Genomic DNA, 449,202 nt, shown 5'->3' with positions numbered 1-449,202 from the left:
CGACCAGGGGTTAACCTCCAAAATTTACGAACAGCTCACACAACTCAATATTGAAAAAACAAACAACCCAATTAAAAAAATGGACAGAAGACCTAAATACACATCTCTCCAAAGAAGATACACAGGTGGCCAACAGGCACATGAAAAGATGCTCAACATCACTAATTATTAGAGAAATGCAAATCAAAACTACAATGAGGTGTCACCTCACACGGTCAGAACGGCCATCATTAAAAAGTCTACAAATAACGAATGCTGGAGGGGGTATGGAGAAAAGGGGACCCTCTAGCACTGTTGGTGGGAATGTAAATTGTGCAGCCACTATGGAGAACAGTACGGAGGTTCCTTAAAAAACTAAAAGTAGAGCTACCATATGATCCAGCAATCCCATCCCTGAGTATACAACTGGAAGAGACAAAAACTCTAATTTGAAAAGATACACACACCCCCAGTGTTCATAGCAGCACTATTTACAATAGCCAATACATGGAAACAACCCAAGTGCCCATCAACAGATGACCGGCTTAAGAAGATGTGGTATGTGTGTGTGTGTGTGTGTGTGTGTGTGTGTATATATACATACATACATACACACACACACACACACACACAATGGAATACTACTCATAAAAAAGAATGAAATATTTTCATTTGCAGCAACATGGATGGACCTAGAGAATATTATACTTAGTGAAGTCAGAGAAAGACAAAAGCTATTTGATATCACTTACATATGGAATCTAAAAAATAATACAAATGAATCTATATACAAAACAGAAACTGACTCACAGACGTAGAAAACAAACTTACGATTACCCAAGGTGGGGGGAGGGATAAATTAGGATTATGAGAATAACAAACTACTATACATAAAATCAATAAGCAACAGGGATTTACTGTATAGCACAGGGAACTCTATTTAATATCTTGTAATAACCTATAATTGAAAATAATCTGAAAAAAATATACTTAACTGAATCACTTTGCTATAAACCTGAAACTAACACAATATTATAAATCAACTATACTTCAGTTGAAAACAGATCTCTGGACATGTAAACCAACAGTAAAATAGGCAATTAACACAAACAATATGACGTTTAATGCTTCCTATAGGTCTCAAAGCCAAAAGGGCCCAGAATTTAGCTGGGTCTGCTTTAGACAGTCAGGTCCATTTCCTTCCAGGTTCGTCACACACCGTTCTGTCTGCCCTGTTGTACTTATGTAGGCATCACAAGCAGTATTTGCTACAGCAGGCTAAGGGCAAATCAAACGCTATCCCATCATCCGTGACTGCTTTAGCGAAAGCATTTAGATTAGTCTGTTGGTTCTTCAGAACACATGTGGCATCATTTATGACTTTCGGGAAGGCTAGAGAAAAGTCTGAACCACTTTTTTCTAGTTGTTTTATTCCCTTGTGGGAATTGTATTCTGTGGAGTATGCAGGAAAAGGGAATCAATTAGCCCTTCTGGAAGTTTTTAAAAAATGACTTGTATAAATTTTGTTTTAGAAGCTTCCAGATATTCTTTTTAGGACATATTATTGACTGGAGGGGTGGTTGTTTTAAGGGTCTGGATACCTCTAACAATTACTCAGAATACACAGGATAAGTTAGAACATCCACGTGAGACATGACATCCCAGCAGAGCCTGGATTATATTGGGAGTATAAACAGCATTTATTATAATAGGAGTGAGTCCATTGGACTTGCGTGTTTTTAGATTTACGGTTTTCAGGCTTCACTGATACCAATATGGTATTTCAAATTGATCTTTTGCTTAGTGCCTCTGAGATTTTTCACCCAGCAATCTGATCTGGAACTCGTAGACTAAACAGTTATTGGCACTCACACAGGGTGAGAAGAATTCCAGCACGGAAAATCCTTGTAATATAGGAGGCTGAGTACTGTCTTTCCTGAAAGACTGTTGCATTTTTTCTGGAACACAGTTAAGCTACTAGGGATCAGTTTGATCCTTTTAAACTATTTGTTCCCAGAAAACTGCACACTCTTTAAAGGAATTAAACAACATCTTGGACCCAAAGACATAAAAGTTACAGTGTCAGGCATCCAGCTAAAAATCAATAGGCATGACTAAAAAAGGAAGGGAATTCGGAAATGTGCTACAACATGGATGAACCTTGAAAACATGATGCCCCATGAAATAAGCCAGTCACAAAAGGACAAGGCCTGGGCTTCCCTGGTGGCGCAGTGGTTAAGAATCCACCTGCCAATGCAGGGGACATGGGTTTGAGCCCCGCTCCGGGAAGATCCCACATGCCGCGGAGCAACTAAGCCAGTGAGTCACAACTACTGAGCCTGCGCTCTAGAGCCCGGGAACCACAACTACTGAGCCCACGTGCTGCAACTGCTGGGCCCGCGCGCCTAGAGCCCGTGCTCCACAACAAGAGAAGCCACCGCAATGAGAAGTCCGCGCACCACAACAAAGAGTAGCCCCTGGTAAATAAATAAATAAAATTTAAAAATAAAAAATTGTCCCTTGTTTCTCTGAACTTTTTTTTTTATAATTTCATTTATTTATTTTTGGCTGCATCGGGTCTTCATTGCCGTGCGCAGGCTTTCTCTAGCTGTGGCGAGCAGGGGCTACTCTTTGTTGCGGAGCACGGGCTTCTCAACGTGGTGGCTTCTCTTGTTGCGGAGCATGGGCTCTAGGCGCGCGGGCCCAGCAGTTGTAGCCCATAGGCTCTAGAGCGCAGGCTCAGTAGTTGTGGCACATGGGCTTAGTTGCTCCGCAGCATGTGGGAATCTTCCCGGACCAGGGCTCGAACCCGTGTCCCCTGCATTAGCAGGCGGACTCTTAACCACTGTGCCACCAGGGAAGTCCCAAGGGACAATTTTTAAAAGGATCCTCATGCTGTCACACTCCCACACTTCCATAGTCAGCAGGGGAGGTAAATTTGAGAGCAAGGTTTGGCTCTCCCGGTGGAGATTTGCACCAGGCCTTAGCGAGGCAAGTGAATTCGCTATACTGCTCACCCCTGTTGCCCATCCCTAACTCTGCAATATTTATTTATTTATTCATTCATGCATGCATGCATGTGTACATACATGCATGCTGGGTCTTAGTTGTGGCACGCGGGATTGAGTTCCCCAACAAGGGATCGAACCTGGGCCCCCTGCATTGGGAGCACAGAGTCTTAACCACTGGACCACCAGGGAAGTCCCTCTGCAACTTTTCTGACTTGATTCTGTCGTCTGCAAACTTTTTCTTTGCTGCAGTGGACCTGTGTTTTTCTTTTTTCTTTTTTTCCTGTCCCTCTGAGTCCAAATTTTCATTTGCTTTTACCTGTGAAGGAGTCCCGTGTTTATAGCAAAACACTGGACTCAAGAGTTTTTCAGGACTCCTACTATTTTGTCTCACCTTTTACAACAAATCTTAGGGAAATCTGTCCTGCCGGAGGGATCTAAAATTATTCAAGTGTAGATTATTTGCTGGCAGCCTCAGAAGCTAAAGAGTAATGAAAATACTTTGGTTTGCTACATTCCCTCCCCCGGCAGAGAGAGAAGGATTCTCAGACTGAGATCAAATACTCAGGGCAGTCACCGTGGAAGGCCACAGAGGGTTAGCATCTAGGAGTTGGCCAACTTTGCAGATGAAATGACCTATGACAGAAAACGCAACTTAGATAATTTGGGGACTAGTAGGACATTTTCCATGGTGGATTCCAGCTTTTACAAGAATAGGTGAAAAGCTCGGATGGAGCACCTGACCGATAACAGTCTAGACCCTCTGATTCCATTCCTAGAATCTGAAGAAGCTTCTGAACGACTGAGGGTGGCTGGAGTCTCTCGCCAGCTGTGAGTGTTCCCAATTTTGAAAAAATACTCTGCGTGATCTGCCATGAAGACGAACGCAGCACTCTAGCAGAATTTGACTCCGAAATCGGCATCAGACTCCAGGCCCTCAGCCTGCTTCCCGGTGCTTCTGGGTTTATCCTCAGAGCTGTGGTGGCAGGAGACACATGGGTTGAAAGGGCTCAAGCCCTCTTTGGGTCGTTGGACTTGTCTGCATGTCCCACGTGCACCGACAGCCCTCTTTCAAGTGCATGACACCCAGCACTGCAGGCGTGCCATCCACTAGCTGTGGACGAGTATCGTTATCCAGCCCCGATGCTCTCTAACCAGACCCTGGTCAGCAGCCCGGCAGGCAACACAGCGGCAACCGAGGAAGACGATAGGCCTCGTCTGACTCACCTGACGATGCTGTTCCAAGTTCACACTTGATCACGTCCCCAGCTGGGTCAGGTGTCGGGGTGAAAATGGCTGAGTTAAGAATTCTGTGAGGTGGTGGGTGGCCAGGAACTCTCAGAAGCTTATGTTTTGCCTGGAATTAAATCAGCAGAAGCCGAGTTAACTATTAGCAGTCACTGGGGCCACCATTCTCAATTCAAGACTTAAAGCAGGGGGGCTTCCCTGGTGGCACAGTGGGTAAGACTCTGTGCTCCCAATGCAGGGGACCCGGGTTCGATCCCTGGTCAGGGAACTAGATCCCACCTGCATGCCGCAACTAAGAGTTCTCATGCCACAACTAAGGAGCCCTGGAGCCACAACTAAGGAGGCCACGTGCTGCAACTAAGGAGCAGGCAAGCCACAACTAAGGAGCCAGCCTGCTGCAACTAAGACCCGGTGCAACCAAATAAATAAATAAATAATAAAGATAAATATTAAAAAAAAGACTTAAAGCAAATCTACGGACAGTAAATATCTGTAAACATCTGTTTAGGGCCTGTTTTGCAACAGGGAAAATTTGGGAAAACAGGGCATTCTCGACCGTGGTGGAAACTAAAATATCTCACAGGAAACTAAGCACTGAGTTGTTTGGGGCTTCACAGCTCATGTATCAGCAGGTGTGGCAGCATCCACGTGAGGCTGACGACGGTTTCTAGGGGAAGCTGTTCTGCTGATGCAGTTGCAGAAGCCCCTGCTGAATCGTGGACATTCCCCCTTGTAATTCAAGAGGTAACTGCTGTTCGTTTTCAAAAATACGCTTCACGAAGGGGAATGGACGAATGCGTTGAGAAAGGGGCCAAAATAAAAGTGACCAAACTCTGGTTATCAGCCAACAAAACAACTGCTGTGCCACACCTCCCATCTGCCTGGTGAGATGTGTCATAACACAGTCACGTGAGTCCATCGTCCGAGAGGGACTTGACAGTCCCCACGCTCTTACCAAACAGATGACAGTGTCCGCCACGTACCAGAGACGTGCTGCTTGTCAGGCTGCTACCGGGAAAGCACAGGACGTTTCCTGGACCGGCTTCGTCAGGCAGTGGATTCCGCAGAGTCAAGGCCTGTGGAAGGTGAGAGGTTTCATCGCGCGGTTTGCAGGAGGTCCAGCTGGCTTGATGTCCGCCGTTGCTCATGAATCATGCTGCATACGCCCTGTCCCCTTGGCCCTCCAAGGTGGAGCAGATGAGCCCAACTCTGGAAGCTTCGTCCTGCCATCTCCCGGGTGGGACCGGCCTGGAGCGTCCTTCCCAGCAGCACCACTGCCCCCTCTGAACGTACAAACTGGAGTTTGGCGGGCCTGTGACCTTGGATCTGAGACCATATCCCGTGGGCACAGGACGCTTGTGCCGGCTCCTCTCATAACCAGGTCCAATGCCAAAAAGGGCTGCTCTCCCTGAAAACCCTGAGACCTCAGGTCGCAGGACCTGGAGGGACCGTCCAGAGGAAGTTTCACATGCACTCGGGCGCTGTCACCCCTGGGAGGGACCCTTTCACGTGCCCTGACCTGGCTCCCCACAGGAGAGAAAAACCCAGCTGGATCCGTGCTTCCGAGGCGAAGGAGGTTCCCACAAGGACTGGACTCAAGTTTCCTCCAACGACTGACATTGTTCTGAACTCAACAGAGAAGAGCTTTTCCAGGGGACTTCTCACTGCAGGGAGCCCCACCGTCCTGTTCACAGCAGTGCTGCCTCAGCTGCTCCAAGACTCTCAATTCACTGGCCACAAACGTGTTGTCACACTGCCGTTTCTCTCGGTCCCAGTGATGGTCTCCTCAGTTTTCCCAAATAGACATGGTCTGGGCGCAGAAGTCCAACAATCCAATTATCCACAAAGCTGGAGGACATCGAGGTAGGGCTAGGAAGCTTGCAGTGGAGGTGAGGTTGGGCTCAACCCCAAACACAGCAAGGAAAAGTGGGAGCAGGGTGGAGGCGGTCAGTGGACAGAAAATGATTAAGAGGAAACACCAGGGAACAGGGGGGATCCTGGCTGAACCAAGCTCACTGGGTTCTTGCTGAAGGTTGGCCGGGGTGATGGGACATCGCCTGGGGGGTGGGGGGAGGAACATCCCCCCAGACATCCGGGGTGATCAGATACCAACAGAGGGGCTAAACTGACTTATGCTAAAACTGGACAACGCAGAGAGGAACACGGAAGCCGAAAAGTCGGGGCCTGGCTGAGAAGAGTTCAGAAGATGCTGGCTGTGGTCAAGGAGAGGATCCTTGTCAACACTCAAACCCCAAATGTGATGCCCAATGTCTGAGGCTAAGAGCCTTTATAAGTGGAATCGTGTCCCCCCTGGGCCTGCCCTCTATGGAATCTGTTTATTAAGGGGTCTGTTTGGGGCCGATCCTTGGAGGAATAGGACAGGCAAGTTCTAGCTGATGCTTTTTGTTCTTTTTTTTTTTTGGCCACATGCTGACCAGGGATTGAACCTGCACCCTCGGCAGTGAGAGCACCAGGTCCTAACCACTGGACCGCCAGGGAATTCCCTAGTTGATGCTTTTTCTGTGTTTTTTTTTGCAGTACGCGGGCCTCTCACTGCTGTGGCCTCTCCCGTTGCGGAGCACAGGCTCCGGACACGCAGGCTCAGTGGCCATGGCTCATGGGCCCAGCTGCTCCGCGCCACGTGGGATCTTCCCAGACCGGGGCACGAACCCGTGTCCCCTGCATCGGCAGGCGGACTCCCAACCACTGCGCCACCAGGGAAACCCTCACAAGGTGCTTTGATACTAGATAACAGCCATGGGTGCCTTTGCGTTTGGGGTCTGGGAAATATTATGTAGGATGGTAGAACAATTACTGAAGGGCCTAAGTTATCACGTGTGAGGCTACTCGTGTGAGTGGAGGGAACTCAGGACCGATGCGTTGGGTCTTACAAGAAAAACTCTTAGAACATTTGATTATTGGGCCCTGGAGATACTCTATCCGTTGGGCTAAGACGGGGTGAGTCTTTCTGGGCAACAAAATGATACTCCAATAGTTCACCATGTGAAAGTGCAAGCGACAAAGTGAACACAGTTTGTAAAATTAATGTGTGGCAGAAGGGGAATTTTTGCACGTTGCTTGTCAGTGGGGTTTGGGACACACTGCCCCAAAATCTGATCCCTTGGCATGCTAATTTTTTTTTTTTTTTTGGCTGTGCTGTGTGGCTTATGGGAACTTAGTTCCCCAGCCGAGGATCGAACCTGCTCCCCCTGCAGTGGCAGCTCGGAGTCCTAACCACTGGACCACCAGGGAAGTCCCTGAATATTTTAAGCTGAAGGAATTTGAGACATGGGAGGTTCAGGAAGAACTTTCTGACCTTCCCCTGAAACCAGTCATAAAACTGTCATGTGAGAGGTGACCCCCTCCCATACCCGGAGGAAAGAAGCATCTCTATCTCCAAGGATGGAGGGAAGAGGGGAGAAAACTGCATGGACAGGCCTTGCCAAGTTTCCCCGTTCACTCCACGTAGCTCATACCCTTCCTGTTCTAGAACATTTCCCCACGACTTCCCACTTGTTATCAAGCCCAGCATGAAAACGCGCAGGTGAGACCACCTCTTCAGGCCTTCATTTCCTTACCAAAGCTCCCATGTCACAGACAACTTACATTAAATAAATCTGTGTGCTTTTCTCTTGTTAATCTGGCTTTTGTTACATGGGCCCCAGCTGAGAATTTAGAAGAGCACGTTAAAAAACAAAATTCAGCTGAGTAAATTTCAAAGATCTTATTGGCTCTGTTCAGTGATTCATGGATCGGACAGCATCCCATCTAGCACACAGAGAGGAGCTCCGAGGAACTGGACAAAGCCAAAGACTTTTACAGGCAGAAGGAGCGGGAACACGAAGTTATACTCGGCCAAAAAAGTGGGTTGATTACTGCAAGGTCACTTCCCTTTAGGGGATGCAGGGGTCCACCCGGCAGGTGACCTCACTGGTGCTGACCAGGGGATCCTGATTCCCTGGTTTAAGATCCTGTTTCTGGGAGAGGCTGAAACTGTAATTAAGTGAAGTTTGGTGACGTGGAGCTCAGCGTCAGTGACTCCATTTTGGGGACCGCTGTCTTTGACATTGGTATGCATTTAAAGATTTCTCCCCACATCACGACTGTACTGAATTTTCTAATTCATCCCATCGTATTCTGATAATTCTTTACTATAGAATCACTGAATATTTCAATGGCTGCAAAATACTAAGAGAAAGGTAGAAACAGCAATGGAGATCATTAGAAATTGTAGTGTTACTGTTACCGACCCAGGTCCTTGGACTCTTTTTAATCAGTAGGTTAATTTTTTAAAGTCCTACTAAGTGTCCCAAGGCTGGAGTCTCAGGCAACGTGGACTGTGTTTGTATTTCAAGGCTTAAGTGCTTGACCTGTGCCCGGCAGAGATTCGCAGAAGCGGCTGCACAGACAAAACCACATAAAACATAGAGCCTTTAAAACTCACTTTAAAGTTCAGCATGTACCAACGACAGAAACTTAAAAGACTCAGACAAGAAACAAAGAAATGGTGTCACCACGAGGTGGCCTCCTGCCAGCTGGAGTTGGGAACAGAGAACAGAAAAGTACTGGGGGGAGGGGGGAGCTGTGGAAAAGGTGACCTAACAGGAAGTCTCCAAGATGAAACGGACGGGAGTGTAGGTATGAGGACCAAGGGAGAGGGAAAGAGAGGAGGGACAGAAAACGCTGAAAAAGAGAAAGAGAGACAGACAGAGGTTGCCTTTTCAACCCGCCCCTGCGGGTGTCTATTCAGGCACCAGTCAACCTGCACCCAGAAACCACCAAGCACCCTGTCCACGGCCCCCTGGGGTGCCCCAGCCCCGAAACCAGCCAGTTGTACATCTCCCACCTGTGTGTCACCCGTCAAGGTGACTGCTGCCAGCCAGAGGGAGCAGGTCTCACAGCTGAGAGGAGGGATGCTGGAGCTGCCCAGCATCCACTCCCTCGGAAGGAGAGGACAGAAGTAGGAGACGGCAGAGAGAAGTAGAGAGCTCAGGAGAGGGAAAGGACCAAGGGGAGGGGGAAGCGATGCCTGAGTGAGGGCGCCGAGACCCTCGGGGTGACAACGGCAGACTTACCAGACGCGGAGAAGCTGAAGAGGTCTAGGCCGCTGCATCGCCCGCAGGGAAGCTGCGTTTGGTGGTCCCGGAGGGGCCTAATCCTCTCCTGGGGGTGCTGTAAAAGGCCCCAAGGACTTCCCGCCAGAGTCATCACAAAGTGTAATACTGACCCGGGTCCTTGGACTCTTTAATCAGTAGAAACTGATAAGCGGCCAGACGGGGAACTCAGACAAGGCTTTACCGGGTCTTGTGCTGCAGCAGGAGGCACCGAGAACAAGTAACAGGTGCTGCTCCCTAGGTGGGCGGGCGGGTCCCTTAAATGGGGTGGGGGCGGGGGCGGGCTGGTGGGAGGGGCTGAGAGGCGGCTCAGGTGGTCTGCCCACCCCCTCGCTGGTGCCGTGCGCAGGGGGCAGGCGCAGTTCCCTGCTTTTGCTCCCGGCGCCTCAGCCCTGGCAGTCGGTTTGTGGCCTTTTTGTATCTTATTGCTCAGAATTGCCCCCAGCTGAGCATGCACACGGTTATTTTTAGTCAGGCGTAGATCCTCTGTATCTGCTGCTCGAGGAGCCGTTATCCAGGTGCAAGCTCTCCAGTAGAGTCCCAGGTCTCAGCCTATCACACTACTATAAAACAGCAACGAGGGCTTCCCTGGTGGCGCAGTGGTCAGGAATCAACCTGCCAATGCAGGAGACACGGGTTCAAGTCCTGGTCCAGGAAGACCCCACATGCTGCGGAGCAACTAAGCCCGTGCGTCACAACTACTGAGCCTGCACTCTAGAGCCCGCGAGCCACAACTACTGAGCCTGCACTCTAGAGCCCGCGAGCCACAACTACTGAGCCTGCACTCTAGAGCCCGTGAGCCACAACTACTGAAGCCCGTGCGCCTAGAGCCCGTGCTCCACAAGAGAAGCCACCACAATGAGAAGCCCGTGCACCGCAAGGAAGAGTAGCCGCTGCTCGATGCAACTAGAGAAAGCCTGCATGCAGCAACGAAGACCCAACACAGCCCAAAACAAACAAACAAATAAACAAGTAAATAAATAAATTTATAAAATAAAATAGCAACAAAAGGGAAAATTGTGAGGGTAAATAAAAATAAGATTGAATTTTCCCTTGTTATTAAAAGGAAAGAGGTCTTTTCTCCCCCCTCCTTTTTCTTAGGACTTTTCCTAGAGAAAACTATTTGTAAATTCTCCCTCTGTCAGGGGCTGTTGTAACAAAATCCACAGATGGGGCAGCTTGTAAACAACAACATTTATTTCTCATGGTTCAAGAGGTTGGACGTCCAAGATTATGGGGCCAGCAGATGCGCTGTAGTGGCTGGTGAGGGCCCACTTTCTGGTGCATAGCCGGCTGGGTCCTCACATGTGGAAGAGGGTAGTGGGCTCTGCGGGGGTCTCTAATCTCTAACAAGGGCACTAATCCCATACACAAGGGCTGCACCCTCAAGACCTAATTACCTCCCAAAGGTCCCACCCCCTAGTCCCATCACATTGGGCACTAGGATTTCGACATATGAACTGGGGCATGGGGTGCAGGGGGAAGGGGGCAGGGGTGATACGCTTCAGCCCACGGCGGGGCTAAGGATGCAGCTTCCCGTGCATCGTGTCACTGCCATTTTCAGTGTCACGGAGGCCTCAGAAGTAGGAACCGCAGGCTAAGTCACCAGATCTCTAACCCGGACCTTGGAGTTGGTGACCTTCGCCAGAGAGGAGAGCCACCAGCCGGGCTGCAAGGCCTCGGCACAGTCACCTGGGCTCTTGTGAACTACAGAACCAGTGTTGGAAGCATCAGGTTTGGGACCCAGAGGCCTGTTCTCGGGATCTGGGAGGCTGTGGGGTGAAGGCTCACCTGAGCAAGGAATTTGGCATCAGAGACCGTATGTTCGAGTCCTGGCTCACCCCTGACTAGTTTTTTCCAACAGAGACACATCATTTCTCTGAGCTTCTGTTAAAAACAGATACTCGATGTACTGCACGGGGTGGTTTCCAGGCTTTAGGGAGATGCTGTTTGGGAAGATGCTTTGAGAGCTATAAGGCACAAGACAAGTACTACTTAGTATGACTCATCTGGCCTCTGCGGCGCACTCGCCCGCCGGGCCAGTCTCCCCTTCTGTCCAAAGAGCGGGGGAAGCAGCGCACTGCGGTCCCTTCCAGTGCTGGCAGTGGGGCGGGGTGCGGGCTCTAGCTAGACAGCACCCTCCCTCCTTGACTCCGCTGAGCCTCCGCCACATTCCTGAGCCTGCCAGCCCCAAAGTCTGGGAGCTTCTATAGCTCATGTGTCTGCCAGATGGCAAGGGAACAACGCAGAGAGATGCTTCCAGAAAACTTTTCTTGACAAACGCACAAAGTCTGGGCCCTGTCCCCACCTCTAGCCCCAACCCCAGAAGTTCAACAGTCGCCCTCAGTCCTCCGTCTCTGCCCCACCCGTCCCCAGCCTGGCTCCGGGGTTTCTCTGCATCGTTATTTTGTCCCCAGCTTGCGGGCTGCAGCCTCTACTGTTGACCCGTGTGTCCCAGACCACGTCCTTCTGCCTCTGTCTCCCAACACTGCTTCCCAGAGCTGGACCTGGAGGGGAGCGTCTCGATTTCAGCACAACTGACCCTGCGGGGGACACCACCTGGGGGATCAGGAGTTCGAGGCTCCCCTTCTGCCATCGGCCAGCTGGGGAACATCAGCTGAGACTTCCCCTCCCTGGGTTTGCATCTGTAACGCTGAGACGGCGACCTGGGGTGCTTGCCCGCTGCTAGCCCGTGGGAGTGATCCGGGCTCCTCCTGCTTTCAGCTCCCCAGCCACTCCCCATCAACCTCCACCCTCTCCTTCTGCTGGGACAGATGCCAGGTGGCAACCTCTCACAGCGTCAGCTGAGGCAGGAGAGACCAGGGGAGCAGGACCCCAACTCCTAGTGGACAAGCCTGAGCAGATGGCCATGCCCTCAGCCTCTGGCCTGAGCCCTCCTGCCCTCGGATCCCACATCTCTGGAATTTCGGTCTCTCCTCCCATCCACAGGCCCCCATCATGGAGCACCTTGGCTCCCCGCCCCTGTCCCCAAAGCCCCACGTAGGCTGATTCAGGAGATGTTTCAATAATTTACTGGGAAGCTGACACTCAAGCACACACATTTTATTTTGCGTATGACGCGCCCATTAATCCTTTGCAGTTGAATAGCCTAGAAGCCCTCCTTGTGGGGCTTTGCTGTCCTCCTGGGGGCTGCATCCAGGTCTCCTGCTAACATGGACGGAGGTGTCTCCCCTAGGCTGAGGGGGGCGGGCATGTTCCATGGATGTGTCCCCCCAGGACTTTCATAGAATCTGCTATGAGGGCTGTCGATGGAGCTCAGAATGCAACTACAGGTGTTTTCTTTGGCTTTTGACCCGTTGCTGGGATGGCATTCCACAAAGAACATGGGCACTGACCAGGCTGGACAAAGGGCACGACCACGAGGGACACGTAAGGGAACCCCATTCCCGGTGCACATGTGGGCTCCCCGGGGCTGCGGGAGAAGGGGGTGGCCCCCGTCCTGCTGGGGTAGCTTTGGAAAGAGTCTCCACTCAGGGGGGCAGGCCACCGTGCACCACCCGGACTCTTTGGCTTTGCCCGGGGGCCCCTCCTGCTCCTTCCCCAGCCTCTTATCAGGGCTCCCAATCTTGAACACCTAGGTCACCCATCCTGGGGCTGCTCCCGCCTCTGAAGGGGAGACTTCCAGAATGGCGCCCGCTTAGCCCCCCTACCATCTCGGGAAATAAGCGAGGGCGGGGAGGGTGGGCCACGATCTTGGCGGGAGACCCTGGGGTCCAGTCTATCTGGGAAGAGAGACAGGTTAGCAGTCGTCTGCAATGGAAACAGCCCCAGACTCTGTCCAGGCTCACACTCTGCCGCCGGCCCTGAGGTCTCCTCGATTCTCGGTCACCAGTCACCACCCAGATGGGGCGTTCAACCAGGGTGGTGTGGCACACAGGGGCCCTTGGAACAGCGGCCCCCATCCCTCCCCTCCCCCCGGCAGCTCTCCTTCCCTGGAGCATCTGGCGGGCGGTCACTCCTCCTGCAGCAGGGGCGCCCGGTCCCCCTCCTGCACTCTCTCGTCCTCCTCCCTCTCCATGCAGCCCACCGTGGCCGCCAACCCGGCACCCACGCCTCCCCCGACCACGGCTGCCCCCGTGGCCCCCACTGCAGCTCCCGCGGCCACCATCCCAGCTTCTGCGGCCAGCGCCGCGGCGGCCATGCCGGCACCCACCACGCCCCCCGCCAGGCCCATGAGCCCCGCGCCCACGGCGCCGCCCACAGCGGCCAGGTGGCCGCAGAAACGCACGGTGTAGGAGTCCATGAAGGCCTTGGCCTCGGCCTGCAGCTCGGCCTCCAGGGCCTCTAAGGTCTGCTCCCTCCCCGTGCATAGCAAGGCCGCCCCGTGCCGAGCCAGGAGCGCGTCCTTCTGGGTCGACAGGAGGTTCCGCATGGTGTCTGGCAGCACCCGGAGCGCAGAGAATATGCGCTTGGTGGCCACGTCCTGTGATGGACGAGAAAGAAGGGGCCCTGACCTGGAGCCCCGGTGCCTCCCAGCGGACGCCGGCCCCCCCGCCCAAAGACTGGTCCCTCTCCCGCAGGACGCCTGGCCTCCCGGGGCCCGAGGCTCACCTGCTGCCGCAAGTACTCCTCAAACTCCTTCTTGGCAGCCTCCACCGTCCGAAGGTCGTGCAGCTGGGCAGCCATCTGTCCACGGCAAAACCCGGCTGCCTCCCTCCTTTCCCCCGCTGGGCGCTGCCGGGCCCCCCGCTCCATCTCGGGGAGCCCGGCTCGCCTCCCACCCGCGTCCTCCCTGTAGCCCCATACCTCATCCGGAGAGGCGCACCCAGGCCCCGTCCTGCCCATCCAGCCCGAGAGGTTCTGCGGAGACAGCGTCGGGGGGTCAGGGGGGGCGGGGGCCAGCGGGTCTCCTGGGGCTCTGGGGAGCTTTCACACCTTGATTTCCTGAGCCAGCTGCTGCCCCGTGAGCAGGCGTCTGTCCCCCCGGGCCGCGGGGCGCCCCTCGCTCCAGTAGCCCTGGCAGCGGCTCTTGGCATGCAGGGGGGCCGCGCTCAGCACATCGGCCACGTAGGCGCGGAGGTGGCCAGCATCATCATCTGTGTCTGAGGAAGAGAGTCCTCATGCAGAGGTGCCTGGTAAGCAGGACCGGCTTCAGGAAGAGAAAGGGGTGTCGGGAGAGGAGGAGGAGGAGGAGGGGAAGGAGGAGGGGGAGGAGAGGAATAGGGGGAGGAGGAAGGGGAGGGGGAGGGGGAGGGGGAGGAGAGGAATAGGGGGAGGAGGAGGGGAGGGGAGGGGGAGGGGAGGAGGAGGGGGAGGAGGGGAGGAGGAGAGGAGGAGGGGAGGGGGAGGAGAAGGAGGGCAGGCCGGGGAGGCTTTGCTCCTGGGACACTCACCTCCCGGGCTTCCGTGGCCTTTGCTCGCCCACCGCCTCCTGGGAGCCGGCAGGAGGCAGCAGCGGGCTCGCCTTCCTTGAAGCAGCCCCTGAACCTTGGGGTATTTGCCGGATGACTTCTAGAGAGGAGTGGGGATGCGCTCTGAGCGCGCTCCCCGGCTAACTGACCTTCTGCCCCGTCTACACCTCCGCCCCATCCCCTCCCTCACCTTGATGATGTCGCCTACATGCCCCTGCCCCGCCTTGCTGGGGTGGGATGAGTCACGAACTAAGAGGTCCAGGTGCTGGAAGAGAAGGGGTGCTGATAGCAGCAGCCGGGGTGTCGGAGTCTGGGGTGACAAGTCCAGAAACGGGTATCTCACCTGGATTGGCACCATCCCATAATGCCTGCCCATCACCTCGGCCACGTGGACAAACATCTGGGGATGGGGCACAGGGGTCATGGCTGGGCCACTCCAAGGGCTGTGCCTCCCCTCCCCCTGGGCCACTGGAGGACATCCTCCCGGCTCCTGGCCCCAGGACCCTCCTACCTCTCCCCAACCAGGCACCTCCTGGTTTACCCTCTGCCCCCAACCCCGCAATCCTGCTCCAGGTCACAAAATCCTGGGCCAGAGCTGAAAGGCACCCCTGGCCTCACGGGCAGGGCAGGGACAGGGTTCAGCCCCAAGAGCAGCTGTGTCCTCACCTCCAGATACTCCAGGTCTGTATCCTTCAGCTCCTGGAAGGCCGTGAGGATCTGGAACCAAGGAGAACAAGGTGGAAGGGGGTCTGTGAAGGCAAAGAGACACTGGGAAGACCCCGGTGAGGCAGGACCCCCAGGCAGACCGTGGGGCTCAGGAGGTGCGAGGGACCAGCCCCGGGGACCCCCGCAGCCTGCAGGGCAGGGCTGGCCCGGCCCGAGGGGTGGAGGGCAGGCAGGGGGACGGTCCACAGACCTTCAGCTGCCCCAGGGGCCTCCGACCCGCCTTTAGGACCTTCACACTGACTCGAGGCGCCCCCTCGCAGGGGCGCCCCAAGAACCTGCGGGGATCCCAGACACAGGGGCCTCCGGGGTAAAGGTCCCGGTCCCCGGGGCTTGGAGGGCCAGACCCGGCTGGGATGGCCCTAGTGTGGGTGGCGAGAGCGGAGCAGGGCAGGCAGAGGGGCTGGGGGGCCTCACCTGGTAGGAGCTCAGCATGGAGGTGAGGGCGCAGAGCCGGGTCCTCGTTTCCCTGCTCAGTTCAGGGCTCATGGCGTCCCCCGTGTCCACCAGGAACACGGCCACCTGTGTGGAGGCAGGGGTGCACACTGAGGGGTCAGCCTGCCGCGCCCCCCAGGTGCCTCTGCCCGCCCCATCTTCTCGTCCCAGCCCCCAGAGATTTCCTGCCCGATTCCCCTCTCCATGAGCCGGTCTGGACTCCTCTGCCCCTCCCCGCTCACCTTCCTCCCCTCCTTCCCCAGCAGGAAGGGATGACTCCACATCCAGAGGCCCCTGGTGAGGCTGTTGGCTCCCCACCGGAAGCCCTGCCCAGAGCACCCTTCCCTCGGCCAGCCGCCCTCGCCGGGCTCCTGTGGGGCAGAGAAGCAGAGCATCCGTTGGCCCATCTGGCCCCCCAAGCCAGGCTGGGTCCCTGCCCCTGCCCCCAGCCCCCGGCCCAGCCCCGCCCTCACCAGGCCGGGCAGGCCCTGAAGCAGGTGGTTTAGGAGGAAGGTCTTCCCTGAGTGCCGCTCTCCCAGGACGGCAAGGAGGCAGACGGGGGTGTCCCTGGCCAGCGGGTGCTTCAGGCAGCGGTTGACGGCCCCCATCCTCAGGATGAGGCCACCGGAGGCGTTGACACGCACCAGCAGCAGCGGCTGGGCCCTCACCGCGCAGGTCTCCTGGGCCCGGAGACAGGGCTCCCTGAGCTCCCAGGCTGGGGAGCGTCCCCCCGAACTCCACCTCCCTCCGTGACATCCCAGTGTGAGGTCAAAGCCCCCGGCCGGGAGGAGGCCTGCGCACCTGCAGCGCGGTGGGCAGCGGCCTCCGTGGCAGGAGCCTCATCCTCTCCCCCAGGCCCCGGAGGCCCTTCTGCTTGCAGGTCTTGCGGCACTCGGGGCAGCAGGGCGGCCCGCAGCCGGGGACACGGTGGGTGCTGAAGCACCGCGGGCAGAAGTCGTGGCCACAGTCCAGAGAGATGGGCTCGCGCGGCCTCTCCAGGCAGATGGAGCAGGCGGGCGGCTCCCGGGGCGCCACAGGTCGGGACCCCAGCCCCAGGTCCAACTTGGGGAATGGTGCGTGGGACCTGGGGGTGGTGTGCAGGGCGCGGGGACCCCAGGGCAGCAGTCAGAGGGAGCCTGAGATGGGGAAGCCTGGAGGGAGCCGTCTTGGGCAAGTTCCCGCCCAGGTCTGCCCCATTTCTAACGGTCCAGGAGGGAAGGATGGGGTGAAGAGACAAGATGGTGCACCCTGCCCGGAGCCTGGCACAGACGCCCATGGAAATCCTCCCCCATGGCCTCCTGCTGCGAGGGGAGGGGGGGGGGTCCCTCCAGGGGTCAATGACCTCTACATACCCCAAGAGGATCCTTTCTACTACCTCCCTCGGGCAGCGGGGACCATAAGGAGAGGCCTCCCGGGGGGCAGCAGGCGGCTCTTGGAAGATTCCAGCTCTGAGCTGGCATCTGCCTCGCTGCAGCACCCACCTGGTTTTCCCATCCCTCCCTCCACAGCCTGGCGGACCCAGCCTCGTGCTCGCTCCCCTGGGACAGGCATCCAGGCCCCAGTCCTGCCGCCAGGCCCTGCCACTTACCAACTGTTGCTGCTGTTGCCCATGAAGCTCTGTTTTCTCTCCTTGGAGAGAAAATTGGGGAGAAAAACAATCCCAAAAATGTTATTTAGAAGGGAATCCAGACTTCTATCTTCATCCTGGATTCCAGGTGCCCCCATCCTCCCTCTGCAGACCCAGTCCCCACCCCCAGGTCTCAGGACCAAAGACTCGCCTGTTTGCCAAGCCGGTGACAAAAGGAAATGACTGACAAGGCAGACCTCGGCATGGGAGGCTGGCGTGGGGAGAGGGTCCAGGAGAGGGTCCGGGAGAGGGTCCGGGAGCAGGCAGGACACCCAGGAGACCTTTGGCGGCGCTGAGGCTGGCTTCCCTCCCGGAAGGGCTGGCGGAGCTGTGGCCAGTGGAGGCTGGGGGGGTCTCCCCAGAGGACACAAGTCGGCAGGGCTGGAAAATGGATGTGACAGTCGGGAAAGAGGAGGCTGCCTCTGGACTCACCCCAGGGGGAGGAGACAGGACTGCAGGAACCAGGGCTCCGGAGGGAGGGACAGAGCCGGGCCCAGAATCCCTGGCAGAGGCTGGGATGCAGGCAAGCCGGGGTGGTGAGTCGCCATGGAGACGGGAGGGAAAGATAAGGACAGGGAGGGGGAGGGTGGATGGAGAGGAAGCCATATGGGTGCGCGGTAGACACGGGACTAGGCTGGCACTGCCCCTGCTGGCCCAGCGGGGTTCTTCCGGGGCCACCGGGCAGGGGGTGTAGAAGGCAGAGCTGGGGGAACGGGGAGAAAGCATGACCTATGCTGACCTAGAGCCACGATGGCCTCCTTCCTCCCATGGATGGTCTCTGTACTGGGCGCCTGCCAGGTGCGGGGCCCGTGATGCCACCCCACGGCCTGTGCGTGATGCCACCCCGCTGCCTGCGCGCCCCTCCCTCCAGGCTGTCCCAGCTGCGGCTCTCCTCAGCGCCCTGGGCTGTTCTGACGTCGGCTGCGTGTCCCCTGGTGTCTTCCGCCTCCAGTGACTTTCACCCTCATTCAAGCTTGTGACAGTTACCCCTGGCCCTTCTAACTGCCTCTCCCCTGGGCTCCTCCCATCCACCCCCCAGTTCGCAGCCAGCCCAGAGCCCTGAGCACAGCCGACCCCTCGCTGCGCAAACACCTGCCACGGCTCCCTAGTCCCATCGGATCGAAAGCCGAAGTTCCTGGTCTGCCTGAGCCTTCCTCGGCAGCCCTCCCTCCCCCGCCTCCACACCTTTGCCCAGTGTTCCCTGTGCCTGCGGTGGGGCCCCCATCCCTCCTGAGACCCTCGCAGGCCCAGCTCAGGGGCCGCCCCTCCCGCCTGGACGTGATCTTGCCCTCAGGTGGCCTGTGGCTTGTGGACCTGACCCGTGATGGGCTCTGGAGCCGGGCTGATCCGGCTCAACTCCCAGCTGACCCCTGCGAGCCGGGCCCCAGGTGCTGCCTTTCACTTCTCTGAGCTCTGGGGTGTCACGATTACATACGGAAAGCCACTTGCCCGGGGCTAAGAGTTATTCTTAAACCAGGATGCAGGGGGGTGGGATGGGACTCCTACCCTGCAGGCGGTCAGGTGAGACCACCGTCAGCAGGCAGGGATGCCCCTGCAGCCCGGGCTGGGTCTTGCTTCCGGGGACGGAGGGCCTCTTAATCAAAGCAGAGACTCGAGCCCTCAAGGGGTTGAGAGCAAAGCCTCACTGGGCGGGGGCGGGGGGCGGGGTTCAGGGCCGTGTCCACTGCTCTCCTTCGAGGCCAAGTAGGTTTTCTCGGTCACGCGGCCTCACATCCCTGGCAGACAGATGCGGGGAGAGAGCCTGGGCGCCTGACTCACGTGCACTCCAACCCCTGCCCTGTCCCAGCATGAGACCCGGGAAGGGACTGACCTCTGGGAGCCTCCGTTTTCTCATCGCCAGGCAGAGATGTGGTAAAGCAGACGGGCACCCAGCCTTCCCCCAGCAACACTCCCTGGGCACCCGGGCTTCAGGGCACGTGTCCCACTGTGGGACAGGCCCCTGGTGGCCTGGCTCCAGCCCCTGACCTCCTGACCTCTGTTCCAGCTTCTGGGCTGGGAGGAGGGGGCTGGGGTGGGGCCAAAAATCCAGTCTCCAGACGGGGACCCTGTTTGGGGTGACTCTGGTTCCCCGGATGCAGGCAGGAGCTGCTTCACCAACCCCGGTGCACACGCACGCACACATATACGTGCACGCACACACACATGTGCACACACACACACATGTGCCCTTCACATCAATTCACACACACGCACACGGTCGGCACACTCCTCCTCACCCGCACTGTGCACACGTGCCTTCACTGCCCTCCCTCGCCTGTGGACCCCAAACAATCATGCACACACGTGAACACGCCACACTTAGACTCACAACTGCACACGAACCTCCGCACACACGCATATGCTCACTCATGAATGCTCACGCAAACACATTCACGTGTGCACCAAGGCCTTCACGCCCGTGCACACTTACACTCGAGCTCACAGTCCCACAGGGACACACACACGCTCGTACCCACAGGCACACGAGCTCACCCTCAACCTCACAACCTATGAGGAGGTACTGTTTCACTCTCATTTCACAGATGACAAAACTGAGGCCAGAGAGGTTAAGTCTCTCTCCAAGGTCACACAGCTGTGAGTGACGGTGCTGGAATCCCGACCCAGGCCGTCAGTCAGCCCACCTAGCCACCCAGCCACCCCTGTATCCGTCCATCTTCTCATCCATCAGCCTCCAGCGTGTCTGCCCATCCAGTCATCCGTCCTTACACTTCTCCGTCCAGAGGACAGGTATTTACTGAGCACATCACACCCGGCAGGACGCAGGCCCTGAGTACAGGCTGGTGGACACTTGGGGTGCCTCCAGTCGAGCAGGGGAGGAATAAGGGTCCCTAGACGAGTCCTGAGGGACACGCTCTCTGCCGAGGGCTGTGGGGAGAAGCGGCTGTGAGCACGGAGCGAAGGCAGGGCACTGGGGTCTGGACACGTGGGGAGGTCGGGCCTGAAGGATGAACAGCAGTGGCAGGCAAAGGTGCGGCGGGTGGGAGGGCAACGGCACGGAGACGGAGACGGAGAGGGGAAGGAGGGGAGGCTTGGGGGCGGGGCACGCGGGCCCCGCCCTGTGGAGCCACAGGCCTCTGGGTGCTGTCAGGTGTGCTGAGCCCCGGACTTGGCTGCCTTCACGCCCAGGACTCTCCGCCCCTGCCCTCACCCAGGCCTCACCCAGGCGCGTCCGTGCCAGGCCGCCTCGTGTGAGCACCGGAGACCCGGTCGGGCCACTGTCGGGGGAGGAGGACAGGGTCCTGGAGCCGTGGGATGACAGAGCTGGAGGGAGGTGCCCTGTTCGGCTGCCACCTTCTAGCTTCGAATAAAGACCAAGGTGAAGCCAAGCATGGTGTGGAATTCCTGCTTTTGTGGAGAGAAAACAAGGTTTCTACTTCCTGGATGGTCCCTCCCAGGGCCACCAGTCCCCTCCCATCAAGGTGGCCCCCGCCCTGCCCTGAGACAGCCTCTGGTATTGAAAGGCCCCCTCCACGCCCCCCCACCATCACCGCTGGCCATCGTTACACGTGGTGTGTAGTTTCCACCTCTGTGTTCGGAGCTGGTGGGGGGCAGTCAGCAGAGGGGCGCCCAGGCCAGCCCTGAACCCTATGCTGGGCAGGACACAGTCCAGGCGCTGGCGAGGCCAGGCCCACTGTGGCTGCCCAGGACCCTGACCCTGACCCTGGCTCCGCTCCCTCTCCTGCCAGCTGCCAGGGACTTCCCATCGCAGCAGGAAAGTCCCGAGTCCCTAGCCTCCCGTTCGGAGCCCCCCGCACCAGCTCATCCCCGGCTTCCTGAAATAATTTTCAGGATAGAACCACCATCGGACACCTGCTTAGCAATTTAGGGTCACGATGTCTTGCCAAGAGCTGCGTTCACTGATTCCCACAGCACAGAGACAGCCCGGCGTCTCGAGCTGGGAAACAGGCTTGGGCGCGGGGCGACCGTCCAACTGGGTGAGGCCCCAAGTCTGGGCTTCACTCAGACTTGGGGCCGCTGAGGCTCAGTCTTGCAGGATGGGTGGGAGTTAACCCCCCTTCGTGAAAGGTGCTGGGTGAGGATGGGTGTTCCAGGCATGGGGAGCAGCCTGTGCAGAGGCCAGGCTGGGGTCAGTGCTGGGGAGTAGGGCAGGGTCCGGGGACCGAGGTGGCGGTCCGCAGAGCACAGACATCGGAGGGACATGGGGCAGATTTCAGACTTTCCTCGCATGACAATGGGACCCGTAAACGATTCTAAGCAGGAGGTGTGTTCTGGAACCATCGCTTTGCCCACACAGACACACTGCAGGAGACCTGGCTGCTCTGGGTGGCATCTAACTGGGCCTGAAACCCATCCCCGAGGGACAGCCGTCCAGAGCATCGCTAAGTTTCGCTGTAACAGACAGCAGTCAGAGTCACACAGAAGCTTCCACGGCCTGGGGCGGCCCAGTGACATGTGCTGAATGTCAGGAAAGGAGTAGAGAAGCCACAGTTCCAACACGGGGGACAGGAAGGTGGGCTGCAGGGGCAGCACACACAAGACGGGGGCACTCATTGATGTGGTGACAGCAAGCGACAGCAGTGAAGCTGGAAGCCCCCCCAGCGCCTTTCTGAGGTTCGCACCAGTGGGTGGGCGGTCCTTGGCGGCTGGCGGCCAACCAGCCCTCACACACCATCTCCCCCCAAACCCGAGCCCAGACCTGGCTCGCGGCCCCTCCCCCTGTGCCACCCCATTCAGACTCCCAGCCGCCCACCAGGTCTGGAACATCCAGGCAGTGGGCCAGGACGCTGAGGGACAAGGCCGCCTGGGCCCTGAGGAGCAGACTCCCCAGCAGACTCCGCCCAGCTGGACCCAGGCCCCCAGACCCCTCCAAGGTGAGAGGCAGCGCCTTGCAGCTGGACAGCCAGCCAGACTGAACGGGGCTGGGGGCCCCTGCGGTCCAGGCCTCTATATCCAGACCTCTACTGGCCAGGTGGCCTAGACGAAGGCCACCCCCCAGATGGGCCGGACCAGCTGGAGGGCCCTGGACAGCACCCAGGCCTTGGCTCAAACACCAACCCTGCCCAGCTCACCGGGCCCGGTCACTCCCCTCACTCAAGCTCAGTGTCCCAGCAGTAAAACTAAAGATAATCACTGCCGTGCGGGGTTATTGCGGAGAGCCCGGCATGCAGCTGCTGCTTAATACACGTCAGCTGCTGATGAGCCGTGGCGGCGAGCCTGGGCTCACCTCACTGTGCCCGCGTCTCCCCAGGCGCCTGCCCCCTGCCTGGGCTCTCAGGCCTCCCTCCTGGGGCCTGTGAAATTCCTACAGAGGCAGAACCTTCCGGGGTACTTAGGTCATGAGGACGAGGCCCCACAGATAAAGTCCTGTTTCAGCAGTTTACTGCTGCTAAGAATGGTCGCACATATTCACTGGGCTCCTAAAATACGCTGAGTCCTTTAAACAACAGGCTCTCCAGTTCTCCCCGATTTCCTCTAAAGGTGGAGACGTTGCTCCACTTTACAGATGAGGAAACTGAGGCTACCCAGGTGCTCATAGCCACGCCCGCCTTCCGCTGGCCTCCCTCCCTGACTCTTTCTCTCTCACACACACAACGTTCCCCCTTCCTCTCTCAACCCCTCCCTGGGCAGAAGCTGCAGCCAGGAGCTCAGCTAGCCACCACGTAGCCTGTCTGCTGACAAAAGGAGTGTGGAGTGAGATTAGGTTAACAGGAAATGACCAGCTGACCCTGAGGTCAGGAAGGAGGGTGTCCAAAGGCTGGAGTTTGCTTCTGCTTTCCGACACTGAGTCTGGCAGCAGAAAGAGCAGGAGTCCCCACCCAGATCGGAGCAGCCGGTCCAGACTGCTCGGTCCCAGTGGCCCTCCTGCTGCCAGAGGCGCGGAGGTGGGCAGCTGAGAGGCCTGAGCAGGCTTGGGAGCTGCCCACGGGGCTCGGGCCAGCCCTGCCCATCCACAGTGGCCACCAGGGACAGACCAGGGCCTGAGAGCCTCAGCCACCCCTCCCTCCGCCACCTCTCACACACCTACCCTCCACCCCCAGCCAGGCCGGTTTTGGGGTTTTTTTAATCTATCTATCTATTTATTTATTTTTGGCTGCGTTGGGTCTTCGTTGCTGCACGTGGGCTTTAGCTGGGGGGAACATAAAACGGTGTAGCCACTCTGAAGAACACTCCGGCAGAGTGGTCAGAACCACCTTACGACCCAGCCATTGCACTCCTGGGCCTTTTCCCCAGAGAAATGCTCCCACAGAATGTTCACACAAAAACGTGTACGTGAATGTTTACAACAGCTTTATAAACAAAGCTTATGGCAAAACACTGGAAACCACCCAGCTATCCTTCAACAGGTAAATGATTAAACAAAGCAGCAGGTCCAAATGGAGAGCACAGCTCGGCAATAAAGGGGAAGGAACTAGTGACACACACAGTGACCTGGACGCATCTCCAGAGAATTATGTTGGATGAAAAAAGCCAAGCCCGACAGGTTAGATGTTGTATGATTCCATTCATATGACACTCTTGAAGTGACAAATTACAGAAATGGAGACCAACTGGTGGTTGCTGGGAGGGCTAAGGAGCGGGTCGGGGTGCAGGGAAGTGAGTGTGCGCATCATGGGGCCGCAGGACGGACCCTGCTGTCCTGGAAACGTCCTGCATCTGACTGAATCCATGTCGTTATCCGGGTTGTGATACTGAAGGACAGTTTTACAAGATGTTCCCATTGGAGGAAACTGGGTACAAGATACCTGGGCTCTCTCTGTATCAGTTTGTACAACTGTGTGCAAATCTACCATTATCTCAGGATTAAAAGTCTAAGTTAAAAACAAAAGTAAATAACAATCTAAAGGAAGGGTGTCCCTTCCTGCTTAAAATTGGACACCGCCTTTCTGTGGCCGGTAGGGTAGTCTAATGCTCCCTCCCCACGTGGCCTGCTCACCACCTCGAGTCCCCCCCCCACAGCCCTCCCCTCCTCCAGCCCCTCGCTCACTCCTCCCAAGCTCAGAGCCACCTTGCCCGAATCTCAACCACCGCGAGCGGCCCAGAGAGGCCCCTCAGCTGACCACGCTCCCTCCGCCGTCCAGCCACTCCTTCTCATCCTCAGGACTCTGCTGAGACTCCCGGCCCCCTGCGTGGCCCTCCCGGGGCAGCGGTCCCCTTGCTTGCCCAGCACACAGCCCCTCAGGGGCCACACGCTGGGCCTGCACGGAAGGCTGCCGCTGCATGTGTTGGTGGGACCCCAGGACGATCCCGCGAAAGAGCCCCTGTCTGCTGAGGTGCCCTGACTCAGTGCGGTCAACAAGCCCAGAGGGCCACCAGCCCAGCCCCCGGGCAGAAGCACAAAGCTAGGGGGAGTGGGGCTTTGTCCATGAGCGTCCACAATGAGCCAGGCTGGAAATGACGCAAATGCCCACCACGGGACAGTGGTAAGCAAAGGCGGGGGGGTGGGGGGAGGCCTGCATGCAGTGAGGCCCCAGGGAGCATAGCTCAGAAGTGAGGGTCCCCATGGTCTCCAAGGAGCACATGGAGCTTCACCTCTGCGGTCACATCCACTGACTCTGACCAAGTGAGAAAGGAAAACTGACATCCAAAAATGTGTATCTGGGGGCTTTCCTGGTGGCGCAGTGCTTGGGAGTCCGCCTGCCGATGCAGGGGACGCGGGTTCGTGCCCCGGTCCAGGAGGGTCCCGCGTGCCGTGGAGCGGCTGGGCCCGTGGGCCATGGCCGCTGGGCCTGTGCGTCTGGAGCCTGTGCTCCGCGGCGGGGAGGCCACGGCAGTGAGAGGCCCGTGTACCGCAAAAAAAAAAAAAAGTGTGTTTGGGACTTCCCTGGTGGCGTAGTGGTTAAGACTCCGCACTCCCAACACAAGGGGCCCGGGTTCAATCCCTCGTCCGAGAACTAGATCCCACACGCATGCCACAACTAAGGAGCCCGCCTGCCGCAACTAAGATTCGACACAACCAAATAAATAAAATAAATAAATAAAATAAAATGGTATCCCTACTACAAGACAAAAATTTTTAAAAAAACACAAAAACGTGTATTCATCAATTCGCTTAAAATAACAATAATAAATCATCATGTGCTTACATAAATAACATATTTCCATAAAAATAACCATATTTCCCGACACAGAAAAACAGTGAGAAGGACGGTGCCAGCTCGCCTGACCGTGAGTCTCTGTGCCCTGGCTGCATGGGAGCAGCCGGGTTCTCGCGTCTTGTTCTTCGTTCAGTCTCGAGAAGCCTCATGTCGCAGGCTCTGCAAACTCTACCCCACTCCCCGGAAAACCAGGGCAGAGAGTGCAGACAACACACTAGCATTTTTACTGCAAAACTCCTTCCGATCTCTCAGACACCCTGAAGGGGCCTGGGAGACCCTCAGGGACCCCAGATGACACTCTTGAGAACCACGACATAGAACTAGAAAACAACAACATGCTATTGTGTTGAGCAAAAAACCAGACGCCCGAAGAATATGTGCTGAATGATGCCATTCATAGGAGGTTTGGGAACAAGCAAAACCACTGCAAGATGAGAGCAGTCAGAAGAGTGTCTCCCTCGGGCTGGGGAGGGGGACGCACACACGGGACCTTCTGGGGGCTGGAAACCTTCTGCCTCCCGACCTAGGGGCGGTGACACAGCAGTTCACCCAGGTAAGGCTTGGTGGAGCTGCACCCCTGCCCACGTGGTCACTAACCTCAATGAAAAGGAAAACTGTGACAGCAGGCTGATACACCTTGGACTCGGCTTCAGCTTCGTCAGAAATGCCAGGACGTGCCCACCCTTCAGTTTGTAAGGATTAGAGGCCATGCGGGGGTCCCAGCCCCCAAGGGCATGCCCGCTCCCCATTAGAGCCAAGATCACCCTGGTGCAGCCAGGGCAGACCTGGGAGGTCACGGGACACCCACTGGCAAGGCCACCGCTGGACCAGGGAGACCGGGGGCCCTTCCCCACCCCTCCTGGCCCCGCTCTGCTGGGTGCTGGGCAGGGCACCTGCCCTGCGCTCTCACCGGGTCTGCATCAGGCAGGGGCATGACAACCAGCTGGGGATTTTCTTACCCCAGTGAGTCTGTCTCTTGACTCAAGACCAGCTCTCTTTGTAGGAAAAGAGAAGAATGGGCTCTTATTTCTGCCTCAGGCAAGAAGCAGACTTGGTGTAACCACAGAAAGACAATTAGGAACTGGGCCTTGGAATTCTCCACGGCCCTCCCTTCCCAATGTTTACTATTACACAAGCCAAAGTCTGTCCTGCATCAACACTCCTCTGACCCTCTCCTGCGTCCCCACTTGTCCTCTCTGCCCGGCCAGCCAGCTGGCGCCCGTCCCTCAAATGCAGCTGCACACTCCCACCCCAGGGCCTTTGCACGTGCTGCCTCTTTAACTCAGACTGCTCTTCACTCGAATATCCTCACAGTTCCCTCCCTCTGCCCCCCGCCCCCACCCCGCGGGTCTTCATTCCAGGGGTCGGCGCTCCAGTTGGCCCCTCTCCCCAGCATCTGTCAGTGAGTCTCTATCAGGGCCCACCCATCTCGTGTCTATAGACAGCCTTGGGGGCAGAGGTGAAGACTCCCGTCTGAGCCCACATGGTTCCCAAAGCCTGAAATGTTTCGTGTCTGGTCGTTTACAGCACAAAGCTGCTGACCCAGCCTTAGTTCCTCCTGGCCTCTCACTGAGCCTTCCCGGTCCCAACTTCCCTAACTTCAATCACCTTCAATCACCAGCTCAAGTGTGTCTTGTTTTCCCTCATTACGTTCGTCCCCACCCAGCAGGCTGCCAGCCAACCCCTGCGTCCTGCTTGTCATCTTGTGCGTCCCCTCCCCGACGTGGGCAGGTGGTCCACCGGGTCTACTCCTGCGTGCATCCCGGTCACCCCGGGGCAGAAGCGCGCCAGGCCCTGGAGACGGATGCTGAGAGTGCGGGTGTCCATTTCCCTCCCCCTAAACTTCCCACATCGTGAGCGCCGGGAAGGGGCACACTGTTCCACGTGGTGACTGGCGTGGAGCAGGCGCCCCATAAACACTGAGGGATGCAGGGGTGCACATGCGTGAGGACGTGCGTGTGCGTGTGTGTGTGTCTGTGCTTGGTCAGAACCGACAGTGGTGACGAGGACCCTTGCTAGACAGAATTCTGTGCCCGTCGGTCCTTCCCATCGGGAGGAATGACACATGGGACGAGAGTCCGGGATTCCAACCCCACGCTCCTCCACTCTGTGGTTTTTACTAAATCATCTCCAGGAAGGAGTGTGAAGTGCAGGGTGCTTCCAGAAAGCAACACTACCCTTGTTCCAGCCTGCCGGCCTCCCCGTGCTGTGTGCAGACCCCCTGCACCTGCCCTGCCTCTCCCCTCGCCATCGCCCCCCAGCGGCACCCTCTCCGGGGTGCTGGGCCCCAGAACCCAGGCTTCTTCTCTCCAGCGGGGGCCGGCGCCTGGGCAGACAGCTGCTCCCGCCCCAGCAACGGCACCTCAAGGTGGGGGCGGGGGACGAATCAGTGGAGCGTGGAGGAACTCTAGGGCAGGAAAACTATTCTAGACGATGCTTCGATGGTGGATACGTGTCATTATACGTTCATCTAAGCCCACAGAGTGTACAGCACCAGGAGTGAACCCTCACGTCAACTATGGACTCTGGGTGAGGATGACGAGGCGTGGGTGCAGGTCCCGTCTGGTGGGATCGTTGCTGGGGGGCCGTGTGCGCGTCGGGGCGGGGGGTCCACGGGAAACCCCTGTGCCTTCCTCTTGGTTTTGCTGTGACCCTAAAAGTACTCTAAAAAACAAAGTCTGGTATTTTTAAAGGAGCAACTGTTGAACTGTGTGGTTACAGCGCATGGACTTTACGACCTGTAAGTTATACTCCTGCAACCGAGCAGCAAGGACCCTACGGGGCCTTCCCAGGAAAGGCCGTCCGAGACCATGACCTCTGCCTGCCTCTTGTTGGCAGAAAAACTTCAGCCTCCTGGGCTTTCCCTGAATTCCAAAGAATAAATTTAATCAGAGAAATGAGAAAATGCAGAAACAAAGGAAAAAAGTCAAGTAAGACGAAATAATAATAGTTTAGCCATAAAACAAGTCAAGGACCTTTAGTTCCTCCTCAAGGGCTGTAGATAACATCCTGAGCCGTATCCTTGAGCTGTTTTGCAGATACTGAAACCCCCCCACCAGGTGGAAGAAGTTAACTGCATGCTGACCACCAGCACGTAGACCCCAGACAGGTTGGAACCAGAAGGTTGACTGAGATTCCGGAAACATCACCCTTTTATCTCACCACCAACCAATCAGAATAATGTCCAAGAGCTGGTCACACACCCCTCGACCCCCTCCTTCACTCTGTCTTTATAACCCCCCCCGAAAGCCCTGAGGGAGTTCGGGTTCTCCTTGTGGCCCTGAAGTTAACGCTGCACTTTCCTTCACCGCAACCTGGTGTCAGCAGGTCGGCTTTAACACTCGTGGGCGAGCACACCTGAGTTTGGTTCAGTACCACCCCCATAAATCATTTTTAGAATTAAAAACGGAGATGGAAAATGCCAGAGAAAAGATAAGAACAAGTAAGGATCCATTCGGGAGGCCCGGTATCAACTAATAAAGTAATTGGGAAGAGAACAGAGAAAACGGAGGGGAAGGAAACAGGAATGAAAAGGTGACAGAGAAAAACTTACCCAGGAGGAGGACGCAAGCCTCCCCGTGTGGAAGGGCCACCAAGTGGCCACACGGCGAAACAGGAGGAGCCACCGGACCCCTCTGACACCAGGGTGGACGCTGCTGCTCTCCAAAAAGGGCCTTCAAGCATCCTTTTACCCCGAAGATGTGCACCCATTCATTGATTACATTAAAACCAGATCCCCAAACCTCCATCTGTGTTTCCTTCCCAGCACACAGCATCCACACAATTCACACATCGAAATGAAGCCACGCTCCTAAGTTACATGAGCCCCAGACACCCCAACCCCAAAGGCCTCCGGGTCCACCTCGAAGGTCTGAGCCCAGCACCAATCCACCCCCCCCCGTCCCCCATGCGTCTTCTCTCGGCCACATTCTGAGCTCCGCCACTGAACTTGCCCCAAACCAGAACAAGGTGGGGGAGGGATGACACCAAATCCCTCCTAATTTCCTCCCTTTCAAGAAGGAAAACACGGGAGGGAAGGAGCCCACACCCCGGACGGCCCCCATCAGTCGGGCCCCATGCTGGTGACACCTCTCCCGCGTGGCCCCCTCCCCGCCCCCCTGCCCACCACACACCTGTCATCACGGCACCTTCTCAAGTTCTCCCCTCTGGCTCCAGGACGGCTGAGGTTGTGTGTCTGTTCACCGCTGCCTGCGGTTATGGGCTGGCCTGTGTCCCCCGAAAGCCACCTGCTGAAGCCGACCCCAGGGCAGGCCTGACGCAGTCTGACTTCACACCCCAAGGGACACCACACCCTCGTCCTGCGGTAAACCACCAGGGCCCTGCCCCTTCCCGCGGCCTCTGGGGAGGGGCCCGGGCCGGCAGCTCAGCCAGACCCCTCCTTCCTTCCGACAGGCAGCCCAGTCTCCCTCGGAGCTGCTCATTCCGCCTGGGTTGGAGGACGTACCCTCTGCTGCAGGAGACGTGGGGGTCTCGTCCTTAGCTGTGGTCTGAGACACTCCACAGGCTGCTGGGCTTTCAGGACAAAACCAAAGACCTTTGTCAATCAGAGTCCTGGCTGGAAACTAAGGCAGACTCAGCTGTTTTATAGAGCATTCCATGAAGGGATGGTCACCTGGATGTGGGCCTTAAGGAAACCAGCATGGGGGGCGTCAAGGCACCCGGGGCCCTCCTGGGCTGCAGGGATAAGGGGAGGAGATGGGTTGTCAGGGCCAGTGAAGGGGTTATGGGGGGAGCCGTCCCTGGGGGTGCGGAGGGAGCACAGCCATGAGCAGACTGCGGTCCTGGGCGGGACAGGGCCTGGGGGGAACACCCGAACCTCTCTCCCCACTTGTCCTGCCAGTGCCTCCCACTGGCCGAATCCTGCTGGAAGCTGGGGCCACAGGAACAGTGATGCCCTGGGGACAGAGCAGGACAGAGAAAGGTGGAGTGGAGAGGCGAACGCCAAGGAGGTGGGCAAGAGACCCATGCAAGGCCCATGGGATGGGAGCCCTCACCTCCTTGAACCAGCTCTGCAGCAGACAGGCCTGCCCAGCGGGCAGCAGCGTCCTGACAGACCGTCCCCTCCATGCCCACCACTCTGCAGCCTCGGAGCCCCTCACTGCCACCCACCCCCACTCAGGCAGCCACCTGCCCTGACAACGCCGGTCAGAGAAGCCCCTCACCTACCGCAGGGGCGTCTTCCTCAGACCCCTAACAATGGGCAGAGCGAACCAGGCGCCAGGAGGGCCGAGACCCAAGCTCAGGGCTTGCGGCCCAAGCGGAGCCAACGTGACTCAGCACCTCGCCTGCAAGGTCACCACCGCCAACCAGCCTGGGACCCGGGACCAGACTCCTCCAGGTGACCAGCACCCCAAGAACGGAATGCCCCTGCCCCTGCTCGAGTTAGCCCCTCCCTAAGTGGAGCCCAGGGCCGTGCATTACGTTAGCTAAACCAACCAACTGCACCCTCATTCCAGGCAGGGGGACCCCCAGACACGGGAAGAAATTTCCATGCTGGGCAGCCAATAAACGTGCCCACTGATACGGGTCCCTTTCAGTGCGTCCAAGGGTTTCCCTCAGACACTGTCTTCAGAGGGAGGACTGACTCACGGTACCTGTGGCCAAATTTCTTTCCCTGAAGAGTTAAACCAAGCCTCAACCACACCCAGCAAGCACAGTGCCTGCTTTGCACACCCACATATATTAAGTTTTTAAGAAAAAACTAATAGGCAAACTATGGCTGATACGACATCATTGCTTAGTTCTTTCTCTTGCCTTTTTTGTTTTTGGTTTGTGTTCTTTTGGTTTTGGCGGGGGAGGGGTTCCTATGTTTATTAGTTGTACTCAGCAGAAGTCTTTGATACTTGACTTAGGACATGTTTTATTATTTGTTTTGATGACTGATTTTTCATTATTTTCCTTTCTGTAGCCTGTGCTAAAATTAGCTGGCATTTGCTGAAAAGAGAGATGTTTTGGAATTAGATTCAGCTGTGTGTAACAGGAAACAACCAAAGAGGCTTAAACTAGATAGAAGTTTCTTTCTCTGCCATGTAAAAGAGGGCTGGAGAAGGGCAGTCCAGAGCTGGCTTTGGACCTGCTCCACGATCCCCCCTGATCACCTCCCACCACCCCCTGAAGGGGCCTCCTCCTCACTGTCCAAGGTGGCAGCCAGAGCGCCAGCCATCATGCCCAGGAACAGGACAGAGGACCGGAAGAAGAGGGAATAGCTGCTGCCTTTGCACCACATCTGTTTGCATTTTCTTGGCCAAAATTCAGACATGTGGCTTCACCAAGGGAAGCTGGACAATCAGGCCAGCTAAGAATCAGGACCTCACTACTCAGGACTAAGGGAAGAATGGCTATCGAGAGGAAGGCTACCATCTCCTCCACAGACAAGGATAAAAATCACATTTAAGGCAATCCGTTCACGGAAGAACAACTACTACATTTATGATGACGACAGCACATATTTACTGAATAGTTAGCAATTGTGGGCCCTGTGCTAGGCGCCTCATATCTGTTACCCAATCCTCACACAGGCCTCTGAAGGACAGACCATGACCACACTTGCTCTACAGACGAGCAGACCGAGGCACAGAGAGGCTAGGTGACTTGTCCAAGGTCACCCAGCTAACAGGTGGCACAACGTGGATCTGAATGCAGGCAGCTGGCTCCAGGTCCCCCAGGACAACTCTCACCAGCACTTACAGAACCGGGGCCAGCTGGGTGCACCCAAGGGGCCACAGACTCAGGAGTGAGGAGGGGGCCCGGGGCCAGAGCTGCTCTCTTACTCTGAGCCTCTGCACATCTCACCCACTCTACAAATGCTCGTCCCCGACACGCGTGACGTGTGCAATGAACTGCCTGGTGCCTGTGTTTGTGGCTCCGTGGGCAGCCAGTACACGGCAGGTGCTCCGAGGACACCTGACCTGAGTGGACGCAGGCTCCACGCGGGGTCGAGACGCAGCCCCTGCCCTCCAGCGCTCAAGGCCAAGTAAGGAGATGGGCGGCCGCGGGGAAACAGAGCCGGCTCAGGCGGGGCCTCCATGCGACAAGCCTGGTGAGGCCGAGCTGTACTTTGTGAGTCACAAGCGGTCAGGTTGTAAGGCCCTCGAGGCAGGCCTCAGCCACACTTCGCATTCCTCTCAAATCCAAGGTGAGAAGTGTAGGCTCAGCCCTGAGGCCACAGGGAGGCTCGAAGCAGGGGGTGGCAGGGCGGCCCCCAGGGGAGACCATCCTGGCAGCCTGTGCCGAGGACTCTGCCGGACTCTGCCGGACTGGGGCAGGGAAAGGGTGGCTGGAGGCTGAGGGGCCCGGACAGGAGGAGGCGGCCTTTCAGGGCTGAGGAAACTGGCGGAGAGGGGCCGAGGGGAGTCTGAGGTGGGACGGGAGCCGAGTGAAGGCATTTGGAAGAAGGGGCTGCGGCTAGGGGAAGAAAAGCACAGGAGGCCTCTGGGGGAGGGGGAAGGAGGGGGCCTGAGGGGTGCTGGAAGGGGCTGGAAGGGGCCCCGGCTCAAGCTGGCCGAGAGCACTTGGATGCCTACAGGCTGTGCTCACGGCTCAGCAATGTCCCGGGCCTGCCAGGATACGCCTGGCTGCTGCCCCTGCCCCCCAGCCCCAGCCCCCGGTCCCACATCAGGAGCTCTGGAGCTGCCCCCCACCCCACCTTCCGCTCCCCAGAACCCAGACATACCCCCCCAACCTCAGCCTTTCCCCAGCGACGACGGCTAATGAAACCCAGGCCAGGGAAGGAGAGGGAGAAAACAAACAGACGTGGGCAGGGGGGCCGTCAGGAGGCGGGGCAGGGGCTGGGGGTGCCAGTCGGGGGGAGTCCGGGCCGGTCTGAGCCCTGGGGCGTGGACTTCCGCCCACTTTGCCCCGCAGGGCTAATGAGGCCCAGGTGGTCCCTTGGCTGGGGCCCACTTCCCGGCGCCACTGACAGTGTAAGTGGATGCCGGTTCCGTGCCGGGGGAGGGGGAGAGGGGGCTCTGCAGCCACAGGGGCGGGGCTGGAGCGGCTGGCCGGGGGCCCAGCACATAACTCTGGGCCGGCTCAGTCTGGGGCGCAGTCTGGGGCAGCAGACACCCAGCCGCTTGGAGCCCAGCTGGCAGCATGAAGGTACCGGGCTGGGGCGGGGGCCTCAGGGCCACAGGGGACTGAACCCACCCTGCAGAGAGGACCCTTGCCAGGCAGGGGGCTGTGAAGGGACGGGGCTCAGTCCAGGGGAGGTGTGGAGGCAGAAGCGCAGACCAGGGGCTCCTGGCAGGGCTGGTTCGTCTGAGGGGCAAATGCAGAGGGGGCGGGGGCTCTGGGGCTGGGCGGGTGACCCTGTTCTCCTGTCGTCAGGCCCTTCTGGCTCTGCCGCTGCTGCTGCTTCTCTGCACTGGCCCCTGCGTCCCCCAACTCTTGGGGATCCGGGGAGATGGTAAGCTGCCACACTCGCACAGCCCACAGGCTGGGCGAGGGGGCTGTCCTGAGCATCGCAGCTGGGAGTCGGGCCCCAGGGCTGAGCCTGTAAGAGGGAGCAAGTGGGCCAGACAGTACGCGCCCCCAGCTCGGGGAGGGAGGTGAAGGGGGGGCCGGGGGGGCGGAGGTGGCTGGTGTGCCTCAGGCCCCTTCTCCTCACCCCGCCCCCAGCTCTGGAGAGGTCATGCCTACAGCAGCCCCTGGACTGCGATGACATCTACGCCCAGGGCTACCAGGCGGACGGCGTGTACCTCATCTACCCCTCGGGCCCCAGCGTGCCTGTGCCCGTCTTCTGTGACATGACCACCGAGGGTGGAAAGTGGACGGTGAGTGGAGGGGGTGGGCACGGAGGCCAAGCCGCACGGCTGTGAGCCTGCGACTTCGTCTCTAAAGCAGGGACGATACAGCACAGTTTGTGCGCCTCTGCCACCACAGACTCCTAGATGCTTAAGGTAGGTTAGTGCCTGTAATCCTCACAATAATCCCGGGAGCAAGGTTACAAATGAGGAACCAAAACCCAGAGAGGTGCAGTAACTTGCCCAAGGGCACACAGCCGGCGCCGGACTCAACCCCAGGCGCCTCAATTCTAGAACGCCCCCTTCACCGCTTCCTGCTCTCGGCAGCCGCTCCCCGAGGGGCCTGGTGCCGGCACGCGCCTCACCTCGGCCCCCAGCGTGGTCCTCGCCCGGGTGAGGCCCCAGCCCCCCGGCCCCTCGAGCGTCCAGGCCCATCCTCTCTGCTCCAGGTTTTCCAGAAGAGATTCAACGGCTCAGTGAGCTTCTTCCGGGGCTGGAACGACTACAAGCTGGGCTTTGGCCGCGCCGATGGGGAGTACTGGCTGGGTAAGGCGGGGCCCGGCAGGCTGGGGGCCCCCAGAGCCAGGTCCCCGCTGACCGGCACGCCCCCCGCCCCCTCCCAGGGCTGCAGAACCTGCACCTCCTGACACTGAAGCAGAAGTATGAGCTGCGGGTGGACCTGGAGGACTTCGAGAACAACACGGCCTTCGCCAAGTACGGCGAATTCTCCATCTCGCCCAACGCAGTCAGCGCCGAGGAGGACGGCTACAGCCTCCACGTGGCGGGCTTCGAGGACGGCGGGGCAGGTACCCACTCTCGCCAGCCGCGGAGGGGCTGGGGGGAGGCCGGGCTGCCCCGCGCCCAGGCGGCCCCGCGGGCTGCGGACGCACAGCTACCCAGCGTCTGGCTCGGGAGAGGCCCCGTCCCCAGGCTGCCCCTCCCCTCCGCCAGGCGACTCCCTGTCCTACCACAGCGGCCAGAAGTTCTCCACCTTCGACCGGGACCAGGACCTCTTCGTGCAGAACTGCGCGGCCCTCTCGTCGGGCGCCTTCTGGTTCCGCAGCTGCCACTTCGCCAACCTCAACGGGTTCTACCTCGGCGGCTCCCACCTCTCCTACGCCAACGGCATCAACTGGGCCCAGTGGAAGGGCTTCTACTACTCCCTCAAGCGCACCGAGATGAAGATCCGCCGGGCCTGAGGCGCCGGCCCCGCCTCGCGGCCCCGCCCCCCGCCCTGCCGCCCCGCCCCAGCCCCGCCCCGCTGCCCTCAGCGCCCGCGTCTCCCGGGGGCCCTGTGGCTCCAGCCCAACCGCTCCCCTCACACCCACGACGCCCAGCTCTCGCCCGGGCCTCCGCTCCCCTCCACCCGGCTACACGTCGGCGGCCTCCCAGACCTCCGGAAGGCACCGCCACCCGGCCTGGACTCGGACACCGTCCGGAAGGCTGCGGGCCGGTGTCCCACCTTAGCCGGCGTCCCGACTGCGGCCTCCACCAGGGCCCCGCGCCGGGAGACCGGAGGCGCAGTCCGACCCACTCCCGGCACACGCCAGGCCACCTGCGTGTGGCCGCCACCCGCCACGCCCTAGCAGTCCCGCCAGCCAGCAGAGAACCTCCCATCCTTCACCTCCCTCCCAGCGGCGAGCACCACGGGCCCCCAGCCCCGTCTCACTCTCACGCTCAGCTTCCCCCGCCTGCCCGTCCCAGGCACCCAAAGCTCGACACCCAAACCGTATCTCACCCCAGCTACCGCAAGCCACACTAGAACAGCCACAGCCAAGGTAGGCACAGATTGTGAGGTCCCCCCACGCGCCCCGGGGGGGAGTCTGACCATGCGAGGTGGCAGAGGGCAACCTCTGTGGGGCTGGGAGCAAGTGGGGAGTGGAGGTCTTAATAAACCTCAGGACCTGAATGAACTGGCCTTGGCTGTTGTGCACGCAGATGCGTTTGCTTGGCCCCCAAGCTCTGGTTCCCCCACTGACGGCACCCTGCCCTTAACTCCAGAAACACGCCCTGGAGACAGGCACTAAAGGGAACCTTATATTTCACAGGCTTCGTTTTGATGGCAAAAAAAATTGTGTAATAATAATAATGTAGTAATAATAAAAAAAATACAATACTGAAAAGTATCGCTCGGGGGGGTAGGGGTTGCCCCTCCTGCCGTGGCTCGTGCTGGCTCAGGTGGCCGCTTAAGGCCGCAGGGTGGGTCTGAGATGAACCTGCAGAATAATCCGAGCTGAGCTTCCCCTGTCAGGCCCGGGGCTCCAGCCCTCGGGAACGGTCCTGCGGATCTTGGAGCTGGGTCTGCCCCTGGCAGCAAGGCACAGACTGCGGGCCTCAGGGCTCCTGGAGGTCAGGCAGGTCAGCCAGCAGCATGGGGGAGTCCATCTGGATCTCACGCTGCAGGGACTCGATGTCAGCAGGGTTTATGCCGTGGCCCTCGAGCCAGTCGGCGAGCAGGGAGGCTGAGAGCGAGGCTGAGTCGGCCTGGCTGAGGGCGGCAAGGGGGAGAGTGGGGTGAGGGGCTCCTCCTGTGCTGGGAGCCCCTAGCCATAGCCCATTCTGGAGTCCCGGCCCAGCTCTTACCCGTCCTGTGGCCCGTCAGCCACGCCCATGTCGAAAGACTGGTTTAGGAATTCCTCCAGGTCAAAGCCAACGCCATAGCCCGCTCCACTGCCCTTTGGGGTGCCGGAGAACACGGGGGGCAAGGGGTCCTCCACCTGCAGGGGATGATGGCAGCTTACAACGCGGGAACCACCCAGCGCCAACTGAGGTCTGCAGGGCGCCCCACCCTGACACTGCCCTCAAGTGGGCCTGGACACCTGTGGTGACAGCCCCAGCCTCAACAAACACTGAGTGCGGGCTGGGGTCTCCAACGACCGGCTCATCAGCGCTACGCTCCTTCTGCGAGCGAGCAGGCAGGCTAGGAGAGCTCGAGCCCGGTCTGCCGCTCCGCTCCACGGGACCAGGACACACAACAGCCTCTCCTGCACCCAGCGACCTCCCAAGCCCACCTCCCCTGGATTCAGATCCAGGCATCCCCACGGCCAGGCCTCTCCCCTCACCTGCGACTTGGACAGCTGCTGGGTCACCAGGGTGACGTCGGGTGATTCGGAGGTGGAGGGCTGAGGGGCCCCCCCGGGGTCTGGAGGGGGTGGGCCAGAGGGGAAGTAAGGCAGAACGCTCTGGGCGCTGGCGCCAGGCAGCCCAGGGGGGGCCCCCAGCGGCCGGGGGGCCAGGAGGCCGGAGGAGGCGGTGGTTTGGGGTGGAGCGGCCGCAGGCCCAGCGGGCGGGCAGGCAGGCTGTGGCGGGGGGGCCGCAGGCGGGCTGCGGGGCCGGGCGGGGGGCGGCGTGGGAGCGGGGGCCGGGGGCCGGGCCATGCGAGTCCAGCGCTCCAGCAGGCTGCGGTCGTTGTCGCTGAGCACCAGGCCGGCCAGGGGGTCGGCGGAGGGGCCCCCGGAGGCCCCAGCGCCCCGCTCCTTGCGCTCCCGCTCCTGCCGCCGCTTCTCCCGCTCCTTGGCCCGCTCCTGCCGTCGCCGCCGCTTCTCCTCCCGCTCCCGCTGGCGCTCCTGGGCTGTCACCGGCTTCCGAGGCTCGGGAGCTTCCAGGGGGGCGCTGGGGCCATCTGCGGAGAAGACGGGAGGGTGACGATAAGAGCCTGTCCAGGCCTGGGACCCCTCTGCCTCTCGCTCCCCAGCCAGCCGCGGCCTCTGCCAGGCACCTCGGAGCCGGCTCCGCAAGGACTTGAGCAGGGCGGCCTTGAGGGCAGCCTTGGTGTTGTCTGAGATGGCTCCCTCCCTCTTTGGAGGGGCTGGTTCACTGGCCGGCGGCGGCGGCTGCAGGGTCAGATCGATGGTGTCGGGCGCAGGGCCAGGGCATGGCAGTGGGGCCGGCGGAGGGGACTCCATGGCACAGTCCCCACTGGGAGCCCAGGGACTGGGCATCTCAACATCGGGGCAGCCGGGCTCACTGGCCACAGGCTGTAGGGAAGGCTGGAAGCGGATCTGCTGGCGGATGCCCTCGCGCCGTGCGTGGAAGTCTTCGATCTCGGCCACGATAGCCTCCTTAATGCGTTCCCGTGTGAGGGCTTCGCGGTCAAAGGCAAAGTCAAAGGGCGGGGCGCAGTCAGGCTCGTCATCGGGGTCGTGGTACTTGGCCAGGAAGGGGTGGCGAAGGGCGGCAGCTGCTGAGATGCGGGCACTGGGCTCAAAACGCAGCATGCGCCCCAGCAGGGAGAGGGCCTGGCGGTCGGCACCCGGGTACACCGTCTCCCAGGGCACAGGCTGGCGTGGCGGCAGGCTCTGGATGTAGGCCCGCACCCTCTCAGCCCCAACGGCCTGAATCACGGCCGGCGACGGGGTACCCAGCACCATCATGATCAGCTGCAGCTGGTGCACATAGTTTTTGCCTGGGAAGAGCTGGCGGCGGGCCAGCATCTCCCCAAAGATGCAGCCCACGGACCACAGGTCGATAGCCTGCGTGTACTCGTGCAGCGAGAGCATGAGTTCGGGGGCACGGTACCAGCGCGTGGCCACATACTCAGTCATGAAGTACTGGTGCTCGGCGGGCGAGGTGCACAAGCCTCGGGCCATGCCAAAGTCCCCGATCTTGAGCTCGCAGTTCTCGTTCACCAGCAGGTTGGAGGGCTTGAGGTCGCGATGGATGACCTGAGCCGAGTGCATGTACTTGAGGCCCCGCAGCAGCTGGTACAGGAAGTAGCGCACATGCTCCAGCGTCAATGGCTGCGAGGAGTGGATGATCTGGTGCAGGTCACTCTCCATCAGGTCCAGAACCACATAGCTGAGGGGCAGGGGAGACAGGCAGGGGCTGTCTTGCCCACCCTCCAGCCCCAGCCTCACCACGCCCTCCCGCTCCAGACAGCTCATGGCCTTACTCTCAGACTCTGCAGGGGCCACCCACTGGGTATGAAAATTCTAGATTCTCTACAACTCTTCCATTAACTTAAGTGAAGTGAAATTGCTTTTCTCTCCAGATCTAGTTTCACCATCAGAGTAAAGGTCGGGTTGGACTAAACCAGGCTGGCCAACATGTTTTGTTCGGGAGCCCTCTCCATTGTTTGGTAGTGGCTGCTTGAAAGACTACGATGAAAACTGTAAAGTCGTCTCCATTTTCTGTAGGACAGTGTTCTGTGATTGACTAGTGATGTCTGCTACGGGAATAAAAAGGTACAGATATAGAATGAACGTCCTACGTTTGCCAAGCTACATACTGAGGTCCTATAAAACTGTTACTTCTGCATTCTTCTTGAGGAATCACATGTATCCCTGGCAAAGCCCTAAGGGAGCACTGATCCTAGAATCGCAGGAATTTTCCCAGCCTGCCCTACATTAGGTTCAGCTACCCTTCTAGAACTTCAGCAATATGGCCCCAGCGTTCAGAAAAGGTCCCTGCTCGGTCTCCCTCTTCCATCCCCGCTCCTTACACAGATTTGAACTCGCCATAGGGCACAGTGGGCCTCAGGATGTCCTTGATGGCAATGATGTTGTCGTGCTTGAAGTGTTTGAGGATCTTCAGCTCCCTGAGGGTCCGCTTGGCATTGGTCACCACGTCAAAAGCGTTAGGGATCTTCTTAATGGCCACCTGCTGACCTGGGGAACAGGGGAAAAGCAGATGCCACAAGGTACCCTGGTTAGCTGCAGAGTAGCACAAGGCCCCTTTCAATACCTCCCTTTGCGGACGCAAGTGACAACAGCTACCACTTACAGGGTACCTACTTTGTGCCAGGCTCTGTGCTAAGCATAGTACATACGTTATCAGATTTTCCCTTCACCTCCTTCCTGAGGCGGGTACTCATAGCTGAAAGTTAGAGATATGGAGACCTGGGCTCAGTAGCTTGCTGGGCATTGCACAGCTAGTTAGTGGTAGACTCTAGACTCTCACACCTGTGCTCACTCTACCTCCCTACACTCTGCATCTCAGACCTCATCCATCCCACCACCAACCCCGAGCGCCAGTCTCTGGCTCCAGAACACACTCTGGAGAACCTCCATTCGGGTCTAACGCCGACTGTCACCTAAGGAGGAAGTAGGCTGATGCGCTGGCAAAGCCACCAGAGTTTCAGAGACCCGAGCCCAATACAGAGGCCGGCCCCCAGAGGCACCCAACCCATGCTTGCTGACTTGACCCAGAATTCACATCCCAGCGTCCCCTATGGCTGCTTGGGACGGGGCGGGTCTCAGCCCCCGGGAACCGGTTTCCACACGTGCGAGCAAGGCCGGGCGGGTCGCTCACCGGTGAGGCGGCGGCGCGCGGAGGACACCACCCCATAGGCCCCGTTGCCGATGGTCTCGATGATCTCGTACTCGTCCCCCACGTCGAAGGTCACGTCGAAGGAGCGCGCCTTCAGCAGGGCCAGGTTCTTGGCCGCCACGGAGGCGGCGGAGCCGGTGGGTTCCGCCTTCCCCGGCCCGGGGGGCTCTCCGGAGCCATCCTCGCCGTCGTCCTCCTTCAGGGGCTCAGCCATGGCGTCTGCGTGGGGACGCGGGCGAGCAGGGGCCCGGCCCCGGACTCAGGGGGCCCCCCGGAGCCTCCAGGCCCGCAGGCCGAGCGGCGCACGCACCCCGTGTCCCGCACCCGCGGGAGCCCAGAGCTCAGGCCCGCGCGGGACGCGGGGTCGGCGGTGGGGGAGGCGCAGCGAGGCGCGGTCCAGGAAGAAAGCGAGGGGCGGGGCGCCCGCTCTCCTCGGTCAGCACTCGGCGGATGGCGCTTCACCCCGATGCCGCCCAGGCCCTCGGAGGTCCCGGCTCCCCGGCTCCCCGGCGTCGCCGGCTTTCAGTCCCCGGGTCGGGGTGATGGGTGGGACCCGAAGACCCACTCGCTCACTGGGTCGGGCCGCCGCCACCACCACCACCACCTCAGCAGCGCGCGGTCTCCCGTCCCGCCCCCCAAGACCGCGCCTCCGCAGGCTCTGGCCAATCCGTGGACGGTCTCCGCGGAGGTGCCCACCCCTTCCACTTGCTGCGTCCAATCAGCCCCCACCGGCCAAGGAAGCCGCGCCTCCACCCGCGCCCGCGCCGCTGTCCAGTCCCCCGGCGGGAGCCGCCCAACCCGCGCTCGGCTTTCGCAGCGGCTCTGCGGCCTGGTGCCCTCCTCGGACGCATGCGCGCTGGCAGCCCCGGGCGCCGCGAGACTGGAAAGCACCGCCCCCGCGTGCGCGGGCACGCGCATCCACTCCGATCCGCCAGGTGTCCTCTGGTCAGTTGCTGCTGGTCCTGGGAGCTTGGAGGGTTGAGGTGACTAGATGTTACCTTGGCGGCCGCATCACTCAGTCCCCCTTCTTCAGCCCCCTCTTCCTTTATCAATCCCTATCGCCCCGGGGATTGCGCCCCCCATTTTCCCGATGGGCCCCGGGAGCCCGGCGCTGGGAAAGCGTCGTCCCAGGTAGAAGGTGATCCGTCACACCCAACCACGGAGATCCCGGTCCTCCGGGTTATAGAGCGTCGGCCCGAAGCCTCCACTGACTTCCGGTGGCTGGTCCTCTCCTCTCAGCTTCCGGCGGCGCCGGGCCTCGGCTCGCGGTTTCCCGGTCTCGGGCGTGACGCCTCCGTGGGGCGGCTCCGTCTAGCGACTCCCGCGCCTTGCCTGCGGGGCAGCGGGCGGGGTCGCGGGGTCAACTACGCCCGCTCGCTGGAGGCCGCGTGTCCACCAGTGTCTCGGGAGGAAGCGTCCGGGCTCGGGAGCCCAGGAGTTAGGCCTGAGCGCCTCGGCGAGGGTCCATCCCTTCCGCCCCAACTGGTGGCTGAAGAGTAGATCCAGACCAGAAAGGAATTTTGTTTACATTCCCCACTGTTGTGGTTGTTTTATTTTTTACTAAAACATACATAAAGTTCCACATAAGTGTATCAATCAGTTTTCACAAACCTAACACCTCAGCGTATAGAATTCAAATGGAGAAAACCAAAAATACAGCACGTTGCCAGCCCTTCAGAAGCCCCTTCTCTTTTCTTGTGGTGACAGTTTCTTTCTGTTAACTCTTCCATACTTTGTGGGGGGTTTTGCACTGAAATTTAAGAGGTTCACTAGGACCCATACATTAGGATGGAAAAGTAGAGACTGCGTTCTTAAAAACACGACATAAGGAAACACGTCTAGAAGTATAAGGTCAGCCCCAGAACAAATAGATACCTCGTATTTCGACATGGAAAAATCAAATGGGCCTCCTGAGTTAGCTGAACTATACATTTGTTTCTGATTTTCCTGACAGCACAGCAAAAAGCCAAATTCTCTCTTACGTGATTAGCCTTGAACATTAATAAACCACATTCATGGGAAGTGGACCTTTTCTGCCCTGATTTCTGAAAATATTTCCGTGATGGCCTTTCCTTAGGTGACAGTAGACAGCCTTCCCTAACTCTGAAATATGTGCGGGATAAGTTCTGCGGTGCCCGTCAGTGAAAAGAGAGGGCGTAAAGCAGCAGGGCCCATAAACGCGTCTTCTCAGGGAACCTGGTGGCCAGCTCTGTGATGGTCCCGTCTGCTGTGGGAATAAAGCATAAAGTAGCAGAAGAGACCCATAAATTGCGAATCCTTTAAATACTTCTCTATAAATATTCCAGCTAGGATCGGTATACAAGTTACAGACATTTCAACTTCCTTGGCAAAAACTCCCTGATTCTCATTGACTTTTGAGATTGATACACAATGAGCTGCTTTACTCCTGCCCCTACCAGGCCCTGACTCCGTCCTGGAATAGTCATCAATTATCTAACATTCTCAGCCTTGCCTTAAGACCTTCCTGCATTTGACACAACTGACTACTTCAAGAAAAAGTTGTTTCATATGGCTCAAAACTCAAATCTTAATTAAAAAGTTCAAGTGAAAAATCTTGGTCTCACGCCAGGTGGCCGATTTTATAGTTTTCTACTGGAGGTAAGAAGAAACAATATAAATTCAACACAAGCAAATACTAATACACACTCTTACCCACCTCCCCTTTACTCTACAAAAAGGTAACAAATTCTTTACAATTTTCCTGCAGATCATGCAGTATCAAAAACCAGACGGATCTCCCATTCTTTTTTTGTTATAACAGCGTTTTTGAGATATAATTTACATACCATAAAACATTTACAGTGTACAATTCAGTACATGAATTTAGTTCGTTCACAGAGTTGTGCAACCATCACCACTGCCTAACTTTGGAACATTTTCATCACCCCAAAAAGTAAGCCATTAGTCACTCCTCATTTCCCCTCACCAGCCCCTGGCAACCACTAATCTGTATGGAGTTGCCTATTGTGGACGTTTCAGATCAATGGAATTATACACCGTGTGAACTTTTGTGCCTGACTTCCTTCACTCAGCATAATGTTTTCCAGGTTCATCCTTGTGGCATGTGTCAGAACTTCATTCTTTCTTAAGGCTGAATATATTACACTGTATAGATAGACCACATTTTGTTTATCCCATCATCAGTTGATGGACATTTGGGTTGTTTCTAGTTGCGGAGCACAGGCTCCGGACGCGCAGGCTCAGCGGCCATGGCTCACAGGCCCAGCCGCTCCGTGGCATGTGGGATCTTCCCGGACCAGGGCACGAACCCGCGTCCCCTGCATCGGCAGGCGGACTCTCAACCACTGCGCCACCAGGGAAGCCCAACTTTTAAAAATTTTTTGAGGAGCTGCCAGACTGTTTACTTCAGTGGCCGCACCACTTTACAATCTCACCAGTATATCTGAGGGTTCCAATTTCTCCACATCCTCACCAACACTTGTTATTTTCCTTTTTTTTTCTGTTTTAAATTGTAGTCATCCTGGTGGGTGTGAAGTGGTCTGTCATTGTGGCTTTGATCTGCATTACTCTCATGACTAATGATGTTGAGCATCTTTTCATGTGCTTATCGACCATGTTTCTTCTTTGGGGAAATGTCTGTTCAGTGTCTGTTCAGTTCCTTTTCTGTTTTGAATTGTGTGATTTGCCTTTTTATTGTTGAGTTGCAGAGTTCTTTATATAGTCTGGATATAAGTTCCTTATTAGACGTATGATTTACATATTTATTCCCATTCTGTGGGTTGTCTTATCAGTTTCTTGGTGGTATCATTTGAAACACAAAAGTTTTTAATTGCAATTAACTCTGATTTATCTATTTTGCCTTTTGTCACTTGTGCTTTTGATGTCATGCCTAAGAAACCATCTCATTCTTTTTTATTTTTGAAGTTTTTTATTTTTACTTATTTATTTTTTTGGTGGTCACATCGTGCAGCTTGCGGTATCTTAGTTCTTGGACCCCGGACCAAACCCGGGCCCTCAGCAGTGAAAGCGCGGAGACCTAACCACTGGACCGCTAGGAAATTCCCATCTCATTCTTTTTTACAGCTGCATAGTACCACTTTTCAGATATAATCTATTTACCCAAGACCCTATATAGGTGGACACTTTTTGCTATTGCAAACGATGTAGTGCTAAAGTATCTTGAACACATCGTTTCGTGCGCTGTGAGTCTAAGCCACCCAGAAGCGGGCGTGTGCCAAGTTGAAGAGCGCTGCACTCGTGACTTTAACGGTGTCAAATCCCTGTCCTTACAGATTATATCACTTTAGGCTCCCACCAGCAGTGTGAGAGGAGGAGTCACACGGTGCTTTTTAAAAGCTTGGAGTTGTTTGCCTTTGTTGACAATGGGAGACGTCCCCTAAAAATCCCGGTTTCTGGTTTCTTTTGGAAAGCTGGAAGATCTGTCAGCGTCAAAGCTGCATTTCCACAAAGCGTTAGTGGACTGTAACAGAGCGGTAGCCTCGCCATTGAAATGGGGGCTCTCCTGCTCACTGGTCCCCACCACTCCCTGACTGCGTCCCCAGCACAGGCCGCCTGTCACATGCCATTCATCACATGCTTGTACCAGCGTAGAAACACCTTAGTAAAAGCAGGGAAATGAAAGAGGCCCAGGGGACATGTCTCCAAAAGAAGGGGGAGGGGGAGGGCAGGGGGAGGGCAGGGGAGGGCAGGGGGAGGAGGGGGAGGGGAGGGCAGGGCAGGGGGAGGAGGGGGAGAAGCAGCAACTAAGCTGTGGGAATGAAGAGGGTCTCCTGACACAGACCACTGCTCAGCCCTCCTGGCCGTGCCTCCTGCCTGGCCACATGCACGTCCAAGTTCACGATTTAGGCCACTGGGAGCCTCCGAAGAGGTTTGAGTAGAACGCCCTTCAGAATTGCCTTCCTGAGAAATATTTCTGACAAATGGTGTGGAAGGCATGCTTGAGAAAAGGCTGGAGAAAAGGAGATTATTATGCCGTCCAGGTGACAGCCCTGACGGGGCTCTGGACCAAGCAGTGGCAGTGGATCCCTGAAGACGGATGTGGAGGGAGGTGAGAGCAGGAAGCGTGGGTTGTGTCAGAGCTTCTGTGGAGACAATGGGGGTGTCACCAAGATCCGGACACCTGAGCTGCGTGGTGGATGCGGGTGAGGCCGTTCAGCTACATCCAAGCACCTGGTGAGCCCCGTCTCTGATCCCAGCCCCGGAGGCCCTCCTGGGCTGCAGAGCCTTAACCCTCGTCATGTTGGGGGTATCGGGGAGCCCCGGATGGCAGACTCCTTCCAACAACCTCCAGGGACCCCCCTTTGTCGATAGTCTCAGCAAAGGTTCGGGGTGGCCTCTCATTGGACAGGCTAGTGGGGGGCGTGGGAGGAAGCATGCTGATTGGCCAGACCTGAGTCACCTGTCCACCTCTGGAAGGGCGAGCGGCCGAGAGCCATTTTCCCAAAGGAAACCTGGGCTTTAAGGAAGGACGGACGGAATGAGATGTGCCCCACACATCTGCACCCCTCTGCCGCCAGAGGAAGTGCAGGGGAAGTCTGAGGAGCAGAGAGCAGGGTCTCTGTCCGGGAAGCTGCTATTCCGACATGACTGCCTCCCCTCCAACCCCAAAGGCCCTTAGTTTCCGGAAGACACACTTTGGGATCAGGAACAGCTGAGTTTGAATCCTGCTCTGCCACGTCGCAGCCAGGGCATTCTTTACTGTGTATTTCTGTGTCATAACCAGGGACACGTGGTCCCCGCCCCTCTCTCACCAGGGAGACCAACCCTCGGCCGGCAGTGTCTGCCCCTGTGGCCGGCGCTGAGGAGGGGATGCTCAGGCCCCGGGGGTGAGGGGAGGACGCCTGCTCAGGCGAGGAAGTCACAGAGGGACATCCAGGTCGGGACCAGCCAGGTGAAAGGACCCGGAGGAGGGGGAGGGGAGGGTTAAGCAGAGGAAGCAGCAGGTGCAAAGGGCAGGTGTGAGTGAGCTCGGCGCACGTCTAGGGACACAGAGACCCGCGTGGAGGTGGCAGGGGGAGGGACACACAGAGACGGGCTGGAGAGGTGGGCAGACGACCACCGTGCAGGACCCCCAGGGCCCTGACCTCAGTGTCCCTGTCTGCAAAGTGGGGATGTTCAGACCTCTCTGGTTGGGCTGTTTTCTGGGTTTGAGAAATGACAGCCCAGCCAGGAGAGTCCCAGGCATGGGCCTGGCCCTCTGGAGGTGCTGGACCAGCCGTGGTCACTCAGGCGGACACCCCCAGGCCCAGGGGCATTCGAGCCGTGTCTTGGGTGTGTAAACAGTTCTACCCTCACCCTCTTCCAGAGGGAGTCACTGGCCCTGTTAACAGCTGAGAAATGGGTTCAGCAGGGGAGGGGGTGAGTGACCTAGGGCCACGTGCAGGGTGGGGGTGTGCAGGGAGGGGACCGCCTCCACCCCCGGGGTTCCCGGTACCCAGCTGCACTCTCCCCGCGCAGACACGCCTCTGTGGCTAAGGCCGCCAGCCTTGAGTCACCCAGTGAGTGGCTGGGGCCCCCGGGGGGAAGCCCGCGAAGCTCACACCCCGTCTGCAGAGGCCAAGGCAGCGGCACCAGGACCCACTGGTCAGCCTGCGGCCCCTCCCCCCTTCTCCTTCCCCACTTTCCTTAGCTGGCCCTCCTGCCCCTGCTCCTAGCAGAGAGGGTGGCCTGCGGGCCCTTTGGACAGAACGCACTCCCTGAGAAGGGGGCCAGCTTAATGGATGAACCTGCAAAGGTCGCTGCCTGCTCTCAGTGGGGCCCTCAGCACCAGTGGGACAGGGTGGTGAGGGGAGTCTGGGGGACAGAACTCCTTCCGTGAGCCTGCAGGACCCACCACAGAGGTAATGACTGAGTTAAGAGCCCCTCGGCCGGTGACTTCAGAAAGCCTCAGTCTCCCCTTCTGCGTAGTGAGGGTCGTGATTAAAAGAACATGAAGAGTTGGTCTAAACTACAGCTGCTTCCCGGCCTGCTGTTAACCACGTAAACGGCAGAGGCTGGGGGCAGGCAGGACTCTGGGCAGGCTGGAGGGAGGGCCCCCAGTCGGGGGACAGGGCAAGCCAGGGCAGCTGGTTCTCCCAGCCTTCAATCTGAGACGATCAGGCTGCAAATAAAAGGAAACCACCAACCATGGCCTAAACACATGAAGATTTGTTTTTCTTTCATCACAAGAAACCCAAAGGACTTTGTTGACCTCAGTTTAGCGGCTCAGGAACGCTTGTCAGGGACTGAGGCTCCACCCTGATGATTGGCTGTCATCCTCGTGACATTTTGCCTCTTAGCTCATGGCTGCAAAATGGCTGCTGCACTCCAGCCATCACATTCATGCTCCAGGCAGGATAAAGGATGAAGGGAGAAGGACATGGCACTACCTCTGTCCCCTGTCATCACAAGAGCAAACACCTTCCTGGTAGCCCTCAGCAGATGTGCACTTACATCTCCTTAGACAGAGCTGCGTCACATGGCCAGCCCTACCTGCAAGGGAGGCCCAGAAATCAAGTGCTTAGATAGGCACCTTGCTGCCCCCCAAATCAGGATTGGTTAGAAGTGGAGAACAGATATTGAGTAGGTAGCTCACAGGTGGAAGGGGCAAAGCCACATCTACTCATCAAGAGGGCAGGTGGGAGGTGCCCTAGTGCCCAAGACCAAGACAAGACTCTTCTCAGAGACACTGGAGGCTGGGGGGCTGGATTCCCTCACTCAGGGTCCATGGCCTCCCAGTACAGACCACCCTCATCTCTCCCGGCCCTGGGGGCTCCACGTTCCTTCCCAAAGGTGGCGGGTGCCAAGGCCCCCCCTTGGCCCAGAGCCCATATCGCAGGTGATGAGCAGTGCGGCAGGGGTGGGTGTGAGGCAGGTGCTGGGCGGCAGCTTCAGCTGCCCCTGCCATCTCCTCCAGTGCTGCTGAGCCCTCCGGGCCGCACCATCACACTGTGACACACACACGCTGGCACAGTCACAGCAGTGCTCACGTGTACACGCGGTCCACTTAGGTTGCCGGATCACAGACACGCTCATGCCCACCCAGGACGCACAGAATACGGGGCATCACTGTGCACACACATTCACACGCAGGGACGCACACGCAACAGCGTTCACGTACACACAGATTTGCACACGCGGGCACACAGGGACACACACAGATACACGAACTACTGGGACGTACGCTCCCTCCGGGCGCAGCCAGGCCAGCTCCGTCCCCACAGGTTGTAGGGGAAAGAGGAGGGGACGTTTCTGCCTGAACGTGCCTGCCCCTTGGGAGAGCTGAGCCTCGGGGGCTGCCATGAGGGGAACCAGGACGGGCAGGGAGGGGGCTGCTGCGGGGACCTGCCCACGGGATGCGGAGCCGGGCAGCGGTCGGTGCCGCGGCTCAGTCCCCCGAGGCGGGGGATACTCCCCAAGGCCAGCCTGTGGGTGCGTGGAAGGGACAGCAGGAGGCCTGCGTGGGTGGGCTGACCTCAGGGTCCGGTGGCTCTGCCTTGGGCCGCTCATGGCTTCTCCGCACCCTCTCCTCAGCCCTGCTTCCACCACCATCACACCCAGGCCGACCAGGACCCTGGGGGCGGGTCCACGCTCTGTCCCAGCACCTGTGGCTGCGCCGTCAGGGTGCCGTCCTTGTGGTCCCGAGGGCCCAGTGGCTGGGCAAACGATGGACGACCTTGCCCCTCCCCGAGCATTCCCGAGGCCTGCGCTGGGCCTGCCTGGGTGTGAGGGTGGAGCCAGGTCTGTTCTCTGTCCTCCGTGAGCAGGGATGACTGTCACCAGGACGCCACCCTCACCGCTCACGCCTCTCCTGGCCCCTCCTCCTGGTGGCTTGGCCCGGGGCCCTCTCCTCAACCAGAACTCCTCCCCAAGCTCTGCACCGACCACTGTCAACCCTGCTCCAGCCTGGCCCGCCCTCCCTCCCTCCCCTGAGCGCCTATCCAACACCTGGTGCTCCCCAAACGTCTCCAGGGGACGCCCCACAAGCCCCCAGGACCTGTGACCACTACCACGCTCACCAACGCCCCACCCAGGCCCCTCATCTCACCCTCACGCTGATTGACCACTTGCACAGCAGCCCCGAGTCCAAAACCTCAGTCACTCACCCCACCTCACTGAGCACCTACTCTGTGCCAGACAGTATCCTGGGTGCTGGGGAGTTGGCAGTGAACACGACAGGTGCTAATCTCCCCACCTGAGGAACGTGGATTTGGGCTGGGAGAGAGCAGCAAAGCCACTCAATTACACAGCATCTCAGGTGGCAGCCCCAGGCGTGGACTCGAGAAGCGCTGATGGTGGGAGGAGGTGGTGATTTTACATGGATGGTCAGGGAAGGCCAGTGGAGATGGTGACATCGGAGCAAGGACTTGAAGGGAGAGAGGGAACGAGCCCTGTGGCGATCGGGCAGCGGGAACAGCATTCTGGGCAGAAGCAACAGCAAGTGCAAAGGCCCTGAGGCAAGGTGTGCCTGGCCTGTTTGAGAATCAGCGAGGAAGCTGCAGCTGGAGCAGCCTGAGTAGGGGCGACAGGGTAGGAGAAGCACCGTTTTCACTGCTAACTGCCTGGTCCCAGCCGCCATCGTTTCTCGCCGGGACCCTTGCTGTCATCTCCGAGTCACCGTCCTCTTGGTCTCCTCTCGCTCCTGTAACCAATTCCCTGCACAGCGGCCAGAGTGATCTTTTGAAAAACACAGATAGGTTGTGTCCCACCGTCCCCATCTCGTGGGATAAGGCCCTGCTCACGGAGAGTGGGGGGCAGATGGAGGAGGTGGCCGACTCGAAGGGGCCAGCTGCCCTGAGGCCGAGTGCAGGGCGTGGCGGCAGCCCCAGCTGCCTGGTTCCTATGAGGTCATCCCCTGCATTCATCTGCCTGATTTCCTCTCTCAGATCTGCTGGAAAAGCCCCGCGGAAACAGCTGGCAGGTGTGTGCAGGCCCAGGGACGGCTGGGGTGTGGGCTGGTGGGGAGGGAGTGGTCAGGATCACCGCAGTAGGAAGGAATGGCCCCCGGCGAACCTCTCAGAAGCAGCTGTGGCCCTCCACCTCCTCTGGCCTGGCACCTATGGGTGGGCTGCAGATGAAACACAGGATGCCCAGCTGTGCTTGAATTTCAGATACACAACGAACGGGTCTTTAGTTGTGGATGTCCAGTATTTTCACTTGCTAAATCTGGCAGCACCGGCCTCCCAGCTTCCCTGGTCCCCAGCCTCAGCCCCACGTGGTGGCCAGAGAGTCCAGTTAAAACCCCAGTCGCTTCACATCCCCCCTCGCCTCGAAACCCTCCAGGACTCTAAGGCCCTGAGTGATCCAGGCCCGGGGCACTCTCAACCCATCTCCTACCCCAGCACTGTGCTGGGAAAGTGCTCTCTGAAAAAAAAAAAGTCAATAAAATGTAAAGCACTGAAAGCCCTAATTTTAGCATTTGCCAATTTCTGTGGCTGATTTCAAGCCCCCAGCACGTCGCTGGGGGCAGAGTTGCCCAGGTGTCTCTGGTGTGTCGGCACGAGGCCGTGCAAGCAGGCGCCAGTCCGCCTCTCTGTTCCTCAAGCACGTTCTGCCCAGGGCCTGTGCACGTACTGTGCTCTCACTGTGCTGTGGAGATGCCCGCCCCACATCCGTGCAGGCTTCTTCCGGGACTTTGCTCAGAGATGCTTCCTTGTGCATCTACCACCTACCGTAACCCTCCCCCATCACTCTCCAGCCCTTTTCTCTGCTTTATTTTTTTCTTCATAGCACTTACCACTGTCCCAAATTATCACAAACACGCTTCCTTGTGTCCCCACCAGAAAGTCAAGTGCATTAGGGCAAAGAGCTGTGCCTGTCTTGTCTTCCACTTTACTCCAAGCACCTAGCCCAGGGCCTGGTACACAGTACGTGCTCAATAAATACCTGCTGAGCGAGCGGTAACTCTTGGCTCAGCGAGCTTGGTTCCCATGACCTTGGTGCTCATTCTGATGCTTGGTTGGAGCAATTCAATCCACCCCCAGCGTCCCATCAGAGGTGTTCCTTCTTTCTGCCCCGACCCCCTCCTGGCCACGCCCCCCCCACAGGAGCCGGCTGGACGCAGACAGATCCCAGCCCAGGTCCACTCCCGCTCTTGAGCCTCCCTCAGGCTCGGTGAGGCTCTCTCCATCTCTGAGCCTCGTGGTTTTGTCCCCCGTGAGGGAGCATTTAACTTCCACCTCCTGAACTACTGTGGGGACCATAGTGGCTGAATGGATGGGAAAGCACTTTGCAACCTACAGCCCCTAAAATTCAGGAACCCCCATCCACCCCACTATTTCTCAGCGTGGAAGAAATTTTGTAGTTATTAGAAACATCCCAGAACTATCACAAGTCCTTACAATCAGCTACACATGATACAAAAGCATAACTCACTCAGCAACAGCATTTAAAAAAATCACCCATTTTCATCAAGTAGAAAACTGAGGAAGTGACCTTAACAATGCCATCTCCACTTCTCGACCGCCACGTGGAGACACTTACGTGGCTCTGTCTCACCTGGGACGCTTTTTTAAAAAATCATCCTCCCGTGGTCCCTTTCTCACCCTTGGGGACTTCGATCCATTTAAAAATGATGTCATTCTAAATGCTCCTCGCTCTCAGCTGTTACTCTTCCTAGGGAGCTTCTTTTACCATCCCCCGGACCCCCTTCTCCCTTCCCTCAACCACCTGTCTCTCTCCTGGGCACCTGGGAAGGAGTGATGTCCCAGAGGAAAGAACCATCTGTCCAGGACCACAGAGAGTGGCCGGCACATGCCGCCCTGTCCCTCGAGCCTGTCGGGCCACGCCTCTGCCCCCACGAGACCCAAAGATGAGGGATCAGATACCAAGGCCACAAGCGGGCTTTCTTTGCCCTACATGACGTCATCTAAAAATTCACCCAACATGACAAAATTAGGAGATCTCGAGAAAACAGAGATTTCCCAGCTGTGGACGCCAACGCCTACAACAAGCGCTGGGACCTGCTGGTGGGTGTGGCTTCTGGCCCACCAGCAGGCATCCGTGAGCAGGGCTGGGCATCTGATCAGATCAGTGGAGGCCTGTGCCATGTGAGTTGTTCAGTATTGTGAACGCCACCTCACCCTCACCGACTGCCTGGGACTAAGTGTGCCTCATTATCCCCTGGATTATTCCCATGCCTGAACTCTTTCGGCACAGGAGGAAAACAAAAGCTAGATGTGGAGATGCGCCTGTGGAGATCAACAGAAGCCGGCACGGTTCTTCGTGGGAGTGAAGAACGGGCAGCTCAACGCCTATTCTAACTGCGTCTCCCCTTCCTACCTTACCCGAGCTCAAGTTCCCAGACTCCCTTGCGGCTAGAAGAGGCCCTGAGACCCAGTTCTCGCTACTGGGTTGTGTGGGAGGTCCCGTCCCACGCCAGGTCTTGCTGGGGATGCACGGCTTCTCCCCCTGCTCCACTTAGAACATAGCCCTGTACCTGAATCAGCGGTCTTGTTGTGAGGACAAAATCCACATGCTAAGCAGGTGGGGCGGGAAGATGGGGAGAACCCGGGTCCCTGGTGGTGTGGCCAAGCTAGCGTCAGTTCCGGGCTGTCTTGATGTTTGAGACAAACGAGCCTTATGTATTTGAGCCCTAATTGGCTTTTCCGTCACACACAGCCTGTCATGCCACGTGCCCAACATGTAAACTCCTGGCAAGCTTCACTTATCCGCCTGGCTTTGGCTGACATTGAGTTTATATCCAATGGATTGAAAATGAACGGTTTTTGTTTGTTTGTTTGTTTGTTTTTGGGTTTTTTTTTTGCCGTATGTGGGCCTCTCACTGTTGTGGCCTCTCCCGTTGCGGAGCACAGGCTCTGGACGCACAGGCTCAGCGGTCATGGCTCACGGGGCCAGGTGCTCCGCGGCATGTGGGATCTTCCCGGACCGGGGCACGAACCCGCGTCCCCTGCATCGGCAGGCGGACTCTCAACCACTGCGCCACCAGGGAAGCCCTGAAAATGAACGGTTTTGAAAGACCTACAGTACTTTCCAGAATTTGGCCAACGATTCAACTTGCCTGTCTCCAAGCAAGCTGGACTCCAACTGCATTACTGCCTTCGCCGTGGAGACCATTGCTCCCATTTGCTGAGCCCTGTGAGGTCGAGGTCTTATGATCCCCAGTTTCCTGTAAGCTGAGACGCAGAGAAGTTGAGCCATCAGCCCAAGGTCACACAGCTAGCGAGGGGCAGAGCTTAGATTGGAACCCAGCTCCCCCTGCTGGTTAAACCTTGGAAAAAGCTGCCCCTGGCACTTCTGCCTTGAACTTCAGGGTAAAGGGAGCAAGCCCGCTCCTGGGGCTGATTTGGAGACGTCAGGGATTCCCCCAGTCCTTCAAGTGACTCAGTGGGAAAAGGACAGTCCAGGCCATGCCCTCATCTTCCTAGTGAGACACTGGGGACCGGAGAGAGGCAATGACCTGCCCGGGACCACACTGCAAGTTGGGGACAGGCTGGAGACAGAGGCACCCTGCTTGGGCAGCTGCCCCGACCCAGACTGGGTGATTCTGTTGTGCTGCTAGAAGCTGGGGTCCCCTCCTGCCCGACTCTAGAGCCTCAGCCCTGGCCCACAAGGTCCCAGCGCCAGCACCCCCCAAAGTCCTCTGCTCACTTGTTCACTCACTCACACAGTCATTCGACAAGTGCTTACTGAATGGGAGCTCGGGGAGTTTGAGTGTGGTCCAGGAGACCCGGTCAGGCCACAGCCCCCCCATGGTGGAGAACACCCCTGCCCAACGAGGGCTTGTCTGGAGGACAGGATGGTCATCTGGAGCTCTAAGTTCAACAGGAAGGTCAGGCGGAAAGGGTGGAAGGAACAGCACGTGCAAAGACGCCGTGATACACTGAATTATGCCCTTAAAAGGGGTTGGTTTGAAGTTCTGTGAATTCTACCTCAATACAAAGGAGGCACTTGTAACTTCAAAGAAGTTGGGGACTTGCCTTGTGGCGCAGTGGTTAAGAATCTGCCTGCTAATGCAGGGCACACGTGTTCGAGCCCTGGTCTGGGAAGATCCCACATGCCGCGGAGCAACTAAGCCCGTGCGCCACAACTACTGAGCCCATGTGCCGCAACTACTGAAGCCTATGCGCCTAGAGCCCATGCTCCGCAACAAGAGAAGCCACCGCAATGGGAAGCCCGTGCACCGCAACCAAGAGTAGCCCCCGTTTGCTGCAACTAGAGAAAGCCCGCGCACAGCAACGCAGACCCAACACAGCCCAAAATAAATAAATTTATAGAAAAAGAAATAAAGAAAGAAGGTGGTGTATGTGTGCGGGCATCCAGTACCGCAAGGCTGAGGGGTGGGGGATGCAGGCAGCGGCGGGGGGGCCAGAGGTACCCGACAGGCCACAGAGCACCTGGACTTTGTCCCCGGTGACATTCAGCTGTGGGCCTGGCCTGTGCCCCCTTCTGCACCGAGCTCCACTGAGAGCTGTGAGGTGGGTTGGGAAGGAAGACCTAAGACGTATGTGAGAGGAAGGGACCCCGGTTAGATCGCACAGCCCTGCCGCTACTCCCCGCGGCCCTGGGAAGCCCGGCCTCCCGCCTGCAGGACAAGCAGCACTGCTGTCGCAGGGTTGCTATGACGTGGGTGCCGCAGAGCTCCCTGGGGTGTGCGGTGGCGGAGGGGAGGATGACCGTGGGTGCTGGCGGCGCCGCTGGCCTCTGCTTCTCACCTGAGATGGGGGGCAGGGCGGAGCTAGGGGATCCCCCGCGCCGCAGGGGCGCCACTTCCTCTTGCCCAGGCCAGCTCCCCTTTGCCCCAACCTGGGCCTCAGGGCGGTGGTGGGGAGGGGCTGCTGCAGAGGTTAAATGTCCTGGGCTGACAGGGAGCTGCGGGCAGGGGGGACACCCACCCCTCGAGGGCCGGGAGTCCAGGCTCTCCTAAGACTGGCAGTCCAGACTTGGGTTCAAGTAGCGGGCAGCTGTGCAGGGCAGAGATGGTGGCAGGTGGCAGGGGGCCTGCGTGAGGGTGGAACCAAGCTAACGGCAGCGTGCTAGGAGTCCAGCTGCCTTAGTCAGTAGCCAGCCAACCCTGTCTCAAGAGAAATGCAAACAGAGCTGGGCACACACCTATAATGAGTGTCTGGGCAGGAAAAGGGAGGAAACCTCCCCCGGGGCAGATTGGGATCAAGGGATCGAGGGATGGGGAGAGGAGATCACGATCAGTGGGGGACAGAGAGCAGACGTCAGCACTCTGGGACCAGAGCTCGGCTGTGACGCCTCATTCCCCAGGGTGCAGGGCCCAGGCCGGCAAACGCCCACCACAGGGAGGGCCCAGCCACGCGGCCTTGGCAGGCCGGCATCTCTCTGGACAGTTGGTACCTCTGCGAGGGGGCCCTCATCTCCCAAGAGTGGGTACTCACAGGTGCCAACTGCTTTGGCAGGTGGGTGCAGCGGCCAGGAAGGGTGATGGAGAGGGGCCCCAGGAGGGGGCGCCCAACCTCTTCACCCCCCGCTTTCCACAGCTGCCCCAGTCCCACTTCAGCGTGACCCTGGGCCCACACTGACTGGCGCTGGACGCTTGTGAGAGCAAGTCCAGCGTGGAGGAGCTGCTCCTGTCCCCAGGAGGGCCTGGGGGCCTGGTCCTGGCCCGGCTGGCAAGGCCACCACCTCTCAGCAGTGCTGTTCAGCCTGTCCCTCTGGCTACCCACCTGGTCCTGGCGTTTTTTCCAGGGGCAGCCCTGTTGGGCGCAGGGGTTTGATCCTGTCTTCGCTAAGGACGGGAGCGGACGCCTGAGATAGCTGAGGGTGGGCCGGGCAGACAGCTGGGATGGAGCTGGGGCCCTGCACAGCCGGAAATGCCCAGAGTCCCTGAGCCCCGAGCACAGCCCAGCTCTGGCCTGCTGCTGGCTGGCACATGGACACGGGCCTCGGGGCAGAAGGTGGCACTGGCACCTGCTACTCCCGGGTCAGCTTCCAGACCCACCCAGCCTGGAAGGCAGCCCTGGGCCCTCTCCCCACCCCCTCCCTTGGGCCGCAATGTGTCCCCAGTTTCACTGGGTGTGGCCCTGGGGAGACTGTGAGAGTCCAACGGATGACACGACGGAGCTGCGCTGAGGGACTTGGGGGTCCACTAAGAGAGGACGGGGAGAACTGGATGCCCAGGAGGGCAGGAAGTTTTGCGGCTGGACTGGTGCCAACCTGCTGAGGGTCCCCTCCCGCCCCACCTCGCAGACCTCTATATCCCGCCCCCAGAGCTGTGCAGCATCGCGCTGAGGCTGCCGCACACCAGCACCAGCCGAGACGCCTCCCGCCTCCAGGCTGACTGTCCTGACCCGAAGGCCAGCCTGCCCAAGGGCGCCCAGTGAGCCAGATCCCACGCCAGCCCACCCCACCTGGCGGTGCGGGTTCCAGCCTGGCCCTGCACAGGCCCCACCCGTCCCCACGGTCCCTCCTAAGGCCACTAGGCCTGGTCACCTCTCACACTCCCGGGGGGCCACTGATCCGCACCCTGATGGCCATCCCAGAGACCCCGCCCCCTGGGGAGACTCCCCCTTTAGGTTCTGTGCGGACGTGGGGCAGCCTTGGACATGGCCAGGTCTGCGGTTACAGGGAGCCCTGGTTATTTGATAATAGCAAGCGTTTTGTTGAAAACTGTCCTTTGTGTAATACTGAACCACAAGGAGGAAAGAGCTGGGCGAGAGTGGTAGCATCTGTGAAGACGCATTGTACCTGGGAGGGTGTGAGGGGTGGGGGACGGGATACGGCCAAGGCCTGGGGGAGGCCAACTCCCACCTGAGCCCCCGGCCCACCCACCCGGCCTCAGCCTCTCTTGTCAGAGGTGTGAACACTGGCTGCCCAAGCCCCCTCCCCTGTCAAGTATCTTTGCTCACCTGAGGCGGGTGGGGGGACGGTCGGTGGGCCCGGGCTGGCTGTGACTCCTCTTTCCCTCTCCCGCACAGATGTCTCGTGGGACCCCCCTGGTCTGCTCCCAAGCTGGCAGCTGGTTGCTGCAGGGTGTGATGACCCGGGGGCCCTGCTGGGTGCGCAGCCTCCTTGAAGTCTTCACACCTGTCCACCCCTTCATTTTCTGGATCCGGGGTAAGGTCTCCAACGCTACCTTTGACACCCCAGCCAAGAGGCACCCTTGGCGCTGGGCCAGGACCAGGCAATGAAGCAGTGAGGGTCGCGAGCCCGCGGAGTCCTGGGTTTGAATCCCGGCTCAGCTCCTTACCAGCTGCTGTGACTGTGTCCCAGTCATCTCGCCTCTGAATCTGCTTCCTCTTTTGTGCAACAGAGACTTACTCAATTATTCATCCACTCCACAGGCTGCCACCAGTGCTCACTTGTGCCAGGCAACCGGGACACGGGGTGGGCGCGGCCCCTGTCCTCACGGCGTCTGTGGGTCGGGAGCGACGAGCATTGGCCGGAGCTGTGACAGCAATAAATGTGCAAATGCGAACCGTGCTCAGAGCTACGAGCAGGCGGACGACCCGCTCCGGCGGCCAGGCAGTGACGTCCCGAGGCCAGTGTCCTGGCGGGGCCGCGCTCGGGCTCGCCCCTCAGCGACTGCGGGTGCTCGGGCGGCCGGGGGCGGCCCCTCCGCAGCCTGTTTCCCGCCCCACGCGGAGGAGCGCCGGCGCGTGTTTAAGGATGCTCCAGGTCCCTCCCAGGTTTGTCTAATAAACTTTTGGGAGGCGAGGGTCTCAGAAGGCCCGAGGGAGCATCCGTTGACCCCACGCAGGCAGCTGCTGGTCCCACGCGGACTCTCGGAACCGGGGCCGGACCCCGACTGTCGGGGGCCTCGCTCTTGAGCCCCACGCGCGGTGGTCGTCGCCTCCGGCTCAAGACCTCCCACGGGCCTGGTGGGGCCGGGTCTGAGTGGACACACACTTCCCGTGGGGTAACCTGAACCAGGGATGTGCTGGGTCCCGCACCAACAGACACAATACAGCCGCGGATTTCGCGCCGACGGTCCCCGCGAAGCCCCGCCTCCCGCCGCGCCGCCGCACGCATGCGCTCGCTTTTCCGAAGATCCCGCTTCCCAGAAACTTGTCCCGCGCGCCACGCCGTCCGTCTCCAGGGCAACCCGGCTCCTCCTAGCAACCGCGCAGCCCTGCTATGGCGGCCGCGGGTCCCAGCGTCTTCCTGCTCATGGTCAACGGGCAGGTGGAGAGCGCCCAGGTGAGCGGCCGTGGACCACGCGGGGCCGCACGCGTCCCCCCAGGGCCGAGCCTCGCCGGAGGGAGCCAGCTTGTGAGAGGCTTGGTGCGAGGTCGCGCGAACCCTCCGCCCCATGTGCGGTGTGGAAACAGGCCTGGGGGGTTGAGCGAGGCCGAGGCCACAGTCGGCCGAGCCCGCGTGGAGTCACGGGCAGGGGCCTCCACCCCACGCAACCCGCGCGGGTCCGTGCGCAGCGAGGCCCCGCGCCCTCGACTCTCAGGCCCTCGGAAGCGGGTTGGAAGGGAGGTGATCTGCTTGATCTGATGCAGCGATGGTGGCGGCTGCCCCGGTCGGGGGGGGGGGGCGGGGGCGGTGTCTGTTGGACGGAAGGGGACGCTACCCTCCAGTCCCCAGCACGTCCTACGAACCGTTTGTTATTTCTGTGTATAAGACATAGTATATGCCAGCCTCCATGCCCAGCCCCGCTCAGTCAATCCTCACAACCACCTGTGAAGTAGGTATGACTGGCACCCTCATTTTACAGATGGGAAAACTTGCCCAAAAGCAGTGGCGGAACTGGCATTTGAAACCTGGTCTGATGTCAGAGCTTTGCTGGACTTGCTCTTCCAGGCTGTTTTAAAAATATTATGAGTATATTGTGAGGACTAACTGAGATGGTTTAGGTAAAGCTCTGCTGGGGCCTCTTAGTGGGCATCTCCCGCCTTCCTGTTTCATCAGGGACGCTGCCCCAGTCTCCCACTCTGTCCACCTCCCCCTTGACCCAGTGCCCAAGACCCGCTTCCCCTCTTCTGCTCTGTCCCATCAGGGGCCTCAGCTGGGCTGGGTCACATGTGTCTGTGCTCTCAGCAGCCCCCTCAGCCCCACTTTTCCTCCCCCTCTGCTCGGGGCCCCTCCTCTAGCAGGCCAAGCATATGTTGCTCTGTGTGTCCTAACAGCACCCTGCCTTCTCAGACCTTTCACTTCAGCACCATTTCCTTAGAGCTGCTCCTGTGCCTGCCCCTGTGCCAGGTGCTGGGGACACAGAAAGCTCGCACACCTGTCCCTTGTTCACAGTCTAATGGGGTTGAGAGAAATAAACAGTCAGTGCTGTGATGGAGGGAAGCACCAGGGGCTGCGGGAGCTAGGAAGTGGCCCCCCAGACGGCCCGGAAGTGAGGGCAGGCTCCCTGAAGGATCAGTTTTGAAGGGTGAGCAGGAAAACTCCAGGTGAAGGAATGGGAAGGGTATGTCATACAGAAGGCAGAGCCTGAGCAAAGGCCCAGGGGCAGTAGCGGCCCCAGACCCTCCGCTGAACGCCACGTCCACACCCCCTGCTGTCTCTTGGCCCTCGCCCCCCCTCACCAGGTGCCTCACGTTCGGAGTTACTGGTGGCCGCACCTGCCTGGCCAGCAGTCGGTCTCAGCGTGAGTCCCTGTGAGCAGAAGCCGTGTATGCTTATCTCCACAGTTTCCTGAGTATGACGATCTCTACTGCAAGTACTGTTTCGTGTATGGCCAGGACTGGGCCCCCACGGCGGTAAGCTGGGCCCTTTGGCCTCCCAGACTCACGGCCTTCGTGACTGGGGGGGGTCTCTGAAGGCTCCATCACACCCGTTACCCTCCCAGTTCAGAACCAGTTGAGAGGTGGACGCTGAGTTCAGGGGGGACCCGCATGCGAGTCTGCTCCTGGTGAAGCCGGGGCAGAGAACGCAGCGCCGCGGTGCTCCCTGACCCACCCCCGAGGCCGTGCTCGCTCGCGCGCCCTGTCCTGGGAGCTGGCGCGTGGCAGCAAGTAGGGATGTTTGGGCGGCGCGGGTGGGCAGGTCCTTTCACTGCACTGCCGGTCTCCTCAGCCTGTGGGGAGACTCTGGAACCCTCCTTCCAAGAGTCCCCAAGGAATGGTCTGTCTCCACCAGGAGAGGGACGATGGTGCCTCTTCAGCCCGCACCACGTTACTGCCTGCGCGGCACTGGGGCGACCCTCACAGCCACTCGGAGCCCGGTCCCTCCCCTGTGCAGCTGAGACCATAGCGCTTGTCCTCCAGGCGCCCGCTAGGCGACAGGTGCCGAGGCTCTTGGTGATGGGGACGCAGTGGTGAACAGAGCCAGGGAAGCCCCGGTCTTGCTGGGTGCACGTCTTGAGGGGGAGACAGACACGGGGCAGTAAACACTCCAGGCTGTTGGCTGGTGACACGCTGGGGGAAAGCAGAGGCAAGAAAGGGAGGGATGAGAGGCCAGAAAAGGCCTCATGGAGACGGCAGCCGAGCACAGAGCTGAAGGAGGCGAGGGGACAAGCCGCGTGGAAGGCTGTGGAAAGAACTAGGCAGGCAGAAGGTGCGGAGTGTGCAAAGGCCCTGAGGCGGGGGTGTGCCTGGCATGTTTGACCCGGGAGGTGGGGGGCCAGTGAAATGGAGACAGAGAAGGGACCACATCACAGCCAGCCGAGCCACTGGTGACTTGACAGAAACACTTTGGTAGAGTGGGGGCCAGAGGTCAGATTGGGGTGGGTTCAGGGATGCAAAGTGAGAAGGAATTGGAGCTGGTGAGTGTCGACATGTCTTTTAAGAAGCTTGGCTGGGAACAAAGGGGTGGGGGGGCGTAGGGCCAAGGGACGTTGCTTTGTAACCAAGAAAGTGACACGCACACACGTGCCGATGGTGACAGGGGAGAGGGCGACACCGTCCCCTCAGTGAGGCTGAGGCACACCGGGCACCGGGGGAGGGCTGGGGCCTCGAGGTTCCAGGCCCTCATGGATGAAAACCCTCAAAGACCTGGGAGCCCCTCCATTACGTCTCAGGTCCCTTCGTTTGGCAGAAGGTGGTGAAGGAAACAGCTCTCCCAGCTGCTGCCCAGGGAAGGGAGGGGTGTGGAACTGGGACATTGGCCGTCACTGTCGTCCTCGCAGGGGCTGGAGGAGGGCATCTCACAGATCACATCCAAGAGCCAGGATGTGCGGCGCGCGCTGGTGTGGAACTTCCCCATCGACGTCACCTTTAAGAGCACCAACCCCTACGGCTGTGAGTCCACAGGCCTCGTCCTGCCCCCGTGTCCACACATGGACCTTCCCTGCCCATCCCCTGGGCCCTCGACCAGCCTTGTCACGTGCTCTCAGCCACCTGGCAGTTTCCCCCTCCTCCCCGCCCCCTTCCTGCTCATCTGTGTGCACTTGACCTTCCTGAGGTTCTGACAGAGCCGGTGAGGCCCGGCCTGAAGCCTTGGGTGGCGCTTGCCTGCAAAGGGCAGAGCCTGGCTCAGCAGTCTGGCCAGGAGGCCTGCCCTGACAGCTCTCCCCTGTCCGTCACAGCTGTGCTTCTACCAGACCCGAGCGCCCTGCTCCTCCTCCAAGTCCCTGCCCTTCTCTCTGCCCGGGGGCCCTGGCCCTCATCCTACCTCTGACCTTCCCAAAGCCCTCCTCACCTGCAGTGTTTGCAGTGTTTGCTTTCTACCTTACCTGGCAGTTACCAGTCACTCTCCCTTAATAAGCGCCAACTGTGTGCAAAGCCTGGGCTTCGCTCCACAGGGGCTGTGAATACTCTCCCTATGTGGGCTTGGCCAGGCTTTGTAACCGTATCTGGTAGGTAGATTCTTCTCCACGTCTAGGAAACTGAGACTCAAAAAGTGACATCATTTGCCTTCAGCTTTACCTTGAGTAGCTGAGCATGGATTTGATTTCAGGTCCATCCGATTTCACGGTCCAGGCCTTATGCTGCGTGTGGCGGGGGCTCAGGCTTACCGGGCACGGAGGGTCTGGAGCAGAGGCTGCCTGGCTGTCCTCCTGGGCGGGGACTGCCATCCTGTTGTCATCATCCATGAGAAACTTCCACAGGCTTCCTGGAACAGGGCACTAGGTAAAGGACCAATCTCCTCCTGCTGACGACGGCTAGGAAAGGTGAATAAAATATTAAAAAGCAAAACCAGAAAACAAACTACTTGAAGGCATCAGACAGGTAGCAAAGTCCTGGCGCTTTAGGAGCCCAAGACCCAGGAAAAAAGCAGAGCTCCAGAGACGCCCCCAGCCGCAGCTCCCCTGGGAGTATTTGCTGATGCCAGCAGAGGTGATCGAGATGCTGATTCCAGCAGAGGTGATCGAGATGCTGACCGAGACTTTTGTCGGCCGCTCTGGGCTGGGGACCCAGGAGCCAGGAAGATCCTGCCACCTCAGAGCTCTGAGAGAACAGCCCGCCCTGGCCTGCGGCCCGGCTGCCCTCATCCCCGCCCTGGACATGGTGCCAAACATCCACAGACTGCACCTCACAGGACCCCAGAAGGGTGATCTGTCGTGAGCAAGGAGGGCTTAATCCAGAAATAAGAAGTTCGTGCAACATCTAAAGTCAACCGGTGAGACTCACTATGTTAAAAAGAAAGTCACCGTCACCCCCAGCGATGGAGAAGATGTGATAAAATTCAACGCATCCATGACAGACCTGTAGCCAGCCAGGAGTAGAGGGAAGCTTCCTTAATCTGATAAAGGCTATCCACAAAACTCAGAGCAGACGTCACTTATCTTAGTGAGATGTTGAAAGATCTCTCTGTCAGATCAGGATGCTTGTCATGACCACCAACGTTGTACAATTCAAAGGTATAAGAATTAGAATCATGTGTCACCTGTCATTATTCACAGGTGACATGATTATGTAGCATTTCCAAAATAACCTACAGTAAATTATTAATAAGGGGGCATGACTACCAAATATAAGATCAGTATACAAAAATCAGTTGCAGGCTTCCCTGGTGGCGCAGTGGTTAAGAATCCGCCTGCCAACGCGGGGGACACAGGTTCAATCCCCGGTCTGAGAAGATCCCACATGCCGCGAAGCAGCTAAGCCCATGCACCACTACTACTGAGCGTGCGCTCTAGAGCCAGCGAGCCACAACGACTGAGCCCATGTGCTGCAACTACTGAAGCCTGCACGCCTAGAGCCTGTGCTCCGCAACAAGAGAAGCCCGCATGCAACAACGAAGACCCAACGCAGCCAAAAATAAATAAGTAAATAAATTTATTTAAAAAATCAGTTGCTGGGCTCCCCTGGTGGCGCAGTGGTTGAGAATCTGCCTGCCAATGCAGGGGACATGGGTTTGAGCCCTGGTCTGGGAAGATCCCACATGCCGCGGAGCAACTGGGCCCGTGAGCCACAATTACTGAGCCTGTGCGTCTGGAGCCTGTGCTCCACAGAGAACAAAAGAGGCAGCGATAGTGAGAGGCCCGCGCATGTGATGAAGAGTGGCCCCCGCTTGCCACAACTAGAGAAAGCCCTCGCACAGAAACGAAGACCCAACACAGCCATAAAAAAAAAAAAAAAAAAATCAGTTGCTTTCTGTATTAAAATAGAATGTGTTTTCTATTCTGTATAAAAAGTAGAAATTGATATTTTAAAAATAAATTCTTTCCAGTAATATCAAACATAACCTGTTCTACCAGCTATCAAGCTGTGATTCTAAAGCACAATCACGAGAGTAGTTTTGGCACCAGGACAGACAGATCTGTAGGGAGCCCAGGGCAGAACTGAACATGTGCAGCTGATTCATGACAAAGGGGCAGAGCAGGAGGGGAAGGGGTTCTTGAGAAGTGGTCCTGGGGCAGCTGGATACAAGCAGGAAGAAAAGTGCAGCCTGATCCCTGCTTTGTATCAGGCACAGAAAGTCCATCCCAGATGGATACACGCACGGAAACGTGAAGAGCACGATGATACGGCTTAAGGAGGATTCCACGCAGGCGGGAACCGTGGCACCAGAATGAGGACTCCTCACAGGAGCAGATCTGCGGGTTCCACTGTTAAATTTAGGGCTTCTAGTGACCCAAAGACATCATTACGGGTGAAAAGAGACCATCCGGTTGTAAACTGGGCAAGAGGCTCGAGCAAGGCACCGCCCAAAAGGACGTCCGAGTGACCAAGAAACAGGACGAGGTCTCAACTTCATTTTAGGAAGAACAGTTACAATTAGGAAAATGCAAATTAAAGCCAAAGTGAGCGGCCATGATTCAGGACCAGAACAGCCCAGTTAGGAAGCGTGAGGACGCCAAGCTCTGGTGCGGTGCCCCCAGGGAAGCAGCTCGAGTGAATGCACGGCCTGGGCAGACACGGGTGCGCGTGTGACGAGAGGTCGCGCTGTCCCAAGAAGGAGACACAGCCGGGCGTCCATGGCCGCCAGACAGGACCGAGTTCTCCTGCCCTGGAGACGTGACTCGGTTTGCATGCGTCTCATAAACACCGAATCCAAGAAGCTGGATGCGGGAATCTACGTACCATACGATTCCACTCATACAAAGTTCACAACCTGGGCAGAACCAAAGGACCACGTGTGGGATGCATTCTTTGGCGGTGAAACCTTACGGAAGAGGAGTGATGACCTTTGAGGCGGTGACGGGGAGGGAACAGACGTCCCCCAGCACCGGGGAGCACTTCCTCTGCGTCAGGCCCGAGCCCGGGCGTCTGGAGGACGAGGAAACAGGCTGTCCGGTGGCCGCGGGTCCAAGCTGGGCAGGCCGGCCAGCTCTGGGCCTCCCCGCCTCCCGAGGATGTACCCCAATGGAGCTGCCAACAGGGAGCAGTGGGAACTGGCAGTGCTTGAGAGGAAGGGGGTGCGGGGCCTCCCTGAGCCACACGCAGACACCCCCGGGTCCCTGTGCACTCCCTGGGCCTGTCCAGTGGCAGGACCGGGGCAGCACGGGGCCCAGCCAGCAGGCTCTGCTCTCCCACCTCCCTGCAGGCCCACACCTGGGGGCTCCCGGGCCCGCCGCCCTGCTCTCCACCCTGCACCTCCCCTGGGCTTGCCCGCAGGCTGACCCCTGCCTTGTCGTTCGCAAGGGCCGCAGATCGTGCTTAGCGTGTATGGGCCGGACATGTTCGGGAACGACGTGGTCCGAGGCTACGGTGCGGTGCACGTGCCCTTCTCACCCGGACGGTAGGTCCTCCTTCCGACCTGGTCCCTCGCCGGGCCACGCGAGGCTCACCCCGGGGCATGCTTCACCTTGAGGCGGGGAGTGCGAGGGTCCCTGGCGTGGGGGCGTGGCCCACACCTGGGAGGGGGTGTCCTGGGGCATCGAGAGGGGCGGGCCCAGCCAGAGTTCCAGGGCAGCTGGGGTCGGAGTTCAGACACTCATTCCCTCGCTGCTGGCCTGAGGACACACGTGTCAGACACGTGTGACCACGGACCTGCCCTCGCAGGCCCCCCCGAGTAGTGGGCACAGATGGAGAGACACAGCTCTCTCTTGTCAAGCATGGTGACAGGGTACAGGCACCGTGTTCCAGGCGCGGGGTGGGTGGCCAGGGTCAGCCGACCCTAAGGGGTGAGGACTCCATCAGAGCAGGTGGAGGGAGGAGGCCCAGCAGGCGAACCTGAGGGGTGTTGAGATGGGAAGTGCAGGGTGCGAGGGGAAGGGGGACGGGGGATGGGTGACCACAGCCGGGTGCGGCCCAGGGGACTGTCAGGGGCTTCCTGGAGGATGGCAGCGCGCTGGGATATTTGGAGAAGGACAAGGGCCCTGTGAGGGGCACAGTTGAGCCAGGGTTGGTTTGTAGCCCTCAGCATCCTCTCGACCCTTCAAAAGAAACAAGGCTCTCAGAGGACGCAGCCCTGGGGCGGGGCTCCGGCTCCGACTTGGCCACCCCTCGCTGGAGGCTCAGAAGGCTCCGCCACCTTTCCGTGGCTCAGCACAGCTGTCTGTGAAAACGTTTGTTTCAGGCACAAAAGGACCATCCCCATGTTTGTCCCAGAATCTGTGTCTAAACTGCAGAAGTTTACCAGGTGAGTCTCCTGCACACCCATCCCCCCAGCCACTCCTGGCCTCAGCGGTCGGGTGGAGGGCTGTCACATCCCCCGCTGCCATGTCGTGCTGGATGGCTTCACACAAGGGCCCTCTGCCAGGAGGTGACAGCTGAGCAGGGACTAGAGCAGAGGGCGGGGCCGGCGGGGCTCGGGGCGCAGGGAGCAGCTCGGTCTCGAGGAGGTAGTGACCTTGGTGGGGCAGCCAGTGGGGCCTGCACACGGGCCTGCAGGGAGACCAAGCCCGAGGCGTCTGGCCCCTTCCCTCATCCGAGTAGGAGCTGGAGGGCTGGCTGGGCCTGGCTGACCGACTCGGGTTGGGTCAGCTCAGCTCCCCGGTGGTGGGCCAGGCCCAGGGGAACGTGTAGCACCGCCTGGGCCCCCTGGCCGGCACCCTGCTCGGGGGAGGATGCTTCCTGGGCTCTGAGGCGCCTGCTGCCCTTGGGAGCCCTCCAGAAGCCACCGTGATGGGAAGGGCCAGCGTCGGCTGGAGGTGACAGCACCACCCCGGTGTCCACACTGCTCCACGCCCCACAGCTCCGAGGGAGGGCTGCGGGCCCCCGTGTGAGGCCTCCCTGGGGAGGGGGGGGTCCTTGCTGGGAAAGCCCTCACTGCCGGCCAGGCGGCAGCAGGGGGTCGTCTCCCGCCCTTCGGAGGGGCTCTTGCCTGGGCTGGGCCGTGTGTGCTTGGGTTACGGAAATGGGGGAAGGCAGCTGGATGGACAGTCGTCCCAGATGAGGGGTCCGTGTTCCAGCAGCCCCTTCTCTCATCCCTTCTGCCGGGCCTCCGCCTCCGGCGTCCTTCCTCGGCCTGCTGGCTGCCTGCTTCCCTGCGGCCACTTCCTGTAGCCGCCGCAGCCAGTTACCACGGACTTGGTGGCTTAAAACCACAGAAATTAACTTTCTCACAGTGGGACCTAGTCTCTTTGGGGCCATCACGCAGATCCTCCAATCTGCTCTTCACACGGCAGAAAGGGTTCCCTGAGACACCGCTGCACGAGCTACTCAGGCACATCTCCGCCTCAAGGCGCCCGCAGGGCCCCTGCAGCAGCGTCCAGGCTGGCGGGGCCCTTGGGGGCTGCTTCCCCGGGCTGGTCCTCAGCGCAGCCTGGGGGCAGGTGCCGCGTAGCCCTGCTCCTCCGATGGGGAAACCGAGGTGCAGGGAGGGGGCGAGGCTCCCCTCCATGACCCCCTGTGCCCCCCCTGCCCCCTGCCTGCTCCCCTCCCGCCCCCTGCCCTCCCCACTCCCCTGTGCCCCCTCCCGCCCCCTCCCTGCCCCCCCCCCCCGCCCCGAGCCCCTCACTGGCTCACTGCGTGTCCGCGGCCTGCTCTGAGGTGCGGAGAACCTTCTGCCTGGGTGGGAGGCTCAGATGTCAAGAGGTTAATGCTTTACGGCTGGAGCCCCATGGGGTAGGGGACCATTATCACGTCCCCATTAAGGTGAGAAGACCGGTGCTCAGAAATGGAAGTGACATCCTGGGTCCTGCTCTGTTCAGAGGACAGTGGAGAGCCCAGATCTGGCTCCTCTGCCCACGCCAGGGCTGGTTGTTGGGCTCTGGGTTGGGGCCCTCCTTCCCCAGGAGGATGGGGAATCACACTGTCCCAGGGCCCCGCCTTCCCCACCTCGGCTGCTGTCACCTTTCTGGGATTTCTGTCTGGGTTCAGGCTGTCTCCTATCTTCCCAGCTGGTTCATGGGACGGCGGCCCGAGTACACAGACCCCAAGGTGGTGGCTCAAGGGGAAGGCCGGGAAGGTAAAACTTGACCCCCCCATCCCCCGGGCAGGTGGGACCAGGTGGGCCCCCCGCAGTCAGATGGCTGGATGCCAGGGACCCGCCAGCACACAGATGCGGGGGCAGAGCCCAGCCCGGAGGGGTTGCCACGTCCGTCCGTCCCCCGTCCCCACCGCAGCCCCTTCTCCCGGTGAGGGGCGTGGGCCCAGCTAACGCTGCCCTTCTGTCCTCAGTGACCCGCGTCCGCTCCCAGGGCTTCGTCACTCTCCTCTTCAACGTGGTGACCAAGGACATGAGGAAGCTGGGCTATGACACCGGGCCTCCGGACACACAGGGGGTCTCAGGGCCCAGCACACCCCAGGGCCTCTCCCGGTGAAGGCATCGGCCCCCTGGGACGGCCCAGCGACCCACCTGCCTGACGTGCGTCGGGGGTGGCCGGTGTTTGTGTAATAAAGTGTTACCTTTTCACAGAGCCCAGGCTGGGGCAGCTCCTCTCCCCGCAGCAACTGCCCTGCGAGCAGGGCCCCGGGGCTGGCGCGGGCCTTGGGGGGCACAGCCCGGGGTGGAAGCTGCGCCAGGACGAAGCCAGCAGCCGAGCCTGGGCTCAGCCTGATCCCGGGCCCACGGCTGGGCGGCCCCCACACTTCGACACGCTCGTCCCTAAAACCAGCGTGTTGTCCACCAGACAGGCGAGCCGGGCAGCACCTCCCTTGGATGGAGAGGCCCGTGGCAGCCCAGAGGACGGGCTGCAAGCTTCCCCAAGGTGGGCAGCGCCACGGCGGGGGAGCCCCGCCTGCCCTCGGCCCCCCCCGGGCCACCTGACCCCCCACGGGCCGCTTCCGGGGAGCCCTCTGGCCAGAACACCGGGCTTGCTCAGGGTTCTCCCCTCAGCAGGATTTGAGGGGAGCCCCGCAGCCTGAAGAGCCCACCTTAGCCACCACCCACTGCCCGGCTGTCACGGGGACCTGCCTTTGTCCCAGTTCCCCCATAAACTCAGGGCGCCCAGCTCACTGCGCGCTCTGGAACCGTCCGCCAATCCCCAGCATCCTGACCCTCTTTACGTGGAACCTTCCCTCCCCGCTCTGGCCCCGCTGCTCCGCAGAAGCATCTCCTGCGTCCCCGTCCCAGCTCCCTCGACGCCCCAGCCGTCAGACCACACCACGTCCACCACAGACTCCACCACCTGTCTGCTCGTCCAGTGGCCCCGGCACGTCACCAACCACACGGACACCCCTTCCCGAGACGTGGCCTCTTCCTCAGCCCCGTCCCTCTCCCTTGTAATGATCTTGGCCTGTGCCCCCGGCAGCCCCCAGCCCCCTCCTTCCCCTACGCTCAGGCTCACACAGGCACCGAGACCGGGTCGGTGGCCTTGTGAACCGCAGGCCAAGCTGGACTCCAGGCAGGAACCAGCTCCCAAGCGCGCCTCTCCCGATGCCTCCAGATTGATAAGGGTGGGGGCGGGGGAAGGACACAGCCAGAAACCGCGTGGTGATACAAATGATAAATTATATTTATACAGTAAATAAGTATCAACAGTCAACACAAGTTCCAAACCGGCCACCCGCCCCTGGGACTGAGAAAACGGCTGGGCAACACCCCTACCACGGTGCCCGGCAGGAGGGAGCTTGATGGCATGTGTCCCACACGCGTGGCAGCACCAGTGGCTTCATGATCAGTGCAACGGGCAACACGGACGAGGCGCCTGGGGGTGGGCCTGAGCCGGGAGCTGGGCGGGAGTCTGCCTGGGCCTGGGTGGGCCACTGGCTGTGACATCGGGGCCTTAAAGTCCCATCGGGAAGGGCCCCTCACTCTCACGAGGAATCATGACCCCAGTAGTGTGGTCCTGTGCCCCGTGAGGGGGTCGGCCCCTACCTCCCGGGGGAGCACCTTGCCCCGAGCCCCGCCCTGCCCCACCCTCCCCCAGGCTGCTGGGAGAGGCCGGAAGGGCCTTCGTGGATGACTCTGGAGCCCATGGTCCAGCCCCAGGTCTCGGGCTGGGCAGGAGCTCTGGGCCGGGGGTAGCCCCAGGGAGGAGCACAGGTGAGCTCTTCTACATGGCAACAGGAGTGGCCTGAGCAGGCAGTTCTGAGTCAGCCTCCCGTGCCCAGCGCCAAGGGTCAGAGCTCCTGGAACCAGAGAGGGGGGAGGGGCCCCATCCCCCCAGGAGAGAGACCCTCAGCTGTCAGCTGCCCTTGGTGCTAGAGGTGAGACGTCTGCCACGTAGAGTGAGACTGAGGTGCCCGCCAGGCCGGCTGACCAAACAGACAGGACTCGGGGGGAAATGGCCCTGCTCTGGGGAGAAGCAAGTCTCTTCTGGTCTTTCATTTGTGACTTACCTAATACTTTTTTATAGTGGTGGGCGGGGTGAGGAAAGCAGGGGAGAGGGAGGTAAGATTAGTGCACGTTCGCTAAAAATCTCTTCTGGGTGAGAATGATTTTTTTTCCTCTGCCAAGTAAGAGATGATTACTTCTACGTTGCAACGGGTGTCTGGAGGGCGGGTGCGTAGGTCGGGGCCAGCCCTGGGCCCTCCCCCTGTCAGCCTGGGCTGCCCCCGACATGCCGCCCCCGCCGCTGTCCCCACCTCTACCCTGAGTGTGGAGTAAGACAGAGGGGGTCACAGACACAGGGCTCCAGAAGCCTCTCCTTCCCACGTTCCCACTGTAAACGAAGTCTTGTTAACTGCATGCCTTCAGTCACAGAAAGGAGTTAGCTGATAAAACCTGGTGAGTCACATTCATGTGTTAGATTTTTTCTGTCTTTAACTTTCTTCACGTTGCTTCATCAGTAAGAAAAATAGCCTCTCTCTTAGGATCTAGCCAAAAAGGCTGAAAGTCAACGGTTTGGTAATCCACCAGGAAAAGGAGTTAAAGGGAAAGGCAACTGGAGGCTACGATTTTGTTACTGTTGTAGTTTTCTTTTCCTTTTAAATAAACATCTTTTATGCATAATCAAATTCCCATATGTTTTCCTATAAAGAATTTGCTTTAGTTTTTCCATAAGGCATTTTTTGTCTCTTCCTATTTAAACTTTCTTACAGAGTTAAAACCATAAATAAGAGGAGTTACACCACTAACGTGACGCGGCCAATATCTTAACCCAGCCAGACCTGGCAAATTCTATCAAAACTAGACAGTTAAATAAGAACGACGTTATAAAAATATTAGCCAAAAAGACTATTCGATAATTCTGCAAACAAATATGAAACTGTACTAAACAAAATCTGTGCAAACGTGTACAAGCATGGAGCACGTGGCAGGGTTACGCTCAGGTTAGTTTAAAGCTTGCTCTAGTGGGTTTAAGTCAAGAGTTGTTCCACGGTGGCGCCATTTACTTTGAACTCACACACGAGTCAAAGAAAAGTAAAATACGCACAACCGCGTCCCCCAAAGGTCAGTGTCTGAGGGAGCCCGCACTCCACCCCGTCCACGCCCGGGGGGGGCGCCAGGGCTGAGGGTGGGGGCCGGGTCCTGGGCAGGGGGGCTCCCAGAAGCCCGGGGCTGAGGCTGGGCCAGCACCGAGCACTGCCGCCTCCTCACCCAAGGCCCCCGAGGGCTGGCGGATCTCCACGGGGGCCGGGCCTGCGGCCAGGCTGGGTCAGGGGTCCTCCCGCCCGACACAGGCTCGGGGACCCACGTGCCGCGTGATGACGCCTCAATAAGCCCGCCACCTCTCGACCCTCAGGCTGAGGGCCAGGGCCGCAAAGACACCCTCTGCACACCCACCCCACTCTCAGACCCCATTCCACAGGCGAGAGCCCCTGCCTGGCGTCCTCGGCACGGATGCTCTGCGGCGGGTCCCGGGGGGGGACACTAGAGGAGGAACGGGTTGGTTGTGCCGGTGGCCTGAGCTGCTGACGGGGGGACGCCCAGGCTGCCCACCATGTTCACCGCAGCGGGGCCCAGCGGTGGCAGGGAGGAGCCGCCAGCCCCCAGGGCTGGGTGGGAGGCTGCGGACGTCACGGAGGCCACAGCCACGGGCTCCACAGCCGGGCCGGGCCCGAAGGACGTGCTGCTCCCCAGCACCGGGCTCCCCCGCAGCTGGTTCAGCGTCAGCGGCTGCGGCTGGTTCACCTGGAAGGGGTTGACCGGGGCTGAGGCCGCGGCGGCACCTGGAGAGAGAGCGGGCAGGGCGGCCACGGTCAGAGCTGCAGCGTGCCCGGGCCTGGACGACCCCGGCACAGCGGCCACCGGGGCAGCCCGCCCGCCCCTCTGGGCCTGGTGTTGGGACTGGGAGACTCAGGCCGTGAGGAGCCCAGAGAGGGGTCAGGCTCGCGGGGCCCAGCTCCTCCTCCGGGCTGGCACCCCGGGCGCCCTCCCTCGTTCTCTCAGCCAGCCAGCCAGCCAGCCTAGCTCTGCGACCAGAGGGAGAGGGGAGAGGAGAGAGGTGCGGGGAGAGAGGGGAGCCACGGGGGAGGCGGGAAGCGCAGGGCGGCCTGCACCTGGGGACCCTGGCATAATAAAAGCTCTGAGAAGTCCTGCAGTCTAGAAGCAGATGCAGCTCCGTCCTGCCCAGTGTTTCCCGAATTCCTCTCATACCAGAAACCCTTCCCCGCATTCAGCAGAAACATCTACTGATACCCTGGCCAAAAACCACGGGCGCTGCTGGCACTGAGTCTCCAACTCGGCCCAGCCCCTGCTCACAAAGGCTGCCAGGAAGGCAACCCCAGGTCACCAGAGGAGATGCCGCCTGCTCTTCACGAGGGCACCCCAACGCTCTTGCATCAGTCGCTCCTCGGAGCCCTGGGAAGAGGGCTGTGCAGATCAGATCACCCGGGCTAGAGATGAGCAGACTAGACTACAGAGTAGGACCAGAAAGGGGCAGAGCCAGGAGGATGGCCCTGGAGGGCCAGGGGGCTGCCAGAGCCTCCTGCATCTTGGCTGTAGCTCCAGGCCGTGACCGGCCCCCCACAGCCTGGCAGTGGAGCTCCTGCAGGGGCCCTCGGGGCAGACCCCTGGCTGTCGGCCAGCTCTGCCCTGGAGCCACCCCCGCTGGTGGCAACCACGTTCCCTACCCACCTCAGGAGCGCACGGCCGGGCAGGACCCAGGCATCACACACACACCGCTTCTGCCAGAGGGTCCCCGACCTCAGCCTGCCAAGTCCTCAGGTCTGAGGACAAACACCTTGAAGGTGACCTGTTCCTGCCCTTGGGGAGCCCAAGGCCTTTCTGGGAAAACTCTGGGGAAGGGCGGGAGCTTCCTCAAGGAAGAGGGTTGCCCGGACTGAGAAGCGAAGGGGGGATCCGAATCCCCAGCCCCGGAGAAGAGGAGGGAGATGTCCCGGCAGAGGGAACAGGACGTGTAGCAGGGGGCAGAGAGCAGCCCACGCAGCTGAGGGGCTGAGCGCACAGGGGGCTGGCGTGGGCGGGAGGCAGAGAGCGGCCCACGCAGCTGAGGGGCTGAGCAGACAGGGGCCTGGCGTGGGCGGGGGGCAGAGAGCGGTCCACGCAGCTGAGGGGCTGAGCAGACGGGGGCCTGGCGTGGGCGGGGGCACGGGACACGGAGGCCCTGGCCACTCACTCGAGGGCTGGGGCTTGTCCTGCAGCCCACGTGGAGCTCCTGAGGGTGGAGAGCCCACCGGCAGGGAGGACGGGCTTGGGGGCAAGGGTGAGTTCCAGCCCCAGATAAGGCAGAATCCAGCAGCAGGGGCGAAGTGAGGGCTCTTGGGGTCCCTGGAGCATGGCCCAGCAGAGAGCCCAATTACCCTTAACCCGAAAACGGGGCTGCTGGGCAGCAAACCCAGGCTCCTCCCCTCAGCCCCAGCACTATGCACCCCCAGCTGACCTAAAACTGGCGCTCGCTAAAGGGTCTCCCTGGCTGGGGCACCAAGTCAGGGGCAGCTTCTGCTCAGCCGTCTCAACTGAGGACAGAGAGGCGCGAGGGCTGGTCCAGGACGCCCGGCGCTACGCTACTGCTCAGCCGGGGCCAGCACACCCCTGAGCCTGGTCCCCGCCTGTGGTCCCCGAGGGAAGAGTCCCCCGCAGAGGTGGAGGGGAGGTCAGCGCCCACAGGCCTGCCCCAGAGCCGCTCCCAGGAAGGGCAGACAGCCAGAGGAAGGCCGGGAAGCAAGCATACCTGGGGCCAGGAAGGGGTTGAGGGACTGCGCCGGCGGGGCTGGCCTGGCCACCAGCGAGTCCAGGTTCACCAAGGCTGCGTTGGGGCCCAGGAAGGACTCGGGGGTTTTCCGGGTGCCGCTGGGCTTGCTTGAGGCCACGGTCGCGGGCTGGGACTCAAAGGGGTCGGGGCTGGTAGTTCCACTGTTCTGGGCCGGCGGAGACGCCGCCTTGGCTGCAAGACAAGGACACACACGGGCTGGTGAGCCTGGAGGGCTCATCCAACCCCGAAGCGTCCACAGCAAACCCCGATGTCCCCGGACGCCGACTCGCTGGGGATGCGTGCGGCCGCCTAAGGAATGGGGCGTTCGCTGCAGTGCTATTTCCAACAGCCCCAACCTGGAGCCACGGTCAGCCACAGGGCAGGGCAAGTACAACCAGACCTGAGTCCAGGGACGGAAGGCGCGATGAGGAAGGAGCAGGGACAGAACAGTGCAGCACAATCTCCATAAATATTAAGATGGCATTTTGGGTTGGTGGCCACACATGAGTAGTTCACATTTTTTTAAATGTTTTCATTTTCTAAATTTTCTACAGTGAACATGAATTGCTTGACAGTAAGAAGAAAGCAAATGACTTTTAAAAATTCAGCCAACAGAGGGTGTGCTGAGGCAGGCCGGCAGGAACGTGGCTGCTCTGCTAGGCTGCTCTGCTCTGTGAGATGGTGATGGGGACACGGGTCCCGAAGGACCATTGATTCTGCACTCAGCAGCCCCACGTCCAGGAACCCAGACTCAGGAGATAATGCAAAGTGTGAGCAGGAGGTTAAGCACAGAGATGTTCACTACAGCATTATTTACTTTAGCACAACTTGAAATCAACTTAAAATGCCCTCCCCAAAATTAACGATTAAATATTGGGTTGGCCAAAAAGTTCGGGTTTTTCCGTAGTATCTTACGGAACCCAGTAACTTGTCGCTGAGCCCTACGAAGAGATACTACAAAGCTCTTTCTAGAGAATTCGTAATGTTGAAAGAAAACGTTCTCAATCCGCTTTTCCATAAAAGTGGTGGGAAAAAAAAAAAAGTGGTGGGGGCAGCATTCGACTCCCTCCATCCGTAAGAGCTCAGAAAAAGTGCTGGGAGGGAGCACAGTGGCCACGTGTAGATGGAAGAATTACACGTGATTTTCATTGTCTTCCATAAATTTTCCCACACTTTCTACAATGGGAACACCTCCAGAATTGGGGTAAATACTTCACAGGCCCAGGGAAGGGTGCTTAGGCTTCTCCCTGAGGGGTGGGGAGCGAGCAAGGACAGTTAGGTTGTACTTTGGCCTGTGGAAGAGACACACGGAATCTTGTTGCTTTTTTAATGCGGCAAAAGAAACCCGGGGAAGCAGCAGCTCTAAGTTGCTTCTGAGCCCCTGGAGCTGAGAGGGCCCGGGGGCGGGGGGGGGGGGGGGGGGGGGGCGGTGCGGTGAGGGGTGCCAGGCTGCTCCTACCTTAGGCCAGCCCAGCCCTGCCTGCTGGGGGAGGCAGGGGAGGGGCAGTGGGAAACGGGAAGCGGGGAAGCCAGGAGAGGAGAGAGAAAGGAGAAAAGTTGCTCGGTGCAGCTGGGAGGGGTGGCCCTGAGGAAGGCAGGCGCCACCTGGCTCTGTCCCCAGCCCCACAGGGCTGTGTGAAGAGGGCATCCAGCCCCCTCCCTCTGCCCCTCGGGACCCAGTCTCTCTCCCCGCTCCGACCCTGACCCCTCCCAGCCCAGGGGCGCTCGGGGAGGAGCAGGGTCTTCTGCAGAGCGCGCATGTGCATGCATGCGTGCGTGCACGTGTGTGCGTCACAGATGCCTGCCCACACAGAGAGCCGGGTGGTCTGGAAAAGGGGGCGCCTTTGGGGAGCTGGGAAGAGGAAGGCTGGTGGAGACGGCAGGGCTGCGCTGGGCCAGCCGGGGAGCCAGGGCAGTGGGCTTCCGCCAGCGGCCACAGGGCCCAGGGCGCGAGGCCGAGGAACAGAGGTGGCTGGAGGAGAGGAGAGGGTGACAGAAAGCTCAAGGGCATTCCTGCCGCCGCTGCCCCATGAATGTGAATCCCTGAGTCAGATCCCCGGCTCCCAGGTCAGACACGTGCACACGCGTGGAGTCGCCAGGTTCCTGACTGTGATGCCTGCAGCAACGGGGCTGGTCAGGGGCACAGGACGGCACAGAAACCACCACCACCACCGCCGTTACGTACCTGCTTTTTTTGAAGTTCGGAGGTTGTCAAATTCAGAAAAGTCATCTTTAATTGTACCATTCAAATTACTGAAGAGATCAAAAGCCCCTGGGGAGAGAGCGGCAGTGGCTGTGCGGTGTCTCCACTTCTCTGCCATGTGCTTCCCCATCGTGGGGGACCAGAGGTAGGCTGGCGTCTGTAGCCCTCACGGGGGAGAACCCGGAGAGTCGGGGGGCAGCGGGGGTGTGGGGTCCCTGGGTGGGCAAGGTGGGCACCGGGAGGGGCCTCCCCACGCAGAGCAGGGCTCTTGGCTGCCCCCGCCCCACCTCCCCCTCCCCAAACTGAAGCCGAGGGGCCAGGGGGCGGGGGGCTCACCAGAGGGGGACGCGGGCTTGGCGGCTGACGCTGCAGCCCAGGGGTCAGCGGCTTTCCCGGCACTGGGGGCTGGCTGCTGCGGGGCGGCCCAGGGGTCGGAGCCCTTGGGGACGGAGCGTGCGCCGGCTCCGGTGGGCACCCCCCATGGGTCGACGGAGGTGGCTGGCTTGGCACCTGTGGGAAGGCGGGGTTGGTTCAGAGATGCTCCCAGAAAGGGCTGGGCAGCCGGGGTGAGAGGGAGAGGACCTGGGGCCACAGGAGCACCCTGGGGGGAGCGCCCGGGGAAGGGAGCACGGAGCCCCCGCGGCCTCCGCCACAGCAGAGCTTGCCCGGCAGCGTCCTCCCTGCCTGCACGCAGCAGACACACGGTGCGGCACGGAGAGGCATCAAACAAACAGCTGTGCGCTAACACATCCACTCCCTGAAGGATGGGACAGACTCCAACGCCCGGGCCTGTGCAGGGTGGGGAGTGGGTCGTGCATGCACGCGTGCATCCGTCCACCTGCACAGAGCACCCACGCACCTGCTCTCCCCGCGGAGCATCTCAGACGACCACTGCGTGGCCCCCGCGCCCCGCCCCAGTCGTCCACACCTCCCTCCACGAGCTCCGGTTTCGCCACGGAGGGGACCGAGGGGGCGAGCGGTGCCGGGCCCCTGAGCCGTGTGCTACCAGACACACCGTCGGGGTGCTCTCGGGGGCGGCTGTGTTCACGCAGAGGTTTATCCGGGAGACTGAGCTGCGTTGGTGTGCAGCTGAGACGTGTTGTTTACTGCTGTCTAATACTTCATCCTGTGACAGAAGGCATGGCTGGTGTAGCTGTCGCTGTGCTGCACACGCGGCCCTTCACCACAGACACGGGCATCAGCTCGCTCCTTCCCAGGCCCCTCACGCCTCCTCTCCCACCAGGGGCCTGGTCCCGTCTCTACCCGCCTCCCTTGGGTTTTTTGTTTTCATTGATTTGACGGGTTCCTTCCACGTCTGGGTGCTGATTCTCTTCCTTGAGTTCCAAACACCTTCTCCTAACTTGTGGCCTTTCCCTTCACTCTCCTCATGGAATCTTTTGATGAACAGAGAAGTTCTCACTTGGATGGAGTAGAACGCAGCAGGATTTTCCTCTAATTTGTGCTTTTCGGGACACGCAGGAACTCCACCTCCACACGCCCTCGCACATGGACTGGATCATACTTTTTACTTTATCCTTTATTTCCATGAGGGATTTATACAACTTTAGAGACTGGCATATTTTTAAAACTTCATTTTCTAGTTACTTATTACTATGCAGAGAAACAATTTAATTCGTATACTAATTTTTGTATTCAGCAATCTTGCTAAACTCTTAATTCTAATCATTGAAATACATCCTATTCTTCTTTTCTTCTTTAAATCTTTATTGGATGTTAAAGCAGCAATGCATAATTGCTTTACGTTGTTGTGTTAGTTGCGTTCTATTTATTCTTTCAGTAATTCTAATAACTCTTAATTCCAATCACCTCGTTTGCAGAAACTCTTTGGGAGTCTATGTACACGGTCACATCCCTTGAAAGCGATGATAGCTTAGTTCTTCCAAGTCCCTCAGTTTCCCGCCTCGCTTTGTTGGCCAGGACCACCCGCCCCAACGCAGAGCAGGGGAACGGACTGTGTCCACGTTTTGCTCTTAAACGTATACCGTTAAACGGCACCATTCACCATAATAGGCGTTTTTCCTTTCAGAAGCTCTTTATCAGGTTACGGAAGTTCCCCCTTATTCCAAGTTTGCTAAGACTTCTGCGATAAAGAGCTGGTGAATTTTGTCAGCCTGTTTCTGCCTCTAATAGGATGATCACGTGATTTTTCTCTTTGGGCCTGTTCATATGGTACATTAATACATTTCCTAGTGATTTGCTCCTTGCAAACAGTGTTCTTCACGATGTACTGTATCACTTTTATATTCTTCTCGTTCCGGTTTTACAGTTGCTTCTTTGCTTAGGGTTTTTGCACCTGTATTCCTAAGTGGGCCTGGCCTGACCCGTTTGCTCTCACACTGTGCATCTTCTGTCTGGTTTTGGTGTTAAGGTTATGCTAGCCCATAAAATGAGTAGGAATACTCGGTCTTCCCAGCCCCTGAAGGAGTTGGTATCAAGTGGAGTTGTTTCTTTCTTGTTTTTAATATTTATTTATTTTGGCTGCGCCGGGTCTTAGTTACGGCACGTGGGATCTTCGTTGCGGCACGCCGGATCTTTTAGTTGCGGCACGAGGGATCTAGCTCCCTGACCAGGGATCAAAGCCGGGCCCCCTGCATTGGAGTCTTAACCGCTTGGACCACCTGGGAAGTCCCTGGAGTTGTTTCCTGAATGGCTTGAGAACTTCCAGCAAAGCCCTCTGGGTGATTTAGGGAACGAGAGGGAGGTGAGTGACTTACTCGGTTCCTTTAACGATTATAGGACTTTCCCTATTTACAGGTGTCCTACTGTTCTTCCACCAGCTTTGCCAAGTCTTCTTTTTTAATTTACCCATTTTATCTAAGTCCTCAGGTCTGTCAGCACAGAGCTGATCAAACACCTCTTACTCTGTGTGGAGTCTCGGCAGGACCTGCACCTACACTGTTTGGCCTTTTCCTCTTTACTTTTCAGAACTACTCTTGCCAGAGATTTCTCTATTTTATTACTCTTTCCAATGACCAGCTTCTGGCTTTCTGGATATTATTCTGTCTGTGTTCTAATTTGTTAGCTTCTGTTCTCCTCACTGTTTCGTTCCTTCCACTTGACTTGGGCGTGACACCATCCAAGCCTCAACACCTCATCGATCTTGTGCCTTTCTTCGGGACTAATGCAAACACTAAAAGCTCTAAATTTCCTCTTACTATCACTTCCATTGTCCTATGTATTCTGATATGAAAATATTTACGTTATTATTTGGTTCTAAATATTTCTGCCGCTATAATTTCTCATTTGACTCGAGAATGTAGAAGTGCTTTTAAAATGTCAGGCGTATGGAGTCTCCTACTTGTCTTTTTGCTACCGACTTTACACTTGAGTGCGCTGTGGTCAGCAGGTGCGTTCTATGTGATCCACTTTTCTGACGTGGCAGAGGCTTTTTGCCTAGCACGCAGCTGATGCTTTGCATCTCGCGTGTGACTGGAAAGAATGCATGCTCTCCAGTTCTGAGACGACACCGTCACAGGCTTATGAATCACGCTGCTCCGACTTCCTCATATTCTTATTTAAACATCTTCTCCTGCTTAGTTCTGTATTCCTGATAGTCTCCATTCCTTCCCGAGATCTGAGCTTCCGTCTGGTTGTCTTCCATGTCAGCTGGAACAACTCCCCTTGGCAGTTTTTGTGGGGCTGGAAATGGTACCCTTCCACCCTCATTCCTGAAGGATACCTTTACCGGACGCAGGATTCTGGTGGGTGAGGTTTTCGGTGGTTTCTCTATGTCACCGTTGCTCTCAGGAGAAGGATGTTCTCCCGGTGGGCCCTGAGGACATTCTCATCACTGCTGGGACTCGGCCACCCGCCTGACTGCCGTTCTTCTCTGCTCCCGGGGGGTCATCTCTGATGTCCTCTCCCTTTGCTGTCCTCCAGTCTCCTGACTGCACGTCTGGGTGTGGGTTTCTCTGACTACCCTGTGTAGGGCTCACTAGGCTCCCCAGCTCTGAGAGGAAGCCCCTCGCCACAATTCTTGAAAGCCCTCCGTCGCTATCTTTTCAAACATTACTTTCCTGGAGCTCCAAAAAGCCACGTCCCCATTCTGCCTGCACGCGCCCCCAACTCCTCCGGAGCACTCTCCAGAAAGCTCCGTGGCTACTCGTTTACCAGGAGTCTCCCTGGACAGTGAGCTCCTGGGGGCACCAGGCGGGGTGAAAAGACCGGGCACTGCTCCCTGACGCCCGTGGACTCAGCGCCCGGGGCCCGTCCCCAGGCAGGGCATTGCACGGGGCCCGGCCGTGAAAGGGGCTCCTTGGCTTTGAAGAAGACGCACCGCCGCCGGCCGGCCTCCCCCAGGCTTGCCACGGCGACCAGGACGGACGAGCCAGGGCAGCCTCACGCCTGTCACCCACTGGCGGCCGGCCAGCTCTGGTGTGGACTTGGGGCTTCTCCAGCCGCTGCCCCCAAGCCCACAACCCTCCTGAGGTTTCCAGAAGCTCCTCCGACCTTTCACTCCCGTCCGCCCAGTGTCTCACGCAGAACCTCCCCTGGGATGGACCCCACTCTCCCGGGCCCACTTCGGCCAGCGGGATACCTGGTCCCAGCTGGAGTCACACAGCCGGGGTGCGCCCTCGCTCTGCCCCCAACACAGCACCTCGGGGGCCTTGGTTTCCTGTCTCAACTGGAGGAAGCTGCCAGGGTGGAAACTGCGTCAGGGAGGGAGCTGGACTGCAGGTTAGAAGAGCTGGGACGTGTCTTCAGAGCTGCCGAGACGCAACGGAGAGGACGCAGGACGGGGAGGTCGCAGAGGATCCGGACCTGGTGCCAGGCTGCTTCTGGCTCCCGTGGGGCCTCGACCTCTGCCGCTCAGCAGCACCCGCGAGAACCGCGGGCTCACAGTTCACATCCCAGCGCGTCTGTGCCCAAGGACCCGGACTGGGAGCCCTGCACTCCTCCCCTGAGCCTGACCGCTGGGCAGACGCGCCCCCATCGGGAGATGACCCCTGGTCACCTTCCAGCACCCACCTCCTCTTTTCTGGAGGGATCCCCTGATCTTCCTCGGGAGAACTGTCCCCTCACCACTCCCTAGTCCCGGTCTGAGCGGGCGGACCCTGCGCTGCAACAGGGGAGGGTCTTCACCAGCCCACCCCCAGTCCCAGCTCCCCACTCCTGCACCCCAGAGAGGTCCATGAGGTCCAGGGAGATCCTCTCCATCCCCGGGCTGTGAGCACCCAGAGCCGTCACCCAGGCCTTGAGCTTCTGAGGCCAAAGGGAGAGGGGAGGGGCCCAGTGGGTGGGGGCAGAGCAGGGGGCCTGGGTCTTGGTGACACCGGCTCAGCCACTGGGTCGAGCTGGCCTGAGGGCAGAGCTACCCATCCCCACTGGGTACAACATGGCGTCCTGCCCATCAGACGGCCTCCCCGGCCCGCTTGGGGGCACGGTCCCCACCCTGCAGCCCCCTCACGGGCACCTGCTCACGGGGGCCGAGCTCACGCCGCTCTCCCGGGCCTCAGAGAGGACCTGACACACCAAGGTGCTGGCAACTGGTGGGGCCTGAGGGACCCACAGAGTCTCAGGGCTCCACCATGGGCACCGTCGACGCTGGAGAGCACTTCTGGAAGGTTCCGGGTAAATGTCTGACTCAGGTGTAGACACACAGCTAGAGCTGCCCCGACTCTGCACAGCCCACGCAGAGAGTCCACAAACGCCTCTGATTCAGAGGGATTCACTCACCACGCAGCTCAGGGGGCACCAGGCCAGCGGTTCTCAGCTGTGGCCCTTGGGAATCCCCTGGGGGTGTGAGTAGAATACTGACCCACACACACACAGATGCCAAGGAGGGCCTGGGCATGTGCATTTTTAGAGGCTCCCCGAGCAGCTAGGATGGGCAGCTGGTGCGGGAGAACCACCCAGCTCCTGGGCCGCTCGGATTGCAGGCTGGACGGACAGACGGACGTCTGGTGGGGCCGGACCCTGCCATAGACAGGCGGCCCTCAGCACCACCTCGCTCCTCTGAGCATCGTTTGGCCCTCACGGCCCAGGCCCAGGCCCTGCCCTGCAAGAGGAACACGGCCCCGGCGACTGTACCTAGCACGCGGGTCACGGGCAGCTGGCGACCATGGGGAAGGAGGGGTCCTGAGGACAGGGTGACCCTGTCTCCCCGAGCAGGACACCCAAGCCATGTTTTCAAGCACAGCCAGGTGCCCACTAGCCAAACAGCAGGGCACAGCATCACGTGAGGAGCCGGCATGTAAGGGGGGCCAGGCTGCCCTGCCAGGCAGAGGCCGTCTTGGAACTCCTTGGCCTCCCACCGCCCCGGGCCTCGGGCACTGCCCTCTTGACCGCACGTGGGACACGATGGACCCCGCTGTGCTCCGCCCACCACAGCCCCGGCAGGGCCACACACCCGACAAATGGGCGCTTGTTGAGTGACTGAGAGGAGGGGAGGCTAGGACCGAGGGCCCATTCACAGGGAGCGTGCCCGGCTCCCCCTGAGCCCCTGTCCCACGACGAGCCTCATGGGACAGGGAAGCAGTCACATGGCGGGTCATGGAGTGAGCGGGGGCGGGGGCTGAGCCGGCCAAGGCTGTCGGAATCACAGGCCTGAGCCCTGCTGTCCCAGGCGGCTGCTTTGTGTCTGCCAGGTGCAGGAAGTGCCCTGCTGACCTGGCAGGCGCCGCTCTCCCTCCTCCCGGCCCCCAGCATTTCCTCCCGGGGCCCCTTGGCACAAGCTGGTAAAGGCAGGGCTCGCTACCGAGGGCGGCTTTCACAACAGCGCTTCTTTCATCCAGAGGGCGCATCCCACAGTGCTGGGGAAGAGACTCTGATCTTTCTAGCTGTTTCGGGGTGGTGGGGTGTTCCCCAAACACACACTGGCAGATTCTACCACAGACTAAGCAGTAAGCCCGACACTGTGTCTCGCTCCAGAGCGGCGTCTCAGAAGAAGGAAGCAAGTTCACGGTCACCACGGTCCAGTGAGCTTGGGAGCGGGGCTGAGGCCGCGTCCTGCAGCGCTGCTGAGGGCAGAGCGCTAGCACTGCCCATGGGAGCCGACGTTTAGAGCTTCGACTGATGCCTGGAAAGGCTCCCTGTGTACGGAAGAAAATGTCTACACGTACCCACGATGTGACCCCAACCACGTGAAAACACACAGGCCCAGGGGACGCAGGAAGCAGGCAAGCTAACATCTTAACACCGGTTCTCGCTCCCTGTTGCAGTCTGAGGGGACCTTTCCCGGACATGAGCAACCACAGAAGGCCTTAGCGGCAGTCCAGGATGGCGTGATGACTCCAGGACTGGGGGCCATGAGCACTGAGCCTGCCCCTCGCTTGCTGTGTGACCTCAGAGGAATGAACAGCCTCTCTGGGCTTTGATGCTCTGTTTTCCCCAAGTCACTGGTAAAAATGCCAAGTGCATCAGAACCGAGGAGACGGCCCTGGGTTGGGCAAGTAGCAAAAGACGGCAAAGTGGCAGTCCATGAACCAACCACACATGGCCACTGCAGGTGCATTTTGATTAGCTCCAACCATGTTCTTAATTTTTAAAATTCATTGTCAACATTTAAAAATTTGATTTCACAATCTCGGGTTTCAACCTTCTCTTACTGCTCAATGGTTATACAAAATGTGGTATGTCTATAAAATGGAATATTATTCAGCCATTAAAAAGGAATGAAGGAGGGATGTGTGCTATCATGTGGGCGAACTCTGAAAACATGCTAATTGGGAGTCACAAGGGCCATGTGTTGTGTGATCCCATGACAGACGAAACACCTGGACAGGCAACTCCAGAGACAGGAAGCAGACTGGTGGTGCGGGAGGGGCAACAGGGAGTGACTGCCTAATGGGAAGGGGTTTCCTTCTGGGGCAATGGAAAATCCTGGGATCAGTACTGATAACCGCACGCTATCATGAAGGGCTAGGAACCACTGAACTGTCTACTTGAAAATGGGTAAGATGGTGAATTTTATGTTGTGTAAGTTTTATCTTGATTAAAAAAAATTTAGAAGAGCAGAACCACGTGGGCAGGATTCCCATGTGATGTTCAGCTGCCTCTGGGCACCAGCTGCCTCTCCCCGGCTGCTGGCTTCCGCTGCCTGCAGGTGTGAGAACCCCAACCACTGGAGGTGGTCCTGCCCCACCCGCAGGAGACCCCCCCAGCTCCCCACGAGGGTCAGGTGCCTGGTCAGTCAGGACACCCAGCTCTAGAGCCCAGCCCTGTCCACCAGCCAATGGGAGGGCTGGGCAAACTAGCTGGTTGAAAAAATATGTATTCCCTCTCTCCTGACCAGGTGATACTTACCCCCTGGTAAATAAGTCAAACAGTTAAACAAAAAAAAAGGTAGAGAGGGAAAAGTCTGTCTCTCTCCCACCACTGCGACCCCCAAACCCCTCCCAAAAGCAGCCGCTGACTGGACTCAGCGCTCCTCAAGCCCGCTGGCTTCACCAGCTCCTGGAGGGACCACGCTCTCTCCCCGGCACTGAGGAGACCCCCTGTCTGCTTACTGACCCCATACGACTTTGAAAGGGATTGAGAGTCTCTCCTGAAGAACTCCCCACCCGTAACTTGTCACAAGAACTGTTTGCAGATTTAAAGAAAAGTCCGAGCCGCTGCCTGGAAGGGCCCGTGTCCCCATAGGCAGAGCCGAGGGGCGTTTCCAGCAGACCTGCCTCGTGTGGCCACGCGTGCTCCCAGAGGGGTGCGGGGGGCACAGCACACAAGCGGGGCTGCTGTGGCCTCCGGTGAGCGACAGTTCTAGGGCACTGGCCCCAAGGCACAGAGGGCTCCCACCAAAGCGGCTGTGGGGCTCTGCCCAGCCCTGAGGCCAACAGCATCCCCCAAGGACAAGGGCAGGGACGCCCGCCTGGCCCTCCCCTTCCCCACCCCCACCCCTACCCCTGCCGCCCATTTCACACCAGCAGGGCCCGAGCCCTGGGCCCTCTACAGCACCGCACGGCCTCACACCTGTAATAAGCCGAGCCTTCTGCGGGAACACCCACGCCTCCTCGGGGCCCGGCCACGCCTGCTCCTCCCTGAAGACTCCTCCAAGACGCACGCCTCACGCCCGCCGGACTGCTGCCCCAGGATGGACGCAAAGACGGCCCCCGGTGCCCTGCCCACATAGCACTGCTACTAGGCTGGCGGCCTGACTCACCCACACCTGCCAGGGCCTGGAGGGCAGGGCCATTACCTGCTCCTGTCTGGGTCCCCGCACGGCAGGACAGAGCCTGGTATTCGGTGCACTTTGGCAAACTTCCAGGGGACCGAGCCGGATACAAAAGATGGTTCTGGTTTGGGGAAACAGAGGCCCCAAGAGACACGAGCAAACTGGCGCAAAATATACATTCGAGGTTGCAAGACAGGAAGCCCACGGATCAGCCATGGGCAGCAGGGTTGATGGAGCACCCGGGGGGCCTCCCAGAGCAGCAGGCTGGGTGGGAAACCAGCCCAAAGCCTGGAGGCCAAGCCCCGTGCCCAGCGATCCGGAAGCCCACGTGCCCAAGATCTCGGCCCCAATTAAACAGAGGGCGCCACACTCCTGTCCGAACCTCCTATCACAAGTTCACCTTACGTTTGGCATTAAGCAGAACTTTAAAGTATCCATTTAGCCTCGTAAACTGATTTGCTGTTGCTTAAATGACAGGTAAGAAGAATTACAGTAAACGTGTCCCCTTTTCATTAGCGATCACTTGAGCACGCCGTAATTTCTGGCTAATTACAGCACGATGATTTAGACATTGCACGCTGTGTATTACGGTTTCTTAACCTGGGGTGCAATTCTGAGGCTGAGAGAGTTGACGCATGTCCGGGAGGAGGGACAAGCCCTCTCCGGGGCGTGAGGGCAGCGGAGAAGAAATCTCCCAAAGCAGAAAACCACTCACAACAGGACGAAGCAGAGCCCTGACCGCAGTCCCCGGGGGGCGCCCCGGGTCCCGCGGAGGCCTGGACACCCACCCCCACCACCCAGACCCACTCAGACCGCTGCCAGGCGAGAGGGGGCTGCGCGCCCTGCGGCCACTCCCCCGTCCAGCAGGCGGGCAGGGGAGGCGTACGAGGGAGGTCTTTACCGAATGACGGCCAGGGGTCCGAAGTGCTGCCGGGGGCTGCCGGAGCACCCCAGGGGTTGGTGTGGCTGGCTGAAGCGGAAGGGCCCCAGGGCTCCGCCTTCGGGGCAGCAGGGCCCGCGCCGGGCAGAGCGTCCAGCAGGTCCAACAGCGTGGTCTGCTGCGGGTGGGAGCCATGCTGTTGAGACGAGGACCGAAGAAAGAGGACAGTTTACCCTGCTGCCCTTGCGGCCAACGTCCGCCTGTGCCCCTCCCAGTGCAGAGGCCTTCTGGAGGGCCCAGAGGACCCGGGACTGCGCCGCCCCCCATCACCGCTTCTCAGTAAGGACCAGGCTCCACCCACACCGGCTATTTGCTGTGTGCCAAGCGCCCGCCGTCTGTCGACAGGTCCTTGGGGCTTCCCAGGAGAACAGGGGTTTTGCCTCCCTCCGAGACACGGCCCCCTGACCCGCCCGGCCCCCCAGCTGCCAGCGTCATCCAGGGCTCTCTCCCGGGGGCCGCCACACCCTCCTGCTCCCACAGCCAGCCTGGCTGCCCTCAGGGACCCCGCAGCACTGGAACAGGGAGGCCACTGGAGCCCTGGCCCTGCGGGAGGGTCTGTCTCCCGACAGGATGACGAGGTTGTCAGGGGCAGAGCCACGTCCAGTTCACCTTTAGGTCCCAGGTAGGAAGCCCGGCATAGAGTAAGGAGGACGCCGGCTTACCCTGGGCCAGGAAACTGTCCCAAAGCACTTGCCGCTTAGCGGCTTGTGGAGCAGCGGCTGGCGCTGCGCGGGGTGGGGGTCGGGGGGACGGAACTGAGGTGGGGTCAGGGGAGGGCCCAGCCCCTCGGGCGGATGTGTGTGTCACCCGCCCTCTCCTCACTGCCGCTGGCTGTGACGGCCGCTGGGGGTCGGGCCCAGGAGGGTCTCACACACTGACCTGCCCCCCACGCCCAGCCCGTGAAGCACTCACCTCTTTCTTTTTTGGAAATTTAACTGTGTCTCTGCGGCTTTCTTCCAAGGCCATCTGCAACCTGAGGTCATCTCCCCGCCTGAGGCGCTCTTCCTGTAGAGGACAATGGACCCTGAAGCTGGTGCTCCCGGCAACAACATCCCCAGGAGCCAGGCCCTCCTGGCCAGAGCCGGAAACCAAAGCCGTATCGCACGTCACTTCAAAGGAGGGTCTGGGGACGACGTGGACATGAGCCTCTCCCACCCCAAGGTGTGCCCGGTTGGGGGGGGGGGTGCCCACCCAGATGGGGGAAGGGAAATACTTGGAAAATACTTTTTCTCAAAATGAAAATGACTTCAAAATTCTTTCTAACTGTAGAAGCAATATGTCTCCTTATAAAACACAAACAACCCAGAAAGGAATTAGAAAGAAGACAGAAATCACAGGTCATTCCACCCTGCCCCCACTGTGTGTGCTTCCAGAAAATGAGTGTGTGTTTATATTTTATGATTTCTAACAGAAATGATTCGTTATATTTAATTTATATTTATTCAAGGCACAGTCAGCATATATAAAAAGACTGGGCCGACCTAGCTTTTTTATACAATACAATGATTAAATATAAGTAAACACACTCACTGCGTCTTCACCATAAGACAGGAGCAAGGAACTACAACGGGCTGGCCCGTCCGTCTGCCCCATTTTCCCCATGAGAGTTCTGCACCTCCCGTCGACGGCAGGCCGCACGTCCTGAGTGGACAGAGGGGCCCTGCCGGGAGCTGGTCGCTACATGGACCTCTGGGATATTCCAGTCACCGCGGGACCCACACCTGCCTCTTCCATCCGACCCCCCGCTGTCTCTCAACAGCACTGCCAGGCGAGAGGGGCCGCAGGCCTCGCTGCACTCCTTTGCCTTTTTTAACCAAAGGGCAGCAAGTCCAGCCTGAAAGCGGCAGCCAAGGGCCGACCCCTTTGAAGGCTGCTCCTTTCCCTTATTCTCCATCTTTTTTGTAAAAACCTGTTTTTTTTTTAAATTTATTATTTATTTATTCATTCATTCATTTATTTGGCCGCTCCGTGCAGCATGCATGTGGGATCTACTTCCCTGACCAGGGATCAAACCCGGGCCCCCTGCACTGGGAGCACGGAGTCCTAACCACTGGACCATCAGGGAAGACCCTCTCCTTCTCCATCTTAATGTAACGTGTGCTTATAAAAGAAAAACTGCACACATGCCCACGTCTGAATGTCAGACTCTCATCTCCTGGGCATTTCCTCCCAGCCTCTGTCTCATCCTTTTCTGGGTCCAGATGCTCTCGACCCACCTTGCAGATTGTGGTCCGCACTCGGCGATGAGGGCTGTGGACACTTGGCTTGGAGCCCAGCCAAGCGCGCGGGAGCGCTTCCAGGAAGCACCTCTGACCGATGCGTCCCCAGGACCAACTAGCGAGAGCCCCTCGTCCGTGTGAGTGCGCCCGGGCCCCGCCCCACAGGGGCGCGCATCCCTGCTGGCACCCACCTGCTCGGCCACCTCTCTGCTCATGGCCAGCGCCAGCTGCAGCTGCAGCTCCTCTTCCCCGCTCGTTTGCGGCCGCGCCTGCTCCAGCTCTGAGGACACCCGTGGGGAGGTGGCTGCGGGGGAGGCAAAGTCAGCGTGAAGGACCAGCGCTCCCTGGCCTGCCGCCCGCTCCCATCTCACACCCACAGGGCCACCCTGGCTGGGAGACGGGGCTCTGCGAATATGCTGTGCGCACAGCCAAGGAACGTCACAACTACGCCAGCCACGCAGTGCTCGCCAGGACAAACGCCCTGGGCGGCCAGTTCAGGCCTCTCAGGAGTCAGAGCCTATCTCCACTGCACGGCTTCAAGGAGAGGGGCTGAGTTTTTACAACGTCGAGAGCACAGTTCTGGAAAAGCTGGGTCAAAGATCATTCAAAGAAGGACATGGCCTCTGTGGACTCGCTCCTCTCAAGAACCCCCCTCGCATGTGTAAGAATGTCACCGTATCTCCCGGTCCTAAGGACATGGAAAATGAAGACCAAACATTTCTGCAGTAACCCTGAAAATTTTTGTTTTTTAAGTAAAACTGCATGTTGACTTGAAAAAAAAAAAACATACGCAGCCATTGTTTGCTTAAGTACTTAATCTAGCTTAAACATCTGAAGCAGCACCCGCCTTGATGAAGCAGTTCTGATGAAGGGATGAGATGTGAATTCCCAGCTGGTTCCCAAAGAAAGGGGTCTTCGCACAACCCCACTGTGGCCAGGCTGGGCCCCACATGTGGAGAACGCTGGGCTTACGCACCATCACGCTTCCTGCGCCAGGGAGCCTGGGCGCCCGCAGAAACCAGACATGAAGCTTCGGGAGCAGCAGCCCAAGAGTGCGCCACCCCTGCCCGCCGCCCCCCAGGACAGGAAATCTCAGCGCGAGCCCTGCCACCCGGAGAGCTGTGGAGCCACCGCCTCGGGTGCCCCTGCCCTGTCCTCCCTCTGGTCCTCCGGGGCCGGCCTCCCGCCAGGGCTGGGTCAGCACTCCCTCTCTCCCAGCACCCCTATTCTGCAGTTTGGTGGGTCATGTCAGAAGGTGCTCCTAGGGAAGGGCCCAGGCTCGTCTTCCCACCATCACGTCCATCCGCAAAGTCTGACAAAGCAGCTGGCAAACGCCCACTGCGTGGATAAATGGGCAGATGGAGGGACGGGCAGATGGAGGATCCCACCGCATGGCCGAGGGGCAGTTGTTGAAGACGCTCTGGCTGTATATTCGTCTGCCGCCCTCTTCCATTACATCCCTTCCAGCAGACCCAGCCCCCAGCACTCACGCAAAGGCTACCTCTGCCCGAATCTCCAACCTACGCTTGCCCCTTAGGATCTGCCTCTTTGGGAGAGAGTGAACGGTGGGGAATGATGCCTGAGACTGAGGTTTCTAGACGGCTGGGCTCTGGCTACAGTGAGCAAAACGGGAGAAGAGGCGAGATGCAGTTAGGGTCCTGGAAAAACCCACAGGAGAACAGGCGAGGCTGCAGGGGCAGTGCAGGGCGGGGGCTGTAATCGGCACCACTCTGTCCTACAATTTAGGAAAGACACGTACAACACACGGCAGCGAGATTTCATCTGGGACAATCACATGGCCTGAAGCACAGTGTGTCCACTGTGATTTACTGTCAACCAAGAGAAACATTAAAAAAAAAGCCAGCAACCAATTGCCTCATGTCTACTCTAAGCTAGTGAGCAGGTCAAACAGCAAAATGCTGCAGTTATCCAAAAAACACCAACATATTTTTCTAAATAAAATCAAGTCAAATCCCAGCCTAGTGCGTCGCCCCAATTAGATTTTCCAAAGCATTTCTTAAGAAATAAAGCTAGATGGTAACAGAATGTCCTCAAATCTACCTTAATAATTTTATTTCTTAACAATATACCAAAACAAAAGCACATTTTTGGTTGGTTTGTTTCCAAACTTCACCTCTGCCCGTCACAGGCGGCAGCTCTGGCTTCCTCGTGCTCTAGAAGCAACATCACCACCCAGACTGGTGGGAACAAAGGAAGCTGGCCAGTCGTGGGGGACAGTGTGGGGGGACTCCTGTGGCGCACGTGGCTCTCCCGTCCAGGTCACAGCCACTCGGCCGCCCGTTCCCAGCCTCCTTCCTGGTAAGAGTCTCTGAGGCTGCTTCCCAAAAGCCTCAGCTTACAGCAAGCACGGCGCATCCGACGCCCTTCATTTACTCCCAGATGGAAACCAGGAGTGAAGACAGGAGAAGACCTCAGACCCCATTCCACACCCCGAAAAGCCCCCTGAACAGAGAGCCCCGTCTTGGCGGGGAAAGCCGAAACTGGCCTAACGGTGGGACCCGGATGAATGGGCCGGGCTCTGCGCAGGGCCTGCCAGAGACGTGAGGCCCCCCTGTCCCCCGAGCCTCTCGGCACAGCTGCGAGGCCAGCCCAGCTTCAAATGCAAACGTGCACGTCTGCACCCCACACAGCTGACGCTGCTGGAATAACGTGTGGCCGGCACACTCGGAAATAGCTCACCACATCAGTATGGAAATTAGACAAAGGGTATTCCCCTAAACGCTGTGGTTTTCATAAGAGGAGGCACGGCTCTCAGTCACGCAGTTGGAAGAATTCACAGCCACCAGCCCACAGCGTCAGCTGAGCTGCACACGGCGGTCTCAGCTGCGAGGGAGGCATCCGGCGGAGACGTTCCTGCCTTAGTGACAGCATCTCGTCTCCACAAAGGGCCTCTTGTGCCCGAGGACAGGACAGTGGACACAGAGGTGGTGGTGAGAGGGGCCTGAATGGGCCCTTCTGACCCCCGGAACCTGGCCCTCGCCCCACTCTGACGATCTGAGTTGTGTGACGAGGGTCCACAACTCATGGGGACAGTGGAAGAAGCAGGGGTTCAAGGGGCTGGCCGCTCTCGGGTCTCAGGCTGCTTTCTGACCCAGCACCCTCTCGAGGGAAGACCGGCACCATGCGCACAAGCAAATCACTCCACGAGCAAGCGTGTCACCACCCTTCTCCTGCAGCTGAGACGGGCCCGTGGGGAGAAGCACGAAGCCTTCACCTGCTCAGTGGGCCCCCCGTTCACCCTGTCCAGTCTGCTACCCTGGCTGAGAAAGCTCGGCAGGGGAGGTTGAACAGGGAGCCTACACAAGCCCAACAGCTCCCGCAAAATACAGGCTAAGACGAGAACCAGAAACACCGCTGGCGTCTCCTGCAGGGCCTCCCGACCTCACCTCGCTCGCCTGCTCCAGGGACCGGCCGACCCACACGGGTCCCCAAACGCGCCCCTAAAACAAAGGCACTTCAGATGGGCAAGGTCGGGGAATTTCAAAAGAAGAAAGCAAAGCAGACAAGGTAATAGAAAAACAGGAAATTGCTGCTTCTCGCTGGCTACGTTTTGCAGTGTTCCTAGAAAGCACGTAAGCGGTGTCTGCAGTCACGGACGCCGAGTGCAGGGCACAGACTCTGCAGACCCAGCTGGCCCAGAGGCGGCTCTGCACGGGGACTTCTCGTAAAGCCCTAGCACGCAGGCTGTCGCCGGGGTACACGAGGCACGTCTGACAACCTAGCAAGAACGCAAGGTCGCCAGGCAGCGGGGCTCCAAGAAGACCCCATCTGGATCCAAGCACTGCCACCACCCTAACAACCCCGTGCCCGACAGCTGACGGGGATGCTGGGGCTCCCGTCCCGTCCCCACCCTATAGCAGCAGGGGGACCGCACACGAATGGCCACCTCTCTGGGCTTCTGCTTCCACGTCTATGAAGTGTGGGGGAGGGAGGGAGGGTCAGGAGGACCCAAGACACAGCAGCCCCCCAACCTGGGGGCCAGGCCTTGCCCAGGTCACTGCTCTCCACTCTGTCCACAGCCACCAGACGGCCCCCTCCATCTTGCACGGCAGAAACCAGGGACTGGTACGCGCTCTGGCCCCGGACCTCCATGGGCAGAGGACCGTGGCTCTGGCGGCCGGGGCCTCCACCCTCCTCTTTCTGCCGGTCTCTGAAGGAGGGGCTGGGGAGCCGGCACTGAGCCCAGGGGCAGCTTCTGCCCCCCAGTGACTAGCTCCCCGGTCCAGCTAGGTTCCTTCCTTGTTACTGAACTGCAGCGAAGTGCTTACTGGGTCTTCCTCAATGTGGCGACAACCTCCTGTGTTCCACCAGCCGTTTCCCGAGTCACCGATGACCCTCGGCCACCAAGGACACTCCCACACAGAGTGGAGGCTTTTGAGCCCGTTCCCCAGGGAGACGCTCCAGGGCCCTCCCTCTCCCAGCTCACAGGCAGAAGAGGAAAGACTGCTTTTAGTCAAGCGAGGCAAATTAGGAGAAAATAAGCTCAAATCACCCCAGGTTAACATTGAAAAAGAAAAAAACCATAAATACATTGTGGAAAAGCCAAAGAGCTGCAAGATGTGAAGCGCCTGAAGGACCACCACAGCCGGGTGACCTTCAGGACGAGGGGGGGACGTGAGACTTCATAGCGGAGGGGGGACGTGGCCAAGCCCTGCCCGTCGCCCACCACCTGACGGCCCTGGCAACCCCCCCCCAACTGGATTTCAATGCAGACTCCACATCTGATTCCAGTTCACAGAAGAACAGGGCGAGGACTGAGGCAGCAGGTGGACAAATCCAGACCTCGGGCCACTCTGCAAGATGGCCGGCCCTGCGTCTCAGCACATCAGCGTCGTGAGCACAGTACGACTGCAGGGGCAGGACCTCCGAGCGACCGTGCTGCTGGTGGTCTCGGTGTCGACAGTGGGCAGACAGGCACGCGGGCGGGGGTGAGACGGTCCTGACGGCTGCTGTGTACTCTGCCAGGTAGGATGACAGGCAGCCTGTCCTCACCGCCACGTTGATGGGGGAGGGGAGATGCCAGAGCCTGTTTTAAAGACTTCAGCATAAAAGGAAGCGAGGGCCACCCCTCTTTTCCTGCCCCCACTCCTCTCCCCAGAGGAAACAGCTGTTGACATTTTCTTGCGATTCCACCCAGAAAACACAAACACGTGCTCTTCCCTGGCACTCACCCACGGGCGTCTACTCACTGCCGTGCATGGGCCCCACCCAGGGCGCTGTTTCGGCCCCGGGAGAGGGGGCGTCTGCGAGCATGGGCCCAGACCCAGGCCCTGCAGCTGCTCAATCCTCCACACCGCGGCTTCCTCACCCGCAGGACGGAAACAGAGTCCCCACCGCCTCGGGCTGTCCTGAGGATCAGACCAGCTCCTGTGGGAGTGCCTGGCACGCGACAGGTGTACCACACCTGGCGCCTCGCTGGACCCTCAGTCCGGGCGGGGTCCTGCCGCCAACCCCGAAGGCCAGGGCTGAGGCCCGGAAGTGAGGTGGCTCGCCAAGGCGCCCCAGCCACGAGGGTCGAGGCTGATCTGAGGCCTTGCTCTGCATCATCGCTCGCTCCCACAGAGGAGGGAACCGGGGCCCAGAGACGTCACAGCGCCACTCACAGCAGGAGGGGAACTCAGAGCCAGCCTCAGAGCCCTGAGGTGCTCTGTGCGCTCAGTCCTTGACACTCGCACACGCCACACCTGGCGCGTCTCCAGGCCTGAGGCCAGTCCCTGCTCTCCTGGAGCTTGTGTCCCAGTGAGGGGGGACAAGACACACACACACAGAGGGGAGGTGGGTCAGGGTGAGGAGAGCCTGTCCTGTGCTCAGGTCTGACAGAGACACTGCAGAGGGGCCTGGGCGGCAGCAAGGACACCAAGCAGAGAGCGGGTGGGGGCTTCGCCTGGGTGCAGGGGGAGGGGCTGGCATGGGCAGAGCTCCCAGAGGGCCATGACGGAAGGGCCCTGGTGGCGCCGGGGGCTCTCGGAGGGCCTTCAGGAGGGTGCAAGCCGAGCAGCGACGCCACCTGGCCGGTCCAGGGAGGATGGTGGGAGCTTGGGCCAGGGTGGCGGCTGTGAAGGAGGTGAGACGCGTTGGTTTCTGGATGGCTTTCACTGAGATTCTGTTACACCTGGCAACGTTCCTGGACCATCCGGCCCGAGGTCACGAGAGAACATCTGGGGCCCGGCCTGGCCTGGATGGTGCCGACCCCCGGCAGCCCAAACTCACCCTCCCACCGCAAGTGGCCTGTGCTGCCGCCCAAGCGGAGACTCAGCCCACAGAGAGCCTCCCCCTGACCGGGGGCTGGGGCACAGCTGAGCCCCAAGGCTGTGAAGTCCTGACCCCTGGGTTCGGAATGAGCTTATTTGGAAACAGAGCTGCTGCAGATTCATTTGTTAACGGTTAAGCTGAGGTCACACTGGAGCCGGTGGGCCCCGACATCCAACATGACACGTGTCCTTACAAGCAGAGAAGAGACGCAGGGGTGGACACAAGGGGAGGGCAGCAGCGTAGGCCACGGGACACCAAGGACGGCCACCACCAGCAGAAGCAGGGAAGCCGCAGGCAGGACGCTCCCCTGCGGGTTTCAGAGGATACAGCCCTGCGGACACCCTGATTTGGGGCTTCCGACCCACCTCTGGCGCTGAAGCCCCGGTGGGCGGCTCCTCTCCCAGCGTCGTCTCAGGCCCCGCCTCCCCGCACACAGGCCTCCACTCCCCAGGGCGGCTCACCAGCCCCTCCCCCGCACCTGGCACCTGCTCCGCCAGCCACAGAGGGCCCTAGAGTCCTCCAGTTCCTTCCTGCTTTCAGACCACACTCCCACTCCCGCCCCCCCCGCCCCTCCCTCAGGGAGGAAAGAGAGCCTGGGTCTCCCCGCTCGCCCTCCCCAGCAGGACGCTCTGTGGGCAGGGGTTCCTCTTGGACACCTAGAGCAGGGCAGGTGCTCTGCGGCCCGCAGAATGGGGACCTAGGCCTTCTACACCCCAGACCCGCCTGTGGCCAGGAACCTCCCCACCCTGGCTTGTTCCAGGCACAGAGCAGGAGCTCAGGCCCCTGTGTGTTCATTTTCTAGTTTAGTTTCCAGCGAGCACAAAGCTGTGACTCCCAAGGGCACAGCTCACACACGCGTCACCACCACCCTGAGACACGGGTGCTGCCACCGCAGCCCACGGACGCGGAAGCCAAAGCCCAGGGAGGAAGGAGCCAGCGCGGGAGACAGACAGTGGGGACGGGTGGGGCGGGCGCAGCAGAGACAAAAGGCTGCCCTGTCATCTGCTGGCAGGACTTAAGGCCCATCCTCTGCCTGAGAGAAAAGAGGGAGTCTGTGCTGCTCTCTCTGGGCTGCGGTGAGACCCTCCCCATTACGAGATCACCAGCTGGCGAGGTGGGGAAGGGAGGGCTTGTCCAAGACAGGAAGGGGTTGTTTCTCCTCACTCGTTTCCCGGGGGTCCCCATGGTTCCTGGTGCTCTGTCTACACCCATGGGAAAGTCGACCTTCACGGGGAGCATTGGGGCGAGGGTCGCACCCACAACTCCCCAGGCAGGAGCTCGGGAGGGAGGAGAGGGCTTGGAACACCGCAACTTCAACAAAGACGTAATTTCTCTCCTTCTTAATTCAATCATAAACTTAGGTTAAATGCCTACATCAGTTTCTTAGGGTAATACTTACAGACAGGAAACTCACTTTTTTTTTTTTTTTTTTTTGCGGTACGCAGGCCTCTCACTGCTGTGGCCTCTCCCGTTGCGGAGCACAGGCTCCGGACGCGCAGGCTCAGTGGCCATGGCTCACGGGCCCAGCCGCTCCACAGCATGTGGGATCTTCCCAGACCGGGGCACGAACCCGTGTCCCCTGCATCGGTAGGCGGACTCTTAACCACTGTGCCACCAGGGAAGCCTGGAAACTCACTTTTAAAATGAGTGTTTTACTCTTGCACTGCTGGTGGGAATGTAAATTGATACAGCCACTATGGAGAACAGTATGGAGGTTCCTTAAAAAACTACAAATAGAACTACCATACGACCCAGCAATCCTACTACTGGGCATATACCCTGAGAAAACCATAATTCAAAAATAGTCATGTACCAAAACGTTCATTGCAGCTCTGTTTACAACAGCCCGGAGATGGAAACAACCTAAGTGTCCATCATTGGATGAATGGATAAAGAAGATGTGGCACACATATACAATGGAATATTATTCAGCCATAAAAAGAAACGAAATTGGGCTATTTGTAATGAGGTGGATAGACCTAGAGTCTGTCATACAGAGTGAAGTAAGTCAGAAAGAGAAAGACAAATACCGTACGCTAACACATTTATATGGAATTTAAGAAAAAAAAAATGTCATGAAGAACCTAGGGGCAAGATGGGAATAAAGACACAGACCTACTAGAGAATGGACTTGAGGATATGGGGAGGGGGAAGGGTAAGCTGTGACAAAGTGAGAGAGTGGCATGGACATATATACACTACCAAACGTAAAATAGATAGCTAGTGGGAAGCAGCCGCATAGCACAGGGAGATCAGCTCGGTGCTTTGTGACCACCTAGGGGGGTTTTGTGACCACCTAGAGGGGTGGGATAGGGAGGGTGGGAGGGAGGGAGATGCAAGAGATATGGGAACATGTGTATATGTATAACTGATTCACTTTGTTATAAAGCAGAAACTAACACACCACTGTAAAGCAATTATACTCCAATAAAGATGTAAAATAAAAATAAGATAAAATGAGTGTTTTGATGGAAATTTCCATCTATTAAACTAGAAATGATCTTTCAAAAAATTTCAGTACCCATTTTGGGCTCAGGGGCTATCAACTGAGCACAGTCGGCCCCCCGGCTGGCAGCACTGCACCTGGGCCTGGTCCGTTGGGGAAACATTTGCCAATTTCAAGAGACAGAATGACGTTCATACATTTTCCCCACTACTTTCACTTCTGGGAATTCTACATTGAAGACAATGAAGAATCTCAGAAAAGCAGGCTTTCTGCCCAAAGACGCTGACCACGTGGCTATTTACACTGTGAGAACCTGGAAACAGCTGTGACTGGGGTGGGAATGGTGAGCGACCCCTGTGAGGGGCAGCTCCCTCAGGCACGGCAGTGTGTGCAGCGCCCACATTAGCACAGGGGACACCCAGGAACCCAGACAGCACTGCCCCGTCCCCACCGTATGGACGTCTAACCTATCCAAACTTTAACCTATGAAGCCAAGTGTAGCTGTGTAGCAACACGGGAAATGCACGCAGGAAGTGAGGTGAAAAAAATCAGTGACTGTAGTATTTGTCCTGGGAATCTGGTGGTAAGGAGTCAGCTAAGGGGTGACCTCTGGGCCACTGCACCCCGTCCCACTGCACGCAGGGTTGAACAGCCTCGGACCTGCCTGCCCGGCCCCCTCGGAGCACTACACGTGTCGCACCACGAAGGTGTCCGCCTCTCCCGAACTGGAAGCCCACGGAGCGCGAGGCCTCAGCTGCCGACCGTGAGTCCTCACTGCCCAGCGCCGGCCCCGGCACCCTTGGGCTTATGAAGTGAGCGAACGAATGCACTCACCTTCTGAGAAATGTGCTTTGAAAAGGTCACGTGGTTATGAACAACACAGGTGTAATACTTTTTTACTGTCTGCACGGCATGAAACATGAGATTCCTTCTGCTCTCGTGGAACACACTTCACACCTGTGATCCGGATCTGTCCATACAGCCGCTTCCGGGGATGCGGGTCTGATCTGGCCTTCGCTTCCTCTTCAGAGTAAGAACCCACTGGCTTTGCTCACAGACAGATGGCCGTGACAAAGCCGAACCACCACCCATTCCCACAGGCCAGGCAGCTGGGGGGTGACGACAGCATGATACAGAAAGCAGGGACGCAGAGCTGCATCTACAACACATCTGCAATCCTAGAAAAGAAAACGCTTAGAAAAAATGTCCAGAAGGACATACACCCACATGGGAACAACAGCTGCCTGTGTGACAAGATTACGGAGTGTGTCCGTCTTCTTTTTGCATTTTCTACACCATCGGGAATGGACAGGCATTATCTTTATCATGAAAGATCTAGCAGAGTTCTTATTTGCCGCCCAAGCCGCGCTTACCAGTTAGACCTGGAGAGGCGGGCCACGGGGGCACTGGCCCGATGGGCTGGTCACCACACCGCCAGCTGCACCATGCTCCCCACCAGCAGGCCGCGGGAGGAGGCTCATCCCGCTGCAACACCCATTTTGAGCTGCTGAAAGTCGGTGAGTCGCCTGCTGACCGTGACTCTCTGAAACAGCGTGGCCGCCGGTGGTCAGCGGAAGTGACGGGAGGAAGGGCCCGCACTGACCAGGCCCGGAGCCTCCTGGGAGCTTCAGCGCCATGCTGCCCGCGCCCGCCCGAGGCTCCGACCTGTCAGATGTGTGCCGGGGCTCTGGGACACCTCGGGAGATTTAAAAGCTCCCCTCCCGGGCAGTCAGCTGGAGCCAGTGGCTTAGGGAACAGAGAAAGGGCAGTTGGCAAAATCGGGAACCGCATTTTATCACCAAACAAAATCTAACAGCTAGGAATCACACTGTTCTAAACTCAAAGTCTCAAGATACGGTACAACATTTCCACATTTCTGGAAAAGCCCACAAAGTGTGTTTGCAAAAGGCTAACAGAGGCAGACACCAATGGAGATGAGCACGTCACATCAAAACACCACCAAGAAAAAGAGAATTCAGGTCGATTTAGCATTCGTTCGTTCACTGCTTACAGAGCACCTCGTGGGTCAGGCACTCAGCCCTGAGCACAGGCTCCTGCTCTGTCAGTGCGAGGAGACAAAAATAAAAGAGAAACATACTCTGAAGACAAACACAGAATACGCGATATACAGAGATTATCCATAAATTATGGGATCTACTTTCCAACACAAAGAAAAATTAACCTTAGACCTTCCCTCTTATTTTTATTTATACTATAATTTTAAATGCCCCCTTCCTTCAAGCTGGGCATTGCAATCTGGCCACCACGCAGCCATGAATCAGACATGGCCCTGCTGTGTAACTCTTACTGAGCCTGACTCAAGCCCCGCTTTGCTTTTTTCACATCCACTACTGACAGTCTATGAAACGACACTTTGTGTACCTACACTTTTACGAAGGATGCTTTAAAGACAAAGGGACAGGTGTAGCTATTGCAGCCACACCTTCCATCTTCCCTGGCACACGGCAACATCAACAGCCTAACTGACAACCGACCCCCATCAGCAGCTCTGACAGCTGTTTCAACCTCACCCTCTGACAATCACAGGGCCCCGTGGGGTAACCAGCATTACACGAGGTGGACCACACAACCGTAAAATTGCCAGGGCTCTGGGTTCAGATGCTACGACTGAGTGGATCTGGGGGGGCGAGTCCATCTCAGTGTCCTTGCCAATGACCCCCGCCCCGCCGCTTCCTACAGGAAGTGAACGGGGACTGTCAGCCTCCGGCTGTTGCAGGCACTGCAGCCCCGAGCAGCCCAGACATGCGGAGGCCTCTCCACGGCACATTCAGACCCTGCTGGGGGCCCAAGCCCAAGAGGCAAGAACGAACACCTTTGACATCTGCCGCCTGGACAGACGTGTCACTACAACTGCCACCTCCGAGGGTCTGCTGGCGCTACCAAGCAGCCCACTCTTGATTCGATTTCCCACCTGAAGACGTGACAGCCAGCGCCGGCCTCTGCCGGACACACGCTGCCACCGAAGATCCGGGCTCCCGCGACGTGCAGAACACACCGGCTCCGGCGAGACGGGCTCCCGAGTGAGTCCCATCTCCCGCCAAATTCCTCGCCCAACCCCTTTGGGAGCAATCAGCCGACATGGGGCCCAAAGCCGGGTGGAAGGCCCCGGAGGTCTGGGCACACTCCCCGCCAGCTGGCTGGCCCTGCCTTCCCGATACCGGGGACCACTGGCTGGCAGCCACCACCTCTCAGCCCTGGGCGCACCCACCCCGTTCCTTTAAAGTGTGCCCGGGCATCCTCAGCCCCATCAGGTCCAGCCCTGTCCTCTCCCACCTGGGGAAAGGCAGGGGTCTCCCACCAGCCTCCCTGGGCCCACCTGGCCCCCCACACAGCCAGAGGGTCCTCGTGAACCTTCTCACCCTTCAGCAGGGTCCAATCCCTCCTCGGTTCCAAACCCTCCCCTGCTCCCAGCTAACTGAGTAAAAGGCAAAGGGCTTTCGATGACCCAGAGGCCCTCCACCCATCTACCAACGTGTGGCCGCTCCCCGTCCCTCAGGCCCAGCCTTGCCACTGCTCCAGCCCTCCGCCCTCCACCTGCCTAGGATGCCCTTCCAGACCTTGCACAGCCCAGCCCTCCTCCAGTCCAGGCTTGTTCTGGGCCTTCCCAGCACTCGGACCACCCTCCCCACTCCTCACACGCTGGGCTGTGCTGGGTTTGGGGTTTCCAGAGCATTCATGTGCAGCGTGCAGTACAGCGCTGACCACTCACCGTCTCTCTCCCCGTTAGTGGGAAGGGGGCACACGACAGAGGCACACGGTGGGAGCTCAAAACGCCCTTTGCTGAGGGAATGAGGGACTGTGGGTGCCCCAAGGCCGGCAGCAGCATGGTTAAGCCGGCAGGGGGAGCTGTCTGGGCGTCCAGGGCTCTGGGCTGGACCCTACAGGGACCCCTGGGACGGAAGGGCGCTCTCCGCGAGCCGGGATCAGGGCATCGTTTCTAAGAGGTGGGTGGGTAAGCAAGAGGAGGCTAAGAGCAAGGAAAGCAATCTGAAAGCGGGCACTGAACTGCAGCCATGCGCTGCAGGGGAAGGAAAGAACTCTACAGCTGTGTGTGGGAGACCCGGAGAGGATCCGACGGGCACAGCTCAGGACAGGAAGCCCTCCTCAAACACGATCACGGTGGGTAGAACAGCAGCTGAGGCCAGGAGTCGGCACCACGACCAGCAGGCCTCCCCTGTGGGGCCTGGGGTCCGACCTGGGCCCCTCACGAAAGTCTGCCCTGAATCACAGCCCGCATTTCACGAGACCAGTTTCTGACAGCCAGGTCAGTGGGACTCTCCGTGCTGGATTCCAAGCCAGTGTGTTCAAAGCAGAGCCTCCGTGTGCCCACGTCAAGCCCCCACCTTATGCGTGGCACTCAGGTGAGGGCTCAGCAAGGAGTCACGGGACAGCCCCCGGCAGCCCCGCAACGGGGAGGGTGTGAGATACGTAGAGGAAAGCACTCAAAAGGGTGACACCACGTAGCACGCGTTTGCCTAAAACTCATTCAGGGTTTGAGAAACTGCCTAAAAACAAAGTCGCTCACCCATTTTACCCTTAATTTCTCAAGAGCTGAAGGAAAAGAGAACTCCGTGTGGGCTGCGGGCCGAGCAACTTGCCGATGTGCGTGTGCGCGGGTGCCGAGTGGGGGGACCCACGGGCCCAGGCGCGGGGCGGCCCGGGCCTGGGCTTCACGTGCAAGCGTCCCAGGAGAGCTGGGGGCTAGGGGGACACAAACAGACCCCCCCCCAGTTACTCAACGGGTAGGCCCCGGGGGCACTGGGAACCTGCAGGCGCATCAGCGAGCCTTCCGGGGAGCCTTTGAAACACGCCTGCCCATCTCCCAACAGTGCAAAGCCGGTTCTCCCTGCGGAGTCCAGTCCAGGCCATGAGGGGAGCACAGGCGCGAAGGAAACATCCCAGAGCTCAACAAGGCGATCACACGGGCAACTGGGGGCAGGGGTGGGGGGCGATGTGTGTGAGGCACGATGAGCGGAAACCGTTTCCAGGTCGTTGGGAAGCGGCACAGAAGCGCCTCGCTGGCGCCCCTTCCGGTAAGAGCAGAAGAGAATGGAAGACTTTCTTCTCTGAGGCGGGGCCCCTGGGGACTGAAGGCAGATCAGACCGAGAGCATTTCCTTGTGGGCAACGCTGAGAACTGTTTTCAGTTTAACCTGCACCAGCTGTAGACTGTCCGGGATACACCATTAATCAATCCAAAGAGAAGCCTCATTTTCGTTACCCATTGAGTTAGGGACCTTCAAACACCATGACCTAGAATCGCAGCAGAGCGAACTCTGTTCCCCACGGTCACGGGGATCTCAGGAAGGACGGCAGTTCGCCGAGAAGCAAAAACCATCCCATTTTGTCCTCCACCCGGCACGTGTCCCTGCACTGCAGAGATGGCTCCCGGCCACCGGCGCTGAGGCCCAGGAGTGCCTAGCGGGGCGAGGCTGGAACCACGCACTGCGGCCAGGCGGCCCGGTCTTTCCCACGCCCGGGTCTGCGGCCAGCATGACCCCCTCCAATTCCTCAGGGAGCGGGACGCAGGGAGAGCCCAGCGGTCCCCAGGCCTTAGGTGAACAGCACCCCCCACCCCAAGGCCCTGAGCGCACACAGCCGCAAGCCAGGCCACGGGCCCAAGTGAGGCAGGGCTGGGCCAGGACTCCAGTGAAGCAGGAGGGCAGCCCCGGGACGGCGGGCAGGGCAGGAAGGGCGGGCGCTGGCTCAGTAGCAGCGGCTCCTTGCTCTGACCCTGCGGGGCCTCTGTGCGGTGCTGGGGACACAGCAAGGCCTCCAGTGCTGTGGGTCACAGACACACACACACACACAGTGACAGGCCGTCAGAGGGACAGGCAGCAGCAGAGGCCGGGCCCAGCGAATGGACCCGGAACATGCAGCTCGAGCTCAGGGTCTCAGGGGATGAGCCAGGACCACAGCAGCGCCGGGATGGGCCGGGGAGGCCAAGGCCGGTAGGACCGGACCCGAGGCCCCACCCACTCCTCCCTGCCCCGGAACACCCTCGGACTGATGGACGGGCCGCCGCCTCACCTAGACGACAATGACCGCAAAAGGCAGGCCAGAGGAGCAGCCCCCAGCGCCCATACAGCCCAAACGCGGCCACTTCCCCAAGAGGAGGCCTGGGGCCCGGGACCCAGCCCACCTGCAGGGGCCTTTCTCGGGTGGAGAGGGGCTCCCTGAGGGGAACACACAACTTCGCTTCTTAAGGGCAATCTTCCTTTTATGGTGCAACCTAGTGCAAGGGCAGCCCCTAGAGCCCCTGGGGTGCAGGTTCCATTTCTTTCAAGGGGTTTCACGAAGGTCACAGACTTTGCCTAAGCAGAGCCGTTCAAACTAAGTGGGAAAACGACAGGAACCAGAAGTGGGGCAAGAAACGCTGACCTCTCTGAGCTTGACAATCACTGAAGATTCTTAGAGGCAGGGAGTCTGACCTTACTATGCAAATCTCCTATTTGACACTTCTCAGGACGCTACTGAAACCTGCTGAACTAAGCAAGGTCCACAGCGGTTTGTCAAACTGCAAACAACTGCCTTAAAAAAAAAAGTTTTACGCTGACAGTGTTACTTATTCCAAAAACAAAGGGTGTGGTGACCTGCACTTTTGTTTTCACAGCAGGAAGAGACAGTTTCTGCATCCCCCAGCCCGCAGGCCGCCCGGACCCCCGCCTCGCCACCACACTGCGAAAGCAGAGAGGCACCATTCCAGGGACACGTCGGCGAATGACAAGGATGCCAACGTGGCTCCCGGACCAGCTTCCGTCAGGCCCTGAACCCCACTTCTATTTTTTGAGGTCTCCTCCAAACGCTGGGCAAAGACCCAGAGTCATCGACGTGCAAAGCGAGAAAACAGAGCAGCCCCTACCAGCACGGACCCAGCCGTGCGACCGAACGACTCTCGATCACAGGCAGGGAAGGCCTCGCCCACGCTGGCTACTGCAGAGGCTTCTGCCCTCTCCCTCTACAAGTGAGGCAGACACACGCCACCTCACCCCAAGATGCTCAAGCAGAACAGACACTGAGCCAGTCGGGAGCCCCACAGCCCAGTCATTAGGAAGACACTGAACATGAGGTTAAAGCAAGCAGGTGATCCAGGACAGCCAACCCCCGTTGCTAGGCAGCAGGAGCAGGCCAGGCCCTTCGCTGCAGAACTGCCCCAGGAGGAAGCAGGCGACTCGGCCTCCACGCCCGCCTCCCGCCCACCACCCCGGGCCAGCCCTGCCCAGGCAAACAGAGTCAGAGCTCAGAGCAGCAGAGGCTCTCAGGACCCCCGAGCCAGAGCGGCCCGGGGCCCAAAGCGCCTCTGGGACCGCAACTCCAGGCGGACTGAGGGCGCTGCCGTCGGCTGCCAGCAGCGAGAACGGAGGGGCCGCGAGCTCTGGCTCCGCCCCGGTGCCCAGCTCTCGGCCACTACTCACAGCCGTGGTAGGAGGCCGGCGACCCCCCGGCCTTGCCGTACTCCTGCTCCGAGTAGCTGGTGGACAGGTTGGGCTGGCTGGAGCCCCGGCCGAAGGTGAGCTGGTTGCTGCCCATGCCGGTGGCCACCTGGGCCATGCGTTCCTTGGTCTTGAGCGCCTGGGCCCGCTCGGCCTTCAGCCGCTCCTCGTCCTTCAGCAGGGCCACCAGCTGCTTGGCCTTCTCGCGCACGTTGACGCCCTGGTCCTTGCCGTCGCGGTCGACGTACTGGAAGTCCTTCAGGGTCTGGATGGCGAAGATGTTCTCACGGCACTGCTGGGCCACGCGCTCCGAGCCCGTCTTGATGAGGTAGTCGAGCAGCGTCAGCGCCTTGTACACGTGCCGCCAGTTCTTGCCGTGGTCGTTGAGCCGCTTCCACACCATGCTCATGATCTCCGAGAAGGCCACCACGTTGTAGGTCAGGTCCGCGATCTCCGTCATCAGGGAGCTGGACGGGCCCCACGGGTCGTTGGAGGTGGCTTCCCGGACTTTTATTTCGGCTTCCGAGTAATTGTTCACGATGTTTTTCATCTGCCGTCTGATAGACGAAGTCGTCATCTTTACTTTCTCTGTGACAAATGTAAAGCCCTTCAAAGAGAGAAGCTTCCCTGTCCCAGGCAGGTTCGCACCCCGTGAAGGTTCAGTCTCCGTAATGGGTCTGGAGCAGGGTCCCTGATGGTCATTTCCTCTGTTGGAGCCTCAGGTCCGAGAAGCTGGAAGCCATGACCTAGAGAAAGAAGACAAACGTTACTGTGCACGAGCCCCCCACCCCCGGGACGGCAAGCATTTTGCAAACAGCAGGCACTGGTCAGCCAGGGCGGTGCGTGGACGTCCTCCAGCCCCCAAGGACAAAAGAGATGCCATCTTCCCTTCAAAACTAAGATGAGATCGATATTACAAGTTAAAAATGAATAAAGTTTGGGACCTCCCTGGTGGCACAGTGGTTAAGAACCCGCCTGCCAATGCAGGGGACATGGGTTCGAGCCCTGGTCCGGGAAGATCCACATGCTGTGCAGCAACTGAGCCCGTGCACCACAACCACTGAGCCTGCGCTCTAGAGCCCGCGAGCCACAACTACTGAGCCTTTGTGCCACAACTACTGAAGCCCGCGCGCCTCAATGAAGAGTAGCCCCTGCTCGCCGCAACTAGAGAAAGCCCACATGCAACGAAGACCCAACACAGCAAAAATAAATAAATTTAAAAAATGGTTAACTTTAAAAAAAAAAAAAGGAATAAAGTTTAAACTCAAGTTTAAGCCTCTGGAAGGAAAGCAGTAACACCGTAACTACTGTTCTATTTTCAAAACACTTCCACTGGATCGGCTCTGCTGCGATTGTGTTTTTCTTATAAATTTATTTATTGATTTGATTTATTTTTGGCTGCGTTGGGTATTCGTTGCCGCGTGCGGGCTTTCTCTAGTTGTGGAGAGGGTGGGCTACTCTTCGTTGCAGTGCGTGGGCTTCTCATTGCGGTGGCTTCTCAGGAAAGTCCCCGATTGTATTTTGATTGTATTTTTCTTCCACCGCCAGGCAAAAGCCAGCTAGAACAATCTAATGCCTGTCTACACTGGCTTGGGCACCACGCTTCTAACTGCGGGGGATTCTCCGTGACCACTTCTTCTGACTTCTTATAAAGGCTCCCAACTCCCCTTCTAGGGCAGGGCTCGGGCCCTCCACCGGGCTTTCAAAAGCCTCGGGCATCTGGCCCGAGCTGTGCAGTACAACCTTACAAATAATCTGGTTCTACCCCAATTTCCTCACTTCACAGAGGAGAAAACTGACGGCTACACATTCACAGGACACCCAGCCCTTTGCCACAAACACACCTCTCCAGGGAAGAAACATCTGCGGAGCTGGAGTGAGGGCCACACCTCTGGCCACGGGCTCTGGTCCAGAGTGTGGGGATCCCAGCTGGCTTGGTTGCCAGTGAGCGCCCAGCACTGTGCCTGACGTGGGTAATAAACACTGCTGATAGATTTGTGAAACAGATTAGAAACAGTCTCCCTTCCCTCAGGAAGGCACAGTCTGGCAGGGGACAGAGGTGAGCACAAGGCATCTGAGGACGCAAATCCAGAACAGCTCAGCCGGCTGCTGGGGGCCGCAAAGGCGGGCACGGAGAGCACTTTCTGCACAAGTGACCTGCAGGGAGGTCTTCAAAGGGGGAGACTTCTGGGAGGCAGCAGGGGAGTGACTGCTGGGTGATTCCTCTCCTCCAGAAGGAGGAGCCAGGCCCAGAGCCCACAGGGGCCGCCAAGGACAGAGCAGTGCAGCCGGGCGGGGACAAAGCCAGCAGCTGCCCCACACTCCACCCCACCCCAGCCGCCTCTGGGCCTCTGGCCTGGGAAGGAGGCGGGTGGCCTCGGGCCCGGCTCTCCACAAAAAGCCTTCCAGGTAAGGATCGTTCCAGCCCTGGTGCAGACGGGGAGCCTGGGCCCCCAGGGAGGATCCGATGCTTCGCCGCGACCCCTATGCTGGGCTGCTCCTGCCAGAGGGACGACGGACGGCCCCCACCGGCCCCATCCACAGCCTCAGAAGTGAGGGAACAGAAGTGTCGGGAGGGGAAGCTGCGGGAAATGCCCAGTCCGCACAGGGAGCCAGCCGACAGGGGGAGCACAGAAGCCCACCCTAGTGACAGTCGCACATGTGTCCCTCAGCAGGCCAGGAAGTCTGCTTCCTTCTGAAGCCACAGAGCGTACGGGCTTCCGCGTGGGTGGGCACAGCCTGCCCCCTCACTGACCAACCGGCTCTCACAAGCCCTCTACCGTGTGTCCCAGGACCAGGGCCAGGCGCTCTGATGGGGACCTGCGTGCGTGATGTGACCAGGCTGACCGTCCACGCCGGCGAGAAGACGGGCCTCCAAGGGGAAGGGCTCTGACGTCCCAGAGCAAACGCTTGCCAACGTCACACCAGTCACCCGAAGTCCCCAGGGCCCGGGCCCACCTGGCACTTTATCTATCACCCACGGGGGGCTCGGCAGGCACGAGCGCCCTGCTCCTCGGAGAAGCAGGTGGGCTGGAGAGACCCCGGCCACCTTCCTCCAGGTCAGGAGGCACTCCGAGGAGGCACGAGAGCAACGGTCCTGGTAAACAGGCCTCAAATGGTTAAAGATGTAATGAAAAGAAACCACGTCCTGGGGGAGAGATACTGTGTCAGGCTCTGCTGCCCATCCTCTAGTCTGGTGCCCTCCCAGGGTAGGCTGCGAGGCCCAGCCAGGGCACCCCCTGAGCCTCCCAGGCCCTTGGTGGCAGAGAAAAGGCAGCCGTTCCCACGAGCGAGGGCTGGGTGCCTCTGCCCTCCCGGACCCAGGCTGGGAAAGGAACCCGGACAGCTGAGAAAGAGGGGCTACGGCCCAGCTTGCAAGGACACCTGTTAGCAGTCTCTCTGAAATACTTCGGCTTTGAGAGGGGAAAAGCTAATGAAATACTTGTTACAGTCAGAGAAAGCATAGGAATGTACTGTGAACAGCTGCGTGCTGTTTTCCTAAAGCTACAGAAAGGGCGAGATGGGGGTAAGCAATTCCTGAAGGGGAAGGGGCCCCAAAGGCGCCTCCGAGGAACCATCCTCAGGGCCCACCTGCTCCGCGCCTGCCTCACCTGAGACTGCAGGTGAGTCTCTGACGCTGTGAGGGGCCTCCTGGGCCCTCAACGGAGGATGCGGGCACTGTGGGTCCATCCCACTCGCCCCGCAGACCTCAGACCTCGTTTTCCCATTTTGAAACCTCCCCCCTCCACCCCAGGATTGCCTGTAAACGCCCAGACATCTTCCTGCCAGCAGACACCCGCCGGGGCTGCCCTTAAAGCCCCGACACTCCCCAAGTGCACACCCAGCCCTGAGCTCTGTTCTCTTCTCGCTCTTTTCTGAACAGCTTGCAGGCCCCACTCTCCAAACCTTCCTCCTCAATTTGCCTTCCGCTCCCAGCTTGCTGAGCCTGCAGAGCAGCAAGCAGGAGCCAAGGATGGAGCTGGACAGGACAGGACACTGCCTGAACCTGCGGGCCCACCTGGGCCCGAAGCCCCGTACCCTGCACTTCACAGCTGCAGGAGTCCTCGCGGCCACGTGTAACCAGCAGCCTGTGCGCTCCGTCCTGGGCAACAGCCAAAGAGCACACTCGGAGCCTCCAGGACAGGTGCGGGGACTCCAACCAGGCCCCCAGGCACGGCTGACCCACAGCCCAGGCCGACCGAGGAGCTGCATCCCTTAGTCCTCGACACGCAGGCACCCCAGCCGAACTCTGGGATCATCACTCTTTTCCGAAAGCAGCTTATAATGGTGACCGTAAAGTAACCACTGGATCACATTTGCCGAGGACAGGCTAGGGCAGAAAAATTCTGGCATATCTGAAAACACGACCAGAATTCGACTGACAGTGGAGACTAGAAATAGACTGAATAAAACAGCAAATAGAACAAAACTAAAAAAAACAAACAAAAAATTCCGAGGCTAGAGTGATGCCCCTGGAGGCAGGAAGAATTCCACAAAAACATGCTCCGAGGGCCTGCAGAGCTGGGTGGGGAAATTCCTTCCAAATCTGGAGTCCCGGACCAACCGTGGGAGGGAGAAGCTCTCCGTGGTCCCGCAGCCCAGGTGGGTCCCTGCTCAAAGCCCACGTGTGCCTCGGCTATCGTGCTTCTGTGATGGGGCGTGGCTGGCCAGGCACGGAGAAGATGCAGTCGGTCGGGGTTTCCACCAACCCCCACGGAGACTTCGGGGGCTTTTCAGGGATCAGGGATCATTATCAGGGACCAGGACCAGCTATGAGGGAAAGGCAGCAAACGCCTCTCGCCTCCCCAAACCTAACAGTCACAGGCCAGGCCAGTCACGAGCAGTAGATCCCGCTGAATGAATGTACCCCAGACGGCAGCTCGCACCATCTGCATCTGGCAGCCTCCTGCGACTTCCTCAAGGCAGGTGACAGCCTTCACACCCACGGGGCTGGGGTGGGGGGAGCAGAGGGCCAGCCAGAAAAGGAAACGTCGCTGGGTAGAGAAATCAAATTTTATATCTCTATCCCAAAAGCGGGCTTAAAGAAAACTTTGCATTCATGTACTGAAAGAATTGCAAAAACGAACATGACACTTAACTTCCAGATGATAAAGCAGGTAGTGAAACCGCCCACACAGGAAGAGCCCCGGGGTGCCAGTGAACTGGCTGTAGTGGGGCCTGATGGCCCTGCCCCCATGCTGGATGACCCCTGCCCCCTCTAACTACCCCCCTAAAGAGCCCCTGGGGCTTCTCCCAAGACACGACAGTCGCGGAACAAGCAGAGGAAAATTCAATGTCAGACATCCTCCTGTGGACTTCACCTGTTCTCGATTTTTCTAAAAGTAGAAATCAGTACTGAAAACACACATGAGGAATTTCGTTTTTCTTTATCAACGTGGCCAATCATTCAGTCTCTGGGAAGAGCAGCCCTGGGCGCAGATTACACAGGTGTTGAAACGTGGTCATTTTAAAGGATGATGTGAAGCAAGGACCGGGGTTGGGAGACATGGTTCTGGCCGTCCGACAACGCAGTCACTTAGAAATGGGGATGTGACAAGCTGCACCGCCCTCACAGGGTCGAGGATCAAACACCCTGACGGCTGGACCACGTGGATGCACAAACGTGCCACAGAGGACAGAGTCCCACCTCTGCCACTCCTCAGAGTAGCTTTGCAAATGACCAACCACAGACAACATTCTTAAAAACTCCGGCCAGCGTGTCTCCTTCCTGACTGTCCTCTGTGGCTTGTCCGTGAGACCTGCTGATAGCAGTAAGTCTTCAGGAAATGCCAAAATCGGGCACCGTGCCCCCCAGTTCGAAGATCTCAGCCCATCTGACTACAAAGGAAAATATGTTGTGTTCTGCTTTTGCCCTCTTGACCTCACCTGTGTGTGCCCCACGGAGATCACTGCTTTCAGTGACGGCCAGAGGAACTTGAGAAACTCAACTGCCAAGTGATTGGTGCTTCTGTGGATTCTCACTTCTGTCACCTGGCATGGATCATCACACCCAAGAAACAAGGAGGACTGGGACCCATGAACATTCCCTTGGTGTCAGACCCCAAGCGCACCACTGCTCAGGACCATGGGGTCTTAAAGGCCGATGGAGGCATCTCATTCAGGGGCCTTTTTATTATTGATGATAAAGGTATCCTTCGGCAGATCACCATAAATGACCTTCCTGTTGGCCGTTCTGTGGAGGAGACACTGAGACTAGTTCAGGCCTTCCAGTTTACTGACAAACATGGGGAAGTGTGCCCAGCTGGCTGGAAGCCTGGCAGCGATACCATCGAGCCTGATGTCCCGAAGAGCAAAGAATATTTCTCTAAGCAGAAGTGAGCGCTGGGCCATTTTAGGGCCAGGCTGCAGTAGGTGGCCATGAGAACAAAACCTCTTTTGTACTACTGTCATGCTTAAAACACAAGACCTTCCACTCAGCCCTGATGTGGTGTGGGACAGGACAGGCCTTTCCGGCAGGGGTTAGGGAGGCCAGCCTTTCTTCCTCTGGAGGGAATGGCCCGAGCAGTATTATGGGGCAGGCAAACTGATGTGTATAGTAGTAGGGTATCACTTTTGGTCTTTTGTAGTTTTATTAAACTTGAGCTGAGGAGAAAAAAAAAAAAAAAATCCAGCCAGAAAGCGAACAGCGTGGAGCGGTAGAGCACACAGAACCAGGAGCCGGGAAAGCGGGGATCAGGCCAGGCCCAGCCTCCCGCCCCTAAAGTGACGGGGCAGACCAGACCAGCCGAGCTGCCCAACCCTCCCGTCCCCAGGCCCTCTTTCTGACAAGTGGCTCAATTCCCTGCCATCTCCGTGGTGTCACGCGCGGCCCCTGCCCCAGGTCAGCCACAGAGAGGCTAGAGTTCCGGCAAGAAGCCTAGCGGTGCATGTTTCTTTGGCCTGTGCAGCTTCCTGCGGACCGTGGAGTATGAAGGGCAGCCCTCACAACACAGCCCCCCTCCAAGGAAGGCAGCTTGCACACGTGTGACCCCCGGGCCAGAGTCTCCATTCTAACATGCTGTGACTCTGCTACCAGAAATACCCACTAATGGTAGGTGGCAATGCCACCCAGAGACTGGGGGGGGGCAACCGACGGCTTCAGACCCACCCCACGGGGCAGGCCCAGTGATGGATTACAGTCCGATCAGTAGAATCTTCCAGCTTGAGCCATTTGGGAAAAAAGAAGAGCTACATGGGAAAATTTAGAATTCCCATGATTTCATGCTTAATTTAGACCTGGCCGGTCTCTGTGGTGGCGCTAAGTGCTGGGCTGTCGCCATGTCCTGAGGAGCCCGCGGGAGAGCGGAAGCCAAAGGGGGGGCTGTGGACCCCGCAGCCAGAATCCTGGTTTCAGGCTCAGCAGCGACCTGACAGTGTTCTCAAAAGGAGCTCAAGATGCTCGCCCAGAGGAAGCCCGTGCGGGTAAGGAACAGGTGCCTGCACGCTGTGTAAGTGCAAACCAAGGCCGTGAGAAGAAGGGGCAGTTGCTCACCTCGGCCCTTAAACCAGCAGGGCCGGGAGGTCACGTCCGACTCTCCCCACGTGGCCGTGCAGGAACGGGGCTCCCACGGCTTCGGGGAGTGACGGCTGATGTCCACGGGTCCTCACAGGCCCAGCCCAGGCCGTGCGGGGGGTGAACCAGAGCCCCAGAGACCAGAAGACGGGCGCACTGGGAAGGTGAGCTCTTCACGTGCCACCCACGTGCTGCGCCCTCTCCCCCGTCATGTCGCTGGTCGCTGGAACGACCTGCCTCCACCTGCCGCCTCCCGGCACTGCCGCTACACCGGCTCTTTCTTGTCAGCTTAGACCTCGCCTCCTCGGGACCACGCGTCACTCTCTCAAGTCACCACCTTCCATGTGTGGCGGAGCCCCCCTCTCTGTTGGACAGCTTCCTGCTTATGCCCCGTTTATCTGCTCCCCCCGCAAGCGCCGGGCCCTGCCCCTCTTCACCGCTGTGTCCTTGGCGCCGAGGACGGAGCCCGACCCCGGGAGCGCTCTGACGTGCGCTGAGTGAATGAACACAGAGGGAAAGAAAGGAAAACAGCACCCCCGCCCCCCCTACGCAGACACCGGGGTTCAGTCTCCCACTCAGTCTCCCTCGGGATCTCTGTCACTTGGGGCAGAACAGCTGCTCTGCTCACCAAACACGCAAAACCAAACTACGTGGTTAAAAGTTCACGACGCCAGACCCGAGGACAGGGACAGACAAGTGTGCAGCGAGCACACCCCGAGGGGATGGAGGCCCCGAAGCCCCGCCAGCCTGGGCTCAGGAGCAGCAGCCTGGGCAGCGTGCGAGGCGAGGACGGACGTCTCCTGTCTGGCCACAGGGACCTACAGCCTGCCTTTTCAGCGGTGACCGGAAGCCAGGGGACGCAGTGAGGACGGCCGCTACTCAGCGCTGCGTGACAGGGGTCCAGACACCTGCTTGCTCCCGGCTGTGCCAAGCTGAGTGTGTCTCTGAGGGTGCTTCTCAGCAGCCCCCCGAGGACAGCCAGGAGACAGCGTCCACGGCGGGGGAACAAGCCTACAGAAGCAACAAGGGCCCAGGGAGAACGCGCTGGGCAGGAGGTGCCTGACCACACGCACAACCTTTAAACACGGGCACCGGCTCCAGCTCCTCTCCTGTGTGGCTGGCATTTCCAAGCAAGGTCTCAGATGTGCTAACTCTCTGATACTAGCAGTCATCGTAAGAGAACAGGCTTAGAATAGAAACCGAAAATAGAAGAGGCTCTCTAAACAGAAACTGGAGAATCCTGACTGAGCCCTGGCTGTATGCCAGGCGTACCTACTCCCTGAACCTTGTAAGAATTCTACAGGGAGTAATTATTCTTCTTACCCTCATTTCATGGGTGAGGAAGTGGAGGCACAGAGAGGTTAAGTAACTGGCCTAAGCTACAGGCCAGCAACTGGTAGGTAGGACCAGGATCTGATCCCAGACCTCTGGCTTCTGGTCCCACCCTCTTAATCTCTATTCTTATTCTGTTTAGCTTCAGACAAATCCAATGCTCAAAGTCATGAGAACAATGAATTTTTACTCACTGAATCCAGAGGTCTAGAAGGGCCCCTCCTGTCTAGGTGCTGAAAAGGCCAAAAGATGGCAGAGAAGCAACTGTTTTCCTACCCCCTGTTCAGCTGGCCACAGGACATCCTGTCCAGCTCACCAAACGAAGAGGGCAGGAGCAAAGATGCTGGAACTGGAAGGGGCCCAGCCCCCGCCTGCGTGCGGACGCTAGTTCTGAGCGGTGTGGTGCTGTCCTGGGATCGGACCCTGGTGTTCCCAGCTCCTTCCAGTGCAGCCTACAAAGAAGGGGGCCTTTAACGCTCTCCAAGAAAGCTTCACCCTGGGACATGTCAGGTCCCACAGACGGCAACACGACAAAATCCGGCAGGGTAGGAGCCTCAGGTACCAGAGACTCCAAAACGATTTAAAAATTAGCCCTTCTGGAGGACTTCCCTGGTGGCACAGTGGTTAGGAATCCACCTGCCAATGCAGGAGTCATGGGTTCGAGTCCTAGTGTGGGAAGATCCCACATGCCGCGGAGCAGCTAAGCCCATGCGCCACAACTACTGAGCCTGCGTGCCACAACTACTGAAGCCCGTGTGCCACAACTACTGAAGCCCGTGTGCCACAACTACTGAAGCCCACACGCCTAGAGCCTGTGCTCTGCAATGAGAAGCCTGCACACCTCAACAAAGAGTAGCCCCCGCTCAATGCAACTAGAGAAACCCCACGCGCAGCAACGAAGACCCAACACAGCCAAAAATAAATAAATTTATTAAAAAAAAATTAGCCCTTCAGAACTCACACCCTTAAGAAATGGTACCTCTTTGGCTACAACCGTGTCTTCTGCTAAATCAGCCACACGGGCTGTAACAACCCGAGAACGCGGATTATTCCTTTAAAACAGCCGCCATTTGAACCACCACCAGGAAAAACCGGGTCTCGGTGATGAAAGGTAAGCTTCCTCTTTTGGTTCAGAATAAAAGTGCAACTTCCCTCCTTCCCCTCTGCTGGAGACCTGCCCAGGGTGTTACTCTGCAACACTCACCGGGCTCTCAAATGTCACGGTCGGCCCAGAAAAGGCGCACCCGCCCGAAGCTCTTCCTGCCGCTCCTCTGTCCTCTTAAGTGTTTGTGACATGCTGTTGGGCATATACAAAAGCAGAAGCACCAACCACATGTGGGGCCCAGACGAGGCACTCCTGTCACCCAGGCCCCTTCCCGCTCCCCCACCCCAGCAAACAGCTCGGGTTCTGAGTTCCTCCGTCCCTTGCTTTTAAAAAAGAAAATGATCTTACCACACATGTACCACTGCCACAACCTGCTCCGGCGTCGACACTACGTGTCTGAGACTCGTCCACACGTGTGGCTGCGGGTCTGGGGCGGCTCATCCGCGTCCCTGCTGTATGGTAGCTGCCTGTGCTCACGTGTAACAGTCTCCCCACTCACGCTCCTGTCCGTGGACACCTAGACCGAGCTCACCTTTTCGCCATCGTGAACAGTGCTGGTGTGCGCATGTGTCCCCTGGGACTCGTGCACCCAGTGTTCTAGACCACGTTCCTGGGATCAGAACTACTCCACAGGGTGTACGAGTGTCCTCTGAACTGTGTTTTGAAAATGCTTTTGCTCTTGTAACATCATTTCATCATCACAGCACAAAGAGAGATGAACAGTTTAGCTGATACTAGATTCAACAAGCACTTTTCACACACTCGGTGCTTAAAGAATGGTGCTCACAGGGAAACACACACACGACACGGCTCCTCGTCTGGGTTGGGACACCCACGCAACCAAGGCAGAGGCGCGGGAGGATGGGGGGACCGCAGGGCACGAGGGAGGCGGTGATGAGGCGTGGGGACGTCTGCGGGCCTCGCTCGGCGCGCTAAGGGATCCGGACCTGCCGACCTCGGTCACTCACCTTCCAGATTTCTGCCAAACCCTCCAAGTAACAGTAATAATGGTTAACACTCACAGGGCATCTCCAGTGTGCCAGGTGCTTGCTTAGGAATTCTCTCCAAGCTGCACCATTGTTTGCTTAATAGTTTTCTTCAAATCAATTTCCTTTTTTTTGGTCATGCCTTACAGCTTGTGGGATCTTAGCTCCCGGACCAGGGATCGAACCCAGGCCCTCGGCAGTGAAAGTGCTGGGTCCTAACCACTGGACTGCCAGGGAAGTCCCTAAATCAATTTACTTTTAAACTCAAATACCTGCATTAAGTAATAACGTACATGAAATCAGGTATCACTGTTACGGCATTTGGGGGAGGGGTTGTTTTTCTACTGTTTTGTTTTTATATTTCTATTTGTTTTTATAGATATAAAATTCACCATTTTAAAGTGTACAATTCACACTCAATTTAGCACCCTCACAGTGTTGGATAACCGCGGCCGTGGTGGGCGTTCTCATCCCTCCAAGGAGACCCTGCATGTCGGCAGTCACCACCCACTCCTCCTTCCACCCAGCCCCCGGCAGGCGACCAGCAGCCTGCTTTCTGTCTCTGTGGACTCACCTATTCTGGACACTTCACATACATGAAATCACACAGTATGTGGCCCTTTCACTTAGCGTATATATATATATATGTATTTTTTTTTTTCCCCGATATGCGGGCCTCTCACTGTTGTGGCCTCTCCCGTTGCGGAGCACAGGCTCCGGACGCGCAGGCTCAGCGGCCATGGCTCACGGGCCCAGCCGCTCCGCAGCATGTGGGATCTTCCCGGACCGGGGCATGAGCCCGTGTGCCCTGCATCGGCAGGCGGACTCCCAACCACTGCGCCACCAGGGAAGCCCCGTCACTTCGCATATTTTCAAGGTTCATTTACACTGCACTATCCATCAGTACTTCATCCTTTTTTATGGAAGAGTAATTTTCCATCGTATGGATAGACCACATTTTATTTACCCACTTGTCAGCTGGAGGACACCTGGGTTGTTTCCATTTCTTGGCCGTTATGCATAACGCTGCTGTGAACTTTGCGTACAAGTTTTTGTGTGGACGCGTGTGTTCAGTTCTCCCGGGCAGATACCAAGGAGCAGGGCTGCTGGGTCACGTGGTAGCTCTCTGTTTAACTTTCTGAGGAACCGCCAAAGGCACCATGGCATTTTATAGATTAAAAAACTATTAAGATGAGTAATGTTCAACTGCTACCACTTAAAATTATTTTAAGATACACTGCTGCAGTCAAAGCTACTGGAGTGGGTTTGCGTGTCCGGGGGCAGAGAGGTGGCGCCGCGGAGGCGGGGCTTCTGCAGTACTGATGGAGCCGCAGCAGGCGGTCGGCGGGGCGGGGGCAGCAGCACAGGACGCCCACAGCAGAGGCCGGCGGGAACGGCAGGGACACAGAGGCACCTTTAACAGGATGTCAAGGTGCAGAGGGTGAGCCGGTTTCAGGAGAAGGTAAGAGGCAGAGCAAGCAGTTTCATTTCAGAGGAACGTAGCTGGAGGTGCTGGCAGGACAGGCACGGAGGATGGAGACGGCCAAGGAGCAGCTAGTGCTGAGGGCTGGGCGGGGCGCTGAAGGAGCCCAGGAGAGCAGGGATGAGGGCGCAAGTCAGAGGAGGTGAGTGGCCATCAGTGAAGTCCAAGAAGGGCCAGGAGCGGGGCAGAGACACAGGAGAACCATCCAGTGCAGGGGAGGCGAGAGCTGAGGGTCTCAGGGAGCGGTGCTAACTGACAGGGACGCAGGGAGTCCAGAGGATGTGGCAAGAAGCCAGCCTCAGGCTGGGAGAGCTGCACGCGTCCTAGTTACGCCGACCAACAGCTCAGACACCCTTGTGTGGGAGCGCACGGCCCGCCCAGGCCTGCTGCGTGGAGGCCCAGGCCCCCGTGGCAGGACACTGAGCCCGGCACCACCACCTCCCCTTCCCTGAGCGCCCCCCGCCCGCGTGCGGCCGGCTTCCGGCCCTCCCCCGCCTCTCCCTCCTTCCTCCCCCAGACCTCTGGACTGCGGGCTCTCGGGGGACAGAGGCCCCGACTGTCTGCACACTTGGCTGCCTCACAGGGCCTGGCGCGGAGCCGGGCACACATCTGCTGCGGGAAGGAACGACTCGACCCCACCTGCTCACACGCCGCCCCCGATCTCGGCAGCTCTCCCCACCCTCACCTGATGCCCAAGTCCAGGACCCACAGACGTCTTGCGGAGCAGGACACATGTCCTACGATACTGCTGCGGTTTAAAAACAACAGCTGGTCGGAGCGGAAAGATGGGTGGCCCCAGCGTCACGGGTGGTCACCTCCTCCGGGAAGCGCAGTGGAGGCCTTCGAGGCCCCACAGATGACGACCTGAAAAAGCTGCGTGGACAGAGGTGGAACCCTCCGCCCCTCCTACGGGTCTGCAGCGCGCCCCTGCCGGACCCTCCTTGGCCCCGCGGTCCCCCGTCACACCCACCAGGAGAGGCCAAGGTCAGGCAAGGCGGCACCGAGTCCGTTTCACACTAAGTGAACAAGCAGAAACAAACCGCGGTTTCCATACCGTATGATTTTTTCAAATTCTTAAAAGATGAGAAGTACACTGCTAAATGTCAAAACACAAAAGCCAAAAAGAAACTAAAGTTATTATTTTCCTTTCGGTTTTATCTCCATTAGCCAAATGCTTTTGGTTCAAACAATGTTTACATTGCCTTTGTGCTACTTTGTTTAGAAAAATAATAATAAAGGAGTGCGCTTCCAGCACTGACGACGGCGCATACGCAGGTCTGTCCAGAAAACACTGCATTTTAGGGGAGAGCTGTCTACTTGCCCCAGAATACTCACTGGCCACCAGCCTCCTCCTCCCTCAGTCAGCCTGGGGTCACTAGGGGGAGGACAGGGCGGTCCTTCGGCACATCCGTGCTTCCCAGCGAGGATGGACCAAGACCCGGGGAGGCCGGGCCCATGCACTCAGTGACCACAGGCTCCACTGCTGCTGGCCAAACTCACCAAGGTGACAGCTGCCTTTCCTAACAGCCCACTGTGTGCCACATCCCGCAAAGGAGGCATTTTACAGGCGAGAAGAGAGGGTGGGTGAGCTCTGCGCTGCCCCTGCTGAGCCCCAGCGCCTGTCGGGAAAGCGCAGGGAGCCCGGTCCTCAGCCCGGGAGCCTAACGTTCCTTCCATGAGGCTGCCCTTGTCCTCTCCAAGACCACCACACACTTCTAAGCTGCTCCTTGCAAGACTCAAGGTCTCTCCACCAACCAGCTTTCAAGGAGGACCCATCAGTGGCAGGTAACTTTCACCCTGGAGCTCCACCTTGCTAGTGACCCCTCCAGACAGGATCCTTCCCCTGGGCCCCCGGATGCCCGCTCCGCCTCTCTGCAGTCATTAGTTCTGTGCACCAAACATTTCTAGTCCACGGCTTCCAGGGCCTGGGACAGAACTGCATTCCCCACCCCCCTTCTGGGTCAGCCACGGCCCTGGCCAGTAAAATGTGGCAGAAGTGACGTGTCGCTTTGTGTCCAGCACTTTAGAGGCCAGTGTGCAGTTCTCCACGTTCCTTCCCCAGTGTGGGGGTGGTGCAGGCCTGTGTCTCTACCCAAGAGAAAGGACACGGTGCCCACGGAGCTCACAGCAGCATCGCTCGTAACAGCCAGAAAGTGGAAAAAGCTTCCCTTCAACAGATGAATGGGTAACTAGAATAATAAAACGTGGTATATCCATACAGCAGAACAGCATTCAGCCTGAACACGTAAGGAGGTGCAGGCACCTGCTTCCACACAGTGAACTGTGAAAACACGCCGAGGGAAGCACACACACAAGGCCACACACTGCTCCATTTCTACGAGTCGTCCAGAACAGGCAAGTCCAGAGACAGAAAGCAGACCGACAGCGGCCAGAGGCTGGGGGACGAGGGGGAAGGGGGTGACTGCTTAACGGGTACAGGGTTTCTTTCAGGGGTGATGAAATATTCTAAAGTAAGATTACACGGATGGCTGCACAACGCTAAATACACTAAAAGCTTTTGCACTATATATTTCAAATGAGTGAACCTTATTGTGTGGTACTAAATCACCTATCCATAAGGCTGTGAATAACAACCAAAAAAAAAAACAATGGCCTTCCATCAGCCTGCTCCACGAATGATGACAGTGACCACACACCCTGGACACGCAGCCTCTGCACAGATGCAAACACATCCACACCACTGTATGCTCATGCTGAAAACCTGTCTGTGGCCAATTAACTTAAAGTCCTGGAAGGAAGCCAAGGTCACGGTTCTGTCCCCATAGGACCAGACTCCATCCCAAAGCCACAGTCTGAATCTTTAAGAGGAGATGGGGGGAGGGGTACTTAAAAGAATCTGGCTAGATTAGAATAATTCCTAGCCTGAAAAAATATTTACATGGACTTCCCTGGTGGTCCAGTGGTAAAGAACCCGCGCGCCACAACTACAGAGCCCACGTGCCCTGGAGCCTGTGTGCCACAACCAGAGAAGAGAAAAACCTGCACGCCACAGCTAGAGAGACGCCCAAGTGCCCCAACAAAGAGGCCGCGCGCCGCAATGAAAGACCCTGCATGCCGCAACTAAGACCCAACGCAGCCAAAAATAAATAATAAAATTAAAAAAAATATTTACAGCTCATTACACAACGAACCAACCTTCCAAAAATATAAAGAACTCACAGAAATTGAGAAGTAAGCAACCAATAACTCAAGAGAAAAATGGGACAAGAACTGTCCACAAAAAAATGTAAGTGGTCCCTAAGCATATGAAATGATCAGCTCACGTTTCAGAAAAATGCAAATTAAAGCTACCTCGAGGGCTTCCCTGGCGGCGCAGTGGTTAAGAATCCACCTGCCAATGCAGGGGACACAGGTTCGAGCCCTGGTCCGGGAAGATCCCACATGCTGCAGAGCAACTAAGCTCATGTCCTACAACTACTAAGCCTGTGCTCTAGAGCCCGCAAGCCACAACTACTGAGTCCACAGGCCACAACTACTGAAACCGGAGTGCCTAGAGCCTGTGCTCTGCAACAAGAGAAACCACCGCAATGAGAAGCCCACGCACCACAACGAAGAGTAGCCCCCGCTCACCGCAACTAGAGAAAGCCTGCGCACAGCAACAAAGACCCAATGCAGCCAAAAATAAATACATCAAAATAAATAAATCAAAGAAAAGAAAAGAAAAGTACATTGAGATACTCTTTACATCCGTCAGGTTGGCAAAAATCCAAATGTTTGACTCTACCTTCTGCTGCTGAGGCCGAGGGGGAAACGGGCCGGTGGGAGGGCAGGGTGTGATAACCCCTGTGGACGGCTTTGGCAAAATCTATCAAAATGACAACTGTGTATTACCCTTGGACCCAGCACTGTCCCTGGGGAATGCTACCTGCAGATCCACCTGCTTACGTGGGGAAGGACACGTAGGTAAGATCGATCCTCTCAGGAATGTTATGTAACAGCACGTGAGGAACAGCTGGAAGCTGCCGTACAGGGGATGGGATTTAAAACAGTACAGGAGGGCTTCCCTGGTGGCGCAGTGGTTGAGAGTCCGCCTGCCGATGCAGGGGACACGGGTTCGTGCCCCGGTCCGGGAAGATCCCACATGCCGCGGAGCGGCTGGGCCCGTGAGCCATGGCCGCTGAGCCTGCGCGTCCGGAGCCTGTGCTCCGCAACGGGAGAGGCCACAGCAGTGAGAGGCCCACGTAACGCAAAAAAAAACCCAAAAAAACAGTACAGGAGGAGAGCATCACAGCACTACGCTCACAGAGAGGACATGGCTCTCCAAGAAGCGACACGGAAAGTCTCTAGGCTACGCTGCAAGCAAAAAAGCAAGGGGTAGAATGTGTACAGGGTGCTATCTTTGATTTAACACAAAGGGAGAAATAAGAATATAAATTTGCTTTTGCTTTATTTGCATAAAGAACACTGGAAGGCTATTCAGATACTAAAAGGGGTTGCTATTAGGGAGAAGGGGGTGGGGCGGGGGAGGTCAGAGGTAAAGGGTAGGATTGCTCAGAATGTACTTTAACACCTTCTCAGTTCAGAACTATGTGGATGTATCGCCTATTCAAAAGCTCATATATTTAAGAAAAATAAGCCCCATCCTCATTTGGCCAACAGGTCCCTTGGCCAGTGCTGGGACAGCACCAGCGCAGGCATCCGCCAGGGCTGCATCCTCCCCCGTGAGCTGTCAGCGCTCCACCGCCGGCCGGGGCAGCTGGAGGCCGCACGGGCTCGCGTCTCCCCCTTCGCACCCTCAGCATCCACAAGCCCACCTGACCCGCTCCCCCCGCCCCGTCTGGCTGGTTGGAGTGGCCCTTCTCCCCACCCTCCCCAGCGTGGCCCAGTCTGGCCTCACCCACCACCAGGTGCGGCACCTGTGTCCTCCGCGCCGCCAGATGCAGCCCCTGGCTGCAGAGTGCCCGCGTGGACACAGGTGGATGGCGCCCCGGGCAGGAGCCTCCGGGCCAGGCAGGGGCGGCGTGCGGGCGGAGCCCGCTCCCAGCAGGACAGCTGTGACCACAGCCCGCAAGCACAGAGAGGGGCACTCAGGGTCGGCCCTGGAGGCCAGCGACAGAACTGCACCCTCCCATGGGGCCCTCCCTCGGCCTCGGTGAAACTGAGAGAGACACAGAGCTGCGGGGAGAAGGAGGGCCCTCAGAGGATGACAGCACTGGTCTGGGAACTTCCCTCTGAAGCGACCTGATGCTCAGAAGACGCCAGATCAAGGGGTGCCGTGCTCCTTCCACATCACCTCCGGCGAGGAGAGACACCTCAGGGTGCCCAACGCCAGATTACATTCTATGAGCCTCGCGGGGCAGTTTCTTCTTTTAAATCTCATTTCTGAGAGCTTGATTCAGAAGCAGTGTGCTAAAGAAGTGGGGTTTTTTTAAAAGAAGACAGTATTTGCTTCCCTCTTCCTAGTTTGAAACCAATTTTCTTTTTCTTCCCTTGCAGAGGCCTTTAAATTTCTACTGCAAGGATTTCTTCACCATCCACCGGCTGGCAGAGCAACGCAGCACTCAAATCGACGCACACCTCCCTGTGACAAGCGCACCAGGCCTCCCCCCGCCCGGCGCTGCGCTGGGCCTCACGCGGCAGGCCCGCCGCCCTCCCGGGACGGGCGGCCTCGGGGGCAGGCTGACATCTCCTTCCTGTGGTGACTCTGTGACCAGCCAGGCGGGCAGGGAAGCGGGGACCTCTCCCCAGCGCGGCAGAGCTGCTCACAGGGCCTCTGGCTGGGCCCCAGCTGCGTCCATGCCAAGGGCCCCAGAGGGGGCTCACTCAGCACTGACTTGTCCTGGGTCACCCTGAAGTGACCCGTGGACACACAGCCTGGGCTGGAGCAGGGGGAGCCCATGAGCCTCGGGCAAACACATTCCTGAGGAACTGGCCTGTTTTCTCCCCTGGAGACTCCCCAGAGGAGATGCACGAGCAGGTTCATTCAGAAACACCAGAACCACGGCGGCCCGGAAGTTGCTCTCAAAGACACAGCACCCTGGCACTCCGGGCCTGGGAGGCCCTGGAGGTCACACAGTCTCACTCCCTGGTCTACATCATAAAGGGGAACCTGGGCCCAGAGAGCAGCAGGTGACTGCCCAGGGGGCCGCCGGCCTACACGCCCCATCCCTCCCTCCCTCCCCCCCCCATCAGGGTGCCCTCTTCCCCCCAACGTCCGACTGCTGAATAAGCCCCTCGTTCCCCACAGCCTCTCCTCCCGCCCTCCAGACCCCACCACCCACAGCAAGGGAGGAGGGGACAAACCACAGGGGGCAGCTGGCCTCTTCCCAGCATGGCCATTCGAGGGTAAGCTCTGTGCCACCCCGTGACAGTCACACAGGCCACAGAGACCCCTGGGCACTAAACAAACAGCGACTCAGAGAAAATAAACCAAAATATTAATAGCGATCACAGTGACAAGGCTAGTTCTAGTTTGGTCCTTCCTACTCATACGAACTTTCCAAATTTTCTTCCATGACCATTAAAACAGGCGTCCTAAACATTCCCCCTGAGACTTGGTACAGAAGAGACACCCCACTTGGAAATCCTATATTGTACCATCTATTTCGGTAGAGCTCACTTTAGTCTTTGGAAACTACTGATAATCAGATGGTAAAGAGGAAAAAAAGTTACCAAGATTTTTGTTCAAAGTTAAAAGAACTAAATGAAAAACACCTGGGATTTTTTTGGAGGGGGGGAAGAAATAATAAAAGGTTTGGTTTGGTTTGTTTAAAGAAACATTTGTTTCTCTTCCTTCAAATGTTAAAACCTACTAACATCTTGCAGTTAGGTTAGATAGTGATTTCTTGTACTACTTACTTTATTCTTTTCTTCTGCCAATAAAGTATATTTTTTAAATCAAGAACGAATGTATTTTCTTTCATAATTTCTTGTTTCTCTTTAAAGCAGGAACAGTGCCCCTCTAACGCACAGATGGGATCAGATTAGTTGCGAAGACCATGTTCTAAATGCTCTCCTTATACACCGGGTCTTTTCTAGAACTACATTCTATAGCAAATGGTATTAAGCATGACTGGGTCCCATGCACGGGCTTGTGTCCTGAATGGCCCGTAGACGTTGTCACAAAGCCGTGCTCCCACCAGGCAGGTCCAAGGCCCTCAAAGCAAGATCTCCAGTCGCTCATCCCCAGCCTGTCCAGGAGTTGAGGCTTCTGCAGCGCTGGCCAAGGAGAGCTTCCCCCTGGTTCCACGGGCAAGAGAACGACATAATCCACTTGACTCGGCTTCTCTGAGCTCAGACCACCACCTCCGGGTCGGCTCTCCTCCCCGACTCCATCCTTTTTGTCTATTTATCCTGCCTTGTTGCTAAAAAGATGTGAAACGGACAACAGCGGTGGCCCCCAAGCCCAGCCACATGCTTGAATCTCTGGGGAGCTTTGGAAACACACTTATGCTCAGGCCCCATCCAGCACAGTTAAAACAGAAGGCGGTGCGGATCCAGCATTTGAGAATTACTGGCTGAGAGAAAGCCAGGGAACATAGTGAAAGTGAGTAAATGAAGAAACCCAGGCAATAGGGAAATAGAAAGGGAGGAAAAGAAAGCTGGGCCGGAAGGCAAGGTCAGAACCCAAAGTGCAGAGACCACACCAGAGCTGGGACAGATGACTGGCTCTGCACTGAGTTTCCTGGTGGACAGAGCAAAAGTGATTCACACTGCCCACAAGACAGAAAGAAACAGATTCACAGGAGAAGCTTCTCCTTGTCCTGGGACCTGAGATGAACACCTCCCTCACGTCCTCCAAAAGCAGACACACAGCATGAAGGAGATGAAGGCGTGCTCCCAACACCAGGACTGGAACCACCTATGAAGCGGCCAAGGGTCCCTCTGCCCCCAACACAGCAGCCCTTGACCCACACTCAGCAGCTGGGCTGCCCACTGACTGCTCGCCGGAAATAACCTCCTACCAGGAATCAGCGCCCACATATACACCATGCTACCGAATCACTGCATTGTGCAGCCGACCGCCAGGTACGTAACCAGCCATCCTGAGCTCAGCACGTGGTCACGAAGACGCAAGGGCACCGACTCTGACCATCTCACTGAGGAACATGAGGAAAGGTGCCGACCCCCGTGCCAGTGGCTCTCGTGAGAACACCCAGTCTGTCCCCGTCACTCGGGGGCAAGTCCCACGCCTGCCCAGCACTCCCCTCACCGCCGTGCTCAGAGAGGCCACCATCCACCCCCAGACCCGCGGCTGTGGCCACTCAGGTCGGGAGGGGCAGGACCTGTCCTCGGACGGCAGCCTTCTGAGCGGGCCTCGAGGCCACCGGAAGCAGAAGACGGCCACGTGGGCCTGGGCGCCCCGAGCACGACGCTGTGTGCGGTGCGCTTCCCCGATCCGTGTGTCACGCTCAGCAGTGAGCTCCTTTAAACGTGTGTGTTAAAATCAATGGAGTCAAGAGTAAGTCACCCTCCTGCCCACTCATAGATGCCATTTTCTTTTTGATCCACACACCACATCACCACATTTCAAATTAAGTACTGACAAGCTAACTATTCACAACTGCCAAAGGTGGAAACAAACCAAGTGTCCATCGACAGATGAACAGATAAACAAATCGTGGTCTATCCACACGATGGAATATCATCCAGCCATAAAAAGGCAGGAAGCGGGCTTCCCTGGTGGCGCAGTGGTTGAGAGTCCGCCTGCCAATGCAGGGGACGTGGGTTCATGCCCTGGTCCGGGAAGATCCCACATGCCGCGGAGCGACTGGGCCCGTGAGCCATGGCCGCTAAGCCTGCGCGTCCGGAGCCTGTGCTCCACAACAGGAGAGGCCACAACAGTGAGAGGCCCGCGTACCGCAAAAAAAAAAAAAAAAAAGGCATGAAGCCACTGACACTTGACCACAGGGGTGACCCTGGAAGACACGATGCTGAGTGAAAAGAAGCCAGACGCAGAGGGCCACATGCTGCGTGGTTCCAAATATGTGAACTGTCCAGCACAGGCAAGTCCACGGGTGCCGGGTCGGGGAGGGGAGGGAGAGGGAATGACTGCTGATGGGCACAGGTTTCCTTGGGGTGACGGAAAACTCAGGAACTAGATGGTGGTGATGACTGCACAACACGGGGAATGTGCTTAATGCCACTGAGTTTTTACACTTTAAAATGGTTACCATAGTAAATTTTATGTTATATGTATTTTACAAAAAAAAAACTAAAAGAGCAAAATTCTCATTGTTTTGCCTTAATAGAAGTGCTAATAAAATTCAACCCACATCGGGCTTCCCTGGTGGCGCAGTGGTTGAGAATCTGCCTGCTAATGCAGAGGACACGGGTTTGAGCCCTGGTCTGGGAGGATCCCACATGCCGCGGAGCAACTGGGCCCGTAAGCCACAACTACTGAGCCTGCGCGTCTGAAGCCTGTGCTCCGCAACAAGGGAGGCCGCGATAGTGAGAGGCCCGCGCACAGCGATGAAGAGTGGCCCCCGCTCGACACAACTAGAGAAAGCCCTCGCACAGAAACCAAGACCCAACACAGCAAAAATAAATTAATTAATTAATAAACTCCTACCCCCAACATCTAAACAAAAGGAAAAGGGAAACCTCAAAAAAAAAAAAAATTCAACCCACATCCAGATTTTGTATAAATATGATCGTTACTCTACAACCGAAAAAAACAGCTTCAAACTCACAGGGTATGAACATCAGACTTAGGACTGCTGGTGGTCAGTCCTCACATAAAAACAAGTTTCCAAAGAGTCCACATCTGTGAGCAATACACATTGAGGCACTTATCAATGAAGTCAAGTCTGGGATTTGCTTTGAAATAATCTGGGGGCGGCGGAGAGGGGGAAGAGCCTACTTACAACCGTCAAAGCTGAGTGATGGGGGTTCACTGAACTATTCTATTTTTGTAAGTTGGAAATCCTCCATAACAGTAAGTCTTGCTTTGTTTTCAAGCAAATTTCCAAAGATCTCTGACCTGCTGGATCATTTTCTGTGCAGACAAAAGAACTAGATGCCCCTAAGCTGTCAAACCCCAGAGGCTCAACCCGGCACCCTCCACCTGGGCCCCACAGCACGGGGTCACCTGGGGGCAGCCCTGGCCACAAGAGGCCACACAAAGGGCTCCCCGAAAACAACCAGAGCCCCAGGTCAGACCACCGGGCAGCAGCACACAGAGGCGTCCGTTCTGGTCCTTCACACTGCCACCCAACATGCCATCTGGGCCCCGAAATGCCTGCCCCAATTCAGCTGTCAGCTGGGGTCCAGGCAACGCTTGCAAACACGGGGAGCTTCCACTGAAATGCCTTTGCCAGAGCCCCAGCACCTCGCAGCACTGCGGACGGAGCTCGCCTCCAGGCCAGGGCCCGAGTAGCAGGATGCTGCCAGACCTCCCTCCCGAGACGCAGGAGGAGGTCGATACTTGTCTCTCTTTCTCCCTCTTCTAGAACTAGGTCTGCAGGGAGGCAAGGCAGGTATCTCCCTCCACCTCATCCCGCATCATATTCCCAGTGTCTAGGAAAGCACGTGGCACATGGCAGATGTTCAACTAAATGCTGCTGTGTCGTCCTGACTCGATGGATACGGCTCTGAAGGTGCACTGGAAAGACCTGCTTTTCACAAATGCCGATGCAAGAGATAGGATGGAAGGCACCAGGATGTACCAGCGTTGGGCGCCAGAAAAGCAGGGGACAGGAGACGAGGAGTTATGGTACAAACAATACCACCTAAAATAGCACCAGAGATGCTCTGGAATGTAGAGCCTGGGGGTGGGGGGGGGGGTGGAGAGGACGGAAGGGGGTGTGCCGGGCAGAGGAGGGTGCGGGACAGGGTATGGAGGTGGGGGAGGGGAGTCTCGCAGGGACAAGGAAGAGGACACGGCAGAGGGAGGTAGGAAGCTCCACCACCCTGAGCACGGGCCTGCCATGACGGGACTGTGTGTGAGGCCTTGGGTCCCCAGAGCAGGGCCCAGGCAATGAAGGGAGACGAGTGGGCACGACGGGAGGGGTGGGGGCTGCAAAGAGCTGGCGCTCGCAACCCCATCCAGAGATGGCGCCGACCCTGGCACTGACCCAGTGTTGCCAGGCAACAGTGCAGGCCCTCGGCTGCCAAGTGTTCTGATTTGTCAGTGAAGCCGCAAGTCTGGACTGCTATGTAAGATCTCCTGATTTTCACGTTAGCATCGGGGTAGACAGAATAATGGCCTCCCAAGATGCCCAATCTTGATCCCAGTTACATGGCAAACAGGAGTTACAGGAGCAGATGCGATTAAGGTTTCTAATCAGCTGACCTTAAAACAGGGGGAGGATCCTGGATGATTCAGGGGCACAGTGTAACCACAAGGGACCTTAGTACAAGTGGGAGGCAGAAGAGCCCGTGTCAGAGGGACGTGGTGCGAGAGGGACAGGACTGGCTGCCGCTGGCTTTGCAGAGAGAAGGGACCACGAGGCACAGACGGCCTCGGGAGCTGGAAAAGGCGGGGGAACAGGGCTCCCCTAGAGCCTCCAAAAGCAGCTAGCCCTGCCTACACCGTGACTTTAGCTCCCTAAGAGCCGTGTGGACTTCTGACGCATACAACCGTGTTGCCTTAAGCCACTGCGTGTGTGGTAGTTTGTTACAGCAGCCATAGGAAACCAATACAGCAACCACGTTAATTTTTAGCAAGAGGCACAGTACGACCCAGACGGAAAGCATCGGTGGGCTGCATGGAGCCCAGGGCACACGGGGAGGGCTGAGGGCCGGGCTGTCCCTGGGAACCCAGCACCAAGCCTGACACACAGCAGCCTCTCACGTGCACCCCAAGGTACGGCCGGGGTCCCTCACCTTGACAATCTGGTCACAAAGGTGTCCAGGGGTTTCTGGAAAACAGAGCTGCTTGGCTGTCAGGAGGCCTTTGCCCAGGGGACCTGCTCACCACGCGTGAGGGCGCTGCCTCGGCCGTCCCCCCGCCCCCCGCCCTGGGACCTGAGGAACCAGCCTCCAGTACAGGTGGGGTGGCTGAGAACCCTCTCCAACCCCACCTGCTGCGGCAAAAGAAAGGAGTGTGGACGTTTCGGGTACCCGGCCAGTGCCGGCACCACAGCAATGACATCACCTTCGCTTGTCTCAAACCACAGAGGACCTCCTCTCATAGGAGCCTTTTCAGCTCCCCAGGCGCGGACAGAGCAGGGCTGCTCTGAGCACCCACGGCCCGGCCGCTCACTGCCAAGACTGTGTGAGAAGCACGGCGGGCTCCCAGCCCACTCCCACTGCCGGGGGCCCCCTGTCCCCCAGAACGCCCGCTCTTCTTTCAGGACTCTACTTATGTACCATTTCCTCTCTGACACCCAGGTGCATTCTCAGTGTCTGCACCACTTTCTAAGCGTCTCTCTCGGGGCTGACACTACTTGTCCCAAGTCAGGAGCCACTCTCTGCGGACCATCAGCTACGTGAAGGCAGGAACTTACTTTGTTTTTAATTGAAGTATAGTTGATTTACAATATCATGTTAGTTTCAGGTGGACAGCACAGTGATTCAGTTGTGTGTGTGTGTGTGTGTGTGTGTGTGTACTTTTTCAGATTATTTTCCCTTATAGGTTATTACAATATATTGAGTATAGTTCCCTGTGCTACAGAGTAGGTCCTTGTTGGTTATTTATTTTATATATAGTTGTGTGTATATGTTAATCCCAAACTCCTAATTTATCCCTCCCAGGTACTTACATCTTGTATGTATTCCCAACGTATAGTGCATAACATACATGTGTTCAATAAACATTGAATAAAGACTGAATGAACTGGACTGTAAACTAATCTTTTCTGGAAATACCATAAATGATGATATTGTGGTATGTGTTAAATACACCAGGTGAAACCTCACTTCTGATCTTTAATCAATAAAGTGAATCTACCTGAATTAGGAGCCTTAAATTACAACTATCTTTACTGTAGTTACTTTAAAGAAATGTAGTCTTACATTTTACAAGTAGTGTCTGTTGCAGTCATTACAATTAGGGGTGCAGGAAGGAACCTGGCCCCCCGGCTGGACGGGCAGCTAAGGACCGGTGGCGCCTGCTCCACAGACGTGGCTAAGAGCCAGGCTCAAGGAGGCCACCAGACTGGTGGGCCACCGTCTCTTCTGCCCTCACCTTGCTGGCACTCTGCTAACCCAGCCCCGCCTTCCCAAGGTGGCTCAAAGGCAAACCTGGTCATCCTGCCCCTCCTCCTCTGGCACATTCCACCTAACCTGCCCCCTGCCCTCCCCTGCCCTCCGCGGCAGCGCAACAGTAGCTCAGGGCCCCAGCACCCCACACACACCTCACGACTGCAAAGGCCTCCTGCTCTCTCTGGCTCCTGCCTCCTCCCACCTCCTAATCCCTGACACTCCCAGAAGCTCCCTGAGCACACAGTTCAGCCTCTCAGCCCACACAAAGCATCTGAATCAGCTGAAGCACTTCTAACAAACCACTGGCTCCCACTCCGCGGTCTGGGGTGGGGCCGCAACACAGGCATTCTGAAAAAGCTTTCCAGGCCATGCAACCTGCAGGTGCGGCCAAGGATACGAACCGCAGGCTTCCGAGGCGTCGCAGCCACCTTCCCGGCCGGCAGGAAGGCCCCGGCCTTCCCCCACTCGCTCTGACACACACCCTGGGGCTGGCTCCGGGGCTGGGGCCCATGCAGCCCCAGGAAGCCAGCCTGGCCAGGCCCTCACCCACGGGAGCTATGCCACGCGGCAGGCCCCGCCAGAGGCCCCCTCGCTCGGGTCCCTACTGCCGCACCCCCCAGTCCCAAGGCCGTGGCCTCATCACAGCCAGTGGCCGCCTGGCCACCTCGGTGCTCGCTGCTCTCAGGAGGCATCGGCCCAGCAGAGCTGCTTCCGGAGCCTGCGCCGCCCCCCCCCCCCGCCCCCCCGAGGCACCCACCCACGCCCACGTCCTCTGCCGCCTTCTCCCGGACGCAGCTCCCTGTCCTGCCAGGTCCAGCTTCAATCCTACCTTCTCCCTGACTCTTCCAGACTTTTCTCCATTCCTGACTTCCTGACCAAGAATCAAAATCACAACTCAACAAACCACCAGCTTCTGTGTCACTGACGTTAACTGTCTTCTCAGTTAGACCGAGCTCCTGCTGGCGAGAGCCATGGCGCCTCTCGGACACCCAGCACTCTGACCCTAGAGACTACGTGCCACATAACCCCAAGGCTGACGCTGACCTCAAATGTCAGCCCTACTGTCAAGGAACTGCCCTTGATTTGATGCTCATACTTCTACATCAACCAACTGCCTCTCATAAAGTGGCCCAAAAATTATTTCTCTGACCATCCATTTCCCAAATTTTTGGATCCAAAGTACACTCGTTATACCCCATGACAGCTCTGGGTATCAAACGGGCACTCAGGGCTTCCCAGGTGGTGCAGTGGTTGAGAGTCTGCCTGCCAATGCAGGGGACACGGGTCCGTGCCCTTGTCCGGGAGGATCCCGCGTGCCGCGGAGCGGCTGGGCCCATGAGCCATGGCCTCTGAGCCTGCGCGTCCGGAGCCTGTGCTCCGCAACGGGAGAGGCCACAATAGTGAGAGGCCCGCGTACCGCAAAAAAAAAAAAAAAAAAAAAACGGGTACTCAGGGAGGACGTACTTTCAAATAAAAATGTGACTTCTCAGCCCGTCAGTATTCCTTTATTGCCATGACTTTGGGGGAGGGGGACACAGAGAAGCGGACAGACTCTGGATAGCAACTTTTCAGTCTCATGATTTAGTCACCTCAGAGTCTTAAAGAGGTTACAGAACAACAAATTCGAGTCCAAACCTCCCGGGCCTCCCAAGAGGGCAGGGCACGTACTGACACATAGCTGTCTATCACCCCTTGCTTGGGAGCTGCAGGCAATCTTCAAACCTTGGGAAAGTGAGCACAGCCCAGCCTCCTCACCCTTGGTACGACCAGAAAAATGACCCATTTGCTAGAAGTCACGCATGAACTGCCTGCTGAGGAAGGAGATGCTCCACGTTTTTACTTACACGTGACGTTTTAAAACTACCGAGTTCTTCAGCATGAATCTGATCACATATTACCAGACCATTCTTTAGTCCTAAATTCCCACGTGTCATGTTTACAGAACAAATGTGCAGAGCTTCACGATTACAGAGCAAAAAGAAAGAGCCCCTTCTCTCAAAGAGCAATTTGGGCAATGATTTTAACACAGCTTTGCAAACACAGAAACCCTTACCAGCCACAAAGACTTCCTCCCGCAAGCCCAGCTGGGGCTCCCCCAGGGCCGTGCTCTACACACCCAGGCAGCTTCGGGTCTTAGAACTGACTTCTGCGGCCCTGGGCAGGGAGGGGAGGTGTTGCCATAGAAACAGCTTCCTGCGCTCCAAACTCAGGCAGGCATGGGACTGAATTCAGGTCCTGCCGGGCACTGGGTGGGTGCATGTGAACAAGTCCGACCCCTCCGAGCCCCAGCGCTGCTCTCCTGCGAAATGCCTGCGGGTTTGCCATGAGCGCACAGTGAGGTAGTGGGAGCACCTAACGCGGCTGCGGGCCGAGGCCATGGAGACAGTGTGGTTTTCAATCTGACGCTGGCGGCAGCAAATACCAGCTGGGGCGCTGACTGGCTGTGTGGCCTGCGGCAGGCTGCTGAACCTCTCTGAGACTTAGTTTTTGCACAGGCAAAAAGAGCAGTGGTGACAGGTCTTGGAGGATCACAATGAAAATTAACTACTGGGCATAAAAGGAGTCACACAGGGCCTGGCACAAAGGAGACATTCAAAGACCATCAGGGCTCACACACACCCACGTGTTTGGTTTTGATGGACAAGCTGATAATTACCTACTGGAGGAAAATAATTTTTTTTCCAAACTCTAAACACCAAAGAATATGAAATCACTCGGAATTGTTGGAGGGAGGAGTGACTTCCATTAACACCAGTGGCCGCCCCAGTGGCCCCGTGGGGGTCTGCTCCGTGACCAATGCCACACCCCCTGCCCTTTCCCAGCTGCATTTCTAAAGGGCCTTGACAGTGAACATCTCGCTTGATGTGTGGGAATGAAGAACCAGCTTCTCAAACAGGATCCTGGATTTACTGCCTCTTTGAAGGGCACTGACATCTTACGTTCCCTTCATGAAGGAAAACATCCCAACTAACCCACAGGGTCACGACGCCTGTGACCACAGCCCAATTACAATCACGTAAGAACAAGTGAAAACATCGCTTTGAGAAAACCAAATTCCCTTCGCAAGGGTCATGCCATCATCTGAGCGATATACAGTAGCACCTGAGGGGCGGAACAAGTGAAAACATCGTTTTGAGAAACCAAATTCCCTTCGCAAGGGTCATGCCATCATCTGAGCGATACACAGAAGCACCTGGGGGGCAGAACAAGTGAAAACATCGCTTTGAGAAACCAAATTCCCTTCGCAAGGGTCATGCCGTCAGCTGAGCGACATACAGAAGCACCTGGGGGGCAGAAGGGAGCCGCTGTTCGTGAGCCTCCGGCACAGCTGGCCCTCACAGGCTCCCCACACGCCTTTTCACTCTGTCCTCTGGGCCACGGTTCCCAAATCTGGCCCCAGAACCAGCAGCATCAGTAACACCCAGTAACTGGCTGAAGATGCCCATTTTCAGGCCTCACTCCAGACCCACTGAATCAGAAACTCTGGGGGAGGGGCCAGCGCTCTGAGCAATGCCGATGTGCACCAGCGTCTGACAAAGACCACTAGTCTATCTGCAAAGTGGTTATTATTGGCCCTCTTTAGAAGCAAGGAAACCAAAGCTCAGTGATTAAAGTGCCCGAAGCCATCCAGCCAGGAGGCCAATTTGTGCCCACATCTGATTCCAAAGCTACTTGTCACACGGCCTTAGTAGCCAAACTATCTGTACCATTTGGTGTCCTCAGCTACAGAGCCACCGAGATGTGATGATGACACTTCCTTAAGAGGGAGGGTGGGAGTGAGAGGCGGGACGAAGCCTGCGCTCAGAAGTGATGAATTATAGATGCTTTTAAACCCACATCATGCATCAGCCCTGGATGGTCAGCCGCCCTGCAGGGCGAGCCTGCTTCTCCCTGCTCCGCTTGTTAGCTGGGTGCCATGAAGAGGACACAGGGGTCCCTCCACTGACCTCTGTGCCCCAATTTCTACCACTGCTTTGACCAGAAAGAGTAAGAAGCTACCCTCCCTGTCTCTAGAGGGCTGGCGCATTCGGCCCAGACCAGGACTAACAGGAAGGCACAAAGCGGCCCCAGCACCTGGGTGGGCCGGGGCTGAGTCACCAGAAGGAATCCGGCGCATGCAGGGGGTATTATAACAGTGCCACAGATCTGCTTCAAAGGCGCCAGGCCAATTTTTAAAACCAAACCCTAAATTTCGCCTCGATCAAGCGGTCCACGAAACTCTTGATATTCGAACCTCAACACCTTCACAGATCCTAAAGTTAGGAAAAAGACAGACATCTCCTCGTTCACAACTCCCAACCTTCTAAATAAACTTGATGACTTTCAGATCACAAGCTTATCCTTCAGCTTAAGTGAGTACTCATCATCACTGCTTTCTGCAGTGGCTGGTGGAGTAGCAGGGACCCAGGTTTGGTAATCACACAGGCCTGAGTTTGACTCCTGGCTGGGTCAGTTCCTCAAAGGTTACCGAACCTCTCTGGGCCTCAGTTTTTCCATTCATGGATGGGTGACAATCCCTGTGTTACACATGGATGTAAAGACAAAATGAAATTATGTTCAACAGCAGCAACAAAGTCTGCTCAAACAGCCTTGTATTTTAAGACATCAAAAACCTGGAAGATAGGTGTGGCCAAACAGCCCGTGGACAGATGCTACTCAACACACCCTCTCCGCTTCACAGACACTTACTTCACTGTGTTTGTTTTTCTAAGTTTCTATTTTTAGACACCTTGAACAAGCTAACTAAGACCAAAGAAAATTCCGTTGACAAACTTATCAGAAAGCTTGTCAATTTTCAAAAACTCAACAGATGGGGATAAATGGTCATTTCACAATGCATCTGACAAAAGAAAACCTGCTCTCTCCCACCTCAGCAATCTTAATCAGGTCACCCCACAGTACTCCGTCCTCCTCCAACTCACAGCTGGGCTTAGAGTGCGTCTCTTCACCCCAGTACTCAGTTTCTCCGATGAGGTAACAGGTATCATAATATTTGGGGATCCAACAGCCAATAGGTGAATCCCAGCCCCATCACCTACTGGCTGTGTGACCTTGAGCACAGGACTGATGCTCCTGGGCCTCAGTTTCCTCACCTGTAGAAAGGAGATAATACCCACGTGACTGACATAGGACTGCTGGGCCACCAGCAGCAGTTTTTGCAAGAGCAAGACAGAACAATGGAGCCTACAGCAGGGATGGGTAAGTGTGTTCCCTGCCCGTCCCCAGGACTCCTTGCACACCTCACATCTTCAGCAAGTACCTGCCACACACCAGAGACTGAGCTGGTGCTGGGGAAGCAAAGGCAGGGTGATCACCGGCCTCAAAGACGTCACAGTGTCACAAGAGCCCCAGATACACAGACAGCGTGCTAAGTGCTCCAAAAGAATGCCTGGGGTGGTGAGGCTCAGGGAGCAGAGCTGGAGGGGCCCAGACGCTGGGGTAGCTGGCTGGCGAAGGCTGGACAGAAGATCTGTTTAAACGGAATGCTTGAGTGGAAAGCCCAGCAGACAAATGGGGGAGTAGGACTAGATAATTCCTCATATCCTCCCAGACTTTACTCCCCCAAATCCAAGCCCTTTGATTTCTCCAAGGCTCAGGGTCAACAGGTCCTCATGCCATAAAATGCCAACAACCACATTCATCCACACCCCACCAATCCAACAGGAAGATTCTGGGGAACAGTGAGAACAGCTCTCAGAAAGCTTTGAAAACTTTAACACGCTCCACAAGAGTATGACAATGGGGGCTTCCCTGGTGGCGCAGTGGTTAAGAATCCGCCTGCCAATGCAGGGGACACGGGTTTGAGCCCTGGTCCGGGAAGATCCCACATGCCACGGAGCGGCTAAGCCCGTGTGCCACAACTACTGAGCCTGCGCTCTAGGGCTCACGAGCCACAACTACCGAAGCCCGTGCACCTAGAGCCCGTGCTCTGCAACAAGAGAAGCCACCGCCATGAGAAGCCCGCGCGCCACAACGAAGAGTAGCCCCCGCTCGCCGCAACTACAGAAAGCCCGTGCGCAGCAATGAACACCCAATGCAGCCAAAAATAAATTAATTAATTTTTAAAAAAAACCTCAAGAAGCAAATAAGCTTTAAAAATATAAAATAAAAATACAGATATTGGGCTTCCCTGGTGGCGCAGTGGTTGAGAGTCCGCCTGCCGATGCAGGGGACACGGGTTCGTGCCCCGGTCCGGGAAGATCCCACAGCCAGCGGAGTGGCTAGGCCTGTGAGCCATGGCCGCTGAGCCTGCGCATCCGTCCGGAGCCTGTGCTCTGTAGCGGGAGAGGCCACAACAGTGAGAGGCCCGCGTACCACAAAATAAATAAATAAATAAAAATACAGATATTAAAAAATATATACAGATAAATATGAGAAGATCTTGGCAACTTCTCTGACACAATCACCTGTCCCAAAGATAACTGCTGGAACAAGTACCATTCAGAAACCTGCAGGCCCTTTGGATGTTCATTTAAATACAGATGAAAACTTAATTATCAGTGCAAATTCAATCACTGCTGTGAGGGACTGGGTATATGATTGGTCAGCACCTACCATCCATATCTAGAGCTACAAGAGACACAAGTTTTCTGCCAAATCTTCATTATCCTACATAACTGGGGGAGCGCATGGACAGTTAAAAACTAAAATTCACCTTTTCAATCATTTTAACCTCCTGTTCCAATCCCTTCTTTCACAGGGCATTTCCTGAGGTGGAAAGGAAGAACTCACACTTCTCATCTTTTCCTGTCCATTTTCTTACGTGAACGTTGAAAAGTGGAAGGGGATAACCCTCAACATCTCTCTAAAAAAAATTCTGAAACATCCTGGAGAGTGCCCTGGAACCCAAGCATCGAGTTCTGGCACTGACACTGTACTGCTGCATGACCTTGGGCCAATCTCTCTGGGCCTCAGTTTCCCCCATCTGAACCCTCACGATGGTTAAGCCCCATCCTCCTTGCAGCACAGACTCAGATGCGTCCGCAGGGCAGCAAAACAGTGAAGGGCCCCAGACGGAGCCCCTGGGCGGAGGAATGGGTTTCCACAGGCCCCTACCGGGGTTTCTGGGGGAGCAAGTTGCACCCACCCCCGCCAAGCCACCGGACCAACTCCGATCGCAAACAAAAACCTGTTGGCACGGACTCCTCTAGGAAGGGCCGGCCTCTCCCAAGGCGCTGGGCTGCTGGGGAGCCGCCCCACGGGGAGAGAGAGGAAGGGTCTCCTGGAAGACGCGGCCCCGCGTACCCAGTCACCCACCCGACCAGGCCGGCAGAATCGCCGGGCGGGGTCTCTGCCATCCCACGCGGAACAAAAGGCAGCTGGAGCCTGGCTCTGCCGCCCCCGATCCCGCTGGGCTGTGGGGCGGGGGCGGGGAGGGAGAACCAGGTCCCTGGGGAAGGGAGGGGACCCGCGGCAGCCCAGAGAGGGACGGCCGGCATCCTGGACGGGGGATCCCTCCCCCGACTCCCGGAGGGAAGGGCCGCCTGGCCCGGGGAGGGGAGCAAAGTGCCCCGGGGAGGAGGCGCGGGGTTGTTCTAGGCTTAAAGGTAAACGGTGAGGCCTGGAGGGGCTCCCGGATCTCGGGTGGGAGGAGGGGGAGCCCCAGGCTCCGAGGATACGAAAGGAAAAGCTCCCCGAGGGGAAATGGGGGGGTCTCTGCAGCGGAACGAGGGACCCAGATGGGGAGGGGGCCGTTCTCCACCTCGTGGGGCGGGTAAGAAGGGGTCCCGCCTGAGGTGGAGACCCGGCTGGGACTGCGGGGGTGCATGCTCTGGCGGACGGCTGGGGGGGCAGCGCTCTGGGGGCGTCCGCCCGTGAAGGGGCAGGGTCCGCGACCTGGGCCCGCTCCGGCCCCCGAGCCCCGTGGCCCCAGCTCACCTGCGCTCCTCCGGGCCGACCCGGATGCGCGGCTGCGGCCGCCAGTAGCGTTGGGGAGGCGGGAGCGAGGGGAGCCACCGGAGACGCCGGCGCTTCCAGCTCCGTTTGACACCCACACACCAGCCAACATGGCGGCCGGGAGGGGGCGCGCCGACTGCGTGCGCGCGCCCGCCGGCCCCGCCCCTCCGCCAGTCCAGGCCCCGCCCCGTGTCCCCGAGGCCCCGCCCCTCCGTCCAGCCCAGGCCACGCAAGGCCCCGCCAGGTGCCCTCTGGCCCCGCCCCGCGCCTGCTGGCATCCCACCCCGGCCCAGCCAGCCCAGACCCCTCGTTCCCCGACCCCAGGGCCTCCACCCGGATACCCACGACCCCACGCAGACTACCCAGCCCTCCCACCGCGCCCCACAGCCTACGCCCCAATACTCTACAAATAACCCCCAAACCCCACACACGCGTCCCAACGACCCCAAACCACCACACAAACCCTGGCAAATTCATACCTGAACCCTCGCACACGGCAAACTTCACTCAGACCCCACAAATCTCCCCATGCCTCAGGCACATCTCACAGCTCCACACACCCTCTCCACCCCCCACACACGCACAGAGCCCCCAGCCTGAGCTAAAACACGCTTCCCCTTGCAGTGTGCACTTGTAAACATCACCAGGTCCAGGAGGTGGAGCTGGACGAGCGGGGGCTGCCGGGGCGCTGGGTGCTGGGATAAGTGTGTTCCCTTTGTGAAAATTCACTGATGTACACTTTAAATGTGTCACTTTAACGTACGTGTTCTACTTCAATAAAACACACTCAAAAATTATTCTGAGGATGGTGCACAGGCTTTGCTAGACTGCTAAAGGGGTTGTGGCACTAAAAAGGTGGGGCTCTAGGGTCACCATCCTCCCGTGAGGGGCTTATAGACCCCCTGATTCAGGCTCACCCCTTCACAGGGCCTTGGGCTCTCACACAGGATCCACCTGTTCCCTTTGGTTCAACCAGTGCCCACAAGACACCTCCTGTGTCCCGAGCACCATGCTGGAGGAGGGGCAGACGCTGGAGAGGTGCCCAGGACCTCACAGCTGCCCAACCTGCTCCAGTCAGGGTGGGGTCAGCAGAGACCCCCTCACAGCAGGGTCTGGGGACAGATCAGGGCTTGCTAGGTTGGTAGACAGCACCATCCCTGTGGCCTGTGTTCCAAGGAGGGCCTGTTTCAGGGAGGCTGTTTCCAGAAGTCCCGCTCTGCCCTCACTTACAAAGACACCTAAGGCAAGTCACTGCACTTCTCTAAGCCTCGTGTTCCTGCTTCCTGTGAGGGAGCCAGATGCAGGAAGGCATCCTCTGTTCTCCAAGCTGGGATCTCGACTTCCCTTCTCTGGCAACAAGTAACAGGGAGAGAAGATGGGGGGAAGGAGAGAGGAAAGGGGAGGGGAGAGGGGAGATCGAGAGAGAGACACTAACACATGTGCAAACCCATGGCCATTATTCCTTTGAAAAGTCCAACGCTGGTAGTTCTAAAGGCTAGAATCCCCTTCCTGCAGTCTGCTGCCCCATCCCAATGCTCGGTGCTCCTTCTCCACCAGGACAGTGAATTAAGCCCTACGTGCCTGCCTTGAGGCAGGAACCTGAGCTCCCCATTTTGAACTTGGTCCACCCCCATCCCGGAGAAGCCCCTCTACCAGTCCAACCCTCCTTGTGAGCCCCAGCTCTCTGCTAGACCTTCCTGGGTCTGCAGGAGAGAACTTTCCCTGAAATCACGGCCCCTGCCCTCAAAGAGTTTGCAGCTCCAGATGAACTTATGCCAACATGTAGTGGGTGCCTGGTGCAGGCCTGAGTGCTTTCCATAGACTGTGCAAACCAGCGCTGCCGCTAGAACTTCCTGGGATGATGGAAGTGTTGTCCAGCTGCGCCATCCACGTGTAAGCACTTGAAACGTGGCCAGTGCACCCGAGGAGCTGCTTTTTTAAGATCTTATTTAACTTTAATTGATGAATTTGAATAGCCACAGGTGGCTAGATGCTGCCACATGGAACAGCCCTGGCCCCAAACCTCACCACAACCCAAGATGAGTCTTCTTACTGTTCGCATTTTACAGGAGGAAACTGAGGTTTGGAGAGATGCTGGGCTGGGTCACCCAGGCAGAGCCCAATCCCTTCCCCACCCAGCTTGCAAGTCTGCGTAAGATGCGGGTTTAGGAACGAGAGAACTGGATACAGATAAAGAGATGATGAGCCAACCACAGCCCAGGAAGTGAGTTGGAGAGCAATTCAGGGTATCGAGCCAGGCTGGGGAGTAGGGGAGGGCCTCCTGAGGCCGGAAGACCATCTCAGGCGTGCAAGGTCAGAGGGGACATTCCTGCATTCCTCAAAGACATTTCTCCTTCCTGCACCCCCTTTGAAGCCTATCGCCCTCTTGCACTTCCCTCACCCTCTTGCACTTCCCTCTCTCGATTCATCCCCCCATGAGGAGCCATTGAGGCCAGCAGCGCTATTCCCATTTTACAGATGAGGAAACAGAGGCAGGACACAGCAGTGCTGGGATTCAAACCCAGGTTCTGCCGAATCCACAGCATGTAAGTTGTCTTGCAGAGGAGGATGCAGGATAAGCCATATGCTTTGTCCAAGGCCAAAGCTGTCCCAGGGCACAGGCTGGAGCAGGCACGTTCATCTGCCCTTCCTAGGGTTTGGAGATTGGTTTCAGATGCCTGATGAGGCACGGTGATGGGGGCTGGTCAGGGTGGTGTGTTTCAGAAGCGGAAAGACATGGCTGTGCAGAAGGGGATGTCTCTGGGGTTGGGGAAGGAGGGCTTCAAGGGGGAGGCACTATGGGCAGAGAGAGATGGCATGCTGTGAAGACAGCATGCACCTTCTCCTAGTGAAGATGCAGCGGGTCTCAGGGATCTTCCACCAAGGTTTGAACTCTAGATTCAAAACCACTTGTCCAGCAGGAAGAGCCTATGCTGGGAGCCCCACAACAGCTAACTTCCTGTCCACCAGTTCGTTGCCTGACCTTGGCCTGTCACTCCCCCCAGTCCTCAGGTTCCCCATCTGTGAAGAGTAATAATCCCTCCCACCTTGAGGGATTGCATTAAAGTTCATAATGAAAAAGCAGAGTAGGAAATGCTTTGGAAGCTGTAGATGGGTGTTAGCAGTGGTTCTTATTAAGATACAGAGATAAAGCTATCCTGGTCCCTCCAGGCGCTGGAAGTCTAAAAGAGCAGAGGAGTCATGAACACAAACTGAAACTAAAACGCTGAAGTCACATAGGAAATCATAAGAGAAAGGGCTGTGAGAGCTGAAAAGGAAACTTCCTTCTCTCTTGCAGAGAAGGAGCGATCAAGGCCGACTTCCTGAAGTAGAGGTACTGGAGCTAGGAAATAGCAATAATGATAATACCACCAAAGCAGCAAGCACTGTGCAAACGCTCTGCATGGATTATTTCATTTCCTGTTCGTAACAACCCTGAGTTTTAGACCATCGTTATCCCTAATTTACAGTTGAGGCTCAGAGCCACTCAGCGATTTGCCCATAATCACACAGCTAAAAAGTGGCAATGCTAGAAAAGTCAGGCCTGATTCGAAAGCCAAACGAGAGGAATTTGAGCAGACTGAAGGGAGAGATCCCCTCTCCCCTCCAGCTCCAGGTACATTATCAAGGCCAAGCCAATCAGTGCATCTCTCCTGGTCATAGTGATTGATTCAGCAATGGGCATATGACTTAAGATGGGCCAGTGAGACTCAAGCCCTGGACTTCCACAGAAACCATTGAAGAAGAGGAGGTTGTTCTCCCGCCCCATCGCCCCCATCCCCGTCAGGCAGCTTCGCACTGGGAGAGCCAGGCTGAGAATGAAGCCAACACAGAGGGATGAGGGAGGAGAGAAAAGAGAGATTTCTCCTGACATTGTTTGAACACCTGGAACCAGCCATGCCTGAAGTTTTAACCCTGGACTTTTTAGCACATAAGCCAATACATCAGTTACGACTATTTCAAAAGAAAACCCAGCTCAAACTGGCTTAAATGATAATCGGTTTTAATTGGCTCATTTAACTAAACTCTCCAGAGCTAGAGCTTCAGGTGATCAAGGTTCTGGCTCCATTTCTTTGACATATACCCCCCAAGCATGTCAGGATTTTCCTGGGCTGGTGTCTTGATTGGCTCTAAATTGGCTGTAGCAGACCCATGCCTCACACCTGTAGCCAGGATAAGACTGTCTCTCTCTGCAAACCAGGAAACTAATACCTGAGCCTTGCTCTGATTGGAAGAACTTGGATCACGGGCCCATCCCTGAGCCAACTGTGGGGAGTTCGATGAGGAATCAGGGTGATTGGCTTAGGCCCACCAGGGCTCCCCCCTGGAGTTGGGGGGACAGTTATGGGAGGGGAACACACACTGGGGAGGTGGACAGCACGACCACCACTCAGCTGAATTCTCTTTTCGCCCTCAGCCAGTTGACTTGGTACCCAGATTCCTGACAATAACAGTCATCAACCCCATTTCCAAAGAGTTTTCATTTAATTTTTTGACAGCTCCAGGCTTTTTTTTTTTTTTGGCTATGCCACACGTGGCATGTGGGATCTTAGTTCCCCGACCAGGAATCGAACCTGCGCCCCCTGCATTGGAAGCGCGGAGTTTTAACCACTGGACCACCAGGGAAGTCCCTCCAGGCTTTTATATTTGCAGTATTTACTGATAATTCTGTTGAGATTTGCATAACACCTTTCTTCCAAACCTCTCATCATGCCTCAAAAACAAGTTTCTATGAACTGCCTCAGATTTCCTCCCAAGGGCATGAAGTGTAACAATAAAACACAGCATCAGCTTAATATATAGTTTTCAACCTATGACCCAACATTTGTAGTTTTTATTGGCCATTACTTTTCAGGCTTTTTCCCCTATAGTGATGAACACTGCAAACAAGATAGGGTTTTTTTTTTTTGCCACGCCCCACAGTATGTGGGATCCTAGCTCCCCAACCAGGGATCAAAACTGCACCCCCTGCATTGGAAGCACAGAGTCTTAACCACTGGACGGCCAGGGAAGTCCAAGACAGGCCATTTTTTTTTGGGGGGGGGCGCGTGCTGCGTTGGGTCTTAGTTGCTGCGCGTGGGCTTTCTCTAGTTGCGGTGAGCAGAGGCTACTCTTGGTTGCGGTGCACAGGTTTCTCATTGCGGTGGCTTCTCTTGTTGCAGAGCACGGGGTCTAGGTGCGCGGGCTTCAGCAGTTGTGGCACGCAGGCTCTAGAGAACACAGTAGTTCAGTAGTTGTGGCGCACAGTAGTTGTGGCTCAGTAGTTGTGGCGCACAGTAGTTGTGGCTCAGTAGTTGTGGCACACAGGCTTAGCTGTTCCGCGGCATGTGGGATCTTCCCGGACCGGGGCTCAAACCCGTGTCCCCTGCATCGGCAGGCGGGTTCTTAACCACTGTGCCACCAGGGAAGTCCCAACAGACCATTTTAAATTGTTTTCTTGAATCTACACGGACTGAAACATCTTACATGCATTATTTCAGTAAACAGTCACCACTGCCCTGTGAGATAGGTAGGCACTCTTGTTCTCACCATTTTACAGAAGAGCACAGTGAGGCACAGAGAGGGGAATAATAACTGCTGGCCCAGCTGAGGAGCGGCAGGGCTGAGATGTCACCCAAGTCCAAGGGAGTCAAGGACTCGCATCTCCTACAAAGCACCCCTTACTTGGAAATGTGCCTGATATCTTTCTGCTAGAGACTGGCTGAGTGCCCTGAAAAGGCCATAGCTCTTCTCTGGCCTCAGAAAGGTGCTGTTTTTCCTTCCTCAGAAAATTTCCGGATGAGTTGGATGCCCTCCACCTTCATAAAGCTTTCAACTTGGATCAAGAGTTGAAACATAATCACCCAAAGCTATAACTCAGAGACATCTGCCCAGCCAGCAGCATTTGAGCTGGGACTTTAAGGGTGGCTAATTACTGGTTATGAGGAGAGCAAGGAGAGCAACCCTGGGAAGGGCAAGGCTGAGCAAAGGACCAAGCGGCAGGAATCATGGACCAGTGGTGCGATTTAGCTGGACCGCAGGATGCACAGAAGAAAGCAGCAGGGGGTGAGTCAGGAGAGAATGGCTGGAAGGAGCCTGGTCTCGTGTATTTCTGCTAACTCTGCAGCTGCTGAGAGCAGCCTTCTCCATTAGCAGTCAGGGGCAGGCGTATCCCTGGCTGGCCAATGAGAATTCGCATCTCCATGGCCATAGTCATTGGTTCAGGGCTGGGCATGTGACCCAAGCCCAGCCAATAAGAGCCATCCCCAGGATTTTAGCTAAAACCATCAGAAAAGCGGCCCTCTCTGCTTCTGAGATTGTGGGCACCAGGAACCATAGAAGCTGGAGCTGCAAGGAGCCCTCTCTGTCACCTCACAGACACAATTCTTAATTGTTCAGACCAGTTCGGACCAGCCCAGAAAAAAGAGCTGTTGAGTCAGGCTGGCGTCATCCTAGCTTTCTTAAAGGACATCTCCACTGTTGCCTCAAGCAAAGTTTTCTTTTGACAGAAACCTCAAAGTCTTTCATTCCTTTTTCTTCTTTCACCTATTCTCACCCTCTCTTCCTTCTCTCCTTCCTTCCTTCCTTTCTCTTTCTTTTCACATCTCTTTTTCTCTTTGTTCCTCTCTCTTTCTTCATTATTATTATTTTTATTTAATAAACATCTTTTAAAATAATCCTTAAAAAAATGCATGCACACATTCTACAAATACCCGGCCAGTACTTTTCAAAACTGCCACTGTGTGAAACACAAGAAAGACTAAGAAGACAGACTTGAGGAGACTAAGAACACAGGACAACTCAATGCAACGTGGTGCCCAGTCATACCTGCTTCACGGTCCTGAGATGATGGAGGAAGCATTCAGTCCAGGGCCACATGCAGAGTGGGTCCGCATCCGCTCAGGACTCAGCATTGCTGGAAGAATGCCAAGGGGCTGGCCTTGGCTCAGGAAGGGGCCCTGGGCCAGGGCTGATGGAGTGGCATGTCCGGACCTACCAGTCTGTCCAGAGACCTGGGAACACGGCTCACCTCTGCTCATTCATGCAACCGTCCTTTTCTGAGCTCCTCCTAGTGAAGCTGGGGCTGGGGCTGAAGCAGGCTTGTGCCAGGGCTGCCAGGCTGTGGAGAGGCTGACACAGACACAGCAGTTAAAAGGCCAGGACAGAGGGGTCCCAAAAAAGAGGGCAGGAGGCCAGTGACTCCAAAGGGTGAGACAATGCAAATATAGGGGCCACTTGGACCAGAAAAAGGCAAAAAAAAAAAAAAATTCTCCCACTCCTTTTCTTCCTTCTGCTTCTTTCTCTTCCTTATTTTCTTCCTCCCCTCCTTTCCTCCCTCCCTCCCTTCTTTCCTTCCTTCCACTTTTTTCTTTAATTTCTTATAAGAAAAAAAAAAAGGTGGGTACATAAAGCAACTTTGTTATCAATTTTTGCAAATGTGCCTAAGAGGTACTGAACGGAAAGATGAGAAAATTGCATCTTCGTTCTCCTCATCTGAGCGCCGGTTGTGAGCCGCCCACACACCCAGACAAGGGCGGGAGGGACAAGTGGCCAGCTGGGACCTGCCAACCAGCCTGGGCCCTCCCAGGCCTCTCCCCATCGCTGGTCTCTCTGCTTCCCTGTGCTCTGCACTGGGTGGACGAGGATACTGAGCTCCAGGGGACGGGAGGGGCTGCCCTCTCCAGGCTCCTCGGTGGGCACGGCTCCCCCGATCCTGCACTGCAGCCCCACCCATCACCCGGGGTTCCCCAGATGGCCTGCATTTGCTGGCCTCTGAGCATCCGTGTGTGCTGTTCCCTCTGCCTGGAGCCCCCTCTCCACCTTTTGGGATCCTTCTAGAAGTCAGCCTGGCTGAGTGCCCATAGGCTTTTAGGATCCAGTGGTCACCCTGCCCTGGGAGCCTTCCTGGATGCCACAGGCATCCTGGCACCTGCCTCCTGGACGGTGACAGTGTAGGTTCTGCACCCTGTGGTCCAGCAGCTTCTTGGAGAGGGGGAGCTGGGACTGGCCTTTCTTACCTGTGTCTCCTCCCCCTGCACAGTTCTGGCATAATTATGCTCAGACGGAGCATAATGTCCGAGTATGTTTGTTGAGAGTAAACGATGGAAGACAGGCCGTCCCTGGGGGAAGGCACTCCGCAAGCCCAGGGGTATCCGACTGTGGTCAGGGGGTGGGGGGCACTTGTAGCCGCACCCGGCACCCCACACAAAGAGCAGTTTTGGGAGCCAGAGTCCAGCCGCCGCTCTGTGCCCCAGACCACGGCAGCACACAGGGACCCTCAGAGCCTCAGCTTCCTCAGCGCAATTCGGGGGCGGGGCTGCCGTGCCTTGCTGGCAGGGCTGCTGGGGAGACCGAATAGCGTCACCCCTCCCAGGCCCTCCAAGGACTTTGCAGCACACTTAGAATCAAATCCACAGCCCCGCCCCACCGCGGCTAGAAGGCCTTGCCCACCCTGCCCCCGCCCCACTCTCCCCTCACTGTTCACTGTTCGCTTTGCCAGGAATGCCCTTCCCCACACGCCCGGACGCCCCGCGCTCCATCCCCTCAGTCCGTCTCCCCAGCGGGCTTCCCCGACCGCTAAAATGGGGCCCCCTCCTCACCTCCAACCCCGAAGCCCGCTTACCCTACACGCCTGCCCACGTTCTTGCAGACTTGAGTCACAGCCTGCCCTGTCCACGGGGGGACTCCAGGGCTGTCTGAGCCAGCCTGGCCTGGGTTCCAGTCCCGACACCACCGCTCACCAGCTGGGAGACTCTGGGCGACCTCCAAGCCCACCCTGCGAGTCTCCCATCTGTGAAGTGAGGTGTGAAGCACTGTCTGGCAGGGCGACTGCAAGGATGGAGCAGGTCTGGGAGGCCACCTTCTCTGGGCAGAATCACTGCACACAGTAGGTGTGACACCCACATGGACACCACCACGGCAGGCCCCTCTCCTAAGCACTTCCCTGTTAGCTCCTTTAACCTTCACACCGATCCAATTGGAAGTCACCCTCATGATCACATTTCACCAATGAGGAAACTGAGGCACAGGAAGGCAAAGTGACACAGCTAAGACGCGGCAGCCTGGGGCTTGGAACCCAGAGTCTGTGTCCTTACCCACTCCCTCCACAAATGGGGGCTGTAAATAGCACTTAGAGCCTGTCCTGTGTGCGTGGGAACTGTGCTCACGTTCAATCACGTTTGAAGACTCACTGACCAAACGTCTGCATTTGGCGCCCCAGAAGCCCAGCTAGAACAAGGATTCAAATGGAAGCTGTTCGTTTGCATGTGACCCCAGGAATCACCTTCAGGGGCATGGGGAAATGAGACAGGGAAAGGGAGGAGCCCACAGCTGTGGGTGCCTGACACAGCCCTTTGCTGTGTGGTCCTGGACCAGCCACCATCCCTCTCTGAACCCAAGTTTCCTCTTCTATAAAGGAGGCCGTAGCCACCCAGGAGATAGAGTGGGAGGTCTCCCGGGACTGAGAGGGGTCCCGGCTCGGCTCCCAGCCCCAGTCCGAGCTCCAGGAAACAGAGGGTGCCCCAGCGAGGGCTGTGTGTGGGCGCAGAAACCACAGGAGGGCAGGCACAGCGCCCAGGCTGTTACCACAGGGGCTGCAGAGAAACCACATCACAGCCACCACAGCCTCCACCATCCCACGGCGACTTCCGCTGCTGCCTCTCTCAGGGAGCGTCTCCTCCCAGCAGTTAGCTGTCCCCTCCATCAGCACCTGCCCCAGGTGGCCCGGCAGCCTTACCAAGGGAGGCTGGCCGCTGTTCCGGAGGCTGTGCAGCTGCAGGCCCGCTTTAAAAAGTTACGGACACTCCTGCGGTTGAGCTCACGTCCCTGCGTTCCAGCACTTGTGACCTCGGGCCAGTCAATTCCCTGCCCTGATCCTCAGCGGCCTCCTGACCTAGTCCACTGTCCGGCAGCTGAGCCTCCTGCATCCTCTTGACTTTCAGCCTTTGCACTTGTTGTTTCCTCGTCAGTCGTGCAATGTCCTTGAGGGGCGGGGGGGGGGGGTAAGCCCCCACTGGCCACCCTCCTCAGACTAGCTCGGCGCCTTTCGCCTCCCCTCACCTACCCTCCCTCAGTAGCTGTGAGCCCAGGTTGTGAGGTAGTGCTTACCCCTTCGCAGCCTCTGACTCCCCCACTGCAAAGCCCATGAGAGCACAAACTTATCTTGCCTCCTGCCAGACCTCAGGGCCTAGCACAGGGACTGGCATACAGCAAGTGCTCAATAAATGCTCATCAAATAAATGAATTACTGTCTGAAACACCTGTCCTTGGTCAATGGCTTGGTCTCCCAGGACCAGACTTAAATGTCACCTTCTCCAGGCAGCCTTCCCTGATTGCTTCCGTGATTCCTTTTCTAGGTTTTCAGAATCCCCCCGAAATTTTTTCCAAATCACAGTTGCCTAGCCTGTCAGGCGTTGCCACCCAGTTACCGGGACCCCAGCCTGCCCCCCATCCCCCCTTCTCCAAGCGACGAAGAGAGAGCTGGAGGGGGAGGAGGGAGGAGGCGCAGACTGTGTAGGAGCTGGCGCGGGTGACCAGGCACTGCCCAGAGTGGAGAAGTGAGCAAGGCCCGCGGCTGGAAGGAGGTGGGGGAGGGGCGGGGAGGTCGGTGGTGGCGTCAGCCTCGCGGAGGGCGTTGGGGGTGTGTGTGTGTGTGCTGGTATTTCCTGAGGCTGCCCGGAAATGCCTGGGGCCGACCTGGGGCCCCAAGAGGGGGGTGGCCGGGGAGGTCCACACCCTTCCTCCACGCCAGCCAGGCTTAGGTCACTGCGAGCCTTCCAAGCAGCCGCAGACATGTTGCGGGCGTGTTGTTCGGTGCCCGTCACAGACAAGAGGAAACTGAAGCCCAGAGGCCCAGGCTGCGCCCTCCAGGCACCGCCCCCCCCCCGCCCCCGCCCCCGCCCCGCGCCCCGTCAGGGCTGCGTCAGCCCCAGCCCCTTCATCCCCCCAGCGGGGAGGGACCAGACACGGAGGTGGAAGGGTTCGTGGTTGCGTGGCTGAGCCCTGGCCTGCTGGCCCAGCAGAGGCCAGCTCCTCGCGCTGGTACATCTCCGCCCCCACCGGGACCGCAGAATGGCACGCTCCCGGCGCGCCCCATTTCACACGGAGACTGAGGCCCCAAGAGGGGCAGGTGGAGGAGTCAGAGTCCATCCTGGGCCGGACAGCTTCTACCTGAGTTCAAATCCTGTTTCATCTCCTGTAGCCGTACGGCTGGACAAGCTGCTTTGCTTCTCTGAGCCGCTGTTCCTTCCCCTATGGTGGAGATATAGCCGGGCCTGGCTCCGAGGACTGCAGTGAGAAATACGTTGATCTGTGTAAATCGCTGTGCAGGGCACATAGTGTGTTCTCAGTAAATGCCAGTTATTACCACAGAAACATGATCAGGCCTCCCCCACCTCCAAACAAAAAGCCCCTCCCCTTGACCTTTACCCTCCACAGACTCCTGCCTAGCCTCTCCTTCTCCCATGTCTTCTGAGTTCTATCAAATACACATCTTCTATAAAGTTAAGCGTGTGTTTGACTACAAAAAATAGAAAACACATCAGAGTGGCTCAGACAAATAGGAGTGCATTTTCCCCATCCCAATGAGCTTGGAGATCAGCTATGGCTGGCACTGCTTTACCAGGCCAGTGATGTCAGGGTTCATAACTCTGCAATTTCTTGGCTTTTCCCTCTTGTTTGCAACACGGCTGCTAGTGCACCTGGTGTTGCATCTGCATTCACATTTAAGACAGGAAGGAAGAGGAATGGTTAAGTTTAGGGTGAACTGAAAGCATTTGTCCCTTTTATCATGAAGAGAAATAATTTTCCAGAACCTACCCCTACCCCCCCCACCCCACCGACTCCTTAGATCTAATCAGCCAGAACTGTGTCACATGACCACTCCTAACTGCAAGGGAGACTGGGAAGGTGAGTCATTTCTCCTCTCCAGTCTCTTAAGTGGAAGGCAGCAGGGGAGGGGGTGTTGGGGATGGCAGATAGGTCAGTCAGCTGATGTGGCTGCCACACTTTCCCTCCATCTCCCCCTAGCTCGGCCACTCCCTAGGCCGTGCTCTCCTAGTCGCCCTGACCGTCTTCCTCATCCAGTGGCCACCCCATTTCCATTTCTCTTTGGAAACTGGAAGCTCTGACAACTCTGGGTCTGCCTGCACTTCTGCAGGGCAGCAATCTGCTGATGTTGAGCAGGGCTGCCCCTTTAGGTAGGATACGACTGTTCACCTCAGTCTCCACCACTCCCTAATGTCTCACATGTATTCATATTTCTTGTCTAGCTCTTGTTGGTGTTGGAATTTGCACCCCTGAATTAATGTATTCATTATCCCCTCCCTGACCTTATTTCAGGGAAATAACACACAAAAACATCCTTTTAGATATTTCGTAGGTGTGCAGCAAGAAGTTTCCTTTCCACCACAGACCCCAGGCACCCAGTTCCTCTGCTTAGGGATAAATAATCAATACCTTGTTTAAAACTTTAGAGATATTTTATACACATACAGGCAAATCTACCTGTATTTCCCATCCCCCAACCCCTTTTTCACTCAAATGTGAGCATATACTCCACATTGTTCTGTGCTTGGTTTCCCCCCAATTTACAATATCTAACAATATCACTTACAGATCACTTCCTGGGACTTCCCTGGTGGTCCAGTGGTTAAGACCCTGTGCTTCCACTGCAGGGGGCACAGGTTTGATCCCTGGTCGGGGAACTAAGATCCTACATGCCAAGCATCAGGGCCAAAAAAAAAAAAAAAAAAAGAGAGAGAGATCACTTCCTATCTACACACAGCCACCCTCTTCATTCCTTTTTCTGGCTGCAGAGCAAGTGCCTCTGTTTCTTCCTTCATAGAGGGGGTCTGATAAATAATACCAAACCCAGAGGACCAGTGGGAGAATTCAGAAACATTGGTTTATGATGTCTCTGCGTCTGGGAGACCAGGTTTATTGCACACCCTGCTGAATGTGAGGCGAGAGTTTCCAGAACCAGGAGAGTCAGGGGCACCCAACGGGAGCCCATGGAAGACCAGCAGTCAGGTGCTTTATGTGTACTGTTTTATCTAATCCTCACAGCAATCTTCTAAAGGAGGTGCTATGATCATCTCCATTCTATAGAAGGGGAAACTGAGGCACAGAGCAGCTAGGTGACTTGCCTGGAATCACACAGCAGAGAGTGGTACAGTTAGGATTTTAACCCACAGCTGCCCTTCCAGTGCCAGCACCCAGGCAGCTGGGCACCATCCCCTGACCCAGGGCTGACCGCCCACATCCAGATGAGCAGTGCCCAGGCTGAAGAGGGCCCTCCAGGTCACTCTGCCTGGGGGGAGACATCTGGGGCCACATTTGTCTCTGTGCTCAGAGCAGGCGAGGTTCAGGGTCTCTTTATCCGTGGTATGGGGCTGGGTCACTCAAGTGACCTTAGGAACCCAGAGGCTCTGGAGCCAGACTGCTCCATCCCAGCTGCGTGGCTTTGGACAAGTCACTTCCCTCTCAGAGTCTCAGTTTTTTCATCTGTAGAAGGGGACCAAAAATTGCTCTTCAGTCATGGCATTGTTGGGGGATAACTTATCTAATAAATATATTCATCACTTAGGAAAGTTCCTGGAATATAGAAACATCAAAAAAAAAAGCTTATTATTATTATTATCATTGACAACACTGTCCCTGGAAGCTCTTGCAGCAGAAAGTGGGAGGGTCACCCAAGGAGCCAATCCTTCCTGCTGGCCTTGGACCCAGGACCTGGAAGGGGCTTCAGGCCACCCCCCGACACCCCGTTCTAAGGGGATCAGACTCAGGCCTGGGGAGAGGCAGCCTCGGTGAGGCAGGCCCGGTACCGGTACCGGTACTGTAGGCGCCCCCCTGCCGGGCCCCCTGCCACCCCTCCCCCATCTCTCCAGGCTCTCAGGATGAGGTCACCTCAGCTTCTCCCCCAGTGACCACAGACCTTCCAGCCGTGCAGGCAGCCCCTTGACCTCTGACCTGCACGGACTCCAGGCTCTGGCCTCAGGCTGTGACTGAGCAACGGTTCTGCCCTCATCACCCCTCCATGCGGAGCAGGGGAGAGGGCGCTGTGTAGGCCCTGCGGACGCTCCCTGGCAGGAGGTGGACCCCATTGTCCAGACCTTCCCCGGGAGGGGGAGCTGGGGCCTGGGGGGTGCCAGCAGGGGGACGCCCCCGTGGGAGCACCCATGTCCCCATGTCCACGAGCACCGGAAAGGCTAAGCGCTGCGCCTACCCCCGTGCCTCCACCCCTTGGGGCCTGAGCACGCATCAGCTCCGGGGGCCACTCCTGCCGTCCGCCCAGATCGCCACGCTCCGCCATTTGCGCGCTTCCCCAGTCTGGGGGGGCCTCCCGGGCCTTCCCGCCCCTCCACCGGCTCCACCGGCACCCCCGGCCCTGCTCCAGCCCGCCACCCACTCATTTTGCAGGACAGTTAAAAAGTCACCTCCTGGGAAGCCTGCCCTCACCTGCTTCCCTCCTCAGGCTGGTAAAGGTCTTCCTGTTCCGGGAAGCCCGCTCCGGCCGGATCTCCCCGCCCCCCCCCGGTGCGGATGCTCGGGCCCTCTCCCGCGGGGTCAGCCCTCCAGCTCCGGGCGCCCTCTGGCGGCGACTCTCAGATCGCAGTGCCCTCCGCCCGCCGGGGACGCAGCCTCGGCACCTTGGGGTGCCGGTGCTGAGCTGGGCCCTGGGATTCGGCAGATCCGAGGATGCGCAAAGTCACCGCCTCAGGACGCAGGCAGGGCCTAACGACAGTCAAGCCGCATAGGGTGCGCTATAAAGAAAGGAGGGGGACAGAGCGTGGCCGAGGAGGTGCTTCGGGTGGGGCATGCCGGGGGCGGCCTCAGAGGGAGGGGAGGACAGTGGTGTCCCCGCCTCGGGCTGTCGTGGACGGCAGTCTGTAGCACACGCGTCCCTCACTGCCTGCAGTTCTCCGGGCTCCTCGGCTGGTTCCTCCTCCCCTTGCTGGTCTGTTCATGTCGGGGCGCCCCTGGCGCACCCTGGGCCTTTTCTCTGTCTACCCTAACTCCCCGGGGTGACCTCAGTCCAGAGTCTCTAAGCACCAGCTATGCCCTGACATTTCCTAAAATATCATCCTCGGACCTGGCCTCTACCCTGGACTCCAGGCTCATGCATCCAACACCCCCGCATCTGGAAACAAGCTCCCCGTCTTTCCACCCACCAGCTGCTCCATCTCTAAGACCTCTGTCCTGCCCATCGCTCAGGGCAAGAACTCTCTCTCTCTCATTCCCTGCGTTGGGTCCACCAGCGAATCCCATTGGCTACCAGCAGAGGGTACCTGGAACCTGACCCTGGCCCCCTCCCCGCCCCCAATGCCGGTCACCTGGACTATGCAGTGCCCTCCTCACCTGCCTCCTGTCCTCCACCTGTGTCCCCAGTCTGATCCTCACCCCTAAGTCGGACCTCATCCCTCCGCCTCTCAGGACCCTGTCTGGGCTCCCAGCTCGCTTGGAGTCTTACTGTGGTCTGTGAACCACCCTCAGAGCAGGGCCAGGTTTTGTGGGGCCTGAAACTTCTGTAATATAGGAGGCCTTCTCTATGAAAAATAATACAACCTTACAAATACAAAACGAGGGAACCTGGGAGGAAGGGGGAGTCAGAGTGGCAGAGAGTGGTCTTAACCAGTTGTGATGAAGATAGCTTGCTTGTCTGGTACAGGCTCTTCGGAAAGCAGAATCTGCATTGTGAGCACTGAGGAGGGTGGTCACCCCGGGGACATGCTGGCAGAAGCAGGAGGCGGGCAGGGAGCTGGGCCTCTGGACACTCCTCGAGCCCCTCGTTTCTGACGTGGGCCCTTTCCCGTAAGCATATGCTACTTCCGTAGAAACGTTTCCTAAGAGGATAAAATGAATTAAATACAGGAAATTCATGAAATATTATCAAAGGAAACATATTACATCTCCAACCTGGGTTTCTTGCAAAATGTTTAAATTGCCTTTTTTAATGGAGCTCCTGGAAAGGCACTTGCACGTTTTACAAAAGCTGTGACTGCGTGAGCTCATTGCAAGGTCCCTGCCAGGGCCTTGGACACCTGGGCAGCTGAGGGACTGCAGGTTAAACCTTGTCAGCTTCTCGGTGAATGTGCTCCCATCCCCCTGCCTGTCGTTGCCTCCTGGCTTCATCCCCCACCCCTCACCCAGCAGCCTCCTCGCTGCTCCTCAAACCCCCGGCACACTCCCACCGCAGGGCCTTTGCACCTGCTCTTCCCTTTGCCCGGAATGCTCCTCCCCCAGGTCTTCCTGTGGCTCCCTCACCTCATACTGTTTGTGAGAAACAGTATCCAGCAGTATTTCATAACTGTCTTGGTTTTATCGTAGTTTCCTTGTTATTATGTGTAAAGCAACACTAATTTTCCACTTAAGAGTATCGATGTGCAAGTTCCCCCTTTCAATACATTTACTGACATTTTAAAAGACGTCTTCAAAAAAAAAGTCATCTGTTCGTGGAACCGTTTTCAGTTTTATTAAGTAGTATTAATTCAGGGAGGTGGGGTGCAAGTCCGAGAGTTGCGCGAACGACTTGAGGGAAAGGCCGCCGGCCCTGGCCTGGCCCCGCCCCGGTGGCTCGGCCCCCGTGGGACCCCAGACCCCGCCTCACTTCTCAGACAGGAAGGCGGCCTGCAGTTCCGAGAGACGCCGCGGGAGGGCAGACGCGGCCGCCGACCGAGGGATGCGGGCAGAGAAGCTGCGGCGCCCGGAGACCGTGGTTCGATCCCCGGATCCTCCGCTACCCAGGCTGCTCTTTAATCCCTCCCCCGGTAAAACGGGTTCCTGTAAAGGTTAAATACCGTGACTATAACATATAGTTTCTGAACCCGTTTTCCCCCCAACTTCATCTCAGATCGGAACTGCGGACCTCCCGCAAGAGCTGGGGGAGGCCATTTAATGAGCTGGAATAATTTAAGGAATTTTTATTTAGCTGGTGTGTGTTACGGAGAGCGTGGGAGCAGAGAAACGACGTGATTAAACAATGCAGAAAAAAGAAAAGAGAGAAAGAAAAAGAAAAAAAGAAGAAACTGCACTTAAAGAAAGCTACCTGTAATCCTATTTCTCATCAATAAGCATAAGGGTATTGGTATAAAGTTTTGTGGTCTTTTAAATTTTTTAAACTGCAAACACACATATACAAATATAAATATATGAATATTTGCCCACAGACTCAGGGGTGCAAGAAATGTCACGTTAGTTCATTAAAATTTTTTCTTTACTTTAACTAATGACTTGTTTTTATAAAAGTAATACACCCTCAACAGAAAGAAATCCAAGCAATTTAGAAAGTACAAAGAAAATAAGCAGTAGGAAATCATCACAAGTGGGACTGTATATTTCATGAGTATGTTATAGAACTCTCCCTACCCAGCTTCACTCACTTCTACAGGATGAACGAATAGATGGACAGATGTGACTATTAAGACTGGGGTGGTCGTGATCCATGTTTTTTTTTTTGGGGGGGGGGCGCACCACCGTATGTGGAAGTTCCCCCACCGGGGATCCAGCCCGTGCCCCAGGCAGTGGAAGCGCACAGTCGTAACCACTGGACCGCCAGGGACGTCCTGTGTGTGTAGTTGTAAATTAATTGATAGATTGGGGGTGGCGGTTTTAGGTTTATAGAAAAATTTAACAGAAAGTACAGGAATTCTCATATATCCCCTCACACTCCCCTCCCCCATTTTCCTATTAAAATTTTGCATTATAGCGTGGTGCATCTGTTGCAATTGATGAGCCGATATTGATATGTAATTATTAAATAAAGTTCATAGTTTACATTAGGGTTCACTTTTTGTGTTGTACTTTCTGTGGATTTTGACAAATGTCTAATGACATGTATTCACCATTATAATACCATGTGGATTAGCTTCACTGCCCCCAAAACCCCTGTGTTCCATGTATTCATCCCTCCCTCCCTTGAACCCGTCAACAACTGGCCTTTTTCTGATACCTTTTCTGTAATGTCATATAATTGGAACCATACAATCATTTAGATTTTCTCCTATGATATCAGCCTATGCTGCTCTTAAAATAAAAGCCTTAAAATTAATTTTATTGCAATTTAGAATATGAAGAAGAACAGTGAAACTGAATAAATTCTGGATTTGCGATCAATTTTTTTAACCATAAGAAATGTGACTTCCAAAATGAAAATAAAATGAGAAGGGGGAGGGAGGGGAGGAGAGGAGAAAGGAAAGAGAAAAAAAGTGAGTTCCTTTAAAAGAATCCCTGTATGGTTAAGATAGAGTTTATGAAAGTCATTAACACATTGTAGTGCTTTTTTTTTAACCATATATTTAAATTTTAAATATGAGTGTCCCTCTGCAACAAAAGATAAGGTGACTGGATTTTTTTTTTTTACACTGAACCCTGGCAACTTCTGTTGCTTTCACTCTGTTAACATTTATAACATATTCACGTTCTGTTCTGCAGCCCTGAATCTCCCCATTTTGTTCTCGTTCTGTGTTACAAGAGATTCAGTACTCACCTTCAGTCCTTTTCTCATGGCTTTTCTGTTTCTGAGTTCTTTATTTCAATTCCTCATAGGTTGGTCAGATTTCATTACTGAGTAGTTTTTTCAAGAAGGTCCACATGGTGCAGGATCTGCTGAGAGTAGCAGTCAGGGTCCAATCAGGAGACTGGACACCACAGTTTAAACAGAAGTCTGGAGAATGAATTATTAACTATGATCAAAGAGTCGTATAAGGGGAGCCTGTATGATACCCTAGTGCTGAGGGAGGGTACCCCAGGAAGGACAGACTTAGAAGGGGTTCAGACCTCCTGGGGAAAGTGTGGTCTGACCACTGGATAACAGAATTTCTGGTTTAGCCAGGTTGAGCTGCTGGGCTGACAAGAGGGTTCTCTCTTTAATTAAAAAACTTTTTTTTTTTTATTCTTGTGATGAAGACTTGTAAGATCTATTCTCTTAGCAACTTTCAAACACCCTGGGTCATAAATCACTCTACCAACGAACCCCGTCAAATTCTGGCTTTTTTGAAGGAATAGTGGGTGATCCATTATTTGTTCTGACTCCAGACAGGCTCCTGCTACTGGGATCATTCCCCAATTGCCTCCTGAAAACTAGCCTGCCTACAGTTTCACCTGTGCCTTGACTCTTCCCCTCTATGCGTTACCTCCCGGCAGAACCGACACTGTCCTTGAGAGACCTTTAGGCTTGAATTTCTTCGCTCTCTGTTGCAAATGAGGTCAGTCCCTTCAGGAAGAGAGTAGGAGCTATCCATTTTATGGCCGGTTTCTATCCCAGGCAGAACCCAGGGCACAATGGCAGGCTGCTCTCTGAGTAACACCCCTGCTTCAGGACCTGAGGTCAGAGGGGAGGGGGGGCAGCAGCCTGAGGAGCCATGAGGGACCACCAGGGTGGTCAGGGTGCCAGGAGGCCCAGCGCACTGCACTCAGGGTGGAGCCCTGTTCCACGAGAGGGGCACCTGCCCCCCCACCCAGTCTTAGCCTCGGCCAAGAGTAGCTTTAGAAAAGCTGACACCCTGCTCCTTCCAGGAAGAAAGGCCTACTGGGAGCTGGGGGAGGGGCCCTGTGTTCTGGGTCTGGGGGGAGAGGCCCTGTGTTCTGGGTCTGGGGGAGGGGCCCTTTGTTGTGGGTCTGGGGGAGGGGCCCTGTGTTCTAGGTCTGGGGAGGGGCCCTTTGTTGTGGGTCTGGGGGAGGGACCCTGTGTTCTAGGTCTGGGGAGGGGCCCTGCGTTCTGGGTCTGGGGGGAAGAGCTCTAAGTTCTGGGCAGGACAGTCTGGAGCAGAGAGTTAGCTCACAGAGCTGAGAGGAGACTGAAGAGAGGCAGTGGTTTTGGTTCAAATATCACAGACTCTCACCTTTCTTATCAAATTTTCGTTACCTGTTCTTGAACAGATGTTTCTTCATTTCTGTTTACCCTGTGGGCCATTTCCAGAAACTTTGAATATGTTTTTCGTTGTTTTCCTACTTTTCACCAGTTTCATGGGGAGCAAGTTGGTGGACCTCTGGAGCTTGTGCTGTCAGCGTTGGTCTCTGCAGGCAGAGGTCCTGGCACGGGTGCGCGCACAAGTCCAAGCTGGAGCTGGGTGCGGGAAAAGGCTTAGCAGCAGTTCTCCAATGAACGGGTTTTCTCTCCGTTCTCCTGGTAGCCACCCCTCCCCCCAACAGGATGGAGCCCAGGGAGGTGCCTCGGGTGTTTCAGTCAGTGTCTGATAACAAAAGCTCCCACCGAGCCTCCCTAGAGCATCCGAGGGTCTGGTCCAGTCTCATAACTACTGAGCCCCAACTTCACTGCACCGCGGTCCCCCGAGCCGCCCCCCCAGCTCTGGGCCTGCGATGGGAGGGGGCGGTCAATTCCTGCTCTCTGTGCTCATGGCCTGGTCTCAGGCTTCCATTTCTGACTCACCCGGGACCAGCGCGAAGGAGGGGGGAGTGTTTGCTGCGGCTGCTGTGACGGGTCACCACGAGCTTCAGTGGCTTCCCAACATGAGATCATTCTCCACGTTTCTGGAGGCCAGAAGCCCGGCCCCGCACCCCTGGGCCCAGGAGAAGCTGTGTGCAGGGCTGGCTCCTCCTGGAGCCCCCCGGGCAGAGACCCTTCCCTGCCTTTTCAGCCTCCTGAGCTGCAATCCTCTCAGCCCTCGGCCCGTCGGGCGTCTCCCAGCCAGCAGCCGGGCATCCTGCTTCGGCCACGGAACCTGCTGCTTCTGCCTGCCTCTCACGGGACACTGGAGATCACATTTCGGGCCCACCTGGGTATCCCAGGCCCACCTCCCCGTCTCGGGATCCTCAGTGTAATCGCGTCTGCGAAGAGCCTTTGTCATCTGCGGGAACGCTCGCAGGCCCAGGGGGCCGGCCCTGCAGGCCTTTGGGCCTAAGGACTGAGATAGGCTTATGTGGCCGGTTCCACCATGGCCTGGCATGGCCAGTGGCTGACAATGACTTCTCCTCCTGGGGGCGGCTTTTGACGGGCCTCCCATGGAGAGCCAGCTGCAGCCCGTGATGGGGCTTGATGCCCTGCCAGCTCTGCCCACCCCCCCTCATTCCAGGCCCCAGCATCCACCCTCAGTCGGGTCCCACCAGGGGTCCTCCCAGTCAAGCCCCACTTGCAGGGTCCTGGGTGGTGTTGGGGGTTGGGCGCACGTGCCCTCCTAGCAAGATGTGCTGCTTCCCGCCCACCCTGGCCCCGCGGCTCTCCTGACGCCCTGCAGCGGCTCTGGGCCACGTTGCACGGGGCTTCCGGCGCTGCCGCCTACTAGCCGGAGACCTAGGGAGACCTACTCACCTTCTTGTACCTGACTCGGCACAGAATAAGTACTTTGGAAAACAGAAAATAAGCCAGTCCCCAGGCCCTCAGGCCCCAGAGGACACACACTCAGCTTCAGAAGGGGAGCCCTCCCCGCTCTTGCCTCCAGGCACCTCAGACTTGGGGTGGGGTGGATTCACCCCCAATCTCACTGCACCATTCTGAGGCTTTGAAACCTCAGCTGAAACGGAGCCGGAAAGAAGCACCTGCTAACATCCTGTCGTCTTGGGGTCTGGGCTGACGGAGCAGGGGGTGCTGGGGGAGAGGCGAGGACGGGCCCTGGGCTGAGCCTGGGCTGCTACCGCCCCCGCCCCCGGCCTTTCGGGGGGCTCCAGGAAGGTTACGGCTTCTGCAGTCTTCCTCTTATTTTCCCTCAACTTTCTTTTTGTTTGTTTTAACTAAACCTTTAATTTTGAGATCTCTGTAGGGTCACATCTATCTTACCAACTTTGTACATGGAAAACTTTCAAACCCTAAGAAAAGCTGTGAGAACGGCATGCCATCCACATACCCCTCACCTGCACTCACCGATTCCTATCTGATGGAGTTCATGGTTTTTAATCTACTGATCTAATCTACTATTATCCATAGCTATATAGATACACATAGAGATAGACACAGAAATATGGACTCACTCTGTCCGCTAGGAGATAGGAGATATATTTATTAGTATTATTTTTTAATTGGAGTATAGTTGCTTTACAATGTTGTATTACTTTCTACCGTACAGCAAAGTGAGTCAGCTACACGTATACATATAGCCCCTCTTTTTTGGATTTCCTTCTCATTTAGAGCATTGAGTAGAGTTTCCTTTGCTATACAGTAGGTTCTCATTAGTTATCTATTTTATACATAACATCAATAGTATATATACATCCATCCCAACTCCCAGTTCATCACACCCATCCCTTTCCCCCTTGGTATCCACACGTTTGTTCTCTACGTCTGTGTCTCTATTTCTGCTTTGTAGATAAGATCATCTGTACCAACTTTTTCAGATTCCACATATATGCGTTAATATATGATATTTGTTTTCCTCTTTCTGACTGACTTCACTCTGTATGACAGTCTCTAGGTCCATCCATGTCTCTACAAATGACCCAATTTCGTTCCTGTTTATGGCCGAGTATACAGGAAATATATTTCTAAAAATACAAACACATATATATATAATGAGTTTATACATATATAATGAACTTGTGTGTATATATATAATAAATTTGGGTGTATATATATATAATGAATTTGTGATATATATATAAAATGAATTTGTGTATATATATATATAATGAATATGTACATATATATATATATATATATAAAATTTTATTTTATTTATTTTTTTCCTGCCTCTGTCTGCGGAGAGGGCCTGGAAACAGTGACACCTCCGTACTGATGAGCACACCCAACACCAGCTGAATCCTGGGTTCTAAACACCGTCCTCCACTAAAAATACTATCTTCCACCCCTCAGAGATGCCTGGTTCCAGCTCTGGGGCAGAAGTCCTGGAAGAGCATGAACCTACCGTCAGAGAGATGGGAAGAGCTCAGAGAATGGTGGGGATGTGTCAAAAGGACAAGGGGACATCTCGAAGGGGGGTCCGACTGGCCAAATCTGGGACAATGTAAGCATCAAGATTAAATAATAATAGTAATAGAGCATAATCCATTGACTAAAATCTGAAAGCATGATGTAACCCTATTGATATAAATGAAGAAGAAAAACTTTTTTTTTACAGAAAAAACCCAGTCTGACTTCACGCTGATTCATCCAATTCCCGTCCAACAACACAGGGCTCTTCCTCGCCTTCCTCTTCCAGGTACAGGTCTCCCTCCTTCCCTGGAGAGAACCCTGGTTCCAAACAGCTTTGCTGTATTTAGTCGTTTATGGTGTTTCCCACGATACTCACACACCTGTCCCAGAATTGCCACACTGATTCCACTGCCCATAGCAAACCTTAGCAAAGGTCAAGATTATTTTCAGTCCTTGTTGACCTTAGGATTGCCATCCCGCTGAAGGTGCCCGGTGTTTAAATCAGAAGAGGCATCTTCTGAACTGGGCTTTGATGGATGAATAGGAGTCTCCTGGGAAGTGAAAGGGGAAGAGAGCACCAGGCAGAGGGCCTCGCATGTGGAAAGGCTGGAGGACGAAATGGACATGTGGGGTGTCCCTCGGCCGTGGCTGGAGCCCGTGTTTGTTCAGACAGTAGGGGAGTAACAAAGGATGAGTCTGGAGAACTGGGGGTGGGGGTAGCGGCTTGGAAGGGCCCTGGTTGTCAGGCAAGGAGCGTGGGGTCGATGCAGCAGGCAGTGGGAAGTCACAGGAGGCATCAGAGCTTAGAAATGGTGGAGGGGACATCGGCAAATGAGGGGGCGTGGCTGGGACCGCAAGACACAGTGTCTGAGCTGGGGATGGCTTTGCAGGGTTTCTGCTCAGGGTCCTCAGTTTTTATCATCTGTAATGTGGGTGCAGGAGGAGGACCCACTCCCAGGGCTGCCCGGGGACTCCCTGGGGTCTGAGGTGGGCCTGCGGCTCACACGCCCTGTTCCGGGACATCTCTGCTTCCTGTTTCTCCTGTCAGGGGAAGTCTCGGTCTCAGCTTCAAAAGCACAAACACGCTCTCAAAACAAAGGAAGACGGTCCTCGACTGCAGAGGAAGCAGGAAGCTACTGGCCCTGCTCAGAGCCCGGCTGCCGGGGCTCGGGGACGGCGGCATGGAGTCCGTGGCTCTGTACAGCTTCCAGGCCACAGAGAGCGATGAGCTGGCCTTCAACAAGGGGGACACACTCAAGGTAGGGTGGCCAGAGCCGGCTCAGCTGGCCTCGCATGGGATGGAGGGGTGCTTAAAACCAGGGCCCGGACAGCCCCCCAAACAGAGTCCAGTTTCTGGAGGAAGACGGGCCCGGCTTCTCCAGTTATCAAGTCTGTGACTCCGGACAATCCACCTCCACCCTCTGAGCCTCAGTTTCCCCATCTGAGAAACGGGGAGATAGTTAGTGATCCCTCCTTTGGGGGCCGTTGTGAGGGTTCAAGGAGACATCAGCCTAGAGCCTGGCAGGGGTTGAGTCAACACCGTTTCCCAGGAAAGAATTTGAAAAAACAGCTGGGGACAGAGAGAGAGAGGAAGAGGCAGAGACGGATGCAGAGGGACAGAGAGAGGGTCTTGGGAATGACGTACACACACTAACCTATCGGGGCTAAAACAACTATGATTAGGGGTCCAGACGAGCTTCCCTGCAGGGGAGAAAGGGGAAGATAAGCCTCAACACGGCTCAGGTCCCTTGTGTGGCCTCTGGAGGAACACACGCCTTCCAGGGCGACCCAGGCAGATGGGCTCCCGGGCTCTGTCTCTCAGGAAATGTCCCTGCTTTCAAGGCTGCGTCTGGAAGCAGAGCTCAGGGCCCTGACTTGGGAGGGGCCGTGACACAGGTCGGGCGCTGGAGCTGCCACCGAGTCACGCTCAGGAAGCCCCTGCCCCGCCCTGGGCCTCGGTCTCTGCACTGGCACGGTGGGCGTGAGGCTTCCAGTCTGAGCCGGGGCCCAGGAAGGGACAGAGCCCCGGGCCCGAGCTCAGCGGTGCGCATCTAAGCTGCTGAGGCCCCATTTCACAGGTGATTAAATGAGGCACAGGCAGGCGCCACAGCTTGCCTGGTGTGGGGTCAGAGGTGAACCCCTGTCCTTTGACCCTGGCACCTGCATCGGAACCCCGTGACACTGAACAGCTGGGCTAGGTCAGGAGGTGGACGGTTCCTAGAAGAACCGCATCTTTTTGAGGGTGTCCCCCTTTCTCTGTGCTGGGATGCCAGCCCTGGGCCCCCCTGAGTGGCTGGTGGGGGGACCTGGGGACGTGTGGCCAGCTGGGGATGGGGCAGGCTTGACACCGGCACCACCGGCTAGGGCACGAGACTCTTGAGATCCAGGTCTGTTTCCGAGGCCCCGTTTGCCGATCCGACAGCAGCTTGGAGTCTCTAGTTCCAGACTTCGGGGTTGAGAGGCCGTGGAACGGTGGGGAGCTTGGAATGGGATGACCGGTGGGTTCTACCTGAGGTTCAGAGGGATGAACCAGGGTGGAGGGAGTAGATCCGTGGGGTCCCCCAAGGCAAGTGTTGTAAAGACAGTGACACCCCCGTTCCCTCCTCGATGCCTGTGCTCACCCCTGCCCACCCAAGATGGGCCACGTTTCCCACTGAGCTTTGATAGAGCGTTGGCTGACTCCTGCTGTGTTTGCTTCTAACCGAGACTCCTGAGGGCAGGGGCAGACAACAGTGCCTGGCACAGGGCAGGCCCTCAGCAAGACACGGGGGTGTCGAAGGAATGAAGGAAGGGAGGAAGGAGATGTTAGCCGAGACCCTGGCTAAGGCCCCAATGGGATCTGCTCCTAGTGTCCGTGGAGACCCAGGAGGGGACCTTTCAAGGAATGACAGGCCACCAGAGGGGCTGCTTTTTCCTTCCTTCATTCAACAAACCCTTGTCAAGGCCTCAAGCACCTGCTCAGCATCAGACATTGTCCTAAGTGCTGAGGACACAGCAGTGGACGAAGCCCAGTCCCTGCCCTCCCGGAGCGGACCTTCCAGAGGGTGCGTGCTGTCAGGAGGTGACAAATGGGTGGAAGAAATCACCTGGGGAGATGGAATGGAGAGGGTGGGTGGGAGGGAGGGGCAGAGGGACAGCTTTAGATGGCGGGGGCAGGGGTGGTGGTCAGGGCAGTCTCTCAAAAGAGATGACACCTGAGCTGAGAGTGGAAGGACCCAGCCATGCAAAGAGCTGGGGGAGGAGAGTGGATGGAGAGAATGCAGCAGGTGGGGCTGTGGGGCGTGGGTGAGTTTGCAGTGTGGACTCACCCTAGCTACCTGCCCAGGGGTGGCACAAAATATCACACACCCTCTAAGAATGCTCTTTGGGGAGGGGGGCGTTTAACGACGTAAAAATGCTCGTGAAGCAACGTTAAGTGGCAAAAAAGCAGAATGCAAAGGAACGTGCACAGAGATAATCAATAATAATCGATAGATATTAGTTTTAGGGATGGGAAACTGACATTCATGCGTTGGCTTTGTGCCTAGAAAAAAACACCAGAAAGAATGTCTTGAGGAGCTGGCGGTCACTCCTGGGAGGCATGTGTGAGCAGATCACGCTTCCTTGTTCACACGTCTGCCTCTCCTCACAGGACAGAGATGAGCAAGTGATCCTTCCAGGCCCAGACGTGGAGTTAGGGTCCTTCCTCTCACAGCTGTACAGGTGCCAGGTCAAAGCGTGTCTTGATTTAAGATTTTTCTTTTAATTTAGAAAAATATTAAAAATGTTTGGCCATGCTGCACGGTATGCAGGATCTCAGTTCCCCGGCCAGGTACTGAACCCATGCCCTCTGCAGTGGAAGCTTGGAGTCCTAACCACTGGACCCCGCGGGAAGTCCCTGATTTAAGAGTTTCATGGAGTTTTTTGCACTAAATTTTAAATAGACTACTTTTAAAAATTAATTAATTAATTTTTGGTTCCGTTGGGTCTTCGTTGCTGCACGCAGGCTTTCTCTAGTTGCGGCGAGCGGGGGCTACTCTTCATTGCAGTGCGCGGGCTTCTCATTGCGGTGGCTTCTCTTGTTGCGGAGGACGGGCTGTAGATGCGCGGGCTTCAGCAGTTGTGGCACGTGGGCTCAGTAGTTGTGGCTCGCGGGCTCTACAGCGCAGGCTCAGTAGTTGTGGTGCACGGGCTTAGTTGTTCTACGGCATGTGGGATCTTCCCGGACCAGGGCTCAAACCCGTGTCCCCTGCATTGGTAGGCGTATTCTTAACCACTGTGCCACCAGGGAAGTCCCTAAATAGACTTTTTAAAACAGTTTGAAATGTACAGAAAAATCGAGAAGATGGTACAGACGAATTCCAATCTGACACCCTGCCGCCCCTTCCCACCGCCCACACACACTCACTCGCACACGCTTGGTAACATTTTATATTATTAACCTGGTACATTTGTTACATTAATGGAGCAATATGGATACATTATTATTAACTAATGACCATATTCAGAAATTTTGATTTTTTAACATATTCCTTTAAAATATTCTTTATCTTGATTCCTGACTTTTTTGGAGCTCTCTTAAAGTTTGTACCCAAAGTGCCTCACCCATCCCACGCTAGTCCAGGGTCTCATTTCTGTAACCATAAAAACGTGGCTGCGATGTCACCCTGTGTCCCCTCGCCCTCCCTCGGGCCGGGGACAGCGGGTGGGGCTGGTGGCTGAGCTCCACGACCTGTCCCTTCGTGAGCATGTTTCCTGCGCGCTGGCTGTGGGCCAGGCCTGTCCCAGCCCAGCAGTGACCGGCGGACACGCAGATCCCAGCCTCTGGGAGCCGGCAACGATGCTACTCTTCCAGTCTGAACTCTGCTCTTAGACGAAAGCCCGGTGGCACGTGGACCCACTCTGGACAAGGGGCCCCAAATGTCACTTCCCTGGAACAAAGCCCCCCTCGCCGACAGGCAGGCGTTTCTGGGTGCACAGGACCCCGCTGCTCCCCACTGGAGGAGAGATGTGGGTGGTGGCTTCACCTCCACCCCTTCACGCACAGCCTGGCCCCCAGGACCCAGACTCGGGGAGCCCACGGCCTCTTGGCATTTCCCCGGTGGTGGCCGGTGCACCTCAGGCCCGACCCAGCCACCCTGAGCTTCCCCACCTCCTCTCGCACGTGTTGCACAGCAGCTGACGGTCACGACCGCCTGCCCGCGCTCAGGCCCAGAGCCTGGGGTTGTCTCAGCTGCTTCCTCTCTGTCTTGTGTATCTCGCCTGTCAGCCGCTCTGCCAAAACCTACCCCGGATCTGACCACGTCTCAGCAGCCCCAGTCCAGGCCCCGTTCACCGCTCACCTGGGCCTGCTCTTCACAGACCCCTTGTCCCCCCCTGTCCCGGAGCACAAGACCTTCAAGCTCTCACCCTCCCCATTCAACTCACAGCACTGCCCTCCCACCCGCAGACACGGGCCTCCTTTCCGTTCCAGGACAGAGCTTGCTCCCACCTTAGGGCCTTGGCACTGGCTGTTCCCCCTGCCTTGGACACGGTTTCCCACATCTTCTCATGTCTCATTCCTTCCTGTAATTTGGGCCTCAGCTCATGTGCCACCTCCTCAGAGAGGCCTTTCTTGCCCACCCCCATCTGTCCCCTGTTGACAGTCCCCCTGCCCCCAACCAGGCATCTTCCTTCTATGTCATCCTGACGTATATTTTCAGACCACAGAGCAGAACATTAAATTACCTTGTTTACTTGTGTCCTTCCTGTTTCTTGTCTGCCTCTGCCCACTAAAATGTGACCTCCTGCTTCCTGCTATATCACTGGGCTGGGCACAGCGCCTGGCACGCAGGAGGTGCTCCGTGGCCGCACTGGCCAGGGGACGGTGGCACAAGACAGCACCCTGGAGAAGGGCACTGCAGGGGCAAAGCAGGGGCAGGCCGAGGTGTGAGCTTCACTAGGGAAGGTCGGGAATTCTCATGTCTCAGGGGGTCTGGGGGCTTTGAACAATGTCAACAACAAGAATTCAGCTAATACAACCAATCAGAACATTTCTGGGTCTTTCCCTGGAGCGGAGGTGACAGGAACACAAAACCAAAACAAAACTGGGATAGATTAGATACGTCACATCCACATGTCCACACAGGATTTTGCAGGTCACAAAACACTGCCATGTGCCATGTAGGCCGTAGATGTGCCCATTTTACAGATGTGGAAACTGATGCCAGGGCTGTGGAGAGAGTCAGCGGCAGGCAGAGTGGTCTAGAGCCCGAGGCCCCCAAGAATCTTCACTGAGTCTGTGACCCGCAGGCCCTAATTTTCTCATTAAGTTGGGGGAGTTTTTTGTTTTGTTTAGTTTTCAGCAAAAGTTATCCTGAGTCAGCCACCTGCTTCCGGCTTTCCCTGGGGACGCGGGTCTGGCCCAGACTGCGGGGGGGGGGGGGGGGGGGCAGGAAGGAGGGGCTCAAGGGACCTGGCAGACAGACAAGGGAGGGGCCAGGCCTGGGCCCAGGGGGCAAATCTCAGCTCCTCTGGGTAAAACCAAACCACCTGAGTTGCTGTCCCAGCCTTTGCTCCCACGGTGCTCCCTGCTTGGGCTGCGGATCTGCGTCTGACTTTTTGTCTCAACCAATATCCCCACTGGGGTTGACCTGACGTGGGGACCTGTTCTGGGACTTAGGGGAGAGATGACCCCCGGGTTGGGGTCCAGAGACAATGTGGGATGAGGCACAGGGTAAAGACCGGGGCGGGGGGGGCCCGGTCCTAAGACCCCTGCCGTGTGGCCCTGCTCCCCTCCCGTCTGGGCCTGTGTCCTCCTCTGTGAAGTAGGCGGCCTCGGGGGCTGGTGTGAGAAGGGGTGACACATGGCGAGCCTGCCCAGGGAGCGGGGAGGGAGCCCAAGCGTCCCACTCGCCCGCCCGTAGCGGCCCCCCCACCCCGCTCAGGTTTCGGTTCCCCTCGGCCCACCTGCGAGGCGAGGGGGTGTCTGCGACCCGAGCAGCCAGGCCTCGGCCCCGCCGCAGCGCAGAGGCCTCTCGTTCGCTCCCCGGTGTCTGAAGCCCCCGTCTGACCATCAGCCCTGAGCTCAGACGTGAAGCTTGTAGATGCAAATGACCCCCGTGACCACCGCTCGGCGGGGCCTCCGCAGACCTACCCCCGACCCCCGGCTCTGTGCCTCGTATCAACTGCTGTGGGCCCCCCATGCTCAGGGCCACAGCTCAGGGACTGAGGGGCCCCGGATCTGTCCCCCAGCACCCGGGGGTCTGGGTGGCACGACCTGAGAGTCACGCTCCAGCTCCCCACGTAAGCTCAAGCCACCGACCAAATTCTCCTCTGTGACCCCCGGACCGTGGAGTCACCCTGCGACCTCGCTCTCCTCTGGGAACTGGGCCCCAGGGCTGGTGTGGGCCTTCAGCAGGGGACAGCTGTCCCTCACAGGTGACCAGGTGACCGTGTCTCTCCCGCCCGCAGATTTTGAACATGGAAGACGACCAGAACTGGTACAAGGCCGAGCTCCGGGGTGCAGAGGGGTTCGTCCCCAAGAACTACATCCACGTCAAGCCCCACCCGTGAGTGGCAGGCCCCACCCCCGTATGTCCGCAGGGACCCCCTCACCCCCGGCCCTGAAGCCAAACGTCCACACCCAGCCTGGCCCAGGCTGAGCTGAGCTGCCTGCAAGTCCGCAGCCGGGCCTCCCGCCCTCTGTCTGGGGACCCCCGTCTCTTCCCCAAGCAGAGGTGGAGGACAGAGATGTTAGGACTTGTCCCAAGTGGTGGCAGTCGGGGCCAGCCCAGGCCACGACACTAGGACCTGGGATGCCGGAGCGCATCCCAGCAGGGGCCCTGGATAGGACAGGGCCCTGGGCGCTCAGCCAGTGGGGCCCCTGGCTGCTGTGTGGCCTCAGGCAGACCCCTGTTCTCTCTGTTCCTCAGTTTCCCTACCTGCAACACAAGGAGGGCCAAGGCTCCTCTAAGAGGCCGACTCAGCCCTGTGCCGGGGTGGGGAGTGAGGGGCCGTGGAGGGGCAGGAAGGCGGCAGACCTGTGGGCAGGGGAGCTGACATGGGCTGAGCAGAGTCTGGGACACGGCGGAGAGGGAGTCACGAGGAGCCCAGGTATCCTTGGGCTGGGGACCGGCTGTCCCAGGGAAGCCCCCGTCAGGCTTCCAGTGCTGAAAGCCCTGTTCTCAGCCCCAGAACAGGCCTAAGTGGCCAAGAATCTGGGAGAAACCAAATGGATATTCACAGAGCGGTGGCTGAAGTAGCCCCAAGTCACAGTCGCTCGCTCGGTCATTCGCCCAACATCGGCCACTGCCCGAGGGGACTCACCTGGGCGATGCTGGGGACACGTGATGAGATGCTGGGGACACGTGATGAGATGCTGGGGTCAGAGCAGTTGTGTCCTGTGGGAGAGACAGGACATAAAGAAACTATGACAAGGGAAGGCGGTCAGCATCGAGATAATTAACCAGGGAGGGCTTCTCAGAAGAGGTGGCAACAAGTGAGATTTTGAAGCATGTGTGTAGGAGTTAGCTAATGAGAAAAAGAGAAGGGCATTCCTGGGAGCGGGAACAGCAAGAACCTCTGGCAGTGGGGCCAGCAGGAGGGCCTCAAACTCCCGGCGGAGGGTGGTGGGAGCCATGGAGGCATTTGAGCCACGTGGGGAGTAGAACTGCTGCAGAGGTGAAGGCAGGTCAGGGCCCGTGTGTGGCTGTGGGGTGGACGGGAGGGAGGTGCAGGGCCAGGATGGGGCCTGGAGGTCATTTCCTCTTTACCTGTCTTCGAGTTATTTCCAAAGCTGCCACCACCTCGGACTTCCTGTGTTGGGCAAGGGCCCGACCCACCCAGGTCCCCTGCCTCGGCTCCAGGCCTGCAGGGTCCCTCTGGGCTGTGTGACCTTGGGCAGGGGCCTGCCCTCCAGCCTTAAAGACTTTCTGTCATAAAGGGAGAGAGACAGCAAGAACCCGGCCAGGGCCAGGCCAGCGGAGGACACGGGGGGGAGCAGGAGCCTCCAGGTGGAGGCTGTGACCCGGTGATGGCCAGGAGGTTGGGAGGTAGGAGGCCGCTGAGAAGCCTAAGCAGAGGCTTCTGTTTGCTCAGGAGGAAAGAAAAGCTGATAGATTTTGGGGCCACGCCTGTCGGGGCAATGCTGGTGGTTCAGGCAAGCCTCCACCAGGGCAGCTGGGAGCCATGGAGGGTTCCAGTGTCCGATGGCCCGGGGCTCCCTGGGGCTGGCTCTGGCCACATGAGTCTGGGACAGAGTAGGGATGGGGGTCAGGCCGCATGCTCACCTGCCTGAGGCCGTGCCCAGATGCATCCTTAGCTAACCTCATCCCCTGCCCTGGCCCCGAAATAGCAGTGGGGAAAGTCCAGCTCTGTGCCTGACTCAGCCCGTTGGGCTCCAGGGTGTGGGGCGGGGGCAGGGCAGGGGTCCCAGGGGGCCTCGTGTCTACACCAGGCCTCTCCTTCCCTGAGCTCCACCATCACCTCCGCCTGCCCAGGGAGCCCACGGAGGGGGGCCGTGAGCCTCACGGGCAGGGGTCACCGAGGCACCTGACGCAGCCGCGTGGCCGGTGGGCGTTGAGGAGGGCTTCCTGGAGGATGGCTTCCTGGAGGCCGGCTTCCTGGAGGACGGCTTCCTGGAGGACGGCTTCCTGGAGGAGGGCGTGGTCTGCTGGGCCTGGAAAGTAGAGTAGAAGTTTGCTGGGAGGGCCGCAGACAGGCTAATGGGTGACACGTGGGCGGAGTTCACAGCAGCAGCGGTGAACACCTGCAGGCGGCAGCGCCCTCCTCCTCCCAAGGGCCCTGCGAGCTGGGTGCTCTCGTCAAGGTCTAGTGGGCAAGGAGGTGGCGGCACAGAGAGGTTGAGTGGCTTGTCCGGGGTCACACAGCTGGCAAGAGGCAGAGTGAGATCTGCCGCCAGTGCTGTGGGCCCCGGCTGTGCTCGCTGGGAGGGGATGGGGGAACTGTAAGAGCAGCTGGGGGAGGGGGTGGGCTGGGGGAGAGTCGGAGGCCAGAGAATTGTGGAGCAACTTTTGGGGATCCCTGCCCTTCCCTGGGCCTCAATTTCCACATCATTAAAGTGGGGACCAAGCGAGGTGTCCACGCGCGGAGCCAGCTGTGCTCTGGGGCGTCGGGAGTGCTGCTTTTCCGGCACCCTGTCCCCGGGCCACCGAGGACCTGGTCGGGGCAGGGCGGGCCTCCTCGAGGCTGCGGTTGCAAAATCCTTTGAGGGTGACAGCCGCCCACACGCTGATGCCTCCTGTGGAGTTCTGTGGGTTCTTTGGAAACTCCCACGCAGGGCCCTGTTGGACCCCTGCTCCTGTGGCAGCCCTGCACCTGGGGCCTGCTGGGGGCTCCCCGGAGGAACGCCCTTCCGGGGCCCCCTGAGCTCAGCCTCCGGCTTGGAGGCCTCATCCGGGACTCCCAGACTCCAGAGACCCAGGCCGAGCTCTTGGAGGTTCCCTGGAGCCCCGCCTTCGGCCCCCACCTCCACTGCCTCCCCTCCACCCGCCCAGAGATGGGCCCAGGGTCCCCCCATTTTGGGGGCCAGCGATGGGCTAGAACCTCACTTCTGGGTGGGGGGCTCTGAGACACCACGTAAGGACCAGGACTTTATTTCAGACTGGAAAGCGGGCAGAGAGGGAGCCGGTGGCACTGCCACTACTGGCGGCCCCGGGCAACGGGCTCTCCCTGTGGCCAGAACCGGGGAGCCGGCACCCGAGCTGCGTGTTTGTCCTCCTGCCCCCCTGTCATCACCTGAGAACATCCAGGGGCCCAACCTGCCCCGCACACAGGCCAGTCACATTAGTAAGAAGCCCTCGGGAGAACTGCAAGGGCTCACACGTGGCTGGCGGGTGGGGTTCCCGGCAGGACCCGGTCTGTGTGCACCTGAGCCTCTGTGCTGGGCCTGGAGGGCTCGCTGTCAACATCCTGATACAACAGGAAAAGTTCTGCCTCACATCCGCCCAGGGCCACGCTCAGACTCAGGAAGCTCAGTTGAAGGAGGGAAGGGAAATTGTGCAGGGAAGGGAGGCTCCGGGGGCCCTCAGGGCACCAAGGTCCCACCAGGAGACTCCACCTGCTCTGGGCCTCGGTTCCCCCAGTAAGGGACTGGGCTCAAATCCGGGGGCCAAGAAGCCAGCCAGAGACCACCTGGACCCTCCGAGGGTGGGCGAGCCCCAAAGAGCACAGTGGGCAGGGCTGGAAGAGAAGCTGGATCCCGGCCTCTCACCCCCAGGCCCTGCCAGACCCTCGGCATTTACAAGGCACCTTCTGTATACCCAGTTCTGTTTGGTCAGAAAGTAAAGGGACTTGAACCTGTGAGAAAAAGTCCAGGTGGCCTCAGGCTGTGCATCTGTGAAACGGGTACAGGGAGAGACCCTTCCTCACCAGATCAAAGCTGCTATGTTTTTTTTTGGGGGGGTCATCTTTTAAAATATTTTTTTACTTTTAAGAATCTGAAATGGAAAAGCCCAGCTGGGGTTGGCTGGGTTGGGGTTCACCAAGGTGTGTGTTTACCTGGTGTGGTGGGAAATGCTTGGGCTCAGGAGCCAGAATGCTGGGACTGGGCCCAACTCCTGCCTTTCACAGCACATGACCTTGGCCTCCCTGGGTAAAGTGGGTGCCGTTGTATTTCCTGTGTCTCGGGACTGCTGTGAGGACCTGGCAGTGTTGGGTGGCTGGCATAGGGGCAGGGTAACCTGGCCTCCCCCACCCCCTCACCTGCCCCCTCTCTGCAGGTGGTACTCGGGCAGGATTTCCCGGCAGCTGGCAGAAGAAATTCTGATGAAGCGGAACCACCCGGGAGCCTTCCTGATCCGGGAGAGTGAGAGCTCCCCAGGGGAGTTCTCTGTCTCTGTGAAGTGAGTTCTGACCCAGGGTGTGTGGAGGAGGGTGGCCAGGGACAGGCCTGCAGGGTGTGGAGGGAACGACAAATGCCTGGAAGCAGGCGACCCTCTGGGGGTCGGGGATGACGCAGACCCCAGGGTGTGGCCCGGAGCAGGAGGGCTCCACGCGGCTTGGGCTGGCTGTGAGGCCTCGAGCGCCGGGCTGAAGGCTCGGCCGTTGTTCTACAGCAGCAAGTCACCAGGGGAGATTGATGTGGTGGGGCTGGGGGTGGGAGAGCAGCAGGGCACCCGGGGCAGGTGTCCAGGATGTGCTCCAGACAGGGTTCCCCTGTGTGCTACATAGTGGACAGGATGGACCCTGGGGCCAGGCTGCTGGGGTTCAGATTCTGGCTCTGCCATTTCCTGACTGTGTGACTTTGGGCAAGTCCCTTAACTTCTCTGCGCCTGTTTCCTCACATGTAAAATGGGTTCTTGCAAAGAATATATGAGTCATTTAGAGCCATTAGAGTAGTGGCTGGCACGGAAGCAGGGTGGCAGCCTCTGGGCAGCTCAGGACCCAATCCCAAAGGTCACAATCGGGCAATGGAGGAATCCAGGCTGGAAGGAAGGGGCAGGAACCAGGGTCGGGGGTAAAGGGGTCAGGGCCCCAGCTGGTCTCTGTCCTTCCTACTCCCAGCGCCTGGAACAGTAGGATCTAGGTGCAGCAATTCAAGGAATTGTCACTGAGCTACATGCCACGTGCCAGGCTGTTCTAGGGACTTGGGAAATGACAGTGAAAAAAAACAAAGTTGCTGCCCTTTGAGGTTTATGTCTTAGTAGGGGAGGCAGACTGAACACATGAAAAAAGGAGACAAATGAATATAGCAGGAGCCAGTGGGCAGGGATCTGAACCTGGCGGTGGAGGCCGCCTGGGGCCCAGGAGTGAGGATCCGGAAGGAGAGGCTTCCAGGCAGAGGGAACAGAAATTGCAAAGACCCTGGGGTGGGAATGCGCCTGGGGTGAGTGGGGCAGAGCCAGCAACGGGGGGTCACAGCCAGAGAGATGGGCCTGACAGGTCCCGATGGGAAACCCCAGGGCAACAGGGCCCTGCAGAGGGTCAGCCCAGATGGCTCAACCTTTGGGGGTGTGTGTGTGCAGGACAGGGGAGGAGTCCCCGAGGGAGCAGGGGCCAGGGGTCTCCATGACGCCCGACTGAGGGAAGTTCAGTGGCAGCAGACACTCCACAGGGTGGAGGAGGTGACATCTGAGCTGGGCCCCGAAGCATGAGTAGGAGTTTGGTGCACAAAGAGGGGAGAGGGGATGCCAGGCCCAGGGAACTGCATGTGCAAAGACCCAGAGGTGGGGCAGAGAGAGGTGGGCTTGGACAGCAAAGCATTTGTCTGACCAGGAGGGGAGACAGGCAGTTCTGCGGAGCCAGCACCAATGCTACCTTGGGAAGGGGTGTGGGAGTGTCCCTCTGAGAAATCCCAGCACATGCCCCCTCCCCGCCACACCCCAGGCATCCTGGCCAAGCCCCTCCCCCAGCTCAGAACCGGAACCTTGGGCCCCAGGGCTGTGGTGTGCTCACAGGACCACCAGGTGGCGCCCTCCAGCCTCGGTTTCGTCCCCCGGGGCCAGGACCGGGTCCCGCCCCGACTCTGGTCCATCGTCTCTTACGAGGGGCCTTTCAGGGCCCTTGGAGGGCCACTGGGCAGGGATCAGAGCAGGAAACAGACTCAGGGCAGCTAGGAGGGGGGCTTCTGAGCAAGAATCTCAGCTCTGGTACTTCTCCTGTATAACCCTGGGCAAGGTACCCCAGCCTGCTTCCTCCTCTGTAAAATGAACATCTATGTAAGGTGCTTAGTGTGACGCTGGCACACGGTGAGTCCTCCCCAAATGCCAGCTATGTAATCATCATCATGTTGACCCTCCCAGGGCCACACCGCGCCTCCTGGCCCACGCCCCAGGGTCCCGGGCTCTTAGCAAAGGGCCAGTGGCCACATGGGGGCGGGGAGCCCGTTTCTCGCCCTGGCCTTGCCCTGGACCTGCTGCGTAACCTCAGCAGATCCCGTCCCCGTCAGCTGTAACGTCCTCATCTGCAACGTGGAGATAGTAGCCCTGGACATCATGAAGACCAGTGACCCGATGGCCACCCTTCTGGGTGACGGTCACGCAGATCCGCGTGTGAGAGCATTTCCGCCCTCGCTGGCTGCGCTCCTGGGGACTCTGACCGCGTAGGCGTGGCGTCTCCTGCACGCTCATAAAGCCGTCGGAGGTGGGGTTCACGGGCCTTGTTCTGCCTCACGGAGTGATGGTGGCCACGGCTGGCTGCCCTTTACGAGTTTCCAGGGGGCTGCCCCCTGCACCTCTGGGAGCACGTCTGAGCTGGTGGCCAGTGGGCCGGGGCAGGGGCGCACTGCCTGGGCTGTGTTACTTTTGCCCCACACTCTGATCCAGGCTGCCGTGGGCTTCTGTGTCAGAAATGATGGTTTGCTCCCAAGTAAGATGTTTTACTTCTTTTCAGGCCAGGGGTGCCCTGGAGTCAATGATGTGTTTGCTCTGCTGCCCTGGTCGCTGAGGCCCTACTGTGCGCCAGGCCCTGTGCCTGGTGCTGGGGATTCAACCACCAGCAAATCGGACGAAGCTCCCTGTGCTTTAGGCACTCACGTTCCACTGGGGTGACTGACGATTTTATACATGTATGTATGTATGTATGCATATATGTACATATATATAATTTTCTAAATGATTAGTAAAATATATAAAATCTTTGAAGATGATAAAGGCTCTTGGGAAAATGAAGCAGGAAAGAATGGGGGGGGCACAATTTCATGCCCTCAAAGACAGGGAGGAAGTGACCCTGGAAGCCCAGTGTGCAGGTAAGGAAACAAAAGCTCAGAGACGTGCAGTAACTTGCCCAAGGTCACACAGCCAGAAAACAGTGGAGCTAGAGCCCACCGACCCTCTGTGACCTGAAAGACCAGGTCTACCGTTCCACTCTTCTTCCCTGAGGCCTAAAGACCCAGGGGGAGTCTGTCTCCACCGGCAGTCCCAAGGTCAGTTTGATTCCATCTCACGTTGGCTGCTGGAGAGGGAATCCACCCCCTCCCTTTTCACAGACGGGAAAACTGAGTCTAGAGAAGGGCCACGCCTAACGGAGATCACCTAGCGGGCAGTTAGCACCCTGGCCTCCACCCCGGGGATCCACAGGCCCTGATTGGGGGTGGGGGTGCGGTGCTGGGGCTCCTGACCTTACCCCAGCCTTGTTTATCCTCCCTGGGCTGCCGCTGCCACTCTCACCTCTGCTGCTGCCGCCACCAATCCGGAAGAACCTGCTGGGCAGGACCGGTGGCTGCTAGCATCAGGCCTGAGTTCATCCTTGGGGTCTTCCGACAGCCCAGGGGCCAGGCCCAGCCCTCAGCCCCCTGGGTAGGTGGGCATGGGGGTCACAGATAGAGACAAACACACCCATGGCGGCTCAGACAGGGATGTACACGTCCGGTCCCTCTCACAGAGCAGGGAGAGACACATGCACACACCCCAGGCTCTGCCCACTGTGGTGCACCAGCTCCAGGTGCCCCCTCTTCTGGCTGCGCCCGGGCCAGCCCACCGCCCCATGACCCGGGTCTGCCCTTCCCTCCAGCTCAGGAGGGTTCACCCCGCAGGGCCATCCTCCTTGCTCAGGGGCCATCTGGACTCAGACTCGGGCCTGGGGAGGCAGGAGACAGGCTAGCTGGGAGAGGGAGAGACTGCCCAAGTGCTGGGTCCTCGGGCCTGTCACATGGAGGCGGGTCACTGGTCAGGCCAGGGGCTGGCGCAGCAGGACGGCCACACCCGCTCACAGATGCGGCAGCCCAGCTGGGCCCCGCTCTCCCACCACGAGCCACGCACAGGCTGGGGGGCTGGACCACAAGAGCATCCCAGGTTTGAGAATCTGCCGATTGTCAGGTTGCAAGGTTCTAGAACTCCTGGGTCCCTTGCCCCCTTCCCAGGTCTCGCCCCCTGACCTGGGTGTGATCAGGGAATGCTCCGTTCTGGGTGACCTTCTGGGTAAGATAAGCTTTTGAAGATAAACTTCAAACACCAAAGTGTTCAGGGTTGTGCTCATTTGGGGCTGAGATCTTTTCAAACCTCCCACACTCTCATCCGCCTCTTACCCAGAGGACGGGGGCCGCCCACACCCCGGGCTCCTTCTCGGGGCCGGCACGGAGTCAGGGCCTTCTGCCTCCCAGAATACGGTCCAGGGACCGGAAGAACCCTGAGCCCGCCGGAACAGGGCACTAGGGAGTCCCAGGCTCGGGGGCGGCCCCCAGGGCCGAGGCTGCAGCAGGCCAGATGGGGCGGGAGGCACCTGCCTGCCTGGCCATCCTCCTCCCATCCCGGGACGTGGACACGCGCATCCCACAGCCGACACAGTGGCGGCTTAGCCATCTGGGAACAATGCTTGCTGACGGCACACGAGCAGCTTTGTCTCGGGCCGGGGGTGATGGCTGTGTCTGGTCACAGAGTCTCAGGCCTTCTCTGGCCTCAGTTCTGTGCAGAGAGCTTGCTGCCCTGAGAGTGGACACGTGTTAGAGGGGCTGGGACCGCAGCTCAGAGTCGGGAGGGGAGGGTCCAGGAACAGTGCAGCCCATGAGCACTGACCCCTCGGGCCATGCTGCTTCGCCCCTGAGCCCAGCCTCTCCAGACTGGGCTAGAGTTGGGCCGCCTCCTGCCTCCCTGCCTCTGGGTGTCTGTGAGCAGCGGGTTACAGGCAGGCTGTACAAGGGGCCGAGGAAGCCAAGGAGTCCCCGGACTCTGACTGAGGGCACCTGAGGCAGCTTGCAGAGGTTGGGCCATTTTATGCGGGCCTTGAAGCATGAGTAGGAGTTTGATTCAAGTTTGGAAGAAATAGTGTATTTTTCAAGCCTGGAGGCATGCTTGAAAGTGGAGAGAGAGGTTCTGTGTGGTTTGGATCCTTGACTTGGGCAGGGTGGGAGGATTCCCCCCTCCTCCCACCCCAGACACACACACAGAACAGAAGGTATTTACCTGGAATAAATCTCTATCTTAAATCTTGCATCTTAACCTTTAACAAGGCAGCACACCAGCCCCAGGGCTGATAGGTGGAGGGAGTAAGCCACAGGCAGGGATGGGCAACTGGGGGGATGGACACCATACTCCTGTCCACGCCCTCGAAACACTTGGACTGTGGGCCTGCAGGAACTCAGGCTGCCCCAAGCCTGCACAGCCCGTCCTGGCCTAGAACGTGCTGCGTGTTCCAGGCAGGTCCCTCTGCCCTGCTGGCCAGTCTGGGAGACACAGGCTATCCCCTCTGTTGGGCTGGAAGGCACTTGGTGGTGGTGGGGTGCAAGGCTGGGCAAAGGCTGGGAGAGGAGGCATCAGAGAGTATTTGAAGGAAACGAGGCTGGACGTGTCATCAGAGGCAGAACTTGAGACTGAGGTGTTAAGATTTTGCCCTGAGGGCAATGGGGAGCCATAGAAGGTTCTTGAGGTGGGGGAGAGAATGTGGGGCAGGGAAGGACAGGAAGCATCCCACAGGCCTGAGCTCCTCTCACACCGGTGGCAGGATGGTCTTAGGACTCACCCCTCAAGGGACTGTAAGGGCTGGGAGGGGACAAGGTGGGGGAGGGAGAGGAGTGTTGAGGCTGGGGGACGTTGGAGAGAAGAGATGCTGGCTGACCACCTCTCTCAGAGAACCATTTAATGTTGCCAGTACACGAGCACTTCCCCAGAAGGAAGGTATTATGAGGAAACCGAGGTTCAGAGAAGTTAAGTGATTTGCTTTAGGTCACATAGCAAGAAAGTGGCCTGGTCCAAGGCCCACATCCTTTACTCCACACTCCACTCCCCGGTGGGGACTCACCGTGTCTTTCACGGAGCCGGTCAATGGGGCCTGGGACCCCCTCTCCCCGCTCCTCTCCTCCTGACTCCAAGCCTCACCTGGAGAGAAAAAGGCCTGGTTGCGGGGGGCAGGGACGGGGGGCGGGCCCCAGCCGCCGTGGGCCCCTCTGAGGCGGTCTGTGTCCTCTCCCCTAGCTACGGGGACCAGGTGCAGCATTTCAAGGTGCTGCGTGAGGCCTCGGGGAAGTACTACCTGTGGGAGGAGAAGTTCAACTCTCTGAATGAGCTGGTCGCCTTCTACCGGACCAGAACCATCGCCAAGAAGCGGCAGGTCTTCCTGCGGGACGAGGAGCCCCTGGCCAAGGTGGGCGAGTGCGGCGGGCGGGCGAGGGGGCCTCTCCGCAGGGCCCCGACCCCCCTTCCCACGTGGCAGGAGGTGGGTCCAGCCCTGCTTCTAAGATTCCGCCCGGGCACTGCAGGGAGACAAGCAGGGCTGGGAAAGGGGAGGCGGGGAAGGCAGGGAAGGGGCGGGTGGAAACTCCCCGGGTAAACTGAGCCTGCTGGCTCTCAGCCAGGAGCGGTGCGTGGCGCCCAGTCGGTGCTCAGTGGTTGTCTGTTGACTGAGTGAAGGTACTGACACCGGCTGAGCCTCCTGGGAGCCTCCTGGCCCCACCTACAGGTAGGACACTGAGGTTCAGGGAGTGATGTGATCACCCAAGGCCACCTGCCGGGTGGGGTCCTGCTGGCTTCTGCTCTGTGGGGCGCGGGGCAGTGTGAGCGCTCGTGGGCAAGGTCCTGCCGGGTGCAGCGGGGTCCGGCCGCCCCGGTCCTCATAATAACAGCCATTTGCCAGCCAGCTCTTTCGTCCAGGGGCCCCAGGGACCAGCTGTCACGCTCATTAGGATGACAACACCAGCCAGTGGGCTTACTAGCCCCGACGTGCACTTTTACTTGGGAGGGGGTGTCGGCAAGGCCTGGGGCTGGAGGTCGGGACCCTGGACAGCCCAGTGAACTCGAACTCTGCAGAGGACGGTGGGCACGGCCGTGGCCAAGGCCTGGGGAGGGGCTGCCGGGTCGCGGCTCTGGTCCTGCCTGTTCCTAGACTCCACCGCCTCGCCACGTGTGACCTTAGGGCCAGTTCATCCCTCACCTGGGCCTCAGTTTCCTCTTGGTCCGGTAGGGTGAACCCTGGGATCTGATATGTCGGGGAGTAAACAGTGTCTCAGGAGGAACCCCTGCCCCTGCCACTCACCCTCCGTCCCATCAGCGCACTCGGCCTGCTCTGCCCAGCCTGCCCCTGGGGGCCGGGCCAGCTCTAAGCTCAGTCTCAGGGACTCTTCGCTCCAGTCCCCGCTGGGCCTGCCTCTCAGACCTCCATCCCCTCCCGTCGCTGCCTGGGCCAGCTCTGCCCTTGGCAAGTGTGAGGGGGCCAGGATGGAGCTGGGGGCCGCCGGAGGGCTCCCCAACACCCACCACCTTGCTCTGGCCTGGCCCTGGGGTCACCGGCCCTGCAGGGCGACTCCAGAGCTGGCTCAGTCCCCTGGGACCCACGCCCCCTCTTCCTTCCTGGGCAGAGAACCGCTAATTAGCCTGTCCGTGACGCTATGGCCTGTGCCGGATAAGATTCCGCAGGCTTGGGGCAGAGAGCCTGGTGGGCAGGCCGGGCCAGGGCACTGGCTGTGATCCTCATGGTGATGCCAGCAGGGGGCCCTCGTCTAGCTGCCATCTGAAGGGGGGGGCAGGGAACCAAGGCCCCCAGAGGGCAGGGACTCACCCAAGGTCACCTTGGGGCATAGATGGGACTGGAACCAGGCCTGAGAGAGGAAAGCAGTGTAAAGTGACATCCTTGCCCTCGAAGCCTGGCCACGGGCAACAGCAGTGAACTGCTTGTAGCTACACAGCACTTTATAGTTTATAAGGCCTGTTCCTGTGGTTCTAGGGCCTGGGGTCAAAAGTTATCACGGCTGCTGCAGAGTGTGGAGAGAGACCCCGAGACGGGCAGGGTCCTAACCAAAGTCCCACGCTGAGGCCCAGGACTCAGGTCCTTTGACCACTGGCCCTGTGGTCCCTACTGGGCCGCCAGGACACTGGCTGTGCCCTGCGTAGACACAGGGTCTGTGCCGCAGACATGCAGGGGGTGGGCAGCGGGAGGCCCACGGGCAGGGTGGCCATCGTCTGGACCTGGATACAGAGCTGAGTTCGACCCCAGTTCTGCCCGAAAGACCCCTCTCCACCTGTGGGAAATCGCTTATCTTGGGGCCTCCGTGGGGACAGCCCAGCGGGGGCTCCTGAGGGGCCCCACTGACGGCTTCCTCTCCTTGCAGCCGCCCCGGGCCTGCTTTGCCCAGGCCCAGTTTGACTTCTCAGCCCAGGACCCCTCCCAGCTCAGCTTCCGCCGCGGTGACATCATTGAGGTCCTGGAGCGCCTTGACCCCTGCTGGTGGCGAGGCCGTCTCTGCGGGCGCATCGGCTTCTTCCCGCGGAGCTATGTCCAGCCGGTGCACCTGTGACCCAAGTGGGCCCAGGGGCAGAGCCAGTGGACCGGCCATCCACCGGGCACTGAGGCCCAGAGAGAGGACACGGGCACCCCCAGCCCAGGGCCTTGGACTGCAACATAGGCCTCCTGACAGTCCGGCCGGCCTCCTCCTGTGCTTCATGTCAACTGGGACGGGCCCAGCGCCCCGGAAAGACCGCCTCATTCAGGGCCCCTGGGCTAGGGGAGCTCCGGGGCCTCCACCGGCCTCTTCCCATTGGCCATCAGCTGTGTGATGTCACAGGGTGGCCGGCAGGGCCCGCCCACTCCAAACACCAATGGCACCACCTCCAGGGAGGGCTGAGGACTCCTGGGTTCCACCCGCTGGGGGCTCAAGCCAAGGAACCACGGGCTGGGTGGGTGAGCACCCGCTGGGCCTGCCATCCCGTCCATCCAAAAGCCCCACAGGCCGGCTACTGGGGAGGCGGCCAGGGCCCCGCACACCTGTGCCTGGACTTGCTGGACAGACTCGGAGACTTTGGGCTCCACCTGGGATCCAACGCCCCTGCCCACCACAGACACTTCGGGGGGGGCTAGAGCCCTGAGGAAGGGTGGGCAAGGGTGAAAGAAACGGAGGCTGCTGCTCCTCCGCTGGCCCCGCGGGACGGACAAGCTCTGAGGGGCCGGCCCTGGACGTGGCCACCTGGGAGACATAGCTGCACCTGCTCTTACTTGTGCAGGCCCAGGTTCTACCCAGACCGGGGCCTCGGGAAGCGTGGGGGACTACAGCCCAGGTGGGGAGTTGTGGCCAGAGCTGGGCTCTGAGGGCCAGCGGCACCCAGAACGGGGCGGGCAGCCTCGGTGGAGCCCCGGCTTGAGGAAGGGCAGGGTGTCCACGGGGAAGGGGCCATCAGCGCGGTCCCAAGCAGGGGAGCCTGGGGCCCTCGGGGTGCAGGCAGACCGAGGGAGCTCGGAAAGGGCTCTGAATGCCAGGCCGGTGGTGGAGGGGCGGTGAGCAGGGAGAGGGCAGCAGGTGGGATGGGGCCGGAGCCCAGGGAGGGGCGGAGAGGGGCTCCCTCTGCCCAGCGCTGGCCCGAGACCCTGGAGCCCTGAGCTCTGGCAGATTCGCTGCTCACGACCTGGGCCCGTGAACTCAAAATAAAAACAGTGGAAGAGTAGAAGAATGCTCATCAGAAATCTCGTCTTCTTTCCAATCACGACTACTGTTTTTGAAGCACCACACATTCTTTTTTCCCAGTTCCTTCCTAATTTTTCAGAGCTCCTGCTTTGCGGGCTCAGCCAGCCCCTGGGCACTGACCTGCCCTGTGGCCACGAGGGGCGCCACCCTCCTCTGGGCCTCCGTGTCCTTGGTGGGGAAGGGGGGCGTCCGGGGACGGTGTCAGGCGAAGTAGGCGTAGAAGAAGACGTTGACACACACGAGGAGGATGGCGTTGAAGCCACAGACGCGGGCCCAGAAAGCATGTTTCTGGGATGCTCGGGGGTCACCTGGAGGGGGTGGGAGGCGGGGACAGATGAGGGCCACAGGCTCCCACCCGGGGCCCTTGCCTCCAGCCCCGCCGTGGGTGGGAGTGAGAGGGAGCGCCTTAGGGTCACACACACACCTGTTTTGGCTCCTGAGGGCAGGTCCTGAGCCAGGGTCCACCAGGTAAGGTTCTCGATCTGCAGGGAAGGGTGAGGGTGAGGGCGAGGGTGGCGGGACGGGGGTGGGCCCAGACGGGATCAGGGGTCAGTGATGGCGAGAGGGCAGCCAAGTTCAAAAAGGGCCAGGAACCAGGGCCGGATGGGGTTACGGGTCAAGAGCTAGAAAATTCCTGAGACGGAGAGGGTCAGGGGTCAGGCCAGGCTCACCTGGATGCCCTGGGGGGCTGGCGTCAGCAGGCTCCCAGCCACCACCACGGCCCCGCTGAGCACAAAGAGCGCCACGGCGAAGTGCAGGTAGTGGATGCTGTGCAGGACGGCAGGCCGGTCCTCGGGGCGGCCGCAGGGCGGGGCCGGGTGCAGGAACTCCAGCACCAGCCTGGTGGCACCCACCGCCAGCCCCGCCATCAGGCCCCAGAAGGCCCCCTGGGGGGAGGAGGCAGGGCAGCTGGGGCCTCGGGAGGAAGGCCAGGCTTCCCCCCGACCCAGGCACACAGGCGGCAGGGGGAGATGTGCGCCCAGCCCCACCCCACCTGCTCGTTGGCCCGCCGCCAGAAGATGCCCAAGACGAAGACCGCGGTCACCGGGGGGGCCAGGGAGCTGGTCACCGACTGCATGTAGATGAAGAGCTGCCCACTGTTGGAGCCCTGCAGGACCGGGATCCAGGCCACACTCACGCCGATGAGCACCACAGTGACCAGCCTGCGGGCGGCAGCAGCAGGCCGTCCCTCGAGACCGCTCCTCAGCCCTGCCTCGCCTCCCACCGGTCCCTAAGGCTTGCTCTCCATCTGTCCCCTGCTGCGCAGCTCCAGCCTCCTCCCTGGCCCCTGTCCACTCCTCCAGGGACCTGGCCGATCTTGCCCTCTCCAGACCCTTCCATGGCTCCCTGCTGCCGGCAGGAACCGCCCCTGACTCAGCCTGTGTTCTCACGCTCATCCCTGGGGTCTCACAGTGGCCCCCGTGGCCCCCCGGTTCTCCTGCCCGCCTTCAAGGCACCGTCCCAACCTCTCTGTGCTTGCTGCCCATCTCCCACTCGCGGCGGCAGCAGCCTCATCCTGCTGCTTCACTGCTGCGTCTCCCGGCGCACAGTAGGTACTCAATGCGCATCCTTGACTGCACGAATGGCCCCCTGCCCTCACATTCAGGCCAGACTGGCCTCCCAGCGTTCCTCTAACCCTGGTGGGCCTTTGAAGGGGCCGTGGCCTCTGGTTGGCACCCCCCCACCCCCTACAGCCACTACTGGGCGACCTCCAGCCGGAGTGCAAGGTTTGGAGCCCAGAGGTCTCAGCTGCGAAGCCCCTTCCCCGGCCCACCCTGCGTGGAATCCTCCTCTCAGCTCCTGCCTGTCTCCCGCTGGGCGTGCCCCCCCCCCGCGCCCGCAGCAGGGACACCCTTCACTCGTTCCTCCACGAGGCATTCACGAGGAGCCCACCGGAGAGCAGGGCGTGGCTTAGGGACCCAGACTTGGTGCCGAGCAGGCCTGGTCCCTGCCCAGCACCCAGAGTGGAGCAAAGAAAACAGATGAGCCTGTTCTCCTGTGCTAAGGGCTGTGCTGAAGGAGCCCAGAGGAAGCATCCAACCAGGAAGGCTTCCAGGAGGAGGCGACCCTGCAGCTTTGAAGGGGTGTGGAACCTGGCTAAGGGGACAGAGCTGGGGCGAGGTGTCCGTATGCCTCTCCCTGGCTGAGAGCCCCTCGGCTGTGTCCTGGGTCAGCTGGACGCCCCTTACCCTCAGAGGTGGGTGATGCGTGAGACCCCCTGGAACCCCGGACAGCACGATAGGAATGACAGAGGCCGTGTGTGCGGCTGGGGCGGGCCCTCCTGCCTCCTGTCCTTCCCTTCCCTTCCACGCCAGAAGGAGAGGGTGGAGGAAGGAGGCACCCCTTGATTAGGGCTAATTAACCCTCCGCCTGGCAGGCAGCCAGCGCTGCCCGCTTCAGAGGCACCGGCAGGCTCCACCCTGCCCTCCTCCAACAGGCCCCGCGTCCAACACCAGACTCAGCATCTCTTGTGGGGCTGGTCCTCTCCAGCCCGGCCTAGACTGGGGCCCTGGCCCTCTTACTGCCCTCTTGGGTTTGGTCTGATGACTCAGCCACCACCAGGCTGTCAGAGGGACCCCAAACCCAGAGGCTGTTCCTTCTGCCTGGAATGCCCTTCTCAACTCCTTCCCCAGCAAAACCCCCTTGTCCACCGAGGCCCAGCTCAAGACGCTCCTCCTCCAGGAAGTCTTCCTGACACCCTGCCCCCCCCACTCTGCCGTCAGGACGACTGGCCCCCTCCATTGCCCCTGGGCCGCAGCCATGGTCGCAGGGGAGCCCCTCAAGGGCTGGGGGGGTTCTGAGACCTCTCTGGGTCCCCTATGTTGCCCAGTTTGATGCAGGGTCCCAGGGAGGGCCAGCAGTAGTGGATTGAATAACAGAGAAGGGTGGACAGAAGGAGCTGCAGGGGAGGACTGGGGAGTGGGGCTGGGGGCTGGCAAAGATCAGGGCCCCAGGCATGAGGTGGTCACGGCCCCAGGCTTATGACAGCTCCTCTGGCCCCCCAAACCTGAGGAGACCTGGGTGGGGGTTCCCCAGCATCCCCGTGATGGCCGCATCCCAGGCTCAGGGTGCCCTCTGCTGCCCTGCGCTCTGGGAGTCCCATCTCTCCTTGGACTGAGCTCCAAGGATCCAGAGCCCACACGGCTGGAAACATAGCCTGAACAGCGCTGTTGGGCAGGGAGCAGGCTGGAGGTGCTGGGGGCTGCCCTGGTGCTTCAAGACGGAGGCGTGGTAGGGCTAAGCCCTGGCCGCACATCCAGCACTGGGCCCTTTCCACCCCACCGACCTGGCAGCTGAGATAACTGGGTCCCAGAGAAGGTGAGCAGCCCAGCCCACATCACACAGCCGGGTGCCCACAGGCAGGCTGGCAGGGCCCGGGGCGGGCTTACCTGGGTGGATGGGTGAGAAGGAGGGTCAAGGGTGCCCTGTGGGGGGCTGAGCTGGCATAGAGGGAAGACCGGCTCAGGACTCTGGCTTCAGGTGGGAGCGGGAGGCTGGGAAGTAGCAGGCAGGGGACGTGGAGCCGCCAAGGGGGGACTGAGGCTACCAGTGTCCAGGCCAGGGGGCCGAGGCACACCCTGGGCGGCAGGAGGACGTCCGGGCCCCAGTTCCCGGGAAGCCGGGGCTGGAGGGGCTCAGGGAGGAGCTGGTCCAGCAGGGGCTGGGAGGGGTGGTCCAGGTGCTAACACAGAAGCCGCCGGGGAGCCGAGGGAGAGGCTCCCTGTTCTGGACGAGGTCTGAGCTGCACCTGAGCTCACACCTGCCAGCCGGCGTGTCCCGACAGAGGCCGGCAGCTTTGCATCACGGGCTGACTGCCTGGAGCTCCAGGAGACCCCACCCTGAGGATGGGCGCCACAGGCTCCCGGCTGGAGGGGGCACTGCTGCCAAGCCCAGCACCAGAGGGCCGGGTCCCCCTCGACCGGCACAGTGGGGGCTGCATGGCTTGGAGGGAGACAGGCAGGGTGGGACTCCTGAGAGGGCATCGACTCCTCTTCATCCATCACTGAGTTTCACCCCTAAAGGACTCCCGGATACTCGGCCAAGCTTGGGGATGGAGGGCTGTGCCAGGCACAACCCCCCTCCCCCCATGTGGAGGGGCATCGGGACACCAATGGGACCGACAAGGCCTACATGTGCTATGGGAGCGAGGCTATAGTTCCTGTGGGAGGCTTTGAGGGGAGGGGGCTCATTCCTTGGTCTCAGGTATCAGGGAGGGCTGCCTGGAGGAGGGGCACTTGAGCAGAGTCTAGAAAGATCAGGTGAGTCATCAAGGTAATAAGGAGGGGACAAGTGGGGCTCGGAGGAAGTGGGCAGAAGCTCAGTGGGGCCAGGGGCACAGGGGCCAGAGGGACCGCTATGGTGTGGGTGTGGCTACACCTGAGTGCTGGCTCTGGCCCTCTCTGGGGCAGCTGGGAACGGTCATGGGGGCTAGGGGCTCAGACCTGGGGAAGGCAGATCTCTGCGTGGTTAGGGAAGGGGGCTCTCCCTGGCAGATTCCCTCAGAGATTCCGCTTGGGGTAAGAGATGCCTCCAAGATGGGGGTTGTGGCCGTGAAGGGGTGGCCAGGAGAGCGATGTGGAAGGTGGGAGGGGTAGAATGTTCTGGTCTCTTCTCTCCTCTCCTTCCTGGTGTCATCCTTTCTCCAACTGGCAAACTCCTACTCATCCCTCAAAGCCCAACTCTGCTGGGGCCTCATGGGTTGGTGGTGTGGCCAGGGAATCCCTCCTCTCAGCCCCTCCCCCATACCGTCCCACCAGCAGCAGCTCCCGCTCCCTGGCGCGGGGCCGCAGCCACTTCCAGATGTCCATGGTGAAGAGCGTGCTGCTGCTATTGAAGATGGAGGTCAGCGATGACATGAGAGCGGCCATCATCACAGCGATCATCAGCCCCCGCAGGCCTGGGGGGACAGGGGCCGCTGTGACCCTGCCCGGGGCGCGCCCCCGCCCCCGGGAGCCCTCCTGCCCAGGCCCCGCCGTCTGACGCCCCTCCAAGTCCCTGCAAGTAGAGGCCCAGGAGGGAGGAGGTGGGGGGGTTGGAGGTGGTGGGAGAGAGACCCTGACGTGGGAGGCTGGGGACAACGGCGGGGCTCCCGCGTCTGCTGCCTGAGCCTGCGGGCTGCTGGCAACGGGGATCTGTTCTCAGCCTCTCGCTTCTACAGAGCTTCCAGCTGACAGAGCACTTTCACACCCAGACTTCATTGGACGGTGAGGAGGTGGAAACTCAGAGAGGGGAAGAGAGTTGCCCAGGGATGCACAGCAGGCCAGCGGCAGAACTTAGGGGTGGGGCGGGGGAGTGAGGACAGCCTGGACGGGACCCTCAGCCTGGAGGCCCCGCCCTGGGCAGGGCCCAGGGACCCAGGGCCTGGGGTTTCCTGCTACTTCCTGTGTGTGGCCACACTGTCTTGTTGGCTCTGTGAGAGAGGAGATGTGGTTGCCCAAAGAGGAGACAAAAGCCGCCTCAGTCATGGGCTGAAAACGAATAAGGGGCCCCCACCGAGGTGGGAGAGGCCCTGCTGTGCAAAGCCTGACGGGGGTCGTGGGCTTGAGAGGGGCTGAGTGTGCAGAGGACTCAGTGATGTGTGGCTTCAGGCTGGTCGCCTCCCCTCTCTGGGCTTCAGTTCGAGTCTGTCTCCAAGGCTTCCTGTGCTTTTTCTTCAAGTGTCTAAGCACCTCCTCCACCTCTGCAGATTCTCTGTCCTCCGCACCCCTTTCCCCCACCCCAGGATAAGCCACCTCCCCTGAGGGCTCAGACTTGCAGGTGCCATTGCTTGCCTGGCCCTGGTTCTGCGTCTGACCTGCTGTGTGACTTCCAGGCATCCCAAGGCCCTCTCTGTTCACTTAGGCTGACTGAGATGGGGCCCAGAGGAAAGTGAGTTAAATCATGGTTTTCCTGCAGACATGTCTCCAACCTCCTTCCCTTGCTCAGGGAGGTGGATTAACTTGGGGCTTATTCTCCTCCCATTTCTCACACAGGGAGCTCAACGCCTGGAGAGGGGTTATGGCTCACACGGCTGGGTGTCAGCGAGCCCCCAGAACAGAAGGGGCAGACGAGGCATCGGGGTGGGAAGCCACAGTGCGGCCAAGCCCCGTGCCGGTCAGTTTCCCTGTGCGGCTGCGTTTAATCCCAGCAACCATGCTGAGGGGTGGCCCGGGACAAGTCACTTTCCTCTCTCTGTGCCTCAGTTTCCCCATTTGTAAAACGCAGCTAAGAACTCTGCCTCATAACCTTACATAAGAAGCAGTTTGTGGGCTTCCCTGGTGGCGCAGTGGTTGAGAGTCCACCTGCCGATGCAGGGGACACGGGTTTGTGCCCCGGTCCGGGAAGATCCCATGTGCCGCGGAGCAGCTGGGCCCGTGAGCCACGGCCACTGAGCCTGCGTGTTGGAGCCTGTGCTCTGCAACGGGAGAGGCCACAACAGTTGAGAGGCCCGCGTACCACAAAAAAAAAAAAAAAAAGAAGCAGTTTGTGAAAGGGCCTAACACCCAGCAGGCCTGAAAGAGGAGACAGTGGCAGCCTTTCTGGAGGGACGAGCCAGCACTGGCTAAGAGGATGAGCCTTGGGGGCAGACCGCCTGAGTTCAGAACCCAGCTTTGCAGCTCACTTGCCACGTGACCTTGGCCAGGGCACCCTGGGTCTCAGTGTCCCCATCTCTAAAGTGGGGATGATGAGGGACTTCCCCGGTGGTCCAGTGGTTAAAACTCCACGCTTCCACTGCAGGAGGCACGCGCGGGTCTGATCCTTGGCCGGGGAGCTAAGACGCCACATGCCGTGCAGTGTGACAAAAAGAAGAAATTAAAGTGGGAATGAAGATCACAGCGCCCAGGGCTCCTGAGAAGAGCACGTGAGTTAGCCGCGTGTGAGGCCCCGGGCGTGGCACCTGGCGCGCGGTGGGTGCCCTGTGCGTCTTCTATTATTGCTACTTTCCTCACGCTATGCTCATCCCACCTGGATGTCACACAGAGTCACGCTGGATCCAGAGTGGGCTCCACCGCCCCCAGGGCTCCTCCCCGGACCCAGCTGGAGCCTCACCTGTGGGCATCAGCTCCATGACCAGCTTGGGGTAGGCGATGTTGGAGCAGCCGATCTCGGCCCCGCAGGCCCGCAGGCACTCAGAGGGCACCACACAGCCCACGTCATCTGCGCGAGAGGGATGCCTAGTGTCCCCCGCCCGCCCCTCGCCCGCCCTCCCTGGGGTGGGCGAGCCCCGGGCTGAGGACAGGAGCCTGGCCGCACCCGCTCTGTCACCATCTGCCACCAGCGGCTGCTCGGCCCTGGGCCTCAGTTTCCCAGCCTGGGTGACGAGGTGGGGGCCGGCCTCAGAGACTCCTCTGGCCCTTGACACCCTCTCCTCCGGCCTGCTGCCCATCCCATGACCCCAGCTCCCTGGCCCACACCAGGCCGGCTCCCCTGCAGGGCAGCCCCGCCCAGGTGAGGCGTCCGGTCTCCTTCCCCCCACCTCCAGAGGGGCAGGTGGAGGCCCCCCACCCGGGCTGACCCCCTCAAACAAGAAGGGAGCCCAGAGCTCCGCACAAGACCCTCCAGACTCCCAGCTCCCCGGGCCGGTCTCCCTCCCTGCCCCTCTCCCTGCACCCCAGCCTCCTCCCACCCGAGCCTTTGTGCTGGGTGCTGCTCTCTCAGGGCTTCCCAGGGGCGGCTCAGAAGTCATTGCCTCCATCTGAAATAACCCCCCTCCCCCATGACCCCCTCCCCCCCATCGCTCGTTTTCAGCACTTCACCTCCCCTGGACAACTGGGGCTGTCGGCACGGGAGGTGGTTCTGCTGCAGACCCTCCCCCGTGGCGGGGGCAGCGCCCACTGCTCGCCCTCTGAGTGAACAAGGATTGAGTGGATGGCCCAGACCTGGCCCGGATCCGAAATCCCAGACTCCCCACCAGCCGCTGGAGCCTGACCCTATTCAGGGCCTGCCGGAGGGGGGCCTGGCCCCCCGAGAGCGGGCGGAAGTAACAGACAGGGTCGACCCACGTGCTGTTGTTCCTCTGGGAAGCACTCCTTAAACACCTTTGGCCCCTGCCCCCTGGGTTCTCAGCAGGGCCCGCAGAGGAATGCGCAGAGCAAGCAAACACGGAGACACAGAGATGCGATTACAGGGAAAGTTCAGAAACAGCGGCCGCCGCTCAGCCGCGCGGCCACAGGGGTCTGTTTGGGGGGTAACGTTCCCACGCGTGGGCATTGATGTTTCCGTGACTTGGAGCCCCTGCGCGGACCGGGCACTCCTGGGTTAACGCCGCTCCTTAGATGCCCAACCCACCGTCGAGGGTCTCAGGCCCCCTCCCCAGGGCCAGAGGGGCTGGAGCGGCATCATCCCCTCCCCCATGACCCGCGTCCCCGAGCGCCAGGCTTCCAGGGCATCTGCCCCGCCAGGCCCCCACCCCTGGCACCTCCGGCTCAGTGTGTCCCACTGTCCTCCCTCCTGCCACAAGGTGGGCACCAGCTCCTCACGGCCTCCCTTCCATCCTCTCCATCCTTCCAAAGTCACCGCTTTGCTCACATCACTTACTTCTCAGGAACCCCCTCCCCGCCATGACATTCGAGGCCCTGGACAACTGGTCCCAGGTCCTGTCATCCCAGCACCGCGCACTGGCCACCCCGACCTGCTTGCAGCTCTTCACACACGCCCAGCATGCTGATGCCTCTGTGCCTTTGCAGACGCAGTCTCCTCCTGCTGCTCTGTCCCTACCCTCGCTCACCTCCCTCTTCATGGCCTGCTGCGAAGGGCTTGCTCTCCGAAGCCTTCCACAGTTCGTCCCCACCCGCTAAGGCAGAGTAGCTTCCTCCCAAGGGCTCTTAAAGCCCAGGGTTGAATCACAATTGTTTGTTTGCATATTTTACGCCCTCCACCAGACTGGGAGCTCCGCAAGGGTGGACACTGGCTTTGAATCATCTCCTCTCCCAGGTATCTCCCTGTCCAGGGCTGGGCCCAAAGGAGATGCTCTGTGAACAGTTGTAAATGAATGAAAGAGTAAACAAGTGAATGGTTGGGAACAAGGGGAAAGGCACAGAAGGAGAGGAGGAAAGGGAGAAAGGACCCCACAAAGAGCTATGGAGGAGTTCAGGCACTGTTTGATCCAGCTGCCCTACCCTACCACCTCCCACCCACAGCTATGCATATGAGAGAACTCAGGAGCAGAAAGGGCATAGCTTTCCTAGGACACGTAGTCAGACCCGGGACAGAGCCTGGGGTCCCACGGTGGGACTCTGGAGCCACTGGGGTTCAGGTGGGGGCAGGTGACAGGTCCCTCGTGACAGGTTCTGGGCTTGGACTGGCTGGCTCTGGCACCGGGAGGACCCAGCCCTCCTGGGAGGGACGGGTGATGTGTCACGGCCACATGATGGCTCAGAAAGGCCAAGTCAGGAGATTCTGCCTGGTTTATTCGGCCGGTTTCAGCCCATTCCAGGCTGCCAGGACGGGGCCTTGCCTCCGGGCGCCTCGGGCTTGCCTGCCTAAGCAGCAAGTAAGAACCCCCTCTCCTTTGTGACAGCAGCAGAGGTGCTGCCACCTACACAAAGTCCCCCATTTGTGCCAACTCAGGAGTGAGCAGCCCCAGGCCAGGGGCCTGGCCTTGCCTGAGTACCGGATTCCATGGGCCTGGGAGCTCCCCGCTGGGCTCCACCTTGACATCAGCACCCCTACCCAGCCGGGGCCCATGCCAGAAGCCTGAGGGCTGCCTCTCTCCTTGCCCCCCACGTCCTCCCTCCCTGCGGCCAATGCCAAGTCCAGCCACTGGGCTTGGGGACCAGGGGAGCTGCACCACCTCCCCCCTCTAACCCACCTCCCCTAAAACCGTGACTCTGCCCACTATCCTCCCTGCTCACAGCCTCCTGTGGCCTCCATCCCCTGCAGGAGGGATCAGGGGACTCTAACTGTGCACTACAGCCTCTGCCCACTTGGCCACCTGGACCACTGCCAAAATTTCACCCTCAACTCTGGGCCTCTGTACCCTCTCCCTGGAACACCCTTCTCAAACCCAGGGAGCTCATACTGATTCCTCCCAGCTCGTTGCGGATGTCTGGGCTCTACAGGCTTTGAGGAAACACCCTCCACGGCACCAATAACTCTGTGACTTGTGTCCTTCCTGCCTCTCGATAGACTGTGACCATGAGCCCCATGGAGAAGCCCGGACTCCAACAGCGCCAGCACAAGCCAATGGGTGGCAGGTTCTACCTGTGTTTGTTGACTGACTAAATGACCCTCTTCCAAGCTGGTCATTGGACACACCACCCCGAGGGGTAATCAAGGTGCTCCCCACTCCCAAGCAAGCCTGGCTTATCCCTGGGAGCCAGTTCAGATGCTGATATCACAGGAGGGAGCACACAGACCTGGCTCTGAGTCCAGTTCTCCCAATCCCTTACGATGTGATCCTGGGTATTTATTCTCTGGGGCTATATCTTTCGCTGTAAAACCCTTCTGGGGACATCCATAGGCCAACAAGTCAACTTCAATCTAAATTTCATACCTTACACAAAAAAATTAACTCAAAATAGATCACAGATTTAAATGTAAAACTATCAGACTTCTAGGAAAAAAGTAGGAGGATATCTTCAGAACCTAGGGCAAGGTGAAGAGTTTTTAGACTTAACGTCAAAAGCGTAATCCCTTAAATGGGAACTTGATAAAATAGAGCTCATCAAAACTAAAGCTTTGGGACTTCCCTGGTGGTCCAGTGGGTAAGACTCCACACCCCCAAGGCAGGGGGCCCAGGTTCAATCCCTGGTCGGGGACCTAGATCCCCCATGCATGCCGCAACTAAGAGTTCACATGCTGCAACTGAGAAGTCTGCATGCTTCAACTAAAAGATCCCATGTGCCGCAACTAAGACCCAGCACAGCCAAAATATAAATACATACTTATTTAAAAAAACAACAACTAAAGCTTTTGCTCTGCATAAAACACCTGTGGGAAGGATGAAAAGAAAAGCTGCAGAAACAAATTCAGTAAAGTCGCAGCAAACAAGATCCATACATAAAACCGGCTGTGTTTCTGTACACTAACCATGAACTATCAGAAAAAGGAATTACGAAAACAAGCCCATTTACAGTAGCATAAAAAAGAATAAAATACCTAGGAAAAAACTTAACCCAAGGAGGTGAAAGGTTTGTACGCTGAAAACTGTAAGATGCTGAAAGAAATTGAAGAAGACACAAAAAAATGGAAAGGTATTCCATGCTCATGGATTAGCAGAATTAATATTGTTAAAACGTCCAAAGTGACCTACAGATTCAGTGCAATCGCTATCAAAATACCAATGAGGGCTTCCCTGGTGGCGCAGTGGTTGAGAGTCCGCCTGCCGATGCAGGGGAAAACGGGTTCGTGCCCCGGTCCGGGAGGATCCCGCATGCCACAGAGTGGCTGGGCCCGTGAGCCATGGCCGCTGAGCCTGCGCGTCCGGAGCCTGTGCTCCGCAATGGGAGAGGCCACAGCAGTGAGAGGCCCGCGTACCGCAAAAAAACAAAAAAACCAAAAAAACCCCAATGGTATTTTTCACAGAGGTAGCAAAAACCATCCTAAAATATTTGTATGGAGCCATAAGAGATCCTGAGTAGCCATAAAAGATCCGGGACCTTAAGAAAGAAAAACAAAGCTGGAGGCATCATACTCCCTGATTTCAAACCAAATCACAAAGCTATAGTAATCAAAATAGTGTGGTATTGGCACAAAAACAGACACACAGATCAATGGAACAGAACAGAAATAAACCCCTCACATATATGGTCAACTGGTTTACGACAAAGGAGCCAAGAATATACAATGCGGAAAGGACAGTCTCTGCAACAAATGGGTGTTGGGAAAACTGGACAGCCACAGGCAAAAGAATGAAACTGGACCCCTATCTCACACCACATGCAGAAATCAACTCAAAATGGCTTAAAGATTTGAAAAAAGGCCAGGAACTGTGAAACACCTAGAAGAAAATATAGGTGGTAGCTCCTTGACATCAGTCTTGGCAATGATTCTTTTGGATTTGACACTAAAAGCAAATGCAAAGAAAGCCAAAAGCAAACAAAAAACCCCCAAAACAAACAAGTAAAAAACAAGTGGGACTTCATCAAACTGAAAAGTTTCTGCACATCAAACGAAACAATCAACAAAATGAAAAGGCAACATACAGAATGGGAGAAAATATTTGCGAATTGTGTGTCTGATAAAAGGTTAATATCCAGAATATGTAAAGAACTCATACAACTCAATAGGAAAAACAAAAACCCACAAACAGACCCCAGAAATCTGATTTAAAGATGGGCAGAGGAACTGAACAGACATTTTTTCCAAAGGAGATGTACAAATGGCCAACAGGTACATGAAAAATACTTGTACAACATCACTAATCATCAGGGAAATCATCACACCTGCAAGAATGGCTACTATCAAAAAGACAAGAGATAACAAGAGTTGGCCAGGATGTGCAGAAAAGGAAACACTTGTACATGGTTGGTGGGAGTGTAAATGGGTGCAGCTACTATGGAAACAGCATGGAGGTCCCTTAAAAAATTATAAATAGAACTACCATATGATCCAGCAATCTAGGTTACATATTTTAAGGAAATGAAATCACCACCTCAAAGAGATATCTGCACTCCTGTTCACTGCAGCATTATTCACTATAGCCAAGATATGGAAACAATCGAAATGTCCTTCAGTACTTATAATACACAGATAAAGAAACTGTGACGTTTACATATATAAGAAAATATCATTCAGCCATGAGAAGGAAAGACATCCCGCCATTTGCAACAACGTGGATGGACCTCGAGGGTGTTATGCTAAGTGAAATAAGTCAGAGAAAGATAAATACTGTATGATATCCCTTATATGTGGAAGCTAAAAATGCCAAACTCGTAGAAACAGAGACTAGAATACCATGGAGTACCAGGCAGCAACAGAAAGGAACACAGCCATACACACCAACCTGGATGAATCACCAGAGAACAGATCGGTGGCGCCCAGGGTTAGGGATGGAGGTGTGGGTTTGGCTGTAGAGGGACAGCTCTGCGTCTTGATTGTGATAGTGGTTACACAAACGTACACATGTGATAAGGTTGCACACATCTACACACACGCACAGAAACAAGCACACGTAAACTGGGGAAATCTGAACGAGATTTCTGGCTGTGGTATTACTACGCTATGGTTATGCAAGATGACACCATTGGGGGAAACTGGGTGAAGGGTGCATGCAAGCTCTCTGTTGGTTTTTTTTAACAGCTTCCTGTGAATCTATAATTTTGGGCAGGCAGCTGGAGGGCTGCAGGCCCTTCAGCCCTGAGAGCCAGGACTCCCTTCATGAGCCCCAGGGCCTCCGTGCAGGGGAAGAAAAAAAGGAGAAGCTGAGGCCAGAGAAGGTCTTGTCTAGATCCCCAGTGGCAGAGGCTGTAAGTCAGGCTTCAGGACTCCCAGGGCAGTGCTTGGCCCTGGGACCACCTTCCTCCCCCTTCTGACCATGTGCAGGGGCGGGGGGATGCAGGCGTGTGTGCATGTACCTGGGAGGGGCTGGGGGCACTATGTTCAGACACATTGTGAAGCCCCCGGGCCAGGGTGGAGTGCAGGACTAGAGGGGTCAGCGATGGGGACGACAGGCATGCTGGGGCTGGGACACCGCATCACTGCTCGAGGCAGCAGACCCAGGGAAGAGGCTGACAGGCAGATGGGTGGTGGTGAGGGTCCTGGGGGAGGGGGGTTCATGGGCCCAGGCCCAGTGACATCAACAGCTGGCCCTCGGCAGCAAGAGCAGTGTCCTCGGGGCCCCAATCCCAGGTGAGCACGAAGCAGCTCCTTGCAGGGCAGGCGAGGTGATGGTGGTGGCAGGACTGGGCCAGGTGCCTGGCTGGCTGCCCGCGGCATGCAGCGGGATGCGGGCCGTTGTCAGGCCAGGTTTCGTGGGCTTTGCTGTCCCCACCCTGGCAGCCTGCTTTCAGATGTGGTCCCCATACGCCCCCAGAACCGGGGTCCCAAGCCCCAGGACGCAGGGCAGAGGGCTGGACCTGACCCCAGCCCACAGCCGCCCTCTGAGGCCCTCCCTGCCCCCGGGTTCATCATGCGGGACCAGTCCTGGGTGGGCGGAGCTCCCAGAAGGGAGCGGGGCTGGGACCTAGAACTGGGTACCTGCTCTATCCACACCAGGCTCTTTGCAGGCTCCTGAGGTCGGGTCAGACCTGCCCCACCTCTGCCTTGGTGGCTCCCAGCCCGGTCCCGACCCTACTTCCGCAACTGGACAGCTGAGCATCTGCATGGACTTCCGTCCCACCTGGGAAACTGGACACAGGGTGGGACCAGGGTTACCAACAGGCTGGGGGCTGGGTGTGCTAAGGCCGTTGACTGCTGTGTGTCCTCAGGAAGAACACTGCCCCTGTCTGGGCTGCAATGTTCCAGGAGCTCTTGGACTTGGGTCCCTGAGCTGTTCAGAATTCGGCTACCTGGGGCTGGTGGCAGCGGAGGAGACAGACACACACCGCCCAACGTCTGTGTCCGTCGCGGGTAGGGGTGAATCGGTTTCCGGCTCCGCCCCCGGTCTCACGTCACCGCAGGAGGCGGCAGCGGGGTGGGCGAGGCGGCACTGAGTCACAGGCCGCCTGTGCACCCGCTCCGCCCGCGCCGCCCGGTAAGCGAGACCTGGGCCGCGCCCCCGACCCCGGGCCCCCCGGCGACCCGCCCGCCGGCGCGCTGCCCCGAGCCTCCTCCGCACAGGCCCCTCGGGCTGCCGATCGCGGGCCCGGGGGCTTTCGAGACCCCATCCCATTCCGGAAGCCCTCGGGATGCGGGGCGCCGCCGAGCAGGGCCAGAGGTCGTCGGAGAGCGGACGACCTCCTGCCCCTCTAGGAAACTTCTGGGAAGTCCCCTTCCTGGCCTAGTTCCCCCCAGAGGTCGCCCTGGACCTCTGGCAGCTCCAGAAATCCTCTGGGACGCCGGCCCCCGTCCCCGGCAGGTTCCGGCACCCGGGGCGGGAGGCGTGCCGCCCACACACACCCCCCGCCGGCCCCTCCTCCGCGCGGCCGCCCCTCCGCGGCCCCGCCTGCGCTCTGACCCGACCCTGCGGCCCGCCCCTCCCGCAGGCTCCCGGGGGCAGAAGATCAGCGGCGGCGGCGGCGGTGGCGGCGAGAGGCCCCAGAACGCGCTGCGCCAGGCCGGCGACCGGGCTCCAGACCTGCTGAACGTGCGTCCAGCCCGCGGCAGAGGCTCCCGCCATGGCCTTCTCCCAGGTGCAGTGCTTGGACGACAGCCACGTCAACTGGCGCTCCAGCGAGGCCAAACCCGAGTTCTTCTACAGCGAGGGGCAGCGGCTGGCGCTGGAGGCCCTGGTGGCCCGCGGCCCCGACGCCTTCTATGAGGTGCTGAAGCGGGAGAACATCCGCGACTTCCTCTCGGAGCTGGAGCTCAGGCGCATCGTGGAGACCATTGAGGTGTATGACCCCGGCTCCGAGGACCCCCGGGCCAGCGGCCAGCCCCGGGGGCCCGAGGACGGCGAGCTCGGTGACGGCGAAGAGGGCAGCGGGGAAGAGGGGGCCCGCATCGAGGCCGAGACGCTGCCCTCGCTGGAGTACTGGCCCCAGAAGTCTGACCGCTCCATCCCAAAGCTGGACCTGGGCTGGCCGGACACCATCGCCTACCGGGGTGTGACCCGGGCCAGCGTCTACATGCAGCCCCCCATCGACGGGCAGGCCCACATCAAGGAGGTGGTGCGCAAGATGGTCAGCCAGGCCCAGAAGGTGAGCCAGTGCGAGTCCCCGGAGAGGACGCGGCAGCCTCGCCGGCGCCGAGCACACTCTCACTCAGAGCCCAGCCTGGTCTGTTGGCTGCCTCCCCTCCTGCCTTCACGGGGCTCCTTGGTTTCTTTGCAGAGGGGTAGGGCCCCTGGGTCCTCTGAAAGGTGACAGCGGCCGCCCCAGCTCAAAGGGCCTTTGTGCATTGTTGGGGGCTGTTGCTGACTTCCCCAGACCTGGCGAGCAGGTTCCCCAGACGAAGGTGCTGCGATGGGGTGGGGCAGGGAAGATCACGCGGCTTTCTCTCACTGCCCCTCGGGATGGCTCTGATTCACACCTGAGAAGCAGGAGGCTCCCAGGCCCACGCGCCTACATGCCGGGAGCTTTCTGGCGATGCTTTTGTGGGGTGGCGGAGAGAGGCTGGGGCGGCGGAGAGAGGCTGGGGCGGGAGGTAGGCATGGAGACTAAGAGGTAGCCTGAGTCCGTCTGAGGCTGGCTTGGAGATCCAAGTTCAAGCGTGCCTGCTTCCTGGCCACGCTGGGTGACCCTCCCTGAGCCTCTCGGTGAGCTTTGCAATGGCAGAACCTTTCCAGGCTGGGATGTGAGGGATGGCGATGGTGCGGACCTCAGGGGTGGGAGCGGAGCGAGTCCAGATGAGGGTCGTTTGCCTGGACTGGAGGAACCTCAAGCGTTGTCCGGACCTCCCCCGGAGCGACCCCTGCCGAGCTGTGCAGTGTGCCAGCACACTGACACGCGTTCTGAGAAGGGGTCTCGCCCCTGGCAGCCACCCAGGCCTCGGCTGGTGAGCCGGTGCTTCTTCACGCTTCCGTGGTTTCAGAGCACGTTCTGAGATGACTGATAAGGCCTGCCTCGTGAGCTGTGCTGAGGACGCTTCTGAAGCCGGGTCTGGGCTCAGGAGAGAGCAGCGAGTGCTCAGCCGTTCTGTCCTGGCCTTGGCTTGTGGGACGAGGTATTTCTAGCAGAGTTTAACACTTTCAGTCTTCTGGGTCTGCTCGAGACCCAAACGGTGGCTATGGGGACCGTCCTGGAGGACAGACAGGGGCCAGGGGAGCTCTTGGGCACAGAGAACAGAAGTGGGTAGGAGCTGCCAAGGCGGCCATGGCTTAAGTTTCCAGAAGGGTGGAGTCCCTGTCCCCCGAAGGGCCTGGCCGGGTCGGAGAGCCTGTGCTGGGGAGCCTGGCCCTTGGCCTGGTCCCAGGCAGCTCTGGGGCTTCGGGTTTCTGGTCTGTGAAATGGAGGTGGCGAGGATGAAAGCTGTGAGGATGGAGTCCGGTGACTGAGTGAGAAAGAGATGGAGGAGGGGCGGAGGGGCCTTCACCGTTTTCAGGCTGAATAACCCACACCACTCCTGCTGTGGGGTAGGAGGGCGCTGCTGACGTGGGCGCCTGGCTGGAGGTCATGGGACCCAGTCCCCCGGGAGGGCCTGTTGGGATCCCATTACCCAGCCTCCTCTCCCTTTTTAAAACTGGAGAAGTTGAGGCCCTGGGTGGGGACTTGACCTGCGGTGCCCCGGCTCCTCCCCGCCCCCCATGGCCCTGCTCCCCACCAGGAGTAGGACAGAGGCAGATCCCAGATCCCAGACGGCACAGGAACAGCTGGAGAGTCTAATCTCCCCCAGACAGAAAGACAGACGGCCTGGCCCAGTGATGGGGCCAGATAGGGGAGCCTGGGGCCATGCTGGGCACCGGGGCCTCCTCCCTACGTCTCTCGTCTCTATGGCCGGAGCTGAGACCCAGCCACCCCATGCAGTCCCATGCCCCCCCGTAACTTAATATGCTCCCCACAAAAGCCCCCCAAGATTATCGGCATCACCTGTGTAAGGTGACAGCCAGGAGGAAGTCCATCCCAGGTCTGAACCCCGGTCTGTGTGGTCCCAGTTGGTGCTGTCCTGCAGCCCCCAACAGGTGGGACAGGTGGGCATTGCCCCCTGCTTTCATCGCTCCTAGAGGGAGGCTCACTGATGCCACCCCTGCCCCCACGCTCAGACAGCAGGGAGCCACAGGCCCAACAGGAGGGGCCTCAGAGGCCAAGTGCCTCCTCTCAGACGGGGACGCCAAGGGCGGAGGATGGGGATTTGCTCACATCTGTCCCCTGCTTTCCAGCCTGCATCTTCCCTGCCATGTCCACCCTGGGGCCCATGGCCAGTGTGGGGTGGGTGTGTGTGTACGGGCTGCCCTGATAACCAGAGGTGCTGTTTATTGAGTGCCGGGCACTATATAATCTCGTGTAGCGCCATCTGTTCCATTTTTAAGATGTAGTAACTGAGGCCGCACTGGTTAACCCCTGCCAAGGTCACCTGGTTAGCTCTTGGGTGGAGGAGTAGGGAGGGACCAGACCTGTGTTGTCCTCAGACTCCAGGACAGGTCCCCTGCCTGTCCTGCCCTGGCCTTGGCAGGATGCAGTGAGAGGCAGGGCAGGGAGGGGCAGCTCATCCAAGCTACCTGCAACCCTCCCACCTCCCCTGCTCTGCTGCTTCCCAGGCTCCCAGGGGCCGGGCTGTGACGCTGATGGATGCTGACAGGGTGTTTTGCCTGGGCTGCCCGCCTGTCTGCCGGGAGCTCTCCCTACCTTATCTCTCCCCGTGAATCACCTCTTTTCCCCTCGCCCCCGCATCCTCCTCTCACCCCCAGTACCAATGCAGGGACAGTGGCCTCTCTCCCCCACTGGGATGGGGATCCCGCTGTCCAGCTGCCTGGACAAGATGCTGGCCCCCTGCCCACCAGGGCGCCTGGGCTGGAACTGGTGGTGCTGAGTCAGGGCGGCCCAGCCCACTGCCTCCTCAGCCTGGCCTGTCGTCAGCACAGCGGGTCGACCCTGGGGCAGGGAAGTGACACAGCATACGTTCAGCCCGTCCCCGCCGGGAGCGGCTGTGTTCCCATCAAGGCTAACGCTGAGTCCCCCCATTTCCCAGGAGATTAGACTGGAACTAATGGGCCACAGTGCCAGGAGCCAGGGGTACTGGGGTCAGGTCCCTGCTCTGCCTCCACCGCTGTGTGACCTGGCACGAGCCCCAGTCATCCCATCTGTAAAATGGGTATAGGCATTGACGCCTCTTAAGGATCCCTTCAGCTCTGACACCCTGCTGCCCTGTCCTTCTTGGACTCCTCTGGGACGAAGACCAGTGGGCCCAGGGTCTGACTCCACCGGCTGGGTGGCCCTGAGCAGGCCCCAGAGATGGAAGGTCATCTGCTTGCCCCTCCCCCAGCCCCCGGGAGCCAGTGATTTATCCAGGGAAAAACCTGCCGTGGGGTTCCAGCTGCATACCAGAGGCCGGGCCTGTAGCATCACGCCTAGGCTGCTGCAGCCTCTGCAAGAGAGGGGTGAGGCTGGACTGGGTTGGGCTGGGACTGGGGAGGGCCTGCCTCGGCCAAAAAAGGGGGTAGATGCTCTAGCAAGCTGTTCATCCAGGAGATGCTAGGCACCGCTCCACCCCCTCCAGGACCCCTTCACCAGGGACCCCAGGGGCAGGGGTGGATCGTGCGCACGTGAGGAACCTGGGGGAGCACGAAGGAGAGTGAGTGGTGGAGGCTGGACCAGAACCCGGAGCTCGTGCCTGCCAGGCCAGGGGCATTAAGTTTCTTGCCCAGGGCCACACAGCAGGAAGGGACTGGAAGCAGGCTCCACAATGCCCGCGTGACCCCACGTCTCTCCTGTCAGGCCCCTGCCTTCCCACACTGCAGTCCTGGCTCACGGCTTGGCCCCAGGAGAAGAAGAGCACTTAATGAGGCACTTATGAAATCCCAGCTGTACATCAGGTGCTGAGCAGGTACTTTACCTGCCTGGATCCTCCCAGCTCCATGGTGTCAGGTAGCGTCCCTTCCGTGCAGATGAGGAAACTGAGGCTTGGAGGGGCTCACAGAGGGCAGGTAACTTGTCGCCGATCCGATCCCTGGAGGAGCTGGCCCAGAGCCCAGCTCTGAGGTCAATGAGCCCGTTTCTCTGGAGAAGCAGCGTCTTGGATGTTCTTTCTGAGCCCTGCCCCTCTTGGGAGCCGTGGAGCCTTGCTGCGGGCCCCCAGCTTGACTCAGGGCAGTAAAAGCATTTTCACGAGGCTCCTAGACTCTGGGCTCCGGCAGGGGCAGAAGTCTGACCACACCAAGGCCTGGTGAGCACAGGGTCATGGGGGGCCAAGGCCCCTGGGACCAGGAGGGGGGCTCTTGCTGTCCCCAAGCAGGCGGTACCAGCACAGCCTCGACGCCCTGAGAGGCCCCAGGGGCGGCCCAGTGGACTGTTCCCTGGGACACACTGGAGCCTAGAGGGGCAGCGCCCGCGCAGCCTCATGCAGTGGGTCTGGGGAGCACTTCCCAGCCCGGGGCCCCACCTGCCAGGTGGCGAACCATCTGATAACATAATCCCAGGGGTCGGCCTCCCGTCCTCTCCAAAGGCTTCCTACCAGCGGTGTTTGCGTCTTAATTGAGTCTGGGGAGTCAGAAGCGGCTCTGCCAGCAAGGAGGGCTGGCACCTCTGGGCTGGGTGCACGCCAGGCTCCTGGGGTGGTAGCCCCACCCCGGCCGGCACTGCCCTCCCTCCCAAGACCCCGGGAGGCAGGGCCTGTCGTCACACTCACATCACAGATGATGATACCAAGGTTCAAAGTGCGCCAGGGCCTGCTGAAGGTCACACCAGAGTCTTGGGTGGCAGGTCTAGACTGAGCTCCTGGTCTCCTTGGTCCGGCAGGCTCGCCCTGCAGCCGAGGGTCCTCCCCCTGGACCAGCAGAGGCGGGCAGTCCTCTCAGAGGCCCCTGGTTCACCCGGCCCCTAGCCGCATGACCTTGGGCCTCACATTCTTCATTTGTAAAATGGGGATCGGGCACTTGTCTTAATTAAGGCAGTAACAGTCACGAGAATGCTCAGCGCGGGGGCAGGACTGCGCCCTATTGGGACCACGCCCCACGTCCAGGCAGGCCCAGCCGGTGGGCCGCACCAGCCTTCTTCTTGAGGCCCCGGTGATCCCCAGGCTCACGCCCTTCCCAGATTAAATGCCACGTGGGGCGGTGGTGGGAAGACAGTCTTTCTCGTATCACAGGACCCCGGCCACGTTGCCCAAGTTAGCCACTCCGCCTCTCTGACCTTCCGTCCTGTCCTCCTCAGTGCCACGTGATGCCAACACCTGCCCCAAAGTTGCGGCGAGACTGACATGGAAAAAAAGCGTGGTGTCTGACACGGATTCAGTTCTCTTCCCTCTGTCCCCATCCATGGCCCCTCTGGGAGTGGTCTGGCTGGAGAAGTGGTGAGCCCCCCATCCTGGAGGGTTCAAGCAGGGGCTCAGGAGAACGCAGCGGAGAGCACCCAGGAGCCTCTGCCCTGCCGGGCTGGCTCTGTGACCTCAGGCAAGTCCTCTCCAGGCCGGTCCCTGGGGCTGTAGGGTGCTCCGCGACCCCACAGCATCCGCTGCTCTTGGATCCTGGAGAAGCTGAGCTTTTAAACATCTTCGAATTTGTGGCTACGATTTTCCAGTTTGAAAATCCTTGGCTCGCGCCATCCTCTGAGACTGTGGGCTGGGCTGGATCCTGCGCCCGGAAGCTTGGAGGACTCCGAGGCCCCCGGGGGGCTGGCAGGAAGCGGGAGGGGCTTCTCCTCTGGGCTCCTCCGCAGGGCACAGCCCTGGTCAGCTGACCCCATGCTCCGCAGCCTCTGGTCTCCGCAGCATTCCTGAGCTGTGGTGAGGAGGCTGACGTGTCTGGGGAAGGCCAGAGACTCGCCCCTGGGCTGGGTGGGACGCGCTTGCGCTTCTTGACCCCTTGCCGCTGCAGCTCCTTTAACTGGCCTCAATGAGGCTCCTGTCTTAGTGCAGAGGGAAGGTGCCAGAGCTGATAACCGTCAGAGGGGTGGGACTACAGGTCTTCCCATCTAACTCCCCCGACTGAGGAGAAGGGAGGTGCTTTGCCACAGACCCCACCCGCCCGTAAGGTGGGGCAGAGCCCCGGGCACTGACTCTCCGGGCAGTGCTAATGGCCAGGGCTTAGTTTCAGGAACCAGGATGGCCTCTGGGAGGTGGTGGGTGGAGTCACAGCTAGAACCCCCTCCAAGAGAGGAGCCCAGGAACAGGAAGCCTCTGCCACCAGCGGACTGTGTGGCTCTGGGACGGTGACTGCCCCCGCCCCGGGAGAAGGGACAGCTGTACCAGCGTTAGCAAGCTGGTCCTGGCTTGGGTCGGCATTGTTACCACGTACACAGACTCCCTCCCCATCTACCCAGGAGGCCTCCTCCCCAGGCCGTTCAGGTCCTGCGAGCACCAGGGTGGGGTGGGGAGTGGGGCCATGTCTCAGTGTGGGAAACTGAGGCACAGCAGCCAGGTCTGCCCAGCCCTGCTGCTGGAGGAGGGGGCTGGGGGCAGGAGGGGTGCTCTCCCCGTCTCCGCTGCACACCCCAGTGGGCGAGGGGCAGCCTGAGCCTCGCTGCACCCTGGGGGCACGTGCAGCCCCTGGGGCCTCAGCCCGTCTGTCTGTGCAGGTCGGCCTGTGTAAATTCTCTCAGCATTCGTGTCCCTGAGGAAGTCCTTATTTCCGTCTTTGGTTTTGAAAGCTGTTTTCGCTGGGTAGGGAATTCTGGGACTGGGTAGGGAATTCTGGGACTGGGTAGGGAATTCTGGGTTGTTTCTCCGTTTAGTTGCTCCGGTGTCCTCTGGCTTGTGTTGACTCAGACATCTGCTTATCTTTGGTCCTCAGTATTCGATGATCTTTTCCCTTCTGGCTGCTTTTAAGATTTTCTCTTTGCCACTGATTTTAAGTGATGTGATTATGATGTGCCGTGGTCTGTTTCTTCACGTCTCCTCTACTTGGAATTCATCGAACGTCCTGGGCTTGGGGATGAATAGTTTCCATCAAATGTGGAAATGTTATGGTCATTTGTTTCAAATGCTTTTCTGTCCCCTCTCCCCCACCCTCTGCCTCGGGACCTTCTGAGACTCCAGTTACACATACTCTAGACCTGTGAAGTTGACCCAGGTTCACTGATGCTCTGGTCTCAGTTGTTCAGTCTTTTTTTCTCTGTGTTCTACTGATAGGTCTTCAGGTTCATTAATCTTTTCTTCTGTAGTGTCTAATCTGCTATTAATCCCATCCAATGTATTTGTCATCTTAAATGCTGAATTGTTTCACTTCTTGAGTTTCAATTTGGTGTTTGTTTTAAAAAACCTTCCATGTCTCTAAGTAACTTTTTGAACATACAGAATACAGTTGTAACTGTTTACCCATCTTTGTCTGCCAGTTCTAACATCTGTATCCATTCTGGGTCCACTTTGGTAGACTTTTTTCCTCATGTGGATCATTGTTTTTCTGTTTCTTTGTGTGTCTGGTAATTTTTGATTGGATACCCGACGTGATGAAAATTTTACGTTGTGGGAGTTTTGTTTCTTCCTTTAAACGTTTTGGAGCTTTGTTCTGGGATGCGGTTCTTGGCAACAATGTAACACTTTTGAGGCTTGCTGTTAAGCTTTTTTGTGTGTGTGTGTGTGGTACGCGGGCCTCTCACTGTTGTGGCCTCTCCCGTTGCGGAGCACAGGCTCCGGATGCACAGGCCCAGCGGCCATGGCTCACGGGCCCAGCCACTCCACGGCATGTGGGATCTTCCCGGACCGGGGCACGAACCCGTGTCCCCTGCATTGGCAGGCGGACTCTCAACCACTGTGCCACCGGGGAAGCCCTGTTAAGCTTTATTAGGTGGGACCAAAGCATATTTGGTCCAGGGAAGGTGTTGGCAAACTATAGACCAAATGGCCTATGCCTGCTTTTGTAAATAATGGAACGGAGATGTATACATTTGTTTATTAGCTGTCTGTGGCTGTTTTCAGAGTTGAGAGGTGTGTCAGAGACACGTGGCCTGCAAAGCCTGAGACATTTGCTATATGGTCTTTATAGAAAAAGCTCACTGGCCCCTGGTCCAGGGCTGTTTGCCCACCAGGTAGGTCGTATCCTTCTGAGAATCCTCCTGTGTGCCCTGCGTGTCAGAGGGGCCTGCGCTCTGGCTGTGGGGACGTAAATGGCTCCTGGTCCTGTGTGAGCACCGGCTGTTGTTCCAGCTGCTCCCTTCCAGCGGGCCTGTCCCAGCCTCGGTGGCTTCTTCCTGTTCGTGTGCTCCTCGGTCTCCAGCTGAAGCCTCAAGAGGCAGCTCCCTGCAGGTCTCTGGCCTTCGCTCTGTGCAGCCCTTTCCTCTCCTCTGTCCTGAAAATTCTGGCTGCCAGGCTCTGAGCAGACTTCGTCTCCTCAACTCAGGGAGCCCACTGGACTTGGCCGTGGCCTGGAGGTAACTGGGGCGGTCCTACAGCTGACCTCGCTCGTCTCCCTTCTGCTGGGGGTCGTTGCACTTGCTGTGCTGCCTGTCGGCCGTGGCTTCATAGGCTCTGCCTGGTGTTTATTGCTACGGCAGGTGGGTAAGTGTAGGCTCCGTTATTCCGTCGTGGCTGGAAGTGGAATCCCAGGTCTTGAAGGCACTGTCCCCACCTGAGGACAGTGTGCAGCACGCCCTATGTGTTCATGTGCGTCACTGCCCTCCAGCTGGCACAGAGGGAAGCAGGAGACGCTGAGGTCATGACCCCCGGCCTGTCCACCCCGAGGGCACCGTGGGTCAGTGAGGAGGCAGGAGAGCCACCGCTGCCGTCTGCTGAGCGCGGCTCCCGGGCCCGAGCGGCTTCCCAGGAGGACAGTCTGGAGCCCATGGTGCCACCGTCCTGCGTCCATCTGAGCCTTAGGGTCAGACAGACCCAGAGATGCGGACCCACTTCCTGCTTTTCCAGGTGGTGAAAGTGGCCCAGTGAGTGCCAGGGACTTGCCTGCTGTGCAGTGTGTCTGCGGCTCCCTCTGGGCCTCCTGCAGGCATCTCCATGGCCTTGGAGGGTGGGGCAGGCAGGACAGGTACAGAGGGAAACTGCCCGCGCCGACCTGGGTCTCAGGGTCCGGGCCTCAGGGAGGCGGCGTGCCACTCGGTGGGTCGCTGCCGTTTCTCCAGAAACACAGACGTGGCACTTGCTCGTGGCAGCATTTGAGTCAGGGCTTGGAGGACGGGAAGGAGTTACTGGCTTGGAGGAGGAGAGGGAGGCGCCCGGCCAGGAGGACTGTGTGTGCGGCTGCGGCGGGGTGTGGGGTGTGTAGGGAGGGCCCGTAGGGTCAGAGCCCCTGTGGGGTCAGAGCCACCGGGGAGAGATGCTACTGCAGATGCTGGGCCCGTGGCCAGTGGTCTTCCAGCTGCGTGCAGACCCCTGGCCACCTCACCCCTGCGCCTCGTCCTCCAGCCCTGCTCTACCCACTAGTCCTGTGAGCATGTCTCTGCTCCAAGACGGATTCTGTGGTCATGGGGGAGCGGTGCCTCTAAGGCGGCTGTAGGGGCGCCGGGAGCCTCAGGCTGAGTGTCAGCCTGGCGAGGCAGGAGCCCCGGGTTGGTGGTGCAGAGGGAGGTGGGGCGTGGTGGTCAGAACTGCCTCTCCCAGACCCCTAGACACAGCCAGGTGCTCCAGCCGGCCCAGACAGGCTGTGCGGGGCACCCGGGCAGGACACACGGACTCAGGGCTTCCTTGGCAGGGACAGCCTTGGGTATCACATCCACCTTCCTCCCCATTTCACAGATGAGGAAACTGAGACCCAGAGAGGATGCAGCTCACCCAAAGCTAGACCCCAGCCTGGACCCCGGAGCTCCAGCTCCGTCCTTGCCTGGGCCCCGGGGAGGATGGGGGCGCCCTGACCCCTCCACCAGCACCAGCAGCGGGGGTTACAGGGCTTCAGGCTGTGTCTGCTGGGGCGGCAGCCACAGGTGGGGGGTTGCTGCCCCGTGCGCTGGAGCCCCCAGGAAGCACCTGGGCGATGGAGGTGCTCGTGGCGGGGCATCACCATGAGTCCGTCACCTGGGGCCGGCCCCTCCCCCCTCTGGCCAGCGTCTGCGTCTCTCACGGGGTGGGGTGTCCACCATCCCAAGGAGATTTGGGGGATTCTGGAACCGTCAGTGGGAGGATCGGTGGGAGGACGCAAGGAGGCCGCAGAGCAGCCCCGGCTGCACAGAGCGAGGCGGGGGTTCGGGACCCACGCGGGAGGCAGGGTGGAGAGGCCGCGGAGCTGTTGGTGGGGGGGTGGGGAAGGGAAAGGGAGGCGTGGGCGCCGCTGGAGGGTCACGTTTTGAGCACGCCCCCAAGAGACACACGGGGAGGGCCTCGGGTCTGAGGCACGTAGAGCCCAGTGCCGATGCCAGTCCCTGCCTGGGCCCCTCTGCTCTGGCGCCACCCGGCCCCGCGCTGTCGGCCCCTCCCGGCACGGCCGCCCTCCCACAGCCCCACCACCCTGCTGCTCTGTGCGGTTAGAACCAGGAGGGTTGTCGTGGCTGTGTGGCCCCTCCTGGTTCTGTGGCTGCACCTCTGAGAGGGCTTTCACGTCAGGCACGCACAGGGACCACTGGACTCCCTCCTTCCCTTGGGAACCGGGCTGGGGGGCTGGTGCCGCGACGCCGGGCCTGGAGTTCGGGACACACACCTGCCTGCCGTCCCGCCCCTGGGAAGCGGGCACATGGTCCGGGCGCTCACACGGGCGAGCCTCGGGCTGCCCGCCTCGTGCCCGCTGCGGTCTCCTGACCCACGTGGAGTAGGGACATCCCCAGATGCCAGCCTCCCTGCCGTCTTTCCCGCAGTCTTGGCCCTGGCCTTGCCCGGGGCCTCCGCGGGATACGTGTGGGCTGGCGTTGTCCTCCGGGCGGGACTAGTGTCTGTGCTCAAGCCGCGGATGTGTGAGCTGGACAGAACACAGGAGTGGGCCAGGCGGACACCCCATTTGGCAGATGGGGAAAGTGAGGGTCTAGGAGGGGCTGTGGCTTCCCCCAGGCCCAGCCATCTGGCACATTCTGAGTTGACAAGCACTCCCGAAGCCGCCTTAGGCCGGGCCGCGTGCCGGGCCAGGGTGGGGCACTGTCTTTGAGGACCTTGCGGAGCCACGGGTGAGCCGGGCCACCCAAACAGGTAATTAGGCAAGGGAGTGAATCCCTCCGTGCCTCAGTTTCCTCGTCTGTAAAATGGGAGTAATAACCGGTGCCTCGCGGCGTTTTTAGGACTCGACGCAGTAGCGGTTGTCAGGCGCAAGGCTCTGTGGGCCGGGCGCAGGGCCCTGGGACTGGACGCGGTAGCGGTTGTCAGGCGGAAGCTCTGTGGGCAGGGCGCAGGGCCTGGGTTCTAGTCTGGACTGGACGCGGTAGCGGTTGTCAGGCGGAAGCTCTGTGGGCAGGGCGCAGGGCCTGGGTTCTAGTCTGGACTGGACGCGGTAGCGGTTGTCAGGCGGAAGCTCTGCGGGCCGGACGCAGGGCCCTGGGTTCTAGTCTGGAGTCTCTGGCCCTGGGGACGGGCACGCAGGGCTCGAGGCCTCTGAGAGACCCTGTGGCCCCCGTGGACAAGCCGCGGGGGCCCCCCTGGGAGCACCAAGCCCCCTCCTGCCCCAGCTCAGCTGGCACCTGTACAAGCCCTCCTTTGACCCTCAGCACCAAGCCCAATGCCTGTGACCCTGTGGGGCTCCACTGTGGGGGGCAGGCCCCGGCAGTCCCAGCCCGACAGCAGGCGGCCTGGGCTGGGCACCCTGCCTGCCTGGGCGCCGCAGGGAAGGCTCACATGGGGCGGGTCTCGCTGGGGCACGTCCCCCAGCCCGGGCCCAGGGCAAGTCCCCGTCTGCCACGGTGGGCAGAGCCTGGAACCGGGCCTGCTCCCAGGAGAATTGTGTCGGCCGAGCCGTCTCCAGGCTGGCACGTGAGGCTGTGGCCTGCGGGAGGGCTGGAGTGGCTGTAGGCCTGTGAGGTCCAGACAAGAGGGTCCCTGCTGTCACCCCTCCCCCACCTCGGGGTCCCGTCACCCTCGACCGGTGGAGCCCAAGGGCGTTGTGAGCCCACCAGCTCTGATACCGTGTCTCATCTGTCCTCTCGTCCACCCCCTCAAGCAAGCTCTGGCCTTTGCACACGTCCTGGGACATGGAGCTCACTTCCTCTCAAGACCCGGCCGATTTGGGGTCAGAAAGCATACCGCCCCCCGCCGCCGGTGCTGCCGTCCACCTCCCTGCGGCCCCTGTGCCACTGCAGGCCCTGCACAGACTATACCTGCTCCCCCTGCCCTGCCTGAAACATCCCTCAGAGACTCAGACAGCGAGCTATTTTTCCCCAGGGGTCAGAGAAGACCCTGGGCCTCAGCAACGGGGAGTCCTGGCTGGTCCCACGTGAGAAAGTTAGGCCTGGAAAAGCTAGGTGTCGCTCAGGGTCACACAGAGACCCCGTCCGTGGAGGGCAGGGCAGGGAGGAGCCCCCAGAAGTACCGGCTTTGGTGCCAGGTGTGTGACGAGTGTCAGCAGGGGCCCGGGGCCCAGGGGGAGCCCAGAGGGGCCTGCAGGGGCCAGCTGGGTGAGCTCACGGGAGTGTGTAGGCACGTCCCTGGCAAGCCCCAGGCCACCCGCCAGGTCACACTCCTAGCAGGGGTGGGGGTAACCCTGGCCCCCTGGCGGGCCTGGGTGGGTTCTAGCCTGACTGTCCCCAGCTTGCTTTGTGGCCCAGCGCATGACCCCTACCCGCCTCTCTGGGTAGGGCTCCTCTAGGGGGTTCTCAGACCCAGGATGGGGCCCTGGCGCCGGCTCTGGCGGGTGGGAGGGCTGGACGTCTGTTCGGGTCAGCAGCGTTGGGCCCTGGTCTGCTGTGTTCCCCTTTGCTGCCCAGTGGGACGGGGAGGGGAGGGGAGAAGCGAGACTGAGGGCCAGGGCCTGCCGGCCACTGAGCCCGCTGGCTACCACGCCCCCTGGCCTTGGGCTACGTGTGCCCCTTCCCTCCTCGTGCCTTGGCTCAGGTCAGGGCCCTTGCCTGCCAGGCCTGGGCATATCACCACCCATGCTGGGCAGTGGCTGGGCTGGGCTGGGGTAGATGTACTCTGATCTCTGGGGCCCCACCCTGAGCCAATCCACAGGCTGAGGGCAGCCGTTGTGGCCCAGGTGTGGTCAGATGACAAGAAGAGCACATGTAGTGGTCTGGGGTGTGTCCAAACCAGAAGGAGAGGTGGCAGCGAGGGAGCCTGTCCAGGGACCCAGGGTGACCTCGGTGGGCGGCCCCAGCTTCTACCTTCCTCCCTGCCCTGGACACATCTGCTCCATCTCAGCATCTGGGGTAGCGGGCGGAGGGCATGGTGCGGCCTGCCCGGCTCGGGAATGCAACCCAGGAATAGAAACAGGGCGCCTGGACAAGCCCTGAGCTCCGGCAGAGGCGAGGGCCGCCCGGGGGCTGGGGGTGGGGGCAGGCGCTCAAATCTCAGGACGCGCACCCTTCCCACTCCTCCCGCGCTCCTGCTGCAGCTTCCCCTACACATTCCTCACCTGGGTTTTGTTTTCTGTGGTCTTGTGTTAGGGAAACAGCAGCCCGCGAACCGTGCCCCTCTCCATTCCCTGCCCCCGGAGAGTGCAGCCTGCGCCACCCACTGGGCATCTCGTACCCTGAGCGTCGATCCTACGCCTGCAGCTTCGGGGCCAGGAGAGCCGGCGCTTCCCAGTCCCGAGGCTGCAGGGAGCAGGGCCAGGGTGGGCACCAAGAGGGTGGTGGGCGCGGGAGGGCCAGGCATCCTGGCGAGGCACCTGTCTCCCCGGCCGCGTGCCCTGACGGCCCCGGTCTCCCTTCCTGCTCACAGGTGATCGCTGTGGTCATGGACATGTTCACCGATGTGGACATCTTCAAGGATCTGCTGGATGCCAGCTTCAAGAGGAAGGTGGCCGTGTACATCATCGTGGACGAGAGTAACGTCAAGTACTTCCTGCACATGTGTGAGCGGGCCCGCATGCACCTGGGGCACCTCAAGGTGAGCCGGCTCCTCATTCAGTCGGTTCACAAACACTTGGAGCACTGCCTTGTCGGTCCGGATCCGGGAACCTAGAGTTCAGTGTCCTAGAGCCGCCCACCGAGTGGTCACGCGGCCTCTGCTTCAGTATCAGGGGACAGGACACTGCCTGTGACCAGGTGCTGAAGCCCACGTGAGGTGCTCCCTCACAGGTGTTTCCGAGCAGCCCGTGCCGCAGTGGTTCTGTCTTTGCTCACCTCCAGTGACAGGGTGCTCACCCCCCTGGCTCTGGCAGCAGGCCCCAGCTGGACAGCTCCAACTCCAGGAAGTCCTTTCTTGGTTTTAAACCAAAATCTGTTTCTGTAAAATGTCCACGCACGGGCTTTAGGATCCGGCTCCAACAGAGGAAGCTCCCTTGGGCTGAGTTCAGGGAGGGCTTCTTTGGTGGCTGCAGAGTTGAAATGGACTTGAGGAGTGAGCAGACTAGAAAAGGCCTTCCAGGGAGGGACACTGGGGACAGAGGTGGAGTTGTCAGGTCGGGCCTGGGTTCTCAGCATTGCTTTGCTGTGTGTCCTAGAGCACGTCACCTCCCCTCTCTGGACTCCGGGATCTCACTGGTCCAACAGAGGGGCTGATGACCCGTGTGACTGGGCTCTTCTGCTCAGACACCCTGGCATCTGGTGCCTTGCTTGGGAGTGGAGGGAGCCCTCCTTCCGCCCAGCCATTGCTTGCTACCTACTGTGTGCAGCTCGCGCCCCGGAGCACAGATCAGTATGCGTAACGACAGCTAATACTTCCACAGCTCCCGTCCCAGGCACGTGACATGGTTAACTTAGGTACCCTCACGGCAGCCGGTGGGAGGAGGCAGCTGTCCCACTTTACAGATCAGAGGTGTCACTTAACGTTAGTAAGCGAAGGATAAGGGGGGTGGGGGCCAGCACCGAGCCCTCGGGCTGAGCACAGGTCAGAATTCCTCGGGGCAACGCCAGGCTGGTTGATTAACAAGGGGCTGGGCTCCCGGGCCTGTCAGTTGTCGGCGTTGTCAAGTGATGCCCAGCCCAGCTGAGACCCTTCCAGTGGGTGTGAGCTCTCTGGGCTGCGAGTCTCTGGCTGTTGGGACATGTTTATGTGGCCTCTCTGGTGGGTTGACCCCAGCCCTGTGCTCACCCGCTGTGCTGCCCTGCCTGCCGTGTAACTAGCACCGAGAGCCAGCTCCCGGGGGAGACGGCTCAGGCCGGGAGGCCCGGAGTGTGGAAGAGGCGTCTTTTCAAAGGTGACTGCAGGGGCCTCAGCCGTGCGGGCAGCAGATCACAGAAACTCAGGGCTCTCCCTCCAGCCCTCTGCCGTGCTCAGGAAGAGGCTGACGGGCCCACTCCCCCTGAGCCCCTGCCCCACGCCCAGTGGGGACCCTGCACACCTCGCGTCCCTCTGCCCTCAGGCATCCCCCCGCATGCGGACAAAGAGGCAGGGAGGGGGCTTGTCTGTGCTGAGCGGGGATCCAAACCCTGCGTGGCCGCCCCAGAGGCCTCTTCTTAGTGGGGAAACCCTAGATGCCAGGCTCCTGGGAGGGTCTGGAGCTCCCGGGAAGGGGGGCAAGAGGGGCAGGCCATCCAGACCAGGTTTCCAGACCAGGAAAACCGAGGCCTGAGGGAGCCTGTGCCTTGCCCTGAGGCATTCCACCAAGTCGGGGCTGAACCTAAAGGCCAGTGATGGGAAGCTGGCACAGGCGCGGCCACACACCCTTGGTGCCCAGTGCCCTGGCTGAGGCCGCATCTAACAGCGGGGCCGCCCTGGTGCTGCCCGCACAGGCTTCCTGGCTGCCAACCCCGACGCCGGGCCTACCTCTCTGAGCCTCCAGGGCTTTGTGACCACAAGGACGCCTCACCAGGTTGTTTGAGGATGAAAGCAGAGGAGACAGTGGCTGTAAAAGTGCTCTGAGCTAAGGAGAGGCACACGGTTGCAGCAGTAACAGGAGTTATAAACGCCGGCCCTGGGCGGAGGGCGGAGGGCGGAGGGCAGAGGGCTTGAGATGAGGCCACAGCTCGGGGCATGGAGGGGGTCTCTGGCCCAGCCTGCCCTTCTCGCCACCTCCCTGCTCTGGGGAAGGTGGCAGGTCCGCAGGGTGACGTGCCCAGGAGCCGGATGCTGTGGGACGGCCAGGCGTCTTCATGGGAAGGAATGTGTGACCCTGGCCACCTCATTCTCGCCTCCGAGCCCGCCCACTCCCAGCCTGGGCAGGTGGCCAGAGGCTCCTGTGGGCCCAGTCCTGGCCAAGTGTCACCTTGTCTAGAGCCTGCCTCCCTGCCTGCAGGCAGGCTGGGCCCAGACCTGTCTCGGGAGCACTTCCTTTGCTGGTAATCCCTGGCCCCACCCTCGGCGTCCGCTGCCCCTGCCCAGCTCTGCAGCGACCTGCCTTCAGGTCATGTGGGCCCAGGGTGTAGGTTGTGCCTGGTGGGGTCATACTTGTGACCAAGGGGGTGCTGGGCGCTAGGAGCCAGGCCTCGGCCCCAGCTCTGCCCCTGCACTGTAACCTTAGGCAGAGACACTGAGGTTCTGGGCCTCAGCCTTCTTGTCTGAAAAATGGGAATATCGTCATTTATTCGGCAGGGCTGCCGTGAAGAGTCAAGGAGGCTACGTGGGGGCAGGGCACTCGGTCACGAACTCCCTTCCTATCTGCGGGTGGGGCAGCTGCGGCCCCTCCCGTGAACCCCCAGCTCTGGTCTGAGTGCCAGGGGGCTTCCCTTCCCTCTCTGAGCAGTGGTCTGGCTGGGGACCCCCCCCAGTCTCCCCCTCCGGGCAGCCCCCCAGCCTGAACCCCTGAGCTCACACAACACATTCTGGAAACAGCTGCAGTATCGCTTGGGTCCCCTCCCAGTTTCCAGGTGAGGCGGGAGGACAGAACCTCCCTGACGCGAGGTTCCCAGCTGTCCCGAGCGTCCCCACCCGCCGGCTCAGCTGGGCCCCGACTCCCCCAGGCAGGGAACATGGGAACGAGTGCCCATACTACACGTGGGAACGGGCCTTGAGAAGACGACCCAACCCTCTCATCGCAGGGCCCGGGGCAGGCCACACCTGGGGGTGATGCCCAGGGCCGGTGGGAGGCAGGCCTCGAGGCTCACAGCCTAGCACGGGACCGGAGCTGTGAGATGCCTGGCTGATCCGAAAAGCTAGTCTGCTTTGTGTAGCTGAACTGGAAAAACCAGCAGCCACTTGGGCGAAGGCTGGACCCATTTCTGATGAACAAAGAATCCCCAGGCAGTGTGGTCACGGGAAGGCGCTGGGTGAGGGTTCCGGCTCACGCTAGACAGGCCAGCACTGGCTCCGATCTGGTGCCCGGGCCTCCTCCTCTCCCGACCTGCCTTCTCTGAGCCTGGCCTGGCTCTGGAATGGACTCAGGGCACTGCCTCTCAACGTTTGGCAACGTCCAGAGGTGTTTTTAATGGCCGTGGCATCTGGTGGGTGGCGGCCAGGGATGCTGTTCGACGGCCTACAATGCACAGGACAGCCGCTAACAGAGAACCACCTGGCCCAGAACGTCACAGAGCCAAGCGGCCTGGCCCAGGGGGAGAGCCAGGAGCCCCCAAGCCCTGCCCTGCCCCCTGCCCCCAAGGCTGCTTCCCATCTCAGCTTCACAACAGCCCGGGGCAGGCCAGGGTGAGTATTGGTCTCCCTACCCCATTACAGAGAGTGAAACAGGCCCTTTAGAAGAGAGCAGAGGTTGGCTGGCACACGGAGACATGGCTCTCTGTCCCTGACCTGGCCTGATCTTGCTGTCACCGCTCAGGCCTGCTCAGGATGGTCTCTGGGCCTCCCCACTCCCCCTCCGGCCCAGAAGGTGCGAGCAGACCCCTGGAGGGTGAAAGGGCCGCCAGGGTGCAGCTGCGGGCTGTCCTCAGTCCCAAGGGGCCGGACCCTGTCCACTGGGAGGCCCTGGGGCAGGTCACTCCTCTCCCCGAGCCGCCTGGCCATTGCATACGGCCGACAAGCCTGGCCTCCCTGGGCCTGAGTCCACACCATTCCAGATGTTCTCCTGTCCTCAGTGTCGGTCCCTCACTGGTCCCCCACCAGCCCCCCGAGAGGCAGGGATCACACCCCCGTCCCACTGCACGGCACAGCCCCCTCGTCCCCTCTAGTTTAGGGAGCAGCCACTGAGTGCTGGGCCCCTTCCCAGCCCCTCCCCTGATGCACTGAGTCTTCACAGCAGCCCTGAAGTCGGGGGTGGGCAGGCCCATTTCACAGACGAGAACCCCGAGGCGTGAGGAGGCCAGGCTGCGTTCGTTTGCGCCAGGACTGGAGCCTTGTTTGACCAGAGCTCGAGAGCGACCCACCTGCTCCAGTAGGAGCCTGGGCTTGTCCCCCCGGCTCCCACCAGCCCCGTGTGAGCACAGGAGGCCCCGTGGAGGTGTGGGGTGTGGTGCTGAGGCTAACCCCGCCCTCGTGCCCAGCACGGCCTGCCCTGTACACGCTTGGGGCAGATGCAGCTCTGCCATCCTCCCCGGACGTCCCCTCAGGGGCGATCACTGTGGCCCTCACATGTGAGGAAATGAGGCTCCAGAGGGTCTGGGGACTCGCCCAGGGCACCCCACTCGTCCTCCCCCTGCCTGCCACGTGCTCTGCTAGGGGCGTTCCAGGCTCAGAGACAATGCGGCTTTGTGGGATCCTCCAACTCTGCTCGCCCGAGCCCTGGCTCCTGAGACGTTACCTCATCTGGGCCAGGCCCCACCCCACAGGGCGGTGTCGCCCAGGAATAAACAGAAGCTGCAGAGCTGGGCTGCCGTTGGGCACAGGTGACAGGGGAAGGCCTCCCAGGATCTCTGCTCAGGCTTCCGGCCCCCAAGCGTGCTGCGCGTTCAGTACAGTCACAGACACTAATTGTCCTGGGCCGCAGCCAGCTTCCTGCTGTGCAGGCTGTGTGCAGACAGGCAGCCGGGGGAAGGGCGGGCAGGGGAGCCAGCCTGGGAGCAGAGGCGCATCTGCCTTCTGGGCCGGGCCCCACGGCCAGGCGGGCATCCATGGGACCTGCCCCTCACCCTCTGTGGGTACTGCCCTGAGGCTGCCCCGGCGGAAAGGTCCGGGACCTGTCACAGGCGGGACGGGCGCAGGAGCACCGAGGGCTGTGGGCTGGAGCGGAGATGGCCTCCAGTTCTCTCTTTTCTCCCCTCTGCCCCTGCCCAGACTCACATCCCTCAGGTGCAGAAGCCCCTCCTGTCCTCTTCCTCTGCTCCCTGTGTGTTTCATGCACATTCCCCGCTGGACGCCGGGACTGGACGGCTCTGACCCCTCACTCCCTGCTCTAAGCCCTCTGTGGCTCCCTACTGCCCCCGGGCCCCACCAGGCCCCTCAGCGGCCGTAGGGTCTTTCCTCGGCATCTGTCTGGGCCCGCTCTGCTGGCTCCTTTGCCCGCCCCCCTCCCCCAAAATCCTCCCATGTCTGAATCAGGCCTTTGTAGTCCTGGGTCTGGGGTGCTGCGTCCTCTTCCCACCCGGCCCGCTCTTCCTTGTCTTTCACACGTCAGCCCAGACGCCAGCCTTCCCGGGAGGCGCCCCACAGCTGGGGTCGTTACTTATCTGCTTCCCCCTCTCCTCCAACGAGGGATCTGTGTCACAGTCATGTCTGTGTCTGCGCTGGGGACCTCGGCAGGGGTCAGTGAACGAGTTAATAAGCTGGGGCCGGTGAGTGGGTGAGGGTCAGGGTTAGGGGATGTCGCAGAAGATGTAACAGACCAGCACCCCCCGCAGGCACAGACCCCTCTGAAGGGACTGAGGCTCCCGTCACCGGGGCCTACAAGGGGTTTCTGTCCTGGGCATGCGTCAGATCACTGGGGCTTATGTTAAAAACGGAATTCCTGACCCCAGTCCCCCCGAGTCGAACCTGGGGCAGCTGCGAGCCTGCGTTTCTAACACACTGCCTGGGCGATGCTTGCACCCCTGAGCCCAAGTCTGCTTCCTGCCCTGAGGTCTACGTTGGGGTGCCCTCAGCCGTCCCCTTGACTCTTGGGGGTCAGCCAGGCTTGCCCCGCCCATCCTGGGGTCCCTCCACCACAGGCTTTTCCCACCTGCCCCTCCCTTGGAACGAGCAGCTCTCCTGATGAAAGGGGAGCCAGCCCCTGGCCCACACACACCCACAGGCTTGCGCAGAGGGAGAGCCCTGATGCCCAGAGAAAGGCAGGAGGGGCCCAGCCTTGACACGGGCCATGCTGGGTGTGCGTATGACGCCTGGGAGACCCCCCCCACCCCGGCTCTCGGCTCCCCTGCCGTGGTTTCTCAGGGCCTTTCTAGCCTGCTCCTGAGCCGACGGCGCCAGCACAGGGAGGAGGGATGTGGCCATTCCCTGAGCTGCCCCTGGGTCCCAGGCAGGGGTCTGGCCCACGGGGAAGTAGGGGAGTTTGCCGGCATCCCTGCCCACAGTGCGCAGGGCTTAGGGGGACAGAGAGACAGCGGTGCGGGGGAGACCGGGGGCGAGGCCCGGCTGGTCACCCGTCCTGGCAAGGCCACTGATCTGCCCAAGTGCAAGACCTAGATTCCCTCAGGGCAGCCCCTCCCCTTCCCGAGCTGCACAGCCCCCCAGCCATCAGGGGGACCTTCCTGAAATGTGTCTGCATCCCCCTCCTGCTCGGGACCCTGCAGCAGCATTCTCCAGGCTGGCCCGCACACGGGGCCTGTCCGGCTGGGCTGCCCTGTGGACCCCTTCAGGCCACACCGAGACCATCCTGCAGCCCTTCATCTCCAGCCCCTGCCCTCCTCCCACCCCTACCCACATCGGCGCGTCCCCACATGCACCGCCCCTTTCCCCAGGCCCGTCGGCGATCCCCCGAATCCCTCCCTGAGCCCGGGCAGGGTGGTCAGTGCTGGGTCGTGTAACTCTGCCCCCTGTCTCCCAACACAGAATCTCAGGGTGCGGAGCAGCGGAGGGACCGAATTCTTCACGCGGTCGGCCACCAAGTTCAAGGGTGCCCTGGCCCAGAAGTTCATGTTCGTGGATGGAGACCGGGCCATCTGCGGCTCCTACAGGTGACTCTGGCTTTCTGGGGGCCAGGGGAGGGGCGGCTCCAGTTCCCAGCTGGTTTCTGCCCTTAATCCTGCCTTGTGACACCCCGGTTATTCCAGTTCACTGGTCCCCAGACTGCTGAGGTGTGAGTGGGGCTGGGCATGCCTGCACGCTGCCCACCCGTCTCGGAAGCAGGCAGAGCGACGCTTTTAGCCGTGAGACTGTTGTTCCTGCCTCGAGGTGTCAGCAGCCAGAGGTGGGCTGTGGGCCAGGCCGGCTGCGTCCTCCCAGGCCCACAGGGCGGTCACTTGGAGAGCTGCTCTCAGGGAGGGGCCAGGATGAGGACGGTGCGGTCTAGCTCTGCCAGCCCTGCCACGCAGGGGGCAGCAAGGCAGGGGCCATCCACGGCCACACGGGGTGGGCACAAGTCACTGTCCAGGCTGCACACCCACAAGGAGCTTGCCACACAGGCGCTGCCTGAGGTCCCACACCGGGCCTGACGCTGGGGCTCGGGCCCCGTCGGGCCCCGTCCTCTGCCCCTGCTCGCTTCTCTTTAATCCCTTCTGTGGCCACGGTCTGATGGACGCTGGCCTGTGCGTGCATGGGGGTGGGGGGCTGGGGGCTGCTCCCTCTTCCCGGGCCCTGGGCCCTGCGCCTGACCAGGCTGCCGCCCTTTGTTGCAGCTTCACGTGGTCGGCTGCAAGGACGGACAGGAACGTGATCTCCGTGCTGTCGGGCCAGGTGGTGGAGATATTCGACCGGCAGTTCCAGGAGCTGTACCTCACATCACACGGCGTCAGCCTCAAGGACATCCCCATGGAGAAGGAGCCCGAGCCCGAGCCCGTCGTGCTGCACTCTGTGGTCCCGCAGGTGCCCTCGGGCACCATGGCCAAGAAGCTTGTCAACCCCAAGTACGCGCTGGTCAAGGCCAAGAGTGCTGACGAGATCGCCAAGTTGTCCTCCGAGCAGCGGGAGGCCTCCAGGACCCTGGGGGTGCGGGGCACGGCCCTAGCCGAGCTGCCGGGAGACCACCCCGAGCCGCCCCTGCCCATCCACCCGGGGCTGCTCAACCTGGAACGGGCCAACATGTTTGAATACCTGCCCACGTGGGTGGAGCCGGACCCGGAACCCGGCAGCGACATCCTAGGCTACATCAACATCATCGACCCCAACATCTGGAACCCCCAGCCCAGCCAGATGAACCGCATCAAGATCCAGGACACATCCCAGGCCAGGACCCAGCTGTGGAGGCAGAGCCAGGACTCCAGCCCCGCCCCCCAGCCCAGATCCCCCCAGGACGCGGTCCCAGCCGAGAACAGCCGCCCCCAGGGGGACACCGAGCCACGGCCTCCTGTGGCCAAGCCCCGCACAGTCCCGGTGGCAGACCTGCTTGCCCAGGAGGGCGGCGGTGTTGGCTGGGCCCTGGCAACCCCAGAGGGGCAGGCAGCCCACAACCGGACGGACCACGGGCTCCCCAGGACGGCAGGCCCAGGCCATGCCCCGCTTCAGTACCAGCTGTCTATGACCCAGGATGACCCCGACGGCGGGGGGCCGGTGGTCCCCAATGGGCTGGAGGGAGAGGAGGAGGAAGACGACGACGACTACGTGACCCTCAGTGACCAGGACAGCCTCTCAGGCAGCTCTGGCCGTGGCCCTGGCCCCGAGCGGCCCTCGGTGGTCTCCTCATCTGTGTCAGATGAGTGTTCTGAGGTGATGGAGCGCTCGGCCGCCCTCCGGAGCTGCCACTCAGAGCAGGTGGCCAACGGGTCAGCCCAGCCCCCCCGCCAACATCTGAGCACTCCCCACATGACCCGTGGGACCTTTGGTGGACCCCTGGGTGGCTCCTCGTGGGCCCAGGGTCAGGAGAGAGAAGAGGCAGGCGCTCTGAGGATGCAGGCCCCACACCTGGCAGACAAGGAGGCACAGGTGGGTCGGGGCCCCTGCGCACCGGGGTCCTGGGAGCCCCTCCCCCACGCGTGAGCACCCAAAGGTGCCGTCTGCTGGGCAGCCGCCTCCCCAGGTCATTACCCAGCATCCCATAAAGGCAACCTGAGCCAGCTACCAGGATCCGAAAGGAAACACACAACACACCCAGAGGTTTCAGGGGTGTGGTGTTATGTGGGTGGTCTGCTCCCTAGTTTGTGGATGAGGAGATGGCGGCGGCACAGAGATGTTCCTTCACACCCTGAGATCACACAGCAGTAGGTAGTCTTTGCCCGGACCTTATGTCAAGCCATCTCCGTGTCGATCCCTTTGACTGTGGCCCTGGGGACCACTCCCCTCCCCGCTCCCCCAGGCCGGGAAACACCTTGCCTCTGTCCTTGACCTCTCCTCCTGGTGACCTCTGCACCCTGCAGCCAGCCCAGCCCCCAGGGCCCGTCCTACCTGGGAACAGCACACGGCTGATCATGCCCGGCATGATGATCAGGCCCATGGGCAGCATCTTGAGGTAGCTGGCCAGGATGGAGCCCCCCTTGGCGTGGTTCAGGTCCCTGGCGGACAGTGAGCGCTGCACGATGACCTGGGGGCAGGGGGAGGCAGTGAGCCCCAGCCTCCTCGGGATTTCTCGCCCGTGGGCCTCAGGGAGTGTGTGAGTTAGGTGCTGTCCCACTAGCCCGAGACCGGCCTGAGACAACCGCGCCCACCCTAACACCCAACAGCATCCCTGCCAGTTGTCTGAGCACCTGGGGCCAAGGTTCTCTCCGGGGACTCAGTCTCCCTAGCTGTCGAGGAGGGAAGGTGTTGGTCCTGAGCAGCCCGTCACCCTGGCAGTTGTCAGGGCGGGAGAAGACCCTGGGTGGGTAGGTTATCAGGGACACCCCCCCACCTCCTGCACCCTCACGAGAGGCTGGCAGGCTCATGCACGTGCCAAGAGCAGACGCTGGTTCCAACTGTGTCGTGTCCCTGGCAGAGGTCTGGGGCTTTAGGACCTGGGTTTGGGGAAGCTTGCGTTTCAGTAATGGAAGGAGCTAGAAGCTGCAGCATGAGGGCAACACTTCATGTAGCCTCAGGCAGCTCCTGCCTGGGCCTCTGCTTCCAGATCTGCAGAATGGGAGGGGGGTAGTTGGAACTGATGGCATCTGAGATCCCTCCCAGTTCTGACACCAAAAAAAGAATGTGGGACTTTAAACAGCTTTACTGAGACGTGATTCACACACAGTTCAGCCACATAAAGTGTACACCTCCATGGTTTTTAGTATGTTCACAGAGTTGTGCAGTCTATAACTTTGAAATACAAGTATTTTTCCTTCGGTGTTCTGCAGTTTAAATCACCTCCTGCAATCCAGAAGTAGGAATTCTTTGTGATTTTAAGTTATTTTCCAAACACGCAGGTTTGACAGGTAGCTCCTAGCATCTCCCTCTAGACACAGCTCTTGGTGAAGCATTAATTACAGGGTGCCAGGGCAGGGCAAGCTCTAAAACAGATTTTTCTCTGGTAGATCAGGCAGGGATGGGGTCATTTTCAAAGCTCTCAGGGTGCAGCCCACTGAATCCACTAGAATATTCCTTGGTGTCCATTGGGAGACTCCACCCTCCCCGGCTCATCCTCCAGCACCTTTTCATCAATGGGAGAAAATAACCTGGGTTTACATCAAAGCAAAGGGGCTCCAGGGCATTCTGGGAAATAGTGGCTTGTAGCCTGTTCTCCATCAGAGGACCCCAGATGCTTTCTCTATGTGGTCTTTTCCATCTTTTCCCAAGGTCTTACCTGGCTGAAGATAGTCAGTACTTAATAGTCGTGGACCTAGTGGGCCATGCTCGATCTAATGTCTGACGCCTAGGGAACAGTTAACATCCAACGGAACAAATGCAGACTCATCATGTCAGGCGTAGGAGTGGAAACAGCCTTTGTTTTAGGAGGAACCTGTTTCCACCACTGTACTCGAACTCCCTCCACTTTCACAAAAGTGGTTTTTGTAAAGGCCCAAAATTGCGTGTGTCCATCTCAGAGGCCCCTTAGTGCTCATTTGTGTTTAGGGTCCTTAAGAGAAACTGTCGTGTGTTTCTTCAGAGGCCCATCTAAGTGTCTCAGAGAAAATGAGATGAAAATCGTACTCCTGTAATGGAGCTCTGGATCAGAGGTGATTATCCCTCAAGATTTAGGCTTCTGAGCAGTTTGTCATATTCACCTCAAGGTCCAGAAGCGAAGGCATGCCCTTGGAGGTGTGCTCACTCGCACTTACTGTGGAGCGCAGTCCCACAGAGGCTGAATAGCACTTGGATGTTGGCTGGACCGCGTCTAAAAATAGAACTCTGGGACTTCCCTGGCAGTCCAGTGGTTAGGACTCTGTGCTTTCCCTGCCGAGGGCGTGGGTTCAATCCCTGGTCGGGGAACTAAGATCCCACAAGCCCCGTGATGCAGCCCAGGGGAAAAAAAAAAAAAAAAAGAACTCTGACCTGCCCGGGAAGCCACCCCGTTACGTACAATAAACAGCTCTCAGAGCCACGCAGGAAGGCCGACGGTTATCTCCAGTAACCGCTGAGGAGGCTGCACGATGACTGCTCTAACAGTTAGCCCCAGGTGGCCAGGACCTAATCAGTAACTGGCAGCATCTCTAACTTTTGTCCCCTGCTCGCTTCCTACCCGCACCAATCACAGGGTCGCCCCACCTCCCGTGTCCCCGGGCCGCGGCCTCCCATCAGGGCCTCCCATCAGGACCTCTGCAGAACTCTCTGGCTCATCTGCCTGCCTTTCAGCCTCTGCCAAATGTGAGGGACGGAAGCTGCCTCCCGTTTGCTGTAGCTCAAAATAAACTGCCTTTGCTTTTCTTAATTAAAAAAAAAAAAAAAAAAATGACAGGGTGCCCGGGCTGGCGGCGTGGGGTCTGCAGGGCAAGCTGATTCCAGTCCTGCCTCTCCGCCAGCTCCTGTGACGTGCCGTAAGTCCTTTCCTCGCTTGGGGCCTCAGTCTCCCCGTCTAGACAGCTTCTCTGTAGACCCTTCCCCTGTGATGTCCTGTGATTACAAGAGCCCAGGGCCGCGCTCCCCGCGGGAGAGAAGAGTTTCCCTAAATCCCTGCGTGTCTTCCCTTATTTTGCTCCGTGCCCTTGGCGGCCAGCCCCGGGAGGTGGGCGGGACAGCCGTGGTCGCCCCATTCTACAGCTGGAGAAGCTGAGGCTCGGTGCCCCAGCAGGCAAGGCCGGGGCCTCCCCGGCAGCACCCTCCCAGTGCCTCTCTGCACAGGCCCTGCCGGAGGCCAGCTCCCTCTCCCGGCCCGGCCACTGGACCTCCGCGAACCGCTCTGTCCTCGCCTGCAAGATGCGACATGACCCCCGACCTGCAGGGTTGCTGCAAATCCTGGATGAGGCCGCGTGTGGACGGCCAAGCCCGTGCCCGGGTGGCCGGCTGTGAGTCACCAAGTTTAGGCGTTCATCAGGGCCACCTCAGGGTCAGCCACGGCCCTGTGCCGCCCAGGAGCATTTGGACCCCTTGGCTGTGAGATGGGGACAAGAGAGCCCACGGGAACACGGGGAGAAACGAGGCAACGGGGCCCATGCACTTGACACTGCACCTGACCTGCGCGGGAGCCTGAAAAGTGGTGGCCGCCACGAGGACTGACCCAGCTGCTGCCTGAAAGACAGCCCGTCTGAAACTGCAGCAGCGGCAGGTGACGCGAGGAGCGCCGGCACCACGGGAGCGGGCAGGCCCCAAGGCCCCTCGGGTCTGTGCGCCTCCTGGGGGTGCTGACTGAGCGGCTGAGGTCGGGGAGGGGTGTGGCAGCTCTCTGCCCACCGGGCCTCTGCCTCCTGTTTATTGGGTTTGCTGGGCTCTGATGTCGCCTATGCACTGTGGCTGAGCTGGGAGACACTGAGAAGCCTAAAGAAAACGAAAAGCGCCCGTGGCCCTGGCACACAGAGCTGCCGCTTGCCGCTGGCCACACCGTGGGTGTCCCGGGGGCTGAGGAGAGTCCTGCCAAGCCCCCAGGGCCCAGGAGGTCGGTACCACGCAGGCGGGGGTTCTGGTCCAAGGCCCAGCAGTCGCCCAGGCAGACCCAGCCTGAGCAGGACGATGCGGGGGGGGGAAGGCACTCTGGACCACCTTGGGGTCAGCTGCCTCCTTGTGTGACCTTCTTATCCAGGAGGCAAGTCCAGTCCAGCCCTGACCTCCAGGCCACTCACCTGGCCTTCATGGGAGAATCTCCTGAATGCTGCCCCACCCAGAGACGCCAATGCCATGCCAGGCCATGCTGAGTGGGGAGGGAGTGAGAGGTGCCCTGGGGCAGAGGGGCCCCGGCTGGCCCACAGGGCAGTCTAGACACTTCCCCGCATGCCCTCCACCGCCGGCCTTTCAACCAGCCCCTCGCTCACCCAGGCCGGCGGCCCCCAGGCCCCCCAGGGGTGCTAGGCAGACACCCGTGGTGGGCGCAGCCTACAAGGGACTCTCCGGCACCATGTCACAGATGGGAAAACTGAGGCCCAGCCTCCCAGGGTTCCTGGACCCTCCCAACATAGATTGCCTCCCGCCGTCACAGCCCAGGCAGGGTCTCCCAGCGAGCACACAAAACACCTGTGCTCGGGAGCTGCAGAGCGCTCCTCGCCGGGCAGGCACTCCACCCTGGGCCTCAGCGTTCTGGCCTGTGGATGGGGCCGCCAGGCCTGCCTCGCAGGGAAGCTGCCCCCCTTCACCCCACAGTGACTGGCTGGGTCGACTCTTGGGCTGGCTGCCTCGCTCCTGGGTGGGGCCCTCGAGGCCACGGGTCCAGAGGCGAGGACGGTCATCAGGCCCGTGCCCGCTGAGGCTCTGGTGCTGACGAGGCCCCTTCCCGCCCAAGTGCCACCTGGAGCTACCCGTGGCCCTCGAGGCAGGCAGGGCGGGGGCATCGTCTGCTTCTGCCCAGAGAGGGAGCAGGGCCGCCTGGTGCCACCTGGTACGTGCCCAACTTGGGAAGGCCTAGAGTCAGACTCCGGAGGAAGACCTAGCCGCCACACTCACCACACACGCGGGCGCAGGGGGAGGCACTGTCTCTGGCATCCCCGTCCGTCCCTCTTACGGAGAATGTGGAGGAGGGGGGCGGGGCATGGGGAAGAGTAGGCGCTGGCCTTAGTGCGACCTCGCAGGCGGACCGTTCCCCTGGGACACGTGGGGAAACCGAGGCACGGAGGACTGGAAGATACTTGTCTAGGACCACCCGTTGGTGAGTGGCAAGGCCAGGAAGCAAACCCAGGTGTGCCGGCTGCAGCCTGCCTGGCAAGGGCCCCTCAGGAAGGGGCAGAGCTGCCCCAGCCCCTGGGTCTCACTCACTCTGCTCTCTCTCTCCCAGGGCCAGCGGTTCCACCACTACCGAGTCCCTAGGGATAAAGATGCCTTCCCGCAGCCGTCGAGGACCCTGGGACCCCCGCAGTACCGCCCCGCCGCCAATGGCGCCCAGAGCTCTGGCAGGAAAGCAGGCCCGGCTGTGGCAGCTCCCCAGCACTGGCAGGCCAAGGGTGGCCCGGAGCCCTGTGAGCTGCCGGGTCCTGGGACCCCAAGACTGGCCCGAAACGCCAGCCCCCAGGCCGACGTCAGGGCCGCCGAGGAGCATTCCAGCCCCTTCGGAATCCCGTACTCCAAACTGTCCCAGTTGAAGCACCTGAAGGCCAGGATGGGTGGCCAGTGGGCTTCATCCGACTCTAAACGGCAGGCCCAGGCCCCCCGGGACTGCAAGGACCCCTAACACCTCGTGCCCGGGCCTGAAGCCACGCCATCCACGGCTTCCACCCCAGCCCGGGCTCACCGCGCAGGTGTTCCCTGGCCGCCCTGACCTCCAGAGCCACCCTGGAAGAAAGGAAGGGAGGGAGGGCGGTGACCTCACCTGGTCGGTGCACCAGTACCAGGTGGCCATGACGGTCAGGCCGAAGGTCATCCCGGTCCACGGGAGGTCCCCCGTGGAGGGGTCTCGGAACATGTGCATGGCGTCTGCCCGCGGCACGTGGCAGGTGGTGTTGGAGATGATCCTGGATGGGACGGCCCGGGCGTAGGCTGGCGCCAGCTGATCATACCCGCCGATCTGCTCGAAAGCTGGAGGGGGTGGGCGGGACAGGCACGGTTGGTGGCTGGCGGCCGTGACTCCCAGCCCCACTGCCCTCAGCTCACGAGTAACTTCTTGCATCAAACTCAACTTTTCCCACTTCACCTTTTCCAGGGTCTGGAAAGGTATGGACGTAGAGGGTTTTAAAAAAGGTGAATTCAAAGGACTATTTTATTTGTATTTAAAATGATAATATTAAATGAGCATTCCACACGAGGGCACCCCAGTGTCCCGCCGGCCTCTGGACGCCCACCAGCCTCAGGTGAGGAGCTCTCTGCCAGGCTGTCGACCCAAGGAAGCAAACGTGTCTTTTCTTGGCATTCGAGGACCTTCCTGAGGAATCTGAAGGGCTAACGTCCTGACCCAGGGGCTTCCAAAGGACATGACTTCGGCAGAGCTGAGTATGGCTGGGGGATGTGGCACTGAGAAGGGACACAGAGTCCCCAGAGGGGCAGGGGCACCACCAAGGCTACACCGCCAGGCGGCCGGCGCGAGCCAACCACGTTCACCCCCTCACTGCTCCTGTCTGCCTCGGGGTCTGGGCCCACCTGTGGCTTTTGCTTTGTCTGTGGTCACTCCCCCGCCCCCATCCAGACCAGGCCTGGCTGCTTGGGTGCCTCTCCCGCAGTGGGCTCCGGGTACACAGGCCCCTGGTCTGTGAGGAGGCTGGGCAGCCACAGGCCCCACTCCCCCGCCTTCCCCAGCAGGCGGCCCGCTGCCCGGACTCTGGGCTCCCGGCACCAGTGCCACCTGTAGCCCAGGCCAGGCCAGGGGGAGTGCTCAGAGCGAACGGACGAACACCAGACACGGGTTGGAAACTGCCCAGCCACAGGGTCCTAGAGTCTGAGTCTGGAAGAGACCGTTTGCTCTCCGTGGGATCCTCCTGGCTCTGCTTGCATACTTCCCAGGATGGGGATCTCACTACCTCTGGGGCAGCCCCCACCCCGAGCTTCCTCCCTGTTCCCAGACCAGGAGATCCAAACCCCCCTTCTCTCCACCTTGCCTTTGTCCTGCTGCCTTCTTGAGATCTTGGACATGCTTTGAAGCAATGGGGGCAGATGTCCAGGCAGGTCTGTGGTCTCCCAAGTGTGTCTGCACGCCCACCCGCAGCCCTGCTCCCACTGAGCCCCGAGCCCGCGTGGGTGCGGACAGCCCTGCCTCCTGAGTCAGGTCCACAGCCAGATGCCAGCCGGCCCGGAGCGGGTGACAGAAGTGCCGCTGGGCAGCAGGGGTGGGAGGGGAGCAGGCCTCCGTCACCCAGGGGAGGCCGGTGGGGGGCTGACTGCCTCGTGGCTTGACCTTGGCTTGACCTCATGAGGCCACCCACCCCCATTGCGGACACCGGGGCCCTGACAGGGCGGCACCCAGACCCCAAAGGGCTCGCTGCTGTGACAGTCCCCATGGCCTCTCACCTTTGACCGTCAGGATCACGGCTCCCACCACCATGATGAGCGTTTGCAGGGCGTCTGTGTAGATCACAGCGGCCAGGCCCCCTGTAGGTGGAGACGAGAGAGCTGGAGGGGCCCTGGCCTCGACGGGGGAGGGACAGGGAGGTGAGCAGAGCTCCGGGAGGGACAGCTGTTCCACATCGACGTCCCCTGCCCTTGCACGGGTGGGTGAGCTGTGGACGCAGCAGCCAGGCCAGCGGAGCCAGCTGCAGAAGCCCAGGTGCCTGACACGAACTGGCCCGGTCCCAGGCTGTGGGAGGGGGTGGCCCCCTGCCCCCCACCAACCGCTCGGGTTCCCAGGCATGTCCACAGGCCACACCTGCCACCCGCAGGCGCCGTACCTGCGATGGTGTACAGGGCCGTGACGGCGAGCATGAGGATGGTGGACAGGTAGAAGTTCCAGCCCAGGCAGATGTGCACGAAGAGGGCCCCCGCGTACAGGTCAATCTGGGGACGGGAAAGGGGTGTGTGCAGGGGCCCGAGGTAACCGCAGGACCTGGAGCGCCACACACCCGACGTAGAGGAAGAAGGGGAGACCCCCCCCGCCACCTTCCAGGGACTGTTCTGAAGGGGAGGAAGTCCTGGCTGTGGACAAGCAGTGTGCAGGGGACGTTGCTGATGTTAATAAAGTCCTGAGTGGCCTCTGCCCACCAGGGAGCGGTGTTGCTGTTCAGTCTGGCCCCTGCCTGGGGATGGAAAAGGGAGTCCGGGAGGGCTTCCTGGAGGTGGGGGGTCCAAGAAGACGAGTGAGCCTCCATCTCCAGACCCACGTCTGTCTGGGTCCCTGGGTCCCTGTTCTCTGCTCCCTGTTAAGCAGGGCACCCCAAGAAGAAACCAGATGTGTGCCAGGGGTGGGCTGGGGGAACAGAGGGGCCGTCTCGCTTATTGACCCACCATGGGGTTGACACTGAAGCCAGGACCACGGCTCAGGCCGAGGCTGCTTCCTAGGGCTGAACTGGACACAGTCCTGCCATCCCAGGCCCTGGGGCAGCACAGAGGCAAGAGTTGAAGCCCTGGGGCGAGTCTTCTAGCCTCAGCGCTGGAATGGGCCTTACGGACCACAACTGCCCGCCCCTCCCCACTGCGCAGTGGGTGCCCAGGGAAGGAGGGAGGACCCGATCCTGCGGGACCTAGGGCTGGGCCAGGGTCCCTCCCCGCCGCAAGTTTCCGAAACTGCCATTCTGGGCTTGCTTAATGGCAGGGAGATAACCCAAAATACAGCCTTTGGGGCCAAGAGGCTCCTCAGAGAGCTGGGCAAGCCCGCGGGTTAGCTGAGCTTGCCGAGTGGGGGACAGTCTGCCCGAGGCCTGGGGCACTGGCCGAGCTAGGAGCTGACCAGCCCCGCTCGGAGTCAGGCTTGTGGAACCCCTGCTTCCCCCAGGCTCCTCCCCTCCCCTCACCTGCCAGCGTGGGCACTCAGACAAGGTGTTCTCGGGAGTCGGCGGCCCCTCACTCTGGCCCCCCCAGCCCCCGGCTGCGAGTGTGTGTGTCCACCTCCAGCCCAAGCTAAGAAGCCCAGAGCTGCTGGATATCAGAGCAGGAAGGACTCTCCAAGCCCCCTGCCCCGTCAGACCAGGGACAAACGGAGGCCCATGGAGGGCAAGCGACCTCCCCAAGGCGAGGCTCTGGCAGGTATCAGAGATGGAGGGGACCGGCGACGGAGCAGGGGGGCTCTAGAAAGTAGCAGCCCCTCCTCCCACCTGGCAGGTATCAGAGATGGAGGGGACCGGCGACGGAGCAGGGGGGCTCTAGAAAGTAGCAGCCCCTCCTCCCACCTAGCTGTCCTCCAGCCACTGCTCTAGACCACTCCCTGGACCCCATCTGCCTCAGAGGACAGCCCTGGCCTGTGCGCCCAGCCTCCAGGCTCTGGCCACGCATCCCTTTAAGCCCAGGTAAGTCTGGTCACGCCGACATTCCACGCCAGGCACTTTGCTGCCTCCAGGCCTTGGCCCGCCCAAGTCCCTCTGCCTTGGGACCTCCCATCTCTGCATCTCATCGCTCAGGACTCAGCCCGCCCCGACGCCCTGCTCCCCGACTGCTCTACTGCTCAGGGACTTCCTTCCAGGGCAGCAGATCTGAAGAGTGATGCGTGGGCAGCGGGAACAGCACAGGCACAGGTGTGGAGGTGGGACTTTAGCCGCCGACCCCCTGGGGACGCTACGCAGCTGCCGCTGGAGGCCAGCAAATGTGCGGTTGCCTGCTGGCTCTAAAGGAGACCCCGCGAGGAGCCTCAGACGGCCCCCGGCCGGCTCTGACCTCTCCTTCTGCCGACGGAGCTCCCTCTCCTGGGGCCCCAGCTGAGCTGCAGCCTGCTAGAAGCTAACAGCCCCGCTCGGACCTGGGTCTGCGTCCCTGGCGAGCACGTCGCCTTACCTCCTGAGCCTCTGGGTAAAGTGTGGGTGCAGATGTGGAGAAACACAGGCACTTGTGCTCGGCCCCCTCTGGCCCTGCTGGCCTCTGCAGGCCCTGCGCAGGGCAGGCCGCGGAGGCGCAGGCGGGACCCCTGAGGGAGCCGCTCCACTCCATAGAGCAGGGCACGGGCGCAGAGGCACGAAGCAACTGGCCCAAAGCTGCACGGTTGTGAGCAGGGCTGCGGGCTTTAGGGCTGACCCTCGGGGCCCCTGAGAGGGTTGACCCCCCGTTCCTGCACCATCCCACGGGCTTGCAGGGGCCATGAGCCCCGGACATGGGAGGGAGCTGGGCTGAGCTGACCTGCAGGCTAGGGCTGCTCCGCTGGCTCGTCACAGCTTCTCAGCACCCCGAGTGCCCCACAGGCACGTGCCCCCTGGCTGGGCCCTGTCCTGGCCACCTTCCTGCATGAGACCCTACTGCCCCCTCCCTTTGTGGATAGCAGAGAAGCTGGGCAGGTCCCTGCACTGACACTTACCACGAGTTTACCCCAAATCAGCCTGTGTCCCCAACCCCCAACCTCGCCCATCTCCACAGAGGCCATCACTGTCCCTTCAGTGTTCTGGACACGTCTCACCTTTGCCACACTCCCTGCACCCAACCCACCGGCCATGGCTGTTGATTCCCAAAGTACTCCTGCCCGCCTCCACTTTCCCCACCCTGGGCCCCATCCCTTTGGAATCCCCTCGCTGGTCCCTCCTGCACTCGGCTTGTTCAGAGGGAGCGCCGAGGTCTCTGCATCTCCACTCGCGCAGAATGAAACCCACCTCCCGGCCCAGAGGCCCTGCACGCACCCTCTCCCCAGCCCCATCGGCTTCCCTCAGCAGCTGGACCACTGTCTGCAAAGCAAACCTGTCGCTTGCTCCTTCTCTTCCGTCCAGATTTCAGCCCTGCATTTGCTGCACTGATCACCCTTGTACCACTCAGTGTGGATGCACTGCTCTGCTGACTTATCTGCCTGGAAGGAAAAGTCCTTGAGAACGAGAAATGGGTTCATCATGGGTGCCCACCCAGGGCCTGGCACACAGTAGGTGCTCAATAAACAGGCACGTTTGCATAGACCAGGGGCTGGTACACTATAGCCCACAGGCTTGATCCCATCAGGCGCACTGGTGTGTCTTTCAAACGCCAACAGCAAATTTCAGTGGTGTGTAAGTGGCATGCAAAACTGAGCATACTTTCTATCTGGCCCCTCACGGAAAACCCAGCCGAGCCTGACATAGATGATTCCATTCAGTCCCATGAGGTGTGCCGGGCACCTAGTACCACTGGGGATACACCAATGAACAGAGAAAAAATGGGGGAGGCAGACTGTGGCCATTCTAATGAAATCATTCAGCGTAAGAAGGTAGCACGTGTGTGAAAGACAGGGGGCGCAGGTCTGCACCTGCGGGGCAGCCGAGGGCCTCGCTGAGAGGGTGAGCTGTGAAAGACCTGAGAGGCAGGGGCGTGAGCCACATGGATATCCAGGAGAGGAGGTTCCAGCCAGAGGACACAGCAGGTGCAAAGGCCCTGTGGCAGGGTCATGCCTCGGGTGTGCTCAGTGTAGCTGGAGTGATGTCTGCGTCGGGAGAAGCAGGAGAGGTGAGGGTCTTGCTGGCCACGGTTGGCCTTTACCCTGAGTGGCCTGGGGTGTCAGGCCGGGTTTCTCTATTTCCCAGAGCACACGGTGATGGAGCTCGGTTCCCCCCAAGCCCGTGTGAGGCCCCCTGCCACCCATGGCTTGCTCTCTCTGCACACCACTGTCCCCACATGGGGGCTGGCGGCAGGCGGGCCCTGTGGTCTCTGGACAGGCTGCAGCTGGTGAGGGTCCTGGGCGTTCTTGGGGCTCCACCCAGTGAGGTCAGGGCCTCTGGGGGCCGCCTGGGCACACACACTGCAAACAGCTTCAGCCCCAAACATTAGCTGGGGGGCCCCAGTCCCTCCCAGACCCAGCCCGGCAATCCACATTCCTCCTGCTTCCCTGTCCGCTTCATCCAGGCAGCCCCAGCCTTGAGGCTCCCCATTTTATAGGTGGGCAAACTGAGTCATCCCATCACAAAGTGGAGTCTGAAGTACCACGCCTGGCTCCTTCAGCGCCACACGGCAGCGCTCGGGCCCACTGGGCTCTACCGGTTGTCCCTGCCTGATTCAGCAAGTGGTGGCCACTCCCTAGGCCTCAATCGTCTTGTCTGTAAACAGGGCTGCACACGAGGTGGCCTCGAAGGATCCCCCACTTTGCCCCCCAACCCCGACATTCTGGACGTCCTGCCCAAGCTATGAGTGTGACGTGTGAGTTCTGCCTCAGAGCCACCAGTAGGACGAACAGGGGGGTGGGCGGAGACGAAACCCCTTCGACCAGGGGTTGGCCTCACCAGACTGCCCCCCGCCCCCCGCCTCTCGCCCCTGTCCCCTCCAGTCCATCCTCTGGGGGTGCCGGTGGCACTAACACAGACCTGACCGTGTCACCTCTGCTCAAAGCCTCCAGGGCCCCTGGGGCACTCCTCACTCATCTCCGACGGAGCCCCCTGGGCCAGGGCGGGAACTGCCACCCAAGAGCCAGCTGCGGCCCTCAGGTCTGCCTCAGCTGCCACCGCTCCCGGTCACCTCCCTCCCAGCTCCTCCTCTGCTCCCGAGGCGCCTGACCCCTGCAGTCTGGGCCTCCGGACGGGACCACCCCAGACGCGCCCTACGCCGTGCACCTCTCTCCTTGGCGTTTGCACCCCCCATGCCGTGCGTACCCCCTTCTCCACTAGACCCCAACCAACGCAACCCCAGCAGGCACCGCCAACCCCTCTTCTGGGTCCGCACTGTCCCCCCCGCCCACCGTGACACACCTGCGTCCCCCTGTACTGAGGCCCTGCTGCCAGGGAGGCGGCCGGCACGGGGTGGGGGGGGCGGGAGGGGAGGAGCCCGCGTGGGAACTGGGCCTGGAGAGCAGCGGCGCCGTCCTGGTCGGTAGAGGGAAGCCCCAGGGGAGAACTCTTAGGATCTGTCCAGGGAAGAAGGCGGCGCCTGCTCTCTAAACACCCCGAAACCCACCCAGAAGGAGACGTGCAGACGTGCAGCTCCGGTGAAGGCCCGGCCGGCCGAGGCTCCCGGGGGCCGCAGGGGCCGCGGAGGAGGAAGCCCCGGCCACGCCCTCAGAAGCGCCAGGCCTCACGCGGGAGGAAGCAGGCTCGGGGCTGCGCGGGCTCGCTCGGCCAGAAGCAGGCCGCCCAGGCCCGGCCGACCACCTCTGAGCCCTCGCAGGGGCCGGAGCTGGAGCGGCTGGACGGCCTCAGGGGACCGGCAGGCACCGAGGACTCGGGAGGGAGAACCCGAGGCCTGGTTCTGCCGCGGAGTTCTCGCGCGCCGGGGACCAGCTCCCCGCCCTCCCGGCCTCCGTCTCCCTACCTGTGAAACGCAGGGTGTGGACACGACGCGCCCCACGCTGGCCCTCCAGCGGGGCCAGGCCAGGCCCCCAAGGGAAAGGGGGCGCCGCAGGGTCAGCCTAGCGGAGGACTGACAACCAAACGGCATCACGGGCCAGAGACCTCGGGCTCTGGGCGCCCCCTAGTGGGCGGTCCCGGCTCACCCGGTGCCGGCCCTTAACCGTAACCCCTGACACCCCGCATCCAGAACCTGGGCAAAGCAGGAGTCACGGGGCCTGCGTTCTGACCCCAAATTCGCCGGCTGCTGAGCCCAGCCCCAGGGTGCTGGGCCAGCTGTGTGACCCTAGGCAAGTCAGTGTGCCTCTCTAGGCCTCAGTTTCCCCAGCTGTTAGACAAGGCAGAGACAGATCAAGGGATGTCAGGTCCCTTCGAGGACCCCAGAGCAGGGGTGTTCCAGCCAGAAGCTGGGGGTGGGGCAGCTCACCGATATCTTGGTGAAGACAGACAGCAGCAGCGACAGGACAGACAGGTACATGCGTATCCGTTGGCCTCCATAACGCTTCTGGATGTATTCAGGCATGGTGACAATCTGGCGGGGGCACGGGGGCAGGGGTTAAGCGTGCTGCGAGACCACAGCCCATGTTCAGGACCGGGAGCTTCTCACACTCCCAACGCCAGGCCTGGAATTCCAGGCTAAGCGCTCTGATCACATCCTGAGGGGCTCAGGCCTGGGTGTGGCAGGCTGAGACAGGAGGAATGGATTCGGGGGACTGTGCCTGGGGGCACAGGGATGAGTTTGGAGGCTGTGGTGACAAATCCAGTGAGCTTCGGCTGGTTGGGGAAGCCGGCTGTGCCCGACTGAGACAACCAGGAAAGGGGATCCCCTGGACTTAGTGACAGCCCAGCTGGGGCTGAAGGAGTGGTGGAGTCAAGGACAGTGTCCCCTGGGTGTGCCACCCAGGTGTGCAGCCCAGGTGTCTCACCCAGGTGTGTAGCCCAGTGCACAGCCCAGGTGTGCAGCCTGTGTGCTCGGGTAGATGCATCATCCCCCAGATGCAACACGCAGGTACAGCAGAAACCAACAGACGAGGCCCATGGGCTGAGGTCCGAGGGGACCTGTCTTCGTGGGCTGATGGGAATGTTAGTTGGACTAACAACAAACCCAGAACTGAGAGTTGTGGGTTCACTCACCTTGTGAGTGAAGCCAGGGGTCCTGCCCATCACCACCACCCACTCCAACCAAGGCCCGGACGCAGGCGGGGCTGTCCTGAGGCCCCAGGAGCAGACTCACCTCCGAAGAGATGTAGATGGGCACGAACACCCACGCCAGGGCCAGCAGCACGTACGTGGCCTGAGGGGGACAGAGGCAGAGTAAGGACAGCAGACACCAGGGGTCTGGAGGCCTGAGTTGCCAGGAGAACCTGGGGCAGCCCTGCCCCCGCAGCCCTATAAACAGACGGCCAGGCAAAGGCTCACGGCTTCCCGCGGCTCTTCAGCATTCTGAAGACCCAGCTTCCCCAGGAGCGCCGCCTGCCTGGACGCTGGCCACGCCGGTTGCTGGGAGCTGCCCCTCTGGCCACAGAGGGGTAGGCTCTGATGCAGCCCCATCCAGCATCTCTCAAGGTTGCTGTGCTTCCTCCCACGGCCCCACACAGCCTGGGCCCGCCTTCCAGGAGCTCACATGCCACTCGAAGCCTGCCACCGCCAGGCCTCCAGCTGCACCCGAACCTGCCAGTCCGATGAAGAGGCCCGAGCCCTCGCTGCTGGCAAAGAGGGAGGCTCCCATCTGGAGGAGAGAGAGGAAAAGGATCTAGCAAGAGGCCCACCCCGACTCCGAGCCCCACCCTTGCCACGTTTTCCAGCACCCCAGCTTGGGGACCCCCTGTCAGTCTCAGCCTGCCCCATCACTGCCTGCTTGGGCTGGCCTGGGGGGTGACGTTGGGTGAGGAGGACACACAGTGACCGCAGGGATGCAGATGAGGGCTGACCTAGAGATCAGATGCGGCCCCACTGGAAGGAGGGGCGGGAGGAGACAGGGTGTACTCACCGGCCCCCACGTCATGTCCCGGCCCGCCAGGAAGTAGCCGCTCACTGTGTTCCTGCTGGCCCGGCACGAGGACTGCAAGGACAGAAGTGGAAACTGGAGCCCTCGCGTGGCTCGTGCCGCTGCTGCGGAAACAGTCCGCTGGCTCCCCAAAGACTTAGACACACAGATTATCCCGGGACCCAGCAAATCCACTCCCAGGATACAGAGAACTGGAAACAGGTGCTCGAGCAAAACCTGTACTCGAATGTTCACAGCGGTGTTATTCACAACGCCAAAGGGTGGAAACAGCCCCAGTGCTCATCAGCTGATGGCGTTAGGAGTAGACAGGAGGAGGCTCTCCCCTCCGTGCAGGGTCCTGGGGTTCACTGCGCAAGTCCCTGTCCCCTGAAGCCCCGGGGTTCACCTGTAAACGGGGCTGGCCTTTGGCCCGGGGCTGTGGGAGAGTTAGGGTGATGTGCACAGTGCCTGCATAGAAGGGGCCCCGCTGCTGCCTGTGATGACCAAAATCGCTTCTCTCCTATCAAAGGCGGGAGAAACTGGCTTATGAACTAGGCTAGGCTGGTGGACACGGAGTTGTCAAAACAGAGACCCCCAGGTCCTGCGCGCCCCTCCCCGCCTCTGGATTCTGGCCCAGCTGGTTTGGTGCAGCCGAGAACCCCTGTGATTCTATCGTTCAGGGCGATGTTCGTCCAGTGAGTCCATCTGACATCGGAGGCGAGGCCAGGAAGACGGCGTGCTGTGCCCGGGCCCCCAGCGTGTCAGCCGCATAGAAGGCCCCAAGCCTTGCACTCGGCCTGCCCTTAGAGAGACTTCCTATTCCTCACTTTAGAGACTGAGAAGCTGCTGCCAGAGAGGGAAAGGGGCTCGGTCAAGGCTCCGACAAATCTCCCCCGGGGCTGGGAGGAGGACCCCGCGGGCACCAGGCCTCCAGGGAGAGGATGCAACGCCTAGGGACGTGCCGGCCGGTTCCCGCACCCCACTGCCCACCCCAGCTGGTACCACCACCGTCCTCTCACCCATATGCCCACGGCCACGTTCAGGGCAAAATACACGGTTATGATGGTGATGTCGACCACGCTCAGCTGCGGCCCGGGGGCGTGGGGGCCGCTGGTAGAGTTGTCCGCAGCCATCCTGCAGCAGGGCCAGCTCGAGCAGGAGGGACTGAGGCCAGGCCAGGGCAGAAAGGGCTTCCCGGCAGGAAATAAATTGATGATTAAACCGAGCCGACGGTGCCACCTCCTGCCCACAGTGTGGCTGCGTGCAGGGAAGCTGCTTCAAAGTGCAGCTACATCTCCTCCACCCCCAGTGGGGATCGAGGGAGTGGGGAGCGCTCGGGGGAGGCTCGGGAAAAGTAAAGGGAGCCTAGTGGATCCAGAGGCAACCAGAATCGTCCCAGAAAGGGGTCGTTACTGAATGGGTGGCTGAACCTGTATGTAATTCGGATAAGAAGCGCGGAGGGTTGGGGACAGATGCCCCACTTCTGGGGACACTACCATGATGGCAGCCACATCCTTCTGCACCCAGCAGGCCGTGAGTGGACCGAGAGGGTCCTGGGATAGAGACTTGCGTCACATGGTTCACTTCCAGCCACGGCAGTCCTGGTCCTAGAACACCCTTCACTGGACAATAAAGGCCTGTCACCAAATTTCCTGCTCCCTTTTCTAGACCAGTGATCAGGCCAAACCGTCCCATCCTGACCATCCCCTTGGGTCCCCAGGGTCTCCCAGGACCACAGATACTGGGTCCTAGTATCCAGCAAGCGTCTGCCAGGGGCCGAGAGCCACCCTGCTTAGCTCTTCTGCACACTGTCCCCTTTTGCGCTCAGAGTAGGTGGTACGGGTCACAGTCAAGGGACGAAGGCAGGAGGCTGGCCACCTGTCCCTGCACGACCACTTGAGGGCCAGAGCTGGGCTTCAGCTCCACATCTGACCCCAGATGCTCCCTGTTGGTGGCAATGATGTCTCTGGTTCCACTGGGTCCTTCCTGCTCAGATTGCTCACTAATTAAATCAGTGTGTACAGCCGGGTGGGTCTCCGTGTGTGACATTTGGAGTTTAACCAGGACACGCAACCCCTCCAGAAGTGTTAATGAGTGAACGGCTGCCACTGGGAACACACTGGCCTGCAAAACCAACTGTGCCTGTTACTCGGTAACCGAGGCAGAGGGTTTAAAGATTAATCCCCTCACATGCGGGACTAGACGGGGAAGAAAAAGTAAGTCACTGCTTACCGTAAAGTCAGGCAGTCTCAGACCGCCCCTCCCCAACTACCCTCACCTTCAACAAACTAGCCTCTCAGGTGGTTTTACTTCCCAAGCCATTGCTAGAAATGTATCGTGAATCAAAAGATCACTTTGGGGCTTCCCTGGTGGCACAATGGTTGAGAGTCCGCCTGCCGATGCAGGGGACACGGGTTTGTGCCCCGGTCTGGGAGGATCCCACATGCCGCGGAGCGGCTGGGCCCGTGAGCCATGGCCGCTGAGCCTGTGCTCCACAACGGGAGAGGCCACAACAGTGAGAGGCCTGCGTACCGCTAAAAAAAAAAAAAAAAAAGAAAAAAAAAGAAAAAGATCACTTTGTACTTGTCAGAGGGCACAACGGGATAACGTCCAGATTTATGAAACTGGTCTCCTAAAGATGCAGTAGCTGAAAGAACAGCATTTGGTCCCCGCTCCGCAGCCTGGGTCTCGGAAGGAAATAAACCACTTAGAGACAACACTGCCACCCACTCCACCTTCTGATCAAAAGGCCTGGGTAAAGGAGGCCAAGAAGAGCTGATGGATGGGGACAGCGAGAGGGCGGCAGTGGAGGAAATGAAGGAAGCCTTTATGTCCTGTTTACAAACACCACTTCTGACACCAAATGTGTGTGGGTTTTCTCCACTCCGACCAATTCTCCATCCCTCTGGACACCAACTGGGTGTCCTGTGACTCAACTCAATTCTGACATTATCTGCGAGTTAGCGCAGACCCCACAGGCTAAGGGCTCAGTCCGGCAAAACTGCTCCCACTTCAGATGCCAGGTGTAAGTCCTGGGCCTCCCGTACTTCTGCTGAGCGTCTGTAAATTGGGAGCTCCCATACCCCTTCTTCAGGTTTGATAATTTGCTAGGATGGCTCACAGAACTCAGGGAAACACTCGATTACTTATGATTATTATAAAGGATATTTCTACAGGATTCAGATGAAGAGGTCCATTGAGTGGAGTCCAGAAGAGTCCTAGCACCAGTGTGTTCACCAACCTGGGACAGTGTGTTCCCTTCATCATGTGGGGTTTTTATGGAGGTGTTATCACCTAGGCATGATGGATTAGATCACTGACACTAATAATTAGCTCAAGACTGAAAGTTTCAATCCTCTCATCATGCCTTGGTCTTTCTGGTGTCCAGCCCCATCCTGAAGCTCTCTAGGGGCCACTGGACTGTATACTTTAAAATAGTTTAAGTGGTGAATTTTATGTTATGTGCATTTTACCTTGAGGATAAAATAAATAGGCTTCTGGAATTTAAAAGGCTTTAGAGGTCTTGGCCTCCTGCAGAGATGTACTGAACCAAGGTAGGACCCTGCACCTATTAAGGTTTTCTTCAAATAAACAGCAATACAAGAACAGTAGGGGACTCTAATGCCTCACTCTAACAATGCATAGATCATCCAGACAGAGAAGCATAAGGATACGGTGATTTGAACAACACTACAAACCAATAGACCTAACAGACATATGCAGAACATTCTATCTAATGACAGCAGAATACATATTCTCAAGTGCATATGGAACATTTTCTAGAATAGACTATATGTTGGGCCACAAAAGAGGTCATAGCAAATTCAAGAAGAATGAAATCATACCAAGTATCTTCTCTGACCACAGAGGTGTGAAACTAGAAACCAATAACAAGAAGAAAACTGGAAAATTCACAAATACATGGAAATTAAGCAACACCCTCCTGAACAACCAATGGATCAAAGAAGAAATTATAGGGGAAATAAAAAAGTTTCTTGAGATGGATAAAAATAGAAACACAACATACCAAAATCTATAGGTTGCAGCAAAAGCAGTTCCAAGAGGGAATTATATAGCAATAAATGCCTCAATTAAGAAGCAAGAAAGATCCCCCCCAAATAACCTAACACTATGACTCAAGGAACTAGGAGAAAAACAAATGGAGCCCAAAGTTAGCAGAAGGAAGGGAATAACAAAGACTAGAGTAGAAATAAATGAAATAGAGAACAGGAAAACAATAAAAAAGATTAACCAAACTAAGAGCTGGTTCTTTAAAAAAATTTAAAAATTGACGAAACTTTAGTTAGATTAACCCAGGAAAAAAGAGAGGACACATATCAACAAAATTTTAAATGAAAAAGGAGACATTACAACCGATACAACAGGAATACAAAGGATGACAAGAGGCTACTATGAACAACTATATGCCAACCAACTGAACAACCTACAATAAATGGAAAAATTCTTAGAAACATACGAACTACCAAGATTGAATCAGGAAGAGATAGAAAGTCTGAACAGACCAATTACTGGTAATGAGATTGAGTCAGTAATCATAAATTTCCAAATGAAGAAAAGCCCAGGACCAGATGGCTTCACTGGTGAATTCTGCCAAACATTAGAGAATTAATGCCAATCCTTCTCAAAATCTTCCCAAAAACATCAAAGAGGAGCTTGAACACTCTCAAGATCATATGACAAGGCTAGCATTACCCTGATGCCAAAGCCAGAAAAGGACACTACAAGTAAAGAACCAATATCCCTGATGAATTTAGATGCAAAAGCTCTCAATAAAATACTAGCAAACCAAACTCAGCAGCACATTAAAAGGATCATTCACCATGATTAGGTGAGATTTATACTGGGATGCAAGGATAGTTCAACATATGGAAATCAATGTCATAAATCACATTAATAGACAGAATGAAAAAAAATCATATGATCCCTCAATAGAGGCAGAATAAGCATTTGACAAAATTCAATATCCATTCATGATAAAAACTCTTAACAAATTAGGTATAGAAGGAAGTTCCTCAACATAATAAAGGCCATGTATGAAAAGCCCACAGCTAACATCATACTCAGTGGTGAAAGGCTGAAAACTTTTCCTCCAAGATCAGGAACGAGACTAGAGTGTTCCCTCTCCCCACTCCTATCCAACACAGCACTGGAAGTCCTTGCCAGGGCAGTCAGACAAGAAACAGAAACAACAGGCCTCAGAATTGGAAAGGAAGAAGTAAAACTGTCTCTATCTGAAGATGACATTATATGTATAAAAAATCCTGAAGACTCCACCAAAACAAAACAAAACAAAAACAAACAAAAAAAACCTGTTAAATCTAGTCAACAAATTCAGTAAAGTTGCAGAATACAAAATTAACATGCAAAAGTCAGTAGCATTACTAGACACTAACAACAAATTACCTGAAAAGGAAATAAGGAAAATGATCCCATTTACAATAGCTTCAAAACCAATAAAATACTTGGGGATAAACTTAACCAAGGAGATGAAAGATCTCTACTCTAAAAACAGTAAGACACTGATGAAATTGAAGAAGATGCAAATAAATGGAAAGGTATCTTGTGTTCACAGATTGGAAGAATTAATATTGTTAAAATGTCAATACTGCTAAAAGCCATCTACAGAGTCAATGCAATTCCTATCAAGATTCCAATAGTGTTTTTTAGAGAAGTAGAAAAAAACAATCCTAAAATTTACATGGAAACACAAAAGACCCCAAATAGCCAAATCCTGAGAAAGAAGAACAAAGCCGGAGGTATCACACGTCCTGATTTTAAGCTATATTATAAAACTGTAGTAATCAAAACAGTCTGGTTCTGGCATAAAAACAGACAAATAGACCCATGGAACAGAACTGAGAGCCCAGAAACAAACCCAAGCATGTACAGTCAACTAATATTTGACAAGGGATCTGAGAATACTCAATGAGAAAAGACAGTCTCTCTAATAAATGGTGCTGGGAGAATTGGAAATTCACATGTAAAAGAATGAAACTAGACCCCTATCTTACACCACTTACAAAAATTAACTTGAAATGAATTAAAGACTTAAATGTAAGACCTGAAACTATGAAAAACTCCTAGAAGTAAAATAGTAAAAAAAGCTCCTTGACATGGGTCTTGGCAATGATCTTTTGGATATGACACCTAAAGCACAAGCAATAAAATAAAAAAACAAGTGGAACTATATCAAACTAAAAGATTTCTGCATATCAAAGGAAAAAATCAACAAACTGAAAAGACAACCTACAGAATGAGAAAATATTTGCAAACCTGTATCTGATAAGGGGTTAATATCCAAAAAATAAATAAAGAAAGAAAGAACTCATACAACTCAATAGCAAAATAAATAAATAAATAAATAAAATTTAAAAATCTGATTTAAAAATGGGCAAAAGGCCTGAATAGACATTTTTCAAAAAATGATATATGAATGGCCAACAGGTACATGAAAAGATGCTCAACATCACTAGTTGTTAGGGAAATGCAAATCAAAACAACAATGAGATATCACAAAATGAAAATTTCAAAACATTGCTGAAAGGAATTAAAGACCTAAATAAAATGGAAACACACCCCATGTTCATGGACTGGAAGATTTAATATTGTTAAAATGGCAATACTCCAAGTATTTCATTCTTTTGGATGTTATATTCTTTGGGGGGGCAATACTTGATATACAACATACATTTATTAGTGAATATCCCTCTGAAATCAGCTACAATATTAAAAAAAAATGATTGCACTATTTGGTCAAGCAGAACCAGGAACTTTCATTAAAAAAAAGTACAGGACTTCCCTGGCAGCACAATGGTTAAGAATCTGCCTGCCAATGCAGGGGACACAGGTTCATTCCCTGGTCTGGGAAGATCCCACAGGCTGCGGAGCAACTAAGCCCATGTGCCACAACTACTGAGCCTGTGCTCTACAGCCCGCGAGCCACAACTACTGAAGCCCGCACACCTAGAGCCCATGCTCCACAAGAGAAGCCACTGCAATGAGAAGCCCGCACCACGACGAAGAGTAGCTCTTGCTCACCGCAACTAGAGAAAAGCCCGTGTGCAGCAACGAAAACCCAACGCAGCCAAAAAGAAAATATAAATTTATTTTTTAAAAGTACAAATCTGTTAAAAATTTCAATTAGTATACACATATATATAACATACTAGTTATGTTACATGCTACAAACCAAGGTGAATCCAATGGAATGGAAAAAAACATACATTTTCTTTTTGAAAAATATTTATTTATTTGGCTGCACCGGGTCTCAGCTGCAGCATGCGGGCTCTTAGTTGCGGCATGCAGGATCTAGGTCCCTGACCAGGGATGGAACTCGGGCCCCCTGCATTGGGAGCACAGAGTCTTAATCACTGGACCACCACGAAGTCCCTCAAAGTATTTTCTAATTCACCTGCTGATTTCTTCTTTTATCCCACTGGTTTTTAAAAACTGTTTTCTAATTTCCATGCATTTGTGAATTTTCCTGATTTCTTTCTGTTACTGATTTCTATGTCATTACATTGTGGTCAGAGAAGACCCTTCGTATGATTTCAATCATTTTAAATTTATTGAGAACTTATTTTGTGGTTTATCATGTGGTCTATCCTGGAGAATGTTCTATGTGCACTTGAGAAGAATGTGTATTTTGCTCTTGTTGGGTGTATTTTGCTTTTGTTCTGTACATGTCCATTAAGTCGAATTGGTTTATACTCTTGTTCAAATCCTCTGTTTCCCTATTGTTCATTTATCTAGTTCTATCCATTATCTTCAGGGAGCGCTTAAGTCTCCAACTATTATTATTGAATTGCCTATTGTCCCTTCAATTCTGTCAGTTTTTCCTTCACATTTATTGGGGGGCTCTGTCGTTAGGTGCATATATATTTATAATTTTTATATTATAAATATATATAATGAACTTAATGAACTCTTTTATAATCATATAATGTCCTTCCCTGTCTCTTGCAGGAATTTTTGTGTTAAAGTCTACTTTTTCTGATATTTGTATAGCCACCCCAATTCTCTTTTGGTTACTCTTGTTTTTTAAAATATTTATTTTTCCTTATTTTTTTGGCTGCGTTGGGTCCTAGTTGTGGCACGTGGGATCTTTCGTTACAGCGCACAGGTTCTTCTTTGCAGCGCGCGGGCTTCTCTCTAGTTGTGGCGCACGGGCTCCAGAGCACGCAGGTTCCCTAGTTGAGGTGCACAGGCTCAGTAGTTGTGGCAGGCAGACTTAGTTGCCCTGTGGCATGCAGGATCTTAGTTCCCTGACCAGGGACAGAACCTGCATCCCTTGCATTGGAAGGCGGATTCTTTACCACTGGACCACCAGGGAAGTCCCTCTTTTGGTTACTCTTTGTATCAAATATCTTTCCATCTTTCCACTTTCAACCTTATTTGTGTCTCTGGAGACAATTCTTTTGCACACAGCATAGAGTTGGATCATTTTTTTTAATTTTTAATTTTTTTAACATTGTGTAAGTTTTGTTTGTTTGGCCACACTGCATGGCTTGTGGGATTTTAGTCCCCTGACCAGGGATTGAACCTGGGCCCTAGCAGTGAAAGCACCGAGTCCTAACCACTGGATCCCCAGAGAACTCCCAGTTGGATCTTTTTTTTTTTTTTTTTGCGGTACGCGGGCCTCTCACTGTTGTGGCCTCTCCCGTTGAAGAGCACAGGCTCCAACGTGCAGGCTCAGTGGCCATGGCTCATGGGCCTAGCCGCTCCGCGGCATGTGGGATCTTCCCGGACCGGGGCATGAACCCATGTCCCCTGCATTGGCAGGCGGACTCCCAACCACTGCGCCACCAGGAAAGCCCCTGGATCATTTTTTAAAAATCCATCCTGCCATTGTCTGCCTTTTGATTGGAAAGTTCTATTCATTGTCATTAATGTAATTACTGATAAGGAAACACTTCTGCCAGTTTGCTATTTGTTTTCTATATGTCGTATCTTTTTTAGTCCTCAATTCCTCCACTACTCCCTTTTTGGTGTTGCATAGATATTTTCTAGTCTACCATTTTGGTCCCCTTCTCCTTTCTTTTACTATGTATTTTTTACTTATTTTCTTAGTGGTTGCCCTGGGGATTACAATCAATATCCTAATACGATGGTTAGTTTTACTCGTCAGCTTGGCTAGGCTATGGTACCCAGTTTTTTGTCAAACCAGTCTAGGTTTTTTTTTTTTAAAGACTTTATTTTTTTAGAGCAGTTTTAAGTTCACAGCAATACTGAGCAGTAGGTACAGAGATTTCCCACATGGCCCCAGCCCGCAACATGCACAATTTCTCCATTATCAGCAACCCCACCAGAGTGGTGTATTTGTCACAATTGGTGAACATACATGGACACATCACCACCACCCGAAGTCCACAGTTTACATCAGGGTTTACTCTTGGTGTTGTACATTCTGTGGGTTTAGACATATGTATAATGACATATATCCAGCATTATAGTATCAGAGTATTTTTCACTGCCACAAAAATCTTCTGTGCTCTCTCTAGTCCTCCCTCCATCCCCCCACCAACCCCTGGCAACCACTGATCTTTTAGTCTCCATAAAGATTGTCATATAGTTGGCGTCGTATAGTATTATAGCTTTTTTCAGATTGTCTAATAAGATTCATTTTAGTTTCCGCCACATCGTTTCATGGATAACTCATTTCTTTTTGCTGCTCGAATAATATTCCACTGTCTGGAAGTACCACAGTTTATTTATCCACTCACTTACTGAAGGACATTTTGATTGCGTCCAAATTTTGGCAATTATGAATAAAACTGCTATAAAATTCCATGTGCAGGTTTTTATGTGGACATGTTTTTGACTACTTTGGGTAAATACCAAGGAGCATGATTGCTGGATAACATGGTGAAAGTGTGTTTAGTTTCCTGCCAAAGTGGTTATTTTGCATTCCCACTAGCAATGACGGAGTTCCTGTTGCTCCACGGCCTTGTCAGCATTTGGTGTTGTCAGTGTTCCAGATTTTGGTCATTCTAATAAGTGTGTAGTGTATCTCATTGTTTTAATTTTTAGTTCCTTGAAGACATACAATAGAGAGCATCTTTTCATATGCTTATTTGCCATCTGTATATTTTCTTTGGTGGTGTCTGGAAGGTCTTCAGCCCAATTTTTAATCGGGCTATTGTTTTCTTATTATTGAGATTTAACTGTTCTTTTTACCAGTCTTTTATCAGTTAAGTGTTTTCCAAAGATTTTTCTGCCTGTGGCATGTCTTTTACTCTCTTAACAGTGCATTTCACAGAGCAAAAGTTTTTAATTTTAGTTAATTCCAGTTTATCAATTATTCCTTTCATGGACCATCCCTTTGGTGTCATATCTAAAAAGTCACTGCCATATCAAGGTCATCTAGGTTTTCTTCTAGGAGTTTTTATGTTTTTGACTTTTACACTTACGTCTACATTCATTTTTTTTTCCATGTAAATATCCAGCTATTCAAGTACGACTTGTTGAAAAGATGATTTTTGGTCCACTATGTTGCCTTTGCTCCTTTGTCAAAGACTGGTTGACTATATATATGTGGGTCTATTTCTGGGTGCTCTGTTCAATCGGTCTATACGCTTTAGTTTTGGAGTTGTCTTGAAGTGGGGTAGTGTGAATACTCCAACCTTGCTCTTCTCCTTCAATACTGTATTGGTGATCCTGAGGCTTTTCTCTCTCCATGTAAACTTTAGGATCAGTTTGTCAAAATCCACAAAATAACTTGGTGGGATTTTGATTCGGATTCCATTGAATCTTTTTATTTATTTACTTTTGGCTGCACTGGGTCTTTGTTGCTGCACACAGGCTTTCTCTAGTTGTGGTGAGCGGGGGCTACTCTTCGTTGTGGTGCGTGGGCTTCTCATTGCGGTGGCTTCTCTCTGTTGCAGAGCACGGGCTCTAGGTGCATGGGCTTCAGTAGTTGTAGCTCGTGGGCTCTAGAGCACAGGCTCAGTAAGTGTGGCGCATGGGCTTAGTTGCTCTGTGGCATGTGGGATCTTCCTAGACCAGGGCTCGAACCTGTATCCCCTGTACTGGCAGTTGGATTCTTAACCACCGCACCACCAGGGAAGTCCCTGGGATTGTACTCAATCTTTAGATCAAGTTCGAAAGAACATCTTGACAATTAGTCTTCCTCTCCATGAACATGGACTATCTCTCATTTAGTTCTTTGATTTTTCATCAGTTTTGCAGTTTTCCTTATATAGATCTTATACATATTTTGTTAGATTTATACCTAAGTATGTCATATTTGTGGTGCTAAAGTATATGGCATTGTACCTTTATTTTCAAATTCCACTTATAGAAATTGGTATATAGAAAACCAATTGACTTTGTATCCTGCAATCTAACTATAATCACTTATTAGTTCCGAGTTGGGGTGGAGGCATTGTTACTCTTTCAGATTTTCTACATTGATGATCATATTATCTGAGAACAAAGCAGTTTTATTTCTTCCTTCCCAATTGTGTACCTTTTAAATCTTTCTCTTATTGCATTAGCTTGGCTGTCCAGTACAATGTTGAAAAAGAGTGATGAGAGGAGACATCCTTGCCTTATTTCTGATCTTAGTGGGAAAGCTTCTCGTTTCTCACCACTAAGTATGATGTTCACTGTAGTTTGTTTGAAGATATTCTTTAACAAGATGAGGAGATGCCCCTCTCTACTCCTATGTCACTCAGTTTTTATCATGAATGGATGTTGGATTTTGTCAGATGATTTTTCTGCATCAATTGATATAATCATGTAATTTTTCTTTTTTTAGTCTGTTGATGTGATGGATTACACGAGTTGATTTTCAAATGTTGAGACAGCCTTGCATATCTGGGATAAACCCACTTGGTTATGCATAATTCTTTTTATACACTGTTGGAATTGTTCTGCTAATATTTTGTTGAGGATCTCTGCACCTATGTTCTTGAGATACTGGACTTTGCTTCATCTTTCTTACAATGTCTCTGTTTTTTGTAGTAGGGTAATGCTGGCCTCAGCATGAGTTAGGCACTGTTCCTTCTTCAACTGGAGGAGGAGGAGCTTGCAACAGTGGGGGAGGTGACGTAACAATGGCTACCAGCCTCTTTGCACTTCTGTGATCAGAAGCCGACATCAGCTATCAGAGCACAGATTCCTGCTATCTGGAGGACGGGGCCTTTTTGCCTATCCTGGCTCCCACAAGCTGGTGCAGACTACTCCAGAAGCATGTGCAGAGCTGCCTGCCACAGGGGTGGGAGTGGGGGCCGGGTATCTCCAACTGTACTAAGAGCTGGTTTTGACCAAAATTAGCTATAATCTACTGTGCAACACTTCCCCTGGAAATTGCAAACCTTCAATAGACTCCAGAATTCCAAAATCATCAGATGTATTTGCCACTGCAACTGTCTAGGTGGAGAGACAGATTCCTGGTGCTTCCTACTCCACCATCTTCCTCAAATCCTCTCTGTCTGGTTCATTTTTATTATTTCTCTCTCCTTATTGATGTTCTCCATTTGGTGAGACATAATCCCCGTGATTTCCTTTAGCTCTTGAGCATGTTTGAAAGAGTTGACTTAAAGTCTCTGTCTAGTAGGTCTAAAGTCTGGGCTTCCTCAAGGAAGATGCCGTGTATGGGCCCAACCTTCCTGTTTCTCTACATGCCTCGGAATTTTTTCTTGTTGTTGAAAACTGGTATTTTAAATATTATAATGTGAAAGTCTGGAAATCAGATTCTCCTCCCTCCACAGGGTTTGTCTGCATAGTGGCTTTTCAAAACTGATTTTGTAAAGTCTGTATTCTTTGTTGTTCATGGCAACTGAAATCCCTGGACAGTCAGCTAGTGAGTCATCACACACTTCCGTAAAACCCTGAAACCAAACAAAAAAAAAAGAGAGAGAGAGAGAGAGAACAACTCTCCCAGTCTGTAGATGGGCTGTGTGTCCTGGGGCATGCCTTCAACCCTGCCTTGGCCCTCACTTCTTGCTTACACAGAACCTCAGGGCAGCCACACGTGCAAGCTTAAAGGCTTTCTCAGGTCTTTTCTGAGCATGCACTCAGAAAGCAAAGGTTTAAGGTCTTTTGGAAGAAAAAGTAATCTTAATTCTTTCCTGCATGAATTGGAGGGGACTGCCATTACATGACCTTAGTGGCATAACTCATGGGACCCCAGTGTCTCCCAGCCTGATAAACTCTAAGGTAGAGTTCTGAACTCTGACAGACAATACTAGGTGCTTGACACTGACAAGGGTCACATCGCTTGCCCTCTGTAACCCCCTCCCCGCCAGCATCTCATTTTCCAGAGCATGCAGTGCTGCATTTTGTTTAAACAAGGAGCAGAACAAAGATGCCACGCCAAGGAGCCACGCCAAGATGCAGATGGCAGCTCACGCCAACTCCTGACCTGCCCCAGTGGCTCACAGCTGGTGCTCCAATTCCTCTCCTGCTGCAGTCAAGTGACTATGCGTTGAGAATGTGCAGGGTCCTGGACAAACAGAACAGGGAACATTACATCCCGAAGAGACTACTGTATCACCCCAAAGCTGCAGAAATCTCAACAAGCTGATGAACATTCCAACATCCACAGCATGTATATTCAGCTCTCATTTTATTTTAGTTATAAAACAATTGCCAAAACACAAAGTTAAAAAAACACACACACACACACACACAGATACAGTTTTTATTCCTTCTTTTGTTGCAGAAAATAAATAACGGTCACATATTCCATATGCGTGTCTATAACAGCATTTCTAAAAATGTAATTTACTGGACTTAACAGCATAACCTTTTTGGCTTTTCACCTGCATTATCATACAGTATATCATTTTATTTTATTAACTTTTTAAAGCACCTGGGCTCCAGCAACTTTGGGAAAAGGTTGTTTGTGAGCTTAAAATCTTTTTTCCAAGTTATTTTTTCAACAGGTAAACTGAACACAACCAGGTCTTAACTTATTTTATTTAAGAGGAGAATAGAGTTTTTCTTTTATAAAAATTGCCCCCATAAACTCACAAACACCCAAATGGAATTAAAAAGTTGGTCTATCTTCATAGGAATTAACAAAAGGAAGGAACAAGACACAGACGGTCCCTGTGAAATCATCAGTCAGGCACACGCCTCACAGTGCTTATTCTTACTATTCCAGTTTGGCCCTTGAGAGTTTTAAGAAAGGAAAGCTGTTCAGTCATCTAAACCTATGTTTCTGAAAAGGTAGGACATGGACTCCCCATTGTGAATCCGACGGATGGCTTCTGAAAGGATCATGCTTATATCCACAGTTTTAATTTTGGGGCACTGGAGCTTCTGGATTTCGTGTGGAACTGTATTGGTAACCACCACCTGCAAATCAAGAGCAAAACAAGAGATCATAAAACCAAGTAGCCTCCTGGCTCGACCTGAAAATCAGATACATTCTCACATCTCTGAAGTGGGTCTACTGTGCCTTCAGCAATGTTTTCAGTCAGTGTGAATGCTACCTGTACCTTAGGTTAAGGTTTGAAAACCTTACACCCACTATGACAGCTACAGGCAAAAAGACAGATAACAGCAAGAGCTGGCAAGGACATGGAGAAACTGGAACCCTCATTCACTGCTGGTGGGAATGCAAACTGGTTCGGCTGCATTGGAAAACAGTCTGGAGGTTCCTCAAAAGGTTAAACATAGAGTTACTGTGTGACCCAGCAATTCTCCTCCTAGGTAGACACCCAAGAGAAACGAAAATATCTCCGTTTGAAAACATGTACATGAGTGCTCATGACAGCATTATTCACAACAGTCAGAGTGGAAACAACCCAAACTATGAACAGAGAGCAAAAAAATTACAGGCATGCAGTGAAATACTACATGGCAATAAAAAGGATGAAGTACTGACACCTGCTACAACATGGATGAACTTTCAAACAACATTATGCTAAGTGAAAGAAGCCAGAGATCAAAGGCCACATATTATATGATTCCATTTATATAACATGGCCAGATTAGATAAACCTACTGCAGAGATAGAAAGCAGATTAGTGGTTGCCTAAAGCTGAGTGGATTGAGAAGAAATGGGGTGTGACTGATTATGGGTACGGAGTTTCTTTGTGGGGGGATGAAAATGTTCTAAAAGTGATTGTCGTAACGGCTGCACAATTCTGTGAATATACTAAAAACTACTGAAGTATACACTTTAAATGGGTGAATCATATGGCATGTGAATTACAGACATCCCCCACAGCCCCCATCTGAGGTTTCACTTTCCACAGTTTCAGTTACCCACGGTCAACCTCACTCTGAAAACACTAAATGGAAAACTGCAGAAATAAATAATTTATACGTTTAAAATTGTGCGCTGTTCTTAGTAGTGTGACGAACTCTTGGGCCGTCTCACTCCGTCTGGGATGTGAATCGGCCCTTTGTCCAGCAGATCCCGCCCGTCAGTCACTCAGCAGCCATCTCGGGTATCAGACCACACTGCCTATGTCCAAGTGATCCTTATTTTACTTAATTTTACAAAAGTAGTGAGGCTGGCAATTCAGATATACTAAAGAGAAGCTGTGAAGTGCTTCCTTTAAGCGAAAAGGCAAAAGTTCTCGACTTAAGGAAGGAAAACTGGGTGCTGAGATTGCTAAGATCTATGGTATGAAGGAATCGTCCATCCGTAAACTTGTGAAGAAGGAAACAGAAATTCATGCTAGTTTTGCTCACATATCAAATTATAAAAGTTGCAGACACAGTATGTGAAAGTGCTTAGTTAAGATGAAAAAGGCATTAAATTTGCACAAGAAGGTATATTGCCATAATTGTTCTATTTTATTATTAGTTATTACTGCTAATTTCTTACTGTGCTTAATTAATAAGTTAAACTTTATCATAGATATGTATGTACAGGAAAAAACAGACTATACATAGGGTTTAGTACTATCCGTGCACGGTTTCAGGCATCCACTGGGGGGTCTTGGAAGGTATACCCTGTGGATAAGGGGGGACTACTGTATGTCAATAAAGCTGTTATTTTAAAAAGATTTGATGAAAGTCAAAAAAGGGGAAACATGCATTTTTCAACAGCTACAAATGGAAAAAAAATACTCAGCCTTCTTAAAAAAACAGATGGGAATATTTTTAAAGTTATTATTTATAATACATACTCCCTACTTCCAAAATAAGCCTCAAGACAGCTTATAATAAAAAACGTACATATACCATGAGATTGTTGAAACAGACGGATGATCAGGAATCATTCAGAACCAGCAGCAGGGCCATGAAAACCTAGCCCATCGTAATTACTGTGTGACTCCTTTCCTTTTTTTTTTTTTTTTTCTAGCGGTACGCGGGCCCCTCACTGTTGTGGCCTCTCCCATTGCAGAGCACAGGCTCCCGACGCGCAGGCTCAGCGGCCATGGCTCATGGGCCTAGCCGCTCCGTGGCACGTGGGATCCTCCCGGACCGGGGCGCGAACCCACGTTCCCTGCATCGGCAGGCGGACTCTCAACCACTGTGCCACCAGGGAAACCCGTGACTCCTTTTCTGTTTGATCTTCCTGGTAACTAAGGCAAACGTGGGAACATGAAGGGTCATGTAAGTCTCATGACCTGTAAAAGAACAGCTCCCAAAGGAAAAACACCTACCCACTGGTATCAAACACAGAATTTTCTGCCCCATCCACACGGCATCAGTGTGAAGGGCGACCCCAGGCAGGGCTGCACCTGCTCTGAGCACAATGCGTCGGGGACGGTGCCCCCAGGAGGGACTGTACCATCTGGTCACCTTGGAGGGTCAGTTTTCTCACTAGATAACCACCCTCAGTCGGGAATGAATTTTCCAAATGTATTCTAACCACTTTAAAAAATAACAGCTTTTTGGTGATATAATTCACATACGATACAATTTGCCCATTGAAAGCATACAATTTAATGACGTTCAGGATACTCAGAGTTGTGATTAGTATCCCCCAAAGGAACGCTGTACCCCCTTCGGCCACTCCTCATTTCACCCTTCCTCAAACCCCCCTGGCAACCACCAATCTACTGACTTTATAGAGGCCTATTCTGGACGTTTCATTTAACTACCTTTAATTAAAAAAACAGAAAGAAAAACACTTCAAATCTTGATTTATCAACTCCAAGCCCTGCTTACTGGCTCCTCTTCTGAGAGACAGGGCAATCAGCCTCTCTCCTCTTCTCCCACCTCCCACCCTGTCGATCCTGCTGTTACTTTTACATGGTTCGTAGCTTTATTATCTACTGGGCAACTGTGCTTCGTCTACAGGCCTATATGGAACCCCGCTTATCCATCAGTTACCGACCCGGCTCCCCGGTATGGGTATCAGGGACAGAGCCCCCCTGCTGGCCTAGGATGTGCGACCTCCGCGTCCGGGGCTTCATGCGTCCTCTCCAAAGTCCACTCTGTTCCGAGGGCCTGGATGCAGCAGCCCCCCACACGCTCTTGCTAACCTGCCCACACACAGCACCCGCGAGAACCCTGCCTAGCGCCACGCGGACAGACCAGTGAGCACCGCCATGGGCCTGAAGTCTTCCCGCTTTATGTGTGTTTCGTGCAGCGGAGAAAGGAGGCCGGATCGAGCTAAGCAGTGCGAGCCTGGCTTTCTCTCTGTGCTAAAGCATCCTCAACCCATCAGAGATGATGAGCACGGGCCAGGCTCAGGGAGAGTGACTGCTCAAGAGGAAAAGTGTGGGCCTCAGAAAAGTTAAAGGAGTCCGACTAGTTTAAGATTCAATACCCAGGAATATACAGGAGACAGCATTTCTCCTTCTTAAAAGATAATAAAAACGTGATTCACACAATCAACCCCCGCAGCTAGCTGGCCCCTGGAATGAGGGGTGGACAAAGGAGGGCGAGGAAACCTGGCTGGCCTCACTTCAGCCACTCTGGGAGCTGCAGGCAGTTTAGGAAGGTGGCCCTGTGTGCCCTCCTCTCCCGACGTCATGCCACGGGCGTCTGTACCAGGAAGAGAGCTGGGCTTTAGCATCGGGTAAACTAGGGTCTGAACCCTACGAGCTTGGGCTTGTAGCTGCCTGACCTTAAGAAGTCACTGAACTTTTCTGGTGCACAATTTCTCACTCTCCCTGCAGGGCTGTGCCGGAGCTCAGGGACGGCATGTGCCCAGCATCAGGCGGTTCCATCAGGGCCAAGGGCTCCACTTACGAGAGTCACTAAAACTATCACCCACTGCCATGGGCAGAACACAGAGGCTGCAGGCAGTGACACGCAAACAGAACTACCACTCTGAACTACAGAGCAGCTCACTCTCCACCTGCTCCCGTGACCACAGGTCGGGATGGGCACGGGCACCAGGCAGCTGTGCCCACACTCAGCCCGGCTCTGTTACCTCATCGATGGCAGATTCCTCGATCAGTCGAGGGGCGTCGGAGGATAACAAGCCGTGAGTCGCCATCACGAAGATCTTATACGCACCCCTTTCCTTCAGGGTCTCTGCTGCAGCGAGGAAGCTGTCCACATCATCAATAATGTCGTCCTGGCATTACAGATTCAGCAAAAGACATGAACACTTTTGTAAAGGTGGGTCTAGACCACGGGGAAAAAGGCTGGACTAATTCTACTGTGACACACCTGCTGTCCACGTTGACGTGTCCAGACAGCGAGGTTACCGGGCTCCCGCTGCATTCCCTCCGGGCCTCCCACAGTGCAGCACAGGCGCCCTGGGCCTATAGTTCTCTATCCCTACCGTCTAGAGCTACACCCCACCAGGCAGGTGCTCCAGAAATACTCACCCTAGACCTTTTTAATGCATAGTAAAGCACCTGTTAGAAGATGCTTTTGACTCTAGGTGGTTCTTTCCTCTTTTCTTGCTACTTTTCCTTATTTTCTAAATTTTCTGCACTGGGTGGATGGGAAATGTGTTTTTTCCATATATTTTTATAATGGGAAAAATAATAATAATTATTATTTTAACAAAATACTCAGTCCAGTGGTTTCTAATCTCGCAGACTCCCAGTATGAGATAATAGAAAATATGTACATTGGTCTCTTCTAAAGCCCGTTTTACATGTTTTAGAGGTAAGAGCACTAGAGGAACCTCTTGTCCTGATGAGATGACTCCGGGCGAGCTCCTGGATGGGCACTGGCCACCAGAAAGACCAGGGAAGCTTGGAATTTGCAGCACCCGCACGGCCGGCCCCAACTGCTCCACAGAGGGGAGGGGGCTGGAAATGGGGTTAATGATCCATCAGGCCTCCAGGAAGAAGCCCCCATGACATCCCAGTACCACGGGGTTCGGGGAGCGAACCAGGTGGGTGAACATTCCACACCGAGTGGGTGATGCACCCCAACTCCACGGGGACCCTCCCCAGCCCTGCCCCGTGCCTCTCTCTCTCCATCTGGCTGCTCATCTGTGTCCTATGTCACATCCTTTAATGACCTAGTGAACCTAAGTGTCTCTCTGAGTTCTGTGAGCTGCTCTAGCAAATGCTTCAGTCCAGGGGGGTCCTGGGAGCCTCGGATTTGTAGGCAAGCTGGACAGAAGCTGTGGGTCACCTGGCGAGTCTCAGTTTTTGGACCAAAGCAGACATTCAGCACAAGGCGCCCGTGAGACCTACCTGGCACCGTCCCCAGCACGACTGGCAAGCCAGCCAGCAAAGCACCAGCGGCAAGCGCGACAGAGTGACAGGAAGAGAGGCCTGCGTACCACAATGACGGCGGTCCTTCCTCCCACGTCACCGACCACTGTGATCGGGGGCTTCTCCTTGGGGATGAGCACTGCCCAGGACAAAACACGCACATGTTTCTCGGTTAAGAGCCCAGCCGAGGCCTTAGCAAGTCACTGTCTCATGACAGAGGCCCAAGAGACCAGCAACAGAAGGGAGTTTCCCCCACCCGATAAAGGGCAACTACGGAAAAATCACTGCTAACGTCATATGGGATGAAAGACCTTTCCCCTAAGATCAGGGACAGGACAAGGATGCCCACTTTCACCACTGCTATTCAACAGAGCACCGCACGTGCTAGCCAGGGCAGTCAGGCAAGAAAAAGAAATAAAAGGCATCCAGATCGGACAGGAAGACTTAGTACCGTTAAGACGGCAATGCTCCCCGAGTGATCTAGAGACTCAATGCACCCCGTCAGAATCCCAGCCTCTTTTTTTGCAGAAATAAACTGACCCTAAAGTGCAAAGGACCCCAAAGAGCAAAAACAACGCGAGGGACTCACTGCCCTCGGGAGCGTTCTGCTGCCACCTTTTCCCCATGTCTTCCCTCCAGGGAGCTTCGGTGGTCAGGGTGGCGTCCTTCCTGGCCACCCACGGCCACACACAAAGCCCAGCCCCTGCCCCTGCCATCCTGTCCCCAGTTGAACCCATGCCTGAATGCCTTCAATGTCCACCTCAGCTAACCGGGATCCACAAGGCCCAGCTGAGTCTCGCTCCTTCATGGCCATCCCAGGACCGTATCTCCTTCTCTGAGGTTTTTTGTTTATAAACAAGCAAACTCCTAGGCAACGTGAGAACCCGAAGGGGTCCAGAGTACACCACAGCGGCATGAAAAGTATTTTAAGCTGAAGGCATTTGAATTCCTGAAGTCCCTTATCTGTCTAAAAGCAGAGCTCCCCAAAGGAACTCAAAAGAACTCAGTTGTCCTAAACCCCCTCCCAGCAACAACCGCAGGAAGACTGGCTCTCATCACCCAGACCAGAAGTCGGCACCACTCCTACACAGACACTGTCACACACCGTCCTGTCTCCCATCCATCCTCCCTACGAGCCACTGGCCCTCCCATCAGCGCCCTTCCTCCGCTCCCCTTCCCCTATGAAGACCATATACAAGCCCCGAATTGCAACCTCCTCTTAAAATCTTATCTTTTCTCTTCTTGATCTGTCTTCTGTCAGTTTTATTTGCAACCTCCTGAGCACTGAAGCTACAGAGGGTAGAGGAAAAGTCTTTTCTCCCCGGCAGACTCAAACAAAAGCAGTATTTTTTTTTAACTGAAAAGATGTTATTAAAGCTTGAGGGAAGTTTCTTAAAAACAAAAACAAATTCATGCATAACTCTACCACCCAGTCACAACCACGTTCATCCTTCATATTCCCTCCTCGCCCTGGCAAAAGACAGGCCTACACTCTTGTATTCTGCCTTATTCACATACATTCCATATATTTTTCTCTTGTTTCCAGAGTCTTAATTATTTCAAAGGGCTGCATAATGAATTGTGCTGATACGACATTCTTCACCAAGCCCCGCCCTCCAGTGAACCATTCAGACTTTTCCAATATTTTGCGTTAGAAATAACACTACAGTGAATAACTTGTGCACCAAAAGCTTTCTGCTTGCGTTAAACTTTACTTTACTCTAGGACATGTTAGTGAATGAACAAGTGAAATCCCTGACGTGCCACAGATGCGTCTAAACTGAGCATGTGCACAGGTCTTGGTATGACCAGACAGACTGCTTCTAAGAGGCCACCAGAAGTGCACTTGCCACAGCCAGGCCACGAAAGGTATCAGTTTTTGCCAATTTAAAAAACAAAAAGAGAAGTAGCACTTCACATTCGAAAAAATGTGCAGCACACATTACTGGGGATGCAGCACACTTACTGGGGATCTCGAGGCTGGGGTGGATGGCGGCGGCGCTCCTGACCATGGGCGGGGAATGCCGCCCGTCCACCAGGTCGGACTCGGCGTCCTGCGCTTCTCCGTGAATCACCGCGATGCCCAGTCGCAGGCGCTCAGCAAAAGACTGTGCCCTGGAGGAGAGCAGGAGACCCGTTCACAATCACGCAAAGCTGGTTTCTGATAACATCTATGGAGAAACATCACGGGAACTTTAAAAAGGTAGTTTCCAAAAGGGTTAATGAAAAAGGAGAATTAATAATCTTAGACTCTCAGGATCCAAGACAAAGTGTGGAGACCCCACATGACCACACATCCCCCTGGCAGCTGGGCCTAGCGTGCACTCGGCCAGCGAGCGAGCCCGTGTAAGTTATAAGTTGGTTCACCTCCTCTAAGCCTCCGTTTCCTCACTTGGAATTGGTAATTAATTCTACCTATCTACCTAGTTAACAGTGAGAACCAACCACACGATACAAAGTGCACTAACTACTCACCAGAGTATGAAGCACCAAGGTTTTGTCGTGTAACTGAGATACGAGACACTGTACACACCTAAACCACATGATTTCATAAGCTCAGATGTGTTTCTATATCCGTACAACTGTCAGCACAACCAAGTCACTGAAAGTATCTACCCCTGCCAAACGTCACCTGTGCCCCTCTGCAATTTCTCCTTCCAGCATCAGCTACCAGTGAGCTGCTTTCTATCACCATGGTTTTACGTTTTCTAGAATGTCGTAAGTGGAATCGGAGTCTGTAGTCCTTAATTGTGTCTTACTTTGTTCACTCGGCGTAACAGTTTGGAGATTCACCCACATTCATCAAGAGAGCATCCCTTACATCGCTGAGTAACAGTCCATGGTGTGGGTCTATCACTATTTGTCCATTTACTTGTGGATGGACTTTTTTTTTTTTTTAAAGATTTATCGTTTACTTATTTATTTCATTTATTTTTTGGCTGCATCGGGTCTTAGTTGCAGAATGCGGGATCTTCACTGAGGCACGTAGGATCTTTCTTTGCAGGGCATGGGCTTCTCTCTAGTAGTGACGTGTGGGTTTTCTTTCTCTAGTTGTGGTGCACGGGCTCCAGAGGGCGTGAGCTCTGTAGTTTGCGGCACGTGGGCTCTCTCATTGAGCTCAGCAGTTGTAGCACATGGGCTTAGTTGCCCCACGGCATGTGGGATCTTAGTTCCCTGACCGGGGCTCGAACCTGTGTCCCCTGCATTGGCAGGCGTATTCTTAACCACTGCGTCACCAGGGAAATTCCTGGATAGACTTCTGAGTTGTGTCCAGTCATGAGTTGTTACAAAACCATGTGAACACTCACGTACAAATCCGTCTGGACTCATGTTTCCTTTTCCCTTGGTGTGACTGGATCACACATTACCGTTTCCCAAAGTGGCTGTCACACGCCCACAAGCCATGTGTGAGCACTCGGCTTTTCCACGCCCTCGCCAGCACGGGCCGCTGTCAGTCCTTTCAATGTACCCATCCCAGCGGTATGCCGTGGGTCGCTGTGGTTTCAGTTTGCATTGAACCCTCATGACAAATGGCGCTTATCTGCCACCTATATATATGCTTTGGTAAAAGGTCTGTTTCTCTTTTGCCAATTTTTTAGTTGGGTTGTTAGTTCCCTTAGTAAGTCTGGAGAATTCTTTATATATTCTGAATTTACGTCCTTCATCAGACGTATGCTTCACAAATGTTCTCCCCCGATCTGAGCTTTCGCCTGTTATTCTCTTAATGATGTCTTCTGAAGAGCAGTTTTAATTTTCATGACATCCAATTTAACAATTTTTCCCTATCAGTTGGGCTTTTAGTGTCATATTTAAGAAGTCTTTACCTACGCCAAGGTCACAAAGACTTTTTTCCTCTGTTTTCCTCTAGAAGTTTTATACTTTCAGGCTTTACATTTAGGTATATGATTCATTTGAAGTTGATTTTTAAAAATGATGTGAGATATGGCTCAAAATTCATTATTTTGCACACAAACATCTGATTATTCCAACACTTTTCATTTGTTAAAAAGACTAGCCTTTCCCCATTAAATTGCCTATGCACATCTGCTGAAAATCAGTCTTCCAGATACCTGTGGGTCTATTTTTGGACTCTATTCTGTTCCACTGACCTATTTTTTATCTTTATTCCAATACCACACAATCACGATTGCTTTAGCTTTATAATAGGTCTTGAATTCAGGTAGTGTTAGATCTCCAAACTTTGTTCTCCTTTTTCAAAGTTTTTTTTTTTTTTTCGGGGGGGGGCATTATTCTAGTATCGTTGCATGTCCATATGAATTTTGGAATCAGCTTGTCAAATTCTATAAAAAAAGGCCTGCTGACATTTTGATCGGGATGGTGTCAATTCTACAGACCAATGTAGGGAGGAGATACGCTATCTTAAGTCTTGAGTCTTATCTTGAGTCTTTCAAGCCACAGACACAGTATATTTCTCCATTCATTTAGGTCTTTAATTTCTCTAGGCAATGTTTTATATTTTTCAGTGTGCAAGTCTTGAACACCTTAGGTTTATCCCTAAGTGTTCACTTAGTTTGATGCTATTTGGGGTTTTTTTTTTTTGCGGTACGCGGGCCTCTCACTGTCGTGGCCTCTCCCGCTGCGGAGCACAGGCTCTGGACGCGCAGGCTCAGCGGCCATGGCTCACGGGCCCAGCCGCTCCGCGGCACGTGGGATCTTCCCGGACTGGGGCACGAATCCGTGTCCCCTGCATCGGCAGGCGACTCTCAACCACTGCGCCACCAGGGAAGCCCTAGAATTTTTATACCTAGGTTCATGAGGAATATTGATCTGTTTTTCTTTTCTTGTAATGTCCGTGTCTGGCTTTGCTATCAGGGTAATGAATGCCTCATAAAGTGAGCTGGGAGGTACTAGTTCTTCAACTTTCTGGAAGAGTTTATGTACAGTTAGCATTATTTCCCCCTTAAATGTTTGGCAGAATTCACCACTGAGGTCTTACTCATTTTTCCATCTTCAGCACCTAGTGCACAAAACAATGCTCAAGTGCTTGAAGATCCAACAAGTTCTCCCAACCTTGGTTTTCAAACATCAAAAATTCAAAACCAGTTCCTTACAGCCCACAAGAACTGCTAAAAAGACACAAAAACAAGGGCTGTGGTCATAAATTAGGGATTTAACAGAAGAACCCCATCATCAGGACTACCTGAACTAGACACAGCCAAGGCATTGCAATGCCACAGAGAGGCACTTAAAGGCATGACTGTGCTCCCTGGCGGAACAGAATCTCCCCTGTGCCAGGTTTCCCGTCTGCACTCCACGACCAAGGAGAGTTTTGTCACAGTGTTTGCAATCAGTTCAAGAAATTTAAATGGATGCTACATCCATTGCAAATTACTTTCTTACGAAGTTACACTTTCCTCCCTCAGTAGAAGATGTCATTACGCAGCACATGCAGTTAAGTCTTCTGTGGTTTTGAGAAAATCTCAAATGCACATAAAGAATCGTCTACTGGTCTGGCCCTTCCTACAATGAATCTAACTTATATTTCCAAAGAAAAGACAACAGACTTCACAGGAGCAGAGCTGTACTGCATAACCTGATCCAGAAAAGTGTATCTTTGTGTGTGTGTGTGAATATTTTTACTTGAGGAAAAGAGGGAAAGCCTCAGGGGGAGAATATTTTTAATAAAAATTGCTAAAGATCCTAAGAGTTAAGATGTAGTATTTGCATAACTGTAAATTCACCCTTTAAAAAAATTCAAAACAGTTTTTAAAGAAGTCCTCAGAAAAAGATATGTTCAGACAAAGACCACGGCAGAGCCTTCGCTGGCTTCTGCCCCACGCTAACCTCACAGCACCACAGAGATTAAGTGCTCCTTCAAATCCAAGACTGGCTTCACAAACAAGATTACTGTCAAAAGTCCTGAGCTCTCAGTTATCCTCTAAGGAAGTCTTTTCCCATCAGGAATTCGTAGAGGTTTGCCAATTCCTAGAATAATGCTGTTTCAACACTACTAACCTACTATAACACTACTAACTATAAACCACAATACTTTCAAGATAAATAAAAGCATTACCTGCACAATGATGTTAGTTTCTGATACTTCATAGAACAGTAACATAACTTGGGTTCCCACCTGATTCCAAAAAAGGAATCAGGATGGTTCCGGTAGGTCATACTGCTTTAGACACTGACGGTCACAGAGGAATTCCAAAGCAACTCAGTCTCGCTTCTGGTTGTACTATGATGAGGGTAAATGTACATCATGGGTCAGAACAAAACACAGGATCTCAGACTTTTCTTTTTCTATTCCCTCAATTATTCTAGGAAAACAATTCCAAACAACTTGCTCACTAAAGCAAGTTCTGTTTGTTAAAGCAACGTTATGTTCTCAGATGACCTCTTTTACTCAAGACAACGGCTCACTGCCAAAGGGCTGCACAACCACAGCTCTGCCCTCAACTCCACCAACATCTGCAGAACTGCAGGGCTCACCGTGCTGCTCAATCTGTGAAGTCTCTCCCGCCTTCTTCGGCGCACGCCGCTCTGTAAGATAAGCAGTGCAGGCGTCACCCCCCACTCTGCCGCCGAGGAAATGGAGGCCTGCAGAGAGCCTGGACCGTGGTTCTCAGCTCTCTCACAAAGACTGGGTAGGCACCAGCTGGAAGCCGGCGTCTCTTGACTCCTAGTTTAACTATCTTCCTGCTGCCTTAGGGTGTCTCTTAAATGAACTGTAGCAGTTTTCTAAGGTGAGGCACCAAATAAAAGACTTGGAGAAGGAAGCCGGAAACAATCAGATCAAAACCAGCGTGTTGCTGAGCTGGAAATGCCATCTCAAGCCCTAACTCTGGATGAGTATGCAAATCAGGACGTCAAAATGAGAGGAAATCACAGCACAGCGCTGTGGGAGATGCCACGGCAGGTGCTACCGACCAAGAGCGCTCAGCACACCTTCGATGCGGAGTGCAAAAGCCATAACTACACTATTTTATACCCTCATCCCCTTTGGAGCAACCATCTCCGTCCTAAAACATTTATTGAATGCAGTGTAACCCATGTGGACTCCATTACAGAAGGCGGGAGAAAGAGGCTCGATCCTTCATCCCAACCTACTGGCCAAACAGCGAGCCCCAGAGGGGAGAAGCGGGTTGTACTGCTCCCCCCTTAGAAAATGGCTGGCACAGCACACACGTACCGAGTGAGACGGACTGAATGGGCAAGCCAACCTCAAGCCTATTCGGCCCACGCCCAAATCCCACAATCACTGGTGGGGAAGACACTCTAAGAAGTCATTAGCTGGGACTTCCCTGGTGGCGCAGTGTTTAAGAATCTGCCTGCCAGTGCAGGGGACACGGGTTCAAGCCCTGGTCTGGGAAGATCCCACATTCTGCGGAGCAACTAAGCCTGTACACCACAGCTACTGAGCCTGCGCTCTAGAGCCCGTGAGCCACAACTACTGAGCCCTCGCGCCTAGGGACTGCGCTCCGCCACAAGAGAAGCCACTGCAATGAGAAGCCCGCGCACTGTAACAAAGAGTAGCCCCCGCTCGCCGCAACCAGAGAAAGTCTGCGCACAGCAACAAAGACTCAACGCAGCCAAAAATAAAAATAAAAAATAAATTTAAAAAAAAGAAGTCATTAGTTGTGCTGCTACCTTCCTGTAAACAACACAGCAGAATCACCTTGGATCCGTTTCCTCACCTCCCTGATGTGTCTCCTCACCTGTGAGAGGGAACACGCAGTGGCGGGTCCTCTCATCTGTCTTTCTGCCTCATTACCCCAGGCTCACAGCTGTGCCCAAACAAAAGCCAGACCAAGCAAGGGGCAGCCTCACAAGCCAGGAAACTTTAAGACAAAAACTGCGCTACTCCAGCCAAACCCCACAGGCTTTTGGGGGCAAAGAGCAGTTCAGTTTGGGGTATGTTAAGTTTAGTGGTGCCTCAAAAATGGAAACATACAATTACTATATGACCCAGCAATTTCAGTCCTAGATATATATCCACGAGAAATGAAAACATGCCAACACAAACACTTGTACACAAATGTTCACAGCACTGTTATTCCTCACAGCCAAAAGGTGGGAACAACCCAAATGCCCATCAACAGATGAACGGATAAACAAAGTGTAGTACATCCCTACAATGGAATAGTATTCAGCCATAAAAAGGAATGAATTACTGATATATGCTACAATGTAGATGAACCTGAAAACATTATGCTCAGTGAAAGAAACCAGACACAAAACGCCACATATTATATGATTCCATTTATATGAAATATCTAGAATAGGTAAATCTACACAGACAGTAAGCAGATCAGCAGCTGCAAGGGAATGGGGGAGAAGGGACCTGAGACTGGTCACTCAGTGAGTTCGGGGTGGTCTTCTGGGATGAGAGCAAGTTCTGAAACCAGAGAGAAGTGGTGGCTGTACAACACTGTGAACGCACTACCTGCCAGTGAATTACACACTTTAAAGAAGTTAAATGTATGTTATGTAATTTTCAACTTAATTTAAAAAAGCACGTGTATCAGAGAAAAGGAAATTACTAAATCAGCATTAATCCAGCCTTTGCACAAATCTCTGGAAAGGCTGTTTGAAATGTTTATGTTCCAGCATGAGTCCCGGTGTTCATGACTTAATCAAACGGACACTATGAGGCTCCATGACAGAGCTTCTCGAAGGAAGCCTGTGTGGGCACAGCCCTGGCTGACTGGGAGGCTGGTCCCACGAACATGGCAACTCCATGGCTTCATCACAAATGCCAACTTTATTTAATACAGTAACTGCTATTCTTACTTTGTAATGGAAAACCACTTATCGTAACGCCTGTGAAGTCAAGGGCTTACGGCGAGCAAGCCGCCCTTCCTCCTTCCACATTAACAACGGTGGGCACAGGACGGAGGCACCTCCGCTCCCTCGCTCCATGGGCTCAACGATGATCCAGGGAGCAAAGGTATTCGATTGTGGGAAGCTATTTTAAAAGAGCATTTTTAAGAAAAAGCCTTCATTCCTACGTTTGATTTTGTTCTTTCCCTCCCCAGTGGAGCGGCTTCTCCAGGGAACATTAGTACAGGCAGACCTCGATTTACTGCACTTCGCAGACACTGCACTTGTTACAAGTTGAAGGTCTGGGGCAGCCCTCCGTCCAGCAAGTCTATCGGCGCCATTTTTTCCAACAGCATCTGCTCACTTCATGTCTCTGTGTCACGTTTCGGTAATTCTCAAAGTATTTCAAACTTTTTCATTATTATTATATTTTTTATGGTGATCTGTGATCACTGATCTTTGATGCAAAAAGATTACAACTCACTGAAGGCTCAGGTGATGGTTAGCATTTTTTAGCAATAAAGTATTTTAAATTAAGGTATGTACAATGTTTTTTAATACATAATGCTATTGCACACTTAACAGACTACAGTATAGTGTAAACATAACTTTTATATGTGGTGGGAAACCAAAAATCCATGTGACTCACTTTACTGTGATATTGGCTTTGGCAGGGGTGTGGAACCCAACACGCTATCTCCAAGGCCTGTCTGTGTGTGAAACCTTTTCAATTCAAACACAACTTTAGGTTCTGTATCCCTGACTCATCAGTTACTCCAGGTTACATGTAACTCTCAGCACTGCCCCATTTGCACACCTTGTAGTGTTTGTAAATTTTGTAAAATGTCACCTTTTAACACATACCAATCCAGCCTCTTGGCTGGATACAATTCTGTTAATAAATTACTGAGTTCTCTGAGTAAAAGGCAGTAAACAGCCTCAAAATACATTCACTGGTATTTGAAATGGCAGATCTGCCTAAGCACTGGGCTGGGATTCCCCAGCCCTGGACAGCTTCTGGTAAGAAATGTGATGGCAGTCACAGACTGGGACTGGAAAGAAGGGAGGAAAATAAATCATCATCACTTAGCACGTGGAGTATTAAACTATCAGTTCACAGGATAAAAAGTAAGAGACACAGTGGGAACCGCTGAGATCGAATCCAGAGCACCTGGGATTCGACGGGGCTGGGACCCCGGGTGTGGCTCGGAGGAGCTCCCACCTACCTCTTAGCCGAGGCTGGAGACTTGGCCACGATCACTGCATTTCTGTAATCCGGGATCTGTGACAGAGGAGAGGGTGGGGATTACTGCCATGTCTCCACAAGGCTATTCACACCAGTACCCGGTAACTGATAAAAATGAACATTCCAACAGACTCAAAAACGTCATCTGGTCACTTCAAAGTTTTCCAAAAAGACAAAAAGTTCAAAGTAAATTTCCTCTTTAGAAGATGAAGAAACGCCTACCTAGGAATAAAAAAAACTATTATCAAGGCATGACTCTCATAGACTTATTTTAAGAAAAAAGTAGGGTTAATCAGTAATTAGTTCATATCTATGTGGCAGCAAAGGTGTTTTTATGAAGTCAACAGGAAGTACTCTCATGAATCCCAGTTACATGTAATTTCACAGGGCAAGGATGACATTCATCGAATCTGAATTCAAGGCACCTGTTGAATTCCAAATAAGTGCGGTCCAAACAAATAGCTACTTAATGTGTCTCTGTCACAGCATAATGAAGAAACCAATTTGTTAAAGGAATCAGCCCGCCCAGCACTGCTTCATAAAGATATTAAGAGTCCTTAAGAAAATAAGCAAAATATCAGTCTACTTTGGAGTTCTTTAAACATTTGAAGTGATCTGTACTAGGATAATTACAGTTGAAGATACACCCATTACCAACTTCTGAGAGTTTAGAAGACAGAACTACTTTTTTTTTTTTTGCGGTACGCGGGCCTCTCACTGTTGTGGCCTCTCCCATTGCGGAGCACAGGCTCCGGACGCGCAGGCTCAGCGGCCATGGCTCACGGGCCCAGTCGCTCTGCGGCATGTGGGATCTTCCCAGACCAGGGCACGAACCCACGTCCCCTGCATCGGCAGGCGGACTCTCAACCACTGCACCACCAGGGAAGCCTGACAGAACTACTTTCTTTTTTTTTTTTTAATTTATTTATTTTTTAAATTTTTGGCTGTATTGGGTCTTCATCGCGGTGCACGGGCTTCTCATTGCGGTGGCTTCTCTCGTGGCGGAGCACGGGCTCTAGGCGCGTGGGCTTCAGTAGTTGTGGCGCGTGGGCTTAGCTGCTCCGCGGCATGTGGGATCCTCCTGGCCCAGGGCTTGAACCCGTGTCCCCTGCATCGGCAGGCGGACTCCCAACCACTGCGCCACCAGGGAAGCCCAGAACTACTTTTAAGCTGAGCAGTAGTTTGTTGTTTCTGATTTCATCTTGGCAATATTTTCAAATTATGTTCTTAAAATCTAATCATTTCATTAAATTATATTATTTCATTCAAATATATCCCCACTGATTTCTCACAATTATGCTGGATCAATGAATTTTAATATAAGCACTTAATAACATCTAGCACCTTGTACAATACCTAGTACATGGGAAGCACTAAAATAATCAATATTTAGTAAACAAAAAACCAATTAGTTTGAACAAGGCTCTATGATAGATATGTCCATATGGATAAGAAATCTCTACATCTGATCCATCTATACACATAAAAAGCCTAACTTATCCAACATTATCAGGGAGTAAGGTAGCAAAAAGTATTTTCATTTAGGCGTTTTCCTTATTTTTGCTGGAAGTCTTTCTAAACTGCTTTATGCACTTCTTTGCCTCATCAAACATCACCAAACAGCACCAAACCCAGCCAAGAGAAAAAATAACAAATGAAGAAACAGTTAATAGAGCAAAGAAAAAGAAACTTTAAAAGAAAGGACTCTTTAATAAAAACAGGTCTATTTTCTCCTCAGGAGTCAAAACAGGAAATCATACGCATAAAGAAAGAACAAGTTGTTATGAAAATGAACCAAAAAGAAATCTAGACGGTGGAAGTTATTATGGTGCAAATAAGAAACTCAGCTGGCTTGAAGGGCAGGAGGGACACAGCTGAAAAAAAAACCGTGGGTGAGATTAAGCCATGGAATTTTCCCACCAGGCAGCATGTAAGAATGCAAAACTTGAAAAAAAATTTAAAAAGTTAAACAATATACAGACTAGATCCAAGATTTTCAACTTCTAACAGTTCCCAAAGAAAGGAATGAAAAAATAGAAGGGATGAAATACTCAAACTATAGCAAACAAAATTCATAGAGAATGAAAGGGACCCACTGAGCATCTAGTGAGGTGAATGGAAAAAAGATCCACCTGGACACATTGTGCTGAAATTTCAAAACCACAGCAAAAAGATAAAACACTGTTTTACATGGGGAATTCTGTCCAAGTGTAAATGAATACAGCCCGTTCAGACAATTGCAATTTTTGTAATATCTATTAAAATATGAAAAATGTAGATACTTTTCAATTAAGCAATTCCACTTCCTAATATAGCTCAGAAAAACACTTGCGTAAGTACTCAAAAGGGCAGGTACAAGAATTTTTAATGCAACATGACTTAAATATATTTTGAAAATAAAATATTTCACTTAAAAGAGTGAAAAATTAAAACAACCTAATATCCAAGCAAGAGGGAAATGGTTGAAAAAACTGCGGCTCATTTAAACTTGTGCTTTAAACATCTCAACAGGTAGCTATTTAAATTTAAATTAATTAAACTTAAATAAAATGAAGGATTCCATTCTCCAGTCACAGCAGGCACATTTCAAGGATTCAACAGGTACGCGTGGCTGCCATTCTGACAGCAGATAGAACATTTACACCATCATAGAATGATGATGATGTACTATGTAGCAATCATGAAGAAAGAAGTAATCCTATATAGCTGAACATGGAAAGACCTCCAGACACCAGCACAGGAAAGGAAACAAAGTTACAGAACAACACAAACAATATATCAATGTGTTTTTTTGTATTTTTTTTTTCAAAAAGCCCCCACAAATCAATTTCTGTAACTAGGTGTACAGAAATGGGAGGTAAATCAGAGGCAAAGGTCTGAGAGGATTCAGGACACTACGCAGGCTGGTAACCAGGGTGAGCCCTGCAGAGGGCCTGGGCCCAGGCTGGTGGTCCAGGGAAGCTGCTTGTTTCATCACTTCTGTCAGAATTTCCCTAACTGCCACTGTAAACATAAGTTTTCATTTTTCACATTTTCGAAGATTATTCTTATTAATTTTATCAAGTGGAGGGGAAAACACACCACATGTCATGCAAGTCTGACTTCCAAACCCTGTAGTAATTTCCCCGGAACCATTAAGGGAAAACATCACCAGGGCCACTGTGGGACCACAGAGAATCAAATTGCCTGACACCCACACTCCTTTGCTACACCCCTGCCTGTGTCCCTGGTTTTCCATTTCTTGCCAGATCTCATTTCTCTGACAGTGAGAGTGAACTGGTATAAGGACACTAAGAAGAACACAGGGGGGAATAAAGCAACTCAAGAATCAGAAACAGGATCACTTTATAAGTTCCTATTTTAAAAACTGATGGGATGGAATCTCTCGATACACCACAAAAGTACACTTGGTAGCCTCCCCTCTTCCTAATTTCCTTAAAAAACCCTGGTGCAGACCAATGATTACTAGTACTATCACTATAATACTTAGTCATTTTTTTAAAAAACAAACACTATACTGAATCAATACCCAAACCTCTTTTGGGTTATATTTTATTATGTCTACAACTTGGATGTCTTACACTCAGTGCTGCCTTACAGCCGCTGTCAGCCCAACAGCAGCCGCACTGTGTGCTTTCACCCCTTCGCGTGCATGAAGGTGGCCACGGTGTTGGTTCTCTCCGGGCCAGGCTTAACTGCCATTTAAAATGTCGCCAGAGGGCTTCCCTGGTGGCGCAGTGGTTGAGAGTCCGCCTGCCGATGCAGGGGACACGGGTTCGTGCCCCGGTCTGGGAAGATCCCACATGCCGCGGAGCGGCTGGGCCCGTGAGCCATGGCCGCTGAGCCTGCGCGTCCGGAGCCTGTGCTCTGCAACGGGAGAGACCACAGCAGCGAGAGGCCCGCGTACAGCAAAAACAAAAAAACAAACAAACAAAAAAATGTCGCCAGAAAAAATAAATAAATAAAATAAAAAAAAATGTCGCCAGAAAGAGCTCACTATGATTCAGCATTAAAATGACGAGTTACCATGCACGCAGAAAGACACAGGAAGAGGGCAGCACGATGTAAATTTCATATTCATGAATCAAAGGGTCATCACTGAAGGAATGACCACAATTCCATATTTTCTTGCAAGGCAACAATCAAATGCTTTCTGGGACCTACGAAAGGAAGACTCCCTGCCAGGAGGTGAAGCTGTGGAAGGACTAAATCTGAAAAGGATGCTTAACGCATGCACAGCAACACGGCCAAGGCTGGAGAACAGTTTCCAGGCAATGAGCACCCATTAGCTGAACGCCCACTTTTGGCAGAAAGTGCTCAAATTCCCTTGACAACCCAAGAAAAACAGAGGGTGAGCTGTCAAATAGGATGACATCAGTGTCAAAGCTTGCAGAATAGAGCCACCAGGTGACACGAAGGCAATGCCTCACAGCAGGACTGGCAGCGCTGCCTTCTTTCTTGATGACATGAATAACATAAACCTTAACTGACGGCAACTTAGATTCAGTAAAATATGGTGAATCTACCCCCTGCCTGAGAAACTCTAATGCATGAAAACAAAAGGCATAAAGCAAGTACATATACTATAAAAAAGTAAACAGTGAGCTCCCATATAGTGTCTCATTTTCTATAGGCTGTTTTAATTTACCTCTATGAATGAAGAACAGAGAATTTAAAACTAAAACACTTGAGGTTACCACTGTTAGCTCACCGTCAGAAACAAGGACCCCACTTCCCATATCTGCTGAACCATGAGCAGTTTAAGAGGGTTCAGGTCCGACTTCTTTTCAACAATGAAACCTAAGACGGGATTCTTCAAGTGGCAGGCAGCCTTGCACCAAGGCAGACGCCTACATGAAGGGCAATGACCTTGCCCTGACCTCTGGATCAGCGCCAAGGGTGCTGTGGCCTTGACTCACCAGGCCCACAGGGGCCTCTCAAGAGTCGCTCTTGCCATGTACGTCTCTAGATGTCAGCACACAGCACTCCTGGTGTCTTGAGAGGAAACATCCCCCAGACCAAAAGATGAACATTAGCCTATAAAAGTGCACACCGAGGGCTTCCCTGGTGGTGCAGTGGTTAAGAATCCTCCTGCTAATGCAGGGGACACGGGTTCGAACCCTGGTCCGGGAAGATCCCACATGCTGCGGAGCAACTAAGCCCGTGCGCTGCAACTACTGAGCCCGTGCTTGAGAGCCAGCGAGCCACAACTACTGAGCCTGTGTGCTGCAACTACTGAAGCCCACGTGCTGCAACTACTGAAGCCCACGCACCTAGAGCCCGTACTCTGCAACAAGGGAAGCCACCTCAATGAGAAGCCCACGCACCGCAATGAAGACCTCTCGCCGCAACTAGAGAAAGCCTGTGCGCGGCAACGAAGACCCAACGCAGCCAAAAAAATAAATTGATAACATAAATAAATTAAAAAAAAAAAGTGTACACCGACTGCTCTATTTCTTCCAAAACTAGAGGCATCACTGAGATGGCTCTTCCCGGGACCATGCTGTGTGAAGCCCAGCCTTGCCCTCACGCTCCTCCCTCTGCCCGGGCCCTTTTCCTCCTGTGAGGACAGGAGCTGTGCTCTCGCACCCTTTCTCTCTCAACTGAGAATCATATTCAAGTAAATTACATTCATATTGTTTTTTGAATGTATTAGAGTTTGTATGTTTCTTGTGCATAACTTTAAAAAAACAAGTAGAATATTTTCTAGTGTTCCCTTTCAAAAATACTTCAACCCATTTTCACTACTGAGGGCCTACGTTAGTTACTGGAGGATGGGGAAGGCCTGTACTCTTGACAGAAAGAAACTGCTCAGAAATCTACAAACTGCTCTCTTTTAAATACTGTTAAAAGCGTTCTCTGGAAAAGTTATTAAAGAGACAATTCACGTGAGGAAAAGAGTTCCTAAAAAAGCAAAATAGCTAAGTGCATTATAAGTTAACATTTAAAAAGGCTTCTTAAATAATGAGTCACAAAAGTGCTATTATATCCAAGAATAACAAATGTAACTATATTAAAATTACGTATGTTTGATTTGCCCCAGGAACACGAGTGATTCAAAATGAGAAGAATCAATCACTGTAATATATCACATTAATAAAATGAAGGAGGGCTTCCCTGGTGGCACAGTGGTTGAGAGTCTGCCTACCGACACAGGGGACATGGGTTTGTGCCCTGGTCCTGGAAGATCCCACAGGCCGCGGAGCGGCTAGGCCCGTGAGCCATGGCCGCTGAGCCTGTGCATCCGGAGCCTGTGCTCCGCAACGGGAGAGGCCACAGCAGTGAGGGGCCCGCGTACCGCAAAAAATAGATAAATAAATAAAATGAAGGAAAAGAATCCACGTGACCATCTCAAATGATGCAGAAGAAGCATCTGATAAATCCAACACCCTTTCATGATAAAAACAGAAAACTAGGAATAGAATACAAGGGCACTTCCTCAACATAATAAAAGGCATTAATGAAAAACCTACAGCTCACATCAGACTTGACAGTGAAAGGCTGAAAGCGTTCCACCTAGGATCAGGAACAAGACACAGATGCCCACATTCAACACTGCTACTCAACACTGTACTGGAAGCTCTAGCCACAGCTATCAGACAAGAAAAACAGGTTCCCAAGGTAGAAAGGAAGAGGTCAAACTGTGTCCATTCACAGACCATATGATCTTACATGTAGAAAATCCTAGAGAATCCACATACAACACAAAACACTATTAGAGCTAATACATGAGTCCAGCAAAGGTGCAGGATCAACACACAAAAGTCAGTTTCATTTCTATTCACCAGCAGTGAACAAACCAAAAGGAACAACTCCATTTACAACAGAGCCAAAAAGTAAAACACCTGGGAATAAATTTAACCAAGGAAATTGAGAGAAAGATGAAACAAGATTCAGGATAGTGGTTCCCTTGGGCGGAAGGAGGCAGGGGGATGGGACACAAAAGGACCACATGTGTGGACGTAAGTTACTACGATGATGATAGTTTTCTTGTTGGGTGGTAGGATCACAGATGCCGACAACTACAGGTGCATGGACAAAGATAAGGCAGGAAGAGGGACACATAAAAGAGGCCCAGGACCACCCATGGACCAATGATGACAGTGAGATATTTGTCACAATCACGACTAGGTGACTCTAGGCACCTGAGATGCAAAAGAAAAAAAAGCAATTGTAACAGCTTAGCAAAAGAAATAAATTGCAGATTAAGAATTTAAAAATACACCGAATTCAGTACTTTGTGACCACCTAGAGGGGTGCGATAGGGAGGGTGGAAGGGAGACGCAAGAGGGAGGAGATATGGGAACATATGTACATGTATAGCTGATTCACTTTGTTGTAAGGCAGAAACTAGCACATCATTGTAAAGCGATTATACTACAGTAAAGATGTTAAAAAAAAATACAATGGTGTGTTAGTTTCAGGTGTACAGCAGGGTGATTCCGTTATGCATATACAGGTATCTACTCTTTTTCAAATTCTTTAATTGGGAGCTTGGGATTGACATATACACACTACTGTATTTAAAATAGATAACCAACAAGGACCTACTGTATAGCACAGGGCACTCTGCTCAGTATTCTGTAATAATCTAAATGGGAAAAGAATTTCAGACTGAAAAAAAAAAAAAAACACTGAATTACATTTATAAAGTAAATAGTACTTTAAGCAGAATACATCAAGTTTTAATCCTTCATGGACAGCCCAAGGAAATGGAAATGCATCTTTCAACCTTAAACAGAATGTTAAAAAGTTTGAGCTAGCTCACCTCTTCTTGAATATACTGTAATAAGAAGGGAGATGCTCTTAAATTATCAACAGGAATATTGAAGAAGCCCTGAATTTCCTTCTGGTGTAAATCCATAGTAATAAGATGAGTCAGACCTTTGAAAATAAAGCAGACACAAACACACAAATAATTTCATAACCAGTTGCACTGTATGAATAAGTACTACATAAAACAAGATACCATATATAATAAATTACTATTAAAATTGCTCTCATCAAAAACTCAGTGTCTTTATTTCTCAGATTTTTTTTTAGTACAATGAGATTATGAGATAAAAGAAAATATAAATATTGGTCTCTGCCCCCCGGTTCCCAGCACAGAGCTCCTAAAACCCTTGCCATTCCCTCAGTGCTAAGAGCACCAGGGGCATCTCTTATTCTAATATCTGGTCTTTGACCCCACCTCTGACACAGAGCTCCTGAAAGCCTTATGAATTCCTTAGTTATAAGAGTACCAAGAGTATCTTTTGTTCTAATGAGGCAACCCAGGATGGGCTCCGGGATGGGGGCCGGTCACCATGATTTTCAGGCTCCCCACCCCCACTCTCGAGATGGGGGACGGGCTGGAAATGGAGCTAATGAACGAGCACGCCCTTGTGAGGACACCTCCATAAAGTCCCAACAGCACGGACTTCAGGGAGCTTCCAGGCGGGTGAACACGGGCATAAGCCCCTCCCCATACCCTGCCCCACGCACCTCTTCCACCCAGATGCCCACCTGGATCCTTTATCATGTCGTTTTATAATAAACCAGTGAACAGTAAGAGCACAGTGTTCCCAAGTTCTGTGAGGAGTTCTAGTAAATTAATCGAACCCAAGAGGAGGTCATGGGAACCTCTGATTTATAGCCAACTGGTCAGCACAGGTGACAACCTGGACTTGCAGTGAGCGTCTGGGGGGGTCAGGGGAGCAGGCACGTGGGACTGAGCCCTTAACCCGTGGGCTCTGACGCCATCTCCAGGTACACAGTGTCAGAGTGGAACTGTGCGACACCCAGCTGGTGCCCTGGAGAATTGCAAGGTGTGGGGAAAACGCCTACACATTTGGTGACAGAGGTGAAGTGTGCCCTGCGAGGAGTAAAGGAAACTCAGAGGAGGTGGGGAACTGGGTTTCCCCCCTCAGAAGGGAAAGACTGGGTGGCTTTTCTTACACAGAGATGCATGGTTTTCACATCAATTTAAAGTCTTAAAACAGCCAAGATCATAGCAATGAAGAAATGTCTGATAATTCTATGAGAGTGGATTTCATCTCCCCGAAGTCTTTTCAATAGGCATGACAAAGCCATATTAAGACAAGTATTTGTCTTAATATATTAAGACAAACTGCACAGGCCTGTCTGTAATTCGAAAAAATGAATCTTCATCCCATTGGCTCCTTAAAGGATTTGAAATGGAAATATATATATATATAAACATACATATAATTCAACTGGAAAATTTTTTTAAAACACAACTTGCCCAAATGAACAGGAAAGCGGGCCTGGTGGCCCCCCAGGAGCAAGCCTAGGGGGGAAGGGCAGGTCTGCTCCCTCCAGCAGAGTCTCAACTGGGTGTGCTCGTCAGGTTGCTGGGGTTCAGGTTTATTCATTTTTTGTTTTGGTTTTGCCTTCTTTGAAATGCTACGGTAGAAAATTTATTCTGCAGTAAGTGTGTTAAAATGTAGTGATATGGGGACTTTTATTCTTTTCTCTCTGTGCAAACGCTCTGTGACATGTGCCTTCTATAATCATACACACATACACAGGCACACCCGTGCACGTGGGCGCAGATGCGCGCGCGCGCGCACACACACACACACACACACACAGAGTAACAACTCTGAAGATTATTTAGAAACAAGGAGGAGACACTTAGGATGTTACCTAAAAATGCACAACACGAAATAATTTGTATGGTCTGCAAAGTATGCCAGTGTGTACTGGGAAAGGGAAGAGACGAAAATAAAAATAGTTGCCGTGTTATTAGAGTTGTTGATTCCAAATGCCTTCTTCCCCGTTAAAAACAACCTAAAATATGATTGTAACTTGTCATTTCAATATTAATTTTTTAAACAAAGAATTTAGGAAAAAATAAGTTGTTCTCATCAGCTTTGTGTTTAGGGAGTTGGGAACAGGAGAGAACTCTCTCTAATTACAAATTAGCCATCTTAAAGCTGTACCACTATTTCTACTCTGTTCAACATTCTAATTTAGTTAAGACAATGCTCTACAATTTCTCAGGTAAAAATAAAACTCCCAGACCCCCAATAAACCGTCAAATATCTGCCTTTCTTACCAGCTTTGCACATCATGGAAGCTAGCAGTTTAGAAACAATGGAGCCTCTCTTTCTCATCTTGCACTGTTTGCTGTAAGGAAAGTAGGGGATCACGCCGATGATGCTTTTGGCACAGGAGGTCTTACACGCGTACACCATGATAAGGAGCTCCATGATGGTGGTGTTCACATCCCTGGAACCCAAGGACAGAAACCAGCAAGGAGAAACGTCATATACACGATAACCTCTCTTGGTTCCAACTAAGCGTTAGCCATGTGTCACGCCCGCCTCAACCGAGACAGGCTCTAGACACAAAAGAAACCACATCCCTCTCTTCTAGGGCCTCCATCAGCCGCCCCCATGCTGCCTCTCAGCCGATGACCCTACTTCCTTTTCCACTGAGAAAAGCACTGTCAGAAAAGAGCCCAGGGCCCCCACTGCCACATGTGCGTGCAGCCCCCAAGTCTGCCTGCCCCGAGCCATTAGCCAGAGACGAACTTTCCACACCAAAGTCACTCTAAAATCAGCCCTCCCGTGACGCAGGGATCCCATCCCCCCTGCCCACTGAAGCAGGGCTCCAGCAATCCCCCCGGCCACCCCATCACTGTGTCACTCTCCCCTGCTCATACCGATGGGCCATTTCTCCCATTAACAGCAGCTCAGGCCACTTTCCCCACTGCCCCATTTCTTGGCTCCCCTGGGCAGCACATCTCAAGACGGTCGTCCGCACTTGCTTCCAACTCATCTCTCTCATCCTCTCCCACACACGCTCCGATCCAGGTCACAGATGACCTCCACGTGGCCAAGGCCAACGCTGGGTTCTCACTCCGCCTCTCTCCATCTTCGCCCTGACACACTCCATCACTCCCCCACCGCTCCCCTCCCGCCCCGCTTCGTTTCCTCTGCTGCTTCCTCTCCTCCCCAGCTTCCTGCCCTGACACCTGATCATTTGTCCTCTTCTCCTCTCTCCTCCCTCATCCCTCGCTCGGGCTTCTCATCCAATTTCAGAGCTTTGTAAATGCTGGGGACTCAAATTTATAGCTCCAGCCCAGGCTTCTCAAGTCCAGACTAACAAATTCAGCTGCTTCTTGACAATTCCACTAGAAAGTCTTGTTAAGACATCTCAAAACGTACCCCAAACTGAACTGCTCTTCGACCGGCAAAGCCTGCCTCGTCATAAACCTCTGCCATCTCAGCTGGCGGCAACACTGCTCCTGCAGTTTACTCAGGACAAAACCCCCAGAGGCGTCCTTAACTGCTCTCCTGTCCACAGTGACAGCAACCCACCACTCCACTGCTGCCCTGGGGCCGAGCCTCGACCCCCCACAGTGAAAGCCCCCCCCCCCGCCCCGCAGTCCCTCTGCAGCCCACCCTCTGCACAGCATCCAGCTGGAGCTTAAAGTCAAAGGCAGATCATGCACTCTGCTCAGGAGCCAGCGATGGTTTCCCGCAGACGTCAAGGCCCTGCAACAGCTCCCGAGGCCCCTTCAGGGTCTGGCCCCCGCCAGCTCTGCCCTGCACTCCTCCTCCGTGCCCTCCCCTCATGCCAGTCCTCACGCCGACCTGAGGGCCTTCGCCTCAGGGCTCCCTGCCCCTGCCTGGAGTGCCCTCGTCGCCAGCTGGCACCTTCTTCCAGTGTTTGTCAGATGTCACCTCCCCAGCCTGCCCTCTCTCCATCCTTTACCATCGTCACGTCCGACTCCTTGCCAGGCTGTTTTGGTTTGGTCTACTTATTCATTATGTTACCTGCATGTCCTAGAACACAGGCTCCATGAGGACAAAGGATCTGTGAACTATTTTAATCCTTCGCGCATCTCACACACCTGTAACAGTGGCTGGCACATAACAGACATTCAGTAAATGTCTGTGAATGAGCGACTGCGTGCAAGAGTGAGGGAAACACGGAACATTTGGGTGAGTAGGTTCTCTGTTGATACCAAACAACAAGCCTGACATGGGAGGAGTTAAAGTCGCCTTTCAGAAAGCATTCTGTGTCGGGGGTAAGAGTAGGGGAACCAACAGCGGATGTAAAGTTACACCAAGGTCCCAAACTATACTCCCAGGAACACCATTTTTCTGTGAACTGGTACAAGGCTTTCCATCACTAAATTCAAATAATAACTTGTCTGAATTACAGGAAAAGTTAAGTTAATGAACAGAATTTTCTTAATTTAAAATTTTTCTTATACTTTTAGTGCCTACCACCAGTCCACACTAAGACAAGGTACAAGGTGTATCTGACGACACCAAATCTCAGTGTTAACTGTTTCTTAAAGAACACAATATCTAAGCTTCCTGCAACCTGGACAAGACAAGCCTATGGCACAGTCTGGAGCACTCCAAAATGAGGCATGTAGAGAAAATTAAGGGAATGGTTTTTTGTTTTGCGGTACGCGGGCCTCTCACTGTTGTGGCCTCTCCCGTCGCGGAGCACAGGCTCCGGACGCGCAGGCTCAGCGGCCATGGCTCACGGGCCCAGCCGCTCCGCGGCATGTGGGATCTTCCCGGACCGGGGCACGAACCCGTGTCCCCTGCATCGGCAGGCGGACTCTCAACCACTGCGCCACCAGGGAAGCCAAGGGAATGGTTTTGGCTAGAGGAATAAGAAACTGACGAGAGGCAGGGGCAGAATGAAAAGAGTATCGAAATGTCCAAAAATAAATGTAAAGGAAGGAATGAATGAATGAATGGAAAGAAATGGAAGGTATAAAGTACTGCAAACACCCGGGAGCCAGAAGGAAGTCAGCTCTTCTGCGCTCTGCACTTTCCCCTCCTTGATGAGGGCGTGGGCATGGAGAGCGCTCTACCAGCCTGACGTCTGGCCTGGGAAAGAGAGCGGCAGCAGGGGCAGCACGAACTCTCGTCCCCACAGCCCAGCCCTGCTGAGGGTCCTAAGCGGAGGGAAGACATGAAGCCAGGGCCCCGCCGCAAAGGCCCCCCGCAAAGGCCCGCACACTTGCGCTCCAGGGCAATGGGATGCAATGACAGGGCACCTTCGCTCCTCCTGCCAGAGGAGTCAGGTGGCTTCGAGATTTCATCCCCATGAACCAAAGACCAGGACAGAGATGTTCAAACTTTAGGTGAAAGGTCATGTGTTCCAAGTCTAAATTCTCCCAAAGTTTGGCTCATCTTCACTTTCTTTGGTATTTGCTTTACATGTAACCACAAATTTAGCTTGCGGCAATTTTTGGAATCTCTAGGCTAAAAACTGTTGCACTACACAAACCGATTTCTAGACATTATTAAAAATTGTACTGAGTTAAAAATTTCATCTATAGAGGCCTTGAGGGACACCTGTGGACAGAGTGGCATTTGATCGAAGAGTGGTGCAGACACCCTCGCTGCACTGAATCTTCTATCCCCAGCGTACACATTTGTGACCTCAACCATTTCCAGAACACGCGGCTATCAAATGTCACAGGAGACAGGAACACACATGCCTTCAACACACCGTCTATCTTCTCAGCTCCTTTAATTTATGCAACAGGACAGTACGTTTAAATTATCTGCAGGAAAAGCTTTAAGAACCCCAAGTAAGCAAATTCCTCTCCTCTCGCCTGTTTTCTTTTTTGGAACTAGAAGAGCTTCCCTACAAATTTTATGAAATTCCGGCTACTGAGAGCAAACGTAATGGGCTCTCTTATCGTTAAGCGCCTCCACCCCAAAACTTGGTTATTCCCACCCTTGAGAACACTGAAAGAACACAAAAAACGTCAGCAGCTATGTCAGAAAAATTAGCAGAGTGAGATCATGGCAATTTTAAAACAATCGTAATTCTCCCTGTCTAGGCAACTCTCATTATTCTAAACATTCATGCCCAAACAGAGACCAGAAAGCAACATTTCTGTTGGATAAGGTACTCACTTTGAAACAGTTTGGATGATGAAAACATCTTTCCCCCTCACAGACTCTTGAATTTGTACTCTTGTTTCTGGCAGGAGAAGGGGAAAAGAGAAGGGTGAACAAGGCACATAACTTTAAAAAACACACCAAAAAAACCCTGCAGCATTCCCCAATATTGTAAAATATGGAAACTGGAACTGTTTCAACACTCACTAGGTTTTCAGTTCTATGAAGGATAACGAACACAGTTCGATTAATCACACCTTTTAAACATGTTAAGTTATACGACTTAACATGTTAAGTCGTATAACTTTAAACATGTTAAGTTATGCTTAAGAAGGAATCACACTTGTCACTTAAAACAAGAAAATATCCCCTCCTCACTTCCTATACATAAACAGCGAGTGCTGGGGCTGCTCTGAGCCCCATATCCTTACAGGAAATGATAGACTCATTCATTCAACCAGCAACAATTAAGAACCTATTAGGCACAAACGTTAGAATAACATTGTGAAAGTAAAGATAAATAAGGCCCAGTATCCCTACTCTCAAAAAACTTGTGATCAGCCACAAGGAAACAATTAGACAAATCCAGAGTGGGAAATTCCACAGGACAAACTCTTCAAAAAGTCAGTGCTGTGGGGAAAAAAAAGAAAAGGTGAAGGGACTGCCCTAGTCTAGAAGAGAATAAAGAGATATAAAAAACACGTCACTTGGGCTTCCCTGGTGGTGCAGTGGTTGGGAGTCCACCTGCCGATGCGAGGGACACGGGTTCATGCCCCGGTCCGGGAAGATCCCACATGACGCAGAGCAGCTGGGCCCGTGAGCCATGGCCGCTGAGCCTGCGCATCCGGAGCCTGTGCTCCGCAACGGGAGAGGCCACAACAGTGAGAGGCCCGCATACAGCAAAAACAAACAAACAAACAACAACAACAAAAACAAAAAACAAAAAAAAACACCTCACTTGAACCAAGAATCCTGGTTTAAAAAACAAACAAAAGGGACTTCCCTGGTGGCTCAGTGGTTAAGAATCCGCCTACCAATGCAGGGGACACGGGTTCGAGCCCTGGTCCAGGAAGATCCCACATGCCATGGAGCAACTAAGCCCGTGCGCCACAACTACTGAGCCTGCGCTCTAGAGCCCGCAAGCCACAACTACTGAGCCCACGTGCCACAACTACTGAGCCTGTGCTTCTACAGCTTGCAAGCCACAACTACTGAGCCCATGTGCCTAGAGCCTGTGCTCCGCAACAAGAGAAGAGAAGCCACCACAGTGAGAAGCCTGCACACCGCAACAAAGACCCCACGCAGCCAAAAATAAAAAAACAAATAAATTTATAAAAACAAAAACAAAAACCAGCTAGGACAACTAGGAAAATTAGAACGTACATTAGCTATTAGATGATAGAGAATTATCATTAATCTCTTTAATGTGACAATGGTAGCGTATCTACAGGGGAGAAAGTCCTCCTTAGGAGACACATGGTCAAGTATTCAGGGGTTAAGTGTCAATGTCTGCAACTCAGTTCCAAATGGTCCCACAAACACACATTCATACAGCAAAGTGTCACCTGCTGAAACTGGGTGGTACTCATTCATATGGGTATTCATGGCACTACTCTTTCACATTTTTTACAGGTTTGAACATTTTCATTAGAAATGTTGGAAAAAATAGAGTACATGTTTACAAAAAAGTGTGGCACCATGGAAAGAAAACGAGCCTTAGAGACAGGGAGATTGAGCTTTGAATCCCGACTCTGTTCCCTCTGGGGCCTTAATCCTAACGTCACCCCTGAACTCAGTTCCTCAGTACCTGGTAATGGTAAGGACTCTAGAGACGTTAGTTCCCTGCTTCCTTCCCCTCGTTCATGAACCCGGAGGGTGGACAGGCTCCTCCTGAGTCTTCCGCCACCAGCCTCCCTCAGCCCCCCTTCTACACTAGACAAAGGACGTCATCCAATTCCTTTAGCAGCAAAATCTTCTCCAAACTCCCTGTATATTTCCCTCAATTATACTTTTTTCCCACTGAAGCCACATGGGGGATATTGGGAGACAGGGAAGAGGAGGCAGTAATGAAGAAATAAATAGGGGAAGAGGAAATTTGTGCCTTTTCATCTAAGTGTCTTGTAAGTTCTCTAATATTTAAGTATTAGACAAAATCCTGCAGTGGAAAAGGAGAGGGAACAAGTGTTTACTGAGTGCCTACTATGTGCCAAAAACTGTGTTGGGCACACAAATTATCCCACTTAATCCTCAGAACAGCCCGAATTATTTGCAGTTTAGACAGCTAAAATAACTTGCCAAGGAGAAGTTGTCTGACTCTCACACCTATGCAGGTAATCTGTCGCTCCTGCTAGAATAACTTTAAACATCCGCCATTTCTACAGAAAGTACAAAGGCTAAATAACATGTGATTTTCACAACTTGAGGTGTTTATACAACATCATAAATCAGTTAGCAAAAAGCACTTCCTGACATGACATCATGGAGTCTAGCCCAAGGCAGTGCACATTGGGGAAAAGAACACCCACCACCTGATACTGTGGCTACACAGGGCATACGCCCCCCGCCTAAGGGGACGGATTCAACCAAGCGCTGCGCTTATGCTTCCTTCAGGTGAACAGCTTGTTCATGCACCCACACAGTTATCGGATGACGTCTAAGGACTAGACTTTAAGCCCCCAGATGTGACTGCCCCAGAATTCCCTATCGAGCTGGTATTAGTGGGAACACCGCGCTCACCCACCTTGCCTGCCTGTCTTTCTGCTGGCAGAATTAACTGGACACTGAGGCCGACGGTTTCAGCTACGGAGGATGGGGGACTGGGCCAGCATGGCATGTACCACAAAAAGGCCACCGTCACGAAAGCACAGGATCACTCACCTCTGTCAGGCTCCTGGTAAACCTGCACTTTGCCCATCTCCACCCCCAGCCGCCTAGAGAAGAGAAAGACGGAAAACGCTGAAAAAGTAACAGAACAGATGCAACCGCTTTACTATTAAGGATGATTTAGAAATTGATAAAAATAATACAAATGTTTTAAAATAGAGGTATTCCTATTACGAGATTTAAAGTGGACATAGAATTGTTCGGTCACCTAACTCATCACATCCCCACCCTATGCCAACCCAAGAAGGCCTCTCAACGCTGTCCTGGTTCTCCAGGGTCCTGGGCTCCCTAAGACAGAACAACCTGCCCTTGCCTCTCCGTTCTCCCCGCTTTACCACCATCGGAAGTGATCCTGTTTGTTTGTTTGGCTGACTCGCTTCTTGCCTGGCCCCTCTACCAAAGAAGGGAGGGTTCTGACTGGCTTCTTCACTGTTACTCCCCAGTATCTAGATCAAGGTCTGGTACACAGTAGGGGTTCAATATTTATTTAATAAATAACTAAAATTATACTGAACTGTAATCTATAAAGTATCTTCATATAGTATATACCCTTCATTGTTCTTTATACTCAAATAATTCTATACATATGTAGCACCTAACACAATCTCTGGCACTCAGGAGTCACTCAATAAATGTCTGCTGAAAGAACGTGTAGGAGTGACAACAGTTTACAAGAAGGTGAGCCTTTAATACACAGATGATGAGCAGCTTAACTATAAAATATCTGCTTTCAAATTTAACAATCAGTGCCAATCCGTTTATCAAATGTAAAACACCACGTAATGAGTACAGATTTTAATACTATGATTATACTCACTCAGCGATCTTCTTTGAAAGCTCCATACATGATGAATTAGAATTTGCCGAAAACAACACCAGACCCCCTTTGGTTATGTTCATCTTGGCTTCTGATTCAGGTGGCGCCACACAAAACATCAAAACCTTCTTGGTTTTCCAATTCTCAGAGCCTGGAAAGATACAAAATATATTAAGAACTGTCATGTGATATGAAATACACCAGAAAATTTTTTAATAGCAAGTGACTTAAGCTGAAGGAAATTAGTTTTTACCATGATGGAGTCTTTTATATTAAACATGTATATAGACAAATAGAAAGTCTATTGAGTTTTAGGGTCCCAAATTTATGGAAAGATGCTATCACATGACTCAATTATTTTCATGACCACTGGGAATAAATGATAAACTTACAAGAAAGGTGGAGCTGAAGAGCTCAGTGTTTTACTGTTTGCTGCTTAAAGTCAATTACGACAACCTCCTTTTAGTCTCTGACAACAAAATTCCTCCTGGATTAACACACAGAAAAATGGCAAAGCCATTAGCAAGGACAAGGACTGACTGATCCTTAACAATGAATAAAAAACCCGTCCATGCCCAGCTTTCCTTGTAATGCCTGTTCACCATGAAACCTCCCCCTGGCCTTGCAGGTGCCCCAGGTCCTGTCTAAGCCTGACCTTGTCATCTGCATTTTTCCTCAACTGGAACACAAGGTTGACCAGGTAACAATAACCTTGAAGGAAAGTGACTCAGCCATGCAACTGACCAGCAGCAGGGCACAGACAGAAAGAGCCTGGCCTGGGCTTCCCTGGTGGCGCAGTGGTTGAGAGTTCGCCTGCCGATGCAGGGGACACAGGTTCGTGCCCCAGTCTGGGAGGATCCCACATGCCACGGAGTGGCTGGGCCCGTGAGCCATGGCCGCTGAGCCTGCGCTCCGCAACGGGAGAGGCCACAACAGTGAAAGGCCCGCGTACCACAAAAAAAAAAAAAAAAAAGAAAAGAAAGAGCCTGTCCTACAGGTCATCAGAACCCTCCATGCTCTCCTCCTCCTCTGGGCACTCTCTGGGCTGAGTGTCCTTATGGAGAAAGGCAGGCACGGGTTAGATGCAGGAGCAACAATCCACTAGGCCTTCGGGGACAGAGGCGCCTTCCCAGCAAGCCCACTGCATTTCCCCAGTCATATGTTTACGTGGGTGGCTCTGGGAAGGCTGGTGGACAGGAGCAAAAGGCTGAAGCCAATTATCTTATTTGTTATTCTTAACTTTTTTTTTTTTTTTTTTTTGCGGTACGCAGGCCTCTCACTATTGTGGCCTCTCCCATTACGGAGCACAGGCTCCGGATGCGCAGGCTCAGTGGCCATGGCTCATGGGGCCCAGCCGCTCCACGGCATGTGGGATCCTCCCGGACCGGGGCACGAACCCGTGTCCCCTGCATCGGCAGGCGGACTCTCAACCACTGTGCCACCAGGGAAGCCCCTATTCTTAACTTTTAATTACACAATAAACAAATACATTCTCCTTGTAAAAAAAACTGAAACGAGGGTTTAGGCTAATGTCACTAGCTCCGATCCCAGGCTCCTTCCCACCCACGTCCTTGGACCTGACAGTTCTTATTATTAGTTTGAAAGAGATACCATCAGGCTGTTACACATTCACACATGTGATCCCCATAAAAAATACATATAAAAAATCATTTCTAACATAAAAGGGATCATCGTACAAATCTACTCATAATCTGCTTTTTTAAAAAGCAATATATTTTAAGAGCCCAGGTAGAAAGTACAGACCCATCATGTCCTTTTTAACTGCTGCCAGTGTTCCCTGGTGCAGGCACGCCACACTCAGCAGGTCACCAACCCAAAGAGGCCTCCTTATGCATGTGTGTGTCTCTCTCTGCAGTAACCGCCAGTGGGGGCCAGTGGGTCACTCACGGTCCCCCACGCAGGCTAGGAGAGCACATTTCCTCCTCAGAGGCATCGCTCAATGGGAAACACAGGCCACCCCAATGCACTTGACCTAAAGCCTATGAATTACAAACAGAAATGTATGAACAGCTGGCCAAAGCCCTAAGGAGACCAAGAAGGATCATTGGTGTGTACCGTGGAAAGTGGCTTTGGAGCAGGTGATCGGCAAAGTACAGCCCACGGGCCAAAACAGGTTATTTCTGTAAATAAAACTGTATTGGAACACAGCCATGCTCACTGGAACACAGCCACGCTCCCTGTCAACAAGTTGTCTGTGGATGCAGTGGTAGAGTTCAGTACGGGCTGCAAAGCCTAAAATATTACCTGGCCCTCTACAGAAAAAGTGTGCCGAGCCAGCTTTACAGCATAGCGTGGGGCAGGGTGACTGGTGCAAAGCAAAGAAATAATATTTAACCATCAACACTCAGAATCGGAGGAGATCCTAGGTGTCTTCTAACACCACCTCTCAACTCTTCTATGCCTGTGTTTAGGAACAGAGTCTGGAAAAGGAAACCACAACAAAAATAAAACTCATTCTCCTGTAGTTATGAATACAGGCTTTGGAGTCAAACCCAGGTTTGCATCTCAGCTCCTACTTCCCCGTAACTCACTGTGAGGCCTCGCATAAATTAGTCACTCTCAGCTTCCGCCCCCTCATCCATGCAACTGCGAATACTGACCTTACAGGGTCACTGTAAGATTAGTTCCTGTACGGCACTTAACACAGTGCCCCACACACAGGATACGCATGGTAAATGGAAGCTCTGATGAGTCAACTTGTTAATATTTTGGTTATCTACCGAACGAGTACATAATATGCATGGGATGGCCACTTTTCTACATCCCCTAACCTTCAAATTAAGAAGCTTCTTAAAGGACAACAGTGTTCTTGAGAGGACGTTCTTGAGAGAACACTGAGAATCAAACTATCTGAGGGGAAGGAAGAGATCTTGGAAGTAACTCAGTCCATGTCTAGGACTCCTACCAAGGAGCCACTCCACATACCTGAACAGCCCCGGGCCTGATGCCCACATCCTGAGGGTCCAGCCTTAGAACACGCAGATTCCTCTCCCAGCAGCCTCCCCATCCTGAGCCTTGTCCTTTCTTTGAAGATTTACGGGAAACCCCAAATTCCTTCTCCCCAGGGCAGTCCTCGACCTATCTCAAGATGGCTCTCTTGCCTCTGTGTATTCTCTTTTCCTGGAACCTTTCATTAATGGTCATGGTTTACATGTCCTTCATCACTGACTATGGTCTCTAGGGTTTCAGTCTCCAGATACCAGGTTTCAATAATGGAAACCTAACCTAAGACCTCAAAATGGCACAGGCTGAGAGTCCCTTTGGAAACAGTCATCAGTATAGTCATGTTCTGTGACTACCCATCTCACAAGTCGGTCAAACAATAAAACTAGTTGCTAGTTTTAGTTCTCCTTTTCCTATTGGAAATTCAAGTTGTGCTCTTTACCAAGCTTTAAGAAAAGAGTTTTAAAGATTCTCCTCGTAAATAAGATAGTCACCAGCATGGGGCTGGCAGAAGGCTCATTACTACAAGGCTATAGTGTGAAATGGAGAGTAAAGAGAACATTCCCATTTTCCCCCCATAAACTACAGTTGCTTTTACCTTTATCCTAAATTCACTCTAGAATGTGTGAGAATTATATACAACACATGAAACCACAGCCTTTTCAGAGAATCTCAGAACCTTACGAAAAGTCTCATGAAGGAAACCACTCTGAAAGACCACTCGCTTTGCAAGTGCTGGCAGTCGTTTCAAAACGACTCATGCACATCTCAGATGAGTAAGGCTGGCAGCAAAGTGGGTTGCTTTCCATCTAGCGCGTGTGCTGACAGCTGGAGTCACAGCGTGAAGACCTGACCTGCCTCCCCTGGTTACCAGCTACGAGTCCTTGGCCTTCCCCTTCCCGACAGCAGAGATACATGCTCGGTTAAAAACAGCTTCCCTAAAAAAAAAAAAACAGCTTCCCTCACCAGAATTTAAGGTCCAGGACAGCAGAGATTTTTTCCACTATTATTTTCTCTGCTGTACACCCAGGGCCTAGCATAGTACCTGGCAGAGGGAGAGGCTTAACAAATGTTCGTCAAATAACAAATGTTTGTGGAATAAAGCCTGACCTCACTGAGTTGCAATGATTAACACATGGAGTTGAAAGAAGTCTGCAAACTAAAAGGTGTCAGAAAGTATAAAGAATTATTATTTTTATTAGTGATGTACCTCACTCAAAGAAAATTTGCTTTTTGGGAGTCAGTACTGAAGAGAATTAGAAGGGTAAAGCCTAGATGTAATTAATCCTCCAGGCCTCTATGACCCCAGGTACCTGGCTATCTCTTCATCAGACTGTTTTCTTTCGGCTAAATACCATTTTCTGAGCGCTCTGAATTCTTATGACAACTCAATAAAACAGGTACTACAAGTCCCCTTTGAGACACGGGATAAGTGACGCTTGAAGATGAAGACATCTCCTCAAGGCTGCCCACCTGGAAGCAGCAGTCTCCCAACACCACGGAGAGTGACCTGACACCCCGCATTTCAGGGGGCAAGCCCGACAAACACCCAGATTTAGAAAAATGTGCGTAGTAAACACGCCTTGTTTGGAAAACAATTTATATCACGTGTCAAAGAAAGAACACATAACTCTGATTCAGTATTTCCCCTTTGGAGAATTTATCTTACGGAAAGGAAAAGCTCAATGATGGTCACTGCATGGTTTTTCTAAGAGGAGGAACACTGAACATATGCAAAAGTTACATAATGGGGTAATTAAGTAAAACTCTGAATATACATTCAATACAATAAAAACGGTAAATATCCGGGACTGTACGAAAGTGCTTACGTTGAGTAAGAGCAGAACTGCATCTCCTCCAACCCAAGCTGGGTAATAACGGTACAGACGAGGTCGGGATAGGAATATGGACAAGAAGGGTAGGACTTCGTGGGGTTCAATAATGTGGGTGAATCACTTACATTTGTGCATGGAACAGTTTTAAACATTATAAATCACATTTTCTCACACCCCAAATCCCCATCCCGAATTTCCCATTCCTTGCAAAAGCTAAACACCCAAACCGCGTCAATATTAATAAAAGGTGGTAAAAGTCGGTATCATCACTGTGCAGTACTGCTGGAAACCATTTAAAAGCAGAAAAAAGCCTTAGAGCTACATCCCTGTCCTCACTCAAGCTCCGCGGGGCAACAGAAAGGCCCGCGCCGCAAGGCCAGCCCAGCACCGCCAGGGATGTCAGTCTGCGCGTGAGGCTGGGCTTCCGCCCGCAGCTGCAGGTCCCGTAACGGCCGGACGGGCCGCGCGCCAAGCCCGCGGACGCCTACGAACCGGACCAGACTGACGGCTGCGCGCGGCCGGATCCCCGCCGAGCCCCCCGCCCCTGCACCTGTGCCCCGCAGGGCCGGCCCGCCGGCCGCGCCACCACCGTCGCCGGCTCCCGCCCGCCTACCTGGCCCCGACCCCAGCCCCGGCCCCGCCGCAGCCTCCGCTGCCGAATGAGGAAAGCGCCGGAGCACCGGCGGCCTCTCCAAGAGCAAAATGGCGACTCAAACCCGAGAACTGCGTCCGCAGCGACTGCGACGCCTGTGGGCGGGGCCGCTCAAGGGGGCGGGGCCGATAGAGGGGGCGGGGCACGTGGGGCGGGGCCTCGGCAGGGACCATCCGTGTGAGGGGCGGGGCAGGGAAGGCGCCCACAGAGGGGAGGCGCGGGGCCTTATAGTCTAGCTGGAATACACCAGGCCGGATGAGGGGCGGGGCCATGGGCGGGGCGAGGCCACGAGTGGGGCGGGGCTGACTGGAGGGGTGGGGCCAGGCTGGGCGAGGGGCGGGGAGAGGGGCGGGGAGGCTGGGGCTGAGCCTCGAGAACCCGAGGGCGGACTTTTTTTTAAAAAACAAATTTATTTATTTATTTTTGGATGCGTTGGGTCTTCGTTGCTGCGCGCGGACTTTCTCTAGTTGCGGTGAGTGGGGGCTACTCTTCCTTGTGGTGCGCGGGCTTCTCATTGCGGTGGCTTGTCTGTTGCGGAGCACGGGCTTTAGGCATGCTGGCTCAGTAGTTGTGGCTCTCCGGCTCTAGAGCGTAGGCTCAGTGGTTGTGGCGCACGGGCTTAGTTGCTCCGCGGCATGTGGGATCTTCCCAGACCAGGGCTTGAACCCGTGTCCCCTGCATTGGCAGGCGGATTCTTAACCACTGTGCCACCAGGGAAGCCCGCGACTGCGGACTTTGATGTCTGGAATTACAAATGTCTGGGTTCAAGTCTTTACTGGCCTGTAACTTTGGGCAATGTCGCTTCACCTCCCTGAGCCTCAATTTCCTCAGCTGAAAAATGGAGATGATAGTAGCACCCATCTCAGGGGTTGCTGTGAGGATTCAGTAAAATAACACCTGCGGAGCTTCCAAAACAGTTTCTGGTGCATAGTAAACCCTCAGTTGTTATTATTACTATTATTTGTTTGTTGCTCTTTCTTCTTTTATCACAAAGTAAGGAATTGGTGCTTGCCTGAGTTCCTTATATTTAAGTATGTTTAATACATATATAAAACATAATAATAGAAACACTTATGGAGCACTTACCATGTGTCAGGCCAAGTGCTTAACATATATTAACTGTAACTTATTTAATCCTCACAGAACTATGAGGTAGGTGTTATTATTATCTCCATTTTAATAGTTGTGGGAACTGACACCCTGACGTTAAATATCAATAACTTGCCTAAGGACAAACATGGACAAGAACTTCAACCCAGGCAGTCTGGCATCACGGTCTGCACTAAGCTAGACCCTATACCACATCGCAGCTCCAGTTCTGCTTTGGATTTTTCACTAGAGTGAGTCTTGAAATCGTTCGTGAGAGGTGGCACGGCCAGCTAGAAGCGGCCGGACTCAAATGGAGTCATTTAAGACATTTCCTTTGCCTGACAGCTTCACGGGATCATACCTCTGTGAAGAACAAGCCCCGTGAGCCCACAGACAGACTCAGGTACAAAACTGAATGCCCTTACTTCGGTAAGTGGACTTTGGTTTCACCCACTGCTTTTGCGCAGACCCAACCCTGACGCACCCGACCTCCTGGCTTCAACCTGCGTTGGCTCCACCCAGCACTCCAGGTTGCACGTGACTGGACCTGACCAATCAGGGCCACTCATCCCTCTCAGCTCGCTGATTCGCTCCAAGGACAGGCCGTTGAGCCAATGGGAGCCCAGAAGACGCAATCTCGCGCCGCAGTGGGCTACGGAGCCCGTAAATTCCTTCCCTTCAACCTCTGAAGCCAGGGGCCTGCGTGTTGTCCCCTTGCTTACTTGTCGTTGTTCTTTCCCACCAGCCTGTTCCTCCATCCCTGAACTGTAGGGCACGTACACATGCTGTTCCTGCCTCCGGGAATGCTTTTCCTCCTGCTGCCCTAGCCCCTCATTAACTCCTACTTAAACGTCTAAGCACAATTGTCATTTTTAAGCCTTCTCTAAACCACTCCCCTTCTCAAAAAAAAAAAAGTACTTTTCTTTCGTTAGGCTTATCATGATCGCTAATTATGTGTTTATGTGGATGGTCATTTTATAAATATCCCCACCCCCGCCCCTATAGACTATAAGCCCCTACGGGCAGGTTCTTTGTCTCTTTTGCTGATCCCTGTTTGCAGGTACCCAGCACAGTACCTGGCACAAGTGTGGTACTCAAGAAATGTCGGTACCATGGGTGATCTCAGAATTACCCCCCACCATGGAAAGGAGGAGGGCAGTAGCACAGAATTGTATAGTATTTTCACCACACAGGGACAATATTCCTGATAATTTAAAAATCGTCTCTGCTGAGCCAGTATGAGCTAGCTCCCACATACCATGCTCCCAGCATTTGGCAATGAAATTGTTAGTTTCTCAATCAATCAGTTTCTCCTCATTGGAGGCACTTAGCTTACAGTTTCCCTTGCTCTATTATACCAGATGCCACTTCTCCATCCACTTTCAATTCTCCAAAGACTCTTTTGAAATCCTCCATAGGCTGATGTCTCATCTCCCTTCCTCTTTATCCTTGGGGTTTAGGCCATGGGAGTGAGCCATGGTGGACATCCAGCCCAGATGACCCACTGGTGGCTGCAGCCCCAGTCACTACCTGACTGCAACTCTGTGAGAGACCCCAAATGAGAGCCACCCAGCTGAGCCCAATCAAACCACAGAAGATTGAGAGATAATAATAAATATTTGTATTAAGGTGCTGAGTTTGGAGATATCTTGATACACATCTATGGGTAATGAGCAAGAAAGGAACAAAACCAGAATCTAAAGACTGGGGTCAGTTTCACTCTAATGCGGTTGTGGTTAGCCTATTGCTAAGCTTGATAATCGCCTGCCCACTTGGAGGTTTACAGGGTCTGCATATTATTGAAGTGCTCAGTTTGCCTGTACCACCTCATTGACCATATTCAAGGGCCAAACTGCTGCACATAGAATATGAATCAAGACACCTGATCCTAAGACATTTCCCTTCAACCTTTTTTTAAAGGAAGGAAAAGCATCTTTGCTACAGTTTTTTGTTTTTTTTTCCCCCTGCGGTACGCGGGCCTCTTACCGTTGTGGCCTCTCCGGTTGCAGAGCACAGGCTCTGGACGCGCAGGCTCAGCGGCCATGGCTCACGGGCCCAGCCGCTCCACGGCATGTGGGATCTTTCCGGACCGGGGCACGAACCCGTGTCCCCTGCATCGGCAGGCGGACTCTCAACCACTGCGTCATCAGGGAAGCCCTGCTATAGTTTTATAAAGGTTTTTAGTGGAGTGGTAAGCCAGAAACCCCCAGTCTGCGTCCAGCCTCCTCTTTGCAGAAATGACCTCAGGTGAAGGCACCTCTCTGAACTTCAGTTTCCCCATCTGAAAAATGGGCACTGAGATCAGCAGCTGCATGGAGATTCTGGGTGGGAATGACTTTTCCGTGGAATCAGTGAGTTTTGCAGCTGCCTCTCCGCCTTCGTGTCTCTGGCCATCAGGAATGAATAAACAAGGCTTTGGTTTTCCTGCAAGTGGAGGAGGATGGCAGCTTGTCTGGCCATTGGAGGCTGCAGAGGCCAGGGGCCTGCTCACTAGACAGGGAAATTGGGAAGTTTCCCACATTGTGTTCTTTCCCTCATCCTCCGGATTTTCTCCTTTTTTAACCCCCCCCCCATTAGAAAAGCTTCATTATCTTTCGTGATGAGTAATATTTACATGTTATAAAAAGTTCAAACAAACATGAAGAAAAAATTTAAAAGATATTTGCCGTTATCTCACTATGGAGAGATAAGCATTTGACTTTTTTTAACCTCCCTATTCCACTTAACAATTTATTTATTATTTTTTAATTTATTTATTTTTGGTTGCATCGGGTCTTCGTTGCTGTGTGCGGGCTTTCTCTAGTTGAGGCGAGCGGGGGCTACTCTTCCTTGCTGTGCTCGGGCTTCTCATTGCGGTGGCTTCTCCTGTTGCGGAGCACGGGCTCTAGGCACGCGGGCTTCAGTAGGTGTGGCAAGTGGGCTCAGTCACTGTGGCTCGCGGGCTTTAGAGCACAGGCTCAGTAGTTGTGGCGCACAGGGCTTAGCTGCTCCGAAGCATACGGGATCTTCCTGGAACAGGGCTCGAACCCGTTTCCCGTGCATTGACAGGCAGATTCTTAACCACTGCGCCAGCAGGGAAGCCCCTCCACTTAACAGTTTATTGTGGACACGGTTCATGTTAATGAATTAGGTCAACGTCATCATCGCACGTACAATGGAGTAAAGAGCAGAGACTTAGGAACCAGACGGCCTGTATCCAAGTTCCTTTTCCTCTACTCACCGGGTGTGTGACCTCCTTTACCCCTCTGCACTGGCTTCCTCACCTATAAGATGGGGACGACCACAGCTTCCACCTTACAGGGTTGTGGTGATATCCAAATGAGCTGTCACCTGGCACACAGGTGCTAACCTCTCACTACAGCCACGCTTACCGTGAGCCGTTGTGATATGGAGGTACCATGACATTTTTAACCCATCTCCAATTCTGGGCACTTTTGACTAATAGACACACCTGTCTTTGCACCGTTGCTCAAGTATTTTCTCTCAAAGACAAATACCATATGACATCACTTACATGTGGAATCTAAAATATGGCACAAATGAACGTATCTATGAAATAGACTCAGACATAGAGAACAAACTTGTGGTTGCCAAGGGGGAGAGGGGGTGGGGGAGGGATGGACTGGGAGGTTGGGATTAGCAAAGGCAAACTATCATATATAGGATGGATAAACAACAAGGTCCTACTGTATAGCACAGGGAACTGTATTCAATATCCTGGGATAAACCATAATGGAAAAGAATACGAAAAAGAATGTGTATATATATATATATATATATATATATATATAACTGAATCACTTTGCTGTACGACAGAAATTAACACAATATTGTAAATCAACTATACTTTGGTAAAAATATGCATTAAAAAATTTTTTTAAAATTATTTTCTCTTACTAAATTTCTAGAAGTGAACTTGCTTGGTCAAAGGATATGCCCTTTTACAATTTTGTTCCCCAGAACTTTTGTACCAATTTACATTCTTGCCAGAAAGGTGAAGAGTGCCCTTTTCCCCTCATCCCCACCGACACCAGGCACTAACCATTCTTTCACTTGGCCGAGTGGATGGTCAATGTTTCCTGGGCATTTACAATTGTTTCTCCATGTCCAGCTGCCTGTAGCTGCCCTGGCCACCTTGCTAGGTGAACTTCATCTCCATTCACTCACTCAGCAAATATTGAGAACTTAGTGCATGCCTGGCCCAGTTAGAGCCGGGCTACAGCAGAGACAGCAGGGCACACCCCTCGGGAGGCGAGCCACCACATGGTTATAGCAAAGCCTCTGCTTCAGTGCCCAAGAAGCTGTGCCGTAGAGGTGAGATCTCTGTACATAAACATAGAATGTACATTTTGTAAATATATGAATGATATTACTATTATCACTATATATGACTCATTATCATTCTACAGATCATGATAATATTGCATATGATCATGATCATTTTCAGCCACAGGACCTTAGAAATCACTTCTCCTCTCCAGCCTTCCATTTTCTCATCTGTAAACAGGCACAGTTGAGAGGATGGGGTGGGAGAGTGTGTGTTCAGAGCCTGGCAGCGAGGCTGTAGCAGCCTCCTCCCGCTGGCCATGCCCAGCCCAGGCCTGGGCCCCGAGCTTCTTGCTGGCCTCCCACTCTCTGCAGCTGTTACCCTCAGCACGTGGCGGGCACTGAGCTGAGCCACAGCAGCACCCTAGCTGCCAGGACCGTTTTTAAAAATTACTCCCATGATGGAAAGTGCAGAGTTGAGGGCTGATGATCCGCCAGGAGCCACCTCCCAACTCAACTCCACTGGGTCCCTCCCAGCCTGGAGTCACAACAAACACTCCCCAAACCCTATTTCTCAGGCTCAGCGCTCCAGGTCCCTCCCTCCAGGTCCAGGGAGAGGCATCCTGAGCTGCGTATTAGAGCCTCCTGACCCCCTCCCTCACCTGCCCTGCCACTGCACCAGCTGGAGGCCCCCTTTGCCACCATCCTGCTGGCAACTTCTCCTCCCCCTTCTCTAGAAGCCCCTCCAAAGGAAACGGAGGGAGGGGGGCCCACCTGGTGGTGCTACACCTGCCTTGGCCCACCTGCCTCCCTCCCAGGAGTGAAGCTGGCCACCTCCTTCACTTCTTCCTGGCCTCTTGCCACTCATTCATGTTCTGTATTTGGTGGAGGTGGAAGCAAACAGAAAGAAGTTTTTCCCCATTTGCATCCCATCATAAGTGTTTATATTAGTCAGGACTCTTGCAATGAAACACGATTCACACCAGCTACAAATAAAGGAGCAGGGACTGATCGGTTTATGTAACTCAAGGGCCCAGGGTGAAGGTTCAGGTATAGCTGGATCCTGGGCTCCACGACCCCAGAGTTTTGTCTTTCTCTATCTTGAAGCTCTGTCTGCTCTCTTCACTTCCATGGCTTTATTCTGAGACAAGCTCCACCCATGTGATGGCAACAGGGCTGCCCTCACTTACAGGCTCATCTAGAACTGGCCTCAGTGGGGGAGAAGTCCGGCCTGGTCCAGGGTCCTTATCAATCTATGATGAGGGACTCCAATGTCACACATACACACAGACATCACACACGCTCAAAGGTCCCCCACATGGATGGCACACCCAATCATAAGTCACACACTCACACAGATGTGACTCAGTATTCACATGGATGTCTCACACACCCTGGAATCTTTCCCATTTAGATAGTGTATTACAGTTGTATAAATGCCCACCCAGGGAGGGCTAACTCATTTACATTTCATTTATGTGCCACTTTTTCACATACCTCTTACATAAAGCAGGCTGCAATAAGTCTGATGTGTGTCAGAATGAAATAAAATAGTGCAGAGTCTTTGTAAGGATTAAATACATTCAATTAAAAAACAAACAAAACCCTGCCTGTCATCAAAAGGCACAGACTGAGAGGAAGTATTCACAATACGTATATGTGACAAAGGACTTACATCTGGACTATATAAGCACCCTTTAAAATCAATACTAAGGTTCACTTCACACCTGCTAGGTTGGCCTTAATGAAAGTACTTTAAAAAAACCAGAAAGGACTTCCCTGGTGGTGCAGTGGTTAAGAATCCATCTGCCAATGCAGGGGACACGGGTTTGATCCCTGGTCCGGAAAGATCCCACATGCCGCGGAGCAACTAAGCCCGTGTGCCACAACTACTGAGCTTGCGCTCTAGAGCCCGCGAGCCACAACTACTGAGCCCATGAGCCACAACAAATGAAGCCGCGAGTCTAGAGCCCGTGCTCTTCAACAAGAGATGCCACCACAATGAGAAGCCCGTGCACCACAATGAAGAGTAGCCTCTGCTTGCCGCAACTACAGAAAAGCCCGTGCACAACAATGAAGACTCAACACAGCCAAAGATAAATAAATAAATAAATTTATTAAAAAAAGATAACAAGTATTGGTGAGGTTGTGGAGAAATTGGAACCCTCCTACATTGCTGGTGGCGATGTAAAATGATGCAGCCATTCAGAAACAGCTTGGCAGTTCCTCAAAAAGTCAAATATAGAGCTGCCATGTGACTCATCGGTTGTGCTCCTGGGCATCTATCCAAAAGGACTGAAAACAGATGCTCAAACAAATACTTGTATACACACGTGAAAAGCCGTATTATTCATAATAACCAAAGGGGGAGAAAACCCAAATGTCCATCAACAGATGAAAGGATAAACACGTGTGGTGTCTACACACGAGGGAATATTATTTTTTAATACATTTAATTCTTTATATTTTCTTTTATTTTTGGCTGTGTTGGGTCTTCGTTGCTATGCGCGTGCTTTCTCTAGTTGCGGTGAGTGGGGGCTACTCTTCGTTGCGGTGCGCGGGCTTCTCATTGTCGTGGCTTCTCTTGTTGCAGAGCACGGGCTCTAGGCGCGTGTGCTTCAGTAGTTCTGGCATGTGGGCTCAGTAGTTGTGGCTCACGGGCTCTAGAGTGCAGGCTCAGGAGTTGTGGTACACGGGCTTAGTTGCTCCACGGCATGTGGGATCTTCCTGGACCAGGGCTTGAACCCATGTCCCCTGCATTGGCAGGCGGACTCTTAACCACTGTGCCACCAGGGAAGCCCCCGCACAAGGGAATATTATTCATCCAATAAAAGGAAGAGGCTACGACACAAGGCACAGCATGGATGAACCTCAGAAACCTGAAGCTCAGTGAGAGAAGCCAGACACAAAAGGCCACATACTGTATGACATTGACATGAAACGTCCAGGATAGGTAAATCCACAGAGACAGAGGCAGATTGGTGGTTTCCAGGAGCTGGGAGGAGGGCAAAAGGGGAGTGATTGCTTAATGGCCATGGATGTTCATTTTGGGGAGATGAAAATATCTTGAAACTAGACAGAGGTGCTGGTTGCACAATACTGTGAAAGTACTAAATGCCACTGAATTGTACACTTTAAAATGGGCCATGATGGAATACACGTTATTCAAATTTCACCTCAAGAAAATCAACAGTAAGAAAGCAAGGGGCTTCCCTGGTGGCGCAGTGGTTGAGGTCCGCCTGCCGATGCAGGGGACACACGTTCGTGCCCCTGTCTGGGAAGATCCCACGTGCCGCGGAGCGGCTGGGCCCGTGAGCCATGGCCGCTGAGCCTGCGCGTCTGGAGCCTGTGCTCCGCAACGGGAGAGGCCACAACAGTGAGAGGCCCGCGTACCGCAAAGAAAAAAAAAAAAAAGAAGAAAGCAAATAATCCAGTTTTCAAAATAGGCAGATGACTTGGACAGATGCTTAAATAAAGAAGATATATGAGTGGTAAAAAAACCCACAAAAAACACAAAAAACAACACATGAAAAAATGTTCAACATCATTAGTCTTCAGAGAAATGTGAATTAAAGCCACAATGCTATATCACTAAACGCTCACGAAGATGGCTAAAATTCAGTTTAACAATAGCAAATCCTGGTGCGGGTACAGAGGACCTAGGACTCTCACTTTGCCAACCACTCTGGAAAACAGTTTGGTGGATTCTTACAAAGTTTAACATAGAACTCCATAAGACCCAGCCATCCCATTTCCAGGTATTCACCCAAGAGAAATGAAAATGAATGTCCATCCAAAAGCCTCGCACATGAATACTCATAGCAGCTTTGTACAGTCTCCCCAAACTGGAAGCAACCCACACATCCCTCAGCTGGGGAATGGATAAACTGGAATCCTGCTCCTGGATGAGTCTCAAAAACTTTGTGTGAGTGAAAGAAGGCAAGACAAGAAACTGCAGACTGTGTGATTCCTTTCGTAGGGAATTCCCAGGAAACTAATCTAAGGGGACCCGAGGCAGGTGAGGGAGGCCTGCAAAGGGACAAGAAGGAACTTTTTACAAAGACGGAAAAGTTCTATTGTGTCCCGTAGCGCGACAGTGGTCCGTGCAACGATTACATTGTGCTTTATGTAGATTACACCTCCGTAAAGTTTGTCGGTAGCAACCGGCCTGGCCCTGAGGGCAGATCCTGCATCCTGCGTGCCAGTCCCTGTGCGCTTGTGCGCACTCATTTCCTGCCTCTTTCCCTCCAAGCACCACTCCCCACGCCCGTCCCTCACCCCCCCCCCCCCGCCCCCGACCGTGTTCAGGCCTCCGTGTTTTCACCTCTGCTGTTTTGTTCATGCTCTCCCCCTCCCAGCTCTGCTTGCTGAATCCTGACCCCACTGACACCCAGCTCTGCGAAGCTTCCTCATCCCACCCGCTTCCCTGACATGTGACTCTCGCTTCTCTTTGGGCACTTAGAGGCATAACCCGCCAGCCAGGCCACCCATGGCGAGGCGATGGATGGGGGCAGGTGAGGGAAGACTTAGCTGAGAAGAGGCTGGACTGTAACGGACCCAGAGTCAGGGGCACGGAGGGACAGTGCAGTAACCGTCTCCTCAGCCCGCTGTCCAGCAGGCGGGTGGGGGAACAAGTATGAACCCAGGAGGAGGGCGAGGAGGCAGGCATGGACCAGACTTTAGAACTCAGAAGAGCCAGAACAGGGGCTCCTGCTGATTCAGCCTTTGATCCTGAGAAGGCGACCAGGGTGGTGCATCAGTTAGAACACAGCCGCACGTAACAGAAAACTAAGTAACAGTGGCTTATGTAAGACAGAAGTTTATTTCTCTCTCATATATGGCAGCTTCACAGGGTCCCAGGGACTCAGGCTGTTATTAGCTCACCGCTCCACCATCCCTAAATATTAAGCTTCACCCACGTGATTCAAAATGGCTGCTAGAGCTCCAGCCATTACAACTGCATTCCAGATCAGCAGCTGGAGGAGAAGTCCAAAGAAGGGCCTCTTCCTTTTAAGGACACTTCCTGGAAGTTCCAACACATATTTTGTCCACATTTAGCCCCATGGCCTCACCTAGCAGCAGAGGAAATACTGGGAAATGAAGTCTTTTGCTGAATTCGTTGTGGCTCTCAGAGAGTATTGGCAGTGGTTCTTTTTTTTTTTTAATATTTATTTATTTTTATTTGGCTGCATTGGGTCTTAGTTACGGCATGCGGGATCTTCGATCTTCGTTGTGGCATGAAAACTCTTAGTTGTGGCATGTGGGATCTAGTTCCCTGACCAGGGATTGAACCCGGGCCCCCTGCACTGGGAGCCTGGAGTCTTAGCCACTGGACCACCAGGGAAGTCCCCTGGCAGTGGTTCTTAAACTTGAGCGGATGTCCTAATCAACTGGAGGGATTGTTAAAACTCAGAGTGCTGGGCCCAACCCCAGAGTTTCTGACTCAGTAAGGCTGTGGTGGAATCTGAGGAACTGTGTTTCTAAGAAGTTCCCATGGATGACGATGCTGCTGTGCAGCGGTCACACTTTGGGAACCACTATCTAGGACCGCTAGGATGAAGGATGAAGGACGACGGGATGTTGGGGAGGTACTAGCCATCTCCATCACAGGCAGGGCGGGGACCCGACTGCATCCCACAAAGGGCCACTAGCAGCATCACCACCTCCTTGCGGTCGCTGGCGTGTCCTCCCGCCTCTCGCCCTTCTGCCCACTCTCCACGCACCGCAGTGGAAGAAGGATCGTCCACTGGTCATCCGTAACGACTCTGGCACGTGCAAAGCTGGCTTTGCTGGGGATGACGCGCCCCCAGCCGTGTTCCAGTCCATGGTCAGTCATCCCCGACACCGGGGCGTCATGGTGCGCGTGGAGCAGAAGGATAGCTACGGTGGGGGAAGAGGCCCAGGGCAGGCGGGGCATCTTGACCCTCAAGTACCCCGTGGAGCACACCATCATCAGCAACTGAGAGGACACAAGGGACACCTAGTACCACACCTTCTACAGTGAGCTGGGAGTGGCCCCCAAGGACCACCTGGTGATGCTGGCCGAGGGGGCTGCCACCACAACCGCAAGGCCAGCCATGAGATGACCCAGATCCTGTTCGAGACATTCAACACGCCATATAAGTGGCCATCCAGGCCGTGCTGTCCCTGTGCGATGCCTCTAGCTGCACCTCTGGTATTGTTGTGGACTCAGGGGGTGGGTCACCCACATGGTGCCCGTCTCCGTGGGTTTATGCCCTGCCCCAGCCTTCCTGCGTCTGGACCTGGCTGGCTGGGACCTCATGCTGCCTGGCTACAGCTTCACCACCATGGCTGAGAGGGAAATCACGTGTGGCGTCAGGGAGCAGCTCTACGACGTGGCACTGGACTTGGAGCAGGAGATGCCACCACATCCTCCTCCTCCCTGAGAAGAGCTGTGAACCACTTGACGGTCAAGTGCTCCCCATCAACAAGGAGCGGGTTCTGTGTCCACAGGCGCTTTTCCAGCCCTCCATCCTGGGTTTGGGGTCCTGTAGCATCCACGAGACCACCTTCCTCTCCATCATCAAGGGTAACGTCCACATCCAGAAGGACCTGTCCGCCTTCAATGGTGCTGTCTGGTGGGACTACCATGTACCCCAGTATCCTGGACAGGATGCAGAGGGAGATCAGGGTCCTGGCTGCCAGCAGGATGAAGATCAAGATGCTCACTCCCAGGACTTCCCTGGCGGTCCAGTGGCTAAGACTCTACGCTCCCAATGCAGGGGGCCTGGGTTCTATCCCTGGTTCCACATGCCATGTGGCACAGCCAAAAAAAAAAAAAAAACGATGCTCACTCCTCCCGAACACAAGTACTTGGTGGGGATCAGGCTTCACCCTGGCCTCAGCCAGCAGGACTCGGCCTCTCCATCGTCCACCACAAATGCTTCTAAACAGACCGCAAACAGATGCACAGCATTTGCTGCGTGAGTTCATTTAGAAGTATAAATTTGCCCTGGCGAGTGCACACAAGTCGTGCCAGCCTCCTGAAACTGGAATAAACCTTCGAAAATTGTCCTTGAAGTTTATATCTGAGATTGTAGAACTCGCTGCTGATTTTGACCTTGTATTCATTCAATTCTTGCCTTGGTGTATGTTTACTACCCTGTGCATAACTTTGATCTAAACCCCTAGCTACAGGCGGCTCTGTCATTTCGTGGCTGAGGTGAGAAAATATTTATGGAAGAGAAATCGTTGGCTGGATGAGAATCTGTGAGACTATGAATCTCCCGATCTGAGCAGGGTATTAACATGTCAGAACTGCCTATTCCAGGATTTCTCTAGAGGCTGGCAAGAGTCCTGAACCACCTGTCATTTCTGTCTTGCCGGCCTGATAGAGTCTGGGGAGGTCCAAGCCTTAGGACGCGCTTTCCTTTCTTACCTGATGTTTTCCTGCCGGTACACTGTGGGTTGTTACTAGCCTTGAGTTAGAAAATGGTTTGCATTTACACCTGAACATTTATTCATCCTTTTAATTTATGTAAGATTTTTGTACACAATTCTCAGTTCTTTAAGAGGTGACGAGAAATTTTGGTTTTATATTGTCACGTGAGAACATTAGGCCCCAGCAACGCATCATTGTGAAGAAAAGTGCTGCCGTAAACCGAAAAAACAAAAAACAAACAAACGTACAAAAGACGCTCTTTAAAGGCTTTCCCTTTGGAGGCTCACTCCATATCCTCTGTTGAATATATAGAAAGGCACCCACATATCACAGAAAATATAATCCTTTGCTATAAAATTTGAAAGGATTTTTATGGTTTTGCTTCTGAAAATATTTGGCACAAGTGGTTCACTCAACTTATGATTGACTGTAGTTTCTGAGCAGTCATCTTTCATCTTACTTTGTGGGGAATTCTTGCAAAATGAGAAAATCTAAGCCACATGTTTTCTGCTGTCCTGAAAGTTTTATGAACACGAGATTTAATGATGAAGAAATTAACTGTAATGTTATATTTTGTAGGCATTTAATTAAACATTTATTAATCTTGGTTTTACAGGTTTTGAAAAAATTTTTTGGATGTAACAAAATGAATTTTTAGATGTCAAATATAAATGAAGGCCCTTGAAACAGTCATAAGTCCTGAACTTGGTGCCAAAAGAGCTTGCCAGACAAAGTGGGAGCTCTTCCTGGAAGCTGAGAGTGTGGACCCTGCAGAGGCTCCTTCACCTGTAAATCACTGCAGGCTGGTCCCATGGGAGGGAGCAGCTGGGCCCCGTTCATGGCCGAGGCTGGAGCTGGGGCCAAGGCAGAGGCTGCAGGGAAACAGGTTCTGTCTCAGCCTCAGGAAGCTGGTCAGAGCTGCCGACAGAAGGACTGTCCTGTCTGGGAAGCACTGCTGGAATGGAAATAAAGATTTCTCTGTAGGTCAGGAGAGGCTGGGTTCTGTTGCAGTAACAAATTAGTCCCAAACCACTAGGCTTCTACCAACAAAGAGTCCTTTCACATACTATGAGTCCATCGTGGGTCACCTGGGAGCTCTAATCCACACTTGATGCCCCAGCCTGAAGGAGCAGCCCCTGTGTGGGGCACGGTCCCCGGCACAGCAGAGGGAAAAGAGAGAACTGTTGCTAGTTATGCATCAACCAGTAAAGCTTCTGCTGGGAAGTGACACATGTCACTTTTGCTCGCATCTGACAAAGCTTCTCTCCTCCACCAGACTCCGCTCAGGCTCCTCTGAGTTCTTTTTCAACCAGCCTTCGACTTTTAGACTTCAGTGTTCATCTCTGCGTTGTCCAATTTTAGCAAGAGTCTTGCTAAGTCCGTTTAGCCAGAATCCCCCACCCTCTGTTACCTGATCACCCTCCATATCTAATCCAGTTCTTCATCCTCCACCAACCCCAGGTGATGTGCAATCTCCCTGACCTCTCTCCAGCAAAGATCTTGTTTAGCCAGAATCCTCCCTTACCCCTGTTTCCTTTTATCAATTTTCCATCCACGGACTCCACCCTGCTCCTAGGTTATAAATTCCCACTTTGCCTCGTCGTGCTTGGCGGCGAGCCCAATCCCTCTTCCCCACTGCAAATCCCCACTTATCCCCATGACCCCTCTTGAATAAAGCCTGCCTTACCAGTCTTTAACAGGGGGCAGGAGGAATCATTTTTTCTTTAATGCATCCATTGGCCAGAGGAAGGCAGGTGACCCAGAGTGCTGTTAACGGAGCAGGGCCGGAGAGGTCTGCTGCAGAAAGCGGCAGCGCATGCTTGTGAATAATAACGCAATCCTCCACCGCTTTCCTCTGAGAGAGAACCCCACAGGCAACTCTCTGTGAAGCAGACCCCACCCAAGACAGCTGTCTTGTCTGTTAGGTCTCGTGCAACCACGTCGGGAAAGGGCATTTTATGCGTGAATCGCGATGAGTTCCTTTTTAAAAAATATATTTTCACCATGTCATTTATTTGCATAAGTACCTGTAATGGCTTCCACCCGCCAACCTTGGAGTCTAGTCTGCACTCACGTCCCCTCTGCCAGCCATACTCAAAGGCGGTGTCAGTTTCCCTCGGGATACAAAAATTGGGGTAATAGTAGGAGGGGAAAATGGGTGCTTGGAGAGCAACCAGCAATAGCCATTAACGTTTACCACTGTGATGTGCTCTTCCTGCAGTAAAAACAATGCCTCACGCAGATAAATTACCTGTCCCAGTTTCCTTCTAGTGGGACCGTGTGACAGTGTTCTGGACAATGGAATGTGAGGACAAGTAATTTACACCGCTTTAGGGTTTGGTCCATAAAAATCTCCAGTCTCACAACGTCAGAGAAATCCAGAGCCTGCCAGTAGTTAAAGTGGTAAAAGCAGGTTTTACTTAACTATTGCAATAGGGGGTGTCAACTACAATTGGCACTCGCCACTGGCGCTTGCCATCGGTAATCTACAAGGATTAAATCATGTGCTCTGCAGCTGCTGATTTTCAACACCCCCACCCCCCAAAGGAGTTCAGGGTGGAGAGCTGAAATGAGGTCCTCTGTGCTCTGGGAAAAACTGGCAGAACAGGTCTTCAGAGAGTTAAATATTTTCAGGAGCTGATTTTATGAGCCCAGTTCTTGTATCTCCTCGGATCTAGAAAAGCACTAAAATCCTTCATGGTGACGACTGCTCCTCGTGACTAGCAGAAACCTGCTGCAGAATAATATGTACTCGATCGCATGGACTCCCCTCCCCCCTTCGCCCAAATCACATCTATCCTGACCTTCCCCGCTGCCTCTCTGGAGCAGTTTCTCAGAGCTCTCTGAAATGCTGTCTCCCGGGCTGCAGCCCTCATTTTGCCCCAAATAAAACTGAACTCACAACTCTCACGTTGTGCAATTTCTTTAAGTCGACAGGGGAGAAGGGACCTCATGATAAGACCGCGCTCAACTCTGAATACAAGGAGGAAACATGGGAATAGAACAAAGGTGGGGGTCAGTGAATGGAAAATTATTAAGGAAACATCAGGGATAAGGGGGGATTCTGGCTAAACAAGATTTTTGCTGAAGGCAGGCCAGGGTGATCCGTCATCACTTGGGGGCAGTGGAGGATGAGGGATTCGGTCAGATATCCAGGATGATCAGATATCAAGGTGGGAAATTCTGGCCAAACTGACTTAGCAGGATTCTTGCTAAAACTGGGCTCGTGGAGGATATGCCCAAGGACGGGGCCAAGCTGGACTCAGAGGAGCCGGAGTGAAATTTGGTCAAGGAGAGAATCTTTGCCAACAATCTTCCATTGGATCCTTTTTTTTTTTTTTTTTTTGCGGTACGCGGGCCTCTCACTGTTGTGGCCTCTCCCGTTGTGGAGCACAGGCTCCGGACGCGCAGGCTCAGCGGCCATGGCTCACGGGCCCAGCCGCTCTGCGGCATGTGGGATCTTCCCGGATCGGGGCACGAACCCGTGTTCCCTGCATCGGCAGGCGGACTCTCAACCACTGCGCCACCAGGGAAGCCTGGATCCTTACTTTTAAACAGCAGCTATAATGAATACTTTGGGGACAGTTGAGGAAACTTGAAAATAGACTGGATGTGAGGTGGCATTATAGAATTTTAAATTTTCTTGCATGTGATAATGCCTCTTTCGCTGTGTAGGATATCCTTATGTTTAAGAGACGCATGCTTAAGTACTTAGAGGTGAAACGCACGCGAGATCTCAGCAGCGGGTTTGGTTTAGGCCAATCAAAGTCACACTATACAATGCTCACACAGCACCTAGCTGACTTAGAAAGGATGTGAAACAGGAAGCACAGCAGTACTTCATACAGCTCTCCATCTCCCTGATCCCTGCATATGGGGCAGGTTCTAGTCCCAGGGGATTTCAGCAGAGGAGCCACTGGTCCCATGGGGCTGGTCCTGTGAGCCTGTGAAGGTAAGAGGCCACTTGCAATCTCCAGCAGAGCTACAGCCCATATATTTCAAGTTGTGCCAGGATAGCTAAGGACAGCAAGCCGAGGGGTGGCCTTCGGTCAGTTTAAGAGCACACCCAGGTCCTGCAGGAACCTCATCCAAGTGCAGACCACACGTCAATTCTTGATGCTGGAGGAGGGATTCACAGGTAGCTGTGAAAGTTCTCCCTCTAGTCATGATGTCTGCGCCTTCTTTTGAAGTGGTTGAACAAAAAAGTTAACGTAAATGTGACAAAAGGCTGACACTTGTTGAATCTAGGTAATGAGTTAATCAAACTATTCTTCCAGTGCTTCAGTGGTTGAAAATTTTTATTACAGGAAATCAAAGGAAATAAAATTTAAAATGGAGGTGTTCACCTCCTGCTTTCATTTCCTGTGTGGTTTGCTGGTGAGTTGATTCTGCCTGTTTAAAGCTCCCTGATCTCAAGTCATCGTACAGATCTCCCCCCTTTCGCACAGCACCCTGCCCCTATCTCCTGACTACCGGATCGGCTCCATCGCTCCCTCCAATCCAAGTACTTATTCTTCTGGAAGCACGTGCCATTAGACTCTTTCTGTTGCCTTCCTTCAGGCACAGAAAAAAAAGAAACTTTTCCACAAAACCAAATAGTGCCGTGTCAGGAAGGCTTGGACCCAGGGATCAAAGCATGCGGCCAGGCCCCATTGCTCTGGTTCCATCACTTCACTGCCGCTCCTCGGGGCTGCTTCCCTTTGCAGAACATGCTCCGCGCGCCAACTACCAGCTCCCGAGGCTGCTGCTTCCGTGCAGCAGCCTTTGCCCCAGCATGCTCAGGGATAGTCTCAAGGCTTGCTCTGATTGGCCAGGCTTAGTCACATGCCCACCCCTGAACCAATCAGGGAACGTCGGCCCTGACTGGCCCTCCTGAGTCGTATGCTCCACACCTGGCCCTGAGGTGAGTCAGCGACCGCGTCGACCCTGCGAAGGCGAAGCCTCGGAGGCAGGTGACTCTGGGGCTGGGGTTCTGGCGTCTGTGAGAGACGAGACCGGAGATGGGGGTGCCTGGTTGGTGACCTGGTCCAGCCCACTTCAGAGGCCGTTAGCGTCCTTGCTGGTTCTGAGCGCTTTTTCGTCCTGTGAGTCCCGGGCGTGGGTTTTGGACGCGGAAAGGGCTTGGCTGATTGGCTGGACTTTTCTTCTCCTGAAAGTCCTAGTGAACCTGCTTCCATTGGCTCTCAGTCGCCTTGTCAGGAGCCGCGCCGCTGGGGCTGTAGTTCACAGAGCGGCCGTCAGGTGGCAATGGAGAGGCAAGAAGCCAGTCTCCAGCCTGTTCCTTGGGTTTTGCTTTTTAACTTTGTCAACTTAAAAAAAAATGCACGTGAGAGTTGTGAGTTCAGTTTTATTTGGGGCAAAACGAGGACTGCAGCCCGGGAGACAGCATTTCAGAGAGCTCTGAGAAACTGCTCCAGAGAGGCAGCGGGGAAGGTCAGGATAGATGTGATTTGGGCGAAGGGGGGAGGGGAGTCCATGCGATCGAGCACATATTATTCTGCAGCAGGTTTCTGCTAGTCACGAGGAGCAGTCGTCATCATGAAGGATTTTAGTGCTTTTCTAGATCCGAGGAGATACAAGAACTGGGCTCATAAAATCAGCTCCTGAAAATATTTAACTATCTGAAGACCTGTTCTGCCAATTTTCCCAGAGCACAGAGGCCTCATTTCTGCTCTCCACCCTGAACTCCTTTCGGGGCGGGTGTTGAAAGTCAGCAGCTGCAGAGCACATGATTTAATCCTTGTAGAGGTAGATGGCAAGTGTCAATTGTAGTTGACAGGGCCCCCTTGCAGTCATAAATCTGACCATGCTTTGGGAGGCATTTCATGACCAATTCGTCCCGCAGTGCTAGGAAGGCTCCTTCCTAGGTCTGGCGAAGACTTCGCTGAGAGGTCATTCAATGTGCTGTTACTGGACTAGGTCTTATAAGCAATAACTAAAGACTCTAGACCACCTGTCTTACTAATGTATTATGGTCCAGGAAAAATTCCCTCTTGTTGTATCTTCCCATATCTAGAGTTACACTAGTACAATCATTGATCTCACACAGAACTATATATTTTTGTCGGTGGCTCAGTCACACATTTGGTAATGCAAGAAACAACAATCTTGTAAAACAGGTAAAATACAGATAACATAGCTAGCAGTATTATTCAAGTCGTAAGTGAGAATTAAGCCAAGAACTTCCATTAGGTGCAGCCCCGTATATCCTTAGGTCATCTGACTTGGTCTGTTCTGTACCAATCCTTATCTTTCAGGGAAATGATGTATTGGCACTGCCCATAAGACCCCCAGCCCAGCCCAACTTCCTAGTGTTACTAGGCTGGTTATCCTTAGTATAGTTTAATTGTTCCCAAGATAAAAGGGGGCCTTAAAACTTAAATGACCATAGCCTGGTGTTAACCACATAAATCCATCACATAATTATAGGAGGTTTTAGGGGCTTCCCTGGTGGCGCAGTGGTTGAGAGTCCGCCTGCCGATGCAAGGGACGCGGGTTCGTGCCCCGGTCCGGGAGGATCCCACATGCTGCGGAGCGGCTGGGCCCGTGAGCTATGGCCGCTGGGCCTGCGCGTCCGGAGCCTGTGCTCTGCCAGGGGCCACAGCAGTGAGAGGCCCGCATACCGCAAAAAAATAAAAAATAAAAAATTTTAGGAGGTTTTATTCCTGGGCTGAAATTTTGCTGTTGCTCTGATTGAGCTTGAATAACTTTAGAGGAAAATTCATTTTTTTGGCCAGGGTCAGAGCAGGTATTATTAATTGGCTAGGTGAGGTGATCCCATCTAGTAATATCAAGAGTAGCCTGAACAGGACTGAACTTTCTTTCTTGTAAAATAAATGTTCTAAGGGCCATCCAATTAGAGCCTTGGAGTGGAGAAATCCACCAAGGTAATCCAGAAGGACTAGACACAGGTAATTGGCCACAAACCCAACAATTGGATTGATTTTTCAAACTAGCATAGGATCGTGTCCATGATAGAAAAACATCTGATTTATATGCAAGGGTCCTGGAAGACAAGAAAACATTATAAATGATCCTACGAATCAGGTCCAGCATCTTGGGTAAGCTGTCTACTTCTGATGTCGTCTTCTTATCATCCGGCTGTGAGTGTAGTTTCCTCTGTTTGAGCATCATTTTAAGGTGAGTTTGAGGTCAGCAGTCCTCTCTATAGACCAGTCCGGTGCAGGGGCCCTTCGTGAGTAGAAATTAATCCAAGAATCAATTCCCTTCAGTTTCGGTGTGCATGAGCTAGTTAAAAGTACCAGATAAGGGTCCTTCCATCTAGGTTGGAGATAGTCCTTTAAACTATGTCTTTTCCAGTATGCATAATCCCCTGGTTGCATGTCGTGGGACATCTGATCTTCATCCAAAAATAGATTACTGAGATAGGCTTCAGAAACAAACTGAGAGTGTCCTTTTAACAATTCAATTAAACTTTACATTAATATAACATAACAGCAAGGAACTATCTGGGAAGTGAGTCTTATTAAATACAGACCTCCATTAACAAAACTGGAACTTAATATTCACTGAAATATAATCCTTTTCTCTCTAAAATTACCCTCATGTTTACCAAATATAACCAAATTAAGACTAGTTTGTTTGCAAAATAAGTCTGGTCTCAATTAACTTGGCCTGATAATTTATATAAACTATTGTTGATCATACAGGCTTTTTGCTTTGCTGAAACTTTTATAAGGAGTCTCATACTGAACTTTTAAAAGACCTCTCAGAGCTAGGAAAGTCACTCCAAGGGCTTATCACAGATTTCACCTAACAGATCTAGGTGAATTCCTCCCTTTTTAAGGTCCCCCAAATACCTTGAGCCTTCTGTACCTGTTAGTGAGTGGCCTTCCTAATTTATCTGATAAAGCTGCTAGGAACCTAAGAGTTTACAATCTCTGGAGGGAGCAGTTAGAGAAAAAAGATATGTTCCAATCCTGCTTACAAAGATATAATTTACCAAATTACTGTTAAGTGATAATGAGTTTGAGGGAAAGGTTTCCTAATACCTGAAAAACACAGATTTCCAGTAATTTTTCCGATAGAAACCATAAAAACTATAACCATATTCACCAGTTCACTCAGTCTTATGTAACTATTTTTGTTAACAGTTTCTCATTAGGATTCTTTAATTTCTTACCCAGTTCAGTATTATGGTCTGAAAGTCAGAAACTTGTATTTGTCCAAAAGTCCTTTTTATAAATCTTCTTGAAGAGGAAACATTTTTGCAAAGGCATCAGAATAAAACCATAACTGTCTATAATGATGAAAGACTTAAGGAGGCATGTTTAAATCTGATTACAATGCAACTGACAAAGAAACTTGGTTACTGCTGTGACATACAACACTTTCAGATAATAACTAGAATTATGACTGACAACATTTTACCAGGACGTATCAGAATTTTAGGAACTCCATATAATTTCTAGGATATCTATATTAGTAACATTTACCATACAATATAACCTAAGAAGATTTATTACTCATTTGACAATACTTCCCATGTAATTTAACATACCAAATGAACCCAGTTAGTTTAATATCTCTCTTTGGGATGTTTCAGGTGCCCTTCGAAGCATCCCAAAGTTAGCTAAAGGACTTCACTGGAATTTGATTTAGGAGGGGTTTTCTTTAAAGCTTTTATTGAATTTGTTACAATATTGCTTTTGTTTTATGGTTGGTTTGTTTGTTTTTTGAGGCATGTGGGATCTTAGCTATCCCACCAGGGATTGAGCCCACGCCCCCTGCATTGGAAGGTGAAGCCTTAACCACTGGGCCACCAGGGAAGTCCCTGATTCAGGAAGTTTTGTGAAAAAAAATATCAAAAAGGGTTTAGAACACTCAGATAGGACAACAGGTCACTCTGAAACAATAGTTATTCACTTAGGCAAAGTAACAATAAAGATTTCAAAGGCAAATACAGAACAAATCACTTAAAAGGAAAGAAACTTGAAATCTGTTATCAAAGGCAATTCAACATTTTAAGAAATCTTGTCCTCTTAAGAGAGAGAAAAACAAAATTCAAGTTTTGCACCCGCTTGCTTTTAAAATTCGTTTACTCAAATTTTTAAAACTTAATTTATTAATTTATTTTTTATTTTTGGCTGCATTGGGTCTTCATTGCTGCGTGCCGGCCTTCTCTAGTCGCAGAGAGCGGGGGCTACTCTTCATTGCGGTGCACTGGCTTCTCATTGCAGTGGCCTCTCTTGTTGCGGAGTACGGGCTCTAGGCGTGTGGGCTTAAGTAGTTGCAGCGTGTGGGCTTCAGTAGTTGCAGTGCGTGGGCTCAGTAGTTGTGGCACATGGGCTTAGCTGCTCCGCGGCTTGTGGGATCTTCCCGGACCCGGGCTCAAACCCGTGTCCCCTGCATTGGCAGGCGGATTCTTAACCACTGCGCCATCAGGGAAGTCCCTACTCAATTAAATTTATTTTAACCTTAGTCAATCCTGACCATGCACATAACTCTTTTCTTGGGGTCCACTTTCCACAAACGTTTCCTTACTTTCTGTATCCAGCATTTTATTTTCCCATTCAGAAACAGCCACCTGTAAGTCAGACCTACTTCCGTTTCCCTTAATAAAATGTAATTCCATTCTTCATCCCTTCTTTACTGGAAACACACACCCTACTTTCCTACTGTTGACTGAAATGTTTCATTTATTATTTCTATTAGCTTTAAGTACATGTTTAAGTTAGAATCCTCAGCTCTTAAAACCTTAATTTCTTGTGAAAACTAAGAAGTAAGCAATTATGAACTGTCCTTTACATTGGCATTCTGTAGATTAGTGAACATAAATACCAGTGATATTTTCTTAAAATATTTACTTTCTTTAGAGAACGTGACACCAAACATATTCATTGATAGTCCTAAATACCTTTTGTTTCTCTGTAAAAGGAAGCCAATATTCCGTAATTAATGTTTTGGTATATTATTTTATTTGGGAATGCTAGCTATTCAATAAGCTTCCATCACTTAACTTAATTTAGCACAGTTCTAGAATTTCAAGTTACCAGAATCTGGAAAGACTATTTTATCTTATTTTATTTTTTAATTAAAATACTGAGTTTAGGCCGGCCAGGGCCCCGGCTGAGCTGCGCTTAGCTCCGCAGGGGCGGGCAGGGGTATGCCCAGGGGACCATGGGCCCCGGGCCCTGAAGCCTCCGGGGCCACATCCCTCTGAGCAGCGAGTAGGATCTGGGGCGGGGCGCCGAGCGTGGATGGGCCTGGAGAGACAACAAAAAACAAAAAAAACCCTGAGTTTATTTCACATGTATATTTTTGTCTCCCCACCGTTTCCATTTGTGTGACCACCACTACTACTATGTCCTGTCATAACATTCCATACATACTTAAAGCCAAGCAAAGGGTGGAGTCCCATCTTTAAAAACTAAACAGGCATTTTGGACAGCACATTCTTGGCAATGGAACCTGGACAACTATCAGACACGGTAGGGGAAGTTCTCACTCTGCACTCTAGAAAGGACAGCCAGATAGCAACTGTTACAGAAATGAAATAAGACGGGAAATTTTAACAAAGTGTTTGAAGTATTTTCTTAAAGAGACTTCCTCCACTGCCAGAGATCTTGAATAGCCTCCTGGTCAGTCATCTGGAAACAGTTCTTCACATAATTGATGAATTTGGCTTCCACTTTGGGAAGGGAACCACCTTTTTCTATACTTGCTTGCATTTTTGCTTTAATGTCTTCTAAGAGCTAGGTCCTTTCGGTATTTTAGGAGTTTTTTTCCTGTTTTTTGAAGGATTCTTGACCTTTTGATCTTGGTGTTGATGGTTTTGAGTCTTTTCCATTCTGGTTTGATTTTTGTTAACTTTTGGCTGGAGTATCTCGTACAGATTTCTTTACTGGAGCTTTTTCTTCAGCTTCCTCATCATCAAAGTCATCATCATCATTGTCCTCTTCATCATCATCTTCATCTTCATCAGCAGCAAGTTTTACTTTTTTCTGTGGAAGCTTGCTACCGCTTCCAGGGGCAGAACGCTTTCCAGATATACTTAGGAGTGTCACACCCTCCTCCTCTTTGTCTTCTGACTCTGCATCTTCCTCCACAGCTACTAAGTGCTGTCCACTAATATGCACAGGCCCTGAACCACACTTCAACCATCAGACCACAGGTGGTGTTATTTCAAAGCCCCCAAGGGAATCGGTTGGCTGCACAGACATTTTCAAAGTTGCCAGTGTTACTTTGACTGGACTGCCTTCATAATTCATCACCTCTGCTTCGACAATGTGCAGTTCATCCTTTGCGCCAGCCCCTAAACTGACCGTTCTTGAAGATAACTGGTGCCCATTTTCATCATTATCCACCTTAAGGTGATCATCTTTGTCGGCCTTTAGTTCACAACAGAAAAGATAGTTCTGGGGCCTCAGGGGGCTCATGTCCATGTCCATCGAATCTTCCATGGGTTGGTGGCACGCACTTAGGTGGGAGAGAAGGCGGACGGAGAAAAAAGACTACTGCTCCAGGGAACAGGTGCACAGGATGGAATCACACCAGGTGGAGAGACTATTTTAGATGCCTAATTATTAGAAGCATAATTTAGAAGCATAATTATTCTTAATAGAGTTTATCTAAAAGCTCTTATCTCATTTATATTTTCTTTCCTTAAAAGTTTTTTTCACATCAAATTACTTTCCTTGCTGACAAATTTGTAACAGATATAACAAGATTTTATTTAGCTTATATTAAACTGAGGCACAATAAAGTATTATCCATAATGTTGATGACTCTAAAGACGTATCTATATTAATTAGATCAACAAACAAACATTAATACCAGGTATTAATTTAATACTATTTCCCAGTTCACGTGAACCTGAAATTCATTTAGCTTAATTTCTCTTGCATTTAGAATTATTTGATTTGTAAGCACTTACTTTTCTTTAAGCCAATTAAATAGAGCTTATTTACAAATTAACCACAGCAATATTATCCAAAGACAAAGACACATACTAAGACATACATATATCCAGACAGACACAACAAGAAATCTAGCTGCATTTTCTAAACTTAGTCATGAGTCAGATATTACAATATAAAACTCACTAGTTTATAAACAACACTTGGAATAAGAAAAAAATTTAAAGTTTTTTTTTTTTTTGTCCTTTTTATCCCTCAGTCTCAGGAATTAGAGATGGTCTAGATAAGGTAAGTGATCCCGAGAGCTCTGGTCTCAAGGCACAGGGAGAGAAAATCAGGCTTTCCTAGTAGAACTCATTCCCTCAGGGCCAGAATTCTGAAGAGATTTTTTTTCCCTTCAAGCTAGCTTTCTCTACCCGTTGGGAATTAAACAGGAGTTGGTTAACCTTTGACTGGCATCGTGTACTTAATTGGCGCAACTGAAGGTTCATAATTTTCGTAGATACTCCCTTTTCTTTCTTTCCCTTTTTTTTTCTAATGGTCTTCAAAGGTTGGTCAGCCAGTGTATCAAAGGCGTTTGTGTGTAACATGGACCAACCTAGATTGTGTTTTTGGCTAGAGTAGATAAATCCTCATCTAAGCCTTCTAGAAAGGCAGAGTTAAGCAGAGGATCATCTTGGTGGTTAGAGAATGACTCAGGTGTCAAGCCAGAATGTTGCTTAAAAGTTTTTTTTTTTCCCCTCAAACATTTCCTAATAGCCCAGAATTCATTCATCCGATCTTTGCTTGCACTGTTGAATCTCTGTCCAGTCTACGGTTTTTGGAAAAAGCTCTGGGATAAATTCAAGTAATTTCTGAGCTAATTCCTTGTATTCAGTGCAAGCCTCTGGACTATGTGATTCAAAATCCATTAAGGGGCGTTTCCATCCTGCCTTCTCTATCCATTCCCTTGCTTGGCTTTCAGAAACTAACAGCTGGATTAATTGATATAGATCTGGAAACCCGCTCGTAGGCCGGATGGTTAATTCAAATTCCTTAGCAAATCCCAATGAATCCTGACTTGGATCGGGAAATTCCTTAGCCAAAACTCTAAGTTCTACTTGGGTTCAGGGTGTGTACGTAAGCACCAAGGACGGCTCACCTCTCCCTGTAATGAGTTTCTCCTTAAAGGGAGCTATAGGACTTCCCTGGTGGTGCAGTGGTTAAGAATCCGCCTGCCAATGCAGGGGACACGGGTTTGAGCCCTGGTCCGGGAAGATCCCACATGCCACGGAGCAACTAAGCCTGTGCGCCACGGCTACTAAGCCTGCACTCTAGAGCCCGCGAGCCACAACTACTGAGCCCGCGAGCCACAACTACTGAAGCTTGTGTGCCTAGAACCCACGTTCCCCAACAAGAGAAGCCACCGCAGTGAGATGCCCGCGCACTGCAATGAAGAGTAACCCTCACTCGCTGCAACTAGAGAAAAGCCCGCGCGCAGCATCGAAGACCGAGTGCAGCCAAAAATAAATAAATAAAATAAATAAATTTATTTTTAAAAGGGAGCTATAATCACTTCTGATTTTTTAGTCCTCCTTTGCTGGGGAGAGGGCAGCGGCAGGAGGCAGAAGAGTTGGGAGAGAAAAAGGAGATGGCATCTGGACCATTCAGATAGAAGAGGCCACGTGGGAGGAGCAGAGGGAGAGACCGAGTCAGAGACAGAGGGCCAGCAGCCTGTTTAGAAGCTTCTAGACACCAATCAAAGTAAGCATTCCATGCAATCTGTTTGATCTTATGGCGGCTTTTTCTAATTCTGTGCACAAAACAGCAATTTTGGGATAGCAGAAGAACCCCAATTTGGCCATTTTATGTTGAGATCTCCTTTAGTATAATTTCCCTAATTACGTAGGTACTTGCATGTATAAACCTGGCTGAGGTGTTAGCCAGAGACTGGCTTTCTGATGCCCCTTGTTTCTGTGTTTGAGAGGCTCTATTTCCCATATTTTAAAAAATTATTTATTTATTTGGTTGCACTGGGTCTTAGTTGCGGCAGGCGGGCTCCTTAGTTGCCGCTCGCCGGCTCCTTAGTTCTGGCGTGCGAACTCTTAGTTGTGGCATGCATGTGGGATCAAGTTCTCTGACCAGGGATGAAACCCGAGCCCCCATGCATTGGGAGCCTGGAGTCTTAACCACTGCGCCAGCAGGGAAGTCCCCTATTCCCCATTTTAAAGTAGAATTTGTTAGGGATAAAATTTACTAGTGCAACTGTGTGGCTGCCAGTGTGCTGCTTGTGAGCTCAACTCCACTAGGCATCCCCCCCAGAGTCGTTTCAGCCCTCCTACATGTCTCAGTTTCTCCTTTTGGTGGTCCAAGACCACCTCAGGTGCTCGCTGAATGGCCGATTCTTATCTGCGACCCCTGGATGAGCAAATGTTTTAATTAATGAGTGGGCTTCCCTATGGGACCACTGCACGGTATGAGGACTCTGCCTCCAAGCCGTGACCAGCCGGGAGGAGTCTTGCCCCTTTTCTTCGGAGCAAAGCTCTAGTGTAATATCTTCACTTTTTTTTTTTTTTTTTTTTTTTTGCTGTACGCGGGCCTCTCACTGTTGTGGCCTCTCCCGTTGTGGAGCACAGGCTCCGGACGCGCAGGTTCAGTGGCCATGGCTCACGGGACCAGCCGCTCCGCGGCATGTGGGATCTTCCCGAACCGGGGCACGAACTCGTGTCCCCTGCATCGGCAGGCAGACTCTCAACCACTGTGCCACCAGGGAAGGCCATATCTTCACTTTTATCCCAACAAATTCTATTAAGGCGGCCAAATTGAGGAAAAGCGTCAGATCAGCCTCTTATCTAACTACTCAACGCAGGCCACTCTGTCTTCTACAACTGAGCAAACCCTGGTATCTTTCAACCAAGCCCCCCGCACCCCAGTATCTTTCACATGGGTGGGTATTCCCCGGTATCTTTCATCCAGGCCCACCCCCCCAAGTATCTTTCAACTGGGAGGGGTCAGGTACCTGCTATACACCCCCAAATAAAACTCAGGATCATCAACCAATACAGGAGATCTGAGAACCAGGAGAGACTCACCCAGATTCACCTGGACTCTCCAAGGTGGCAGATGGGCACAAGGGGCCTCTGCTGGTACCAAAGCTCTGGTTCCTCATAGAGTTTCGGTGAAGGAGAGAAGACCATTCTGGATCCCTTCGTGGTTGCCATAAGAACTGTCAACTAAAAAAATTCACAGGGCTTCCCTTGTGGCGCAGTGGTTGAGAGCCCGCCTGCCGATGCAGGGGACACGGGTTCGTGCCCCGGTCCGGGAGGATCCCACATGCCGCGGAGCGGCTGGGCCCGTGAGACATGGCCGCTGAGCCTGCGCGTCCGGAGCCTGTGCTCCGCAACGGGAGAGGCCACAACAGTGAGAGGCCCGCGTAAAGCAAAAAAAAAAAAAAAAGAAAATCACAACATGAGGGTTGCAAGTTAAGTTTTTTGGGGGGCAAAATGAGGACTGCAGCCCGGGAGACAGCACTTCAGTTAGCTCTGAGAAACTGCTCCAGAGAGGCAGCGGGGCAGGTCAGGATAGATGTGATTTGGGCGAAGGGGGGAGGGGAGTCCATGCAATCGAGCACATATTATTCGGCAGCAGGTTTCTGCTAGTCACGAGGAGCAGTCGTCACCATGAAGGATTTTAGTGCTTTTCTAGATCCGAGGAGATACAAGAACTGGGCTCATAAAATCAGCTCCTGAAAATATTTAACTCTCTGAAGACCTGTTCTGCCAGTTTTTCCCAGAGCACAGAGGCCTCATTTCTGCTCTCCACCCTGAATTCCTTTCATGGGGGGGTGTTGAAAGTCAGCAGCTGCAGAGCACATGATTTAATCCTTGCAGAGGTAGATGGCAAGGGCCAATTTGTTGTTGACACTTTATAGTGAATTATAAACTATACACGGAAAAGCATATCATGCAGTCGATAAATCCTCACAAACTGGACAAGCCTGCGAGGCCAGCGTCCAGCTCGGGAAGCAGACTGTGACCTCAGGAGCCCCCCTTGTTCCCAGCCACTCCTCCTCCACTCCCCGTCCTGACTCACAGTTTGTCATTTACACTTGTGCCACTTTACAGTTTGGGCTTCTTGTGAGCTTCCTCCACGTCGTCGTGTGTAGTCGTATTTTTGCGTGAACAGAGCTAACTTCCCAGGTTTCTGTGGTTCCTGCGTTCATTTGTCTGTTTTACTACTGATGGGCATCTGGGTGATTTCTGGTTTGGGCCTTTATCGATAAATAATGCTGCTGGGAACCTTTCACATATGTTTTGATAGACACATACATACACATTTTTGTTGGGTGTATACGTATGAATGGGCTTGTTGGGACACAGGTTGTACAGACTTTTTAGCATCAGCGGATACCGACCGCCAGGCCCTTTCCAACGCAGTTTAGCCGATTTACACTCCCAACAGGCCCAGTTGCACTGGGTACTTTCTGTCTTTTCCACGTTAGCCATTTGATGCCAGGCACTTTGCTAAGCAACATGAATGATTGAAAAATCAGGAAGACCTGGTCCTTGTAGCCTAGAGAGAGACAGACGTGCAGCCCAATCACTGTGATCAGGTGAGGCACAGCGCAGCGTGGCATGTGTGGTGACCCAGAAAGAGTTGAGGGTTTGTGACGCTTTAACTGCAATTGTGTGTGTGTGTTGGGGGGGGTGGTGGTGGTGAGGTGACAACAAAGGAGCATCAGCTTGGCCACCACCTGGGAAAGTGTCCCTCCAAAGGAGAGCTCAGCTTTCCAGGCCTTGGGTGGGCACCTCCTCCGATAGGACTTTCCCGACCACGTTAGGAAGAGGGGTTAGGGGTCTCAGCCCTTTACCCCCAGAACCTCCTGGGCTTTGGTACAGGTCTGCCTCCCTCCTGGACTGAGAGCTCTGAGGACAGGATCTTAGCTTTCTTCACAACTGTGTCTCAGGCTCAGAGAAGCATCTTAGCTTCCTGGGCTGCCATAAACAGTGCCCCAACTGGGGGGCCTAATGCAACAGAAATTTATTCCCTTACAGTGCTGAAGGCTCAAAGTCAGAAGCCAAGGTGTTGGCAGGGTCCTTCTCCCTCTGAAGCCTCAAGGAAGGTCCTTTATTTATTTATTTATTTTTGGCACAGGGAGGTTTTGTGTATGTGTCTCTGTGTCTCTCCTCTTCTTCTAAGTACACCAGTCATACTGGATTTAGGGCTCCCCACCCCAATATGACTTAATCTTAACTAAGTACCTGCAAAGACACCGTTTCCAAATAACGTCACATTTTGAGGTTTCAGATGGACATGAATAGGGGGGCACTATTCAACCCAATCCAGTGCCCAGAAAGTTTCTTGGAAAATGCCTGCCATTCCCTGTGCTCTGAGCTGGCGCTCACCCTGGAGCCTGCTGCTGGCTTTGGTGTGACAGTCACTTTGGTGGTGGTGGGGGTCCAGGAAGTCTGTTAGATCATGTCTGCTGCACACAGCGGTGTCCTGGGTGTTCAGTATATTTTCTCCTAGAATCAGCTCCCCTGGGACGGCTCTGGATGCAGTGAGTCACCACACCCCAGCTTCCCTCACCTATTCATTTCAAAGATTTTTTTAAAAAATAAATTTATTTATTTATTTATTTTAATCTTCGTTGCTGCGCGCGGGCTTTCTCTGTTTGCGGCGAGCAGGGGCTACTCTTCGTTACGGTGCACTGGCTTCTCACTGCGGTGGCTTCTTGTTGCGGAGCAAGGGCTCTAGGCACGTGGGCTTCAGTAGTTGTGGCTCGCGGGCTCTAGAGCGCAGGCTTCAGTAGTTGTGGCACATGGGCTTAGTTGCTCCGCGGCATGTGGGATCTTCCTGGACCAGGGCTTGAACCCATGTCTGCTGCATTGGCAGGCGGATTCTTAACCACTGCGCCACTAGGGAAGCCCTCAAACATTTTTTCAATACACAGATAACGTGGTGATTTTTATAAACTTAAAATGTTTTTGTTTTCCTTTTTATTCAGACATTTCCTTATGTATTCACAAATAATGCAAGGTGATATTTTTTAAACTTTTTAACCTTTTTTTGGTTTCATTTTTCACTTCAAACATTGAAAAGTAATACACAAATAAGGCACGGTGTTGTGAAATGAAGACAGGTGCAAGGAGATAGCACAAAGAGATAGCTAGTTGCCAACCCCAGGATCTGTTATTCCCATCTTAAAGCCCCTGATTTTCAGCTGGTCAGTTGGTCACCTGGAGTAGAGCCTACACTTCTCACTTCCTAGGTGGCGGGGGAGGCCGCATGAATAAGTTCTGGTCAATGGGATGAAACACAAGTGTTACATGATGGTTTCTAGAAAGCTTTCTCAAATGACAGCTCCTGGGTGCCCTTCGCCCTTTCTTCTCTGTTGCTTAGAAATGGGATGTGGTGCTGGCGTGCCTTCTGGCATTATGAAGTCAGGGATGCACCGTAGGGATGAGAGAGCACAAAGTGAAGTCAGCCTGAGCCATGGTTGTCTGTGGAGACACCACGGCCGCCCTGGGCTGTTCACACTTGGCCTCTGATAGGTAGGAGACACCAACTTCTGTCTTGTTCAAGCCGTTTCTATGTGTTTCCTGTGGATCGCCGCATGCGGGGTGGCCTACAGCAACAGGCCTTTATTATCTCACAGTTCTGGAAGCCAGAAGTTTGAAGTCAGCATCGCTGGGCCACGTCGGGTCAACAGGGCCTCTCTCCCTCCCTCCAGAGAGGCTTTAAGGGAGAATCTGCTCCTGGCCTCTGCCAGCTTCAGGGGCTGCATCACTGCAATCTCTGCCTCAGTCTACACACTGCCTTATGTGTGTATGTGTGTTGAATCTCCCCCTGCCTCTCGCTTAGAAGGATATGTGACTACATTCAGGGTCCACCTATGTGATCCAGGAAAACTTCCTCATCTCAACATCCTTAACTTGATTATATCTGCCAAGACCCTTTTTCCAAGCAAGGGAATATTTACAGGTTCCAGGGATGAAGACTTGATATCTCTGTGGGGGCATCGTCCAGTCTATTACACCACTGTTATTCATGTCCCTGTTACTTAGCACTGAAGGGAGACCCCAGTGAATAGAAAAGAATACATGCAAAGGAATGTCCTGGGCAGCAATCTGTGTTGTAGCGAAAAGGATGGACATGGTCTCCATGATGAGCTGACTTTGGGGAACATACAAACAGATCATGGTCTGATATCATGGGGCCTCATACAGTAATGAAAAGGAATGAGCTGTGGCTACATTTATCTGCACGGATAAATCCCCTGCAGAAGGCTATGCTGAGCTCCGTGCTGGGGGTTGAGGGCCAAGGGTTGAATTGGACCCAGCCCTCCCCCAAAGGAGCCCCCAGTCCAGTGATGGACCCAGACCCAGAACCAGTCATAACAGCACAGTATATGTACAACGGCAGTGTGTCCTGGGACCTGTGGTTGTGCTGGGAGCTCAGGGAAAGCTTCACTGAGGAGGATACTGGAGGATAACTAGGTTTGCACCAGATGGGCTTGGGGGAGGGGCATTCCAAGTGCGGAGAAGTCCAGGGGCAACGGTGTGGTTGTGTGAGAGGAGTGAGGGGAGCAGCTGCAGGCAGGGTGCTGCCAGGGTCGGGCAACAGAGCTCCCAACAAGAGAGGGGACTTCCTGGCCCAAGTGACTGAGTGTCACGAGTGGTGTGACCAGGCTCTGCCCACCCCTCCAAGTGTCAGCGGTCACCAGGGTGACAACCTTCCTCATTCAGTCCAGGGTGGAAAGACGTTTCCACAACCGGGGATGACAGTCCTGAATTTTCCCTGTGTGCAGCTGTTTTCCCTTTGCCGTGCGCTTCCCTCCCTCAGCGACCCAGTCATTCCCCACTGTTCTCTGCACGGCTCTGCATCCGAGTAGCTACACAGGTAAATACAGAAGCCAGTATTCTTGCATTTTTGGTTGGTAACTCCTCTCCATTTTCTTATCTGAAAAAGACAACTACATCAAACAATAGTTAGAAATCCATGAGGATGGGCACATAATGTATAAAGATGAACTTTTTGACAATAGCAGCATGAAGGGGGGAACGAATGCAGCTATTTAGGAGCAAAGTTTTAGCAAACCATCGAAATGAACATTAATCTTGAAAACATTATGTTAAGTGAAAGAAGACAGACATAAAAGGCAACATATTTTATGATTTTATTTATCTGAAATGTCCAGAACAGGCACATCCGTAGAGACAGAAAGTAGATTAGTGGCTGCCAGAGTCTGGGATTGTGGGGGTTGGGGGAGAGAGCAGTGGGAGTGACTAACTTCTCTTGAGAATGATGAAAACGCTCTGAAATTGGATTGTGGGGAGGGTTGCACAACCTTGTGAATATACTGAAACCCACTGCACTTTATACTTTAAATGAGTGAGTTTACAGTATGCAGATTATTTCTCACTTAAAAAAAAAAACCAAAAACCAACCCTACCACCCTGTGTGTAGCAATAGGAATGTACTCGGGTGCAAGTAATGGACAAAAACAAACCCCCAGAGCAGCGGCACCCAGGTGTCTACTCCAAGTGCCGCTCCGAGTAGCAGCCAGGCGGCACGGAGCGTGGTGTGTAAACGGGACTGGAGGTCAGGCTGCGGTGCAGATTCAGATTCTCAGCGTATAGCCCAGAGAATCTGAATTTCTCACGCTCTCCCAGATGATGCTGGTGCCGCTGGTATTAGGACCACACTTCCTGTAGGAAGGCAGTTCTGGTTATCTGCTTCTGTGTAACAGCCCTTCACAAAACATAGAGGCATAAAACGATTGTTTACATGTCACGGTTCTGTGAATTGACTGGACTTGGGTGGCTCCCATGGGGTCTCTCATGCAGTTGTAGTCAGATGGTGGCTGGGGCTGGAATGCTCCGAAGGCTGCTCACCTGGGCTCACCTGTCTGGTACCTGGGCTGGGATGGCTACAACCGCCAGGGGCTGAGGCCTTGACCTCTCTCCATGCAGCCTTCTCACATGACTACCTTTCCACATTCCTTAGAGTAGTCTGCTCTGTGACACTGGCAGCTAGCTTTCCCCGGAATGAGTGTTCCAAGACAGGAAGGGGAAGCTGCAAGGTCTGCTGGCCTGAGCCTAGAAATTGGAACATTATCATCATTCTCTGGGGTTCTAATGGGCAAAGCAGTCACAGGGCCCGCTTGAATTCAAGGAAAGATCACATAAGCCCTCAGTGGGAGGGATTTTAAAGGGCTTCAGCGCCATTTTTAATCCTCCAAAAAGGTTCTGCTGGATTCCTCGGGAAGAGCTTGTAGGTGCACTGTTCCCTCCTGAGTTCTCGTACCTTCATGACAGTTTCATTGCCACCTGGTTTTGTTATAGATCTAGTCTGTGAGACTGGGTGTGCTATCCTGGCTGAACTGTTGGTATGTAGGAATTTGTGGCTATTGAAGTACTATACCACCACTGACACCATCATCCAAGACTCTTCCCTCTGTGTTTCAATTTGAACCTGTATATTTTTTTCATTCCTGATACAGGTCATCACCCAGTGTGGGAGCCACAGGGCTCATAGAACATGAAGGAATGTTCTGGCCAGTGAGCCCTCATCTGCCTTTGGCTGTGTGACCTCTAGAGACTTGAACTTTCTGAGTTTCTTCATTAGAAAATGAAAATACTTACTTTGAGGAGATGCATTAAGAGATGGCAGATTAAAAAAAGAGAGAGAAAGAGATAGCAGATAAAGGCACCTGGCACATGTTAGACAGTCAGTAAAGAGTAGACGTGAGAAAAATAAAAAATAAGACAGTTGCCAACAGATTGAAGAGAAAAACAAAGACAGATTGGAGGTGTGGGCGGGATGGTAAGTCAAGCCAGTCCTTCTAGAGCAATTGGTAATATTTTACAAGAGCTGGGCAGCTGTTCTTTCCTTTGGCCTGGAATTTCCCCATCTGGGAATAAATTCCAAGGAAATCATTTCCAAGGGGAAAATATGCAGTTTCTCTGCAGATGTTTTTAACAGCACTATTCACAATAGGAAGTAACTGGAAACAAAACAAGTGACTCATTTAAAAAGTCTTGAAAAAGCAGAGGAAGAGAGCAAGACAGCAACAGAAAATAGAAGTATAGGGAGTTCAAGGGGTTAGTCCCTCCACTAAAGCAACCATTAAGCAAAAACTGACAGAACTAACTTATTTTGGAACTCTGGAATCCAACCAAGAGCTTACAGCAACCAGGGGAGTGTTTAATGAAGCAAAAAAAAAATGTTAAGTTTCAGTAAGAGGGGATTGTGGTGTCTTTTCCTTCCCACCCACCATCCCCCATTGCCCTGCACACAGGTGGCTGTGGAAATGGTAGCCCATGTTCCTGGTGTGACATGCTGAGCCAGGGGTCAATGTGGACTTTGTTTTCAAACACTGTGCTGGAAAGTTTCAACCAATTTGGCAGTTCCCTAAGGTACTGGAGCTGAGGTTTTGCTTGGTTTTGCGCCCCCTCAGGTTGAATCCACTTTCAGGAAGTGACTGTCAAAAGCATTCAACGACATAGAATCCCCTTAGCCATCTGGGGCAAGGGTCAGTGGACAAGGATATCAGCAGATACTAAAAGGCCTGGGAAGAAGGAGGCTGAGGAGGAAGACACTGGGTGGAATAAGGGCTTTGAAGGACTGTAGCATATACCACGGTATTTGGACTACAATGAACATGCCCAGGGCCAGATGCATACACAGAAGGGATCTCATAGGATCCTAGGCCTACAAGTCTAGCTGACCTGTAGGCTCTGCATAAGCAGGAGATGAAGCAGAGTCCTAGGTGGCCTGGCCAAGCATTGTAGGAGCACCCCAGGGCAGATCCAATCTGCAAAGACTGGGAGAAGGGTTATTTCTTCTTCTTTTTGGCTCCGGGCTTTTATGAAAATTTCTGTCCACTGAGATAATAGAACAGAGAGTTCAGTGATGGCACATGGCAAGAAATACAGTTTTTACAAAATAGTTTTGAAAAGTCACCAAAAAACCCCACACAAAACAGAAAATGTCAGTTCTCCACAATCAATAACAACAAACTCTGGGGAGAGGGAAGAATCTGATTTTCAGAGTTATCATGTTATAATATTCAAAATATCCAGTCTTCAACAACAACAAAAAATGACGAGGAATGCAAAGAAGGAAAAGAGTATGTCCCATTCACAGGAGAAAAAGAAATTACGAGAAATTGTCCCTGAGAAAGTTCAGCTATTCAACTTACTAGACAAATACTTTAAATCAATTGTCTTAAATATGCTTCAAAAGCTAAAGAAGCCCAGGAGAATGATGTATGAACAAATGGAGACTATTACTAAAAAGACATAAATTATGAAGAGGAACTGTACAGAAATACTGGAGATGAAGTGTACCGTAGTTGAAATAAAAAGTTCGCTGGGGTATCAGAACCAGATCTGAGCAGGCAGATCTGAGCAGAGAAAGAATCAGCAGACAAAGACAGAGCAAGTGAAACCATCCAGTCTGAGGAGCAGAGAGAAAAAATCATGAGGGAAAATGTTCAGAGCCTGAGGGATGCGTGGGCCATCACAAGATATACCAATATATGCATTATGAGAACCCCAGAAGAAAGAGAGAGAGAGAGACAGAGAGGAAGGGGCAAAGGAATGTTTGAAGAAATTAAGGCCAAACACTTCCGAAATTTGGTGAAATCATAATCTGCATATTCAAAACCTCAATGAACTAAAAGTATGACAAACCCAAAAAGATCTACAAAAGACGTATTATATTCAAATTCTCAAAAGCCACATACAAGGAAAAGGATTTGGGAAAGTTAGAGGGGTAGCGAGCACCAGAAACTTGTCTCCCCACCTAGACAAGAATTGCCCAGGCAAAATCTGTCTCTTGTAAATATTTTGGAACTCTGGAGTCTATTGGAGGCTTGTAACTTCCAAGTAAAGGCTTGGACAGAAAAGGTGGTTAATCTCAGTCAATTTTAGCTCTTAGTAGCATATTAATTCCTCCTCCTACCTCTCAGTGCCATGGCAGGCAGCTGTTCACGTGTTCTTGGAGCACCTTGTACAAGGTTGGCAGAAGCCGGGCAGAGGGGAGGACCATGTACTTCAGATACTGCACATCTGCCCTCTAATCACCGATTGCTGCTTCTGATCACACAGGTGCAGACCCAGAGGCAGGGCTATTGTGGCTCCACCACCTAGTGTTGCAAGCCACACCCTCTCTGGCTGAAGTGACTTCCAGGGGATGTAAAGGACCAGGCCTTTTTTTCTTACTTTATTTTTCTCTTTTCCCCATTTTGGGAGCCAGACATTGAAAAATAAGACATTCAAAAGCACCTGCAATACAGAAGAAATTAGAAAATCATCGTGCATGACCAAGGGAAAATGCAGACTCAAAAAACAACAGACAAGGGATTTCCCTGGTGGTCCAGTGGTTAAGAACCCATCTTGCAATGAAGGGGACGCTGGTTCAATCCCTGGTCAGGGAACTAAGATCCCACATGCCACAGGGCAACTAAGCCTCAATGACAGAGCCTGCGCACCACAACTAGAGAGATGCCCGTGCACTACAACGAAAGATCCTGGGTGCCGTAACTAAGACCCGACACAGCCAAAAAATAAATAAATACATAAAAACAGAAACAAAATAACAAAACAAAACAAACAAAGAAAACCACCAGGCAGGACTGTAAGTTTACACCTCAGGCTGATCCTCAACAAAGAGACAGCTACAACTAAAAAATCAAAATCAAAACCAGCAAGTTCTGGGGAAGAGAGGGAATCAGATTTCCAGAAGTATCACATTATTAGGTTCAAATGTCCACTTTTCAACAAAAAATCACAAGGCATTAAAAAAAAAAAAAGGACAGTATGGCCCATTCGACAAAATAAATAAACAAACAGCCAGGAGAAATAGTTCCTGAAAAAGACCTGGTGGCAGATTTACCAGATAAAGACTTTAAAACAACTGTCATAAAGATGGTTGAAGAACTAAAGGAAGATGTGAAGAAAGTCAAGAAAACAATGTATGAACAAAATAGAAATATCAGGACTTCCCTGGTGGTGCAGTGGTTAAGAATCTGCCTGCCAATGCAGGAGACACAGGTTCAAGCCCTGGTCCAGGAAGATCCCACGTGCCGCGGATCAACTAAGCCCGTGTGCCACAACTACTGAACCTGTGCTCTAGAGCCCATGAGCCACAACTACTGAGCCTGCATGCTGCAACTACTGAAGCCCGCATGCCTAGGGCCCGTGCTCCGCAACAAGGGAAGCCACCGCAATGAGAAGCCCGCACACTGCAACAAAGAATAGCCCCCACTCGCCACAACTAGAGAAAGCCCGCATGTAGCAACGAAGACCCAATGCAGCCAAAAATGAATAAATAAATAAATAAGTAAATTTATTTATTAAAAAAAAATAAAGCTAATGGGGCAAAATATTAGCAATAGGAGAATGTGGGTAAAGGAAAGGGTACACAAGTATTCTCTGTATTATTCTGATTCTTGAAACATTTCTGTACATTTGAAGTTATTTACAAATGAAGTATTTTTAAGGTATCTGTGTACACTAATAAAGTTTTCGTCACTTACTCATCCCTTCACTCCTGCAGTGTGTACTGAGTTCCTTCCATGGGCCATGCGCTGTGTCAATGCTGGGGATACCCCTGAGCAGCCCCAGTTCCTGCCTTCGAGGCCTGTCCTGTCTCAGCAGACGTGTCAGCAACACATCACATAGCTGAATGGCTCCGTGCAGTTATGGTGTGTGTGTATATGGGTCCTAGTCGGGTTTTCTTCTCACTACATTTCTCTGACTCCAGCCTCTCCAAGGGAGAGGCTAGCCTTTTATCCTCATGCGTTTGGGGCTGCTTGGCCATTTTAGAAAAGGACCAGGGGAATGACCTTGGGCAAAACAGGCCCTGAAACTAAAGAACAAAGGCCCTGGGGGCCTGAGTCCCAGAGACAAAAGCCAGGCTCCCAAGAGTAAAAGATTAACTTTGTCTCTGTTACACTCACAAGTATACCTAGTTGCCACAAGACAAGAAGCTCAATTAAGAATTTTAACCTTATCTGTTCCTGTGCTTTCTTGCAGAAAATTGTCATTCACTTCTTTCCCCTCACAAAAGCAGTCCCTATTCCCGATAGATAGCCACCATGGCTGCTGATCCAAGAATTCTGACGATTTCTGAAAATTACCAGTGATCAAGAGACAAAACCTCCCTTTGGTTATGAAAGCAACTCACCCCTCTGCTCAGGGAGCTGGCACTCTTTCTTCCGCCGTCTTCCTTGTGCACAAGCTGTCTCCTTTAATAAAAAGCTTTGCTCAAGAGCCCTGTGGAAGCGATATTCTTGTCTAGGGTATTGCTGTCCAAGAATCTGGAAAGGGCCCAGTAACAAGGACACTTGAAATGAAAATCTTCCTGTCTCCATAGAAATTCTGATGTGAGGGAGGACGATGATGGTGAGAGTAAAGACAAGGACCACATCCAGACTGGAAAGTAAGAAGTGAAACAATTTCTCTTCCCGGATGGCATCCTCTTGAATATAGAAAACCCTAAGGTATCCACCCAAAATTATTACAACTAATAAGTCAGTCCAGGAAGATTGCCGGACACAAGATCAGTGTGCAGAAATCACTTCTAATTCTACACACTTGCAACGAACAATCCGTAAGTAAAGTTAAGAAAACGACTCTATGGCGTTAAACAAAAAAAACAATAAAATGCTTAGGAATAAGTTTAACAGAAGAACTACAAAACTTCCATTCTGAAAACTACGAAACATTGTTAAAAGCAATTAAATAGGATCTAAATAAGTGGAAACATGGTTTTATCAAGCTCACTCAGCTGTTTCTGGAACTCTGTGAGTGCGTAGGGTAGTCATGCAAAACAAGGAGCAACTCGTGAACTGAGGTTTCAATAATTACCACAAGACCAAAAGAGAAAAAAATGACAAAAACCTGTGCTTTATTCTGGGAGTGATTTTGTAGGCTTAATCCATGCTTTGCCCAACGAAGTTTGATGCCTGAACTTGTCACATGTGGATCTGTATGCACAGTGGTAGCCACACAGCAAGTGCTTTGCCAGATTGACATTGTGAAGATAGTTTTTTCCTTGTTAGTTTCCTGTCAACATTCTCTTTTCCTCACTCTGGCTCCCTCTGCCTTCCTGCCCTGTGTGTGCAAACACAGGTTTACAAGGGAAGATGTAGGATCTGAAACGAATTGAAGGTGAAGTGCAATCATGGTGCAGCATCTTCCCCATTCTATTTTGTATTCTATTTTAAAATCATACATGTTAGAGATGGATGAGCTCGCATAGCCTCTAGCACGTGGTAGGACCTCAACCTCCATTTGTATGCAATTGAGTCAAAGACAGAATCACTGAAGACGTGGTCTCAGAGGATGGGGAAGATTTAGACAAGCATATTCCATGGAGGTGACCTCTGGGAACGTCTGCTTTTTCACAAAGATGTTAAGCCCACGGGAACCATACCATCTTTTCGACTTTTCACTAAAGTAATTGACTAAAACACCTGATTATCATGAGATTTGAACCATTTTAAGCCATTAAGTTGGTGGTGATTGTGTACAATTTGTACCCTTTAAATATGTACAGTTTGTTATAGATCAATTATACTCCAGTAAATTTTTTTAATGGCAAAAGATCTGAACAGACACTTCACCAAAAAAGAGACATAGGAGGTAAATGAGCAATGTCATGAGTCCGTAGAAAGATGCAAGAAACACAACAACATTCCTCTACCCTACTAGAAGGGCTTAAAAAACCAAAACAAACAAACAAAAAAAACGCTGACAAAACCAAATCCTGATGAGGAAATGCGACAGCTGTAACTCTCAGACCTTGCTGATGGGGGTGCAAAATGATGCAGCCCCTTTGGGAAACATGTTGGCAGTTTTCCATAAAGTTATACAAACACTTATCATAAGACCCAACCATCCATTTCTGATATTTACCTAAGTGAGATGAGAACTTATGGTCACATGAAACCTGTACCTGTGTGTTTATAGCAGCTTTATTCATAATAGTAAAAAACTTGGTGCTGAATTTGACCAATGCTTTTTCCGCATTTATTGTGAAGATCGCCTTTTTTCACCTTTATTCTATTAACATGGTAAATTGCGTTGATTAATTTTCAAATGTTGAATAAACCTTGTATTTCTGGGATAAACCCCACTTTGTCAAATGTATTTTCATTTTTATATATTGCTGGATTTGATTTGTTTTGTTTTTAAATTAAGTAATTAATTTATTTACTTTTGGCTGTGTTGGGTCTTCGTTGCTGTGTGAAGGCTTTCTCTAGCTGTGGCGAGCTGGGGCTACTCTTCGTTGTGGTGCACAGGTTTCTTATTGCAGTGGCTTCTCTTGTTCCAGAGCATAGGCTCTAGGCGCGCGGGCTCAGTAGTTGTGGCACGTGGGCTCAGTAGTTGTGGCACATGGGCCCTAGAGTGTAGGCTCAGTTGTTGTTGCACACGGACTTAGTTGCTCCGCAGCATGTGGGATCTTCCCAGACTAGGGCTCGAACCTGTGTCCCCTGCATCGGTAGGTGGATTCTTAACCACTGCACCACCAGGGAAGCCCCAGGATTTGATTGACTAATATTCTGCTAGCTATTTTTGTGTCTCTGTTCATGAGGGATATTGCTTTGTAGTTTAATTTTCTTCTAATAATTTTTGTCTAGTTTGTATAATGAGTAATACTGGGATCATAAAATGTTTTGGAAGGTGTTTACTACTCTATTTTTCTGGGAGACTTTGTATGGTATTCTTTCTTTCTTAAATGTTTGGTAGGTAGGAAAACTGTCTGGGCCTGGCGTTTTCTTTATGGGAACTTTATAAATTCAAGTTCTTTACTTGATATGAAACTTCATAATTTCTAGTTCCACTTAAGTCATTTTTGGTAATTTGTGTCTTTCAAGGAATTTGTCCATTTCATTTAAACTCCCTTATTATTATTTAACACTTGTATGATATATAGTGATGTCTCCTTTTGCCCTTCCTGATGTTGGTAATTTGTGTTTGCTGTCTTGTTTTTCTTGAGTATTTGAGCTAGAGGTTATCAATTTTGTTGATTTCTCAAGACAGCTGTAGATTTCATTGATTTGTCTTCTCAGTATGTTCATGTATTGGTTTAAATGGTCGAGCGCAATTATAGAAGCTGTCTTAATGTCCTTGTCTGCTAGTTTCAACACCTCTGTCATTTCTGCATGTTTCTATTCATTGATGTTTTTTCCTAATATAGGTCACATTTTTCTGCTTCTTGGCATGTCTCCTAATTTTTTATTGGACACATGACATCATGGACGTTATTTGTTGAGTATCTGGACTTTGTTGTCTTCCTTTGAAGGGTGTTGGACTTTGCTCTGGAAGGCAGGTAAGTTACTTGTTGATGTGTTCGATCTCTTTGAGACTTTTAAAATAGTTTATTTCAAAATAATTACAGATTCACAGGAAATTTCAAAGATAGTACAGAGAGGGCTCATGAATCCTTCACTGTTTTCCCCATGTCTACATCTTCCATAACTATTGTACAATATCAAACTCAGGAAATATATGTTGATAAAATATGTATGTATAATTCTGTGCCATTTTATCACATGTATAGATTCATGTACAGCCGCCCACCCTTACCATGGTTTTACTTTCCAGGGTTTCAGTTACCCATGGTCAACCTCAGTCCTAAACTACTGAATGGAAAGTTCCAGAAGTGAATAATTCATTAAGTTTTAAATCGCAGGCCTTCTGAGCAGCGTGATGAAATCTCCCACCATCTCGCCCGGGATGTGAATCTTGCCTTTGTCCAGCTTAGTCCACCTGTTAGTTGCTTAGTAACCGTCTCAGCTGTCAGACCAGCTGCCTCAGCATCGCAGGACTTGTGTTCAAGTGACCATTATTTTACTTAATAGGTCCCTGAAGTGCAAGAGTAATGATGCTGGCAATTCGGATATGCCAAAGAGAAGCCCTACAGTGCTCCCTTAAGTGAAAGGGTGAAAGTCCTCGACTTAATAAGGAAAGAAAAAAAAATCATATGCTGAGGTTGCTAAGATCTACGGTAAGAATGACTTTTTTTAGGGCTTCCCTGGTGGCGCAGTGGTTGAGAATCCGCCTGCTAATGCAAAGGACACGGGTTCGAGCCCTGGTCTGGGAAGATCCCACATGCCGCGGAGCAACTAGGCCCGTGAGCCACAACTACTGAGCCTGCGCGTCTGGAGCCTGTGGTCTGCAACAAGAGGGGCCACGACAGTAAGAGGCCCGCGCATGGCGATGAAGAGTGGCCCCCGCTCTCCGCAACTGGAGAAAGCCCTCACACAGAAACGAAGACCCAACACAGCCAAAAATAAATAAATAAATAAATTTATAAAAAAAAAAAAAAAAGAATGACTTTTTTTAAATTGAGGTAGTTAATGTACAATATTATAAGTTTCAGATGTACAGCATAGTGATTCACAATTTTTAAAGGTTATATTCCACTTAGTTATTATAAAATATTGGCTATATTCCCTGTGCTCTACAATATATCCTTGTAGCTTATTTATTTTATACATAGTAGTAGTTTGTACCTCTTAATCCCCTACTCCTATCTTGCCCCTCCTCCCTCTTCCCGCAACTCACTGGTAACCACTAGTTTGTTCTCTATATCTGTGTATCAGTGAGTCTGTTTCTTTTCTTTCTTTCTTTTTTTTTTTTTGGCCGCACCACACGGCACGTGGGATCTTATTTCCCTGACCAGGAATCAAACCCGTGCCCCCTGCAGTGGAAGAAAGGAGTCTTAACCACTGGACCACCAGGGAAGTCCCTCTGTTTCTTTTTTTTATCTTCACTAGTTTGTTTTATTTTTTTAGATTCCACGTATAAGTGATATCATACAGTATTTGTCCTTCTCTGTCTGACTTAATTCACTTAGCATGATACCCTCCAAGTCCATCCATGTTGCTGCAAATAGCAAAATTTCATTTGTTTTTATGGCTGAGTGATATTCCATTGTGTATATGTACCACATCTTCTTTATCCATTCCTCTGTTGATGGGCATTTAGGTTGTTGGAGATTTTCGTATTATCTTCCTGTTATTGATTCCTATTTTGGTTCCACTGTGGTCAGAGAATACACTCTGTGATTTCAATTCTCTTAAATTTGTCACAGTTTGTTTTGCAGCCCAAGATGTGGTCCACCTTATTCGCAGTCACTCAAAAGCACGTGTACTCTGCTGTTCTGTTGTTGGGTGGAGTGTCTGAGAAGTGTGAATCGGGTGCAGTTGGTTGATGGTGATGTTGGGTTCTTCAGTATCCTGGCTGGTTTCTGTCTGAGGCTTGTTTAAAGTTTTCCTAGAGGAAGGTAGGTTAGCTTCCACCCAGGGGTAGTTTGGACTTACTACGCAGACGTGGTGCCTCCGGGGTGTCTGCTGTGTTCCCCCGGTCAGCACTGAGGAAGCTACTCTGGCTGCTCAGAGCTTGAACATCTTTCCCTGTGAACTCTGGGAATTTGTCAGCTCACAATTCCCTGGTTGTACGTCTTTGTGCAGTTTTACTCTGTGCATGCAAGTCACGCACTGGGCAAAACTCCAAGGAATTCCACACACAAAGGAATGGCTCATTCTCCCCAGCCCTGATCTCTACCCCCTCCACCCACCGAGACCACCAGCCTCTGTGCCGTCCCCTCTCTGCACCCAGGACCGCCTCTGCTCACCCGACCAGGGCAGACCCAGGCTCCCCCTCCCCCTTTCTCATGAGTCCGAGCCCCTGACCCCTGGTTGTCCAGAGTTTGCAAAGAGCTCTTTGATAGGTTTTGCCCAGTTTCCTAGTTGTTTATCAAGGAGGGTTAAGTGCAGTCCTTTCTACCATATCATGCCTGGAAGAGGAAGTCTGTTTCATATTTTTAACATTCTGAGAATAATAATGTCATATGGCAACACGGGGAAGTGATGGCAGTGGAGTTTCAAGTTCTCCTTTTATTTTAAGTGTTGCTGAATAGGAAAAAAAGAAAAGACAGTGACAGAGGCAACCTGATGTCAGGGATGAAGCAGTGGATGGGACTCCAGCCGTCCTGCATGCTGCTGCGTCCTGTCCACCTCCCTTCTACCTCCTGTCGTCTGGAGTCAGACCTGTGAGTCTGACGTGATCCTCACTCGGGGCGGGCTTCCTTGCCCCCCACAGGCAGAGTTAGTGGGTCTCTTCTTTGCCACCCCCTCTGCTGCCTCACTCACTCGCTCCACCCTCACCCCAGTATTTGTCTCCTTCTCTTCCAACACCTGTGACACTTCACCCAGATGGTCACCTCAGCCCGGGTGTGGATGAGCTGGTCTGGGGAGAATGTGTAGGAGAACAAAGACCATAGATGGTGTCTGGAGATCCCAACGCCTGGAGGAAAGCAGAGGAAGAGAGAGGAGCCCAAAGTGGACTTGGTAAAAGCTCAGAGAGGTCAATCGACGTACTCCAAGCCACACGCATTCACTTCGCATGCCTCTGTGTGCCGTTGTGGGAAGATCAAGGCAAACGACAGCCCGTTTGCACTGGTTTGGCCATCCTTGTTTCTAGCTGGCATCCACGCTCACTGACCTGTGTGGCCTCTCCTAATTGGTTAGATCCACTCTGCACGAGGCCTGCCCCCCCACCCCGCCCCTGGCCCCGGGCAGGTAATATTTTGATCTGCTTGCGGAAGTGTACTCTCCTCACCCAATATTGGCTGACTCCAAATCCTCCTCCCACTATAGCCTCAGGAAGAGACAGCACAGCAGGAGGCAGAGAGAAGAAAGGCCTTAGTTCTTGATTTTCCAGTCATTTGGGAACTACCTCACAGAGGAAATGGTTTGAGAGAGAAGGGTTTGAGCGGCAGAGGGGAGGCCTTGGGCTTACAAACACCTTCTCTCTCTTGAGATTTAGAGCAAAGAGGACACCTGGTGAGTAAGACAATTTCCCATCCCACCCAAGCCTCTAAAATGAAAGGAGTTTCTCTGTGCTGCAGAAACAAGTGGTCTGGAGGGGAACAGCCAGGGGTGCAGGGAGCTCCTGCTCCGGCTGTGCTGTGCGGCTGGCTGCTGTGGACAGTGGGTAAATAAAACCCCCTGATGGCTTTGGATGGGCTGGGAGTGCAGAGGACTGTGCTCGGGGAAAGGCAGGACCCGGGGGTCTGAGTCCAGTCTCTGGAGTAGAGACAGTCATGTGGGCTGACCCATAGCCTGTCAGGGCACTGAGGGGGTAGGCGCAGGATTCCCCAACACCGTGTGGGCACAGGGGAGATGGGGGCATTACAAAGCCAAAGAGGCTGGGTGGTGGTAGGGTACACAGAGCGGACATGACTGAACACCTCAGGGACCAAGGCCACGAATGCACCAAGGATGCCAGTAATTTGCGTAGAAGTAGACACTGCTGGCCCAGTCCATGCTGGGCACCACGTAACCTTGAACTTCAATGCAGCAGCAGGAATAGTGGAAGAGACTGTTGCTGACTGAGCACCAGCTCCAAACATTCGGCAAGGTGAGACTTAAACGTAAGGCAGTATCGAAGAAGAACACAGCTGCGTTTCTTGTACATCCACATTTGTTGTTTGAGATCCGCACGCGCTGCATTCCAGTCTCAGACATTCAGATGTATTTCTTCTGCACCTACTACGTGTCATGCCAGGCTCCAGGATGGCTGCAGCACTTGCCACACAGCACTGTGGACCCAGCCAAGCTCCAGAGACCGACCTCACTTTGCATCCCGTCTCTATCACACTAGCCATGTGATTGTGGGTTGTCTTACTCTCAATTTCCTCATCTCTAAGTGAAGCTAATGATATAACTTGGCAAAATAGAACTAAAACCAAAACCTTCCCCCAGCCCAGACATCTCCACAAAGGCACTAGAAAAAGAAAACTCTTTTACTATTGAATAGGCATTAAACTAGAACGTGATAAGCATCACAGACCACCTGTTAAGAGTTTGCAAAGACAGAAAGGAATCCACTCCTTACACAGCCAGGCGCACTCTCCATTGCACGTGTGTTCTTGAGCTAAACAATAACTAGCCCTCTAGTAAGAGGATTCAACTGTACCATCTATCACATATCATTCATCCTAATTTTACCTGGTAACTGGGGAGATTAACTGTGCCTCCAAGTGAGGGTCTTTGGCAGGAAAGAATTCAAGGGTGAGCCATAGTAAAGTGAAAGAAGGTGAGGGCAGCCCAGGGTATGGGGTTGTTAGTTTTATTTATTTAATTTTATTTTTGGCTGTGTTGGGTCTTTGTTGCTACGCATGGGCTTTCTCTAGTTGCAGTGAGAGGCAGCTACTCTTCGTTGCGGTACGTGGGCTTCTCATTGTGGTGGCTTCTCTTGTTGTGGAGCATGGGCTCTAGGTGCACAGGCTTCAGTAGTTGTGGCATGTCGGCTCAGTAGTTGTGGCTTGTGGGCTCTAGAGCGCAGGCTCAGTAGTTGTGGTGCGTGGGCTTAGTTGCTTTGCGGCATGTGGGATCTTCCTAGACCAGGGCTCGAACCCATGTCCCCTGCATTGGCAGGTGAATTCTTAACCACTGCACCACCAGGGAAGTCCCAGGGTTGTTAGTTTTTATGGGCTGAGTAACTTCATAGGCTAACAAGTGGGAGGATTATTCCAACTATTTGGGGGAAGGGGCAGGAATTTCCAGGAGTTGGACCATCATTGCCCACTTTGGGGCCTTTTATGGTCAGCCTCGGAACTGTCGTGGTGCCTGTATGTGTGTCATTTAGATGCTAATGCATTGCAGTGAGCATATAATGGGGCTCAAAGTCTAGTGGAAGTTGAATCTTCCACCATCTTGGGCTTAATTGGTTCTAACCAGTTTTTGTTGTATCCTCAAAGGCTGTGTCATTCTTTTAATGGTTGCACCCTGCCCCCTTCCCTCCTGTCTCATTCCTCTCTCAGAGATTTCACTCCCATATTCTTATCGGAAGAAGAGGGGTGACGGTCCGTCTTCTGTAGCTTGTTTCAGGGCTGAGTAGGGGTGTTGACCCTGCCTGTCAGGGAATAAATATCTCTGGATGCCTGATCCAGGGGTCCCAGGGGCAGGACAGCTCCTTGTTTTGAGTCAGAGGGCAGCAAGGGCTGGAATCCTGGCATAGTCATCATCTTGATGTGGAACTGTTGTAACTGCTCCATAGCCTTCCTACAAATCTTGATGAAGCACTTTTGCAACAGCATCAGAGTACAACAATAACTATCTATAGATGACAAAAGACTCAAAAAGCCACAGTTAAACACTTGATTACAAGGTAATAGACAAAGAAACTCGATTACTGCTATTACACACAACATTTTAAGGTAATAACCAGAGGGACTTCCCTGGTGGTCCAGTGGTAAAGAATCCACCCCAAGTTAGTTGAAGGTCAATGAACTTCAGTTAGAGTTTGATATTTGGGAAGTTTGTCAAAAATATCAAAAAGCTTTCAAAGCACTTTGTCAAATAGGATCACAGGTCACTGTGAAACAACACTTATTCACTTAACCAAAATGACAGAATATTTCAAAAGCAAATACAGATCCCTTAAATGCAAAGAACCTCATACAATCTGTCATCTAAAACAGGATTCCAAGAAAACTTTGTTCTCTTAACAGAGAGAGAACTAAGCTCCGGTCTTGTACTAGCCTACTCTTAATAACAAAATCCATTTACCTAATTAAATTTAATCCAATCTTAGCCAATCCTGACCATGTACAAAAGCTTTTCTCAGGGTCCTTTTCCATGAGCCTTCTACAACTTTTTGTATCCATACTATTTTGTCCCGTATTTTCTTTTCCATTCAGAAACAACCAGCTCTAGGACAAAACTAACCTTTTTCTCTTTAACAAAATGCATTTCCTCACACCTTCTTTTACTGAAAGCACACATCTTACTTTCCTGGAATAATGAAATGTTTCCCTTCTTGTTATTTTTAAAAATATTTATTTATTTACTTGGCTGCATTGGGTCTTAGTTGCGGCACATGGGATCTTTGTTGCGGTCTGCGGGATCTTTTGTTGTGGCACACAGGCTTTTCACTGCGGCACATGTGGGCTTCTCTCTAGATGTGGCGCATGGGCTCTAGAGCACGTAGGCTTAGTTGTCCCGCAGCAAGTGGGATCCTAGTTCCCTGACTAGGGGTTGAACCCGCATCCCCTGCATTGGAAGGCAGATTCTTAACCACTGGACCACCAGGGAAGTCCCCCCTTATTATTTTAATAGCTTTCATTACATATATTATAATTTTAACCCTTAAAAAGCTTAATCTCCAGTGAAAATCAAGAAGCAAGTAATTGTGATCTGTTTCTCATACCAGCTTCTCCTGGTTGGGAAACTTATGCTTTAGTTTTCCTCTTCTAAGAAGGCAAGCGTAGGTAGACTTAGACCTGCCCAGCAATTAATGTTCTTGTATTCTATCCTATTTGAAATGACCCAGATAGTCAGTGAGTTCTCTTCATTTAACTTGGTTTAGTTTCAAGTTACCAAAATCTGGAGAGACCATATTAGACATTCCCAAAACATAATTATTCCTATAGAGTTTACCTAAAAACTCTTATCTCATTTACATTTACTTTCCTTAAAAGTTTCTTGGGAGTTCCCTGGTGGTCCAGTGGTTAAGACTCCGGGATTCCGGGACTTCCCTGGTGGCACAGTGGTTAAGAATTCACCTGCTGGGCTTCCCTGGTGGCACAGTGGTTGAGAGTCCGCCTGCCGATGCAGGGGACACGGGTTCGTGCCCCGGTCTGGGAGGATCCCACATGCCGCGGAGCGGCTGGGCCCGTGAGCCATGGCCGTTGAGCCTGCACGTCTGGAGCCTGTGCTCCGCAACGGGAGAGGCCACAACAGTGAGAGGCCCGTGTACCGAAAAAAAAAAAAAAAAGAATTCACCTGCCAATGCAGGGGACATGGGTTCGATCCCTGGTCAGTGAAGATCCCACATGCCGCGGAGCAACTAAGCTCATGCGCCACAACTACTGAGCCCGCATGCCACACTACTGAAGTCCACGTGTGCTCTGCAACAAGAGAAGTCACTGTAATGAGAAGCCTGTGCACCACAACGAAGAGTAGCTCCTGCTCGCCACAACTAGAGAAAGCCTGTGTGCAACAATGAAGACCTAACGCAGCCAAAAATAAATAAATTAAATAAATAAATAAATAAATAAAGACTCCGGGCTTCCACTGCAGGGGGCATAGGTTTGATCCCTGGTTGGGGAACTAGGATCCTGCATCCCATGCAGTGTGGCAAAAAAAAAAAAAAAAAAAAGCAAGTTCCTTAAAAGTTTCTTCACATTGAGTTACTTTCCTTGTTGGCAAATTTGCAACAGGCATAAGGTCTTATTTGACCTCTAGTAAGCCTAGGTACAGCAGAAATAGTATACTTCACATTGTAAAGACACATCTGTATTAATCAAACCAACAAGCTTAAGCAGCTTCAATACCAGATATAGATTCAGTATTGAGTATTTCCCAGTTTCATTCTGAAATTCATTCTGGCCAGTTTCTTTTATATTTCTGAGTATTTATATGAGCGCTTAATTTCCTTTAAGCCACTTTAAAAATATATTTATTTATTTATATTTTTTGGCTGCGTTGGGTCTTAGTTGCGGCGCGTGGAATCTTTCGTTGTGGTGCGCGGGCTCTTTGCTGCAGCGCCTGGGCACATTGCTAGTTGTGGCATGCAGGTTTTCTCTTCTCTACTTGTGGCATGTGGGCTCAGTAGTTGTGGCGCACAGGATTAGTTGCCCCGTGGCATGTGGGATCTTACTTCCCAGACCAGGGATCAGGGATCAAACCTTGTCCCCTGCATTGGAAGGCGGATTCTTTACCACTGGACCACCATGGAAGCCCCCTTAAAGCCATTTAAATAGAGCTCTTTTACAGATTAATTTTGGTAAGATGCATACAAACATGCAAACAGAGACCTCATAGTTGCCATTCCAAAGTTTTAGCCATGAATCAGGTACAAGGACGTAAAATCCATCAGTTGCAAAAGAGGTAGAATTCAAATCGGGTTTCTGGTAGATGGAACAAGTCAAGGTCACCTGTCTAGATGGATCCCTTTTAACTAATATTTATGAAAGGCACTTAGACTTCTATTTGTCCTTGACTGTCAAGCTCCAAATTACCTACCCCCTTTCCTGAAATTTGCATTTTAAAAAGGCAGAGATAAGGGTTCCTGGAGAAGATCAGGTAGAACATTTGCATCTCAGAGGCATGAAGAGAAAGGCATGTTCCTCCTAGGATGATTTTGTTCCCTTAAGGACAGAAAAAAAATTTTCCCTCAACACTTACACGCCTCTTAAGATAAGTAGGGGAGGTTTGGGGAGTGGTAAAAGGACTTGTAGGTTTCCGATTATTTGGAGCCACACCTCTGGTCCTGTAAAGACTAGATGTGTAAATTAAGGACAGCTTTTTGTGTTTTCTCTCAAAGAATTTGGTGGCCACCTCAATGATACCAAAAGACTTGACACCTAGGTTGGAATGTTTCACTTTCCCTCATTTACCTTAGGGGAGAAGGCCCTCCCCCCCCAAATTCCTATCAACTATGGTCAGTTTGGTCAGACCGGTGACCTCCCATTTTGTTAATCTATTTGCAAACACTTTTGAGCATCCACCCTGGGTTTAAGAAATTTTCTAATTATGGCCCTCAGTTGGCCTTTGATCTGAAGAGGCTGGTCTACGGCCTCACGTGGTCCCATTTCTGAAGGTAGCCTGACTATTTTTAGTCCATTCCACTTACCCCATGGTTACCCTCTACTCGAATGCTACAGAGTGGAGGCATTTGTGGCACTATGTGGCTGTCTGGATTTGTCCACTCAAAGGCAAAGAGGTATTGGGAGTGTGGGTGCAGGGGGATGCTAGAGAAAGCATCCTTTAGGTCTAGCACTGCGAACCAGTTTGCAGTCTCTGGGACTTGGGTCAATATGGTGTATGGATTAAGGACTATCGGGTGAGGGTGAACTGGAACCACTGCCTCATTAACTGCCCTCAGGGCTTGAACAAACCTGTATTCTCCACTCTGTTTCTGATGGGCAGAATGGGGGTATTACACAGAGATCAGCAGGGTCGTAACAGCCCATATTTTAAGAACTTGGTTATTAAAAGTTGGATACCTGTTGAGCCTTGGGCCTCAAGGGACCCTGTCTCTTCCACGGGTAATCAGCATTGGGTTTTAACGAGATATGAACTGGGGGCACATTAGTAGCTTTGCCAGGACCTCAGTGTCCCAGACAGTGAGGTTCTCTTGAGATACAATATGGGGTGGAATGGAGACCTCCTCTGGCTTGAGACTGAGGCAGGTTCGCACGGCTGGGTGCCTTCTCTGTGAGGGTCTCCAAGTTTGGAGTACTGTCTGGAACTTAGTGAGCAAGTCCCTTCACAGCAGGGGATGGGGCACTCAGACATGAGCAGAAACTGATGTGCAAGGGTAAAATTTCCTAGCAAGCAGCTGGCGGGGGGCGGGGGGGGCGTGTACTGAATCACTTGGTTTGGGCCATCCATCAACCCCCGTTATCATACAGGATTGTACAAGGGTCCAGGGAAATCGGTCAGCACAGAGTGGGCAGCCCCCGTATCTAACAAGAAAATAACTCTCGTACTGGCCACATCAAGGGCTGCCTGAAGCTCCTCTGGAGACGTGACCAGGAGTCCTTTGGGAGCCATGGAGGGTCCCAGGCCCCATCAGTCTTTGGTCCTGTCAGCCATCGTTGGTGTGGGAACCCTGAGTCGCCTTTGGGACTGAGGGCAGTCCCACTTCCAGTGGTCCTTGTGTTTACATTTTGGACAGGGTACTGCTGGCTGTCTTCCTCATGGGTGACATTCGTCTTCCTGGCTGCACTTCAAACAGATCTCTTCTTGGCAGGGCCATGGCTCTGGTCCAGACTTCCTGGATCCTGTCCTTGCCACGGACTTTCTCAAGGGAGGGTAACCCTGAGGTGGTGCAGGGGCTAGGGCTGCAGCCAATAACTGTGCCTTTGTTGTTGTCCCTGATATCCCAAAATGTAAGAAGAGAGTGTGCTGCCAGAGACTCTAGTGGGTGGAGCTCCTCAAGGGAGTGTCACAGAGATAAATCCTGATGGCAGTATAGGAGATAGTGTAATTGGCTTGATCCATGATGGCTCCCAGCTCCAGGGTAGGGGATCACGGCAGAAGAGATGTTTAATTAAGCAGGGGAAACTGGGCTTGTGGCTGTCAGGCCATGAGAAAGGGTCTGTTTGGCAAAGACAACAGTGAGGTCCCTGTGGGCACCTGAAATCTTTCTGAGAAAGAAAAAGAGAAACAAATAGAGCTGAAGGGTAGGGCTGGAGCTGTAGTGATAACAATACAAGGCAAAAGCTCCCCTCAGGATATGTCTTTGTGCTGTTGAGGAGGGGCACCTCTTCACAGAAGTAAAACAGAGGTAACGCCCCATCTGCTGGCAGAGCTGGCAGGGAGGCTCCAGGACCTGTAGACAGTCTAAGAAATCAGGAGGGGATGAGAAAAGGAGGATATAAGAGAAATCTGGGACAGGAGGGAAGGTGTACAGCCAGGACACTTCCCAGGCCAGAGATTCGTAGGACCATTGAGAAAGGAGCTCCACCACTACCTCTGCTCAGGGGTTGATAAAGTCTGAGACCGCCATGTGTGACCAGGGGTGCAGTGCGGCCGTGCGCCCTGAGCGGCAGCCAGGGAGGGCCGAGCCACAATCTAGCCGGAGGCTCCTGTAGTGCCCCATTTGGGCCCCCTGATGCAGTTCTGGCATTCTGGAACCAGGCTGAGACTAAGAACGAGTAAGGGGGCGGAATCGGGCTTGAGGAGCCGCGGACGGGAAACTCACCCAATCAAGTTGCCGATGGCTTGCCACGGTCTTAATTTGGAAGTCCGAGTGGTGGTCCCTGTGGATCATCTTGGGTCCAAAGAGATAGAGTGATAGGGAGAATGAGGGAGATTGAGGGGAGAAAAGCCCTGGGCCCGGCAGGCTCCTTCAGGGCCAGAGAGCTGGTCTCTGCCCAATCTCGCAGGCAGCGTCAGCCGCCACCTAAGGGCTACTTGAACTTTCAGGGCTCGGGACAAGTCCCGGCCACCCTCCGCAGAGGGGAGCCATAGCTCAGTAGGCGGATCAACACTATGCCCTTCGATGTCCCTTTCGTGGCCGCCACAAAAGGTGCTGCAGGAGAATGGGGGAGTGAGAGAATAGTCACGTCTCAGGTCTCGCGCGAGTTCCTGGGACGGGACAGACCCGCAAGTGAGGGTCCTTGGCTTCACACAGGAGAGAATTTAAGGGCGAGCCATAGTAAAGTAGAAGTGAGTTTGTTTAGAGAGATATGCACACATTCCTCAGGCAGAATGCAGTCCCTTTCAGAAGGTGAGAGCAGCGCTGGGGTGTGGAGTTTTAGTTTCTCCGGGCTGGGTAATTTCATAGGCTAACAAGTGCGAGGATTATCCCAATTATTTTGGATAACGGGCAGGGATTTCCAGGAATTGGGCCACGGCCCACTTTTTGTTCTTTTATGGTCAGCCTTCGAACTGTCTTGGTGCCTGTGGTGTGTCATTTAGATGCTAATGCATTACAGTGAGCGTATAATGAAGCTCAAGGTCTACTGGAAGTTGAATCTTCTACTATCTTGGGCCTGATTGGTTCTAACCAGTTTTTATTGTATCCTCAAAGGCTGTGTCATTCTTTTGATGGTTTTGCTCTGTTCCTTCATTCCTGTTTCAGGAGGAACAACAAACTTCTATCTTTATGACGGGAGGTAGTTTTGCAACTTAGAAGGAGGCTCCTACCCACCCACAGTCACTTGGAAATAGCTGTGCTGGATCCTTCACATTTCCGTTTCAAAGAGATGGCTCCCAGGTTCTTGAGAACGACATTCCTGGGTCATAAATTTGACAAAAGACCTATCTAGTCTTCAAAAGAATTTATATACATTTCAAAGAGATGTTACCAAACTGAACTTGCATCTGCTCACCTGATGCACAGCAAAGCCAACCTACTGACACAGGTTTGTGGTGAAATAAAGTACAGCATTTACCGCAGGGCCAAGTAAAGAGAATGGCAGCTCATGCTCAAAAGACCCAAACTCCCCAATGGTTTTCAGGAGGGTTTTTAGAGACAATATTAGGGGTGAGGGTTCAAGGGTGTGTGATCAGCTCGTGACCATTCTTCTGATTGGTTGGTGGTGAGGTAACAGGGTAGTGTTTTGGGAATCTCAATTATCAATTTTTTGGCTTTCACCGGTCTGGGGTCTATGTGCTGGTGGGCAGCATGCAGCTAACTCCTTCCACCTGGTGGGGGTTTTAGTTTCTGCAAAACAGCTCAAGGATATGGCTCAGGATGTTATCTGTAGCCCTTGAGGAGGAACTAAAGGTTCTTAATTTGTTTATGGGTAAATCATTCTCACTACAGTTGATCCTCAAGGAGGATGAGTTTGAACTGTGCGGGTCGACTGGTATGAGAGGTTTTTTTTTTTTTTCCTATATAAATACTAACTACAGTACTACACGATCCATCGTTGGTTGAATCCTTGGATGTGGAACCACGGACACAGAGGGCTGATCTTGAACTTGTAAGTGGATTTTTGACTTTGCAGGCATTGGGGCCCCCAATCCCCAAGTTGTTCAAGGATTAACTTTATATACATTGCAGTGCATGACTCCTGGAAATAACAGTGCTTCCTCTCTGAATTGTTACGGATCCCTACTCTCTCATTGTCTTTCCCTGGACTTTTCCGAATCAGCTTTGAATCCATTCACTGTGACATCAGTGACATTTGTTGCAACATTTTGGAAATTGCTTGACATTGTAAGAGGTAAAGTGTTGTAGGTACGTTGAGAACTGAAAGATCAGGAGCTACTAAAGAAAAAAATATTCAATGACACAGTAAGGCAGATTTTATTCAAGGGAGCGGGGATATTTCAATAGGTGTAGGGACCACTGCCACGGAATCTTGCAGTTGGGGATAGAGATTGGGCTCAACTCTGAACACAGCAGGAGCAGTGGAAATTTATAGCCAAGGAACATGGTGAGGTTGGTGGATGGAAAATTACTAAGAGGAAACATCGGGGGGGCGGGGGGGTCAGGGTTTCTGACATCACATCAAGTTTCTGATGTGATGTCAGAAACTTGATGTTTCTGGCTAAACCGACCAGGCCTGGGTGATCAGACATCACCGAGGATCGTAGAGGATGAGGATCCAATCAGATATGGAGAATGGGGTGGGGGGTGGGTGGGTGGGGAGTAGGGTTCTGTCTAAACTGACTTAGCAGGATTCTTGCTTAATTAAATCCAACAACACAGAGACAAACAGGAAAGTCCAAAAGTCAGGCTTCTGTCGGGGAGAGAACTTTTGTCAGCTCTTTCCCTATATCGTGCAGCCCCTCGGTTTTTTAATTCTTAACAATGGTTTATATTATTGAGCCCTTACTGTGTGTCGGGCACAATGTCAAGTGTTTTAGATATGTCTATGAGTCCTCCCAACAGCCCTGCCAGGCAGATATAATTATCTCCAATTCAAAGATGAGAAGTATGAAACTCAATAAGTGAAGTGACTGGTCTAGGATTCTGTATGTGCAGAATAATAGTGTCGGAGTTGGAACCCACGTCTGTCCTATTTAAATGACCACTGTGCTAACCTGTAAGTAGGACAATGCAAAAGTTAAGTATAGCAACAGAATCCACCTCTAATCCTCCGTCTTCTCGGAAATCCCCGGCCCCTGGCCCGCAGCCCGGGCGGATGACACCATGTCCCCTGGCCCAGGTGAGCAGGGGCACCTCGCCACCGTGCTGGGCGGGGCCCAGCCCGCTGCAGCCAATAGCGCGGGCGCCTCCGGGGGCGGGGCTCGCCCAGTTTCGCGCTCTGACTGGACGCCTCTGGGGCGGGGCTCGCCGGGATGCGCGCTCTGATTGGGCGCTCCTGGGGCGGGGCCGGGCCGGGGCGTTGCGCGCCAGGTTCTGGTGCCTGCCTAACGCGCGGATCACGTGGCGGGGGGCGCGGGATTGCGGATCCGGACTTCGGTGTAGCCGGCCGCACCGAGTGGCACGGTGTCCCGGGCTGCACTTAACCGTGGCTCCGAGAAGCGGGGTCGGGTGAGTGCGGAGCGCCTTGCTGGTGCCTGGGGTGAGGGACCCGGCGGCAGTGCGCGCGCGCGGCCCCGGGTCGAGACCCGTGCTGGGGGGTGGGGGGGGAGCGGTGGCCTCGGCCGCAGCTGCGAAGGCTCGCTGCCCGTGCTGGCGGCCGCGTTGCTCGTGGAGCAGTTTAGGTTTCAGTGCAGCGCGTCACCTCGCCACAGTATCCTCACGGCGGGGCTGCAGCAGAGTGCTGTTCTGTAGCCCATTTCGCAGGCAGGGAAGGGGAGGCTCGGAGAGGGCGGCGGGCCTGAGAGCCGCCCTGCAGCCTGAACAGTGGCGTAGCCCGCGCGGTGCCGCTGCACGTGCTGTCGCCCTGCAGGGCGGGCCTGCGCCTGTCTTCCCCATGCCTCATCCCAGCCTAGGAGACAAGCGCTGCCCTGTGGGGTTCTTGGCCCGGGGCCCTGCACGTCGAGGTCCAGGAAGTTAAGCGACCCTTGGTCAGCTTAGGCTGGCACAAACATGCGCTTCAGTCGGGCAGAGTTGGCGGACTGGAAACACCAGTTCGGGTTCTTATGGACTCATAATTTTTTTACTTGAAGGAACATGCAGTGGACGTGGGCGATTGTGCTTTTATTTAGTGCAGTGTCACGGAAAAGAGTTGATTCTGACTCTCACTATTATAAGCCACTTAGCTTCTGAGTCTGTTTCCTCCTTTATAAAGTAGGGAACACGGACAGATGGTAGTTCCCTCAGGAGACTCCTGGCTGGTACCACTTGTGTGACAAAGGCCCAGGGAAGATCTGGGGGCATGGAGAGGCTGGTAACCTTGGCAAGTAAATTCACGTACTTGGACTGTTTATCCCTGGGGTTGAGGTGAGGATCATGCCAGAGGTGAGTGACATTTCTCCAGTGGAAGCACCAACAGTGTAACATAGTAACCGCTGCAGTGAGATGTGTTTTCCTGGGGTGCTCAGCTGGGGTTACTGAGTGGTAGTAACATGGCTCTAAGATCCCCAGGTGTCTTTCATAACAATAGTAGCTGCTGATTTTTGAGTAGTTACTCTGCCTGGCCCTGTCTGAGTGCTCTGTGTCTGGTACCTCATTTAACTCCCAATTAACTCAGAACTGTCGTCCCTGAGTCATATATGAGGGGACCGACAAACAGGTGTCAGCACCTGGGGCTGCACATTAGGAAGTGGGGGCGGGGCTTGAACCCCACAGGCTGCCTCTGCAGTGAGTTCAGCACAGCTCCCCTGGGTGTGGGGTGTGGGGGTGTGGGGGTGTGGTCTTCACCGTTGGGAAGTGGAGAATGGGAGGGGTCCAGCCCGTGAGATGTCCACCTGCTCTTCCATAAGGAACCTGGATCTTCTCCAATTGGGTTTCTCTAGTTGTTAGTTTCAGACATTTCTCAAACAGGTGCACTGGGAAATAACTTGTCAGCTATGTACTGTCAAGGTGAGAATCTGTTCTCCCATCCCAGCTCTGGCCTTTGGGCCCTCAGATCTCATCTCCTGTGTCTCTGTTTTGGTCCTGATTTCTGCCCCTCAGCAAGTGAAACCTCTTCCCATCGTAGGGCCTTTGCTCTTGGTGATGGCTCTTCCCCCCATCTCATAAGCTTGGCTCCTTTCCGCTGTTCAGATCTTAGCTCAGGCACCTGCCACGGCCGGTCTGCAGAAGCCCACCACCCGTTTATTGCCCTCATAACAGTCATCACCCCCTGAAGTTATCCCGCGTATTTCTTGTTTACTTTTTTAGAGCCTGCTTTTCATAAGAGCAGGGCCTCTGTCTTGCTGACCCTAGTATTCTTAGCGCCTAGCTCAGTGCCTGGGATATAGCAGTCACTCAATAAATATTTGTTGAAGGAATGAATGAATCCATTGTAGGCTAATGATAGTGAAGTAAAGCTCCTAAATACCAAAAGCTTATTTTGAATTAAACATAGAATTACTATATGATCCAGCAATCTCACTTCTGGGCCTATACCCAAAAGGGTTGAAATCAGGGACTTGATATTTGTACACCTGTGTTCATAGCAGTGTTACTCACGATAGCCAAGAGGTGGGAGCAGCCCAGGTATCAGCAATGGATGGATGGATAAACAAAACATAGTCTATCCATACAATGGACTATTACCCAGCCTTTAAAAGGAAGGAAATTCTGACACATGCTCCAACATGCGTGAACTTTGATGACATTATGCTATGTGAAATAAGCCAAACACAAAGGAGAAATATTCTGTGATTTCATTTACATGACATACCTGAAATAGTCAAATTCATAGAGATAGAAACTAGAATAGTTTTTTTGGTGTGGTTTTTTTTTTTTTTTTTGCGGTACACGGGCCTCTCACCGTTGTGGCCTCTCCCGTTGCGGAGCACAGGCTCCGGACGCGCAGGCTCAGCGGCCATGGCTCACGGGCCCAGCCGCTCCGCGGCATGTGGGATCTTCCTGGACCGGGGCACGAACCCATGTCCCCTGCATCGGCAGGCGGACTCTCAACCACTGCGCCGCCAGGGAAGCCCTAGAATAGTTTTTAACCCCAGGCTGGAGGAGAAGGGAACAGAGTATGTTTAATGGGGACAGAGTTTCTGTTTGGGAAGATGGAAGCGTCCTGGAGACGATGGTGGGGATGGCTGCACGACAGTGTGAGTGTATTTAATGCCACTGAACTGTGCACTTACATCACAGTTCAAAAAGATGAGAGAAGTTTAAGGTGTACTGTTTTCCAGCCAACCTCCAGACTCGAAGAATAGATGGTAAGTATGTCTTCCCTAAATATAGTATCAGTTAAAAATGATCTTCCCTCTGATCTAAAAAAGCACAGTCTCAGGATCTTTGTCTCACTTGTTTGCCAGCTATCTGGGTGTCCCTCAGCCCTGACAGGCTGGCACATGAACTAACCGTCACATTCAGGATCTTTGCTTTTCTTACTGTAGTTTAGAATGCTCCAGGATATAATAGATTATATCTGTAATAGATATTATTGATTTAATTGAAACAAGTCAAAAAACCTTGAAGTTATTGTTTGAATAAAGAATTCAGGCTTCTTCGTGGTTTAAAAAAAAAGCTTAATTAGAACTCAAGTTGGGTGTGGACTGAGCACTCCATTTGGGGGATGACTTGACCTGAGTGGGAACAGGATACACGGTGGAAAACTCCCCCACGGGGTTTCAGTGAGAGCAGGGGGGCACTGCCCGCCTAGGAGGGGGCGCCGGCCACACAGAGAGCCCTCCCCAAGGTCGAGAAGGAACTGGGACTCCGAGTTTGCAACTTGGGTAAGAGAAGGGATTGCAGAGAGGGCAGAGGGCCACAGGTGGTGACACTGAGTGAGGCGAGCGAGACCACAGCTGGAGAGCAGGGAGCAGTTTCTCCTGAGCAGAGCTGGTCTGAGCGCCTCTCGGGGACGGTTGTAGATCTGGCTGTCCTGGGGGGAGGGCGGGGAGAGGGGCTCCAAACGGACCCCAGTTACTTGGTTGAGGAATGCGCGCTCTGTGCTGCGCGCCACCTTTGAGCCCTCTCTCACCCTGAGTAGTCGGCATCTGAAAGAGGCTCTTCTCTGAGATTCTAGGGCCAGAGGGCCTGTTCTGTCTCTTGTGCTTTCTCTGTGGGTTTGCCGCCTGCTGAGGGCACGTGGGAATCCGGGCTTGAGTTAGGAGGAGCCGTGGGCAGGACGCCCAGAGCACCCACGTCTCTCCACTTCTGGCACAATGTGGACGAGGCCCTGGCACGGTGGCCTGTGCTGCCTCTGCTGCTGAAGCATTCGTGGCATTTAAGTCCCAGCACTCACTGTTGGGTTTGTGGGAGTGGCCGTATTTCTAATCACGCTGTGCTCGTGGTAAAATAACGGCTGCTTCAAAAGTCCCAGTTAGGGATTTCCTGGTTAAAGTTTACTGATGGTGTCTTTTCAGTAGCTCTCCCAGAGATGGAGGAGGACCCCTGTGACTGGGGAACTATTAGCCTATTTATTTACTGGGTGTATTTGTCTAGCAAATTATACTGTCTGTACTTGTGTAGGAAAAACTGTGCTCTTTCTGCTGTGTCTCCCCTTTACTCTCCCCACTACCAGTCACAGCACTTCTGACACCAGACAGTTCCTTACCCAGCACTCCTGCCACACCAGCTGGTGTCTTAAAATTGAACTCAGTTCTGACACTAACCAGAGTTAGCACAGACCACACAGGTCAAGTGTTCTGTCCCAGCAGACAGCCTCCCCCGGCCCACTTCAGGTGCCGTTGCGAGTACTGGGTCCCCAGGTGACCCACAGCTTCTGTCGGGCTTGCCTACAAATCCGAGGCTCTCAGGGCCCCCCTGGACTGGAGCGTTTGCTAGAGCAGCTCACAGAACTCAGAGAGACACTTACGTTCGCCGGTTTATTAAAGGATGTGATAAAAGACACAGATGAGCAGCCAGATGGAGAGAGAGGGGCACGGGGCAGGGCTGGGGAGGGTCTTCGTGGAGTTGGGGTGCATCACCCACTCGGTGTGGAATGTTCACCCACCTGGTTCGCTCCCCGAACCCTGTGCTACTGGGATGTTATGGGGGCTTCTTCCTGGAGGCCTGATGGATCATTAACCCCATTTCCAGCTCCCTCCCCTCTCTGGAGGAGTTGGGGCCATCCGTGCGGGTGCTGCAAATTCCAAGCTTCCAAGCTGGTCTTTCTGGTGGCCAGTGCCCATCCAGGAGCCCGCCTGGAGTCACCTCATCAGGACAAAAGATACTCCCATCACCCAGGGAATCGCGGGGGGGTTAGGAGCAGAGACCTATATATATATTATATATATTATGTATATTATGTATACACACCCAGTGCTCCGTCTGGTGTCCTCTCCTCCAACAGCCACTGTCCAGACTGAGCCCGCCCCAGCTCTAGTCCTTGTGGCTCAGTTATCCACCTGCATTTAGTGCGCTTGCTCTGTTTCCTGCTCGCCTCCCCCGGTAAGCGCCGCGAAGGTTCGGCCCGTTTGGTTCCCACTGTGTTCCCAATGCCAATGCCATGGCTGCTGCAGGCCTCCATCAAGTAATTGTTGAGGGAAAGAATTTGAAATGAAAACTTACCTAATTCATGGAGAGCACTGAAAAGCTGCCAACTACTGATTAAAGGAGGGCAGTTCCTGTAAATATTTAAGCTCTCACTTGAGCAGAAATACCACTGAGCTCACATGCTCGTTCTTTGTGGGAACGTATGTTAAGACACACGCCTGTCCAGCTGGCTGTACTGCAGTGATGCCGAATCCAGGCGTGTGCCTCTGACCGTATTCCTTACGGGAGGCCTGGGTTCCAGCCAGCGCGCGCTTTACCTGCAGTCCCGGCGGCGGGACTCTGGGTGTGTGGAGTGTGAGCTGGGGTTTGAGTCTGTCCTCCGTGGCCAGCGGGCTCTGCAGCCCTTGGCTAAGATACTTTCCTGAGTCTCATTTTCAGTACTTGAAAAATGGAAGGAATAATAAGCCAGCAATTCACTTGCTCACTTGGCAAATATTACTCCTGTATGGCTGTGCCTGGTACTGTGGGAGATTTTTTAAAAAGTAACCCTCAGTCCTTGCCTTCAAGGAAGCTGGCTTAGAGCTAAGCCACAACTAGGATAAGTTCAGCTGTGAAGAGGGGATGTCTGGCTCCGTGAGGCTGGTTTGGCCTCGAGGCAAGGAGGGTGGGTCTCCTGATGAACCAGCAGGGAGCCCTCGTGGTGGTTCTGCAGCAGAGTCCTCGAGGTCTCCAGGTGGTTCTGGGGGCAAGGCTAACACGTGTGTCAGTACTTTGGCGACTCAGGAACTGACAGGTGGTACTGAGCTGTGACTGAGGGTTTTTTAATTATTTATTTTTGGCTGCATTGGGTCTTCGTTGCTGCGTACAAGCTTTCTCTAGTTGCGGCGAGCAGGGGCTACTCTTTGTTGCCGTGCACGGGCTTCTCATTGCAGTGGCTTCTCGTTGCGGAGCACGGGCTCTAGGCGCGCAGGCTTCAGTAGTTGTGGCGCGCGGGCTCAGTACTTGTGGTGCACGGGCTTAGTTGCTCCGCGGCATGTGGGATCTTCCCGGACCAGGGCTCGAACCCGTGTTCCCTGCATTGGCAGGTGGATTCTTAACCACTGCGCCACCGGGGAAGCCCCAAGCTGTGACTGAGTTTAATGTTGGAAGTTTTCCCATTTTTAGGCGACTCTGAACCAGCACGATGGCGACTCCCGTCAACGGAGCCCCCGCGGATGCCAACTTGTGGTCCTCGCATGAGAAGATGCTGGCGCAGCCCCTGAAAGATAGCGACGTGGAGGTGAGGCTGCAGGTCCTATCGGGTGTTCTGATGTTGGAGGCCCTTGTTCAGACCTCTAGTTCTCACTAGAAATAAACCGTGCTCGGGACAGCCTTGTGGTTCAGGTAAGAGGGCGGATTTATAGGCAGTGGCTGCAAAGTGGCTATAAGTCCTTTGAGGGTAAATTTAGATATTTGAGTTTCTGCGAAGTGCAGAGCACTGTGCTGGCTGCTCCCGAGGAAAGGGGGACCGGTCGGTCATTGAGATTTGACCTTACATTTTTCCTTACATTCAGAGGAGTATTTCTTATTTATTTGTTTTTTGCGGTACGCGGGCCTCTCACTGTCGTGGCCTGTCCCGTTGCGGAGCACAGGCTCCGGACGCGCAGGCTCAGCGGCCATGGCTCACGGGCCCAGCCGCTCCGCGGCATGTGGGATCTTCCCGGACCGGGGCACGAACCCGTGTCCCCTGCATCGGCAGGCGGACTCCCAACCACTGCGCCACCAGGGCAGCCCCAGAGGAGTATTTCTAGAAGCATCTTTTATTTACGTATTTTTATAACAGCTTTATGCGTGAGAGGAGTGAATGCACTTCCCATACAAGTCGCCCATTTAAAGTACACAACTCAGTGGTTCTTAGAGTACTCACGATCACTTTTAGAACATTTTAATCCCTCCAAAAAGAAACCTCAAACCCATTAGCAGTCACCCCATCCACCCCCCAAATTCCCAGCCCGAGGCAACCACTGGTCTATTTTCTGTCTCTCTGGATTTATCTAAACATCTTTTATTTTAAGGAAGGGGAGCAAGGTTCAGGAGGGGAAAACTTGGTGAACTGTAGGGATGAAAAGAAGAAGATGGTATAGAATTTAAAATTCTGTGGGATATGTGTTTTAAGGATCATCTTCTCTTCCATCGTTTTGTTTTCCTTAATTCATTTTCTGTTAATTCCTTCCCAGGTGCTAAAAGCTTTGAGGAAGATTTCCTCTGTTCCTTAGGTGCTGTGGGAATCACCTTAGTCCGGTTATGCTCGGCTTCTGAGGGCAAAGTATGAGTGTGTAATAGCGTCTCTTCTCTTTACTGGGTTATAGCTTTGATCAGAGCGAAACGTTCAACTGAAACGTCCCAGTGTTCAGTGCCTGTTTTCTTCTCGTCAGGTTTACAACATCATTAAGAAGGAGAGTAACCGGCAGAGGGTCGGCCTGGAGCTGATCGCCTCCGAGAACTTTGCCAGCCGGGCTGTTCTGGAGGCCCTGGGTTCTTGCCTAAACAACAAGTACTCCGAGGGGTACCCGGGCCAAAGGTACGTGAGTGTCATCCAGGCCTGCCTCCGAGGCAGTGAATCAGGATGGAGTCTAAAACTGGGGAAATTTCAGAAGACAGCCAGGTTCTCAACAGCGGGGCCTTCTGTTTCCTCTCTTACAATTCCCAGAGGGTGGCAGCACCGATGCTGTCAGGGCAGGATAGTCAGGGTCCATTGGACCGTCCCCCTGGGGCCTTTCTGGAATACCAGCCAGTCCCGAAGGAGCAGCTGCCGGCCGTAGCTGAACCTCCCGAGGAATGTCAGTGCTTAGTGGAAGGTTGTGTGGGGAATCGCCTCCGTAGCAGGAAGGGGACCCCGAAGTGAAAATAACCTCTCATCCTAGAAAGCGTTTCAGCATTTTAAGTGCTGGGTTTACCTACCGAGTGATTTCCGTCAACTCCTTCACCCTGAGAACCACAAGAAGTCGTATTCATTTCTGGTTTTTATTACAGTCATGGTGAGGCAAAGATGGTGATTCCAGAATTAACACGAGGTTTTTGCAAATTTGTACACTTGTGTCCCAAAGGACACGGAAAAGGGAGGGTCACCTTGGAGTGGAGATGCCATGCTACACTGATTAGAGGGTCAGCACTTTTGGCCCCCGATGCCCAACCCCATGGGAGGGGCAGGGTGGGGCAGCCAGAGGGCAGTGGTTGTGGGTCACACACCTCCCTTACCTTGTCCCACGCGTCTCCTTCATTAAGCTGTTCCCAAGGTGAGTCCTTCATGATAGACCAGTGATCATAAGTAAAGCACTTTCCTGAGTCCCGAGTTGTTCCAGTGAATTATTGAACCTGAGGGGGTTGTGAGCACCCCAGAATTTGTAGCCACCTTGGGCAGCAGTGCGGGTGGCCTGGTGACCGGGGACTTTCTCCTGACGTCTGAAGTTGGGGGTAGACTTGTGGGCCTGAGCCCTCAGCCCGTGGGTCCGTGCTGACTCTGGGTGGTCAGTGTCAGAACCGAGTGGAATCACTGGACACCTAGTTGGTGTCCGAGAATTGGCCGTTGATGTTGGAAAACCACACACACTCCAAACCCCAGGCTGCCCCGGGGGTTCTGGCATTTCCAGCTGACCTTGTAGAAAATGCTTCGGTGCCTCTGCAGAGAGGTGTGGTACAGAAGCCTTGCTGCTTCCTGCTGGGGCTGAGGGCGCCGTGGCCACAGCAGTACCCCCCACCCCAGCCCTGTTCCCATGGCGACATGAGTGAGGGGCATCCGCTCTCTGGAGGGTCAAGTCGACCATGGCTTGGATCCCAGGCCAAAACCGAATCCCTAGCCCAGAACAGAATGGGGTGTGCGGGCAGATGGGAGTGTGTGTGTGTGGGGGGGGGGGATGGAGGGGAAAGTGGGGGTGGGGCGGGACAGCAGCCGGGGCCGCGTTGCCGCTCCCTGAGCACTCGCTGACTTTCTTCACCCCCGAGCCTCATTTTCTCGCATTTTAGCAGCGCGAAGCATGGTCACACACCCTCATTTTTAGGTATCCACAGCCCGACCACAAAGTAAGCATGCTCACCCCTTTTCAGATAAGGAATTGGGGAATACGTGAAGGAGGCTGCTCCAGTCTGATGGGCCCTGTTGCCACGTGGCTCCTGCCACAGCTCCCAGCTGCCTCTGTGGGAGACTTGCAGTGACTCAGATCCCGTCCTGTCTTTGCTCCCCTGGAAAGTGGTGCAGCCTGACATCCTGCCCGTCCACAGCTCTGTCCCTGGCGTGGGCTGCTCTCCCGCAAGCTGTGGGAGACCAGGCCCTTTGGGTCACAGAGCAGGGAGTATGAGGCAGAAGGGACCCTCCAGATCAGTCCAGGAAGCCCCTTTCAGCTGTAAGACTAGTTCTGTGGTTTTCAGTTCCTTCCCTGAACCAAATAAGACCGTCGTTAAAAACTCAAATAGGTGTGTAGATAATTAACTCATTTATTCATGGTAAAATACTCTTTTAAGAGGTGATTATTAACCATTTTCATGTTTTGTTAGTAACGTCAGTTAACCTTTTGGAACATTATTAGTGTTCAGAGTTAATATTTGAAAACAATATTGATCTAGCATTAACGGCTGCCTGATACAAGTGGAAAAACAAAGTTCTGGTTTTTATTTTCTATCACAGTTTTATTGAGATGTAATATGCGTGCCGTTCAGTCCCCCCAGTAAAGTGTTCAATTCTGTGGACCCCAAGAGTATGGTAGAAGGGTATCGGGGCTTTGTCCCATTCCTGACACAGCTCCCAAATCCCTTGAGCAGCTTTTGTTACTCACGATGAGCCCTTCCCACCGAACCTAGTGTGTGTTAAGGGGGTGACACTTGGTGGCCCCTCGAGCGCTTCGGGATGGGGGCTGGTGGCCTGACTGGAGAGCTGGAGACCCAGTCAGTCGTGGCAGCCGATCTCACCGGTCAGGCCTCATAGTAACCTGAGCAGCGAGGCTTGGGGACCGTCCTGCCTGGCGGACACATCAAGGTGCTGGGAGGGTGGCGCCTGGGGGGGAGCGTGGAAGCTCCAAGCCCCTTCCCCATACCCTGCCCATGCATCTCTTCATTTGTCCTGAGTTGCATCCTTTATTTTTAAAGTTTATTTTATTTATTTATTTTTGGCTGCGTTGGGTCTTCGTTGTTGCGCGCGGGCTTTCTCTAGTTCCGGCTAGCGGGGGCTACTCTTTGCTGTGGTGCACGGGCTTCTCATTGTGGTGGCTTCTCTTGTTGAGGAGCACGGGTTCTAGGCGCACGGGCTTCAGTAGTTGTGGCTCACGGGCTCAGTAGTTGTGGCTCGTGGGCTCTAGAGCACGGGCTCAGTAGTTGTGGCGCACGGGCTTAGTTGCTCCGCGGCATGTGGGATCTTCCCGGACCAGGGCTTGAACCCGTGTCCCCTGCGTTGGCAGGTGGATTCTTAACCACTGTGCCACCAGGGAAGCCCCAGTTGTGTCCTTTATAATTAACCGGGAACAGTAAGTAAAGTGCCGCCCTGAGTTCTGTGAGTCCTTCTAGCAATTGCTGGACCTAAGGGGGTGTTACAGGAACCCCAGGCTCATCACACGGAATGGGGGGGCCCGAACCTTGCAGGTCCTGTAGGTCTGGCGCTAACTCGGGGCAGCTAGGTCAGAACTGAACTGTAGGGCAACAGGGTTGTCAGAGCTGGTCGGTGTGAGGAAAAAGCCCACACGTTTGGTGTCTGAAGTGTTCTGAGTACAGACCTCACGTTCCCCCTCTTTAGTGTGGTAAAATACGCATACCGTAAAAGTTACCATTTTTAAGTGAAAACTTCAGTGACATTAAGTACACTCTTGATATGGTGACCATCCATCTCCAGAACTTTTTCATCTTGTGGAAGCAAAGCTCTGTACCCATGAAACAGTAACTCTGGCCAACAGGCACATGCCAAGACGTTCAGCATCACTAACCATCGGGGAAATGCCAATCAAAACCACGGTGAGATACCACCTCACACCCCCTAGGAGGGCTACTATCAAAAAAATAAAATGACAGTTGTTGGCGAGGATGTGGAGAAACTGGAAGCCTCGTGCTCTGTTGGTGGGAATGTGAAACGGTGCCGCCACTATGGAAAACAGTGTGGAGGTTCCTAAAAAAAACTAAAAATAGAACTATCGTATGATCCAGCAATCCCACTCCTGGGTGTTTAGCCAATAGGGTTGAAAGCAGGACTTCAAATAGATATTTGTACACCCATGTTCATTGCAGTATTATTCACAAGAACCAAAAGGTGGAAGCAACCCAAGTGTCCACTGTTGGATGAGTGGATACACAAACTGTGGTCCATCCATACACTGGAATGTCCTTCAGCCTCAAAAAAGAAGGAAATCCTGACACTTGTTCCAACATGGACAAACCTTGAGGACATTATGCTCAATGAAATAAACCAGTCACAAAAAGACAAATATGTATGATTCCACATAGATGAAGTTCCTGGAATTGTCAGAACAAAGTAGAACTGTGGTTTCCAGGGGCAGGAAGCGGGTGGGGAGCTGTTGTTCAGTGGATACAGAGTTTCAGTTTTGCAAGATGAAAATGTTCTGGAGATCTGTTACACAACAATGTGAACGTACTTATCAATGTAACACTACTGAACTGAATGCTTAAAAATGGTTAATAAGATGGCAAATTTTATGTTATGTGGTTTTCACTATACTCAAAAAATGTATATACATTTAGTTTAAAATTTTTAAAGCTGTTTGTGACCACAAGGCCTAAGTGTTAAAAATTTCTTCTGGATTGAGTTATTACAAGTATTAGTATACAAATAATAAAAAATACAAATGCATGATAAATTTTGATATGGAATTACTCAACCAAAAGTAAAATTTTATTAGAATGCAACCACTGTTCCCCACTCCACCCCTGTGAATTGACTCCTGTGGGCACCTTACATAGGTGATCACACAGCCGTGACAGTGTCCCTAAGGTCTGTCCGCCCCTCCTCACAGATGGCCAGACACAGTCCCCTGGGCGCTGGCGGAAGCTGTCGCGTGGGTTCAGGGTGCGCGTTCTCACCCTTGCTCCTCCGTCCTCAGTGCAGAGGTGGGCTGCGTGGGCCCACGTCCCCTGCCTTCCCTGCAGGTACTACGGCGGGACGGAATTCATCGATGAGCTGGAGGTCCTCTGTCAGAAGCGAGCGCTGCAGGTGTATGGCCTGGACCCCCAGGGCTGGGGAGTCAATGTCCAACCCTACTCAGGTAATCACCACGTCCAGACAGGCCTGGGCAGACCCCTTCCTGCCAGCCTCCCGGGGATCCCGCTGGGCTTGGGGTGTTCCCCTGTCGCCCTCGGCTGCTAGCTACACGAGCGCCTCCCGGGCAGCCCCCGTCTCTGAATGTTCCCACCAGGGGCACCTGGGGCCAGAGGAGTGCATCGCGGCCAGGCCTGTTCTGGCCACCCTGGTCGACGGCCTTGTGGGCAGGAGTAATCGCACCTCCCTGGTCTGCCCGCTCCAGGCTCCCCCGCAAACTTCGCGGTGTACACAGCCCTGGTGGAGCCCCACGGCCGCATCATGGGCCTGGACCTGCCCGACGGGGGCCACCTGACCCATGGGTTCATGACCAACAAGAAGAAGATCTCTGCTACGTCCATCTTTTTCGAATCTATGGCCTACAAGGTACAAGTGCGTCTCTCCGCAGCTCCACAGCCTGTTCTCAAAGCCTCCAGTGCTGGGCGCGCCCATGGGAATACAGAGCTTCATTCCCAGGCACCTCAGGGAGTACCCCTGTCACTGTCCTTTCCCTGCCCTGGGGACCCTCGGGCACTCAGGGCTCGCAGGGGATGGAGCGCTAGGGGCTGAGCTGAGGCGCAGGGAGACGGGCGGGGAGGCGACTGACCACGGCTTTCAGCCGCAGTCGGGGTGCTGGCTGGTCCAGAACCGGGGGGGGTGACAGCCAGACCCCCCAGGGTTGGCCCCAGCACACAGCCCTCCACGCCGGCCGAGTCCCTGCAGGTGGGGGGCTAGAGCCGGGGCTGTGCGGCCACCCACGCCTGGCATGGTGAGAGTAGCCTGTGTCTACACCCCCGCCCCTGCCAGACCTGACTTCAGCCAGCTGCACCCAGTACCCGCCTGTGCCCGGCATGGGACCAACCCTCGTCATCATAAACAGTGTGGTCAAAAACCGCATGTAAGGTTGGTGGGCTCGCGGAGGCGTGGCGGCTGATCAACAGGGACGACCAGAGTGGGGTGGAAAGCAGGTAACCTGCATCGTGGCTTGTGGTGCACAGGGTGCTGCTTCCTTGGGTCTGGACCCGTCTCCGGTGTTTCTTGTCGAATGGCCATTCCTGGTCATTTCCACGTGCCTGCCACGGCAGCCGCGCAGCATTACGCTCGCTGAGCTAACTTTGCTCTTTGAAAAATCCAGCCAGCGGCTTCCCTCCTCTGCCCGCCGGGCTGCCTCCCTGCTAGGCCCCTCCCCAGCCCCTGCCCTCTCTGCGGGACCGTCACCTCCCAGCAGTCGCCCCACACGGACAGACAGGAACCGCAGCAGGAATCTCTCCTCTCCACTTCCTGTTGCTGCCCTTTGACGAACGCCTGTGAATCCTTCCAGGAGCTGTTGTATTGTTGAATTTTCAAGATACAAAAAACCTTTTTAAAAAATCCCACAAATTTAAAAAGCAAAATGTGGAGGGAGAGAGTAGCAACAGATTGTTTTTTTTTTTGGTAATCAGTCTCCTTTAAAACTTTTTTAGAATTATGTCCAATTTTTTACTGTGGGTCAGCTGTTGATTTTTTATTAAGCCAACAGTTTCTTCACCGAGTTCAGGTGACTGAGGAGGAACCGCTTCACGCCCTTGAAACAAAGCCCCAGACCAAGCCCCAGAGCATCCTTCCGCCGGTCCCAGCGACGTCTCACACAAGCTCTGTAACTGTGCTAAGCTGCAGGCACCTTTTTCATTTGGAAAGGGCGCCCACCCAACCTGAATCCTCCCTCTGCGGGGGCAGGGGCTTCCAACCACCTCCTCCCCAGGGGCTCCCAGGCCCCTAAAGTCTCCCTACAGCGACCCCTCTGTGGTTATACCCACTCCCCAGCACAAGTGCTTTAACACAACTTTAATAAACTGAAATTACTAAGAAATGAGTTCCCCCCGACCCCCCGGAAAAAAAGGTGTTGTGTTTTACATGCTGCACATGGATCCGTGGTCTGTTGGGAAGGGATTTCTGTGTATGGGGTGAGGTCGGTGCCCCGGTGACAGGTGGGCACCCACCTGGCCTAGTGCCGCGACCGGAAGGCCTCCTTCCTGCAGGGCCCCCCCCCCCCCCCCCGTCCTCACCATGCGGGTGGCCTTCCAGCACAAGGGATTCTGCTTCTGGGCTCAGTTCTGTCTGTCAGATCGTCCTGCAAGCACACGCTGCCTTAATTACTCTTTTTAGGTGTTTTTAAGTTTTTCTCAATAGTGCTTTGTGCAGAGGTCTTGTTCATCTTTTGTTAAATATTTTACAGTTTTTCAAAACTAATGTAATGATATTATTAAAATTTTGTTTTCTATTTTTTCCTACACACACACACACACACACACACACACACACACACACACACACACACACACACACACACACACACACACACACACACACACACACACACACACACACACACACACACACACACAAAATGGACCTTTGTTTTTCAGCCCTGTAACCGGGGGCCTTGCTGATCCGTTACTGGTTCTAGGCCTTCGTGGTGCACAATCGAGGTGTCCGAGTAGCGTCGGCCTGGGTGGCCTTTGGGCCCCCGAGCCTTTCTCTCTTCTTTTCGCCTCATGTGTCTGGACTAGACGGACATGGGGTGAGGCGGCAGGGCCTTCGCACCCGCACACGTGCTGCATGTTTGTCCCTCTGGTTCCTTCTGCGGCGAGTCAGGAGCAGGGCTCGCTCTTCGCCCAGGACCCCCAGGGCATCCTGTCCGAGAGCCATGATGCCTCGTTGCCTAAGCACTTGTGCCCCGTCTCGCCCACAAGTCCTGGTTGGCAGCGAGGGCAGCAAAGAGCTCTGGGCAGGTGGAGGGAGTCCTCTTACGCTCGACAGCCAGGCAGGACGAAGCGGCCCAAGCCCCCGTCTCCGTGCTGTCCACAGGTGAACCCCGACACCGGCTACGTCAACTACGACCAGCTGGAGGAGAATGCCCGCCTCTTCCACCCGAAGCTCATCATCGCAGGTGAGGAGCCCGGCGGGGCCCCAGCCTCTCACAAACAAGCTTGTGTGCTGTTCCCGCCCTGTCCTCATTCCCTGCTGGTTTCTGCCGCGCAGCTGAGCTGCTTGGGTCTGTTTCCTTTTCTGTCAGGACCATTAGTCCTGCACTGTTCCCCAGAAGCATCTGGACATGTTGGCCCCTGCCTAGTTGGGCTGCTAATGGCCAGGGGCCGCCCCAGCCACGCAACACAGGGGCAGAGAGCAGGGGGTCGCCTTTGGCACAGGCGGGATTTGCAGGCGTCCCTCGTTTCCATCCTCAGGCCTTAGAGGGGGCAAGGCCGGCTTTCAGACATCGTGCCCAACCGAGGCGGCTCTGCTCTCGAGCTGACTCAGTGTCACCCTTGCCATCTCAGGGACCAGCTGCTACTCCCGGAACCTGGACTACGCCCGGCTGCGTGAGATCGCTGACGACAACGGGGCGTATCTCATGGCCGACATGGCACACATCAGTGGGCTGGTGGCGGCCGGCGTGGTGCCCTCCCCCTTCGAGCACTGCCACGTGGTGTCCACCACCACCCACAAGACTCTGCGGGGCTGCCGCGCCGGCATGATCTTCTACAGGAAGGGTGCGCTCCTGGCGGGGCCAGGGCTGCCTTTCTTCTTGGGGCCCACAGTCGGTTTAGGGAGCCAGGAAGACTGACCCAGATGCTGTAAGGAGCAGGAAGCCCTGAGCACAGCTGTCCAGGTCCGGGGGAAGGGGGAAGGGGAAGGGTGTCCTGGGGGCCAGCGTCCTGTGGCTCAACTTATCCTGTTGAGTGGAAGATGTTGGGGTGACAGGAGGGTGTGCGTGGCTGGCGGGGCTCTCAGAGACCTCGCGGTGCAGCGTTATTTTGGTGAACTTACTGTAGCATGTTTCTCCCAGAGAAAGACTCAATAATCAAACCATAAGACACTGATGTGTAAACCATGGTAGGAGTTTGTCGTTTGAGTGAGGAATTTTTCCTCCCCATGATGGAGCCTACGTGCATGTGTCCCCTTATTTGGGAGTCCCATTCCTGAGAAGCAGGATTAGGGTCTCATAGTCTCCAGTCCCGGTGCACTAACCTCACGTCAGCAGAGAGAACCCCCCTCTGGTGACCGCATCTCTTTTTACCCCCTGCGGGACCCCCTTGCCCAGCCGCTGGCCAGGACTGGATACACCATGTGCCCACTGGGCTTCTCAGGGCCCTGCTGCCTCTGTGCCCCTCAGAGGCCCCTCCTCAGTTGTGTTCAGGTTTCTGAGGCAGGCGGCCTTTCCCACCTGCTGGGGAGACGTTTGTTTTCCCCACTGTATGTTGGTGATATTCGATTGACCCTCCAGGCGGAGCAAGTCCTGGCTCTGCCATGGATGTGCTGTGTGATCTTTGGCTAGTTGTGCAGCCTCTCTGTGCCTCAGTTCCTCACCTCCAGAGTAGGGATCATAATAATAGTACCTGTCCCTGGGGACTGCTGTTGTGAGGATCGAATGAATGAATTTAGGGAAACTGCTCAGAGCAGTTCCTGGCTCACAAGAAGCTCCATGGAGACACTGGCAGCTCTTATTACTGGTCCTTAACTTTTCTCAGAAAGGAAGCTTCTCCGTTTCTGGCCAGATGAGTCACGTCTCCCCTAAAGGAGTCATCTTGGAAGACTGCTCTCTTGGACAGTTCTTTGAGGAAATATGCCCGAGGTGTATTCTTTGTTACTATCTCAGTGGAGGGACATTTTCATCTTTCCTTTCACTTTTTTTTTTTTTTGGCTGCATTGGGTCTTTGTTGCTGCACGCGGGTTTTCTCTAGTTACGGTGCACGGGCTTCTCATTGCTGCCAAGTACGGGCTCTAGGCACGTGGGCTCAGTAGTTGTGACTTGCAGGCTCTAGGGTGCAGGCTAAGTAGTTGTGGCACATGAGCTTAGTTGCTCCGTGGCATGTGGGATCTTCCCGGACCAGGGCTCGAACCCGTGTCCCCTGCACTGGCAGGCGGATTCTTAACCACTGCACCACCAGGGAAGCCCCTTCCTTTGACCTTTGAAGGGTCAAAGGAAGGGTGGTTCCCCCACCCAGCCCCCCTGGGAACAAGCACCCTCCCTGGCCTGCAGCATTGCCTCCAGGAGTGGGGCCGGGTCTGTGTCCAGGTGGGGAGAAAACAGGGGATCGCCTGTCCCATGTCCCGTGTTGTCTTATGTCCAGGAGTGCGCAGCGTGGACCCGAAGACGGGCAGAGAGACTCGCTACAACCTGGAGTCACTCATCAACTCTGCTGTGTTCCCAGGCCTGCAGGGGGGCCCCCACAACCACGCCATTGCTGGTAATGCAGACCCACCTTGCCCAGGCCCCGTGGCCACACGCCTCGGGCAGCTCCCCCATAGCGCGTCCCCCAGAGCGTGTGCACTGTCTAAGAGGTGCTGACGAGTCAGGGAAGGGGAGCAGTGCATATGTCAGCAGGGACAGAGGTGACGGCCACTCCACTGAGTCGGGCAGGCCCCACCTGAGCCCCTGAGAAACCGCGGGGAGGGGACCTGACAACGGAAGACTGCACAGCCGAAGGAGCACGGAGCGGGCGGGCGGCCCTCCCCTGGTCTCCTGGCCTCCAGGGGAGAGGACGGCGACACCCGTGTCTGACCCTCGGCCTTGACTTTGGGGCCACGCTGGTACCTCCTAGGTCCTATTCCATGATGGCCCAGCAGCTGTCATAGACATACTCCTTCTCTGGTTGTACCCGAGCCTGAGAAAATCTGATGACCTCAGAGCTTTTACTCCGTCTTTGGAGCAGAGCAGTTGGTGGGGGAGCCAGGACAAAGGTGTCCTGTCCCCACTGGGAGACCGTCAGGAGAAGTACCGGTGTATACGAGAAGGGGTGTGGAGGGAGCAGTGAAGGGGGAGTTTTAGGCTCCAGAGTGGGCAGGGGCCGCTCCCCTTACACCCACCCGCTCAGCGCCCTCCAGTGGGGGGATGCCAGCCCTCCAGCCTCTCCAGGCCGTTCTCCACACGCGGACTGGGGGCTCCTGTGCCAGGACGTGGGCACGTGGTTTGCATCCTCCTCCATCTCTGTGCCCCTTTAAGCAGCCCTGGGGATCGAACAAGGTCCCAGAGGAGTCTGGGTGTGCAGGTAGGTCAGGCCTGTACGTCTCATCTGGACTCTGCTCTGAAAGGTGCATAATTTGGCATCAAAGCATCAGCAGCTAAGTGATCCGTTTACACACGTCGAGCTTAAAAAGGACATAAAATCCATCTTGCTGGGAACAGCTCTCCCCTGGTGATTTCCTTAGCCTGAGACTTCATGCTGGAGAGAGGCCACCTCAAAAGCACTTGCTCAGAGAGAGAGGTCTGAGGCTTAGCCGGGTAATTGCAGGGTTAAAAGGGATCATTTTGGGAGGAGATGTAACCTGCCGCCCTGGGTGACACTGAGAAGCTGGGAAGCCCAAGTGGAGACGGGTGTTTATTTGACTCACGGTCTGTCTTCATCTCCTGCCAGGGGTGGCGGTGGCTCTGAAGCAGGCCATGACTCCGGAGTTCAGACTCTACCAGCGCCAGGTGCTGGCCAACTGCAGGGCTCTGGCCGAGACCTTGATGGCGCTGGGCTACAAAGTGGTCACAGGTACGACAGGAACAGAGCCCGTCCCGGCCCTGTCAGGGTGTGGCTGTAGGGTCCTGGCCTGGGCACGGTGGCCACAGCCTTGGGGTGACTCGGGATCCCCGCAGCTCTGTATACACGACCTCGTTCAAACCTCGAGATAGCTTTGGGAATCGCTGGTCTTATTTCACAAATGGGCGTCTGAGGTTCCTAAAGCCACGTGGCAAGCAAGGGGGCTGTGGGTCCAGAGCAGCACATCCGCTTAGGCCACATGCGTCTTTGAAGCCGCGGTCATCGCCTAAGTCAGCGATGGGGGTCTAGTTAACCCAGGGATTAACTAGAGTTCAAAGTGAAGATCAGGTGCTTGGAAGATTCCTTGGGCCGTTCCAGAAAGTTCTTCCATATCTCTTCTGCACCACTTTGAAAATACTATCATCCTCGCAGCATTGGGGTTAAAGCACACGATGGCTGGCAGTGTCTGCACCTGACGTGCCCGTCACCCTGTCACCTAGATCGCCCACTGCCCGCTACTCTGAGGCCCCCTCAGAGGGAGCCTTGCGGGTGGACTTAGAGAAAAGGGGCACATTCCCAGATGACGTCATCACCCCAACAGGCTTCGAGGTGCTGCCCTGGCACCTGACAGGTTGGGATGTGGCAGCGGGCCGCCTGGGCTGGTCGTTTGCCCTCAGCCCCCTCTACGTCCTCAGGTTCCCTTTTTAAACTACTCTGCTTCTTCTCAAACTCTGAGGCCCTGGGGTATATGGTCTTCAGCAGGTGATGACAGCCCCGCAGGACACGTGGTGGGGGTCACACACCCCCGTTTCTTTGGAAGAGAAAGATCCCTTGGCTCGGCATGGGTTTGGCTTCCATGTGTCTAACCCGGTTTCCAGGTGGTTCTGACAACCACTTGATCCTCGTGGACCTCCGCTCCAAAGGCACAGACGGCGGCCGGGCTGAGAAGGTGCTGGAAGCCTGTTCCATCGCCTGCAACAAGAACACCTGCCCAGGTGAGCGTCCTCAGCCCTCTCCTGTCTGCACCTCTCAAGGCCGATGGTGACTTGGCTCTGGGGACAAGATGTGCAGCGTTGGATGGGGCCAGGCCGTGCTCTCCTGCCCGCCCCCTCTGACACGGCGCTGACCCCGCTGGGGACGGAGAGGGAGAGGGAGGCTGGGGCCTCTGGAAAACCGGCTGCATTTCTCAGCGGGTCGTGAATAAGATGTGGGCGATGCCCCTGAAACCCAGACAGATGCTGCCCTGGTGTCAGGAGCAAGGACCACGTCGCAAAAGGCGGCTCTCCTGATATTTCAAGTAGCGCAGCCGAGGTGTGAGCCACCGTCCGTGGGCCTATTCCTTTTGCCCACGAGCCCCTTCCCAGTGCCCGACGGTCAGTGGGGAGACGGGTGCAGCCCAGGGACAGAGCCTGTTTCTCTTGAAGGTGACAAAAGCGCCCTGCGGCCCAGCGGACTGCGCTTGGGGACCCCGGCGCTGACATCCCGAGGACTCTTGGAAGAAGATTTCCAAAAAGTTGCCCATTTTATTCACAGAGGTGAGGAGAGGCGTGGACACTGGCCGCGTGGGGCTGTGCGGTCGGGATGAAGGACGGCTCTGCGTCAAGGCTGGAGCAGGGCCGGGAGCCAGAGCATCGCCCAGTAGACCGCGTGGGCTGAGAGGGTGGCGGGCGCGTGGACAGCAGAGCAGTCGGGCCCGGCCGCCGGGGGCACACGGGCAGTGGCGTCTCTCGCTGGTGCAGGGATAGAGCTGACCCTGCGGATCCAGGACACCGTGGGGGTGAAGGCTACCCTGAAGGAGTTCACGGAGAAGCTGGCAGGGGCCGAGGATCATCAGCGGGCTGTGGCGGCACTCAGGGCAGAGGTGGAGAGCTTCGCCGCCCTCTTCCCTCTGCCCGGCCTGCCCGACTTCTAGAGGAGTGCCCGCCCGCCCAGGGACCCAGCGCCCTGGAGGCCCCACACAGGCCCTGTTTCGGACTTTGCTTTTTTTACCTTGTTCACAAACCAACATTTGTTTAAGGCTCAGTGTTAGTCATCCTGGGACAAGTTATTAAGGAGTTTAAATGTGAACCTCACTTTCTCACAGCTACGTACAGTTGTTCTGGAAAAATCAAATACAATTTAGCCATTCAGCCTTAATTATCCAGACGGGTGGAGGGCAGGGTTACTGGGAAGACTCCACTCTTAAGAGTCCCTGGGCTTCCCTGACTTGCTGCGGCAGCCAGAAGCACCGAAGTTCGAGCTTGGAAGAGCTGCCCGTTGCTATCTGCTCCCCCGTGGGCACCAAAGGAGGACTCAGTTATAACCGTCGCAAACGAGGAGGGAGCGTCCTGGCCCTTCTGCTGTGCTTTCAATCAGAATCACAAGTTAGACGGGTCTATTCAGGTGCCACCCAGCTCCGTGGGAGGGCCGCTTACAGCACCTGGGCGGGAGGGGGATGTGATCCCCTTCCCCCAGCCCAGGGCAGGCAGGCCAGGAAACCTGGTCCCAAGCCGCTGAGCAGACAACCACCTCCCTCCCGTGATCAGGAAACCAGAGGTCACCTTCCCACAGAAACTTTATTTTTCACAAATCTCAAGTGCAAAACATAGATGACCATATATAATAAGCACAAATTTTTAACCACAGAATGTCTACAAGAATTATAGCTTTAAAAAATACAACCAATTTTTATATCTCAAAAATATCTCAACTCAAATAAATTAATTTCTTAAAAAGTACACCTCCTACTATTGGTTTGGCATGACTGGTTGAACTCTGGTGCAGCCACACCGGGAGCTGCAGGCACGCATGTGGCGTGCAGCGTGCTCTCGCCCTGGCCGCAGTGACCACGGCTCACCCGGTGGGACTCACGCTCACACACGACGAGGAGCATGCAGTAATAATACAGGTTTTCAAAAAATGACAAATACGACGTCCTCACGCACTGTGCTTCTCACCGTGGCCTTAACACAGCTGCAGTTGACGCCCCGGGGCTCCAGCGCAGCGGGCAGGGTGGCTGCCACCTCCACAGCTGTGGAAACAGCCTTACACCCAGAAGCTTGACTGTTCCCCCCGCCCCCGCAAGAGACAAAGGCCACCACACAAGCACTCCCGGGAGGCTAGGCCCCAGACCAGCACTTGATTCATGGCCAAGTGCTCCCTCCTCCCCGCAGCTGAAACCAAACCTCAAAGCAGGACGGGCTCAGAACAGCTGGGTTGTGCTCCAGCCTTAGCTGAGGCTAGGCTGGTTTTCCTTCCAGCCAGAAGTAGAGATTTGATACTTTTCCTTTTTGCAATGTTAATACCATCTCTCTCTCAAAAATTCCAGTTGTATCAGTTTCTATCACAATATTGGGAAAAAGCCAGAAAGCTAGCTGGTTTGCTTCAAAGCACGAGCCAAGGCACTTTCTTGAGCCTCTAGGGAGATGGGAGGTAAGAGCTGATGCTGGCTTGGGGGGCTGGTGCCTCCGAAGGCTGTCCACATGGACTGATGGACCGCACCAGCCCAGGAGGGCTCCTGCCTGTGCAAAGATGACGTGGGCCATGTGGAGAAGCTGACCGGCCAGGCGCCATCAGGCTGGGAAGGGGGGGGCCACGCGCCCAGCAGTGGTGGAGTGGGTGGCGAGCTGCGTGCGAGATCTTCCAGGCCGCTGGGCCTCCAGGGACGTGTCACGAGCTGCAGCAGCCCTGGCACTCTGGGGAGAATCTATCGGCCATCCTGGGATTTTGACATGGGATTTGTTACTTGTTTGGGGATGAAGTCTATGATACTTTGCACACAGTAACTGATCTGAAGCAAGAAATTCAGAGCTAGATAGGAAATGGCAGCTGGGCTATCACAGCCCATTTCCAGATTCTACTAAAGGAGTAGGGTCCCCAGGGCCACAGGTGCTAGAAAAGGGTTCAGCTGATGTCTACCGTGGAGCTTCTGGAAATCACTACTGCATAAATGCCAGCCTGGGCAGGTTCTTCTTAACCTGGACTGCTTTAAAAAGGCAGGGTGGGGGCTTCCCTGGTGGCGCAGTGGTTGAGAGTCCGCCTGCCGATGCAGGGGACGCGGGTTCGTGCCCCGGTCCTGGAAGATCCCACATGCCGCGGAGCGGCTGGGCTCGTGAGCCATGGCCGCTGAGCCTGCGCGTCCGGAGCCTGTGCTCCGCAACGGGAGACACCACAACAGTGAGAGGCCTGCGTACTGGAAAAAGAAAAAAGGCAGGGTTGGGGGGCAGGTAATGGACTGAAAGTGAAGTTGAAACAAACCTCAAGGTTTTGGTGCCTGGGCCTTCGAGGCAATACTTAGAATTGAAAAAGTACTAAGGGCACTGACACCCTCTGATTTTTGAAGCGTTTCTCAGCATTTGGACGCTTGCTGACCTATTACCAGGGAAAACCTCTTAAGATTCCCGACGAGATGAGTTCGTTGCACAGGCCCCCACCACTCAGACTCAGGTGCATCTGAGACTCCTGGCAGGTTCCAGTCCCCAGCGTGGTGGGGCCGGGAGGGCCTGGTTCCCCTTTGAGCTCCCTTTGAAGAGAAACATACTTGGCATCAAGCATTCTGTGAAACTGCCACGCTGCAAAGCTGGATTTTAACCAAAATTTAAATGCTGGAGTTCAGCCACTAGTCAGCGAATACAGCTCTACTCCTCAATGAAGAAACAGCTCAGGAGAGGGGCTCTGGGTGCCCTCTCTGCGGCCGCCCCACGGCCAGGCCTTCTCGCACCGGCAGGGCTCGCCCGAGGCGGAGCTTCTGCACAAACACCCTCCAGAGTGGACTTTCGCTTCTAGGCCAGTGTGACTGACCTGCTGCCCTTCCTGGCTTCCCAGGTGCGAGGTGTGAACCACAGAGGCCATGTTGGTGGCCCGGGAACGAAACAGGGGTGGGCCCATGATCGCTTCCCATCTGGTCATTTGGGCCCCATGGACTGCTCTTCCCTCGGACATAAGGTGTCACAAGCTCGTGTCCCAGGAGGCCCAAGTAGATGCAATTAGCCACCTACCTAGAAAACAAAGCAGCATCTGAACACAAGGGGGGCGGTGGTAACAGGAGGGCAGCCTTCCCACCAGCACCCACACTGCACGTTCGGAAGCTGCCATGTGGTCCCTGGAGACGCCTCTCTGAGGGACACAGGTGACAGCACAGGTGCGAGGACCCGAGGAGTTGCGGTGGCAGCCCTGTCACAGTGGGCCTTGGTCACGGCCTCCGGAGCAGAATCACACTCTGGCAGGAATGGGGACCCTGACCAGAAGCCTGGGCAGGGAGGGCCACGGGAAAGAGATGATACGAAGCCTCCTTGGTCACCGGGGGTCCTGACCGCTGTGGTGTGCTGCAAAGCTGGTGGCGGACCAGGTCTCAACAGCAGGACTCTGACGACACAGAACACGGCCCTGGCAGACACGCACGCATGCTCAGGAGCAACCACTATAGCTGGTTCAGGTGCGTTTTACCACAACTTGGGGAAAAAAATTAAAAAGCAGTAATACCAAGAGTTCTCCCTGCTCAGGGACAAACAACTTAAAGAAGAAAAGTATGACATTTTCAAGGTTGCAAAAAACCATCCACCTACACACACCAGTGGTAACTGTGTCAGGAGGGTCCTGGTGGGTAAACAGGAAGTGGGGCTGGGACTCAGCTGGGGCGGAACGAGCTGCTGTGAGTGCGTGTGCTCCAGGCCAGCACGGCCTTCCCGGAGGAGATCCCAGCCCGCTGGCTGCCCCGTGCCCGCGACACCCCGTGAGGTAGTGAAGTGGTAGCGACGGTCTGCGGTGACCTCTGCCGGGCGAGCGCCAGCCCACCTGCAGACCCTCCCCGAGAGGACAGTGTCGGCACCCCCAGGACAGCTGGTGGCTCCTCGCCCGCACAGCAGGAAGCCTGTGCCCAGGCCCCCACGACAGCGGTTCTGATGACCAGGGGCCAGTGACTGGTCACTCCGCTGAGCCTGGGAGCCCAGCGGCAGGCCCCTCCGTGCCTGGCGAGGACGTGAGGACAGGGCAGGGAGCATCCAGGGACCTCCCCTGGGAGGGCGGCTCCACAAGGGCACGCGAAAGGTCCGGCTGGGGTCTGCACTAGGCAATGGACGTTCCATTGTCCTGCTTTTGACCAAATAATCCAGTTAACGGCTGCTCCCCTTGATGTTGCTGCGCAAGAGGGCCGGCGTGGTCCTCCCTGCAGGCTCCGCCTCCCTGTCCCTCATCACAGTGCCGAAGCTTTCTTCTGCCCTGGCCCCCAGTCCCAACCCCAGGCCACTCTCCAAGGGGCCGCGAGCTGTTACCGTCCTTCCAGATGCCACCAGGGGGCCAGTGCCCCCACCGTCCTTGCCCAGAGCCACCTGGGAACCACGGCTGCCACCTCGGTTTCCTTCCTGCCAACGACACCAGAAGTCTAAACAGCTCAGAAGACCCCCGGTCATGCCAACGCCCTCCCCGTACCGAGTCACACGTCTTGGTCACAGTGGCCGGGCCTGACCTCAGATCTTGTATAGGAAACTGGGGACGTAGTCGAACCTGAGCACGGGTTGGCCGGCTGCGGAAGGCTCCCGCGTGTAGTGTAGCTTCAGCAGCTCTGCCAGGTACTGGACCACCTTGACGTCTTCGTTCACCAGCCCCAGGTTCAGCTGCAAGAAGCTGGCCTGGCGGCTGGCGGCCAACCCCTCAGCTTCCGTGCCGCGGGCAGGCAGGTGCAGGTGGCGGCAGAAGGCATAGAGGAAGGCCTTGGCGCAGAGCTGCGTGAGCACACTCTGCACGTGCAGGGAGTAGGTGCTGCCCCGCTTGATGTGTGTGCGGTGGTCCGCCAGCCGGGGCACCAGGGTGCCTCTGTAGAGGGGGCAGCGCAGGGTCTTCCGGTCCAGGTCCAGGATGCTCGTGTAGCGGCTGTAGCGGCTCAGGGCGTGGAGAGTGCCGGCACTGGCGGGGGACGCCACCCTGAAACACACAGGCCAAGGTCAGGAGGCAGAAGCTGGGGTGGGCCCCTGCCGTGAGGCCAGCCCCCACCCAGCCCCACTCGCCGGCACACTCTGGAAGGCAGGTCTGGCCACCACGGCCTTCGAGGCTCCTCACCCCTCTCACGACCAAGGTCAAGTGCCTAGTGTGGCCCACGAGGCCCTGACGACCTGCTTCCTGCTGCCCCTGACGCCCCAGCTGTCCCTCCCCAGGCTTTCCGTGGGGCCCCTCCCGGACCTGTTCGCTCCTCGTTCTCGCTCTGTGACCCGGGGCAAGGTCCTTAACTTCCGAGCCTCGGCTGTGAGGCAAGGACGATGGTCCTGCCTCTGGCGTCACAGCGGAGGCACAGGCTGTGGCGCTCAGGACAGCGTCTGGCCCTCGCCACCGGCCTGGCACTGACCGGTGTGGCGCCAGGAGCTCCTGCAGACCCAGGACCGCACCCCATGCCGTGCCCGGCACATCAGAGACGGGCAGGCCGGGTTCACTCAGCGAGGGAAGGAGGCCAGAGTGTCGGCCTCAGTAAGCGGCCCCTGGCCACCCCGTCTAGACCAGGTCTCCCAGAGGAGCTGGGATTACCCTGCAGAGTCCAGCAAGCGGCTGGCCAGCCGCTTCACACACTGGCGCTCCTCTGGAAGCCGGGGCTTGTGGAGCAGTTGTAAAAGGACTGGCGGTCTCTTGGGACTGAGGTCGCCTCATCATACTTCCCCCTCCGGGTGTTCTCTTCCTGTAGAGTTGACAGTCGTTTATCGTGCGCCTGGCGCATTCCAGGCAGTGACCTGGGGCCTGGCCTGGCTGGGAAGAAAGGACACGCACACGAGCCGGCCCAGTGAGGGGAGGCGTGGCCTCCGTGTCCACAGCAGCGGCCGCGGGCTGGGAAGGCACTGGAGGAGGGGCCTCGGAGTCCTAAGAGAGGTGGGCTCTGGGGACTGCAGAGCACGGCAGGCGCAGGGGCAAGCGGGGCCGGGCCCCCCACCACAGGCCACGAGGAGTCAGACTTGCCGGCGGCTCCCCGCCCGCTCCTGGGTGACCCTTACCTCCCCCCCCGGGGGCTGGGCCACGAGCTAAATGCCTCACCTCATCTTCCTGCCCTACACTTGGCTGCCGCCCACCTCAGGCCAGCCTCTCCCCAGGCTCTGGCGCCCCAGCCTACTCCCGCCCACGGCGGCACCACCTCTTTTGCGCCTCCAAACTCTTCCTTCATTGGCTCCCCTCAAAGCTCCTCCGGAGGCCAGATGACACGGGAGGAGGTGCGGCCGGGCCTCTGTCCCTCGGGCAGCACCCCGCCCACCCCCGTCTTGAACTTCATTACGGCCGGGGTGGCGGGGGGACTCTGCAAAGATGAGGACACTGGGCCCGCAGAGGGACTGTGGCTTGTCCTAGGTCACCCACGTAGAAGGCGGCTGAGCCGGGATTCAACCCAAGGCCTCTGACGCAACACCAGCACCTCCCCGCGCAGAATGGAGCTGTCTTCCAAACAGTCCAGGCCTTCTCACTGCTGCTTAGTAAGCAACCCGATTATTGCTGGGTTTGATTTATAATCGTGGGAAACCGACCTGATTGTTTATCCGTCTCTTACACCCACAAATGTCTGATCTGACTGACAAGCATTTCCAGGCAGAGGGCCTACTTCAGTGGAAAAAGAAAAATCCAGGGCCAATGCCACTGGTGGTTCTGGGGTAAGAGTCCTGAGGGACAGTCCTACACACAGTCCAAGTGCCCGGGCGGGGGGAAGGGACTGTCCTAGGCCACAGCTCTCGGATCCCAGACTGATCCAGCACCCGGGACCGAGCCCCGTAGACACACAAAGGCAGCCCTCTGCTCACACCCTTAAATGCTGACCCTCAGGTGGGCCTCCACCTGCCTCTCCGTCTCAGTGCTGGATCTGACTGCGGGGCCGTCTCACTAGCCACCTGCAGCTCTGGGCACCCCCGGGGCCGGGGCTCTGCGTGCATCCCGGGGGCAGCCCTTCCCTGCTCCGCGGGATAGCGGCAGGAGCCTCCACGCCCGACAGCTGGGGCCACGGCTCGTCCCCTCATGGCGCCGCCCCACCGGGTCCGCTGCTCACCGCCCGGGATGCCTTCGGGTGAGCCGCAGCGAATCCAGTCCCCTCTCTCCTCCTGGCCCCTCGGCCGACCCTCCAGTGACACGTGCCCTGGGGGGCAAGGTCCCTGACCCGTCGACCGTGGTGCCCGCCGGAGCAGGGCCCTCCGGGGGCAGATCTCCCGATTCCCAGCACCTGTGTGCGCTCAGGGGTGTGGGAGGGAGGGCTTCGTGGGACGAGTCACCAGACATTCCCTAGAAAGGTCTCAGCTGTCACTGCTGACGGGCCTCCCGCTTTCCTGGAGGGACCCTCCACGGCTTCAAGTCTGGAGGCGAGGGCCCGGCTCCACCCCGGCCACCTGGCCTGCCTTCCACACGGCGATCGGCGCCCCCCTCCACTGCCCCCCAGGACATCAGAGCAGCGCCTGCACAGAGCAGGCGCAGGTCAGACACGATGGGTCCCCGACACTTGCCAGCACCAGGCAGGTCTTCCTCGTGCAAATGGAAACAGCCTGGGGGAGCGCCAGCCCACGGGGTGGTGACGCTGGGACGGGAGCGAGGGCAGCCCTGTCACGCGACGCCCCCCTGCTGACGCACCTGTATCCTGGCTCCAGGCACAGCGGCTGGCCTGTAATGGCTCTCAGTAAGTATCTGGCAAATGACCACTATTTTCCCAGGAGGGAGGAAGGCGCTGCCCAGGTGCCCACTGCGGAGGAGCAGCTCACAGCCCCCTTCCAGGGACACTGCCACCTGCCGCTACCCCCGCCTGCATCCCAGAGACATCGTGATTGATCACAGCTGGCTCCCCAGTGCAGCCACGCCGGGCCGCAGAATCCTTCTCAACACAGCACTGCAGTTGGGTGCCCAGGAGAGTGGAACTGACGTGAAGGATGCACCTCATTTGCCTGCCACCGCGTTCTAAGGAAGGAAGCTCAGGGGAAGCCTCTGGAAAGGGCAAGGCCATCCCGAACCTGGTCCTGGATAAGCCAGGTGATGTCGATAAACTGACGTGTGTTTTAGATTCTCCATCTTTTGAGGCAAAAAAAAAATCAAAGGTCAGGGGTTGGGGTGAGAAGGGAGAGTTGGAGACGGGAAGGTGTGTGTGTAGGGGCCGCCCGCCCGTCATCCCACCGAGAACAGCAGCCAAACACAGTCCCTTAAAGGCCTGCCCCCACCCCGACCCCTGCTCAAACTTGGCGCCGGCAGGGGCGCGGGGGCCCGGGCACCCGCTGAGCCTCGGCCCTGCGTCCACACTCCCACGATGCCCACGGGCTGGGCTTGCCCCTGTTTGGCAGGCCCGTCCTCACTGTTCCCCCACTGCGACCCCAGCCTCCCTGCCACTCAAGCCAGAGACCCCAGACCTCCTCCGGGCACCCGTCCCACGCCTCCCATGTGAGGCGCCCCCGTCAGAGCTCTCTGCTCCCTGTGCCGCCGGGCTCTGGCCTCCAGAGCACGAATTCTCCCAGAGCAGGGCCCCTCCAGCTCGTACCCCAGCCCCGCCAGCACGGCCCGAGAGTGAAGTGGACGTGGAAGCGCCCCGGGCTTGAATCCCACCACCATGCCCCCGCGGGGCGGCCAAGGATCGAGCGAGTCAGGTGGCCGTGAGCAGGGCGAACACGAGGCGGCTTGGGACGCTGACCTCACGGATGCCAGGGACCCGCATAAAGGCGCTGACTGCCACAGGGAGGAAAGGCCTCCTGCCCTCTCCGTAGTCCAGAGAGTGGACTCCTACCATCACCCAGCTTGACGCGCATGAGTCTCAGGTGAGCAAAGGCAGGTGCGGGGAGAGAAGTGAGCCCAGTGCGCACGCCAGGGCAGAAGTCCCCCGAGCCAGACAAGCAGAACGTGGAAAAACCCAAAAGAACCTGCTACAGCACAAGCCGGTGACGTGGGGAAAAAGGAGAAAGCTTCCAGGGGGCGGGGGGAGGGGATGGGCTCCTGGGGCAGAGGGGACAGGGGAGGGAGAGCCGGGGCGGCTGCCTCTGCCAGCACCCCTGCCCTCCTCAGAGGCACACCCCGCCTCAGTCATTTACCCCATAGCGTGAGTTAGAGACTCAGCAGGGACCTGAGACCCAGCGGTCCAGTCGTTCCCAAACCTTGCTGCACACTAGGCGAACTCCACGTCGTACCCCAGGCCAACCCAAGCGCAACCCTGCGGCATTCTAGAAAATCCTCCCAAACCATTCTGACACAGCAGGGTGCAGACCAGGTTGGGAACCACTTAGGAACTGCAACCCCTCATGTGACAGACAAGGCAACAGGTCAAAAAAGGAAGAGGATTTGCCAAAAGCGACACAGCGAGTTGGTGCTGGGGCCAATCTGGAAGCCAGGCCTCCTGGTTCTGGGGCCACCACACCGACTCGTGAACCTCACCCAGAGGGACGGCCACCTGAAGCCTCATCTCTGACCAGCCAGGGCCCATCCCCACCACCTGTGACCAATTACCTCTGCAGACCAATAAGCTTCCACTTCTGAAAATCCGTGATGTGCAATGGAGAGGACACCCAGTGCTTCACGGGCTTGGCGTGGAGGCTGTAGCTGGGGACAAAGATGGACAGCGCGGTCACAAGCTTCCTGACTGCGGCCTCCTCCTCCCCGAGGATCACGAGCGTCCTCCCGCTGAGCAGGGAGTAGATGGCTGGGTGGGCAAAGGGGTACTGGCGGATGAATCTTAAGGCGTTCTGGCCCGCCCTCTTCTTATGCCTCTCGGAAGAGGGGCCAGTGGGAGGAACAGAAGAGGGAGTCCTGTCGGAGCTGGAGGAGATGACGCTGCTCCCGTAGCTGGTGGCGTCGGAGCGGTCATCCAGGCTGGTCTTACTGCCGTCCCGGCTGATCAGAAGGTGGCTCGGGTCCAGCTCATAAGCAGGGAAGCCTTCGGAACCGCTGTCTCGGGAAGAGGCGTTGGCGTTTTCCACCGAGAAGTCCATGTGGAACTCCTGGTCCTTCTGCTGGTAGCGCTGCGGGGGGACACTCACGACCCCGTCCTCGTCAGAGAGCGTGTGGCCCGGGGTGGAGAGCGGCACCCGCAGAGTGCCACCCTCCCTCCCAATGCAGCAGGAGTCTGTCTGTGACGGGGTGACCCCCGAGCCGCCCTCCTCGGCCTCCCCCAGCTCCGGCGGGCTGAGGCCTGCCTGGAAGTGGATGGCTCCCCCACCGTCATCTGCGTAGGACTCTTCTTCATTAATGGCACTTGGGTAACTGGCCTTGAAGTCGTCGGGGATGAGGGCCTCAGAGGGGCAGGTGCTGAGGACTTCAATACTGTCCCCGCTGATCGTCCTGTGGCTGACAGCCTTGCTCCGGACCACCTGGGGGCTCAAGGGCACCGTGAGGCTGGCCTGGCTGTCAGACTTAGACAGCACAGAGGTGGACTTCTCCGTGCCAAGAACCTCAATGCTCTCTCCACTGCTGATGCTTCCTTTCATGTCCATATCCAGGTAGTCCAAGTTTTCCTGGGGGTCAAAACTGCTTGACTCTGTCACCTCCACTTCCCTGGACCCCTCCTCCCCAAGTTCCTGCTCCATCTTGATTAGCACGGACTCCACACTGGACTTGTAGGAGCCCACGCTAATTAACACTTGAGGAACTGGACATTCTTCTACCGACCTGGAAGGCGGCCTGTCGTGACTGGGCTTAGGGGGTGCACTCTCCTGTTTCTCTTCCCCCCTGTCATCGACCTCTACCAAGTCTTCAAAGAGGAAGTTTGTGATATGCTGTTGCTTCAGGAGTGCTCTGTCGATCTGACTGGTCAGGAGGTAGCACAGGTCTCCTCTGAAAATGTGCTCAATGTGGCTGAGCTGGGCCAGGGTCTGGGTGAAGTACTCGGTGTCGCAGAGCTCTTCCAAGGTCTTCAGCTTCTTGTCAAAACACTTGGTGGACTTTGCTTTGATGAGTTTTGGGGTGTAGGTGGGTCTGCAGGTGTAATGGTCTCTGTCAGCAGACTCTTCGGGGTCAGAGGTAGTGGCTGCCTGGCTGGGCGGATCCTGGGTGTGCGCCATCTCCCCAGGACACAAATCGGACCCCCTCAACTTCCGATGAGGGTACGAGCGGATCTGCCTCAGCAGGTCTTGATGTTCAATGATGGACTTCTCCACACTGGCCAGCTCATTGGCCTTCTCGATGGCCTGAGATGAGTAAAAACCTTTGTCGTTGGCTTTCTTCTGGATCTCTGTCTCGGTGTGCAGCACTGTCCTGGTGTAATCCAGGTCTTTCAGTTTTTTTTCAAGTTCCCCAGCAAATGCCTTCCTGTTGCCTGTTTTCAAGCACTCTGAAGCTTTGGAAAATTCAGCTGAGAGCTCCTGGAACTGCTGCATGATTTTGTGCTGGTCTGCTGAGATATAAGCCATACAAAAGGGCCTCACGAAGCCACGGGCCTCCAGGTCGTACAGGGTGAGGTGGTGCACGTAGGCAAAGGCCCCCTCCTTGGAGTCTCCCAGCACGACCTTGGAATCCTCCACGAAGTTCAGCTTGGGGTAGGCAGAACCAGGGGGATGGCCCACGAAGGAGGCCTGGTAATCCACAGACATGATCCGCAAAGAGAAGTAATTGAGATCAAAAGTACCGAAAACTTTGGTGTCATTGGGGATGGTCAGTAAGGGCTGGGGTCCCACCTGCTCAGAGAACTCGGAAATAAGGATGAAGTCCCGAGAGAACTTGGCCCCGGACAGTTTGGACCATGGACTGGCTCCTTGGCTGGCGAAGGGGAAGAGCGGCACCGAGTACTCCTCGGGCAGGGCCGGCTCATTGTAAGGTTCCTCCTCGTATTCATCCTCTTTGGTGAAGGCCACCACGTCAGGGGCGCTGATCATATTTCCAGATATATGGTGAGTACATTGAGAGGAAGTGGGAAAGAATGCGGGGGTAGCCAAAGCGAGGAGCCAGGCCTCTGGAGGAGGAAGCAAAGTTCTTACGGGCTTCTTTGCGCCCTCAGGGGTACGAGGCAGCCGATCACATACCCGCGGGCTCGAACTCCCGCAGCCCCTCAGAGCTGTGGCTCCTTCAGAGCTCTCGGAGGCTTGAGGAACTCCGCGAGTCGGGAAGACCGGGAGGCCGGCTGCCCTTCTACTCTTCGGGCGACCACAGCCGGCGCAGGGCACCCGCAGAGAGGTCACCGGCACTCCCCAGAACCCACCGCCACAGCAACAGCCTCAGCCCTGAACAGGTGCCCAATGCGGGGGTACGGGCCGCCGCACGGACCATCCAGGCGTGGCAGCCCCCACGGCCCGAGGGCAGAAACCGTCGCGACTCCCCGGACGCCACAACCCAAAGACTGCTACCGCGGCGCCGCCATCTTGGTATCACATGACTCGAGACATCGTGCCGCGAGACCCGGAAGCGTTCGCGTCAACTTCCGATCCGGAGAGCGGCGTCTCCCGAGGGCTGAGCGGGAAGGGAGGGGAGTGAGGTGGCCGCGCCGTGCAGCGTGGGAGTTGTAGTTCGCGGGGCTGTGCCCCTCACTCCGACGGAAGCGGCTGGAAGGCGGGCGGAAGCGGGCTGCGCAAGGGACTGCGGGTTAGCGGGAGGCTCCGGGTGCCTGGGGTGGCACCGCAGATTCGCGGGGCCTGGGAATGATCTTCCCTGTCGTCCGCCGCGCGCTCACCTGGCTGCCGCGGCCTGGGAGCCGGGCGCTGACCCTCGCCGACATGGAGGTGGCCCTGCGAGGCGTGCGGAAGATCCTCTGCGTGGCCGAGAAGAACGACGCGGCCAAGGGCATCGCGGACCTGTTGTCCGGCGGCCGCATGCGGCGGGTGAGGAGACCGCTGGGCGGGCGGAACGGGGACGAGCGGCCGCTGCTCCCACTGGGGGTCCTAGCCGTTGGGCCGGGGCCTCCGGGCGCCTCTTGCGACCGACGGGCGTTTAGAAACGGAGTTAACGTGTTTCTCGTTTGCTTGGAGACCTTGGGTCCGCCTTGCACGGCGGCGGATGCCAAGCGGGCCTGAGACTCGGAACCGCAGGCCACACTCCCCCGACTTGCTTTCGAGCCTGCGGGGTCACCCCCCTGCACGCCCGGCCCTATAGTCTAGGTGCATCCGACAGGGCGACCCGCCCGAGCCCCTGTTCCGTCGCTACTAACGAATTCCGAGAGTCAGGCGAGTTGGGGATCAGGTGTGTTCTGGACACGGAAGGCCCAAAGGAGAGGAACGGTGAGAAAGGGTCTGGGAAGGAGGTGACACGAGGCCTCAAGAGCTGTCAGGACACTCTCAATTACAAAAGTGGATCCTGAAACGGTTTTCTGGACATTTCCCAGAGCATGGGTGGACGTTCCCTGCTCTTTTTTCTTTCACATCACAGGGTCCTCAGGTCTCTGCTTCCCGCGGTGGATGGTGGGAACAGGAGCCGAGGTTGTGCGGGTGCTAGCTGACAGCGTCACCTCTTTTCCGGAGCTGAGTGTCCTGGTGACCAGCCCCAGGCTGTGCCCATTTCTAGGGCTCCAGGCTGCTTGAGACGAGCCCGTCTACACAGAGCTAACTTGTGTATCCTTCGGGCTCTGTTTGAGTATCTCTTTTTCAGGGAAGCTTTTCTTCACATCCCTCTCCCCCAGCTGGGTCAGGGTGCTGTGTGATAAGCTCACCCTGTCCTACTTGGAAGGCACTTCCCAGTTACAGTTCGATAATGTGCTGTTGATGTTGTATCCCTGGTACCTAACACGTGTCTGGAATACAGGAGGCCCTCAATCCATATTTGTTGGATGAACATTTGAGCTCAGTCTTGAAAGTTTTACCAGACACTGGAAACGCCATGTTCAAAGAACAACCCAGTGGCTTGAAACAGCTTGGCAAGTTCAAAAGCTGGGAGTTGGCATGGTAGGGGAAGGAGCCAGTGGGCACGGCAAGCATGGCAGTTGAAGGCACACTGTGAGAGGAGTAGAGAGCCACGTGTTTTACACGTGAGTGTCAACTTTTTTTTTGAAGATGTTGGGGGTAGGAGTTTATTAATTTATTTTTGCTGTGTTGGGTCTTGGTTTCAGTGCGAGGGCTTTCTCTACTTGTGGCAAGCGGGGGCCGCTCTTCATCGCAGTGTGCGGGCCTCTCACTATCGCGGCCTCTCTTGTTGCAGAGCACAGGCTCCAGACGCGCAGGCTCAGTAGTTGTGGCTCACGGGCCTAGTTGCTCCACGGCATGTGGGATCTTCCCGGACTAGGGCTCAAACCCGTGTCCCCTGCATTAGCAGGCAGATTCTCAACCACTGCGCCACCAGGGAAGCCCCTCAACTGTTTTGAAGTATACAGTTCGGCAGCGTTTAGTACTTTCCCAATGTTGTGCATCCGTCACCTCTGTTTAGTTCCAGTTTTTATCACACCAGGAGGAAACCCCGTAGCCATGAAGTAGTCACTCCTCATTCCCCACTTCTCCAAGCCGCTGGCAGTCACTAAGCTGCTTTGTGTCCTCAAAGATTTGTGTCTGTTCTGGATATTTCACACAAAAAGATTAATACAATACGTGGCCTTTTGTGTCAGGCTTCTTTCACTTAGCATTTTTGAGATCCGTTCATGTTGTAGTATGTTAGTACTACATTCCATTTTACGGCTGAATAATATCCTATCATATAGATAGATTACGTTTGGTTTATCTTTTCTTCAGTTGGTGAGCATTTGGACTGGTTCCACCTTTTGGCTCTTGTGAATAGAGCTACTATAGACGTTCATGTACAAGTTTTTACTTGAATACCTGTTTTTAGTTCTTTGGTGTAAATGCCTAGGAGTGGAATTGCTGGGTCATAAGTTAACTCTATGTTTAACTTTTTGAGGAAATGCCAAACTGTTTTCCACAGTGGCTGAAACATTTTACATTCTTACCATCAGTGTTCCAGTTTCTCCACATTCTGTCAACACTTGTTCTTTTTCTTTTCTTTTTTTAATTATCACCGTCCTGGTGGGTGTGAAATATCTTGTTGTGGTTTCAGTTTGCGTTTCCCAAATGACCGATGATGCTGAGCCTCTTTTCATGTGCTTGTTGGCCATTGTGTCTCCTTCTTTGGAGAAATGTCTATTCATGTCTTCTGCCCATTTTTGAATTGTCTTTTTGTAGTTGAGCTATGAGAGTTCTTTTTTTGTGTGTGTGGTACGCGGGCTCCTCACCCCTGCGGCCTTTCCCGTTGCGGAGCACAGGCTCTAGACGCGCAGGCCCAGCGGCCATGGCCCACGGGCGCAGCCACTTCACGGCATGTGGGATCCTCTGGGACCGTGGCACAAACCCGCGTCCCCTGCATCGGCAGGCGGACTCTCAACCACTGCGCCACCAGGGAAGCCCGAGAGTTCTTTATATATTCAGGATACTAGGTCCTTGTTAGATATATGATTTGCAGATGTTCTCATTCTGTGGATTGTCTTCTCACTTTATTGATAGTGTTCTCAGATGCACCTAAGTTTTTAATGTTAATGAAGTCCAGTTTATCTGTTTTTCCTTGTTTTGTTGATTATACTTTCACTGTTATATCTAAGAAGCCATTGCCAAACTGAAGGTCATGAAGATTTGCCCCTGTGTTTTCTTCTAAGAGTTTAAACTGTTATATTTGGGTCATTGATCCATTTTGAGTTAATTTTTCTATGTGGTATAAAGTAAAAATCCAGCTTTATCCTTTTACATATGAATAGCCAGTTTTTCTCAGCACTGTTTGTTTCCCATAGAATGGCCTTGGCATCCTTGTCAAAAAACAGTTGACCATAGATATTTGGGTTTATTTCTGTACTGTCAGTTCTGTCCCATTCTTCTGTATGTCTTTGCTTATGCCAGTACTACACTGTTTAGATTTCCTGTAGCTTGGTAGTAAGTTGTGAAATTGAGCAGTGGCAGTCCTCCTACTTTGTTCTTCTCTTTCAAAATTTTTTGGCTACTTGGGGCCCCTTGCAATTCCATATGAATTTCCTGTCTTAATAGTAAGTCTTCCAATCTATGAACACAGATTGTCTTTCCATTTATTTATGTCTTTAATTTTTCAATGTATTTTATTGAAGTATAGTTGACTTACAATGTGTGTTAATCTATATTGTACAGCAGAGTGACCCAGTTATAGATGTATGTACATTCTCTTTCATATTCTTTTCTGTTATGGTTTATCACAGGATGTTGAATATAGTTCCCTGTGCTATACGGTAGGACCTTGTTGTTTATCCATCCTATATAAAATAGTTTGCTAATTCCAAACTCCCAGTCCATCCCTCCCCCACCGCCCTTCCCCTTGGCAACCACAAATCTGTTCTCTGTGTCTGTGAGTCTGTTTCTGTTTCATAGATAAGTTCATTTGTGTCATGTTTTTGGTTCCACATATAAATGATATCATATGGTATTTCTCTTTCTCTTTCTGACTTACTTCGCTTAGTATGATGACCTCTAGGTCCATCCGTGTAGCTACAGATGGCATGATTTCATTCTTTCTATGGCTGAGTATGTCTTCTTTAATTTCCTTCAACAGTGTGTTACAGTTTTCATTGTGCTCTTGGATGCTGTTATAAATGGAATTGTTTAATTTGCTGTTCAGGTTGTTCGTTACTGTTGGGTTTTGTGTGTTGATCTTGGATCCTGCGACTTTGCTGACTTTGTTTATTAGCACTAATTGTTTCATTGTGGCTTCTTTAGGATGTTATCTATAAGATCATGTTGACTGTGAATAGACAGTTTTACTTCTTCCTTTCTGACTTGAATGTCTTTTCTTTCTTTTTCTTGCCCAGTTGCTCTGGTTAAAACTTGTAGTAATCTTGGATAGCAATGGCGAAAATAGACATTCTGTTTTGTTCCTGATTTTAGTGGAAAAGCTTTCAGCATTGAGTGTGATGTTAGCTGTGGGTTTTTTGTAAATGCCACACTTCACTTTATGGTGAAGGCTGTTGAATTTTTTTTTTTTGCGGTAGGCGGGCCTCTCACTGTTGTGGCCTCTCCCTTCCGGAGCACAGGCTCCGGATGTGCAGACTCAGCGGCCATGGCTCACGGGCCCAGCCACTCCATGGTATGTGCGATCTTCCCGGACCGGGGCACGAACCCATGTCCCCTGCATCGGCAGGCAGACTCTCAACAACTGCACCACCAGGGAAGCCCAAGGCTGTTGAATTTTTATCAAATGCTTTTTCTGCATCAGTTGAGATGAGCAGTGTAGGTTTTAAGTGGATCATACTTGTGTTTTATAAAGTCATTGTGGCCACAGAGAACTTGAAGAAAGGAAGGCTAGAGTCTGGGAGGCAGCTGTTGGGGTTCTCCATGTGGGGGGCAAGAGGCCTGAACCCTAGGGACCCAGGAGCACTGGGTGGGAGCAGAGGAAACGGAGAGGAAGGGAATGATGAAAGCAGTCAGGATGTAAAAGGTAAAAGTTCACCGTGCTTTCACACGTTTTGGTCCTTCTTCCTGAAATGACATTTTCCCTCTTTTCTCCTGATGAACTCTTCACCTTTTAAAATAAAAAATAAAGGACAACTTAAATGAACCTATTTTGTGAACACTTTCCTCAGCGTCCTCGCCATCCATTTCCTTCTCTGTTTCCGGATGCGTTCGCATCACTCTTTTTTTTTTTTTTTTTTTTTTTTTTTGCTGTACGCGGGCCTCTCACTGTTGCGGCCTCTCCCGTTGCGGAGCACAGGCTCCGGACGCGCAGGCTCAGCGGCCATGGCTCACGGGCCCAGCCGCTCCGCGGCATGTGGGATCTTCCCAGACCGGGGCACGAACCCGTGTCCCCTGCATTGGCAGGCGGACTCTCAACCACTGCGCCACCAGGGAAGCCCTTCTCATCACTCTTGATGCTGGCCATCATCACGGGTCGAGTTCTCTTGCTGCTCATCCCTCTCTCCCATGGCGTGTCGCTCCCTAAGACAGTGACGGGTCTGTTCATTTATTTATCCCTCACACAGGGCTTGCCTCGAATGAAGCAATCCCTGCCTTTAAGGGACTTAAATTCTGTGGAGGAGCTAAGACATCTGCACGCAGAGCTCAGAATCAGATGATAGTCGTTGCAGCTTTGTAATAGCAAAGAATGGAAGTAACGAGGACTGGTCATGGCAGCGGGTAGCAAAATAAATTGTACTTTCTTATGATAGATAGTTAGACACCTGTTATGGAAAAGACTTTCAAACATATACACAAATATGTATACATTTGAGAGAAATTCACCAAAATATTGACGCAAGATAGAATCTCTCTTCTTTCTTTAAAAGTAGTGCTCAAACGCTAGTAACTACTTCAGATAGTTGAGAGAATACAAACGTGTGTCAAGTAAACCAGCCCCACTGTCCACAGTGACCACTGTTAGTAACTTACAGATCTTTGAGGGCTTTATATTCAGGAGGAGAAATCTTAAAAAAGAATCCAGTAGATTCAGTGGCAGCAATGTGATCAGTCCCTACAGAGCACTTAGAGAAGATGGGACTGCTCTGGGGTTTGGGGGAGTTTGTTTTTTTTCTTTAGTTTTAATGGCGTGGATGGCGCTGCAAAGAGATCACAGAAGCCACATTCTTGGTCTGTCTACTAGGTTTTCTTCTTTCACTAGGCTCCAAAACTCTGCTGTAATTTGGGAGCAACCCATTCCCCTGAGCACCTCACCCAAGTGGTGGAATCATACGTAATTGAGTACTGTCCTCAGCTGGGAACTGCGGGGAGGCAAGTTGGAAATGCCAGGAAAAACATTTTACTTCCTCAGGACCATCCATTGGTGGAGGAGGCTGCCTGGGAGAGCCCTGGCCCCGGGTCGCACACATGCTGTTGGACAGGTCATCCACTAGGAGAGGATTAGAACAGTGGTTTCCAGACTGTTCCCGGGAGACCCAGGAGACCACGGACGTGCACCTCAGGAGCCACCTGGGGCCGGACTGGGGCTAGGCTATTAGCAGAGCTCAGCCTTGTTGCAGCCAGAATGCTTGGACCTTGTTACATATCAGGGTCCATGTAAGAGCTTGTCTGGGAAGCTTCAGTGCTTTCTTAAAAAGAGGTAGAAACCCCAGTGATGCAACGATTTCTTTTCTCTGGTACTAAAAGGGCTTAACTAGCAACTGGAGTTTGTAGAGGGGAGTTTCCTTTCTTGGCAACACTAGACGAGTGAACTCTTAAGATAAATTCCGTCTTTAAATTTGCCGTTGTGCCTCGAAAAGAGCCTCATTCAGTGTTTGACACAAAAATTGTGTGAGGATGTTCTCGACACGATCCTTCTTGGCGCTTGGAGGTTCCCCCAGTCCCACTCTGCCTGTGTCTTGTCTTCTGTGCAGCGTTGGTGTGAAACTCACATGCATAGCTACTTTTAACACCTTTGTAGAAGGTGGGATCTTCTCTGAGACGGTTTCGTTCACACATAAGTGCAGCTGAGGAGGAGCTGTGTGGGCTGGTTCCCAGGCCTGACTGCGGCTCATAGCGTTACTGGATTTCAGAGCCAGAGGGACCTCACAGGTAACTTTACTCAGAATAAATTGAGGTTCAGAAGGTGAAAACTTGCCTGTGGACACCAGTTTATTGGCGCAATTGTATGGCCAGGAAGTAGAGAGGTGTGTGTGGAGAACGGACAAAACCGTCAAGAGACACGTGTCCTAATCCTCTCTCTGGAGTAATAGTCATGTGATCCTGGACAAGTCCATTCTCAGCTCTAGAAAGATGTTAAGTGGTGTTAGCTGATCTCAGGTCACCTTGCAGCATGAAAGCTCTGTGGACTTGAGCAAGTACATGCTTGTAACTGAGTTCGGAGGGGCCCCTTCACAAATGGTCTTAGTGATTTCACCTTGTTTTAATCTATAGGAGGTACTGTTGCATTTTTAATATTCCCACTTATCAGGGATTTGCTTGATCTTTATGTGAGGAATCATTTGTCTTTTTTGTAATTTATAGATTTTCTTTTTGTTTTGTAGAGAGAAGGACTTTCCAGATTCAACAAGATCTATGAATTTGATTATCGTCTGCGTGGCCAGGTAGGTGCTGTAATACTTCTATGCTGTGGTTGAAGGATGCTTTCAGATCCATGGCGCCATTCTGGTGTACATTCTTTGGGTTTTTAGTTTTGGCTAAAAAGAGCAGCTGTTTACGACAAGCCCTCTCTGAATTGCTTGTATTTTAGAATTATTTAATCAAGGAGAATTAGCCTGGCCTTTGTAGAATATGTCACTGTCTTTTAAGAAAAACTATTGTTATGACCTAAAGATCACTGGTGACAGGTGATCGTTGGAAGCCTCTTTTTTATAAAATATGGTCCCAATCTTAACTCTTTATAACAAAAAAGAAGCTAATATACAATAGTTTAAATTTAAAAGGCATCACGGTACCAGAATTAGAATGATGATTGTATCGCTATAGTTTTGGCTTTGAAGAGGTATGTTTGTTTGTTTCTTCCCAGTCACCTGGTTTTGGGGTGTGTGTGTTTTAATAGACTTCTTTTTAGAGCAGTTGTAGCTTCACAGCAGAATTGAGAGGAAGGAAATACAGAGATTTCCCACATACTCCCTGCCCCGACGCATGCACAGCTGCATGTCGTCATCAGCCCCCACCAGACGGCACATTCATTACAACTGATGGACCTGCACGACACCACTGTCACCCAGAGCCCACATTTGACATTGGGGTTCACTCCGATCGTGTGCATTCTGTGGGTTTGGATGACGTGTACCTATTATTATAATATCATACAGAGCATTTTCACTGCCCTAAAAATCCTCTGTGCTCTGCCTGTTCATCCTCCCTTCCCCCCACCCCCTGATGACTATTTTCTTTTCCCTTTGATAGAAGGTCCCCTCTTCTATTTGAATGATTTGGGAAAATGTAATTGCTAAAAGACTAACTTGAATTTTGTTATCATTCAGAACGTCACCATGATAATGACTTCAGTCTCGGGACACTTGCTGGCTCATGATTTCCAGATGCAGTTTCGCAAGTGGTCAGTACGATTCCGGGGGTGGGGGGGAGCGTTCTGATTATGACAGTAAGTTGTGAAATATCACAGGCAGTGTGAGGCATGTCGGTGTTACTTTGTTACTTACAGCAGTAGGATGACTGAATCCACTGGGCTGCTGTAACAAAATACACACACTGGGTGGCTTATGAAGGACAGAAATGTGTTTCTTCCAGTTATGGAGGTAGGAGGTCGGAGTGCCTGCATGGTCCCTCGAGGGCCTTTTCCAGGCTGTGGCCTGCTGACCTCTCACTGTGTCCTCACATAGTGGAGGGTCTAGGGAGCCGGCCGGGGTCTCTTATAAGACCGCGAGTCCCCTTCATGAAGGCCCACACTCACGACCTGATCACCGGCCAAAGGCCCCACCTTCTGACACCGTCACATTGGTGTCGGGATTCCAGCATGTGAATTTGCAGGGAACACAAACCATAGATACCGTAGCAGTGACCTAGGATTAACTGGTTCGCTGTGACTTTTTACCATATGCTTAGAATAAACAGCCACTTTCAGGTGCGTTCCCCCAAAACACTCAGACCTTTTTTTTTTTGGCCGTGCTGCACGGCTTGGGGGGTCTTAGTTCCCCGACCAGCCAAGGATTGAATCCAGGCGCCGCAGTGGAAGCACCGAGTCCTAATCACAGGACCTCCAGGGAACTCCCTGCCCAGACCCTTTGCATGCAGGCACTGGATTGCAGTCACCCTATCGCAGATGCGTACGAAAGTTCCAGAATTTCTTCTTAGCTCCTGTTAATCGTCACGGAGAGTGCGTTGCCCAGAGGGTAACGCCTTGCCTGTAATCCTCTGGCGTTCCACAGGGGACTCTGTCTGGTGGGGATGCACCCATGAGGGCACTGGGGCAACCTTCTCCCATTGTGTGCTGAGCTAGGATTTCGTGTGTTTTCATTTCTTTTCCAGGCAGAGCTGCAATCCTCTTGTCCTCTTTGAAGCAGAAATTGAAAAGTACTGCCCAGAGAATTTTTTAGACATCAAGGTAGGATCTTTTGGAAGACATATTGAACAACCACCACCTAATGAAACCAAGTGGTTTCTGTATTTTGACTGCACTAAAATTGAAGGATAGGTTTTCCACTAAACTAAGTACCACGATTTAAAAAAATTATTCCCGCCCGTTACATAAATGAGGCCGTTTCAGCTAAGCGGCTGAGGGACCGAGTGAGCCTTTTTACGAGGAGCGGCTGCTTGACTAAACCCTGGGAGTGAGTGTGGTTGCGTCATCAGTGTCAGCTCCCCTCCCGCCCCCTGTCGGAGGGAAGAGACTGCGATCTGCAAGAGGCCATCTGGCGCTGAGCTGCGGTGTCTCGGGCAGTTAGGGCGCCTGTCCTTGGTTCACTGCTGACTAGGAGCGCTTTTTGGGATGAAGCTCGATTAGGGGGTGATTTTTTTTTTTTTTTAATTGAGGACATGATCAGAACCCCTAGAGCTGTTGGTGTGTTAGAGCCGAGTTTCAGGGCTCGTCAAGATGGTGTCGTCGTAATAAACCCCTGTCTTCTAGAAGCTCATGGGTGGGTGGGTGGGTCTAAGGTGGGGGGCAGTACTAGTGGCCTTGCCAGCCTTACCACGCACGGCGGGGACAGTTTTCTCCGTGTCTCCTCACCAAGCTGGCGTTCTCCAAGAACCTCATTAATGCTGGGGCAGATCCAGTGCAGAGCTGTCATGCGATCCTCTGCAGATCACGCTCTCACCACTCTTTCCCCACTGGGCGCTTCAGAAAACTCTGGAGCGAGAGGCTCGGCAGTGCCAGGTGCTGGTGATCTGGACCGACTGCGACAGAGAAGGTGAAAACATCGGGTTTGAGATCATCCACGTGTGCAAGGCTGGTGAGTGTCTGCTCTGGAGCCGCGGCAGGGGTGGCACCCTGTCCTGAGTCCCTCTGCCCGGCTCACGGGCTGTAGTCCAGGGCTTGTTGTGTGTTTGGTTCCAGTTGATTGCCAGATCCTTGAGAGCAGGGACTTGATATTCTGCTTTTAAAAATTAAATATTCACGGGCTTCCCTGGTGGCACAGTAGTTAAGGATCCGCCTGCCAACGCAGGGGAGACAGGTTCGAGCCCTGGTCCTGGAAGATCCCACATGCCGCGGAGCAGGTAAGCCCGTGCACCACAACTACTGAGCCTGTGCTCTAGAGCCCGCGAGCCACAACTACTGAGCCCGTGTGCCGCAACTACTGAAACCCACGTGCCCTAGAGCCCGTGCTCCACAACAAGAGAAGCCACCGTAACGAGAAGCTGCATCACAACGAGGAGTAGCCCCTGCTCGCCGAAACTAGAGAAAGCCCGTGCGCAGCAACGAAGACCCAACACGGCCAAAATTAATTAATTAATTAATTAAAAACTTAAATATTCACAAAGAATGTATACACTGTATGTAAAGTACAAAGAATAGTTCTAGAATGTTCTTTCTGGTTTTGTTTTTTAATTGTCTATATTCCTTGTACAATGCCTGAACATTAATAACTGTTGAAGTGAGCTTAATGATTTCAGGTAACTTAGAGGAAGTGACAAGCAGGCCATTCTCGGGCTTCAGAGAGTGGGGGGCTGCTCTCCTCCCTAAATGCTCTTGTGTTTCAAACTATACCGACTCCTAGGATTAAACATATTCAGTATTCACTCTCAGGGACAGGGTGCATGTCCTGTGTTATATCCATAACAGGACATGAACTTCCCCCAGGACCTTTTAATTAACATCTCCCTTTTCCCTAAAGGCCCAGGAGAGCACGAGATTGACACCTAGAAAGGCTCACGGAGAGGGTTTAGCTAATGGCTGAGATGCACTCGTTCCTGTTTCTGACACCTCTCAGCCTGGTTACAGTGAGGCTTCCCTCTTAGACAGCATGTCTCTGATTTAACTGAACCAGTCAAACTGGCTGCCTCGCAGCTTCATGAACTGGTTTACCCTCCGTTCACGGGGGACCTGCCCCGGTGCCCTTGTCTATTCCGCAGTGAAGCCCAGCCTGCAGGTGCTGCGAGCCCGTTTCTCCGAGATCACCGCCCGCGCTGTCCAGGCGGCCTGTGAAAACCTGATGGAGCCCGACCGCAGAGTGAGCGACGCCGTGGACGTGAGACAGGAGCTGGACCTGCGGATTGGTGAGGGGTGGGGTGGTGGGCAGGGGGCAGGGCTCGGGCTCAGACGGTGGCAGCTGCCTGTGACCTTGCAGTGCACGGCCTCTCCTTCCTTCCCTCCGTCCTCTCTCCTCAGGGGCTGCCTTCACCAGGTTCCAGACCCTGCGGCTGCAGAAGATCTTCCCTGAGGTGTTGGCGGAGCAGCTGATCAGTTATGGCAGCTGCCAGTTCCCCACCCTGGGGTTCGTGGTGGAGAGGTTCAAAGCCATTCAGGCATTTGTGCCAGAAACCTTCCACAGAATCAGAGGTGAGGCCGCTCGGGGTGCAGAAGCTGAGGGCACGTGGCGAGTCCTGGGTGCTAATTCAGGCTGTGGTTTGCATCTCGCTGCCCTTGACCCCCTCGGCACTGTGTTCAGGACCCACCTCAAGTGTCCGAGGTGGTCTCCTCTGTCTCATGGCTCTTGGCTTTCACCGTGATGGACCTTGTCCTCTCCGGGTCACGGCCTTCCTGTGTGCCCCCCACAGTGACTCACGACCACAGGGATGGCGCAGTGGAGTTCAGCTGGAAAAGGCATCGGCTTTTCAACCACACGGCTTGTCTCGTCCTCTATCAGCTGTGCATGGAGGTGAGAAGGGCTCTGAAGGTGATGGTCTCGGAAGACCATCCTGTGATTTCCCAGGCCGCTCCCTCTCTGCCCCATTTCCCACCAGACTGTAGCTTTCCGTCTGCATCCAGGACATCACTTTCTGGGTGCCAGTAACACTAGAACCCCATGCAAACAGCACTAGAAATGTGGAAGGAAAGACCTGTAGAACTTTTAGGTGAAACCAGAAATGCTAAGAAACACATAGTTAAAATCCCTCGTGAAGCAGTACACTGACACCAGAGACTGATAAGGACCAGCTGGGCCAGCCCAAACCCGAATCCTAGAGCTGGGTGGAGCTAGATGGCGTCTGCCCAGCGCCTTCCACTGGTCAGATGATGAAATCCAGAGACGTGAAAGGCACAGATGAGTGAATGTCATACAGTGATAACGACAGGACAGGAAAGTAGGGTAAAGGAAAGGAGAAGGGCCAGGGGCGGGGAGGGACTGCTCTAGGGCTGGGACTCGAGAAAGGCATCCCATGGTGACCGCCGAGTGAAGGTGGGAGTGGTCAGCAGCGATGGCCGTGGGAGGATCGAGACCTGCTCAGGCCGCAGGCCAGTCAGCCTCTGGTCCACCCTCAGACGCCCGCTCTGTGGTGCTGCTTCCCGTCGCTCAGCACACGATGGCCTGTGTTAAGCCAGGGGCTGCACGCGGTGGTACCTGAATAAAACTCAGAGGCCTCTAGGTTTAGTGAGTCAGGGATGCCTCTTGGCTCTGGCCCCCGGCAGGTTTAGTACTGACTTGGTATCGGGGAGTAATAACTTGCGCACCTGCTACAGGCCAGACGCGCTGTATGTTATGTGTTATTTGTTCAGTCCTGGTGGTGCCTCTGGGGGTGGTAATGCCAACCCATGCCACAGGCGGGGAAGCTGGAGAAAGTTGAGTAACTGTGCAGACACACTCGAGCTAGTGGGGCCCGAGCTCAGACAGCTCCTGCAGACCACGCTGCCTCTCGGGTCGCCCCACCTGTCAGCTGCTCTCCCCTTTGGCCCTCAAGGTTACACAGTCTGCACGTTTGTCTGTTGAATAAAAAGACTTGCCCGTTTTCTGCTTTACCAGGATGTGGTGCAGGGAAACATGGCAGGTGGGGTGCTTGGAGCTCCTTGTCCAAGAGCACCTGGTCCGCAGTCTATTTGCAGAGAGAAATTTGAGTTTTGATTTGTAAATATCCTCACGAACAAATCACTTAAGCTGAGTTCTTTATCCTTTTGCATTCCCTTAAAAATGTGAGGTTGGTCTTAAGATTAGAGTTCTCCAGTTTGTATTATGTAACGTCTCCTATTTCCAGCTCTGTATTGTCGTGAATTTAAAAAAAAAAACAAAACAGTAGCACCGTGCATGCATAGACAGGAAACTAAGGAGATGCCGAGGCTCTGGAGTGGACGCCTTGGGGCTTGTGAACTTGCCCCTCAGAGCCTTACTTTGAGTGAGAAGCAGGCGCTGGTGTCCAGCACACTGTGGGCTGCAAGCTCACGTCTTGAGGTGGGGAGCAGGGCCACTGTGGGCAGTGCCGGGGGCGGCCAAGGAAAGCTGGGAGGATGCTCCAGCAGGTTTAAGTGGCCTCTGCTTTTCCTGGCTTTCTAGGATCCCAGGGCGACCGTGGTGGAGGTCAGGTCCAAGGCAAAAAGCAAGTGGAGGCCTCAAGCTTTGGACACTGTGGTATGTTCTTGGGGTCTGTGCCAGCCCTGAGGAGCTCCGACTTCTGCGGCTGGGGTGGGGCTTCTGCTGCGGAGGGTGGGGCCCAGTGGCCGGAAGCACCTCTTCCCAGTGCCGCACAGGAATGCTCTTAGAAGTAGAAGCCCCAGAGCGCAGGCCTGCCTGACCTCTTACATCAGCTAGTAAACGCGATATAACTGCTCTATGTGGGGTTTTGGAAACAAGGAATAGAAATCACCCATCACCTCTCCGTCTTTAGGTAATTGCTGATGTAATTTTGGTGTCTTCCTTTATTTTCGGTGTCCTTATTTTTTACAGCATTACTGGAATAGTTAGTGTTTTCCACCCAAACATTTTCTTTAATGTTTTTGCATAATGTATGTAAACATCATTTTAAATATCTACTTTATTAGCCTACCCTAGAACAGGGCTTCTGAGATCTTTTAGATCCCAAGAAGAACCACCCAACGGGACACAAGTCTGAATAAACCACATTAGGGTGTCCCTTCCCAGTCACCACTCTGTAGGAAAGTTCAGGGTGTAATTACTGTCAGGGTTGCCTCTGAAGGTTGAACATGCAGAACGTGCAGGGACTGGTGGGCAGTGCACCCTTTATTGCGGGGTGGGCGTGTGTGTGTGTGTGTGTGTGTGCGCGTGCGTGTGCACGCGCGTGGTGAGGGACGATGGGAGGGGGTTACGGATTGATTGTGTACTGTAGGCATGAGTGTTTCATCCCTCACTGGTTAATACGCTTTCACGTGTAGCCAGCAGCATTGTCGGAGGGTCGCCAAGGGGAAGGGACATCTGGTGGTCCCCCATGAGGCTTGGAAGAATGGCGTTCATCACCCAGGGGATGTCCCCGGGGTTCAGATGGTGTCCCCAAAGTGCGGGTCTCAGACTGCTGGCATTAGAATAGATACTTTAGACGCTTGTTAAAAGCGCAGATTCCCAGCCTCTGTGCTGGCCCTCCTCTCTGAGAATCCCTAGTGCTCAGGCCCAGGAGCCTGCTCGCATCCCAGGTGGTTCTGGCTTCTGCACATTGGAGTCTGGGAACCCCTGGGCTGGGGCCTGGCTCTGCCCAGCAGTCCCGGAAACCTTTCCGCAGCACAGCCTTTCACGCAGACATGTGAGAGCAGCTGGAGGGACGCCAGGAAGTTCTGAAGAGGAGGCGTGTGGGCGTTTGGGGGCCTGTGACTCACGCACTGTGCCTGTCCACACATCTTACAGGAGCTTGAGAAGCTGGCTTCTCGAAAGTTGAGGATAAATGCTAAAGAAACCATGAGGATTGCTGAAAAGCTCTACACTCAAGGGTAAATATTCGCCCACATCTGGGAAGAGACGTTGATGCACCTTTATCAGGGTGAAATACTTTAGAAATAGAGCTTATGAGGAAACCAGACTGTCTAGATACCACCCGGCTCTCAAGTAGAGGAATTTTGACTTTGACTTCTCTTTTCTGATGGAAAAGGCATTTCAAAGTCACTCAAATCCTAAAATAACACTCCACAGAGTAAACTCAAATCCCACTCTCGAGCTCTCAGCCGGCGGGGCGCCGGGGCCCTGGCAGGGGCGGGTGGCACCTTTAGGACTCGTGTGCCTGCTGTAAACCATCCTGCCTTGGGGGTCGTGAGCACCCAGTGCCATCCAGGGACAGTGTGGCCACACTGAGCCATGTGGCAGTCACTCGCCGTAAGTGGCTGTCGAGCACGTGAAATTTGGGTTGTCCAAACTGGGACGTGCTGAGAGTGTAAACATAATGCGTTTTGAAGGCTCGTGTGAGAAAAGGATGTAAATTGTCCCAGCAATGTTTAAGTGGCTAATGGAATGTTTAAAATTGCACACAGGGTCCACCTTGTAGTTCAGGGGCAGCATCGTTCTTTCTCTTCTTTAAGACGAGCCACGGAGCATGGGCCGCCCGGGTCAGGACCGCAGGGCTTGTCCTGGGATCATTCTGTCCACCCATGCTGGGGAGGTGGGGAAGTGCCCCAAGTGCCCCGGGGGCAGGAGGGCTGGGCTGGAGCAGGTGTGCCCTTGCATCTGTCCCCGACCTCCGGGAGTGACCCAGCAGGACGCCTGTTGCTTCTCACCCACTGCGGGGGTCACGTCTCAGGGCTTTCCCCAGCGTGGGTAACGTAGTTGCCTGGATCAGACGGGCTGTTGCAGGTGTCACCAGTGTTCTCGAGCTGATTTAGTCGTTTATAGACCAATTCAGCAATTTCTTGTTGTGTTTGTTTGGCTTTGTTTAGGTACATCAGCTATCCCCGAACTGAAACAAACATTTTCCCCAAAGACTTAGACCTGACGGCGCTGGTGGAGGAACAGACCCACGATCCACGCTGGGGGCCCTTTGCCCAGAGCATTCTAGAGCGGGGCGGCCCCACTCCACGCAACGGGAACAAGTCTGACCAAGCTCACCCTCCCATCCACCCCACCAAGTACACGGACAGCCTGCAGGTTGGTTTCCCTGGCTCTGCTGCCGCAGAACCCGCAGGGAGGTCAGGGGTCAGGGCTGGGGTTTGAATCTACTCTGCGGGCTCTGTCTTCCGGAGCTAAATGGGTTCGAAATTTCCATCTCAGAAAAGAGGTCGTGTCAACATCCTCCTCCCACAGTCTGCCTGGCTTCCCGAGAGACCCCCATGGGGGCTCTGCTCCATCTAGCCCTCCCCTGCACTCCGTCCCCTCCCTCTGCTGCTGCCCTGACCCTCACCACAAACCAGGTGGCCCCTTCCCTGAGCCCGTGCTCGGCCCCCACCCTTCTCCTCCCAAGACTGGGCCAGTTTCCGTCACCTTCCCGAAACTTCACCGCCACCCTCCGGCCGCACTCCAGGCTGGGGGCTTTCTCACCCAGCGCCTGGAGCCTGTAACACGGGCCGGCCGTGCTCTCAGCCAGGCACACGCTCCAGGGGCCACGGCTGCTGAGGCCTGCTTGGCGGCTGCAGGCTTACTGTTTTGTTCTTCCTTTAATAACACACGTTCTTTCTGATTCTGAAAGCTGTACATGTTTATTTTAGAGAATTCACAAAATAAAAAAGATTATAAGGAAGTAAAAAATTGCCTGTAACCTCACCATTTCCTGAGAACCACGTTTTTATCCTTTGTGTGTATATAATTCTTACAACTAAATTATAACCTTAAACAGCTTTGTAAACTAATGTTTTCTGTTTTATATCATGAATATTTCCCCACAGGCTAAAATATTTTAACGTATGGTATATGATGATTGCATAGAGGTACTGTATTTTGCTAGATCTGTTTTTAAAGGATGATCTACTGCAGTTAACGTTTGCATAATAGATATTTATGTGGATGTCACATTTCCTTTGAAGACATTCTCAGAAGGAGAACTTTCGGATATCAGTATGATCGTCTTACAGGCTTCTGATAGAGGGGCTTCACTATGTCCTTGTTCCCGAAAGGGTGGAGGATGACCACGAGCCCTGTGACAGGCCTGAGGCTGCCGGTGCATCTTCAGTCTGTGTGTCCTACACACCCTGGGCCTCTTGGAAACTGGGTGCTTTCGCTTTGGTTTCTGCTCAGACTGGGTTTACATCAGAGGAGTTGCTTTCCAGTCTTGATGGCAAGGGGACTCCACTTGTGAAGTTTATTGGCCTAAACCCACAAGCAGCGAGGGATCTGCCTACACTGCACTTGGGCACGGGGCTGCAGGAGCTGCGCTCTGGTGTGTGGAGCTTTGGGCTGGAAGCTAGCACCAGCCAGACTGAACTGCCCGCAGCGTCTAGAGGGACCAGGGCTCCTCTTCTCCCCACAGGGGGACGAGCAGCGACTGTACGAGCTCATCGTCCGCCACTTCCTGGCCTGCTGCTCCCAGGATGCCCAGGGCCAGGAGACCACCGTGGAGATTGACATCGCACAGGAGCGCTTCGTGGCCCACGGCCTCGTAATCCTGGCCCGAAACTATCTGGACGTGTATCCCTACGATCGCTGGAGTGAAAAGGTGACACAGCGGGTAGGGGGGACCGTCGTGCTCCCGGCCCCTGCACCACGTGACAGAACAGAGCGTGGTCTGTGCCTGGGCGCCGGGCAGGGGTCTGACCACCACATCTGCTGCCCTATGTAGACCCTCCCTGTCTACAGTCGAGGCTCCTGCTTTCAGCCCAGCACCGTGGAGATGGTGGACGGGGAGACCAGTCCACCCCAGCTGCTCACTGAGGCCGACCTTATCGCCCTCATGGAGAAGCACGGCATCGGTAAGTAGCTTGTCATCATGGTAACCAGCGGCTCTTGCCCTCTCATGGGTGTGGGGCCCAGTTCTCCTCTGGTCTAACGAGGGGGCTGTGTTCCCCTCCCCACTTTGTAGCTAAGGGGAGCTTAAGAGCAGTTAAGAGCTTGTCTCAGGCCACAGTGTGCGAGCTGTGAACACCTGGGTCCAGACAAGTCTGCAGTCGGCGCCCTTAACCACTGCCCTGCACCACCCGCATAGGGACATAGTGTTTCCCGTTACTTGGGAGTCTCACCTGGGGCACACTGACTGGTATTTTTGGCCCACACAGGAATTTGTTGTTTTTGTTGTATTCTTAACAAGGTGCTAACATTTAAACTGCCAGGATTCACGTAAACACTCTTTTGAAGCATCAGGAGGTCTGGCAGCCTTGAGTGGTGGCCGTTTTCTGTCGCTGGTCCAGAAGGGCCAGCACCACAGGGCAGGGGGCGCATGTGGAGGGGTGGCCCCCAGGCACAGCCGCCTCACTGCAGAGTGAGTTTTGTGCCCCTGCCTGGAGCCCACTGGCCATCACTGTGCTACCCAGAAAGCCTGTGGGTTTAGGTACAAGTAGAGGTAGTTCACCCACCATAATTTGTTTATAAAAACTTTGGTCCACAAGAGCTGACCTTGGTCTAGACCCTGGGGACACAGTAATGAGGCCTGGTCCTTCCCTTCAAGGGCTCATCCAGCAGGAGAAACAAACCCAACCAAAACATTAGATGCATCGGGAGAGGTTCTGCAGGGACCTCAGAACCTCGTGGTGAGAACTCGCGCTGAATGAAGGCAGGGCCTGAGGAAGGACGCGGGGACCGGCAGGCACATGCTGTGGGGGGAGGTTCTGGAAGGCAAGGCCGGAAAGATGATTTGAGCCCGACTCTGCGGGGCCTGGACACCGGGCTCAGGGGTCGGATGTGCCGAGGTCAGCAGAGAGCCGCCTGAGATTTCTAAGAAAGGAGCTCACAGACCTACATTGAAGCAGTGGTAACAGCTTTATTGAGACATAATTCACACACCGTCCACTCTACTGAGCTCAGAGGTACAGTCCAGTGTTCAGTAGATTCATGGAATTGTGCAGCCATGGCCACAGTCCACTTCAGAGCATTTTCGTCACCTCAGAAGCCCCATGCCCGTTAGCTGTCCCCCTCCCCTGCAGCCCCCCAGCCCTCATCTTTCTGCCTCAGTGGATGTGCCTGTCCTAGACATTTCTTATCAATGAACGACATAGTGTGTGGCCTTCTGCACCTGGCGTCCCACGTTGCCTGCTCTGCGGGCTCGTCCAGGTAGCGTCTCAGTGCTTCACTCCTTTTCACCACCAAACCTCTTCCGTCGTGTGGATGGACCACATTTCGTTTGTCCATTCATCAACTTGTGGACATTTGGGTTGTTTCTAGTTTTTTGTTACTGTGCATAGTGCTGCTATGAATATTTGTGTAGAGGTTCTTGTGTGGACATGATTTCAGTTCTCTTGGGACATCCCTGTTGCAGAATTGAGGGGTCACATGGTGACTCTGTGTTTAACACTATGAGGAGCCTCCAGACTTTTCCACGGCGGCTGCACCATCTTACAATCCATGCAAGAGTCGGGGGTTTCACCAACATTTGCCGCTCTCTGTCTTTTGGGTTGTACCTGTCCCAGTAAGAGTGAAGTGGTATTTCTTTGTGGTTTTGATTTGCATTTCGTTGGTGGCAGAGCTACATTTCAGAAGATCCCCTTGGTTGTGGCATAAAGAGTGGGCTGGGTGAAGGAAGAGACCAGCAGCCAGGAGACCAGGGACGTTGTAATGATGTGGACGAGTGATGTGGGCCCTGACACGTGGCGGGGGGCAGGGGGGCTTACAGAAGGGATTTCCAAGCTGGGCTTGACAGCTGGAGTGTGTGGACGTGGGGGAGAGGAGGCTGCTGTTGTGGTTTCCACGTGGCCGGCTCTGAGTGGAGGTGTGTCACCTGCAACAGGAAGTCCAGGCAGAGGAGGGGGGCTGCGCGGGGTTGGGGCGTGGGTTAGTCTGAGTGACAAGGGTGGCCTGCAGGTACCGACGCGACGCACGCGGAGCACATCGAGACCATCAAGGCCCGAATGTACGTCGGGCTCACGCCAGACAAGCGCTTTCTCCCCGGGCACCTGGGCATGGGGCTTGTGGAAGGTGAGGAGCCGGGGACTCGAGCTTGGGCAGAGGGCGGGGTGTCACTGAAGCCCCGTGGGTGTGTCCGAGCCACACGATGCTGCCCTTGTTCACAGGCTATGACTCCATGGGCTACGAGATGTCCAAGCCTGACCTGCGGGCCGAGCTGGAGGCTGACCTGAAGCTCATCTGCGAGGGGAAGAAGGACAAGCTCGTGGTCCTGCAGCAGCAGGTGCAGAAGTACAAGCAGGTCTTCATCGAAGCCATGGCCAAAGCCCAGAGGTGAGTACGGGCCTGCTCTCCTGTGCAAGCCCGCTCAGCCCCGGTGACGGCGTGCCCCAGATGCCGCTGTTCCCGCCAGGCAGCTCACCCTCGCCGGTGGCCATGGCCCCTCCAGGCTTTCCTCCCGGGTTTGGCTGGTTCCCGCTGCAGAGCCTTGCCAGTCTGGAGACCGTAACCAGAAAGACCTGGTCCAGTTTCTCTGGGCTGTTGGCTTTGGAAACGCCCTTTCCATCCTGTCCTGAGTTAGCAGGCAGCACAGCCTCGTGGGTGGGTCCACCGGGTGCTGGTGTGCACCCCGCTGTTCTCTAGGGCACTGGGAGGTGGCTGTAATAAGTAGCATGTGTGTATTCTGTTAGAAGTAACACGTTTCCTAACCCCGTACCAACTTTGAAAAGAAATGCATGCGCTAGTTTAAACTGGATGCCAGACCCACACTCGGGTGTGTGTGCAGCCGGGCCGTCTTGTTTGCTTGCTGTGGGGCTAGTGGCGAGGCAGAAGCGCCTGCCTGCGGCTGGATCCCTCCTGGGAGCCGCGGGTTGGAGGAGCCGGCTGCTTGGCCAGCACGGCGCCCTGTTCCCGGTGCTCCACCTCAGGCCTCTGGCTGACTGGCCGGCTCCCCGGGTCGTGCGTGCTCACGCGGTAAATGCTCTGCTGGTTCTTCAGGTTGGACGAGGCCTTGTCGCAGTACTTTGGGGCAGGGGTGGAGCTGGCCCAGCAAGAAGCCATCTTCCCAGCTGTGCCAGAGCCCGTCAGGAAGTGCCCACAGTGCGGCAAGGACATGGTCCTCAAGACCAGGAAGAGCGGCGGGTCAGTGCCCAGCTGTGCCTTCCCGGCCCCGCCCCCCGCCCCGCCCCCCGCCCCGCCCCACCCCACCCCTGCAGCCCAGCACCAGAGGCTGTGCAGGGCCCATCCTTTTGTTCCCACGTTGCTATTTAGATGCAGGCCTGCTTCACCAGCCCCTGGACTGGGCGTTGGGGCTGGAATGGTGGCCCTGGGGGTGTGAGGCCCTGTGGGAATGGGCGGGTGGGGGGCTGGTGAGGGCGGGGCTTGTCCCCTGGGGATGGATGGCGCTCGCCCTGTGTGTGGACGGCGATGCGGACCCCACTGGTTGCTGACCCACTGAGCCCGTTTTCCTCCTCACAAAGCTGCAGGGAGGGGGAGGATCGGATTCTCTGCAGCATGTGCAGCCTGGGCAGGTGTCCAGGCTGCCGGAGGCCTAGGCGGGCTCAGGGAGCACCCAGGGGCCAGCGGGGCCCTGCCGTGGTCTGGGCGCTGGCAGCGGCTTGGCTGTTTTTAAGCAGGAAGAGGCGTCAGCAGTATGACTGTGGGGATTTCAGGGACGTAAATGCAGGCTGGTTTTCCTGTCACTCAGTGTCAGTGACCACCGTGTCTTCCAGAACCATGAGTGTCCCATGTCATCAGCTGGAGCTGTCTCCGGCAGCTCTTGTGTGACCCCGGCCCTCACTCCCCAGGTTCTACCTCAGCTGCACGGGGTTCCCGGAATGTCGCTCGGCCGTGTGGTTCCCGGACAGTGTGCTGGAGGCCAGCAGGGATGGGAGCGTGTGTCCAGTGTGTCAGCCACACCCCGTTTACAGGTGAGCTGGGGGCTGAGGCACCTGCAGGATGGGCACAGGGTGCCATCCCTGGGGGCCCTCATTCCTTGGCACCTCCTGGAGGAGCCCAACCTTTCCCCGCCTCTCCTACCGTGGGCTGACGCGGAGGCTGAGGAAGGTGGTCTCCTCCAGAAAGCCCCAGGCCCGCGCCTAGGGCTGGTCCCCAGACCTTTGGTCATGGGACCCCTTCAACTCTCAGAAATCACGGAGGAACCCAGAGAGCTTCTGTTGTGAGTTAATATTTATAACGATTCTACCACGTTTTCAGCTAAGGTGGAGGCATCGTTTAAAATGTTTATTAACGTGTTTGTAACAAATGCGTTCTAACATAAGTGAACATGTTTTTAGAATAAAATGTACTTATTTTCAAAAAAGAAAAAAACGAGAGGAAGATTGCATTGTTTTCCATTTTTGCCAATTTAACGGTCTGGCTTAACAGGAGACGGTAGGATTCTCAGCTCTCCATCTGCAGTCAGTCTGCTGAGTTTACTGTGCGTTTCGGAGCTTCTGGAAAACCCTAATGCATGCACACAGGAGAATGAGAGCAAAGCCCGCGTGCGTCCTAGTGCCGCTACCAAGCAGTGTACCGTCACGTTGAGAGGCCCTGGACCACGCTGAACTGGGGCACAGGGAGGCGCACCTTCCAGAGGCTTCTGGGTTCTGGCGGGTGATGGGCCTTAGAGCTCATCTCCCTCCTGCTCTGCGCTCCTGTGCGACCGCAGGGGCCGGGCTGGCTGCGCCTTGCGTGGCTTTCCTAGGTGGGGTGGGCACAGCCCTGTGTGGACCAAGAAGACTCGCACCCGGTAGTTAACGTGTTTTCTCATCTTCTGGCCTCACTAGGTTGAAGTTCAAGTTTAAGCGAGGCAGCCTTCCCCCAACCATGCCACTGGAATTTGTCGGCTGCGTTGGTGGCTGTGACGAGACCCTGAGGGAGATCTTGGACCTCAGGTTTTCACGGGGGCCCACCCGAGCTGGCCAGCCGGTCAGCCAGCCCTCCGGCCACCTGCAGGCCAGCCAGCCCCTGGACAGAATGGGCAGCAGCCAGCACGGCCACCCCCAGCCTCCTGCCATCAGGCCCTCGAATGCTCTGGCCAGGACTGCGCCCCTGCCCGCCGCCGAGGGCGAAGGCAACTCGGTGACCTGCAACTGTGGCCGGGAGGCCCTGCTGCTCACCGTCCGGAAGGAGGGGCCCAACCAGGGCCGCCAGTTCTACAAGTGCAGCGGCGGCGGCTGCAGCTTCTTCCTCTGGGCCGACAGCGGCCACCCAGAAGCAGAGGGGCCTCCCTCCGAGGTGCCCAGACCCCCGGGCGGCTCACTGGGACGCCCGCCGGGCTCAGGGAAGCCCCTGGGCGGGCCCGGAAGCCCCGGCGATGGTGGCGGCGGCGCACGCTGCCTGTGCAGCCAGCCCGCTGTCACGCGCACTGTGCAGAAGGACGGGCCCAACAAGGGGCGCCAGTTCCACACGTGCGCCAAGCCCCGGGAGCAGCAGTGCGGCTTCTTCCAGTGGGTGGACGAGAACGTGGCCCCAGGTGAGGGGGCACACAGGGCCTGCCCGAGGAGGGCAGGGGTGGTGGGGTGGGGGCACGGGTTGCCTTGCTCCCCCTCCCCGCTCAGTCACGCCTCCTGCAAGGTCACGGGCAGCTTGCTGTGTGCCGGGCGCCACGCCGTTGTATCTGTGTGTCTTCTCTCACCTTCATCGGGTGGCGGTTGTGATTGCGACTCACAGGAGAGGAGGGCGAGGCCCAGACGGGTGGCGGGACCTGTCGGGGTCACACAGCGACACGGCCCAGGCCTGGCTCCTGGGTCCGCCTGCTCCCGTAGCCCTGCGCTCCTCCCGCCTTTGTAAACCTGGAGGGCTCTGTATCGGAGCCTCATCCTGTAAGACGGAGGCCCTGGCCCTGATACCTGGTTCCTGCCCTGGGTTACACAGCTTGGGTTGGCGCCCCACGGATGGGTGTGGGGAGGACCGCTGCTGGACGCTGGGTCAAGGTGAATGACGCACCTGAAGGCACCTGGCCCCTCCAGGACACGCGGAAGCCTGGTCACGCGTGAGGGAGCCTGGCGGGAGCTTTCTCTTGGGGCCCACCTGTGTGACCTTGAACCACTTGGTGCGGCTTCTCAGCCTGTTTCCTCCGTAAGATGGGCACCTGCCCACCCTTCTAGGGTCTGTGTTAGCCTGAAACTGTGACTCTAGCACACGTGCGGCAGGTCTGCACACACAGGGAGAACCCAGAGGCTTGGGGCAGGCGGAGGCTGGAGACGCTAGTGCCGTGCGGGATGTTGTCCTTCGGCGCTCACGGCAGACACACAAGGGCTCCCGGTGGGCGGAGGTGGTGTCTGGTCTCTGGGCTGCCTGGTCATTTGTCCTGGGTGATGGGGCGGCCAGTACTGTGAGGCTCTTGGAGGACTGGAAGGGCCCAGAGCTCGGGCTCTGCACGCGCTCAGGGGGCTGCTTGCTTGGTCCCTGCTTCTGCGTGTAGGTGACACGGGTCCCCTACCAGGGCTGGGGCTCTGCCGTCCACACTCATTTCTCCCCTCGCTCTCCCCGCAGGGACCTTTGGAGGCCCCCCCTGGGCAGGAGCCAGAGGAGGAAGCCGGGAGCCGGAGGCCAGAAGCAAAAGGGCCCGGGCTGGTTCCTCGGACGCCGGGTCCGCGGCCAAGAAACCCCGGAAGTGCAGCCTTTGCCACCAGCCTGGACACACCCGTCCCTTCTGTCCTCAGAACAGATGAGGGCAGGGTAGGGCCAAGGGGGCCACTGCCTCCACCTGCTGCTTTTGTCTCGGGAAACGAGCCGTTTCTCCAGGGCCAGGTGGCCCTGCGCTGCCAGGGCGGCTTTGAGGAAAGTGGCTGCTCTTGGAGTGTGACCTGTGTTCTAAGGAGTCCGGGTCCAGACCGCTCTCTCAAGAAGGCCACGCCTGGTGGACAGCGGCCCTGTGTCTGGGGCTCAGGAACGGCCATGGCCACAGCTGAGACGCCATGGAGGCTGCCCCCTGCGATCCACGGGGGCCGTGCTGTCGGCGCCCTAGCGGGAATCAGCCCGGCCCTTGAGGGGCCTCCCTCCACAGACGTCCTGAGAACGGGTAGGACGGCAGGGATCCCCTGTTCAGAAGTTGTGTCTACAGAAGGGTTATCCCTCTTTCTCGAAGCTGCTGTGGCCAGGACGCCCCACAGCTCATGTGCCTCAATAAAGGATTCTACCCCTTGACCCTGGCGGGTGATGGTGTAGCGTCTGGTGAGAGTTGGCAGGAGTGACGGGCACTTGCAGGACCCCGGGCAGTGCCTGGGTCCTCTTGCCATCCTCTGGCCCCAGTGGCCTCCCCCGGCCGCACCGCTGTCCTCTGGGGCAGAGAAGAGCCGCCGGTGCAAGACTCCGACGCTTCCCGTCTCCACACCCTGCAGAGGTCTCTGTGCGCCTCGCCCGCCTCCCGAGAGCCTTGGGAGCCGAGCAGAAGCAGGTCGGCTTCGCTCCGTGGTTTAGACAGCGAGCTGGAGGACAGGCTGCCGGCGTCACCCTGCTAGTGGAGAAATGAACTGTCCTCAGGTCTTGGGACTCCCAGCCCCAAACCCTTCACTCAGACCAGTCCTTGTGCCCTGGCGGGGGGGCGGGATGCCCGCAGCCGCCCCTGGAGCATCCGGGCGGTGGGTGTGGGTCGGCCCCGCAGCCCAGTCTACTTTGTGGTTTTACGTGTGCCGGCCATTTCACATAGACGGAACCGTGCGGCCCGTGGGCCGTGTGTCTGCTTTTCTCTGAGTGGCGTGTCTTCCAGGGTCGCCCCTGTGGTTGCGTGTCGGTGTTCTGTGCCTTTTTACAACTGAACTAGTCCGCTGTGTGCATGGGCCCCGTTGTGAGCAGTGTGGCTGTGAACCTTCACGTACAAGTATTTGAACGCCTGTTCTATATTCTTTTCAGATCTACACCTAGGAGTGGAGTGCTGGGTCGTGAAATTCTATGTTTAATTTTTTGAAGAACCACAACAGCTGCACCATTTTACATTCTCACCAGCAATGTACGAGGGTTCCTATTTCTCCGCATCCTTGCTAGTGCTTATTTCCCCCTTTTTCTTTTTTTTTTTATAAATTTGTTTATTTTATTTTTGGCTGCGTTGGGTCTTTGTTGCTGTGCGCGGGCTTTTTCTAGCTGCGGCGAGCGGGGGCTACTCTTTGTTGCGGTGCGCGGGCTTCTCCTCGTGGTGGCTTCTCTTGTTGCGGAGCACGGACTCTAGGTGTGCGGGTTCCAGTAGTTGTAACTCGCGGGCTCCAGAGCTCAGGCTCAGTAGTTGTGGCGCACGGACTTAGTTGCTCCGCGGCATGTGGGATCTTCCCAGACCAGGGCTCGAACCTGTGTCCCCTGCGTTAGCAGGCAGATTCTTAACCACTGCGCCACCAGGGAAGCCCCCCCTTTTTTTCTTTTAATTGTGGCCATCCTCGTGGGCCTGAGGTGGTGTCTCGTGGCTCTGACTTGCATCTTCCTAATGACCACTGAAGTCGAGCATCCTTTCAGTGTTCACGTGGCCTTTCACGTATCTTTGCAGAAATGCCTTTGCAAGTCCTTTGCCCATTTTTCAGTGTTTGTGCTTTTGTTGTTGAGTCGAACGATGCTGAACGCATCTGTGGATTTTAGTCTTTCCGCAGGGTGCTCCTGTGCACACGAGGACCAGAGCTGCCGGGTGGGACTGGGGTCCTGCTGGCCACCTCTTGCTGTGCTCCTAGGCTGTGCCTTTGCCGAGCCTGGTGGCCTCTCTGGGGGTGAGGGTTGCCGTCGTCCTGGTCACAGTGACGGAAGCTGTGAGGGGGTTTTCCTCTCAGGACGCTGGGTGGAGGACCCACTGCCCCCGGGGTGGATCAGCCGCCTTTCCCTCCAGGACCGCAGATTTGGGGGTCCTATGCCGCGTCCAGCCTGCAGGCGGGAGGGGCCGGCTCCGCAGGGGGCAGGGGTGCACCGTCCCTGCTACACCAGCAGCGTTCACGCTGGGCGGGGGTGCGGGGTCGGCCTGGAAAGTTTCGCTGTGAAGTCACACAGGCAAGTGAGCCTGAGGCCCCCGCGAGCTGAACTGCTGTCTCAGGAAACGGGCGGCAGTGCCAAGAGGACCCAGAGCAGCGTCCCGGGTGCCCCGCGCCGGCCTTGGGTGTTGTCCCCACAGCCTCAGCGTCTGTCCTCAGTAAACTAAGTGCCACCAAACTGTAACGTTACTGGGGTTTTTACAAGATTATTTTTTCTGACTACAAAAGAAAAATGTACTTTAAAATGCAAACGCGGGGACTTCCGTGGTGGTGCAGCGGTTAAGACTCTGCTTCCAACGCAGGGGGTGTGGGCTTCATCCCTGGTCCGGGAGCTGAGATCCCACATGCTGCGCAGCGTGGTCAAAAACAAAAGAATGCAAATGCATCAGACACACGTGACTTAAACCAGGCTGAAGGCCGCTGTCTTGGAGGGGACGGGACAGAGGTGGGGCAGGGGCCCTAGATTAGGGCCGAGAGCTTCCCTCTCCCGTCCAGCTCCAGCCCCGCCCGTCAGGGCCCCCCGGGCCTTGGGGGTGGTTTTCCGGCTTGGCTTGCTGACTGCAACACCGCCAGGAGGTTTGGCGAGACCTCTGGGGACCTGAGCACGGTGCGCCCACTTTGCCTGCAGTCCTCAGCGAGAATGTTCCTGTGCAGACTTTCGTCAGTGCTTTTTCTGCTTAGTAATAGCGCCGCCTGATACCACTGGCTGGGTCAGCTCTGGGGCACGAGTGGTGCCCAGTTGATGGACTGGCCGCAGTGGTCCCGAGGGGTCCTGCTCATTCCTGCTCACCCAGAAAGGGTGCGTCTCGTGCGCGGAATGACTCGTTGCTGAGCTGCCTTGTAACGGGTGTAGATGGTGAAGCTGTAGGTCAGTGTCTGTTTGCCCTTTTGCGCTACTCTTCCCACCTGCACCGGCCGTCTGTTCACTCTGGCAGGTGGAATCACCGCCGTGCTCCTGGCTTCGGGTCACTTGGTAAAGCCAGGGACGAGGACTGCCCAGTTCAGCTGAAGGGTCTGCAACTCCCAGGTCAGAACCGCCCTCATTAAAGGGGTGAGAGCGAAGCTGGGCAGCGGCCACCGTGGAGGCCCCAGCACGACCGCGTGCCAGATGCTGGCCTTGGACAGGGGACGTTGCCCCAAGCACCTCGTTTCTCCTCTTTAGTTAATTCTGGGTTTTTCTTACTGAAATCATGGTATGAGGGGAAACGGAGACCTACCTGAAGCAGGAAGCCGCCAGAGGGCCCGCGAGTGGGGTCGGGTCGTCTGAGAGGGGCCTTGACCCCACTTGCATCCCGACTGCTCCCCAGCCACGCCTGGCCAGCCCTTCACCCATCGGCGCCCAAGACCCCCAACCTTGGTTGGACACAGGCCTGCAGCGGAGTCCTGGCGCACTCGGGTTCAGTGATGCTGGACCTTGTGTCCAGGACCTCTGGGTCGGGGGTGCCTCGCTTTGTGCTGGGTTAAAGCTCCCGCTGCTGCCTGTGAAGCAGCTACTCTGGAACCCCTGTTTTATAGGGGAGGGGGCCGAGGCCGCCCCGCCTCCAGCCTGCCCCCTTGCTGACCCTCCGCTGCCATCACAGCTGCTCACCGCTGCGAGCACTCAGGCCAGGGAGCTCCTGAGTCAAGTGACCTAACGGCCCTCGGGCAAGCCAGTCTCCTGCCCTGTGACCCTCTGTGCTCGGAGACCGAGACTGTGTGAACACCCACGAGGCAGGGCCCTGCACCCAGAGGTACACACTAGCACCTCCTCTGGCCCGTGCTGGCCCTCGACCAAGGGAGGCCTCCAAGCCTGTCCCCACTTCTTGTCCCTAATCCCAGTTGGAAGGGGGACACACACGGGATGGGAAGGAGAAGCAGCACAGGCCTGGCACAGCTGCGGTGGCCTCACCACCAGCACACGTGGCCCCAAGCCCTCTCCGGCCTTGTCTGCCATGTGTGGTGACAGGAAGTTAGCCATGGCCATGGCTCCTATGGGGACACCGAGACGCGGGGTCCTGCCCTCCACTTCTGGGGCCACGTTTCTCTGCACACTCACAGTGCTGGCCGAAGGGCTGTGTGGCAGCCCCGCCCGTCCCGGAAAGCACAGTGGGCTCCAGGGGGCAGGCTTTGGAGAAGAAACAGAACCCTAGCCAGCTGGTTCCGTTACTAAAGCAAGACATCGCTCTGGGGATCCTGTAACATCCTCCCCCCACGTAACCGACTTTTCTAATTCAATCCATCGCCTCCAGGCTGATCCCAAGCTCCTCTGGTCAACTTTACAGAACCTCAAGTGGCTGCATGTAAGAGCCCAACGTGAGTCCCGTGGACGTTTGAAGTTTTCCTTTTTATTCTAGTTCACAGTTCTTGAGGCATAGCTTTGCTTCAGCAGAAAGGATACCAGAGCGAGGAGAGACACCTGGGAGGGGAGGCAGACAACCTCCCCCCGACCCAGCCAGCTTCAGGGAGAGTGCAGTCAGCGAGTGCGGCTGGTGCCAACACCGCGGGGGCTGGGCCCAGCAGCAGCCAGGGGACACCCTCAGCTCCGGGCCAGGTGGGCAGCACACACACCCTCAGCTCCCCCAGCTGGAGAAGGGCCTTCCCCCAGGTGAGCCCCCACTGGCCCACGTTAGAGAGCAAACCAGACACACAGCATGGAAAACGCCAGCCTGTCAGCCAGCCAAAAGCTGCATCCCGAGGGTTCCAGGCGACTCCGGCTCCTGGGGGACCACAGGCCGTGCCCACCGCCCAGCACCAGCAGCCTGGAGGAGCCTGTACCTGAGGGAAGCGTGACTCACCCTTGGGACAGAAAAACAGAGGCAACCTTACCCCTGCCCGGGACTCACTGTGGCTACCGCAGGCCGAGGGGTGAGTGCGAGTGCGGGCCGCCCAAGCTCGTGCTGACCCGTTCGGGGTAAAAGCAAGGGCAGGGTGCTCTCGACGCCCTGGAGGGAGGCGTCCGCCTGGGCCCGCGCCTCTAGAGCAGCCCCTCGGGGGCCTGCAGGCCCCAGTACAGCGCACAGCCCATGTCGTCGATGTCCTCTTCCCGCAGGCCGTCCAGGAGATTCACACCACGGCTGAAGTGGCAGGGCAGGCTGGCCCGCTCCAGGCTGCCGACGAGCAACTCCAGGGCCTGCAGGAAGTGCTCCGCCAGGGCCTCCTCAGCCCAGTCCGCTTCCTGCTCGCCCAGGTGCAGAACCACCTGGGTCAGGGGGCCGCGGCCCAGCCGCCCCAGCGCCGGGTGGCCATGACAGACGCCGCAGAGCAACAGCAGCAGCCGCCGGCGGGTCCCGGCGTCGCGCTCATCCAGGGCCCGCAGCTGGGCGGCCTCTGCCGGGTACCAGTCCTGCAGCCAGAGGTTGCTGGCCAGCCCCTCCAGGGGCCAGGCCAACAGGAGGTCTCCGGCCTGGGCGCCGGCAGTGGACAGGAGCACAGCCACGGGGAGCTCCAGACACTCGTGCTGCACCTCGAGCAGCAGTTCCTCCGAGGCCACGCGCGGCCGGATCAGGCACCCGAGCAGGCTGCCGATGGCTGGCCAGTTGACGGAGGCGGTCAGGGCCTTGCGGAGCAGCTCCAGCAGGACCCGGGGGGAGAGGTAGCCGCCCACCAGGAAGCGGTCCCAGGGGCTGCTCCCGCGGGGGTGGAACTCCAGCTGAGTCCTGCGCACGGCCCAGCAGCGAGGGTCCTGGGCTACGGTGTCCACACCAGGCACCAGGCTCCACAGGCCAGGCTCCAGCACCAGGGGCACCAGGAGACGCACGGGGTCGGCGAGCCCCGCCTGCAGCCCGTCGTAGAGCGGCCCGCCAGGCACGAGTGCCCCGAAGGGCAGTTCTGGGAACTTGTTCCGCAGGTAGGCCTGCAGCTCCAGGGCAATGTCACCGGCCAGCTGCTTGGCCAGAGCCACGTGGGCCGCTGGCATGGTCACGTGGTCCCGCTCGAACGCCAGCAGCTTCTCCTGGAACGTCAGGCACACCGACGGTGCTGGGGAGCAGAGCTGAGGCGACGTCGGGGGATCTGCGTCTGCGGGCCCCTCTGTAGAGTGAAGGGGCGGGAGGTCGTGTCAGAGGCACTGTAACGTGACCACCTGAGAAAGCACCAAGCTCAGGTCCTCACGCACAGCGAGCGCTTGATGACGGGTTCTCATCGTCCTACGCCCTGAGGCCGAGACGGCTCCACGCAGGGTGGGAAACTGGCCCCCGCCTGAGGGCCCCGCCGTCCTAATGCTGCCACCTTGCTCCAGTGTCACCCCGCACGGTCCACGCGTTCTGGTGGCTGGCGCCTCGGCACCACCCAGGAGGGGAAGGACAGACAAATGCGTCATTGAACACTCAGGGAGCCCGTGGCCCTGGGGGAAGAGGGACCCAAATGGGTCACACGGTCAGTCAGGGGCAGGGCCTGGCTGCATCTCCTGAACCTGACCACCAAAAGGGGACCCACCCAGGTCAGACAGAAAGGGGTGCCACTCACCTGGGGCTGAGGGTGAGGGGGCCGGGGGTGGCACGGGCTGGCTGAGGGCTGCGGGCCGCGGCTGGGGCTGGAGGCGTGGTGTGGCCTTGAGCAGGCTCAGCTCCTGCCAGCTGTCCTCCAGGCACGTGGAGTCCCGCTTGGCGTCATCCTCATCCCGAGGGCTGGTGGCCCTGTCGATGAGCTGCAGGCAGAGTGACAGATGAGACAGCTGAAGCCCGGGCAGGAACGGCAGAGCCGAGGGCAAAGCCAGGCTGGTGGGGTAGAGGCAGGTGCGGCCTCGGGCAGTCCCACCATCGCCGCCCCGCTCTGGGAGCCCCGGGGTCACCGGGCCAGCCCAGCCTTACCCGCTTCACAGCCAGGGTGGCAATGCCCAGCACAGCAGCTCCGCCCACCCCCAGAACCAGGCGCGCGTTGGCCAGAAGGAAGTCCACAGCACCGCCCAGCACCTCGCCGTCACGCCGCTTGCCCCGATTCTGGGAGAACTCCGCCATGGTCAGCGTGCCTGTGAGGGAGCCAGGGTGCGGGGACTGCTCAGCGAGGGGGCCAGCCTGGCAGCAGGGCAGGTGCTCTGGCTGCCATCACACTGGGATCACTGAGGCGAGCCCTCAAGGGGCCTTCCTGAGAATTTCTGAGGAGAAAGGGCCACTTGCAGAGTTTCTTGGGAGGAGATTGGCAGCTGCAAACAACCCCCCCCAGACGGAGGCTCAAGGCCCCAAGGCCCCAAGGCCCACGGCAGGTCAGAGGAGGGGGACGATCTCCCCCATCCCACCCTCCAGGCCCCCCGACGTCGCAAAAGACCATGAGGTGGATCTTATCGACACCACCCCCGTTCTACAAGGAAATGGGCTGCTGGCCCACACAGCGAGTGCTGGGGACTCAGACTCACAACGGCAAAACCTCTGGACTCTTACCCACCCCTATGGCCAGGTCCTAGGAGCGGCCTCATCTTGGTTCCTAACCAGGGCTGGCACTGCAGGAGGAAACCAAGGCCCAGAGAAGACCACGGCTTGAGGTCCCAGGCAGCCTGCCCCGGACAGCCACTCAGGCCTTTGGGGGGACCTCAGTGAAGCTCAGGGGGCCAGTTGCCCCCCAAATCTCAGCAAGGCAGCCCCCAGAGACAATGCTACCAGGTCAGAGAGCAGGACAAGTGAGATGGCCCAGGCTGCCCTGGGGGCAGGAGCTTCCTGTCAACAGGTATTGCCAGTGTTGAAGGCCCCGCTGCAGCAGGGTAACTCAAGACCACAAACAGGGCTCGCCCAGTGCCCTGGACAGGGGCCTCTTGCCTCTCGTACTTGGGACAATGGTGGGTGGGAAGCCGACCTCGGCTGCTGGGAGCCCAGGCAACAAGGTAAGCTGAGGGCCGGAATGCCCCTGATGAGGTTCGCTCATCTGTAAGATGGAGCAGGTGGGGTGAGGAAAGATCCAACGTGAGGAGCCCCAGTGTGGGGCTGGGAAGGCAAGTACCTCTGCCAGGCCAGTGCGCTAAGCCCCAGCTTCAGATTCTTACAGGGGACCTGCCCTCAGGTCCCAAGCACTGAGGAGGTGTGACCAGGGGACAAGCCCAGGGGACCAATCAGATGGCCAAAAAGGACTGTCTCGCTGAGGACGCCCGAACAGATGACCCTGAGCTCAGAACCAACTCAACCCCAAGGACTTCTGTCGCCCTGCTCGCGGCGGGTGCCCGGGCTCGGTTGCCAGGTGGGGCCGGCAGCCCCGCACCCCGCCCCACCCCGCTCCCAACCTAAAAATAGGCAAGAAGGCCGGGGGGGTGACCCAGCGTGGCCCCGCGGCGGCTTCCTCGTCGGGGATCAGTACTGCCACCCGCCTCCAGGCTGTAAAGCGCTCAAAGACCCTGCCTGCCTGAGCTGGGTCGCGCAGACCCCAACCAGGAAGGGGAGAGGGCGAGGCCGGGCCTCCCCTCCTCCAAGCCCCGGCCGCGAGGGTCACCGCGGCCCTGGGAACGCCGGGACGGACCCAGGACGCGACTCGATCTCTGCCCGGACCCGGCTCTTCCCCGGTGCCCCCTTTCCTGGCAGGGACCGCGCGGCTGGCGGAGGCCACGCCCCGTGCCCCGGCCGTACCTGCGTCGCTGCTTCGGCGCCCCGGCCGGGGTACGCAGGGGGCCGCTTGGGCCGCGCCACGGGCCCGCCTAGGAATGGAACGTGGAGGACCTAGGAGCCGAACGCCGAGGCCGGGTTCGGCCGAGAGCCCGGCGCTCGCAGACGGGCAGGCCTCGGCTCCAATCGGAGCGCTCGAGGTCCGCGCCCACGTGCCACCCTGAGGCCGCTTCGGCCAATGGCGGCCGCGCGCTCCTCGGGGCGGAGCTCCCCGGCGCGCTCCGTCTTAAAGAAGCAAGGCAGCGATCCCGGCCGCGGCTAGGAGAGACGCGAGCCTTTTCCGCGCCGGGCACGCACCCAGCGGAGCCCTTGGTCACTGTGGTCTGCAGCCGCCTCTCCCGTGAAGGGAACACTAGCCCTGTCACCTACTGGGGCCGCCATGTGCCGGCCCGGGGACGCCTCCCTCGGGGGGCGAGCGGGCACGTAACCGCGCACCCGGGGGTCGCCTCCGAGCGGGGACGCCGAGGAGCGCGGGCGCTGACCCCAAGCGAGCGTCTCCCGGAAGGAGGCCCGAGGCTCGGAACGAGGACCCGGGCATCCTGTTGCTGCTTCCCCCGCGCGCCCGAGGTTGGGCCCGAACCACCGGGGTCCTGGGCGCCGGCCAGCTAAGAGGACAGAGCCGCGGGCCGAGAAGGCCCTGCGGGGCACAGGCGCGCCGTACTCTTGGAGTCCCCGCGCCCCAAGGGCTGGCCCCGGGCGCGTCCGGAACTTAGGGCTGGGCAGCGGCGGACTGAGAGGTGGGGCCAGCGCGCTCCCCGCCCCGCCGGCTCCGCGCTCCCCGCCCCGTGCGCCCCGCCCCGCCGGCATCCCGCTCCCCGCTCCCAGCAGCCGAGCGCCGCCATGGAGGCTACCGGGGTGTTGCCGTTCGTGCGCGGCGTAGATCTCAGCGGCAACGACTTCAAGGTGAGCCTCGGGACGGCGAACGGGCCCCGCAACCCGCCCATCCGCTTTCTACGCGCCCGGGACCGCGGACGGGCTCGCCCGGGCCCCGCCCCGAACCGACACCCCTAGGTCTCTGTCTGGCGCCCGCGAAGGAGACCCAGGGCGGGCCGGGCGGGCGCACCCGGGGTCTCGGAGCCGCTTCGGGGTGCGTGGGGAACCCCCACCGGGCCCCTGCCTGGCGCCTGGCCCCGCCCGGCCAGCTGGTGGCCTGGGTCGGAGCTCTTGCTCCCGCCTCCCCAGTCCTCCCTCCCCTCCCCTGTGACGTCACACGCCCAAGCCGGGCCCTGACTCACGGCCGCGCCGCCGGCTCTGCCCTGCCCCCGCCTGCCACCCCCATCTTGTGTGGCCTTGGGCAAGTCACTTCCCCTCCTCGAGCCTCGCTTTCTCGTCCGGTGAAGGAGCTTAAAACTAGTCCTCTGGAGGCAGGGGTTAGTTGCTGTGGAGAGGTTGGTGTCGAGCAGCTGGGCGAGGGCTTGGGTAGCAGTTGTCTGAGCAGCTGCTGGACTGATTGACCCGGGCCACCAGGAACCCGAGCCCAGCCCTCCAGCCAGTGGGGGGACTGGGGGGGCACAGTGGTTCTGGAGGCCCGAAAATGAGACTGGCAGGGTTAGGGCTGGTGACCAGAGACGAGGCCCCGAGAGTTGGCCTGGCTCCTGGAGGATGGTCCAGGTTGCAGGGTGGGGTGTGGGCAGGCTCAGGCTGGGGGCAGTGTAGCGTGAGCCTGGGTCGGCAGCGTCCCGCGGCCCCAGCTGTAGCTGGGGTCGGGGGTTGGGCCAGGGCCGAGGAGACAGGCCGCCTTCCTGCGTTTAACCCACGTGTGCGCACTTGACCCCAGGCACAGGTGGCCACTTCTCTCTGCCCCCATCCCCACCATGCTCATCTGGAGTCCCCGTGTGTCCTCTCCAGACTGGGAGAGTCTGAGTCACCTGCTGGGAATGTGCCCGGAGGGGGAAGGGGACGCCAGCCAGGGGCGCTGAAGGCCCTTGCTGTCCAGGCTCCCGGCCACAAGGGCAGGGGCTCCCGAGGTGGGCGTTTGAATATGGGGAACAAAGGGCTGAATGAACTAACGAGTAAGGCTGTGCCTGTGCAGGGTGGGGCGCTGGGGCCTTACAAGGGGAGTCGACCTTGCTACTAGTGGCCGTATGCTGATGGCAGGGCGGGAGCACAGGCAGGGCCTGGATGCCAGGCAGAGGCATTTGGCTGATGTAACCACACAGCTAGGTGTGCGGGTGGCACCTGGAATAAGGTTTTTTGGGGCCGAGAACACAGCAAGAGAGACAGATTCTAGATCAGCAGCCGTCCTGACCATTAGTCGTTCCTTACGACGCTTTTGTCATCAGGGGGTTTTATTAGTGCTATTCTATGGGCGAGGAAATTGAGGCATAGAGTGGCAGAGTGACTTGTCCAGGGTCACACAGCTAGTGAGAGGTGACTGTTGCTCTCAAAGGCTTCCATGGGCAGTGGGGGCCACTGGGCGGTAGAACAAGGGTACCCTGTCCCAGACCAGCCTTACCACGACATACTCCTCAGGGTGGCTACTTCCCTGAGAATGTCAAGGCCATGACTAGTCTGCGATGGCTGAAGCTAAACCGCACCGGCCTCTGCTACCTGCCGGAGGAGTTGGCCGCCCTGCAGAAGCTGGTAAGAGGCTCTGGGCAGGCAGGGAGGGTCGCTGTGGATGGGGCTGGCCAGGTGGGGAGAAACGGCACAGAACACAGACATCACAGAGGAGGATGTTGACCACAGCAAAACTGGTGGAGAGGGAGTGAGCACCCCATCCCGGGAGGTGTGCAAGAAGAGTCTGGGTCTGTGAGGGAGGGAAGTTGCAGAAATGGACTGGGCCTCTGTAGCTGAGGGCCCCCTGGATGGGGCAGCGTTGTGGTGGCAAATGGGGGCTCCGTGGATGCCCCACCGCCCTGCTGAGCCCCTCTCCCCGTCCCTGCCCAGGAGCACCTGTCGGTGAGTCACAACAACCTGACCACGCTCCACGGGGAGCTGTCCAGCCTGCCGTCGCTGCGGGTGAGTGCCGCCCCAGGCCGCAGACCTCGGGCCGGGGCCTGAGGGTCGGGCCAGCAGCTGTCTGCACCCGCACTCTGGGGGGAGAGCATGCAGTAATGCCGTGTCGAGTGACCGTGGGGGAAGCGTTGAAAAACCCCAAATGCCGCCCAGTTTGAGTAACAAGTATTATAGCAGTTGTGAGCAGCTGAGCGCTGTTCCAGCTGATTCACGAGAGCTTCTTATGTGAGCTTCACCTCCTCCAAGTTCACAGATGAGGACACTTGGCCACGGAGGCAGGTCGTACAGCTGCAGTGGTAGAGCCGGGGTAGGGCGGGGCTTGTCCAGGAGGGCAGGTGGGCGGGGCAGTTCACTTGGGCCTCTGCTCTCCTTGGAGCCCCCATCCCAGACCCTCAGGTCTCGTCGAGGGTTATTCCCATCCAAGGTTGGAGCCCTGAGATGTTAAGGGCACAGTGTCTGGACTCGAGTTTAAATCTGAGCTCTGCCACTTCCCGGCCGCATGACCTTGGATGAGTTCTTCCATTTCCCGAGATGTCCAGCAGTGACCGCCGTGAAGCAACACGGTTGCGCCACACAGACGCTGGGGCTGAGGGAGCAGCAGCGGTGGCTCTTGTTAGCGTTTTTGTCACTTGCAGTCATGCTGCCATCACCTGGCCTGTCCCCTCCCCACCAGCCATCCTGCACTAGCTTCCTGCACTTTGGAAGCATGAGCAAGTTTCAGCCCTAAGCGGAGAGAAAACGGACTTGCTTTGAGTCTGCGCTCTGACTTTTTTTTTTTTTGCAGTACGTGGGCCTCTCACTGCTGTGGCCTCTCCCGTTGCGGAGCACAGGCTCCGGACGCGCAGGCCCAGCGGCCGTGGCTCACGGGCCTAGCCGCTCCGCGGCACGTGGGATCTTCCCAGACCGGGGGGCACAAACTCGTGTCCCCTGCATCGGCAGGTGGACTCTCAACCACTGCACCACCAGGGAAGCCCTGACCTGTCTTTGGTTCAACCTTCTTCTGTACTAGAAGCTCTAACTCAGAGCTCTATCCCTGTCTTGCCCTTTGGGGTTGGGAGAAAGAGGGATTATTCCATCAGGAAAGGTTTCCTGAGATTCCGTGTGCTGGGCTCTGGGGCACATTTGAGTTGGGTTTTGAGGTATAAATAGGAGCTCATTGGTAGTCTAGAAAAGGTTTGCCAAGTAGATTATGAGCAAAAGCCAGAGTGGGAGAGCACTCAGACCTGGCCTTGGTGGACTTCTGGAGGTGGTGTCTCCCCCGATCCCTGTTTCTCCTCGGGGGGGGAAGCTAGGAGTCACAGACTCTCATGGTGTATCCCCAGGCCATCGTGGCTCGAGCCAACAGCCTGAAGAATTCCGGAGTCCCCGATGATATCTTCAAGCTGGATGACCTCTCGGTTCTGGTCAGTGGTTATCTGCCACCTGGCCCTTGTGCCAGCCCCACCATTCAGTGCCCACCCACTACGCTGGACCCTGGGGCCGTGGTGATCCTGTTCTACAGACACAGACACCTGAGATTTATAGGGGGCGGTGCCTTGCCCAAGGTCGCTTTTGGAGTCAGATCCCTAACCTAGGCCTCCTTCCGCCCGGGGTCACACTGTCTCTCTCTGCCCTGAAGCCCCCTCCTCTGCTCCCCTCTCAGTGCCTGTCCTGACCCTCGAGCCCGGCGGAGGCCTGGCAGGGTGGGACCAGCCCTGACGCCCCTGACCCGGCCTCGCCCCTCCGCCCAGGACTTGAGCCACAACCAGCTGACGGAGTGCCCTCGCGAGCTGGAGAACGCCAAGAACATGCTGGTGCTGAACCTCAGCCACAACAGGTGCGCAGAGGGCGGGCTGGGCGGTCCGGGGCCGGTCCTGGAGGTGGGAGTGCGGCCCTGACCCGGCAGCCCTCCGCCCGCAGCATCGACGCCGTCCCCAGCCAGCTCTTCATCAGCCTCACCGACCTGCTGTTCCTGGACCTCAGCGAGAACCGCCTGGAGAGCCTGCCCCCCCAGATGCGCCGCCTTGTGCACCTGCAGACGCTCGTGCTCAACGGGAACCCGCTGCTGCACGCCCAGCTCCGGTGGGCGCCCACCTGGCCCTCCCCGCCAGGGCCCCGGCCTTGCTGGGGGTCGCGTCCCGGCCACCGTCGGCCTCGTGCTGCGGGCCCGCTCGGCCCCGGGCCCCAGCCCCCGGCCTGAATGCCGCGTCTCCCCACAGGCAGCTCCCGGCCATGACGGCCCTGCAGACCTTGCACCTGAGGAACACACAGCGCACCCAGGGCAACCTGCCCACCAGCCTGGAGGGCCTGAGCCACCTCGCAGGTTGGCAGTCCCTGGGGACCCCTCAGCCCCTCACTTCGTCACAGAGGAAGGGGTGGTACCCTGCTTCAGTGAGCATCTCTAGGGGGAAGGGGGTGTGGTTCTGTCACATCTTCTCCCATTGTCACCGTGATGACTGGGAGTAACACCAAGTTACGCGTAGCCTTTGTGCGTAGACCCCCTTCTCTGAGAAACCAGGAGGTGAGGCCTTGTACCTGAGGCCACAGAGCCAGGAGGGGGAGCCGGGGTTCACACAGGCCTGCCGCCCCTGGAGCCCACCACAGGGGCCCCGACTGACGCGCCCACCCCACGCCCAGATGTGGACCTGTCCTGCAACGACCTGACGCGGGTGCCCGAGTGCCTGTACACCCTCCCCAGCCTGCGGCGCCTGAATCTCAGCAGCAACCAGATCACAGAGTTGTCCCTCTGTATCGACCAGTGGGTGCACGTGGAGACCTTGAACCTGTCCCGCAACCAGCTGACCTCACTGCCCGTGCGTTGGGGCCCCGGGAGGGCGGGAGGCTGCCGGCCACCCCGCGCCCGGCCCTGACCCGCCCCTGCCCGTGCCGCCTCTAGTCGGCCATCTGCAAGCTGGCCAAGCTGAAGAGGCTGTACCTGAACTCCAACAAGCTGGACTTCGACGGGCTGCCCTCGGGCATTGGCAAGCTGTCCAGCCTGGAAGAGTTCGCGGCGGCCGACAACAGCCTGGAGCTGATCCCCGAGAGCCTCTGCAGGTGCCAGGCGGGGCTGGGCGGGGCACGCGGCCCCCCACCTGCCCCCGTGGGCTTCGCGCGGCGTGGGAGACGGGAGGGCTTGCGTTGGCCTTGCGGGTGCAGCCCCCAGAGCAGCCTCTGGGGGGATGCGATAGGGATGAGGCCAGAAGGGCTCCACCGCCACCTGCATTTGGGACACAGTGCTGCTCCCGTCCCCTCCAAGAGGCCATAGCGCCCACCAGCATTGTCCCCGGCACTGAGGACGGAGAACCTTCGGCAGCTTCTGGGTTAATTTGAGGGAAGAATGTGTTGTTTTTTTTTCTTTGTTTGTTTTGCGGTACGCGGGACCCTCACTGCTGTGGCCTCTCCTGTTGCGGAGCACAGGCTCTGGACGTGCAGGCTCAGCGGCCATGGCTCATGGGCCCAGCCGCTCCACGGCATGTGGGATCCTCCCGGACCGGGGCACAAACCTGTGTCCCCTGCATTGGCAGGCGGACTCTCAACCACTGCGCCACCAGGGAAGCCCCAGAACGTGTTTTTTGATGCCCTCTTGTTCACACCCAGGGGTCTTTAGTTCTCGGAAGGCCCCTTTGGAAGGTGCTGCCCTGTAGAAGCTGCAGAAAGACCCTCCTGGTCACTTAGCCATGAGGAGACCCCGGCCCCTCCCATGGTTGCGGCACCTTCAAGTTGGCTGGTTTCCTAACTAGCTGGGCTGCTTAGTCTCTCTGGCCCTATTGCCTCCCCAACCCAGGATTGGAAGGCCCCCGCCTCCCCATCTGTCACCCCCCTGAGGCCCAGCTATGTCGTCACAGGTGCACGAAGCTGAGGAAGCTGGTCCTGAACAAGAATCGCCTGGTGACCCTCCCGGAGGCCATCCACTTCCTGACAGAGATCGAGGTTGGGCAGGCAGCTGGTACTGGGGGGAGGGAGGAACGGGAGAGGTGCGGACAGACCCCCAGAGAAGACTGAGCAAAGGGCTCCTGGAGGGGTGGCTGGTGCCAGGGTGAGGAGGGGGTGACCCACGTCCTGTGTCCACATCACACTCGACAGCATCACTTAAGCTTCATAACCAGCCAGTCTGCGAGGTCACACTTCACAGACGGGAAAGCCCAAGCCCATGAGGGTGGCTGCAGGATGAGAACCTGAGCCCTTTGGCCCCGGGGGTTGCAAAGAGCAGGGCTTTGGGGTGGCCGTGAGGTAGAACTCGGGCTCAGCGCCGGCTCCGCTCGCCCCACGAGGCAGGTCCTGGACGTGCGGGAGAACCCCAGCCTGGTCATGCCCCCCAAGCCCGCTGACCGCACCGCCGAGTGGTACAACATTGACTTCTCGCTGCAGAACCAGCTGCGGCTGGCAGGAGCCTCCCCTGCCACGGTGGCCGCGGCGGCGGCTGGTGAGCAGGGGAAGGTCTGGCCTGGCAGTGGGGGCTCCTCCCTGGGCCTCAGCTTACCCATCTGTAAATTGGGTGGGACACGCTTTCTGGATGCGGGGCGTGGGGTTGACCCCTGGTTGGCTGGACGCCCCAGGCGGGGTAGGGGGCAGCCAGGTCAGCTGTGTACCCCTCCCCTCAGCAGGGAGTGGGCCCAAGGACCCCCTGGCTCGCAAGATGCGGCTGCGGAGGCGCAAGGACTCGGCCCAGGATGACCAGGCCAAGCAGGTGCTGAAGGGCATGTCGGACGTGGCCCAGGAGAAGAACAAGAAGCAGGAGGTAAGCCGGGCCGGGGCTCAGGCTCTGCTCAGCAGTGCAGCCGGGCCCAGCGGGAGAGGGGGCCCTGAGCTGGGTCGCAGGCGGGCCAGCGCGAGCGGCTGCGCAGTCAAGCCAGCGTCGTGCCTGTGATCCCAGGAGAGCATGGACTCTGGAGCACCTGGGGGCAAGGTGCGGCGCTGGGACCAGGGCCTGGAGAAGCCGCGCCTCGACTACTCCGAGTTCTTCACGGAGGACGTGGGCCAGCTGCCTGGCCTGACCATCTGGCAGATGGAGAACTTCGTGCCCGTGCTGGTGGGGGAAGCCCTCCACGGCAGGTTCTACGAGGCCGACTGCTACATTGTGCTCAAGGTGCGGGGCAGGGGGCTGCGAGGCCCGACCTGGACGGCTCAGAACCGCCCGCTCCCAGCCGTGTTCCGGGGGAGGGTGGGCGGCGAGGTCTCTGCCCGGGAGGCTGCCCAGCAGAAGCCTGGCGGGGGCTGACCCAGCCACTGCCCTGGCCTTCAGACCTTTCTGGATGACAGCGGGTCTCTGAACTGGGAGATCTACTACTGGATCGGCGGGGAGGCCACACTTGACAAGAAGGCGTGCTCTGCCATCCACGCCGTCAACCTGCGCAACTACCTGGGCGCCGAGTGCCGCACTGTGCGCGAGGAGATGGGCGAGGAGAGCGACGAGTTCCTGCAGGTGCGGAGGGGCAGGGGCGGGGCCGGAGCCGAGGGCCGGTGGGCGGGGCTGACTGAACCGTATCAGGTGCTGAGCCCCGCGATGGCAGACGGCGGGGACGGATGGACTGAGGTCAGGGAAGTGAGGTGAGGCCACCAGTTGGGAGCCTGGGTCAGTGGAGGCAAGTCCTGGCTCAGGTGAGGGTAAGGAGACCAGGCTAGTTTGGGAGCTGGAAACTGGGTTGGTGGCGGTGCAGGAGACCAGGAGGATGAGGAGCTGGGACTACAAGCTGCCAGAGGGTGGCCCACCGGCCGGCCACGAAGGAGGCGGGGCCTGGGGCAGGGCCAGAGTCCAGGGAGCTGGGTTAGTGACAGGCGCCGGCCTACCCGCCAGCTGGTTACATGTAGGTACCTACACGAGATGAGACGGGATTTTGGGCACGTCCACCTGAGTTTGCCTTCTTCCATAAACTCGCCCGGTCCTGTCCCCTGATACGCGCGTATGTAAGCATGCTGTGTCCGGACACGAGCAGACGCGTTCACGGTTACGTACGTCGTACCACCCCGCGTGCGTTTACGTCTGTAGACACAGATCTTGTATTTTTAACATCGTCGTGGATTCACAGCGTCTGACTCGGCGGCACGCAAGCCCGCCCCCCCTGGCAGGTGGTGTTGGGTGGGGTCGGGCGGCCGCTCGGTGAGAGTCCGCACGCCCCACACACAGGTATTTGATAACGACATCTCCTACATCGAGGGTGGGACAGCCAGTGGCTTCTACACTGTGGAGGACACGCACTACGTAACCAGGTGAGGGGCGTGTGGGCGGCAGTGACCTGGACTCAGCTGGGCAGGATGGGGGGAGGGTATTGGGGTAGATCTGCCCCTTGGCGCCCCCGCCAAGCCACTCTTGCTCTGGCCCCCAGGATGTACCGTGTGTATGGGAAAAAGAACCTCAAGTTGGAGCCCGTGCCTCTTAAGGGGGCCTCCCTGGACCCAAGGTGAGCCCCATGACATGAGGTGGGGTGCTTCACCCCGAACCTTCTCCCCACCGGTGGGGGCAGGGCTTGGCTCTAAACAGAGAGGCCTTCCAGCTCATGTCCTGCAGAGCTTGGCAGGAGGTCCTGCAAGGAGGGATTTGGGGCGGGGTCAGAGGCATGGGGGCGGTCGTTGCTGTGGCCAATGGCAGCCCCTCCCACTCCTCCTGTCCAGGTTTGTTTTCCTGCTGGACCAAGGGCTGGACATCTACGTGTGGCGGGGGGCCCAGGCCACGCTGAGCGGCACCACCAAGGCCAGGTAAGAGGACTGTGACCTGCCCAGATGTGCTGGGGTGTACCGTGCAGAGGAAAACTGTCACCCAGGGAGGAGGCGTGGGCTTCATCACTAAGGCTTCGCACCCGCCCTCAGGCTCTTTGCAGAGAAAATTAACAAGAACGAACGCAAAGGGAAGGCGGAGATCTCGCTGCTGGCACAAGGCCAGGAGCCCCCGGAGTTCTGGGAGGCGCTGGGCGGGGAGCCCTCCGAGATCAAGCAGCACGTGCCCGACGACTTCTGGCCGCCCCAGCCCAAGCTGTATAAGGTGAACCGGGGGCGCGGGGCTGGCCTGACTGCACTGGCCTCCTTCGGGACCTCGGCGGGGAGAGGGTGCCACCTTCTGGGCAAGGAGTAGCTCAGCACGGGTCTGAGGCAGGCTCTGAGTGGGGCGGGGGGGCACCGGTGTTGGGCTCTGTGCTTCCGGGAAGGCGGGGCTGGAGAGGGAGGCCAAGAAGCACATGGGTGCCAGGCCTGGGGACCTGGCCTTCGTGCTGTAGGTGTTGTGGGCGGAAAGAGAACAGGTTAGAGAAACTCATAAGGACCTGGAGAGGGTGGGTAGGGAAGGCACCGTCTACCAGTCCTTCTTCCACTGATAGGGTTTTCTAGAAAGCATCTTGGGGTGGAGAGAGGAGCAGGCTGTGGACCTGAGCGCAGGGGCCAGCCTGAAGCAGGGGCTGTTGTGGCCGGGGCTTGTGTTCCCCAGACCCAGCCTGGTTAAGCCCACCTCTTGCTCCTGCCAGGTGGGCCTGGGTCTGGGCTACCTGGAGCTGCCGCAGATCAACTACAAGCTCTCTGTGGAACATAAGATACGGCCCAGGGTGGAACTGATGCCTGGGATGCGGCTGGTGAGACGCACGGGGAGGAGGGCGTGGGGGCTGGATCCCTTCTTGCTGGTGGCCCTGGTCTTGACCTCCAGCCTCCGGGGCCCCGCAGCTGCAGAGCCTGCTGGACACGCGCTGCGTGTACATCCTGGACTGTTGGTCTGACGTGTTCATCTGGCTCGGCCGCAAGTCCCCGCGCCTGGTGCGCGCTGCCGCCCTCAAGCTGGGCCAGGAGCTGTGCGGGATGCTGCACCGGCCGCGCCATGCCGCGGTCAGCCGCAGCCTGGAGGGCACCGAGGCGCAGGTGTGCGATGCGGTGCCCCCGGAGGCCGCCTCCCCGAGATCCCGCGGGCGCGTTCTTGCCCTGACCCTCTGTGGACCGGTTGGTTACCAAGCTCCACAGCTTCCCGGGCCCCGCCCATGCCCCGCCCCCACCCCCACTCCTAGTCCCCGTAGGTTGCTAGGCCACACCTCTCCCAATTCCTGGGCCCCACCCTGCTTCCCCAGGCCCCGCCTCCTCTGTCTCCCACTCCAGCTGTGCCTTCTCAGGTGTTCAAGGCCAAGTTCAAGAACTGGGACGATGTGTTGACTGTGGACTACACGCGCAATGCAGAGGCTGTGCTGCAGGGCCCGGGGCTCGCGGGGAAGGTGAAGCGTGACGCCGAGAAGAAAGATCAGATGAAGGCCGACCTCACCTCGCTTTTCCTGCCGCGGCAGCCGCGCATGCCTCTGGCGGAGGTGGGCACGGGGCTGGGGCGCAGGGCGGGCTGGCTGGGCTGGGCTGTCCCACCATGACGGGTGGGGTCGCACGCAGGCGGAGCAGCTGATGGAGGAGTGGAACGAGGACCTGGACGGCATGGAGGGCTTCGTGCTCGAGGGGAAGAAGTTCGCACGGCTGCCCGAGGAGGAGTTTGGCCACTTCTACACGCAGGACTGCTACGTGTTCCTCTGCAGGTGCCTCCCCCGCGTGCCCCTCACGCCCCCCCGCCCTGGTGCTGGGGGCTCAGCCCTGACCACTGCCCTCTGGCCCCACAGGTACTGGGTCCCCGTGGAGTATGAGGAGGAGGAGGAGAAGAAGGCGGGGGCTGAGGACGAGGGAGAGGAGGTGGCGGCCGAGGCAGAGGAGAAGCAGCCCGAGGAGGACTTCCAGTGCATAGTGTACTTCTGGCAGGGCCGCGAGGCTTCCAACATGGGCTGGCTGACGTTCACCTTCAGCCTGCAGAAGAAGTTTGAGAGCCTCTTCCCCGGCAAACTGGAGGTGTGCCGGCCGCACCCCCAGAACACGGGGAGGGGGTGTCCCTGGGACTCACCCAGGGGAGCCTTGCCCCCCCCCCAGGGAGCTGCCCCTGACGGCTTCTGTGCCCCCAGGTGGTGCGCATGACACAGCAGCAGGAGAACCCCAAGTTTCTGTCCCATTTCAAGAGAAAGTTTATCATCCACCGGGGCAAGAGGAAGGCGGCCCAGGGAGCTCTGCAGCCAAGCCTGTACCAGATCCGCACCAACGGCAGCGCCCTCTGCACCCGGTGCCTGGCCGCGGGGAGCGGGCGCGGGCGGCCGGCGGGCCGTGTCCCGCCCGGGCTCCTTGCTGACCCCTGCCCTCCCCCAGGTGCATCCAGATCAGCACCGACTCTGGCCTCCTCAACTCCGAGTTCTGCTTCATCCTCAAGGTGGGGCCTGGCGCGGCGGGGGGCGGGGCTGCGGGCGGGGCGGGGCGTGACCTGGGCCCCCGCACACCCAGGTTCCCTTCGAGAGCGAGGACAACCAGGGCATCGTGTACGCGTGGGTGGGCCGGGCGTCGGACCCCGACGAGGCCAAGCTGGCGGAGGACATCCTGAATAGCATGTTTGAGGCCTCCTACAGCAAGCAGGTGAGCGGGGTGGTGGTGCACACTGGGTGGCTGGGGGTGGGCTGCCGGGCCCGCGCTGACCGACCTTTCCCCCAGGTCATCAATGAGGGCGGGGAGCCTGAGAACTTCTTCTGGGTGGGCATCGGGGCACAGAAGCCCTACGACGACGACGCCGAGTATATGAAGCACACGCGGCTCTTCCGGTGAGGACAGCCCCGCCCCAGCCCCCAGTGTCCCCCTCAGTCCCGGCCCCGCTGCCGTGACCCTCGGCCTCTCCGTGACCCTTGACCCCAGGTGCTCCAACGAGAAGGGCTACTTCGCGGTGACCGAGAAGTGCTCTGACTTCTGCCAGGACGACTTAGCAGATGATGACATCATGCTCCTGGACAACGGCCAAGAGGTGAGAGCCCCTCGGCCCTGCCCCGGGGAGCCCTGCCGTCCCCGGATGGGAATTCTGAGGCCGGGCGGCCACCTCCCCCGCTGTCCCCACAGGTCTACATGTGGGTGGGGACGCAGACAAGCCAGGTGGAGATCAAGCTGAGCCTGAAGGCCTGCCAGGTGAGTGGGGGAGGAGCCGCGGCTGGGCCTGGGGGGAGGGGCTGAGGCTGCAGGTGCGCACTCACCCGTCCCGCCCGCCAGGTATACATCCAGCACCTGCGCTCCAAGGAGCACGAGCGTCCCCGCCGCCTGCGCCTGGTGCGCAAGGGCAACGAGCAGCACGCCTTCACCCGCTGCTTCCACGCCTGGAGCACCTTCCGCCCGGCCCTGGCCTAGGGCCGCTGCCTGCCTGCCCTGTTGGCCACCACAGGCTCTGCGGAGGGAAAGGGCCTGTCTGTCCTCCACCTGACCCCAGTGCCACAGTCCCCAGCAGCAGCAACGAGAGTGACCCTGACCAGTGCCCCCAGGGGCCTGGGCAAGTGGATCTCCACCGTGAGCTCACGTGTGATGCCCCTTCTTCTGCCAGGGATAAAAGCAGGTGTGGTTGCCCTTTAAGAGATATTAAATGTTTTTATTTTCAATATTAAAAATCAGTATTTTTAATATTAAAATTGCTAATTTTAACAAAATGACAGGAAGAAAAAACCCAGGGTACAATCTACAAGGAAACCCATCCTGACCCCCGCTACACACACACACACACACACACACACACACACACTCCTGGTGGAGCTCACACACACACACACACTCCTGGTGGAGCTCTCAGTCAGAAACACACACACACTCTCGTGCACAGCCTGCGGGGGGGGGGCTTGGGGGTGCTGGCCCGGGAGCACGTACCAAAATAGTTTTAGAAATGACTGTGGTGCCTGGCACAGGCGTTAGAAAAATACTCTTTGCAAAAGGAGAGGGAAAGGACGGTGTTGTCGCCTGGGAGGAGACGGGGCTGTGAGCCCCAGCTGCCCTCCCCTGTGGCACCTGACCTCCCGGGTGGCCTCCGGGGCCAGGCTGGGCAGGTCCCGCTGGAGCCTGAGATTAGCAGGTGCAGGTCTACATGAAGGGCTGGGGTCCTGGGTCCCAGCTCCGAACAGGGCAGGCCTGGCAGTTCTGGCTTTCCTGGTGGATGAAGGAAAAAGGGATCGGCAAAAGGCCAGGGAGGTCCAAAGGGGCAGGCGGCCCGGCCACACGTGTGCCACCGCTCAGTCTCCTGTCCAGGACGAGGGCAAGGGCCCTGTAGTGACAGCCTTAGCCCTGACCACATCTGGGCCCCTGAGACCAAAGCGTGGCCCTGGAGGGGGCAGTGGTGACCCCAACAACAGAGGGAGCCACAGCGTCTGTGCAGGGAGAGGCGGGGGGCGGGGCAGACCTACGGCCTCAGATTCGGGCCTGGGCCGGTCAGCCTCGGGCAGCGCCCGATCTCGCACACCTGGGTGATCTCACCTGCGAAACAGGCTGACCAAACCCATCTGAGCCCCAAGCTGCCGTTCCCCTAGGTGGTTTGGCCTGGTCTCGTTCCAGACACCAGCCGTGTTATCTGGGGGCTGATGGGCTGGCCCTGCTGGGGAAACGCCTCCCCGGGCCTGCCAGGGTTTCGGGTGCAAGACCCGGGGGGTGGGGGTGGGGGGCTGAGGCCGCGCCGAGGGGACCAGGGCCCCGCACCTGAGTGCCTCATCCAATCAGGATGGGGCAGGCTCGGGCCTCGTCCTCTGACAGGTTCCGCAGGTTCTTCTCAGATTCCTCCGAAGAGCTGTGGGGAGGGGCAGCGGTCAGCGGGTCTGGGGTCAGGCCCTCCGCGGCCCTCTGTGCCCAGCTGGGATATGAGGCTGGCTGAAGGGTGGGGGGTGGGAGGCTGGGAGCCAACCAACCCCCTCCTGTGGAGCCAGCCACCTCCTCACCCCAGGAAGTCCTTCACATCCTCCACCGTCACGTCCCCTGTCGTGTCCAGCGTCGTGTCGGCACTGGTGGCTGAGTCAACGGACGTGGGTGAGAGCGTGGCCTCAGGCAGCTCCGGGGTGTCTGCAGAGAGGAAGTGATCAGGCCCTTCTCAGGGCCCCGGGGCAGCCTCCACACCTGGGGCCCTGGTCCTGAGTCCAGCGCACAGTGGACCACGGCACCAGCACACGGACCCCCACCCTCTCGTGCCCAGCATGCCCTTTCCCCAGCCCCCTCAGGGGCCGCATCCCGCAGAGGCCCTCCCTCCTCACCAGTTCCCTCGCTGCGGGTGGGATCGGGGCTTCCGCTGCGGCTCTGTGGACCCAGGACGACGCCAGGGGTCCCGTTAGCCTGGCTCAGCTTGGGCGACTCTTGGGGCCTGTAGCTGCAGAGATGGGTCTGTGCTGGGGACCAGGGGCAGGTGCCTCATGGCTCGAGGGCCAGGCCCCCACCCTCCCACTCCTGAGCCCTGGGACCAGAGAGGGGTGACACCGGGGATGGCAACCCTGCTCCTTGCTCCAGGCCCCACCCCCTCCACGCACCTGGCACGCATGGCATCACGGGGCCAACTGATGTCCAGAGAGCAGAGCGGCTCCGTGATGTTCCGGGCGCTCAGGGAAAAGCGCTCGAACTCCGACGGGGAAATCAGGTAGAACCCTAGGGGTGGGTGGGAGGGGAGCAGAGAGCATAGTGAAGGGCCTGCCCCCTCTTCCGGAAGCCCTGTGAGCGGCCCCTCCCCTGCCGTCCGGGGCCCTCACCCTGGCCGTGTCGTGTGAAGACGCAGGAAGCGATGCCACTGATGTCCTCCTTGCGGATGCAGGCATAGTGCACCTGGGGCCGCAGGCCGGGCACCGAGAACACGTGCACGTCGCCCAGGTTGGTGAGGCAGGCCAGGCAGGTCTCGGCGTAGTCCTCGCAGGCCACGCTGGCAAAGGTGGCCAGGGCCACCTTGCGCACGCGGCAGCCCTCGTGGGCCGTCAGCTTGAACTTGGTCTTGGCGCTCACTTTGGGCAGCGTGAACACCTGGAGGCGGGCAGGGGATGGCCACTGAGCAGAGCCTGGCCCGTCCTCGCCCCCATGCCGCCACCCAGCCCGGCTCTCCAGCCCCACCCGCTTCTCTGCCCGGAAACCTGCCAGGCCCCTCCCGCTGTGGTGGAGCCAGTCCCGCCGGTTGGAAGGGCAGGGGGCCGGGACCCCCCACACCTGGAGCTCTGGGGGGGTGGTCGAGGTCCTGGGGGCCCCCGGGGTTCCCCGGGGCGTCGCTGCCGGCTGGGGGCTCTCGGGAGGTCTCAGCAAGTGGGCGTAGGCGGGCAAGCGTCGTCAAGGGTCTGGCGGTGTCCAGGAGACGGAAGCCCCAGGGGTCTCTGTGTCAGCTCACCTTGAACTGCTCCTCAGATGCGATAAGCACAGCGTGGCCGCCCTGCATGTCAGGCGCCTGTGCCAGGTCCCTTGAGGCCTCGTAGGGCTCCGGCAGCGGGCGGCCGCGTCCATCCAGCACGGCCACGGCCACCACGGGTGCGCGGTGCATCAGCTGTACCTCCTTGCCCAGCACGGCCTCCACTGCCCGCTCGGGCCGCCTGTCACTGTTCGCCGCTGCCGCGGGCACCTCCAGCGCATAGGCAAACACGGAGCCCGAGTTGGTGCCCGCCCACATGGTGGGGCCGTGGTGGGCCGCTGGGGGACGATGGGCTGGTGAGGCAGGCACGTGCCTCCCCTCCCCGCCCCTCCCGATGCCCTGGGACCCGAACTGGTTCTCTCCAGCCCACACCTCCCTGGTGACCTCGGCCAGTCCTCCTGCAGGCGCAGGAGTGACCTCTAGGGCACCTCCACGGGGATGTCAAACTGGACCCTGACCTCTCAGACCCGCCCCCCCCAGCATCCCGGGGATGCGGCCCCATCGCGGAGCCACGACTCCCCTACGTCCATCACTGGTCCTGCCGCAGACACCGAGCCTGCCATCCCGTGCAAGCTCAGGAAGAAGTGGAAAATCGGCTAAAAACGCACAGGCGTGGATGGACCAGGCAGTCACCACTGTGCACCTTTGATGAACTGGTGACCTCAGCAGCAACCACGGTGGGGGGCGGAACTGGAGCAAAAACTTAGTGAGCAATCAAAGCCATGCTTGCCAAAGCCCAGCTGGCTTCTCGGGGACACTGGAAGCAGGCCAACCAAAACCCCGGGGCTGCCGCATCCAGACAGTGGGAGGATCCACCGGACAGAGGGACACTCCACAAACACCACCAGGCGTGGGGGCTCCCCTCCCAGACGGAGACGGAAAGACGCATCAATAACAGCGCCACGTGCAGACTAGCTGGACACTGACCCAACCCCAAAAAGGCGTTTCTGAGATGAACAGAGCCGCCTGTGGGCCGAGTGTGACAGGAAAACTCTAGCTTCAGCGTCAATGCTACGGCGTGCGACTCGGGCACCCTGGCTGTAGGTTATATCCACCAGACGCACACTGAGCTGCTCACACAGGGGCTTTCACTTAAAATCCCCGAGACACGACAGATGTGCCCCATCATCAAGTTAAACCAATCAGCAACTCCGTCCATAAACCCGACCGCATCACTGCCCTCTGCAGGACCCTCAGGGGCTCCAACCGCTCGGGGTCAAAGCCAGCTCCTCGTGCTTCCCTGGTAGTGCAGTGGTTAAGAATCCACCTGCCAATGCAGGGGACACGGGTTCGAGCCCTGGTCCGGGAAGATCCCACATGCCGCGGAGCAACCAAGCCCGTGCGCCACAACTACTGAGCCTGTGCTCTAGAGCCCGCGCGCCACAACTACTGAAGCCCGTGCGCCTAGAGCCCGTGCTCCGCAACAAGAGAAGCCACCACAATAAGAAGCCCACGCACTGCAACGAAGAGTAGCCCCCGCTCGCCGCAACTAGAGAAAACCCGCACGCAGCAACAAAGACCCAACGCAACCAAAAATAAATAAATAAATAAATTTATATTTAAAAAAAAAACCTTACTATATATAAAGCCAGCTCCTTGGCTAGGCAGCCGGAACCCACACCTCCCGGGCCCGTCCTCTGCTCCAGCCACGCTGCCCAGGGTCTCCTGACACACGCCCACCTCAGCCTCGGCGCTGCGGCCCACACGCCCCCCCAGGACCCGGGCTCCCGTCTCCGCTCGGGTCTCCGTTCACCAACCCCACCGTCGGGCTGTCCCGGGGGCAGCTGTGGGCCGGGGCACCCTGTTGCCAGCGCAGCCCAGCACTCAGCAGGCAACACTTTCCAACCTTCCGGGAGGCGCCACTCCATGCCCGTTTCCCAGGCGGCTGACCGGAACCCGGGCCACACCACCCAGGGCCACCTCCCCAGCACACCCCTCCCGGCCTCACCGTCGCGAAGGAAGGTGTCGGCGAAGTAGAGGCAGCGCACGACGCCCGAGAGGGAGTCATCGGCCGAGCGGGGCTCAATGCGGCGCTGCACGGGCGTCACCTCCACGTCGTGGGGGCCGGCCTGCTCCGCCAGCTGCGCGTTGGCCTCCTGCAACTTGAGGGGCACGAGGCTCGGGAGCCCGGTCTTCCCGCCCCTGTCGCCCCACCCGGCCGCCCAGCCACCTGGCCCACCTTGCTGCTGGCGGCAGTCAAGCGCTTCTTGCCCGAGACGCGGCTTTTGCGGATGCGCCGGAAGGACTGGCGCAGTGACTTCTTGAGCGACTTCACGCGGGACAGCGGCCCCTCCATGGCCAGGGAGTCGTTGGGGTGCAGGGTGCACCTGGGGGCGCAAGTGCCGGGCATCAGGGAAGCCCGAGCCCCAAGCCCGCCCTCGAGCCCAGCCACCAGGGTGCCTAACTTCCACCAGCAGCGCTTCCTGTGAGGCTCGAAAGCACCCCCCACCTGCGCCCCAGCAAACCTCGGGAGGGGCCCGCACGCACCTGGCCAGCACGGGGCTCCTGCGCAGGTAGTCGAAGAGGCCAAAGCCGTGGCTGGTGCCAAAGGCCACAAGGCCCCACTCAGCGTGGAGCGTGACGGCAGTGACAGCAGCCGGCGGCAGGCACTGAACCAGTGCGCGGGGCTGGAAGCCGGCCGGCCAGGGCAGCGGCCCTGTGCGTGGGCTCAGCCGCTCGTGGCCCTTCCACGTGAAGCCCTCACGGTCCTGGAGGAGGTCCACGCTGGCCACGCCCACCGCCTGATCCGACGGCTCATCACTTAACTCCAGCACCAGCACCTGAGGGGCGGGGGGGGGCATGGGGCGGTCGGCACAAAGAGGGGGCCACCCGCGCCCCACCCGAGCCTCCGATGCCTCTGCCAGGGTGGTCCCAGGATTGTCTCCAGTGCATCCTCTGAATAAACACTTACTGGACGCCCACTGTATACCAGGGCCCTCACTGAGCAACACGGTGGCGACCAGGACCTGCCAGCCCTGCCCTCCCGGGGCTCATCTAACACCTGTGCTCCCACCCCAGCCCCAAGCCTCTGTGGGTCCCCACAGCCCTGGCTGGTCCCACCTGGAGCCCCGTTCCCACCTCTGGGTTTTTGCTGCTCCGGTCCCTCTACCACCCCACCAGACCCTCCAGAAAGCCCCCCAAGACCCGCAGCCCTGGGGGCGCCGTGGCCCTACCTGGCCCGCGGTGCCGGCCACCACCATCTGGGCGGTGTACTTGCAGAGCGCCACCTTCTGCACGCCAAGACGTGGATCGTCGCTGTAGGGGTCGAAGCAGCCCACCTGCAGGGTGGAAGGACTGGTGACACAGGGCGGAGCCCGGACCAGGCTCCCCGGAGCCAGGGGAGGGGCCCACCTTGCGGAAGGGTGGCCAGTCGTCCTCGGCGGCCTGCGCCAGGCTGTCGGCATGCTCGCAGTCTGTCTGAAAGAGGCCGGCGGTGCTCAGCTTGTAGAGCGGCCGCAGGGCCACGCCGGAGGCGTCCCAGAACCGCACAGTGCCATCCTCGTGCCTGCAGGGAAGGTGAGGTCAGGTCCCAGGTCCTCCAGCCCCCCGCCCCCTCCAGTCATCCAGCGACCACGCACTGGGCACTAAGTGCCTAAGCCAGACACTGACTAGACTCCCACTGCACACAGCAAACAGGAAGTACCAACCATACAGGACACATACTGAGCGCCTACTGTATGCCAGGCCACATACAGCAGGTGCTGGGCCCTTCCCTGCAAAGAGGGTGAGAAGGTGCGGAAATAATCACCAGAAATGATGAGCAGGAGGTGAGGGGCGGGTGACGCAGGGAACAGAGGACTACGGAGGTTCTGCCCCCAGGGGAGCCTCCAGAAAAGGTGACCAGAGAGGCAGTCACAGAGCGGAGGGATCGGCTGGGGCAGGGGCAGCAGCAGGAAGCCTGGGGAGGCCGGGAGGAAGCAGAGAGGGAAAGGGGGGAGGAGCAGACCAAACTGGGGTGCAGCCTCAGGACACAGCTGCAGAGTCCAGGTCACCGGCGCCTGGGTGGTGGGGGGAGCCCAGAGCCAGGGCATGAGGTGAGTGAGGCCGTGGGACCGGGTGGGATGGCTCCGGAGGTCCTGAAAGCCACGGTGAGGAGTTCTCACTGGAGAGGGGCCGCTGGAGTCAGAGGCCCGAGGGTCCCAGCACAGGCGGATGGCAGGGGCTGGGCAGGAAGTCAGGGCCCGAGTCACCGGGCACGTCAGCACCCGCCAGGCCCAGGCTGGGCTCTCGGGCACCTGCCCTGTGCAGCTCGGCAAGGGCCAGCCCAGATTTTCCAGTCCCGGGGCAGGCTGAGTGGGTGGAGCCCAGTTTCGGGCTAAAAGGAGGGCTGAGCCTTAAACCAGAGTCTAGAGAGGCTTCACCCCAGTGCACCCTGCGGGAATGGGGATGACCTGGTCCCACCAGGGGCCGGGCCTGAGTCAGCGAGCAGGTCAGCTCCCACCAGGCCCAGGATGGGCCCTCCCGCACCCGCACGGGCTGCGCCAGGCCCTGCTCGCCCACACACACACACTCACACCACGCGTCACAACTGGGCTGAGCCGGGGACACGTGTTCGCCTACCCGGTCAGCAGCAGCCCTCGCTGGGTCGGCTCCTGAGCCAGGTTCCGGCCCCCGGTGATAGGCCAGCTCTGAGAGACGGAGACAGAGACGGAAGCAGAAGGTCAGGACAAGCATCTTCCTCCTCTCACCCCAGGAGTGGCATCCAGGGCACAAAGTCCCTCTGAGCTCCCCACATACACCTGCCACACCCCCATCTCAGGCGCGTGCCCAGGCAGCACCCTTCCTCCGGGCACACACCGAGGCACCCGAGGCCGGCTGGGGGTTCTGCTGCTCGCCAGCGCTCACGATGCGGGCCCACAGCTTGGCGGGGACGTTGGCGACGTGGGCCGAGCAGGTGATGGCGGACGAGTGCAGCGGGGCCAGGTATGGGGCGGGCACGGCCGGCCAGCCGGGCGTCTGCAGGTCCAGCACCACCAGCTCCTCTTCGAGCAGCACGGCCAGGGCCTGGGGCTCGTCGAACTCTGCGGGACGGGGTGGGTGAGTGCAGCCGCAGACACACGGGCACGGGGTGGGAGGGCAGGTACGCACCGTCCTCGGGCCGCGTGCTGTGCACCGTGAAGAAGTCGATGACGCGGGAGGTGAAGTCCAGCGTCACCAGGGTCTCGGCCTGGAGCACACTCACGCAGTGGCGGTCGCCATAGCTGGCGCGGGGCATGCCACCGCTGAAGACGATGAAGTGCTCACTGCTCGGGGCGGAGGAGCCACGTCAGCCACCAGAGGGGCCCCGTGGGGACCAGGAGAGCCTCCCCCAGCCCCGCCCTGCGCTCCGCAGCCGGGCGTGGCCCCGGCGCACCACCTACCCCGACGCACAGTTTCGCCACAGGATCTTGCTGATGGCTTTGCAGGGGAAGGGGCCTGGGGGGTAGGACAGCATCAGGCTCACCGAGCCCCGGCCGCTTCTCCGTTCTCCTCCTGCCTCCAACGCTCCCACCTCCCGAGGGAAGGCACGCTGCCCGACAGCCCCGGGGGGGTCTCATCTTTGCGGCTGGGCTCAGCCCCGCCACCTTCTACAAGTCCTCCCAAAGCCCCCCACCAAGGCCAGTCTGAGCTCAGGGTCACTGCCGACCTTGCACAGGCCTCCCCGGCACTCACCGTAGGGCGTGGTGGCCACGGTGGGCTGTGTCGTCGGGGAGTCGCCGGCGTCCGTGGCCCAGACGGCGTAGCTGCCGTCGCTGTGCGAGCTGACCAGCGTGCGGCCACTGCGCTCCCAGCACACACTCTCCAGCTGCTGCGGGGCGGGGTGGACGGGCGTGAGCGCAGCAGCTGTGAGCTGAGGCCCCGGCACAGCCGCCGGCCTCCCCCCTCCGCCACACACCTGGTTCCCCAGGAAGATGCGGTCAGCACACCGCGCGGCCCGGTTCCAGATGACCAGCAGGCCTCGGCTGTAGCCGATAAGGATCTTGGTGGGGTCCCGCAGGTGCCCCTGGAGAGACTCCACGGGGCCCAGGGCCTTCCCGCACCGGTAGTCGTCAGGCACGCTGCGGGGGCAGAGGGGAGGGGGGCGTGGGGGGTGAGCCGGTGGCAGCGCGCCCGGTGGACGGGGTGCAGGGAAGCCGGGTGGCCTCTCACCTTCGCAGAACCTCGTCCGGGCCAAGGGTCTGCCCCTCGAGCAGCGTCAGGGTGGGAACATCCAGGAAGAAGACGCTTCCGCCCTCAGTGCCCAGGGCTGCCAGGTCACCGGCAGCCACCAGCAGGACCACAGTGATGCGGGCGAGGCTGGGCAGGCCACTGTGGGGGCCGAGGGGAGGGGGGTGAGGGCGGGAGCCCATCCGCCGGCTGAGGAGGGGGTGGAGGGGGCTGAGCCGCTACCATCAGCTCACCAAAGCCCCTCTGCACTCGCCACAGCCCCAGAAAGGGCACGGTGGTGGCTGCGGACGTCGTAATTAGCTCGCTCGGTTATTCATCAGGACATCAGCAGGGACAGGGATAAAAATAGGTCCCCAGGTCTTGGAGAAGGGCCCCTGAGCTCCTCCCACCCACCAAGAGGGGAAGGCAGGAACCAAGCCCCACCTGGGCCAGGACCAGAACCTTCAGGACGCACGGCCCCCTGAGCCCCACTCAGGAAGCCCCGCCCCCAGCCCATGGATGTCTCCCTGACTTGCAGGAGGGCCCTGGATCGCTCCCCGGGAATCCATCCTGGGTTAGGGTTGGACACGGGGGCGGGGGGGAGGCAGGGGTCATCTAGCCCCAGTCCAAGCCCAAGCAGGACGAGCCTCCTGCGGAGCTGCACAGGCACCTTGCAACCTGAAGGACTCACCCGCGCTGGCCATTTCAACAAGGGCTGCCGGGCCAGGAACCAAGGGGCCCCGTACTCTCTCCCCAGGGGTCCAAGCCCATGCTGCCACCCCCCTGGGGCACCTGCCAGCACCTCACAGCCCAGCGGGACCCTCCTTTCCCCGACCCGCCCTTTCACCCAGGCACACTGTGGCCCATCGCCCCGCACCAGTTGAGGGCCCAGGGGACCTGTGCTGATGTCAGTTCCTGCCCCAAATGCCCCTCACCGGGCTCTGGACACACTCTCCCGTCCCGTGTCTCCTGGGGCCCCAGTGGTCCTGGAGCACAGACTGTCCCTGCTCACCTCAGACTCTACCAGGATGCCCACCTGACGCCTGCCAGGCCATCAGACGTGCCCCCTGAACCCCAGCCCCGGGGCGGCTTCCTGTCCCCCTGCCCCTCCACAGGCTCGCCCCACATCCAGCAGCCATCCCTGGCCGAGTCCCCCAGTACCTGGCACCATCAAAGCCCGGGCGACTGGGTGGCTGGTGGTGGAGGGCTTCCTCCAGGTGGGCGCAGCCGTTGTGGTGGACGACCTCCCAAAGATGGAGGCTGCTGTCGTCCAGCAGGGTCAGGAGGCGGCCCTGGCAGGTGAGTGAGACCAAGACTGAGCCGGTCTGGGGCAGGGGGCGGGGCGGAAATGGGGTTCACGGGAGCCAGTGGCAGGGCCGAGGCTCACCTGGCCGGGCAGGAAGTGCATCTGGGTGACGGTGGCCGCGTCTCGATGCAGGCCCGTGAACTCCACGCCGGGGGCACCATAGCTGAGGGTGACGGGTCAAGGGCGGAAAGCAGGCACAGGCTGGGAAACCACGCCTCCTCCTCCCAGGACCACTCTGAGGGCCCTATCCAATGGGCCCGCCTATCCAGGGGCCTCCCTAGTCCACGGTGCTCCTCGCCGCAAGGAGCACCGTCTTGCACCGCCACTCGACACGCAGGCTCGCTCGGTCCTGCAAGTCGGTGCTGCTGCACGACCTTCACCTCCTCATCTGTAAAAGGGGCTGGCGACTTGCACTCCCACCTCGCGGGGCTGACGCAGGGCACGTGAGGGTAAAAGCGCCCCCCGCACACACGGCCCGGGCCCGGCTCACGGCTCTGCGTCAGCCTCTCCGGGCTGTGTGCACAGGAGCCGGCCCCGCACACCGCATCACACAGGCGGAGATGCCAAGCCAGGCACAGGAAGCTCGGCCACAGGCCGATGCCAGCTGCAGGCCAGGAACCCCATCTCCTTCTGGGGCAGGCAGCCCCCACTGCAAGGGGAGAGGCCATGGAGGCTTGGAGAGCTTAGGTGACCTGCTTCCAGCGCCCAGTGTGAGCGCCAGAGTCCCAGCAACCCCAGGCTTCACAGTGGACGGGCAGGCCGAGGGGCCCCAGGAGGGAGGACTGGGCAGGGGTCAGGGATGTTGCCTGGAGACAAGGCAGGAGCCGTTGCCTGGAGCTGGAGTTGGGATTCCCTGCAGGAGCCGGGAGGACACAGACAAGGGGACAAAAAACAGGGCAGGAGCACTGGGAGGGAACCAGGGTCGCCAAGGAGACGGGGCCAGACCCCGGGGGGTGGGCCGCGGCCCCTGTGGCCAGCCTCAGTTTCCCAGCCCAGGACTCAGGCCGGAATGGTCTGGGAGGGGTGGGGGGCCTCGTCCCCCTCTGAGGCTGTCTGCCTGCCTGTCCTTTGTGAGCACGAGAAAGGCCGTGCCACCAGCAGAGACTCCGCCGGGACACAGAGGAAGGGGCTCCGGGCCCACAGCACACGCGGGGCAGGACAGCGCCGTAAGACGCAGAAGCAGCGGGCCAGGAAGTGGGACCCCTCGGCAGGCGGCCGGGGCACCGGCCCCTGCGTGCCCACTGATGCCTCAGGGGCCCACGGGAGGTGGGGGCACCCAGGTCCAGCCGCTCTCCCTGGAGTCGACAAACTCACAACTTCCTGGCCAGTGCCCCCAGCCCCTGGGTGGGGACACCCCGTGCCACCATGCAGTGGCTGGCCAGACCCTGCCCCTGGGGCCCCACCTGAGGGGCTCCCCCCGTGCAGCGGGGCTGGGATCCCCCACGGCAGGAGGGAGGCGTCCAGCTGCCCGCCTCCCCCCACACCCGCCCTGCGCTCGCCAGAAAATGCCCCTTTGTGCGGCTCACAGGCCCATTGTGTGGCGCGAGCGTCCAGGTGCGGGCCGCGCGGCGCCCACCATGCCGAGCCTGGTACTGCCGCAGCGCCTCGGCTGGACACACGTGTCTTCACACTGGCACACGTGTGTGTGCCCGGGCACCAGGGCAAGGCCCGCCGTGACCCTGGCCCACCCACCACCCTTGCTGGGGACCGTGTGCAACCAGCCCCGGCCCACCTCCCCAGTCACAGCTGCTGGGATGGTAACTGCCAGGTAACTGGCTGGCTGAAAGGCAGCGCGGCGCAGCCGGGGCCACCGCGAGCTGAGCCCCATCGTCTCTGTGAGGAGGCGTCTCAGGGCAGCAGCTGCACCAGCCTCCACCAGGGTCCGGGCAGCTCCCGTGGCCTCCCAGCCGGGGCCCTGCCCCAGGGGCCCGGCACACGGGGAGCTGCAACCAGGACATTCTGACGGGCTCCGAAGGCCGCGGCCCACAAAGGATACATCTTGACAGCCCCAGACCGGGTGCCGATGGCCATGATGCGAAGCTCAGGGTCAAAGGCCAGGGCGCTGGGCTGGTTGGGGAAGCCATGCTCCACGGTCTGCAAGGAGACGAGGGCATTGGCACAGGCACGGCCCACCCACCCCAAGGCAGCCTCCAGGCTCTGCCACTGCTTCGCACCCATGCTCCGGGCCTCAGTGCCCTCAGCTGCGAAACGGGTAATCACAGCTCCGGTGAGGAAGGGCCTGAAACCCTGGCCCCGCCACAGAGGCCCCCCCGCCCCGGTCGAGGCCCCGTCCCTCTCTACACTCGGGTCCACCCCACCGTGCGCAGGGTTCTGAAAACAAACAGAACGGGGCTCGAGAGGAGGCGCAGGCACAGAAGTGAACCCCGCGGCCCCACAGAGCAGGGCTCCGCACCCCACTCCTCCTGGCAGACTGAAGTGGGGTGTGGTCCCAGGCAACCCCCAACACAGGCTCTGACGGGTGGTCAGAGGCCAGCAGCCAAGGCCAGCTAGGCAGAGGCTCTCGAGCGCCACGCCGACCCGGGGCTGCTCCCCAGCCCCAGAGACAGGGAGACTGGAGCCCAGAGAGAAGGAACTTCCTGCCCAGGCCCCGAAGGTGTCACGCACCTGCCAGACTTGGGTTCCCACCTGGAAACTGGGAGACGTGACTCCCTTCCCATCCCTGGTTGGGATGGTGGGCAGGGGGCTTGTGCACTGGGGGTGTCAATGCAACGGCTCCCACCAGGTCCCCAGCTCCCGGCAGGGCCAGTCCCAGTGCAGACCAGCCCTGGCTCGCCGCCCCCCCCCACCTACCCAAGGAGCCCCTAGTCAACCCCGAGGCCTGGCTGGGGGCCCTCCCTGGGAAGCCTGCACCCTTGGGCCCCCAGCCCCCTGCCCTCAACACCAAGGTGGGACACCCCATGTGGGTGCTGGTACCCCCTGACCACTGCATCAGCAAGACACAAGTTTTATAAGGAACCCTGGTCCCCAGGCCTGTGGCCCCAGCCTGACTCCAGCCTCACCCCATCCGGGCAGGGACTGAGCCCTCTGAGCACCTGGCTTGGCCTTGGGTGAGTCACAGCACTGACCAAGCCTCGGCTTCCCATATGGGCACTGGTGAGCCCACTTGACTGGGGTGGGCTGGGGAGCACCGGCACCGCCATGCCCACACTGGACCTGACCGAGTCTGGCGGCCCACTCCTCTGCTCAGGACCTCCGGGGCTCCCAGCTCACTCCGAGTCAAGGCCAAGTCCCCTCCACCTGGCTCCTCCCACCGGCCCCCAGCTCACTCGATGGCCTTCCGCCCTCCTCCAATCTACTAGGACCTCTGCATCTACAGTCCGTCTACCTGGAACGTGCTTCACCCGGCACTCTCCACGGTGGGCTCCTTCCCACGGCTCAGAAGACAACTGCTCAGAGGCCCCCTGCACTGGCCCAGCAGCCATCGCTCCACACCCTCACCTGCCTGATTTCACCCACGGCACTGACCACCAACCAAACCACTGGAGGCCGCACACTTGCCTCTCTTCTTTCGGCTTCTCACTATCTCCCCAACTAGTACATCAGCCCCACCCCGATGCGGTATTCGTTAAACTGATATAGAGTGGACATGCCACAGGCAACTTGTGGGCAGGGCTGGGATTTGGACCCAAGACTGAGTCCAAAGTCCAGGTTCACCCTGGACCACCACCCCCTGCCCATGCCCCACCACTCGGGAATCTGGGCCTATTTTCTAGTGATCACCTACCAGCCCCTCCTCTCTAGTGACCCTCTGCCCAAGACCACCCCCTCCCACCACTGCTGCCCACTCAGAACAGGGCCTCACCCCCCTTGGCAGGGAGACCAGCTTCTGCCACCAGGTGCCAGCCAGGGGGAGCAAGCCTCCCTTCCACCTGTCTCGGGTCCCCACTTCACACCCCGACTCCCTGGCTGAGGAAGTGATACCTGAGCACTACGCCTGCCCCACCATCACTGTCCTCTCATCTCGAGGGGGCTCATCCTCGGCCACTCAGCACAGGAAGGGGGACACCTCAGAGCCCCTGGGCACCAGCCTCCTCTCTGGGCCCCTTGGCCACCAAGTCTGAGGGTCCTGGCAGCCCCTACGCCACCTGGAAAACCCCGCCTACCCTGAGAGGCAACCCAGCCTCGGTCACTGCGGGACCGGTCGCCCCAGAGCTTCCTCCTGGACCAGAGTCTCCTGGCAGCCAGGTGGGGACCACAGCACCCCTCCCGAAGCCCCTGGCCCTCAAGGCTAAAGTCAGATCCCACTGACAAGGGGACCCAAAGACCAAGTGCCCCAGCTCACTCTGACTTTGGGCACGTGGTCAGCCCTAAACCTCAATTTTCTCACCGTGTGTGAGCATAATGACTCTAGGCCCCAAGAGCAGCAAGGGGCCCTGCGATCAAAGGGCTTGGGTGTAAAATTGAGGCCAGAAGTGACACCCCTGGGGAGAGTTAGCAAGGGGCAGGCTGGGGCCTCTCTCAACCACACACCAGCGCAGGGGAGGCGGGGCTGAAGGCAGCCCCTTTCCCGTGGCCCCTCTGGCCCTACCCAGGAAAGAAAGGAAGGAGCAGCCCTCCGCCCCCACCTCCGCCTTGGCTCCAGGAGAGGCGGTGTGTCGGCTGCCCGTGACAGAGCCCACAGCAAGGAGGACAGTGGCCCTATTCCATAGCAAGGGAAACTGAGGCCCCGCGATTCGAACTGCAGTTGAGTAAACGGCCAGGCATCCCCCGCTGGAGCCCCCGGCGATGCCAGGCAGAGCGCAAGCCGGAGCCCCGGGCGGTGGGGGAAAGGAGGAGAGGAACCGGGAAGGGATTTCCCAGCCCCACCCCCCAACATCTGCCTCCACTCCGCACCCCTCCCCACCGGCCTGGGTGCGAAAGCAAAACAAACCGGGCCCAAGGGCTGCGCAGGGGCGCCGAGGGGTCCCCGAGAAAGAGATAAAGAGACAAGAGAGTGGGAGCCGGAGCGAGAGTTGAGAGCCGCCCGGAGACACACGGAGGCGGAGAGGCCCGCAGGGAGAGGCCGGCGGAGTCCAAGGCGCGGAGACAGAAGCAGGGGAGCGGAGAGCAGAGACGGAGCGAGGCTGGCGCGCGGCTCGGGCAGAGCAGAGCGGGGCGGCCGGGCCCAGCGTGCGACCCCTCCCCCGGCCCGACGTGGCTCCGGCCCGGTCCCCGCCCCCGGCCAGCCGCCCCCGGCCCGCCGCCGCACCTTGTGGAAGGCGAAGAGCTCCTGCTTGAGCTTCTCGCGCTGCGGGTCGGCGCCCTGTCTGCGGAACCGAAACTTCATCATCTTGCGCCCGGCCGCCCGCCGCCGCCGCCGCCGCCGCCGTCCGCACGATGCGCCGCGCGGCCCCGCAGGTCCTGAGGCGCGGGCGCCAGGCGCGGGCGCGGTGGGGCGGGTCCTGCAAGGGGCGGGCCCGCCCAACGGACGTGCCTCCTGGCCAATGGGCGGCCCGCGCGCCGCCCGCCCCGCCCCTGCCGCCTCTCGGTGGGCGCCCGCGAGCACGCCCGCTGCGCGTGCGCTGCGCCGCGGGGCCTCCCGGGACTTGTAGTCCACGAGCAGAGCTCTGGCGTGGGCTACTGGGAACGAGTTTTTGAGGCGAGGCGCGCGTTCCCCCATTTGGAGGAGGCTTTTCCCTTCTTGCAATGAGCGAGCGACGCGCACACTCAGGTAATGAGGCAGCCCCGTCCCGAAAGCCAGGAGAATTCTGACAGGGGCGACTCCCTGGTCCCCGGCCTCAGTTTCCCCATCTGCGCCATTGGCCCGGTGATTGACGAGTTGTATTATGTTTGACCAGTTTCACGGGACACCACTTGGACCATCCTCCAGCGCGCCAGAGCACCGACCACGCCACGCTCCTGGTCCCGCTGGGTGGTCAGTCAGGATTGCCCTCCTCCGCCCACAGCCCCCTGGGGAACAACTATATACATCCTTCAGGATCCGACATAAAAAGCTCTGGTGGCAGCACGGGAGATTCTTAGGAGCGCCATCAGCTAAAGAGAGGGACAGAGACCCAGTGGGGAGAAGAGGCCGTTCCTGGGGAGCTGGCATTTGGTCCCGAGATTGGATCCGGGCTTCTCCGACATGGGGGGAGGGCCTCCCTACGCAGGGAATGGTGTATAAGCAAAGCTGCACCGCCTCCACGCTGAGGGACGATGGCCTGTCCCCACCCACATCCCAGGCCTCCTTTTCTCATCTGGACAGTGGCCTGGAGGCTGAACCTTTCCTTCCGAGACCGAGAATAGGCTGCCCTGGGCTCAGGGTCCCAGAAGCTTAGGTGGGGCAGGTAGGCCTGGCCAGACCCCACCAGCTGTGTCAAGGGAGGCACCTGACTTGTGACCCCAGGCAGTTGCCAAGCCACAGGCCTGACCACCCCGCCGCCCCCAGTCAGCCCGGCTCAGCCCTTACCTGGGGTTGGGGCTGGATCTAGAAGAGGCCCGAGCAGAGGGGCAGGGAGGTGAGACGAAGGAAGATAAGAACAAGGCTTATGAGTGTCTACAGGTGTGGCAGGCACCAATCACATCCCTTTCCTGGTTTCAGCTGATTAAGTGCTCTCAACAGTTCTGTGAGCGAGGAAGCCCCCGAGGTTCTAGATGAGGAAGCTAAGACAGGTGGGCGCAGGCAAGGGGCCTGAGCTGACTGCACTGAGAAGGGTCAGGCACCTCCGGCCTCTGCCCATGCCATGCCCAGCACAGGCAGCTCAAGCAGGTCTGAAGCCTGGGTTCTGGTCCGTGCCCTGCCACCCATGGCTGACTTTCACAGCCTGAGCCCCAGTGGCCTCTTCTGCAGAACGAAGGCCTCACACGGGGAAACGTTAGGAAGGTGTTAATTCACATCCCTAGTCCGTCCGTTGCCTTTAGAAGTTGTGCGGCCTGGAGCAAGATGCTTAAGCTCTCTGTCTCGGTTTCCTCACCTGTAAAAACGTAGGTAGGGGGGCTTCCCTGGTGGCGCAGTGGTTGGGAGTCCGCCTGCCGATGCAGGGGACGCGGGTTCATGCCCCGGTCCGGGAAGATCCCACATGCCGCGTAGCGGCTGGGCCCGTGAGCCATGGCCGCTGAGCCTGCGCGTCCGGAGCCTGTGCTCTGCGACCGGAGAGGCCACGACAGTGAGAGGCCCGTGTACTGCAAATAAATAAATAAAGTTTAAAAAAAAAAAAAAAAAGTGGGTAATCCTAGTACCTGCCTCAGAGGGTCATTTCGAAGATGAGATGAATTAGCACTTGTAAAGCCCTTAGACCAGACCGCAGCCAGGCAGACAGGAAGTGCCGTGTGGGACTCAGCTGTCGTTAGTGTTCTTGCTAATTGCTGTTTGAGCTCTGCCTCTCTGTCACCCTGGGCAAGTCCCTGCCCTTCCTCAGTCTCCACTTCTGTCTTTGAAAGGGGACCGAGTCAGCAGGCAGTAAACAGCCATGCCTGCCCCACCGCACACCCACAGCTCACAGTCTAGGGGAGCACAGAGCCAAGTGGAGACCACAGCCACCCGGAGTTCGCTGTGCTGTGATGGGGACACCCGGGGGCGGTGGGAGCCCAGAAGAGGCATCTGACGCAGGGTAGGTGCCCCTGGAGGGAGGGGGGCAGTTCAAGCTGGGCTGTAATGGGTGAGCAGTTCAACGGTAGAGCGGGCAAGGGGTGGAGAGGGGGGGCCCAGGCAAGCAGGGGTTCTCAGAGTGTCAGAACTCCCCCCACACCTGTACGAATGCCTATGGAGTAGGGCCCCAGAGCCTGGATTTTAAACCAGTCCTTTCCCAGGTGACTCTAAGGCCCCAGCTTGGCCCCATCTGATCAGGTTCAAGGGGTTAAATGGGTAAACTGAGACGTGAGCAGATAGGCCCAGCCCATCCACACGTGGGGCAGGGTTAGGAATGGCACGGGGTGAGTGTGGGACACCAAGGACGGACTGCTTGTGCTTCCCCTCCCCCGTGAGCCCAGGCCCAGGTGTATGATTACCATGGTCACAGGGCAACAGGGCCACGCCTGCTCATTGCTCAAAGCAGGAAACAGGCTCTGGGGAGCCCAGGCAAGGGCATGGACACAAGGTCTTCAGTGACCTCAGGCGGCCCCGCACCTGTCCTGGATGTTGGGGGGACGATGGGGGCAGGAGGGTGCCTGAGTCAGCAGCACTCAAAGGGAAAGCCGGTCCCTCTTGCAGCCTCCCAGCCTCAGGTCAGCCTCAGGCCAGGGATGGGCTGCTACCTTCTCGGCATTTCCGGGGTGGGGTGGCCTCTCCCTACACCCTCCTCCTCCTCCTTCTCCTTGGCCACCCCAGGGCCCTCGCCCAGCTCTGAGGTGGGACCCAGGTCTGGCTTCAAATCCCAAGACATCCCCTTGCTAGCTGGGTGACCTCAGGTAAGCCACTTGTCCACCTTGGGCCTCAGTTTCCCCATCTGTAAAATGCAGTAAGGACTAAATGAGATGATTCCAAACAGGCGTGGAGCCCAGGGCCTGGCAGGCTGTGTACCTAGTGAGCCAGCCATTCCTAGACTCTGGCTCATAACCAGCTGCCTCACCATTCTTCAAACCTACCAGACAGGCTCTGCCTTGGGACCCCTGCACTGGCTATTTCCTTAGCTGGGACGCTTTGCCCCCAGGTTTTCACTTAACCAAATCCCTCCCCTCCTTTTGGTCTTGACCTCATGACACTTGCTCAAGTAAGCCCCCCCGCTGGCCTCCCGATTCCTGATGCCTCCCTTGCCTGTTCCTCTCTGCCTGCCTCTTCTCACCCACCGTGCATCTGACTTCTGTGTACATTACTTGTCTTCCAGCTTGAGAATGTGCTCCCCGAGGGCTCAGTTTTTAATGCTGCTGTTCACTGCTGTGTCCCCAGTGCCTAGAACAGTGCCTGGCACACGGTAGGTACTCAACACATTTAAAAAATAATGTACGGATGAATAAAAAAAGGTCAGAAGCAAATGCGACAAACTGTTAACACGTGTGGGTGGTAGCGTGGCTTCCCAAGTATTTTTCAGTGTGTTTGAAATACTGCATTAAAAATACAAAACGCAAATAATAACAGTCCACATTGTTTGGGAGTCAGAGGTCATAGGAAATGGTGGTTGAAGCTTGTGGCGAGGCAGGTGCAGAGTAGGGGTGTCCCCGAGCCAGGCTGGCATCCTCAGAGGCAGGCGCCCCACAGATGCTGTATCTGTGCTTTATCGGCCTGGACCTGGCCGTGACACTTGGAGGTAGGTACAAGGACAGCCCACTTCACAGACAGGAAACGGAAGCTAAGGCCCAAGGCCACCTGTGGAGAGGAGGGAAGAAGGGCGAAAGCCCCGCAGGGAGGCCGAGTAGGGGCAGCCAGGGAGTGGGAGGGAAGGCGGGACAGCCTGGGTCAGGGAGACGGCCCCGCCTTCCAGGAGCTGGCCCAGATCCTGGCTGAGGCCACGACCCTCCTCTGCTGCCCAAACCACACAAGCAGCTTCTTCCTGGCGGCTCGGCTCCGGGGGGCCTGGCAGGCCCCGCGATTCCTGGAGTGGAATCTGGGCTGGGGGCAGGGCGGGCAGGGCCTGGGTGGGAGGAGATGAAGGGTCCAGCAGGGTGGGGGCTGCCTGGGAGAGCACCGGAGCCCTCATCCTGCATGGTGGCTTTGAGGGCCCATATAGGGGAGGGGCAGGGGCAGGGGCAGGGGCTCGGGCTCTGGGGCCCACAGAGGGTGAGCAGTGTGTTGGGCCTCAGGGAAGGGGCCAGGCAGCGGGAGGCTGGGGCAGACCCAGCCTGTCCTCGTTTTACAAGGGAGGAACCTGAGGCTCAGAGAGAAGTGACCTGCCCAGGGTCACGTGGGGGACCACACAGGGGTCTTTGGACCTCCAGCCCAGAGCTGCCTCTCCAGATACAGGGCTGCCAGGCCTGACACTTGCCCTGAGCCTGGGTCTGAACTGTGCTTTTCTCAGCTCACACTGGGTCACAGGACCTGGGGATTTGGATGCACCAGCCCCCTGCAGGGGTGTCAGGTTTGAGGATCCAGGAGATTCTCAGAGGCCTACTGGAAGGTGGGGTTCTGTGCTTCATTCGTCTCTGTGGCTGCAAGTTCTAATCCTGCTCTGCCATTTCATCTTTCTGGGCCTCAGTTTACTCATCTGCAAGATGGGGGTGAATAGTAATTGCTACCATTTATTAACACTGAGCAGTTGATCTGTACCAGGCACCAGTCATTCCTTTCATTCTACGCCTATCTTACAGAGGAAGAAACCAAGATCAGAGAGATTTAAGTAACCTGCCCAGAGTCACACAGCTAGTACGTGGCAGAGTCAGGATTTGAGCCCGGGCCCCAAGCGAGGTATTAGAGATTGTGGTGAGAATTAAATGAGACAGATCGTAAAGGGCCTCACTCACGATGAGTCCAGAGAGGGTGGGAGTTAGGGAGTCAGGTCCTGGTCTCCCAGCCTGCAGTGGCAGCACTGGGCCACACAGAACTCCCTGGGCTGTGCTGAGGGAAGCCTGCGGTCCACGGAGCCCAGGGCAGCCCTGTCCCACAAGGTGGCTTCCAGCAGGAGCCGCCTAAGGCAGAGGGCACTGGCAGCACAAAGGCTCGGGGGACTATGCCCGGCGAGTTGGGTGGCCCTGCACAGCCGCTCACCCGGGGGCCCTGGCTGAGCAGGGTGGCAGCAGTGGGGAACCCAAGTTCTTGCCCCGGGGCCTCAGCTCCCCATCTAAACCAAGGGAGGGCTGTGCCCCGCCCACTCCGAGTGAGTGGGGACTCTCCGCTGGGACTCTGCTGCCGCACTGTGGGCACCGGAGGGAGTGCGCCAGGGAACGCCCCGACACCCAGCTGGAGGACCCCAGGCCCTCCGTTTGGAGCCCCTTAATCTCTACAGGTGCCGTGCCTGCCACGCTCCTTCTCTGCTCTCACCCTAACTAAGTCTGACCACATCCTCCTCTCCGCAAAGCCCTGCAACTGCCCGTTGTCAGGATTTAAGAATCTTTGTGAGCCGGCTGTTAAACACAGACATTGTTTAAAAACTAACTTACACTGAAAACAGAGGTAAAGTTCAGAACTAAGCACTTCCGGGTTTACTTCGTTTCCCTCCTGTCTGTTCTTCTGCATTACACTGGCTGCATCTTTGTGGTGGAGACACTGTGATAACGGCGCTCGCGGCTGTGCTTGGAACCAGCCAGAAGGGAATGTTTCCACGGCCACAAATCAGGCTGGGTTTACCACTCATGTTCTAGACCAGTGCCTCCAACAGAGACACAGTGCAAGCCACACATGTAATTTCAAACTCCCTAGTAGCCAGACTTAAACAGTAACAGCAAACAGGTAAAATTAAATAGCATACTTTATTTAACCCAGGTATGTCCAAAATATTATCATTTCCATGTAATCAATATAAAGTAACTAATGATATTTTTTACACTCTTTTTTTGTACTAACTCTTCAAATTCTGGTGTGTTATTTTACGCTTAAAGCACAACTCAATTCAAACCAGCCACGTTTCTTCAGGTGCTCAACAGCCGAGCTTCCAGTGGCTAATGTACTGGACAGCACAGGTCTAGACTTAAGAAATGGGTGGAGAAAATATTAACGATGCAGATTAAATTTAAAACTAATACTGAGGCTGAAACATTTCAATCCCACTAACAATCTGTTCATCAGTGAGTAATCAGTAGGTCGTCTCAAATTTAAGGACAAACTTATTGGGAAGAGAGCAGGGTAGTAGTAGGCCGAACAGTGGCCCCCAAAGGTATCAGGTCTCAATCCCTGGAATGTAAAATTTTTTTAACGTTTTTTAACTTTGCCAGTGTGATTAAAGTTCTTTACATGGGGAGATTATTTTTGGTTATCAAGGGAGGCTGTAATGAGGAAGAGGCAGAGGAGATCTGGGACACAGAAGAGGAGGCCGTGTGGCCACAGAGGCAGAGACGAGAGTTATGTGGCCACAAGTCAAGGAATGTCAACAGCCGCCGGGAGCTGTCAGACGCGAGCGTGGGCCTGCCACACTGATTCCAGCCCAGTGGTGGTGATTTGGGATTTCTGACCTCCAAACCGTGAGAAAATAAACGTCTGTTGTTTTAAGGCCCCGGACGTGTTGCGATCTGTTTCAGCAGCCACAGGAAACTAATACAGGTAGATGGGATGCAGCTCCGTTTACCATATTGTGGCTGGATTACCACCACAGGTGAGCTACAAATACAAGAACTCAACAACTAAAATCAGTAAGAGCATTCTGTGAGAAACAGCGGGCTAGACAGAACTTAAAGAGTGCTACGCTTTATTACTGGTAACCTACGTGCTACACATCTATCAGTATGCTCTACAATAACCTTACGTGTGTGTGTGTGTGTGTGTGTGTGTGTGTGTGAGACACACACCAGCTTGTCCTGTACCCTCACCAGAGCTCAGCACAGTCGGACACTCGTATTTTTTGAATGAATGAATGTGACTTTGGGCCTCAGTTTCCCCCACCACACAACAGGATTATAGGAATGGGATGGGTTCCCCAGCTGGGAAGGGCTGGAGCCTGACGTTGTTAGAGCACCTCTGTATACAAGCCTGGGCTGGGAGCAGAGATGGGACTCAGCACGTGGCCCAAACAGCTAGCTAGTGCCCCAGCAGAGGGCTGGGAACAGTCAGATTCAGGGACTCAGATACGGCCCCCCCATCTGCTTGGGAACTACTCAGAGGATTCTCACAGTCCCAGAGACGGGTGCCATGGAACCGCTGTACAGGGACAGAAACCAGCGCCAGAGACACAGCAGGACCTCTGAGGGCTGGACCCCGTTCCTCTGGCCTCATCCCTCAGTCCTCAAGGCAAAGGGCCTCCTTCACTCACTAGGAAGAACCCAGGTCTGGCTTTATCACAGCTGCAGTGGAGAATCCCTCGCAGCCCCCCAGCCCTCCGCATGAGCCCCCATTCCGTGACCCAAGTCAGGGGCCCAGGCACGGTGTGGGTGACCTTTCCCTCAGCTCCAATGTCTCCTCTCCAGGGCATCCAGGGCCCTATCCGCCCAGCCCCGTGGCTACCCCTGCAGGCCCAACTGGCCACAGACCCCAAGGAGGCTCTGCCCACCCCACCCCCACTTCACATCCTGTCACTGATTTGCAGGCCTGAGCCCTGGCCACTCACTTGCTCCCTCTGGACTCTCCCCTCCCTGTTAAATGGGGAGTTAAGTGGCTTGCCAGGTTTTCACAGCAAGAATTTGGCCAAGCAGACTGGCTCTGGGCACTGGAAATGAATGAGCGAGACTCTAGACCAAAGCCCCTGACCAGAACCTGGGAGCCAGGTCCAGGATCTGGAGGGACTAAACCCCCTGGACCCCACCCCTACTCTACCCAAACCCCTCTGCCTCAAGCCTGGATCTGCATCCACCGCTCTACCGTACTCATCTTGAGAGCAGGGGCTGGAAGGGTTTTGCTCACTATGGGGCCACAGTAAGGGCTTGGCCAGCATATAGCAGGAACTCCAGAATTTGTTTAATGAGCAAAACCACCTACGTATTGTCTACAGAGGCCAGGCCCTCTCCTGCCTTTGCTCGTGCTGTTCCTCGTCCACTGGCCCGCAGCCTCTCTGATCACCCCAAGGAAGACGGG

The 449,202-nt window shown here is 55.8% G+C and overlaps 16 protein-coding genes, 6 long non-coding RNA genes and 2 pseudogenes across 72 annotated transcripts; 11 read left to right on the top strand and 13 right to left on the bottom strand.

Moving 5' to 3' along the window:
- Window positions 1–12,397: 12,397 nt before the first annotated feature.
- Window positions 12,398–30,682, bottom strand: RNF112 (ring finger protein 112). Of its 5 annotated transcripts, none has more exons than XM_067714172.1 (15): window positions 29,718–30,682; window positions 17,658–17,887; window positions 17,468–17,508; window positions 16,681–16,963; window positions 16,353–16,559; window positions 16,122–16,250; window positions 15,862–15,966; window positions 15,388–15,438; window positions 15,065–15,121; window positions 14,912–14,986; window positions 14,704–14,821; window positions 14,246–14,412; window positions 14,117–14,170; window positions 13,922–13,996; window positions 12,398–13,793 (listed from the first exon to the last, which is right to left on the bottom strand). In XM_067714172.1, the coding sequence occupies exons 1-15, from the start codon at window positions 29,722–29,724 to the stop codon at window positions 13,323–13,325; spliced, it is 2,070 nt and encodes a 689-aa protein (XP_067570273.1). In that variant the 5' UTR covers window positions 29,725–30,682; the 3' UTR covers window positions 12,398–13,322. The 5 variants fall into 5 exon arrangements, with proteins under 5 accessions (XP_067570273.1, XP_067570275.1, XP_067570274.1 ...); XM_067714174.1 differs by having other exon boundaries at window positions 14,246–14,406; XM_067714173.1 differs by having other exon boundaries at window positions 16,353–16,556.
- A 2,888-nt stretch (window positions 30,683–33,570) lies between these two features.
- MFAP4 (microfibril associated protein 4) lies at window positions 33,571–36,469 on the top strand. 3 transcript variants are annotated; one of them, XM_067716636.1, is made up of 6 exons: window positions 33,571–33,702; window positions 33,931–34,112; window positions 34,196–34,376; window positions 34,796–34,892; window positions 34,970–35,152; window positions 35,320–36,469. In XM_067716636.1, exons 1-6 carry the CDS (start codon window positions 33,697–33,699, stop codon window positions 35,526–35,528), a joined length of 858 nt encoding a protein of 285 aa, XP_067572737.1. In that variant the 5' UTR covers window positions 33,571–33,696; the 3' UTR covers window positions 35,529–36,469. The 3 variants fall into 3 exon arrangements, with proteins under 3 accessions (XP_067572737.1, XP_067572736.1, XP_067572738.1); XM_067716635.1 differs by having other exon boundaries at window positions 35,298–36,469; XM_067716637.1 differs by having other exon boundaries at window positions 33,573–33,702; window positions 33,931–34,009; window positions 34,222–34,376; window positions 35,298–36,469.
- Window positions 36,425–41,234, bottom strand: MAPK7 (mitogen-activated protein kinase 7). 2 transcript variants are annotated; one of them, XM_067716615.1, is made up of 6 exons: window positions 40,596–41,234; window positions 39,787–39,952; window positions 38,065–39,143; window positions 37,409–37,968; window positions 36,930–37,063; window positions 36,425–36,834 (listed from the first exon to the last, which is right to left on the bottom strand). In XM_067716615.1, exons 1-6 carry the CDS (start codon window positions 40,825–40,827, stop codon window positions 36,681–36,683), a joined length of 2,325 nt encoding a protein of 774 aa, XP_067572716.1. In that variant the 5' UTR covers window positions 40,828–41,234; the 3' UTR covers window positions 36,425–36,680. The 2 variants fall into 2 exon arrangements, with proteins under 2 accessions (XP_067572716.1, XP_067572717.1); XM_067716616.1 differs by having other exon boundaries at window positions 39,787–39,947; window positions 40,596–40,767.
- Window positions 41,235–42,208: 974 nt separating this feature from the next.
- EPN2 (epsin 2) lies at window positions 42,209–138,493 on the bottom strand. 10 transcript variants are annotated; one of them, XR_010937620.1, is made up of 11 exons: window positions 138,352–138,490; window positions 104,930–105,693; window positions 88,967–89,079; window positions 88,087–88,197; window positions 87,469–87,561; window positions 86,518–86,692; window positions 76,823–76,996; window positions 76,469–76,555; window positions 74,263–74,475; window positions 62,428–62,574; window positions 42,209–42,840 (listed from the first exon to the last, which is right to left on the bottom strand). XR_010937620.1 is itself a non-coding variant. In XM_067716618.1 (11 exons), the coding sequence occupies exons 3-11, from the start codon at window positions 105,522–105,524 to the stop codon at window positions 72,000–72,002; spliced, it is 1,860 nt and encodes a 619-aa protein (XP_067572719.1). In that variant the 5' UTR covers window positions 105,525–105,693; window positions 114,997–115,089; window positions 138,352–138,479; the 3' UTR covers window positions 69,678–71,999. The 10 variants fall into 10 exon arrangements, 9 of the variants coding, with proteins under 9 accessions (XP_067572724.1, XP_067572719.1, XP_067572720.1 ...); XM_067716618.1 differs by lacking the exons at window positions 42,209–42,840; window positions 62,428–62,574 and adding exons at window positions 69,678–72,298; window positions 114,997–115,089 and having other exon boundaries at window positions 138,352–138,479; XM_067716619.1 differs by lacking the exons at window positions 42,209–42,840; window positions 62,428–62,574; window positions 138,352–138,490 and adding exons at window positions 69,678–72,298; window positions 114,997–115,089; window positions 115,246–116,503.
- B9D1 (B9 domain containing 1) lies at window positions 58,564–68,661 on the top strand. Of its 2 annotated transcripts, none has more exons than XM_067716639.1 (7): window positions 58,564–58,718; window positions 60,164–60,232; window positions 61,600–61,711; window positions 65,509–65,597; window positions 66,378–66,440; window positions 68,143–68,210; window positions 68,423–68,661. In XM_067716639.1, the coding sequence occupies exons 2-7, from the start codon at window positions 60,174–60,176 to the stop codon at window positions 68,563–68,565; spliced, it is 534 nt and encodes a 177-aa protein (XP_067572740.1). In that variant the 5' UTR covers window positions 58,564–58,718; window positions 60,164–60,173; the 3' UTR covers window positions 68,566–68,661. The 2 variants fall into 2 exon arrangements, with proteins under 2 accessions (XP_067572740.1, XP_067572741.1); XM_067716640.1 differs by having other exon boundaries at window positions 58,565–58,718; window positions 65,501–65,597.
- On the top strand, window positions 107,415–111,574 carry LOC137211965 (peroxiredoxin-1-like). Its single transcript, XM_067714766.1, is given in 5 exon segments — window positions 107,415–107,499; window positions 108,702–108,780; window positions 108,884–109,091; window positions 110,628–110,880; window positions 110,883–111,574. Coding segments are annotated over 5 exon segments (1,029 nt in total). The 3' UTR covers window positions 111,287–111,574.
- A 4,676-nt stretch (window positions 138,494–143,169) lies between the features above and the next one.
- Window positions 143,170–153,107, bottom strand: LOC137213099 (uncharacterized). 4 transcript variants are annotated; one of them, XR_010937785.1, is made up of 8 exons: window positions 152,787–153,104; window positions 151,494–151,851; window positions 150,962–151,060; window positions 149,969–150,059; window positions 149,776–149,866; window positions 149,518–149,634; window positions 145,177–145,479; window positions 143,170–143,579 (listed from the first exon to the last, which is right to left on the bottom strand). It is a non-coding gene; the product is annotated as an uncharacterized lncRNA (long non-coding RNA). The 4 variants fall into 4 exon arrangements; XR_010937784.1 differs by having other exon boundaries at window positions 149,776–150,059; window positions 152,787–153,107; XR_010937782.1 differs by lacking the exon at window positions 149,776–149,866 and having other exon boundaries at window positions 152,787–153,090.
- Window positions 153,108–153,725: 618 nt separating this feature from the next.
- LOC137212177 (uncharacterized) lies at window positions 153,726–167,462 on the bottom strand. 2 transcript variants are annotated; one of them, XR_010937383.1, is made up of 4 exons: window positions 166,877–167,462; window positions 158,213–158,413; window positions 156,836–157,012; window positions 153,726–154,193 (listed from the first exon to the last, which is right to left on the bottom strand). It is a non-coding gene; the product is annotated as an uncharacterized lncRNA (long non-coding RNA). The 2 variants fall into 2 exon arrangements; XR_010937382.1 differs by lacking the exon at window positions 153,726–154,193 and adding an exon at window positions 154,800–155,130.
- Window positions 162,257–181,445, top strand: GRAP (GRB2 related adaptor protein). The gene is made up of 5 exons (XM_067715237.1): window positions 162,257–162,429; window positions 168,602–168,699; window positions 172,870–172,992; window positions 178,996–179,164; window positions 181,125–181,445. The coding sequence occupies exons 1-5, from the start codon at window positions 162,352–162,354 to the stop codon at window positions 181,308–181,310; spliced, it is 654 nt and encodes a 217-aa protein (XP_067571338.1). The 5' UTR covers window positions 162,257–162,351; the 3' UTR covers window positions 181,311–181,445.
- Window positions 164,582–166,848, bottom strand: LOC137212178 (uncharacterized). Its single transcript, XR_010937384.1, has 2 exons — window positions 166,314–166,848; window positions 164,582–165,398 (listed from the first exon to the last, which is right to left on the bottom strand). It is a non-coding gene; the product is annotated as an uncharacterized lncRNA (long non-coding RNA).
- Window positions 181,446–182,460: 1,015 nt separating the features above from the next.
- On the bottom strand, window positions 182,461–238,714 carry SLC5A10 (solute carrier family 5 member 10). 3 transcript variants are annotated; one of them, XM_067715234.1, is made up of 15 exons: window positions 237,233–238,714; window positions 236,217–236,288; window positions 235,851–235,955; window positions 235,461–235,520; window positions 234,654–234,758; window positions 228,749–228,854; window positions 228,372–228,452; window positions 226,744–226,949; window positions 221,337–221,472; window positions 189,501–189,608; window positions 187,218–187,368; window positions 183,466–183,634; window positions 183,143–183,358; window positions 182,896–182,953; window positions 182,461–182,779 (listed from the first exon to the last, which is right to left on the bottom strand). In XM_067715234.1, exons 1-15 carry the CDS (start codon window positions 237,344–237,346, stop codon window positions 182,673–182,675), a joined length of 1,794 nt encoding a protein of 597 aa, XP_067571335.1. In that variant the 5' UTR covers window positions 237,347–238,714; the 3' UTR covers window positions 182,461–182,672. The 3 variants fall into 3 exon arrangements, with proteins under 3 accessions (XP_067571335.1, XP_067571336.1, XP_067571337.1); XM_067715235.1 differs by lacking the exon at window positions 237,233–238,714 and adding an exon at window positions 231,669–231,789 and having other exon boundaries at window positions 236,217–236,251; XM_067715236.1 differs by lacking the exons at window positions 234,654–234,758; window positions 235,461–235,520; window positions 235,851–235,955; window positions 236,217–236,288; window positions 237,233–238,714 and adding an exon at window positions 234,192–234,343.
- On the top strand, window positions 197,125–226,750 carry FAM83G (family with sequence similarity 83 member G). Its single transcript, XM_067715232.1, has 5 exons — window positions 197,125–198,190; window positions 211,818–211,985; window positions 218,850–218,974; window positions 219,635–220,877; window positions 226,213–226,750. The coding sequence occupies exons 1-5, from the start codon at window positions 197,669–197,671 to the stop codon at window positions 226,603–226,605; spliced, it is 2,451 nt and encodes an 816-aa protein (XP_067571333.1). The 5' UTR covers window positions 197,125–197,668; the 3' UTR covers window positions 226,606–226,750.
- Window positions 238,715–249,865: 11,151 nt separating the features above from the next.
- Window positions 249,866–288,945, bottom strand: PRPSAP2 (phosphoribosyl pyrophosphate synthetase associated protein 2). Of its 7 annotated transcripts, none has more exons than XM_067716732.1 (12): window positions 288,807–288,945; window positions 283,787–283,881; window positions 283,395–283,545; window positions 282,572–282,649; window positions 279,710–279,776; window positions 275,866–276,038; window positions 273,574–273,689; window positions 265,786–265,841; window positions 257,742–257,890; window positions 255,844–255,914; window positions 254,527–254,673; window positions 249,866–250,538 (listed from the first exon to the last, which is right to left on the bottom strand). In XM_067716732.1, the coding sequence occupies exons 4-12, from the start codon at window positions 282,606–282,608 to the stop codon at window positions 250,380–250,382; spliced, it is 975 nt and encodes a 324-aa protein (XP_067572833.1). In that variant the 5' UTR covers window positions 282,609–282,649; window positions 283,395–283,545; window positions 283,787–283,881; window positions 288,807–288,945; the 3' UTR covers window positions 249,866–250,379. The 7 variants fall into 7 exon arrangements, 6 of the variants coding, with proteins under 6 accessions (XP_067572833.1, XP_067572829.1, XP_067572830.1 ...); XM_067716728.1 differs by having other exon boundaries at window positions 282,572–282,624; XM_067716729.1 differs by lacking the exon at window positions 288,807–288,945 and adding an exon at window positions 288,188–288,684 and having other exon boundaries at window positions 282,572–282,624.
- A 258-nt stretch (window positions 288,946–289,203) lies between these two features.
- LOC137212786 (uncharacterized) lies at window positions 289,204–291,565 on the top strand. Its single transcript, XR_010937621.1, has 3 exons — window positions 289,204–289,317; window positions 290,280–290,363; window positions 291,395–291,565. It is a non-coding gene; the product is annotated as an uncharacterized lncRNA (long non-coding RNA).
- A 6,986-nt stretch (window positions 291,566–298,551) lies between these two features.
- Window positions 298,552–302,217, top strand: LOC137211921 (actin, cytoplasmic 2-like; annotated as a pseudogene).
- Window positions 302,218–306,433: 4,216 nt separating this feature from the next.
- Window positions 306,434–366,900, top strand: SHMT1 (serine hydroxymethyltransferase 1). Of its 8 annotated transcripts, none has more exons than XM_067716630.1 (14): window positions 306,436–306,505; window positions 330,675–330,806; window positions 331,339–331,484; window positions 351,575–351,689; window positions 352,825–352,970; window positions 357,530–357,645; window positions 357,904–358,064; window positions 360,525–360,606; window positions 360,995–361,207; window positions 362,789–362,905; window positions 364,073–364,195; window positions 365,062–365,178; window positions 365,608–365,718; window positions 365,923–366,900. In XM_067716630.1, exons 4-14 carry the CDS (start codon window positions 351,594–351,596, stop codon window positions 366,093–366,095), a joined length of 1,455 nt encoding a protein of 484 aa, XP_067572731.1. In that variant the 5' UTR covers window positions 306,436–306,505; window positions 330,675–330,806; window positions 331,339–331,484; window positions 351,575–351,593; the 3' UTR covers window positions 366,096–366,900. The 8 variants fall into 8 exon arrangements, with proteins under 8 accessions (XP_067572729.1, XP_067572731.1, XP_067572733.1 ...); XM_067716631.1 differs by lacking the exon at window positions 306,436–306,505 and adding an exon at window positions 306,539–306,554; XM_067716632.1 differs by lacking the exon at window positions 331,339–331,484.
- On the bottom strand, window positions 311,634–317,244 carry LOC137212787 (uncharacterized). The gene is made up of 2 exons (XR_010937622.1): window positions 316,553–317,244; window positions 311,634–311,828 (listed from the first exon to the last, which is right to left on the bottom strand). It is a non-coding gene; the product is annotated as an uncharacterized lncRNA (long non-coding RNA).
- Window positions 311,835–313,114, bottom strand: LOC137212784 (nucleophosmin pseudogene; annotated as a pseudogene).
- Window positions 366,720–378,442, bottom strand: SMCR8 (SMCR8-C9orf72 complex subunit). 2 transcript variants are annotated; one of them, XR_010937619.1, is made up of 3 exons: window positions 375,584–378,442; window positions 374,035–374,167; window positions 370,971–371,080 (listed from the first exon to the last, which is right to left on the bottom strand). XR_010937619.1 is itself a non-coding variant. In XM_067716613.1 (2 exons), the coding sequence occupies exons 1-2, from the start codon at window positions 377,941–377,943 to the stop codon at window positions 370,627–370,629; spliced, it is 2,814 nt and encodes a 937-aa protein (XP_067572714.1). In that variant the 5' UTR covers window positions 377,944–378,442; the 3' UTR covers window positions 366,720–370,626. The 2 variants fall into 2 exon arrangements, 1 of the variants encoding a protein (XP_067572714.1); XM_067716613.1 differs by lacking the exon at window positions 374,035–374,167 and having other exon boundaries at window positions 366,720–371,080.
- A 142-nt stretch (window positions 378,443–378,584) lies between these two features.
- Window positions 378,585–403,802, top strand: TOP3A (DNA topoisomerase III alpha). Of its 3 annotated transcripts, XM_067714719.1 has the most exons (19): window positions 378,587–378,882; window positions 385,947–386,006; window positions 386,892–386,965; window positions 387,895–387,970; window positions 388,709–388,817; window positions 389,938–390,081; window positions 390,194–390,364; window positions 390,583–390,683; window positions 392,289–392,363; window positions 393,588–393,670; window positions 394,607–394,814; window positions 396,130–396,315; window positions 396,439–396,568; window positions 398,610–398,723; window positions 398,819–398,984; window positions 399,648–399,791; window positions 400,457–400,579; window positions 401,438–402,126; window positions 403,149–403,802. In XM_067714719.1, the coding sequence occupies exons 1-19, from the start codon at window positions 378,703–378,705 to the stop codon at window positions 403,325–403,327; spliced, it is 3,012 nt and encodes a 1,003-aa protein (XP_067570820.1). In that variant the 5' UTR covers window positions 378,587–378,702; the 3' UTR covers window positions 403,328–403,802. The 3 variants fall into 3 exon arrangements, with proteins under 3 accessions (XP_067570822.1, XP_067570821.1, XP_067570820.1); XM_067714721.1 differs by lacking the exon at window positions 399,648–399,791 and having other exon boundaries at window positions 378,585–378,882; XM_067714720.1 differs by lacking the exon at window positions 398,610–398,723 and having other exon boundaries at window positions 378,586–378,882.
- A 4,100-nt stretch (window positions 403,803–407,902) lies between these two features.
- On the bottom strand, window positions 407,903–412,276 carry MIEF2 (mitochondrial elongation factor 2). Of its 3 annotated transcripts, none has more exons than XM_067714723.1 (4): window positions 412,123–412,276; window positions 410,386–410,543; window positions 410,042–410,222; window positions 407,903–409,606 (listed from the first exon to the last, which is right to left on the bottom strand). In XM_067714723.1, the coding sequence occupies exons 2-4, from the start codon at window positions 410,530–410,532 to the stop codon at window positions 408,552–408,554; spliced, it is 1,383 nt and encodes a 460-aa protein (XP_067570824.1). In that variant the 5' UTR covers window positions 410,533–410,543; window positions 412,123–412,276; the 3' UTR covers window positions 407,903–408,551. The 3 variants fall into 3 exon arrangements, with proteins under 3 accessions (XP_067570824.1, XP_067570825.1, XP_067570823.1); XM_067714724.1 differs by having other exon boundaries at window positions 410,386–410,669; window positions 412,123–412,270; XM_067714722.1 differs by lacking the exon at window positions 412,123–412,276 and adding an exon at window positions 410,957–412,093.
- Window positions 412,277–412,850: 574 nt separating this feature from the next.
- FLII (FLII actin remodeling protein) lies at window positions 412,851–425,501 on the top strand. Of its 4 annotated transcripts, none has more exons than XM_067714709.1 (30): window positions 412,851–413,061; window positions 414,631–414,741; window positions 415,048–415,119; window positions 416,439–416,519; window positions 416,847–416,932; window positions 417,016–417,177; window positions 417,315–417,418; window positions 417,733–417,908; window positions 417,992–418,149; window positions 418,941–419,025; window positions 419,371–419,518; window positions 419,700–419,833; window positions 419,969–420,181; window positions 420,338–420,517; window positions 421,220–421,302; window positions 421,419–421,493; window positions 421,705–421,788; window positions 421,900–422,071; window positions 422,547–422,651; window positions 422,740–422,931; window positions 423,177–423,365; window positions 423,442–423,581; window positions 423,663–423,885; window positions 423,996–424,150; window positions 424,234–424,294; window positions 424,366–424,494; window positions 424,570–424,676; window positions 424,768–424,873; window positions 424,966–425,031; window positions 425,113–425,501. In XM_067714709.1, exons 1-30 carry the CDS (start codon window positions 412,999–413,001, stop codon window positions 425,245–425,247), a joined length of 3,795 nt encoding a protein of 1,264 aa, XP_067570810.1. In that variant the 5' UTR covers window positions 412,851–412,998; the 3' UTR covers window positions 425,248–425,501. The 4 variants fall into 4 exon arrangements, with proteins under 4 accessions (XP_067570810.1, XP_067570809.1, XP_067570812.1 ...); XM_067714708.1 differs by having other exon boundaries at window positions 419,697–419,833; XM_067714711.1 differs by lacking the exon at window positions 412,851–413,061 and adding an exon at window positions 413,393–413,546 and having other exon boundaries at window positions 419,697–419,833.
- On the bottom strand, window positions 425,462–441,041 carry LLGL1 (LLGL scribble cell polarity complex component 1). 7 transcript variants are annotated; one of them, XM_067714712.1, is made up of 23 exons: window positions 440,884–441,041; window positions 437,671–437,768; window positions 435,756–435,837; window positions 435,530–435,660; window positions 434,372–434,530; window positions 434,118–434,280; window positions 433,895–434,030; window positions 433,603–433,657; window positions 433,331–433,485; window positions 433,040–433,263; window positions 432,803–432,870; window positions 431,594–431,747; window positions 431,416–431,520; window positions 430,730–431,022; window positions 430,422–430,569; window positions 430,191–430,344; window positions 428,225–428,535; window positions 427,605–427,869; window positions 427,389–427,503; window positions 427,119–427,231; window positions 426,810–426,930; window positions 426,574–426,661; window positions 425,462–426,030 (listed from the first exon to the last, which is right to left on the bottom strand). In XM_067714712.1, the coding sequence occupies exons 1-22, from the start codon at window positions 440,962–440,964 to the stop codon at window positions 426,583–426,585; spliced, it is 3,210 nt and encodes a 1,069-aa protein (XP_067570813.1). In that variant the 5' UTR covers window positions 440,965–441,041; the 3' UTR covers window positions 425,462–426,030; window positions 426,574–426,582. The 7 variants fall into 7 exon arrangements, with proteins under 7 accessions (XP_067570813.1, XP_067570816.1, XP_067570817.1 ...); XM_067714715.1 differs by having other exon boundaries at window positions 427,119–427,225; XM_067714716.1 differs by having other exon boundaries at window positions 428,225–428,520.
- Window positions 441,042–441,230: 189 nt separating this feature from the next.
- On the top strand, window positions 441,231–444,634 carry LOC137212721 (uncharacterized). The gene is made up of 3 exons (XR_010937599.1): window positions 441,231–441,345; window positions 443,055–443,224; window positions 444,437–444,634. It is a non-coding gene; the product is annotated as an uncharacterized lncRNA (long non-coding RNA).
- The last annotated feature ends 4,568 nt before the right edge of the window (window positions 444,635–449,202 follow it).

Source organism: Pseudorca crassidens, chromosome 19 (assembly GCF_039906515.1).
Source record: "Pseudorca crassidens isolate mPseCra1 chromosome 19, mPseCra1.hap1, whole genome shotgun sequence".
NCBI lineage: Eukaryota > Metazoa > Chordata > Mammalia > Artiodactyla > Delphinidae > Pseudorca > Pseudorca crassidens.
The sequence above is the reverse complement of the archived record's forward strand: the minus strand, read 5'-3'. Positions and strand labels throughout refer to the sequence as shown.

Coding starts and splice junctions, on each gene's coding strand:
- RNF112 (XM_067714171.1), bottom strand. Junction 16,560..16,680: donor CGCTGCCCACCGCGCTGCAG/GTGCGCAGGCCT, acceptor CTCCGGGCCCAG/GAGACCTGCGCGGTGAGGGC. Junction 15,967..16,121: donor TGGGGAAGGAGGGGAGGAAG/GTGAGCGGGGAG, acceptor GCCTCCACACAG/GTGGCCGTGTTCCTGGTGGA.
- MFAP4 (XM_067716635.1), top strand. Junction 34,377..34,795: donor CCGAGGGTGGAAAGTGGACG/GTGAGTGGAGGG, acceptor TCTCTGCTCCAG/GTTTTCCAGAAGAGATTCAA. Junction 35,153..35,297: donor CTTCGAGGACGGCGGGGCAG/GTACCCACTCTC, acceptor CCCCTCCGCCAG/GCGACTCCCTGTCCTACCAC.
- MAPK7 (XM_067716615.1), bottom strand. CDS start 40,827: ATGGCTGAGCCCCTGAAGGAGGACGACGGCGAGGATGGCTCCGGAGAG. Junction 39,144..39,786: donor TATGGCGAGTTCAAATCTGT/GTAAGGAGCGGG, acceptor CCTGCCCCTCAG/CTATGTGGTTCTGGACCTGA. Junction 36,835..36,929: donor GCTGACGGGCCACAGGACGG/GTAAGAGCTGGG, acceptor TGCCGCCCTCAG/CCAGGCCGACTCAGCCTCGC.
- B9D1 (XM_067716640.1), top strand. CDS start 58,656: ATGGCGGCCGCGGGTCCCAGCGTCTTCCTGCTCATGGTCAACGGGCAG. Junction 65,598..66,377: donor GTGCCCTTCTCACCCGGACG/GTAGGTCCTCCT, acceptor CGTTTGTTTCAG/GCACAAAAGGACCATCCCCA. Junction 66,441..68,142: donor AAACTGCAGAAGTTTACCAG/GTGAGTCTCCTG, acceptor CTATCTTCCCAG/CTGGTTCATGGGACGGCGGC.
- EPN2 (XM_067716617.1), bottom strand. CDS start 105,524: ATGACGACTTCGTCTATCAGACGGCAGATGAAAAACATCGTGAACAAT. Junction 88,198..88,966: donor GCAGAGAGGTGGCCGAGCAG/GTGGGTGCCAGC, acceptor CTGTCCACTCAG/GACGTGCGGCCTGCCGTCGA. Junction 76,997..86,517: donor GGACCCCTGGCCGTCATTCG/GTAAAGACCTCC, acceptor GCCTTCCCACAG/GTGCCAAGCCAGCCACCTCC.
- GRAP (XM_067715237.1), top strand. CDS start 162,352: ATGGAGTCCGTGGCTCTGTACAGCTTCCAGGCCACAGAGAGCGATGAG. Junction 162,430..168,601: donor ACAAGGGGGACACACTCAAG/GTAGGGTGGCCA, acceptor TCCCGCCCGCAG/ATTTTGAACATGGAAGACGA. Junction 168,700..172,869: donor ATCCACGTCAAGCCCCACCC/GTGAGTGGCAGG, acceptor CCCTCTCTGCAG/GTGGTACTCGGGCAGGATTT.
- FAM83G (XM_067715232.1), top strand. CDS start 197,669: ATGGCCTTCTCCCAGGTGCAGTGCTTGGACGACAGCCACGTCAACTGG. Junction 218,975..219,634: donor GCCATCTGCGGCTCCTACAG/GTGACTCTGGCT, acceptor CCTTTGTTGCAG/CTTCACGTGGTCGGCTGCAA. Junction 220,878..226,212: donor TGGCAGACAAGGAGGCACAG/GTGGGTCGGGGC, acceptor TCTCTCTCCCAG/GGCCAGCGGTTCCACCACTA.
- SLC5A10 (XM_067715234.1), bottom strand. CDS start 237,346: ATGGCTGCGGACAACTCTACCAGCGGCCCCCACGCCCCCGGGCCGCAG. Junction 221,473..226,743: donor GGTACTGGTGCACCGACCAG/GTGAGGTCACCG, acceptor CCCTGCCCCCAG/GTCATCGTGCAGCGCTCACT. Junction 187,369..189,500: donor CATGGAGCTGATGCCCACAG/GTGAGGCTCCAG, acceptor CTGTCCCCCCAG/GCCTGCGGGGGCTGATGATC.
- PRPSAP2 (XM_067716728.1), bottom strand. CDS start 283,513: ATGTTTTGTGTGGCGCCACCTGAATCAGAAGCCAAGATGAACATAACC. Junction 257,891..265,785: donor TCTCCAGCCTCGGCTAAGAG/GTAGGTGGGAGC, acceptor GCTCTCCTCCAG/GGCACAGTCTTTTGCTGAGC. Junction 254,674..255,843: donor GAAGGACCGCCGTCATTGTG/GTACGCAGGCCT, acceptor CTGTAATGCCAG/GACGACATTATTGATGATGT.
- SHMT1 (XM_067716628.1), top strand. CDS start 351,594: ATGGCGACTCCCGTCAACGGAGCCCCCGCGGATGCCAACTTGTGGTCC. Junction 352,971..357,529: donor GAGGGGTACCCGGGCCAAAG/GTACGTGAGTGT, acceptor CCTTCCCTGCAG/GTACTACGGCGGGACGGAAT. Junction 358,065..360,524: donor TCGAATCTATGGCCTACAAG/GTACAAGTGCGT, acceptor TGCTGTCCACAG/GTGAACCCCGACACCGGCTA.
- SMCR8 (XM_067716613.1), bottom strand. CDS start 377,943: ATGATCAGCGCCCCTGACGTGGTGGCCTTCACCAAAGAGGATGAATAC. Junction 371,081..375,583: donor AAGCTTATTGGTCTGCAGAG/GTAATTGGTCAC, acceptor TGTGTGTTTCAG/GGTGGCGTCCCCCGCCAGTG.
- TOP3A (XM_067714719.1), top strand. CDS start 378,703: ATGATCTTCCCTGTCGTCCGCCGCGCGCTCACCTGGCTGCCGCGGCCT. Junction 388,818..389,937: donor CATCCACGTGTGCAAGGCTG/GTGAGTGTCTGC, acceptor TCTATTCCGCAG/TGAAGCCCAGCCTGCAGGTG. Junction 390,082..390,193: donor GGAGCTGGACCTGCGGATTG/GTGAGGGGTGGG, acceptor CTCTCTCCTCAG/GGGCTGCCTTCACCAGGTTC.
- MIEF2 (XM_067714722.1), bottom strand. CDS start 410,987: ATGAGGCCGCTCCTAGGACCTGGCCATAGGG. Junction 410,544..410,956: donor CCTAGGACCTGGCCATAGGG/GTGGGTAAGAGT, acceptor GCTCCCTCACAG/GCACGCTGACCATGGCGGAG. Junction 409,607..410,041: donor CCCCTCACCCTCAGCCCCAG/GTGAGTGGCACC, acceptor TTCACTCTACAG/AGGGGCCCGCAGACGCAGAT.
- FLII (XM_067714708.1), top strand. CDS start 412,999: ATGGAGGCTACCGGGGTGTTGCCGTTCGTGCGCGGCGTAGATCTCAGC. Junction 420,182..420,337: donor ACTGCTACATTGTGCTCAAG/GTGCGGGGCAGG, acceptor CCTGGCCTTCAG/ACCTTTCTGGATGACAGCGG. Junction 421,789..421,899: donor AGCGGCACCACCAAGGCCAG/GTAAGAGGACTG, acceptor ACCCGCCCTCAG/GCTCTTTGCAGAGAAAATTA.
- LLGL1 (XM_067714712.1), bottom strand. CDS start 440,964: ATGATGAAGTTTCGGTTCCGCAGACAGGGCGCCGACCCGCAGCGCGAG. Junction 435,661..435,755: donor TGCACTTCCTGCCCGGCCAG/GTGAGCCTCGGC, acceptor CTCACCTGCCAG/GGCCGCCTCCTGACCCTGCT. Junction 433,658..433,894: donor CGTGGCCACCACGCCCTACG/GTGAGTGCCGGG, acceptor CCTACCCCCCAG/GCCCCTTCCCCTGCAAAGCC.